This window comes from Nyctereutes procyonoides, unplaced genomic scaffold (genome assembly GCF_905146905.1).
Source record: "Nyctereutes procyonoides isolate TBG_1078 unplaced genomic scaffold, NYPRO_anot_genome, whole genome shotgun sequence".
Classification (NCBI taxonomy): Eukaryota; Metazoa; Chordata; class Mammalia; order Carnivora; family Canidae; genus Nyctereutes; species Nyctereutes procyonoides.
The window spans coordinates 12,119,597-12,642,955 of NW_026575159.1; the positions used below are offsets into that span (position 1 = coordinate 12,119,597).

The 523,359-nt window shown below is 41.6% G+C and overlaps 1 protein-coding gene across 1 annotated transcript; it reads right to left on the bottom strand.

The window, feature by feature from the left end:
• Positions 1-195,650: 195,650 nt before the first annotated feature.
• On the bottom strand, positions 195,651-481,684 carry EXT1 (exostosin glycosyltransferase 1). The gene is made up of 11 exons (XM_055314008.1): positions 480,450-481,684; positions 231,086-231,179; positions 229,527-229,634; positions 224,107-224,226; positions 216,511-216,643; positions 213,963-214,081; positions 212,564-212,659; positions 207,528-207,617; positions 202,023-202,183; positions 199,647-199,818; positions 195,651-196,202 (listed from the first exon to the last, which is right to left on the bottom strand). Exons 1-11 carry the CDS (start codon positions 481,409-481,411, stop codon positions 196,017-196,019), a joined length of 2,241 nt encoding a protein of 746 aa, XP_055169983.1. The 5' UTR covers positions 481,412-481,684; the 3' UTR covers positions 195,651-196,016.
• Between the last annotated feature and the right edge of the window lie 41,675 nt (positions 481,685-523,359).

Here is a 523,359-nt window from a genome sequence, read left to right on the forward strand (position 1 = left end):
GCTCTCTTGATGCCCAGAGCTAAGGAAAAATAATTTAAAAGGGTATTAATGGTATGTCAGTTTTTATGCATAAGACTACATTGATTTACTGAAGACCCTCAGCTTTATTCAGAGGTGTTTCAGGTTGAAAACGACTGGTCATCATGGTTTCCTGATCTATAGTACAAGACTTCTAAAATATTTTTAAAGGATACTTTGATATACCGGACCACATGATTTTTAAAAATAGTGTTGGCAATACAAACAGAAATGCAGTTCATAAAAGTTCTTATCACTGATTTTATATTTTTTCTCAGCAGGATCTGTGGTTGGCTCCTCTGGAAGCCTACATCTAACCAGGGCCCACATTCCAGCTCAGCCAGCATCACCTTATCTTCCATCCCCACCATTTTGTCATTTGGGTGATGATGGAGAAGCAAGGAGGAAAAAGATGTGAGTAGGAAAAAGAAGACACAGAAAGGAGAAGTGGGAACAACTCAGGAGTAGCAGATGGAATTAAAGTAACAGGTAATTAAATTAATTAGTTAATTAATTAACTAAAGGTAGAAAGCAATATCTGGGGAGAGGGGGAGACTACATTTGGATTCTTACTATATTTTTGATGCCAAAAGCTTACAATGTTTTCATATGTTATATATATCATTACTTACTTTATTTTTAATTATTTTTTATTTTTAAAAGATGTCTGTGCCATTTGGGTATGGATGTTAGTGTCCTCATTTGATCATTGAGATCACAGTTTATTCAAGGAATGAATTGCCCAAGGTCACAGAGGGAGGGGCATGTGTCTCCCATTCCTTTCTTTTTACCCAATATACTCAATTCTGTTACCACACACAAAATAAAGCTAATACACGTGGTTTTAAAGTGCATTCTTACTCACTGTCAGCGAAGTATCATCAGATGTATATCTGTTCTAAGTATTCCTCCCTTTCTCCTGTTTCTCATCCCCCACCCCAAATTGTTAAGTCATGATGTATTTCTGAAAGAAGTAAAAGGTTAACGTCTGTAGAGTATCTTAAATATCTAAGGGCATTTTATATAACAGCAAAAACCACCATCTAAAGCAGAGGATATTCAATCTACTTGCTGTTTTGGTCTACAAATGTCAAACAGCCAAATACTTGGTTTGATTGATTTTCTAAATTGTGTTGATTGAGTGGATTGTAACCAACATGCCACTTAATCGTTCTCTTTCCTAAACATAGCTTTGTGTTCAGCATCAAAGTCCATTTTCATGGTTATTAGGATGTTCGTGTTAGGAAATATTCTCCACTCTGAAATATGTCATTCCATTGTGTCAAGAGATGTCTGTCTGTGATGGACTTTTTGGTAGATGAAAATTTTGACAGATTTTTTTTTTTTTTTGAGTAGAGAGTCTCTGTATGTCATTGTGGAAAAGACAAAGGTCAAACACACATGGCCTCTGCCCTAAGAACTGTAGAAAGAGATGATCCTTACATGCAGCTATCATGAACAATAGAAGTAAGGATATCAGAGGGCATCCTGCAGATGTGGCATTTGACTTAAGCCTAGAAGTGGAGAAAGGATTTGAATAGGTTGACAAGACCGGCACAGGGTAAACAAAATCACAGTAGTGTCAACATCACATCGGCATAGCTAAAGGTCAGAGTGTGACGGCTGAGGGTGCTAAGTTTGGAAAGGTAGGTTGGGGCCAGCCTCTGTAGTCCTAGATGTTTGGCTATAGACACTGAGCCTCATCAGGTGTGCAAGGAGGATTTTGATTTTTCACTGCTCCCTCAGAGAGACACAGAACAATGGCTAAGAGCAGGGGCTCAGGCCCCAGGGCCACTACTTCCTGGGATGATTACTTAACCTCTCCAAATTTGAGCTGTCTCATCTGGAAAATGAAAAAACAAAAACAAAAACAAACAAACAAAAACCCAATAGCTCCATCCTCCTCAGGCTGATAGGCAAGTTAGGTGAGTTGATTCATGTATGCACAAATACTTATTGAGCACTCACTATGTGTCAGAAACTCTTTGAAGTGCTGGTAATACAACTATGACCAAAAAAGACAAACACCATCATCCCTCAGGGGTCTTACATTCTAAGGGGAGAAATAGGCAGGACACCAGAGAAGTCATGCAGATAGATCACGTTAAGTGCTGTGAGGAAAATATAAATTAGGAAAGGAAGATCTGAAGTAATAGGTTAGTAGACTGTCCAGAAAAGACCTCACTAAGAAGGTGACTTTTAAGACCAGAAGAAAGTGGTCATGTAACTAGAGATACCAGTTGTCAAAACATCTCATCCAGACTAGGGAGCTTATGCAAAGATCCTGAGGCAGAAGCGTGCCTGGGCTATTTGAGGAAGAGCAGGGAGGTCCAGCATAGCTGAAGCAGAGTAGGAGATGAGTTCATGTAGGTTATAGTGGGATGGATGGAAGGGTAGGTAGGGGAACCACACAGAGCAACTAAAAAAGTTATCTTTGGAGTCATAAAGGAAGCTATTAAAGAGTTTCAACAGTGGGTGACATAATCTTCTGTTTTAAGAGAATCCTTCAGGCTGCTGGATAATGCATATTATGTAGTTAGAATAGGGCGGGCAATACAGTATGAATTGAATAAACGTTGATTATTATTCTTATTATTTTTTCATAATACTGACGTTAGAAGGTCCAGGGAATACCAAGATCTGCAGGACATCAAAGTCTGTATAATAAATCCTTTTCCCAATCCTGTTTTATGAGAAGGGCTTGCATGACTGTGACAAATGGGCTGCCCACCTTGATAACAGGATCCAACAGATATGGCTACTGGATATGCCTTCCTGGTGATAGCATCCCCTGGATTTGCAGAGTGAGGTGATCACACATGTAAGTATCAGGCTACTGTCAAGCTTCCATGCACAGACCCAGTTAAAGTGTGTAGGCAGGCATTGGGCAGGAAAACACTTTCCCAGAAGTGCCGGAAGCACCCGGATGCTGCTGCTGACAGTCTGCCATCACCAAGCAGCCCCATTGCTCTGAAATCCCCACAGTTACCCAGGGTTTGGACGGCGTCAGCCTCTAGTGTCTGTTGGGAACCTGTTCCTTTCTATTCTCAGGAACTAATGATCATATGATGAGTTAAATATAATAACAACCATATAATAAATGAGGTGACATTCTGTCCACCAAGAAAGTCACTTTCATCCTCAGCCAGTGGAAGAATAAATTGGTAAAAAAAAAAAAAAAAATTGAAAGGTAATTTGGATAATAGGTATCAAAAGCCTTCACAAAATCCACACCCCTTTACCCAGTAATTCCATGTATGGGCAAAAATGTCACGAAGTGATCTATGCATGTAGAAAAGAAACTGAATATCTAGTCTGGTTCTCTATCACTCAAAGCATAAGGGCTGGATTTTGTGTTTTTCAAGGTGGTTTCAAATACTTACTAAGCATGATGCTGGGACTCAGGACAGTGTAGTCACTCAGCCAATGAGTGGTATAAGCAGGAAATAGAAGTGACTCTGGGATGGGGTCACCCAAGAAAATACCACGGGCAGGAAGAGGCTGGGCTGAGCCTTGCTGAGGAAGTGCACAGCCTCTAAACCACTAGCTATTCCCTCACCAGCTCATAGGCCCCTGGCCTGCGTTTTCCAGGCAACCCCACATCGTTCTCTCTTTCTACAATTAGAGTTGCTTGCTTACATTTGGGAAGCCATGTTGCAGGGAATGGGAGCCTTTTTCTTATGTATTTTCCAAAATGCGTCCTACACAATGTTGATAGGTGTTCAGGATACAAATAGATGCTTTTGGGAAGTGTTTCACAATCAATTACTTGGGGAGATGTGGTTGAAATTATATAAGTATCCTGGTCCCAGAGCATCTTAGAATTTGTATTATATATCATGAAACTCCAAGAGTGAGGCATTATGGGCAGGAGAGTGGCCCCGACTTATTTCACTACATAGTTTTATGGGGATATTTGCACCTATTAACATTCTGCAAGCCACTTGTCCTGAGCAATGCAATTCTGAATACTTCTAGATTGGCCAGAACACTGGACCTGGCCAAAGTAAGAAAAAAAAAACCCTCCAGATGAACCCCTGTTACCATGATTTCAGGAATATGACTTCTAATTACCAGCTCTGGGAAGATAGTATCCACTGGTCACTGAAGAACCCAAATGTACAAACTGATGGTACAAGGAACCAACAGCTATGAAGAACCATCACACTTGAGATCTTAAAGTTTGTTTATTTTTTTATTTATTTATGATAGTCACAGAGAGAGAGAGAGAGGCAGAGAGAGAAGCAGGCTCCATGCACTGGGAGCCCGATGTGGGATTCGATCCCGGGTCTCCAGGATCGCGCCCTGGGCCAAAGGCAGGCGCCAAACTGCTGCGCCACCCAGGGATCCCTCACACTTGAGATCTTAAACCCCTTCTATAAACAACACATGTGCTAGTTGCCAGAAGATTTACATGTTTAGATGACAAGACTTCTGTGCTGTCAGTCAAGAGAAGCCTGGGGAATTCTCAAGAGGGTTTTTTTAAAAAATTCCCCGGCAGATGTGCATCTGGAACAAAATTCCACATTCCATTCTCACCCTGTATGTTGTCTAGAGGCAAAGAGCCACATATCTAAGAGGACTGCAAGATTCACCCAATATTGTCAACAGTAAATATGTCAATCACCATCAGAAAGTGCCTGACAGACTGTGATTCACATTTGCATCAAATCCAAAATAACTGCCTTCAGCTGCCTCTGGATTATGGTCTGTCCGAGGACCCACCAAGAGAAGTCTCTCCTGATCGTGTAGTCACTTTCTCTTGATTTAACATCTTGGGGATAGTGTGTTTGGCAGCCATGACTTTGGGAACTTGGGCCTCTGGTTCTGCTTTTCATATCACAACACTGAATTTCACAGAACTTCACCTCAAGTCAATGACAAGGGAAACAGAATAACATAGGCCAGCCCAGGCAGCCCCTTCCCAACTTTGAACAAGCAAAGCTTGTTCAGAACAGACAGGTTGCCTGCTGGCACACTATCAGATTTCTGCAGAGTTAGTACCTACAGGTTTTGCTGACTACCCAAGTCACATGAGAGGAATTCAGCTCAGCTAGAGTGACAGCAGTCTTTCAAGTAAAATTCATTTTTTATAAATTCATTTTTTATTGGTGTTCAATTTGCCAACATATAGAATAACACCCAGTGCTCATCCCATCAAGTGCCCACCTCAGTGCCTGGCACCCAGTAACCCCCACCCCCCACCCACCTCCCCTTCAAGTAAAATTTAAACTTGCAGAAGAAGGGGAGGCCAGTGACACTGCTAAGTACATAATAAGTACTCAACACATTGTTAGCCACTATTACAATTCAGTTGTTCTTTTTTACTAGTCTTAGGTCGATATGGAGTACAAACAGATTTTTTTCTTATTTAAAAGAATAGAAAATTGAGACACTGGATACTTTCTCCAAAGTGGAGAAATTCTCTTTCTGAGAGACAAATCAAATGAAGGATGCTTACATTTTTCTTTTCAAATATATCCTCTACTTCTCTGTTTCTCCCTCTTTTCCCAAGTACTCATATGAATATATGACCAAACTCATCAAATTATACATATGTATTAAATATGTGCAAGCTTTTGTATCTTAATAAAAAATAAGATAAAATGACTCAACTCTTTTGAGTTTTTATTTAAACTCTAGTTAGTTAACATACACTACAATATTAATTTCAGGTGTACAATATAGAGATTCAACACTTCCATACAACACATGGTGCTCATCACAAAAACTGCTCAATTATTATAAAACTATGAATCCCTATGGACAAAACAACTATACTCACATATTTCTTTATTTGTCCAAAATGTGTTTATCAACGATACCAAGTAGATAAGAAAGGACTTTATGTATAGAGATAGAGGGTTTTATGCTATTGTAATTGGCTTGACTGGATACTTTGATTCCTATCGATCTTTTGTAGGGAGTTTTTTTAAGGACTTTCATGGGTATCTGAAAGAAAGTATTTGCTTTGGTTTGGCAGGAACTATCTTGGGGGCCCTTTTCTGGTAAGCCAGTTCATTCCATCCCAAAGAATGAGTGTATCCCATTAAAACAAAAGGATACAGTAAACAAAAGTCATCTATGATGAGGGGCCTGCCTACTAGGGTGCAATCGGGCAGTGAAGCCTTGTCCTTGGGGGACAAATAAATACCAAAGAGATAGTCTTCATGCCAAATAGGACCTCAGGGAAGGTTGAAGAATAAGTAAGTGCTGTGCCATGGGGTCAAGCCAACATCGCAAAATGGAACAGAAAAAAAATGAAGAGCACACAGCACCACAGCAGAAAGGCAAAGCTAAGTCATGTGAGGTAATGCAGAGGGTGTGCAGTGGCTGGAGCAGTGGATGACTCAGGGCAATGGCAGAACAGGAACCAGAGCACAGGCATCTGTGAACATCTGGGAACAGATTACGAGAGCAAAACCTGTTTACTGGGCAAATCCAGTGGGAGGTGAGAAGCATCCTATAATACACATATGGAGCAAAGAAAAGATAAGTAACTGAAATCAAAAGATTGAGGAACTGGATTGAGACCTTGACCTCATAAGGAAGCACTGGCAACCCAAACCAGGACAAAACTGTGGCCCTATGTTTATAACCAGTCATAATATTTAATTTAACTATTCAGTAATGTGAATAATATTTAATGCATAAGGTGTAATCCATTATTCACAAAGAAATAACTTTTATTTGAAAGTAGGTTTTTACTACATTTTTTAAATCTCCAGGTCAAGGAACTGAAACAAAGCAAAGGAGCACAAGCCAGACCCACACTCGGAGCCTGGAATGTCACCTACACTGGGGCCAGCTGAGGTCTCCATGCACCTCTGCCTTTCTAGAGAGAAGCAGCAGAGGCTGGTCAGGGAACTCGAAACGGGGAGGTTAGTGGTCTTCTCTTCATTTTGAGGAAATTGGGTCTGATAAAGGTTAACTCTAAAGAGTTTAAGGATATAGAAGAGGCCAACAAAACCCAACTAGAATCCTGGGTCCTCAAACCTTTTGGAAAAAAAAAAAACAATATTCAAACCAGTGCAAAAATTTAACAGCCCATTTCCTAACATTGGTGTTGGGATAGGGAAAGGAAAAGCTATTAGTGAACACCAGTGGATAAAGCCCTAGTCACACTGTTGTCACGGGCATCTCTCCCTACTCCACTGAAGAGCTTTTCAGTAATGGGAAGCCGGGCACAAGCCAATGATACTAATAGCAATAGCTACCACTAACTGAAGACTTGTTTCAGGCCAGGCATTGTTCTAAGGACCTGATAATAAATTAATTCATTGACCATTCACAACAATGATATGAAGTAGATATTATTACTATCTCCATTTTACAGATAAAGATATTGAGGCACAGAAAGATAACAGGTCTGAATCACACAGCTGTGAAGATCACAACCAGGCCTGCTACCCAGACTGACTGGTGAGCCTTTGACCTTAAGAGCTGTGTTCCACTGCATCTTACCTAGCTGCCACTGCATCCTTGAACAAGATCAGCAAACTCCAGTGAATTTATTCCTTTCACATTCATAATCCAAGCCTCGAGATTAGGACACGGGCATTCATAGATTCATGTGCCACTTGTGCCATGTAACCAAACCCATATGAGCCTCAAAAAAAAAAAGGCCCTTGTTCTACTTGTCCCTGTGTTCTTACAGACTAATGAAATGCCTGGCATAAAGCAGTTGCCTGTTAGACATTTGGTAAATGATAAAATAGCTACTGGCTTGTGCCATCAACAACACTCATCTGCACAGAAGAGCTCTGTGAATTGTAAATTAGTAGCCTATACATCTCTCCCTAGGCGCTCAGCTTCTGTGAGCACAAGGACCATATTTTACTTTTATTTTATCCCAAATGAAAGGCAAAGTGTATGGGACATAACTGTGCTCAATAACTTGGTGAATAGGTAAATTAGATTTATACACCTACCAGCTGGAAAAAAAAAACTGGATTCAATGCCACTATCAGATGAGTATTGCCTGTGATCTCCTCTTGACTGTAGGGTGGGATGTGTTGGTCAACCAACACTCACTGAAAGGACCAAAGGCAGTTCTAGAGCACTGAGCAATGCAGGTGGCAGAGGAGGAGGGATAGCAAAAGCTGCTGAATTAGGGAAGATGTCCCTGAAAAAGGAGGGGGGCTTAGTCATCAATGAAATCCCAAGCACACTTCAGAGGGAGCTCTCTGACCTGAACAAAGGTATGTAACACAGGATGTGCACTGGATGTGCTGAGAATTAAAGTTGGAAGGAAAGGATGGGATCCATAAGAGAAGAGTCAGAAGCCTTGTTCGAAAAGGAGAGTGATGATGGGAAGCAGTTGCATTTCAGGAGCAGTTCCAGGGTTCTGTTGACAAAGTGGGGATTCAAGTAGGGATACTTGTGTAGAAAGTTCTAGAATAGGGTAGAATGTTTTTGGTTTTGTTTTGTTTTATTTTGGTTTGGAGAGTAGAATCTTCTTAACTGGTGGGATGTGTGGTAGCATGGCTGAGTAAAAAGAAGATGATTTTGAACAAAGGGTCTCAAGTCACACCTTTCTACTAATGATGCCAATCCTAATATGCAACATGAGACTGTAAAAACAGATTTGCCAATTTTTTATAAAGACAGAGATGGTCCTCTAGAGATCAGTGATTCTCAAGTGTTCATTTTCCTGGAGGAGTTCTTGTTCAGGTTCTCCCCACAAGTTCCACAGCTGTGGGATTAGACATAGATCATCCTGAGTGTTTTCCTAAAGGTATTAATTGATATTCAAGGAAAAAATGGTTCCATGGTCAAATAAGATTGGGAAACATAACTATAGTGGAAAAGCTCTGGGTAAAAATCAGAAAATCTGAGTGTAGTCCTTGCTTTGCCATTTCTTGTCCATGTGACCTAGAAAAGTCACTTTTATGTCTTCTTAGTATTTCAAATCTGAATTGGATTAACATCAATCATTAATCAAATGAAAGAATGTATGTTTAATGAAATAAAATTACATAAAAATGTAATGAGAATTTGGTGGGAAACTTTAAATACTTATTCATTGTATAAACTGAATTGTATCCCCCCATCAAGTTCATATGTTGGAGCCATAACTCCCAACATGATTATGTTTGGAAATACGGCTTTTAGGAGGCAAATAAGGTTAATGAGGTCATACAGGTAGAGTCCTTATCTGATGGGACTGGTGGTCTTATAAGAGTAAAAGAGAGAAATCTTTTCTTCTTCTTATAAAAAGAGGAATATGTACGTGCACTGAGGAAAGGCCATTTGAGAGCACAGCAAGAAGTGAGCCAGGAAGAGACCTTACCAGAACCCAGCCATGCTGGTACTCTAATTTTGGACTTCTAGCCTCCAGAACTGTAAGAAAATAAATGTCTACTGTTTAAGCCACACTGTCTATGGTATTTTGTCATGTCAGCCTGAGCAGATTAAGACATCCATATATGTCAATATTATTAATTATTAATAAGAATATTAATAATATTCTTTCCCTGATTCTATTTCTATTTTTTTCTAGTTGATATGAAGCATTCAGAAATGAAAGCAGCATAAACATGAGAAAGAAACTACTCTTGTAAAAATCTTCTGTTGGAGCAGTACATTGTTGAGACCTTGGAAGGAGGATTAAATGCATAGAAATTGTATTATTTTTTAAAGATTATTTATTTATTCATTTGAGAGAAAGAGAGAGAGAGAGAGAGCAGGGAGAGGGGCAGAAAGAATTTCTAGCACATTCCATACTGAGCTTTGAGCCCCGTGCATGGCTCTAGCTCAGAACCCTGAGATCATGCCTGAGCCAAAATCAACAGTCAGACACTTATCCAACTGAGCTACCCAGGTCCCCCAAAATGCATAGAACTTTTTAAAAAAAATTTTTAAGATTTTACTTATTTAGTCATGACAGACACACACAGAGAGAGAGAGAGAGAGAGAGGCAGAGACACAGGCAGAGGGAGAAGCAGGCTCCATGCAGGGAACCTGATATGGGACTCCATCCCAGGTCTCCAGGATCACACCCTGGGCCGAAGGTGGCGCTAAACCACTGAGCCACCAAGGCTGCCAGAACTTTTTTAAAAAAGAAAAAGTCAAAAAAAAAAAAAAGGAAAAGTCTTCAGGTGACACATGTGACCCCTGTTAGAACTCAGTGAAAGATTTCTAAAATGCAAAGTGAAGCTGCAAAGAAGGCAAGTGCCATCAGGAAGACACTAGTATATAAGGTTGCAGTATTTAGTGAACAATCTTTTTTATTTAAGTGCCAATTCAAGGAAAATTAAAATTAATGGAACAGAATAGAGAGCCCAGAAATAAACCCATGCTTATATGGGCAATTTACCTATGACAAAGGAGGCAAGAATATAAGACAGACTCTTCAATAAATGGTGTTAGGAAAACTGGACACCTAGCTACATGCTAGAGAATGAAACTGGGCCGCTTTCTTACACCGTATACAAAAACAAACTCAGAAGAGATTAAAAATCTAAATTTTAGACCTGAAACCATAAAACTCCTAAAAGAACATAGCCAGCAAACTCTTGGACATCAATCTTAGCAATATTTTTTTGGATATGTCTCCTCAAGCAACAAAAGCAAAAATAAAGAATTAGGGCTACATCAAACTAAAATGCTTTTTCACAGCGAACAAAACTATCAACAACATGAAATGACAACCTACTGAATGGGAGAAGAGATTTGCAAATCATATTTCCAATAGGGTTTAAAATCTAAAATATATAAACTCATACAACTCAACACCAAAAAAACCCCAATCTGATTTAAAAATGGGCAGCAACATTTCTCCAAAGAAGACATACAGATGGCCAAGAGACACATCACTCAGATGTTCAACATCACTAATCATTAGGGGAATGCAAATTAAAATTACAATAAGATATCACCTCATACCTGTCAGGGTAGCTAGTATCAAAAAGACAAGAAATACCAAGGGTTGACAAGGACGTGGAAGAAAGGGAACAGTCATGCACTGTTGGTGGGGATGTAAATCCGTGCAGTCACTACAGAAAATAATATGAAGGTTTCTCAAAAAATTAAAAATAGAATTATCATACAATCCAGTAACTCTACTACTTGGTATTTACCCAGAGAAAATAAAAACACAAATCCAAAAAGATACATGTACCCATATATTTATTGCTGCATTATTCACAACAATTTACAGAAAAAAAAAACCCACATATCCCCCATTAGATGAATGGATAAAGATGTAGTATATATAAATACAATGGAATATTATTCAGCCATAAAAACAATGAAATGTTGCTGTTTGTGACAACATTGATGGACCTAGAGAATATTATGCTAAGTAAAATAAATCAGAGAAAGACAAATACTGTATGATTTTATATACATGTGGAATCGAAAAAAATTAACAAAAAAATAGAAAGACTCATAAATACAGAGAACAAACTGATCATTGCAAGAAGGGGGTAGTGAAAGGGATTAAGAGGTACAAACTTCCAGTATTAAGTCACAGAGAGAAAAAGTCCAGCATACAGAAGATAGCCAGTAATATTCTAGTAACTCTGTATGGTGATAGATGGTAACCACACTTGTTGTGGTGAGCATTTCATAATGTATATAAATGTCAAATCATTTGTTGTACACCTGAAACTAATATATGTGAGTTATACTTAAAGTGTTTTTTTAAAATATTTATTTATTTATTCATGATAGATCTAGAGAGAGAAAGAGAGAGGCAGAGACACAGGCAGAGGGAGAAGTAGGCTCCTTCCGGGAGCCCCACACAGGACTCAATCCCGGGACTCCAGGACCGAGCCCTAGGCCAAAGGCAGGCGCCAAACCACTGAGCCACCCAGGGATTCCCTATACTTAAAATGTTTTAATTAAAATTGGCATGCTTTATATTTTCTCATTCAAAATGAAAGTAACTATTAAGACTCATGTTAAAATATTATTTTCCTACACCTAAGATTATCTCTTTTACTGAATAGAAAATTCTGAGAATGCTGAGCAGCCCACTTATCATGTTCTTTAAGAAATAGGTCAGGAGCTCTGAAACCACAGAGAATTTGCTTATAATGCTAGTCTGCATTTTTCTTAATCTTCCCCTAAAATATCCAGTTAAAAAAGTTTTAACCTAAGAAAATAAAATAAAATTTTCAAAATATGTTAGGTTAACTTCATCTCCGTATGTACCATAGCATGTGGCAGCCTATTAGTTTCATGGGCCATTCTTCTTAGAAAAGATTCTGGGGAAGGATTTATTATTATATTGAGGTAAAATTTACATAACACGAACATAAAATTAACCATTTTGAAGTGTATAAAGTGTATATTCACAATGTTGCACTATAATCACCTCTATATCCAGAATCTTCTCAACACCCCCAAAGGAAACCCCATGACCTTTAAGAGGTAGTCCTAATTCCTCCCACCTCCCCCAGCCTCTGGAGCAATCAATCGATCAGTTTTTTCTAATAAAATATTATTTTTTTTGGAGTAGTTTTAGGTTCACAGCAAAATTGAAGGGAAGATTCAGAGACTTCCCATATATCTCTGCTCCCATGTGGGCAAAGCCTCCTCCATTGTCAATATACTCCACTAGTGTGGTAACTTTGTTACAATTGATGAACCTGTATCAACACAACATAATTACCCAAAGTCCATAGTTTACAGTTCACCCTTGGTGTTATACATTCTCTGCATTTGAAAAATGCATAATGCCATGTTTCCATCATTATGGTATCATACAAAGCATTTTCACCATCTTAAAAATCCCATGTGCTCTGCCTATTTACCCCTCTCCCCACCACCAAATCCTGGCAATCACTGATCTTTTTTCTGTTTCCAAAGCTTTGCCTTTCCCAGAATGTCATACAATCTCATCATACAGTATGTAGTATTTTCAAATTGGTTTCTTTTGCTTGATAATATAAATTTAATTTTCTTCCATCCTTTCATGACTCCATAGCTCACTTCTTTCTAGTACTGAGTATTATTCCACCATGTTTATTTACTCATACACTGGGCAAGCATTTTAACTTCTCTGCAGGTGGCTGATTTAGTAGCTTAAGAGGATGTGTGAAATCTTTCCTGAAAACTTACCATTCTAACTGGGAATATGAAGTCTGAGAAGATGGTAAGATGAAAGGAAAAATCAGAAGAACCTCAAAGGATAAGGGTTCAGATGGGGATTAGGAAGAAGGTGAATGTGAGAGCTGGAAAAGACCAATGTTACCAGAATATGGAAAACAACTGGGAGGTTGGCACAGGAAAAACCTGGTGTTGGAAGCAAAGGCCAGGTAATTTATGACCTTGTGAGCTTTGGCAATGAATTTATACTTTAAGAGCAAAGGGAAACCACTAAGGGTTTTAAACAGGGAGTTGGATGATTGCAGGGCAATCTTTCTCCGCTTCCTAGAGCATCTCCTGTCCTATCAGGGCTTTGCTCTCCAAAGCAACATAATCCTGGTTAGAGGAAAATGGAAAGTGCTATCTGCCATTGGATAATGTCATGTGCATGCCAATTTGGGGATTTTGTTGTTCTTTTCTGAACATAGTTAAATATTTAAAGGCAACACACTGGACAGCTATTGACTCTGATCAAAAAGTAATTAGTTAATGGCTGCAGAGGGTTTTTTGGATGGAAAGTAAAATGGGAAATATTATTACAATGACCCTGCATGAGCAGTAGCAGGTGGTAGAGCCTCAGGGCAAGCTTTTCTGCTGTGGTGTTCGCCCTGTACCAGCTCATCTTGTCCTGCTGCTATATGTAGATAAACACAGACAATTCTAGGGGAAGAGAAAATCTACAGCATGAGTAAGGCTTTATTTGTTTCACTTTAATCTCAAATAATCCCATGAAGAACAGTCAAGATGGGCACTCATTCAAGTTTAATATAAAGGCATTAGACGTTCTGTAACTAATGTAGTCGTTTCCTGGACAGCATAGAGTAGTAGAGTCAGAAAATCCTCCAACCACTACCAACTGTATGAATGCACACAAGTAACCTAAACAAATTTTAGTTAATTGGCCTCAATAGGTCAAGCCTTAGATTAATAAAAAAATGGAGATTCACTCATTCATTCATTCTTTCAAATGCACATTCAACAATTTGGTAACTATTTGCTATATGCCAAGCTAGACCTGGAGCAACAACAGCAAGCAAGACTCGGTACTGGTCCTCACAAGGAAAGATACGCAAGCAGTAAGTTAAGTTACCCTAAAAAACAGTAGAAGTTACTATAAAAGCCCATAGATTATATTAATACATGCTTAAAAAATACTTCTCATTATGAATTAATTATAGACTCATAGGAAGTTTCAGAAATAGTTCAGAGTACCCTTCACCCAGGGTAACAACTTACAGAATTATGATACAATACCAAAGCCAGGAAACTGGCATTAGTAGAATCTATGGGATTTATTCAAATTGTACCTATTTTGCATGCTTTCATTTAAATATCTATGTATATAGTTCTATGCAATTTTATCACATGTACACGTTGTATAAAAACTACAATAAGGATACAGAATTATTCCATCACTATGAAACCTCTTTCTCATGCTATCCTTTAAAACAACACATCTTTTTTTTAAATGTATATGTGAAGCAGGCTTTAAAGATGCACAGAAAAAAAATAAAAGTTGATGCCCTCAAAGAACCTTTTAACTTAGTTGTTTGATGATTGGGCCATTTTAACTTTTGATTAATTATTTTGAGATGAAAGTTGATGTTCCTGAGTCTCAGTTGAATCTACTATAGGAAAGAGGAAGAGAACTATTATTTCAATGACCTACTGTATACTAGGCATCTTGTTAGGAGTTTTATCTTATTAAATCATGCTTATCCAACAAACCTCCTCTTCCAGCTCTACAGCCCTGCCCACTGCTGAACCCACAAATGGATTAAGCCAGTTCTCACCATGGAGTAATTTGCTCTTAGTCAATCAGATTCTTAGTGAAGCTCATGGAAAAGTCATTGAATAGAGATTGGACGTTGAACTTTCTGGCAGGAGGCTCGAGTTCTCAGTGTCACTTTTAAGCAATACCAAATTATAAACGCCTCACTGGCAAGGACCATCCCAGAGATATATTCATATCCTCATTGACCAATGAACACAGTGTGTGCCATCAGACACATAGCTAACATAGATGTGCTGCTCTCTTTTACCCTGGCAATGACTCTTAGCTAGAACCACAGAGTCAACCTTTACACTGAGCCGGAGGTAGAGGATCATTTAGGATGGGGTGATGGGGGAATGAACTTTACTGTGAGTCTACTCTTTGCCAGGCACAGCAAAGAGTCCATTATGTTACCTAATTGAATCCTACAGTAAGTCTTGAAGTATATATCATTCCTGTTCTATTGATGAAGGTACAGTGGCTCAGAGAGGTCAAGTAAATTCCAGAACTTATGCATCTACTGAGCATATAGGTTCTACTTTAACTCTGTCAGAACCCAGATCTCTGACAGAAGAACTCTGTTTTTCCAGAGAGACAGTTCCAGGAGAACACGTCCTGCACAGCATCAATTTATTGTCCAATGCCTAACCTCTACACCTGGCACTGTCTTCCTTTTGGTTCATTCCATGAAAAGGCCAATGAGACTCCATGCATTTTGCTCTTAGTCATTTTTACCCAGTGGGAAATAATTTATAAGCTTCTTTCCTAAACACTATTGAAAAGCAGATTTGAAAAGTGAAAAGTGACTGAAGGACAGATCAAAGGCAAGTGATGGAGATACTAAAGACAAACTATGTCAGAGAGTGGCCAGGCTACAAATCTAATTCAGGAAGGACTGAAAGAAGTACTAATTGCTCTCGGGCAGCCCAGGTGGCTCAGTGGTTTAGCTCCACCTTCGGCCCAAGGCTTGATCCTGGAGACCAGGGATTGAGTCCCACATTGGGCTTCCTGCATGGAGCCTGCTTCTCCCTCTGCCTGTGTCTCTGCCTCTGTGTGTGTGTGTGTGTGTGTGTGTGTGTGTGTGTGTGTCTCATGAATAAATAAAATCTTTAAAAAAAATAAAAAGAAGACGAAGTACTAATTGCTCTTATATAGGGCTAGTCTGATTTTGACTGGTTTATCATGAACCACTTAGAAATAAATTATCCTTTTACCTAAAATTTTTCTGCATAATTGGGTATGGTAAATTGATTGCAAAAATGGCTCCAGGTCTCCATCTCTCCCTGAATCCATACCTTCTACATGGGGTTTTGAAGCTCTTTCCAATCCCTTGACTCTGAATGCCTTTGTAATTTACTTCAGCCAAAAGAATTCAGAGAAGGTAAAGGCCTGCCAGTTCCAAGTCCAGGCCTCAAGGGCCTTGAGTGCTTCCCCTTGCTCTCTTAGACTTTGCCTCACCTGGCAAACAATCTTGGATTAGTCTACTAGAGGATGAAAGGTCATGTGGGAGTAAAACTGAGGCCACCCGAGACACGCAGTCCCCAGACACCCTGCTAACTGACCACAAATACATGAGTGAGCCCAGCTGAGGTCACCCAAATTTGACCCAGATTGGCAATATCACCTCACTGAGCCATAGATGCATGAGCAAAACTAAATGTTTCTTAACATGCCACTGAGGTTCATGCTTCTTTTTATGCAGCATTATCGTGACAATAGATAACTTGACATAGCAGGAATCTTAATCCCTTTCCTAGTCTGGGAATCTAATTTTCTCTGCCTAGATACAGAGTCCAGATTCTATGAGTTATGCTAGATTTCTGCCTGTGAGAGTGAGCAGCACCCCTCTGGTAGAACGACAGTGATGTGTTTTGCTCTTGTGTACAATACAGCCCACAAATCTCATGTAGGTTGCTCTCTGGCAGGGTTAGAAGCAAGCTGCTGGCATCATCCTTCAATCTGAAAGAAGTTAAATCGAACACTAGCTCCTGGACCTGACCACTTCTCACCCAATCCCCGGCAAGAATAAGAGCTGACTAGGGAACTTCTGCACTAGGTTTCTAGTTTCATAGGCCAGAGCCACAGTATATCCACATGCAGGTATTTGTTACAAATATTTATAGGTGGGGGAGATAATCTCTCAGCACAGCCTGAATTGTGATACTCCCCACCGTCAGTAGATGTCATGTAACTCCATAGTTTCTCTGACCCTGGTAGATTTTTTTTTTTTAATATGCTTCAAACAGAATATTGATCTTGCTAAATTCCTTTTCAAAGACTGAAATTTTCTCCAATAGACAGGGAAAGAACGCATTATGATGATCTATTAACAAGCACTTCACCAATTAATTCTCATTCGTACTTTATGGCTAAATCTAGCGAATCAACTAGCCCTTGTGTTCCCTAGTTACTGATTCCAAACACAAAGCCATCAATAACTTCGATGACTACTTGCTTTCATTACCCATCCTCACAATAATCGAATAAAAAGCTTTCATTTCTAGGCAAGCCACAAATACAACTCAACAACTCAATACTGCCATTGCTGCACATCATCCGACTCAAACTTGCTATACCAAATCAATATAAAGACTGAGCTCTCTCTCTCCAGTGGAAAACAGAGTCCAAAGACCCAGAATCAGCAAATCACTCTGGGCTTGAACAAACCTAAATGCTGTCTCTAAAAGAAACTATCATTTCCCCTACCCAAAGTCTGCCCACTCCAGAACTCAAATTGCTCCCCACATGGGCTGCACTTAAAGAAAAATGCAGGTCAGTGCAATATTGCTCTGGGGCTGGCTGGCACCTATGAAAATTAGGTAGACTAGGCTATAGACATCTAGACCCAGCTTAAATTTTACATCTAGCCACATGCATTAGACCTACTTAGAAGTTTTCAGGAATGGGTGCCCCTCCACTCACAGTCTATATTCTCATTTTTTTTTTAGAAACAGTAGTTAAGCAGTTAAGCTAACCTTAAAAAATTAACTGAAAAAAAATAAAAACTAGTATCAGTAGAATAATACCCAACATAGCCATCAGGTTCTGTTAGGCTAAGCTCTGACTGAGATAACAGTTATTTTACATCTTCCATCTCCTGCTAAGTTCAGAGTACACATTCATTGAGTTGGTGCTGGGTAAAGAGCCCACCCCATTGAATTTGTTAATTCTTTTTCTTTCTGAGTGTATATAATTTAACTGCTGATTGTTCAGACACACAAAGAGAAACTCCGTTATAACAGTGGTGGAATTATTTCCCTAACTAGGATGTAAGTCCCTTTGAGGTCAGGGGCCATATCTACCTCTATCACCGCTGTATATCCATCCAGTGCCGAGAAGGGTTGCATCTGCCACATATAGGCATGCAATACATATTTGTTGAATGAATGCATAAGTGAATGCATGAATGAATTAATGCATCACCAAACTAACTAGCACATCAAGGCTCATGGTCATAGTACTATTCTCAGACAGAGCTCAAGGCTCTCCATATTTATGGCAACTTCCTTTACCATTCAGCCTGCAGAGACCTCTCACTATAACAGATTCAGTGGCACCTTGCCCAGATCCCTTTGAAAGGCTGGTGCACCCATCCTCCAGCATTTGTGAGTGTGAACTTCTAAGGGCACATAGCAGCACCATTCCCTGGAAAGCGTCCTCAGCAGACAAGAGCTACCTCAACTGTAGATGTCTGGGAAGTTCTATAACCTCTCCCTGGGAGTGGCCAAATAGCCAATGACAGAATGATTCAAGGATACAAAAGTGTGGTCCCTTGGCCTGAAGGTAGAACAATTCTGTGTTGTCAGTGACCATAGCTCCCTATGGGAAAAGAATTACACTAGACTTTGTTAGCTAAACCCTCATCTTTGCTTGGCTTTGTCTCCTGTCATATCCTGCACCCTCACTTCTTTATAAGTTTCTCCTGAGAATACTCCCTTAATAAATTAATTGCACAAGAATCCCATTTTCAGCTCTAGATGATAATGAAAGCCCAATCCTCAGAGTTAGATAGATTACTGAAAGTCCTTGGCATGTGTAGCTGCATACTTGCATTTTTCAGCTAGGATGAATTGGGTTGTAATTTAGGTAGAAGGGCATGCACTGGCTTCTGTGTAACATCCCTGGTGTTCAGAGGCATTGAGGAAATAGTAATTACAAGAACTGCAGAATTACATAGCTGTTTCATGAAGAGAGAACATGCAGATTTAGGTAGACGAATCAATACAGGAATACCTCTCATGACACAGGACTCAACGTCTTGGTAAGACCCTGAGCACTGCTCGTGATATGGTCATAGACGGCCCTCAGTAGCTTTGAAAGAGTAATGGCCATATCAAATGCAGAAGAGATGCCAAAATTTCAGTAGCAAAGCATAAAGCGTTGAAAAGCTCAGAGAAGTGAGCATGCAAGAATGGATCTACTCTGCATGACCAGGAATCCATCAGCTGCTTATGGTCCTCTGCAGGGCTCAGAGAATAATTTGTTTTTCCGAGGCCCTCATGATGGGGATAGCAGCACTGCTGACAAGCTCATTAGTGTCTGTCCTCTAGGGAGTATAGGACTGACAGTTGGCCATGTTACCAAACTGGGCTCCCTGGTAGCAATGGAGATGATAAGGGTCCAAACAACAGAAGCCAGGTGGCAGCACTTCACCATCAGAAGGAAGGTGGGCATAATTACCTTAATTGGCATGCAGGTTGGAATTGCTGCCAGGAGTCCCTGAACCACAGGTATCTACAGATATGGCAAAAATAACATAGTGTCATTAAGAGCAAATTAGATAGACAATACATAAGAATACTGCTTACTACAGATGATCAAAATAATTTAAGGATGGCTAAGTAGAAGGCTGAGGTCAACTGCCCCAAAGGAAAAATCACAATTCTTTGCCTAGTTTCCAGAGTTGAATCAGTTCTTAAAACCCAGACTCCATGAATTGAAGGAGAAAATAACACTATAATACCACAGCAAGTGTATACAGTTCTTCCACACAGTGACCTATAGCTATTTCCTTGAGTAACTATATACTGGGGAGCAGGAAATAGCTGAATCTCTTAACAATTGTTGGATGTTGGGTTCAAATTGATACTGGTAACTAGAGGTCCAAAATGCCATCGTGGCCCACATGGCAGGGTAGGGTTTCAAGGAGGAACTAAGAATAAGAGTAAGTGAATTCCTGGTGCAGGGCAAGTTCACAGTAGGTCCACTGGAAACACAGAATGACCACCTACTGCTATTTGCTTAGTTCTCAAATGTTTAATCAGAATGAACATATTTAGCAATCGGCAGAAACATCTCAGCCAAGATAATAATTGAAAACCAATATCAACTCCCAGGGGAAGCACAGAGAGCAGTGTGATGTCGTGTACTCAACCAGTGGAATGCACATGGGTCCAGGAACCAAGGGATAAAGTAAGAATGGTCCCATTCTCCATCACTGTCAATGACCTGATTATGAATTTGTGCTTCTCATCCCTGTAAGTTTAGTTTGTGTGGGTTTATAGAGGTCCTGATTCATGAGAAGAGGATGTTTCCATCAGGGACACAGTGTATCATTCAACTTAGAACTATTGCTCTTGCCCAATCATTTTGGACTCCTTGTACCAGGAGAACAGCAGGAATAAAAAAAGATTTGCCATGTGTACAGAGGTAACTGACCTTGTTTATCACGAAAAGTTAAAAAGTTATTGCTATATAATAAGAATAGATAAAAAGATGTTTAAAACATAGAGGATGAACTGGGCGCCTCTTAATACTACCATGCTCAGTTTAGTTGTAAATAGGCAAGGACAGCAACCACAGCTAGATAAAAGCATGGGAACTAGGGACTTAGACACACCACCACCACCACCACCACCAACCAAGGGGATGAAGATCTGGATCACACTACCAAGCAAGCCATACTGACCAGCAGAGGTGCTAGGTGGAGAGGGAGGGGAGAAAGGGTGGTAGAGGAGGGATGACGTGTACCAATCATGACCTTGGGATGTTATCTTCACTAACCCCTACTCTTAGAAGTTTCCCTAGAAATTATGCTCAATCAGAATCTTCGAGTAGTGCTGCATGAATGGAGTAAGCATAATGTGAGAAAATAAGGGGATCTGAGTAATACAAGCGGGGGACCCAATATATGATAGAGGCCCCATTCAATATCATTTTTATAAAGCCAGTGGACCCATCTCCCAGAAACTATGACAGTGGCTATGGATAATCCCTGGCTATAACTTTTGCTGGAAAATTGCCATTGGTTTATGGGAACCACCTTGAAGAGGAATGTCTGGGAAGTTCTACACCTCACCTCAGGCAATGGTCCACAGCAAGTGACTGACAGATGCCTCAAGGTGGAATACATGTATGACACCATTCCTCCTTCAGAGCTCTCATGGAGATAAAGATGATGCTAGACTAGACATCCCCCATGAACCCACAGCTTGCTTAGCTTCTTCCACTGTCTTATTTTGCTTCTCTCACTCTCTTACAGGTTTCAGAGAACAGCCTCCACTGCACAAGAACCCCCATCTCAAGCACAGCTTCCAGGGAATGTGACCGGGACGCTAACCTCTAAATTCCTGTGGTTCTTATTACCACTTGTCAAGAACATCCATTGCTAAGACGTGCTGACAGTCGCCCTCCCCCTACGTGCAAGATGAGCTAGGTCTGCTCCCACTGGTGCTCCCTAAGTGTCTCTAATTCCCTTTGTCTTATCACCGACCCATTTACATTGAAATGAGGGGCTTGTCTATCACCAGCTTTCCTACTCACCCTCAATCTTAGGCTCAATACAACTTTGTATCTTTCATATGAACAGAGTATGAAATGATGAAAGGACATTTTGAGGAGAGATAGTATCTCTCACACTTATTTAGTGTGACAGACTAGCCTGTAACCAAAGACCATGAAACGCGTACGTATTTATCAAACTAAACTATTTTGGCACCACATAAACAGAGACACACACATGCACACCCAAATGAAACCATGGGTTACTTGATGGTGTTCAAGTGTGAACTGTCTCTTTTCACCCCCTTCTGTTAAACTGCTTTCTGTTTGTAAACACATGCAGGGAGCCATCCTGCAGCGTGTTCCTGTGTTCTAGGCCATGAAGCACGTCTTCAGTACCATCAGATATTTTGGAAAAATACTTGATTTCAGACCTTGTCGTGTGGAACAATGGCTGTATTAGTCAGGGAAGGCTAACTGCTGTCACAAATAGCCTCAAATCTCCATGGCTTAGCACAGCAACACTATGTTTCTCATTCACATCACAGACGGAGGATCGTGCATGGAAGATTTTATGCGCCAGTCTCTCCCTTCTGCTCAAACTATGGCATGGGGCCCCACCTAAATGGAAAAGTCTGGTACTATTTAGTACTGTGGCCAAGGAGAAAGGAAAAAACAAAGCCACCAGTGAGCACTAGCTCTCTGCCAGTGTGAAATAAGTGTCGTACCCCTTCACACCTCCAGAGACATTCAGAGTCCCTTATAGGAAGGACCTCTAGGGAAGTTGATTCCCACTTCTTCTCTGAAACACATAGCCGTCTATCAGTGGTGACACTAAGCAGTTAGTTCACCACCTCATCCTGAGACAGATCTCCGCAGCAGGTGTTTCTAACACATACCATTCTAGAAACACAGTACTACAGGTTAACTATTTATGCTCTCAAGCTTTGGCGATACATTACACTGTTTGTGCCACTGATCGTAATAGTTGTTAATGGGTCGATAAACACAATTCACAACTGTCAACATTAGAAGGTAGCTCTACTATTCTCAACACCTCTGCCTCAACACAGTTTGATATGAAATAAGTTTCTACAACTTGAGAACAGTCTGATTTAGCTAAACTGTCACTTCGTTTTCTCCAGCCTGTGCCTTTACATGCACCATCACACTTTTGTCTGCCATCATGGGAAGTTAAGGCTTGCACCCTGTATTTTGCCTCAGAAAATACCCAGATAATGTACACCCAGCCTCCTTTTTCATAGTTCCCCCTGTCTTTCATTTGGTTTTGTAACTTCTATATATTTCATTGCCAAGTACACTAAGACAGACAGCTCAGCTGTCCGTAATCTACCTGGCCCCGACTCTTTAGCCCTTGCATTTTAAAAGAAGAGAAATTATATGAAACTCTTAAGAGTCCATTCAGTGGCTAACATATGCCAAAGTATAATGATGAACAAAAAGGTTATAGTCCCAACTATTACCACCTGGGATGGTAGACAGTGGCTGACATAAGATATACACATCGTCACATGCACGCACATGCACATTCAAGCACCCATTTATCATCACCACCACCATAATCTCGGCTCCTTGGCCAGCAAGTCCCTTTCACCATTGGCATTCAGCACTTAATGAGTGAAAAGAAGATTCACTAAGCCCCACTATGATCACTATACCATTTCTACTCTTTCTGGCAACACTCATTTCTAGAGAAAATTCCCTAGCCATTCCTTAATGCTCAATACTCCAGAGCAGGCTGTTCAGAATTCATTTAGCTAACAGCTAGCTGAGTCTGTCACTCTGTTATCTATCATTTTGTAGGATAAAGGGACAGAACCCTGACCATGGGGTAGACATGGTCTAGACTGCAAGTCTAGACTATCGGAAGGGAGCCCAAATATTCCACCAGCAAGCCATGGATACAGCACATAACTACCAAGGCCCATCTAGGCTACCAGCAGCAGGACAACCTTATTCCAATTCTTATCCCAAGTTCAATTCTGGCCACACTAAACGATGATTTATGTCTCAGTGGGACCCAGGGTAGAAGATCTGGTCTCTAAGACTATAAGGCTTTAGAAGTTTCTCACCTGATTAATGTAGACAAGTAGACAACTAGCATGCCCTCTGTTTAGGCCAGTCCTTGTGAATAGAATCCCGGAAAAATAAGCATGGAGATATACTGCTTGATGGTGATCCTCACCCTGGTTCTAGCCTTCCCAACCTTCAAAGACATAATCAGGTATATCTTGAAATAAATATCCATAATATTTACTCTTTGTATCAGGGTCTTTACTACTATTTGCAAGAAATCTTTGATATTTGCTTATGAATTTGCCTATGAGTTTACTGATGTCCCTCTCAGCACAGTCTTTGACATTGCTATTGCTGTAGAGTTTTGCTTCTTTTAATAGGCTAAGAAATACCAGTTGGCTGCCTCAGTTATTAGCCTCAGAATACCTACTCAATGCCACAGCTATATCAGACTTCCTCCAACATGGTCACTGCATATGCTATCATTTCCTCATATTGTTTCAAAAAAGAGGATATTTTTTAAAGGCCATGATGGCAGACAACCTCTAAGATGGTCCCAGTTCCTAATGTTCCTCATATAACTCCTTCCCCATGTGTGTCAGCTGGGTTTTTTTTACTCACTTCTAGTGAAAAGAATATGACAAAAAGAATGGGATGTCATCTCCACGTTTAGACTCTAAAAAGACTATGGTTGCAATCTGAGGGCTCACCCAGTCTCTCTCACTTGCTTTAAGAAAGGCCAGCTGGAATGTTGTAAACTGATTTAGGGAGAGGCCCCAGTGGCAAGCAACTGAGGGAGAACTCTAGCCAGCAATGAGTAAGGGACTGAGGTCCTGAGTTCACAATCCATGAGGAACTGAATCCTGCCAAGAATCACATGAGTGATCTCAGAAGATTATCCTCCCATGCAGCATTCAGATAATTCCTCAGCTCAAACCCACAGCTTCATGGAAACTTCATGAAAGACCTTGAGTCAGACATACCCACCACTGCATTTCTGACCAATGGAGACTAGGAGATAACAACTGTTTACAGAGTTTTTGTTTGTTTAATGTTTTTATTTTGAAATAAATCATAGATTCACAGGAAATTGTGGGAATTGTACAGAGAGATCTCATGTATACTTCAGGGCAGTCTCCCCCAATGATTATATCTTAACAAAAATTACAGTACAAAATCAAAACCAAAACCAAAACCAGGTAGCATATGTGTGTAGAATTCTAAGCCATCTCAACCACTGTGTAGATTCATATAACCACCATAGCAATCAAGATACAGAACTCCTCCATCACCACAAAGATCTCCTTCACACTACCCTATTATAATCATATCCATCCCACACACCATCCTGAACCCCTGGAAACCACTGATCTCTTCCTCATTTCTGTAATTGTTTTGTCAAGAATGTTCTATAATTTATATCATATAATATCTGACACTTTGAGGCTAGCTTTGTCATTCTGCGTTTCCTTCATATGCCTCTATTTTTTTGTAGTAAGCCATTGAGTTTTGTAGTGATTTATTACCCAGCAATAGATAACTAATACATTACTCATGGGAAAATTACTTCCTAATTAAAATCTAAACTGAAAAAAGTTCCTATTGGGTATAGGAACATGAACACTTCTTGAATGCCTCTTAGACATGACCATCATACCACAGCAACTAAATTTACAATAACTTCAAACCCATGTTCCTAAGGCTCCTCTTCTCACACAACAGATGAAATATGAACCAGCATTTCTCAGAATGTGTTTCACTAACCAACAGTGCTGTGAGAGGTATTTCCTTGGAGAATGCTCCCTTTAAGTTAAGCCTAGAGAACAAATTAAGACATATTGATGGTCATGGTTGGTTCCTAAGTGTGCATAAGAATCACAATAGATTTCTGGGGGAAAAAAATGAATAATGTTATATCCTTGAGTCCACACTAGGGATTCTGATTCCATAGTCTAAAGTGGAAAGACCGGAGATTTTTCATCTTTTACAAGCTTTTGACATGCTTGAGGCAGATGACCCAGGACCATATTTTGGGGAAGTACCACTGAACAGCATTTCCCCTTATCTTGGATTTTGCCAATCTCAGAACACTTTCCCCACTTCATTCGTACCCTAACCTGCTACCTTGATCTCATTCACCGACTAGTAGAGAACAAACAAGATTGAGAGCTGCACAGATATGAGACATCTGCTCTGCTCCCTCTCCCTGTGCAACCTTGAGGTAGTTACCTAAGCTATTTGTTGTACGGTTGGTGTGAGGCTTTCAAAATATTGTATAAATTATGCTGATCCATGCTAGGAGCACTTTAAACCGTAGCTGGTTTTTGGTTCCATCCCCTTCCTTCCTTCCTTCCATTAATTATTTGGAAGCCTGGCTGCCCCATCTTATGGTTTCCCAGCAGACTTGTCTCTCTTTCTTCAGCTGCTGGTAGCCTCGTGTTCTGCCATTGTGTCTGCAACACCAATAATCAGAATGCATTTTGTTATTGCTTTTACCACTGTTGTTCAGGTAGCAACTCCATGGCATGATTCTCCTCCATATAAATCATTTGTGAGCCAACTGCCAATAAAAATAACCACAGGAAGTATCTAGGGCCTGATTTTGTTTCCTAATACACTTTTCCCCTTTGTAAAGGACACCATTATTAAAATATTTTTAACAATTTCTGGGACCAGTTACCTCTTTACAAGAGTCTCTGGTTGGTAATGAAAGAATGAACATTAAATGCTTTTACATAAGTGGCTGGGGGGAGAAATAGGAATAGCTGTGTTAAGAAAAACAGTTATTTAATTATGAGCATTTTATGGTGCTCTTAAGGTATCAGAACCCCACAGCTTGCTTTACTAACACTGCATTTCAAAATCTAGCTTGTGCTGGTTTCCTTCCATTTTCAACATTTCGTTTCCTGGGCAATTTGAAAACAGCAGGCCAGTTTGGAGATAAACATTAAAATACAAATACTTCAGCTCTAGTGATTTTGCGAAGCAGCCACACAAAGCACTTGCAGTTTTAAGCATATTTTTAAAACACACATTGCTTGGGGACCGCTGTGCCATAATACCTTACCCTGTATAGGTTGTTGATTCATGGCAACACATTTAATGCCTGTGCTTTTATTATTTAACATAAAATTCAGGCAATGGACCTGGCCCAGATTCAGAGGGAAGGAAAGCTGATAAGCTCCTGTCTTGTTGGTGTGCTGGTTCCCTTTAAGGGAGAACCTGGGTTTGTAAAACACATTGATCTGCCACTTCTGGAGATTTCTATGGGACCTCCTTTTATGACCACATGTTTAATCGTATCATTGTGGTTCTTACTTTTGCAAATACACTTATGGCCAAGTATACTAATCAGGAGGTCTCATATATGCTTGCCGTTTACAAAAGGTTTCCCCCTTATATACTAGCTCAATGCTCACCACAGCTCAGTGAGAATGAACATTGCTACTTCCATTATACAGATGTGGACGCTGAGGCTCACGTGAGTTAAGTGACACGTGCAGAGCTCCTAGTTAACAGAAACAGAACATGAACTGAGATGCCCTGACCCAGATATAGTAGTCAGTTTATCTTGCTTAGCAAATATTTCTCCAAAATTTCAAAATGATTACAATATTTCAGCTCAACAGTGGGTCTGAGCAGTTGGAACAAGTCAAGCAGCTTAGTTATGTAGGAGTGTGCAGTTGGTTTTGAATGGACAAACATTTCCTCCATGGAAGTCCTCTGTACCCTTCAAAGCCTAGTTCCTCTTCTGTGTACCTCTCCCCAGCTCTGCCAGACAGGGATCCACTTTCGTTCTTCCTACAAATTGTTATAAAGCATTTTTGTGGCTGGTGTCATACTAAGCATTGGGGAGTTAGCAGACATGGTCTTGGGTTTCAAGAAGTTATTGTCAAGTGGAATGGAAAGCTGCAAAAACAATTTATAAAATTACATGTACAAGGCTACAAAAGATAGAACATGAAGGGTTAGAATATATAATATGGATGCCGATGCTAGGTAGAGAGAGAGGAGACGGAGGATAGAGATGAAGGGGGTGGAGGGCTAACTAGCTGCAGTTAACGAGCCAAAGGTGGGTTTCTCTGAGAAAAGAATACGGCTCTTATTCCTTGGAGAAGAACTAGTGGTTTATGTTATTCTATGTTGTTCTCCCCTATTATTCTATTTAGCCTTTAATGACGGGAATCATATTTTATCCATATTTCTTTAATCTCTGAGCTTAAGAAGCTCGATGATACATGTAGCTGTTCCACTGTGCCCATTGAACCAATGAGCGGACGACCTTTCCTTTAAACTCCAAGACAAAAGCTCTATGCTACCAAGTTTCCAGCTGATTGTTACTTGGTATCCTAGGGATATTACGAAACCTAAAAGATTTCTTGCTCGTATTCTCTTCATCACTGCCTCAAGTAATATTATTACTACCATTAATAATATTACATCACAGTTATGTTGCTATATATGTGTTTAAAGTATTTATATTTTAAAGAATCTAGATTTTTAAAATATTTAAATTAATTTATTAGGTTTTTTTAAAAAAGATTTTATTGATTTATTTGCGGTAGAGAGAGAGCACAAGTAGGGGGCAGAAGGAGAGGGAAAGCAGACTTCCCACAGACCAGGAAGCCCAATGCGGGGCTTGATCCCAGGACCCTGAGATCATAACCTGAGCCAAAGGCAGACACTTGCCCATCTGAGTCACCCAGGTGCCCCTGGGTGAACTTGTATACTGTTACATCCCTTTCTAAGCCCTTCATAAATATTTCCTAATTTAATCTTCACAATATTCTGAAGAGAAAGGAATTAGGATTCCTACATTTTATAGATGAAGAAAATGACACAGCAAAAGTTTAAGTAACTTGTCCAAAGACCCAAAAAAGGATAGTGGCATGATTTAAACTACACAGGCCACATGTAAAGCCTGCAATCTTAGACACTATTTTAAAATAGGCTTTTCCATGATTTGTGTAATCTGGAGCCTACCTAGTCTAGTGGTCTTCCTTATTCAGTATTTCATTGCTGCCAAATTTTACCACTTCATCCAAAAAAGTCACTCTCTAGATTTATCACATGAGTCAGTACATCCCAACATCATAACCTCAAAGGACTATTTATCCAATAAGAGAAGTTGGCATTGCCCAGAATATATAGATGAGGAGACAAAATGGCTATATTCATTGTATCCTACCAATTAACTATTTGGACTGAACTGACCCACTAACAGAATGAATGACCAGTTGGCTGTTAGATTAAATAGGTTTCAGGGACAATCAGAGAGACTGAGATGCTCCAATTGTTCAGCCATTCCCAGGAAATTCAGAGCTATTCTCCTACAGTCAAATCTTTTGTAATTCTTGATAAGCATAAAGTGAAATTTCCATTTTCTCTTCAGTTCCATTGATTTTTTTTCCCCCTTCACATTAAAGAAGCCCTAAGCAGCTAGACCAGAAGCTTTGGCTCCAGCTCAGTGGTTCCCCATAATGGTACGTGTGTCTGTTCTCTAGTGGATCAAGCCCATGAAGACGGAGGCTCAACAGATTTTCACTGTCCTCCCTCTCTCTTACATAGCTGACTAGTTCAGTGCTAGATATTCCAGGACAAGAAATATCAAGACAAAATCACCTTTGGTTCATTCAATCATTCATTTGTTCATCCCTTTAGAGGGCCATCAGTGCTCACTCCTTAACAGACTCTTTAATTTTAACATTTAAACATTAACATACTCCTTTATTCATATGCATATCAAATTCTTTTGCTTTCTTAGAATTGTACTCAATCTGCAAATGTCTTTTGCTCAGACTTTCTCTTTGTAGGCTTTTCCTAGTTTTCTTGTTTTCTGCTATTTTCAGCCATCTGCAGAGCATCCTGCTTCTCAAGCTATGAGTACTAGAAAATACCTTGCCCTGGGTGTCAGAAGTTTGGGGCTCTAGATTGGGTTCTCATTATATGCCAGTTATGTGATTACATTACATGTCCCAAGTCCTCAACTTTCTCACCTACAAAATAAGGTATGGATGAGTGACTGCATGATCATAAAGAAACTTGCTGGTTGTAATTTTTTCCTGTTTCTTTCTTTTTTTAAAAAAAATTAGGTAGGAAAAAAATTTTTAGTTAGGTACTGGGATAACTTAAGGTCAGAGTAGGTGAAGGGAGACCTGGGGTAAAGGTGGCTGGCTATTTCCTTGCATGACTTGACCAAATTGCTCTAAAGGGGAGAGAGGAAGAAATTGCCATTCTTCGCTCACAAAGACAGTGTCTGGTAAAACAAATCTCCCTTCCCTCTTGGATCCCTTAATGACAGAGCACTGGTGGCAAGGATAAACTGGAACTCAACTTTTGCTGTGACCACACTTGACCCGGTTGGCCTGTCTTATCCAAGTGACTGTCAACTAACAAGAGATGGAGGCAGAATTATGTATGTCTCTGGATTTGGGTGGTTCTCCCTGATATTAATCACTTGTCAGCAGATTTGTCCCTGAGCCCAGAGTTGGCACTGTGCAAAGTATAAGAAAGTAAAAGGACTGATTGCATTTATTTAATGTTTTTAAAACTTTACATATCTCTGGGCACAGCTGTAACCCCTGCAGATTTGAAGGCCACCCTTCACACATATCCCAAGAGACTCCTGGGCTGTTAGCTCTGACAGGCTTCTCATTTCTTTCCATTTCTGACTCTCCAAACTCAGACAGGGACAGCACATCGAAATAGACACTGATATGTACACTTTCTACTGCAACCATAGGCATCCATTATAGCAGCTGAGTCCATTGCTTCAAAGCCTTCCCAGTAATCTGAACCAGGAGAGAAAGTCTGGCTTTGGAGTTGACAGCCAAAGCTCCCCAACAGTTAGTCTATACCCTCAATTAATGTCCTTGACATGATTTGAATTTTATGTTGTTGGAATATTTAATTAAATATTGAAGAATTTTTGTGGTAGAAGATGACAGCCTGTTGCCAAATAATTTACACTACCATGGTCTATTATTTTTAAAGTACTCTGTCTAGTATGCCAAATCCTCTGAGACATGCCACGACCCAAAGCACTAGGTTCTTCCATAAATAAAATTTTAAGATACTTGTGACTTGAGTTGGCATTTCTCCTTCTAAGAGATTCCAGAGAAAAATCTTTCCTTAGCAGACCTATTAACATTTAGCAGTTCAACATATTTGAGGAAATTTCTTTTACAAACATTTATTGCACTATTAAACACATTTTAATACACTGTCTCATTTTGATAAAAATTCTAGAAAGATTAAAATTTCTCACCCTTGAAGAGGTAAGAAAACTGAGGGCCAACTAGTACAGCAACTTATACAAGGTTACAGAAGGAGAAATAGCAAAGCCAGGATCCAAACTTGACTTCAATTCAAAACCTTTCTCAAACTCTATCTTTTGCTTCTTTGTATTAGGCTAGTTAACAAATATCACCTCTTTGAGGTTGGCTGGTTGGTTGGTTGGTTGGTTGGTTGGTTGGTTGGTTAGTTGGTTGGTTGGTGTTTGGTTTGGTTGTTTTGTTTTGCTCTGTACTCAGAGTTTTCCTGGAGGCATAAGGGAAGAACTAATGACCTCACAAATTTCTTTCTGGTCTTGTGATCCTATGATATTAATTCCCTCTCTCATTTCTTTCCTGCTTTCCTTCCACATTTATAGAACATCGAGTATGTGCTACCCACCAAAGATAAAGGTGAAAGGAAACTGCACCCACCTTGCTGCACATTATAGTACACATTTGTGGTCCTGTGCTAGTCTCCAACACTCCCCCCTGCATCCGTTCATTCATTAACTGTGCAAATATTTATTGAGCATCTACTAAAACATTACATTAAGTCCTGGGGATTCAACAAATAATTTAGGCGTTGTCCCTGAACTCAGGGAACTTGGGCTCTGTTGTCTCCATCTGGGTTCCTCTTTAATTTCTTTTCTCTCCACATTCTTATTCTATAAGGATCTTTCTGAATCATGACATATTGGTAGGCTCATGAGTTTAAGGGCACACATTTTTAAGTGGAAATTGAGATCATGAGATGCTATCAGATGCTTATTTCCACTTATTCAATAGTACCTACAGAATCATGGCACCTAAGGATATTTTCATGTATTCATTTAATAACTTCATTTTATTTTTATTTAACCTTTTATATTTGCAGTTCACACCTCCCTCAACGTGTCTATAAGCTTCTTGAGTCACTCCATGGTGACTCTACACACAGCACCAGTTATAAAAATATCCACGGGATAAATTCCAAGCCCATTTCTTTGTCCCTTGTTGTTGCTATGTGTCTATAAACATGAGGTAGCAACTCTAAAGTCTTGTTATAACAGGCAAGCCTGTAAATATGAATAATGCATATACCCCAAGTAAGTTCCCCGCCTTAGGCAGCAGATACTGCCAGTGAAGGATACTACCAGGGACTATAACTTTTTGATAAATAATAGCATGGGCTCCACTAGAAGTCATACAACTCCCCAAACTGGATTTTAGACATTTCTCCTCTTCTCAATAAAAACATTGCAGAGCTAGACAAGAAGGATGGGGTGGGAAGAGGCAATAGAACAAAAGTTGCCACATTTGCCTTCATGTATGCCTTGGCTTCCTTATTCTGAATGTATTCTTAATAGTAAAAGATGCTCTACTTACACCTCTTGGGCTAGCTTTAACTATCCAATGAGATAACATATTTAAGTATTTTATAAACAATTAAACACCATATTTATGTTGTGAACAGGGTTTAAATTATGTATTATGCTATAGACAAATTTTAATTTGTATTCCTTCATTTTTCATTTGTGCTTTTGACTTACCAGATTTGTGACTCATTCACAAATTCACCAGTCTATGCTCCCAGCTTCAACAGCTTCATCAGATAACACCCAGATGCTAGTGCTTAATAATGGTTTAATTATCAACTATCTTCAGATACTATTATGGCTTAATAAGTGGGTATGGTGACTATCCCAAGTAGGGGAAACACCTCAGAAGAGAGAGTAGATGACACTGTTCTTCTTGCAACATAGAAAGAGGCATCTACTCCCACCTCTCTACTCCCAGGGTCAACCCTGTTGGTTGATCAAACTTTAGAATGTTGCGGAACATTCCATTTATTGACACGTGAAAAGAAAGGCACATAACAATTCATGTTTTTTGGATTCTAATACCTATGCCAGGTACAATTCTAAATGTCTTATGTGGATTAATTAAATCTTCACTGCAATCCTGAGGAGACAGTATCATCCTCCTTTTGGAGATGAGGAAGGTGATGCACAGAGATGCCAGGTAAACCATCCAGTGGCACAACGCCAGCAAGAAGAAAAGAACCCTGTAGTCTGATCTCGGAACTCACCCAGTCAGCTCCCAAGCCACAGTGAGAACCACTGCAGTGGTGGCTACAGAAGAGTGATTCAAAGTTCCCGAATTCCCCAGGAGGAAAACAAAGCTCCCTTACTGTGAAGACTAAAATTATCTGACTAGCCACCTTTGGTTTCATTTTTTTTCTTCCAGCTCCACTTTTCATGTCTTTCCATGCCCTCTTGTGCTTTCATTTTTTGTGCACTATGTGCCTCTCACATTAGCCTAATGTTTATTCGCTTTCCAGTAGTTAGCTTAAGGCTCCTCTCCTGTAGACAAATGTAGATGCTTCCCACGACGGGTTCCCGTTGCCCAATATACACACCCCCGTGGGTGTATTTATTTTCACGTACTTCACGTACCGCAATCGCCTGTTTATCTGACAGCCAGTCCTTGAGAGCCGAAATGGGTCTTTTCATCTCCATTGCACCAGGGTCTGGCATGACATCTGGCACAGGTAGAGAGATGTGTACAGGCCCATCAACTCTGCGTGGGGATGGAAGGAAACAGATTAGCTATTAAGGAAAACTTCATCCAGAATCAGATTCACTTACAAATTCATTTCCACAATTTGAAGCAGAATTCTAAAACAAGAATTCTGGAAAGCATTAAACAGTGCCATTTTCTCTTGCGGTTTTCCAAATCAGAAAACCACCTGGGAGGCGTATTAGATGGCTTTAAAAATCAAGTAATGAAATAAATTGCTTGTTTCTTGTAATCAGCACTCTGCCATGTGCAACCAGAACCAGCTTGAGGAGTGTGTGTTTGTTGGTTTCCCATCTCTCCTGCTCCCAAAGGGAGTCTTTCCCACACCAAGTACTAGATTTGTGATGCCCAGGAGGAAATATGGGTGGAAGGCAGGCCCAGAAAGAAAAGATAAGGAGAAAGGTCCAAGCCAAAGCAACCAAGCTGACCTACACAATATAGACTAAGGTGTTGAGGAGAAGACCAGAGAGGAAAACCAGTAGCCGGGCCTGGGATAGAGAATATGGGGCGGAGGGGTATGGTGTGAAAGGCTTTGCAACAGCTGTGGGATAAAGGAATGAGGATTTGCAGTGGAAACCAGGAGAAATACGATATGGCATGGATATGCTTTCATTTTTATGTGAGATGGAAATAAAAACAAGTTTTTATTATTATTCTTTGTGGTCGCTCCACTGTAGTTCCCCTTGAAGGAATCACCATTTAGGTCTCCAGGATACTTGGGATTATATATATTATCTAATTCCAGAATTTTGGCTATGACTACATGGGTGCTTCCCAAAAAGGCTCAAAAGTCTGAAAAGTTTCAGTTTTTAATTTCACTCAAGGGCAATGTCCAGGAGTGAGATGAATTTGCATTTCTTTTTCAGTTCATTCCAGTAATGATTTAGCATTTCTTATAGAGGGCACAGGAAGCTAACTCTATTCTTTCCTTTCACCTAGCTTTGCCTAAGGCTAGAGACATCCTGGATTTAGACAGATTTGTGCTATTTGCTATGGAGCAGTATTTCCAAAATTTTCCAGGACCTGGATACCTTTGAGAATCCAGTGGAAAGTATAGGGGTTCCTCAGAAAAATAAATGCACATAAGAAAATACACACAAAAAATGTTGCTTACGCTTGGAATAGACTCACAAATACCCTGAAGACTTTCAATGGACCTTCCAGGTATCCATGAACACAAGTTATCATGGGCAACTACATGATTCCAAGTAGGGACAGCTGTAACCTACTGTCCTTAGATGGGCTCGCTTGCCTACCATGTTTAACCATGTTAGAACATTTCATCTTACTTCGAGTCTCAAATAAGCAACATCTATAGCCAGAGAATAACTCTGGGGAAAAGCTGGAGTTTTGCTTAATTAACCCTAATGTAATTCTGGTATCTGGAAATCCCAAATCTGATCCTTTCACTTATGACTGGAGACAAAGAATCACTCAGTAGGTTAACAAAGACAAATGTTGGTCTTTATCATTTTTGAGACTATTTAAAGTCACTGGCCTGCATTGGGCATTGTTTAATAATTGATACACACTGTAAAGAGGCAGGTTTGTGATAAACAGTTGAGGTCTCCAGGTAAGAAAGGTCACCCGTGAAGGAAGAGGTGGTTAGAGGAGGTCAGAGATAACAGGTTTCTTCAAATTTCCTGGACAAAAGTCCTCGAGGGTACCCGTGCTACGATACCAGGTACCATCTGTAATTGATGAATGGTTTTCAAAGGCGTCCCCAGCTAAGGCATTTTGCAGTAATCCACTCAGTCAATGCTTACTTGCTGCCAATAAGTCCCATAATTCAGGCTGTCCCCCTGAATCATCCCTCAAGAAGTGTAAGTAAAGGCTTTTTCCTCCTCCCCACCTCCTTCCTCTCGGTACCCCCCTCTCTCAGGAACAGGTCAGCACAACTGAAGGCCAGTTAAATTCATCTCTTATCTGACTGCCAAATGAAATGGTAAAACTCCCTCAGCCCCTCCGAAGAAACTTTTGACAATCAAATAACAGAACAATTCCAACCAGATGTCAAATGCTTTTAGAGTACAATTTCTCATATCCTTCTACTTCACTCTAATCATTTTTTATGGGGAACATTTATAAAAAATATGATGCTTTTAAGCTGTTTTTTTTTTCTTAACTGGAGCATGGGCCTTTCTTTTCTAATAAGATATAAAGAGCAAAAAACAATAATAATTTTAATGTTTAATGCACAAATAGCACTCAACACACCACCAGGCCACAATAAGACCTCAATATTATATGTTATATAATTATATTTCTATTACCTAATAAGACAAAGTTTGAGGAAGAAACAAAAGTAGGTTGAGTCCCAGTCATGCACTAGGTATCAGACCAGAGCTGAGGGCTGGGTTTTCTTCTTGAGAGACACGAACTGAGTATTTTCTGAAGCAGAATAGTCAACCTCATGTGAAATAACTCAATCACTTATACAAAAAGAAATATAAAAGGGGGGAAACTTTAAAGTGTGAGAGAATGAAAAAAAAGATACCAACATCCGGAATAAAGAATATTCAGAATAAAACCACTCTGGCTGACAATAAAGGGCTCCACTTTTCTGTGCAATGTCAGAAAGTGGTTGAATCACATCAAGGCTAATTTCTTCCATATCAACCCCTGCTGCGTGAGAGTACGTGTGAGTTAGGACCCGACATCTGTGAATACTTCACTTGCTCGAAGTTGAGAGGAAGAGATTTTCCTTTGCTCCCACCTTCAACAAGACAACCCCAGAGTGTATTTTGACATCCCAAGGGAGGGAACTATAAACACCAGCATGCAACAGACATCTGTCCTTCTCCTGGGTTGAAACGCATTCCTCCTTGGCGAAAGCAGAACTTTCGAGACTCATGGGAGACTGCAGATTCTCCATACTCACTTTACCAGCCTGCACCTAGGTGCAAGCCCATGATGTGAGCTCCATCGCTCTGACTCTTGCACCAGGGACTTTGAAAGTTAAAAAGCCGGGGTCCTAAGGACAATCCGTGGCAGTGGTGGTGGTATCAAAAGACTAATCATCTGGGAGCAGCAGTGGCAACTGTGCCGCTGCTAGCCACAGCGGCCATACAAAGGTCAATGTCTATCCAGCACATCACGGAGGTGGCAGTTTTATGGCAGGAGTCCAGCTCCAGGGTGTGATTTGGAGCATTAATGCCAACTCTGGAGCCTTTCGGCCTAGATTCCTTGCAATCTAGGCTATTCTTGAGCTCATCACTAAGTATCTTCCTCATTGTCTTTAGGGATTTACTAAAGCAAGTTGTTGGAACTGATAAAGCACTGAAACCCTAACCCTGCATCTCTTTACATCATTAAAAATTTTTAAATTGGATATAATTTCTAATTTATACAAAAGTTACAAGAGCAGTTCAAGGAATTTCTGAACACCCTTCAGACAGTTTCCTCAATATTATAATTCTGCACTGCTTTCTTCTCTCTCTGTAATTCTACTCAACTGCTTAACAGTAAATTATAGACATATGATATCTTTCCCCAAAAAATGTCTTTTGTATCTACTTATAAAATTATCTTACATAATCACAGAGAAATTTTCCAAATCATCATATTAATATGGACACACTACTATTACCTGATCAATCTGCAGACTTTATTCAGAATTTGCCTAGTGTCCCAATAATGTCCTTTATAGCAAAAGAAAATTCAAGATCATTCTGAAACTATTTACTACATTTTAAATAGATATATGTCTTGCCTAAATCAGTCAGAGTTATTTTCTGTTGCTTGTGGTAGATAACTCAAATTGATTAAAAACCAACTAGGAGTGAGAATCTCCAAATAACAGACTTTAAAATGTGCAACTGCCCATATGGGAAAAGGTAGGGACAAGGAAGAGAGAAGGCTAGTGTGCTATGCTGGCAAATTGTTGAATTATTTTATGCTGAACTCTTGAGACCATCTACATGCCTAAGGAAGGCTGTCAATGCTAACAATTTCTTATAGTTATCATTGGGATCCTATAAGAGAAAGACATAAGGAGAAATGGCCCTTCTTTCTCTAGACACCACCATACCTGGAGGTGATGCCTAGGACTCTACTAGCCATTTTGTGACCAGAGAGGGACAAGTCTGAAGGCAAGGACAAACCTTTGAAGATGGCATGGTATCAATGTGTAAGCAATGAATCCTTCAGGATATAGCTGAGCTACTCCACCTCTGGGCTTTTAGCTTTCTATTTTTCTACTATTTAAGCCAGTTTCTGTCAAGGTTTTCCACTATATGTAGCTGAAAAGACCCTAAAGATAAACATACTCAACCAAATGACTCCAGCTCTATGTTGACATTTTGTTTGATGGGTTAGACATTCTCATAAATATAAAACTGGAGGAGGTGCCATTATTCTCTACTATATCATAAAGCTAGTTTCCTAGATCCTCTCAACATGATATTTCCTCTTTTTTTAAAGCATCATAGGGGATAGAATAAAATGTTTAAATCACCAATGACATGTAAAGTACCATTAGTGAAAATAACAGCATGAAGAAGTCTCTTAAAATGAGGGCTCTTGCATAATATGGATTAAATAGTCCATCAACATTATTAAAGACTAAATAGTATAAACACCTGAACAACATGGGTTTGAATTATGCAGGTTCACTTATATGTGGATTTTTTTCAATAGATATGACACAGTACTGTAAATGTATTTTATCTTTCTTCTGATTTTCTTAATAGCATTTCCTTTAGCTGACTTCATTGTAAGAATACAGTATATAATACATATAAGATACAAAATATGTGTTAATCGACTGTTTTTGTTATGCGTAAGTCTTCCAATCCACAGTAGGTGATTAGTAATTAAGTGTTGGGGAATCAAAAGTTATATGCAGATTTTCGACTGTGCAGGGTGGGTGGCACCCCTGACCCCCAGCATTTTTCAAGGGCCACCCGTTCAAGTTAATAATAATGCTAAGGAAGTCTTTTGTGTGGATTAATTTATCAATCTACATAATATATTATACAATAGTCCCATTTTATATGAGGAAACAGGATTAGGGAGATTTACCAATTTCATCAAGATCACAGAGATCTTAAATGCTGGACTCAAGATTCAAACTTGAGTCCTGCTCCACAGCAGGTGCGCTTATCTTTCTGATAATTAGGCCAAAGCAGTAACTCCCTCAGGGGAAGATTAATTTAACAGGTTAAGTCGAACTGAAAAACAGAGTTGAAGGGTAGGGACAGAGTATCATTTCCAAACTCGAGATGAGATGCCCTCAAAGAGACTGGGAGGTGTTAGCCTGGAGGAAGGGGCTAACATATCTCCATTGGCATGGATTCCCTGCCCTACTCCAGGGCAGCCACTGCCACCCAACCGCCTCCACAGATGAAAGTGGCTGGCACAGAGGGACTATAAGGGGAACTGTAACATTTTCAGAAGAATTGTTATGTTTAACAAAAACCTCTCAGAGAGCAGCTAAGGCTAACGGCCTCATTTTCTGGAAAATGAATCTGAGACACTTGCTCAATTATATCCCTGACCCACTCTCTTGTGCTTCAGAGGATAAGGTAGGCTTGTGAGCTGCCCAAAGGTGGGGAAATGCCTGCTTATTTTAACAGAGTTCATGACCCTCTCTTAGCTCTACAGAGGCCCCTGTTCCCCACCCTATCTGTTCCCTGCCAGCCTGATTCACCAGTCTCAGGGCCCAGCCTGGATAATTCTCTGCAGAGAAGCACAGAGGTATATTTCTATCACGATTCTCCATCTTTTAAAACATCACTCATCTGAATTTTACACATCCTGACTAAAAAGGATGAGTTTTGATAGTGAGGATTAAGGAACCAGGGGGGCATTGTTTATAAGCTGACTGTTTGGCTTCTACCCTGACAGCAATAGTAGGTAGACATCATCTCTCCAACATAGTTCCAAACAATTAACCAACTCATCTTCCCAGGTTTACTTGATAGTGATCCATTTCCATAGTGAGCCGATTAGCATTGGGGAAAAATACAAAAAGCTACTGTTTGTGATCTACTTATCTTCTTCCAGGCACTGAGCTTATTACTTTGTGTATATTATATGAATAACCACCATAACAAAGCTCTGGGATTTTCATCCCCAGAGAACAAATTCTGAGAGATTAGGAAACCTTCCCACATTCTCAAGTGAGTTCTTGTCAATGTGAAGGTGGACCCAAGACCCTCCTGATCCAACAAGATGCCACTTCATCCATCCCTTAATATAACTGACCAAAAGGGAATAATAACATAAACAATGACTATTCTGTAAATAACATCCTTTCCAGTAGGATCAAATAGGATCAAATGCTAGGGAGAAGAGTATGGTATTGTAGGTGCTCAGGAGAAATATAAAGCAGGAAACAGAATTAGGGCATCAATCAAATATCAGCATTTGACTTTTACCTTACTGAAATATCTTTATCACTCTTGATTTCCCCCCAACCTCAACCTTGCTCCTTCTTAATATCCATTTCTGGTTCCTCCTCCTCTGCTAACCCTTAACTCTGTTGTCCACCCTCTTTTCTCTCCAAATTCCTTCTCTAGGTGATCTCATCCTCTTCCATGGCTTAAAATAACACTTTTGTACTGATGACTCATAAATCTCTATCTCCAGCTCTTAACACTCCCCTGGGCTGTAGATTTATATATCCAACTGCCTACTTGACATCTCCTCTTAGCTGTCTAATAGACATCTCAAATTTAGTATGTCCAAAATAAAATTCTTGATTTACCCCCAGCTGTCTTCCATATCACAGTTGATGGTATCACCACCACCAAGTTTCTTGGGCCAAAAAACCTTTTCTCATTCCTCCCAAACAATGTATCAGCAAATCTTGTCAACTCTTATCTCCAAAATACTTTCAAGATCCCACCACTTATCATCATCTCCATTGCTACAGCACTAATCCCAGCAACCAATATGTCACACCTGGGCTGCAATGGGCTGTTTCTACTCTTCCTCTGCCAGAGTTCATTCTCCACACAGCAGCCAGCCAGAATGATCTTTTTTAAGAATAAAACAAGTCAAATTGATCTACTGCTTAAAAGCCTCCAATGGTTCCATTGGGCTTAGAGTAAAACACAAACTCCTCCACATCACCAATAAAGCTGTCCATGATACATCCCTTGCCAATCTCTCAGACACGACCACATACCTCTCTCCTCACCATTCTCCTGCTTCCCTCGCCTTCTTCCTATCCTTCCAGAACACTGAGCTCCTTCATGTATGTCACTGGCCTTTGAAACCGCTATTCCTTTGCATAGGATGTTCTTTCCTCAGATCTTCTATGATTACCTCTTTTCCTCTTTGGAGTCTCAGCTCTGATGTCCCCTCCTCAGAATGACTTTCACTGGCCATTACAACTAGAAGGTCTTTCTCCATTCCTTCCTCTAAGTTCCACTACACCCATCACCTAGTTTTATTAGTGCAAAAGCACTTACATGATGTGATAAGTGATATTTTGTGTTCACCATTTCTTGTCTCTCTCTGCCCCTCAGAATGTAAGCTATACACTGGGTGTTATTCTGTATCTTGGTAAATTGAACACCAATAAAAATTAATTTATTAAAAAAAAAAAGAATGTAAGCTATAAGGAGAGAGCCTAGTCCAAGAGAAAGTGTCCCAGTGAATGAACATCTGAATTCAGTAGTGACATGAGAGAGGGTAAGCTTCTACAGAGATTGAATGAAATATCCCACAATGATATCCACTTATGATTGAGAGCTATACTAGTTTCTGGAATCTCTTGGCTTAGAGAATAACATGTTCTGGCCAGAGAACACTTAAGCAGACTTTCAATTTTAAATTAACAAATCAGCACTTTTATCCATAACCTCTTACGAGTTTGAATATATATTCCAGTTGCCTGGGACAAAATTATTTGATGACAATCAAATTTAAGGAACCTACAAAATTAAGGACTAGAGAGCATTCCCATCTAGTCTATACAAAAATAAGTACCTAGATTTGTAGTCATAATTTATCAAAAACCTAAAGTGCAGGGCATCAGCTCACTGCTCAGCTGGTAGGTAGCAAGGAATCTTTGATTGCAGCAGCAAAGATCATAATCTGGTCCTAGATGACCTGTTTTGTAAAATTGTTACCTGTGATAACTTAAAAGGTAATATACTTTCTGAACTTGTAGCTTTACAGGAAGTGATTTAGAAAGAGAACTTTCCTATCAGGTATTGATTGCTCTTGGCTGCATCTGACAAGATACTACAACAAAAACAATGGGCTAAGAACAGAATTAACCAATTTATAAGCAACTATGGAAGGTAAAGAGCGATGGTTCAGAAAACTGGAGATTTGCAGGATTGGAAAAGACCACTGTTTCTTAGCACTCCTCGAGTGGTAAAAACCTGAAAGATCAGAACACAATCCATGTCAAAGAATAAATCAAGGGTATGGTTTCACACCCAGTGTTAAACTTCTGAATGAGTTAAGATAGCACTTAGCTAGCCTTTCATTTGGACAAAATAGCCCAAATAAAAAAAGACTGAAGTTGTGGCTCTTCCAATGAAGCCTGGTGGGCTCAATATGCGTGCAGTTAAGATGAAACAGGAGTGTCTCAGTAAAGAATTGTGTATGTGGCTAGTGGCATGAGGAACTGACCAGAATCAACTATAAAAAGCAGCTGATTAAATTCTTGAGAAAGTTGTGCAGCCAAAGAAACGATGTGCCTTCTAAAAACGTTTGTGACAGTTTTGTGTAGTCTAAAGACAGAAACCTTAACAACTGTTGGGCTTCTGAGCTTCTATCATCAAGTTGAAGGCTAAGAAAGCTTCTTGACCTTTTTTTTTTTTTTTCATTTTATTTATTTATTTTTTAATTAATTTTTATTGGTGTTCAATTTACCAACATACAGAATAACACCCAGTGCTCATCCCGTCAAGTGTACCCCTCAGTGCCCGTCACCCATTCACCCCCACCCCCCACCCTCCTCCCCCTCCACCACCCCTAGTTCATTTCCCAGAGTTAGAAGTCTTTATGTTCTGTCTCCCTTTCTGATATTTCTCACACATTTCTTCTCCCTTCCCTTATATTCCCTTTCGCTATTATTCATATTCCCCAAATGAATGAGAACATACACTGTTTGTCCTTCTCCGGTTACTGTGGCCAAGTTCAAAAAGGGTGTTGCCTGAGTTCTTCTCTGGAATTTTGATGGAATCTTGTCTCACATTTAGATCTTTCATCCATTTTGAGTTTATCTTTGTGTATGGTGCATGAGAGTGGTCCAGTTTCATTCTTCTGCATGTGGATGTCCAATTTTCCCAGCACCATTTATTGGAGAGACTGTCTTTCTTCTAGTGGATCATCTTTCCTCCTTTATTGTATATTAGTTGAGCATAAAGTTCAGGGTCCACTTCTGGGTTCTCTGTTCTGTTCCATTGATCTATATGTCTGTTTTTGTGCCAGTACCACACTGTCTTGATGAACACAGCTTTGTAGTACAACCTGAAATCTGGCATTGTGATGCCCCCAGATATGGTTTTCTTTTTTTAAAATTCCCCTGGCTGTTTGGGGTCTTTTCTGATTCCACACAAATCTTAAAATAATTTGTTCTAAGTCTCTGAAGAAAGTCCATGGTATTTTGATAGGGATTGCATTAAACGTGTAAATTGCCCTGGGTAACATTGACATTTTCACAATATTAATTCTGCCAATCCATGAGCATGGAATATTTTTCCATCTCTTTGTGTCTTCCTCAATTTCTTTCAGAAGTGTTCTGTAGTTTTTAGGGTATATTTTGAGAACCATTTGAATGGTAAATGGTTCTCCAACCTTTTATTTTCAGGTTGTAGGTGTCCTTCTGTCTAAAATGAGTCTCTTGTAGACAGCAAATAGATGGGTCCTGTTTTTTTATCCAATCTGAAACTCTGCGCCTTTTGATGGGGTCATTAAGCCCATTCACGTTCAGAGTTACTTGAACTTCTTCTTAAAGGGGAGTTTTAAGAGTCCCCCTTAAAATTTCTTGCAGAGCTGGTTTGGAGGTCACATATTCTTTCAGTTCCTGCCTGTCTTGGAAGCTCTTTATCTCTCCTTCCATTTTGAATGAGAGCCTTGCTGGATAAAGTATTCTTGGTTGCAGGTTCTTCTCATTTAGGACCCTGAATATATCCTGCCAGCCCTTTCTGGCCTGCCAGGTCTCTGTGGAGAGGTCTGCTGTTACCCTAATATTCCTCCCCATGAAAGTCAGGGACTTCTTGTCTCTTGCTGCTTTAAGGATCTTCTCTTTATCTTTGGAATTTGCAAGCTTCACTATTAGATGTCGAGGTGTTGAACGGTTTTTATTGATTTTAGGGGGGGATCTCTCTATTTCCTGGATCTGAATGCCTGTTTCCCTTCCCAGATTGGGAAAGTTTTCAGCTAGGATTTGTTCAAATACATATTCTGGCCCTCTGTCCCTTTCGGCGCCCTCGGGAACTCCAATTAAACGTAGGTTTTTCTTCCTCAGACTGTCATTTATTTGCCTTAATCTGTCTTCATGGTCCCTTAATTGTCTGTCTCTTTTTTCCTCAGTTTCCCTCTTTGCCATCAACTTGTCTTCTATGTCACTCACTCGTTCTTCCACCACGTTAACCCTCGTCGTTAGGACTTCTAGTTTGGATTGCATCTCATTCAATTGATTTTTAATTTCTGCCTGATTGGATCTAAATTCTGCAGTCATGAAGTCTCGTGAGGCCTTAATGCTTTTTTCTAGAGCCACCAGTAGCTGTATAATGGTGCCTCTGAATTGGCTTTCTGACATTGAAGTGTAATCCAGATTTTGTAACTCTGTGGGAGAGAGGGCTGTTTCTGATTCTTTCTTTTGAGGTGAGGTTTTCCTTCTAGTCATTTTGCTCAGTGCAGAGTGGCCAAAAACAAGTTGTATTGGAACACGGGGGAGTATCACTGGTCCGTCCAGCTGGTCTTCTGGGGGAGGGGCCTGCTGTGCTGATTTTCAGGTGTCAGCACTTGGGGGAGCTGCTCTGCCCCTGCCTGCTGCAGGGCTCAGCGGGTGTTGTTTACCCCGTGAGGTCTCAGGAGGATCAGCCGCAGTTGCTATGGCAACTCTGGAAGCCTGGATTCAGCCTCCGCAGGAACTACGGGGCTCGGGGCTCTCGGCTCTCCGTCCGCAGGGCCTGGAGGCTCCGGGGCGGGGCCGCTGATCTGCTCAGCTCGGGGCAGGAGCGTCCTCGCTGTCCTGGGCCCTCCCGGCCTCTGCCTGTCCCGGGGGAGGCCGGATCCTGGGCTGTGTCCCGGCGCCCTGTGCTCCGGGGCCTGCGCTGGTGGATTCGCGCTCCCGCCCCGCAGCCCCCTCCCTGGAGCCGCTCCCGAGCCCCTCCGAGCTGCTCCGGTCGGTCCCGCCGTGCGCGCTGCAGCCCTTAGGGAGCTCGGCGCATTCCCCCGGGGCGCAGGTGTCTGTTAGTGTCCCCGGGAGCCTGAGGGCATCCCCGCCCTCCTGGGTCCTGCTCCAACTCCCTGCGAGCCCCTTTCCGCCCGCCGGGGAAGGTTGGTGCAGCTCCTGCTCCTCCGGGACGGGGCTCTCCTGTCCTGGGGACACTCGCCCCGGCCTCAGCCCGGCTCCTCGCGGGGCCCCTCCCCCTCGGAGGCCTTTTGTTCCTTTATTTCTTTTTCCCCGTCTTCCTACCTTGATAGAAGCGCGAACTCTTCTCACTGTAGCATTCCAGCTGGTCTCTCTACATCTCAGGCTGAATTCGTAGATTTTCAGGATGGTTTGAAGGTTATCTAGGTAACTTGGTGGGGACAGGTGATTTGGGGACCCTGCTCTTCCGCCATCTTGCCCCTCCCTCCCAAAGCTTCTTGACCTTGAAGGAGGGCACATTCTACAATTCATTTTCCAGAAGTAGCCAAGCCAAATAATAGAAAAGGAAAAGCCCATAAAGTGGAGAGTCAGGGGCCATGGAGAACAATGGACTGGAAAACTTCCCAGGGGCCCAATCAGAACCTAGTCAGGAAGCATTCTTACCCCCAACGGATGGGGACTTGCAGTTAGATTTCAGAATTGATATGAATTAGCAACCTCCCCTTTCCAAATGGGAATATTGTAGATACTCGGCCCCTACTCTACTATTCTGGACTAGTAGGGGGAAAGAGATCATCTATTTTCTTCCAGTTGGTTTGGAGATTAAAAAAAAAAAAATCCAGATCATCAGGCCTCACCCAGAAATCATGGGCTTGGAGACTGATGTTCTGACTGAATAGGACTTTTGAGTTGTCTCCCCAGGACAGATGGAGAGATGACCATGAGTGATATCTTAAATGCTGCTTACTGAGTATTTCTAATTCTTTCATCTCCAATTACATGGGAAGATCATAATTCTTGTTCTTGGGTGGGTGGGACATTTGACTAGGCCTGGCCAATCAGTTGTGAGCAGAATTATCATCTTTTACCTCCAGGTCCGAATATTTAATTCCTAGTATGAAAGTTTCCAGAGCTCTTTTCCATATGGCACAGTGATCAGCATTAGTTTTGATGTTTGCTTCATTTGGGAGCCCGAGCAACCATGACACCCAGAGCTTCCCTAGTGGTTCACAATAGCTATATAGCTATGCAGTTATTATTTTAAGCCACCATAATTCTAGGGGTTTGTTGTTGTTGTTGTTGTTAGGCAATGCCTAAGCCTCTCATAAACTCCTTTCTCTGATATCCTTTTAAAAATTCTTATTTTATCATTTTATGACCATGGATCAAGACTCTATGTACTGTTTTATGACCTACTTATAAAACAGTCTCATGCATCTTTCGATTCCATTTATATATTTTTCTGCAACTTTATCATTTACAGCTGCCTAATAACCCATAGTAGGGATGTTTTTTTTTTTATTTTTTATTTATTTATGATAGTCACACAGAGAGGGAGAGAGAGGCAGAGACACAGGCAGAGGGAGAAGCAGGCTCCATGCACCGGGAGCCCGATGTGGGACTCGATCCCGGGTCTCCAGGATCGCGCCCTGGGCCAAAGGCAGGCACCAAACCGCTGCGCCACCCAGGGATCCCCCATAGTAGGGATGTTATGTAATTTTTACTCTATCCCATTCTGGTAAACCTAAATGAGTTGTTCTGTGCTTTTAGAATTATAAGTAACAATATAATGTATACTCTTATAGCTAAATATTAAAATAGGTTCATATAATTTCTACTTTTTAATCATTAAAATGTGTGCATCAAGGCATATGCAAAATCTTAAAGATTTTGGTATTTATTAATTTATTAATTTATTCAAGTTGAACTGTAGGTGTTAGGGACTGAGTAGTAATTAAGATGCACAAAGCCTTCATGAAGCATGTTACCAAAATGCTCCCAGAGAGAATCTACGGATGTCCTCTGATACACCCTACTACCAACAAAGTCTGAGTGCCCACTTTCACGCAGCCTTGGCTACAAAAATATCTTCTTGCCATCATAAAATCCTCTATTCAGAGTGTCCTGTCCAAATTTGAAGATGACAAGAATGAGCAGAATACAGTCATCTATTTTCAGAAGAGTGTGCCTCAAAAACTAAAATGAGCAGTCAACATTTTCTATCAACTTGGGAAAAGGGACAAATCCCACATGTTCATGGTGCTTTGTTTAGTCCACTTTATAGCACTTCCCTCCCTGTACAAGTTATTTGTTCGTGTCTGTTTCCCTCATGAGATTATCATGTCCTTGAAAAAGAACAAGGAACAATGAATGTTTAAGAAAGTGTTAATAAGATAGGGGATCCCGGGGTGGCTCAGCGGTTTGGCACCTGCCTTTGACCCAGGGCGTGATCCTGGAGTCCTGGGATCGAGTTCCATGTCGGGCTCCGGCCATGGAGCCTGCTTCTCCCTCTGCCTGTGTCTCTACATCTCTCTCTCTCTCTCTCTCTTTCATGAATAAATAAATAAAAATATTAAAAAAAAGAAAGTGTTAAGGTAGCCAATTCCCCATGACACATCTTCAGATAAAGGTAAATCGCTTCCCTGCTTACGCACCCCTGCCTCACTTTCTCAGTAACAACAATGAATGTCCATATACTGGCTCTGTTCATATGATCCCACTTCCCTGAAAGGTAAGTTCATTATACAAATAAAGGCGGAGACTATTGTGCTATTGAAAGGGCCTGGTCACAATTATTGGCCATCTTTTGCACACTCATAAAATTGGAACTGGAGAAATAGCCTCAGGCTGGCATTATTTATGTAGATATAAATTTCCCACTTAAATTATAAGAAACCAGAAATTAAAAAGGAGAACACTATAGGTTCTTTTCCCATACTAATTCCACATGCACATGCAAAGGCAATACACACTGATGTTATAGAACAGAATTTGGTTCACCAAATCCATGGAATTTAAAACCCAAACCAAAAACTCCTGCTCTGAAAATTCACTGGCAAATTTGTATGATGGAGCTTTAGGCAGATTATTTTTTAAGCCTCTCAAGGGAGACTTTTGGGAACAGTATAAAAGGAATATGGTTCCAATACTTTATAAGGAAAATATTATTTTTCAATAAGATATAAAATATTTACTATCTGCCAGTGATGGTATTCTGAGTGATTTGTAGGTATTACTGTGACAGCATAGTGTTTAAGGATGCATTTCATCCTACATAAGCAATAATTTGAGCAGTATATCAAAACCTTAAAAAAAAATCTAAACCCCAGTGGAGTAGAAATGGACTATTTCTGAAAATAAGTGTGTGCATATCCTTAATATTATTAGTTTTCAGGGTTTTTTTTTTCAACTAGTCTCATTTAGATTTTCCCACCAAACTAGTAAATTTTGATCAGACATCAGGAAGTGGTGTGCAATATAAAGATATGAAAAAGGAAACATGATACACTTACTGCCATACTTATTTAATTTGCCAGAATGATTTTCTTTCCTTTTGGGTTCCTTGCTGGGTCCTTGAGGAATATTTTGTCTTTCTCTAGAGTGGGATTGCATTGTATAAATCTTCCAAAAACCTGGCTTACACTTTAGTCTCTTACTAATAGACGAAAATTTCCCCAGCAGTCATTCAACCTTCTTACACCAATGGCTGTCACTTCACTGACCCAACCTCCTCCCACCTGTTCCCCACTGAGGCCCTCTGCTCCCACTCAGGGTCACCACCATCAACTTCTGTTGATACTTATCTAACCTAATTGTCTCTTTCCTTTCTCTTCTGCTTGGTACCCTTTCCTTTGCATTTTTCTCTTTTGTTAGTAACATCTGGAGTATCTTCTCTCTACCATGTACAACCCTAAACACTGGCTTTCCTTTAAATCCAGCTCCACATTCACCTCTACCCTTCCATCTTCCTTGTATTTGGCTCATTTTTGAATATTCTTCAAAGTCCCCCAAATCAGGCAAGCCTGATGACCCTATACTTGTTTACATGATGACTTAGAATTATTTATTTTCTCACTTTTTAGGTGGATATATATGTCTGACGTACCCAACTGGCATTAGAAGAAAACTTATTTTTAAAAATAATAATAAATAAAAAATTAAAATAAATTAAAAAAAAAGAAAACTTATTGGACTAGAAACTAGGGTCCTATGGCCCACCATAAAATTCCTGGAGTACTACATTATGCAAATGACCTAACAACCGTTTTTTTTTTCTTCTTTCTAAATAAGAGTGTTGAATTACAGTAACCTCCTCTTTAAAGTATCTTCACACCCAGAAGATTCCTCTTAGATTCACAGTACTATTTTTTCATTCCCCTTGTATCTCCCATAACATCTACTACAGAGCTGGACAAACACTAATTTAATAAATGTAACTTAATAAATTAAATAAGTGACTGTTGGTGGATTGAATGATGAGTGGGTGGGTGAGTGGGTGGAAAGAGGCAGTTCTGTGATCTTATCAACTTTATAATCCCTCATTTTCCTGAACTAGCTAACATAAAAATCATCAAATATTTAATTTTCTTTTTCTATATTGATCACATATGTTACTAATGAATATTACTCTTTTTCTTCTCTCGCTTGCTTCCCAAATCTGCTCTAATAAAAGAAAACTCTCTGCCTCCCTTCAGAAAAGCCCTGTGGAATATACCTGCTCTAATGAATATATTGAGTTGCTTTTACAACTTTAATTACTAAAAAAGAAAAGATCCAACTCAACACTGAGACATGTTACGATTTTTTTTTAAATGACTGGTTCTTATGAGATGAGATAATGTTCATAACCAAGACCTGAATTTGATTCTCATCTATGGTAACTCTGGCTGTTTCAATTTTGTGAAATAATTTTCATCAACAATTTGACAGAGAGAAGCAAAAGAAAATGATTTTGTGTCTTCTAACAGCTGCAGATTTGTGAGCAGAGAGCAAATGACAGGCATATATTTGGATCAAAGTGTGAAGATGTATTTAATTCTCTTCCAACATTCATTCTCAGCCCCTTTTTTAAGATATAAGAATTAATTCCCATGCACACAAACCAGATTCAGATTTCCGTGTGAATCACTGCTTTAAGTTTCTAGGCAAAAATTGCCTGTGGAAAGACTGTATGGAAAGAGCCTACAGGAAAATTAGATCTAGGAATTCCTTCCAGAAGTTCAGGATCTCTTGGAAAAGGACAGGAATATTGCCTTATCAGGAGCCTCTTCTTCATTGGTCCTTAGCCCCCATCACCACTGCCCCTAGTCTCCAGATGCCATTCTACAAACCCATAGAGCACACAGCTCCTTATCGGGATGACCAGTCACATGGGACAGCAAAGGTTGTTATGACCTAAACCCTTAACCCAAAGACTCAAGCTGTGAGATAACTTACATAGCACTCCATCCCATTTCAGGCATAATTAAAATGTCTACTCCAAAATCAAGATTATTCCATGATGACAGAAATAGAGACCATGTATTCTGGGTTTTTTTTTTTCTTAAGATTTTATTTATATATTCATGAGAAACACAGAAAGAGAGAAAGGCAGAGATACAGGCAGAGGGAGAAGCAGGCTCCATGCAGGGAGCCTGACGTGGGACTCGATTCCGGGTCTCCAGGATCATGCCCTGGGCTGAAGGCGGCACTAAACCACTGAGCCACCAGGCTGCCCTATTCTGGTTTTTTAAAGTAAGTTCCCACTTTAAATGTTGTATGTGACTACTACCCAAGTACATACCTACTTATCAAATGTGAGCCATAAATGAGCCATAAAAACCCTTTCAAGTTTTCTGGTAGGCACATTCTAGGGAGTAAAAACCAACAGATGAATTTAATTTTAATAATATATATAATTTGACTTGATATTTACAAAATACTACTTCCACATGTAACCAGTATTTAAAAATGACTAATTAAGTAATTTGCCCTTTTATACTATTTCACTGAAATAAGGTATTTTATACTTAACAGCACATCCCAGTTCACCCTGGCCACATTTCAAGTGCTTGGTAGCTACTAGAGGTGGTGATGGCCACTAGGTTGGGTAGCCCAGGTCTAGACATATGAGTAAACAGGTAATTGATGGGAATAAACACAAAATAATTTAGAGTGAACACAAAGGAGGAAAAGCCAACTCATCTTCATAACACCTGTGGCTGGTGATCAGAGAGAGTTTCTCAAAAGAGAAGCAACCTATGGTATGAAGAGGAGTACTGTAGTTGAGGATATAGGGAAGAGGATAATTCTGGACAGAGGGAAAGATAGGTACAAAGTAGGTAAAGAGAGGGGAAAGTGCAGCTTCTTAAAGGAATTTAAAGTAGCTTGGTATGCACAGAGCGGGGGGGGGGGGGGACCGCAACCTGAGGCATGGAGGTGAGAATGAAGTGCAGTGCATTAGATGTGAGAGATATTGATGAGACAGATATTGATGGAAATTGAAGATTGATTGGACATAGGGGATGAGAAAGAAGAATGAGGAAAGGATGAGGTTGAGGGCTCTTTGCTTACACAAAATGCAAAGACAGAGCCATCATCTGTCACGATAGGATGCTCAGGAGTAGGAGCAGATTTCAGGAAAGATGAACCATTTAGCCTTGAACAACCTGGGCTCTGAGGCCTCAGGAAACACATACAAAGAGAATGGGAGACACACACACACAAGCAGCACTCACACACACAAAACGCCTTCACACTCAAGAAAACCCTTATTGTCAGTGGCTGCTCTCATTCTGTGATCAAAATTCTCTCCCCTCCCTGCAATCAAGATTTTTTTTCTAGTGGCACTGCTGCCACATAAAGGGCCTAAAATCCTGATTCTGTCTGCCTGGAATTCTGGCTCTCTCTCTCTACTCCTCTTTATGTAGTTAGCTCCTGCTCATTTTCAGGTCCCAATTCAAATGTCACTTCTCAGAGAGACCTCTCAGATCCCCCCAGATGAGGTCAGATCCCCTTGCAATATGCTCCACATACCTTTTTCCTCAGTGGCAATTCCCACATTTGTAATTTCACAACCATTTCATTAATTACTTTCTGCCTGAAGGTAAAGATTATTCAGCAAGAGCTGTGTCTATTCTTGCTCCACACTGTAATACTAGCCTCTATCACTTAGCTGGTACTTAGTAGATGCTCTGTATATATGTGTTGAATGAGTGCATATAGTATCAAAAGTCACTGTTGAAATCCAAAATTATCTAGAAAGGATCATAAGCCTTAACATGAATCAGTGCAACAAATTCCAATATCATCTACAACACAACTGAGCAAGAAGTATTAACCTTTTTTTTCTTTACAATTTAACTGAACTTTTTTTTTCAAGATTTCATTTAAGTTCAATTTAGTTAACATATTGTATAGTATTCATTTCAGGGATAGAATTAAGTGATTAATCCCTTGCATATAATATCCAGTGTTAATTACAAGTTCCCTCCTTAATGCCCATCATTCATTTACCCCATCCCCCCACCTACCTCTCCTTCAGCAACCCTCAAGGTGTTAGAAATATAATTCCAGGCATTTCCCAACCTTGCTAGATGCATTTCCTGCCCAGGAAGCCTTTTCTAACTGGGGTGGGTTATGCCAAGAGTCCTACCCTTTCCTTTGATGGCATAGGCTTTTACAAACTACAGCCAGAAAGACTGACTTTTCCCTTCAATTTTCTGTAATAGCCATTTATTAGGCAATATGTGGACAAAGCTTCAACTGCATGAATGGAGTTGGGCAGAAGAGAAAGATAAAAGATAAATGCTGGAGGAGGGGTGGAGCAGGAAAATAATTTCAAAATATTATCCTATCACATTAGTTTATTTAAAAATTAAGAGATCACAAATAATGGAATGAATGGGTTCTAGACCAGAGACATCTCAAGTACAGCAAGGAACATATGGAGCCAAGAAACATACAACAAAGAACAGAAAGTACTTCCTGAGGAAAGTCTAACTACCGAACAGAACTAGGTCTCAGTCACCTTGTGTCCCTCCTGAACTGTACCACAGCCTGGCACAGAGTAAGCCTTCAGTCTGTAGATCCTGAATTAAACAGCATCCAAAATTCCTCCTGCACCATTACTCATTAAGTGTGTGTTGGATCACCATCTCCGCCTCCGGTGAGCATGGACACCAAATCATGGATACTGTGCTAAGTTGTGTCACCAGCACCTACCACAATGCCTGGTGGAAATAAATGTTGGGTAAATCTTTCCTGAATAAATAAGCATGTTGAACAGGAAAAGGGCAGATGAAACTGTGTGGAGCCAAAAGCCTCCTAATCCATTGAGTATGGATGGATTACCAGCTCAAAGCCTTTACCATATTAGTAGTTTCTTCTAGGGAGAAGTTTTTGCTCCTACCTCTGACCCCTCCAAATGCCTTGGTTATCTCTCCTGGAGCATTAATCTACATAATGGTTAAGGATATGAGCCCTGGTACCAGAATGCTATTGTGTAAATACATTCACAAGCTGTGGTACCTTGGGCAAATTGAGTCCTGCTTCTCATCTACCAAATGAAGAAAATTATACTATCGGTTTCAGAAAGGTGGTTGTAAGGACTGATGAGATAATATATCAAAAACTTAGTCCAGTAGCCAACACATAAAAGTGCTCAAAAATTATCCATCTATGTATCATGCTCTACTTTAATGATGATAGTGTTAAAAACTGCTACATTTATTGAACACATACTATACTCTGGCATGGTGGAAAACATTTTCTCTGGGTTTTCACAATGATCATAGTTGGTCTTAGGGTTATTATTTAACCTATATACCATTATGAAGCTGATGCTCAAAGGGGTTACATAAATTGTCTGAGGTCACATAACTAATCATCACCTTTGCAGTTATTTGAGCCCAGATGATAATACAGCAGCCCCACTCACTGTCTCCATGGAGGTACACACCTTCTGTCTTACACTAGGTTATAAATTCCATCATGGACAAGGATTTGATCTATCTATCTTTGTATCCCCTAAAGCATCTAGCTTAATGCCTTATATGCCAACAGTGAGTAAGTATTTGTTAACTGAGTAAACATAGAGTGAAGAGAATCCAAAGTCAAACTTCATCCATGTCATCATCTTAGCAGTGGCTCTGCAGAATGTGTTCCCATACATTTCAAATACAGTCTCCTCTGCACTGGAGCAGCACCCACATTAACATACACATTAAAAAGAGCAGTTCTGTTCCCCTAACAAATGTCATATAAATAGGTCCTTTGTATGACCAAACCCATCCAAACGTTTTCTGGGTTCATCAAATATGTAGTATACTAAAAAAAAAAAAAATCTGTATTTATAGGATGTTAGCAGCATGGCAACCCAAAAATTTAAAAATTTTTTAAAATTTATGATGGCTGCAGTAGTCCTCCTCAGAAAATACCAATGGTAACCATTACACAAGATAATGCATTGAGAATATGTGAGGCTTCAGACACAAAACAGGAGGATCCAGGCAGTGAGTCACCAGCTCTGGAGAGGAGATGACTTAAATGACAAAGAGTCTGAGTTCATAGGATCACAAAGATGCTAGAGCAGTAGTTCTCAAAGTTGGGTCCATGGACCGTCAGCACTGGCACCATCTGGGAACTCCACTGTTAATGCAGATTCTCAGGTCCCAGTCAGAGCTTCTGAATCAGAAACTCTGAGGCGGGGCTCAACAATCTGTGTTTCCTGACGCTAATGATGACCTTAATGAGTGCTCAGGTTTGATTACCACTGATCGAGAACACAGATCTGCACAGTACACACCGTATTTTAGAGATATGAATTATGAGGTATGTGATTTCTCCAAGATCACACAGCTAGTTGGTAAAGACCAGAACATCTACCTCCTGGTTCTCAGTAAGGCAGGCTGGAAGAGGTGAAGGTAGGTCCAGAAGGACTTTATGTCCTTGCAGCCTAAGTCTCATTTATACCTAAATATTGTGTTCATTTGTTTTTATTTGAACATAGCTGACATGTGATGTTACATTAGTTTCAGGTGTACAACTTAGTGATCCCATAAGTCTATAGGTTATGCTGTGCTCACCACAAGTGTAGCTACCCTCTGCCACCATACAGTGCTATTACAATATCACAGACTGTATTCCCTGTGTGGTGCCTTTCATTCCCATGACTTAATTCATTGCATAACTGGAAGCCTGTATCTCCCAGTCCTCTTCACCCATTTTGCCCACCCCCTCCCTCTTCCTCTCCTCTGGCAACCATCATTTTAATTCTCTATATTGATAGGCCTGGTTCTGTTTTTTGTTTATTTGTGTATTCATTTGTTTTCTCAGAATCCACGTATGATTGAAATCATATACAACACAGGGCCTTCAATTCTACTCCTAGATATAATATACCTAAGAGAATTAAAACAGGTGTGCAAACAAAAACTTATGCATGAATCTTAATGGCAACAGTATTTATAATAGTCAAAAGGTGGAAATAACCCAAATGTCCATCACTGGATGAATGGACAAATGAAAAGTGGTGTTTCCATATAATGTAATATTACTCAGCCATTAAAAAGTACTGATACACCCTAACCCACATGAACAAACCTTGAAAACATCATGCTACATACAAAAAGGCCAGATGCAAAAGGTTACATATTACATGATTCCATTTATGTGGCTTGTTCAGAAAAAACATAGTTTATAGAGGCTGAGAGTAGATTAGCAGTTGCTTAGGGCAAGGAAGAGGTTGGGGATAGGACAGTGACAGACAGCTAAAGGGTACAGGATTTCTCTTTATGGTGAATGAAAATTTTCTAAAATTGACTGTAGTGATGGTTTGCATATATTTAGTACACAAACTAAAATCCATTGAACTATACACTCTAAATGAGAATTGATATGGCATGTGAATGATATCTCAATAAAACTGTCACAAAATATAAATTTTTAAAAATGCAAATAAATAAATAAAAACTGTGAGAGCATGTACCAGTCACTCCTGGGTGAAGACCGCAGGCACAGGCTCTGACAAGCATTAGGTCAATGGTTGGAAGTACTGAAGTGAACAGTTAATCCAGTGTTCTTTACTGCAGAACATTTAATAAGAAGATAAGTAATATTAATCTTCCAGAGGATAAAAGAATATGTAGAAATTTCCAAAATTGTTTGACCACAAACTCTGTACTGGGAAATGCTGGTCTACATAACGTCCAAAGGGTAAACCATTTTTGTTATATGACTGACTGATTCATTGTTTCAATGCCAATCAAATTGGTCAGACTCACAGGAGCTTAACCTGCAGTCCACGGGTTCCTAAATGGTCCCTGGCTCTCAGGGATCTGTAAAGACCTGAAATTATAAACAACATTTTATGAATACACGCAAATGTTATTCTTTACTGCTGGGTTTCCAGAGATTTCTATTATATTTTCTAAGAGATCCATGGCTTATTCAATCACTAGATATGTTGGCTTCATGAAGATGCAGTCGATGAAATCTGGGCTTTTCCTTTAGCCTAGATAGTCGTGATTTCTCACTTAAGCTCTTACAAAATCCTCCTGATTGCTAATTCCATTTCCCTTCCAGTCTCTAGTCCACACTCTAATTTTCTTAAACCCCAAACCTATGAACATTCATGCTTAAAACCATTGTCCACCAATTCAAGAGCAAATGTTTCAGACCTCCACAAACAGGCTCTGCTTGCTTTGGCTCATGCCCCTGGTTTTCACTTCTTCTTGTATCTCACAGTCAGACAACTTGGTTTCCCCCAAAGACACACTCACCCCACCCCCAACACCTCCACATGTGGAACCACTCAATTCTGTTTTCTCATTAGGCCTTCTTTATACCTTTCTCTAAAACTGTCGTCCATGAAGTCATTTGAGTCCCCAGATATTCACTAGTTTCTCCTCCAATCATGACCCCAAAGCAAATACACATCAGTCTTTTATGATACTAATCATACTCAGAATATATGTAGTCATGACCGGTATGTTTATCATCCCTTCTGTGCTTTCGCACAGTAAACATTATGACTCTTGTTTTTAATTTGTCATTGGATCCTTTTGCTAGTTCACCCCATTCAGGGCTGTCACTAGGAAAGCAATATTGACCTCTCATATGTTTTATCCTGAAATGATCAGATTTTGTTAGGAAAAAAATGTTCCTTTCTGTTCAGAAACAAATTCTCATCCATTTAGAAATCAAAAGATCTTTAGATGTTTTGTACGATTCTGTTTGTATTATAACTGGCTGCCTCTGACAAGGGCTGGGGAATGGCAAAAGCAATAGGAATCATAGGGATCCAGAAGCATCCAGCCAGTCAGCATGTACAGGCAGCAGCTTCTGGGCAAGCTTATTTCTGAGATGAAAGAATACAATTAAGGCAGATCAATAAAATAACAAAGATTTTCTCTTTCTCTTTGTTCATCTTTTTCCTTGTGATGAAGAACCATCACATATATTTTCAGAAGCCATGAATCAAAAATAATCATTTTTGTTTTTATTGCATTAATCAACCTCCAGGATTTATCATTTCCTATTTCCACTTTCTTTTCTCCTTCAGGAGAAATGCCTTTATTTGAATAAAGGAAAAGAATAAAAACAAGATTTTGGAGGTTGGGTACAGGAGGCCAAAAGACTTAGTACATTGTCAGAAAATTCTAAAATATAAAACTCCAAACCAAGTTGGCATTTCCAAGGAAGAAGAGCAGATTAGAATCCTATTTATAGACCTTCTATGATGGCTCCCTTCATAGACATTGGCAGGGCCCAGCCTAAAGAAAGACACATGCCCCTTCCTCCCAGCAACCCAGGCTTCTAAGCAACCTGCTTCTGCCAGAGACCCACAGGCAAAATCACGGTAGAGTTTGGGTTGGAACAGAGTAGCGGGCAGCCATGACCATGGAAACTGCATGGTGAGCTCAAAATCAGCGGGGAGGTTTGCAACTAGAAAGCCAAAATTCCCCCCGCCCCATGGTCTCGGATCCTTTTTATTCATTTCAATCAAAAAGGAGGATTTTAAACAAACCCACTGGCTCTAGGTCTACTGACACAATCAGAATGTTTTTTTGAAATAAACTAGGCACAGAACTTTGAGCTTCCACATTGGAAAAAAGTCTATTCTACCCATCTATTTACACATGTATGAGAGAGAATCTGGGGGTGCTTGGGCGGTCAGTCGATTAAGCATGCTCAGGTCATGATCCCAGGGTCCTTGGATTAGGCCCTGAATTGGGCTCCCTGCTCAGCAGAGAGCCTGCTTCTCCCTCTGTCCCTGACACCGCCCCCCCCCATGTTCTCTTGCGCTCTCTCAAATAAATAAATAAAATCTTAAGAAAAAAGGATAATCTATATTTACTATTTCCCTTTCCTGTCCCTTCCTTGTCTCATTGGTTAGTGACTGATCTCAATTTGTAGAGACTGGCAAATGGAAACAGAATGATAGTGAAGTAAATACAGGTGTTTAACCGCCACCCGTGCAAGTATTTATGCTTAAGTATCTCAACTACCATTCTAAGAGGCTCAGAATTAAGTCTTCTTTTCCTCCATACATTTTGTTTCTTCCTGAGATATATTTTTTTCCAGAAAACTCAGCTAATGTACAAATGAAAAGAAGGATCTACTGAGGATAAACTAGCTGGGTTCTAGTCTCCTCTGAAAATTTTCTTTCCTACTGTGGATGAGTCTTTCCCTACCACCTGCCTTGGTTATCCTTGCTACAAAATGGGAATAACGTCTTGTTCTTCTCATTACGTCTAGCGTCTGCTCCAATTTATGTGATTCTATAATCCAATAAATGTGAAATGCTAACAATTTGCATCATATCCTTCAAAAGCACCTTCAGTGCTTAGGATGAATCCAATAAATAAACTGTAATAAGTTCGATCCCTAGGAGAACTGCTTAATGGAAGAGTAACTGAGATGCTCCCAAGTTAATTACTACCAATCAGGGGAGGTGCAAGAGATGATTTGCTTTTTTCCCAACTTCAATTTGAGGGATTGATTTTATGGCTTCTCAGGTCTCTTTCACTGTTGAAATTCTACAAAATAAATGGATAATCAATAAAAGAAAAATTTGCTGTTGTTTAAGTCTGGGTTGCTATTCTCTCCATCTTCTTATTTTTTTTCCAAAATAAGTGTTGCCATCATGGTAAACACCCCTTAAATTCTGTTCTGATTAAAACTCTAGATGCATAGTTTTCCTTTTATAATACAAATACGCGTGGGTAATGATACTCGTTGCCATGGCCTTGTCCAGGCACTGTGCACTATCCCAGAACATTGGAAAAGCCCCACATTCAAATATTAAAACAAGAAGACCTACACGAAACGTATACTTATTTTCATTTGAGCCTTTTCTATTTAGTGAGTCATTTGATGTAGAATCTCATTCTGTTACTCTCCCTGAAATTTGACTAATTTGCTGTCTTAGGAACCACTCTGAAGTTGTAACATTGCAAAAATCATATTTTTTTATAATATAAAAAATATGTTCTACACCACACAATGGCAGACTCAGCGACATAGAGTAAAGCCTCATTTATCAGGATGGTTGGGTAATGAGGTGGTCCACCATGATTTGTCCTGATAACGGAGAATGATTCGCTTCTCATGACAAAAAGTTTTATCGAACTAATTTAGGTGGAAAGATTTCTCGAACGTACTACACAATTTTCAGCTGAAGTTAATGCATACAAACGCTATTAACATTCTTAATAAAAAAATTCTTAATGACAAAGTTGGCACGTGGCTACTAGCGATTGCACAGGGCAACATCACAGAGGGAAGCATAGGAGAGGAAGGTTTGTTTGCTCCTTTGCTAAATGTCCTTGGCCTGTCCTGCTATCAGAGTCGGGTATAAGAAAGCCTTTATATATCCTTTCTCACCACTAGCTTTCCTTTTACTAGTTTTCAATGCTTTTGCTTGGAACAATTTTTCATTCCTTTAAATTCTTGTTTTTAATTTGTAGAAAGCTCCACAAGAATGCCTTGGAAGGAGTCGTTCCCATTTTTGCATAAAGCTCGCAGGGGGGCACAATTAGGAATCAGTAAGAATAAATGAGGGCTTTCAGAGCAGCATAGCAGCAGATGCTCCAGCCGCATGGTTCTTTACAAGGACCTGGAGAGGAATGTTGCTGAGAGACTTCCATAAGAGCAACTCCCTTATTCTGTCTCATATTTTTATCTCCTTATTTCACCCTGCTGGTGTGTCCTTAACTAGATTATAAAGTACATGAGGGCAAGGAACTTATCTTATTGTTCCTATGGTTTGGCACACTATTTAATATAGGGCTGAGCACATAAAAAGTTCTTGTGATTTGGCTATGCTGTGCCTTCCCCCAGAAACCTCAAGAAATCCACCTTTAACTGTTAATACAATATGATTCTTAAAATTTCTGTCATTTAGCATTATTTGTGCCAAACTTTCCCTTCAGTAAATCTAACTGACTTGCCCTAGGCATTGCCATAAATAAATTTAAAGACTTCTTGTTGAATTTGTGGCACACATTGGAAACCAACCTCCATTTTAGTTACTCTCTTTTCCTGATTCCCAATTCTCTCAGAGATCATAGTTTTAGGTCTGTGTAAGTTGTAAGCAAAATTTCCAGCTCTGTGCTAAAGCTGAACTATAGTTCTTTTTTTTTTTTTTTGTACCTTGCATGTCCAGTAATTCACGGATATTTCTTAAGCTGTGCCTAAGACAAACTTTTTCAGCCAAAGGGTCTCTTTGCTTTGATTGTGACAGTTGAAAGAATTTGGGTAGACTGGTCCTCAGAAACAAAATGCAAAGTCACCTTATATTAATTTAAATGTATCTGACCCATTTAGATATTTATTCTGAAATTTTCATTTATCTCCATTATTTTCACCCTGCAAAAGTCACTTTAGGAAATCATCTTCCTTATGACATCAATTTTCTCAGCATTGGGTTCTTGATTTGCCCAGGATTTGAAAGTACAGGCTCTCTTGGCCACACTGCAAATATGTCTAGACTCAGTCTATAATGTTTTGATTGCTTCTGAAAACATTCTCTAAACCTGTAATACGTCCACACCATTTATCTGTAGATGTCTGGAAAGTGGAGTCAGCAATCTAACCATAATGTGCTAACACCAAGCATTGGTTATCATTTTGCACCTGCACAGGCACTTGTAGAGTGACACAGCCTTTTATATATTACCTAAGACCGAATCCTCTTGGGAAGTTCTACTCAGACTCTAATCCTACCGCAATAATTCACTGGGCATCTCCTTTAGCATGCCCTTCTTTCCTCAAAGCTAAATTTTTAAAACATCATCTCATTTAGCTATGAGAAAACAACTGCAAAAGTCCTTTCTGTGCTCATTGCAAACATCCCTTTTTCTCTGTGACACTTGTAAAAATCCAGAATGACTATAGCCTATCCTGATGCCTAAACCATATTCTCTGTAAACATAACATGGGAATAACACAATATAGTCTCATGGCTGGCTGAACATATTTTACAATAAAATATATTCAAGAGTGAATAAAAATATACACATACCTCTGAGAGAGAAATAATAAAATACTCATATGCTCACCAAAGCTTTGAGATATTCAGCATTATAGCCCCATTAGTGCTCGCAGTAGCCATCCCCAGTATTTTCCTTCTTCCCCATCCCTTTCTGAAATTTGTCTCTTTCTCTCCTTCTCCTCTTTCTTCTTCTCTTTTCCTATCAAAATATCAACTACTCTTTTTTTTTTGCAGGAATTAACAAACTTACCCTGAAATTCATATGGAAATGAAAATGACTCAGCAAAGGCAAAACAGTCTTGTAAAAACACAGTAAAGTTAGAGGACTCTCACTTCCCATCTCAGAACTTACTACAAAGCTATAGTAATCAAGACTGTGTGGTGCCTGTATAAGAGTAGACAAATAGATCAACACAATAGAACCCGCAGTCCAGAAACTGACCTATGTTCATATTTATGGTCAATTTCTTTTCAACAAAGGTGCCAAGACCAATCAATGAGGGAGCACGGTCTTTTCACCAAATGATGCAAAAACAAGTGGAGTTCCATATGCAAGAGAATGAAGCTGGACCGCTGTCATCTATAGCATACACAAAAATTAACTGAAAATGAAAAATACCTAAATATTAAAGGCTGACACCATGCAACTCTTAGAGAAAAACAAGGTATAAATCTTCGAGATTTTGGATTAGGCAATGGTTCTTAGATAAGACACCAAAATACAAGCAACAAAATTAAAAATACATAAATTGGGGCCTTGGTAGAGAGTCTGGGTTAGGTGGATCTTCCAGCTGAGGGGCCTCCCACCAAGCCCATCTTGAAGTTTGTACCCTTTTCCTTAATGTTTTTAGAATGCAATATTTTTACTTAATACTTGACTTTATATAGAACACTTTGATCTTGGGAATGCTCATTTCCCCTTTTGTAATGGTTCTTCTCAAGATTTTTTTCCCTCAATGTCTTTCCTTTTGTACTTTTGCTATTTGCTCAGCTGGGGAAATGGTGGCCAGTCTTTCTCAGTTTCTCCGGCTGCGTGTGTGGGCCTTCAGCCAGGGTCTATATATTACATCTGGGTTAAGGGTGTTGGGGCCAAGATTAGCAGCTTTTTGAGGCAAGACAAGGCCCTGGCCATCAGTGCTTGGCACGCAGACAGCCATAAATAGCATGCTCACTAAAAAAAATTTTTTAATTTAAAAAAATGGGCTTGAAGATTAAAATTTTTGTGCTGCCAATGATACCATCAATTAAGCTAGAATGGGAGGAATTATTTTTAAATAGTATATCCTTATAGGCCTAGTATCCAGAATATATAAAGAACTCTTACAACTCAATAATTAAAAAGACAAATAACCCAATTAAAATATGAATAAGCATTTTCACAAAAAAGATACACAAATGGGCCAAGAAGAATATGAAAAAGATGCTCAACATAATTAGTCACTGGAGAAAAACCACGAGACACCACTTCACACTCACAATGGCTATAATAAAAAAGATAGGAAGTAACAGGTGTTGGCGTCGATATGAAGAAATTGGAACCCTCAGACTCTGCTAATGGGAATGGAAAATGGTACAGCTGCTTTGAGAAAGAGTTTGGCAGTTCCTCAAAAAAGTTAAACATAGAATTACCATAAGACCCAGCAATTCTACTCCTAGGTATATACCCAAGATAATTGGGGATATGTAAGTATAAACATATACACCCTTTATACCCATATACACCCTTGGATATATATAGGTATAAACATATGTTCACGCAACAGCTTGCATCTGAATGTTCATGAAAGCATTATTCTTTGTAGCCAGAAGGTTGAAACAACCTAAATAGCCAACTGATGAATGGATAAACAAGTGTGCTATATCCATACAGTGGAATATTCTTTGACCTTAAGAAAAATGAAGATCTGATACATGCTAAAAAAGAGATTTCAAAAAAAAAAGGCATTGAAAACATTATGGAAAGCATTGAAAGCATTATGCAAAATGAAAGATACCAATCTCAAAAGGCCACACATATTATATGATCCCATTTATATGAAATGTCTAGAATAGGCAAACTTAGTGACGGAAAGTAGATTAGTGGTTGCCCTAGGCTGAGGGGAAGAAGAAATGTGGAGTGATTGCCAATAGCTACAGGGTTTCTTTTAGGGGTGATGAAAATGTTACAAAATTAGCTAGCATAATGGGCGCAGATATTTGTGACTCTAGTACAGAACACTTTAGTGAATTGTGCACTTTAAAATGGTGAACTTTATGGTGTGTGAACTATATTTCATTTCAAAAAATCCAGCTTTAGCTTACCGATCCTCTCTTTTATGTGTTTGCTTTCTCTTTTATTAATTCATGCTCTGATCTTCATTCTGCTGTTATTTTTCTAATTCCTTGTTAGAAATCTAGCCAATAAAAAAAAGAAATCTAGTCAATTATTTTTGAGCCCTCCATATTTTAATGTTAATATTTAAGACTATATATTTTCCTATAAATACTGTTTAAGCTAGTACGTACACATCTTGCTACTTAGTGGTTATTATACAGTTTTTAGTACATTCTAATTTCCATCATTACTCCCTCACTCGAATTGTTTAAGAACACATTTTTAAACTTCAAAGGATAATGCTTTTCTTCCCCATTACTATTCGTTCTAGGTTCTTAACCTACAGCAATTTGTCAGAGAATGTAGTTTGTACAGTTCCATTTTTTTAAAGATTTTATTTATTTATTCATGAGAGGCAGAGAAAGAGAGAGAGAGACAGAGACAGAGACAGAGACATAGGTGGAGGGAGAAGTAGGCTCCATGCAGGGAGCCCGACGTGGGACTCCATCCCTAGTCTCCAGGATCACACCCTGGGCTGCAGGCAGCGCTAAACCGCTGAGCCACCTGGGCTGCCCTGCACAATTCTGTTTTAGTCAGCTACTTGGTATGATGAGCTGTTCTAGAATCTCAGTGCCTTGACACACAGAAGTTTATTCCTCAATACAAAGCAACTGGTCAGTGGACTTCCCAAAGTGGCTCTTCAGGCAACAACTTCGGAGTCCAGGCAACATCCATCAAATAGCTTTGCCCTGTTACAGTCTCACGGATGAGTAAAGAGAAAGTATGTAGAGATCATGTAGAATGTATAGCAGAGGCCATAACCACATTCACCTATTTTCCATTTCTTTATTTTTTTTTAATTTTTTTTCCTACTTTCCTTTCATTGGAATGAATCCCATCTAGATACAAGGAGAAAATGTGGACTCTGGAAGAAGAAGCACGGGGAATGAACATCTAGCTAGCCTTTGCCGCAGATATCCATCTTTTGAAATCTGTTCAGACTAATCTGTTTGTGGCTTAGTTATGGTAAAATGTCATATTTTGTTTGCTTGGAAATAATATGTATTCTGCAATTGTTTTGGATACAGTGCTCTACAAATGTCTATAGGGTTCCATTCAAATCTTCAACACTCTTACAGATTTTCTTATGTGCTTTATCTACCAATTGAGAGACAAATTGGGTCCCCAGAGCCACATAGTCCCACTTGGCTAGTGAAATAGTCACTTTTTCCTTGTAGTCTTATTAGTTTTTGTTGTATATATTTGAGTCTGGTAAGTGCATACAAGTTGAGAATTATGACATCATCCTGGCAAATTGAATATTTTATCATTATTTAGTGGTCATCTTTAGCTCCAGTAATCCTTATTTCCTTAAAGTACATTTTGTCAGTTATTGAGATAATTACATCAGCTAGCTGGAATTATGTATGTTTTCAACCAATACAGTAATTTTTTAAAAGATATTTTTACATTTGATGTACCATTAAAATTAATACAGTAATTTTTAAAAGATATTTTTACATTTGATGTACATTTGTTACATTAACAATAATAATTTGGGGGCTTGTTAATTTTATAAGGTATTTTCAGATGAACCTTATATTTTTTTCATCAAAATATTTCATTCAAAGCATCTGATGCTACTGTCAGTTTCTCATCTGATAACTATGAGCTGCTAACCAACATGCAATCATGTCCATGTCTTGAATGATCCCAAATAATACCTAAGAATGCTGACTTAATTAACATCACATAGAGAACCTTGTTGGTTGGTCAGCTGACTAATTCTAATCAGAAATTAGAATCACACAGTTTTAAAAGCAGGTTGAAACGTTTTCTCTGTTCTGCACATAGTTAAAATGTGCTCTGACCTAGCAAGACATCAAAATGAGTCATTGATTTTTCACCAATACTTGCTTTGGACTTACATTTACTCTGCGACATAAACCTTCTTGATCAATAACTTTAATCCATCAGTTTATTATTTTATCACTTTTCATTGCCTGCTCTTGCTGACCCGTGTTGTCCTTGCAATTTCAAGTATGGTGCCATTCCAACAGCAATGGTACCTTTCATCTCAGATATTTCATTGAAGTATGCAGAATTCTTTTAGATAGATCAGTAGTATTCAAAACCATTTGTTGAATTGAATTATCCTACTTGTTTTAATAATGACACAATCAAGAATTTTTTGTGAATGGCACTGAATGCCCTAAAAGCTTGGTTTATTCCCAGTCTCAACATCGCATGTCTGCAGCCCCATGCACTTGAATGTCTGCTGCACTCTCATTCTTTATGATTTGCTAAGAAGGCAGCCAAGAAAGATTGCTCACTTCTATGAAGTAAATCTAAGCCAAGGACATTAAATTCCATCTTTCCCATTGAATACAGATTTCTATGAAAAGGCCAATCCATTTTTAAAAGCTGAATGGATAACCTCAAAGTAATTTACTGCTGATTAATATTTAGGAATTCCCCCCCCAAAAAAAAATCCAATGCAAGAATATTTCCCAGTTATTGAACTATTCTTTGATTAGGACTTGATTGAATTTTCATTCACTCAATTCTTCTCTTTCTTCAGTTCTGAACTAGTCAATGGTACGTCACTGGCCATGTTGAGCTTCACAGTTCTACCACCCTTATTGAAATGATCTATTTCTATGGCAAGACTGCCAGCTTGAGATAGTCTTTTTCCTGCTGAGCCATTTGCAGTGATAGATGATACAAGGAACAGTAACACTTTCCAATTTGGCGTCTTTTAGGCATTAACTGGGTCTTTTATTCCACATCCTTTCAGCCCTACCCTTATTTTTCTTTGAGCTCATTGACTTCGAGACAAGAAAATGACACATTTCCTTAAGGAATTCCCGTTAGCTAGGACTTGATGTCATATTTTAAAAGAACTTTTTAGAAAAGACAGAAGTGTTTCTCAAACCTTGTGTTCTTCCATTGGAAACAAAGTGGAAATTTTATTAAAATATGTGAACAAGGATTTGTTTATTTGGTAACAGGATGTATTAGGTAGAGGGAACCTCCTAAAGCTGGAAATAGGGCATTTTATAAGAAGAGAGAATAATAAATTACAACATTTGCAATGACTTTATGTGGAGCAGTGATTATTGCTGTTTGCCAATTATTTTCATTTCTCCCTTTCCATACACATAGCAGAATTGTATTTCCTGACCCTCTCACGTTTGGATGGGGGCATGGAGCTAGCTTTGCCCAATGAATTATCTGGGGATGTAAGAAAAAATGACTTGCGAGCTGGACGATGTAATGTGAGACCCTCGAGACCTCTCTTCCATCTGGCTAGTAACTGGCAATGACTATCTTGTGGGTCTGATTCCTTGGGTTACAACCTTGAGGAGTCAACCCCTGCTAATCTGCAATAGACAGGTAGCATGACCAAGAAATAATCCCTTGTTACCTTAAGCTAGTGAAATCTAGAGGTTATGTGCTACCGTGGCATGGGCTACTTCTATGCTTCATGGCTAAGACGTTGTGGAACTTGCTATTGCCAATAGGTAAAAATTACAAATGGAATCAGAATAATGTTAAAGTAAACTTAGAGATGAACCATCCCTAACGGGCTTTTATGAATTTCCGTTTCCGGTTGTTAATAAGAAAGGACCACCTTATCTTTTCATAAAAAGAAACTTACTTACTGTTACTTAAGAACATTTACTTAGTGTTGATGAGCAGACTCACAGGTTGGACATTCCAAATGTGGATAAACTAGGGACATTTTTAATTTCTGAAAAGTAATGTAGTCAGAGGTAAAAAGTATGGACTTAGGAGCATGCATTTTATTTCTGATGACATTCCTTGTGAACTCTTGCTCTCTAATGTCTTGAAGCCTCAGTCTGCTCATCTGTAAAATGGAAATGATGATGATACTGTCCCCATGTGGCAGTTACAAGGAATGCACCAGTAAGAATACTACTATAATAAAAAAAAATAGTGAAAGGGAATAAAGGGGAAAGGAGAGAAAATGAGTGAAAATATCAGTGAGGGTGACACAACATAAAGACACCGAACTCTGGGAAATGAACAAAGGGTGGTGGAAAGGGAGGTGGGCGGGGGGATGGGGTGATTGGGTGATGGGCACTGAGGGGGGCACTTGATGGGATGAGCACTGGGTGTTAAGCTATATGTTGGCAAATTGAACACCAATAAAAATAAAAAAAAGAATACTATTATAGCCCCATTACAAAGAAGAGTAAAAGACATGTTCCAGGATGGGACTTAGAGGAAATGCTTAATAAATCATGCTTCTCCTGTGTTGAAGAGCTAATGGCACAAACTGAAAACACCTTACCAATACTACAGGGCTATTACTCCATATTACCACCTACCTACTTTTCTTCCCTTTTCTGTTTGCCCTCATTTTTAATGATCCTCTTTCATTTTTCACCAGAAAACTAGCCTGAATAGCAATCATCTCATGGCATTGGTGCCTAGTAAGTCATTGGTAAGAGAAGCATGGTAATAATAATGGCTCTGTCTCATATTATGAACTGTTGTTTTGTGTACCTGGTCTAGGCACTTTTCACACATTTTTCCCCTTACAGCAGCCTACTAAGGCAGACAGTTTTGCCCTCATTTTGCAAATGAGAAGGCTAAGGGTTGATATTTACCTATGATCATGTGGCTATTAATAAATACAGTCAGAATTTGGTCCAGGATGGCCTGAAGATTGGACTCTTAACTGCCAAGTAGGGAAAGCATATATCAGGTTTGCCTCCAACAGTCTCTATTTATGTCTAGTATCCTGACATTCCATCTGGCTTAGCATGTGTCTCAGATTTTTTTGTTTTTATAAAAGTATTATTATTAATAGTTGTGTTTAAAAATGCCAGGTTTGCTAGGATTTTACTTTTACCTCCCGCTTCTGCCAGTTTCATCTGGTCTATGTGTGAAACATGCATGCCATAAAAGAGAGTTCAGAATTTATATTTGCAAAACAACCAGAGATGACCTTTTTTCTTTTCTTGACCCTTTCTAGATGCAATGTGATAATACTTCCCTTTGAAGGAAACCAAGTGATCTTGTACACAAGGGGCTGGGAAGGAGTGTTTGACACTGCTGCCCCTTCCAAGCAAAGGTAACACGTGCAATTGGTGCCTTGGCCAATGCTGCAGACTGCAAGAAGCTTGAGGCCACCAGGGCACCAGGTCACAGAGGCAGGGAACCTTAGGGAATCTTAAGTTAGGTATTTGTAAAATGTATGGGAAAAAAGACAGGGTCCTTCCCTAGAATGTGTACAGCATAGCTGCTACTACAGTGATTTTATCACTTATATGCTCAAAATGGTAACTTTTTATTTAGAGTATTGTTTAGTAACTTCTTAAAATTTTGTTAATAAATATTTTCAGCAGCAATGACTTCTAGGAGGGAAGAGTGCATGTTTAGTAAAAATTTAAGTAGTAAGTTTCTAGTTCTTAAGAAACTTTATGAATGCATAGCTTTCATGAAATGCTTTCTGGTGTTTGGCATCTAACATGGGGGTCATGATGATATTCATGACCACCTGAAAACTTAGGGTACAAATCTACTGAAAATACATGGGCATCTATTTCAAAGGCTAGTAGTTACTTTGTGTGGATTTTCCTGTAAGTAACAATTTGATGAAACTTACACTGAACTTATGATCAAAGAAGGAACTGAACAAAAAGATGAACCCTCACACTGTGTATAATATTTAAATTTGAAAAAATTTCAATTTGAAATATTTTAAATTTGAAATTCATTTAATTATATCTTAATATCTTAATTTGTGATGAGACTCTGGATGGGACTTTTATTGTTAATTGAATACATTTATATTCTGTATGTGGAACCAAATGAAAGTAAGGATGCCCATGGTTTTGCAGCATCAGAGTCCAGAGAAACATTCAAAAGATTCATAAAGGCATCTTAACCAAAGAATGTTGATTAAAATATTTCTCAAAGAAATATATTCTAAATGTAGGCAAAAAGAGTATATGTCTGAAAACATTTGGGATGACATATTTACACATTTTGATTTTAAAAATGAAGTTGAGAATATACGCCATAAGCAATATTTTCTCTTAGCTCACCAGGTTCTTCTGTATCTAAGGGAATTTTCTTAACAAAAACATTATGGTCCATAGACAAGTCAATTAAATATGCTAATAATTTCAAATTTATTAGCCATAAATTACACTTAGAAGAAGACTACAGGCAATTTTGTTGAAAAAAAATTTTAAATGAGATCATTTGAAGAAATACATTTTTGAAAGTACCAGAAAAAAAAGGCGTTAGAAACAAATAATACCAAGAAATTGATTAATATATGTAAAGTAAATCAAGCATAATTATTCTGTTTACATTATTTTTAATGTTTCATATATTCACATAATAGCCAATGTAAAACCAAAACATAATAACCAAGGTAATAACCAAGGCCTTTTTATTTGGCTTAAATATAAATGGATATGTTATGTTTTAGAAAGAATTTTATTTTTGAAAATGGTCTTTTCCATAGAACTATTCTATAAATACAAATGTGTTCTATAAAAACAAATATGTTGATCAATAAATAAATGTTTCAAAAAGGATAATTTTAATTTTGAAGCATCCTCTTTTAATCTAACGATTTTAGTCTAACTTATCCCAAAGAGGGAATCCATATGTCACCCAAAAGAAGCATGTCTGTGGGGTGTGGTGACCTCCTCGTTTCCTTCCCAGCCCTCTGGATGTGGTAGGTCAGCTTCATCTCAGGAATGTTGGTGAGCTGTTTTAAGTAAAGAATTGAACATAATCTTCTTGCTGCCTCTCCTACTTTTAAAGGGAAGTATCTTTCTTCTGAGTTCTTTTTGATTCGATGGTATCAAGGATTCCAGGACATGCAGTCACCTGAGAGTTATGGCTGATAAATGTCTTCATTGCCTCAAAGAAATGTTCTGGGGCTGTGACGCTCTCCAGTGTTGCCTGAATTCCAAACAGAGCTACATGCCTTTGTGACTTTGAAGATTAATCTCTGTCACTCACAGCTCGTTGGCTTCCCCTGCTCATTTCTGCAATGTCTGCAGATGGTGCGGAGCTCTGTGCCAGAGTTATTTATCTACAAGTTCACTTCTCACATAGCTCCTTCTTTGAGCCATTCCAGGAATAGTTAAATACTGAAAGATTACGCAAGTCTTTTGTCAACCCATGAGTCTTTGCAGCTCACATCCAAAAGGGTGCCTCTCCAGTAATACCCACTATTCCTGGAGGCTGCTGCTTATATCTCATAATATATATTGAATACAATGAGGACAGTGACTTCAGGAAGTCTCTCAAACCAGAAACCCAAAAATTTTCAAAATACACTTGAACAACAAACTTTTCAGTTGTAAACATTCCTTATTATACTTTCAATGTTGCTTGCTGCTTTACTGAATATTTCTTCTGGAACCCGAGTTGTGGAATTCACCAGTCCTCCACCTTCTTATTAGTTTGCAAGTCAGCAAGCATTTTGATGCTGAGGATCAGAGCTTTGGAAGAAAGAGGTAAGGTGGAAGGAAAAGTTGGAAAAAAAGAAGAGGGGGACACAGTAATTGTGGTGGTAGGTCCTCTGCATTCATTATTAATTTTTCCATCAACTCAATGAGTATTTTGATATCCTACTTTGCATATGAGGAACTTGAGACTCAAAGAGATGAACTAACTTACACAAAGTCACATCTCTGATAATGACAAAAATAACAACCTGAATCCAGGCAGGTTGCATTTCGAGCTTGCAGTCATAGAGTATGAAGATGGATATCTCCAACACTCTTGAGAGAGGAGGAGCAGAAGGAAAAGAAGAAAAATATAGATGGGGAAAGGAGATGGGAAGAAGAAGAAGATACATGGGAAGAAGAAAAGTAGGAGATAATGGAAAAAAGAGTGGGAAGGGATAAAGGGGAAAACATGGGAGAGATACTGAGCAAGAGGGACAGAGGAGGAGGAGCAGGGAGAGAGGGAGAGATTGGGAGTAAAATAAAGGCTTATGGAGCAAGTGATGGTCCCAGAACCTTGCATCGTTCACAGCTTAAATAATCTGTTCCTTGATAAATCTTACACAAATTTAACAATTATTAAAATAGCTACCATCTTTTTAAATTGTCATCTTTTTTCTTACATATGGTAAGAGTTTACTGCTGCCCATTTGCTAGAGGAAGCTTCAAGTATTAGAAAAATACTAGCTTTTAAATTAGTGAAGTTCATTTTCCTCTTCTAGAAATTGGAAACAAATACCCATCCACCTCATATCTTATAAATAAAGTATTGGAAATATTGGAAATTACAAGTCAATATCCTTTGCACCAAGTACCATAATTTTAGTCAAGAAACAAGGTATAAAATGGAGAATTGGACAAAGGAAGAGGAAGAAATAATAATAACAAATAGTATTCATTGAGTACTTGCTGTGGGCCAAGGACAGTGCGTACTACCACGATATAGTCAGGAAGTTTAAGGTCTATTCCTCTCTCCTCTGGAGTGGAAGCAAGCACTGGCTTTTACTTCCAGAACCCCTAAACCCCAGGCAAGGGATGAAATATAAAGTAGCATTGTGAGAATAGGTTCAGAGCAATAATTGCCACTCCACCATCAAGCTCCTTATTTTCATTGCCTCCTCAGATGCATTCTTGCTTTGTGCTGACCTCTATGGGCTGTATCTCTTGGCTTCTTCACCTTCTGACTTCCAGTTAGATCTGGTCTTTGGGAGGCACAATCTCTCCTCTTTGCCCTATTCCTCCCAACCAGCCAAAACATGGTTGGTCTGGGTAGTAAAGGACATCCTCGCTTTAAAGAGACAGCTCACATCTTAGGATCTCTCTCATACACCTGTTTTTTTGCGGTTTCAATAACACTGTGTTGAAGATGGTAAAGGATTCTAATTATCTCTTATATTTAGAGACCTTGGAGCGATCATTTACTGGTTCCCATAATCCTACCCTCCCGTGTGTAAATCTTTTCTTTCATTCAACTGTCTTCAATTATCTTTTAGAATCTGTCATCTCTTTCCATCAAGACTTTGCAGACATGCATTTAGATGTGATCTTAGATAAGTTTCCTAGCATTATAAGCCTCAGGTTCATCATCTATAAAATGGGCATGTTGTAATTCAGTGGGATGTCATGAAGATTAAATTATGTTACATGTCCTTTGGTCATCAGGTACATAAATAGTGGCTGCTATTATGTATAGTCTATGCAGAAAATATGAATGCATATAAGATCATATCTTACATACAAGTCCTTCTACCCCCAACACACACACACACACACACACACACACACACACACCCCTTTACTCCAGGAAGTTCTAGGCAGTATCTATAATTTAAGTGATTTTCTTAGTTTTAAGGCTTCTGGTATTTTCTGACTAATTCTATTTCAAATGGGTCTATAGGATCCTCAGTATTTTCTTTTTTCTAATAAATTTATTTTTTATTGGTGTTCAATTTGTCAGCATACAGAATAACACTCAGTGCCCATCCTGTCAAGTGCCCACCTCAGTGCCCACCACCCAGTCACCCCCACCCCCCGCCCACCTCCCCTTCCACCACCCCTAGTTCGTTTCCCAGAGTTAGGAGTCTTTCATGTTCTGTCTCCCTTTCTGACATTTCCCACACATTTTTTCTCCTTTCCCCTTTATTCCCTTTCACTATTTTTTATATTCCCCAAATGAATGAGACCATATAATGTTTGTCCTTCTCCGATTGACTCACTTCACTCAGCATAATACCCTCCAGTTCCATCCACGTCGAAGCAAATGGTGGGTATTTGTCGTTTCTAATGGCTGAGGAATATTCCATTGTATACATAAACCACATCTTCTTTATCCAGTCATCTTTCGATGGACACCGAGGCTCCTTCCACAGTTTGGCTACTGTGGACATGGCTGCTAGAAACATCGGGGTGCAGGTGTCCCAGCGTTTCACTGCATCTGTATCTTTGGGGTAAATCCCCAGCAGTGCAATTGCTAGGTGGATCCTCAGTATTTTCATTGAGTTTGTGAAACTTAGAGTATGAAGGAAGAAGGTGTATAAGGAACCAGTCTGCCTGGAAGACAAAACATTGGCCCTTTATCCAAATAGATAGAGGCCAATACAAATTCTAGTAGAGTTCTTCTAGAACCCAAGAATCTCCAAAGCCATGCTTTAAATTTAAGGAAAAACTTCCAATAGTATCCCAATAGTAAATTGACCTAATACTTCCAATTATCACATCTGTTAGACATATCATATATAAAAATACCCCACTGGTCTATCATTGTTCTGTGTCTGGAGATTGCAAATAGGTTTCTTTTAAAGTTCTGACTTGGATCAATTGGCAGTGGTTGCCTGGAGTGCTGGGTGGAGAAAAATTCTCAGGCCAAGTGCAGGCTCAGCAGGAAAATTAAGTGTTGTAATTGATTAACAATGTCTGCTATGGACAAGGAACAAGGGGAGCACTCCCACACTTGCCTATTTGCTGACCATGCATTAAAGTATTGAGATTTTTCTGGAAAATAGTAGAATTTTCCATGTTTCATGTAGGGATGCTCTAATGATACTCTTCTTTGCACACTTCTCCTACAGAACCTATTTCAAATAAAAGTTAATGATGAAGATTACAGATACATTTTCTCATTTGGATCTTCCATTTTTACATCCATTTGCATTCAGCAGTGAAATTATAATACATATTTGGTATCTGTTGTAAGCATCTGGGAATGGTTTATATTAAATAGATTCAAGAAATAGAACTCTATACCGGACAGTGATTCAGCCAAAGATTTTCAACATAGCTCACTGAGCTCATCTCGTCAATGACACGTTCACGCAGCTAAAGGCAAATGTTTAAACATTTAGTTAATGCACCATATGTCTTAAATGTTTTAGTTCCATCTGACATTTTAAAAAATCTATTTTAGTGGGAAGATGCCAGGCTAGGTACCTCCATATGATATGGTATGTTTATATCCTGAAGGCCACATAGCTTCTGTAGGTAAAGAAGTCCCCCAGAGAAACCAATTTTCAACCATGGGGGTCCACTAGAATGGTAAGAGAGGAACAAAATGGAGGACTAATAAAATGGACAATGTCAGAGAGGTGAAAGAGAACAAAAGACAAATGCAAATAAAGAACATTTGCAATGGAATGTAGTTATAAATCTTATTTTTCAGGACATGCTTTCCTATGGATTAAAAACAATACAGGGATAAAAATAATAACCATATAACTCTGAGGTTTAGGCATAGTGGTTAGAAACACAGACCTTGATACCAGATAAATTAGATCTTTGCTCTAGCAATTGCTAACTGTGACCTTAAGCAAAGTATTTCATCTTTCTGAGCCCAATTTCCTTATAGGATTGATTAAAATATCAAATAAGCATCGTGAGTATAAAAATTCAGATTTGAGGGGAAAAAAGTCTTTTTTTTAAAATAAGTGAATTCAACTTAAAGTATAAACTTCCAGTCTGCCTATAGCAGAAAATATATTTTATCACATTCTAGTACAGTCCATTCTTTTTTTTTATATATATAATCCAGTCTTATTCAGTGCTTTTTATGAAGCCAACTTAAAGTATGACTTTCTCCATTTTTATCCCATTCAAACCTAAGATGCTTTGGAGTAAGAATCGTTCTTTCTAAAGTTTCTCCTGTTGCACCTCACCTTCTACCTGAGGGTAAAGAAGTTTGTGGAGAAGAGTGTTATATAATGTACTGGCTTCTGTCTTGCTGGCTTGCACTTGAGAGGCATCTAATTCTGCTTAGCCTTTGGTGGCTGGCCTCTTTCCTTTCTCTTCTATCCTGCTAAAGTTCAGCCCATCAAGCCTAAGTTGGCATCTATTCAAGTAGAGCTGGTCCTATCTGATTTTTGTGATATCTTGCTGGTACTCCCAGCCAATGTTTCTGATCAAAAGACCCTTGCCTTCCTCAGCTTCCCTCTCCTTATGCCAGACCTCTTCCTGTCCATCAGTTTTTTCTTTAATTTTATAGCTGCCTTGGGAGTCTGGTGAACTCTCAATGACCCCATATATACCGTACTAGAGCACATAAGACGCTGGGAGGCTACCTCCCAATATGATTATTGCTCCTCTACTCTACCACATTGGACACTGAATACAGCCAATAATAGGTTTTTTCTAGAAGCAGGTCAATCTCCCCAGTCTTTCCCCCAGACAGTGAAGTAGGGACTCTAGGCTAATCACAAACTCTAGACATGAAGCTCTGCTCTCTCTACCTACTGGTGAGAGAGAAATAATCAAATGAAAGAAGAAAAGAAGCATGGGAAGCAACTTCAAAGTCCATTTTTTGAAATCAAAATCTCTGAAAGAACCAAAACCTTTCCTGGAAAGGGAAGGATAATTATAGCAACTACAAGTCACATCATTAGTTCAGTGATTTGGATAGGCTGTTTTAGAGAAAGAAACCAGATACCAAAGTCAGGCTGGAAAGACAACCCATAACAGGGATTACAAAGAAGTAAGCTTGAGGTCATAACCTGAAACCTGAAGCCTGCTCTTGCTCTCTGGTGGCCTCTGTTCAGCGAGTGCTGGCTCTTTGCCTTTCTGAGACCAGAGACAAAGTGGTCAGTCAGTCTAGGAAATGATGAGGATTAAGATCAGAGTGACATCCTTTCTTCGTCTAGATTTTAACCCAAAAAACTTCTTAACATCCTCTACTCATTCAAGGTCATTCCAAAGCTTATCTCTACTCCCCCAAAAAGCTTGCCTGCTGTCTTTGAATTCTTTTGAGAAAAGAGAAGAGAGTTGAAAACAGAATGTAGACAGATCAGATCATAGCTCCCAGTTTGTTTGAAAGGAGGAAGATACCAAGATAAGACTAAAGATATATGAGGTAAAGTGTTGAGTGTGGAAAGATTTACTGAGAGTATAGCAGGAAGAGTATGTTTAAAAATATTTAATCAATGCATTGCTTTCCCTTTAAACCTTTAATTATTGTTTACTTCCGTGTCTCCCTTGAGGCAGTCAGTGTTTCAGAGGAAAGTAGAATATCGTAGATCAAATAAATCATTGCTTGGCTTTGAGTTTTAAAAGATAGATTTGTTGTTGTTCATAGTAGGACAATAGGCTAAAGACAAGTATCTTTAATTTTCAGATCCAAGATTTCAATGACGTGTGTTCTTTGAACTCCAAAAAGTGAGCTTTATATATAAGAAGCCAAACCTAGAAAGACCAGAACACACAGTTTTAACATAAGCCTTGAGTTGGGGAAGGGGAGCATGAGACTGAAGGGCAGTTTCTATCACTGGAGTCAAAGTGAAAAATGAGGAGACAGAACCTAGTAGTGGGAAAAGAGGAGAAATTGGGGAGCAGACCTAAGTAAATTTTTTCCCTGTCACTTTTGAGGGCGCTGGGGGGAGGGATCTAAAAGCCTCTAGTTAGAGTCAGGGATTTCAAAGTAGGGTGCTTATTCCTTGCCTCCCCAGAGCTTATGCCTTTTACAGATGACCTGGGTGGCAGAAATGCAGACATGGTGTCTAATAGTGTAGAAATGACCTAGGAAAGTGCTAGATAGAAGTGCTCCAAAGAGCATTCTTCTACCCTCTACCCTCAGCCCTGCCCCCACTTCAGTCCCAAGGTCTGTGGAGGATTTGAAGTTCCCCGGAGCCCAAGCAATGCAACAGGAGTCACAACCAGCTCCAAAGGTCCAGTAACCCCAGAGACAGCTAAGGTGAAGCCCAAGTCAACCATGGAGGAAATCACCAGGCCCTTAAATGTGATGCAAACTAGTTACACTTTGCAAATACTTCAGCAATGGATGCAGTACAAACTCCGTTTCAGGAGAAGACCAGAATGACCTCGTGCCACAAAACCTCAAGAAGAAGCAAGTGTTCCTCTACTCCCAAGCACCATCTTGGGAAGGCAAGGGGTCGGGGTACTACCTGAACAAACAATTGGTTATACACCAGAAAGCCAAGAAATCTTTGACAAGACTAACTGTTCTGTTCATCAATAGGGTAGGACAACAAAAAGTCAAGTCATAGAAAATAAATGGAACTATGGAAAATAAAGGATTTGGGGGGAAGGTTTGGTTTTATATTTGTTTTCAATGTATGTATTAAATCTGTAAGTATTAAATTGGCTTTCATAACAGAATACCATGACTAGGTGGCTTAAACAACAGAAATTTATCTTCTCACAGTTCCAGAGGCTAGAAAACAAAGATTGTGATTCCCATGGGATTGGTTTCTGGTGAGACCTCTCTCCCTGGCTTACAGATAGCACCTTGTCCCTGTGGCCTCACATGGCCCTTTCTCTGCGCTCACACTCGTGTCTCTTCCTCTTCTTATAAAGATAGTAGTCCTAGGTGCCTGGGTGACTCAATCAGCTAAGCATTTGCCTTTGGCTCAAGTCATTCCCAGGACCCTGGGATCAAGCCCTGCTTCGGTTTCCCCACTCAGCAAGAAGCCTGCTTGTCATTCTCCCTTTGTCCCTCCCCCTGCTCATGCTCTTTCTCTCAAATTAATTAATTAATTAATTAATTAATTTTTAAAAAAAGACATTAGTCCTATCAAATTAGAGCTCCACCCTGATGACCTCATTTATCCTTAATTACCTCCCTAGGGTCCCATCTCCAAATACAGTCCTACTGGGGTTTAGAGATTCAACATATAGATTTAGGAAGGACATAATTCAGTTCATACCAATATATAAACTAAAGTTGAGTGATAAAAAATTCTGTCCATCATAGATAAGTAAAGATCTTAGTCCAGCCTCTGGGCTTAATAAGTTCTTAACAAGAGGGAATAGTAATAATAATATCATTATCATATTATATTAATAAAATTTGTTATTTTTTTACTGTGTGTCAGGCATTGTTTTATGTGCTTTATACCTAGCATTGTATTTAATACCACAGTCTTACACAACATGTACAATTACTCTCTGACTTTGCTTCTATTAGCTCGAATGGAAAATTAACTTCTCCACCCCATACCCAAGGCTCAGACACAGATAATTCCCAGTAAGTATTATTCTTGGAGCACTAGTTTGATTGCAAACCACAGTGTTTCAATTCTTTCCCTCTCCACTCTCTTTGACTGCTATGGTGAGATCTTCAGCTTCAATTGCCACTGGTATCCACTCAAGGCACCAGGGCAACTGCTTCGTTCTGATGACAGTTACTGCTGCTGCTGCCACCACCACTCAAGATATATATATGGAACAAATTTACTGAAGCAGCCACCATTGTTTCTGTCATCACCAATGTCATTGTAGCTATACCCAACCTGCTGCTGGTCCAAGCAATGCCACCTTGTTATCACCCAAGCCAATGACCCCTCAGATCAGATTGCTGTTAGAGGTTCACTCATTGGATCCTACTGTGCTATGCCAAGAATCAATTATTCCTTCCAAACTATTGCATCTTTCTTACTCTCAGTTCTACCCATCCTCGATACTTAAGTTGATATTTCTAAATTGTATGATAAATATACATTATGCTCAATAATCAGTTAAAAAAACAAATGGAGAAGCAAAAATTGAATAAGAAAAACAATATTCAAAGTGGATAAGCAGTTAGGACTAATGTTGGAGGTGCAAAAGATCAAATAAAAATTAGTTTTGGATTACATAGTATGATGAATACCTATCACATGGATGTTTCTCTTGGACCTTAATTCCAATGCACATCATCCCTTTTGTGTCCAATAGTTGGCTGGTAAGCAATCAATATGTCTAGAGATTTTCCCTGCCATTCAAGAAAAATATACTTTAAATATTAAGTAAAAGTAATCCTATATACACATTCCACTACCTTCCTTTTCAGCCTTATTTGATATAAAGCTGCCATTTTTTTCAGAACACACCAAAGCCCTGAGCTTACAGAGAGAAATAAATCTGCAGTTCATCTTCCCACAGATATTATTTTAGAGCAACTCCATTAGATGCCTCCTAGATAAAGCAATCAACCTGGAAAGGAATGAGGAGCCCATATACTAAAAAGTGACATATAATTATTACCACACCTATTAAGTGAATAAACCAGCCAGAGCCCAATTACATCTTTGCAACATACAATGAAATACCTCTTAAACAGTTCTTCAACAAAGAAATAAACCTGTCATGGAAGAAAAATTTGCTGTACATCAAGGCTATGTATTGAGGAAGTAATGTTGATGTCAGGGTCATGCTGGCTGTAATTCAATGTGCAATTAAGGGAAATTAGAGGCAGTCCTCATTACATACATTTTACACTTTGTTTATTGTGCTACAAATTCTGTAGTGGAACCACTGACTTGTAGCAACAATAGCTCATTTAATGGAAAATGAGAATGTTAACAAAGAATGTTTGATGGCTCAGGAGCAGAGCATAGCAATTTATGTGCCACATATCCCTTCTCTAAAAGCACATCTTTGGATTGACTTGAGCAGGAGGTAGCCACAGGCCAAGCCAACATGATATATCTGAAATTCTACTTGTGATTCAAAAGAATAGAAAAAAAGACAGAAAACAAAACTATGTCGATGATATTTAGCCCAAAGAACAAATGTCCAATCAATCATTTCACAAAGAACCAAAAAGGAGGTGCACAAAAATGGCTAAGAAGCCATGTTGAACTGAGACTCATCAAGAGAAACATGTTGGTCAATAAAGAGTACTTTTGAAATTTTTCCATCCCCTCAGGAAATATTTTTTGAAAATTCTGTTAAGTCTTAAATTCTGATATATTCGGTTTCAAACCCCCACAGTTGGTTCCCAGCATTATTTCTACAAACTCCCACCATACAATCACAGGCAAATAATAGGAAATAAGGCTATAAAAAGATAAGTTATAAGGCAATAATGTGGTATGCTGATGACCTGCCTGCTGAGAACCTTGGGCATAGGGGCAAGTAGAAGAAATTGGTCACATGGAATGTTGGTTCATAAACTGGCCCCTGTACATGGAGAAACTTACAAACTAAGCTTGCCTTGGGCATCCACAAGATGGGTAGATCTCCAATCCTCCCCACCAGAATCTTAAAAGTTTATAGAGAGGTTAACTTAACTGGGTTCAGTTCGTATACCCTCCAGATGGTCTCAACAACACCTTACTCTCCCAAGACTACAACCTTGGAAGAGTTCCTACTGTGGGAACAATGAGCAGAACATCCATTCCAAGGACCAAGGAGGCACTATTGAGCCTCCAATGATCCTAATTCAGATCACAGGTCAAATGTCCCTCAAGTCCTCTCAAGGACCTCTTCCAATAGTCAGGTAAGAATTTTAACCTGCATCTTGGGTACCAGATCACTTTGTAGACCTCTGACAGAGATCAAGTGTTCAATTTCCAAAGTTAGAAAGGATTCATGGCTTCCTATAACCTCACTTAGACTTTGGAGGGGAAATTCAGGTCTATGGCAGTAGTAGCAACAGAAAAATGAGAATGCAGGCTTTGGAAAGCCTCTTACAGGAAATAAAAGTCCAGGGTTGCTTTTGGATGAAGTCTCTGCATCTGAGAAGTTTGAGTTTTCCCCTCTCTGGAGCTTCTGCAATCTCTGGCATCTTGACTGGTAATTCTCTCCAAATGAATCAGGCATATGCATATTCGATGCTAACTACCCATGTAATCAGACGACAGTTAATTATTTCCATTCAAAAAAAATTAAAATGACCCAATGACATTGAAACATCCTTTGCCCCTTTCACTTTAGAAACTCTTCCAAAAAAAAAAAAAAAAAAGTGTGCCTGGAATATGAGGTCAAATAAACCCTCACTCATGCTTAGTGACTGCACAGATGTGTGTCGGATGGAAGAAAGGTAAGGAGGGCAAGGAAAGCTGCAAAGAAACAGTAAAATGCCTACATCATTTGCCAGGATTCTCAAGGAGAAGGTTGTACTTCTGAGCAATTAGAGGCATCCTCCGAAGTCAGAATACTGCCAAGCAGGGGAAGAGGAGCTATTTAAAATTCTACTTTTCTTCCATGGGGAGAAAAGGAAAAGAGACGATCATATTCTTAACCCTTCCCAGACTTCACAGAGATATTTCAAAAATAATGATTTTAAATTGTGTGTTCTCAGTCTTCTTTTATGCTCCTCTTCTACAAGTAGGTTTGCATTGCTAGAAAATTTTTCCAGTTAGTACTTTGACATCTGATCTTAATCGGGTCTTTGATTAATTGTACACTATTGGGGAGAGTGCCTAAAATCACTGAAAGGACTGAATTGATGAAGGTTTCAGGAATTTGGCTTCACCTTCTACCTCCTCTCTTTGAGTAAATAACTTAGTAAATATTTTCTAAAAAAAAAAAAAATCATTTTGAAGTCTTTCTCCCAGTTGTCCCTCACAGTGGGTCTGGCTTAATGTCTGGCTCTGCCTTAAATCCTGGTTGCATCATTTTTAAGCTGCATGTCCTTAGCCAAATTAGTTAATCTTCCTGTGCCTCAGTTTCTTCATCTTGTAAAATATGAGTAATAATAATGTTCTTTACCTTATGGGCTTGCTGGGAAGAATAAAATATTTAGAACATGTAAATTACTTGGAACTGTGCCTGGTACATAGTAAAGTGCTCATTACATTTTAGTTATTATTTGGAGAATAGGGAAGTGTGTGGTTAATTCTATCTTGATTCATCAGAAGAGATTTTAGCAATGAAGTGCCAACAGAATTATGTGTGGGACATCAAATGAAAGAATGCCTAACAAAGAAGATGGGAAAGTATATACATGGCAGAGTGAACTGCAAGGGTAAAGGTGTGGAGGCTTAATCAGCAGAGCATATTCAGAAGGTCAGAAGAATTCCAAAGAAAAAAAAATTAATTTCTTCCAGTTCCCCAGCCTTACCTAAATTCTAACCTCTTTTCTCAAACTTTTAACTTAGAAAGATGTGGCAGATGGTATTTTAGAAAGATGACCACAGCAATATCTACCATCCTACATGCTTATCTTACAATGTCATCTTAACATTACCCTCATCAAGTGATGGGATCTATGTCTCCTCTGTGTTGAACTTGGATAGAATTTTGTTATTGCCTCAACCAATAGAATAGGACAGGAGGATGTATCAAGAATGCCATGCCCTCTTACTGTCTTGGAAAACTTACTCTTGGAAAATAGTTGCAATGCTGTAAGGAAGCCAACTAGTCTACTCAGAGAGATTATAGAGAGGTGAAACCACATGGAGGTGCTCCAGCCTATAGCTCAGCTGAGGTCTCAGCTGACAGCCAGCGTCAACCTTTAAAGATAAAAGTAGGGGTGCTGGGTGGCTCAGTCAGTTGAGTGTCTGACTCTTGATTTCGACTCAGGTCATGATCTCAGGGCCATGGGATGGAATGCTGTTGGACTCCACTCTCGGCATGGAGTTTGCTTGAGGGATACTCTCTCTCCCTCTCCTTCTATCCTTCCCCCCACTCTTGTTACTTCTCTCTCTCTCGCTCTCTCTCAAATAAATAAATAAAATCTTCTAAAAAAAATAAAGGTAAAAGTAAAGATGCTTCCAGATGATTCCAGCCTCCATTTATCATATCACTTCTAGTCTTCAGGTTTTTCTAGCTGAGGTGCCAGACATAATGGAGCAGAAATGAACCACCCCTGCTTTGTACTGTCCTAATTCTTGGCCCATAGAATCGGTGAGCAAAACAAAATAATTGTGTTATTCCACTAAGTTTTAGGGTAGCTACTATTAGCTCTGCAATAGTAGCTAAGACAGGAGACATTCCTTCTTTTCTTTCTGTGGGGACAGATACTGCTTGCCATCTCACCACTGAAGGTTACCTCTACCATTCTAATGGGTCAGCTCTACCCAGAGCCACAGGAGAAGCCAACAAAGGCAGGCATCAAGAACATCCCCAGAATAAGAGGCTTAGCTAGGTAATAACATCAGGAGAGCAAGCCTAAGATAAGGATAGGGGAAGGAAGAAGGATTGGACTACACAATCTTTGATGTCTTTCCCTCTGCCTCCTTCTCCCTGTATTTCACTGTCTTACCTTTAAACTGATACTTCTAACATTTTATTATCACTTTTAACAATTATCCTGTCAACATGTTATCTTTCCAGAAAATATTTTGAAGACATTTCTTTGGTAGATAGTGCTTCTACCTAGAAACACATTGCCTTGGTCTTCATACCCAACATGCTCTAAGGGCCTCATCTAGTGGACAGAAGAAATGAGGAAAGTCACAGATGTAACTATTTATTATGGGCCCACTGACACTGAGAATAACACAGCTGTGAATAGGTGCCCAGGAGATATTTGTTGACTGAATAAATGGTAATAAACCACTGCTCTTTTCAAATTAATTCTCTTTGCCCCATCTCACCCAAGCTTCTAACTGGCCCCAAATGCAGGCTCAGAGGAAAGCACAGAGGAGAAACAAAAACCGTGGAGAGGTCAAAGCTTCGCCAAGCCACAGTTTGGAGAATGTCCCTGTTTCATGTAATCTGATGCTTCCAGAGAAAACTTCAATGTTCTGGAGAAGACTGAGCAGTTGGGAGCAGGGATCTGGTTCGGTCTCAGCTGTCTTCCGGGAGAGCCCTGTGTGCTCCATCACAGCTGGAGCACAGCTGCCAGCCAGAGAACTGATTTCCTGCTGGAGTCTGGATTTGGAAATCCCTGTAAGTCACAGCTGTGCCCACCAGCTGGCCTTAGCCAACCTTTTCCCATTACAGGGAAGGCAGTTTGACTTCTGGTAGAAACCTGCAGGCTTGACAGAGACAAGAGCTTGTCTGTTTAGCCAGAGCACAACATTCCTTGAAAGACTATTTGAGGTATGTTCGCTTAAGGATCCTTGACTCTTAGCCAGACTGCATGATTTGTGGTAACTTGGAACATAACTAGCAGCCTTGAAACCCTTCTTTCTCTCATCACCACTGCTGGCATGAGAAAGTTAAGAAGGCAGCATTGGTTCAGCACTGTTCCTGGCACTATAAAAACAGCCAGAAACCCTGCCCTCTAAGTTCTGACACTATTTTCTTAATATGCTCTTTGCATTGATTGATAACCTTTTGTGGACACAGCAGAAAGGAATGGAAGATTTCAATCAGCAGTCTTTTATGTGTTATAAATGAAGATAAAATTATCCCCTGAGGGGTAGGAGAAATAGCAATACTGATAGTAACATATTAATTGTGATGGTCTTTCTGAGCTCTAGTGAGAGGAGGATGGTACAGTTGGCCTTGATCTCTGTATAAGAAGAACTGGTGGTTCTTACGTGATTCATTGAGAAGGAGAGTGACCAGCCATCAAATTTTCCCACGACTATTCCTGTATTAGCACTGAAATTCCCATATCTCAGGAAACCCTTCAGTCTCAGCCAAATCAAGATATTTGGTCACTCTAAGAGTCAGAAGGCGCTCTGAGGAAAAAAAAAAAAAAAAACACAAGTGCTCTAAGAACCTATTAATAGAAGAATCCAAAATTCCTGCCCATTTTTATTAAAAGGCAAAAATTCCTAAAACGTTATACATTAACATCTGAATACAGATTATCAAACTATCACACTTTGTTAATTGAATAAATATTCAAATATTTATTGGGCACCTGTCACAATCCAAACACAGGATGAGTTATTAGGGATATTGAGATAAATAAACCACGGTGCCCAATCTTAGAAAGCTCAATGCACAAGGAAGACAGGAAAATGGGCATTTACAGCAGAACATGATAGCTCCACACTCTCTTTGTATGCTGTGATACTGGGACACACAGGAAGGCTGCTACCTAGCCTTGGGGGCGGAGCAGGCTTCAGGGTGAGGTAACATCTGAGCTCTGAAGATTACCAGGAATTACTGAGGTAAAAGAAGAGGTGAGGGAGGGATATTCTATGGAGAGGAAACAGTAGGAACAATGGCCTCAAGGGAAAAGAGATCTTTGTTTTTCCAGTATGTGAATCACAAAGGAATAAGACAAAGGCAAGATGAGTTTTCTTGGTCTGGGATCCATTAGGGAAAGGATTACTTCTCAGTTTTGTCTGGGGTTAGGCTTTTTTGTTATTTTTTAAATTAGAAAAAAAATCTTAAACACACTATGATTATGATTCGTTGCTTTTCACAGAGAAAAGAGTCAAATCTGGTGAGAGAGAGGGAGAAGAAGAAGAGAGAAATCACTTGCCAATCTGTTTTCAGATTTCCTGTGTTTGTCTTTGTCCTGGTGACTTGGGAACACAAACCCAGGCAGCAACTCATCACTGCCAGAAGCCCTTCACTCTTCTCCACCTAATTTCTCAGTGTTTGGGACTAATCTCAGGTTAGATTTCAAGCTATGTCTCTAAGTAATGAATATAGAACTTGGTTTTGTTTTCTTTATCAGAGCCTTGACATTTCTTGTGGATTTTTTTTTCCACACCAGAACTCACAGTACAGTATAATGGCATAATAAAGGTATAATGACATAATAAAATCAATAATCAAAATTAGAACAAATGCCCAAAATAGCAAAGGCTAAAAAAGAAAATCTTCCTTAATATTTTTATTTCTAAAAGTAACCCATTTTGACGAGAAACTCAAGCAGTTAAGATAACAAATTAAATATTAAATGCTTCATCTCTCTTTCCCTTCTGCCTTCAACCATTTCAGAAGTAACTACTGTTGATAATTCTCTATACATCTTTTCAGGTATTTTTCTATACATATACAGGCAAAGATGGATGGATGGATGGATGGATGGATAGAGATAGATAGATAGATAGATTTTTTGAATGTCAATTATATTGGTTATGCTGTTAGGTTATACACTTTTTTCACTTAGCTTATCCCTGACATTTTTTCCAAGTTAGATGTATCAGTTAGGTTTTGTTGCAGCAGTGCTATATAACAAACATCCTCAAAACCTCAGTGGCTTACAACAAATGTTTATTCATTACTCATGCTACATGATAGTTACAGATCAGCTATAGTTCTAAGGGCATCATTTGACTTAGCTGGGCTCATCTGCCTCTTCCCCAATAAGCTCTGTTCAACTTACTCTCTCATTTTGTAATCTAAGCTGATAAAGTAGCCACTATGTAACATTAAGCTCATGTGATAAAGATTTGGAGAAAAGGGGATCCCTGGGTGGCGCAGAGGTTTGGCGCCTGCCTTTGGCCCAGGGCGTGATCCTAGAGACCTGGGATCGAATCCCACATCGGGCTCCCGGTGCATGGAGCCTGCTTCTCCCTCTGCCTATGTCTCTGCCTCTCTCTCTCTCTCTCTCTCTCTGTGTGTGTGTGTGTGTGTGACTATCATAAATAAATAAAAATTAAAAAAAAAAAAGATTTGGAGAAAAGGGTTTCAGCCAAGCTAGGCAATCACATTTTAGAATGTGGCAAATATACTCACTCACATCTCATAGGCAAGACATGTTATATGGCCAAGCATGAAGCCAATGGAGCAATGAGGCATAGCCAGGATGAAAACGAATTGAATGATTATAAAGAAACAATGCCATCTACCATTTTATCTGCATCATATTCTAGTGAGACAAATATAGATTGTACATTTATTTTTATTTTTGCAATCAGTGCTGTGATACTCTTAAAATACATATCTTTAAATATTTGTGGAAACAGATTTCTAGGTGGGATTACTGGGACAAGTGATATGTGCATTTAGTTTTTGTTTTGGACTTTCCTAAAGTGACTTCCAAGATTCTAGTATATCCAATTTCTACTATCCCAAGGTGAATGAGACTACATTTCCCCAAACCTTCCCCAAACTCTTTGCATTATCAAATTTTAATTCTAAAGGTAAAACATTGATATTTTTAATTGCCTTTCTCTTGTTAATGATGCAGTATTAAGTATCCTGAATTTGGAGATAATTCTACCATAGCTCCAGATACCAGATTAGCCCAGATCTCTTGGAAAATACCTAAACTATATTAACACCAACTTGCCCTGACCACTCCCTTCACCCTGCTTTTTTGGCTTTATTCTGTAGGAAAATAGGGCAAGTCAGGTTGCCTAAAACAGGGATTATAATAGTCCTATCATTCAATTGTGGCTATGTTTAGCCACGGGGAAAAAGACCATGAATTGAGAACAGGCTCAGTAGGGAAGAGTCATATGATCCATTAGTGATGTCTGCCATGAACTTGGAGATGGCAGGTGACAACACATATGGCATTTATTTGCTATCCCTGCCCCTGAAACTGCCAGAACTCTGTCAGCATGTTAATTTCCTCTTCTACCATTTCACTTGTCTCAAGTCACACAAGGTACGTATTGAGCAAGACCTTCATAAAAAGATTATTTGGGCTCTTTCCCATCCTATACTACTCATCTGGATCACATGAAACTTTCCAGAAAATGTCACATACAGTGATTTTGAGAAAAGGGCCAGCAAACATTTTGGTGATGTTTTGGTGTGGGCTTTGTTTGACATTCTTTATCTTTGCTGAGCTAAGTGGCTTAGGCTTTTAAAGATAGTTTTACCAAAAAAATAGTAATATTGTTTTGATAACCCATTTCCTGGTGATGTTTGAAAGATAGCTAATTATTGTGGGGGATTTAAATACAGTGTCAAAGTAAATCATAAAGGATTCTTTGGTCAGGCTCAAGGTTAAAGACGAACACATTTCCCAACAAGAGAGCAATGTAATTGTTCCTATTCCCACAGATTACCATGGTCTTCCTGTCAGCCTACAGGAATCCCATTCCCTTTCCCCCAGTGAAACTGGACTCCTTGCCACAGAGAAACAACACTCTCCTCCTTAGCCTCACCACAGGGCAATCAGTCATTGCTATACAGGCCACTCTTCCAGTGCCGCAGTAACCACAGAAACCACACAGAGCTTGGACTGGGCACGTGATTATGGACACAATCATCATTTTTAACACAGATGAAGTCATTCCGTCTTCTCTCTGATGAAAATAAGATATTGAAATACAGCACTGAAAACAACTACTCTTCCCCACAATGGAGAATTGTAGGCTGTAAAGACAGGACTCCGTTCTAGGTTCCTGAGTAGAGGAAGCAAAGACTAATGAACAAATTTCAGAAAAACCATTAAAACCCAGAGAGAAGATAAAGGGGAGGTGACACTACAGCGGTAAGGGAAATTGTCATCCACAGGACAATTAGGCATATTCTCCCAGAAGAGAGAAAGATTGAGTTACCTCAGTTGCAAAAGGGTGGGAACCCCACAGAAGAGAAATAGTGAATTCAAAAGCACTGAAAAATAACTAAGCAAAGAAAAGCTCGGCTTTAAAGTGACATTTTTTTCTTCTGGTGTCTGAACAGTAATCTTCTAAGAAGAATAGCAAGAGCCCCTTCCCAACAGACTTTTAAGTTTCAGCTGTGAAAAGGCTATTCTTGGCTCACCGGCTCTGCTGATTTATTCTCACCTTGAGGCAGCTCTGTAACCTTGCTTTCTACCTCAGCTTCCCAGTCAGCCAAGTGGGACATCCTACTTGCAATCTGCTTCATTTGCCAGGATGTCATGAAGATTAATTAACAACATTAATACACTAAACGTTCTTTGGGATGGTCAGGGAGAAAGTGTGATTATGATCATTATTGCTATGGATTACTAGGTAGTATATTGTCAGAACTATTCAAAATGAGATGGTTAAAAAAAAAATGAGATGGTTGCAGGGACTATATTTGGAAGTAGGAAAGCAGGCCAAATGGTGATCTTTCAATGGTTTCAAATCCCCCTGGCCCAGAAATACTTCCATATTCTGGCCCAGGGATTTAAAATATCCACGAATATGCACATGGATGGAAAATGTAATGGGTTTGGAGTAAGAAAATATACATTCCATTCTATCTTCACCACTTATTAGGTGTGTGATCTTGTACAGCCTAATTAATTGTCCTGAGTCTCAGTTTCTTCATCTGTAGAATGGGCCTACTGATACCCCCAATGTTTATATGCCTCACAGTGTTCCTGAAAAGTCTAAACGAAATATACTTCTGAAAATTGGGCTGACTATACAAAGATAAAATATTATCTCTGAGGGAAAAAAATGTATTAGCCATTATAGGCTATAAGTTAGTTTGGGAGACAGTCTACCAACATAAGTATATCTAAGACAGACAATCTTTGATGCTGGAGAAGGATCAGAAAGGTTGATATGGTTTTCAAACTGAGGGCCTTTATTAGCACGGATCTATTTGGGGTGCTTGGGTGATAGTAAGATACCAAATAGGGAGATACCAAATAGCAACTGTATATTTCCAATACGAAGCCTCCCTACATGGAGGGAGGGCAAATTTATAATGCTTTAAAACCCTCCTATCTCAAAATGTTAGGCCCAGAAAGCAATTGGAGTTCATCTAGTTCAATTCCTTTATTTCATAAAATAGAAAACTTAGCCTCAACCTTGCCCTGAAAACCTCTTTTTTCCTAATACTTAGACGAGGGTTATTTCCATTATACACCATCCCCAATATGCAACGAGTAATTAAATGCTGTGGACACAGTGACATGGACTTATTACTCATACTCACATTTCTCATTCCAATCCCACCACCACCACCCACGTCCAAAGCCCTAATATTATAGGTTTGGACTAGTACAACAGTCTCATTTCCTATCTTCCTCTAATTTCTTTTCTGACCCCCAGTCTTCTCTAAACATTGCTCTCAGATTAACCTTCTAAAAATGTCCACTGAATAATGCCTCCTCTGCTTAAAACCCATTAATGGCTATTGTGTACAAGAGAAGAGTAACAGCAATATCTGCCTACCCTATCTGAGTTAGAGGATATTCTCTGTTCCTGAAGGGGTGACACTATGCCATCGCCCCTAGTGCTCAAGTTCTAGAAAGGGATTGACAAAAATGATAAATGCACCACTTCCCTGGGTTTGCTGTTCATCTTAAAAAGAAATCCAATTACAGTTTGCAATTGCATTTTGGTGAAACATAATGAGCTCTCTTTGGAGTTGCCTTATTCAGATCAAATTACTTCTTGGTAATTTAGAGTACATTACATTTCCCAGATACCTCTCAATGCACCCACAGTGTTTGAGGTTCTGTGTAACTATTACACAAACATTGGCAAGTCAACTCTGGATGAGTTCATAACCAAAGGACCACTTCGTGGTTACCCACAGAGAGGTCACTCTTCATGTCCCTCCTGTGGTGAGGTCAAAGGTCATATAATTCTTCAGAAACAACTTACTTTTCTCAGGGGTGGAAAGTGGCAAGTTAGGGAGATTGTTCCTCTAAAAAACATTACTGCAGAAACATCTAGACACTTGTGTATGAATGATCAACGTTATCAGTCAATGAAATTTCTTGGTAAATTACTCTCATATATTGACATAAATGACACAGAGCCATCTAATGGCTAACCAAAATGACAGACCCTGAAAACATCGATCCAAACTCTCAAGGATGACATTTTATAAAGCATTTTTATTTCCAAAAAAAAAAAAAAAAAGAAAGAAAGAAAGAAAAAAAAAGATATGTGATCAAAACTTATGTCAGTAAGAGAGAAGTAAAGCTAAACTTTATAATGGTATGTTGTCCCCTAATTTCTCCAAGAAAAGTTCAGTGCATAAAACATCAATAGATCTGAGTATCATTAAAATTTTCTCCACTAATCTTGACAGGCCAGAAAGGTTATCTAAGAATTTTTAAAGTGCAGCATGACCTGATTTTTCTGCAGGATTATTGAGCCAGGAGTCTCGTAAAGCTATGTTTTCCCCCCTTCACATGGTGAGAACAATAGCCTTTAAGATCTTTTGTTCCTGACATTTTCATCTTCATTTCAGAGACTGTGTGCCATTGGCCTATATCAACTCTTAGATTTATCTTCTGATGACTTCTCTGCTAGTTTTAAGAGTCTAAGGTTTAAGGGATCTTTGGAAAATGGAATCAACTTCCCCTTAACTGCTAGAATAACATTTATACCATTTCTGATAGTCACCAAACAATGCTTGGATGTTTTCAGTCCATTGTCCACCCTTGGACAATGGTCCTTTTAATAGAAGATTCTTTTAACTTCAAATTAAATTTATGTCCTTTCTGTCTAGAGAAAAGAAGGCAAACTTAAGTTAGAATTGCACAAAATTGGGAAGTCACAATTAGGCGACTCTTAGCAACAGCAAAATAGATTGCCTTCTGAATGTCAAATTGCAAAATAAGAACAATTGGTCAGAACATATCTTTGTAGAGACCCTTGACAGAGACAGGATGGCTTTCGGGCCAGTAGAACTTTGAGGTAACATCTTTGAATGCATTATCATAGCTTTGAGATTGTGTAAATGTTGGTGTTAAGGAGGGAGAAAGTTGGTCAATTATGAAAACAAACAAAAAAGGAAATCATCAAGGCCAATATTGGTGGTGTCCAGCCAAGCACTATCTAGGGAGAACAGATTGAACAAATTGAATTGATTCAATTTGCCTTTCCCTTAGGTGGTACCATTTTTATGCAGTTTAAACTTCTAACTTTTTTTATGGACTCCTATAGATATAAGAAGTCCAGTCCACATTTGTATCTCTCAACTTTATAATCTCCATAACAACTTGAGTCTTCTATATTCTATATACAAACTTTACAGGAAAAGCTCCTGGAGGGGAGGGCACGGAGGGTGAAGGGTGAGTTTGTTAATCCAATCATCAAAATTATGAATACCGAAGGAACTGTTTTAAGGAATTTCAAAGTGTATGCCAAAGGCTTAAGTGCATTTGCTGTTTATGCAACCTGTTAGAAAAGAATACGAATGAAAGGGCTGAGAGATATCCTCCCAGTTACCTTTATAAAAGAGGATGATAACTTCTTCAAACGGATGATAAAAGAATGCAAAGAGAAAGCAGTAAAGTGTACCCACCAGTACTGATTACAGAAGTGAATGGTACAAGTCAGGGGAGAAGGATATTAAGACTGAAGGAAGAATAAGTGGAGAAAGCACACTGAGTCTCCTCTTGGAGATTAACTGTTAACCTCCAGATGAATTAGGATTACCCTGTACTGACTGCTACGAAGAATTTAAAGGTTCAGATTTCAGGGAAGAACACAGCTAGTTCCCCAAAGGGAAGTGACTCATCAAGGTGGCTGGTCAGTTCCTTCCACTGGGGCTCAGACCTGAAAAAACAATCGCATAGCTTTGTGGTCTTGAAACGTATATCCAAAATGTGGCAGCAAGTCTGACAAGGATCCCTGAGCCCACAAATTGCTACCCACTTTAGATGAATGTGGAACAAATGACAAAGCTGGGGAAAATAATTCAAATGTGTCTCTAAAAATTCAACAGTTCTGATTAGAAATCTGAAGGCTAGAAAACTCCAGTGGTTCCCCCCCCCCTTTTTTTCCCTCCTTCTAGTTATTTTTAGGACTAAGGAAAGAAAAAGAAAACCTTGGCTTTTCTGATACACAAAACCAAGAACAGTGACCATTGTTTTAGCACTAAGTGAAAAAAATCCACAAGCCTAGAACTGAACCTGGAAGATAAGTGTTTTTATTTTTATTGAGAGAATATGGAAGTGTGCCTGGGTGGCTCAGTCAGTTAAGGGTTCATCTTTTGGCTTTCTTTCAGGTCATTATCTAAGAGTTGTGAAAAAATTGAGCCCTGTGTCAGGCTCTGCACTCAGTAGGGAGTTTGCTGGAGAGTCTCTCTCCCTCTCTTGTGCCCTCCTCCCCCCACACACACACTCATTTGCTCTCGCTCTCTCTCGCTCTCTCTCAAAATAAATAAATAAAATCTTAAAAAATAAAGAATATGGAAAATGAATGGAAGACTATATAGGTTATCTAAAAGAGGATAATTGTTTTCTGATTTAACTATGATTAAAGTTGTTAAAGTAGAAGGGTGGAATGTATATGGGGTGGAAATTACAACTTAAGACATCAGTGAAGACCATATAAAAATCCCTTCATTCATTTAATAAGTTTTAATCAACAATCCATACAGAATTGCACTCTAGGACACCAACAAAACTCGCAGGTGCAATCTCATAGCTACTGTTATTAACCTTCAAGTAATCATGAAAAATGGAAGAGACTTCCGAAGTTCAGAGATGGGAAAATACTATTCTGAGTTTTATTTATTTATTTTTATTGAAATTTTATTTAGTTAACGTACAGTACAATATTGATTTCTGGAATAGAATTCAGTGATTCATCACTTACATACAATACCCAGTGACTATTCAGAGGTTTAGAAGGCAGGAAAGCTGGATACTAGGAATGACAAACTAAGAAGTTTGATGCCAATCCATAACCAAATTAACAATTATTTAGTTTGTAGGCATTTAGAAAAGATGGTAGCAATTATGAGGACCCATCAGTAATGACCTCGAAATGATTCTAAAATTAACTTGAAAGAATATGAGTACAATTATTAAGGAATATTTTTAAAAGAAAAACTATGAGGGAAAATTAAACTCATGAAATCTGTTTTAAATCTTATTTTAAGCAGTAATAAAACTCACATGGTAATGTTTCAAAATTAGGAAATTTAATTCATGGAACACAATAATTTAATATGTGATTTAAAAATAGTACAAAAAAAGGAAAGAAAGAAACGTCATATAATATACGGGGTTAAGATAATAGTCTGAGGGAAAACAATGTAGATGTATGCCAGTAAAATTAAAGAATCTTAAGTGCTTTCATTTAATCAAGCAATCTGGTAAAAAACAAACGTTTATACCATTTAGAAGATACGGTCATTTTGGAGGATTTGAAGCAATAAACATATTTTTATATAATAAACATTTATTAAGCAACTACTGTGTGCCGGGCACTCTTTTAAGTACTGGGAAGTCAGTGTAAAGGTGAACCAGTCCACAGCATACAGACATAGGGCAGACAGGGTCCCTGCCTTCAAGGAACCCACATTCTGGGGAGAAGAGTCAGCCACTAACTCGGTAAAGAGATTAGGAAAGAAAACATGACAAAAAGTCATTATAAAATGTATATACAATGCAAAAGAAACATAGTTAAAAAGAAAATATGTGCATCAACAGTGATAGAAAGGAATGATTCCTTAATGGACTCAGAATGCAACATATATTTTTAGAAACTACCCATAGGACTGCAATAGCTAAATGATCAAGTATCAAACAAACAAAATTTACACAAGAGAAAATACAAATAGGAAACAAATGTCTGGGAAAATGTTCAAACTAACTTGTAATCAAGAAATGCAAATTTAAGCAACTTTTTAACATCTGCTAAGTTTAAAAAAATGTTTGAAAAAAAATAAAAACCAGACTCACAGGAAAGATGACAACATAAATACAATCTCCACTCCCACCTCCCCACCAGGGAAGTCACTGAAATGACCAAAGAGGAAAGAGATGGGGGTAAACACAAAGTGACCCTCTGTGACCCAGGGAATGGTGCCAACAATATATGAACCACAAAGTGAGGAATTCCTGCCAGCTTCGGTATCAACAGTGAAAAGAAGGAACTACCTTTTCTCAAAGGCAGCTATAGAAAGGAAGGGGATGGGGAATGAGGGCAAGGCCTCGAGCAGGTTCAGAACAGATGGAAGATAGCCACACTTAGAGTCAATTTCTCCATAACTAGGGATATACATAGACCCGCTGGCAAGAAAAGGCAGAGAAATCGTCATGCCACCCCTGGTCATTTGCTCATATTTGGAAAATCATAATGGTACTAGTAAGGTGAATATGGACTTGAAGGGGGAAATTCTCCTGATTTGAAGGGGTAAGTTCTAAAGGCAAAAGCATACCATGGGAGAGATAAGAATTAATCAAATATGAATAACAAGGAAAGGCAGCAGTTTGGGAGTATAAAGTTACAGCCACATCTAGCAGAAAGCCCATGGGCCAAAGGGGTTTTCTCTTAACTAAGTTATTTTTAATAGTATCCCTTTGCCCTAAGTCTAAAGCTTGATACATGACTGGAAAGACCCTCTCCAAGGGACTGGATACTCCCACAGCTCAGTGAAGCCATGGCTTCTGCAGCAGTTTCAACAGAGAATATTTATGCAAAATACTCAAGTTTTCAATGTTGATGGCTCCTGGCGCCTTTCTTAGGTAATACAGACTGACCTGTTCATATGATGTTGCTTCATCCAGCCCTCTACTTACTTTCCACGGGGAAAAGCCAGGTTGCACCCAAAAAAACATAGAAGGAAGCTTACCTATGCATTATCTAGAAAGATATTTTATCTGGATAAAATATCCCCCATACAAAGATGAGAAAGGAGAAAACCACCAGTATGAACCTAAAAAACAACACAAAGTAATGTAGGAAGTATTTAAGCACGCAGTTTCTAGAATTGGAATCCCAGTTCTACCATTTAGTAGCTATGCAACCTTGATGCTTAACCTTTCTATGCCTCATCTATAAAATAAGGGTAATCATTGTGAAAAAATTAAGATCATAAAGATTAAATGAGATATGAATGTAAAATACTTCCCAAATGTTTGGCACATGGTACCCATTAGGCATTATTATCCTTACTAAATTATTATGCCTTTACAAAATAAATATTGGATGCATCTTTATTGCTTTCTACCAAGTGTTCCAATTGCCCTTTCGGGTATATGAACTTCCCTCTTCTTTAGAGTTAGGCAAGGTGGTATGACTTGTTTTGATCCATTCAAGTGTGAGGGAAGTCAAGTCTATCCCTCTGGAAGGCAACTTTAAGAGTTAGCAAGTGAGAGGTGCCTGGGCCGCTCAGTCAGTTAAGGGTCTGTCTTTAGCTCAGGTCATGATTCCGGGGTCCTGGGATCAAGCCTTGCATTCAGCTTCCCGCTCAGTGGAGAGTTTGCTTCACCTCTGCCTCTCCCCCTGCTCATGCTCGCTTTCTCTTTCTCAAATAAATAAATAAGATCTTTAAAAAAAAAAAAAAACAGTGTATGAATTTGCCAAGCTCTTTCTCCTTCGCATAGAAGTAAACCCCAGCCAATTGCTATAGTATGAGTGAAAAATAAAAATCTTATTGTTCTGAGCCACTAAGAAGTTGAGGGTTTTTTTTGTTGTTGTTGTTGTTACTGTAGCACAATCTAGCCTAAACTGACTTATACAGAAGTATAAGGTAAATGAGGAGAATGTTTTGTGAAAGCTTGCCTCTACAAAAGAGTAAAGGTAAAAAGAATTTTTTAATACAAAGAGAGACCATAAAGATTTAAAAAGCCTATTGAAACAACAGTTAAAACATGAGAGGACAAGGTATCTGCTTATAGACTAAATGTTTGTGTCCTCCCAAAATTTATGTTGAAATCCTAAGCCTCAGTGTGATGGCATTTGGAGATGGGTTCTTTGGGAGGTGATTAGGCTCTGCCCTCATGAATGAGATTGGTGCCCTGACAAAAGAGATCCTCCCCTTTCTGCCATGTAAGGTTAGAGCAAGAAGACAGCCCTCATGAACCAGGAAGAAGGCTGTCACCAGACACAGAATCTACTATGCCTTGATCTTGGACTTCCCAGTCTCCAGAACGCTGAGAAGTTAATGTTTGTTATTTAAGCCCTCTTTTACTATATTTTGATTCTAGCAGTCTCAAAGGACTAATGCAGAATCTAGATGTGATTAACAATCAGGTATCAAAGTCAAAGAAAGAAAATCAGGAACTGAGTGTAGCAAGAGCTGGGTCAGAGCTGAGACTGATATGTGCCGTTATGTTGGAGTTAGGCTTCAACTCAAAGTTTAGAAAGTGATCATGGATCTACCTGAAGATCGCTACAAAAATATTCCTTGCAGTATTGTTTAGAATAGAGAAAAAATAAACAGGGGATAACCTATTATCAGGAATAGATGATTTGTCCGATAAACCAATGCAAACCTTTACAAATGTATCACAGTGCTGTGCAACAGACTTCCCAGCATTAATGGAAATGTTCTACATCCGTGTTGTGCAGTACAGTAGTCACTACTCACATGTGGCTATTATTTGACATATGGCTGGTGGGACTGAGGAAACTGCATTTCTAATTTAATTTAATATAATATAATTTTAATTGATCTTAACTAAATTCAAATAACCACATTGGCTAGTGATTTCTGAAAAGATCAGCTCATATTTAAAACAACAGAGATCTGTATGTGTTAGCATAAAAAACACCCATAATATATTGCTAAGGTAGGTTATATAGGGAATATTTATATGTAACATTTTTGTGTGTGTGCTCAAGTGTGTGTGTTCATGCATATACAACCCGAGGGCTCCACACTAAAATGTCATCAATAGGTACCAGACAGTAGCAATATGGATGATTTTTACTTTCTTCCTCAAACTTTCCTATAGTATCTGAAGTTCCCACAGTAGATTGTAATATTTTTATATACAGAAAGGTGCAACAAGTTTTATTAAAAAAATAAAATTACTAAAAGCTAATGCCATAATACTGCAGGAAAATTGCTGATGGTATTGAAAATTGATATAATTACTTTAGAAAAAATTAAATATGCCTGTACCTCAAGAATGTATCCTAAAATAACTCTCAAAAGAAAGGAAAAAGATTTCTTCAGAAATCTTATCCTTAGGGAATAATTATTCAAAATTATTTTGCAACAAGTTAATTACAACTCTCCTTAAATGTGTCTATAGATTATAATGGAAAGTGAAAAGGGTAAAAAATGTTAAAAGCTGATTTAAGATAGCGTAACATTATCTGTTTTATTTTCCTTTACTGTCTGATAATACTATCTCAAGGAATAAATCTTTGTAGAAGAGCTGGTACATCAAAGGATAAGCAGCACTAAATAATCTCCTGGTTCTCAATGACTTAACACAACTGAGATTTATTAGTCATTCACATCATAGTCTGATGTAGGTGGGACAGGTGCCCTGGATGGCTATCTTTTGAGTGGTAACTCCTTCCTTGGTCTCCATTGTCACTATGAAAGGAAAGAAAGAACATAAAGGATCATGCAGGAAGTTTCATGGCCAGATCTACATTTCATTGGCCAGAATCCAGTCACATGATCCAGATTCAACTGCAAGGGACCTTGGTAAAGGTAATTTTCTTTAATGCCCAAGAAGACTAATAAACTAGTCCTATTCACTTGCTTTCTTGATAAATGTATTAAGTAGGTCAATCATGTTCATGGATGCTACTGTGAGAAGTGCCAAAGATTTTTTAAAAAATATAATAAATCGGGATCCCTGGGTGGTGCAGCGGTTTGGCGCCTGCCTTTGGCTCAGGGCGCGATCCTGGAGACCCGGGATCGAATCCCATGTCAGGCTCCCGGTGCATTGAACCTGCTTCTCCCTCTGCCTGTGTCTCTGCCTCTCTCTCTCTCTCTCTCTCTCTCTCTCTCTGTGACTATCATAAATAAATAAAAAAATTAAAATAAATAAAATAAATCACAGTATAATATAATTGCTTTAGTCCATTCAGACTACTATAACAAAATACCGTAGACTGGGTGGCTTAAACAACGATATTTATTTCTCACAATACTGGAGAATGAAAGTCTGAGATCTAGGTGCTAGCAGATTCTGTATCTAGTGAGAGCCTGCTTCCTCGTTCATTGAGGGCTGTCTTCTTGCTTAACCTCACATGGCAGAAAGAAGTAAGGGCCCTCTCTGGGATCTCTCTTACAAGGACACTAATCCCATTTTTGAGGGCTCCACCCTCATGACCCAACACTTCCCAAAAGCCCTGCTTCCAAACACCATCCAACTGAGAATTAGGATTTAACAGATTTGGGGGGACAAATATTCAGTCTATAGCAATAATAATCACCGATGTTCCTATTGTGTAGAATTGACCATTTTTAACATTTTGTTACATGACATTTTGTGATAATATCATGTTGCATTATGCAGGTCATTCCACACATGTTCTATGTCATCAGTATGGTTTAATAACAGTGTTCATACTTAGCACTGTAATTCACTTCTTTTAATTATAGTAATGTAGCTCATTGTATAAATATATTACATGTCTATTTCTCTATTAATTATGGGATATTGTGGTTATTCCCATTTTTCTCTAGAACAATTTTATAAAGGACAGCCTTCAACATGCCTTCTTAAGCATCTGTGAGGGGATTAATGGCTAGAAGGAAAATTGCAAAGTCAAAAACACTCAAATTTTTTCAACATGTTTAAACATGTATAACTTGTACACATGTATGAAGATATAAAACACACATATATCAAATTTGCAGATGTCATAAACTCAGAAGGGAGAGATAACATGTTAGATGACAAAAAGCAACTTTCAAACTTTACATAAATTAGAATATGGGATTATAACCACCAAGCTGGAACTTAAGAAAGACAAAGATAAAATCTTAAATTTATTCAAAAGAATTAACTGACCATTGCAGAAAGGCAGAAATATAATTAGACAGTAGTTTATCTGAAAAATGTCTAGGGATGTTAGTTAACCTCTACTTTGCTGTGAACCAACAGTGTGACACTGTTTGGGGTCCCAAAATGATCATTGATACAACTATATTAATAGAAGAATAAGCTTTATAGGGTCTCAACTCTAAACTTATTCCACTCTACAAGTCAGAACTCCATGACATTAAATGTCATGTTAAATGAAACCAATTCATAATAACATAAGGAAAAGGGAGAAAGCAATGACTTTGCATACTATACTGCAGAGAGGGTGGGGTTGGAGTAAGGCTATGCGAACTAAACCAGGGTCTCCATGGTGCTATGACTCCCTACTTATTTCCCTTTTAGTACCTCCCATCAGTGCATCTCTCTGCCTGTTGGATTTATTCTCTAAGCTACCAACTGTGTGAGGCTAGTCATGGCCATGGCAGATCTAGATGATCCTTATCTACAGTTCAATTCAGAAATTTCCAGGGGAAGCCTCTGTTCAACCAGTATAATGGTCTCAATTTTGTGTGCCCCAAATTTATTTTGAAATCCTAACCCCCTGTGTGATAGTATTAGGAGCTAGAGCTTTGGGGGAGGTAATGATAGGTCATGAGGGTGGTACCCTCATAAATGTGATTACTGCCCTAATCAAAGTACCCCAGAGGGCTATCTTACCATTTTTTTTCTCTGCCATTTGAGGACACGAGAAGTTAGCCACTTGCAATCTGGCACAGGGCTCTCACCAGAAGCTAGCCATGCTGGCACTCTGATCTTGGACCTCCAGCCTCTAGAAGGGAGAGGAAACAATTATCTATTGTTTATAAGCTAGCCAAAGCACCCAACACAGGTCTTGTGCCCATACCTTGGACAAATCAGGACAGCAATCCCCTCTAGAATCAGTGGTTGGAGCAGGAGAGGAACAAATATTCTATAGCCTTAGGAGGATCATCATTGACCAGGAAGCCAACCTGTATCTTCTAAAGTCATTGTCCCTCCTGTTGAAGTTATTAAGAATGTCATTATCTGCAAGTATGTTTATTTTATTCACCTTTCTTAGACTTGTCTCCCGATTCTGTGAGTCTTATTTAGGCTGTGGTTAATGCCACACAAACAATAAGTCCTAGATATGTAAAAGTAAAAGAAAGTACATGACATTTTATTCACTATGTGATTTTTTCCCCATTGATTACATGTTTTTAAGACTTTTAAAAGTAGAATGCTTATTTATCAAGGCTGATACCAAGAAAAGTACTTCTATCAATTGAATGGAGCCCTTGCAAAGGTTTGCAGCAGGTACAATCAGAGTATCTACATGAACTATGTGTCTCAGTCATTACCAAACTTGATATTTATTGAGTTCTGACTGTGGGCAACCCCATATGTGTGGGTCTATAGCAAGGGATTTATAATTTCATAGGTCCAACCAAAATGTGAATAACAACCAAAGAAGATGGATCACACATAAGAAAAGGACCTGATCAGCCCCTAGTTTCTGAGTAGTGGTTCCTGATCAACATTAGATCTTCAGAGGGGGCCTCAATAGAAACCAGACAAGAAAAAAAATGTTTGGAAAAAAATGAAATACCAACAAGACCTAAAGGAGTAAAGGCAACTGGTTACAAAGAAAAAAAGAGACCTAGGACAAGACACAGACTTGTATTTAAGAATGTTTCACTGGACACTCCACATCAGTTGGTCTAAAACAAGACCTAGAGATAGAATCACCGAAGGAAGAAAAAAAAATATATCCTAGGCCCCAAGTCCAAAAGTTCTCATCCAGTCCATCTGAGCAAAGTTTCATGATTTATACTTTAAGTAACAATAATAGCTAATAATTTGTGGCACTTACTATTTGGCAGACATTTAGCTTCTAAGTGTTTTATGTATGATATTAACTCTCTTAATCCTCATCATAACTGTATTAATTAGGAACTATGATTGTCATCCTTTATGATGAGAAAACTGAAACCCAGAAAGACTAAGTAACTTAATGAATGCCATGTACTGCTGCTGGGAAATGAACCCAGGCAGTTAGGCTTGCAGAGTCTGCCTCTCATCACTTTGCTGCAAGACTCAGAAAAGATAAAGTGATGGCTGCAAATCTCTGGGTGATTCTGATGAACCCAGCTGTCAGAGCAGCATTTGGAAAGCATGGCCCTATAAACATGAGAAAATCATCATTTACTGAACCCTACTTAAGGGAAGGGACTCTATTTCTCAGTGCTTGGCACATAGTAAGTATGGAATGCAGTTGACTTTGCTGCAGAGAGAGAGGAGTCCATAGAAGCAAGAGTTTGCAAGGGGAAATCTGGTGAGCCTGCTACTGCAGGAAGAAAGTGGGACAAACAGAGTGAGTCACACCATGTGTCCTGTCTCCGTTAAAGGAAAGTGCCAAGAAGCAGAGAATAAGAGATGCATCATTCTGACCCCACTTGTAATGCCCCACCCAACCTCTTAATCTTTTGCCTCTTTGTGCCATATACTATCTTCATTACTTGGAGAAACAAGGCTCTCCACTTTTCTCTCTCAGCCCAGTCTTCCCCCTAGTTCTATCCTTTTTAGAAACATTACAGAAGAGTAAGGAGGATGTAAAACTCCAAGCAGTTGGTTTCCCTGCTTGTTAAGAAAGCCAGCAAATTCTTGTACATAACAGATACTTTTGGGATGGCTGAGTAGATGCAAGAATGCACAAAGAGATTGATAGATGTCTAATAGTTAACCATTATTTATGTCACCTGTGGACTCAGCAGGACTGGCTTTTCCTCTAGTGACATGCAATATGATGTTATGATAAGTCCACATTCCTTAGAATCAGGCAGCTTAATTAAGTTCAATCCTGCCTCCACTACTTACTAGCTGTGTAACTGTGACCGAGTGACTTATCCTCTTTTTTTTCTTTAAGATTTTATTTATTTCTTCAAGGGAGAACAAGTGTATGCATGAGGGAGAGCAGGAGCAGGCAGAGAGGCAGAGAGAGAGTGAGAAGCAGGCTCCTCCCTGAGCAGGGAGCCCAAAGTGGAGCTAGATCCCAGAACCCCAGGATCAGGACCTGAGCCAAAGAGCAGACGCTTAACCAACTGAGCCACCTGGGCACCCCTCCTCTATCGTTTTTAGAATGAAGATAATAATATCATTTCATTTAAACTTATGATAATAACAACACTTAATTCCAAAAGCTATTGTGAGATCATGTATATGCTAAGTCAATGTCCAGTACATTAAAAAAAAAAAAAGCCCGATTGTTGATAATGATTTCAAAAGAAATGATATTGAATTTGGTTGTTTAAAATTGCCCTTCTAATATCATCTCAAGAGTATAAAACCTTGCAGGTGTTATTTCATCTGGAAGGCAAGACTTGTTTCGGAATCTATAAGGCAACATCAGGCTTTATTCAGATTGGCAAGGAAGGGGAAAAACGGAAAGGAAAAGGAAAGGAGGGGAGGAGGAAAAATATATAAGAATAGATAACATTTTGGGATGCCAGGGTAGTTCAATGGTTGAGCATCTGCCTTCAGCTCAGGGCGTGATCCTGGGGTCCTGGGATGGAGTCCCATATCAGGCTCCATGCAGGGAGCCTGCTTCTCTCTCTGTCTATGTCTCTGACTCTTTCCAAGTCTCTCATGAATAAATAAATAAAATCTTTTAAAAAAAAAGAATAGATAACATTTCTTTTTCTGAAAATCACATCAATATTTCTTTATACTCATAGCAATTCAGAATGTTTGGCTACCAGTGATGAAGTTATCCTGGTTAAAATTCTCAGTGAGGAAACAGTCCATTTCTGAGAAAATTGTTTGTATATCTAGAAAGTCTTCAGGGTCTAAATAGTCCATGTTCAGAAAAGGGAAAATTTCTAGGTTATGAACTAAGGTCACCCCAATCAGAGAGTCAATTCATATCCTCCAGGTTAAGTTTGTTCTAGATATTACTTATTTATTTAAGAATTTATTTTAGTGCATCTGAATCAGTAGAGTATATTACAGTTAAACAAACTTTAATTTGAACTCTAGCTCCAACATTTAATAGCTGCATGGCCCCAGACAGATCACTAGAAACTATACACCCCACTATCTTCATAGGTAAAGGGGAAACCATGATGTTACCTTTTGCATCCACATGTTGGGATGATTAAACAAGGCCATATACCTAAAGCACTTAGCCCAAAACCTAGCATATGGTAAGCACTCAATAAGTATGTCTATACTTATGTTCACTGGTATTATTATTTTCATAATGTTTTCTGCTCTCTTCCTTTATGAAGTGCATCATACCCTTGGGCATCATGACAAACTCAGCATGGGCTAGAGTAGGAAGTCCTGTGGCTTTTACTTTGCTCGGGGCATACCCAGAGCTCAGTCATCCAAACAAATTCACCACTCCTTTTGCCCATCCTAATTTTTCTTTAATTTTGTGTCCTACAATTGGAGATTTTCTCTTTGCCAAAATGGCTTTAGGCCACCTCCTCTCTCTATGCAAAAGTCCTAAAAGCCTCCACTATTACGAGCAATTTTTTTCTCTTAACTAACTGGAAATGAAGAAAGATTCCTCTCCCTTCATCTAGCACTGATTTTTGACTTATAATTCCATTTCAACAAAACCACTTGCACTAATGCTTATACACATTGTAAATAATTCATTAGAAACATATATTTGTTTGATGTTTATATACTTGCTGCGTGTCTGCGGAGTCTGTTTATCAGTTAAGGAAATAACAAGACTCTCAGTCACCAAGAGGGAATGGAAAACCTTCCTCTTTGAATAGATAAAAATGTAAGGGGCATGAAAGTCAATCTTGGAAATACAGAATGCTAGCACAGCAAAGGACTTTGGAATCTATATATTTTAACACTATCAGTTTATAAACATGGAAAATAAGTCCCAGAGCATTACCTCATGGCTATAGAAGGCCTAGCAGCATTCTATATTGGGAGGGAGCCTGGATGCTGGGAAGGGAAAAAAAGATAGGAATGGCAAGGCAGATGTACAGTGTCTAAACAAGATATTGGCCCTGTAAACACCCTAGGAAGTGTTTCACCTTGGGCAAGAAATACTGATATTCCAGTAGTAGGTCTTAGACCAAGGTAAATGAAAATATTCCTTGTACCTGAAGAGATAGCCAAGAATTTTTCACCTCTCCTCAAAATAGCAGACTGTCTTCTAACAGCCGGGGGCATTACCATCATCTCACTGTCTTCTCCACTAAGACCAAGAATGAAATACAAATGGAGAACTAGGTTTTAGTATTTCCTGACATTGGAGAAGAACACGGTGGTGTATTATCTGCTGAATTTCTTTACTGAGCTGTAGTGCTGATAGCCCCGGGTTTCCTGGGCCTGGGTCTTAAACCTGAGGTCTTAAACCTCAGCTGTGGCTGCACACAGAGTGCCCAGAGCTGGCAGGTACAGATTAGCACAGGCAGCATTAGTACTCCATTGTCATCTCCAAGTATGGCTCTGGAAGCCTCAAGGCAGCAACAGTGAGAGGGGCTTAGGGATCTCAAGCAGAAAGTTCTATATGCTTACTATTATTTGCTCTACGGAGTATTTGAGTAGGACTCATTCATGGAGCACTGTGGGAGTGGAAAGGGAATATCTCTGTTATAGCTTCAGGCATCCAGGGGCAAAGAAAATTTCATATCCTAAGGCCTAACCTAGACAGAGTGGAGAGTGAGCAGAACTCACTCGTGAATTATAAGGAGAAAAAGAGAAATAAAAAGATAAAAGGAAATTCTAGGTCCCAATGGCTTTATTGGTGAATTCTACCAAATATTTAAAGAATAATTTAAACCTATTCTACACTGTTTATCAACTCATCCTATGAGGACAGCATTATTCTGACACCAAAACTAGACAAAGACATTTCAAGAAAAGGAAACCACAGGCCAATATCAGTTTCTTAAAATAGATACTAAAATTCGTAACACAGTGTAGCAGCAAAATTTTATGGTCCGCCAGGGCTGTTAATCCAAAAGAATAGGGGAGGAGAAAATTCAGGAAAGGGCAGCAAAAAGGAAATGTGGGAAATTCAGTCTAAAGAAGATTGGAAGCAAGTGATGGGGGACATTGCCCATAAAAATTTCCCAGGCATTTGATCCTACTGAAGAGTATTTTATAAAGAGTCTCTACTCTTTAGTTCATGAAGACTTTTGGTTTGGGCTGCCCAGAGGCAAGACCTGAGACCAGATTCTGGTGCATGTGATTTCTGAGGGATTGCTCTCTAGGAAAATAGATAAGTGAGGTGAAGGATAAGGAAAGAGCAGAAACATGCAAGGGTATAGTCCCAGATAAAGTCTATCCTTGACCACAGGGTGTGCTGGAGTCTAAATTGCACCACAGTTTAAAGAGGAGATAGATAGCTCTTGAGTAGGATACCTGGAGCTCCAAGGGAGTTTCAGGGACCAACTGCCCGAGGAGAGTGGAGTCAAGGGCGTGAGGAAGGGATATGAGATATGAGAAGGCCAATGATCTCATCCACCCTTTGTATTCTAGAGCAAGTCTCACTCTTTTGATTTGGTACCTCCAAATTCAGACTCTGAGGAAAGGATTAAGGCACAGGCAGTAATATTAAAAGAGGATCTTAGGAAGCACAGGCACAGATACAGTGAACCAGGAGAGGGAAAAAGAGCCCCAAAGTGTGTATCAATGAGTAGATTTTCTCTGAGGACAGCAAAGATTATGAAGACCCTCTGAAGATTTATGTGGAACTCACAAGTATTTCCCACTGAGAGGCAGGAAACCAGAGTATTTTTCCACCATGTTTGGAACCCCATTGGTTGAGGGAGGCCCCGAGGGGGTCTCCAATGCCTTAATTCCACACACCCCTACAGGTTGTCTGAGGGAACCTCTGCAGAGGTAACAGAAGAAAACTTGTGGGCAGAGAAACAGGGACACAATCTGTCTGTCATGGCTGGTGAACTCAAGCCAGGCCAGTGCAACATGGAACAAGGCATCAGTGGCTCCTGCTACATCTGCTCCTCTCTGTTTCGTATATTGAATTTCCATGTAGGATATTTTTTTAAGAGAAGATCTCCTGAGAGGAAGAATAGGCTGGTCAATAGTTCTATAATCAAAAGTCCACAGCAAAAGGCACTTTGAAAGAGGGGCCATTGCCTTCTCTGGTCTCACCTCCAACTCTCCATGTAAAATTAATCATGCACCCTGGGGACATCCCTCCCATTATCTAGTCTTGGTGAAAAGGGACAACGGTAGACACAGGATAATCTCTGCATATCGATTTCCTGTGTGAGCTTCTCATGCCTCCAGGGAGACACCACTGCTTTCAATGCCTATTAGCAGTTGTGTCTTTTAACCTCCTGGTCAGCCTGGCAGTGGGAGTCCAGCAGAGGCTCCAGCTCCAATTACTTCACCAACACACAGCCTGGCTGGACAGGAGCTCACAGTACCTCATGTCGAAGCAGGAAATTGCGCTCTCCACCAACACAGGGACAAGCAAAGAATGGCATCCAATAAAGCCTAAGCTCCAGCCTGGTGGCTTGGCAGGGAAGCAGGAAGGACCCACACACCAATTAGCCAAGCAGCTGTGCCCATCCATCAAGTGTGACCTGGGCTCCCAGCATGTAGGTCAAGCCTGGATCCTGCCATGGAAATCACACCGAAAACCTCTTTCCAAAGGAGGACTAGGATAGCCAACCCTGCAAGTGGAAAAAGGCTATCATTCCAGCAAAGTAGTTCAATCCTACAATCTGGAGGGGAAGGACCATATAACCACTATGACACTAAAGATATGCACTATGTATAGGAAATAATCTTCTGTTTGTATTCATTTTTAGGAAACTCTTGACAAAGGCCCCTATGTACCGAAGGAAATCAGATCTAGAAATGGCAATAAAACGTATTGGATATTTATCACCTTCTTTAAAGATGTAGAACCACCTTACCATGGCAGAGACAGAGGTCCTTTTTGATACTTTAACATTTCATTTAGGTCGGACTAAGGTCCAAGGGGGAGCTGTAATTATCTGCCACTTATTTGTGTTCAGTAAAAAATTTCACAATGGCAATTTAGTTGAGTACTTATTGTAGCCTCCATTATGTTCTTTATGTAACAGGCAGCATTTCTGTTAATTTGCGTATTACTCTCAACCTGCATCCTCCCCACTGTTTTCAATGCTTTCTCTTAGACCTCAAAAAGCCATCCAAATCTACAGTCTCCTGGGCTTGTAACTTTGCCTTTAACTGTGGATATTCATTAAGGGTGGTATAACATGGTACATCAGAATGGGGCTCTGGAGCCAGGCTGCCCGGGTTGGATTCCTAGTCTGCTATTTATTGACCATGCAACATTAAGCAACTTACTTAACCTCTCTGAGTCTCGATTTTATTATCTGTTAGTTGAGGATAATTGTGCCTACCTAATAAGGTTGTTGCAAGAACACATAGGATCATGCATGGCACAAGTGCTAATTTTTATCTCATTACTTCTCACCCGTTTAGCACCTACTCCCCTGGTCACAGGTGTAGTTACAAAAGTGCCCTTGAACTTTAAGGCTTGGCAAACTGCTCCCTAAGTGGATAGAGTAGTTGAAGCATAGGAGTGATGAGAAGAGTTAAGGTTTCTGAGAGGCCAGCAGGAAGGTCAGAGTATGCTTCAAAGCCCAAAGCAGCCCCCAGTGGAGTTGGCCCTAAGCACCCACCACGTGTTGGAACAAATGATCCCCTGCTTCTGGAGGGAGGAGTGCAGTGTCACCAGATGATAACAAAGGTGGGAGGCATGAGCCTAGACTATCAGGGTGAGGCAAACTCCCAAGCAACTAAGAAACCAACGTGGGGTTGGGATGACTCATCTCCATAGTGAAGCCCCTCACCATTATCCTTCTCCTCTTGCCACAGGGAACCATTCCTCACAACACCATGCTGCTCACAGGCCTCACTCTCTGGAAGGGCCTGGTGGAAACCTGGCCTTCTGGAGCATGGAAAAATAGGCCTGTAATCTCAGTGTCTGGGTACTTCCCCTTTCCTGACTCCACATTTTCAGAAGTATGTCTGTAGTTCAGCCTTAAAAACAGTTGTTCATAAGACTTATTGTAGGACAGCACAGACTAAGAAAACACTTCGAATGAGAACATTTGGAAAGATCACAAAACGTTGGAGCAAGAGGTCCTCATTGTTAGAGTACCTGCTGGGATTTCTAACTTTATTGGCAGATGAATTGTTTTTGCAAATGAAATTTAATACAGAGGCTCAGGGTATAAAAACACAAGATACAGAGTTGCTCTGTTGAAAAAGGAGCCTGCAGGCCCCCTGGGTTTGGCCTCCTCTGGCCATGAGGCAGCTCTGTGCAGCTTCCATCTCTAAGAAATCTGTTGAGAGAAAACTGCTCTAGTGCCTGAGGGATAGACCCAAGAGGAAGCATGGTCCCTGTCCCTCCTCTTCAGGTCCCAGTATTAGTCTCTTAGGGCTGCCATTACAAAGTATACAAACTGAGTGGCTTGACCAATAGATAGTCTCACAGTTCTAGTGGCTAGAAGTCCAAAATCAAGGTGTTGGAAGGATGGTTGACTCCTTCTGAGAAGAAAGAGAATCTGTTCTGGGCCTCTCTCCTAGCTTCTGGTGGTTTGCTGACAATTGTTAGTATTCCCTGGCTTGTAGAAGCATCACCCTAACCTCAGCCTTCATCTTCATATGGAGTTCTGTGTGTTTGTCCATCTCTGTGTCCAAATTCTCCTTTTCATAAGGACATCAGTTATATTGGGTTAGAGTCCACACTAATGACCTCATCTCAACTAACAACATCTACAATGACTCTTTTTGCAAATAAGGTCAAATACTGAAATATTAAAAACTAGGACCTCAACATATAAATTTTGAGCGAAGCATTCAATGCATAACAGTCTCCTGCTTGGACTGCACTCCCAATACTTTCCAGAGCATCTCATTCTCTTCTTTGACACTGTCCTCCCATCTCACCTCCCAAGAAAAGTCCCAGGAGCACTGGAAGCCAGGTCAGAAGATAAAAGACCTTGAAGAAAACTGAGGTGATCACCTACTAAAGAATTGAAGAACAGCATGGAAAAGGGGAAAGTACAGTAGAGAGGTGAAAATAACATCTTTAGCCGAGAAATTACAGGATAAAAAGTTCAAGAAAGCCACAAGTCTCCCAAGAAGAGAGCCAAGAGCAGCTCTTCATAAAAGACACAGCAGAGAGTGGAGCCATCTGTGCAAAGACCGTGCCTGAGAAATCCAATGTTTAATATGCTGCCCTTTCTGCCACCAGCAGCACATGCAAGATCTTTCTCCTAGTTACAGAGGCTTGCACCTCTACGCGCCCTTTACAGACTGGCTACCCCATCTTAATAGGCTACCATATTCCTGACAGAAAATACTAATTCTACATGGATTTGGAGTTCTGCTATTTTAGCCAGCTAGTTAAGGAGCTGTTTGGATGTTCTGCTTTTTTAATGAAGAATAAAGAGACCAAGAAGAATCTGGATGCATGAAACCTGAAGAATCCAGAAGATGGTGCAGGATTTCTTCCCCTTGACTTAAAAAAAAAAAAAAAAAAAAACTGTCTACCCATTTACAGAAATTCTCCCCTAGGAAAAGGGATAAAGGTCATTATCAGGGCAGACTTTGGAAAATTCTATGCCCATGTTAATCCCAAACCACTTAAAGCAGAATCTCTTTAAGGTGATATCCAGGTACCAGTAGCAGTGGACTACCAAGCTCCAGTATTGCTGCTTTAGAAGTTAGGGAGGTTTGGGGCACTCAGGTGGCTCGGTTGGTTCAGTGTCTGACTCTTGGTTTAGGCTCAGGTCATGATCTCAGGGTGGTGAGATCAAGCCCTGTGTACGGCCCTGCATTCAGTGAGAAGTTTGCTTGGGATTTTCTCCCTCTACCTCTACCCCCATTCATGAACACTCTTTCTCTCTAATAAATAAATAAATCTTTAAAAAGAAGGAAGTTAGGGAAGTTTTATGTATATATCTATAAAAGAACATAAAATACAGAAATATAAGTATATATATGTATATATATACACAAACATGGACTGTGTATATTATATATAAATATGTATGTATATATTATATACAGTTTGGATAAATATCATATATACAGTTCATAGTATACACCTATAAACACACACAAAAATACACGTATATGGATATAAAACATCCATTTTCTGACACTTGAAAAAAAGAAAGTATGTCCTTTCCAGTGTCATGCTACAATATTGTTTCACAGGCTATCAAAAAATCATTTAACTACCCATGGGAATATACCTCCATTTGACCTTTCCCTTGCTATTGATTAGAGCTCAGCACTTTTACTACTTGTACATTTTTGTCCAGTCCACATGCAAACGATCTCTATCCAGCAGTACAGATAATGCCTGAGGTTATGTTTATATTGCCTTATAGGACACTAGGTAGTTTTGTGTCTTATCCAGCAACCTATTTCTAGCCTATCAATCTTATTCTGTCTTTGTTTGTTGCCTATAAATATCTAGTCCCTCTATTTTTTCTTGAATTAGTTTTGTCATATTGTTGGCTCCCTCATTAATGAACTGAATAAATTTTGACATAAATCCATGGTATTTTGTATGAAACTCCTTTTTTTCAACTCTTAAAAAATTATGCTTTGAAAGTGTTTAGAATCTTGTATACTCTTCATCAACTCCCTTGTCTGCCATGCTGGCACTCTCTAAAAAGCTTCTCCAAACAGCTCTCCTGATGTTGTAAGTTCCCATATAGGTCATCCACAGTTTAGTTAAGTCTGTAGTTCATCTTAGATGAATGGTGAACCAGATTGTCCAGCTAGTTACTCATCAGAGCTCTGTGAGAATAAAACCACGGAAAGGTATGTTGTGGAGAAATAGCAAGAGTTAAGAAAAGCAATGCAATGCTTAGGAGGAAAGAGAGGGGGTCGTTTAGTAAGAGAGAGAGCAAATATGGTGGCCCTTAGCAACTGAGGATGGAAGAAAGAAGCAGAGCACCTTGACTAAAGAGGAGGTGAGAGGCACAGGAGGCATTACTGACTTTGCAATTTTGGCTCAGGGCTAGCCTGGACCTGTTACATAAAGATGGATAAATAGATGACGAATGAATGAGTGAAACAGATCTAAGTGGTTAGAGACTGGATCAAACAGGCTATATTGATCTCATCTCCAAACATTTCTAACTTGCTAGAGCTGCATGACAGGCAGCTTAAGGAAGGATGCCTGTCTTCTCCCCCATACACACTCCACTGGTATTTGGGATGCACAGTTAGACCTGAAGATCATTGACCTTGCCTTGTCCCTTACCTATGACCTTGACAAAGACATTTGTAGGCTGATTCAAAGAAACCTGAGCTTTAATTTGGAAATTCATCAACTTCTGACCACTTTACTGCTTAATGATCATATGCCATAATTTACCATGAAAGTAACCCTTTTTCCTTCTTTACTATTGTTTGCAGTACTTATGCCCTGTAACATTAGCTTCTGAGAGACTCAACTGAGCAAGCAAATTATAGGACTGAAGTCAGGGATATGTCCCACTCCGATCCCTGACATGGTTACACACTAAGCTGAAGTCAGCATTTTTCAGATAGTTCATCAGCAATACTAGGAGACCTTTCCAACAAGGTCGCTGTACCACTAAAGCAATCATGTGTGTGAGTGCCCCCAGCCAGACTGAGCTAATTTAACATGAAGTAATAAGAGATAAGAAAATGCCACAGGAGTTATAAAAATATACACATCAGGTATCCTTGCTGAGGAGGAAAGAGAAGTTTACTGAAGGTGAAGGGTGTGCACCAAAATGATAAGAAAAGTGAAGTCAAGAATGAAACGAAGATTTTAAGAGAAGTTAAGATAAATAATAGAACAACTCTCTTTCTACTATAAACAGACTAAGAGGCCAACTAAGGATTCAGCAGGGTTTGCCAAGATTGGAAGGAAGGTCACTTGTCAGGGGAGTTAGACATTACAAAAAAGATGGATGAATGTGTCTTTTTGGCACTCACCAGGGAAGAAAATGCACAAGGAGCCAAGGCAGAGAACCTTCCTTAAGGAAGAAAATACAGTGGTGACAATCACTAGGGCAAGAACATCTCCAGGGTACAGGGAGTCTGGAAGTCCATCTGGAAATACTCAAGCCAGGTGCTCCTTAGGAGGAAGAGAAACATTATGAGCACAAGCTTAGTGAGAGAGGCTTAGTCTTCCATATTTTCAGAGTCTCAATTCCAGAAAGCCAGAGATCAGACACTCCCTCTCAGCACAGACATGGTGGTTGGAACTCCCTGCTTGACCTGAAAGTCAAGGCTAGGCATGAACCCCCTTCCTTACAGCCAAACTTCATCACTTCTCTCTTTATTTCTTGCACATTCTAGGGGTAGAGCTGGTATGAACACTTGTTCCTAAACCAAAGAGAACTAGCAAGGGAGCCAGAAATAAGAGCTTCACCAGAACCTGTGCTTTCAACTTCTATACCCAGGTTGGTACCAAATAGCAATTTCCAGTTTTTTTCTGGCCCTATTAGGCCCCGATGGTCTATTTCAGTGACCGATGTTAAAAAACACATTAGTCATTGTGAAAAGATCATTCTATATCTCTACCTCACATCAGATTAAAAAATTAATTCCAGGTAGACTTTTTAGACCATAAAGATATTAGAAGAAAATATAAGCTAAAGTTGGAGACCATTCTTCTACCTATGAGCCAAGTGTTAGGAAGAATGAAGCAAAAGAGTGTTATAGATGCTATTGGTACCTGGTCCAGGTCCCCTGGGATCTTTTTTCTCTTGGAAGTGCCATAGCCCAGATTCTGCAGGTACTGCTACAATAGATTCTCTGGAGAATTGCCCATTGTCAATTTAAGGCAAAGTTGCTGTGAAATTCTTTCTTCACCTTCTTGAAGCTGAGGTTAGACCTAATCCAAAACTATATCCTTTCTTCTTCCCCATACCCATCCTCATTCCTTACCTTCACTTACAGTTTTCTCCTGGGATTATTTCTCTAACAAATAATTTGCAGACCAATCTCCATTTCAGCCTCTGTTTCTAGGTACCTCAACTATGATACTTGATATAACAAAATTAAAATGTATGTGGAAAGGTATTATGAATAAATTTGAAAAGATATTTAATACATGTATAAACATATATACATATGTCTTATAGGTATAACTCTGTGCCCCAAAATTTATATATTGAAGTCCTAATGTCCAGTATCTAAGAATGTGACTGTATTTGAAGATAAGGTTTTAAGAGAAGTGATTAGGTTAGAGTGGGCTCTAATCTAATCTGACTCATCTCCTTATAAAAAAGAATTGGACACACAGAGAGATACGAGGGGCACCCTTGCACACAGGGAGGACCATCTGAAGACACAGTGAGAAGGCAACCGTCTAGGAAAAACTCTGCGTTTCTCCTTTACTCACACACAAAATACTTCTGACACCAGATGTGTAGGGTTTTGGGTTTTTTTTCCCCACATCAGCCAATTCAATTCAATTCAACCTGCGATTCAATTCAATTCTGACACTAACCAGTGTTAGAGCAGACCCCAGAGGTGAAGAGCTCAGTCCCTTAAGACCACCCTCGACTTCAGATTGCAAGTAGTTGGTCGCCAATTTGCCCACAACTTCTATCCAATGTGGCTACAATTAGAGGTTCCTACTACACTGTCCTATAATTCAGTTGTTTGCTAGAACAGCTCACAGAACTCAGAAAAAAATTTACATTTACTGTTTTATTATATAGTAAAAGATATGATAAAAGATACACATTGGGTGCCTGGGTGGCTCAGTTGGCTAAGCATCTGCCTTGGGCTCAGGTCATGATCCCAGGGTCCTGGGATCAAGCCTCAAGTCAGGCTCCTTGCTCATCGGGGAACCTGCTTCACCTTCTCCTCCCTGCTTGTGTTTCTCTGGATATCTCTGTCACTATCTGTCTGTCTCTGTCTCTCTCTCTGTCTCTCTCTCTCTCAAATAAATAAATAAAATCTTCTTAAAAAAAAATACAGATGAACAGTCAGCTGAAGAGATATACAAGGCAATATTTAAAGAGTCCCAAGTGCAGGAGCTTCTGTCCCCGTGGAGTTGGGGTCCTGCATCTTTCCGGTGCATAGATGTGCTCACCAACCTGAAAGCTCTTCATATTCTGTACTTTTGGAATTTTTATGGAGCCTTCATCATGTAGATATAATCAATCAGTAAGTCAGTCTCCAGCACCTCTTCCCTTCTCAGAGGATAGGAGTAGACCTGAAGTTTCCAAGTTTCTAATCATGATTTGATCTTCCTGGTGATCAGCCTTCATCCTGAAACTATCTGGAAACCATCAAGAGTCATTTCACTATAAAAGAAGATATTCTTATCACCCAGGAAATTCCAAGGGATATGGGGACTTGTATGAGGAACCAGGATCAAAGACCAAATATTAGAACAAAAGATGCTCCTAGAGCTCTTATTACTTGGGAAATTACAAAGGGGGTAAGGAGCTCTGTGTCAGGAACCAGAAGCCAAAATATGGGTTTTTTTTTTTCCTGTTATTCACAGAGGTAATCTATTAGCCAGAGAGAGAGAGAGGCCTCAGGGAAAACAAACCTACAGATATCTTGATCTTGGACTTTGGGCCTCTAGAACTGTAAAAAAATACATTTCTGTTGCTCAAGCTGCCCAGACTGTGGTATTTAATCATGGGAGCCCTAGAAAGCTAATCCAGTCTACATAGAGATATATAGATATCTTTGTCTTTCTCACACAAATATACAATGAAACATTCCAAAGCATAATCAAAATATATAAAGAGGGATGGCTGGCTGACTGGTTCAGTCGGTATAGCATACAAATTTTGAACTCAGGGTCATGAGTTCGAGCGCCACACTGGTCATAGAGATTACTTAAAAAATAAATAAATAAAGGAAAACTTGAATATATATACAAAGAGCATTCAAGACAAAAAACTAGAAAATGGATAAAGGATTTAAATGGACAATTCACAAAAACTAAATCAAATGCCAATAAATACCTGAGGAGATGTTCAGCCTCATTATGTCCTCTTTTTGGGCTGCATCTTCTCTACTGACTACACCCTGTCTCTCTACCAGTCCTCTGCTTTTTGTTGTCCATTCCAGCTCCCCCTCATTATTATACTCACATCAAGTACCTGGACAGTTCTGTGCACAGGTGGGTATTTGATAACCATTGGTGACAATTTAACAGTGTGCTGAGGTAGAGGAAATAACTAGTTTTAAGATAAGTCAATTCAAGAAGCTATCATAATGGTTCTAAAAAAAATCACAAAAGAGGAAGAATAACTAGCTCTAGTAAGTAAAAAAGAAAATTGTTTATCACAAGTCATGAAAGAAATGCAAATCAAAAGGCAATGAGATTGCTTTCTGCAAGTTTCCATAATATGCATAAGCAAAAGCTAGAAAGCCTTGCTACTTGGAGTTCAGTAAAATGTATTTTTAGTTTGTTGGTGGCATTGTCAGTTGGTAAATACAATTTGGCAAAGCATTTCTTTTCTTAAACTCTGAAGAATAAGTCAAAATATGGAAAACATGAAAGACAATGTTTATAATCATGGTATTTATGATAACAAAAATTAGAAATACTTTCAAGTGTTCAATACTAAAGGAATTACATTAGCAACTACAGGACAGCCACTCAAGGGAACAATATAGAGACACCAAAATAGACAAATATAAAAACCAACTATCAAATAAAGTTAATATAAATGCATATGTTAGGGTATAAAATTACGTATGCATAATGACTATTATACATAATTATACATAATGACTATGTAAACACATGAAAAACTAGAAAGAATACAGAAAAGAATCTCAATTTTAGGATTTCTTTTTCTCCATTTCAAACATTCAATATTTTTATAGTGTACATTTCTTTAAAAACTAAAACTTTATTAGGAAAAACACGTCATTCATATGTGTATAGATGAGTAAAGTAGACAATGCCTGCAATTTTAAAAAGATTGTCCCAACATAGGAATCCTAAAATACTTTGATATTTATAATAACAGCTGACACTTCCTGAAATCTTACTCTGTGTCACCACTGTGCTCTGTGCATTATGTAGTCCTCCAACAACCAACTGAAGAAGATATGATTATCTTCTCATCTAATGGATGAGAACATAGGGAGCTAGAGAAGTGAAGTAACCCCTCCAGGTGTATATGGTTTGCAAGTAGTTGTCACAAAGATAGCTAGCTGCCCCCCAAGGTGCAAGCCTTCTCTTTGGTGATGGAGAATCATGGTTGGGAAGTAGCTGCCAAACCCAGGGCTATTCCTCAGGGCCCTCCCACTCCCTGACTTTGCATCCACATGGAGCCATCCTACTAGAAGGCAAGCAATACATCTTATGACAACACAATGTGTCCACAGGGCAAATCCTCTATTAAGGAGGATCAGATCTACAAATTAGTTAAAAGTCTAAAACTAAAGGTGAGTGATTAGCAGAAATAATTGCCCTTTTAATTTAAAAAAATGGTGTTAAAATATAGCAATATAATTTGTCATCAATTCAACTGCCAACATTTGAGAAATGTTACTTCCCATGATTAAATAGAGTGCCAGGAAACGGGCCATTTCCTATCCTACTGGAGAAGAGTAAGTTGATGCTCCCTCTCTGTGGCAGTTTATCGATATGTGTCAGGAGTCCAAAAACTTCAGAATTCTGTAAAATCCTTGACCGAGGAATTCCTTGAGCAACTATCCTAATGAAATAAGAGATATGAGTACAGATAAATAGCAAAAGTTTCTCAATGTCAGAAATGTTTAAAAGACTAGTGGAAACCACATAAATAGTTACAGGGAAGTGGACAAATTCTACTTTGGCTACACAGTGAGTTACTATGCAGCTATTTTAAAGTATATTCCAAAAGAATATTTAACAGCATGGAATGATCATGATACATTATACAGTGTGATTCCATTCTTACTGTGTTTTAAAAACACATCTATATCAGGCATGAATTTTCTCCTTCCATACAGGTGCAAGAACTATCACATTTCCTTATTTCTCTAAATGGAATGAAATCTGGCTTAGAGTCCCATCCTGCCTGGCTGTAAGAAAGAACTGTGTCAGGGACTGTTGCCCACCCTTATACACACACATACACACACATACCCCTTCCTCTGGATCTTCCTACTCTCTCAGGGCTTATGTGGTACCAAAAAAAATGGAAGAGGTGCCCATCTTTAGACCATGGTCAGTGCCTCTGTCCAACCACAACTCCTCAACTAGCCCTTGATATCGACAAGGGCTGCAGTTTTGGAGATGGAAGAAGAGAGGGTGCTGATAGCACTGGACTTGTCATTGGATTGGCTGTGGGAGGCTTGTACTGATGATCTCAAAACAGTGATGATCAGTGTTTTGTCCCCAGAGATAGACCATAGAGACTTTACCACTGCGGGGTTGCTGGGTGGAAGGGGAACAGATTTCTAACCCTGAAGGAACCTGTGCTCTCCTCTCTATCTCTCTTAGGGACTTCAGCTCTTTTCTAGGACCACTCAAGCTCCATTGTATTGTCTTCTCCATATAGGACAATTCTGCCTTAATTCCATGATAAGCCTTATCTTCCAAACTAAGGCCCTGGTTGATTATTTCTTCAATGACCCCTGAGACATATCCCTCAAACCCAATCCATGTTCACATGCACACTCACACTCAAACCTACATACAAACCCACACACAGATGAGCTTACACCTTAGAATACCAAGGGAAGAGTGGTTTTTATACCTTTCTTCTCAGAAGTGTGTGTGTGTGTGTGTGTGTGTGTGTGTGTGTGTTGAGAGAAGAGGATAAAAATGGAAGGGATGAAATGGGAGAAGTGGGGGAATTAATTACATTTTTGTCCTCTTTCAGCTAACTTGAGAACAAGTCATCAAACCTGCCACATGTGTGCATTAAGAAACCTGAAAGATGTCAACTATACTTCAATTAAAAAAAAATTTTAAACCTAAAAGATGCTAAAAGTATTTTTCATTGAGTACTGGGATTACAGGAAAATTGTTATGATCTTCTTTGTATTTATTACAATTTTCTCAATTTCCTACAATTGGTCATTTTATTATTTAAAAGAGTGTAATTTTTCCACGCCAACATACCAACTACATTTCTTTTTTTCTAATTTTCTTAACACTGTTTCTAATATGCAAATGTATTTTTAAAGCAAAGAATAACTAGAAAACAAAGAGATTTACTTTATTGAAGGGCATAGGCCATGGGGTGAAGGCATTAAAAAAAGTGAGAAAAGGGACATCTGGGTGGTTCAGTTGGTTAAGTGTTCAATACTTGATTTCAGCTCAGGTCATGACCTCAGGGTCTTGAGATGAAGCCCTGAATGAGCTCCACGCTGAGCGGGGAGTCTGCTTGAGATTCTCTCTCTCCATCTGCCACTTACCCCACACACACTCTCTTTCTTAAATAAATAAATAAATAAATAAATAAATAAATAAATAAATAAAATCTTTTTTAAAAATGAGAAAGAAATTCTGAAAATTTTCTTTAGTGGTTCCTTCACAAGAATCAATGTGTAACTTTCTGAGGTTACTAAATTAATCTTAACAATGATTTCAGGTGTAAATATCTGAATTGATTGCTTTACTTATTTGATTTAAATTTTTTTCATCCTTCTATGTATATCCCAAGCTTGATACCACTATGTGCACCCACACTTGGGTGTGTACCCACATTGTGGCTACCTGTCTCTGTCCTTAAAGAAATAATCTGTAGCCATTCCTCCAACTCAAAACACAATCTCATTAGAAGATGGGGTCCCAGATGGCCTCAAGTTCAACACAAATTGCTATCATCCCCCAATTTTCCTCTTTCAGAAACAGAAATTCTCTTGCCAACTGTCAACAGCCCAACCATGAAATAGGAGTAGAGATGGTGACCAACTCGCAAAAAAAGCCAGCAGCCCCATAGAGGTGCCTGGAATAATGAGAATCCCACACACTCTCCCACTTCATTTTCCATTCTAGAGGCATTCTATTTCAATACTTTCTTCTCCTTTTCATACTTTATTTTCCATTTGGGCACCCATCCAGGCATTAAAATTCATATCTTCCTTTAAGAAATCTCCATCACAAACCATCACTATCCTTGCCTCTAGCATAGATAAGTCTCATGTATGTGGTTCAAGGTACCCTGGAGGGAGACAGGTAGTGGATCGAAAACAAAGAGTAATAAACAGAAGTACTCAACAACATTTCCCCCATGTTGGGACCATCTGATTCAGGAATGCCTCGTGTTCGGTATCAAACCCAGGAATGATTTGATACAAATGTATATAAGGGGTTCTTGTCTTTTTTCCTCTAAGTTGCCCTTAGTCACCCTGAGATCGTGACCAGGTTTTTTAGTACAAAAGGCAAGCCCTAAGGCCCAAGAAATGAACTCATCCACTAGTTATTGGTTCCAAGCTTAGGTGTTATTTCCTGCCTGGGCTCTGCATGTCCTTGGTTTTCAGCACAGATCCTATTCATAGGGAGCTCAGAGAAAGAGAATATACATGAGAGATACTGAGAAGACAGGCCTGGCCCCAGTGGTTCTTCTACATCCAGCACATCCAAAGATGGCCTTTTGGTTTTCAGCTGTAGCTAAGATAATGATGTTCAGAGGATCCTTTCCCAAATTCACATTTGTTCTGAAACTGGACTGTGAGGTCCCTGGGGGTTCTGTCTTTAATTAATTCAATATTCATTAAGTATTACTATTGCCAAGCAATGTGCATATTTGTCTGTGTAACACCAGTCTTAGTCATAATAAGCATACAATAAACATTTGTTTGTTTCAATGGATGAATATTTTCCCAATTAGAATGAGAGTTCTAAGGAGTCACAAACTTGAACTTGGCATATCCTGGGTGCTTAAAAACTTTTGTTGAAGTTGATTAATTAATTAGTGAGTGACTAAAGTAATCAAACCCACACACAAAAATATTGTAGCCAGCAGTAGTAGGAAATAATGTCTGTACAATGGAAATATTTTGGGCTTTTGAAGTTAGACCTGAATACAAATTCCATTGCTTCCCAATTTTGATTTCCTTATATGTAAAAGAAAATATGGGTTCCTGGGTGGCTCAGTCAGCTAAGCATCTGACTCTTGATTTTGGACCAGGTCCTGATCTCAGGGTCTTGTAATCAAGACCCCATTAGGCTCTGTGCTGGGTATGGAGCCTGCTTAAGATTCTCTCTCTCTCTCCCTCTCCCTCTACCACTCCCCTGCAAGGGATAAATAAATAAATAAATAAATAAAGCACAGATGATGATGATTTTAGAATGGTGGTCAAGATTAATGTGCTGCAGAAAGTTCCTAGAACAGTGTTGAACAAATATTTTGTCTTCTTCCATTTTCCCCAATCTCATCAGGGGCTGGAAGAAAGAAAGTAGATTAGTGCTTCCTTGTCAAGAATCTCAGTGCATGTGTTTCTTCAATGGCTTCCTGGAAAGGAGAGCATAACAGAGACTGGTTGTACCCTACAGTTTATATTTCTCTTTTCCTCAAAGCTAGAATCCCTGGGTTTCAACACACAGGTTGCTCAGAAGAAAACTACATTTCCCAGCCCCTCTTGTCACTAGCTATGGCCATATGACTGAGTTATCCAATGGAATATAAACATTCATCTAGGTCCTGCCTTTATAGAGAAAGGATGTGTTTCCTCTCCTTTCTGTTTCCCACTCTCTGTGTAAGACTCAGTCAGACATCAAGGTGAGCCATCTTGGACAAAGGGCAAGGGCACTACCCTCTGGAAAGCTAATATCAAGACAATATTAGCCTAAGTCCCTGAACCCTGGAGAAACCATGTTAGCCCACAAATGATGAGAGAGAAATAAACATCTCTCTTGTTTAAATCACAGATATCTTCAGTCTCTGTTATTGCAGATGAAAGTACATCTGATCTCATACAGACATATCCGGAGATCTGTGAATATCCCAGTCTTGTTAATGACAAATCCTCACCTCAGGCATTTTTAACCCTCCCCTGAAATGCTCCCAGGCACCAGGCAAGGCTGATCTGCTTGACTGGTGCTGCCTGTTCGTCTCCTCACTGGCTTGCTTCCCCACCGATTTGAAGTCCCCAGCTGCATGATGGGCAACCAATCAGAATCCAACCTAGTCTTGAAAGACTCTTCCCAGGTCAACCTTGTTTATGAAGCCTTTCACAGGGAGTGGGTAGCACTGCTGGATCTCTGCCTTGCCTGAGCTCCATGGTGGCTATACCACTACCCCTGGGTCTCAAATCCACACAATTTTCTAGCCTCTGGATTTTCATTTAGTTTCATTGAAAGCCCTCCCTCTTTACTTTGACAGTAAATTCATTAGCAGCTACAACTATGTTTTGGACATATTAATCACATTTTTGTATCTTTATCTGATTTCAGAAGTAATCTTTAACCAGAGCATCATGCTCTGAACATGAAAATATATGTGGACTTTAGTGATTTGTTTATATACTGTCTTAAATTGTGATATCCTCAAAAAGAAAAGAAATATACAATAATAACTTCTACATCCATAGCACCTGATTCATGCATGTACCTCAGTACTACTTATTAATAGATGAATAAATGTATTTTGGTAGCCTGCTAACATTTAGAATGATGTCTATCTTAATGCCTGCATGACTCTAGGCTAATGAGTTAATGTGCGTAATGCTAAGGTAGGAAGCTTTTTGATCTTTGGGTTTGGTAATTATATCATTTAACACATTTCCAATTGCGGATACCTGGGTGGCTCAGTGGATGCTCAACCACTAAGCATCTGCCTTTGGCTCAGGTTGTGATCCTGGGGTCCTGGGACTGAGTCCTACAACGGGCTCCCCCCAGGGAGCCTGCTTCTCCCTCTGCCTATGTCTCTGCCTCTCTCTCTGTGTCTCCCATGAATAAATAAATAAAATCTTTAAACACAAAAACATTTTCAGTAGCAAGGAGTAGATAGATGCTTGATAAACTGACTTATGCAAAACAGAAATTTTAGTCTCATATGACAGGGAAGTCATATAAGTGACTTCAGATAGTGCTAGACCTAGAGGTTCAAAATAAGTCATCAGGTCTCTATTTCTCTCCTTGTCTTAGATGTGCTTCTCTCTATAGTGTCTATTCATGATGGTTTCTAGTAGCTCAAGACCTAGCCTAGCAACCCTAGCAGCATGACAAACAATACATTCCCTAATATCTATGTCAAAAGGGGATCAGAGAGTGTTTCAGTTGATGGGTCCAGCCTGGGAACATGTGTCCATTCTTGAGTCACTATGCCTAGAAGGTTCGAGTATTTTCCTGAACATTCTAAGTCATATGGCCACCCTTGTGGGTAGAAGAGACAGCTAGTTAAGTCTTACCAAAGACCCAGCAAAGCGAAAGGTTATATTACCAGAAGAAGAAGGAAGGGATATAAAACAGACATACCAACAGATGGTCCATCACCATCCTGGAGCTGATGCCTCTTACTAAATTCAGTCTGCCCAAAGCTTTTGCCTGGGATCCACATCTTTCTGAATTTATTCTTGCTATCTTGCCACTGTTATTATCCTGCAGTCACCTTAAAACATTTCTTCAGTATCTCCCCCTTGTACACCCCCCTGTAGTGTCAAAGTACAGTTAGTAGTTTACCAAACAGAAAGCAGGTACCCCAAGAGTACATACCCCAAGACTGAGGAATATGCTTTTCCTCTGACTACCTCAAACCTAAGGCCTGAGGTAACTGGAGTAAGCCCCTGGTGATACCACACACACAAGGGGGCTCTGCTTCTAGGCATTCCTTTCTGGCAGGAAAGAAATTCAAGTTGATCCTGTTGACTGGCCCCATCAGCCTATCAAGAAAATATTTGGTAATCCAATGAAGCAATCTGCTTTTTTACTGTGATCAGAGTTATTTTCCAAACTCTCCAGAAGGTACTGGATTTCTCCAGCCACTGTGAAAAAAAAAAAAAAGGAATCCTCAAACAATATAAGAATCTCAAGGTCTCTGGGTTCATAGTCTGCCAAATTTTATAGCACTTGTTGAACACATTTGGCTCTCAGCAGGAGAAGAACCTTTCAAGCTTGTGCATTGAGTGATTTAGAAAATAATTTCTGGGGATCCCTGGGTGGCGCAGCGGTTTAGCGCCTGCCTTTGGCCCAGGGCGCGATCCTGGAGACCCGGGATCGAATCCCACATCGGGCTCCCGGTGCATGGAGCCTGCTTCAAGAAAAAAATAAATAAATAAATAAATAAATAAAAATTAAAAAAAAAAAAAAACTCCTAGACATTAAAAAAAAAAAAAAAAAAAAAGAAAATAATTTCTGGATATAACTCTGCCCCAGAGTCACCCCACCTCTTTCCATGCCCTAGCATCCTCCTACAGAACCACACCCATGACCTCTTTGAAATCTCAACCTAAGCCACACTTTGCACAAAACTTACTGGAATTCTTTGGTTTGCCTGAGTGTTCCCTGAAGTCAGTGCCTTCCTCTGGTTTCTCTCTAGCATGTCCCAGGGTATCTTTAACATTCCTGTGATCTTTTATTACTAACATGGAGTAATAACTTCACAGTTTGCAAACCACTTTCTCAAGCATTTTGTATGAATGTCACAACAGCTATGAGAGATAAATATTACTGTTGTGCCTTGAGAGATGAGGAAACTGAAGCCCAGAAGGAGAATGTAATAACTTGAGGTCACATAGCTGGTAAGCAGCAGAGCCAACTACTCAACCCAGGACTTCTACAAATCCCTTGCTTTCCTTCCCCTAACACCACCTCTAATTATATTCTCTTCAATGATTTTGACTCCCCAGTAAGTCAGTGATCTTCTTGAAAGTAGGATGCAGGTCTTTTTGCTTCTGAGTTCTACCTGCAGAAAGCCCAGTACAATACTATCAGTAGGACTGGTATTCCAAAATAAGTTGTTGACTGAAACAATGAGCACATAGCTGCTGTGAGCTGGGTCATTTGGGGAATTTAGGCTTGCAGGCAGGATGGTGCACACACAGACAGGCTATATGCTCACTAGCATCTGGAGGATGTACAAAGTGAAGCCTTCATCTAATAGTAATTAGAGTTAATTATTCATGTATCCATTCATTCAACTGATTCTTGTTTTTCTGTCTTCTATGTACTGGACAGAGTGATAGGTGCTGGCTATCCATTGGTAAATAAAACAGACACAACCCTAGCCCTGAGGAGCTTATACTTCTGAGAGAGTCTTAGAATGAAATAGGTACAATCTAATGATGAACTCTGCATTATTCTTTCCCATTATTCATTTTCTATTGATGCAGAACAAATAATTTAAACTTAAGAATAACACCCACTTATTAACTCACAATTCTACTTTTAAAAAACTGAGCAAACTCCTCAGAGTTCTCTGCTGAAGGTCTTGCAAGGCCAAAATCAAGGTACTACCTAGGCTGAGCTATTTTCTGAAGGCTCTGGGAAAGAAACTACCTTGAGTTCATTTCTGGTTGTAGGTAGAATCGATTGCCTGTGGTTGTAGGAAAAAAGATCCCTGTTTTCTTGCTGGCTGTCAACTGGAGATTGCTCTCAGCTGCTAGAGGCCACCCTCAGGTCTTTCCCATGTGAGCACATCCATTTTTAGCTTTTGCTACTAGCTGGTAAAAACTTTCTGTTCCTAAAGGGTTCATGTGCTTAGGCCAGGCCCACTAGACCTTTTTTAAAGTCAACTGTGCTATATACCATGACCTAATTAATCACTGAGTAACAGGTCATCATATTCATAGATTCTGTCCACACTCAAAAAGGAGAAGATTATACAAGGGTATTAATCATTAGGTATCATCTTAGAATCTGCCTACTATATACCCCTGCTCAAATTTGGGAATTTATAATTTCACATGGACTTTTGTTACAACGCAACAAGTGCTTTTTCCCTGTCTGTCTCATCCATGTTTAACCATATGATGCACCTCTGTACCTTTGCATATGCCAGCGTCTCTGCTAGGAATACTTGCTTTCAGATCCTTCAAAAAAATCCTCCTCAAACTTCAAGACTCAAAGTCTTGAATGACCTCTAAGGGGGTCTTCTTAGCACCTTGCTGCCCCTCAATCAATGTTAAGTACTCCCTTCTCTATATATTTTTTAAGATTTTATTTATTCATGAGAGACACAGAGAGAGAGAGAGGCAGAGACACAGGTAAGGGAGAAGCACGTTCCCTACGGGAAGCCTGATACAGGACTTGATCCCAGGACCCCAGGATCACAACCTGAGCCAAAGGCAGACACTCAACCACTGAGCCACTCAGGTGCCCTCCTCAGAATTTTCATGGAACTTTGTCCATCCCACCACTACAGAACCTCCCTTACTAGTATCGTCTTAGTCACCAAACTGAGATCTCTAACAGCAAAAGTTTCATTTATCTTTGCTTTTCCAGAGCCTTTCATGAATCTTGACACATAAGTACTTGCTGAATGTTTATTGAATTGAACTAGACCGTCTATCCTCTGTTGGGGGATTTGTGATTAGAAGAACAACACAGACCTGAAACCCAGTCTAGGTATGAAGTAGAATATCTGTAATTTTTACCTTCCTAGCACACATTCATTAACATTCTGTTTACTGCACCCCAGTTTGCCACGAGGGAACCACCATAGTCCCACTTCCATTCATGTGGTTCATATGGAAATGACCCTATTACCCCTTTCAAGGACATACTCACCTGTGATTCAGGCTTTGCTAGGAAGAGGAACCAGGATCCATTCCAAGATGGACATAGTGCAATTCAGCTGATAAGCATCCCTTAGCACTCTTACACTGAAACCCTTGGGAAAGAAGTTCCCCCTTTATGTTGCATTTGTGCAGCTAGTAGAATAAAGGCTTAGCTCTCTCTGCCATCTTTTAAGGGAAACCTCCCACATAATGAACAAGACAGGAAAATGTAAAGCTAAGAGATGACAATAGAGAAATACTGAGTCCTGAAGCCATCATGAGACTCTGGATTGAGCCATACCCAAGGCTAGTCATCCTCTGGAATTTACCAATAAACAAAATCTCCTTTGGCTTAAATTTCCACTAACACAAAAACTTTCTCATTTATTAATTTGAGCTGGGTTTTTGTACCTTCCAACAACAACATAAAAGGTGAGTGGGGCTTGCTGAAAACTTAGTGTGGTAATCTCAGATCTTGGGAAATTTTTTAAAGAACAACTCCCCTCAAGGACTAAACCTCCATGTCAGATATCTCTTAGCTATTCGTCAGTCTTTCTGAAAACCAAACAAATGGGACCATCAAACAAAGCAAAAGGAAGTACCCCTCTGCCTCTAGCATATCCAAACTAACTTGCTGGGTCCTTTGTACTCTGTTTTGGAATCCAGGTAGCAAGGATCTTTGGGCTGATATTGGGATGACTGATGGTACACAAAGTAATTACTGTTCTAACCTTTAGAAGCCGGTAATGTAAGTCTAGTGGCCAAGATTTTCTAAGGGATACCAGGTGTGCAATTTGCAAGCAAATGACAATCGACATGACTATTGATTGCTCTGACCAGCTAATTATGAGCCTGTAATTTCCTGGCCCCAGGATTTCTCCCCCACTGCCTATACTGGACTCTCCCACAGGATCTCATTTGTTTGCCTCAGGTCATCCCCTGAGAGGAACTTCTCTCATCAGCCTTCCCCAGGTCCTTCTCCAGTGCTAGCATCTCAATAGCTATGTCACCTGATTTCAAAGGGGCTTTCAGCTTGTTGCATAATCAGTTCCTCCTAACAATGATTTCCCCATCCCCACCATTACCTCAGGGTGCTGGAACTTTGCTAGGAGCTGCTGACAGATCATTAAAAGATCCCAGCTGTTCCTGGTCAGTAACAACCCTTTTCAACTGGGTCTCCTTCCAGGAACAGCTGCAAAATATCCAGAAAGGAAGGGAGGAGACACATTTAGCATGATAACAAACCAGTAGGGAGTGACCACTTCACCCAAAAAGCTGTGATGCAGATGTATCCACACAGCAACAATCCCCACCCCTCTGGAGAGAGGCAAATGTGTGCTGTCTCTGTGTGAAAACTCTCCTGTAACCAATGGAATGAGATCAAGAATCCCCACCCTTACTCCCAGGAGGAGAGTTTGAAAAAGCTTATTTTCCCCATAATGATTCACAAAAAAAGATCTCTCAGCATTTACAAGTTTATTATCTTGTACACTCACACAAGTAATATGTACTCATTTATACCACATTAAAAATGTTGAAGAAGTACTGGTGGCTGGCATCTGATCACATACAGAACATTGGGCAAAGTGCTCATACATTTTCTCATGAATACTCACAACAAGTATTGATGGGTGAAGAAACCAAGACACAGAGAAGTGAATAACTTACCCACATTTGCACAATTCACAAGTAGAGGAGACAAGATGTGCACTCAAGCATGTCAGACTCCAGAGCCTATAGTCTGAATTTTTACCCTATCCTGCTGCCAGACTATCTGCACCCCTGCAGTTTCCTGTTGGACTAGAGCCTGGCAGTTAGTGGGCACTCAGTAAAGTTTGGTTGAATTATTATATTTAATATGAAGACTGATTCATACCTCTATGCTTTTATACATACTGTTTTCTCTTCATGAAACACTCTTCATTCACAATTACTTTATCTTAGTTGTTATGTACAATATGAAAAGACTTTAGAGAAAAGCCCCTTCCCACATCTAATGCATAGTCTTAATCTTTTCTTAACCATTTCCTTCACACTTCAGCATATCTCTATTATGGCACAATTCTTTATGTATCAAAGATTAATTATCTCCCTAACCATGACAGCTAGGCAAAATTACCTTGAATTCCCCATTTCATGACCATAGGAAGTACTCTCTCAATATTTCTGCTAATTCTCAAGGTTTTGCATCTCTTGATTTGCTCGCTCTCTCTCAAGCTTTATCTTTATCTTCTTTACTCCAACCCTTTCCTCCTCCTCTGCTTTCTCTACCTCTCTCTTAGAAGCAAAACAGTTCCTCAAATTCTTTATATGATCTATGCAGAGCAATTTCCTCCAGAATCCCAGCACCAACTACCATCAAAACCTCACAATGAAGAGACCACAAGGAAGTAGGTATAGAGTATTGAGGATGAAGGGTCACATCCTACTCCAAGCCCTCATGTATCCGACAATTATTTATTGAATACCCACTATATGTGAGGAAATTGGGATATAGAGATGAAGAAAAACATAACAGCAGAGCTGTTATGAAACTTACATCTTAGGAGAGGGGATACAAAATAAATTAATAAATGAGATGATTTCAGGTTGTGATGATATGAAATTTACTTGATGTGGTGGACAATGACAAATTAGGATAGAGTGGTCAGGCATGCACTATCTGTGGAAGTGATATTTGAACTGAGAGTTGAAGATGTTGAAGAGTTGAAGATGAATCAGCCTTATGATGAGCTTGAGACAAATGTTGTAAACTGAAAAAACTATAAAGATAAAAACTAGCTGGGTACCTAAGATGCATAGTCAGTTGAATGAACAATCATTTAATAAATAAATAAATAATCCTGTGAAAAAATATATATTTAGCAAGCACTTTGGTATTTCTGTATCATTTACAAAAGATCTGGCAATGAGCAATTTCAAGAAGAAAGGATTTTGTTAATCAGTTGATTAGGTTTTAACAGAGTGCTTATAGGAGGCCAGCAAAGGGGAGGGAGAATCAGGGTGAACTATCTGCAAAGGTAGAGACCAGTCTTGGCAGCACTCCAAATAAAAGCCACAAGAAGCTGGATCAAACTAGATAGGCCCAAGACAAAAAAAGGTTAGAATTCTCACCAAGTAAGGGAGAAAAGGTATACAATCTGGCTCCCAAGAAATGCCTTTCTCCAAATAGCAAACATTTCACTACCTAGTTAAGAATTGTCAATAAAAGCTAGAAACCCAAACCCTGGGACGCGTAGCTCTTTCTGGAGCTCACTTGCTGTAACATCTCAAGAGTATACTCTCACTTTAATAAACTTTCTCACTTCTACTGATCAATCACTATGTCTAGTCCCTTCTTAAATTCTTTCTTACTAGGAGACTAAGACACTCTGGCAATATCCTGGAGATAGGCCAGGTGGAAGCCTCAGGGCCAGGGGATCTCCTTAGTCAACTCAGCAACAATATCAGAGTTCTTGGTTTTCTGCTATCACAATAGTTCCTGTTCTACCCCCGCCCCTTCCCCTCATTCTCTTTCATGTCCCCTTTCATCAAGCATCTAGTAGAGTCCTTTGCTAGTAGAAACTAATTCTGAACCTATCCTGACCCCAAACTTTTCAGAATAATTCTGGTAACAACTTTTACTATAAAAATAAGTAATAACTGCTTAATGTAACAAGATTAATATCTTATAGAATCTATTACAAAATATATACTTGATTAATCTAAAAGACAAGAAAAAGAAATAAACAACAACAATAACAAAAAACTCAGGTGTAATAAAAAATAAGTAAGATGCTAAGCATAAAACCTGTATCAGAATTACATTAAATGTAAGTGGTTTTTAGAAATCAAATTAAAAGGCATATATTGTCAAACTAGATTAGCCAACAATCTGTGTTGTATGTAAGAAACATAACTTATATAAAATTCCAGAAAAAAATGCGAAAGTAAAAGAATATTAAAAGCTATACAATGCAAACCTAATCAAAAGAAGTTATGTTACATTCCTATCAGGTAAAGCAGACTTCAAGGCAAGAAAAAAAAAAAAAAGAGCATTTTATAATAATAAAAAGGAACAACTCAATAGAAAGATAAACCATTCTAAAATTTTTATACAATTAACACAGCTTCCAGATATATAAAGCAATGCTGACAGAGCTAAAAGGAGAAATAAGCAAACCTGCAATCATATGCAAAGCCAAAGAAAAGTCATGAGGAAAATAAATTATTTTGAACTAAATGGCAATCAGAATACTACATGTTAAAGTATGTGATACAACAATGCATATATTAGAAAAAGAAAAAGAGGCTTAAAACCAATGCTCTAAGTTTTCATATAAAGAAGCTATAAATGGAGAAAAATTAAACCTGAAGTAGAAAAAAGTAAGTAAAACAGCAAAAGTAGACATCAATTAAATAGAAAACAGAAAGGCAATTGAGAAAACCAACCAAAGCAAAGAAAATGTTTTCTTAAAGATTAACAAAATTTATAAAACCCAAATAATACTGATCAATATACAGAGAGAAGACACAGTATTAGGGAAAAAAAGAGAGTGACCGCTACAGTGCTACAGACATTATAAGGGTAATATAATACATAAATCTTACAAAAAATACTCATAGTCCAACTACAAAATCCATAGAGAATTCCTACAAATAATAAGAAAAAACCCAAATAATCCAACTTTTTAAAAGGCAAAATCACTAAAAGTCAGTTAGCATAAGAGAATATATAAATGTCAACAAACAAATAAATGTATTAGTCATCAAGGGATTGAAAATGAAAGCCACACTAAGATAACATCACCTGCATGAGGATGACTAAAATTCAAGAGCTAACAAAACCATGCTTTGGTGAGGACAGAAAACAACTAGAATTCTCAAATACTGCTAGAGGAAATATTGATACACTTTGGAAAACTGCTTGCCAGTATCTATTAAAGTGAACCTATGTGTACATATGATCCAGCACGTCTAATTCTATGCATACAGCCTTCCAAATGGTGTGTTTATGGACAAGAAATGCCTGTATGAGAACGTTCACTGTACTCAATCATAAAATCCCTAAACTAGAATTAGCAAAGATATCCCAGGTTGACTCTATGGCCATACTCAGTTGCATGAATCTTAGAGATAATATTAAGCCAAAGAAGGTAGACATGAGAAGATTCATATAAGTCCATTTCTATGAAATTCAAAGCCACAAAACTAATCTATAACATCAGAAGTTCCCTTTTGGATGGTGTGTCTTGGTTAGTATGAGGCATCAATAAGCCAGCCTTCTGGGGTGCTGGGAATGTTCTATACTTTCACCTGAATGATACAGGTGTTGAATGTGTACATTGTAAAAATTATATAAATTATATATGAGCATCATACCTAAGATTTGTGTACTTCAGTGTATATGAACTGTACCTCAGTTAAAAGATACAAAAGTTGTACATTACTTAGGCATTCTTTAAGCAAAGAAAAATAAGTTAGCTACTGAAAATAAGTCATATAATAACCATAATAATATAATAATAGTAAGCCTTTTTCCCCCACAAGTCTATGGGTTCCCCCAGACAAAACATCAACTTATTCATAATTATAGTCTTACTTCTTGGCACCTCATAGATGTTTAATATGTAATTATTGAATTGTACAGAATTATAGTAATGAGAGGGCATAAGTTTATCATGTTTCCCCTTTTAGAGTGCTTTCTCTACCTCATCTGATGGTGCAGTCCAGATGGTAAATCTCTAGGAATCCATTGTTTCCACTGTGTTGAGCCAATAAATCATGCCAGCTACCACATGGAGATAGTCAAGGTTCTGAAAGCATTAACCCCAAATAAGCCCAGGAGCAGATACCTAGGAATACTGAGATGTAAAAGAATATCCAGTGATGTCAAGTGACCTCAGTGAAAGCTTGAAGGGCACAAATGAAATTCAACATAGTTAGGCAATAGTATGGACAAAAGTGAGGTTAACTCTAAAAACTTAAAAACAAAAGTGAGGTTAACTCTAAAAACTTAAAGTGAGGTTACTCTGAAGATAACTAAAATCGATGCCTAAAATATGATCTAAGACATCTGCCAATGTTGACCAAACAGTTCTTAGAGTAATTCCAATCAAGCTCACTAGAGAATAGTGTCAAGGAAGTACAAGTTCTATGAGCATATCTCAAACCAACTTAGAAAAAAATTGGTTCTTGGTAACACGGTCAGAGCTTTTTCTCATCAACTACATTGAACCCTATTGGAAGAAAGGATGTGCAAGCACAACTGGGCTGATGGACATGCCATCTATAAACGGCTATTCTAAAGGGAGTAAATGTATCAACATTTACCTATCTTTGTCAACTGAATCAGAAGCAGAAGTATCATGGTCAGTAGAAAGGAGTTCATTACTGAGGACAAGTCAAGTTTGCCTATATCACTGCTGCCCTGATAAAATTGCTTTTAGGTCCAAACACTCCTTTCCTCTGATGCCCTTGCTCATAAATGTTTTGAGAAATATGAAGAAGCCTTATTTTCTTTCCCATATAGGGAGAGAATGGGACCTTGAGCATTGTGGTATGATTGCTGGCAATGGTTATTAGCTAACATTTGTTAATCATTTTGATTAGCTACAGTCGATATTACTCAGGATAGGCTAAAAGTACTATTTCAAAAACCCTGAATCTCAGTGGAGTAATACTATAAAAATTAAAAAATTTCAACCTCACTTATTGTCAAGTATGAGTCTTGGGTGAGAAAGAGCAGGGAGGCTTTAATTCAAGTGTTCAGTCAGAAACCCAGGCCTCATATTATTGGCTCTGTTGTCCTCCGCCTTAATTCAACTGGTGGGTGGAGGAAGAGAGCAAAGTAGCACAGAGCAGGTTTGTTAAGCTGGGCTGCAACTGATGCACATCATGTGCCTCCACATTCACATGGCCAGAACTCAGGTGCATGTTCACATCTAACTGCAAGGGAAGCTAAGAAATGTCTTCCTGAGTGCTCAGGAAAGAGAACCTACAAACTGAAAGATCCAAATAGTTTCTTCCCCATCTACTAAGTTCTTTACATGAATTATAGTATATAATTGTCATTCCATTCCTTAAAAGGTGGTACTCATATTATCTTAATCTTACAGGAGAGAAAACAAGCACAGTTTGAATAATTAACTCACTCTGCAATGGGTAACTATGTCTGAACAAAATCAAGGTTAGAACACATCTCTAGAGTCCATACTTCTAACCACTACAATACAAAATAGTTATATATATTGTGACAAATTAATAAATTGGCCTTCAGATTTTTCTTAAAGATTTATTTATTTATTTGAGCGAGAAATAGCACAGGGGGAGGGGCAGGGGCAAAGAATCCCAAGTAGACTCCCCAGTGAGCATAGAGCCCAAGGCAGGGCTTGATCCCAGGATCCTGAGCTCATGTCCTGAGCTGAAATCAAGAGTCAGAGGCTTAACCGAGACATGCAAGCACCTTTGCCTTCAGATTTTTAAGTTTCAGTGCATTTATATAACTGTGAGTCTGAACATGCGAATGGGGAACTAGATTCTAGAACACAGTGACCCAGCACGATTCTTCCTCCTGTGAGGCTGTGATGGATAGCCAACCAAATCCTCTAGAGAAGAGTACATCCTAGCTGGTCAAACTACCACAAATAAGAATATGAGGTAATAGTAAATGAGCACTTACCACCAAGCCCGGTATAACTCCGAATGTCTTACATGAATTAAGTGTTTTAAATTGCTACAAAAACTCTATGAAATAGGTATTATTATGAAGGAGCTGCAACACGGAGAGATTTAGAAATTTGCCAAGACCACATAGCCAGAAAGGGCCAGAGGCAGGATTTGATCCAAGGCAGTTTTGGTTCTAGAATCCATGCTCTGAGACATAGTGTTAAAGAGACATCTGATAAAGATGGTATCAACACTGTTATTGGTATATTGTTTCTCTCCATAGTGATTCCTGTAATTACTAACATAGAATCAAAACTTGATACAACTCGGCTAATATCAGCTCCTTGTCCCAGGAATAGATGGCATTTCTTTAGTTACATAGGAAATATTTATGAGACTGAGGTTTTTTCAATTGTGTTAAGTTGAAGTTTGCAGTGTGGTACCTTTTTTTCCTTTAGTCTGCAGCCATAAAATAAAAAATACCTAAAGCACTTTATGTAATTCATCTCACTTAATCCTAATAAAACCCTACCACAAATGTAACTTTACCTCCAATTCTCCAGGTCATAACACCAAATTTTAACAAAAGGAAACAAGGTCCGGTGATAACTGACTTAGGTATCAGTATAACCTTGGTAACACATTCATAATGAGTTCTGAACATCTGTCTAGATGACAAGAAATAGCCTACTCTGGCATTCCAAGAATATAGTCTGTTGAAAATTTAGGACTTTGCTTTCACAATTCTGTCTTTTTTACTTCCAGGGAAGTCATTTCCGTGAAGCACTGGTGTGAACAACAGTCACAAGTGGGAAGAGCAATGGGACAAGGAGAAGGAAGGAAACAGTTCCATAATTTTAGAAAGAGTGTGAAGAAAAAAAGAAGACTTCTAGGTTCTATTTCTGGCTCTGGCTCTGTTTTTTAACCAACCAGCTATTTCTCTACCTTTTTTTCCATTAACTGGAAAAAGAGAGAAGAATATAGGCTGGGTATAAAGCACCTTGTCATTTTTGGATGAAAAATCCTATGTAATGGCCAGCAGAAGCCCTCAACTAATCATGTTGTGAAATCCACGTTGTGTTGTAATATATTGTTTTCAAGTTTTGCAGGGACACTTTTACTCTGAATTCATGAGGTCGGAGAGGGCAAAATTGCATTTTGAGGTGAAATAACAAAGGTGGGTATAGTACACTGAAAACAGGATTGTGAGCAAAGCTTACCCTACACCAACTTGTATTGTCAATGAAATTTGTGATCTATACTATCTTTTCTCTTTCTGCATTTTTCTTCTTCATCAAGTGTTCCATTTCCCTAAGTCATTTTTTTCATGTCATTCTACATCTTCAGTATTAATGACTAGATAGATTACTTCTCTCAGGAGTATTGCATGTTAGAAGGAATCCTAAAGAAGAATGAGGCTGTCTGCCCAGCACTGTGGTCCATTAACTGACCTCCTTTTTAATATTCACATCAATATCCTCTTGTTTGGAGAAGATGGTAAAGGAGGAGCAGGGCTGAAGAACACTGAGGTCCTTCTCAGTATTGTGACATACTGTTAATCTGTGTAGAACACTTGTTCAGCTCAAATGATTAATGTTTTCCCTCCAGTATCACCAGCAATGGTCGTCTTAAATTACATTGATTGTGGTATTTCCCAACCTTAGCACTGGTGTTTCAAGAGACAAAGAATTTCCATGAAAGAAAGTATGTTGGGATTCCTGGGTGGTGCAGAGGTTTAGCGCCTGCCTTTGGCCCAGGGCGCGATCCTGGAGACCCGGGATCGAATCCCACGTCAGGCTCCTGGTGCATGGAGCCTGCTTCTCCCTCTGCCTATGTCTCTGCCTCTCTCTCTCTCTCTCTCTCTTTCTCTGACTATCATAAATAAAAATAAAAATTAAAAAGTATGTTCATAGTGACATGTTAAGTGTGGACTGTAGTCTATACAGTCTTGGTCCCAGGATGGAGTTTTGACTGTAGACCATTCATTTACTATAGAGTTCCAAGACTATCAGGTCTCTACTAACTAAGTTCTTCCTTCCTTCAACTTAAACAGATGTTCCAGGGTCATGTTAACAGTGATGTCCGTATCAAATGTTAATTCCTTGTGATCCACAGCAAATCTTTATAATGTCAAAGTAGTGTCCTTCAAAAGTAGGGAGATAACTTCTTTTTCACAGTCACCATCATATCATTATCCCAGATTTCTCTAAACGGGACCATTTTCTTCTTAAATATCACTGGTTGAAATGGGACCTCTGACTTCTAGCAGTAAGTAGCCCTTGTTCACCCACTGTCCACACCACTATAGAGCACCAATATAAAGCCCTGGGTCTGGGTTCAGATACTCGGATATTTTCCTCATGTCCCCTAATCCTCTTTCCTTTTATGGACCAAGGCAACCATCTCTTTTTAAAAGAATCCCTCCTAGCTTCATATAAATAATCTCAGACAAATAGCTGAAGACAATTGCTCCCACCACTTCATAAATATACTCAAATATCCTGAATTTTTTCTAGGCTCATCTGAGACCTTCATCACTCAGGGGATGAAGTATACACAAAAGTACAGAATCTAGGGTCAAATAGCTCTATGTCACAAGTCTCCTCCCAATCCTGTTTTAATTTCTAAAATATCTAAGTATCTACAATTAGATAATATCTAACAAATAAAATTTTCAAATATCTAATAAAATATCTAAAGGCAATCTTCAGTAAGTCCATAAAACTGAGAACTCTTCTTTGAGTAATTTAATATAATTTTTTTCTCTCTCTTTGCTCTACGTGCAAAAATTCTCCACTTTCCAAACATATGGATGTGACCCTCATAACAAATAAGCTTCCCTATTAGAAATCTTACAATTATGATGTTTGGTCTCAAGTCTCTGAATAGTCTCTTGTTGGCTTTAAGAAGTGTTCTGTGGAAAACATGTATATTTTAACTCCTGCTTTGACATTGGTTGATCAGGTCTTGGGGACTGATACACCTCACTGATTACACTGCAAAGAGAAAGACATAGTTCTTAGTCTAAAACATGAGCAGCTGTGTCATACATCCCTGTGTTTTGGTAAATTCTTCATTAGAGCGAGAGAGAGAGACCTTAGTAGAGCGTAAGCCCTTTGTCTTGTTATGTGTGCATAGAAATTCTTGGACTAAATTAGCTGTGTAGCATCAAGTTCATGCTGGTTCTATGATCTCATTATTTCTGGGTCCTTATTAAAAGCAAAGTACTAGTTATTCTAATTTCAAAGTGTCTCCTTGCACTTTCACACACAAAACCTTGGTTAAAAAAATGAAAAATATATTCTTATTCAGACACACACAAAGAGGTTAGTCACTTTGGTTCATTATTTGTAAATAATGCAACAAGCCCCAGAGATTTTTTTTGTAAGCTTAGAATGGTTCTGCAAATCTATGTGGACAGTGCATGTCTAGAATCATGATTGCCTGTTGTCTCTCACTGGATTATTTGGCGGCGGGGGGGGGGAGGTATGAAAATATATACTTATGGATTATTTGTAGGATTGCAGAATTATAATGATCAAGGACTAACTGTAGTGATTCAGAACAGTATGGGAACTACATAAGTACCAGCAATGACAGGGAGCCTCCTAAAACATGGAATAATACAAATACCACCTCCTCATCTTCAGATCCTGACCATTTTTCTTTTATATGCATATTCATTTAACAGATATTATTGATTATAAAATGCACCCAAATCTGCATATACCTAGGAGTTACAACAATGAAAAGGTAGTCTTTCCTCCAAAAGCTCGAACTGTTTGGAGATATAAATTCATAAGAAGATAATAACTATCGGGCAGTGCCAGTGGCTCAGTGGTTTAGAGCTGCCTTCAGCCCAGGGCCTGATCTTGGAGACCCAGGATCCAGTCCCATGTTGGGCTCCCTGCATGGAGTCTGCTCCTCCCTCTGACTGTGCCTCTCTCTCTCTCTCTCTCTCTCTCTCTCTCTCTGTGTGTGTGTGTCTCATGAAATAAATAAAATCTTTTTTAAAAATTTTAAAAAAAGAAGATAATAACTATCTAATAATATAAGGGAAACAACCATACCAACAGATTAAAGGAGAAAATTCTTAGGATTCTCTCCATAGGTGCTCATAGCATTCAACCTCCTGACCATAAGGTGAGAAACCTTACATTTTATCCTCACTAGAAGAACTTTTGCTTCTTACCGATAATGGGGACCATATGAGAACAAGCATTTAACTCCCTTATTCCACCAATGACTGGTTTACCTTCTCCTTAGGAGAGATTAGTCTAACTAATCAGTCAGTTGCCATTCATGGAGCCCCTCAAAGTGGCCTCTTGCTTACTTGGACATTTGGGCTTAAATGCAGAAAGGATCTTTTCTGTTTCTTGTCTCAGTGTGAGAAGGGCCTCCACAGGATCACTCTTTCTTTCTCTATCCTTATCTCTTTATCCTTACCCTTATCTCCATCCCTACTTCCAACTCCACCTCTTCCTCCATCTCCACTTCCATTTTGTACCAGTGACTGGATGTGTGAAGTAAGCCCAAGATTTTAGGTTGGTAAGCTTCTCCAGCAAGGTTACTAGGAGCTCTGAATTATAGGAAAAGACTATTCTTGCTTAGCATTATTAGGTAGACACTTGGGTCCTATATGACTAGTGATCCTTATTGTCTCTTTGCTATAGTTTGGTATGCAGAATAGAAGAGGGAAGGGTCTTAGCTTCTCCATCTCCAATATCTTATGCGGGCTTACCATCCCAGTTCTCTCTCCCGAGTCTTCTCGGACATCCCAATTCTCTTGCCACCATTTGCATCCTGAAATTTAACTGTGCCTATATAATTCATTCACTCACTCGCCAGACACTTGTGTACTCAGTGTCTGGCTCTGTGAAATGTCCTAGCAATTCAGCTGTAAACAAAAGAGATATGGTCTCTGTCCTTGTGAACTGTCCTGGCCTGAGCAATAGATAGTAAATAAATAACTATATGGATTATATATAACAACACTTTTGATACATGCTGTGAAAGAAAAGTTGAGTAAACAATAGATCATGAGCAAGACAATTTTAACCTGGTCAGGGAATGATGGAAGGCCTCCTTCAGAAAAGTAGCATTTGGAGTGAGCTCTGAATTAACCAGATTGAGAGTAGGGAAGATAAAGACCTTAAAGAAAAAATTGGAGTGACAGAGAAGAGGGGAAGACGCTGAGAGCTGTATCACAAAGGGTCTTCCCAATTTTTAGAACTTGATCTTAAAAGCAATGGGAAATCACTGAAGGATTTTAAGCAGGAGAGGGTACGTGATCAATTTTGTGACTTTAAAGAGTACTTGGCAGCCACGTAATGAATGGATTTCAGAGATGCTGCTGAGAGACCAATCCAGAAGCCACTGCTTAGCCCATTGTGGGGGTAGTGGAGATGGAGAAAAGTAGATGGATTCAAGATACACTTTAGAAGGCAGAATCAAAAACCTTAAGTAACTGGGATTACAAAGGAGGAAGGAAAGGAAACTGACAACGATGATTTCCAAATTTCTGGCTTGAGCAACTGCATGGAAACAAGTGCAAGTTTTTAAAATGAGAAACTGTAGAAGAAGGCCCTTCAGGACTCCAAAGAAGGATCAAGAGCTTCCTTCTAGAAGTTGGGTTTTATGAGATGTCTGCAGAAGCTGTCAGCAGTCAGTCGGATATCCGAGTCTGCAGCACAAAAAAAAGATGACTGAAATGAAGATATAAATTTAGAATTTGTCAACATATAGATGGTATTTAAAGCCCTGTGAGTGAGGAGATCCCCCAGGGAGAGTGAAAATGAAAAAGAGAAGAGATTGAAAGAGTGAGATCCAGTTACCAACAGAATTAACTAATGTTAACTGTCACTGGGGAGAGTTTGGCTTTGAGTGCTCAAAGAATAATGGACAGATTTTCTTTCAATTAAAATGATAGGATTAGGATATGGGGGAAGAGAAGATGCCTATAACTTTTCTAGGCCATTCCAGTAGTTGGCATCTCCTCCCTTTCCTGATTCTGAAATTTATCTGTAAAAGTATAGCACTTTGGGATCTAAGAAGCCCTGTAAGTGAGAGTAGAGAAATACTCTCTTGGATGTGTGTTATTTACTTCTGGGCATTAGGTTTTCTCCACACCAGTGCCATCTGCAAATCTGCAGTGTTAATGTTCTCACTAGCCCTGTTAACCAAGTGAAATCTCTGTGTGAGGAACCAGAGAGCAGCTCTGCTACTAAATCCTACCTTGCAGAGGTTGTACAGAAATTCAGCAAGTAGATCACAAAAGGAAGAGCCAAATACCAAACAGCAATCTTCCCATACCAGTCCCTAGGTTGGAATTTAGGCAACAATCTGCATCTTCATTTTAAGACCTCTGAGACTATAAAGTTTTTTGAAATCTAACCAAGTGTACTTAAAACTTCACATTAACAGCCAGTGGGTCTTTGTCACTCAGCTTGTTTCAAGTAGGCCAACTTTAATATGCACCTCTTCTTGTTTCCTTTTTTTTTTTCCATGATTCTTATAAATGGTGCCCAACTCACCACAGGTCAAGTACAAGGAAAAGAGGTCTCAGGGTGAGAAGAAATAAGTGACAGCTGGTGAAGTAGGGCCTCAGTGAGGGAAAAAATAGAATAAGGCCAAATTCAAAGTTTCCCACAGTGCTCTGAAAACATTACCTTGTGAGCCAAATTTGGGAATAATTGTGGAAAGCTCTTCATTGCACAGAATTATTATATACCTAAAATGCCAAACCAATTCACTCAAGGTTATAGTATAAACATCCACCCCAAATACTCTTTTTTCTTTAATGGCCCAAAGAAATGAGTTAATAAGAAGCCACACCCAATATTTTGCTGTTCATGGGCGCTGAATCTGTGGCTCTAAAAGCTGACTATGCATAAGAATCACCTGGAGCATTTGTTAAAATAGTTTAATGAGTGCCATCCCCAGGAATTCTCACTTATTGGTCAGAGTGGAGCCTGTGAACTTCCGTTCCCAACATGTTCATAGGCAATGCTGGCACTGCTGCATTGAAATGCTGGCACTATTTTCAGAATTGCTTTCTCTACTGGATCTCCCAGAAGTCCCTGTGGAATTGAGCACCAGTTCCTCACAGTGGTAATGTGCTCAATAGAACACTCTTTCTTGTCTTCTTTCCCTTCTGTTTGGTGTTTACATTCTTCTACCAGTGTTTTCAGGGATCAACTCCCTAACAGACTACTTGTATCAAATTCTAGGCAAAGGCAGAGCCAGAAGGCAAATGAGCAATAAGAGGGCAAAGGGAAGCAATCAGAAACATGGCATCAGGGTGGCTACCTCTGCTTTTCTGCAGGGCATTATTGCTGACCAGGGTCTTATGACATTCTAGAGATGTATTGTCTTTGCATACCTCACTCCAGATCCGAAGTCTTAGACTAGAGCATCAGACTAAGTCTTGGGCAGGTACCTGCTTTTTGGTTGTCTAAATGCCCAGATCTGAAAGCTTGAAATAATGTTAGATTCTTTGCTGTCCCTTTACCATTGATCATTATACTTCACCACTGATTGATCATCATACTGATCATTACATTTCTACACTTCAACCTCCTCATTTCAAAGACATCTCCTCATCCATATCATCTGTGTCTGGTTGAGGACCTCATCCCTTTAGACCTTAACAGTTAAGAGTCAAGTGACTGCTCTCATTGTCCTTAATTCATTTCCTCTCCTTTGTATTCCTCACACCCATGCTAGAGTGAGCTTAACAGAATGAGAATATGACTAGTCCCTTAAAAACTAATAGTTCCTCAGGACAAAGGCTAAGATCAAAGAAGGCTTTCTGTGATCAAGTTCCTGCTTACTTCTCCAGCCTAATTCCTTATTTCTTCAAAGCATACAGTCTACATTTAAGCCATATCAAATTACTGTCATTTTCCTAAACAGATGTTCTCTTTCACTTCCATGCTTCTGCCCACATGCCTGGAATTCATTTATTTAACAAATATTTATTGAACTCCAGCTCTGTGCCAGTCACTGTTCTAGAATCTAGATGGTGGTTATGTAGCTGTATAAACATAAGAAAATTCTGTCTTCAAGGAGCCTACCTATGAGCAGATGATAAACAAAATCAGTAAGATGTCAGATGGTGACATTGCCAAGAAGAAAAATAGAGCAAGAGGGAAGATAGGATAGGATGTAAAAGAACGAGAGGTTCAATTTTAAATAGAATGTGGATGGAAGCCCTCAATGAGAAAAATTCTACTGGAGGTAGTCGTGCAGGTGTCTGGGGAAGGTCATTTAGTAGAAAGAACAGCAGAGTTGAAAACCCCTCTCTGTCCCTCTCACTCTGCCAAGCTTATAATTTCTCCTCTTTCAGAACTCCTACTGGATGTCTCCCACTAATTAGAGCCTCTCCTGACTCCCATTGCCAATTCTCAATTAAGGATCCTGTCTCAATGCTCTCAGATCCTGCAGGCATATTGTGATAGCATTTAAAATGTTGATGATAATAAATTGCAGTTAACATGTACAAAGTACCTGCTGAAGGCCAAGCACTGTGCTGATGGCTCACTTGGTTGACTTCTTTTCAGTTCTCACCAACACTGTAAGAAGGTGTGTATTTATACTACCCCATTTTACAAAGGAAAAAATTGAGACACAGAGATGTTACTTAACTTAAGATAGCTATGAATTCTAATCTTTGTTCCCTGAGCTTTTGCATAAGAGGGACTATGTGTCCCTCATAGTTGTATGCTTCATAATGGTGGGGCTCTAATAAAGAGCCTCTATCTCAATGCTTTGAATAGACCTTAACACATTTGTATAATAAAATGCAAGTGCTCTCTGCATGTATCTTACCAAATCATGCAAAAATGGCCCGATGAATTTGGACAAAACTGGTGAGTATGTTTGTGATGGTCTGGCTTAGAAGTCAAATGTAGGGATCCCTGGGTGGCGCAGCGGTTTGGCGCTTGCCTTTGGCCCAGGGCGCGATCCTGGAGACCCGGGATCGAATCCCACGTCGGGCTCCCGGTGCATGGAGCCTGCTTCTCCCTCTGCCTATGTCTCTGCCTCTCTCTCTCTCACTGTGTGACTATCATAAATAAATAAAAATTTAAAAAAAAAAAAAAGAAGTCAAATGTATTTGGTGACACTCTGGGGTCATCTCACAAAGAAAGACTGGTATCTTTCAGAGAGGTTGGTATGGAATGCAATGCAAAGCTGGTTTAGCTGCTGACTGGAAGAGATCTACTCTATGTATTGACTCCATAGACTGAAGAAACCAGCATTGGTTTCAATTATGAGTTCCAAATGGAAAGTCATTTACTGATGATTTTCAGATGTTTGAATCGTGAGTGTTAATGTATCATCAACTCTACGTTGCTCCCCAGGTAAGTAACTCCAGGGAGTTATTTATATAATAATAACCAACAATTCTCTCAGGCAACCTTATGTAGTTCTGCAAGTGTCTAATATTTCTAAAGTTCTATTAACTACTTTACCATTTTTCAGGCCCAGAATTGTTCCATCTGTCTTTCTAGCCATTTTTTCTCAATTGGGGGTAATTTTGTCCCTCAGGGGATCTTTGGCAATCTCTGGAGACATTTCAAGTTGTGACAACTCATGGAGGTGAGGTGCTACTGGTATATAGGGGGTAGAGGCCAGGGTTGCTGATGAATATCCTATTGTGCACAAGGTAGCCCCTCCATAACAAACAAATTATCCCACCTCAAATGCTGATAGTGCCACAGTCCTATCTTGTTACCATGTACAAACCACATCCTATTCTCTCTTTGATTCCCATCCATAGATACTGCAGAGATCCGATGAAGTCAAGCAATGTCTTTGCTACTGTTTATTGTGGAGAATCCTTGTGCCTTACACAAATTCCCTGATGTCATTTTAGGATGAATCATTGGAGTAAAATTGCCCCCCACTCAATCCATGAGGTGAACACCTATTCTTTGTTAAAGCTCTGAAGTGTCATTTCCAATATGAAGACTTCCCTGACACCTCCCAGGAACAAATGACGACCCTTTCCTTTGTACCCCAACCATGACTTATGTATAATGCTAGCATGGGAACTATAACAAGTTCATTGCCATTATTGATTACTTGCTCATCTCCTTTACAACCTCCTCATTAGCTCCTCATTGGAGCTCAGAGTCCATGTCTAATTATTTTTAGTTTCCCAAGACCTTACCTAGCATAGCACCAAGTCCTTAGTAAGCACTCAATACAACCGTTTGAAATGAATGCATTTTCAGGGGAAATCTAATGCAGTAGTTGTTTTATATTCAGCTACTTGAATTCTCACTGTAAATGTGACTTTCTTCTCCAGTTCCCAAATAGAATAAAAACCCAGCAAACCACACGGTCCATCCCCTTGCCCTCAGCCTCACAGCCTACCACTAATGTTCAAGTTCAGAAACCGTTACTCCAATGTCCTCCAAACAATATGAAGTCCTGCTAAGTGTGGGAAAGGATGATAAAAATAGGCTGCTTAAAAATCAAGCACTTTTGCACAGAAAAAGGAGACGCAAACAGCCTCTGGCACCTTCCTGTGAGTAACAGAAGTTTCTATTTTAAAAGAAAGGCAGTCAAATAAGAAGCAACTTTATCACAATGCCGCTTTCCCAGATTTCTTGGCCAAGACAACACATCAGCCTGTATTAGGCTCTTGGCGTTCCATGACGGATCCGGCTCCAGTGATGATTCATAGCCACCATGTGAGGAATGGAGGCTTTCACACAAACTCACCCCTTTAAAAAGAAGAAAATGCAGTCCAGTAAAAGGTCCAGCTCTGTCAATCATGCGTGCGGCACTCAACTGGCAGATAATGAAGTAAGTGATGAGCGTTGCCAAAGGCATGGTCTTCTAGTGGTTCCTGATCTTTCTGCTCCTAAGTATCTAAGGATATCCACTTCCTCCCTCGACTCTGATATGCAAATCTCCCAAAAGTTTTATGAACATAGAGAAACTGGGTTCATGAATCTGATCTTCTTTTTACTTCATCCTTCAAATTTATTTGGTTTTGAGTGATTTATATAGGTTCTAGATGAACTTCATGGTAGTCATTAAAAAAAAATAGCCTCACATCCTTTCAAGTTACAAGTATTACTTAGTTAAGTTTGCATATGTTTTCATTAAGGGAGGGTTTCTAGCACCGGCTGCTTCTGATAGGATTTGAGAAACAATGCTAACCATTTAAGAATAAAACAGTACAGTTCATCTGAAGGAAACAGAAGGGATAAGTGCTATGTGTAGCCTGAACTGAGTTGATTATCATTCTTGGGCAAAATGTTGGCTTAAAGTTTTCCTGAAGCAAAGCCAGAGAAAAGGAACAGATTGGAAGTGTGTGTGCAAGTCAGCACTGAGGAATTCAAATTTTGAGAAGCTGGAAGGCAGCTTCAGCATCTCTTTCCTGAGGGAGTTTCAGGGGCAGCAGGAGCACCCTCCCACCCAGCCCAGGAGTGGGAGGCTGCACCCTCCACAAAGCCTTGGTGGGGCTGAGAAGAAGAGGTCACACTGGGACTTTCCTGCTGATGACTGTGAAACACCGAGTTTCTCATGACGTGATCCAGGGTGTGGAACCTAGAGAGAGAAGCACTAGAACCCAAAACTCAGTCTCTCAGGCAGGATGAGCAGAGTGTTTTAGGTTCGTTATGCCTGCCTTTTCAAAAGCAGACCCATCACAGAATTCTGGAAAGCCAGGTAATTCCCTTAAATAGTGAACTCCTAATAATCCCCATTGCTATTAGCAGTAGCTGCCGCTTATTCGGCATTTCTCATAAGCCAGATGCTTCACTTATTCAGTAATGATAAGAATAGTAAGAACAACAACAACAAAAAAGAATAGTAAGAACAGTAATAAAGACATTTATTAAGAATTTATGGATGTCAGGCACTGTTCCATGATCTTTATATATTTTAATGCATTAAGTCCTCGCCACAGCCCCATGGAGCAGTTGCTGTGATCCCAATCTTACTAGTGAGGAGGTGGAGGCAAAGAATTATTTACTGGGGCCACTGGCACACGGGTATTTGACTAGGGGAGTTCCGATAGGAACACAGACAAGGATTCTGTCTCCAAACCACACTCTTTTATTTTTTTTAGGAAGCTTTATTGACATATAATTCATATACCATACCATTTAACCATTTAAAAGTGTACAATTCAACTGTTTTTAGTATATTCACAGAGTTTGCAACCATCACCACAAGCAAATTTAGAACATCTTTATCATCCCCAAAAGAAAACCCATACCCTGCATTTTCATCTCTCAGCTCTAGGCAACCACTAATCTACTTCTCTCTATGGATTCACCTCATCTGGACTTTCAATATAAACCAGATCATAAAATATATGGTCTTTTATGACTGATTTCTTTCGCTCAGCATCATGTTTTCAAGGTTCATCCAGGTGGTAGCATGTGTTAGTACTTCATTTTTTTTTTATTGCCAAATAAGCCATAATCTTAACCATGATACTGTGTTCCTCTCCAAGGCTAGTATTCTTATTTTCATTCTGTACATAAGAAAACTAGGTTCACTAAAGTGTAATCAATTGGCCAAGGTCAGAATATAAAAAATAGTGAAAGGGAAGAAAGGGGAAAGGAGAAAAATGAGTAGTAAATATCAGGGATACAGAACATGAGAGACTCCTAACTCTGGGAAACGAACAAGGGGTGGTGGAAAGGGAGGTGGGCAGGGGGTGGGGGTGACTGGGTGACGGGCACTAAGGGGGGCACTTGATGGGATGAGCACTGGGTGTTATGCTAGATGTTGGCAAACTGAACTCCTATATATATATATATATATATATATATATATATATATATATATATATATATATAAATTGCCCAAGGTCACACCGACTGTCAAAGATGGATTTGGCATCTGCTGCCCACAAGCCCAGGCTCTCAAAACCTTTATTGCCTCCAAAGCATGTCTTTCCCTGGAGAAGTCACCCACAGGGAAATTAGCCTCAGGTGTCCTCATAACATTCTCCTTACCTCCATGGACAGCAATAAAGTCATAATTGAAAAATGAACTTTAGAATGAAGCTCAGGGCCAAGCACAGTGCCTTTAGTCAAATCACTTAAACTTTCCACACCTTGGTTTCCTCGTTTACAATAGAAGATTAACAACATCTACTCCTGAGAGTTGGGAGATATTGCAACTCAACAGCATTGTCCAGTGCCGAGCACTTCGTAAGGGCTTAATCATGGCTGACCCATCCTATGAGATTGTATGTGCTGAGGCAGGTCTAGGACAAAGAGGGAAGATGAGGAAGAAGGAGGGAGAGAAAGCAACAAAATTGTGATTGTGTGGGACTGTTGGGGTCCTGCCTCTAGTTCTTTTTTTTTTTTTTTTTTTTTATGATAGAGATAGAGAGAGAGAGGCAGAGACACAGGCAGAGGGAGAAGCAGGCTCCATGCACCGGGAGCCCGACGTGGGATTTGATCCCGGGTCTCCAGGATCGCGCCCTGGGCCAAAGGCAGGCGCCAAACCACTGCGCCACCCAGGGATCCCCTGCCTCTAGTTCTTGAAGAGGTCAGCATCATGGAACATTTACAAGTACAACTTGATCTATGCAGACATCTGGAGAGGACTCCAGGAAGAGCGGCTCTGTCCTCCCCTCCTTTGGTGAGCTTGTGGGTGCCCCACTTGTCATCTGCAAGCTTCCACCCTAAACCCATTTGATGCCAAAGAATTCAAAAGCTTTTGGTGGGAGCAGAGATTGCTGTACATTCTCTGGGAAGCCTAACTGGGCTAAGACAATAACCTTAATACGAGCATGCCAATTACATATTCAACCACATTTATTTCTACCTTCTCCTTCATGCAATTAGAGAAGATAAGTATTAGGTTCAGGCTTCACAGTAGGTTTCTGAGTTTTGAAATGAAATCATTTATAATTAATTGAAAATTGTATTTCTCAAAAGTAATGCAAGCCTATTTTTAAGATCTTACTAGCAGGCCCTGTATCAATTTGGAAACTGCAGACATAAAACAAGGGATATGGAAAAGGCAACAATTAAAACATGCTCTTTTTAAAGGGGTAGATAAAAGGGGAGGCTAATTAATATTAGAAGCTATAAAAGAGCAAATTGTTTCAATCACTAAATGGATTTTTCTCCTCTTGCAAATAAAGCCTTTTATTCATTTATTCAGGTAATGTGCACCTATCATTAAAATACAACGGTTCTGCCCCTGGTTTCAGAGAATTCATTCCTTGTCAATAAAAATTTTAAAAAGTTGTTCATGCAGGGTGAATAGAGGGACGTGAGCCGATCTGAGGACATTTTTAGATGGTTCACCTCAGGCTCAAGAAACTGCACATATTAGTCCTAAATCATTGATCCGCCCAGCCCTGGTCTCCTTGCACATTAATCTAAAGTGTTTATATTTTGGGAAATGGAGGGTGAGGGAAGCAGCACATTAACAAAGGCTGCTTGGCACCTTCCAGGGCTATTTGAAGATTGTGTGCATTGATTCAAAGAATAATTCATAGGAATCTATTATAATGAAGAATAGAAGCTAGTAGATAGAGAATCTGCTCTGAACTCACAGAATTTTGCTGAAAAATTCTCACTTCTCACTTTTTTTTCACAAACCTCACTTTGGTGGCCACTAACAAACCATGCATACCAGCATCCATGACTTGTGTCATTCCCTACTTTCCCGACAGTCTCTACTCCCCGCATTGATCTGGGCATGACCACGGGACTGGCTTTGGCCAATGGGACATTAGTAAGCATGATGTTAAAAGAGGCTTGTCTCTTGGAGTGCTTGCTTTGGAGACACACCCTCTCAAATCCCTACCACCATGTTGGAGAAGCTCAAATTAACCACATGGAGGAGAATTAAGGTCCCCCACTCAGAGTCCCAGCTAAGCTCTCCATCAACAGCCAGCATCAACTCACTAGCCATCTCAGCTGAGTGAACCACAGTGAGTGAAGTTCCTCCAGTTCCTATTGACGCTCTACAGATGAGCCATGCTAGCCAGTGCTACATGGAGCAGAGATGAGCTGGTTCTGCTAAATCCCATTCAAATTGCAGAATCATGAATAAATAAATAAATGTTGCCATTTAAAGCTACCATTTGGGAGTACTTTGTTATATAGCTTTAGATAATCAAAATAGTGACTGGAGCACAGCACCAAACAAGGATGTGAGTGAACTCTGCTTTTCCAGTTCAACATCCACCATTCTGAACCATCAAGAAGAAGAGTCTGCCTCTGACATAAGCTGAGAATTTGTCAGAAGAAGACTGGCTCATGCCCTGCTGTTCCCCCAGAATGCTATCCTTTGATCACAACTGAAAAGGCATCATTTATTTAGCTCTTTCTAAGTGCCAGGGATTGTGTTAAGGACTATATATAGATAGACACACTGGCATACCTCCTTTTATTTTAGTGCACTTTATTGCACTGCACAGATAATTGCATTTTTTTTTACCAAATGAAGGTTTGTGGTAACCCTGTGGCACCTTATTTCCAACAGCATTTGCTCACTTCATGTCTCTATGTCCCATTTTGGTAATTCTTGAAATATTCCAAACTTTCTCATTATTATTATGTTTGTTATGATGATCTATGATCAGTGATTATGACTCAATGAAAGGCTTAGCTGATGGTTAGCATTTTTTAGCAATAAAGTATTTTTAATTAAGGTATGTACACTGTTTTTTTAGACATAATTCTACTGCATACTTAACAAGCTATAGTATAGTATAAACATAACTTTTATGTATGCTAGGAAACCAAAAAATTCATTTGGCTCACTTCATTGCGATATTCATTTTATTGCAATGGTCTGGAGCTAAATCCACAATGTCTCTGAGGTATGCTTATATGGAATATCATTTTGTTCAGATGATAGCTCTATGAGAAAAGAAATAACTCCATATAACAGATGAGGAAATGGAGACTTTGAGAAATGAAGTCACTTGCCCAAGCAGTTCCAGCCAGTAAGTGGTAGAATTAGGATCCCATCAGTCCTCTACCTCCAACTACCAACACATCTACTTAGGATACACTGCCTCTATACAGGAAGGCAACCCTGACCTACCTCCATAATGTGGGCCTTGCATTCCCTTTTCTTTCCCTTTGTTTTTATGCATTTATTAATTTTAGATTGTATTTTATTATGGGAAGAATATTTGACATGAGAATCTAAGTGTAAGCCATTATGGTTGACTAGAGCAAAAATGTTGTACAACAGATCTCTAGAGCTTATTTATATTGCTTCATTGAAATGTTATGCCTATGGCTTGGGCCTTGCATTTCTTTACCAGCAGTCATAAGGGGATTCTACTAACCTTTCCATAGTCTCTAGCTATTGGCCTCCCAACTTCCTAACCATTTTTTTTTCAGTTGTAGATGCCAAACATCAGACAACTTCTCTTTTGGGAGAGAAAGATAAAGAAAATTATTCTCTTCAACACAATGTACTTCAGAGGAATTTGTGCCTCTGATTTGTCTCCAGCCACTACAGTCCCTTTAGAGAACTGGAATCACGATGGTAAACACCATCCTATCCTGCATAGCTGTAGTCCTTTATGTTCACAGGAGACAGAGCCAGGAAAAGGAAGGGTCCTTACTCAGTGAGGCTTGGGCCTTAGGTGCAATTAATCGCTCTTGGTGAACCAGACTAAATCACACGATATGTCAAGAATGTGCCATGTGAAGAAGTCGTCAAACTCTCCCTCTTCGCAGATGACATGATACTGTACATAGAAAACCCAAAAAACTCTACCCCAAGATTGCTAGAACTCATACAGCAATTCAGCAGTGTGGCAGGACACAAAATCAATGCCCAGAAATCAGTGGCATTTCTATACACTAACAATGAGACTGAAGAAAGAAAAATTAAGGAATCAATCCCATTTACTATTGCACCCAAAAGCATAAGATACCTAGGAATAAACCTAACCAAAGAGGTAAAGGATCTATACCCTAAAAACTACAGAACACTTCTGAAAGAAATTGAGGAAGACACAAAGAGATGGAAAAATATTCCATGCTCATGGATTGGAAGAATTAATATTGTGAAAATGTCAATGCTACCCAGGGCAATTTACACATTCAATGTAATCCCTATCAAAATACCATGGACTTTCTTCAGAGAGTTGGAACAAATAATCTTAAATTTTGTGTGGAATCAGAAAAGACCCTGAATAGCCAGGAGAATATTGAAGAAGAAAACCAGAGCTGGGGGCATCACAATGCCAGATTTCAGGTTGTACTACAAAGCTGTGATCATCAAGACAATGTGGTACTGGCACGAAAACAGGCACGTAGATCAATGGAACAGAATAGAAAACCCAGAAATGGCCCTCAACTAATATTTAACAAAGCAGGAAAGACTATCCACTGGAAAAAGGACAGTATCTTCAATAAATGTGCTGGGAAAATTGGAGAGGCACATGCAGAAGAATGAAACTAGACCATTCTCTTACAGCATACAGAAAGATAAACTCAAAATGGATGAAAGATCTAAATGTGAGACAAGAATACATCAAAATCCTAGAGGAGAACACAGGCAACACCCTTTTTGAACATGGCCACAGCAACTTCTTACAAGATACATCTATGAAGGCAAGGGAAACAAAAGCAAAAATGAACTATTGGGACCTCATCAAGATAAGAAGCTTCTGCACAACGAAAGAAACAGTCAACAAAACTAAAAGACAACCTACAGAATGGGAGAAGATATTTGCAAATGACGTATCAGATAAAGGGCTAGTATCCAAGATCTATAAAGAACTTGTTAAACTCAACAGCAAAGAGACAAACAATCCAATCATGAAATGGGCAAAAGACATGAACAGAAATCTCACAAAAGAAGACATAGACATGGCCAACATGCACATGAGAAAATGCTCTGCATCACTGGCCATCAGAGAAACACAAATCAAAACCACAATGAGATACCACCTCACACCAGTGAGATTGGTAAAAATTAACAAGACAGGAAACAACAAATGTTGGAGAGGAGGTGGAGAAAGGGGAACCCTCTTGCACTGTTGGTAGGAATGTGAACTGGTGCAGCCACTCTGGAAAGCTGTGTGAAGAGTCCTCAAAGAGTTAAAAATAGAACTACCCTATGACCCAGCAATTGCACTGCTGGGGATTTACCCCAAAGATACAGATGCAGTGAAAAGCTGAGACACCTGCACTCCATGTTGATAGCAGCAATGTCCACAAGAGCAAACTGTGGAAGGAGCCTTGGTGTCCATCGAAAGACAAATGGATGATGGGCACTGAGGGGGACACTTGACGGGATGAGCACTGGGTGTTATTCTGTATGTTGGTAAATTGAACACCAATAAAAATTAATTTATTTTAAAAAAAAGAAAGACAAATGGATAAAGAAGCTGTGGTCTATGTATACAATGGGATATTCCTCAGCCATTAGAAACAAATATCCACCATTTGCTTTAACGTGGATGGAACTAGACGGTATTATGCTGAGTGAAGTAAGACAATTGGAGAAAGACAAACATTATGTGGTTTCATTCATTCAGGGAATATAAAAAATAGTGAAAGGGATTAAAGGGTAAAGGAGAGAAAATAAGTGGGAATTATCAGAGAGGGAGACAGAACATGAGAAACTCCTAACTCTGGAAAACGAACAAGGGGTGGTGGAAGGGGTGGCAGACGGGGGGATGGGGTGATTGGGTGACAGGCACTGAGGGGGGCACTTGACGGGATGAGCCCTGGTTGTTATACTATATGTTGGCAAATCAAACTCCAATAAAAAAATATACAAAAAAATTAATAAAAAAAAAAGAATGTACCACGTGTTGGTATGAAAGCCCCTTATGGTTTCCTTCCTGGAGGATAGATCTCTATCAGTAAGTACATATATAGACAAATAATAATAAAAACTACACATATCCTTTTGCCTTCAGTTGATAAGTATGATTTTTAGACTCTAAGCATACTGCTCTCTTAGGCTCTACCTTTTTGTGGTATTTTGTGTACGTGGTAATTTTTATATCAATTTAAAGTATCCTTGAAATCACTTGAGACTTTTGAATGATTTAAGCCTTCAAGGGAAGAAGCAGAGGTGCCTCTCCTTACACCTCACACCCCTCCCATTTCGAGTAGCTGGGTAAGGACAGACATCTAAAATGGATGTTTAAAGTCCTGAGCTGCAGTCTTTACCATGAGGATCCCCCTCCAATGCCGCTTCAATCCTCTCACCAGAGCACAGACTAACAGCTGACAAGACTGAGCATTGAGTTAATACCCAACATTAAGCTAAGTCAAAAATCAAATACATCAATCACTTAACTAAAAGCACATTTCAAAGGAAGACACAGCCAACCGGATAGCAATCCTGAGCAAAGCTTGTCCTGGCAGGTGTCTGACGAAGATACTACTCTGTAATGCTTCCAAAGTCCTTCTAAGCAGTCGCTTTGGCAGTCCACCCTTTAGTTGGAAAGAGATGCCTCCCATCCCAGGAGCCAGAGCTGAGGAAGGGGAAGGTAGATCACCCATAAGCAATAAGAGCTTGTCATATTTCCCTAATGCCACACCAACACTAGCACGTCGATCTGGCCTACAGCCTTCACAAGAGTAGATCAGAATCCCCATGCTACGGTTGAGGAAGCAAATATATGTTTTCCTCTTGAAGTCAATGGGTCAGTTTTGCCTTTGAATTCCTGAAATCTGGAATTCCTACTCATTGGCCACCAAGTCACCAGTGCACTCATCCTCCTGAAATCAGGGCATTGTTGCAGCTAAAAAAAATTAAGGGAGAAGACTGAGGCTTGGTGGGATAAGAGGATGATGGAGCTACTGGTATTTCTCAGTCTTCTTTCATGCAGACTTCTCTGGTGTTTCCTGTGCTCCATCACTTCTCTCATCAGATCTTCTAAGGAACACTGTCATTCCTGGCTTACCAGGGACTACCTGAAGCAGAGAATAAGTGAATGCTTTTCCCAAGGCCACAGGGCAAGCTGTTGGAGGTCCTGATTTGCTCCATCAATCTCACTTCCCAGATTTATGTTTGAATTATTCCATCTGGGTGCTCATATAGAAGAACAGGACACTCAAGTGTGAACCAACAGAATACACCTTCTCTTTCATAAAGCAAAACAACATACCTCAGTCACAAAGCTTGTCATGATGTTAAAATACAGTGGTAGAAACAGACAGGAAGAAGAGCCATAAGACAGAGCCTGAGAGCTTGTAAGGGCTCTCAAAAGGAAGTGGTATCCCTTGAGAATAGTCCTTGAGTACGTACCTGTTACTAAAAGATACCCAAGTCACCCACCCTACACCAATTCCCATGTGTGGGTCTGCTGTAACCAGGGAGGGTCACAGATATATTCAATTCTGTAAAAAGCAGCTTTTAAAAATAAAATTCATTTCTTGGCATGTGTTATAATACTTCCTCTGTTCCAAACTTAATACTGAAGCCACCCACAGGAGTGCTGTCTTAGCCAAATACAGTAAAGGAAACGAGCCTGCTCGCAGAAGGCCCACATGAACAGCATCCAACAAGCAGTGTCAAGCTGAGAAGGCTTCCATGATACAGCACCACTGGACATGCTTCATTCAGGCAAGCCAGAGCTGTTCTGCTCCTGCTTTCTCAAAGTACTGCTCATAAAAATAGTTCCACAGACTGCAGGGAAAGATGCCCCCCGGCACTTGGAGCTTCTGATTCCAGGGAGAACAATGCCCAGTTTTTGCCCATGAATCTAATCCATATTAAACACAGAATGATGACAGCAGAGACAGAGACCTCTCATATAATCTCTGCACAACCTACAATGCCCATTCAGTTGCCCTCAAGTATCCACATTCTTACATAATTTACTAACATTTTCCATATATAATTCTTATCTTCTTAGCTAGATCATAAGTTGTATGAGGACCATCCAGTTCTTGAAATATTTAAACCATTAGAACTCACTTTCCCAACATACCATACACTTGGCTTCATCGACAAGAAGACCTTCATTCAATGTTTTGCACTGACAACTGAGTCCTGAACCATTTGCTTTAATTCATCTCATTTCTTGCTTCCTGAACTATTTTTCCTCATTTTAACCTTTTAATCTTTCTTCTTATAGATGACCTTTCCTTGTTCCTTGTATTTAGCCTTGAATTTGAGACATTCTTCAGGAGCAGAGAAGAGCACAGACTCTAAAGACAGTCTACCTGAATCTTGACACCACCATTTATTAACAGTATGACATTGGAAAAGCTATTTGAGTTCTCTAAACCTTAACTTTCTCAACTGCAAATGGTGCTCATGATAGCACCTACACCCTGGAATTATTGAGAAGATAAAGTGGCTTATACAAAAAGCAATTAAAATAATGCCTGGGGATCCCTGGGTGGCGCAGCGGTTTGGCGCCTGCCTTTGGCCCAGGGCGCGATCCTGGAGACCCGGGATCGAATCCCACGTCGGGCTCCCGGTGCATGGAGCCTGCTTCTCCCTCTGCCTGTGTCTCTGCTTCTCTCTCTCTCTGTGACTATCCTAAGTAAATAAAAATTAAAAAATAAAATAAAATAAAATAAAATAAAATAAAATAAAATAAAATAAAATAAAATAAAATAATGCCTGGCACCAAAGAATTGCTCGGTAAATGTTAGCAGTTGCAAGACATTTTTTCTACCACTTGTATGGCATGTGGGCACTTTTGTCAACCTAGCACAGCTCATCCTCTCATTGCTGCTTATATAACTTCCAGGTACTTTACACATGAAAACCCATGCCACGTTCATTCCAGCAGACCGAGAAAAGAGCCCTTATATCAGTTATGCAGACACATCGTGTCTAATGAAAAACGAAGCATTATATAGTAGGTGCTAAGATTATCTGATCTAGCGATTAATATCTTGTTGGCTGCAGATTATTTAAACTTAGCTTCACAGAGCCTTAGTTAAATTAAACACAAAAAGTATTTTTCCTCCTTTTAATTGGTTACCTAGCAAAGAAACACATGCCTTGCTCTTTACTAGAAAGTAAAATTCACAAAAAAACCCAATACATGTATTACATGTCCATTCCTGGTCTCCACACTTCAAAGGACACCAAGAAAGCATTATTCATTCAATCAACTAACACTTATTTGCCATGGGTTCTGCCTTTAGGAGTTAATATCTGTTAAGATTAACACACATGAAATTATTAAAGAACAATAGAAAGTATATCATCAAGGGTACTGATTATAAACACAGTATTGCTGAAAAGAACATATCAGGTAATGGGTCATGGTCATTCACTGATTCATTTCACAAAAACCTTTTGAGCGTCATCTAAGTGTCACTTCCTGTGCTAGGCATTGGATATGGGGGAGAGCACTGTGGCCTTCTTCCCTACAGTCCTCCATTCTTCCCTGCAGTCATCCCTGGAATAACAGCCATGTGGTTAGGGAAACTGATTCACCTAAGCCAGTCTTGACACACTCATTCATCTTGGCCTTGACTTATTCCTACATAGTCATTGAGATTAAGAAGAGTTGGCTGGGGCTTCTAGGAAAGCTTTTTCTTGGTCTGCAGAAACTATCACAGGAAAACACATTCCTTTCCCTCTGGTTATGGCCTTGTATGGATGTAAAGTCCTTTATTGCTGCTCACATCTTGCCACCAGTTTGAAGATAGAAAAGCAAGGGCCAAAAGAACTATAGGGAAACGGGACCAATACTACCAGATTAACTCAGCTTATAACACTGCTCTGTGTCTGTTTCCAGTTATGTAATCTCATACATTGCCTTATTGTTTACATTAGCTTGAGTTTTTTCTGTTACTTGCATCCATATACATTCTTTTTTTTAATTTAAATTCAATTAGAATGTACATATACATTCTGATAGAACATATGAAGATCATTGAGATATGATCAACCCTCAAGGAACTCATAGCCTAATGTTGGCAAGTGTGGAATCATTTAGCATTGCAATGTACTAGGCTTAGTTAAGTATAATAGAAGAATCTTCCAGAAATAAAGATAATAAGAAGAAGGAGTTGGCAAAAACGTAAGAGAGGTAGCTTCACCAACTTCAATTAGTTTTTGAAGGACAGTCAGCGAATGATGGTAAAACACTGAGAAATTGGCAATATCCCCAACCTATCACTACAGAACTTGGCTTAATTCTTATGTCTTCATCAATTTTTGTCATTACTCCAGACATCTTAAATGAGGGAAAGCAGCACACCTTCCTAGAATTAAGAGCTAAGGTACTAAAACATGTTTTTTGAGCTTGATTCCTGCTCCTGGAATCAGACTGAAAGTTTCTCTTTTAAAGGCTATTTTTGATCTCTGAAGATGCAACTGGCAGCAGAATTATAGAAAATCAGAACACATTACCCAGTGTGCATAGATCTTGGTAATTATGTGCATGGAAAAAATATTTTTCTCTCTTTGATATCATTAGATGGTTGAAACTACACTTTCAGCCACCTTTCTTTACAGAAAGAAATGTTTGCTGTCAGTTTAAAAAGCAGATACCCCCTGAAGAGACATGTAATTATTTATTTTACATTCATTGTGTTCCTATAACATTGGAGAATTCCAAACCAGATTTTTCAGAAATAAAATTAGTCTTGCTATGGTTGTGGTTAAGAGAGCCATAGTATGGAAGCTTTGTTTAGTTGAGGTTCAGATCCCCATATTAATTCCAGCTTTCTTCAAGTATTAGCAGGGGTGGGGTATGTAGGCCCATACTGTCATGAGTTGAAAGATACATGCAAGCCTTAGAAAGTAGCTTTATCATACTTCATTTAAAGATAAGGAAATAGAGGGGTGTCTGGGTGGCTCAGTTGTTGAGCATCTGTCTTTAGCTCAGGGCATGATCCTGGAGTCCTAGCGTAGAGTCCCACATCGGGCTCCCAACAGGGAGCCTGCTTCTCCCTCTGCCTATGTCTCTGCCTCTTTCTCAGTGTGTCTCATAAATAAATAAATAAATAAAATCTTTTTAAAAAAGATAAAGAGATGGGAACCCAGGGATGTGACAAGAATTTAGTGTCAGAGCCTAGCCAAGAGCCCAAAACTCCTAAGGTTCAGACAAGTAGTCATTACATGATCCACACCATAATATTGATCTGCTGGAGCCATGCTTCCTCTGATCCTCTAGGTTGGCAGGAAGAGAGGAATGGTGTTTGAAATCACACCAACCACTTCACAGAAGTTAGACAAAGACTGGGATAAGGATGAGAACTATGCTACTAAAATAAAGGGAAGAAAGGAGAGAACTGGAGAAGCCACTAGAACACAGAATCCCACCAAAATATATACTCTTCCATTGCCATAAGTGAATGGGACTTCAGATTAGGAGCTACCAGGTGTTGACATTGGAAGTATGTATTGAACTCCATTCTGATTAATAGAATTCTAAAATTTCAGCATAAGAAGAGACCTCTGTGGTTCCTATAACCGTCCTCAGATTTTCTACACTATTTACAATTTGTCAGTCCTATTTTCAATATCTATGATGAGAAAGAATTTATTGCCTCTCAGGGAAGCTCATTTTACCTTCGAACAGTTTTGACCATATGAACATTCTTCATTACACAGAACAGTCCACTCTCTAAATACTCTTGTTTCCAGTTTTGCCATTTATGGAAATCTAAAAGGCAGCTGTCATATCATCCCTGAGTTTCCCTTTTGCCAGGTCCTCCAATTACTTCTCTTATGGAATGATATTTCATTGACATAGGATTTTCTTGCCGATCTCTCTCTCTATCTCTCTCTCTCTCTCTCTCTCCATGTAGTCAAATGTATCAACTTTCCTTATCAAGTATGGCTTCAGGTGTAGGGTGAGCAGCTTAGAAGCCAGAACTTCACTTGCTCTGGAAATTATATTTATGTGATGGAACTAAAGTTATTAGTCTTTGAGAGCTCACAGCCACCCCCACTCCACCTCCAGTCCAATAAAAATAATCCTGCATTGCCTGCTCAGTTCCCACTCCTTCCCAGTCCTACTAAGGAAGGATTTTTGCTTACTGAGAGAAGAAGCTAAGTCAACCCACATAATAACGTGGTGGAAAGAGGGGTAAAGGAGAAGAAAGATCAAAAAACGTTGTAGCCTGTTACCAAGGAAGAGTTTTTTGGAGCTGAGTTTTATAAGAAAGACACACTGGAGCAGCTACAGCATGTAAGGGAATTGGAAGGAAAAAGGAAAAGCCATGTTGCAAAGTGCCAAGGTGGCTTAGTAATGGGATTCTCTTTGATGTTCTCCAAGAAATGCAAATAGATTTCCATTGCTTTTAACTGCCTTTAGTTGTTAGATTGTTTCCTTGAATGTGACATACCATTCCTGTGATTGGACCGTATGGGTCACCGAGTTTATTAGGTTATGCACATTAAAAATAATTCTATAACAATTATAATGATTTATGTTCAGGGTGACTTACTATGTACCATGAACTGTGCTAAAGATTTTACATTTATTATCTTATTTGATTCTTTTAAAAAAGATTTTATTTATTTATTTGAGAGAGAAAGAGAGAGTGTGAGTGGGGGAAGGAGTAGAGGAGGAGGCAGAAAAAGGAGGGGAAAGAATCCCAAGAAGATTCCATGCTGAGTGCAGAGCACGACATGGGGCTCCATCTCAGGACCCTGGGATCATGACTTGAGCCAAAACCAAGAGTCAGGTGCTTAACTGCCTGAGCCACCCAAGAGCCCCTATCTTATTTAATTCTTACAGCACCTCTTGGAGATATCTATGGTAATCCTTATTGTTTGGATAAGGAGGTTATAGAATATAGATGGGTGAAAGCGATTGCTCATGGACAAACAGGTAAGTAATGATTTAGTTGGTTCTCAGAACCAACATGTCGGTCTAACTAAATCTTATACTTCATCTCTTATGGTAGCCATTGAACAGAATGACTCCATTTTTGTCCAAAAATAAAAAGAGAAAAAGCCAGAACTATGAGTCCAAAGTCCAAGAATCTTCTGATACCCCAGGAAGATCATGCTATCTAAAGTTTGTCTCATAAGTGGACAGTCAAGTGCTGATCCAATATGGAGATCAGAGCCAAAAGTAACACACTAGTTGAGATTTGGGGCATATTCCTTAGAAAGAGATTCAGACTTTCAAAAACGTCAATCTCATTTCCCACAAGGCTGATTACATAATTTTAGCCCATGGGTATTTTTTCCTTGAACGTATCAATTTAGAAATCTTAAAAAACAAAACTGGGTTCACAAAAATGTAATTGATAAAGCTAACTCTTTCCTAGCTGACTTTATGGTTTCAGCTAAAATGCAAGCTAAACCAAATTCTATAATGGACTATACTTCATAATAATTGTAGTCTATTTGTATGCAAATAGCTGAACGGCATCTCTCAATTTCAGGCTCTGGCTGTAAACTCACATTGGTTTTGGGTAGATTCTAATTATGCATCTAATATAATAGGTATTGAATCAATGAGAAATTCTGACACCAGTTTAGATAGTTAACACTTATTATTCACTATTTGAACCTTGGGTTCAAAAGATGTGCCTTTATAATAAAAATGTGTTGTGTTGTGCCATTATTTAGTAATTATTTACTCTAAAACAGGTTATTTAATTTCTCTGAGCCACAGTGTTGCAAAAATGGAAATACTAATGACTCTCACAGGATTATTGGATAATTAACTAAGATAATGTATACAAAGTACCTGGAACAATATTTGGATCAATAAATTACAGTTTTTCCTCTTTTCTGTTGCCAGATCACCCTGATGGTCATTGCTACCTCAAGGGACCAAATTTTAATAACTTCCTTGCAATTCATTGGCTTGCCGTAAACATCCCAAAAAGGGGTCCCCCCGCCCTCCCGCCAGGACTCCAGTCTGATCTTGAATGAGAAGACTGAGCTAATATTCAGTAGGAACTGAGGGAGCAGGGTGCATATTCAATGGGTAGGATCAATTAGACACACACCTAAGATTTGCTCTGAGTCTACAATCTGCTCACCTAGTTTCACATGATATCCTCAGGCATGACTGATGCTTACCCAGCCTTGTATTTCTGAGGACAAGGGCCATGGAAGGAAGAAAACATTCTTTACAGGAGATGTTTATTTTCCCATTAATAAAGGGAAATTACTTTGTTGGTTGGGAGCCCAGATTTTTAAATTACTCCCATGGCTGTATCTAAAACCGATTCAATATTTTAAAACTCAAATTTGTTTGGTATAATAGACTGGAGGATGTCATAACTTGTGACATGGCCAGTCATAAAATGTTCCATGGGAACAGGAGAAATGGGAAGAGGAAAATTGCAATAATTTATGTCTAGAGGGGTCTAGTAAATGCATGGGACAAACCTAGCTTCAGAGAACAGGGAAAAAGATCATCCAAATGAGTGAAAGATGCTTGTATTATTTGTTGATGTAAAGTGTGATAGAAGGAGGTCAAGCTTTAGAGTTGGACAAACAGATCATGGCTCAAATCCAGGCTGTGCCCTTTATTTGCTGGGTAATACTGGGTAAGCCCCTGACCTGGCTAAACCTCAGGTTCTTTGTCTATGCAATGTGGATCATAGTATTAATTTCATTATGGGAAGAAGGATAAGTAAAGCATTTGGTTCAATGCCTCATAGCTGCTAAGTTCTCAATAAATAAGAACTATCATTAGTGTTATTTTCTTGCTGTTGTTCATATGTTAGCATCTACTGCATGTGAGGTCCTCCAACACTTGTCTATTTTTTCCTAAGATATAATGCCTTGCTATATTTATTAACATCTCCATTTTACAGATGAGAGAAATGACCCAGATGTCCAAAGTCACATAGTTAAGAAAAAGTCCAACTGAAATGAACCGAGGGCTAGCTGATTTCCTAGTGCACATTATCTCCATTGTCCATTCTGACTCTGTGGAAGTGAAAAGCCTTGTTCATAAGATATAGGCTGTAATCCAAGAAGCGCTTTGACCTTTGAAAGTAAGAGGTAACAGGACATCCTGTGTATGTAGAATCCAGAGAGAAAAATCACTTCAGGAAGACAACAGGCTATGTTCAAGGACATCAGAAAGGTGGATCCCAACCCTGGAGGGCTCAAGGCAATATGACTAGACTCAGAACAGAATGGGCTTAGATACCAAGGTGGGTGGCACTAGGTTACCTACAAGTCTACTAGAGTTCTTAAAATCCCTGTTGACAGCAGGAAGGATTAGGCTTAAGATAGAGGGTACAACCAGCTAAACTGTAGGTGGGACTCAAGTAGATGTAGCTACGGGAAGAACAGATGAGAAGCAGGTAATTCCTGCAACCAGTTGATTGACATTTTTTTTTGTTGTTTTTACTTTACAAACAGTTTCCTGAGATCGTGCAGACACAGTCTTAAACCTGTCAATTCTAGAGGCTCTAGATTTACACATACACACTGCACTGTCATTCCCCAAGTACAAGACTGCAGAATGCGGCATTTCTTTCTCATTATTGCTAACCACTGTTCCATGACCTTGAGTTTAATGACAGCTGCTTCTCTAGCCTCTTCAAATTAACCAACACCTTCACCTTGAACATTGGTAATTCTGGAAGTTATGTAACACTCCGTGGCCTATAGCTTGCACCTGTGACCTATGACCTCAGAGTTCATGCAGAGTAAACACATACAGGGAATAGGTGAAGTCACTACCCTTAATCATGTCTATGGCAGACATCACTAATCAATCACACCATTCCTTTCAATTTGGTAGAGAAAATCCTCATGACCATATCCCAGGTGGTTACCACCAATGGATTAGATTTTGCAGATGATAAAACTTACTGACCAGAGAGACCTAGTGATTTACCTTTCAACAAGTCACTGAATTTAAAATAAAGGTAATAATGGATGCTTTAAAGTGACCTCCCTGGTTAACTGTATAAAGAAATGTCCAAGTACATTGGAATTTTGGGACATTAAAAACAAAACAACCAAACAACCACCACCACCACCACCCCCCAAAAAAACCTTATTCTATAAGAAGGAATAAGGAACCCTGGATTCTCTCTCTAACCATCTAATTAAATTTAGCTATGTGAATAGCTGCTATGTGCTGGCTATATTCTAAGAACTTTATATATGTTATCTCATTGAATATACATAACACACTAAGTAGGTATTTTAGTAACTCTTTTCACCAGTGAATAATAGAATAATAAAGTGCTAAATACCTTTGGTCATGTGAGGCCATCAGAAGTAGCAATGAGATTCAAAAGCAGGTCCACCTAACTTAACAATCAGACCCCTTAACCTCTACATTTATATAGACTCAACTAGATATATGGAGGCCAAAATAAAACAAAAAGCTAAGTTGGCAAACAGTGGGTATGGCCTAGAATATTCTTAAGGCAGATGAGAGGTGCTAAGACAATGGAAGCTTCTGAAAGTCTTCATAGGAATCTACTGTCTCAGGGACCAGAGAATCATAAAGAGCCAAGACAATGCAGGATAATCGCTCGCCACAATCCCAGTGAGACTAGGATATCAGAAAATTTCCTCTTGGGACTATTCTAGCAGTTGATGGGGAGATATAAGAAGATTATGTGGGCAGACAGCCCATTGGTTTCCTCTCTCTGATAGAACCTGTCTTCTGTCCATAGCTATATGCAACAGCCATCTCCATATCTTCAACAGATGTCCTCGCCATGGGAGGGAGTTTGAGATATAAGTCAATGCCAAACCATGAATTACAAGATAGACATCAATCCCAAAGGCCTTGCATTCCCTAGGCCTATTGCTGTTACCACCCTTTCTTTCCTTTCTTTGACTCTTAGGGTGTTCCAGAGGGACATAGAACCAGCCCCAGAGGGGAATCCACCCACCCCTGCCCAAACAGCAATTTAATCCCGCAAACTTTCTCTGGCACTGAGAAAATTGTGGCTATCCCAGCATGAGCTTCCTTGACTTCACCTTTCAGATTTTCTCTATTTTCACCTCTTCCTCTACTGTGCTCTCAAAGTAGATGTGTCTGTCTCCCTCTTGACCAATGTAACTACCTCTTCTGGCATAGTGTTCTGCATTTCTCCTAGAATAGTGCTCCATTGGCTATTCCCTTCCTGTCTTAAAGAGAGGTGAGATAATTCAGGCAGTTAAAGCTGTCCTCTAGCCTGAAAAACATACCATCCCTTGAGTCTGCTACCCTACTAATAAGATTTACTGTTTTTACAGCACCAGAACGTTTCTGACACCAAACATGTAGGTTTTTTCTACAACAATAACCAATTCTTTAACTCTCCAGATACCTACTGGGTGTCCAACAATTCAATTCAGTCCTGACACTAACTACCTGGATGTTGATGTCAGACCATACAAGTTAGAGGCACTTGTACTTGAAATACCAGTCCAGGCCTCCTGTACTTCTTTCTGACCAGTTTGAAGAAAGAAGTTGGGGGTGCCATGACCCCCTCCTCAGGCTCAATAAATTGCTAGAACAGCTCCTAGAACTCAGGGAAACATTTTATTTACTAGTACTAGTTTGTTATAAAACATAATATAAATGATACACATGAACAGCCAGATGAAAAGGTACATAGGGCAAAGTTCAGAAGGGTCTTGAGAGCAGGGGCTTCTGTTCCCCTGGAGTTTGGGGTGTGCCACTCTCCTGGCATGTGGCTGAGTTCACCAATCCAGAAACTCTCAGAGCCCCTGCATTTGGTGCTTATATAGAGGTTCCATTACATAGGTATGGTTGATTCAATCAATGGTCATTGAGGATTAAGTCAAGCTCCAGCCCCTCTCCATCCTCCAGAGGGGGTGAGGCTGGATGTTCTAACCCTATAATGACTCTGTTGGTTTCTCTGGCAACCAGCTCCCAGTCAGAAACTATCAAAGGGCCCACTGAGAATTACTTCATTAGCATAAACTCAGGTAAGGTGGAAAAAAGGCTTACTGTGAATAGTTAGAAACTCCTCTCATCCCTGTTACACAGGAAATTCTGAGGGTTTTAGAAGTTCTGTGCCAGGAACCAGGGAGGATGACCAAATATATATTTCTTATTCTATCACAATATCGCACATACTATTGCCTGATCTCTTTCTTTCCTCTCTCCACCAACATTCTTGCGAGAGTCATTTGTATCCACCAGCCTCTGTATAATCACTGTACCTCCTCGCCCTATCGCCTCTGTAATATGATGTCTGTTACCATAACTCCAAGAGAAACGACTTTTTGTTGGTTATCCTTATAAATGTTTGTATCAGATTATACAATGAGGACTTCCGTTTATAAGTGGCAGGAACCAACTCAAACTGCTCAAGGTTTTAAGGGTGGGAGAAGGCATACTGATTCACATACTCAAACCTTGGAAAGGGCAGGAATGGACCTGGCTAGATCATCATCAGGGTGTTCTGTATCACTGTCCATCTGTCTCATTTCTACAGCTAAAAGAGCTAGGGAATCACACACTTGGCTGCTGGAGAAATCATGAACCGTGCAACACCATGATTCTGTGTCAATCACTTATGCGTAATGCTGAGAATTATGCACCATAAAATAATAGGTGGCAGAAATGGGGTCATTATCAATACAGAACAATCATTAAGCCTGAGCCAAACTGTTAAGATATATTTGCATTTCCAGCCAAATAATGTATTTAAGATATATTGGACTTGTGTGGTGCCTAAGGTGTACGTTTTGAAGGTACAGTAGGGCGAGGCACCTGTGAGGTCTTTCAACTCAGACACAAACCCCAATAAGAGAGCTACCACTGTGGTTACAAGTTAACACCTTGGGAAGAGTAGGTAACAAGTAACTCTGAACAAAAGACTCTGTAGCAGCAGACTCAGAACATAACTGGAAACTTGAGGCCAGTGGAAGATCTAAGAGGAGCTGTAGGGCCAATTCTGCTTCCCCAGCTTGAATTCAGCACCCAGGAACATCCTATGGCAAGAGAGCGCTTTGGAGTTTTCTAAAATACTATTATCCCAATCAACAGAAAAGCAAAACCAAGAGAGACTTGTTGAGGGCTTGCCACGTGTCAGGTATGCTAATACTCCCCGGGAACGAGTCCAGCCCATTTTACAGACAGAATCCTGAGGCTCAGAGCATAAGAAACCTGCCCAAGCTGACACAGCCAGATAGTGACCGCCTTGACCAGCTCTATCTGTGCAGCAACAAAGTGCAGATCAGGTGATGGGCAGTTCATGAGAAAAATTTGTGTCAGAAACCAGGTTTTTTGACTTTCCAGAATGGTGCCCTCATCTAGGGAGCACAAAACCTTATCTGTGCAAGCCATAATGTGAAACAGAACACTTTCACGAGAGTGGCATTCTTCTGTCTCTACAGCGTCTGTCAGATGGGCAGGAGGTGGAGGATTTTTCCTAATTGCCAACTAACAGCACCAGGCCTCTGAAAGAACACCCTTAGTCCAGCAAGAACGTCATGCTCAGCCCAGCAGGGCCGGGGCCCCTGGAAACACCTCACTTTTGCTTTGAATAACCACATCCCCCCAGTTTGGCTAATCCTGGAGCCTGGCCAGGCGGGCTGTTTTCTAGGGAACTCAGCTCTCCTGTTTTTAGCTTCAGTTCCTCGGGACTGTTTTATATTCTGAGCCCTGCCCTTATTTTCAGGCTCTCATAAAGAAAAGTTGTTACATTAGAATTGAGTGACTCCGTCTGCCTCCTTCCTCATCTCAGACTGTATTTTTACATTATCAAGTAAATTAAAAGCCATACATTATGTGTACGTGCATTATGGGAACTCGTTTAAAATTCTGTTTAGCGCACACTTGCAGAACTTTCGCTGATCCGGGGACTGCCACGATTACCAGTCAGGTATAAATCAGCATTTTGCTGCTAGGAATACTGAGAGGCTGGCCAACCCGACGGGGTCCATTTTGTCCTCACTCAAGTTTCAAGTTCTCTCCCGGCTTCCTCGTCTGAGGAGGTGAATGAGGGAAAAGCTGAGTGGAGGAAGGCCACGTGAGCCTGTGCGACTCTTGGCCAGGACGTCACATCTCAGGGAGAAAGGCAAGGCATCCCATCCTTGGGGTGGTGGCAAAGTCTCCCACAGAATCACCACAATAATTGCAAGACCATGAATACCCAGGGCCAGCTTCCTGGGTGTGCGGCCTACACAACTGCAAAGCACTCAGCTCTGACAAAGGCCTGTGCTTAGTTTAGTGCTCTGCTGTCTCGACCTTGAAATCCTTAATAACTTTTTAATACGGGGCCCTGCATTTTCATTTGGCATTGGACCCCCCCCCCCCCCCACCAAATTACACAGCCAGTTTTATCATTTGCTACCATTAGGGAGCATTTCTTCCAAGTCAGTGTTGCATGAATGTTTCTCTTGCATTATCTAATTTAATCTTAGAGATATTCAGTTATTCAACAAGTCTTGGGCCACTCTTTAGGGCCGGGTACTGTGTGAGACCAGAAGAATCAAGATGGCAGGATTCCTATCTTCATGGAAATGACATTCAAAACCATATAGATACCGGTAATTTCAAGTAATAATTGCAATTTTTGTAATAATTGCTTTCATGTAAAAAAAATAATAAAGTACTGAGGTAAATATAATCAGAAGGATGCTCGTAAAGTAAGGAGGTCAGAAAGAGCCTTTCTGAAAGCCTGAGAAGTAAGAACTATTGTACTCATTTCACAGATGAGGACATTGAGTGTCAGAGTAGGTAACTGAACTGAGCTCACAGAGTCAGACAGTCGCAGAACCAAGCTTTGAAGCTGAGTCTGGCTGGCTTGGGGGCCAGGATTCTAGAGCAAAGCTTCTCAAGACTTTATATGCATAGACATCACTGAGGATTGTATTAAACCATAGATTGTGATTCAGTAGGCCTTGGGTGGTACTGATCCTGTGGAACCCAGAACCACATTTTGAGTACAAGATCCTAAATTCCTGTGCAGAGGAACGTGGTCAGGGGCAACCATCAGACAGACTTACGGCCCCAGGACATGGAGGGCCAGCTCTCATTGTAGGAAGTCTCAGGGACCCCATGCCTGTGGACAGGCTTAGAGGGGCAGAGTAAGAACTCAGGGATCTCATGGGTCTGCCTAAAGCTTGGGGAGAAGAATGAGAAGATCCAGACATAACAGTTTCTGACCAAGAAGTTGGAAGGAGAGAAGTGAACAATAAGAAAAGCTTTCCCCTCCCTTACAGGGTCTTCTCAAATCCCAGAGCCTGGATTTCTCATCTTGATGTTAAGAAATATTTCTTACTTAGGTCCCACCACAATCTCTTCCACTGTACCCGAAGCTCATTTTCTTCTGTAAAGTTCTCTATGAAGACAGAGCATGGCTAGTTCACATCCTCAAGTTAGTTTCAAGTCATCTTTAGGTTTCTAAATTCTAATTTAAACACCTCACTCTCATTTATTTTTGTCCTTATAGAAGTATGAGAGTCAGTTTAAAAATCTCTGTAATAATCTTTTTTTTCTGATTCTTCTACAGTTTTCGTGAGCCAAATAAGACATTATAAGATCTGACTAATTTCAAGCAAAAATAACCACTTCCCAGCCCTCATAGAGCATAGTCTTCTTATTCCCCAACAATGCATTAAATGTATGGACAACTACGAATGCCAGGCCTTTCTCTACTGTATATGTATATGTTCAGTCTCTCTGGTCTCTGTAGTTGTGTGGGGCATTTTTTTGTTTGTTTGTTTGTTTGCTCATTATTGAAAGCATGGTGATTAACACAGTAAACTGGCACATAGTAAATAATTCACAAAGGCTTGTCGAATGAATATATAAACAACATTGAACTAGTTGCTGAACTATAACATGTATTTAAACTATTATCTGTCCTTCAGATTAGTAGGACCCTCCCCAAAGGGGGAAGTGACCTCACTTAGAGCAAAAATGTAGACGGTGACACCTGAGGAATATTTTTCATGAGTAGTGGTTGACAAAGAAGTACAGAATCTGTAATTTTTGAGAAGATAGGAAGGAAAAGGAGTGGGGAAAAGCCCTGGTCTGGGAGTCAAACAGCCTAGCTTTTGGCTAGCTGTGTGACCTTGGGGAATTCATCAGACCTCTCTGGGCTTTAGTAATCTTAGCCAGCAAATGGCAGTGTAGAACTAGGTGATCTCAAAGGATCTCTTCAGCACTAGCCGACTGTGAGTCCATATGAGCACTTGGACTTAGGTTTTGAAAATTGAGAGCAGTGTCGACGGGGAAAGAGTGGCGTAGAAATACAAGTATCTATCTGTCAGAGAGGATCCTTGGACAAAAACAGCGCCTGCTCCCTTGCCCGGAGTTGTGTAACCTACCTTGTGGTTATTACAAAGTCTCTATGAACACAGTTACCTGTTTTGACTATTTTTTGGTCTTTAGGAACGTCTGCATGTACACAGCGTCCTATCATATCATCGGGCTCAGCCTCTGCCCATGTTTGGCTCCAAAGTCCACAGGCCTCCCAGGGGTGCATTTGATCTGCCCTCAAAACTCCCACTGACTTGGTGCACTCACCGCCGGCTCAGGCCCATTTAACCTGCACAACCATCTGACACCGAGGTAGGCGATCAAGCACCCTGTGGACTGCAGCTCTATTCTCCAAGATATCGTCTCCCTCTCATGTCCTTCAGATGGGTCACTCCCTCTTCTACTTTGTACATGGGCCTGGTGGTAAGATTCCGGCTTCAGAAGAGCAACCCTGCACCCCCCATTAGCCTCTGCTTCTTCCCGCCTGCCCGATACCGGGAGCCCATTTTTGCCAGGAAATTTTGTTTGTGTCTGTTTCCAATCCAGTACACAAGCTCCCACAGGTACCTAATGTGCCATCTGCATTTGAGTGAATATCGTCCCTGCATTCAGCCTGAATCAAGGGCTTTTCTCTCAGCATCTGGAATTTGTAGGTCTGCTGGAGGCATTGGCAGAGCAAACCACAAGTGGAAACAAAACAGCATCTGTGAAATGGGATAACCTACAGACAGAGGCCAAGGAGCTTTGCAGTGGGCAGAGGAGAAAACTGGATGGGGGTCAAAGAGAGGGAAGCAAACACAGATTGTGGGTTGTGGCTCTTCTGTGTGCCTAGCAATGCACTGAGTGCTTTCTTTTTTTTTTTCTTTTTTTTTTAAATTTTTATTTATTTATGATAGTCACACAGAGAGAGAGAGAGAGAGGCAGAGACACAGGCAGAGGAAGAAGCAGGCTCCATGCACCGGGAGCCTGACGTGGGATTCGATCTCGGGTCTCCAGGATCGCGCCCTGGGTCAAAGGCAGGCGCCAAACTGCTGCGCTACCCAGGGATCCCCACTGAGTGCTTTCAACATCCACAAACCATCTCAGCGACTCTATGTGTGTGATGTTCCTTCCAATTTACAGATGCAGAGAGTGAAGCTGGGAGAAGGGAAACACTTGCCCAAAGTCAAGTAATGAAGGGGGTTCAAACCCAGGTCTGCTTAACCTCAAAGTTCTATTCTTTCACTTTTTAAAAAAGATGTTATTTGCTTATTCACGAGAGGCACAGAAAGCGAGGCAGAGACACAGACAGAGGAATAAGCAGGTTCCATGCAGGGAGCCCGACGTGGGACTTAATCCCAGGACCCCGGGATCATGCCCTGAGCTGAAGGCAGATGCTCAACTGCTGAGCCATCCAGGCATCCCTATACTTTCACTTTGTCCCAAACTGCTCTACAGGGAGGAAGATGCATCAGGATAGGAGAAGAAGGTAAGGGAAAGGGGAGTAGAGGAAAAGAAAAGGAAGGGAAGAATGGGAAGGCATCTACAGCTGCCCAAGTGGCACTGAGAGTGTAATATCAATGCCATAAAGTACCCCCTCCTCACTTCAGGGTTTGGTTCAAGGACAGCCACAGCCTATAAGTCTCTGAAGTCTTTCTCTATCAAGCTTCTTCTAGTGGCTTCTTCTTTGCTTGTGGCCAAGTGGGTCCAAGTGTCCACTCCTCTCACCTATCACCTACTTCATGGCCCATGTTTGTGGTAGTTTCTAGCCTTGCCCACCTGTGTACAACAAGCATCCCAAAACATAGCAGCTTACTGCAACATCATCAGTATATTATTATGTCCCACGGTTCTGAGGGCTAGTCACACTGAGCAGGTGCTCCTTGCTCAGAGTCGCTCAGATGGCTGCAGTCTGACAGTACCTGGGCCTGGGTCATCATGACTTTCCTGCTCATGTGTCAGGTGCCGTCATAGGAGGACTTGTCTGAGGCTGTCTGCCAGAACATGTATGTGTGGCCCCTTCCTGTAGCTGGAGGTTCTTCACAGCATGGGGCGGGGTTCCAAGAGATCCTAGTAGAAACCGTATCAATTTTTATGACCTAGTGTTGAATGTCTTATAGCATGATTTCTGCCATAGACATAGTCCTGCTCGGATTCAAGGGGAGGGAACAAGGGAACAGAGAACTCACGTCTCAATGCAAGGAGTGACACTGCTACATTCTAAAAAAAAAAAAAAGGCATGTGGGATGGGAAATCTTTTCATGGAATTTCAGAAACTGTATTATGCCAGTTTGCTCTTTGACCACATTCTACTGCTTTTTCACATCCAAAATATATGATCCCTTTCCCCAAGGCCACCAAATCTCATGTCATTGCAGCATATGCTTGAAGTTCAGGAGCACATCAACCAGATGAGGTTTAGCTACAACTGAGGTTCCTTGCATGCCTCTCCCTGAGTACCATTCCTCTACCTAAAGACATGTGAATTAAGAGACTCGTCATCTGCCACAAAGACATAGTATAGGGGCACCCGGCTGGCTCACTCAGAAGAGCATGTAGTTCTCAATCTCAGATCATGAGTTAGAGCCCCATGTTGGGTGAAGAGATTACTAAGAAGAGTAAATAAACTTAAAAAGGGGGGTATATAGTTTATTAAACATTCACTCTATATTAGGCTCTGCACCTAAGCATTTAGTGAGTTATCTCATTTAATCCTTGGCAGTCCTGGCAAGTAATCTTATCTCTAATTCCAGATGATAAAAATAAAGCTCAGAGAAGCTAAGTGACCAAAATCTCACAGCTATTAAAAGGAGATCTTCAGCTCCTCAACAAAACGAATTTAACCCACATTATACAAGACAAATTATGAATACCTCATCATTTGGTTAACTTAAGCATAATTTATATTCAGCCGTAATTCTCAAAGTGTCCACAGACTGCTGGGAGCCTGAGACACTTTCAGAATGTCCAAGAGGTCAAAACTATTTTCATAATAACATGAAGACTCTACTTGCCCCTTTCACTTGACATCTTCACTAATGATGCAAAAGTAATGGGAGCTGAAAGAAATCAGGCCTCCTTGAAGAAATAGCTGAGCTAGGGACTAGACGGTGGGCAGAAGGTAGGCCAAGAACAGCCTATGCCAGAAAGCAAGAAAGGACTCACAAAAGAAAAAAGTGATTGGGACATGTCACAGAGACACAGGAACCAGCTTGGAAGGATCCCTTTGGCCAGATCTGGGTTAATTTTAGCACCAAGACAATTAAGTACAAGAACGTATTATAAACAAATGAAAAAATAAGGATTCATGAGTTCATATCAATAAAAGGCAGACGATAGATGGATGAATGAACAGAGAAACAGTCAGACACACACACACACATATATATATACATACAAAACAGGGGGAGATAAGAGGGCTCTTGCTTACAGTAGAATGCTGTGGCCAATTGGGAAATGTGGAGGGAGCGCTGAGTCAGAGCATCATTTTGTGACCGTCATAACACAGGCAAGGATCATCAATAAATGCCAAATCTAGAGGGAATTTGAATGAGAAGTAGAGTATCTGCATGGTCTTCAAGTGTCTCCCCACAGACTACTTACTGTGGTAAAGAAGAAAGATAAAGCATAGTAATTATGCAGTGAAGAGCTTGGACCGCACCTTGACTGGTGATCACAACTAACATTATCAGCATTACCAATGAAAGACATATGGCAATGGCGGGCCTCCAGATGTGGAGGTTCCTGAGAAAGATACTTCTGTAGGACTCTGGCCTGGAACACAGAGTACACATCTAATCCCAATGAAACATTAGGCAAACACAAGAGAAGGAATGTTTTCGTTTGGGTTTCTTTTTAAAAATTTTTTCCCATGAAGGCATGAAGAAATGTGGCTTTTATATCTCAAAAACATTGTCTTAAAAGAAAAAAAAAAGGCTATGGAAATATATTCCAGGCTAAAAGGCTGAGGAGACAATGGAACTAAATTCAACTAAATTCAACTGATTCCACACTGGATCTGGTACATATAATGTCATTAGGTCAACTGACAAAACTGAAATATGTGCAATAAAAATTGTTTTGTTAATGTAAGTTTATATAGTTCACAACTGTGCTATGTTTATGGAAGAGAACACCCCTTTTCTTAGGAAATACAAACTGAAATATTTAGGGGTAAATATGACTATGTATGTAACTCAAATGATTCGGCAAAACAAAAACAAAAACAAAACGAGTGGGCATGGGGAAAAGGAAAATAATAAAGCAAATAGAAAAAAATGTTAAAAATAGTGAACCAAGGTGCCTGGATGGCTCAATGGTTGAGCATCTGCCTTTAGCTTCAGTTGTGATCCTGGGGTCCTGGGATCGAGTCCCACATCAGGCTCTCTGCCCTTCTGTGTCTCTCATGAATAAATAAATAAATAAAATCTTCAAAAAAATAATGAATCAAAATAAAGAATATACGGATGTCCTTTGTGTTACCTTTATTATAAAAAATTGTTAAAGTTCAAAATTATTTCCAAACAAAAAATGGCAAAAAAAAAAAGCAATGAATCAAACCACTGGTACGTCTGCACACATTCAGGCAGTGCCCACCAACAGCACCAAGAGCAATGGTATTGCTTTCTTCACCATCGCATGCTAACACTTTTTTGAAGCCACTTTCATTTTAAAATATCATTGATGTTGCAATAAGAATTGTTAACTTAATAAGCCTCAATCCCTGGGTACATGTCATTTTAATATTCTTTACGGTGAAATGGGGCATACGGCATGCAAAATTATGATCATTGTCTTAAGGAAAGGCATTTGTGCAATTGCTTGAGTGGGAGCTGGATTAACTGGGTTTGTTTTTTTTCCCTCATGGAATTCCATTTTGGTTCAAAAGGATAACTTATAGACAAACTATGGTTATTCAGACCCAAGTACTGATTGGGCAGACATTTTCTCAAAAAATGAATGAAGTGAGCCTGTCACTTCAAGGAAAACAGCTGACAGTATTTCTGCTACTAATAACATTAAAGATTTCATGTAAAAACTAGAAAATATTAGAAAACTCAGTATCTGCCACCAGGGTTTGACAGTGTCCCAATGCTTAAATATTTTTCTCATGAGATTGGTGGTGATACTAATCACCATGACCTTGTATGTTTTAAATAAAGTGTGTCAATATCTGGAAGATTTGTATAACTCAGTGAACCAATATTTTCCAAATGACCAATGCATGATGATACAAAATCATGAGTGGCAAGTATCTGAGCAAGAAAATTTATTAACAAGTTTTCAGATTTTTTAAGAAGCTACTATTTGTTGAGTTTTGGTATAATATCAAAGAAGAATCTCCACAATTATATGAAAATCTATTAAAACTCTCTTCCTCCTACACATCTGTGTGAAGATCGCTTTTTTTCAAACACTTTAAGCAGAATAAAATATCACAACAGAGGGAGTGCAACAGCATATACGAGAATCTAGCCATCTTCTATTAAGCCAGACATAAATTTGCAAAAATGTAAGACTAAACTATTCTTTCTACTACTGTTTCTGGCTTTAGAAAATACAGCTATTTTATTTTTATTTTTACTTTTTTAGATTTTATTTATTTATCTGACAGAGCGAGTGAGTGAGCACAAGCAGGGGGAGTGGCAGGCAGAGGGAGAGGGAGAAGCAGGCTCCCCATGAGCCGGGAGCTCCATGTGGAGCTCCATCCCAGGACCCCAGGATCATGACCCCAGCCAAAGGCAGACAGACGTTTAACCGACTGAGCCACCCAGGCAATTTTTATTTTTAAAATATTCCATCTACATTAAAAACGAAATGGGTTTATTATTTTTAAGTGAGTTAGTAAATATTTTAAAATTTATGTTTTTATTTCTTTTTTTTTTTTAAAGATTTGATTTATGGGTAGGAAATATCAGAAAGGGACACAGAACATAAAGACTCCTAACTCTGGGAAATGAACTAGGGGTGGTGGAAGGGGGGGAGGGCAGGGGGTGGGAGTGAATGGGTGACGGGCACTGAGGGGGGCACTTGACGGGATGAGCACTGGGTGTTATTCTGTATGTTGGCAAATTGAACACCAATAAAAAATAAATTTATTATTAAAAAATGATTTATTAGAGAGAGAGTGAAGGCGAGAGCATGAAAGAGCATGAACAGGGGGGACGGGGGAGGGCAGGGGGCAAGGAGAAGCAGACTCCCTGCTGAGCGGGGAGCCTGGGATCATGACCTGAGTCAAAGGCAGACACTTAACCAACTGAGCCACCCAGGCGCCCTTATCAGGTTTAATTTCTAATACGATATCTACATAAGCCAAAGCCCTACGGGGTCCCCAGTAATTTTAAAGAGCATAAAGGGTCCTGAGATCATGTTGTATTCTCAGAGGGAAAGATGGTAAATGCAGGTGCCTGCCCTTCTACCAGGGCAACTGGAACTGCCCTTGGAGGCTATCTCTGTAGGTATATTTGTTAACCACACCGTCTAGTCAACAGCAGGCATATAACCTAGGCTTGGCCAATTGTACCTCCTCTTCCAGGATTTTAATTCTGGAATGAAATGAACTATGGCAGAAGATACAGTTTCTATTCATTCATTCTAGTTTTTGAGACAATCTGGAGTTGCCTTCTTCTTCCCTGTCCTAAGCCTGATTTCTTCAACGTTCCTTTCCATCCCATAACATACCTTAGGTGAGGGTAATACACTTCTTGTCCTTTTTTTCCTCTGCTATATTTTAACCAGCCTAGGATTCTGTTGTTTGCTACCAAGGAATCATAAGCATATATTCATCTTTTGCTTTACTCTGGGAATGCCTCATCTTTTTTGCTTTCTCCATGCTGCACTTCTACTCTTTACTGTCCTGTGTGTTCCTGATTCTGAAAAGTTGTTCTTTGCCTCAGCATGATGACCCAAGAGAGTTATGGTCTGCTCCTTCTAGTCAATCTTCACGACCGGGATCCAGAATAAAAACAACCCTAAATTATTATTGAGAAACATGACTGCTGAGACATTTCCCTTCAGCATGGTTAAATTTCTCATTGCCTGGAAGAGCCCAGGGCATTTCCTGCTTAGCCAATTAAAGCCTATTGTTTTGCTTTGTTTTGTTTTAATTTTAAGTAGGTGAAATCATTATGAGAACAGAAAGGCACTTTAAAAATAACAATATGGTTTTGTGTTGTTATTATTATATGGTAGATGAAGAATCAGAGGGACCTCAAGGGGATAGACTAAAGAATGCTAGATTTGGAATCAGAAAACCAGAATTATATAGTTCTAACTTTTTTTTAAAAAAGATTTTATTTATTTATTCATGAAAGACACACAGAGAGAGGCAGAGACATAGGCAGAGGGAGAAGCAGGCTCCCTGCAAGGAGCTTGATGTGGAACTCGATTCCAGGATCCCGGATCACAACCGAAGCCGAAGGCAGATGCTCAACCACTGAACTAACTAGGTGCCCCTCATTCTAACTTTTTAATACACCCAAGGTACACACCTTTGAGGGAAGATTGGATGATCTCATCAGTACCTTCCAGCTCTGGTTATATAAAGTTCAGCAAACCATCACTAGCTATCACTTCCTACCCACCCCCCCATACTTCCCTAAAAAAAAAAAAATCAATGCCACCTTGCCTTAGCAGTAATGCTTGGTGGGTAATAGCACAAGCACTGGGGCCAGGTAGACCAGGGCCCAAGTCTGTGCTAAGTAATTTCACTTCTCTAGGTGTCAATTTTTCCCATCTAAAAAATGGGAATGTTGATATCAAGGCATTGTTTGTGGATTAACGAGGTGGCACACATAACCAATTCAGCGTAAAGCCCGTAATAGAACAAATGCTTAATGAGGGCGATCTGTAACTGTGTTATAGCTACAGGTGAACATTATCTCCATGGATTATAGTCATCCCGCCACTGAATACATTTCTGCAGACAGCTTGCTATTTCTTCATCTGTAATTCTAAATGCGTTTTACCTACAACTCAGAAAGACTTAGGCTAAATTTATCACTTTGCATAGAATCAGCAAAAACAGTAATAGGATGTACTGTCAGTGAGTAATGGCATATATTTGTAAAGGATCAGAGTTCCCTGCAAAGAAGAGGAGGGATCCAGACCCCATCTAGAAGAGCTCCTTTGCTGCTCTGTTTGCCAGCCTGCAGACTATCACTTCACGGAGAGGTGGCCCAGAGAACAAACCAAGAGAGCATCATGGGCAAACTGCTCACACTCAAAGGAAGCTGCCTCTCAGGAAGTGTCATTTTTGTACCCAGCTATATCCCAACTGTTGTGGCCTGAATTGTGTTCCACTAAAATCAATATGTTGAAGCCCTAAACCCCAGTATCTCAGAATGTCAATATATTTGGAGACAAAGTCTTTAAAGAAGTAATAAAATCAAAATGAGGATTTTTTTCCCTTATGATTTTATTTTTAAGTCATCTTTACACCCAATGTGGGGCTCGAACTCACCAACCCAAGATCAAGAGTCATGTGCTCCTATGACTGAGACATCCAGGTACCCCAAAATAAGTTATTTACAGTAGGCCCTAATCCAATATAACTGGTGTCCTTCTAAGAATAGGGAATTTGGACACAGACATGTGCCCACACAGAGGGAAGACCATGTGATGACAGAAAGGGAAGACGGCCATTGACAAGGTAAGGAGAGTGGCCTCAGAAGAAATTGGTCCTGCCAATTGGTATCTTGGTCTCAGTGTTCTTGCCTGAGAACCATGAGAAAATAAAGTTCTGTTGTTTAAGCCACCCAGTCTGTGGTATTTTGTTATGGCAGTCCTAACAAACTAATACAATCCCAAGACCTAGAGAAGTGTCTGTTACACAGTAGGTGTTCAGTAATTATTTGATGAATGAATACAAGAATAAATGGAGCAGCTGCTCCAACTGGAGCAGTTGACACCCAGGTTTTGATGAAAGTGGGTCTTGGACCACATCCAGACACATATGTATTGTGACTACACAGAAACTTGTCACACGAGCAGGTCTGGAAGCTAAGTGGACTCCCAACTCTTTGTCCTCCATGAGGCTCAGAAGATTCTTGCATGAAAGGTCACTGAGGCAAAGGCAACAGGAGTCCAGCAACAATTTTGTCTAACACCCATAGAAGAAGTCAGGACCAGAGCCATTTAGGAATTAAGAACAGAAAAAGAAGATGCTGCTTCTCATCTCTGAAGCAAAAGATGCCAATTATGTTGTCATGCCATTGAGTCTTGTCCAGCTAGAAACCGCACAACTTATTTGGAAGAATCCATGGCTTTCAGAGGAAATGCAACATGAGAAAAGTCAACTTTGATGGTCCCAAGCACCACGACTCAACAGATGGATTGTTGACATCTTTCCCAAAACTCTCCATTCCTTTTCTTTTTCCTTTTTCTGGGTATGAATACTGAGACTTACATGGGGAAGCAACTTGCCTAAATCCCAAACTAGTAAGTGGCTGTTATCAATTAAGCTGCTTTCAGCGGCAAATAATAGTAGTGAGGATTCAAACAGCTGTAAACAGTTAGGAAATTTACTGGCTCACAAAACTGCAAGTCCAGAAATGGTATATAATTTAGGGTTATTCCATCTGGAAGCTCCAAAGTGTGCACAAGGATTCACGTTCTTTCTGCCAGACATTCATAGTTCAGGGTCATCCTAATGGCAGTTCCTTTCATACCCATAGGATGGTGGCTCCTACTTCACAATTAGTAGTACAAGTCACTTTAAGAAGATGTCCTTGAAGAGTAAGCAAGAGTTTTCTTAGCATTCCCCAGCAGGCCTCTCTTCATTTCTCAGAGGCACTATTTTGGTTCCTAAGTCCATTCATGAACCAATCATTGTCAAAGTGAGCTAGAACTATCTAGAGCAAATCGGTCATATTCCTGAATCACAAAAGTGCTACTTTCTTAAGGGGGAAGACAAAGTATGTGAAATAGGCAATCAACTATACCCACTATGGTGGTCCAACTAGAACATGAACCAGGTCTTGCTCATACACAGTGCTCAGGCTCTTTCCTATCTACCTCACTATTTCTTGTATGAAGAAACTTAAAACCTACAAGCCAAGAAAGTGAGAAAATGGTTAGCCACACTGTTAAACAACGTTTGCCTTACACAAATGTAGCCTAGTTTCTTTAAATAGTGAGATTCTTATAAGTAATTAAAAATGGCTACAATAGGGGGACCCCTGGGTAGCTCAGCGGTTTGGCACCTGCCTTCAGCCTGGGGCATGGTCCTGGAATCCTGGGATCGAGTCCCATGTCAGGCTCCCTGCATGGAGCCTGCTTCTCCCTCTGTCTCCGTGTCTCTCATGAATAAATAAATAAAATCTTTTTTTTTTTTAAGGCTACAATATAGGAATTCTGGCTTTCCTAGAACTTTCAAGAATAAGTTACTAACATCAAGTAGGGTCTTTCTGTATAAAAACCATCCCCTCAAGGCACCTGGGTGGCTCAGTCAGGTAAGTGTCTGACTTTGGCTCAGGTCATTATCTCCAGGTCCTGGGATTGGCCAGTTGGGCTTAATGGGGAGCCTGCTTGTGCCTGTCCCTCTACCCTTGCCCCTACCTCCCACTCGTGAGTTCTCTCGCTCTCTCTCTCTCAAACAAATAAAATCTTTTTAAAAATCTCCTCCCTTGTCCCTCCTTTTATACATTAAATATAGCTGGGGCTATTCTAGGAATGCTAGAAGCCACTATTTCATTACAAACTATTTTGTTTCTCACTAAAGTAGATACATTACTCTTAACAAAAGCTCAGTAAGTTATTGACAAGCATCTCAGGAGGAAACTATCATGATTGCCAACCTTGTGCTTTCAGCTGCTGAGTATCCCTGGGGGTGACGTGGGGGCACGCTGGGGAAGCTCTAGCTCCTTCCTGCAGATGCCTTGGCACTGGAGGCTGCTTTCTTCGAGCCCAGCCCTCCAGGCAATTGGTCCTGATCCTTTGGCTCAGGGAATCATTATCCTCTTTAGATTTTGCAGCAGGAAAGCAATTGAGCCAAATGAAGAAATTAGAACCATACTCAGGCTTCACTGAAGCTTGAGCCCCAGCCCAGAAGAGCCCACTGAGAGAACTCCATACACACTCCACTGCACTTGAGCAACGAACGTATCAGGTTGGACTTGAAAGTGTGGGATTCCATAGGGCAGAAGATGTGGCCCAGGAAGCAGGAGAGGTAGAGCGTAGAAAAAGATAAAGGTGCCATGAGCAGTCCCAGATTCGGTCAAAAACCTAAATCCCAGCTCCATCCTCAAGTTGTTTCCCCCTCTCAATTCTTTTACTCTGTTAATGCTTTCATCCTCTGTCAGTCACTTAAGATTGAAGCCGCACAGTGAGGAAGAAGGAGTCCTTCTCTGTCGCCCACCATTCCTAATCAGCTGTCAAGACCTGTCAGTTCCACCTCAACTCCTCTTTTTTCTACCCCTTCCTCTCTATTCTGTTTGCTGTCACCCTAATTCAAACCCTCATTAACTCTTGCTTGGATTATTAAAATAGCCTCATCACTGGTCTATCCACCTGCCATCTCTTTGCTGTCCAAACCATTCTACTGATAGAGTGAATTGATATCCATAAAGCACAGCTTCAGTTCTGTTGTCCCTGCTTGGGAAACTTCAGTGAGTCCTCTTTTCCTATGACAGTAGACTCCAATCCCTGTCTTAGAACTTGAGAACCTCTGTGTCCTGACATCTCAGCCTCACCTAATCCTACTCTGTGTATATTTATTCACACAGACCTTCTCATGATCCTCCACATTTCCCACTCCAGCTCCTACTCAAGAATCCACCTGTACCTGAAATCCCACAAATCCCCATCTCCATCCACCATCTTTCCATCCTCTAAGATCCAACTCCAGTACCAAGGCCTTGGAGGTTTCACCAACCAGTTGTGACCTCACTATCTTCTGAAAATCCAGAAGGTGTTATTATCTTCCTATTACATTTACACTTTTTTTTTTCAAATATAAGCCATAGGATTCCCACTGTATTCAACTCATTCATTAATTCAACAAGTATTTATTGAGTAGACTGCTATTACTGTGGACACTAGGGATGCAATAATGGATATACAGAAGTGATAAAAACACCTCCTTAGAATTTATACTTCATTAGAGTGGAGAAATGATAACATTAAGAAAAATTTGTATACATTATACAGTGGTGGGTTCTAAAGAAGAAGGAGAATCGGAAGGGGATAGGAAGTCTGCATGAGGGGTTTGACATTTTAGATATAGTGGTCAGAAAGGTAACAAGTGAAAATCTGAAAGAAGTGAGAGAGCCAACCATGAAAACATCTTGGAGGAAGAACACTCAAGGTAGAAGGAACAGAAAATGCAAATGCCCTGAAGCAGAAATTTGCCTGGCGTGTTGAAAGAAAAAGGGTTAGCCCTGAATGGAACGAGTAAAGGTGAAGAACAGTGTCCCTGAATTCAAAGATTGTGTTTGGAGGCAAAGATGGACACATAGTAGAATCTTCCCTTAAAGTGTACATGAAACAGTACTGTCTGAATTAATGAACGTATTCTTTCATTAATTTATGCATTTTAGGTTTGCAAATGGAGTCTTCTTTTTAAGAATACTCAACTTATTTCATGCAGGCCTGCCGGAAATCAGTTTTGTTTTTGTTGGTGTGGAAATGTCTTTATTTCATTGCCAATTGTGAAGGGCATTTTTTCAGGGTGAAGCATTCTATGTTGGCATTGTTTTCTTTCAGAAACATAAAGATTTCTTCCATTGTCTTCTGGATTCCATGCATTCTGTTAAGAAGTCAGTTGACTATCCAACTGAAGCAATGTTTAAAGTTTGAACCAGATGGCCCTGGAGGCTGCTTTCTTTGAGTCCAGCCCTCCAGGCCATTGATCCTAACCGTTTGGCTCAGGAAATCATTATCCTCTTTAGATTTTGCAGCAGGAAAGCAATTGAGCCAAATGAAGAAATTAGAACTATACTCAGGCTTCACTGAAGCTTGAGCCCCAGCCCAGAAGAGCCCACTGAGAGAATTGCATACACACTCCAGTGTACTTGAGCAGCTAATATATCAGGTTAGACTTGAAAGTGTGGGATTCTGTAGGGCAGAAGGATGAGGCCCAGGAAGCAGAAGGGATAGAGCGTAGAAAAAGATAATACGTGTCATGAGCAATCCCAGATCCAATTAAGAACTCAAATCCCGGGCAGCCCAGGTGGCTCAGCGGTTTAGCGCCGCCTTCAGCCCAGGGTGTGATCCTAGAGACCTAGGATTGAGTCCCACGTCGGGCTCCCTGAACAGAGCCTGCTTCTCCCTCTGCCTGTGTCTCTGCCTCTCTCTATCTCTCTGTGTCTCTCATGAATAAATAAATAAAATATTAAAAAAAGAACTCAAATCCCAACTATCTATTTAGTGGTACACCAAATGACCAAGATATCTTCTTTGCCCTCACTTATCTCCCAATTTGTGATAGATAGGCACCTAAGCAGAAAACTCCAGCATAGTGTGGTATGTGCTATGAAAGAAATAATGCACAAGATGCTATGGTAGAACAGGTGAAGGGATCATTTGGAAAGGGGACCAGGGAGAATGGATTGGAAGTTTAGGAGGAAGAATTGGCTGAGTTTACTCTTAAAGAATCAATGAAAAATTAGATAGAATAGGATCCCAGGCAGCAGGGACAACATGAGCAAAGGCCACAAGGCTAAAAACAAACAATCAAGAAAAGGAAACTTAGTAGGACACAAGAAGCTTCAGTAGTGAGATTATGGGAGACCTACAAAACCATGTAAAATAGTTTGAGAATCTGAAAATCCTAGGCAATAAGAGAATTCTTGAGTGCTTGTGGGCAACAGAGAGATGTGATTAGATGTGTTATTTAGATTAACCACTCCACATTTTTTTCTTTTTTTAGTACATATGCACTTTTTTACAAAATTGGCCCATAGCTCTCATTAGTCACAAAAGGATTATGGACTCTGGTGTAGGAAGTAATAGTAAATGTGACTGTGTATCCAAAATGTCTGGTCATGGGGTGTCTCTCAGTGGTTTAGTTGGTTGATTGTCCAACTCTTGAATTTGGTTCAGGTCATGATCCCAGGGTCCTGGGATCATACCCCATGTTGAGCTCCATACTCAGTGGGGAGTCTGCTTGAGGATTTCTCTCTCTCTCTCTCTCTCTCTCTCTCTCTCTCTCTCTCTCCCTCTATTCTCTCTCTCTCTCTCTCTCAAATAAATATGTACATTTCAGGAAGAAAAGACATTTCTGGTCATATTTTAAAATATTTAGATGATAGAACTCACCCCAGGCTTATTGAATAGACTCTGGACATGCCCTCAGACCTTTATGTATATTTGTAAATCTCCTTTGGTAGAGCTGATAGACAGATAAATCAGGAACCATTGGTCAGGACCAAGAGGGGTAAGCCGTTAACTCATGCCTCCCAGGACTCACCCACATGCTTCCATTTCCTTTGTGTTTTTATTCATTCATATCATGAATGACCTCACTCTCAAGTGAGAGAGAGAGGTCCTAACTTCACATAAGAATATAGTATTACTCTGGAAGGTTACAATAGAATAAGCATAACTGAATAAGGTAATCCCAGCTTTCATGTAATAGCCACAACCCACCTAGAGCAACGTAGTGGGGGTGATTCTCCTCTATGATCTGTGACCTGATGATCTAAGTGTACCTAGCTTTTGGATGGCCATCTTGGGAGTAATTTTTAGCATCCATGTACAATGCCTGGGGTATTCACCTAAATAACATGAGGACAGTTGTTTTATAATTAAAGATTCAGTGATATATTGCAGAGTCGTTGCCTTTAAGCAGCTTAAGGCTTTATTTTTGCAGACACTATGAGTTGATGGAAAAAAAGGGGCCTCAAAATAAAGTATTTAGACAATGTTATGCAAAAAATAGCTGTAGGAATTTGTTCCTGCCAATATCTAGAAGCTATAAATAAGGAGTTAGGGAGTGAAAAGAAGAAACTAGCATGAAATGCTTCTGGGATATGCTTGGCTTAAGAGATTTTTTCTTCAAAAAAGTTGAAAACAGGTTGTAGATATGATACCCTAAAAATCTGAATGTTCTCTTCCTCACCTAAGGAAGGGGGTGGAATATCATACCCATTTACTGGAAAAACTGGGTCAGGTAATATCCATTCATAAATAGTCTAAATCAGAGCTAGTCCAAGCATTTGGGATCATGAGGAAAAACAAATGAGCTAGTCAAAGATAATTTTCCACGTCTTTCAAAAATACAAAATGTCTACCAACCCATAGCCCTGGCGTCTTCTCCCATCTCCAGAAGCAGTTTTACATACCACGGCCTTGCAGGCATTTGTTTTTACTAAGTGGTTCTATGTCATGAATCATGTTCTTGGTAATATCTTCTCGCTGGTTGATCCTTTGACTCAGAGTAACTCGCGTTGAGAGTTGGGTTCATTTTCCAAGCAAGAATCCTCAGGCCAATGAATTCAACTCCATTTTAGGACCACAGGTAACTGATGATTTTCATTAACCTTGGGTGCTCCCATCAGTTTGAATAGCAAATGGCAGCAGAAGGTTTGCTGGGGTTTGACATGTTATGTTTAATGCAAATGTCATAAACTGGAGGATGAAATATCCTCACAAAATTGTAACCTGGTTAGGAAAGAGCACTTAAGAAACATGACTGTCTTATTTAGTAAAAGGTAGTTTGTGTGTGTGTGTGTGTGTGTGTGTGTGTGTGTGTGTGCAGTAACTTTCTAAGGCTTTGAGGATTTAGGGAAACTTTCTTATCTTGGTGTCACTGGAATCATAGGAGCCAATGGATAGCCTTTAGGGAGTTCAGGGAGCTCTTTTATAGTATGTCAAATATTGTGTGTGTGTAGCTTATGCATTTCTCTGGGCCAGAGATCATAGCTCTCTGATTGAATTTCAAAGGAATCTGACACCCAAAACTGTGGAAAAACAATTGCTCTACCATCTCATAGTAGCCTAAAACCTACATTCCTAAATGCCAAATGTCTTACTATGGTGCACGCACTCTGATTTTAGGAAAGGTACAACTTTGTATTCTCATTGGCCAATATTTGAGGCCCCCATTAGCCACGGTTGGAGTCTTCACACCCTATTTTAATTGTTTTTTCAAAACTGCGTTTACTTTATTGCTAGTGAGTTTACATATTCTCAACATTTTTTTAAAAATTGAGGTATATAAATAACATACAATAAAATGCACAGATACTATGTGTACAATTCTGGTTTTGGAAATTATACACACTGATATAATCAACTCCTGTTTCACAATATAGAACGATATCCATCACCCTAGGCTGTTCCCTCATACTGCCTTCTAGTTATTCTCATCCCTACTCCAATCCAGAAGCAACCACTGTTCTTGTTTGTATCACCACATATTAGTTTTGCCTATTTCAAACTTCATAAAAATATTTTCTTACTGGTGTCTTTGGATAAACAGAAACTTTTTATTTTAATGGAGATCTTTTTTTTTTTTTTTACCTTTATAGTTGATAGTTTTCTTTTTAATCCTTAGAGATTTTTGCTTACTCTAAGGCCAAGGTCAAGATCGTTTCCAATCTTTCCTTAAAAGCCATTGATGTTGACTTGTTGAACTTATTTTTTTCCCAGCTTCATTGAGATATAATTGACATATAACATTGTGTAAGTTTAAGGTGTATGATGTAATGTAATGTAATTGTAAGTACAAGGTAGTGATGTGATATATGCATATATTGCAAAATTATTGCCACAAAAAATTTAGTTATCATCTCAGATAATTACATTTGTTTGTGTGTAGTGAGAAGTTTTAAGATCTCTATTAACAACTTTCAAATATACAGTATAATAGTGTCAACTATAGTCATCATGTTGTACGTTATATCCCCAGAATTTACTCATTTAATAACTGGAAGTTTTTACCTTTGATTATCTTCACTCATTTCCCTATCCCATAACCCCCAACCCCTAATACCACCATTCTATTCTCTAATCCTATGAGTATGTTTTTTTTAGACTCTACATATAGGTGAGAACATACAGTGTCTTTCTATGTTGACTTATTTCACTTAGTACAATGTTTTCAAAGTTCATCCATGTTGTTGCAAATGTCATGATTTCTTTATTTTTTGAGGCTGAATAATGTCATATAATAATTACCTATATTAATATATATTATATACAAAATATTGTATGTAACATTATATTTTATATGTGTGTATATTACATTTTCTTTATCCATTCATGCATTGATGGTCACTTATATTATTTCTCTATCTTGGTTCTTGTAAATTATGCTACAGTGAACATGAGGGTGTAGAAATTTCTTCCAGAAAGTGATATCATTTCCTTCAGGTATATACTCATAAATGGGATTACCAAATCATATAGTAGTTTTATTTCTAATATTTTGAGGAACCTCCATACTGTTTTCCATAGTCACTATGGCAATTTGCATTTGCTCTAACAGTGTACAAGGGTTCCCTTTTCTTCACGTTCTGGCCAGAGAGATAATTCTATGTACTTCTGGGCATTTATCTCTGCTCTCTTGCCCTGTCCCCAGTCCCCAGTAAGCCATTAACTTGCATTTGATAGAGGCCCTATGTACCTTGAATGGACCTTCCCAACTTTCATGCCTTGCTTTCAAAATTTGAGGAGTTTCTGCTTTGCCCTTGGTGAGGGTCCCATGAACCTCAGGGGGATTTTTCTTAACTTTCTTGCCCTGCCCCCAGCCTTTGGTTGGTCATGGCCACACACTCAAGTAGAAGTCCAGTGAATCTTAAAGGGGTCTCTCCTGTGTGCTTTTGGGTGATCTTAGCTTTCCTGCTCTTCTCCTGATCTTTAGTGGGCCACTGACTTACAGTATGATGATTCTCTACATGTTGGGATGGAAAGGATTTTCTATTTTTCTCAGATATTGGTCGGTATGGTCCTCCAGCCAGTGAAGACCCAGGGTGTTTCAAGGGGATTTCTCTGAGTTCTCCCGTCCTGCATTCAGTTTCCTTCTGCATACAATTCATAAGGCTGTCATGGGAAGAAATGGCAGGTAGATGTGGATCAATCTGTGACTGGGTCACCTAGGAATTGAGTCCCTCATGCCAGCCTGCCATGACTGCTTAAAGTCCATTAGCAGTTTACCTGGTTTCTCCGTAACCTGCTCTCTGATGACATAACAATCTGGTGTTGCTAGCATGAAAGCAGCCATAGGATGCCCTTCTCTCAGGAATGGATCATCTCTTCCTAAGATTTAGCTCACTTAAATTTCTTTGCATCTGCGGCTCTCTGCCAGGATTTAAATTACCACGATATTACAACTTATTGAACTTAGCATTCATTGTAAGCATGAATGTGACAATCTCCTGCAACTTTCTACATCCCAACCAGAAGTGGAAGTCAATTTTCCCATTTCAAAAGTCTCCAGTGCCATGCTTTCTGCTACCCTCTGCTTACTTTGGTGAGTGCAGTAGAATCAGATATGATCCACAATTTCAGTATTTTGCACTGAAAATTTTGCATTAGGAGAAAAGAGAAAGGGATTCATTGAAGTTATTACTATTATTATTATTATTACCACCTACGTACTCTAGCTTTGCTGAAAGCAGTTGCCATTAGCCACACAGTCATCCTGAGCCATATCATACTGAACCAACCGTGTCTTTGTGTGATGATGATGATGCCTTTCACACAGATCTAGGCTCTCACTGTTTCCTCTGTACACACTTCTGAGGAGGGTGTTTGAGTTCATAAGAACACCCTTTATAAACGGTGTTTTTCCCACCTTGTCTAATAGTTAAATCGTTATTTATTTCTTAAAATCTCACACATCTTCCATAAAGTCTCCCCTAAGACATGCAAAATTTCTACTCTCCAGCACTTTTGGCCTTGTTATCCTGTTAGTTGTAGAGCTTACTGTGTTGTGTTATGCACATAATAATGCTAGAGGAAAGATGGTACCTCCCTTTTAAGGTACCAACAGATGATCTAGAATTGGGTCTCAACGACTTGACAGGTACATACATCCTTCCCTGGAGTCAGGAGGAGTGGGGTTGAGTGGAGGACAGCATCATTAAAGTCATGAGTCTTCAGAGGCAAAGAGGAAAAGCAGGCTGCTACTGGTAAATGAGAGGCACTAGCTGCGGTGGAGGATGATGTTGAAAATGCTTTTATTAAAACTTAATTGATATGGATCTTACCAGAAGGAAGAGGAAAATATTTGAGAAGGAAGCTTCACTTTTACTCTCTATTGCAACCCGAAGATGATACGTAAGGAACATGTTACCTAGAAAAAACTTCCCAACATCCAACAAGAGGGCTCATACCAGTAAATTAGTCCCTCCAGAAGAATGATATCTTTTTTTTTTAACCACTGAAGATGACCTTTTGTTAATTTTGCCCTCATGGACCCCAATTTTTAAAAACATTATGGCTGCCAAAGTACAGTTATGAGATTTTTCAGGTAGCTTTTTATCAGGTTAATTCACTTTTCCTTTCAGTAGGAATTACAATACATTGAAATGTCCTGTGAATATGTAGCAAAAATCTTTAAAATATTTCTAATATTTGACCTGCTGGTTTTATGTCTATGACTCATCCTAAGAAACTGGTCATGGATGTGAACAAAGATTTTTCTTTAGGAATATTTATCATAGCATGGCTCACATTAATCAAATGTTGACTACAATATTTGTAACGTGAGAAATTTTAAAACTCCCAAATTTCCAACAGTTAGGGATTGAGTAAGGAAAATGTAGAAGAGCAGTACAATGGAGTACTATGCATTCATTACAGTTTGATGGTTAAAGATGATGTAATGACGTGGAAATATGTTTGCTATATATTAAGTTTTTAAAAAGCGTGCTATGAAATAACGTGTATATACGGGTCTTTGGGGAGCAGTGCAAATAGCCTCCAAATCTCCCTCTTCATAGCTTGACCGTTTTTTCTCTACTCTGAGATGGGATAACTGATCCTCTCTGATTAAAGACACATTTTAGGTTTGATTTACAAGTAGAGTTAGCCAAGGAAACCAGGTTATTTGCAGTATAGGTTGGAAAAGAAATTCAAACTTGGCAAATCATTTACATATTGGCAAGAACATGTTCTCTTTCTTCATGTAATTGAAGCCACCGGAAAAGAAACACTAATAATTGGCACCTAAACTTCATTTTAGTCCTGAGGCACCTTAACTATATTCTGTTAAATGAGAATTTTTTAAAAAAGAAACCATACTATTCCCCAAAGAAGTTCATCCAGAAAATAAAAACTTGACTTTATGTAATTTCTGCTGATGGATTGCTTGTTCATGGATGCTAGGATGATTTCATGTTGACAGACATTAAAATATTATTGAAGTTGGAAACGAGATGCCTGGGACACTTGAAAGGTCCAGTTTAATCTGGGTCAGTATTAATATCCTGAACATTAAACTTAGAATGTTTCCTTTTTAACAGGTTAAGGAAAAGATTATTAAAACAAACCACTTTGGCAAAATATTTACTAATAATAGGTAAGACTTAATATACTTCTCATTATATACTGGATGCTATTTGAAGAACATGTTATTTATTCATTTATTTCATCATTGTGAGAACCCTACGAGGGACAGACTAGTACATTTCTGAGGAAATGAGACATAGAGAGGAGAGGAAATTTCCATAAGGTCACAGGACTATTAAGAGCAGAATCGAGATTCAAACCCAGGTGGTCGTGTTCCAAAGACTGTGACTTTAATCAGCGCACCTGAGCAGTTCATCTGAGTGGGGTCAAAAGCAAACACGAACATTGGATCCACCCTGGTGGACAAGCACCTCCACTCTATCCTCCAAAGCATACCTGAGCCTCGGATAGTAGGCAACATAGCCTACTCTGCGTTCCTGCAAATTGGAAAGACTGCATCGTGTTAAGGGTGGCCGGTATGGAGGGACTCAAGTGTCCACCAATAACTTCTAGGTGTCGCCTGTGAGCAGATGTGGAAATGCTCAAATTCTAAAGCAACACCATTGTTTATTTATTGAGTAGGTTTGCTCGAGGTATTTTTGCATGCTATGGCATTCGTTGCCTATCTGTGAGGTAGGGTTGGGCTGAATTACAGCTGCTTCTCCGGTGAGCCCTCTAATGTGCTCTCATACTTGGGATTCTATCATCAGTCACGTTGCAGGGCCAGATTTGACAAGTAGCACCATCAGGACCATGTTCCAGTGTGGAACCCAGGACTTGGCAAATTCCTTGCTGAGACTCCTCTGATGACTTGCCTTGGACTTGCCTTGTCCAACCCGACCCTGACTTCTCCCCACCTTGCTTGAGGACAGGGAGTAGTTTCTTTTTTTTTTTTTTAAATTCTCTCCGATGTACCTAGCATGGGGCTGAGTCTACAGTAGTGTTTCAGAAAATATTAGTAAATAGATATTCTGAAGTCACCATTTTACAGATGGACACACTGAAACACAAAACATAAAACTTGATTGATAGCCAAAAACAAATCAACATCTCCAAGTGCAATTTGGCATATGCTTCCCTGCAAATATGTGACATCGGTGGCAGATGTTTGTTTTTTTTTTTTTTCTCTCTAAAAATGCCCTAAGAAAGAGGGTGGAAGGAGGGAAGGGGGGATTAAAAGAAGGATCATTACTGGACAAACCTGATTACAGTGGTCCTGATGCATGGAGCTGCACTCACACCTGGAACCATTTATACATTCTTTTGAGAAATGCCAGTCTAATAAATGCTTCGCCAGCCAGTAATTCATGAGCTCTACACAGTAGTTGAAACCAAAGGGAGTAATGGCTACAGCTGTCAGGCTCCAGATGCTCTGGGCCCGGCCCTGCCACGCTGTCCCAGCGTCTGTGTGGAGGAACGCTGGGAACTGGCCATGTCCCCACCATTCACCCTGGCCTGCTTCCAACAGCACCAGCTGCATCTGGCCTGGAAGATGGCTGGGTCCTGGCAGCACCGTGCTCCCCGCCAGGCTGGGCTCTGGGCTGCATCCAGGCGGGGAGAGTGGGACCTGCCTCCAGCCCACGTGGGTGCAGCCTGCCTCCCCCAGAAGCTCCCCCCGCAAGCTCTGCTGCCCCCAGCACACAGAATCCCCCCCTCCCTGAGAACTGACACCTTCCAGTCATCAACAGAAAAGATGGAATGAGCACCGCGCCGATGAAAAGTCATGTCGTTTATTAATATTTTATCTTTTTTTTCTTCTTCTATAAATTGGAAGGAAAAAGTCTTTGGTGACACTTGCTATAAAACAATCTATCTCAGATGGCAAAACCCAGACATAAAGTTACACAGGTCAGTGAAGTAAATCAAGATCTATGGCTTTGTATTTTCTCGCACACGCTCTCTCCAACACACTTCAGGGCTTCATTGCATTAAGTAATTAATAGTCTACCACACATGGGGTAAACACTCCAGAGGAGACCTGTGGGGAGACTACAAAGACATTGGCAATATCTTTGAAAACCATCCCAAGTGTACATCAGATACAAAATACAGTATACTTTCTATGCTTTTTTTTTTTGCGTTACAATTTGTCGCCTAAAATAGTTTGTTTTCAGTGCACTTCCTCTACCCCTCACCATATCCCACATGTATTTTTCTCTCAAAGTAAACATACAAGGCTCATTACATGGTAACCAGGTCATTTGCATGGTCCCCACTTAGTAATCTTACAACAGAAAAGAAAAAGACCTCGCCCTGTAGGAGTAGAGAGAACTATTGTGGAAATCAAAGGGCCTTTGAAGCCTAAGAGGCAAATTATTACAAAAGTAGAGTGACTGGAAGACTAGTTTGATTGATTTTAAACAAGAGTGAGACCATGCTCATCGGAGGGCTTTCTCGATGGTTGCTACTTGCCTCTTGTTCTGGAGGATGATCCACACTTCCTCTTCTACTTAACTGGGCGTTGGAGGTCCTGACTTTGGGGAGTTCATCTAGGCTCCCAATATGGAACATGGTGGGACTTGACAACTACAGACAGTCCCTGCTAAGTAAAAACCATGATGATAAAATTCTTTGATTTCTGGAAAAGGTGTAAAAAAAAAAAAAAGGTTTTCAGGAGTCATCTTCGTTGTTGAAGATTGTATTGCAAATAACAGCTTTTCTACCCATGCTCAGCATCTGGACAGGGTTACCGACTTGATGGAAGAGGCTGTGTTCTGAAGGATGCTGGAACCCATTTCTAAAAAGTAGACCCAGAGTCGAAAAAATAATCTAATGTCTGCATGCTTAAGTTCTGAGACTGAGGGAGACAGGTGTAGCACCGTCTGATAGTAACGCTTATTCACTGAAAAGTCAAAACAACTTTGTCGCCCTCAAGCATGCCTGAGAAAATGAGGCCGGCAGTAAAACTTTCTTGCTTAAATCTGGCCAAGAATGACAAAGCCATCTGAAAATGGAAACTAGGCAGATGAATTCAGCAATTCCAGTTCTGCTGCACCACCGCATGTCAATTATATTAACTATTAGAAGGCAGGGACATTTTTATTGAGGAGTTCACAGCAATAACTGGTCCTTTTAAAAACTGGAGCTCTCAGAGACTGGAGGGAAGGAGTGTAGGATACCTTCAGGTCTGGAAGTCTGCTTTGGCTCTTGCATCCTTAATTCAGGCTGTCCAGCAAGGGTCTTAGTTAGATTCTCACAGGCACAGCTGTCTTTTCCCCACTCCTGGCCTTCAAACAGGTTTGATTAAAATTTCATTAGTTCTTAAGAGCTAACTTTGAAAAGACAAAAAAAAAAAAAAGGCAGTATACAGATCTATTCATAGTCATTCATCTCACCCTCAATTAAAGTTGAGTAACCTTTTTGAAAGGCCACCAGCGTAACAGTCCTTCAAGTGACCAGGTATCCAGAACCGCTAAAGTAAAGGCTAATATCGCCTACTGGAAATGAAAAACAAAAATCACTCCGAAAGAAAAATTGAAAGAAGCAACCGAGCTCGGTCCTTCTCTGAGCACCATTTGTAATAAGAAATTAAACTGTAATGCACGTAAGATTCCAGGTAGGAGACATTTATTCACTTTCCTCTGAAGCATCCTTTGGGAAGTGTGCTATGTTCAGGTGGGCTCATGCAGCTACATGATCTTCTGTGATATGACTACAAGGATTGTTTCATGGGTTTTTGTCTACAGCTTGTGTTGGGTTATTCGTTTTCAACAAAGGTGGTGGTCGATTCCATGTATATGCAAACTTGATTTGATACTTATAAACCTTTTCATATAAACACATAAACCAGCTTAAAAAATTATTCTTAAGATCATATGTCCTAATGTGGAGCTGGAAAAGATGTTGTGTAGAAATTGTCAGTGGTGGAGTCCTCAATGGAGTTTCTGCATGTAATTCATTACAGGGTTGGCAATGCATTTGCTGGCCTTGGCTTCTACCCAATCCATGTTGGCCCACTTAGGGACACCTGGTTATCATTAAACTTGACTGAGAGATAACTCCTGACACCCTACAGAGATGGTTACGATTTGCCAACTTGCTGCAGTGAAATATAACTCTTGCCTAAGTGAATTAAAATTACATCTTACTATTGGGCCTCACTGATTTGCTAAGCATTGTTCAATTCCCAGCTGTATGCTCCAAATGGGAAAAGAACACACTAGCTGGCATCCCAAAGAGATTTGCTCAGACAATGACATGAAATGAAACCATGGAGATTTAAAGGGGCTGAGTGTGTCAGATCCTGTTCTCATTTATAATTACTGTCTTTTTTTTTCTTTCATGTAACACATACAGTTTGTGGAGAATATACCCTGTGAGCTTTGTGACAGGTAAATCTGGCACAGCGGTTCCCTGAATCTATTCATGTGACTGGTACAATTAGGGACACGGTTCTGCAAGCCAAGTGACAACACGAGTTTCAAGTTGGCTCGGGGGTCGTTGAACAAAACATTGCATTCACATTTCTGCAAAGGAGGAAGAGACAAGAATAATTTGGCAGTCCTAAAAACATTCATTTAAATACGAATCTGCAAAGACCAGGTGACAAAGGATTCCTTGCTAACCCTGGAAGTCGCCGGGAGCTGCAGCTCAAATGGCACAGAATCTATTATACTGGGTATTTCAGAGGAAGTTGTATCAGAGAAAGTGCAAGTATCATGGACTTAAGAATTATTTTTCAACACACATGTAAGAGAAACACATCCTCTTAGGAGAAAATGTCACATGTTTAAAAATGGACTAACACTGGGTCAAACTGGAGGACAGAGAACCCTCGAGAACTGTCCTGAGATCTGAGGCTGCAGAGAAAGCCCCCCTTTCACTGAACTTCCTTGCCCACACGCCACTCACAAGGCAGTATCTGCACGCACAGGCGGCCCTCACTCCATTACCAGGCAGCACAGCCACCTCTCTGGGCCTCTGCAAACACCCAATTTCTCCCCTGTCCACAGGGCCCTTCTTCCTTGCTCTCTCACCAGCCCTCTCTCCCTTCAGGACATCTACAAAGCAAGATGAGTTCAAGTCTCCCGGATTTATGGCTCCCACTGACCTAAGCCAGGCACTTGGAGTGATTTGAACATAATTCTGTGATGGAATTGTCTTCTCAGCCAACGCTGCAATACATTTATGAGCTCTATGAGAGTTTATGGGAAAAAAATCTAAAGTGTTTCTTGTTTATTCAGAATAAGAGGTTGTAGGACCCACAAACCTTCCCCTCTATTCTCTCTTGCCTCTTCCAAGTAGAAGAAGGCATTTAATACCAGAAATCTTCATCTTTTACAAGGGAGTTAAGGGACATGTGTGTGTGTGTGTGTGTATATACACACACATATACATTTTGTTTGTACTTGCAGTTTTACAATAACCAGAAACTAAAAGCAGCATGTGCAGAGAAATGTTCTAACAAGAAGCACAACTCAGCTTCTTTACCAATTTAAAAATTACAGTGACAGAAAGCAGTATGCACATTTGTTTCTGATTATTTTTTTTGCCAAGTTCTTGCTCAAAACAAGGTCTGCCCACAAGTGGTATCAGGATCCCAGTGGTGAGGTCAACCTCAGTGACTTCTCAGCAAGGCTCGTGTTCCACGGAGACACTTTATACGTGAGTACTACCTTCTCAGCAGAGAAGCCTCTGAAACTCGAGGTTTTTGCAAACATAAAGAGCTCATCTCGTGACTCCTGGTCCACCACCGACACACTGTTCGCCCATCTCTAAACCAAAGCCATCCCCCAGCTCTCAGCAGCTGTGTGTCAATGGTGAAATGCATAATCTAGCCCACAATCCCTGAAGAGCCTTGGGTTACTGCTGTGGGTCAGTATATCCATCTCGCTAATATGCTGGTGGATTGTCTGGATGGGTCCTTGTGTAAACTGAACATTCTTAATTATACTAGTGTTTTCTTGGTATTAACTCCTCGCCAAACCCTACCCCCAGTGCAAAAGATTATCACACCTCTATATCTGAGACATAAGGTTTTCTGTTACAACTGTCTACCTGGAGCTCATAATACTTTCTCTCATGCAGCAACATATTAGAGATAGAAGTTCAAGTGGATCTGCAAATTCCAAGTGGAAAACAATTTATATTGGCAAAGTGGAATAATGAACTTGTCTTAACTTATGCTTGATATTATTTCTCGACATTGGGTGCAGTGACTTCTTGTGTCTTCCATGAAGTTTGAGCACTTGTAACCGCAGGAAACCCTGCATGACCAAGGACAATGATGTTTGTGGGAAGAAGAGTAGCAGCTTTGAAATATTCACAACCAACACAATTTTGATTAAAGAAAGAACTCTGGTTTTTAATAGTTTTGATCATTAAAAAAGTTTAAACCTGCATAGCAATCATTTCAAAAATAATTATTTAATGTTCCATAATTAAACTGTACACAACCTAGTCTTGGGACATAGAAGCCAGTGAGGTGAGTTTGGAGCAGTCCTGTGCAGTCCCAGGAGCCAGGAGTCGAGTTTTCATTGGCCTTTTTTTTTTTCTTTTTTCCTTTTTTTGTCATTCTGTTCATCTAAGATTATTTGGATACTTGGCACAATCTGGCTCTGCTGCTGAGCAGATCTGCACTGGGAAGAGAGAGCAGCTTGACCCCGTCCCTTCTCGCTTCCCCTCCCCCACTTGGCTGGATTCCTCAAAGTCGCTCAATGTCTCGGTATTTCTTCCTCAGAATAGAGACCTGGTCTTTAAAGAGGACAGGGTCGAGCCTCATCTGCGAGTGGATCAGCGGCATGTAGCCAAACCAGCTGGCAAACGTATTCATGCAGCTCTGTCGCTGGGCAAAGTGGTCAGGGTCAGCCCAGCGGGAAGCCCGAGAAGTCTGGGGAAAAGGGAGACAAACCAAGAAGACAATGAGAGAAGTGCAAGGTAAGATGGGAACGCTGCAGAAAACCAAAGTCAGGTTCAAGGGCAAGTGGCAGAGATTGGGGTCTGGACGCGCCCCCAACCCTCCCAATCTGCCTGGGGAAGATGCAAGCACTAGTCCTGCAGGTCAACCTTGCCAGAAGGTCTTCCTAAGACATGCCATGTTCCTTGACGTTCACAACATACAAACAAAGCTCCACGTTGACTGATCCTCTAGTCTGGGAATGATTCACCAGTTGAGCCTCAACTACTATGGTCTGTAAACATAAAATTTCTCTTTGTCCATGTGATCAAATATGATGTCTAACCATGCGCTTACGGTTTCAAAGATAGTATTCTAAAACTCTCGGGTTTACTTGGTTGATTCTGAGAAGCAGAAAAGATGGTTACCATCTCTTTAGCTGTGTTTGCCTAAGGCTGATTACATATTTTTAGATCATGTAGAGGACACTGATTTAAAGGAAAGCTGGAAGTACTGAAATTTAGATAAGCATAATGTCTCTAAAAATTCCATTTTTGGGCAGCCTGGGGGCTCAGCAGTTTAGCGCTTGCCTTCAGCCCAGGGCATGATCCTGGAGACCCGGGATCGAGTCCCACGTCGGGCTCCCTTCATGGAGCCTGCTTCTCCTTCTGCCTGTGTCTCTGCCTCTCTCTTTCTCTCTCTGTGTCTCTCCTGAATAAATAAATAAAATCTTAAAAAAAAATTTCCATTTTTATAAAACAAAGAAAAAGGGGGCTACCTGATGGTGAGGGGAAAAAAACCCAGCCTCATTTACCGATAGGCATCTGGACAATGATGTATGTATACATGAATGTATGTTCAATGGTTTTTATTCTCATGTGTTGTTAGAAAATGGTTTCAAAAAAAAAAAGAAAAAAAGAAAATGGTTTCATAGGAAGGTACATTTTACTGTGAGAATCACTCAGAGTCACTTAAAAACCACAAGAGTCAACATGCTTGAAAGGAACCACTGAAGGTAAATACAAATGTCAAGTTACCTTTGAGCAGCAGAAAAACAAAACACTACTTGTAAAGTGTTTCCATGCAGCTTATTTGGGCCTCCTCACAACAACCTGGTTAAGACACCTACCCATCGGGGTAATCACATCCCCACTGCACAGATGAGGAAAGCTTGTTCAAGGCTAAAAAGGGGCTGAGCTCAGGTTCTATCCTTTTACACTAGGAGAACTCTACTTGGCAAGTTAGAGAAGTTTCTAACTAAGCTGACCAGCTGAGTTTCTATTGGAGCACACTGGTCCCAAAGGGACCTTATTTTGGTCCTGAATGGGTGTGGGGCCAGACTCCCTACCTCCAGAACTACTGTCAAGAGCTTAAATTTATTATTTTCTCTTACAAATGAAAAAAAAAAAAAAAAGAATCCAGTTGAATCAAAGTATCATTTTTGCCTGTAGATTTTAACATTTATTTTGGGTCAACCAACATATTAGAGAAGATATATTTCCTGCATAATAAAAACATAATCTTACTAGCACATGATATCCGTTTATATTACCAGTCACACATTCAATAAACTAATGTGTATGACAGGAAGCGGGGGGGCAGGAGAGGCCACATACAGTACATTTCTAACTAGACACATCAAGTTCTATCTAAGGTTAAATTTATATTTGTCCCAAAATATGTGTAAAATCACTTGAAATACTTATTTGGTAGAATTAGGCAAATCTATGAAAAGAATAGAAAATGAACTCCTATGGAATCATGTGTTATTAGAGTTCCACTCCTAAAGAGTGTGTAACCTCAGGGAAGTTCATAGAAGTTTCTGAGCACACAATACTAAAGGAATGTTACGTCCTTGAATGACATTGATAAAAATGCCTGGGCGTACAGTAGCCACTCAATATATCTGGCTTGAATGTGACTAGTCTGCTAGCCTTAAAGATGAAAAGTTCTTGCAAATCCCCTTGCGTGTTCTTTTAGTAGTTAGAGGGAAATAAAATTTGCCACAAGACTCATTGCTCATTAAGGACCGCAGTTCTGTCATAACCAGTATCTAGATCAGTGCCTGACAATCTGTACACGTTTGTAAATATTGAATTATGAAATTTTATTTTATTTTATTTATGAAATTTTATACACTTAAGATCCTGTAAGGTTTTTGCTTTTACTGAATTTAGTGAAGGAAAATCCATCAACCGTGTTAACGTGAGGTCTGGTTAAGTTTTCCTTTGCAAAAGCTAGATCTGTATATGATTTTCAGTAATGACTGGGACAAGGTACATGGAAAACCCAAACAACTCAACTGATAGAACCCTCAAGTACATTCTTCCAGGTTGACTCAAATGCTGTTGGATTCTCCATGATTTAACCTGACTGGACCTAAACGGTCTACAGGTTTTTGATTTCTTCTATAAAGTATTGGGCTCTGTCCAAGATGAATAAAAGTGGATGAGTTTCAGCTTAGCCAGATCAGCCTGATACCGAACCCAGAGGTGTAAAATAACCAGTAGTGGGAGGAACAGCCTGGGATTCAACTCCCAATTCTATCTCTAGTAGTAGGTGACTTGTGGCAATATGTTTAAATTCTCTGGGTCCTAGTTTTCTTACTTATAAAAAGAGAAAGTTGGATTATATTTCCTTGTAACTATCTTTAGTACTAAACTTATATGACTCAACAATATTTTACTTTCATAAAAGTTTTCATACATTTAAAAAAATTTTTTTGAAGATTTTATTTATTTATTCATGAGAGACACACACACAGAGAGAGACAGAGAGAGAGAGAGAGAGAGAGAGAGAGAGAGAGAGGCAGAGACACAGGCAGAGGGAGAAGCAGGCTCCCTGCTAGGAGCCTGATGTGGGACTGGATCCAGGTTCCCAGGATCATGCCCTGCCTGAAGGCAGAGGCTCAACCACTGAGCCACCCAGGTGTCCCTAGTTTTCATACATGTTATCTCAACCCTGTGAGGTTGATTTTTATCCTTTCCATTTTAGAGATGAGCCAACTGAGTTTCAGAAGGTAACTGACTTGTGTTCTAGGGGAAGATCAAGGATCGTGATTCCTGGTCTGTAACCAAGGTGCTCACCCAACTCAAGAGAAATCACCAGAAGGGGGTGTTGAAGACAATATTATTAGCTATTCATTAAATAAAGTACCTACAATAAACTTACATAAATTCTCTGTAGGTCTTTAACTCTGGAGAAGGTACATGTTTCTCATGCCACCTTGTAGGTTATATGAGAGCTTTTACATTCTTGATATAAAGATACCCTTGACTCTCGTCTTCCCAATCATCCATGTGCCAACCATATACTCTTATGGGGCTTTTAGAGATTTTTAAAAATTTCCTCATTATCCTTCCTAGAGGAACAGTGAGTCTCATTGCCTCAGGCTAAACAACCAGTGAGCAAAGCAGAGAAGGAGAGTTCTATTCTTACCTGCCCCATCATTGTCTCCTTATACTGCTTCTTCTGGGTGACTTTGATTGGAGGCAATTTTGTCACAGCAGACACCAGGAAATTCATGAGAATGTCCTCACAGTTGGCCAGTTGGTCCACCATGTTCTTCAAGCTGGCTGGCAGGTAATGGGTGTACAGGTAGTGATAATATCTGTAAAAGCCAGACAAGTTTCATAGGTGCCCATCATTATATAATCAGAGATGGTCTTCTTTGACAAGAAACCTATACTTACTGTTTGAATCTCTAAACATATGATGATCATGACAATAGCCATCACTTCAATGATACTATGTGTCAGATAATGTTCTCAAGTGTTTTACAAGGAATGTGCCATACAATCCTCATAAGGAGCCTATGATACAGGTATTATTATTATCCCTGCTTTACAGATAAGGAAATAAGGTCCCAGAGATACACAATGATGCAGATATTGCTCGGGCAGCATGACTTTAACATCAGGGTGGTTGGTTAGAAACCGAATAATCGGATGATAAGAGAAGTTACTTACACATAATCCACATATCCTTACAAACTGCTTTACAATTTTAGTTACTAGTTTAATCAGAATTGTATTCAATACTATTCTATAATTCTGAATCCAACAATATACTATTCCATTTTCGTGGTCTATAAACCATATTATTTTGACACTGTTAAAGCAAACTCCTAAATAATCTGGTGGCCAATCATTATGGAGGACCCATAATTAAGTTGAATTATTTCTCACTCTACTATTCTATTAAGAGAGACATATTTGCATGTATTTATAAGAAAAATAACTTGAATAAATCAGATTCACTGAGTGGTAGTGGCAGGGAAGAAAGCGAACAATGAACTTTTAAGAGGTAGGGTCTTAAGATCAAGATTCAGCCAACCTAAATGCTTATTCCTTGTGTACTTCCAACTCTACCCCCATGATGGCAAGATTCTCTATTCTTTACTAAAAAAAAAGACTAGGTTACAATTAGTGTGTTCACCTTACTAAGGCAGAAGAATGGGGATTTTATTAATGACCGAGTCAGTGACATTAACTACCTACACTCACTAATTTGGCAATCTTACCTAAGTGCCCTGGCTTTAAGGGACCACATCTATTCAAACAACCCCCAACTGTATATCTCTGTCCCTGCTGTTTTTCCAACATATCCTTTTGGATGTCTTAACCTGCCCAAGACTGAACTCCTGTATTTTCCCTAATACCTAATCCATCTATAAGAGCTTTCCCCATCTCTTGATGGCCTATCTTTCCAGTTCCTGGGATCAAAACAAACAAACAAACAAACAAACACCATTATCCAACTCTATATCTAATCTGTTAAGACATTATGCTAGAGATCTTCAAAATATGCCTATAATCTGATCACTACTTACCACTTCTGGCTCCTAGGCTCCATCATCTCTTGCCTAGATGCCAATCACCTCCTAATACGTCCTGCTTTTACACTGGCCCCCGTATAGTCTATTCTCAACACAGCACCCAGTGTGGATGACTAAAATATAAAAAGATGTCTCCACTCTGTTCAAAGCCCTATGCTGAATCCCATGTCACTCAGAGGAGAGTGAAATCCTCATGACGGAGAGCAAGGTCCTGCATCTGGGCCCCTGTAACCTCTTTCTCTCCTGTTTTCCACTCATTCCACTCTCAGCACATTGGTCTTCCTGATATTCCTCCAACACTCTGGCTTGGGGCATCTAGCCATCATTCTGGCTGAGCTGTTCCCTTCACCAGAGCACTCTTCATACAAAAATCCTCTTGGATGATTTCCTCTCCTTCTCTTAAGTCTCTGCTCTGATCTCATCTGTTCAATGAGGATCACTAGCCACCCTTGAACATCCCCCTCTACCTTCATGATCCTTGACCAGCTCCTCTTTGCCTTTTTGTTATATGACTCACTCCCTTAACCTATTAGAGAATTATTATGAATACGGTGTCCTCCCCTTGTTAGAATAGAAAACCCACGTAGGCAAGATTTTTATTTTTCATTCTTATTTTTTTACTCTAGGGTAAATCGCAAGCACATAGATGATGCCTGGGGGTGCATACTTCAATATTTACTTTTGTTGCTGTTATTTGAAATGTTCCGTTACTCGATATATGTGAGTCTGTCCTCCAGTTTCAGACAAACTGAAGATGTTACTCTACCCTTAGTTCTGGAAATGCAGTAAACCAAAGGGTTTTACTGGCTTCAAAGACACATGTTGGCCGCACTGCTGGAAGGTAAACAGCGATGCAGGCTGATTTTTGTTAATGTTGTTAACAAGATTTGGCACAAGTTTCTGATTATGCAACAGCCAGAAGCTAATATATAAGGAGTCATATAAAAATCGATATGCAAGATATCTAAATTCCTCACTTGTGGTAAATAGCAGCTCCTGTCAACACCATGGAGTAGTCGTTTGTCCACTTGGACGTGTACCCCCACCGCTCCTTAGAGTTATCCCAGAAATGGCTGCGTGCAGGGTACCCCACAATCCTCTCAGGGAAGCTCTGCCACACTGTGAAGGCAAAATCCACCTGCAGGTGGAACACAAGCCAAACAAGCAATCAACAGTGTTAACAAATGTCAACAAAACATTACCTTCCCCCTGCTAATTCATAACGCGAAATCCCAGGACTGTTGCGAAACATTAATTCCATGTATTCATCAGCAAATTAAACCGACTGCTTGACATTTTGCCCCATAATTATGCACATGTTAATGTTTTCTGTTGAAACTTCAGATTAGTGCAGAAACGAAAGAAGAAAAGAAATCGTCGATGTGTCCTTTAGGATCCAGTTTGTTCAAGCAAAAACACAAGTCACAAAAGCAGTTGCTTTTTCCTCCCCCTTCTCCCTCCACGGTGCACGTGACCACTGATTCATGCGAGGCACAAATGCTTGTTTTATAAACGGGAGATTTCCTATATACATCCAGAGGATGAATATACAGCATGCATCACGACTAGCAATATGGCAAAGCCAAAGTGACTAAAAGAAAAGCATCGTCTTAAGAGCGAGAGAAAAGATGTTTAGATGTTTAAAAACCACACAAGTTCTAACAGGATTTCAGAGCGGGTATCAGAGAGAAATGTAAGTCAGGCCTCTCAGGTTTGAAGATGCTCAGCATAAAGGAAATCTAGAAAAAGCATCCATAATGAAAAATCACTAAGAGTAAGTGGGGAAGAGGCCAAGTGAAGCCATATGATTATTTTATTTTTTTTTTAATTTTTTAAATTTATTTATGATAGGCACACAGTGAGAGAGAGAGAGGCAGAGACACAGGCAGAGGGAGAAGCAGGCTCCATGCAGTGGGAGCCCGACGTGGGATTCGATCCTGGATCTCCAGGATCGTGCCCTGGGACAAAGGCAGGCGATAAACCGCTGCGCCACCCAGGGATCCCGATATGATTATTTTAAAGAAAATGCAGGGAAGTAACTTTCCAGTGCTAATAGTAACCCAAAGCAGGTACTTCTCAACCTGTTAAAAACTGACATTTATAATTAGCAAATCGTCTGTTTTCAAATGTGTGAGCGAATTTCTGACTTGCTAGGATTGTTTGATGAATGATAAATAAATACATAGGAAGTAAAAAAATTAAAACAGTAACAGCAAACGATCATATAATGCTCATAATCATGTAATGCTCTGGTTATAGTACTTACACATTTGAACTCATGTAATCTTCCAATAACCCTGAGAAGTACGTCATTTTACAGTTTCCGATTTGCAGAGAGGGAAGCTAAGGTACATGGAGGTGCAAGTAATTTTCCCGAACTAGTAAGTGGCAGAGTCAAGGTGCAAACCCAGCCTTCTGGTTTCAAATTTGGTAAGTACTGTTACCATAGCCTTCTTTTAGTTCTGTTGCTATAGCACTGAGAACAATTTAACTCTTATACAGGTTATACATTCACCCTACAACCTTTCTTATCTCTTCTTCATAAGCAATGCAAATGGAAATTCCATTTATTCCACAAATATTTCCAGTAGCAGCGCTGTGATGGTGGCTGGGAACTGAGTGATGGTGCCAAGTCCAGTTCCCACCTCCTAGAGGTCGAAAAGCAATGGCAACAGCCAACAGTGGTTGAAAACAACCCAGGTTCTATCAACTGATGAATAAATACATAAACCAACCATGGTATATCCATATGGTGGAATGTTACTCAGCTCTACAAAGGAATGAAATACTTAGACTATGGATGAACGCTGCAAACAGCATGCTGAGTGAAAGAAGCCACCCACAAGAGGCCACATATTGTAGAAATTCCCAGAAGCGGTGAATCCACAAAACAGATCTGCGGTTCTAAAATCTAGGGAGTGACTGATTAGTAGATTTGAGGTCTCTTTTCTGGGCAATGAAAATGGTTTTGAGTAAGATAGAACTGGTGGCTGCCTGGCATTTTGAATGCAGTAAATGCCATTCAATTATTCACTTTAAAATGGTTAATTTCATGTTACAAATGTTATCTCAATTAAAAGAACAAAGCAAATCAGCCTGGATCAGTAGTTCACAAGCTTTCACCAAATGTACAACATCATTCCCTTCTTGCCACATCCCCACACCATACAATTACTTCTTTCCTACTTTTCTTTAAACTGCCCCAGGCATTCTCTCCCTCCACTCCCCCCTCAGCCTCATCCTAGGTAAACCTGCCAGAGAAACCCTGGTTTGGTTGCTTGCTATACTGTTTTCTGACAAACAGTAAATACAATTGTTGAAATATGCTTGCCATGAAGTATGCAAAACTGAGGTACACACACTCCATCCTTCAGGAGCGCTGGCCTGAGTGATCTGTGAGGGTCGTTTTTATCTCTGAACCCTTTGGGCCTAGAAGTCACTATTTTTGTGAATAGTCATAAATTCAAATTGTAATGAAAATCTAGTTTCATGCCCTAACTCAAGATAAAAGAGCCTCAAGAATATAGCTTGTTCCTCCCAAATGAAAACATCCAGAAAAAAAATAGGGTGTTGGAAAATACGTTAAGAAAGCTTGTTGGGACACAGGGGATCGCGAAGACAGCAGCGGGGGAGCAGACGGTATTTGCCAGAAGATTGAAATCGGGTTGTGATAACCGGCATGCCATCACTGGCGCTCAATACTAATGGTGCCAACTGATGGGCCAATATATTATGAAGCCCGTCGTCAAAGAATCAGCCTGGCTGTCAGCGCTCTTTGGGGTTTTCCATTATTCTTTGAAAAGGAAACACACGTCCTGGCAACTACTATAGAACCCGATGGGGTTTTTTCATCACATGAATTTATTACTATCTCAAAGCTGTTTCAAGTCATTTCAAAGGAACTCAAAAGTAAATTCAGATAAAACTATGATTCTTGTGATAGTTCTGCTTTCGAGAAGATCATTAGCACATCAAAGGAGGTAAAGGTCAGCTTATGAGGCCTTTTCTCTTAAAAACCAACATCTGTTTTCTTTTGAGAATTTGCAGCAACTCCGATAAATGTAAATAACTGCAAACCAACTATATCTAACACCCTTTACAGAATGCTGCTTAAAAATCTATCCTGACTACTACGGAGAGGCATTTAAACGAGCGGAGACTCCTGAGAGAGGAAATAAAATGAACATCTATTCACTTTAAAAAAGAGAAGTCCTTTGTCCTTGACCATGTCAGGTGACAGGATCACTCCAAGATCAGCAGGCAAAAGTAAACCAGACCACCAGACTCTTAAATTTATATATCATTTTCCATCCACAGACTTCTAATTACTTCATGTAGGGCACACATTCCTCCCAGCATGCACGGAGCGTCTGGAATTGCTGGTCTTTGAGAAAGAAATTCACCAGCCCATGGAAACATCACAGATGCTCAAAGATATTTGACCATGGGACAGGAAAAACAAAACAAAACAAAACAAAACAACCAACTGTTGAGTGCCCTCTTGCTGCCCAGTGGAAGATGTGAGATGCAGGAGTACTTGAGGTCACGGGATAATGACTTAAATATATGCCATGGTTGTGTTGACGACACGCTGGTGTCCATGTGCTGCTTTCCCTGTGTTTGCCCTCCAAGGTCCACTCTCTGCTCTTCTTGCCAAGCTCTGTGCCCTGGCATGATGGAACCTCATGGATGGCACCGCCTGGGCTTCCTTACAGACTGGTGGTGACCAGGTTAGGTCAGTGGGCGTCCCCCACAGGAAATGGACATGGGACAGAGAGAAAGAGAGGTAGGAGTATTTCTTCCTGGCTCCCTCTGAGGTTTGGCACGAGAGTTTCAGGCAGTTGTCACATGTCTCCATGATCATAGCTCCTGTAGAGTTGGCTTCCTCTTCCTCTCCCAGGTTCCACCTCTTAAAGACTCTGAAACACTATTTCTTTCAGACTTAGGAGTGGGAGCTGCTTCCTGTTCTTACTACTCTCCAGATACCTCAGTGTCTTTAACCCCACCCACCCAAGTCAACTGAAATCCCTTCCCTGGAATCACCGGACTTGGATTCCATTTGCTGCCCGGACTCTGATGGCTAGAGGCAGGAACTGTGTAATCAAAGTCCCCGGCATGGAGACCAGAACAAAGAGATCCCTCAATAAATACTTGCTGAATGAATGTGCTCCGAGGATGCCAGCTTCCCTCGAAGGAAGCAGCAGAAACGTGTAAGCTGGAGTGTCCCATACCCTGTATTCCATAGCTGCCGTTCCCTTTGAACATTAAACATATCTCCCCCACCCCCAGCCCCTTCCTCCTGCTGACTTGCACATGACACAATTGGCTGTGTGTTCACACTTTAATCTCCTCAGCATGCATCCCTTCAATCATTCATTCACTGAGTATTCATAGAGCCTGGGCTATAGAGAAAGCATTTTACCAAGGTGAGGCCCAGGGCATTTTGTCCTGGGGTGGTTTAGGCTGCACATAATGTCTGTTCAATTCCATCTGATGGAAATTGGAAGCATCCATGAATTTCGAGAACGAGACAGTGGGACTGCTAGCCTAGGTTAACACCAAGCGCTGGCTACGCGGGCAGCAGGCCATTAGAATCGGGCTGGTGTCCAGGAAAGTGCATGCTGGGAGTGTCGATGTTTAAATCGAAAAGAAAATGATTATGAATACGAGGGGAAAAAGAAAGGGAAAGGTATAAGTAGCTCGGTCTCCATGCTTTTTAGCAGCTACCATTAATAATGCATTTCCGATATACGACATTTTTATAGAACTGTCTTTGGTCCCTTCGATGGTTTCAAGTAAAGTTTCTGAGATCAATACTCATTCGAGTTGTAAAAATTGGTTTTCTATCGTATCTATCTCTCCTCTCTCTCCTCCTCACACGTTCTTTGTGCAATCTTATTTTTGGCACAAATACCTGAACATCTGAAATAGCAAGGATCTCCCGTCTCAGTCTTAAAGTGAAACCGTTTGCTCTTGCGTGGGTGAAAGAAAATGAGCACTTTAAACCGAGACACAGAAGCTGCCTTCAGAACCCAGAATAGTGTTCCCTGACAAAGGCAACACCCACCCACACAGGCATTAGGATCACTAGGGAAGGATGGGCTGTTCACTCTGGACTCTGGACTCCATGGTCTCAAGATGATGTGAGATAGGTGGCCCCCTACTCTTCAGAGTTCTGCACACCTGACCACAGCTGTGCTGTTTAAAAACAAAAGGAGGGCAGGCAGGAGGGGAGAGGTGAAGCACTACCATGCAAATGAGGAGCCAATTAGCAGAGAAAACAAAGGGGAAATGCCCTCAGCAGGGTGCCAGGTGGTGGCAAGGTGCTAATAGGCACTGGTTGATTAGAACAGAAGCTGCAGGAAGTTTTGAATAAGGTTTTTGAGTTGGCCGAGGCAAGGGCAAAAGAAGCCCTGGCCCCTTGGGGCTGGGGGCAACTGCCTGGAGAGCCCACTGCCCACTCCTCTGGGGAGGGCGCTTACCTCTGTGGTTGAAAGCACAGTGTCTTCATCTAGGCTAAGCACCGCGTCTGTGATGATGTTGTCATAGGGCAGGAAACGGCTGCTCATGACCTGGGAGGGGGCAGAGAGCAGGCAGGAGGGAAAGAATGAAGGAAAAGAGAGGTAAATTTAGAGTCTTGTTTGCAGGAAAACTTCCCCATCCTCACTTTCAAAAAGAATGGTCTACCACCATGTCATCCCTCAACACTGAAGACTTCCATCTCCTATCAGCACAGAGTCTTGTTCTACAGTTAGTGGACACCTACTGTGTACAGATACCTTGCTAGTCAAAGGGAGTACAAAGGTCAATAAGACATCTTCTCTTGTCTCGCAGGAGTTCACAGTCCACAGAGACATCAAGATGCAGATGATCAGTCCTAGCCGGCCATGGACAAGGCCAGGAGAACAGAGGGTGCAGCAAGCTGCTGCTTGGGAGGGCAGGTGAAGACCTCAGAGAACTGACATTGAAGCAGGACTTGATGGGTAGGAATTTACCAGGTATAAGCAGAAGTGACGCAGAAACAGGGCTCAGAGGATGTGAGGCACAGAGGAGAGAACCAGCTCTCTGAGGCGTGGAAAGAGTGGATGGATGGATGGAGGTGTGATTCCAAGTGTGGGGCACACACCACTGGAAGGCCATGTCATTTTGGGAGGCGTGTAGAAAAACATTTAAAAATTCTACTCTTTACTGATGTTACATAGATTGGCAAAAAATACACACAGATATATCAGCAATAACAGCTACAGCAGTAACAGGTAGTAATAAAGTTACTGAAAAATCTCACTGAAACAAAAAGCTGACTTATAGACAAATATTAAATAAACAATAATACGTGTCGCCTATGGATTTAGGCAAATTGTGAAGGTAGCATATGAATAAAGTTTGGGCAACTCCAGGATAAGGCATAGTGAGGTGTGTGCAGGTATGCCTGGGGTGAGGGACCAGCTAGAAAAATTAAGACTAGAGAGACTCCAGGGTGCCTGGGTGGCTGAGTTGGCCAAGCATCCAAATCTTGGTTTTGGACCAACAGTCATGATCTCAGGGTCTTGAGACAGAGCCCTGCCTCAGGCTCTGTCTGTGCTCAGTGCAGAATCTGCTGTGGATTCTCTCTCTCTCCCCCTGCCCCTCCTGCTGGTGGTACTCTTTGTCTCTCAAATAAATAATAAATCTTTAAAAAAAAAAAAAAAGACTAGAGAGACTTCTCTGTGACAGTCATATCTTAAACCTCTTTGTTGAATGTACTACAGAGTAACTAACCATGAGAATAAGAATAACTAACATTGTAAAAACATTTACTATGTGCCAGAAATGTTCCAAGTTCTTTATATACTTCATCGAGTCTCTCCTTTAAAATAATCCCATTTTATAGCTGAGAGAGCTAAGGCATAGAGAGGTTAGGTAGGTGTCTTGCTCAAGATGCACCCATCGGCATTTCCTCCCCCAGGGTAAGATTCTGTAGAGCACCTCAGCCACTGTGCTATGCCTGTCTCAGCCTTGAAAAGGACCTCAAAAGTGAATTGGGGCAATCTCATATTCTCCACCTCCCTCTGGAAGTTCTATTAACAGTTACGACATCCTCTCTAAACTCACACTTGGAGGTCAAGGGAAAAGACATTTGCCATCAACTCGCAAGGCACAAAAGTCAGGGAATGCAGCAGTTGGACATAGAAGACAAAGGGAAAAGGGAGGCCCTTACCCTGGCTGCCAAGGGTATGCTTTCTACATGTCTGAGGACCCCCACCCCAAGAAGCTCAAGCCTGTATTTATAACAGGAAGCCAGCTTATCTATGAGATTCAGTTTCCATGCCCGTGAAGCTACTGGAGGGCTTCTGACATAAAGGATGGGAAGTGCCCAGTATTTTCCATCTCCGGGAGCTCAAGGGATGGATCTACAGCATAAATGGCTCCAGGGTCTGCTCTTACACATCTGTCAACTGGGTCAAGTTTTCTTTTCCTTTCTTGGGTTTTCAAAATAACACAAAATATAAAGCGATCAGCAACCCCAGATACACGGTGCTCAGAAATCTCAGCCTGAAGCAATTCTCCGGATACTGTTTACATGTCCACCGACTAACACAGAAACCATTAGTTGCCAGCTTAGTGATGCCCTGACCCTTCTCTTGTTAAGTCTAGAGGGGAGGCTGCACAGACAACAAGGCCTTTACACTCAAAACAGAATTTTGTAGCTGAAGTAGAAAACACCTCCACTCTAAACTCAAGCCTAGAGACGGAAATGTAAAATGGGGAATGAGCAGGACCTAGGACTTCTTCCCCATTATGTGCCCAACCACTGGTTTTATAAAAGGATCCATTCCTTTTTCTGCACCTGCTTCATCAACAGAGGTTAAGAGCCCATAATTCAGTCACTTCAAATTGTCGTGTAGAAACTAGATGCTGTCTTCCAAATACCTTGCCTCAGCCACATTCCATAAGTTGAACAGTTTAGCATGAAAGGAACTGGTATCTTGCAAAGTCAATCTTGAGTGGAATGGGTTTTGCTTATTAGTTCATGTAAGAAATGTTTAGCAACTGTATACCAGCCCAATCGCTTCTGAAATTAGCAAACATGGACAGGAAATCACCAAAACTCCAGAAGTTTATCGTCTAATGGAGAAGATAAGAAATACCCCCAAGTAATTGTACAAAGCACAGTGAGAGTTAACATTTATCAAGCAGCCACCATGTGCACCCACACTTCCGAGTGCTTTTAACAAGTCTAGTATTGGACCATTTGATCTTTTAGAAATAAAAGTTAGGTATTATGATTGTTTCCATTAACTGAAGAAGGAATTGAGGCACACAGACCCAAATAACTCACTTTAGAGTCCATAATACAAACCACAACATCCCAATGCCTCCCAGAAGAGTAGCTAACACTTACTGCACCCTTTGTGTGCCACAGGCCCAGGGCTAAACACCTGTAATGCACTATCTCACTGAATCCTCAAAATGGGCCCAAGTCTTGGCCTAGGTTCCCAGAATACGGAGCCTGACGTAATACTAATTAAGTGCAAACGCTTTAGTAGGTGCTGTAATCCCAGGGCAGCAAGCGTGAGGGTAGAGGAATGGCCCCCTGGAACCAGTGGCCAAGGGGGAGGCCAGGACTCAACAAAGGCCAGAAGTGTAGACACAAATAGACTGGGAGAATGTATGACACTTAGTCTTAGCCAAAAGGCTGAGAAGCAATTGATATGGCTGGGAGAATGTGAAATATCTTATAAGCTACATCTGATCGAGCCACCATCTTATATATAAGGAAACAAGGACAAATCACAGAGTGCAAATAAAAATATCAATCAATGAATTTGCGTGTAAAAATACAAAACTAACCACAGGAGTCAGAATGGCTCCTGGTCAGTCTGATTGGATCCTGTTTGAACATCCTGACATATTCAAAGGAAGACTTATCTACCAGAAGGAGATCTAGTCACCCATGTAGACAGCATCCATCTGAGCACTGTTTGGGACCTCGGGCATTGGCATTGGGGAGACAGACATATGGGATTGTAGGCAGATTTTTGTATGCCATCCCTTTTGAAACCACATCTATGGTGAGATGGATTTCATAAGGGTAAGGAAGACCCATGCAGAGAGGCAGGTGATTTTTTAATTCCCACCATTGCTCGTTAAATGCTTATGAGGCAGCTCTTGGATAACCATGTTGCTTGACTCCAACCCTGTGAATGCTGGGGACTTTGTCATATTCCACACTGTGTTCCAACATACTGCATGGTACCCAGCACAGAGTGGGCACTCATATGTTGAAAACGAATGGATAATGCACTAATCATCTTGCCCAAGTAACAGTTATAATTCTCACTGCATCATGTTGAACTACATGAAACTGCCACTTTTAGCAAGCCAAATGATGGTTTCAAATGTTTAGACCTAATTGATATTTTTTATTTTGGCTCGAAGATGTTTTACTTAGCGTGAGACAATGTCTCAAGACCTGCCTCCTTGGGGACCGACAAAGGATGTCTCTTAGATGACGTGCTCCACCAATCTGTTCCATTTAGTAGTAAATAATTTCTTCACAATGGATATGATCTACAAGAAAGCAACAAGCAGAAGCGAGAGAAAAAAGAACTCACTTCCGGCTGCCAAGAGCAGAAGAAACTCCAAAGAGGAGGTAGTTTGGGAGCGGGGGCTTAAAGAATGCATGGGAAGTTTGATAACAGAGATAAAAAAATTGAGAAGGGATGGTCAAGACTTACAGCAAAAGGGAAAAACAAGAATCATAGGCCGGAGGGGACACAGTTCAACTTAGATAACTGTGAATGATCAAATTTGGTGAGAGAACAGGGTCCGGGGCGGTTAAGTAATGAGAGAGAAGACTGGCGAGGCTGGCCAAGGCCAGATTACACACGGCCTCAAATGTTAATTTCAAGCATTAGCAAATAGAGTCCCTTAAGGCTGAGAGATGATTAAAAGATCATTCACTTCTAGGCAAAATGAATTGGAGAATGGAAGCAAGGGGCCAGCTAGGCACATGTGTGAGTCTCTGATGAAGACACCCAAACGAAATTAAAGTGCAAATGTCCTTTTGAAGATAAATATGAGGATGAGCCACTATTCTGAAAGATACGACTGATCCAGATGAACCAGCTAAGCAAATCTCATGCATGCTGCCATCAGCAGCTTCGTCTTGATCTTCATCGTTTATACAAGGATCACTATTGCCAGGCTCTAAATTCGTTTAATCCTAATAGCAACTTAGGAATATGTGTTATTACTTCCATTTTGTAGACGAGGAAAGCGATGGTCAGATAAGGAAAGTATATGCATGGCCACAAATCTCCTAAAGAAGTAGTATTAAGACCCACAATTCCCCAGTTTGAGAACCTAAGGCTGTCCACGCTGAGGATATTCAGCAACAGGGAAAATTTTAGAAAAAAGTCCAAGGCCAGAAGCTCCCCAGGGCAGGAAGAAGACGTCGAGGGCCAGTGCCCACAGCGCCCCTAGAGAAACAAGGACTCCATGGTGGTTCAACGCTCAGGACCCCTTCCCACCTTACCTTGCTTTCTCCTTCAATGACGATGACAGGCACAGCTGTGGCAGGCCAGCGGTGTTTGGCTGGTAGGGGCTTGTCACAATTCCACAGAACTATGATCTGAAAGGGACAGGGGGTCATTAGATGGCTTGGTAAGGCTGGCTGTAGATAGGCCTCCACCCCAGTTTCTTCCCAGAGACAGGACGAGAGGGAGGACACAGAAGCCTACGTAAGGCAGAGGCAGACATCAGACTTGAATTTTAAAGAGAGTCGCCCTCCCACACAATCTCCAGGACCAGGTCACCTCAACAACTAGATAGAGAGGAGAAAAGGTATAACCTGCAAAAAATAGCATCAAGGGGGTAGGAGAAAGCCAGGGAGAAAGAAGTAAATTTCAGGGTTGCTGAATCTTAATAAAGTGGTCTCCTAAATTCTGCTATCATATGATGATGAGTGAGATAACACCAGTGAACAAGGTAAATAAATATGGGTAGTGAGGAGCACCTGGGTGGCTCAGTGGTTGAGGTTGTGATCCCAGGGTCCTGGGATCGAGTCTTGCGTTGGGCTCCCTGCGAGGAGCCTTGCTTCTCCCTCTGCCTATGTCTCTGCCTCTCTCTCTGTATCTCTCATGAATAAATAAATAAAATATTTTTTAAAAAAATGGGCAGTGAGCATCAGAACACTGGCTAGGAAGCAGTGCTCCCCCAGGCAGTGTGGGAGACAGAAGCAAATTCAAGATGGAACTGGCATGGTGAACCTGTGATTTGGATTCTCCGGAACGGCTGCAGATTTCATGTGACTCTAGTATTTCCAATAAATGTGTTCTGTTCAGAAAGGCATACTTCAACACGATTTAATTCCTTTCTTGTTTGTAGCCTTCTTACACAACCTGATTTACAAGTCAGAAAAAAAGCCAATGTGGAAAGAGTGACACAGATGTGGAAAATTTTGTTATCACTGATAGAACCTTCTGCTCCTGATTTTATCGATTTTATCATTAAGTCATGGTTGCTGTGAAAGAAAAGTGGACAAACACTTCCTGACACCACCAAGTCTGTTTCTTCTGTTGAAACTTAGCTTTCTGGGGCCTCCCATGGCCTTTCTGCTGTTGCTTTATTACTCTGATGTCTAAAAACAAAATGATGCGCTTATGTGTTCTTTAAAGAATGTGTTGGTATCTATGTTTTAACTTTAGCCCATCGAAGAATCTCTTTGTAACCCATTCCTTATCTGTGCTTGACTGCACTTCCAAGAACCTCTAAGTTGATGAAAAAGAAAGTAACAAGGCATGACAAATGAAAGGGGGGGTAACAGGGCATGACGTTAGGTGAGTCCCAGGGAGTAGAGCATGGAGCATGCAGAGGCGCAGGCTCTGGTCCCCCGAGCTGGAGGAGGCAGGTGCTGCTTTCGGCCCCTCACTCACCTGTGCGCAGTACTGGGATTTGGCTGCAGCCACGAGAAGCTTTAACACTGGCTGGGACTGAGAGACCAGGGGGGTCACCGCATGGATGACTGCCGTGAATTTGGAAGGGGGCTTTAAACCTGCAATAGAAACGGGAGAGGAGCTCAATGAAACACTGGAAAACAACACTTAGAAAATCATTCCTCCTCGCTCCATTGCCTCGCCCTGAAGCTAATGTTCCCTACTCGCATATTTTTCCTTTGCCTCTTATGTCCTGACAGAACAAAAACAAGGTGAAAAGCTGTTAGGTAGCTGCTGCCTGAGACCGTGGTAATTTCCAGCTCCATGTCCACCTGCAGGTTTCTTCCTCTGATAACCTTTTCCTCTCCTGGGGGTGCACCTGTGATCTTCTGTCCATGTCTGCTTTTTAGGGGCCCAGAGGCCCCTCTCACCCCACCTCTCACCACTCTCTACTCCAGGAAGGCTCTACTCTACACTTACATGTTACTGTGGGGATTTAAGGAAATGTGCTCTCCCCGCCCTGGGTATTTGAATAGCTCTTATTCTTGATAATGTAGTTAAGGGTTGTTTGTTTGGTTTTGGCCTGATTAATACTATTTTCAATAATGACCAGCAAGTGGTAAAGGGTAAAAGAACTGCCTCCAGAGCCTCCCGGTCTCAGTTTGAATCCCTGTGCTACCACCCAGTGGTGGTGGGATCTTCCCCTTGGCGTTTCCACAGCTGTGAAATGCGGCTGAGAGTCAGAGCATCAAACCTATGGGGTTGTTTTTGTTAGGAGACCAGAATTAAAGGACTGAATGCATACAAAGCAGTTAGATCAGGGCCCAGCAAACAGGAAGTGCTTGATATGTGTTCTTGGCTATCCCTCGCCATCACCATCACCATCAGCATCACCATCACCACCATTTTGGAGCAGAAGGCTCTACACTCCCAAGAAGCTCTTTTTGTGTGGTGCTGACATAGGCTGAGGGAAAAAAATATGTGACCCAGACCTCTGCCAACTACGTGCTCCAAAGCGCTAGGTGGAAAAGTGTCACAAATATGTAAAACAAGCATAGCCACTAAAGAGAAAGAAGCGAGATGGCTTCTCCACCCTCTGGAAGGAGCTCGCTAAGAAACTGGAGATGCGTTTAAAAACTTTTTAAAACTTCACTAGTTTAGACTCGCAAATTTCTCATTTTGGTAGCTTCAATGCAAACAAGAGTGTGCAGTGACATTCAAGTTAAACTTTGATGTCGATACAATAAAGGTAAGAATTAGACAACATATACTAAGTGATTCTGTGAGGGTTTTGTAGAGCAAATTATATCATCCAGTTGGTACTTTAATTGCATGTTAGAAGCAGACTTGCCCCACTATCTAGATACACATTCAAAACTTTGCCAGAGAAAAAATAGGGGTGGGGGTTTCCTTTCTCACAGTGAGATCAAGTCACTGCTTTCACATTTTTCCTGTATATTTCCTAGTTTAGGAAGCATCATGTACACACTTCTCATGTACTCACTCCACATGAAGATCTCCATGCTCTGCAAGAAATACGTAGAAATTTTTATCAAATATGGCCTTCTTCTGAAAATTACCCAATTCTAAATATATTACTCCATGTGGACCACTTCACTGATTTTAATACAGTCCCCATAATATGTTTGGTTTGGATTAACTGGTTGGTACTTCATGACTCTTAAGTTTCTTTTTATCAGTTTCAAATTAAACATGCAAAACTCAAAAAAGGGTGAGATTGGTGTGGAGAATATCAGAACAGGGTGGAAAATCTAGAGTCTTTTTCCCACATCAACTTGAAAGATGCATTACTATCCCAGAGCTCCTCCAGTTTAGACCCGAGAATGAGGGGGAATGTCGAAGATGTTACTAACACTATCACAAGTGGGCTCCAAGGACACAAGTGTCTACGGCAATAACAGTAGCCTTTTGGAGAGCTTTGTTCCTCTGTCCATTCCCTTTCCCCCATTATGATTGGACTAAAAGCTGCTTGAGAGCACAGACTGTAAATCTGACTTTTTATTTCCACTGCCCAGCATGGCATTAATGGAGCACACATGAGGAGCACACTAAATGCTAAACGAGTAAACAGATTGGTCTTTTGTCAGACATTCTCAAATCTTTCTCTTTCCTTTTTATTAATTCAACTTTTCTTTGGTAGGAGATAGAGAAGTTGAGATCATGGGGTAAAAAATAGGAATAGCGCTCCTGGTTCCATTTCATATATGAGGAGATTTAAAATTATAGCAAAGACACTGTCATGTTCAAAATGATCCATAATTTGAGGAACCTATTTCTCAAAAAGGAATGAGTCTACTATATGTGAGGTCCAGCTGCTCAGACAAGGAGTTTTCCTGCATTTTCCAGTGCTCTGACGGATTTATTGTTCTTGACCCTGATACACCATTTATGATAGGGCTCTAGAAAGCCATCTCTGGGCAGGCTGGTCGAAAGACACTTCTATAGAATGGAAAAATCAAGGGACTTTCAATCTGGACAAGAACTGGAGGGTAAACAAGGGGCAGCACCCTGGAAAGAGGTCACTTACCTAAATTAGCATAGTAGTAAGGAAAGTCTCCCAGATAAGATGAATACTGTGGTAGTACGAACAATCCTCCAGGATGTTTGTTCCATATTAAACTGTTACGTGATATGTGCTTGAATATTCTGTCCTGAATAATCTAGAATATAAACACAGCCTGTGGTGAGGATGAGACCTTGATGGGATTTGATAAGGGAGCATGTTCAATCCCAGTTTGAGGAATGATGACCCTCAAAGAAGTGACTCTATCTCCAAATTCTCCGATAAAAGTGTCCGGGACACAGGCAGAGTGACAAAGCAGTAGAAGAGAGTGTGAGAGAGAAAGAGATGAATTATGGCTAATCAAATTTTCTAATTAAATGTTGGTTTTACCCTAAGTTCTATCTTGTCTTTCTATAATAATAAGTATGCTCTCATTTCAAAGCTGAGTGCATGAAACAGTTCCCTTGATGGCAGAGCATTTGGCTGTGGTTCTAGACTGACGCCAGGAAGATCTGTTCTTGGTCCACATAGACGTCCATGGGGAGACTGCCTTGGGAGGGTACAGAAGGCAGGGTACGTTCTAGAAGCTGTTGAAGTTCTCATCCATTCCTTTAATCGAGGAGGCAGATTTATCTGTCATATTTCGTTTTCCTTTCAAAGTCAATTGTAGGACTTTGGGGTACTGGTTAGGGGAAGTTTTTCTACATTTTATCTCAAAAACCAGTGAGTTAACAATTGCTCAAAACATCCCACATAATAGGACAAAAAAACATGGCATATGAAGACTAATAGCCACACTAGTTCATTAGTTCCTTTGGACTTTGGGACCTCGCAGATCATTAAATTCCACATTTAGAGTCAAACATTCTCCCATCCTGAATCATTTGTCAGATGAACGTGATTAGTCCACTTTACAGATTTCTCTCTGTGACTTTCAAACTCTTGTAATTATTCCATCCACTCATTAAGATATGATTTGGCAAATAATTAACTTGGTACAGGATTTCACGTTTGCAGCAATTTTTTTCTGCACTTAAAAAAAAAGAAAGAGACTGCCATGTCTCTCAAGAGATTTAAGACCTAAATCATTATTTTCCAGGCCCCCATTTAATGCGATGTGACTTTAAATAAAGACTATTTTCAATGGAGCTTTATCACTTGTTAAGGTTATTAATTAACACAATCGTCTCATCCCACATAGTGACAGGTAAGTAATAAAGTGAGCTACATTTATTTTTTTGCAAACCTTATCATGTTTATATTTCTTAATGAGAGAGAAGAAAGGAAGCAAGGAGGTAATTTGGAAGAACTCAAACACTTTAGCTCAATGATTTCTGCATTTTTCTCTTTCCTCCAGATCAAAACGGCTAGTATTATATGGGTAGGTAGAAGTTTGCAATTTGGTGGAGAGTTAAAGAACCTAGCTAAAATATGAACATTTACTTTCTGTGGTACAACAGAGATGTGTTAAAATGTTGTTGACAAGGCATTAATTATGAGAAACTTCTTATGGTTGTGAAGGGTTTTCAAATGGCTAGCAATTTCACTTTATATGCCATTTATCCTAGTTTTATATTTTTTATATCTTTCAAATCTACTGTCTTTTTTTCCTTACAGTTTTTCATTTAGATCCTCTTTTTCTGATCTGCAAATTTATGTACTTTCTAGCATGTGGTCACTTAAATGAATTTGGATATCAAAACACAGAGTGAATTGAAAGTAGACAGTATCATAAATCTGACACATATACAAATGGCATATATCTAAGGGATGCCACAAAATGGGTCACTATCCACTGTGGGTCTTTCGGCAGCATGCTTCTCGTCATCCTCTTTCTGGTTCAGTATCACAACATTGTTCTTGTTTCGAATTCAAGGATACAACAGGCTACAGTATTCTTCTGAGATACCAATGAGCATGTCATATTCTCTTCAAATCAATCTTGATGGGAAGATATAAGCAAAGGTACAAGAGCAATAGCAAATACTTAATTTAACCTGGGTCAAGCAATTTGCCACTTTTATGTCTCACTTTTCTCATTTGTAATAAAATAAAATATCACATAAATTATAATAACCTCTCAGAATGTGTGAGGAATAGCCGCCGAAGTTTTTATATTTAAGACTTGACTTTTTTTACCTTAAAAAAAAAATCTCATTCCTGAATTTATTTTCTAGGTGTGGACTGCCCATTTTGACACTGCTGTAAGATCACAGATATTATAGATTATAGATTTCTTTCCATAGAATTAATAGTATTCATGGATTACTTACCCTAAATACCTAACAACAATGATATATTATCATTTTTCTCATGAATTAAATTTTTCTCCATCTAGAATTGATTCTTGAGTAGTTTGTCAAAGGGTATAAACACTTTTAAGTGTTTGCATTGACAAACATTTTCTAAAAGGTGTGTAACAGCTGGCCTTCCCAAAAGTCTTAAAGAGTTTGGGATCACCCAAAGGTGATCTCATTTCACCAAAGAGAAGCGTTGTTCTGTCCCTCTCCTAATTTCCATTGCTATCCTGTGATGGAACAGCCAACAGCTGTTCCTATCGCTACACTGGACAGCTCCCAGGATCCTTTCGGAGTACTAGAACTCACTATTGCTGTGGAAGAAGACATCCATTTAGAAGTTGGACACTTCTTCGGCTATAAAGAAAATCATCACAAACATATACACTGACACATATATGTACATAGCAAAGCCTTTTCATTATGGACGGCACCCTTGATAGGATAATATTTCTCGTTAACAGGAATTCAAAGGGAAGAATGACAGGCTCCTTATTTTTCTTTTTTATGTGCCATCTGTTTTATGAATAATGGACTATTGGTTACAGGTTACTGCCATTCTGTGTGGCCCTGACTTGGTCTTTTGACCAATACAAGGTTACCTCACACACGCAGTGCCACCATATGCCACCTCACTCTGAGCCAAACATTCTATTTTCATTAGCTCAGTGATTTTAATATTTCACTATACAACAGCATCAGCAATACCATGGTTTGAATGTGCATTGTTAGGTAACCGGAGAGAAAAATTGGAACATACTTCATAAAACTCCATTAAAAATGTGCATTCCGAGCTACCATTAGTTCTTTTCATACATTATTCCAATCTTGTGCACTTTTCTTTGACTCACCTTGATTCTCACTGAGCTCCTATGGTTCAATCATGAGTGTCAGGTTATTGCTGTGTAATACTCTGACAAATAATGGAATCTATGAAGGAACACTGTCTGCAGTATTTTATCATTGTCCCCATCATTACTTCTCAATTTGCATACACACACAAAAAGTGAGCTCCAAAGAGCTTAGCTCTGATTCACTAGCTCCTTAATTCCAAGATGCTGAATTAGGAAACTTCTATCGGACTGGAAATGCTAGCCAAATCCCAAGTACAGAAAGCAGTACAATGGAATGTACTAACAATAACAACTTGAGTCTGGCATCAGAGAAAAGGTATCCTGCTTTCAAGCATCACCTACAACACTAAGGCTCAAAGTCTCCAAAGACCGAGTCATCCCCTTCCCATGACCTAGAGTATATAGCAAGCAAGAAAGACCCAGAGTTTTAGAGTCTGGATATAGAACATCCTGAGAGCAAAGGATCCTCAAATCTACATTATCTAAGGGTAATGCTGAATTATCCTCATAACTCAGAAGCTCCAGCAAAGAATGACTTTTAGGTTTTAAGCCAAGTAGGCATTTTTGATATGTGATACTTAAATTGTTCTCATAAACACGTTGGCTTTATTTGTGTAGGCGGATGGCATTTTCTGCTATGTTCTCTGCTTTTCCATTTACACTGAATTCTGGGGTAATCTGAGTTCTGAATTAAAAAGGGAAACTGGATGGTATCTTTCATGCAATTTGGTTGAGGGGTCAAACTGTTACAATCTGATCTTGGAACTATATAAGGAGATTTGATAGTTGCTATAAATTTGAATGAAGTATATGGTTCATAGTGTTTTCAAAACAACTGTGTCGCTAAAGAACTACATGGCTTAAATCCAAGGGGAAGAAGGCCTTTCCAGCACAGAGATGACAACAGCTTGACTTGAGATTCTATTCTGATGAATATAACACATCCAACTGTTCTTACAGGATAACTGAGCACTGCTAATTGAATAGGCAAGAGACCAGTTCTATGCAACAAACCAAACTCAAAAGAAATGTAATTAACGAGATACCATCATTCACCTGACAAATTTGCATGGTTGTGTATGTATGTGTTTTAATTATGATCCTTAAGGCTAACAAGACTACCACTAGAGGAGGTCTCCTCCCAGACGGTTTATGAGAGTCCAGACTGATGTAACCTTCTTGCAGAGTAATTTGGTTCATGCTATATGAACCTAGACTCTGGCTTAGTAATGATCCCACTGTAAGGACTCCATCCTAAAGATACAGAGATGCAGGCCAAGATACATGTAGAATCCCATTGCCTGGATAAAGATATTTGCACCTAGATCTATACAAAATACACAACTAGAAACAACATTAATAGTCAACAATAGTATGTTAGTTAAATAAATGGAGGTCCACCAAAGGAGGGCAAAAGGCAGGAAAAATGAAAATACGTGGCCTTTGTGTTTTAGAGTAGACAGCTATTATGGCAGAATCAAAAGGCCAGAAACAGACCCAAAGGTGCATAAGTGTGGAGTGTGACAACAATGAGGCAAGAAAACTTAGTATGTTGGGACAAACTACACAACAATCTGTTTAAAAAAGGAAAAAACAGGCTTTCAACACAGATCATATATATATAAAAGTAAATTGGATTAAACAGCTAAATGCAAAAAGTTAACTGTGAAAGTACTAGAAAAATATAAAGGAGTGTGTGTGTGTGTGTGTGTGTGTGTAAATTAAATTATGGATCAAAAGGTCCTTTGTAAAAAAAAAAAAAAAAAAAACAAAAAAAACCAAAGGTCCTTTCTGAACAGTAGCAAATGGAAAAGCCATAGAGGAAAAGATCACCTCATTATAAACAAAAAAGGGATACCGCAAGTTGGGGGAAATATTTGTAACAAAAGGGTCAAAGTGTTAATATTTTTAATATAATAAGCTCTTAAAAAATTATGAGAGGGGTGCCTGGGTGGCTCAGTTGGTTAAGAACTTGCCTTTGGCTCCAGTCATGATCCCAGGGTCTGGGGATTGGGCCTGGCATCAGGCTCCCTGCTTGGTGGGGAGCCTGCTTCTCCCTCTCCTCTGCCCCTCCCCTTGCTTGTGTTCTCTCACTTTTGCTTGCTCTCAAATAATAAATAAAATGTTTAATAAAAAAAAATTATGAGGAAAAGTGGGACAACTTCGTGGCCATTTCTATTTCTTTTTTTTTTTTTTGCCTGTTTTCTTTTTTTTTTTAAATAAATTTATTTTTTATTGGTGTTCAATTTACCATTTCTATTTCTTTCTTTGTGAGTTGCTAAGAAATAAGAAAAATTCATTCTTACTAATAACTGAAGAAATATAAATTAAGAAAATAATGACATCATTTTGAAAGATATAATGTCTAATATTGGTGAAAGTGAAAAATACCAAAAATAATCAAAACAAGTCCTCTCATATATGCTGGAGGGAATATAAATTAGTTCCATTCTATGGCAGGAAAATTGACAATGTATTAGAAATCTTAGCATTTATCATATTCTTTGAACGAGGACTTTGAATTCAAGGTATTAATCCTAAGGAAGTAATCTTGAACCTGCATAACAATTTGGTGCTGAAGCTATTTGTTTCAATAATATGTATACTAATGAAAAAACAAAAACAACGGTAATGTCTTCAAAGTAAGGATAATGAAAGAAATTAAGTGATATCATGAATGGAATATTATATAGTCATTAAAATAATTGTAGACAAATCTAAGAACATGAGAAAATGTTAATAATACATTATTAAAGGAGAAAAACATATTATAAACTAAGTTTAGAAAGACATTTATTTACTTAAGTAAGTAGGCTCCATGCCCAATGGGGGGTTTAAAACAACCCCGAGCTTAAGAGTTGCATGCTCTACTGATCCAGCCAGCTAGATGCCCCTGAAAGACTCCTCTTTAAATTGAAAATTACATATGTATAAATTTGCCTAGAAAAAATGAATATATATGTGTTTGTGTGTGTATATATATGTATATACATATACATATATATGTGTCAATAGTGATTTTGTATGGGTAGATGATTGTATTTTTATACTTTAAGTATTTTCTAAAATGAACATGTACTTTTTTTCATAGAAAGCACTCATTCTACAAAGGGAAAAAAAATGACAATCAGTTTTCTTTAAGAAGGGCCTAGGAAGGGTCTTGGATGGAAGACAGGATAGAAGAGTAATATCTATTACATATTCAAATCTACTCCTATGAACAGATGAGAAAAATGCAATCAATTTTAAGGAATAAGAAGCTTGCTTGCAAGAAGGAAGCCATTCTGACCTTGTCCCCTTTATGGGGTGAGCTTGGCTCCTTACAAACCCCTTTCACCTAGTTTCAGGCTGAAGAAAAAAATGTACACTCCTGAGAAGATACTGTGACCAGAGCAGCAGCCCCAGCTCACTGTGGGATAGGGAAATGCCCCCACTGTGTCCAGGGCACAACCAGCACAGGCTCTGATACCCAAGATGGCAAGAGAACAGCGGTGTGGACAAAGCAGGGTGATTTTCAGTTTTCTTGGTATTACTCAGACTCCTCAGTGTTTGCTGCAAATTACATTAGTTTTTGGAGCAGTAAATACTTTTCCAAAGCAAATACTCCAAAGAGAGGCTGCAAATGCCCCTGGCTACGTTATGAGAACACAGAACCACCTCAATGCCGTGCCTTATCAGAGGACCTCTGCTCTCCTTGCGAGTCCGTAATTCATGAGTGTGCAGTTTTCCAACTCTCATCTTAGCTCTTTGTGCTACTGTGGTGTGGCCTCAGGCCATCACTATCTGTTCTACTTGCAAAGGTTTTAATCATCTCCATGCTTCCCTCTCCTTTTTCCCTCCTGCCTTAAAAAAAAAAAAAAAAAAAAAAAAGGCAACATACAAGGGGCACCCATATGCCTAGAAGATTTTCTGCTTTCATAAAGCTTAACACTTTCCACACCAGATAGAGTAATCCTGATCCTGATTGTCTTCTTAACACATCCTTGCAACACTGATGCTGGTTGGGCTGCACGTCTTGAGAACTGATTTTGTTGTACCCCAAAGCCACTGGTACCCAGTAAATTGTTCATATTTCTAGAATGGTAGAAGATTTTCCCCTAATTAGTCACTGCCTGATTTCTAAATGGGCTCCAGAAACACATCTTCAGAGGATGCCACTGAGTGTGAAGGACAGGAGGACAGTCATTAACCACATATCGCTGAAATGATGGAAGACAGAGCTGATCTGTGTGTCAAGGACTGTAATTCCTCCTCATGTCAGTTTTCCTCTGTGGAGTTTTGTTAGGAATGGAGGGATCTGCTTGGGCACAGCAGAGCAGGTAAAATAGGGTTAACTGATAAATCCGGGTATAAAAAATTTGGTGTTGTCCCATTTGGCCAATTATACCACACGAATAACAGAAGAGAAGGCCAATAGAAGTGTATAAAGGACCATTATTCAAGACTAAGAGCCAAGTGGTCTCACTTACCTCTAGTGTAGTTAATACAATCTTCTCAACTGAAGAAAAATAAGCCTCCCACAAGAATTGTGTCTGCTGTCTAAGTGCTAGGATTTTATCCTGATGAATAGACCTGATTGTAGAAGGAATCTGTAACACAAGGTGAACACATAATAACTATAACTGTAAAACAATGAGATGCCATTTGATCGAAATAACCCACCTGGGTTAGGCTTTTATAAATTTCTTAGCATTCAGGTTTTAGTGTACGGGATTGGCTACAAATCTGAAATGCCCTTAAGAGGTGTCAGATACAAGCAGTACTCACTGGGGATCAGCCTTAATGACCTTTAATGGATGGAAGTTGAAGTCCCCTCTAAGATTTGGTAACAGCTTATCAGTTGCTTAGGGTCCCACAAATCCTCAAGCTTACACCTGGACAAGCACATTCTACACAGAAGGGAGCTGTCAGTTTTGGTGAAAGGCTGAAAGACATGCCCCAAACACTTCCAAGACATGCAATGCCAGGGACTCCAAGTGATCTACAAAGGGGTTTCTAGAGGAAATGTCTCTGAGTCTCTCCATTTAATCTGTAGCTGGATAGTCATTTCCATATGTACACATCTGTGACCTTACCCTGAGAGCTCTTCTGCTCCCTGACCTCTCTTTTTGGCTCCAGCACTAATGCTAATCTAGCACAATCTGTCAAACATCACACACATCCAACCATCGCTGTTCTTCTCTAACAGGCTACATGATTTTAAAGGAGAGATCTCAGCCCATCCATCCTGCTACATGTTTTAAGGTTGTAAGAATGGCTTTTATATAGTAGTTTTTCAAGAAATAAGAGTTGAGGGGCACCTGGGTGGCTCAGTCGGTTAGGCGTCTGCCTTCAACACAGGTCATGATCCCAGGGTCCTGGGACTGAGCCTCAGATTGGGACTCCCTGCTCAGCCAGGAGCCTGCTTCTCTGACTCTCCCCCCAAGCTTTGTGCTCTCTCTCTTGCTCTCAAATAAATAAATAAAATCTTAAAAAAAAAAAAAAGAAACAAAAGTTGAATTGAACATGGCCAACTGAAGTTACCATAGGGATATGATTATTTTTACCATCAATACAGCTTAATGGTTAAGCACAGGGACACAGAAATTGGACCAAGGTGGGATTCTCAGTTCTACCATTTACTAGCTGTGCTTTCTTGGACAAGTTACTTGATCTCTCTTTGAGTACCTCTTCATTTTTATAACCTTTGGGATACAGTACTAACATCAGAAGGTTGTAAAGGAGATCAAATAAGTGCTTACTTAACACAATAGTGAGAACATGGGAAGCTTAACATAGCAAATTATTACTACCACTATTATCATTATTGACATAAGGGTGATGATACTCAAAGTTCGACCAACTTCTTAACGTTTGTGTGTGAACTTGTTTGGATCTGGAGCTCTGACACGTACTTTGGGTTTCTGGTGAATTTGCTGGGCTTGCTCCCTATCTTCATGTATAGTTCAAGGTCTATTTCATTTATGGAGTCTATACTCTTACGAGATTCCTTGTGATTAGCAAACTGCCCTCTTGTGCTCACCTCTTTCTGCATGCTTGCTTTGCTAATGCGTAACTAAGTAGACAGACATGGGGGCCTGGGCTGAGGTAAGAATGCTCTGTTAGCTGCTTTAATAAGAAAAGTTACTCATGGCATTGTGACTAAGACTAGATCTGAATTTCCCCTGGAAGGGAAAGAGGTGGCAACACATTTTTGGACTCAAGACTATTTTTCAGAGGAGCAATGAAATTGCTCCACAGTAAGAACAAAAGGACAAGCTCACTTGCTTTTGCAACATCCTACAGCAGACACTAAATTTGTGCCCCAAAGTGTGTATCTCGATGCCTCACACTGAAGAAGGATGAAAGCAACAGGTAAAGGGAAAGCACCAGCAGGCTTTGTTAGTCCAGAATTAGAACTCAAGGTCAAATGTAAGTAAAATATCCTTGGAGAAGGCAGAGCAACTATCCACATCATGGATCCTTGATAAGTCAAGGGCAATTTATTTTTATTTACTGAGAAAATTACCTAGATTGCCAAAAGAGACTAGAAAAAAGTTACTCAGCTCAGTTTTCATAATCATGTCCTCTTTTAAATGTCAATGGCATATCCTAAGAGTCATATCAGTTGACTTCACTATTTTGCCATGATGAGAAACCAGTCCATTAGAAAAATGTGATTACATAATCTCCAGAAAACTAAGTAGGCTATGGTTATGAACGAATAAAGGAAATGTCACATATATTTTTAAAAGGATTTTATTTATTTATTTTAGAGAAAGAGAGACAAAGAGGGACACAGAAAGAGCATAGGGGAACGGGCAGAAGGAGAAGAGAATTTCGAGCAGACTTCTTGCTGAACCAGGGCTCAATTCCAGGACCCTGAGATCATGGCCTGAGGTGAAACCAAGGGTCGGATGCCCAAACGACTGAGTCACTCAGGCGCCCTAAAGCAATATCACATATTAACCTACCAATACATTCCCCCTCTATTATATAAGCCACAAACTGATGTTAGGACATCAAGTGAGCTATACGCTGCCTGTTTGTATGTACAATATACGTGATAGCTCTTTGCAAAGTGCTCTGGAAGAGAATTCCAACTGACTGAAAAGACAGAGTTCCAGGTTTTCATGGCATTTGGCTATTGGTTATTAATCTGCTTGTCCTGAGAGACAGGAACGCAAGAGTGATAAATTAATTCCAATTTGGCTGGATTGTTCAGCGTTGCAGAACTCAATGAAGTCTTAACAAAAGGTCATGTATGGTAACAAAACTAATGGAATCTACCAAAATAGATCTAGGAAAGCAACACGCAGCTCTCTTGGTGACATAATGACAAGAATATATGCAAATAAAAACATCCGAGCTGTTCTAAAACAGGAAACGAAAAATTGTAACATAACAACAACATCTCCCAGAGCAGACATTTGGGCTCAGCGCCAGCTCTCTACAACGATCGTCAACGACAGTACAGTCGCTGTTCAATATGGAGGCAGCCGTGCAGAGATGGAGTGCTCAGGAAAGGGGAAACCACCAGCAAGTTCGAGTGGGGGCAGAATGGAAAACAGAATCTTCAGAGTCAAGCCAAACAAACTGCTTCATTAGGTGAAATCCATACCAGCTTTGGTGAAATGGTAGAAACTGGACAACCACAATTAAGATCCCAGAATGCTCTCCTCTCCAAGACAAACTCCTAAGTTTTTCATGTCAGATTCATAGGAGCCTTGGAGAAATTATGGCTGATGGTTTTTATTCCTTTTTTTCCCCAAGTTTCTTTGGATGATCATGCATTTAAAAAAATTATAAAAGGAAGGAAAAAGGCAACATGGAAACGAACTACTCATATCACTTTTGTCTGGCCTTTCATGAGTGAATGTTTTTGATATACACCATTCGGCCCCGGGAGGATTTTGCTAGGTCATTTATTTCTCTTTTGTTTTGAAGGTCCCAGGTGGAGATCACGTACCTGAGTACCAGAGAGTAGGAATGTTCTAGGGGCTGTGTTCAGCTTGGCTTTCCTAAGTCACAGCCCTCACCTGTTACTTTAGGAAGAGAACTGGTTTACTTCGTCAGCCAGCTAGCGGACTGTCTGGCAGTAGAAGCAGAATCAACAGCAGAGTTAAAAGCTCAATTTTCTTGGTATTAAAAAAAAAAAAAAGCCAGGACATTAAAAATAAAAATCATTCTACAACATTTGTGGTAGTTCAAGATAAAGTATATAATGCCATCAAAGAAAAACATTAAAATACTCTATAATTTCAGAGAAAGGAGTAGGGCAATTTATGTGGAACCTAAAATATTACTGCACAAAAGGGCTTCAGAAATCCTTAGTTGGGATGCCTAGGTGGCTCAGGTCATGATCTTAGGGTCATAATCTTAAGCCCTGCATTGGGCTCTGAGCTGGATGTAGAGCCTGCTTAAGAGTATCTCTCTGCCTCTCCTTCTCCCTTTGCCCCCTGCCTTCTTGTGCACACTCTCTCTTAAAAAAAAAAAATGAAAAAAAAGAAAGAAAGAAAGAAAGAGAAGAAAGAAAGAAGAAAGAAAAGAAAGAAGAAAGAAAAGAAAGAAAAGAAAAAGAAAAGAAAAAGAAAAAGAAAAGAAAAGAAAAACGGAACCCTTGCTGCCCTTGGATTTCTCTGGGAGTATCATATTCCTCTCTGCAGGCAGCTCTTGAGTTCAAACTTTTCTTAGGCATCCTTGTTGAAAATTAGTTGACCATATGTGTGTAGATTTATTTCTGGGCTTTCTATTTTGTTCTATTGGTCTGTCTGTCTCTGTGCCAGTACAATATCATTTTGATGACTGTAGCTTTGTAATATATTCTGAATTCAGGAAACTTAATGCCTCCAGCTTTGGTCGTTCTCAAGACTGACTTGGTTATTTGGGGTCTTTTGTGGTTCTAAATGAATTTTAGAATTATTTTTCTATTTCTGTAAAAAATTCCATTAGGATTTTGATAGAGATTGCATTGAATCTATAGATCAATTTGGGTAATACGGTCATTTTAATCATATTAAGTCTGACTTCTACAATTAGGACAACATGGATGAACCTTGAGGACATTAGGCTAAGTGACATAAACCAGTCACAGAAAGCCAAATACTGCATGATTCCACCTCCACATGAGGTATCTAAAATAGTCAAATTCACAGAATTAAAGAGTAGAATGAGAGTTGCCAGGGTTGGGGGTGGGAAAGAAATGAGGAGTTACTAAACCAGTGTGCATAAAGTTTCAGTTAAAGAAGATGAAATAAGCTCCAGAAAGTTCTAATACAGTGAACCCACGGTCAAAATAATGTATCCTACATTTAAAAATAAGAACGTAAATCTCATGCTAGGTGTTCTTGCTACAATAAAATAAAATAAAGAGATCCAAATGGCAAAAGATACATTTAAAAAATCATTTTTATTAGAGGCTGCTATTTTAAATATACACGTTAAAGAGAACACTGCTCAGGCTCCCAGACTGGATCATTTGAGCAATGATAACACTAATTATAAGAATCAACCCTAGAGACCTCCCTCTTTCTGAAAATTAATCTGAAGGCAATTATAGAAATAGAGGAAAGGAATACGAAGTGGCAGGATGGTACAAACACTATCTGGTATAATTTCTAAAAATTCTGGATCTGGAAGAGGAGGGATACACGCTTCTTCTGACCATCAAAGTTCATGTCCTTTACCTGCCACTTCTTTTCCAAATATATTCCCCAGGCCCGGGTGGATTTTGTGTGGGAAAGTGAACAATGTCATATTAAATGACTTCATATTCGCCATGACATAGGCAATTTTCTCCTGATAAGATTTCTTTTATAGAGCTGACCTTTTGGATTCATCTTCTTTGAAATTGTGGACGAGGGGCTGCAATAATCTGCTGATGTGCTGAAGGCCGGAGCCCCTTCCTTACCTGTAATAACAATCTCTCATCGCCTATGACGGCAGCTTGGTTCCAATTAATCACTTCAGAGAATGGCAACTCCCATCCGTTGCTGAGCATCACAGGGACACAGGCGGCCTGGGTGAAGAAGGGGGCTTCGTGAATGTGGGGAAGTGGCAGGGGAGCCTTCCAACTGGAGGCGACATCACTACAAGTTCAGTTACTGGCGTTTCTTCCTTGGGTCACTGCACGGATCCTGAACTGCTTAGGGCCGAAGGGGAGGCGGCCTGGATGAGCCACCAAGTCACGTGAAGGCTGTGCATATCCAGCCGAGATTTTAATGCTTGCAAGTCTTGCCCTCGAATGCTAAAACCCCATTTCTATTCTAGTACATGGTTTGGCTGACCTTACTTCGACAGAGACGACTGGCCTCGTTCGAGAAGTTTTATTGATGTAACAAAATCGTCCACCAACAACATCCTAGCATAAAACCAACCTTGAATATAAACCGTTTTGTCAATGCAACTGCCACAGGTCTGCTTGTGAAGTGGTTCACCCCACTGTTAGGAGCAACAAAGAGCAGAATGGGGCCTGGCATTCCTGATGAAGCCTTCTGTGGACTGCACTACCACAGGGTGCTCACCTTTCCCTTGCAAAGCAAACACCTCCTCCCGAACCTTGCTCCACTCACCGTGGAGGGGGCCAAACCAGTCGCCCCAATATACTGCCTGCACAGTGATCTGTCAGCCAAGAAATGCTGGGCTAAGGACCCAGTTCTGGTTCCAAATAACTCATCATCCAAAGCGGAGAACAGTTGGCTTCATGGGGCATCCCAAAGAGGCGACAAGAACATTAGTGACCGTGTGCTTCACAGAGCACACTGGGAAGGACCTTCAGGAGGAGGAAGCGCTTCTGTTGGAGGGCAAAACACAGAAGGGAAGAGAACAGAGAAGCCAAGGGGCAAGGAGTGGAGGAGCACAGTCTCAGCCGGGAGTGTGCTTTCTCAAGATCACGGAGGGCTGACTGCAACTCCCAAGTGCAGACGACGTGCACAAGTGTCTCAGCAGGTGAGGCAGCCCCAGAGCTGCATAGCCCCGGAACAGGTGGGCCAAAGTGAGGACGCCGCTCCCTGGGCCTCACTGTCAGAATTTAGAGGCACCAACTGAGTGGGGTGGACAGAAAAGACGATCTGGGGAGCACCACCGATAAGCCATGTTCCTAAGCTCATGCTCTTGAGACTGGCTTCCAGGATTGGGACAGCGTCTCTGCAAGGAGCCCAGCCAGGCCACTGCTGGCCAGTCAGATCTACACCACCACCACTCCCCCCACCCCCCAGTTTGCAAACATATCCCTGAAGAACCCATCCTCCCTGGTGGTGAAACTGTTTAATCTTCTCATGCCCAAAGACAGGGAGTAAATCCTCTTCCCATCTACCCCTTCCCCCCTTATAGAAAGTGTTGCAGACTTTCTTGGGATAACAGATTTCAGGTGTTCAAGGCCAACTATGCATTCTGTTTAGATCCCAGGTTAAACTCGCCCCGTCTGACTTCAGCCCTCAGCCCTCGTCCGCGGAGGTTTCAGTCTCTTACCTGCAGAGCCTCCAGAAACCTGAAGGACCCAAGCCTGCGACCACGAGGAACCAGACAGAAAGTGGCATTGTGCAGCATTTCCCGATAATCATACCTAGAAGGAGAGGAGGAGCAATCAGCAAACGAAGACCCATTAGGAGTGGGGGGAGTAAATGAACATCTGTGGGAGCACACCTGCATGAAATTACCCAGAGCAAATCAGGAAATACGCTGGGCTGGGCGGGCAGTTCTCACTTTCCCTTGGGGCAGGTTGCACGAAGGAGAACAAACGTGAACTTTCATGGGGGACAAAGTAATTAGGGTCTTTTGCAGGCAGTACATAAAAGACAAGTCTGCTGGTCCCAGTAACAATTTGGCTTGCCCAGGTTTTGCTTCCAAAAATCAGATTTTTGTGCCTTGATGAAATGTCTAGTTCCCATAAGTTTAAAAAAAAAAATCACAGTGAGAAGTTCTTGTTTAATGCCGTGTCATTCAGCAAAACTAAGACTGTCCTTGTTCCTCACTCCATGCTATTAAAACCTACTCAGGAAACCTCCCTTACAAGCAGAAAACATTTACTTTCTCCTTCGAGCTGGAGTTCTTACATTTAACCGAGAATATTCAGCTATGCCAGACAAATACTTCTAAGAATGGCTGACATGACTTTAAGGGAAAGACAAATGAGACAGGAGGAGCTGGCCTAAGAAATGGAGAAGTATAATAGAAAAAAACATAGGGGGTGCAGAAAACTGGGGTGCACAAGAGAGGCTTGTTGCTTTGACTCAAATGCCACTTGATGGTATTACAGGGTTTTTGCACTTGGAAAAAAAAAAGGCAAAATATAACCTGAGGATCAGCTGTCTCTTCCTGCTGGTGAAGTGCAGGAAAAGCAAAGAGCATTTCATTTTGTTGAGGGCTATCACTTTAAAAGTGATGTCCACAAACACATTCCTAAACATGCAGTTTCAGGTTCATTAGGAGTTGAAGCAAACTTGGGAAGCCAGGAATGGCTCGTGTCCTGTGCGAGCCCTGATTCTCAGAGCTAAGATGAAATCTCTCTTTTTTTTTGAAATCATTCTCATTTTTTAAGAGCTTCCAGTGCTCGGCAGACAGGTGTGACTTTGACAGTAGCATATGTCACCAGCATTTTCTGACTCTAATAGTCTAATTTAATCATAGCCTCAAGGCATCGGATTCTTCCCTCCTCGTTTTGGGGTACTGATATATACGTTTATATTTTTAAAGTCCACATCTATTTTTATATTCTCATACAAACTAGGCATATGGGAGTAAGCCAATTTTCAATTATAAACCCGTCATTAAGAAGAGACATCATGCAAAGGACCATTTGCTTAAACAAGCTTGTACAACTAATTTGCACAAGAAAAGGTCACCGTGAATGGATTAAGATTATCTCCACTGAGAGTAAAATAAAAACCTTTGCTGGATTAATTAAACTGCAAAATAGACTTGAAAGGAGAAAAGATTTTTAAGAGGGCTCATATTTGACTAAGTCAGAAATATTAAATTATGATGGTAATGGCTGCTTCTTTGCTCACCAAACAGAGAGAAATAATTGATAAGTATCTTCAAATTCAACTGTTAAAAATGTTGGGATCGCTACCTAATGAACAAAGAGGGAAATATGTGCACACACACACACAAATATACCTATAAAGTTTTAACTCAAATTGTTTTAATATAAAAAGGTCAAACACACTTCAGACTACGGCAAAGTTTAATAAATGCCCAGAATAGAAACCCCTGAGGGACGAGCACAGAAGGTCCTACTCCTCATCATTAAGCTGCTAAAAATGTAAAACCCTATTAATGCTCTGGATTGTAACAAGTTTCAAAGTTGCCAGTTGCAGAATTTACTTTAGGGAAGGAGTGGAGGTAGAGGGAAGGCAGAAAACTTAGAGCAAAAATTCAAATGACAGTTATTCTAGGGTGTTGATTTTTAAGTGGTGGTACAGGAGCAGTATTTGCTGACGTAGAGGATAACGCTTGCGTGACTGAAGCTTGTGTTCATTCACGCAACAGGTGATGGGAGACTTGGGACGAACATTCTTGCCGCTAGGTAGCTGTGACATTACAAAGAAAACATGAGCTCTCTAGGACTCAGTTTCCTCATCAGCAAAGTGATGAGAGATTGTTTGAACATCCCCTTATGACTTTATGCTACTTTAAGGTAAGAAAGAAGAATGTCCTTTCAGAATATCCCACTGCTCCTATGTTTCCATAACCCTTGTATAAATAAGTGTGTATATATGTAGAAGTAGCTATCTGCTCACGTGTCTACAATGCATGTTTAACGTGTGTGTTGTTCCTACAAACACACAAAGACACATAGAGAACATGTACACACAAAACTTACAACAGTAATTTTCAGAATTCTAACCATGCTCACTCAGCCCACGAACCAGCTCCTCCTCTGGGCTCTAGTGATGGAACCTGCGAATTGTGTGTTCCAAATGAAGGATAATGATGCCCTGCAAGGAGGACAGTCTTTAGAGGTGGGCCACACGTGTGTTTGGCACCCTTCTGCTCAGCCCTTCAATGGACCCTCCTCTCCATTTTGCCATGTTCACACACCTCACCTCTACTTCCTTCTAAATGCTTAAACTCATTCATTTTTTTTTTAGTCATTTTCTCAAGAAACACAATGTTCCAGGCCCTGTTCTAGTCCTGCAGACGTTGTGTGGAGAAGATCCCACTTTAGTTGCTAGACCTACCAGAGAATCCTCTGATAATCCAGAAATGCAGATGAGAACTGCGGCTATAATCTGCTGAGGGTAATTGCATCATAAAGTATGTTCGAGAAGGCTAGCCTTGCACAGTGAGGCACTAGGAACTCTGGAGACACTCTCCCTAGCATAACAACAATTTAGCTGATAAAAATTATAAAAACATTCACTTAAAGTTTCTGGAAACTGTCCTAAGGATATAATGACAAATGGAAAAACATTTGTTCAAGAAAACCTACCAGATCTTGGCAAGAACAGTGAGCGTCTGTGGCATTTGAGCCATGACCTGCTCCATTACCAACCCCTCCCAGCTCCACCTTCTAGAAGCTCCATCTCAGGCAAGTTCAGTCAAGAAGACTGGGCTCCCTCTCCTCCCAGTTCCCGTCAAGAAAGTGAAAAGACAACCCTTAGAAAATAAAAATTACAAATCTTCGAATAAGAGACTTGTATCCAAAATAGGAATAGGAATTCTAACATTGAACAATCAAGAGACAAATAATCCAATTTGAAAACATACCACGGATTGACTAAATGTTGTTCCAAAGAAAATATACGAAGTGCCAAGCACGTAAAAAGATACTCAACATCATGAGCCATTAAGGAAATGCAAATCACCCACGAGGATGGCTACCATCAGGAGAACAGGTGCTGACAAGGCTGCAGAGAAACTGGAACCCTCACATATTGCTGGTAGAGAGGTAAAATGGTACGGTCACACTGGAGAAAAGTTTGGCAGTTTTGTTTAAAACTAAAAATGGGATTAGCATATGACCCAACAATTGCACTCTTGGGCATTTATCCCAGAGAAAATGAAAACTTATTTTCACATAGAAACTTGTCCATGAACGTTCACAGCAGTTTTATCCTTAATAGCCCCAAATGGGAAACTATCCAAATGTCCTTCAATGGGTGAATGATTCAACAAACTGTGGCACATCTATAGCCTAGAATAGTTCTCAGCAATAAAACGAAATGAACTCTTGATACACACAACATCCTCAAGGAAATTGTTAAGTGAAAAAGTCGATCTCAAAAGGATATATACAGCATTATTATTTATATAGCATTCATGAAATAACAATTGTAGGGATAGGTAACAGATTAGTGGTTACCAGGGGTTAGAGACGGGGGAAGAAAGCTAAGGAGAGGATGGGTGGAGTGAGGGAGAGATAGCCTTCTTAAAGGGACTAATTCTCTCTCCCCAATTAAGTTTAGCAAATGTATGTCACATCAAAATGATAAACTTCTTTAAAACAAAAAGTAGGGCAGCCTGGGTGGCTCAGCGGTTTAGCGCTGCCTTCTGCCCAGTGTGTAATCTTGGAGACCCGGGATCAAGTCCCACATTGGGTTCCCAGCATAGAGCCTGCTTCTCCCTCTGCCTGTGTCTCTGCCTTTCTCTCTCTCTGTGCCTCTCATGAATAAATAAATAAAATCTTAAAAACAAAAACAAAAAGTAACACACGATATCCTAAGCAAGAAGGTAAGCAGATAAGGCATGTACCTCATTTCAGAGAACGTTCAGCTTTAATTAATAAATGGTTTTGTTACCCTTTTCAGATGGGTATTAAACTCCCCATTTGTACGTGGTGACATAGAAGTTAGAACAGTTTTCATAAATGACTGCAAAGGAAAATGCAATAAAACGACACAACCTGAATTTAACCTAGAAACCAGGAACCACTCTATGGCCATAATAATTTTCTCCTTAAAGTTGTACTGAATAATGGATGGGACACACCCCATTTAAAATGGGCCATGTAATAATGCATAATTGAAGTCCTTCCCCTCCATATGAAACACATTTTTGCTGGCAGCAATTTAGTGCACCTGAGGGGGGTGCAGTGTGGCAAGTGCAGGGGTTCTTCAAATGTGTTCTCACAGCCGGGAGCATCACCTGCACCACCTGGGAACTTGGTAGAACTGGGAATTCTTGGCCTTGCTAAGACCCACTGAGGTAGAAACTCCAGGGGAAGGGCCCAGAATTCTGTTTTAACAAGCCTTCCAGGTAATTAGGATGCATCCTAAATTTTACACTAAGAGCTTAAAAAAAAAAAAGTAAGGGGGATCCCTGGGTGGCGCAGCGGTTTAGCGCCTGCCTTTGGCCCAGGGCGCGATCCTGGAGACCCGGGATCGAATCCCACGTCGGGCTCCCGGTGCATGGAGCCTGCTTCTCCCTCTGCCTGTGTCTCTGCCTCTCTCTCTCTCTGTGACTATCATAAATAAATAAAAATTAAAAAAAAACTATTTAAAAAAAAAGTAAGTTAAAAGGTCAGGAATACAAAGCTTAGTGAATAAGCAGATTTAGACATAGCCAAACCTGGGTTCAAATTTCACCTTTGCTATTTACAAGCTGAGTGATCTTGGGGAAGTTATTTGTCTAAATCTTAGCTTCCTCATTGGCAAAGTGGAGATACTTCTACCATGAGGCTCAGATGATACCATTTAACTCAAACACGGGCATATCATAAACAGCCCATAAATGGTAGCTATTATCATTTATGGCTCAGAATATAATGGAAAACAGAGCCCACTTGAACAGTTAGAAGACCTTGCTTGAGGAATTTGGGTTCTGGATCTACCGCTTTGTATGAGGTCCTGTGCAAACGGAGTTCTCTGTGCTTCAAAGTTGTGAAGGCCAAAGGAGATCATGTCCAGACCCTATAAACTGCCACGTGAGGTGCACCTGCAAGTTATTGTGGTAAATGACCTCAGGATGAGAGGAACAGAACTATTTTTTTTTAAAGTAACAATGAAATAAAGAAAGTAAAGAAAGAACAGATCCACCAAGACCGAGTCGGAGAGAAATGCAGGACAGACCCTTTAAAACAGAATGCAAGGGATCCCTGGGTGGCGCAGCGGTTTGGCGCCTGCCTTTGGCCCAGGGCGCGATCCTGGAGATCCAGGATCGAATCCCACACCGGGCTCCCGGTGCATGGAGCCTGCTTCTCCCTTTGCCTGTGTCTCTGCCTCTCTCTCTCTCTCTCTCTCTCTCTCTCTCTCTCTCTCTGTGACTATCATAAATATATATAAAATAAAACAGAATGCAAACAGAAGCTGGGAATCACAATAGAACAGCAGCTTCTAATTGAAAGGATTCTGCCTTATTATCAAAAGCTACAGAGACAAGGATGCTGCTGGTGCAGGGTGCCAACTGGTCCTCCTGCGCTTCCCACAATTCCTCCGTAGCATGCACAGTTGCCACAAGAGCCTGCTTTTTGCTAATCAAAGACGGTAGGCAAGAAGCAAGTGATCCAGCCTCTCATCCCTGTAGCCAGACAATTCTAGTCTCCCCATGTTGCTACAGTTTGTCTCAAGTATTTATTTGTGAAGTAAGCAAACATCTACGCTATCTGTTCCCTCCAGTCTGCCTCCTCGTAAGTACTTAATCTTCTTTGCTTACACCCAGGTTTGAATCACATCCCTTAAGAGAAAAAGAAAGAAAACAAAAACAATTTATGATGCTGTAGTTCCACAAAGTACACGGGGAGAAGGGAAATAAAATAACTTCCTCAGCACCTCCTCTGTGCTTTCTTTTATTCGATCAACAAACATTAATTAGTTGAATGCCTGCCGTCAAGCACTACTCAAGGAACTGATGGTCCAGTGAAAAGGCAGATGCGTTATTGTTATTCGGTGAGGGAATATGATGATCCATGATTGTTATTTAGCAATAGGATGGAGGCGCAAGGTGCATAACGACGCAGAGAAAAACAAGAGCGACAACCTGGCTTTGGTGGGGAGACTTGAGGAGCAAGAGTGCCTCCAGGACCAAAGGAAAGTGAGCTAATTATTAATGGAAAAGGGAGGATCAGCATGGCGAGGCTGAAAGGAGGCAGTGGGCATTTTGGGGGGTAAAAACTGCACGGCAAGAACAGATATCAGGATGAGAGAACTGACCACAGTTGGGGAGGAGTTGGGAGGGGATGGGGGAATGAAACTGCTGGTAAAGGTGGGGTCCCAATGGAACAGCTGTGTGTGGTGTCTCCTGGAGCTCAGACATGATCTTCTGCAGTGGTTGCGAGTCACCGAAGGGGCTAGCAGAAGAATGACACGTTCCCAATGGGATTCTTAGGACTTGATAGAACACAACTGCACAGGTGAGTGTTTAGCTCAGTCTGATAACCTTGCTAACGATCCAGGTCACAGCAACAGAGCCATCAGGGCACCAACTCCAGATTTTCTGGTTGTAAGAGTATCTGCCACCCACCACGTCACGATGCCTCCTTGGTCAGCTCACATAAATGCAGAGACTAAAAATACATTTCTTTCTTTCTTTCTTTTTAAGATTTTATTTTTAAGTAATCCCTACACCCAATGTGGCACCCAAACTCACAACCCCCAAGTTCAAGAGTTGCGTGCTCCACCGACTGAGCCAGCCAGGCAGCCCTGAAAATACATTTCTTATGGAGCAAAGTCCTAAGCACTTCACCTAGTTTTGAGCACTAGTAACAGATGGCTACGACCAAGAGGACCCGGTCTCCTCTACTCAAAACTCTGCATCACATCACAACAGCAGTTCAGTCCAAGATGTGCTGTTTTTTTTATTAATCATGTTGCTGTAGATGCTTTCTTGGCCTTTACAGATTGAACACATAAAATTTCAATTGTTTTTGAGAAAATCCAAGGTCCCTAACATGTAATAACCCAAGGCATAAATGTGAACTGAGAAACATATCTTTTATTTAGAAAATGGGTCCAGCCGGCCACCACAGTATGGCTCTTTGATGCCCTGTGAGCATACACATACAGAGAAGTACAGGCCCCTGTGGTCTTTGAGGACCCACGAAGCCTCAGTTTCCTCACTAGCCACTCACGTAGCATTTGTGCACATGAATGAGCTCCAGCATTGGGTAAGTGCCATGAGCTACACTCAGGTGTGGTGCTGAACCTAGTGGACCACATCACCTACAGCCTCAGGGATGCTTAGTGGCCGGCGGTCGGAAGGCACTCGCTATTTGGAGATGGTGTGATTTCTCATGCTGGCAAGTCTTGCTTGAGCACTGCCTGCTGCTAGAACCTCAGGGGCACCCGGTCATGCCACAGCTTAGGACTTTATTTTTTTTATAATGCTCCTCCAAATGCAACTGTGGGTCCTGGGCTATGCCCTGCAGAGAGCAATGGTTGGCTACAATGAGGGACGGGTATCTACATTCATCCTTTCACATATCTTGGCTATCCACAGAATATCATGCCCTTTTTATTGTCCATTTGTAATCGATTTCAACGTAGGGAAGGGAAGGAGGGAACATTTTGCAGGGCTCTAGCTAGGGGCATGAGACCTCGTGGAAGCGTGGACTCTTGCACACACATGATCTCACTTAAACCTCACAGCCACACTGGAAGGTGGATATGGTTATACCAGCTTCCCACAGGGAAGAAGAGAGTCAGGAGACACTTGGAAGCAAACACTCTGTCTGAATACACTGGATCATAACCCCATTTTGTGTCAAAATTCCCCCACCCCATCTCTACCCAAAACATCTACGGACAACTCAGAACTTTAAACTTCGACTGCATGGCCATCACTACCAACATAAACTAATGAAAACAGCATGCGCCAGGTGCACCTCTTCCCTCAACACAGGCAGAAGGCCACTTGGTGGTCTTCTCAGTTATAGCAGCCACTTGGTTCCCCCTCAGTTAAATAGCAGTTCAATGGCTAATATGTAAAAGCAAGTGATAAAATATGACAGCCATTAGAGGTAACAATTATTTTTTTTAATATTTACTTATTTATTTGAGAGAGAAAGAGAAAAAGAGAGAGAGAGAAAGAGGCAGGAGAGGGGAAAAAGGAGAGGGAGAGAGAATCCCAAGCAGACTCTGCACTAAGCACTGTGCACAGAGGCCGAAATGGGGCTTGATACCATGACCCTCGGATTGTGACTTGAGCTGAAATCAAGAGCACCCGGCTTAATCGGCTGAGCCACCCAGGTGCCTCTAAAGGTAACAATTTTAATAATGATACCTCTACCCCCCACCCCACCCCCTACACACACACACACACACACACACACACACACACACAGATCACACGTTTCCTGCAGGCAGGGCAACACCCTGTCCTCATTATTGCACTTTATCCCTACAACAATATGTGAAACGCCCCATTTTACAGGGGCAAGTAGAGCAACAAAGGTTTTACGAGGCTTATACAAGAGATCACATTGAACAGAATCCACAATATACTCTCTTGCCTCCCAGAGCTGCTGAGAAGGAAGGAGCGACACGGTGACAGCAGCGGAGGTGAAAATGAAAGACCTCTACCACACTGTGCCCGGTGATCTCAGATGCTGTCTGATGGAGGTGATGGGAGCACCAGCTTCTATGCTCAGCAACACCAAATTTCAGATCGCCCCAAGACAAATGCAACTCCAGGACCCGTGGGTCTCAACAACTCTCTGGTTAGAAAGAAAGCATTTCTGGAAATGCTACATGAAGTGTCACCTGGGTACAGGGGGACAGAAGAGGGAGGGAGGGGAATAAAGCCAGCAGCAACAATGACCTCGTGTGGATAAATGGGTCTGCTGGAGGTACACCAAGGTCTGGGCTGCAGGAGCTAAATGTCTGTGACAGGCCCGAGGGCAAGTGGGAAGCCCGAGGTCATTATCTTACCATTAGCTCTCACCAGGCTCTGCGCCCAGGAGCCTGGCCAAGGGGAGCGGAGCCGACAGCACCAGCTTGGAGCGTCTGCCCTGAAGGGCAGCCCCCCCCTCAGGGACAGGCTGAGGCTGGGCAGCAGGCAGTGGCAGGGGCACATCTCAGCACCCCCCCTTCCTTCCCCTGCCCTTCCTGCACTCCTGGAGGAAGCCTCACAGAGCCCCAAGTCTTGGCCAGAGACCCCCTTGCTGCTCACACAGCACCCCCGGGCTGACCTGTCTATTGCTCATACTGTATTAAGTCACCCATTTTCTTGTTTTCTTTCCCTGGGCTCCAGGAGACAGGGCCCTGGTCCTACTTTCTGTTGAACTAGGCCCCCCCCTACCCCCCCCACCAGGGCTTGGCTTATAGCAGCCACTCGAAAAATAGTGAATGGATGGCAAATGCTCAGATGCTCAGCATCCGTTAGGTGTGCAGGGGCTTTATTTTTTTCTTCCTTTTGTACATTTTCTTTTCTTTTTTGTTTTTTTTTAAAGAGATTTTTTATTTTTTTAAGATTTTTTAAATTCATTCATTCATTCATTCATTCATTCATTCATGAGAGACACAGAGAGAGCGAGATAGAGGCAGAGACACAGGCAGAGGGAGTAGCAGGCCTCATGCAGGGAGCCTGACATGGGACTCAATCCCCGGTCTATAGGATCACGCCCTGGGCTGAAGGCAGTGCTAAACCGCTGAGCGACCCGGGCTGCCCCTTTTGTACATTTTCTATCCCTTCTTTTCTCTCTCTTTTTTTAAGATTTTATTTATTTATTCGTGAGAGATACACAGAGAGAGGCAGAGATATAGGCAGAGGGAGAACCAGGCTCCCTGCGGGGAGCCCGATGCAGGACTTGACCCCAAGACCCTGAGCAACCCAGGGGCCCTCTGTCTTTATTTCTAAAGGGCTGGCAACGTGTTAAAATTTTCATTTTCTTTCTGCACACTGGTGAGAGTGGGAAATTTGTTTTACCGGCCCTGATAAATAGCATTATTTGCACATCGAGTCAAACATATGGGCAGTACTACTCGAAGTGAACCCTCTTCTGGCCTGCCTCCACGTCTGAGCTGAAGAAGAAAAAAACCAAAAAACCAAGAAAAAAAAAAAAGAAAAAGAAAAAAAACCAAACGGTACAACCTCCTCCTGGCTTCATAAGGATAAACACTGCTTGGTCCAAAGGCGGTGACTCCCCAGCCCCCAAAGAAAACTGGGCCCAACCCAGGGTTCTGACCACTTCCCTTCTTGAGCCAAGACATTCCTTCCTGCCTGGCCAGACTTGGCCAGCCCTGGGATTAGGAGGATGTCTGGAATTCCTGCTGGGCTGCTCTCATCACCAGGGCAGGTACTGCAGAGTGGCTGCCCAGTGGTGAAGAGGACATGCCCTGCATTCTTTGTCAGCGCATAAGCCTTTCGTCTGGTCCTTGCACTTAAATGATTATAAAATACCTTGAGAATCCAATTACAGTTAATGAAATGACAGCTGGCTTGGCTAACCTCACCTTCCTAACCCCACTCCTATTTTTGCCATTCCCGAGGCCTACCTCCTGACTTGGACAGTCAGGGCCAGGTCACTTCTGGGCCCTTGGCGCTGAATCAGCAAATGAGGCCTCAGAAGTCTGCGGAGGTGAAGAACTGCATCCTCCAGAAATTATGAGGACACCAACATAATATGGCAGCTGTGTGAGGCTAGCTGACTACAAAAAGTTTATTCTTTCCCCTCCGGGTACATGAATATATCAATGTACAGGTGCAAATGTGTCTGTGTGACATACAAATCTGTGTTATGGTTAGCGACCTGATGGCACGTATTGTTTATTTAGCAGATATTGTTTATTTAGCAGATTCAGCCTCTTGTGAGGGTTTGGTCACTGGAGATGAGAAAGGCCCATAAATCCAGACTCTGCCATTTCCTTCAGAAGAACAACAATGCCCTGGGGGAGAGAGTCTGAGGCTCAGTGTCCCCCCTTCCTTCTCCTCCAGCTGGCTCTGCTCAGCCCAGTTCCCCTGGAGAAGCAGCTAAGGACCTAGCCACCTCCTAGGTGGCCTCATTTTCAGAAGGGCCTGTGGGACAGAGAAAAGTTAAGTCCCTAATAGGGGAGGGGTAGACCAGGTGGCTCATAAGATGCCATCGTGCTCTGGTATTTGCTCACTGGATGAATGGATTCCAAGCAGCTCCTGTGTGCCAGGTAGCACACTGAACACAGGGTAACTAAAGATGCAAACATCCAACGGTTTTTGTAATTACACTGGAACCCCAGTCTCCCCACACCCCTCTTTCCTAGATCTCCTTAATTCTACTCCTTTGGGTCTTCCCGAGAACAGAGTAACAAGAAGCATATTCTGGTTCATATTAGTTTCAGGTCTGAATAAGATCAATCTTATAGGTTCAATCCATTTTCCACAGAGCAACCAAAGATACCCCGAAAATGTTAACTCCAAGGCTGAACCCCCCCTCCCCCCCGCCAGTGGCTCTTTGCAGCGCTTAGAATAATATTCACACCCCTTGCCCTGGCCAACAAGATTCCATGAGAACTGGCCTGTGTCCACAGGTCAGATTGCCCCTCACCATCAAGTCCATCTCCTGGGCTTGAACTTGCTCTGCCCTCTGCCTTGAGTATTCTCTCCCCATCTGCCCCAAGATGCAAATCAGCATTCAGAGAAACAGGCCCTCCTTGGAGAGGCCTTCCCAGACCAGCCTGTGTTCTCAGCAAGCACTGTCCCATTGTCCCTGTCTCCTCTCTGTCCTAGGATTTAGCACGTCTGAATTCACCCGTCGGCCTGTGTTCCCAGCTCACTCTCGTTCTCCCTCAATATCATATATATACCATGAGAAAAGGAGCTTATCTGCTCTCATTCACCACTATGACCTCAGCCCCTAGACCTGTGCCTGGACCATGGTATATGTGCTGCCAAAGCGAGCCCATGTGCCTGGGCCATGGTAGTCTTAAGAAATAAGTGTTGTTGAATGAATACCAGATCTCCTCTCATTGCTCAGGGAATACCTACGAGGTCCCAAAGTGTCCAAGTTGCTGGCCACGTATGCAAGGATAACTCTTAGGACAACGTTCCAGAAGAGCACAGAAGAACACAGAGAAATTCTCTTCTGTCTTTTTTGTGTGTGTATGTGCAATACCAGCCTCATTTCTCTGGTTAATGTTAAGATTCATCAACTGCTCTAAATGCCATCTGCTATGAAAGCAAAATCTCATTAAAAATGTCTTTGGAGGAAAAAAAAGTTTTTTTTTAAAGGATACCTTTTTTTTTTAATTTTTATTTATTTATGATAGAGAGAGAGAGAGAGGCAGAGACATAGGCAGAGGGAGAAGCAGGCTCCATGCTCCGGGAGCCTGACGTGGGATTCGATCCCGGGTCTCCAGGATCGCGCCCTGGGCCAAAGGCAGGCGCTAAACCGCTGCGCCACCCAGGGATCCCTAAAGGATACCTTTAAGAGAGGTTTATGCAGAGTGATAGGATGAAACCTGCATGAACAAACATGAGAAACTATAGCTTCTGGTCTTGACTTTGTCTTTAGCTGTTTGATTTTAAGCAAGCTTTTGTTCTAAATCCATTCTTGTTTATACCATGGACCACTCATACTAATCTAACTTACCTAACAAGGTCTACCGAGGATCTAACAGGACAGAGTACATGAGAACTTCATGTAAAACTAAAGTGCCCCTGAGAACCTTATGTAAACAAAAAGTGCCTGGGAGTACCAGGGAACACAAGGCAAGCACTTTCTTGGAATGGTCTTTGTTTATGAAGAGGCCATGATGTAGAGGATGTCAAAGGCTTGGCATTGTTTTGTTTCTCGTCTTCTTTTTTGAGTTCCAAATTATTATGGCCTCTACCCTAAACCCATCCAATGCTTCAGAAGTGCAGAGCATTTTCCAAAAGAAGCATCTGGAATAGCTAATTTGTTACCAAAGCCAATGATGAAACACACACAATCCTGGAAGGGTCTGGACAGCCAGCCCCCATCCCCAGGGCTCCACTATGTTCATTCTCAGCTATTAGCCAATCGGTCTGCTTTCAGGGTATGAATCTGTAATGAAGATGGCTCAGAACTCTTGGCTACAGGGCCCTTAAAGAGAGAGCAGTTAAGTCACATGGAACGTCGTGTTGCTTGGTTTCCACCAAGGTATCTTGGCTTTTAAATAAACCGTCAAGTAAAACTTGGCATCAAAACACAAAGTGAGTAACTTCCTTTGTAGAGGAGCTGACAGCTCGGCTGTGTGTCAGATAGACAGCTGCTGAGAGTCAGCTCCAAAGGCGACTGCGTCCTCTCTGGTTGGGGTTGGTGCCACCAACTGCCTTCCTCGGGGTTAAGGCAAAGCAACATTTAGGAACCATCTTTATGTAAAGTTAACCCCACAACACCCATCGACCACATCCCTCTCCACGAGTGTTGGTTTTGGAATTATAAAAGTTTTGGAGGTGTGAAAACATAATTGGAAAACTTTTTTTTTCCTGCTTAAAGGGCTAATTGATTTCACAGGTGTTTAATTATCATTTGCTGTGAGATAATACCTTGTAGCGCCATAAAAAATGGATTTAATTTTCGAGTGCTAGCAAAACCACTGCCAAAGCCAAGTGGAGAGCTAAAGCTAGATAATTATTCTATAAATCAAACACACTGCCTCCTTTCTTTGAAATTTTTAATACTTGGAGATAATGATATCTGACAACCTTGAAACTACATGAAAAGGATTTTCCTGCCAGGTGCCAAAAGGCAACCACTGGAGCATTTTAGGCAGTTTGGTTCATTAGCAGTGACTTGGGCAGCCTTGAGGTCCTGCCTGTGGGCTCCCAAAACAGGCCAAGGGTAAGGGCATTGGTGTACGTCAAGACAGAGTATTCTCTATCAAGATCAAATGGCCACACGTCCAATAAGGTCCACAGAAAAACAGGAATGAAACCCAAACTACTCTTAGCACAAACAACTGCCTGAAAACAACTGTAACTCTCTGAGCCCAAACTCAGAGTCCTGGAATGTGGAACGTGGAGGTTTTTCAACTTGATCAATGAATACTTTTCTATCTCATGCTTACGGCACAACACTTGTGCTTTCTGTAATAACAAGAGAGAGAGAAATCATGAAATATAAAAAAAAAAAAAGTTAACAGCTGGAAGGCACCACAAAGATTGTCCACTCCCAACATCCCAGATGAAAAAAGCAAAGGCAGGAGAGGTCAAGTAACTTGCCCAAGATACCACCACCAGGGGCAGAAGCAAGATAAAAAGGTGAGTTCTGAGCAAGCAGCGGAAGAAAGAGATGGCTTGAAAATAGATTTGGAGTCCCAATCTCATCCAAAATCTAAAACTAAAAGAAGGAATTTTTTAAAAGGAAAAAAGAAAAAAATCATCCGTAAGAGGAGTGGCTATTTCTTCAACAGAGCCCAGTTTCTGTGCAAGTGCTGAAGCTGCCTTAAATAACTGTATGGGGGTTTTTAGTTGGAGCCACGTTTAAATTTTTTTTTCTCCTACTTTTATTCAAAAGCTGCCGAAGTCATAATACATTCCATTAGATTAAGTGTGCTTAAATGATTTAAGAAAGCAGGGCGATCTGGTGGGGCACACACACTATTTAATTTAATGCCTGTGTGTTGAATGTACACACCCCACAAATTGGTGTACAGTATGGATCTTCAGTGGTTCAAGGTGGCCTTTATAGTAATGGTTAAGGTATTGTAAGGCAAAAATGCAGTACCATTCCTGGACAATGTGATTGGGTCCTCCTAGTAAAATACGAGCCCAACACATGTAGGCAGGGCAGGCAGGGAAAATGTGGGTCCTCATGTAGACTTGAAGGGGTAGGATGGACAAGCATTCACAGGGACCAGCTTGGAAATTGCAAGGGAAACTCTTGTTTTTGATAAAAAATGATGGTAGCAATTAAAACTAACACTTCCTGTGAGCTTATTGCATGCCCAATCTTTTGCAAGGCACATTATATTTGGCCATTTGATCTTCCAACAACCTGGCAGGGTAGGTAATATTATGTCTCCTACTCTATAGGAGAAAGAATTGAGGATTATATCTAAATTGTCTACATTCATTTAATAAGCAGGTAGGTGGGATTTGAACTCAGACATTCTGACTGTAGGGTCCAACTTATTGTGTAGTAGCACAATGCCTCACTTCTAGAATGCTTCTTAAGAGATGTCCCATGGACGAGCTAAGTGAGCTCTGTCTTGAGGGTCATCATGAGAACCACTCTGGCATCTCCTGGACTGATTCCCGGTCTTCTGGCTGGAGACAGGCCTGGCACTGCACCAGCTCTTTTATCTGGCTCTGAATTAGAGAAATTGTACTCCCTGGGGTCACCTCCAATCTGAAGTATCACTCCCAGATCCTGGGGGGTAGACAGAGCAGGTAAGAAACAAATGGCTGTGCACGTGCTCTATTTTATCCCAGATAGGACCACTTTTAGAATATAGAAACCTCAAGTCCTCTTTGTAAGAATTTATATAATTTAACATTCCCTATTCACCACAGGGCTTTGGTACCAAGTCCCACAACACATTTTTTAGTTACCTGGAAAACCGTGTGGAACCCTTCCTATGTGTGCATGTCCCTAAAGCCATATGAACAGGATGGAAGAGACATAAAGTAAACACTGTAGGAGACACTGGCATCTCATTCGTGCAATCACTTATGCATCTATCCACCCACCTACCAATAACACTTATTGTGGGGGCTCCTGGGTGGCTCAGTCGGTTGAGCATCCAACTCATGATTTCAGCTCAGGTCATGATCTCAGGGTGGTGAGAATGAGCCTGGGCAAGGAGCCTGCCTGAGATTCTCTCTCTCTCTTCCCTACTCTAAAAAAATATAATAATAACTTTTTGTGAACCTCCCTAGGAACCAGGCATACCATCACTAGGAGCAAGGAATACATGTGGTGAACAAAAATTCATCATCATCATCATCACATTTCTTTACTTTATAGAATTTCCAGGCTTGTTGGGGAGACTGATACTAAATAATTTTTAATGAGAGTTCAAAGGAGAGACTAATGGTACTCTCCAAGAGTACACAGAAGACAGTGACCTTGTCAGGATGAGGGGACTGAGGTGAGATTGAAGGGTCAAGCAGGCCTTGGGCTGAGAAGAAGCACTGAGTGTTGACAGCAACCCAAGATGGCCTGGGTGCAAAGACCATGGAGAAATTTAAAATCCGTTTGGGAAAAATAAATAAATAAATAAATAAATAAATAAAATAAAAATAAAAATAAAATAAAATAAAATAAATAAAATAAATAAAATAAAATAAAATAAAATAAAATAAATAAATCCGTTTGGGCACGTGAAATACGCACACTATGTACAACTAGCCATCTCAATAAGTCAAAATTCTTGGAATATTTGTAGAAAACAATGGTATGGGCTTCTTGCTCCCCAGAAGCATGAGTGTGGTGAAAGCCTGCCTGTCTGGACGGATAAGCACTTTTGTCAACTGCATGGAATGTTCTAGATTCTACACACCTGATAAGCAGTAGCACTGGGCAGCGGGTCTGAATCCATGTTACAGGCCCAAAAGCTGCGGCAGGAAAGAGCCTTGCCATCCTGATGAGAGCTTGTGAGAGCTACTTCGGACTACTCCCTTCACTGTACCTGTTCTCCCCCCTGCCCCCCAGGACCTGCCAACTCACCTTATTTTAGCACGTATTTATGAGCCCCTTTTCGTGTTGCCACAAAATTCTACAAGCTCTGTAGAGATTGTGCTGAGTCCCTAAATAATCATATTTTCACAGTAATTAAAAGCCAAATTCCCCAACTCCCTAAATGCTACGAGCAGCTTGAATGCCTGTATTTTGCCCTCACGTTGAACATCTCTAGGGTGAAGGAAATCATGAGAGAAGAGGCAGAGATGACATAATGGCAGAGAGAGGCGGCCTCACAGTGCAGTGGAAGTGGGTCGAGAGGAAAAAGAAGCCAGGGCTCCCGCTGGGCGGGCACACTCGGGAGCAGGCCCTGGGGTCTGGCTTTGGCCCGTCCTCGAGTGCTGGCTGCTGTGGAGCCTGGCCCAGGGCCCGCGGCCGGGAGAGGCCCTGTGAAGGCATCTCCCTGCCACTGGGATGTGTCCTTCCTGCTGGTTTAATAGTCCTTAAGGTGAGGGGGTGAAAGAGGGAATTTCAGTTTTTAAAGCATTAGCTTGGATTGGAGCCGGGAACAAAAAAATAAAAGCTACAACTGGGCTTCGCCCAACAAGGACATGGCTTTCATGCATCTGCCTCCTAGACTCATTTAGGGATTATGGGACCTCCCCAAGAACCTCCGACACAGCAAAATAAAGATCGTATTGTGAGGTCAGACCAGAGCAAACCCCACTGCCACTACTGGGTCATTAAGGCTGCTAATCCCTTAGGGAAAAAACCGGAAGAAAAGGTTGGGGCAAAATCTATATCCGTATTTCAATATCACAAAATAAGTTTTCCATTCTTTAAGTCAGAATCCTGCCTAGAAAAAGAAAGCTTATGATAAGAGTCCAACGAAAGGCTCCCAGTAAAAAAAAAAAAAATCAAATAAATAAATAAATAAAATTCACAAGCATAAATAACAATAATGCTAAGCACAGGGCAACTGCTGCAATTGGTAGCACACGGCTATACAAAGCACTGTGCTCGTTGCTCTGCACAGTGTATCACAATCTGAAGTTAGTATGATTAGCCCCATTTTATAACTGAACACGGAGGCTGTCAGAGGTTCAATAATCTGCCCCAAATTATACATCCAGTATATAAAGGCAATTAGAATTCAAATATGGTCTGTCCATATCTGGAGTATGAGAACCTGCTGTACCTTCAGCGGTGTTTTGTGCTGGCAGTATTTGATGTCTTGAGAAGAAAGAGGCACAGATGAGATCTTTCAAAGCATTAGCACTGAAACTATTTTGACGCTTGTTCCAACAGGTAATTCAAATAAAGTAGTACCAAACCATACTATACAGACCTAACATGTACGCTGACATTAAAATGGCTTATTTCTAAGTTTTTCCTGATTGCTGCCTTCTGGATAAGTTAATGCATTTGTTGTCTGGTTTCCCCTCTCTCTTTCACATCCCTGCTCTGATAGGGTGCTAGGCACTCTCTCAGGGGGTCTGACATCATCCCGAACTGAGAAAAACCAAGGTAAGCTATTGGTCTGTTCAGTTTACTTGACACCGTGAAATCCTTCCATGCTACATCACTCAGTGATGAAACACACAGGCACAAAACCCATCTGCCATTCCACACCTTCCCCTTTGGGGACTCAGTGGAGACTACAGAATAATAGTGAGGAAGAATAAGTTAATAACTATTTAATAATCTTTAAAAGAAGGAAAAGACCCTATAATTTAGAGTGTCCTTAAAACTTAAAATGAAGCTGGCTTTACGTTTTTGCTACTTTGATGTGGAAATCTGGAGGCTGTGGTGTGAGGTGAGATACTCTTAGATGGATATTAGCTAAATCCTTGTAAGGCAGCACAAGTTATAAAAAACTACAAAGTACCCACCTGAATTCATGTTCACATAGCTGCGTCCCCAACACAACAGCAGTGGAGTGTCAGAAATGCTACCCACTTACCCTTCGGCCTGCAGACCTGCCGGGCATCCTTTGCTGCGCCTACTGATAAGCTAATTCATAATTTACACACAGTACCCAGGCACGCAAGCTACGACATAAAACATTTATTGACAAAGGGACTGCTTTGTCATTTTAAAATAATTATGTTTCTTTAAGCAAACTGGCAAATTCACCCTTCTCCAATTTACTTATTAAGTCTTATAAACAATTTAAGTCCTTACTTGCATGTGAGTGTGCGTGTGTGTGTGTGTGAAGGAAGAGGAGAGTCTGTTTTCTCTCTGAAACTTTTCTCTCGTGAACTCGTGAAGACTGAAAAAAGTGTGATGACCCTATCTCCTGGAGCTCTCCTGCAGTGACGGCATTCCGTAAATGCTGCAAATTCTGGTCACCACGCTACACGCAGGGATACTGATGTTAAACAACAGATTTCAGCCCGTGGACACAAGCATGAAACTCTGACTTCAAACTTGCAAAACCCACACAACAGAAGGTGTGTGACTCTGATAAAAATCTAGGCCCTAGGGATGCCAGGGCATGTGCTCCAGAAGCAAACCATGTTTTACCGTTAATTCTGTTGCCAGCAGGATAAGAACGTGTGGCCGAAACTCCAGCACTGTCCCGGTGGCTTTTAAAGACTTGGATGGCCAGCATTAACTGCACAGGGTAATGCCATCCACGAAGAATGCAGCCACCTGATTCAACCAGTAGATGGGGCACAGCCACATGCAAGTGTCCCTACTGAACTCAGCTGGTGAGAAAGAACAGGCCCTGCTTCCTCTTCCTTAGCTCTCAAATAGTAAAAAACGATATACTATATGGGGGGGGGGGGAGAGGGGGGACAGATCTCATCTTTAGAAGAGGACGTGATTATTTACTGGACTTCTCTTTCACTCCTAGTACAATGTACATAAAACAGGGTAAAGACTGGTCAGACTGGGGGGAATGAGAATTGGCTAGCTCAGAAGGGAGAAATGCTCTGCACACACCACTGTGCACATATTCTATAAAACACATCGGTTACTCCGTCACTTACTTATTTTTGGACTAATATCTTCTGAGTGCCTATGATATGTTGGCACTACACTGGGTTGGATGCTAAATCTATAATGGGGACTCCAACAGAAATGGGGGGTGCTCCGTCATCTACTGTGGGATACAAACCCTGTTAAAAACGCACATGTGGGTGACAGGCAGCTACAAATCCTAAAGATGCTAAAGACCAGGTGGGCATCAAAGCAGTTATGGGTTGGAGGGGACATGGAAGTTGATCAGGGAAGCCCTTTCTGAAGAAGCAACACTGAAACCAAGGCTAGAGAGAAGCCCTCATCCTAAACGGTGTGTGGAAAGAACAGTTCAGCAAGTGGGAGGATTTGTACAGAGCTCCAGTTTTGAACATTCCCGACACGCTCAAGGAACAAGGTTGAAAGAAACCAAGCCAGTCTGGGTGGTGGTGGCGGAGGTGGTGGCAGGCATTTGTCTGACAAGGCAGTGGGTGTCCCAGACTCTGATGCACACTCATGCCCTCCAGGGAAAAAAAAATTATATAGAGCTTTATTTTTCAGCTTTATTTATTTATTTTTTAAAGATTTTATTTATTTATTCATGATAGACACACGGAGAGAGAGGCAGAGACACAGGCAGAGGGAAAAGCAGGCTCCATGCAGAGAACCCGAAGTGGGACTCGATCCTGAGAGTCCAGGATCACGCTCCGGGCCGAAGGCAGGCACTAAACCTGCTGAGCCGCTCAGGGATCCCTTCAGGTTTATTTTAAATTCCTTACATCTATAAACTTCATCGACTTCTCAAAATAACCCTAAAAGGCACATGCTATTATTATCATCCCCTTTTTACAAGTGAGGAAACTAGGGCACAGAGAGGCTAAGTGACTTGCCCACAGTCACACAGCTCCATGTGAACTGCCTGCATTGGAAGCCCCGTGGTCTGACTCCAAGGTGCATGCTCTTAACTTCTACATTCTAAAGACTGTGGGAAGCATCATTTTATTTCAGTATTGCTGTGTATATTCTGATGCATGAGTCTGGGCTTTTTTTCCCCCTTTGCATCTTCATTTTGTTTTTGGTGGCACAGAGGACCGATGCGGCCCCCAAATAAGAAATCTACAATTTGGCACTGAGTACAAGACGAGACAGACTTATCAAATGTCCTGATAATCAAGCACAATTGTGTACTCCGACTCTTGCCAGACGCCAGCTTCCCCATGAGTCTGGGTTCTGTACACAGGCTCCCCAAAGGACTGTAAATCAACGCGCTACATATCTCCACGAAGTCTCAAACAGATGTTCACCCTGTGCTTACTCTCCCAGGCTCCAGATGGCTCCAGATCCTGGCTCTTTGCTCCTGCAGACCCTCAAATCACACTTCAGACATGTCAGCCACGCAGGCTGAGGAAGAAGGCTGCAGTGAGCAGATCTCACGTAGTCCTTTAGGCAACCCCGTGAAGCCTGGTGGTATTTCATATATGCACATATGGAGCAGAGAGCCAAGTCAGCATCAATCACTGTCGGCCTTCACTACCTGGATGCAAGTTTCGCAAAGATGAAATTCTTTTACGTGTTGGGGAAAGTTTCTACCACAGGTCAGTCTGGGTCTGCTGCAATGTGTTCCAACCTCTTAAGGAAGCAACAAGTTGCATAGCATTTTCCTACACTGACATAACAGCAAAACAACTCCATACCTACCCCATCCTCTCAAAAGGGTGAGGAATAATCCTGAAAAATGGATTACAGCAACGTGTTTTTTAAAAGTTCTTAGGTACAAGACAAACAGTATATGGTATCACTTATATGTATACTCTTTTAAAGCCAAATTCACAGAAACAGAAAAAAGTGGTGGTTACCAGAGGTTAGGGGGTGAAGGTAATGGGAGTATGTTGGTCATAGGGTACAAGCTTCCAGCTACAAAATGAATATGTTCTGGGACCCTAATAAACAGTATGGTGGCTATAAGTAAGAGTTTTGATTTATATTTTGAAAGCTGTTAAGAAAGCAGATCTTTTTAAGATTTATTTATTTAGAGACAAAGTATGGAGGGGAGGAGCAAGGGGAGAAAGAGAGAATCTCAAGTAGAGTCGCTGCTGAGCAAGGAGCCCAATGCAGGGCTCGATCTCACAACCCTGGGATCGTGACCTGAGCTGAAATCAAGAATTGGATGCTCAACCAGGTGCCCCAAGAAAGTAGATCTTAAATGTTAAAACCATACACAAACACAAAATGGTATCTATGTGAGGAAATGGCAGTGTTAACTAAGTTTATTGTGGTAATCATTTTACAATGCATACTTGTATTAAATCATCATGCGGCACACCTTAAACTTACATACATTAAATATCAATAACAACTCAATAATGTTGGAAATAAGTAAAATTTACTATCTTAACCATTAAAAAAAGAAGCTAAACTAAAACTAAAAATAAACTAAAACTAAAAGAACTATTTTATGTCTGAGTGACCATTTAAAATAAATAAAAATAAAATAAAATAAAATAAAATAAAATAAAATAAATAAAATAAAATAAAAGTTTTTAGGTACAGGTTCTAAACCAACTGCAAAAAACACAAAAATCTGAAATTACAAAAAAAAAAAAAATTCCATTCTTACCCAGACCAAGGAACACATCTACACACTTTTCTTTCACCCTAAATTATAAGTATCCTTGACATTATGTAGTGATTTATGCAAATGGGTGATAAGAAACCTCAGAGCTTGGTTACCAAGCCTTGCTGATTTTCTTTAGGGAAGTCTAGAGATTTCCTCCCTTATTCCTTTCTCTCCCAAGATACATACCTTAAAAAAAAAATGCAGAAGCTGGGGTTTATGGATTTTATGCCTCTAGTATTCATTCATCTGCATAAGAGACGAATTACCATGACAGAAACCCAAAGAAGGTCTGCAGGCCAGAAGGAGTGTTTGAGTGGTGCTGTGAACCCCTTGCAAACATTTGTTGATTTTGTTAGAATTCCTTATAAATTTCACCTCCTATTTGACTTTTCACGGAGGCCTGGAGGCTCAAATCAAATCTCCTCGACAGGGCAAGCCTATCAGGTCATCTTGCATTCAGATGTAAGTGGGCCTTCCGATTACAGAGCGAGAAAAGTATCAAATGGGCTTACTTTGAAATGACTTCCCTTTGTCTTATATTTTATGAAAACTTCCTGCTTCATCTCTCTTGGACCCTAGGGGACTGGAGTGTTTCATACCCACTGTTCCCTATCTGCCACACTCCACAGACAGAGATAATTATGGGTAAGGTTATGTACTTCTGACTGTCAAAACTCACAGCAAGGCTTACTAGGAGCAGGTATTAGATAGATATTCATCCTACCTAGAGATGATGGCACTCATGGTATAAATTGTGTAAATAACCAGGTATCTGTACACAGCGAATATCTAGAAATGCATTTGGGCTGACAAATGTTTGCACTAAATTATACTGCTTTAATTTACCCTCAGTTGGGGGCAGGGAGAAAGGTGTGGGTAATATCCCATTAATAAAGGAAGAAAGTATTACAGCTTCTCCTTACAGGGAGGTTTCCCATCTTTACGTAAAATCCAAATGTATAAAAAAGTTAAGCCATTTAAAACGGAAGATTATTAAAAAGATGTTATTTAATTATAAGATATAATTTTCAATTAAGCGGAGACCCTATAACTCAAGAATGGCTGATTAAAAAAAAAAAAAAAACAAAAACAAAACACAAAACTGAAAATACAGGGAGGTTAAGTGGTTGCCCAAGGTCACACAGTTGGCAAGGAGCAGCCCCAGGATTCAGCCCAGCTCCATAGCTCTAACTTACCTGGTACAACGTGCCCCTGTTCTCCCGGCTAGCTAACTGAACAGATCATTTAACAAAATGGTGAGTATGCTATCAATCCCGCCTGCCCCTGGGAAATGCCCAGGGAATCAACTAAACCCAGAGGTAACCAGTGCCTGATATAGCCAACTTTCAAGTGTAAAGGATGATTATTTATTCAGGACCCAGCTATCAAAGTTATATAAACCTACATGCCTACACTTTTGGGGGAATCTCTCAATACTACATGATTAGCCATCCTTGGAGATGATTCTGTGGACTGGTAGTTTTTGTGGGCTGGTAGATCTCTCTGAAACTATTTCCAGGCTGTATGAATCTTTGTCTGGGAATTTGTTTCCCTGGCCATCCAAAACATAGAGTGCATTCTGCTTTGTTCACAGATAACTTCTCTTCTACCACCCTTGGCAATGAAACCAACTCTGGCAATACAAATGACCATGAAAATGGCCCAAGGACATTCAGTTTGCTTTTCTTACCTCTAATCCACTCCCTCTTTTAGAAAGAAAGCTTGGGGAAATTTATAGCCCAGGAAGATGGGTGGAAAAATGATGCTATTTAAATGCAAAATCACTCTAGCAGATTTTGTATGCATGCGTGTGTGTGTGTGTGTGTGTGTGTGTGTGTGTGTGTGGTGGGGGTGCTGGTCAGGGAAAGGAGGAGAGTTGAAAGAAGGGGGGTGGGTGGAAGGAAACATCCATCTCTACAGGCAATTCAATTTTGGCTGCTCCATGGAGACAAACCAATTAGTATGGATTGTCAAGGTGTTTTGTATGAATTGGCTACCTGCCCGTTATGAACTGGAATGGGATTAGCTAGCTATTCCAAACACCTCACCAAACAGCAAATGGTCATAAAATAATGATTTTCAGTTACCAATACCCTGGCTGGATTGGAGGCTTCAAGGTAAAAAAGGCTGGATGGAACAGTCATCAGAGAGACTTTGATTCCTTCAAACCTATCTCCTTTGTCTAACCATATCCTTTTCTTTCCCCCTTTCTTTTCTTTCTCAGCTTTTATTTTTTAAAAAGCTCTCTGGGGGATCCCTGGGTGGCTCAGCAGTTTAGCGCCTGCCTTCGGCCCAAGGCGTGATCCTGGAGACCCAGGATTGAGTCCCACATCGGCTCCCTGCATGGAGCCTGCCTCTCTCTGTGTGTCTCTCATGAATAAATAAAATCTTTAAAAAATAAAAAACAATAAATAAATAAATAAATAAATAAATAAATAAATAAATAGCTCTCCTGCTAATTGGGAGGCTGTATGTTCTTCTGAACATAACCGTACCTACCATCCACCAGACCTGTAATAATTAATTTGTATGCTCTAGCATGTAAGTTGGCTCGTCCCCTATCCTTGTAGGGGATAAAATCCCACAGTAAAACACATGATCACCAAATTTGCAACTTAATTCAATCCATGGTCCTAGAGCCAGTCCTTTCTCTGAGAGAGGAGGCCTGAGAAACCTGGGTTCAAGTGAGGGATTCTGCACACAACCAATGCCATTGACTCTTTTTAATAATTTGTCTCAACTTCTGGAGTTGAGACTCAACTGGACTTTCCCTCCTTGCTCCAGACTCCAAGTCCATACGTTAACAGTCAAGAAATTCGCTCTAGAAACCACCTACCACTAGCCAACAACATCTTTGCCCACACTTCTGGTTCAGGGAAATGAAAACTTCCACCAGGGTGAGCAACCTTATGTGATCTAAGGATAAGCCACCAACCCCAAACCACATTCCCCAGGGCACAGCTCTCCAGGTATGGTGCTAGGAATCCTTTACACCAACATGGCAGCTTCTTCCAGTCAGGTTCTTGGTAGCATCTGCCAAGTGTAGGAAGAAACTATACATATATCCTTCCACACATCCTCATTATCAAGAGGTATGTTACAATGAAAACATGTCTCAGAACAAACTCTGGAGTCCTGCCAAAATCCTAGCCCAGGAAGTAGGGCCTGATACCGATGTCAGACCACGTTAAAGCTGATGGAAAGAAGCCAAGCGTTCTCTCCATACGTCTGCTCCTAGACGTCCTCCGCTCACCTGCCCTCGGGCTCTCAGGACCTCCCCAGTGCCAAGTGCCTGCCAAAAATCTCACTTTTTGCACAACTCCACATTCCCTGCTGTCTATGTTCTGCTTGGTGGGCTGGACTTGCTGCCAGCACCAGTAGATTCCCACCCTGCGTCTGCCCCACTCCAGTGGGTAAGGCTTCTTTTCCTCAAGTGCAGGTCTTCTGGTCTGCTCTGTGACCCTCAACTAATCTGTCCACACCTGTTTCCACATCCAGAATGCTATCACATGCCTGCCTCCACAACCAGAATGGGGAAGAACTGAATGAAAGAAAGCCAATTTGCCAATCCATGGTATTCTAATGGAAATTCCAATAGGTCAAGAAATTCCATCTTGCCCATAAACTCCAGTTTATCTCTTCAACCCATTCAGGATTGGCTAAAGGGTAATTTTCATTCCAGAGTACAGGATACATGGGAATGTTCTGGTCTCAAGTGAATTCAATTACCAGAAAATTCTGAAATCTTCCAAAACCTCTACCTCCTTCCCTCATAAACCATGCCTGGAAATTAAAATAAAACATCTCAGTAAATTTCCTTTTTTTCTGGCCATACTGGCTCTTACTGAAAGATGGCTAAAGCAGGAACAAAGTCTATTTTCAATACAATATTTCATTTTATGGTATTCCTATCATACTGTTAAATATAAAAACCACCAGCATATACGTTTCTGATTTTAAAATAATCTTATTTGATTAAACTACATTTTAATGGATTGTGTTTGGAAAAGGAAGAATGGAATTTAAATTCTTTTACCATAAATATTTATTGTCCCTCGTATTTAAAATATAAACACACACACACACACACACACACACATATATATATAATACGAATGCTGAGATGTTTCTGCTTGAAATGTTATGCGGGCACCAAGGTGGCTCAATGGTTCAGTGTCTACCTTTGGCTCAGAACAGGACCCCAGGGTCCTGGAATCAAGTCCTGCATCAGGCTCCCTGTACGTGGCCTGCTTCTACTTCTGCCACTATCTGTGTCTCTCATGAATAAGTAAAAATTTTTTAAAAAGAAAGAAAGAAATAAGAGTATGCTAGGTGAATAGTGCTGTTAATAATATAGCTCTGAGGGGTCCCTAGGTGGCTCAGCCAGTTGAGCATTACCTTTGGCTTAGGTCAAAGCCCCACAGGATCAAGCCCCACATTAAGCTCCATGCTCAGTGGGGAGTCTGTTTCTCCCTCTTTCCCTATCATTGCCTCTCTCTCTTTCACTCTCTCAAATAAATAAAAATCTTCAAAGAAAAAAATAATACAGCTCTGAGAAAACAGAATCAAATATAACTGTACTTTTGGGGTGCATGGCTAGCTCAGTCAGTGGAGCATGCAACTCTTGATCTCAGGGTCATGAGTTCAAGCCCCAATTTGGGTATATAGATTATTCTAATTTTTTTAAATTAAACATATTTATACAGTAGTACTTTAGACTATGAATTAATTTTCTAAGATTTAGGGAAAAAAACTAGTTACCATGGGAGACAATGCAAGAAAACAGTATGAGGTGACATTATTACACCCATTACAAGAAGCAATGGCCTCAAAGCTTAAAGCATGACTAATTTCAAATGAGAATATAATTTTTGTGTTTTAAAAAATATTTATTTATTTATTGATGGGGAGAGGCAGACGAAGAGAGAGGCAGAGAATCCCAAGCAGACTCATCTCTGAGCACAGAGCCTGAGATGACACTTAATCTCACAACCCTGAGATCATGACCTGAGCTGAAATCAAGAATCAAGAACTGACTGAACAACCCAGGTGCCTCCCTTTTGGTGTTTTTTTAAGGCTATGCTTCTTACCTTAAAAAAATAATAATAAAAATAAGATTTAGGAAATGGAAAACTTTGTTTAAAGATGACCCAATTATTTGTAAATTATTTCTGTGATGACTCATTTTTCTTAACACATAAGCAAAACTGAAATTGAAGCAATTAACTATGACAATAAGATGTATATCTCAGATCTTGATAAAATGGGATGTGCCGTCCCATTAAAAATCCATCCTCAACTCCTAATTTTCCCCTATGATTTTTCAGATGTGGGTCTCCTTTATTCAAACATCTGAGAATCGCTATGTCTGGGCATCTGTTCATATTCAACATTTGCTGACAGTCTGTTCTTTTCTAGGTACTTTCCTAGGCACAGGTGACACAAAGGTGTCCTCTGGGAGCTGACAGTCAATGGAACAAGCGAGTACCAAATAGAAAGAGGAAGGAAAGGCCCAATGTTTATATCTTGGATATATCATTTGTTGCCAATTTCTAGTACACTGCCCAAGTCTGTAGTAGTCTAGAGTAAATAGTCTATACTAGTTCCCATAGAGTGGCTCTGCTAACATTGAGTTCCTAATTGTGGACATGTGGCTCATTTATAAACAATCTTTACCTATACGTTTTCCCCCCTCTTATGCAACTTGCTCCAGAGTGATTGCCTCTTCCCCCTCCAAGTGCCAGAAAATATAAGCCACTTTTACCATTACATCAAGAGATTGGGAGCCTATTGGAAGTAAGGACTGTGTCTTTCTACTTTGTGCCTAGCATCCCTCTCAGCACCCAATGGGTGCACCATAAATGCTTCAAGAGAAAAACAAGTAAGAAATGAAATTTACTTTAATGATTCGGTTAGAAAAATCACATATTATATAAACAGTGCTCCCAGGAATGCCAACTGAGTTTCCATTCCATAGTAAACTAATAGAGAGGAAAAATGAAGTTAAAGGACAAATACTAGCTGATTTCCAACTCCCAGGCCTGAGCTCAAGCTTTTGTTTTTTAATGGTATTTTCATATGCATTGCCTATGTCTTACAGAATTATTTAAAAGCATCCGCTAAGGTGCCCTTCCTTAGTTGTAACTGGATCCCCATATGGTTTCCTGACATAATCAAGAATCAACTCAAAAAAAAAAAAAAAAAAAAGGAAGGAAGGAAGGAAGGAAGGAAGGAAGGAAGGAAGGAAGGAAGGAAGAAAGAAAGAAAGAAAGAAAGAAAGAAAGAAAGAAAGAAAGAAAGAAAGAAAGAAAGAGAATCAACTCTACTAGTACTTTCTTTTACAGTACAGTCGTTGAAGAGTATAGTATCTTCTGAGCATGTCCCTATAACAATGAACTCCACGGCAGAATTGTAGTTTACTGCTTTATGCATAAATGCATATATTGGAATACTCTGGCACCAACAATAGGATCAGGTGATAGGAGAACTCATCCTTCAGAAAGCTCAGCAAGAAGCCCTCATCCCCTGCTCCGTGAGGGGCTTTTGCACACATCTGTTTCAGCTCAGTCCCCCAGAGATGTCTAAAATCTAATTAACCAATTAATTTGCAAATATATTCTAATTTATTCAAGGAAGATTTTCTTGGGTGTTAAATTATCTGACAGTGAACCATATGCAGTACACAAGAGCAGGACCTCACTGAAATACCACAGGTTACCCCATGCAAGAATGACTATGCATACTCTGGTCCATAAAAATTTCTAGCCCCTAATGAGAAAACAAGCTGGCATTTCCTCCATCCTGATTAAGTTGTGTATGCTTTGGTGAAGCACTGCTAAATGCAGTTGAGAGAGCAGAGGAGAGATAGAGCACACTCAAGCATGTTTCCTAACAATGTTTCCACAGTATGCCCCAGGGTGGTGCTGGGGTGGGCGTAGTTGCCTGTGGCCAAGAAAAAGGATCATATCACCATGTGATTGTCTGAATCGGTTTTCCTGGGATGGGAGAAGGGAAATTGAAGGTATTAAAAAAAGTATGCTCTGTCATACTGGGAATTACTAACTGTTGTTAATTTGCATGCAGAACTCTGTTCTACCACAAAGCAACCACAGCAGGCAACATTGTTTACTCAGACAATCAAGTTGTAATTTACTGAACTTGTGGATTAAAGAGGAAAAAAAAAAAGATAGGATGTTCTTAATTGCTACATTGCAACATTTTATTCAGCTCAATGACTGTATAGTTACAGATAAGAATGGAGAATAACACTATCAAATGTTACGGGGATTAACTAATTTACAAAATGAAGAGTATCTCAATGCACATTTTGTTACCTAAAAATACTGAGTGTGGGTTTTAATATGTCTACGATGAGATGTTTGGATAGCTACTAATTATGTAGCATTAAGTAAAAAAAAAAAAAGTTGACTTTTTTTAGTTATTGGTATTTTATTCAAAAGATAAATTATGGTGCAATTTGGTATCTAATTACTGTGATATACGTACTTCTATTCACTCAGTTTCTAAGATTTCTAAGCCCTTAAAGTCAAGCACTTAGTGAAAAAACTAAAAGGAAATAGCCAGTTTAAGGTTGAGGAAGCCAAGATGGAATTTTATATAATAGATTATGAATTTTGTACCAGGACTAGGGAAAAGTTAAAGAAAGAAGGTTTTAGAATTGTTACGGTAAACACATGGGTTGGTGAGTTCAAAATAGCTCCCTGAAAGAGAAATCTATCTCTGAACACAGAACTCTTTTTGAAGATAATTATCATTTCTACTGAAACTGGGAAAGGTTAAGAAACTAGGGAAAATGAGCAAGCACAGTTACGACCAACACTGACCTCTCTCTCACTTGTAAAAAGAGAACCAACGAGGTATCTATAGATGTGCATGCCCATAGGATCAGAGTGATTTTTGAGATCCATATATGGATAATAGTTCATCAATATTTGCAAGGGATTCACTTGGTATTTCTGTTTTGTATTTCGGCTTTGTTTGTTTAGAATGCCAAGACAGCACAACACACGTACCTGTCTCCCTCCCTCTTGAAACACAGGTAGGAGAAAATGTAAGGTTACAAATGGCCTGGCTGAACTTCCCAGGTATCTTCCTTTGCTCCAGACACTTCAGTCCTCTTCACCCTTGTTAACCTCAGCATTAATTTGTGTGTTAATCAGTGGCTGAGTAAATCTGGATATGAGTTGGTCCAATTTGTTCTGTGAATAATTCCCAGATTTTCAATCATCATTAATTTCTAAAAGAAATGAACACAGAAGTGCAAAATAGTTTTGGTAGGCTATTTCAAAATGCATAACTGTGAGTGGATATATATCGACAAATTTGATGATTTTTCCATCTCTTTAAAGTAAAAACCCTATCCCCTTCCTCCAATTATCCTGGGTCACTAGTTAAATGAGCTACCATACATTTGCACCACCTGATCTCCCAACTCTTACTCATGTGTCCACAAAAATGTAGGCAACACTTCACTGACAACATGAACCTCAAAAGGTCTCTCATCCAAATGGATTCCAATACTAATGATCACATTTACTACAGAAATGTAGTAAATACATTTCTCTTCCATTTTCCTTAGCATCAAATCAGATACAGGTGACTGACTGCATTTGAGAAATTACTTTATCCAGCTTCTAACATGGCTTTATTTCCTGAACGTGTTCTCTCCAGAGGTCCTTTAGGAGATCCTACAACAGGGTTAGGCAGCTATTCTCCTCTCTACATACAGAACCTGAAGAGGCAGAGATTTTAAACTGTAGCTTCAGGAGGAAATATTAAGATGTTGGTCAGGTTTTCCGTGGATGAGACATCTAAGGAGACTGTCAACAGAATGGTGGTACTCGTCTCTATGCTTCGATATCTGGGCTGAGAATCACCTGCCTAGGATGATCAGCTAAAGGTAAAGGATGAAGAAGGAAAAAGTTTCCATATGTGTCCTTTCCAGCTTCTTGTTTCTAAAGGAAAAGCTGGGATTTCAGAGCCTTGGCTGCTAATTCCACATGCAAAACTGTTTTAGGCAATGTTCTGTGTTTAGTGACTGGTCAGGGTCACTCTTTTATTTGCTCTACTTCCATGACATTTAAGTGAGCAAAACAATCAGTTGTCAAGCCCCACCTTTAGGGGAGAGGAGTTGACGGGAAGAGGGGGGGAAAAAGTGAAAAATACAGTAGGAAACCAAGCAAACATGTATCAGGACCCAGGATTCCAGGCTTCCAGTTCAACAAATGCCTATCTGGCCCTTCCTCCCACACAAGCAGTGGACAGAGCTGTGGGATCTGCAGCAGCAAGTACAATCAAGCCCTAAATTCAAACCTCCCAGGCGGTGAAGAAGGCAATTGCCTAACATAAAGACAGATGCTAAAAATGATAAGCACCCAACTGAGGCTTTCTTTAGAACATAAACAATTCAATTCATGCAACAAGTATTCCAAACACCAATAGGTGCCAGGTACTATGCTAGATGCACACTATACAGAGATGAATAATATTCAGGCCTTGACCCAGAGGAGCTAAGAATCTGACCATCTAACTGTTAATCAAACAGCACCAATAAGGGGTGATAAATACCATATGCTGGAAGTGTACTCACAGTGTATCAGGGTACATTGAGATTGAGAAGCATCTAATTCACAGGGGGTGGATGCAGAGAAAGTGACACCTGAAATGAATCTTAAAAGGATAGGATGACCAGGACAGGGAAAGGAGGAAATACACTTGTGCAGGAGGAGAGAATGCAAAAGAGCACAAGAGAAGTGAGAACTTTGCAACAGAAACAGGCAGACACAGAGAGCAATTTATTTCAGCAACATTCATATTCATTTTAAAAGATACCAGACTCTAGACTCAGAGGCTGAAGATGGATTCTGATAAAACTGCTTTTGAAAAATGCCCCATGTGTGGGGTCCAATGGAAGTTTAGAGAAATGTGTTCCACTCCTTGTCACTAAAACAGAGTTGGGATCACTTGCCATTTTTTAAAAAGGATTTAAAAAAGATTTTGCTGTTTAGAAGCAAGGGCATGGGGTAAATAACTGCTGCTGATGAGGACGATGAGGAATGGGGGTCATGGTGAAGCATCTCACTGCAAAAGAGCTGAATAGTCCGAACTGTCCATGTGAGTCCTTTTCCTGATATGGTCAGGAAACAGCCCTCAAAGTACTGAACACAGGCCTAGAACAGGGACTAATCACCAGTAGTTGGAGATTGATTTATCCTTCTGTCATTCATTCTTCATTCAACCCCTATTTATTGAGCATGTACTAAGTCCTAGGTACTGTTCTAAGGTAGTAGAGCCACAGCAGTAACACAAGGAAAACTGTAAGGCAAGCATTCATAGGCACCGGAGCTCCTGGGCTGTGGTTAAAGGGATGACACTAAAATAAGAAAATGATACGGCCAGTCAGGAGTCTACTCTTCTACACAGAGAGGCCCTGTAGGTGTCTCAAACTCACCCCGCCACAGAGGCCTGATGTAGCCAGCGCCCGTGACTGAGCAGACTAATTATAGTCTCTTCTGCAAGCTGTTTTCCTTCTAGTCCTTCAACTTTGTCCAGCGCACATGTCAACCCTGGCAATAACCGGAGGCCAGTGTAGCCGACGGGGTGAGGCCTTCGCAGGCCTCATCCGGGGAGGTCAGTGAATCAATGAGGAACTCGACGTAGGGCTTCAGAGTTGGACCCACTGCCCCAAGAAAAGCCCCAAGGAGGAAAGGGGAAGCAAGTCATGGCCCACTCAATACAAAAACCACAGGAAGTAGAAGGCCTCACTGGCCAGATTCTCTAAAATTGAGACTTGTTGTTCCCACTGCAGCGCAACCACAGCTAAGCTGAGGTGAGAAAAAATAATTAGGTCCCAAATCTGCATTAAAACATTTTTGCAGGATTTTGTTCTTGAAGTGGAAAACTGTTCCCACAAGGTCTATTTTTAACCATTTTATTTTAAAGAGATCAGAAAACCTCTTCGTGTTGAAATTTCTCAGTGGGAAATTTTACAGTAACACTACTTAGAAACCAGTCTAACGATGACAAAGCGGAGGCAATGAGCGAGTGCTCTAAGTCTGCGGAAACACACCAGCCCCTCACCCTCAGAAGGGAGGTATGGCTTAGGAAGGCCATGAATGCAATCTGATGACATAGATTTCATTTCTGATCCAGCTCAGTTATCAGAATACCAAAGTCAACCAGAATCTCCTATTTTGGAAAGGTACTCACTCAGAATCAACTTTTCCTTTAAAGTAACAGGTTTTTGGTTTTTTAAAAAACTTTTTCACCAAAATGAGGCATAGGCAATATTTGAAGCCATTGATGATACCTTGGTTATAATCTTGGTGACTTAACTTTGCGGTATCTATTAATTTACTGAGAAAAACAAATATTCAGGATCCCTGAGTGGCTCAGCGGTTTGGTGCCTGCCTTCGGCCCAGGGAGTGATCCTGGAGACCCGGGATCAAGTCCCGCGTCGGGCTCCCTGTGTGGAGCCTGCTTCTCCCTCTGCCTGTGTCTCTGCCTCTCTCTCTCTCTTCTCTCTTCTCTCTCTCTCTCTCATAAATAAAAATAAAATCTTAAAAAAAAAGAAAAAGAAATATTCAACTTATTAACCAGAATCTGATCTTCCATTAGAGGTGTTGTTAAGGAATGTGATTATTCTGATTGCATACTTCACTAAAATCAAAAGAGAAACCCATTGGAAGTAAATGACGAAGTTCATTAATTCACCAAATGTTTCATAAGCATCTATTGCATGTCAGGTACTTGAGATCCATCCTTGAAAATAAACTCTTGCCCACATGGAGCTTTTATTCTCATCCTTAAATATGCAAAGAATCCTCTAGAAATTAGGTACCCTAGCATAAAGATGGCCAAGTTGCTTGTGACTCACTTTAACCTCTTTCAAGGCAAATTTGAGGAGAATCAGGGAAAGAGAAAGATGATTTTTTAAATCACTGATCATGGCACCTGGAAATATCCATTGTTCTAAAGGCAACTGGCTCAAAGCCCTCCCATTGTCCCTAAATCACACAAGTCCAGGTTTATAATCTTTCCATGACTCCATTCCAGAACCAGAGAAGTATGAACAGGCTCTACTGTATAAGGGTGGTGGCATGCCAGTGCGCCTCGGTGAAGCTCCGCACCTGCAGTAACACATGACCTCAGTATCTTGATCAGTGGTTTACTACACCATGTCTAGTGTGGGTGAGGTGTGGGTCATGCTCCAATCTTCACCATGGGACCCAGGCCGGGACATTACTGCCTTCATGGCAGAAGGAACACAGAGACTGGCAGAGCCATTCAATGGCTCTGAAAGCTTTTTCTCATAAATGGCACAGGTGACATTTCATTGGCCCAAGCAGGTAACACAGTATGAGGTCAACAGGGCAAGAATATATTATTATCCTGCAGGCAGGAGCGGCGAACAAAACAATCAATGATGGGTAGGTTGTAGCACTTATCGAAGTGCAGCCAACTACCAAAAAAGATGTAGAAAACATTTCCAACCCTTCAATTTTCCCAAACTTGTGATTACTATTAAATTGTGACCGAATCTTCTGAAGGGAAATAACTCCCTTTCACATCGTAATCCCTCACCAGACCAGAAGCACACAGGATGTAGGATGAAACAAAAACAGAGCCCAGAGAAGTTGGAGGAGACTAATTTTTCCTTCTGCGGTGAGATGTCAAACAATTTTGTTCCCCCCTCAATCATTCCTTTCCACATGAAGGAAAAGGAACTCCAGAAATTACAGTGTGGAAGACTGCATTTTACTTTGCAGCTAGTAAATTCTTCCTGAGATCCACGTGACACTTTACACGGCCGGGTAAAAGGAGACAGGGCTGGGGTAACACGAACCTCTAAAATTTTCATTCTGCAGCAATTAAATGGAATTGTAATGCTGGAAAGATGTACCCTAACAATTCAAAGGCCATCCTGGCCCTTTGGGTTTCTTAGTAACGGGCTGAGGAATAAACTTCAGTGTTCAGCCACACTGGCTGAACCCAGCATTAAAACTTTCCGCGCTGATTTCAGTGACTATAAGGCTTGGCAATGGTGATTCTGTGACACGTAAAGAAACAAGGTTTTTTAGACTCTTTGCAAGTGAGAGTTAGCCAGTGCAACCTAAGGCGAAGGAATATTTTTATGTTTTTTTCCCAAGAAACACAAAGGAGAATCAGACATTGTGCAGTCTGGTCTCTGGTCACTCATGAAAAGATCTAGTCCTAAAAAAGATCTGCACTTGGAATCCTTTTAGCCACTTTGGAAACGGAGAGCCTATCCCTTCAGATTAAAAATGCATGGGATGCCCGGCTGGCTCAGTTGGTAGAGCATGTGACTCTTGATCTTGGGGTTGTGTGAGCCCCATGGTGGGCGTAGGATTACTTAAAAATAAAATCCCTGAAAAAAAAGTAAATTCACAACCATTCTTTCAACTTTTCTACATGTTTGAGAATTTATACATGATAAGTTTATTTTTCATTTTATTTTTTTAATTTTTATTTATTTATAATAGTCACACAGAGAGAGAGAGAGAGAGAGAGGCAGAGACATAGGCAGAGGGAGAAGCAGGCTCCATGCACCGGGAGCCCCACGTGGGACTCGATCCCGGGTCTCCAGGATCGTGCCCTGGGCCAAAGGCTGGCACCAAACCGCTGGGCCACCCAGGGATCCCCGACATGATAAGTTTATAAATAAAATGTTAGGAGGAAAATAAGAAGCCCAGAAGTCAATCAGCCTTTGAACTCCAGATGTCAACACTTTCTGTACATATTCACGAATGACATTTCCTTGTCATGATAGGACTTTTTGATAAACCTTATAACCTAAATAACTAATAACCATGCTACTAGCAAGTTTGGTCGCATGCATGTATTCATAATAGATTTATAAATCCAAAGAGCATTTTAAGTTACATGTATCTAGAACTATGTTCATCCATTCTAGGTTCACTTGCCAAAGATTGATTTGCCAAAAGTCAACATGCCAAGCTACCAAATCAATGAATGGCCATTTCACCAAACAGCATGCTGAATAACCCATTTTCTGAATTTACCAAATTTGTGAACATCTTGTTTCTTTAAGCTACTTATGGTTTTTTTTTTCATTTGTTTTTATTTAAGTTCGATTTGCCAACATATGGTATAACACCCAGTGCTCATCTCATCAAGTACCCTCCTCAGTGCCTGTCACCCAGTTACCCCAACCCCCGCCGGTCTCCCTTTCCACAACCCTTTGTTTGTTTCCCAGTTAGGAGTCTCTCATGGTTTGTCTTCCTTTCTAATTTTTCCCATTCAGTTCCCTTCCTTTCCCTTGTAATCCCTTTCACTATTTCTTATATTCCCCATATGAGTGAAACCATATGATGATTGTCCTTCTCCGATTGATTTATTTCACTCAGCATAATATATATACGATGGAATATTACTCAGCCATCAGAAAGGATGAATAGCTACCATTTGCTTTGACATGCCTGAAACTGGAGAGTATTACTTATGGGGTTTAGATGGAGTAGTGTCAAAAACTTTAAACTTCTGATGTTAATGATGAGTGCAAACTCATCTTGTCTTCATTGCATTGAAGGTATGGCCAATTCATCCGAAACTACAGATGACTTAGTTTTCTTATGAATGATTAATATCTGGGAAATATATTCCATAATTTTTTAATCATAACTAGTAATGAGGCAGCAGGATTTTAAAAAATTTCATTGCTTTGTTTTGACTCTTTTGTGAGTCATTTTGTTTGTTGGTTTTATTGACATTGTAACCTTTTCAGGAATCCTTTACCTTGTGAATCTAAGCTTTCAAGTTTTGAATTTTTCTTATGTTGAAATAGGTAGGTATTTAGGAATAGATATTCCTTATAAAATATAACCACCTAGTAGAAATCAAATGTAGGGCAAAAATATTATGGTCTAGTTCAGGGGTGGTAAACTATGGGCTATGCATTGGCTGTTCTTATAAATCAAGTTTCACTACAATTCACAGCCAATACTTATTTGTATGCTGCTATGGCTCTTATTGTGCAAAACACAGTAGAAATGCGTAACTGTAATAGAAATGGTAAAGCCTAAAACATTTACCATCTGGCACGTGAAGGAAAAAGTCTGCAACTGCTGATCCAATTCATTACTGTCTACAGCTCCCCAGGCCATGCCTGTCTAATTTGGAGGGCTCCATAAATACTAGTTGAATGAATGAATGACTCTTGATTTTTAACACAGACTGGCCAGCACTGTCTACCCTTTCAATGTTCACTGTCTTGTAACTGCACAAGTTGGTGAGAGGTGCCGGTTCTTTATGGTGACACAGGAGTTAGACAGCATGAGTCAACTGGTAGAGCAAACCACTTCTGTGGTTCCAGGACAGGGGCCAACCTTAGTGCAGACGACTGGTTTGTAGCAATGTGGAAATGAAGCCACATTTCTGCAAACACTATACTGAGGAACTCCAAAGATAACTAAGCTGGTTGGTCTCTAAAAACCAAAGTCACTGTTTGTCCTTAAAAAAAGGAAAGAAAATGTAGGTTGGCCAATATTTCTTTCCCTTTTTGAAGGCTGGCAGTGATTTTGTGGTTGAAGTGATGAGCTGCCCTGAAAAGAAGGAAACCACAAAACCACGCCCAGTGCTCCTCCCAAACTAGAGTTGCGGCTGCATACAACAAAATGCACATCTTCTTCCAGAGGTTCCCTAGGATTGTCCTGGTGTAAAGTAACTTCCCCAAACATTATTCTCTTGAGAAATACAATTAGGAAAGGCAAACAGTGATAAATCTTATGGGTTTTTTTTTTTTTCTATTTAACACTTACCTCAAGACTGAAACCTATAAGGAAATTGTAACCAGACAAAACCAAGTGAGTTGGATTTTTATTGTTAGTATTTTAAGTAGCAAGTGGTGGGTGTGTTTGTTTGCTGGACGGGGGAGAGATGCCTAGCAACCCATCCTAATTTCCTATCATCTATTAATGTCACTGCTATTAGGATCCCCCCCCCCCAATCAATACTCAGTTCTACCAATTGGCCTCAGGAAAATCTTTGGGAACAGGGATCATTACTTTGCAGCTTTAGAGGTGCTGTAAGCTTGACTCATTTCCTCCAAGGCAGGGTCATGTAATCAGTCCTTTGCCTTTGTCATTGTGCTAGGTGTTCTGGGTATAAAAATCTGGAAGAAAGAGAGGTCTAAACCCATGATATATCCAAGATTGAGAAAAGAAAAAAAAGCAATGAAAACAAAATGCTGCAACACTCAAATTCCAGTGAAAGCTTCTAATCCACTTAGCCTACCCTAGAGGTATGCAGGTTGTCCTCAATCACATGTAAGAAAAGGATTCAGGGATATGGTCTTGTATTTGACTTTTAAATACTAGAACATTTATTTTTTTTAAGATTTTATTTATTTATTTATTCATAGACACAGAGAAAGAGAGGCAGAGACATAGACAGAGGGAGAAGCAGGCTCCATGCAGGGAGCCCGGCATGGGACTCGATCCTGGGTCTCCAGGATCACACCCCAGGCAGCGTCAAACCGCTGCGCCACCGGGGCTGCCCTAAATACTAGAACATTTAAAAAGTGGCCCTGGGCACCCAGCATTTGAAAAGACAAAACAAAACAACTTTTAAAGTTCCATTTGTTTGGCATCATCTGGTCAACATCTACTTCTTTTATAAACTTCTTTCTGGACTCCGTGCTACAATTCTTGAGATTACAACCCACTTTCAAATAATTTCAGGAACTACTCTTCACCAGATAGAGCTTATATTCTTATAGCCTTTGGATGGCTCTGTCAGTGAAAGTAACAATAGCAGCTCATCAAAATCATCACAGCTATGAAACACCTACTGGCAATTCTGAAAGACTGGAGCTAATTCTTGAGTCAACTCAGGCTCTTTTCCAAAGGCACTTCTCTCCATACCACTTCTCTTTCTGGCTTTCTTAGATCCCTGCTACCTTCACAGCATACAACTAGACAAACCCGAACCAGAGGAATCCTTAGGAAAGTCCCCTAGCTAAGCAATGGGTACAGTGGAGTGCAACCTGGAGTAGCATTTTGAAGGGCTAGGCTGTCTTTTCAGAGACTACAGATTAGGTGGAAGCTAGGCCAGACATCACTGGGACAGCATTAGCAGGTAACCTGCAGTCAGTCTTGAATATATAATTTAAAAGTTTGGATTACCCACAGTACTTTCTCTGTTAGAAGGCATCAAAGTTTTCATGCCATGGAGGTGCCAATCTGTTTCTGCCTTCATAACTCTGAGCTTTTAACCCTCTCAACCAGCTCTGAGTAGCACTGGTGATCTGGAAAAGGTTGGAGTGGGTGGTAAGTCTTTTCCCTGTGTCTCCAAAGAGACACAGGAACTTCTGTTTATGAAAGTAGAGGTTAGTAAGTGACTCTAATTGAAAAAATGGCCATACACTTGAAACAATATTCTGTTCTGAAAATTCCTTAAATCTGTTTAGGCATGAAAAGAATAAAAGTAAATATCATATGTCCCTCTCACTTCTCCACCTCAATTCCCTGGCATCAGCTGCTCCATACTAGACAGCAGGAAGGCAGAAGTGTCTAGCATTCCCAAGTCACCCAACCACTTGCCCCCCAAATTAAGAAAGAAAGGAATTATCAAATATTTCCTTGGTATCACTGCTTGGTGAAGAGTGAAATAAGCCACAAGTCAAGTTTACTGCCCCGCCTCCTCATCTCCACCGGCCCAGCTGTTGGCATTTGCACCCACTTGGAGGTGGCAGAGGCAGATGAGTGATTTTCCTAGATGTGATCATCGATGCCAAATATATGAGGTGGGCAGTCAGTTTCATACCACCTGTATTGAGGAAGTTATTTTACTCTAATGCTTTTGACATCTGGGGTCCTACAGACACTAGAAGGGCTGCTCCTTCCTAGGGTCTGTACCCTGAGAATTTCTAGAGATAGGAAATAGGTTGGGTGTCTTTCATATGCAAAGCAACCAGTCCAGAGACAATTCCCTCAACCACCTCCTTCCTCAGGCTTTTTTTTTTTTCACTTTTATTTTATTTTATTTTAAAGATTTTATTTATTTATTCATGGGGGGGGGGAGGCAGAGACACAGGCAGAGGGAGAAGCAGGCTCCATGCAGGGAGCCCGATGTGGGACTCAGTCCCAGGTCTCAGGATCATGCACAGGCCAAAGGCAGGCGCTGAACCACTGAGCCACCCAGGGATCCCCACTTTTATTTTATTTAATCCAATTTGCCAACATATAACACCCAGTGCTCATTTCATTGTGTGGCCTCCTTAATGTCCATCATCCAGTCACCCCATCCCCCCATGCTCCTCTCCTTCTGCAAGCCTTTGTTTGTTTCCCAGAGTTAGGAGTCTCTCATGGTTTGTCTTCCTCTCTAATTTTTCTCCACTCAGTTTCCCTCCTTTCCCTTCTGGTCCCTTTCACTATTTCTTATATTCCGCATGAGTAAAACCATATGATGATTGTCTTTCTCCAACTGACTTATTTTACTGAGCATAACACCCCACCCCGTTCCATCCATGTTGATGAAATGGTAGGTATTCATCCTTTCTGATGGCTGAGTAATATTCCATTACATACATATATGATATGTATATCATATATATATATATATATATATATATATATATATATATATATATATACACACCCCATCTTCTTAATCCATTCATCTGTTGAAGGACATTGTGGCTCCTTCTACAGTCTGGCTGTTGTGGACATTGCTGCTATGAATACTATCAGGCTCTTATCCTCATAGATGCCACTACTCCCTTGCCCGAATCACCCCAGGGCGGGGTACCAGACAACTAGTGGTAGCCTCTGTGTTCCAGAATCTGAAATTATTCAAATTAGCTGATCCTAAACCTATTTACTCTGTCTCACCCTTTCCTTCCAACAGAGACAACAATAAAGACCCCTGTCCAGGTTTTCCCCTTATTCCCTCTACCCCCAGACCAAACCAGGAGCTTCCACATGTGGCCCTGAGTGGCAGGTCATGCCTGCCCCACCCCCTCCTGGGAATGGTCAGTAACAAAGTCTTTTCAAAAGCAATTGCAATCATCTCTTGGCCTCACTGTACCTGAATCATCCTGAAAGCTGCATTTTAAAACAGCACCCAAGGATGAACAGTCACTAATTACAGTAAACATATGCACCAAATTCACAAACACATCATTGCTTCGTATTACCATTGTGTCCTTAATGTATAACTGTATAATAATGTATAATGTATAACAGTCCACACACTTTCCTTTAACAGCATGCTGGAAATAGCCCCTGCCCCCATTCGCTTCTATTCTCCCTGTTGCATTAAAACAAAACTACCTGAATCCCCACTAACACCTAAATATTCACCTGCTGGGTTACTTTATTAAGCAAGCACTTAGGAGAGGGCTTTGTTGGGGAAGGGAGTGGGCATGGAACCAAGCTGTATGTGCATGATTATTAAAAAGAAACTTAACATTATATCCGTTCTTCTCTCTGGCCTTCCAGAGTAACAACATGGCTCAATTTCCCTTGATTAGCACAAAGATTGAGATTCACTTCTCAAAAAGTGCTAATCAGCTTTAGCTTAAATGGATTGAAATGTAACACAAAAGTGGCTTCCCGGTTAATACAGGTCTTCTGAGGGTTTTTTCTGTTTTGTTTTTTGTGTTTTTTTTTCCCCCTGAGAGCTACCATTAGAGATGAATCTAAAAAACCAGCTACAAGTAATTATTTATTTTGACAACATCCACCTACCATATGCTATCAAAGTACAGAAAATGTCAAGGCATAGCATCAATATACTCTTCAGGATGAAGAGTGAGCTGATATAATGACCCCCTTCTAAGTCATTCCGATACAGATAGCATTATCTACTAAAGAACAAACCAAATAAATCAATACTCATCTCAAATGCATTCCTACCAAGTGCTGTGTATATGTCTAAAAGTAAATATTTTAAGTAAATATTAAATGATGAGAACTCGCCTAGAGATTTACATGTAAATTAAACAGTAAAATCAAATTGTTATATTAACTCAATCTCTCTTAATATCTATAATCTAAAGTTGTTCTAGCAATATTGACATTACTATTGGTGGAGGAAAGGAACCCTGTAATATTTTTTTCTGAAAATGAAAAACAGAAGAAACAAATCTAGACTATCAATTCATACAGTTAGGAAGATGCATGTCGGTGCCTCCTACAGGTTTAAAAGGATGATGCTCCAGGAAGAGAGAAACAATACATCTCTTGGCATAAATATAGTGCTGGAATTCTTGACAGGACTCTTTCCCAACTAACTGGTACCATGAAGACTTTCCTTCCTGTCTTGACTCTGTTTTTGAAAGCCATTCACATATTCAAAGAAATTCAGGGCTTCTCTTTAGCGACTAAAATATGAAAAAAAAAATCACTTTTTTTTTTTCAAACCAGCCTCACACTTCACTCTAATCCCATGTATACTTGGGGACTTCCCAACCCCACAATCTCCCTGAAAGATGCAATTTCTACTGCCTTCTTCAGGAAACCGGCCTTTTGGTCCTTAATCTACCACTAGTGGGAGATACCAAGGGAATGGCGGAATGAATTAGGAGTCACTGGACCCAGTTTTAAATACCAGCTAAAGATTGTGTGACTGCATATAAATTCAACTGTGTGACCTCTGAGTCTCCATCTTTGTGCTTATATGATGGATCTAATAATACACACCTCAGAAGGTTGCTATTAGCCATGAATGAGATGATATATTTGTTAAATATCTGGCACATAATACAGAGACGAAAAACAAATGGCAACTACATTAAATGTAAAATTATACCTCTTAAGTGACCTTGTCTCAGAATAAGGTTCTTTTCGTGTTTCAGCAATTAAATCCTCTTGGGTGTAGTACAGAATGGACCACCTTGTATTGCACTGCATTCACAAGGGGTTCTTCTGGGTTAGGTGCTTCCCAGGTCCCACTAGCGAGCTCGATAGAAATGTTACCCAAGCAACTTGTCAGTCAATCTGATTCCACAAATATTTGAGAGCTACCTATTGTGTCCTCCATATAAAAGGAGTGTGAACATTCCTACCCTCAAAGACAAAGTAGCTAGGTTGTTGACTTAGTAAACATCTACTAAACCAAACAGCCAGCACTGCTCAGCACAGGTGACTGATTCACCCACAGGCTGGCTGAGCACAAATAATGTTAAATTCCAAAGGAAAGTAACACGTCAAGAGTTAGAAACTAGAGGTTTTCCCAGTCACCAGGAAAGACGGTGTGGAAACTCCTAGGTCTCGGCTCTGCTCCCTGCCTTCTCTTTGCATGCTCAGGTTAACCGAGCCAATTCTGTTTATCTCACTTACTTCGTTTCAGAAGGTGAGCTTCCCTGCTCTGAGGTGGTGCGTAAATGGGCAAAATTAATCTCCCTACTTGGAAAACTTAACCGGTCTGCAACTGACTCATTTGTGACTTTGGGCATGTTAATGCATCTCTCTGTGCCTCAACTACACATCTGTTGAACAGGAATGAAGAAAGAAGTAAGGCGTGGAGAGCACGCCATTGATATAACACCATCTTTGTTCTACAGTTCAGCCAAGTAAGCTTCCTTTTCATGAAAAGTGGTCACCCTTGTCCTACTTTTGTGAGGTGTAACAAATATCGTTGTATTTCCCAGGCTGTATCTTAACATTCTAAGACATCTGCTTGCCATCAATTCATTAGACAGATCTATGGGGCTCACTCAGAAATGATGCATATTTATATGACTCAGATATATTGCATTCTTTCTCTAACGCAGACTATGCCATAGTCTTCCAGAAATAGTCTAAGGACTTAGCACCAAGTGAAGCGTGTTTTCAGGATGTCTCTAAACTCTTCTTTATTCTTTTCATTCAACAATTTCTTTTTCTCATTGCTTATCTGACTTCTCTTTTTATCAAATATCCACAGTTTCAAGGATTATTGTCCAAAAAATGGGTAACAATAAGACTATTCTCTTTAAACATAATGCCACTTCCCCGAATACTTACTTTTAAGAACACATTACAAGCAAAAAATTCTGCAGACTTGTGGTACCTAGACACATATGAAGCTAGTAGAAATACATGTCAAGCCATTTATATGGAGGTTATCATTTTATCCTGCAATGAACTGTCTCACGATTATGGTGATAATAAAAATAATAGATGATATAATAATAGATTAAATAATATAGTTACATTCATACAGATTCATGATCCTTGTACATGGAAACAGCAGGAGTCCCAGACCTTCTAAATTGGTTGCTTAACAGCTTGAGAAATATGCTGAATCAAGTAATATATTTCTCATTCTGCAAAATTCTGGAGGCTGTCACCACATACAGTCAATATAAGAAGGGCAATATGGGTTGGTTATGGGTCTCGTAAATGGTCCAGGAAAAAACGAATACTTGCTGGACTTCCAGGTACCAGCCCATTCTCTATTCTTGGGTCTTAGCTACATGCTCTTAAGCCATGGTTTCCAAAGAAGCCAGAGGCTGGTGTATATGCCTTTTTAGTGGAGCATCTGGGTTCCTTCTTTGTCTGCTTATCCAAACTCTATCAAGACTCCCACCTCGTTACCTTTGCCTTCCTTGACTGCCAAGGCCCCTGATCTCACATTTTGTTTAAATTCTGGCAACATCTGTTGTCAATCAGCACTTACTTTCTGCTCCCTTAACTAGTAAGCAATGCAGACTGTATTCAAATTTCAGCCTGCCCAAACCCATTCTTTCCACTGTTAAAGAACGAAACTTCTTCCCTGAGGCAAAAACCTAATCTGTTGATGTTCACTGGGTCAATCCAAACACATTACTAGCCTTGATGGTGGCTTGCCTGGAGCTAGCTCCAGTAGTCCCAAGAGAGGTAGAAGGTGTAATTTCTAGGAAATGTTAAGGGACAGGCCCTTCTGGATCCCTTTCCTTCTTTTCCTGGAGATAGAATGCAATTGTGATAGCTGGAGCTGGGGCAACCACTTTGGAATGCAAGGTGAAAGTTGTGTGCTTAGTGAATAAAGTGGAGAAATAAAACAGGAGCTTGGGTCTCTAATGATTATGGAGCTGGCTTACCAGCCCAGAGCTGTCTACATTTAGGTGATTGAGAGTCAAACATCTATCTTGCTTGAGGCACTGCTTCCTTGAGTTTTCTGTCATTCCAGCTATTTATCACCCTAATTAAAACTGCAGCTGTCAAGCAGCACAATGGGGTTGTTTGAACTTTCCCATGCAGTTTGACCTAATGATGATTTCATATCTTTGGCATATTGAGTTCCTTCTTTAATAAAGGGCCACTGAATGCACAGTAATTTCTACATACTTTTTTATGGGGCTAGAAGGGGAGATGGAACACATCTAATATATGTCAGCAATATGAAAACAGGAAAGCACCTTTCCTATGTACAGCCATGGAGTTAGGGATTAAAAGTGGCTGCTGACTTTCAGGAACTTGCATATCATTGTGGAGATAAAATACGCATCCTTTGAGATTCATCAAAGATTTATGGGGCTCTCCGGGGATGTGAAATCACATAAGAAACAACCCCAGCTTTTAAGGAAATTATGATCTAGTGATTATGGATTAAAATATGCAAATAGCAAGCTACAGAACAGAGTATCCCTAAGCCAAATCTATTGTACACGTTTTTTTTTCCTACCTCACAGTGTATATTTTGAGTCTTCCGATTATTCAGTTAGTAACAGTTCCTCCTGTCCACTAGCTGAAGGTGTGAACAAGTTCAAGGTAACAAGGCCTTCAATATCTCATCTAGTTGCATAAGATCCAAAGATTCCAGCTAAGCATTCTTTTTTGTTTTTGTTTTTGTTTTTTGTTTTTTTTTTGCAGACATTCTCCTGTTGTTTCAATGTAGCCCCTACTACAAAAACTGTTGCCTGTAGCTTGAAAGAGAACCAACCAGGAGAGGGCAGTTATTTTTCCTCTGTTGCCCACTGCTCCCCTTCCTCCAAGTAACTCCGGGTGCCATGCTGCAGATCCGCCCTGACTTCATTGCCCAACCCCTTCCATTCCCACAGGCTCTATGAAGTTTCGCAGGGGGACCGAGTTACACGGAGCATATTCGTGTGCAGCTTATTTACCCATAAGGGCCAACCTCCATCTTTCCTGAGCTTTGTGCACAAGCACACCAAAAAGCCCTACTTTCTTTGGAAAGTAAGCTGCCTTTCCTAATTAGAGGCAGCTTTGCTAATAAAGATTACAACAAGGCGTTATGAGCAACAGTAAAGGCAGCTCTCAGGCGGGTCAGTGGGGGTTTTCCTAAACATTTTGATTACAACTTTAACTGCTCTAAAACACATGTGAAAGTCTTATCATTAAATTTAAACAGCCTGATGATATGCTGAACGAGACTATGAGAACGGCAAATAAATTGCTGTAATCTGCCAGACTGTCACTTACCCCGCTCTTCAGCAGCTATAATTGACTAATAGGATAATAAGGTGGCAGTTTACAAATCTGAAAGCTATACTCCTTTGTTGGAAGTGCCCTTGAGGAAAAAAAAGGCTCCAAGTCAGGAAGACAGAGTGGGTGTGATCAACATCATGGCCCTGGATTCAATATATATAAATATGCTTCTCATAGGAAGTCAAAAGAAGTCACCGAGCGCTCGCTCTTGGAGGTAGTAGCCGCACCAAATGCCACAGGGTTTATTTTGCTTTTTATTATTCCAGACACAGAAGATTCAGAAGGGCTTTCCCCAACCTGGGAACATAGGCTGACAGGGCTGTCCTAAGCAGGAAATGCCTGCTTAGCACAAGTTTGCTGATGGCAGAGGCTGACCCCTGACAGTGGCTGCTACTTCCAATTTAACCATCTCCTGAGCTTTGGACAGTCAAAGAAAGATTCCAGCCACCTCAAACTATATAGCTCATTGCTAGGTGCTGTCTCAAGACTGGTCAGGAAGGTGTCAGATGAACCCACCTGAGAAAATGCCCAAAGCAAATGATCTTACACGGCTATTTTTGATGTGAGAATTCTAGCCAGCAAGAGTCAGCTTAAATCTGGTAAGAAAATTTTTCCCGCTACCACTCTGACTACTAATATTACTGTTTGAAGAATACACATCAACTGGCAGACCAGTGGGGAAGAGAAGTGTCAGAAGAGGACTTCAGACTACAGCACCTTGCAGGTCACAGGAAGGGAGACGGATCCTACTGGGAGGTGGGAAACCACTGAGGATTGTGAGCAGAGGAGGCAGGAGAACCGACTTATTATTATTATTTTAGAGATTTGAGAAAGAGAGTGCACATGAGTGGGGGTGGGGAGGGAGCGGGTGGAGTAAGGGTAGGAGACAGAGAATCCCAAGCAGACTCCCCACTAAGCATAGAGCCCAACACAGGGCTCCATCTCACCACCCTGAGATCATGACCTGAGCTGAAATCAAGAGTCGGGTGCTTAATAAACTCAGCCACCCAGGCACCCCCCAACTTATTTTTTAAAAGAATTCTCCGGTGACTGATGTGTGGAGAAGAATTTGTAGTGAGGCAAAGGTGAGAAGCAGAAGCATGGAAGGCCATTAGGAAGCTGCTATGGTCTGAATGTTTTTCTCCTAAAACTCTTATTGACATCTTCATGCCCACTGTGATAGTATTAGGAGGTGGGGTCTTTGGGAGGTGATCAGATCATGAATGAAATTAATGTTCTTATAAAAGAGACCCCAGAGGGGATGCCTGGGTGGCCCAGCGGTTGAGCGTCTGCCTTTGGCTCAGGTTGTGGGCCCGGGGACCCAGGATCAAGTCCTGCACTGGGCTCCCTGCATGGAGCTTGCTTCTCCCTCTGCCTGTGTCTCTGCCTCTCTGGGTCCCTCATGAATGAATAAATAAAATCTTAAAAAAATAAATAAATAAAAGAGACCCCAGAGAGATCCCCAGCCCTCTACCATCTGAGGACACAGTGAGAAGTCTGTGACCCACAAGAGGGCTCCTGCCTGACCAGGCTGGCATCTTGATCTCAGACTTGCAGTTTCCTGAACTGTGAGGAATAATTGTTAATAAGTGACCCCATGTGTGGTGTTTTGCAGCATGCATGGACTTAGAGACTATTGCCACAGTCAGGTGTGTGGTGACCACAATGTGGGCATAGAAGAGAGCCGTGGAGATGGTAAACAGTTAAATTCTATCATAAACAGGATGTTCCAGTGAGTTGGACATGATTTACGAGAGAAAGGAAGGAGTCAAGGACAACACCAAGGCCCTGCCCTGAGCAGCTGAGAGAGAAAGGACTTGCTTTTCACTGACATGGGATGACTACAGATACAGCACATTTGGGAGGGTGAACAGGGAGAAATTAAGAACTTGGTTTTGGACATTTATTCCAAAATGTATTATAATCTTCTATGTTCAAAACCGTGTTCACTGTTTCATTTCTGGACATTCCTGAAAAAGTATCTAACACATTATAACCATATTTATACACACATGCATATGTATACACACATGAGTATATGAATAGATGTGTGTATGTATTTATGTGTATGTGCATACACGCGTGTATGTATATTGAAAATAAGAATGGAATGATGGATGGACGACATGCTCTCCTTTCCTCTTTTCCTGAGCCGGTCATTTGTTTCAGAACAAAAATGGCTATAATAAGCCATCTCAACTTTCTACTAAATAAATAAGAATATAAATATAATGAAGTAAAGGGAAAACTATTAGTATTTTTTAATCTTTCAAGAGGTTGAGACACAGAAAAGCCCTTTAGATAGAACCAAAGGTCTCTGAGAACAGCCAAAGCCGTGCTGCTAATACCACAGGGTTAGATCAACCTGTTCTATGCCAAGGCCATATGGGAAGCTTACCAGGAGAATGGCACAAAGAAACAAAAGGTCTCTGGAATCCTCTGAGGATTGCTGGGTGAAAATGGAATTTGGGCAGTGAGGCAAGAAGCATCCAGGCTGACCTCTGTGGGGTATCGCACATAAATTCGAGATATTTGCACTCAAGCAGGCCGGTAAACCCCAAGCGGTGCCTAACATCTGAGCCTGTCCCTAATCCCGGTGCCTTCTGCTCTCACCCTGCATGCAACTAACTGCGCTTTGAATGGGTGGAACGCTTGGCCCCTTGTTGTGCTTCTGGTTGCATCTGCTGAGACCAGACAATGCCCAGCGGAGCAAACACCCCTTGGGGTACTTCCCTCCATGGTGGCCCTGGGGAGTTATGAATGAGGCTGGTGATGAGATGAACGAAGTGACTGGTTTCGGGCACAAGGTTCCTGGTGCCACCTTTATCACACAATGCTGTTAAAATGAACAGAATTGGTCCAGAGAGAAAAGAACAAAGACAACAACCCTTTCTATGCTTACGTTCCTGCGAGTGCTTGCTCCCCCAACCCCCACGTTGAGTTCCTTTTTAAGTAACACAGAAGAAACATGTCCCTGCTGGCAATGAACTTAAAGTGACTATGAATTACTTATGCTATATCCTTCCCACTTCATCCAAGGGCCCTGTTTCAAAGCAGAGAATGGACCGTTTCTGTGTCTCTACCCAAGACCGTGACCTCTGTCCCTTGTACTTAGAGACACCTCAGTTGATCCTCGGTGGCAAATTAAATATGGTGTAAGAAACGGGGCCCCAATGATGCTGCCTCCTTCGTCAGAATGTCCGGTTTAATCCTGGCACCGCATCTGGGGAGGGGAGAGGGCAGCAGAGAAAAATGACAGGAAGTGATAAATGAGCTAAAAATAAACGTGGAAATGTGAAGATGTGAGTTTAACTGAATATAAACAGGCTGACTGGATCAGAGATCAACTGGTGAACACAAGATCTGTGAGCTTCGTGCGCTTGCTGTATCAAATTGGCAAAAACCTCTGGATGGGTGAACTAATCCACTGTCAATGGGAAATCTTAGATGACATGATGAAAATGGTTGTAAACCAAGGAAGGCTGTGAAGTTACAGAGAGTGATTTGATAACATCCTGGCTTGCTTGGGCTCAGCACTAATAGAGTCTACATGGGGGTTTATCTGTGATTTGGGAAAAGCACTCTACAGTCCAAAAATATCACAAGGTGTCCACAGACAAACACCAGTCATGATGACAAGAGTTATAAAAAGACTCCCACGTTTTGGTTAACAAATATTGTAAGAACCGCTATCATTTATCGAGCGCCTACCTGGGCCAGACTTTAGGCCAGCGCAGAAAGAAAGGATGAAGACCATCTGAGTGGCAAGGCAAGTGCAATCATATTGTAAAATGCAGCATGCCCAGCAGAGTCCACTCTCAGCCAGAACCATAAGTAGTTTCAAGCACTCAAAAATCAAACAGTAAACAACTTCACGCAAGACTGAAGGGAAGTCATTAAGACCCATCCAGGTCTAAGTGTTATATGAAAATGTTCATGTCGTTAATTACCTCCCAATCATAATGCGAATTATGGAAAATAATGAGAATGTTTACCCAGCAAACTAATAGGCACTGGTATTTCAAAGCCTACCAGACTAAGCCAGGCAAGAACAAATATTCTTATTCTCTGACATTTGACTGGCTTTTGCTTTTCCTTCCTTTCCTGCTGACCCACTTCAAAGGTTTCAAGCTGGAAACACTAATCACATTCTTGTTTGCTGGAGTAAGTCCCATTCCTTTCCCTTCCTGCCTACTGCCTCCATTCACACTCAAAGTCATGCTCCTTACCTGGACACTTGTGTTTTCAGGAGGTCACACCGCACATCCCAAAGCATAGCAGTTCACTTTCTATACTGGCCTCTCTGTCTTAAAGATTGCATGGCTTTCTAAAAGACATATAAATGGGCACTCGAGTAAAGTAGTAAGATTTTAAAATATGAAGAAGGTTATCTATTTATATTTTATCTCTGGAACATTGCAAGACTTGATGACATTTGTTGGGTTTTATTTCTACTTACACAGAAAATACAGACAGCAAAGGCATAAACGTAGAAAATCATGTTTGTGTGCACATATGCATGAATGTATGTGCACATGAGCACACAATCAGTAAGAGTTTATATTTCTTTTTTTTTTTTTTAAAGATTTTATTTATTGGGGCAGCCCCGGTGGTGCAGCGGTTTGGCGCCGTCTGCAGCCCAGGGCGTGATCCTGGAGACCTGGGATCGGGTCCCGCTTTGGGCTCCCTGCATGGAGCCTGCTTCTTCCTGTGTCTGTGTCTCTGCCTCTCTCTCTCTCTCTCTCTCTCTCTCTCTGTGTGTGTGTGTCTCTATGAATGGATAAATAAAATCTTAAAAAAAAAAGATTTTATTTATTTATGAGAGACAGAGAGAGAGAGGCAGAGACATAGGCAGAGACAGAAGCAGGCTCCCTGTGGGGAGCCTGACACAGAATTCGATCCCAGGACCCGGGATCATGACCTGAGCCGAAGGCAGATGCTCAAACACTGAGCCACCCAGGCACCCCAAGAGTTTATATTTTTCAAAAATGTGTATCTCCAAACCCCACAGATTACTTTATAATACAAATAAGCTTCACATATTTTATTATCCAAGTCTTCTTGTTAGTATATCAACTCCTAAGCATCTTTGGTGCAAATAATCATATATACATAGAACTCTCTCATACATGCACTTTGATGCTAAAATTCAGATTCAGAGAAGAGTTAAAAATCGGCCAAAAAAAGAACATTAAAAAAAGAACACGGGGTATGGGAGGGAGCGTATGTGGAGCGAAAGGACAAAGCCAGCTGGTGAGCTGGCCTTTTAAAAGGTATCTGGGAATTAGGCTCAAGACCATTAATCCTACAGTTTTCGCTCCTCCGCCAACTCACTGCTTACATTACCAAGCCATCATCCAGATTAAAAACGGGTTTCCACAAGGGTTTCTGCTTCCCCAGAAACCCTCCTCTCTACCCTCCCCACCTGCTCCCCCCTCAACACAGCAGCAAAATGGAATCTAAAAGAACAATATTAAAATAAAACGAGGCTTTAGGGATTTGGGGAAGTGGACGGAGAGCGGGTTCTTATCTAGGCTTTAGCACAATATTGCTTCTTCAAAGTCTTCTTAATTACATTTAGGGAGAACAGGGGACAGACTAGCTGCCTTCTAAATTCACTGCCCTTAAACAAAGGTTCACTTTCACAGGTTTTATCCCCAAGGGAGAACAGTGAACTTCTGTGCTGAACTTCCCTTCACTGGCCTCAACCCAGTAGCTCCTGTCCCCATATCATCTTTAAGGACAGCGTCCTGCATCCTCCCTAATCTGAGTGCCCCAATTTGCCACTATATGTCCATAGAATTTCTCTGCTGTACAACTGCTTGCTATTTTTCAACTTTATAAGACTAATAAGGCTGTGTTTCTATGATGCCAAAGCAGGAGCTAGTTAAAAACGGAATAATTCAACCAGAGCCAGTTGTTCTCTCCATTCAGGACAAAACTAGTTGCATGTGGCTTTTTCACCTAGAATGTATGGCCTATTGACCCCCCTCCCATATATAAATGAGAATATTAAACTGTATCCAGCAGGACACAGACTATGCACATCGCCCACCGGAGTGGAGGTGATTTCAAAAGTGTCTGGTTGTCTCATAATGGGGTGTGGCGGTAAAATTAAGGGCCTGACTGCTTTCTGGAAGGAATGGAAGCTCCAGGTTCATCTCTACTGTAAGCCTACAATATGCCTGGCATTTAGGCACTGTTCAAATATTATGTCAATAAACACTTGTGACAATCTGTAAGGTCATATCATATTGGTTAAAAACCTGAGCTCTGGAGGGGCACCTGGGTGGCTCAGTCAGTTAGGCATCTGACTCTGGATTCCAGCTCAGGTCATGATCTCAGGGTTGTGAGCTTGATCCCTGCATTGGGCTCTACACTGGATGTGGAGCCTGCTTAAGAGTCTCTCTCTCCTTCTCCCTCTGCACCACCCACTGCCCCTGCTTATGCTCCACCCCCCAATTCTCTCTCTAACAGAGAAACAAAAAACCCCTGAGCTCTGGATCTAAAGCACACCTTGGTTTCATTCCCAAGTCTACCACTTTCTAAGAGTGTTAGCTTGGCTGGTCACCTGGCATTTTCAAGCCTCCATATTTGATCCTTTTTGAATGTAGGAACCTACCTCATAAGGTGGTTGAAAGAATAACACTGAGCAAAGGCTTGGCACATAGGAAGTGCTTTCTAGGCAGTTCTGGTTATGATTATAATACCCATTTTATAGATGAAAAGTCAAGTCATTTATCCGGGGTGCTAATCCAGGAATGGGCTCCTTATTTGCCTCACCTCCAGAGTATGTGCTCTTTCTACAACAACTTATTATCTTCACATGAATCCATACTATATGGATTTTTTAGAGAGACACCAGGTTTGGAGGTATCTAGGCTCTTTTACAACCAAACCTTCAAATTAGCTATGAATGCTCTTGGGTCTTCCCTAATCCTACACTGGGGTCTCTGCGTTGATTTTCTCTGTCTCAGAGGTATTGTGTGGGGAGCCAGTTCTTCAGACAAAATGCCTCCCTGCAGGATCTCAGACATGGCCATTTTGAAGATGTTCTGAACATTCACTCTTTTTCCTAGTTTCAGTCTTGCAAGTTTGGTGGATATATGAGATTGGGCCTTTTGGCCATGGAAATGCCGAATGAAATAGAGGTAGCTCAGAAACGTCCATTAAACAGCATCATGGGGATCCCTGGGTGGCGCAGCGGTTTGGCGCCTGCCTTTGGCCCAGGGCGCGATCCTGGAGACCCGGGATCGAATCCCGTATCGGGCTCCCGGTGCATGGAGCCTGCTTCTCCCTCTGCCTGTGTCTCTGCCTCTCTCTCTCTCTCTCTGTGACTATCATAAAATAAAAAAAATTAAAAAAAAAATAAACAGCATCATGGTGTCCTCACATTTTTTTTTCCTCACATTTTCTTTTTTTTTTTTTTAAAGCAAATTCCTACTTTTGAACTCCTTTTGTGTGATTGGATTTGAATTCTTTTTTTTTAATTTTTATTCATTTATGATAGTCACACACAGAGAGAGAGAGAGGCAGAGACACAGGGAGAGGGAGAAGCAGGCTCCATGCACCAGAAGCCCGACGTGGGATTCGATCCCGGGTCTCCAGGATCGCGCCCTGGGCCAAAGGCAGGCGCCAAACCGCTGCGCCACCCAGGGATCCCTTCCTCACATTTTCAAGTGTGATTTTAGTCACATCTTTTTGATTCAGCTATTGTTAAAGTATACCTCTGTGACAAGATGACTTCTAACTCCCTTCCCCACTAGCACCTTTGCAAGTTCTGTAAAATGTGTGAACAGTGGAGGGCCACATGAAGCTTTGTAAGTTATAATGGTCAACATCCTAAAAAGCACACTAATGGCCTTTCCAGGAAGAGCTGGATATAAGGGAGGAAAAGAAAACAAAACAAACCAGACAAATGCAAGCACAGATTCCAATTCTGTTTGTTATCTTGCAGCAATTTATTTAGGGAGATGGTTTCAACATTACCTACTACACTCAGTCTACAGAAGAAAAATAAAAATGAATGAACACGGCTCTCCCAAGCTCAGAAAATGATACCAATCAGGTCAGTAAATAGTCAGGAAACTATAGTTTTACCGATTCCTGATTTGTTTTGATTCCCAAAAAATGGCTCCCAAATGCTTTCTTTCTCTAACCTCCAAATCTGTAGGTGGAGAAAAATGAAGTGATTGATAATAAAGTGCTCGCTATTAAAAAATATATATATGCAATTCAAGTAAAAGGCCATTTACTCTATTTTTTGAATACATTTATTCCATACTGATAAATATGCATTTACACTGGAGAGAAGACTGTCTTCTGAATAGGCATTTGCTAGGACTAAATTTACATCTTCTGGGCAGCCTGGGTGGCTCAGCGGCTTAACGTTGCCTTCAGCACAGGGCGTGATCCTGGAGACCCGGGATCGAGTTCCACGTCAGGCTCCCTGCATGGAGCCTGCTTCTCCCTCTGCCTGTGTCTCTGCCTCTCTCTCTCTCTCTCTCTCTCTCTGTGTCTCTCTTGAATAAATAAATAAAATCTTAAATAAATAAACAAATAAATAAATAAATTTACATTTTCTGTCTATATGCAGACACACACAAATACACATACTTTAAAGCGCAGTGGAACATGCTGGTCTCACATTTGTGAACACTAGAAAGGCAAGTCTTTTAAAGAACAGTTTTACAACTTCAGAAACTGGTAGAAATATAATTTTCCAATAGCAGCCTTAAGATTTTGGAAAACTAAGAGAAAAGTGACCTATTTTAATGACAAAGCATTCACAGCATATCTTCCTGTACTTAAGAGCCAGCTCAGCCTCAGCCTACCACTGGAAAGGAGAGAAATCTGGGTGTATAAATAATTAGGCAATCTCAAAATGAGTCTGCAGCTGCTCTGAAGATGAGCCCGCTGACAAAGTCACAATGACAGCTTGCTAACGTGTTCACAGGACATCAGTTTCTCTTAAAAGTTGCTTTTGAAAGGATCAGCTGGGTTCCTACTGGGTTAAAACACAAGCATTCTGAGACAGCTTGTGTTCAACAGCCACATAAATCTATTAATCCAATCTAGAGGGATGGGGGAGACCAAAGATGATGTCTCAAAGGCAATGAAGGCCCATGTTCTGAAGGAGCAGCGAGATACATGCAACCAATGTAAAATCAAGGCTTATCACCTCTCGGGGTCTTGGGGTTGGAGAATCAGGAAAGTATATGTCTGAGGAAAATAGTTCTCTACATGTGGCAATTTGAGCAAAGAACGCTATATGTCATAATGTCTTACCTCACACTCTCTGGCTCATAGGTGTCGGTCTAAATTCAAAGTGGAACTGAGCCCTCTCAGGTCCTAGGGAGGTGTAGGTCAAGCACAGGAAAACAGGCCAAGCTCCTGCTTCACATGAGGTGTTGGGCTGAGAGAAAGGCCTACCACAAGGACTAGAGGAAGATTCTTGCCTTCATGGGCTTGAGTCTTGCAGCCAAAGCCAACACACAAACAGTTCATTTCTACACAGTGTGGTGGGTGCTTGGAGACGAATGTTCAGTGGAAGCTTGAAGAGGATGAAGGACCTACCTGGAGGTGAACGTGTGAGTTGAGTGCAGTCTCAAGGCGCTCAGCTAAGCAGAACAGTAATGCTGGTGAAGGCAGCATGACACTGTCACTCTCCAATGACGTGGGATTTTATAAATGCTATATACTTTCTATGTATGCAGAAACAGGAGGAAGCTCTCCTTTTTTTTTTTTTTAAGATTTTATTCATTTATTCATGAGAGACACAGAGGCAGAGACACAGGCAGAGGGAGAAGCAGGCTCCCTGCAGGGAGCCCAATGTGGGACTTGATCTCAGGGCCCCAGGATCACAACCTGAGCTGAAGGGAGACACTCAACCACTGAGCCACCCAGGTGCCCCCTCCTCTCTATTTTAAAAGCAAGCTGAAAACCATCGTGCTGTACTCTTACCATCTGGCAGAGAATACCTACGCAGGGCTGCTCACGGAGCTCACTCCAGCTCAAGACAGAGAATGGCTGGGGTACTGCACCGATGCCACGGAATTCAGTGTTGGAGGCCAGTTTTCAGCATGAGTTTAATTCCAGACCAGAAATCTACTCTGCTTTGACTCACTCCCATTACTGACAAATAGGGAAAAACTGCTACATCTTGCTGAGCCGCAACCACCACGGTGGGTGAACTCGACTCCTTTGGCTTGGAGTCAGCAGAAGCCCAGAATTAGCTGGAAACCCGACCTCCACAACACAGTCTACTGTCTCTGAGCCCGGGATCCCACCACCTTTGTGGGATTCACTTTCAGCAGTAAGATATTAGATGGCTTCTGGAACAAGGGGTAAGGGAAAGCAGAGGAAAGAGGAAAGCTGGTATCAATAAACGAGGAGCTACCATTACTGGTAGTTACTTTTCCTCATGTCATCATTACTTTTGGAAGTAGGGAATGCCGTCCCTGGATTCACTGATGAAGTTCAGAGGATGAACGTGCCCAGGGACATGGAGTCAATGAGCGGGACCATCTGTGGTTCAGGCACATGCATGTCTGTCCGATCTGAAAGCCTGTCATAACCATTAAGAGTTTCCTGATTCCTACTGAAGGAGACACTGAGTAAACTCTGCAAAGACTCAGTCCTATATGGCAGCAGAGGACCCTGTAAGAAGCCCTAGTGAAGCTATAATCCTCATCTGCCAGAAATGAGACCCAGTAGTGTTGAGTCCAGCATTTTCCAAGACACTAGTTGGCAAGATCAGAGCATTTTACAGCACTTGGCCATGCATTGTTCTGATAATTAGTTCCCCAGCACGTACAGGGCAGCCCAGCCAAACAAGGTGCATGGCAAAACATAGAAAGAGAACGACGCAATGCCCTGCTACAGCCTCCAGTACCCCTGTACACAGCCGGGAAGGGAGCAGGCTCCTGAGGGTGACACAGTATATTACCTATCTTCTCTGGCTCATTTTTTCCTTTCTCCTCTATGAAGGCCAAGGAGCAGCTCAGGTTCTTGAGTTAGCTCACATACCCTTAAATAGAATCCCTGTCATTGTCAGACATGGGAGGGTTACTGCAAATACGTTCAACAATCCAGGTGTAAGAAATTTCTTTCTTTAGTCACCAAGGTGTTCCTTGATTTCCCCATCAAAACTCTTAACTTTATAAAGGGAAGAGTTTCTTTTTATTCCACAACTGAGAGCGAAACCAGGATCTGTGGACATCACCACTGAACTACACAATCTTCACTGTCATCGATCAGTCATTCATGCATGCCATGATGGGTGTGCACTTAACTCTTACTGCACGCGACACTGTGTTTGTCTACAGCTCTGCCTAGCACAAAGGAAGCATAAAGCCATGTATTTTTCCCTGTGGCATTTGCCTATTTGCCTGTGAAGTTCGGCTACATTCGAAGACTCAATTTAAGAAGAGGAAGTAAGGGATCCCTGAGTGGTGCAGTGGTTTAGCGCCTGCCTTTGGCCCAGGGCGCGATCCTGGGGACCCGGGATCGAATCCCATGTCGGGCTCCCAGTGCATCGAGCCTGCTTCTCCCTCTGCCTGTGTCTCTGCCTCTCTCTCTCACTGTGTGCCTATCATAAATAAAAAATAAAAAATAAAAAAAAAGAAGAGGAAGTAAGAAGTTGTCAAGGCAAAACTTCAATACTCCCAGAAGATATTTAGGAAAGGAACAGGGGAAGGAGAGGGGTGTTTATTGAGTTCCATGGATTCCCTAGATATCAGCAGAACACACTCCACTGAGGAGCCAAAACTCCCTGATAAGTGATAGGGGGGAAAGAAAATACTCATTTCCCACTTTAAAAACTATATGTTTATTATGAATATATTACAGTGTTTTATATATTTCCCTAAGTGGGGATCCTTGGGTGGCTCAGCAGTTTAGCGCCTGCCTTCGGCCCAGGGTGTGATTCTGGAGTCCCGGGATCGAGTCCCACATCGGGCTCCCTGCATGGAGCCTGCTTCTCCCTCTGCCTGTGTCTCTGCCTCTGTGTGTGTGTGTGTCTCTCATGAATAAATAAATAAAATCTTTTAAAAATAAATAAATAGATAGATTTCCCAAAGTGTCAGATCACCCAAGTTATTGACTTTTAAAAAATACTAATGTGTCGGGGTGCCTGGGTGGCATAGTAGGTTAAGCGTTTGACTCTTGGGTTTGGCTCAAATTGTGATCTCAGGGTCAAGAGATAGAGCCCTGTGTTGGCCTCTGCACTCAGCATGCAGTCTGTTTAAGACTCTCTCTCCCTCTGCCCTTCCCACCCGCTCTCTCCCCCCCACTAAATAAATCTTAAAATAACAACAACAACAAAAAACCATTCCACAAATGTGTAGATTTACCAGGGATTCAACTAAACATGAATCAAAATGGCATTTCTCAAAGGACCTGGACAGTGTTAAAAATTATTGTCAATCTCTGATGACCTGTACTGAATCTCCCATTTCCTTCTCCTTGCACAGATTCTTGCTCATCCAGAGAAGTTAGTCTTACAACTTGAGACAGTCTTTATCAAAATATCAAATGGTGCCTACAATCAAGAATCTAAGGACAACAGGCTCAGTCCCAACAGGTTAGTATTCCTGGTTTTGCAAAGACACAAGAAAGAACTAGATCTTTAATAAAGGAGACTCTCAGCCCACAAAACTCAATCTGTAAGGCTGTCATAATGATGGAAGGTGGAAGGAAGGTGCAAAACAGTCAGGTTCTCAGATGCCCTTCTTTTGTACTTCATGTGTATCAATTCAAAGGGCATGGGCAGCCCTGGTGGCTCAGCGGTTTAGCACCGCCTTCAGCCCAGGGCATGATCCTGGAGACCCGGGATCGAGTCCCACGACCAGCTCCCTGCGTGGAGCCTGCTTCTCTTTCTGTCTGTGTCTCTGCCTCTCTCTCTCTCTCTCTCTCTCTCTCTCTCTCATGAATAAATAAAATCTTTTAAAAAGGGGGGCATGTAAAATATTTCTTAGGTTACTCAAGGGATAGTATTTGAACTTAAGTTCTTAAAATCTGTTTTTTTTAATTAACTAGAAGGCAAAGAGATCGGATTTATCTTGGTGGTATCTCTTTAGGAACTTCGGGTTCTGCTAAGAAAATCAGTTGCCACAGCTTTAAGATAACAATGCTAGTAAACAAGGCTGCAAAGACCCACTCTTACAGAGATCTGGAAATGTGAAAACAGCTCCTTAAAATATGGGACGTAGTCCTATTTCCAGGACTGCAATTATCTGGAATCAAGTTCTTATTCTAAAAAAGAAAGGGAAGAAAAAAAGCAAGTCCTATAACAAACCTGGTGTCTATGCTCTTCTTTGTTAATTCAGTTTTATTTTTAAGCATGCACACTTATGTTTAGCGAAGAGTGAAGGTAAAAGCAGGCAGTGATGGTGTATTTTAAGGAAAAACGGAGGAGTGTAAAGAAATTTCCCATTTACGAGGTAGCATATAACTTTGCATAAGTCACTTAAGCTCTTTGAACTTCAGTTTCTTTGTATGGGTCTACTTGTGAAGAGTGAAATGACTATATTCTTTAATATATTCCAGGTATACGATAAAAGTAGAATGTGGCTTCAAGTAGAATTAAATCAGTACTCATGATTCATATTACTTCTCATATTCATTCTCTAGTAAGTGATTCCCAGACAAGGGGCCCCTCAGGGCATTGTCCCCTCCACTTCCTCAGGTGGCTTTATGAAAGTCCTTGGGACAAAGTTCTGTGATCAAGTAGCCCAAGGGGTCACACTTCAGCCTGGAGGAACTGGGTGGCAAGAGGCAGGGGGAAGCAGTGGGAGAGAGGGGACCGGGAAAGAAAGAGGAAGAAAGGGGAAGACAGAGAAAGAGAGAGAAGCATGGGGTGGGGAGGGTGGGGTGGGGGATCATTCTATGGTTTCCACCCCAAATGAAATCAAAGTACATTCCTCTAGATAGTGGTTATGAAGGGTGTGTTCCTTTTGTGAAAACTGGTCAAGTTGTTGACTTATGATTTGTGGATCTTTTTGTATGTATATTATGCTTCAATAAAAATGCTTCCTTTTAAATGTCTATCAAAAAGAACCACAAGAACGTTCTATCTCTAGCTCAGGACAAAGGAGAATTTAAATCAAGAAGACTCATAAATATACCACCTGATCCAAGTGTACTTGTAAAAATTCCTGTGTAAAGAAGCCAGAATTCAAATCTAACTCTGATCTCTGTTGGCTGACCCTAGGCAAGTTAACATTTTGGGGCCTTGGTTTTCCTTTCTGTATAATGGAGCTAAGGATTACTTTCTTAAAGAGACATAGAGGCATGAATGGGTAGTGATTTCCTTTGTGATTCCTACTCTACTCTGAAAAATCCTCAAAGTCAGAGTCTATACCAGGTAGTCCCACCATCTTAATATGGCACGTAGCACATGGTGAACAGATCAGTAAACCTTTGCTAAATGAAAGAAGGTGACTGATAGCCAATTTTTTTTTAACCTTCTAGGGACCTATAATCTAGAACAGAATAGCAAGAGGAAGTCCATAAAAACCATTCATTTCCAAGGCCCTCTACTAGCTCCTGGCTCCCATTTTCTCCCAATCACAAATAATCTCTTCAAATAGGCTGTTGTCCTCACATTACCCTAAAAAAGACTGTACTTCTTGCTAGCTGTCTCTGCTTACATAAAACCATTGCTCCCTGTAGGAGTGGCTTCCCCTTTGCCATTCCTTGGTGTCCCTGATTCCATGATTGTCCTGACACTGGCCTGGCATTTGTTCCTTCCCAATTCCCACAGCAGTTGTTGTCCGACCATTCCCCACCATTTGCTATCTTGCCTAATGCTTCAGCCTTAAACTTTGCATATTTGTTTTCTTCATGGTAAGTAGCACATGGTAAAGAGCGCGACAAATAATGAACTTTCATTAAGTTAATTCTTGGAACACTGCTACAGAAGCCTTCTCAATACTAGTTTAGATGAAGTCACTGCTCAGTAGGTCTCATGTAAGAAGAATATATAAACCAGCACCGATGAAACACAGGACAAGATTGATGCCCGTAAGTAATAGATTTCTTTCCCATTGAATTCAGAAGCCCTCAGAATCCTTCTCAACATAGCAGTCCAGAAAGCCACTACCAATTTTTCTGAGTTGCCATCAGTTGAAATTTATTAATTATCCCCACAAATATCTTCCCAAATGACATATCTCCAAGATTTTATAACCTCAGAGCACATTTCCAAAATCTGCCCTAACACGTGCACTATTTCCTATGCAAGTCCTTACAGTACAAAACATCCATATTTTGTATGTTAAACTTCTTACACAGAACTGGTATACCTCAAAACCAAAACACCAAAAGGATGGTGTGCTATGGGCACCTGAAAAACTAATGAATGAAAAATATTCTGTAGGGAAAACACTTGAGAAAGAACAGTGTATGTTTTACATCTATTTTAAGGAGAATGATGGTGGGTGGCACTAGCAGGTATGAGATCTATGAGATCAGAAGGCAGAGGTCATGACATAACGGTCTTATCCTACTCCAAAACCCATTCTATGTTATTTGGCTGATACGGAACTGTCATTCAAAATCTGAAGAATTTCAAGTGCAGAAAACAAACAAGACAAGACAGATGGCTTGTTTTAACATATCTCCCTCATCCCTGGGCATCAGGATGGCCAAGACCAGCCCACCCAAAACCAGCCCTGAATTCTAGAACTCCTTTGTAACATCCTCCTCCTCTGTCCCATACAATTCTCAGATCAAATAAGGCTGCCGCAGCAAATGTTTCACATTGGCAAGTCAACCAACAATATCCAGATTCTTGCCCAAACACAAACAGGTGACAATGAATTGCCAGCATTTTCACAGTTAAGACCATGAGCCCATCTAAGGGTCTAGTAATTTTCACCATTAGCAATTCTGTCCCACCCTCACCCCCATTTTTTCAGAGGCCGTTTAACCCCCATAAAATGCTTAGTCTAGGTACTTACCAACAGAGTCCTGTGTAAATGGTGGGGGAATAATCCACAACACCTCTGTCTGCTTCAGGATGATGCCCCTTTCTGATAATAAGTGTGTTTCCTGCCCATCCTCTGACAGTGGCAACACCGTTACCTTAAAATAACACTCTGTAATCGCTTACTGCTGAGCACCCTGGTGCTTTCAGGACTGACACTTAAAAATGAAAAGCTCTATTAATTATTAAGCATGGAAAATGAGGTACTTGGAATGAGAAATATCTTCTTGCTTTGCTGTTTTTAGTAGCCACTAGTTCTGCCATTATTATGTATGAATTAATAAAATGTGCTGTGAGGTTTACCGTCATACTACACTTAACTTGGTCTTCCAGATTAAATTGATATTTTTTAAACAAAGGAACCTATACGTATTTATCCAGTGTTAGAAAGTTCTCTTTTTTCTTTTTCTCTTTTTTTTTTTTTTTGAGGTTCTCGCTTTTTAGAGCAATCTATACAGTTCGCTGATCAGCCTGTTTGGGAATTTAGGTATTTATATGCTTATAAAACACACCAGCTCCATATGGGGTTTGTTTGTTTTGAAACATACTAGGATAGTAAGAGCGAATGTTATAAAACATTTTGGAAGAAGTCAAACACCAGCTTCCTCATCATTTGTAACATCAAGGGACAATCTATCAAGATGAACTACATTTCTTTTTCTCAAATAAGATATAAACTTCAAAGAAACAAATTTTGGCTCATTTTAGCCAACATTACTTTTCCATTAATTTAGGCAGTGTTTATTTGATATCCACAAATGTGCCTAAATACCATGTACAAAGTCTTTCTACACAAAGAAATGTTATCAATAATACAGAATTAAGGGGGAATGGTATTGTTTTCTCCTAAGAGAACTATGCTCCAAACCTGGGATGGGGGTGGGGGGATAAATGAAACTTAAAATTGCTGTACATCTCATACAAATCAGTCTCTAAGAAATTCATTTTACAATAGGATCAGACAATGATTCAAAACTTATAACCAGCCAGGTGAAAGGACACTGTGGCCTAAAGAGTCACTTACTGCCCTCCACTAACAAATGGCCTTGTCAGTGAGAGGAAGGGAAGCAGACAGTACACGGGTCCCTATCTGGTCCTTCTTTTCAAGGAGCTCGTGCTCAGCCTAAGTTCAGTGGTTTTGTGCAGTTGAAATAATTATGAAACAAAATGGGAGCAAAACCCAAAAAGTTTTTTTAGAATGTATTAATTGTTCATACTGATCACTAAATAAACAAATTATAATGCCTGCTGGTCCATGAACAGGATCAAATACATCGATGTTTATAATTTTAAAGGGGGTACCTGGCTGGCTCAGTCGGTGGAACATACGACTCTTGATCTCAGGATTGTTGAGTTCGAGCCCCACGTTGGGCACAGAGGTTACTTAAAAATAAAATCTTAAAAAAAAAAAAAAAGACGACAGTTCACGTTTCATTGCTTACTATTATAATCTGATCTCTTGGAACTCCAGAGTCCTCATCCATAAAATGGATGGGTAACATTAGCTAAAATGAAATTTTTACCTTGGAAGTGAAAAGGCTAGTCTCACATTTCTAATTGCATCTGAATGGCCTCATTTGGCATTTTTTGAGGTCATACTTTTAGTGTAGAATCGCTGCAATTACCTGTGTGTTGTTCATTTCTAGTCAGGGCGGCGGTGTTACCTGAAGCAGCCCCAGTAAAGCATGCCAAGTGAGTTGGCGAAGTAAACGTCATTAAAAAAAAGAAAGAAATTAAACAATAAAAGCCTGCCCAGCTCTTACAGAAGTAACAATACAAAGTGTAGCCGGGGTGAGATAGGGGCCTAGGAAAAAAAGAGCTGCCCTTTTGTTTCAGGCTGTGAATCCCACTTCCCTTCTTTTGATCTGCTGGCAAAGGCCCTTTCAAGGCTCCTGGATTGCCACTCCTATGACAATATAGTAATAACTGAGCTGTCAAAAGTAATAGAAATGTGTTTAAACCATGGCATTTTATTATCCTTTAAAGACCCTAATTCTACTCCAAATGTTTGGGAAAGAGGTATCCTAAAACACCTCTAAGGGAAGGGGAGGCTTCTCCATGAAAAGAACACACCAAAGGCCTAGGGCAGTGCTGACATTAATTTAAATACCTTTGAAATGCTCATCATTTTTGCTCTCTCTTCAAGTTAAACAGAAAGGAAAAAAAAAAAAAAGATGGGCAACTTGAACAAAAGTGCTATTATGCTGCTAGGTACGGAGACCTCCAATAAATTCTTGTTGACTATGACCCAGGAAAGACTTCTCAAATGCTCCAGAGGAGAGGTAAGGGCAGAGTTCCTCTTCTTATAACCCCTGCTCTCAAAAAATTTACTTGCTTGGTCAACTTATTTACTAAGCTACTTCTTAGATGCCCAGGGATATAATCTTGAGCATGAAGAGGTTCCTACTCTCATGGAGCTCCTGTTCGACTGGAAGATAGAGACAGTAAATGAGCTGGAGGTCATCTACAACAGTAAAAGGTGAAGGAAAGAAAATAAATCAGGATACAGCAAGTGAAAGTGATATGGGGGCACCCCATATTAAAAAGGATGGCCAAGGAAAGCCTAACTGAAGAGACTATCCTTGAATATTGGAGAGGCCAAAATGGGCAGAAGGATAGAAGTAGCCCTGTGAAGATAAGGCAGAGAGCTATGCTGGTAGAGGGAATGACAAGTGCAAAGGCCCCATGGTGGGAGGTAAGAATAAGCTTGGAATGTCTGAGGAAGAGAAACAGCCCCTGCGGCTAGAAACTCATGAGGGAGGTGAGGAAATAGTACAGATGTGGCAAGGAGGCAAACCATGGCCAAGTCTCTGAGAACCTTGTAGATAACAGGACCGTATTTAATTCCAAGTACAAGGGGGAAAACTTTGCAGGTCTTAAGGAAGGTTTTTAACACAAGGACAATGCCATGTCTTCCTATCTTTAGAGCCCATCTCCAGCTTTGGGAATGGGAGCCATGCTTGTGATCATGCCCAGACAGATCAAGAAGGTTCCCACATAACAACAAACTGGGACTAGAGTCCCTACTAACCATCAAAATCTGTGTGTATCCCTGGCATGTCCCCTCACTCCACCACCCTCAGTTTCTTTGCGGACAAGACAGGGAGGGTGGCTGGAAAAAGCTGCCAGTCCTGTTGCTTGCTCATTCTGTGATTATTAGGTTGTAAGAAATGAATCACTGACCAAACCCTAAAATGTACTGCAGATAGACATTCTAGCCACTTAACATGCCACACACTGGAAGTTTCTTACACTGGGATGCTAAACGGAAAGAATAAAACTACAGCACAATAATGTTGATTACAAAACAGACTGGAGATAAGAACTGAAAAGGAGCATTAAAATGAATCAATGACTGTCAATGTCATGAAAGATACAACTGGGGACAGCCACAGACTTGGAGGAGCTGAAGGGGACATGAGGACTAAATGCAGTGTGGGATCCTGGCTTGGATCCTGGAACAGAAAGAGAAGCCATGAAAAATCAGATTGAATCCAAATAAAGTCTGTATCTTAATTCATGGTATTGTACCAATGCTAATTTCTTAGTTTGGATAATTATACTACGGTTATGTAATATGTGAACTTTAGGAAAAGATGGGTGAAGGGAAGGAAGGAACTCTCTATACCACTTTCAAAACTTTTCTGCAAGTATAACATTATTTCTAAAAGAATAAAAAGTTAAAACAGGGAAGGCTGACTTGTAGCATATAATTGCTGGTGATGCATATCTCCTAGAAACTTCCTATTTTTATTTCTTATGTCTATAACTTTATGCTGTTAATAATTTCAAAAGGAAAAAAAAATCACAGTAGTTGGTTAGAGGCCCTGTCACCATTTCTCAGATCATTGTCCTTTCCTGGAAACTCCTGCTGGAGAAAATTTATGAATGAATTCATTTATGAGATGTCCAGGATGGGGCCTAATAGGTTTTGCCTGGGACAAATGCAATCTGCATGCCAATGCCTCTTAGGAGGCGGTCTCCATAGTGGGTTAAATGCCTCGGCCAGACTTGCCAGACAGGGAAGGACCAACATTTCTACCAGCCCCTGTTAGACCGCGCGACTCAAGCTTTCGGAGGTCAAGATGTACTGCTGATGAAGATGAAAATCACTCCCCGAGCAGAGCGAGATCAGAGCTCGGGCGTGTTCCCCCAGCGGGCCACCTCCTCCTGTGATGCACTTGTCTGTCTGCAGGCTCTGGCTCTCCAGAGCTCCGGCCAAGCCGGGCCACCCGGCGTGGGGCCTGACCACAGCTAACACGCGACCGCCTCTCTCCCTGGGAGCCCATGACGGCTGTCAACACAGCCAGTTCTGCTTTCTCGTGACTCGAAACTACAGCCTGGCAGTAGGTGCACTGAACAATTATGACAGCAAGAGAGAGGATCAGGAAACAGAAGGAGGGAGGACGAAGAATCTGTGGGGAGAAGCAATGACATGGGAGCCCGTCTCTGCTTCACACGTTATGCAGCTTCAACCCCCACCATGACCCTGTCCGGTGTCAGTGTCCTCAATTTTACCCATGAGCTGATCAAGGCTTAGAGAAGTCTAGTAATGCTACTGTTTTGACTCTACCTGGAGAACCCTTTCTCCCAGATCGTGACAAGATCGCAAAGAACCTGGACTAGCAAAATAATACAGTTAGTGTTCTGTGTGTGTGTGTGTGTGTGTGTGTGTGTGTGTGTGTGTCTGAGATATAGCTTTGCTGTTTGGTGCCACTGGTATGCAGTGAAACCACAGTCATGCCCACGAGCTGTAAAGCTGTGAGGTGTCAGGCTAGGGGGATGGGTGATGCTGAAAGGCAACAGAGAGCTTGGACTTTGGAGTCAAATACCCAAGGCTGATTTCTGACCCTAAGACTCACTAGCTGAGTGGCTCTGGCAAGTCATTTGTCCTCTCCAAGCTTCATCTTCCTTATCCCTACAATAGGCATAACAGTACTTGTCCCTGGGTACAAGCAGTACCTTTGTACTCAGTACAGAGCTTGGGTACAAGCAGTACCTCTGTGCTCAGTACAGAGCCTGGCACACAGTGAGTTCTTTAGAATTCCTAAGTTCTTCTCTGATTAATTTTCCCCAGTTATGTAATCAAGCCAATGGCAGGAGGGGATCACAGATTAGATGATCCCCGAATAGGCTGTAGATGCAGGTGAAAGCTTCCTATCTCCTGGTTTCCAGTGGGGCAGCTGGAAAATATGTTCCACTAACCATCAGAAGAAAGCAGAGACGCTGAAATGTAATTACTCCAACTGCAATAATCCAAGAGATGAATTCCACTCAGTCTGAATGACATGTTCACACTCCCTACCCAATAAGTAGCGAGACTGAATACCATAAATGAAGACAAGGGGCAAAAGTCTGCAACTGACGGTCAACAAAAAAGCAAACAACACTCGATAGCCAAACAGAAAGCAAATCGAGAGCCAAGAGCAAATGGGGAAACCCTCTCAGGGAATTGGCCTGGGGAGAAGGCAAATGGTGGATCCAAGTTTTACATTGCCCATACGCTTTTGGAGGAGCTGGTAAAAATCATCATCTTTAACATCTGTCTCCTCTTCTCAACTCAGCAAAGAGTGCTGGCTTCCAGGACACCCAGAATCTTCCCTCAGTTTTCATTTCCATCTGAGCTGGCCAGCCACAAATTTGAGCTTAATACTACATCATCACACCTTTTTCTAGGACTCAGTTTGACATCTTATCCAGAGTGAGCGCTCGGTGAATATTTGTGGATTGGACCAATGGAATTAAGTTTATTTTTTTTAAAACCCCAACAGCCTACAATACCAACATTCTTTTTTCACAGGGAGCTACAAATGAGTTATTTCTAGGATATCCTTTTAGAAATGCAGAAGAGGAAAGAAAAATGAAAGAGGAGAAGAATTATGAAGGCAGCATGAAGGAGGAAGAGGAGAGAGAAAGAAGATAAGAGAACACCTTTTTAAACATGAATCAAAGATGACTGGAGATGAGACGTTAGAAACAGAGACACACCAGTCGCTGGCCATCCGTGGCACCAGTTGCAATGGAGAAACAACGACCAAGACGAAGATCTCTGCCCTGGGAATGGTTCTGCCTGTGGCAGAGCATGCTACACGATACCTTAAAAAACCTGACGGGGCTACACGATGCCATTGTTAGAGAGGACCTCAAGAATTTTCAAGTCCGCTGATTTCCCCCTTTATATTTTGGGACCTAAGGAGAGGGTGCAACTTCCACTTCTCACTTGATTCCTTCTATATTCTTTTTGTTTCAATTTATTTCAATGAGCAAGTACTAGTTTTGTGTTTAAAAAATAATTTTAAATGGGATGGCTGGGTGGCTCGGTGGTTGAGTGCCTGCCTTTGGCTCAGGTTGTGATCCCTGGGTCCTGGGATGGAGTACCACACTGGGATCACCACAGGGAGCCTTCTTCTCCCTCTGCCTATGTCTGCCTCTCTCTGTGTCTCTCATGAATCAATAAATAAAAATCTTAAAAAAAATAATTAGAAAAAATAATTGTCCTTCAGGGCTAGAAGAGGTCTTGAAAATGATTAATTTAATTGGCCTCATTTACTGAGGCAAAAACTGGGGGCATAAAGCAAAAGGACTTGACGGCCAGGATGCAGGCCTGCTAACCCTGGCCTCAAGGTTCTTTGAGCTTCCTGCACAGACCATGTTGACACTCAGAGCCCTGGGTTGGAGAGGCCAAGGTGGGGCAAGAAAGTGCAATGAGTTTATCCTACTGAGACTGGACCCTGACCCCAACTAGTGAAATGTGTATCACTAAACATTGCCACCGAAGTCAAGACCAAAGTTAATAAAAATCTCCTCCCAGAATTTATATAATTATCTGGAAACCAGTATCTCTGTTGGTAACAACAGTGGGCAGGCTCTCATGTAAAAATTGTGGTAGGTCTCAGATTATTACAGCCCAATACAGGGAGATACTAATGTGAGTGGTTGAGCCGAGCTGGTGATAGGAGAACTGAGTATCTGTTAGAAGGTGTTGGGCAGTGCAAGGAAATCCCTGTCTATGTAAGGGTCCTGGTCGCCCTTGTTTGCCTGTCTCCTCACCAGGAGTTGACCTTAAACCACAGGAATGTCTCAGCAACTGACTGGGCTCATTTCCAGCTATGGGGACTCAGCTCATGATGGTTGTTTAGGATCTCTCTTAGATGTTTCAACCATTCCAGGGACTTGGCAAAAATTTCCCTTCTTAAGCCATATGGAAGATCCTCTTAACTATTACCATGAGCTGGGTATAAAATCATGAGTAGAGAGTTTCTTCACTCAACGTGGCCCCTTTTCCAGAGAACACCCAGGAGATCTTTACCTGGTCTGGCCCTAAACTGGTTCCTAACCAATTTATATATCAAAGCCAACAATATAGCAAATTACCATTTGAGATAAGACTTGAAGTATTCCATTTATGCTAAATGCAAAAACCTAAAACTATAAGGCAGAGTCGCTGTGGGCTGTGGGAGAGCCAGATTTATAGCAGGAAACCATTGTCTTCTGTGGATTTCTTTGACAGAAACTGCTTTCTTTTAGCATTTCACTTCTTTCACGGAAGATACGTTATTCTGAAGGGACTGAATGATACTATGTCTTGACACAGAAAAGTTATTTATACATAAATTACAGTAACTTTACCCATGTTAACGAGGCTGTCATCCTCTTGTGTGACTTACTGCAATCTTGTAATAGAAAAGCTTCATTTCTTTGACACCTGGGTGGTAATGGGACTGATACTTCCACGTAGCAAATGTTTTCTACTCTCTCCTACCGGAGGTGTGTTAAAATCTAGAGTGCATTTTTAGGTCAAAGTCATTCTGATACCAGTCCCCAGGGCCCAGAACACAAGCACGCATGCACACACACAGGCCTGTGTGAACATGTGAACACACACACACACACAGCACAGCTATTTCTTGAAAACCCAGCTAGACTTCTTTTTCTTTAAGAGGTTTAGAATTATCAGGATGGAGGCCTTCACTTGCCCGAAACTTCCTTTTTTGGAATGACAATGTGTATGTAATTAAAATGGCATGAGAAGGTAGAAAAGTCAAAAGTGACTGAGAATTAAAGTAGGAAATTAGCACTTTTAACAAAGAATTCAGATTTCTGTCCAAATGTTATTAACAATAATGATTAAGAAAAACGCTATCTCAGAGTATCATGAATAAGAAGGAATACACATAATTCCAGAACACCTATCAGAATCAATTCCTTCTCTCTGCTCAGTACTGAAATGGTAACCTTAGTAATAGTATTGATGAGAAGAAAACAGGAGGAAAGGAAGAAAAGGATTTTCAGAAGCTACCACAACCTAAATGACATCTTTTCATCAGTAGCTATGGTCTTTTTAGAAATCTTCATCCTAATACTCACAGGGAAATCTAAAAAACCATTTATGCTTCTCTTAAGATTTCATTGTTAATATGCTTCCATAAAATCCTCACCTGAATGTTTTGAGATGGATGGTCTTATGTCCATTTAACAGAGCTAATGGGATAGCCTGCAAGCTCTCCTCAGACCCGACAGGATTAGCACAGTTATACATTCTCATAAGCGTATGCTACAATGTCCCTTCTGTCTGTCTGGTAGAATGGTCTCGGCTGGTAGAGAAGATGTAACAGGACATGAGGATGTGCCTGGACAAGCAGTCATACGTTCCATTCCGGAAGTCTCCCCCTGGTGCCAGTACTGGTACACAGGACCTCCACTCCCTCCTTTCTTTTCACTCAACAATTTAGCATTTATCAAGTACCTAACATGTGTCCTGTGCCTTTCTGGAGATAGACAGATGACCAAGGCCTAGTCAGGCCACTGTTGGGAAGCTGGCAGCAAAGATCCTGCAGAGTGAATGTTAATGTGGGGAGTCCTCTGTTCTTTCCAGGGATGCCACTTAAACCCCCAGTTAGCACTGCTGTCTGCCAAATGACTTCCTTTCCGGGCTTCAAAGACTCCTGTAATGCAGCTTTCAGCAGCATGAGAGAGTAGAACAAGAGAGATGGCTACACTAAATGTGCAGTTGGTATTTCCTATTCCTCAGCACCGTCACTTCTTAGGATTTATATTATACTCAACTTTCTAACATTTCACAGCATGTTCTTTCATTCAACAATAGTGAGCTTCTGCCCTGCAAGAGCCACAGTGCCAGGTCCTATGAGTTACATGAAGAATACTATGGTTCCTGCCCCAAAGGAACTCCATCTATCACTGGCACCTGGAAACCGGGTCCAGCGTACATAATGATGACCATGCCGCGCAGGTGTAATGCATGTGCTCGCCTCCACTGACGGCCTCCATCAATTCCTCCCCTCCCTGAATGTGTATGCTGCTTCTCCCATTTAGCAGTGAAATCTGTTTGCCCTCTTCCTGATTCTGGGCTGGTTTTGTGACTTGTTTTAACCAGCAGAATTGCTGCAGATGTGACACTATTTTGAGTGTGGCCCTTAAGCGGCCTAGTATTTCTGCTTTTGCTCTCTAGGAATCTGCTCTCCAGACCTGCTGTAAGTAAGTCCAAGTTCTCCTGCTGGAGAGAGGTTTGCATGGAGGTGAACCACAGTGCCCTAGCTGAGCCACCAGCTGAACGCAGTTGCAAGAGTGACCCCAGCTGACACCACATGGAGTGGATAGAAAATCCAGTCAAGGGACCCCTGGGGTGGCTCAGTGGTTGGGCATCTGCCTTCAGCTCAGGGTGTGATCTAGGGTCCTGGGATCCAGTCCTGCATCGGGCTCCCTGCAGGGAGCCTGCTTCTCCCTCAGCCTAATGTCTCTGTCTCTCTCTGTGTGTCTCTCATGAATAGATGAATAAACAAAATCTTTAAAAAAAGAAAAGAAAACCCAGTCAATCTACAGGATTCTGAGAAGCTATAAATTGTTGTTTTAAGTTCCTGTGTTTGAGAGTATCCTATTATTCATGTGAATAATCACTGACATTACGCATTAGACATACTGTAGGAGTAGAGGATAAGAACAATATCCATGGATCAGTTTCCCCTAAGTGAACTATCTATAATTCTTGAGAATAAAGAAATCTACAGGTTTGCTAAATTCAATATCCCTTACTTCCACTGGGGAGAAGACTCTTGTTTTTGCCTCATAGGTCTTTGGAGAACAAAGAATGCAACTTTGTAGAAAAATAATAAAAGAATTTCTCTTTACGTTCATGCTCATTAAAGTGAAAATTAAAGGCACACCTGACTTTGAAATAACCACTTTATAATTCAAGTCCATATTCAAAATCATGGTAAAATGACTTAATCTATGATATTTAGAAGGTCGGCTAATTTTATATCTTATAAACTATTAATGTTGTAAAAAATTAATTTACTACGTGTCAAGAGTTTTTATACTCTGGTTCCTTTTTCTCAGATTCATATGGGGCAAAGATCAGTCTGTGGTATGGACGGCTGATGTGGTGGTGATGAGGGAGGGAAAGAAGACGGGAATGGAAGGAAGAGAATAGAGAAAAATTAAATTCCATTTTTTAACAGTATTAGTGAGATTTTTATATTATTATTATTATTTTTTTTAGTGAGGTTTTTAATAGCGAAATTATTTACCAATTAGTAACACATTCCTGGATCCTAGTCTGGAGTGTTTTCTGTGCATTATCTCCTAAGCATGGGCAGCATTTTCACTTAGCAAAGAAAACACGAGGGAAAATCAACACCCTGCAAACTCTCCCGGGAAGTAAGAGGGACTGCTGCTTTATTAGCTATCGCAGTTAGCATTTACGGCGTACCTTTATACATTCGAAATGCCTTTACAACTATTCCCCAGTTACTCTTTCCAAATGCCTGGGGAAGTAGGTCAGCATTATCATCTTAGGGATTACTTGAGGGAGAAGAAAACAGGCCTGTGGCCTTAAGTAACTTATCCAGGCTGTCCTGGGATAATAGGAGTGGCTGGTTCAGAATGGAGCCCAGGGGCTCTCAGTTTGCTCCTCTAAAAAATTTAGCAGAACCCCACCCATCTCATGGATCCATGGGCACCTCTCGGCCCTAGGATACCAGGAGATGCAAAATTCAGAACAAACGCAGGTCTCCAAATTCACAGAACAACAGGATCACAGTAACAGGCTGTCCTTTATCATTTTACATCAAAAAGATGATTTCTATTTTTCCTTTCTGTTTTAAAAATGCACTTAGAGCATATAAAGTAACATCCTGGTAGGGGTGAATTTCCTGATAGCAATGACTAGTAAAGGCTTCAGGCAAAGCCCAGGCACCTGCAGTTCCTCTGGCCAGCATCATTAACAACAAGGCAGCGGCTCAAGATGCTCTGCTCTTTCATAATAAATACTAACAGGGGTTCGTCTTACTTATCTGAGGATTCTGATGCACCTTACAAGATACTACTCATTAAGTCTCATGAGGCTCCTCAGACACAGACCCGACCAGAACATAAAAGGACATCCCATTCACCAGAGGGAGAAAAAAAGCAAGCAGTTCATACTCTAGACAAAGTAACAATTTTACTGGAGGACGTCCTTTTAAACATTACCTAGAAATCTCTCATCTGGATGCTTTCTTCTGAGCATCATTCCCTCATTGGCAAAATGAGAATAATAACGTCTGACCAGCCGACTTCACAGGGTTAGAGTGAAGATCAGATCAAGAAACAGATGTAAAGGTGCTGAGAAAACTCTGATGCCCTACAAAGAAGACGCCTTATTTCTATGATCTAAGCCAAACCTAGATCTGAAGCAGAAGATGCCATCTCTAAGTATTTTGCCCTAGACAAGGAGCCTGTCCTCTGAACAGCTTGGGCATTATTTATATAAATGCAAATTCTATTTCTATGTCTGTGATCATATTCCTATAGGGTACAGGAGATGAAAAGGAAAAAAAGCAGAATCAGAGTCAGAGCATACAGACACAACAATTATCCTTGATTGTAATGTTTGCATATATTCAACATTCAACATTTTTCCCCCTCTGCCTGGAAAACATTCAGGATAGAAGAAATAGGACTGTACACTCAAACTCTGCATAGGATTATCTTGCCTTATTCAGATTTGTTTTCTTTTCTTCACCCCAGTTACAAAAATTGCCGCTTTAAAATTGCAGTTAAATCCCTGTAAGAACTGCAAATGTTCAATTGCCAATTGGATTTGCTGCTGGAGGAAATAATCCACTTTGGTTCAGAGGCGGCTGCTGTTGGAAAGGAGACATGTCTTCTCAAAACTGTCGTGGGCTACCTGAACTACACAGCCCTTAGCACTTAGCCCAGGACACCTTCCCGCAATTCCAAAGGTCTCCTTTCCTAAAGAAGAAAGGGACACGCCTCCATCCATTTGAAGAGGTCAACTCATTTTATCTCACAAGGTCTAATGCAAAAGAAACCTGGCAATTTGCTCTAACACATACAGGGTACTTTCCCAACGGGTGGCCAAGCGTAGTAAGAAACTATCAGTAGGAGTCAGAATTTGAAAGAACAGAGGGGCAAGTTGCTGTGCTACTTGAGCTGCCTGGTAGCCAACTTTAGTTATATTGAGAAACTTCTGCTAAGTAACCTTCCATGAGCATAAAAGTGATGGTGGACATTTATCTTTCTAACTTCCTAACAATAGCCGATCCCATCTTCTACAATCCCATCTTCTACGATTGAGGAATTCTCCACGGTGAGAGGCTTTAGGAGGGGGCAGGGTTTGCCTTTTGATATGGAAGCAGGAAAAGGCCAGCTTCCCTCTCTCCTGGCCCAGGTAGGGTCAGACATGGGCCTTAAGGCAGCCAGTCAGGCGGAACATTTATGATCCAGCTGTGGCACTGCCCAGGATCCAGTGTATCTGGGATTTGCTAAGAAGGACCCAGTCAGGGTTCTCATCGGTATTTCTAACCCAGTTCTCACCATCCTGTCAATGCTGTGAACTGTCCAATATTCCTCACTAATTTCTTTTTCTGGTGAATTCAGCCAGAGTCAGTTTCTATTGTTTGTTGCAAAAAACCTTCACCGGATTCATGATAGGACGCAGGCAACATTTGCTAATGCAAATGCTAGATGGGACTGTGTAGTGTCGGTATGTTTAACTGACTTACAGAAGAAACAGAGGATATAGGATGACCGTCTTTGCCGTCTCCCCCAAGTACGATCTAGAACAAAGCTCTACTCAACTTGTAGTTGGGGGCATGGAGCACCTCACTGAGAATGATTGTGATGCTGCATCTTGGGAGCTCAGTAGGAATGAGCTCACCAATCAATCAGGGTTAAGGGCTATGTAAGAGGGAAAACAGAAGGCATGCATTCACCATCCCATGACACATGGGAAAGGACTAGCAGACTGGGAGTTAAAACAGTTGGGTTCTGGTCCTAGCACTGCCTAGCTTGTACTCAAGGAAGCCTCTAGATCAGAGGACCTGACATCACATGGTAGCAGGTAGGAAACACAGAATTTTAGACTCTATCTTAAATCTATTGAATCACAGCCTGTATTTCAAGGAACTGAATACATGATTTATAAAGCCAACTCTAACCCTGCCTGATTTAGAAACAATTCTTTTCTTTTTTACTACTTTATTAGTGACGTATTTATTAAATGCTCTCTCTGGGAGTGGCACTGGGCTAGAGCTATTGGAATATTTACAAGGAACTGACTGATCTGATCTATAGCTAACGTACAATGAAAGGATTTACTTTATATGTAATCAGCTACCCTTCAGAGTAGCATGGGGACGGGGGGCAGTGGTGGAGGGGGAGGTATTTTTGGCTGCTATAAAAGCCAACAGGGGCAATGCTAAATGAGTGGAATCCCTTCAGGTTGTATTGCTAACTGAAGCTAAAAGCAAGTTATCTGTTTATACATTTGCAACATCTTTCCAAATCTTCTGAGCACAAAGGCAATCAACAGCTGCCAGTAATTACTGTGCCATGTGGACACTACTGACCTCACACTGGCCTCCTTGGTTATATCATGCATTTTTTTAAAAAATATTTTATTTATTTATTCTTGAGAGACAGACAGAGAGAGAGAGAGAGAGAGAGAGAGAGAGAGAGAGAGAGAAAGAGAGGCAGAGACACAGGCAGAGGGAGAAGCAGGCTCCATGCAGGGAGCCTGACGTGGGACTCGATCCTGGGTCTCCAGGATCAAGCCCTGGGCTGAAGGCAGGTGCTAAACCGCTGAGCCACCCGGACTGCCCTATATCATGCATTTTAGAGAAAAACAATTATCACTACAGGCCAAAACAGGTAGAGTAAGTATGAAATCCAAAGAAACACTGCCTTCTACACAATAGGCTTAGAGAGAAGAAGGGCAGAGGTAGGGACCAGGGCGGGGGGGTGGGGGTTTGAGGCAGGTAGGATGACATATCCGGTTGAGTAAGGTTTGGAAAGACACAAAGCCTAACCCAAGTTTGATAAAGATTAGACAAACCTAGTATCCCCTTATTCTGCATGTTGGAGTCTGCTGATTTAAAGTTGATTTTATATTAATAAAGCATTTAAGTAAATGGCCCTTGAAATATATATAATTTTTATATGGAATGGGTTTACTACAAGATCCCCCCCAAATACAACCTATTCCCCTAATAATCTAAAAACTCCTAAGTATGTGTCTGTTACTTCTGTCTTCTAAATGATTTTTATTATAAATGTAGACATGTTTCCATGGGGGTAAATATCCCAAAGGATAGACTTGAAATCCTTCAGTTAGTTAGGGACTATATTAAAGCCACGCCAATTCCACAGTAGATATCTTTAGGCTAAAAAGAAGAATGCTGGGCAGCACGGGTGGCTCAGCAGTTAGCCGTCTTCAGCCCAGGGTGTGATCCTGGAGTCCAGGGATCGAGTCCCACGTCAGGCTCCCTGCATGGAACCTGTTTCTCTCTCTCTCTCTCTCTCATGAATAAATAAATAAATAAAATCTTAAAAAAAAAAAAAGAATGCTTTTGAAACATTTATAAATATAAGGAGCTCTCCCCACCCCCACTTTATCCCCCACAGGGGATACATTCCAAGACCCCCAGTGGATACCTGAAATCACAGATGTGTATAGGGTTCAGGAATATGGTTTTTCCTATACCTACATACCTATGATAAAGTTTAATTTATAAATAAAGCACAGTAAGAGGTTAACAATCACTAATAAACACAATTCTAACAAGATACTGCCATAACAGTCAAATGAATGGTCTCCCTCTCAAAACGTCTTTCTGTACTGTACTCACACTTTGTCTTGTGACAAGGGGAGATGATGAAATGTCTCTGTGATGGGATGATGAGAGGGGAATGACGAAGGCATGTGACATATCCTTAGACCGCCACTGACCTTCTGATGGTGCGTCAGAAGGAGAATCATCAGCTTCCCGCCCACAGCTGGCTGCAGGTGACTGAATCCATGGAAATAGAAACTGCAGAGAAGCGGGGCCTCCAGTACCTGTCACGCCCCCTCACCCATGCTGTATTCTAGGGCTTTCTTCATGTGACAGGACAAGGCTGTAAGGGCCATCTGGACCAGAGCTGTGTCTGTCTCGTTGGTCTTTTTTGCCACAGCTTTTAATATAGTCTTTGGCACAAAAGTGTTGAAAGAAGGAATGGATCAATTAAAGAAAACAATGGCAACAACCAACAACAAAACTTATTATTCCAGGAGTAAACACGGCAGCATATTCCAGAGTCAGGGTATAAGTCTGTGAAGCATCTTGCTCTCAAAAAGCCTGCAGACAAATGGTACGGTGACCTCACAGCATTCCCCAAGCCTTCTCCAGTTACGCAGAGCACAGGAGTCTGGGTATATGAGAATGTATCAGTAGTTTGGGCATAAAAATAAGAAATTGCTGGGGTGCCTGGCTGGCTCAGTCAGTAGGACATGCGACACTTGATCTGGGGGTCCCGAGTTCGAGCCCCACGTTGGGCGGAGAGATTGCTTGACAACAACACGTAATTGCTTTTATTGCTAGTATCTTGGAACAGCCATTTCACATGCAGTCTCTTTGAGCTGCTTCCTTTGCTTCCTTTCAAAGTTAAGGAATCCAGGGCCCAGAGGGTTAAGCGATCTACCTCAGGTGTGCATGAAGAGCCTGCCCTAGAACCCAGGCCAGATAGCTCCCAGCTCAGTCGGGCCTTCTTTTCACTCAGGCAAGGAAGAACCCAGAGCCTCCCACAGGAACACAGGTCTGAAACCTCAGTCGGGGCGGGGGTGGTGGTGCAGGTCACAAACAGACTTTGACACTGTTTTTTAGATCACTTGGGTAGAACGTCTCTATTTCTCTATCCTTTCCTTTCCCTACAGTCACAATATTTTAGAATGATTTACTGTTCGGGACGCCTTGCAGGGAGCCTGCTTCTCTCTCTGCCTGTATCTCTGCCTCTGTGTGTGTGTGTGTGTGTGTGTGTGTGTGTGTGTGTCTCATGAATAAATGAATAAAACCTTAAAAAAAAAAAAAGGAAGAAGAAAAAAGATTTACTGGTCCCCAAATGGACGACCACCACTTCATGGCCTGTAATCCTTGGGATTAGGGCTCAAGTGAGTTCCTTTCAAGACAGGCCAGGTACGAGGCAGAGTGCCTGGCTGGTTCAGATAGAGTATGTGACTCTGGATCTCCCAGTTGTAAGTTCAAGCCCCATACTGGGTATAGAGATGACTCAAAAAATAAAAATCATTAAAAAAAAAAAAAAAAAAAGAAACAGATAAAGTAAAACCCATGATCAAGCCTCCTCTTCAATGACTACTCCTCAGACATGGTCCCCTACTTTCTGGTATATGCTGTTCCCTCACTCATTAATGTACATTGTCACAGCCAGGTGCAGGGATGTAGTCCATAAAAAATCATTAATTGCAAATCACTGAGTAAATCCAAAGGACCTAAATACATTAGTCCATAATGACAACTTGCTTCTAGGAAACTGGGGAGAGGGTCACTGAAGCCAAAGCCACAAAATAGAAGGTCAAATAAGAACAAGGAAAATAGAGTGGACAGTCCAACTCTGTTGGTGTAAAGATCCACACCCAACAAAAATGCTTTCCAGAAAAGCCTTTGCCTATAAACGTCTTTATTTACCTTCTATTTGGACGGATTTCTAAATTTTCCTGGAGAGTCCAGGTTATTGAAAATAACGGCACTGCTGATGTCTCCTGGTTAAAGACCTGCCAAAAATTCTAAAAGAAAACTAGCAACTAAAGCCCCAAATGTCACAATGTATTTCATCAATCTCTGCTCAGAGGCTTTACCAGCACTCAAAAGTCCAGCCGTTTACATGTGCAATTTATAGCTCCTTCAGTGAGCCCTCTTTTGGGTTCTCTGCTATGTGGGATATACATGGTAATAACTATCCCCTACATAAGAAAACCATTTATTTAAAAGATCACATAGAATAAATGCAGAATTACGAACACGGCAAGCTTGTAAATTTTGCTCACTGATTTTCTCGGCTCTACCTCAGCGGGCTACCATCTTTCACAAAGTCCCTACTAGCAACAGAAATACTGATTTGTGTTGTGTTGAAAGGTTTTTTTTTTTCTTCTTCTTCTTCTTCTTTTTCAAAAAACAACAATTCATTGTGATAGGACTCTTCCCTTTTACGCTGTACTGGTCTGGTTTGATTTCAGAGCACTTCACAAAAAGAGCCCATCTCAGTTCCTACAAACACCTAACTAAATGTTACTCTTTCCACCGGGTTTTTCAAACCCATTTTGGGGGGGGGGGGGGGTGTCTCTGGGGGAAAAAAATCACAATTTCTCCTTATAACAAATGAACACTGCAGTCATTGCATTCAATATACACATCATGCCAGTCATCTGGCTGGAGGAAATCATAAATTATGTAAACTGCAGACCCTGTCTCAAGGAGTTTATATTCTTGTAAGAGAAGACAGGCATGGGGGTGTTGTCATTTAAAATAACCCTAGCAAGAATAAAAATAATAACACATTGTAAAGCCATAACATACCCATTTAATCTGCTTCCAAAATAGGAAGATCCTTCTGTCTTTAATTAGATTCAAGCGCTGGTAGGAGTGGCTTCATGGGTGTATGGCCATTGCAGGGACACAGGAACCCTGCACTCTCAGAATAATCCTGTGCTGGGTTTAATGCTCTGTGGTGTCTTGACATTCTTAAGGGCCCACATTTTTCTTTTGTGCGAGACTCTGTAAATTATGTAGTTGGTCCTGCTTGCAGGCTAAGACCTGCAAACATTAGTCTCGCTGGTTTATGAACAGCCTCCTTTCATATTAGCCACCATGGTCAAATGAGAAACCCTACCCCAGGCAGAACAGGCGATGTTATTTGTTTAGGCTAGCACTCCAGCTGACAGGGCAACTTCCTCACTGAACATGCCTGATATGAATGATGCCTGATGCCTGCTGATCTTTACTGGGTGGGCATATGCCTCATCATAAATCCCTCTGACCTTGGAGCCGATAGAGAACATCTCGACCCACAGCCACACTTGGCAGGTGAAGAGCCTGGACACTTGGGTGACTCACCAAAGAAGAAAACAGTTCCTGGATGATAGCATAAAACCAAGGCCACTGCCCTTTTGATCATTTTAAGTTCTATTTGATGAGCCCGATGGGCCAGGGTAGGAGTCTGGCTGGTTCCTTCTTGTAAATCAGAACCTCGGCACAGTGCCTGGCACCTTGCTGTTATGTAGAAAATAAATATCGGGTTGAACGCATGCATGCATGTATGTATGCATGAGCAAACAAAAAAATGTAATAAAATGAATTGTATCCCACGAGGTACAGAATCTAAAAATTCTGATGGTTTGTTTACCTAAACTTGATTTTAGAAACCTTCTTTTTTGTTTTGTTTTTGTTATTTGTTTGTTTTGATTTTTCAAAGAAGGAATGCCTCTCTGGAAAAATATCAAACAGGGTTCAGAAAATAATAATGAGATAATTACAGCAATAACATTTATTTAGAACATGACAGTGGAAGGACGCTGAGACACCCTGCTGGCAACTGGCTCAGACCTCACATCCAACAGAAATTAACTATACCAACCCTCCCCACCTGGTAGCCCCTGAGTACGTGAAGCTTCGGGCAGGGCCTGAGTGTCTACTAGACAAGACTGGAGATGTGTGTGCTCAGAGCCCATGGGGTCTTGTGGCACATCAGTCCACATTCAGACACACAAAGATTAAGCCAATGCATTACAGAGCAGGAATTTTTTTTAAAAGACTAAAGAAAGTGAGACTATGTTTTATGGAGCTTGTGACACAGATTAAAGTGGGTATGAAAAGGCCAAAGACTTTGAGTTACGCTCCCATTAAAACAACCCAAAAGCCCAAGGCCAAAACAAACACGGAAATAACTGAGCTGCTGGTTGATTAATTAAGCCTCCTTTATTTCAGTTAGGTCACGTGAGCTAGGTCTGAATCCTTTCTGATCCTTGGCTTTGCTAGTTGGGGCACTAATGAAGGCATACACCTCTTCAATCACTGAGAGGAGGGAATCAGTGCAGACCTCTATGTGCAATGCCTGGATGAGTGCTGGGTATACAGTAGGTGCTTGATAAGTATGGTCTGTTTATGGGTTAAGCCTGACCAGGTAGCATTCTGTATAGTAGTGGGTGTGAGGCTGACCTCAAGAGAGACATATGCAAGGAAGGTGAAGAAACACACATGTAGTAAAGACACTGGACACATGCTCAGAAAAGATGATCTGCAGGCAGGTGCTCTAAGTATAGGGGACAAGGAGCAGCACATTCTCTGAGCACTTCCCCAGTCACTCGGTGCTACTTCATGCTATGCGATGTGAAAGACATGGGGGACACAATGGCAAGCAGTATACATTGCCCTCCTGCTGTCATGCTCACAGACCAGCCTGAAAAGCAGTTAGCAGACAGGGAGTCAGAGCTTAGTATTTACTGAATGTATGAAGAACCAGTGAACTAATGGCCAAAAAAACAAAAACAAAAACAAAAACAAAAAAACACACAAAGAATCAGAAGTAGGCTCCATAGATTCTTCTGGTAAGTAACCATGCCAGAGTCCCTGTAACAGCTCCTATTAGGGTTACAGGGGTGAGGTCAGAGCAATGCACCAAAGATGAAGATTCTCCCAGCAACTCCTAACTGCAAGGCTTGCATGGTCATTAACATGCTTGTCCTAATACATGTTTGATAGGAGCACGGAGGAGCTGGCCAAATGGACGATCTTTGTCATTAATCAAGGAGCACGAGAATACCTGTCACTCACTGTCACCCCCATCAGTGGGCCAGCCGACATTTTTCTTAAGATGCTCACAAGCTGAGAAGAAGAGATGAAGCACCAAATGAGATTGAGGGGGAAGAGGGGGGTGGAGAGTGACACCAAGTGACAAACCGTCATTTCTCCCCAGGCTATGAAGACAGATTTAGGCAATTAAATGCAAATTAATTCTTTTATCCATACATCCGCAAAGAGTAGAACTGTTACACACATAATCCAGGTGTCAAAGACCACACAGACTTCTTCATTTGGAAAACTGAGTGACTTATCTCTGAATATCCACATCTGGTCTTTCCCCCACCCCCAAAAATCATTTCTAAAAATGGACTGGGCTAGAGGATGTGGGAGAGAATAAGAGAATGTGATGGCAAAATGTCTATCGAGTTTTAAATATATATTTCTATATTTTTAGAAGCAACATGACAAGTTGACAAAGTTTTCTCCAACAGCCAAGTAGACAGATACATAGATACGTTTCCTGTACATGCACCACAGAGGGGACATGGTTAGGATCGGAAGGGGAGAGGAAAAACCAAACACTTAGAGGCGTGGTTATTAGTGAGATACCAAGGTGACTGTTCTATGGAGTTTATCGGTATTTCAGAAACCAAGTTAAGAGGCATGGAGAGGCTGAAGATGAAGATTTTCAAACATACGTTTCCAAAGGGGCCCGACTCCAGAAACACCAGTGAAAAACAGCTGCATGCTACAAAATCCCATTCCTTGACCACATCCATTCCTTTACTGGGATATCACAGCAGTAACTATACTTACCCCTCAAGGCACTAGAGTCCAAGCCCAAAGCTTTGCATTCATCCCATCCTGGTCCTGGGATGTTTAACCACCTGAACTGCTCTGCAGCTAGTCTGGAAACCGGAGCAGTGAATCTCTCTCTCTTTCTCTCTTTAAGATTTTATTTATTTATTCATGAGAGACAGAGACAGAGAGAGAGAGAGAGAGAGAGAGAGAGGCACAGGCAGAGGGAGAAGCAGGCTCCATGCAGGGAACCTGACGCAGGACCCGGGACCCAATCCCAGGTCTCCAGGACCACGCCCTGGACTGAAGACAGGCGCTAAACCGCTGAGCCACCCAGGGACCCCCACTAACCGTAGACCCCATTTAAAAAAGAAAATGCCCACATGGAGAATGCATTAAGTAAATGCAGTTGCTTAAATTATTTTCATCAAAACGTTCCTCCCTAGGCACAAATAGAAAATTTTAGAAACCAGGGAAATTTAAATTATTTTCACTGAAAGCACGTTGTTTTGCTAAAACCCGCTGGCCCATATTGCGTCTGAGCGTAGAAAAATAGAGCTCCGGTTGGGCTCCGTATTTAAGGGGCTTTTTTGTAAAAAAAAAAAAAAAAAAAAAAAAAGGGGTTTTTTTGTTTGTTTGTTTGGTTGTTTTTTTTTGGTGCTTTAACTGTCTTTTACATAAGCAGATTGAACAAAAAGTTATTAGGAACTCCAAAGTTTTGTTTGCAGGTTTTCAAGATAATCAGACTTCAACTTAATGTAGAGAAGGCAGCAATCCTTTCATGCTGATTTTATTGAGCAGTCACTAGGGTAAATCTGAAAAGGTGTTTTGTTCGAATGAAGATAAGGCTAGTTTCGAGGCATTGAAAGCTGTGTTAAATGGTATCTAATCCAATTACTGAGCCGGGGAGTGGGGACAGGGAAGCTACAGCATACAGCTGCTAGGCCTGCTTCTAACAAATATGGCAAGCTGATATGTAAGAGTGGAATCCCACTCACCGTGCACACACGCACTGACTGCCTGGCTCAGGTTCTTAAAATATATATTTTTTAAATTTTTATTTATTTACGATAATCACACAGAGAGAGAGAGAGAGAGAGAGAGGCAGAGACACAGGCAGAGGGAGAGGGAGAAGCAGGCTCCATGCACCGGGAGCCCAACGTGGGACTCGATCCCTGGTCTCCAGGATCGCGCCCTGGGCCAAAGGCACGCACCAAACTGCTGCGCCACCCAGGGATCCCCCCTGGCTCAGGTTCTTGAGTGTAGCGTGAATACGCCTCAGTATCAAGAGTGGCTCCCTTGCCCTGCCCCTTTTTTTCTTGTCAAACTTCTGGGATAATCTTCCGGCACGAAGCATGCCCCAACTTCCTGGGCCTTCCTTTTGGCACAAGCCAATTACGAAAACAAACACAGTTATGAAACGTACAGCTCTGCTCAGACCTAGGATCATCAAGATGTCCCAGAAAATGTTTTTATGACTGTTCTAAAGATTATGATCAAAATGACGACACAAGGTGAAGGAGAACTTGGGTTCACATGTGTGGACACTCCGAATCCAGTTTGTGGAGTTCAGAGCTGGCAGCAAGGGCACAGCAGCAAAGAGAGGTGGACTAATTTGCTCAAGGACACTCGGCAGGGATATAAAACGAAAACAAAAACTCCCAACACTCTTCCCCTTGCTCACTCAACTCCAGCCACACTGGCCTTCTTGCTGTTCCTGGCACACACCACTCTTTTGCCTACCTCAGGGCTTTGCACTGGCTCTTCTCACTCCCTGATATGTTCTTCCTCAACCTTCACAAGACTGGCATGATCCTACATGTTTTACCTCAAAGTTCCCCTCAGACGGGCCTCCTGGTCTTAGCAGATCAGTCACTTCCTAGCATTACCTCAAACCTATTTTAATTCTCTGCATAGCTTTTGCCACCTGGGGATGATTTTATTCTAAGCATTGTCTAGTTTGGTTATTCTCTTGCCTGCCAGAATGTAATCCCCATGAGAACTGGGTCCTTCTGGGTCTTAGTCGTGTCCCATGGGCCTGGACCACGTTTTCCATTGGAAGTAATCAATAACCACCTGTTGAATGAACAAATGAAGAAGGGCAGAAACGTGCGGCACAAGGCATGGAAAGAGGCTGCAGCTGCCCCTCTATTTGACTCTGTCCACTACCCCCCATTCTCAGTGTATCACATCACACTCCTCTGCTTGCTTTGTTTTCAAATGACCAAGTCCAGACTTGCTCGCAGGCCTCGATCACGATCACAAGGCCCCACCTGAAGCTGCCCCCTCCCCTTCCTGGCCCCGTGGCTAAGAGCCTTCGCCACAGCCCCGCTGGCCAAACGTCCTCTGGACAAAGGTTTTCTTCCCCCCTGGAACAGCCTGTGCCTCCTCCAGCAGGCACAGCCTGGGCACCATGTTTCGCAACCCTTTTGGTCTGGGACACACCCGTAATTTTTCACTAACACCCCCCTCCACACACACCCACACCCACGCACACACACATGAGGAGGAGCAGGGTTGAGAAGAGCTTGTTTTGTTCTCTTCCATCTGTTTCCCCACAGAGCTTAATGTCCTAAATGACAGAGAAGGCCTGTTACTTGCCTTCGGGAAGAGGACAGAGTGAGACATAGTGGGCTCTGTGAGAGAACAGGGAGGCAGGCAGGCTTCCGGGTAAGGAGAGACTGAGGACTCTGGGGAGTCAGCAGGGTGTGGGAAGAGACCCCCAGGGCATCAGCAGAGACCGGAAAGTGATTTCCCATTAAGCTTCAGTGTGCAAGCTCTGGAGGCAGTGGCCTCTGGGGAAATTCCCTCTGAGGAATGTCACACTCCATTTCTCTTCCTTCTCATCTTGATGGCCTTCTTTGCTCTCCTGTATCTCTTCAAAGGGCCCCTTCCTTTCAGCTTCCTACAGAAAGCAAGCTGGAATGCAATGACCTCACAGGGAACCAGCCCAGCTGGGCCCCAGAACAGCCAGGACCCCTCCAGCCTCCGGCTCCCTCCATAACACCACCAGGCACCTCAAACAAGATTTGTGGCTAAGGACATCCTGGTGCCTGGTTCTTTCCTTCTTTCTTTATCAAAGCACAGAATCTATCCCTCCCCAGAAGTGGGTATGTCAAAATTCAAGATATAAACCCATTAAGAGCAGAGGTTGGGAGTCTCAAAGCCACTCTGGTCCCTTCTCCCTGAATCGATCCCAGACATCCATCTGTGCTAGACAGTCTCTAGGATTCAGCAGAACACGGCCTGAAGAGCACTGCCAGGGAGAAAGCACAGGAGTTTCATTATCAAAACAGACCTGGGCTTGAAAATCCACTATTGCTTACTAACTCTCTGCCTCAATTTATCTCTGAAATGAGGATGTGCGAACTTCCCAGGACTGTGGTGACAATGAAGTGATAAGGAAGCTAAAGAAGTGGGCAGGGGACCAACACGGTCATTGCCACCGTGGGGCTGCCCATTTCTACTCACCTGCTCAAACTCAGATGTGTTATCTGCGCGGTATCCTGTTACATCATCACACTGACAATCCTGAGCCATTCAAACTACTTTCTTGACTTTTTCCCAATGTAAATATGTAATTCTATAACTCATAGCCTAATCTTTTTTTTTTTTTTAATTTTTGGACCTCTGTACTAGTCTCAACACAGAAACTCAGTACAAAGAGAGCCTGGCTTGTCAAAACATTAGACTGTGAACCTTACAGACAGGTATGATATTTATGGAAAACCATCCTCTACAGTTCAGTGCTATGTTCTAAGCTCCCTGCTTCCGGTTTACAGGAGAACACTAGGAAGAGGGGAATGAATGAAGATGCTTTTTATAAAATCTTGCCTTGGTCAACAGAAGGGCTAAGGAAAGAGTGGGGTTGTTCCTTTTTCAATTCAGCCCAACACCCCACAAAACTTTACTTGGAAAACTGGGCACCATATTTACTCAAAAGCAGAATGGCGGTCTGACTTAGCAACTTAATCCCACTGAGCCTTGTGCAAAAAAAAAAAAAAAACAACAGAACGGGTGGGTGCTGGGAGAAGGTAATGACCTCCATATTCGTGTTCTCCTCGAACAAAAACCTCTGAGACTGGAATTTCCCTGCCTGGCTTCTGACAAGCTGAGGGTTGAAGCCTGTTCTCCATCAGTGCCTCCAACAGGGGGTGTGGGTCTCCAAATCCCTGGGGCTCAGACACCTTTGCGGGATCTCCATGTGGGATTTATCGCACCCCAGGCCCCTCACTGGTCAATGAAATCTGCACCAGGCAAGAGGTATGGAAGCAGGGGCTATTTTTACTTCTCAACTTAAATATCACATAAGACCCACGTAGAGAAAGCCAAGAGAATCACACAGATGTCAACGCAAACACGGACATTAGGCACTGCTGGTTTACACACAGAACACAACATGTAGCAGCGCCACTTTAGAACTGTCTAACCTTCTTAATTCTTTTTAGGTGAGATAATAAATGTCTTACTTTTATTTTCTTTAAGTTTTTATTTATTCATGAGAGACACACAGAGAGAGGCAGAGACACAGGCAGAGGGAGAAGCAGGCCCCTTGCAGGAAGCCTGACGTGGGACTCGATCCCAGGACCCTGGGTTCACACCCTGAGCCGAAGGCAGACGCTCAACCACTAAGCCACCCAGGTGCCCCAAATTTCTTAAACTGCTTGGAATTGGACCGTCTCTTAAGTGTGGCCCAAAGCGTTCTGATACACTGGCTCAACCCAGCGCCTGCCACATGGGAGATCAGTAGGCAGGGCCATTACTGGAGCCATTCCTACTGTCTTCCTCTATCTCCTCACCCATCCCCTTCCCCCATTACAATCCACTCCCCCCCCAGTATCCCCCCAAAAACCCCATTTAGCTAATTCAAAAAACCTTTTTTTAACTTTATGCTTATTTGGCATTTCTTTTCCAGAGCGGCTGTGTGTATTTAATATGATTAACAGCTTTAGTCATTAAACAGTGCTTTCTTTAAGAGGATTGCACGAGATTACCCTTAGGGTCTTGGGCTGAAATCATTGCACAGACGACTTGAACACAGCCGAGGCAGGTAATGGAAGTTCATCATAATGCAACAACTTTACTCAGTACTTAATATAATCGACGACACAACCCATAAAAATATTCTTCCTAAACTAATCAAATCATTAAAATGTCAGCTTCCATGCAGACGCTCCATGGCGCTCATGCCCCTGGCCCAGATTCAATTCAAATGGAATCTTGCTGAATCGTGCTGATTTATGAAGTCTGTGTTTCTTCATACTGCCCCCTCCCCGGGGCGAGGCTGTGCCTGCCTGAATATAGCCGTCCCAGCAAGCAAATAAACTGGCTGGAGGCCAGAAGCCAGGACACAAAGCAAACTCTTGTCAACCGGTTTCCTCATTAGCTGTTCACGCACAATAAAGGCCGTAAGGTTTTCCCCGGTACTCAATGCTACTCAATGCGTTTCAGAGCATTTTCCCATTTGTTTAAAAGCTGAGGCTGGGTAGAAAAATAACTCTTGTGCACTATGGGGCAGAGTGAGCCCTGGATGGAGAGGGAGAGGGGAGAGGGGAGAGGGGAGAGGGGAGAGGGGAGAGGGAGAGGGGAGAGGGGAGAGGGGAGAGGGGAGAGGGGAGAGGGGAGGGGAGAGGGGAGAGGGGAGAGGGAGAGGGAGAGGGGAGAGGGGAGAGGGAGAGGGAGAGGGGAGAGGGAGAGGGAGAGGGAGAGGGGAGAGGGAGAGGGAGAGGGGAGAGAGAGAGAGAGAGAGAGAGAGAGAGAGAGAGAGAGAGAGAGAGAGAGAGAGAGAGGAAGAGAGAGGAAGAGGAGGGTGGGGCGGGGGCAGGGGGAGAACACACATTGGCTTGTGGTCTGCAGTTTATTAACAGGGCCTGATTATGACAATTGCTTCCTGTGGCTCTCTAATCAGCCTGGTATTTCTCAAAGCACTCCACTGAAGCACTGCTTACCCTAGTCAAAGATTGCCCGAATATTCTCCAAAACAATACTGATCAAAATAAACTGCTGGGTTTTGTATTGTAGCCCTTCCCTTTTGGAGTTATAGTAGCCGAAGCTTCTACAGGAAACTTTTCCTTATCCCACACCAGTCCAAATCTAATGCTTCACGTTGGCACATTCCCTCTGTGGGGTACCCTAAATAATTTCTACACAGAGGTGCTTGCTGTGACGGTGGTAGTCCTTGGCCACATGGGCCTACTTAAGTTTAACTTCATTAGAATTAAATAAAATTTAAAATTCAGTTTCCTTGTCGTATTATAGCCACATTTTGAGTGCTTACTGGCCTAACGTGATTTATGGCTGGTGCACCAGACAATCCAGATTAAGAAGCACTCCAAACTCTGAAAATCCCACCTGTTAAAGGAGGTATGCTCATAACTATTTTCATTTTGTAATAAGACAAATGTGGGCCCAATGGCCACTAGCATTCTTTAACACAAATGAATGTTAACATATGAATGGGGAAAAAAAAGTAATTCAAGGATAACAGATCAAAGAAATTGAGGAAATATTTATCGGGTATTCACTGCCTGGAAGGAACTGGATCCCAGACTATCTTTATAGCTTCAGCACCCACAGAAACCCATCAAGCATTCATCAGCATATCCCAGATAGTCCAGACCACTTGCTAATTCCCTAATAAATTACCCCCTCACTTTTTTTTTTTTTCAGGGTGGTTCTTTTCCTTGGAAGTGGCTCTTGCCTGTGGAAATTCAAGACTTCAATCAAACACCACCTATTCTGTGGACCCCTCCTCTCCATGAGAGTTGGCTCACCAATAACATTCTTAATAATAGCTAACATTTATCAATTGTGCCAAGCTAAATACTTTACACAGATAATCTTATTTAATTCTCACAAACCCTGTGAGGTGGGTACTACTGTTATTTCCATTTGACAAATGAAAAAAGTGAAGCCTAGAAAAATTACTTGCCCAAAGTCCCACAGCTAATAAATAACAGAGCTGGGATTTGACCGCAGGGCCCTCCAGCCTCAGAGACTAAATTCTTAACCAATGTCTTATATGATTCTTTTCTTGTGGTGCATATCCCAGTATTCCTTTGATTATTGCAAGTTGTATATTGTGTACCTATCTGTCTCAATCCCATCTTCTTTCTTGGATTAGAAATTCCTTGAATGAAAAAAAAAATAGAAATTCCTTGAATGCAAGGATCACACTTTATTGATTTCTCCCCTCACTCAGCACACAATAGAAAAACAAGGAATAAGAGATTGAGTAAGTGAATGAGTGAACAAATATTTCCATTTGACTACTGACTGCATCTTTCAGAATCTAGTCCTGGAACAGACTACAAAGTGGTAGCCCTTTTCAATTGCCAGAAATGGGGACTGCCAAAGGGGTATGCCAAGGAGGTCTCAACTGTCCTCTGAACAATTTTCACAGTTTCACCAGTAAGCCATGACATTCAATGACACAAGCCAGGATTTACCAACTGCCAGATTCTGAGTGGTGGCCAGAGTGTCATCCAAGAAGTGATGCTTGTTTCAACTCATCTCCCTTGGGGCCCAGTCCATGCAGCCAGTAGATGACAGCAAACTACCGGCCTGGGCTCCCTGGTGATGCAGTAGGGCGACATGCAAGGGTGCAGGCAGAAGAACACGCTAGCCGGGAAAGAAAACTTAGATAGGGCTATCTAATCTCAATGGCTCTGGAATTCTGCAGAGTCAAGAACAGCAAGCTGAGCCAGCATTACTGGGAAAAAAAAAAAAAAAAAAACCCATGTACCCCATATTGGACAGGCTTGGAGGAATATTCCCTTGGAGCCAAAGCACTAGATAACTTGGAAGAATGTTCTAGCTCATTTAAATTCAAAGGATCTTTACTAAACAGCTACATAGGAGCAAGTCCTGGGGTCTGGAGAGTATCTATTTAAAGGTGAATTAAAACATGCTATGGCCTCCAGAAATTCATTAGCCTAGCAGGGAGTCGGACATTAAGCCAATCCACAATGACATACTGTAAGGCTCGATGAGCAAAAGCAGGGACAAACCATCATTAATTCAGAATGGATTTCAGGGCTTGGGAAAACTTCACACAGGTGGAATCCGCCTGGGTCTTGATGGATCAGTAGGAGTTTGAATGGTACGTAGAGTAGAAGCTGCGGGCATCCTACCCAGATCCCCTTTATTTGACCAGTGAGGTCTCACATGTTGGCTGTCACTGTCTTCAGAGAACTGTCCTAGTATCTGGTCTTGTCGCCTCTAGGGGAAATGCTGGGGTGTTTACCTCTCCCACCCAGAGGGCAGCCTGGGGCCAGTGACTTTATTGATGTGGGAATGTAAAGGCTGTAGAGCTCCCCAGGCTGCAGTCAGATTATAGCTGAACCCACATCTTTGCCTCCCTTCTTGTCCTGCCCTATCCTGTTTCCTTCGTGCCTTTACTGGTTTCCATAAAGAATACTATTGTCAAGAGTGCCTGGGCAGCTCAGTCAGGTCAAAGTCCAACTCTTGATTTGGGCTCACATTGTGGTCTCAGAGTAGTGAGATCAAGACCCACGTCTGGCTCAGGGCTCAGCATGGAGTCTGTTTGAGATTCTCTCTCTCCCTCTGCCCCTCCCCAGCTCGCTTGCTCGAGCATGTGCATGTTTTCTCTCTCAAAATAAATAGATGAAAACTCTCAAAAAAACAAAAACACATCTCAATCCTAATCACTTTGCAGGAGAATCCTCATCTCAGTCCCTGCTTCTAAGGCCCCCTACCCATGACAGTGAGCAAGAGGTGAAACAGCAACCACGAGAGAGAAGCTGTCATGGGCAAGGGGTGCAAGCAGGCTGCCGGCCACCTGATGAATACTGCACACTGTCAATCTCCATGGTAAGAAGCTTGGCATTTTGTTATGAAAGCAATGCAAAGCGACCGGACAGTTTCAGAGGCGGAGAGACCATCAGGGTCTCTAACTTGCAAAGTCTGAAAGCTGCAACTTGGCTGCTTTGATCTATGGAGGGAAGAAATACCTTGGCCTAGGCTTGTCATTTAAAAAAATTGGTGGTCTGGGCAAACTCCAGGTAGGCTGGGTCTAGGGCTGTGGCAATGGGACTGGGAAGGGGGGCTGGATCCAGAAGGGGCAGCTCGAGAAACAGCAACAAACAAGCTTTGCACACTTGTTGCTGCAGCAGCGACCCAGCCAGCCACACACCGCGTAGGAAGGGCCGGTTGCAAACGAGCCTTGCCCGGCCCAGCCCCACGCAGGCCTCCTAAAAGGGCTGCCACACAAGGCTCTGTTCCAACCCAGTTCACACCCTCGTACTAAATCCTCCGTTATCCCACAACAGGTCCTTCTGAAAGCTCCAACCACAAAACTCACTGTCCCTGCTCTTCAAACCACCACCAGTCATTTTGCCGTGAAACCACAGGGTAGACATCACAACCATCCGATCCATGTAGGACACGGTAAGAAAGGTAAGAGGCGGGGCAGTCCGCGCCCCTCTCCTGCCGTGTCACTCGGTGTTGTTACCGCCACCGCTGTCGCTCTCCGCCACTTCTGCTTGCCATTAACTGCCAGACCCTGGGCTCGTCCCACAATCCGATTTCTGCACGTTCAGTACATATTCTCATCCTATTTCCAGATGGGACAATTGAGGCTCACAGAAAAGAGGAAGTGTTCAAGGGGCCAGACCTAACCGTTCATGTATTTATTTAGGACTATCTCCAAAGCTCACAAACTCATTAATGTCTAAACTCATTAATGTTAAGGTGGAGGACACATCGACTGATTAAATCTCAATTCCGCACCCCCTTAAACTCAGCTCATGGTTTACTCCTATTACTTTACCCCCAATGAGCTATGATGCACGGCTGCCATCACCGCCCCGGAGGCTTTTCTCTGTGTTTTTAAACTTTTATTTTGCCTTTTTTTGTTTGCATCCCCATCCCTCACCTGCTCACCCCCATTTCCAGTTTTTTCTTCAGCCCTCTGCCAAACTCACCCCAGCGGTCCCAGCGGCCCTGCCTCCAGGATCCTGTCCTGTCCTCACCTTTGTGCCCAGACCAGGATTTGGGAGACTCTCCACTGCCCACCCCAGGACCAGGCCTTTGGGTGGTTGGAGAGATTCCGGTTTTTAATCAACATGAGCCCCAGCGAGCTTCCTCTGCGACCCCTCTGTACCCTTGCACACAGACCATAATCTTATCACCTGTACTCTTAAAGTATTTATTTACCTCAGCTCTTCTGGGGCTTCCCTCTAGGAGTCTATTATGGCACAGGGCAGAGCAGACTCAGCCCATGTCTTTTATATCCCAGAGCCCAGCATAGAGGCTGGTTTGAGGACATGATAAGAAAACGTTGAATTTTGGGGCACCTAGGTGGCTGAGTCTTAAGGTTAAGTGTCCAACTCTTGATTTTGGTTCAGGTCATGCTCTCAGGGTTGTGAGATTGAGTCCTGGCATCAGGCTCCATGCTCAGCGTGGAGTCTGCCTCAGACTCTCCTTCTCCCTCTGCTTGTGCCCTTTCTCTCTCTCCAATAAATATATGTATATATTTAAAGATTTTATTTATTTATTCATGAGAGACACACAGAGAGAGGCAGAGACATTAGGAAGAGGGAGACGCTGGCCCCATGCAGGGAGCCCAACATGGGACTCCATCCTGGGACCCCGGGATCATGTGCTGAGCTGAAGGCAGATGCTCAACTGCTGAGCCACTCAGGCATCCCCAATAAATACATCTCTCTAAAAAAAAAGAAAAGAAAACCTCTAATCTCAAAAATCCACCAAGTTCTGCCAAACAATCTCATATAACAAGAATTACATTTGATAAAAAGTCAGACAGTCTAGAGGTCTAACTCCTAGCACGGCACAAGTAATCAAGTGATCATGGGAAAGTATGTAGTTTCCCCAGGCCCGTGGATCAGAGGAACATGAGGACACTGGGTTAGAGGCTCTCCAGTGACTACACAGACCTTCCAATCTAATCGATTCACACATTTATACTAAAACAAGATAGTCCGTATCTAATTTTCTAGCAGCTCTCTTAAATGTGTATTTGTGGAAAATACTCACGTAGAAGCTCTAAGCCATTTAACCAAAAGCCTAACTGACTTTCTTCTTTTCGGAGTATTTAAGGAAACATTTATTTAGGCAAATTTTAAAAGTGGCTTTATAAAATCTTTAACGTAAACATGATATTCTGACCTGAACCATCCAGATTTAAACTGTGAATCTCTCGATACTATACCGTAACTGCTTTGCAGATACAGCTTTCGCTTACTCCATCTCTATTACAAGGCAGAGGTAGAGAATCACTAGCTGCACCTAATGGTCTGATAATAGAGTAGCCACTGACTGTCTTGCCTCAAGTCCATCAGCTGAGTACATATGCCTAAGTCTTATAGAAGCATATCTTCTTTATGGCAGCCAATCCCTAAGCAGTCTCCAAAGCACGGCTTCCTATTTTGCGAACAAACAAGGTATCTGCAGTACTTGGGTTTTCTTTTTCTCCTGCGTACAGAGGATCCTACAGTTCCCAGGATATTCCCTTTCCTCGTAGATCATCTCCTTGTTAGGAGAAAATTTTGCTAGGATTTATGACCAACAATGAGATAACAGATTAAATGTATAAGCAGTTCTTATAAAATAACAAAAAGAGAGCCATCATAATAGACAATTAGGTAAATGGCATCAGCAGGCACTTCACAAAAGGAAAAAAATGCATATGGTCAATAAATACATCTCTCTAAAAAAGAAAAGAAAGAAAAGAAAGAAAAGAAAAGAAAAGAGAAAGAAAGAAAGAAAGAAAGAAAGAAAGAAAGAAAGAAAGAAAGAAAGAAAGAAAGAAAGAAAGAAAACTAATCTGAAAAATCTCATAAATGAAGAGATTTGCAAGCTGGCCAGTAATCCCAAATACACAAATTAAAAATCTTTTTTGGTCTAACAAATAGGCAAGATTTTTTTTTCTCTCTAAATATAATTACTTGATACCAGAAAGGGTGAGAAACAAGGAGCCACTTAGAAGTTTCTAGCAAGAAAGTGAAGTGGGAGGTCTTTTGTGGAGGGCAACTTGACTATTTATCCTACACAAATATACTTAAGGAGATATGTTAAAAAAAAAAAAAAACCATGTTTATCATCATCACAGTACTGATTACAACAATGCATATGGCAAACAACCAAATGACCAATAATAAGTACTTCAGTAAATAAATTATAGTCCATCTATGCCAAAGAATGCTTCACGGCCACTTAGAAAAAATTGTTCATAGAGGAATATTTGCTAGAATGGAAAACTGCCTATAGTGAACTGCTGGTTCACTTTTTAATAAAGCTTGAGTTCTTAATTTTTTTTCCCTTCAAAGATTTTAATGGAGATTATTGCCTAAACATTTTTTAATCCATCTGAGAAAAGTTAGTTTTAGATTCAGAGAGCAATACAAGCACAGAAGCAGGAAGTCTTTCTAGTTTTGAGGATACAGGAGGCAAGATAGAGGAGTAAAATCTGAAATGGTTTTCTTAACCCAAAATCTTCTAGAAAGCTCAAAAGATGGATACTAGGAAAAGGAAAATTTCACTTTTCTAGGCCTTGGTAGGATAATTCCGAAAGTTCTACTATCATGGATTGGTGACTTTTGACAAGGTCACAACAAAAAAGACAAGAAAGCTGGGCATCCCCAATAAACATCTTTAAGGGCTCTGACTAGTGGTCAAAATGTACTAATGTTTGGTATCAGAACATTTTGTATAAAGTGAGGACCTCATACATGGGGGAAGAGACTTAAGTGACACTTGAGGCAAAGAATAGAACCCAGAAAAGGCATGTCAAGAAGCAATAGTGGTATTCTTACAATAAAGTACGTATGTAGATATGTGCACACACGTGCAGTGTACATACCCGCGTGTGGGCATACAGGTCACGATGCACAGGAATACTGGGGGTGGAATTATGAGTCACTTTTAACACTGACATTTATTACATGTATATGAACATGTGGATTTTGTTTCTGTTTTACTATGTGAAATAACCTCCTGATCTTGGGCCAGTGCTGGGTTCGGGCACGATATCCCCATCTCCTATGAGATACCCCGACTCCTGGTGTCATCCCTGCCCCGGTTGCAGGCACCCCTGGCAAACTCTCCCAAGCACCTGTGTACGACTTCACCCGCCGCCCCACTCTGTTCCCTGGGTAACTGTCCCCTTACCTACTACTGGTTGTTCAGTTCCAATTTCTCAGAAATGCTCTATATTTCTGTAAAATGGGCCTAAGGGAGATCCAGAGAGTGTGGTGGTTTTTATCTGTTGCTCTTTCCCCAATTCTACCTTTAACCACAGAAAAGGAAATGGGTATAGGGAATATAATTCCCCTGAGGCTGGATGTTAACCCAGGGCTCAGTTACTTTTTTTAAACTGTTCTCCTGCTACTCCTTAGAGCTATTGATTTGGTATTTCTCTCCCATGTGATGAATGTGAAGAAGTAAAAATTCATCAGAAAGCAGCTCTGCCCTGCTACAACTAAACTGTGAACACAGGCTTTACTCAGAAACACAAGATAGGTTTTAGGACACAGAACCACTTCTTGACTTTTCAATTAGGAAAACTCATACTGTGATTGGAATGCCGACTAAGAATACCCCTATTACAAGGACAGGCAATTTTTATTACTGATATGGTTTCTGTTTTCAAACCCACTCTCCCAAATTAAAGTACAATTATTGATTTTTTATAACAACAGAAATACTATTGCCCTAACTCACCGAGCACTTCTATGGATCAGGCCTATGCGCAGGGATATAATACTGTCCCCACTTTATTGCTGAAGAAACAGGCTTGAGTAGGTGAAGAAACCAAGGGCATACAATTTGCACGTTAGCACAGCTGGGAACTGGCATCAGAGCTTCCAGTCCCCTGTGTCCTACCTTTCCCCAATCGTGTCCTAAGGCTCCCGCACTGTGACACTCCATTTTAGCACAGAGTGGCCCTGGAGTTTTTGCCATGCTGCACTCCACAGAGCCCCTTGAAGGCCATCGGGATAGAGGGGGCTGAGTTTAATGGGTCTGGGAGACCTCCACTCTCCTCTTTTAGATACGACTTTACCATGAGATTCTAGAGTTACGGAATATTTGACATGTGTCAGTATAAGATTCCTACATTGTGTTATATTCAAGGAGATGGATGGAATGTAAAAAAGGAGGATTGGGATTTTGAGGGTGCCGTGGTAACCAGGACTTGTTTGTGAGGCACATCTGACTTGCCTATCTCAGTTTCCCCTTTGGTGTTAAAGCTTGAGTAATGATTTCTCACCTGACATCAGTGCTCTGAGTGAGAACCAGTAAGGGGGAACGCAAAGCATTCAGCATGCAGGAAAGCTCTGCGTAAGTGCTGTGTGGTGCTTAATCCTGGCACCCTCTGGGGCCTGTTCCTGGAGCCCATCACACAGAAGGACAGACAGGCCAAGGCCTGCTGAGACACAACCAGGGATGAACAACCCACAGGAGCCAGCACGTAGATTGGGATCATAAGAAAGCAGACGAAAAGCTTCGTCAACAACGGGGCTTTGGCATGAGGACCAGGAGCGGACTTGCAGCTAGTTTCAGGAAACAACAGGCACTGATCCGGGGCGGGGAGGCCCACGACTTCCTAATTATTAACTTCTCGTGCTCCCATGTGGACCTCACCACTGGCCCTTATGCCACCTGGCACTGTCCTGAGGGAGTTTCCACCAACCTCTTTGGGGGAAGGAGAAACTTACATGGGGAAACAGAAAAGAATTAGCTTCTGGCTCCTCCTTGCAAATGTTTCTTCCCTCTTCCACCACTGCTTCATCAGCATTTCACGGAGGGAGCCATAGAGGGCTCTGCGGCCAATTTCATAACGTCTACAGGACATATTTTTGAGAAATGCATGGACTACTTGAGCCAAGAACTATTAGAAAGGAACCTCCTAAGCTTTAAGCGGAGATCTGTTCTGTCTTGTTTAAAGGGACCATAATAAGTTATTAATTCCACTTAGGATTTGAGGGAGAGGAAAGGGCAGGCATGATTATACACAGATGTGCTTCATCCACATAAACTAGGACACGCAGCAACTTTTGTGGGTAAATACACTTGCATCCCAGTTGCAGGGGGTAAAATGTTCTGCATTTCAGTGGCCTCAAAGACCTAGCTCTTAGTTCAGGGCTCAAACACAGAAGTTACACCTGACATTTTTCTAAATTCATGCTTTTCTTTGAAATAATGTTTACATGGGAAAGACACAACTGCATCTTATAATTTTCAGGGATCAGCTGCTATGAGTTAAACTTGATCATCTCTATCTAAAAGGGAACATTTCCCAAGCACTGGCACAGCAAAATGTCTTGGGAAAGGACAGATCATCACTAGGTTCTAAAACTTCTGGGAAAGTTGATGACACTTTAACCACAAATAAGCTAAGGGGGCTCAAATTAGCATCCTCCACAGAGCAGACAAAGTTGGGTTCCTATGAAGGAAAGTCAAAAATTGATAACTTGCATTGGTGAGAGATTAGTGTCCTGATCATTAACTTAAATCACATTGTCTACTTTATGGGAAATACTGCCCAAAGAATAACTGATAAATAGGCATGATAATCCTCATTGTAAGGAGCTCAAAGTTTACTGGTGGACACAAGATAAACCAGCAACAGCAAGAACACAGCCCCCAGTGAGAGCATAAAAAAAAGTAGAAGCAAGCATATTTGAATAATTAGCCTAAAGTAGTACTAAGAAGGCAGAAATTATCATAGTTGCACTTCAAAGGTCAGCCAAAGTCCCCGTTCCTCCAAAGTCCCCATTCCTCCCTTCTTGGGCCTCTCACTCGGAAAGAACTTTTCCCAGGTGCCATCAGTAGGACAATTAGAGGATGTAGGTATTCCCTCGACCATCAAGAGGGACAGAAAAACAGCCTCCACCCTCCTTACTCTGTAATCAATCAATCAGCACTCTGAAATCCTGGGGAAGCCTGTTATTTATAATCCACCTGCTTCCAGAAAAGATTTATAGTAGTTTACAATAAATACACATATTCCAGAGCAATTAAAAATATGAATAAAGTGAAATACCTTCATATGTACATGGTAAGAAGAGAGACAGAAAGATGCTCTGAACCAGTAACAAAGTAACCAGTCTTGCTAGAAAGTACCAAATTTGGTCGAAAGCATTCTAGCTGTCACAACAGGGTTGGGGTGGGCAGGGAGCAAAGGAGTCATTTAACTCTGCTTGGCTAAAGAAAAGAGGCTACAAGTTTATAAGAAGGCAACTTTTAGTTAATTTAAATGACAGAGAGACCTGGGTGGCTCAGTGGTTGAGCATCTTCCTTTGGCTCAGGTTGTGATCCTGTGGGTCCTGGGACGAATCCTGCGTCCTTGGGCTCCCTGCAGAGCACCTCCTTCTCCCTTTGCCTGTGTCTGCCTCTCTGTGAGTGTCTCTCATGAATAAATAAAATCTTTTTTAAAAAATTTAAATGACAAAGTTAACAAGTGGCCATATTGCTCATCAGCTTTGACTCTTATGTTTTAGGATCATGGATTCCAGTGAGAATTTAAGGAAAGTTCTAGACCCTGTCCCCGCATCAGCTCATAATCATATAGTTTTGCATATACTCTTAGGGTTCCATAGGGGTAGGTTGTATATTTGCTTGGGGAATGCTCTGTAAAGTTTAAATTCACATAGGAAATCCTCAATGTTTATTCTTCACTGAATTACGTGGCCACTTATTGAAGCCAGTTACTGTGGGGTAACCCTAGGAGTATGTTTTTTTCCACCTGCCATGTACAGCCAACAATGGCTTATAATCATAAATCAGACTCGTTCCGCTTGAAAGGAGCTTTAGTAAAACCCTAGTAATTTGTCTTGATCTTGTTTTTTTTTTTCTTTATCTTGGGACCTGCTTGCACTCGTATGTGGAGATATTTTCCCTGTTTATCTACTTATGTTTTTGAGTTGTTGGTTTTGAATTCTTGGCTTTCGCATATTCTGCATCTTAAATTCCCCTAATTTACTGTGTAATTAAAACACCCATGCACATTTGTTCTCAATTAATGGAGACAAATTATTCCCCAGTGGAAGACAACTCTATTCCAACTTGGAACTGGAAGGGCGGATAGGCCTGAATTTTAAATATTGTCTAATGATGCTAATATTCTTTGTCGACTGAGTTTAAGAGATAGGTTAATGTATCTTTGGGAGACAAACATCCCAAACACTCATTCTCACCCTCAGAACCAGATGATTTTGCAAATTCCCAATTTTCTAATCCTTGTTATCTTAAATATGTCAACAACTTAAGATCATTTTCGGAAGAAAAAATTAAGTCGGATAAAAGAAAAGACAGTCGAACTGGCTGAAGAGCATTTAGACTGAATAACAAATATCCATGTGAAGTTAATGGATCCATCATAAGCCTACACACTTACAGCTTTTGAATTATTTGAGAGCATTAGACAGAAATCACAGTGGACTGGAGAGATAGCTTACATTTATAATTTCCAGGTAAACCTAATGAAAATACCTATATTTTTTAATGTCAATATCTGACACAAATATCAAGGCAGAAAAGGCTAAACATCCGAAAGTTACTCTCTCGGCTTCCTCGTGAGTTAATTATGAAACATAACAAAGTAAATGAATTGAAATGAGAACTCAGCTCTTTCATACATAAGTAGTAATACGATAGAAAGTCCCCAAGGAACTAGGTTATATGGTAAAGATTTCAACATGGTAAAAAAGAGATCTTTTACTAATGAAGACTTTCTCGGGGGTTGTTCAGAAAAGGAAAGCGAAGAGGTAACAGTCACTCATTCTTGAGGACATACTAATCTGAGAAACTGTACTAAATACTTAAAAAACACTTCTGTTAAGCCCAACCTCAATTCCACATAGGAAATGAAATTATGTCCATTCTGTAGACAAGATAACTAGGGCTCAGAGAGGGGAGGCTAGGGGGCATTTGAGTGCCCTTCTAAAATTACTACCTAGAAATCTGCAGTAGGCTGGCTATCTAATCTACAACATGACCTTGGAGAGGCCACAGACCTTCCAACCAGCAGGTAATTCATATCACTGATTCTAAGCCTGCTGGTTGTAAGGGCCAAATGGGGATTTATACTGGGTACTTTGTTCAGGGTTCAACACACTTTAATTACATCAGATAATGCTTGCTGTTCCCATTTCTTCCTGGAAATGGGGTATGAGTCCAATTCCTATTTAAGCTCCTACCACAGTGAATCTTTACTTTGTCAAAATAGGACAACATGATCGCTAAATGGAAGTGATCACAAAAGGAAGAGGAAGCTGTTTTGGGCCAGTTTCACTGGCAGGTCCGAATCTTCCCTTTTGGGGCTTACATAATCCTGACCTGAAAGAACCATAATGAGCACCTCAGGGTAAAAAACAGGTCAACAAGATGGGCACTGAAGGAGGTTTAAAAAAAAAAATCTGTATATTGGATCATTAAATGAATTGTGATAATACTCAAATTCATCTTGATTGGTTTAGTGGAAACCAGCCCAGAACTTTAACTACACTGAGTACATCCCCCTTATCATGTGTTTAATAGGAGGATTTTACTGGCTCTCTACACTATCCATGGAGAAACAAACATGTAAAAAAGAAAAAAAATGCATTTCTTTATTTTGAAACAAAACGGGGCAATGTGTATAGGGGAGAGTGGTATTGAACTTTTGGGCCCTAATTAAGATAAGGGTTAATTAAATCAATGCCAGAACTAAGAATATCAATACATACAAAAGGATGGTTCCTAGTTTAAAAAAATCTAATTGTATTTGAGATCTTTCACTAATGGAAACCTTCCCTGAGAGCTGGTTAATCAGTCCCTCTGTTCAAGTGGAAAGCTGGAGAAGAGGTAACATTTTAGAGTATCATTAATGACAGGTCATTTTAGGGGAAGGACCAAAATACCTGGTCAACGCTGAGTCTGTAGGAATGGAAATCTTTTTTAAACGATTTGCATACTTCCCAGCTGAAACAGCCCCCCCACCCCACCCTTGCCTGGTCACTCCTCCAGATGTCCTACAAAGCCTATTTATGAAGGTGCGAAGTCTCCAGGCAAACTGACAGCAGTGCAGTGTATCTCCTGTTTTTGTTTTTCCTCCAAAGAAATTTCATGCTTGGTAACTCAGTTAATAGAAGCACCTCTTGTATACATAAATCTGATTCTTTGATTCTTGTGCTCATTCCCTCATCAGCACTAGACCTTGGACTATGGGGAAGAATGAACCAGGACTCTGGCCTCACTGGGGTGTTCTGCTGCCTAAGAAAAAAGGCAGATAGTAAGAACCAGTGGAATTAGGACGGTACTAGGGGTAGGTACAAATGGCTTCATACAAGCCATTCTTCTGTCTACTTCTGATTTTTTAAATTAGGCTTTTTATGGAGACTGCTTCCTCTGCTGAGGGCACACCTAGTCCTAAGTAGATGACTTCAGTCTACTTCAGGGGTCTGCAAACTACAGCCCATGGCCCAATCTGGCCTGCTGCCTGTCTTGGGTATAGCCTACAAAACTAAGAGTGATTTTTCATATTTTTAAATGGTTGGAAATAAAAAATTTTTTAAAAAAAGGTCAACTATGTGAAATTCACATTTCAATGTTCATAAATGGTTTTACTGGAACGCAGCCATGCTCTTTCACTTAAGTAATCATCTATGGCTATCTTCACGCTACAATGGCACAAGTGAATGGTTATGACAGAATCCGATGGCTCACAAAACCAGAAATATTTACTATTTGGCTTATCAAAGAAAAAAGCTCGCTGACCCTTGGTCGAGAAGGTGTGGATCTTACTGAAGGGTAAATGAAATCACTATCAGAAATTATTAGCATTGGAAAACACAAAACATGGCTTCTAAGTGGCTTCTGAAGCTCATCTGGTGACCACCTTTCTGAAGCTCATTTGGACAATCCTAGGACCTCCCCCAAGTCAGTCACAATGAATTCTTTTTTTTTTCTTTTTAAATACACAACACCACATTGTCTTTATTAAATAGCACGTACATTAGTAGTACAGATGATAGCAAAATATAAAATATTATCTGAATACAAAATCCATGTCATATTTAAAAGATCATTGGTTCACCTGTTCAGTGCCTCCTCAGCCAACATTTAAGGAGTAAGGACTTCATCTCAGGTACTCTGCTAGCACAGATGAAAATTTGAGGAGGACATAGTTTCTTGAAGGAATCTATAATTTAGCAGGAAAACAAAATAAACTCTCAAAAAATGTTGGTGAGAAGATATTTTCCAGTGAAGCCTCAGGATCCTTCCACTCCCCCACCCCTTTCAGTGCTCCATCAGCGGAAGAACGGAAGATGGCTCTGTGTGCACCAAAGAGGTTCATCAACTTTCTAGTAATATGTTATTCGTCGACCGATCTATTTACAAGCCATATTTAGTACAGGACTGGATAAGATGGTTAGAAAACCCAATGTGTAATAGCTTTGAATACTGGCAAGGATGTGTGCATTTTAATTAATTTGATTTTCTTCTTTTTACCCACTTTCCCCACTGTGCCCCAAATAACAATTCCCTCATTCGTTTCTCAAGCCTTCCAGGGATTTGTAGATTATTATCTTAGTTTGAGCTCAAACCCAACTGGCCCCTCAGCTGTCACTTAGCCAAGCTACACAAATGTATATATTGGGGCTTTAATCTTTCCTCATAAAACCATCCAGTTAGCATTACTGTGCTTGGGTCCCCAGATTATGGGAGGAGTACTCATTCTGCTCCCATGATTCTGAAAATGGATTTTTTCCCCCTGTCCTGGGAACCCCCACAAAGCTTGCAGCCTAAACACTGCCCTGAGTTCCCGCTCACTTGCTGTGCCCTGCTCCTGCAGCTCCTGTCCATCCAGCGGGCCACACTTCTTCCAACAATGCCTTCCCGAAGGCCCCAAATACTTAGGGCTCAATATGTCAAATGATGAGCCCCAAATGTTCAAGACCAAATGATGCCTGTGATTCTAGTCCAGACTATAGTCTGTTATGCAGCCATGGAGTGGAGTATTCCCACAACTGTTTCATTCCTCTCCCTTTTTTTAACGTAACATTTATTATGAGACCAGGGGATTGATTATAAGGCCTTCAATATTATAATAATCATAGTTCCCATTATTGAATGCTTCTAACGTGTCCGGCACACTTTCCGGTGCTGTATATGTACTACCTCACTGGATTCTCACAATGATCCTATTAAGTATAATTATTATCCTTATTTTACCACTGGAGAAACTGAGGCTGTGATAGGCGTCTTGATTATCCCTCCAACATCCACTTCGGTCCTGGACTCTTCTTTCTAGAAGAATTCCCATTGCGTATCTACTACCTTTTGGGGCTATGTGCTTGGGGGAAGGCTAACCCCAGCTCCAGCTGATTCAGCCTGCCACAGTGCTGCTCCTCAGCTCTCCAGTGATGAGGTGGAGGGAGTTTGCTAAGGGGTTCCAGGAAAGGTCTCCCCACTCCCAACAGGAGACCAAGGAAGAGACTGCTTCTAGAAGTTGCCATGCCCTCAGGGGAGAAGAATCAGCTTGTTACCTCAACTGGAGTGCTGACTTGGCAAAGTGGAAAGGTACAAAGTACCTGGAATCCCACGAATGTGCCTGAGCCATGGAATGAACCAACTGTGGAGCGCCCCACCCACCTCTGCGCTCCCTGTCAGGTAGATTAACCTACGTCCTTGCTAAATGATACAAACAACGAATGGAACGGAGGTTCAAATGCTGGCCTGAATCTGGAGCCTTACTCCAAATCCCACCAGTGCCCAGCAGGGCTGTAATTTAAATCTGCATTCTGCAAACTCCTTGCATCTGTGAATTTTTTAAAACAAATGTGCTCCCAAGAGCATATCACCACCCAACCTAGCCTCCCGTAGAACAATGTTCCATCCCAAGTGTACCCTGGGCACTACCAGTTCTCTCATTCTGATGAACAATATTCAAAGAAGATGGAATCTTTAAATAACAACAAAAGCAGCAAATTTAAAAGGTACACCAAAATGATTTTAAAATATCTGCTGTTTACAGATAACCTGAACCTCCTAGCTCTCTTTTCAGTGTGTTTTTTTAATAAATCATGATACTGTAGAAAAAGGTCCGGAAGTTGTAAGTATGGGTTTTGTTTGCTTGCTTTTTAAAGATTTTATTTATTTATTCACGAGAGACACACACACAGAGAGAGAAGCAGAGACACAGGCAGAGGGAGAAGCAGGCTCCACACAGGGAGCCTGATGTGGGACTCGATCCCAGGACTCCAGGATCACATCCTGGGCTGAAGGCAGGCACTCAACTGCTGAGCCACCCGGGAGTCCCAAGTATGGGTTTTTAAAATAGCAAAATGGAAAGTAAAAACAGTATTTCCTTACTACTGCTGGAAGGCCCTACCTATCATTCTAGAGGCAGGCACAAATGATTCCGAGAAAGTATTTTAAAACAGAGAAAAGAGGGGCACTTGGGTGGCTCAGTGGTTGAGCATCTGCCTTCGGCTCAGCGTGTGATCCTGGGGTCCTGGGATTGAATCCTGCATTGGGCTCCCTACAGGGAGCCTGCTTCTCCCTCTGTCTATGTCTCTGCCTCTCTGTGTGTCTCTCATGAATAAGTAAATAAAATCTTAAAAAAAAAAAAAACAGAGAAAAGAGTTATCTTTGCTTTCTCAGCTTACGATTCTCACATGTGAAGCAATAAGCAGACCAGGCTAGGGTTCCTGACCAATGGGCCTATGTTCCCCACGGGGAAAGAGCAGAGTCTGGAGAGTATAGATACATGGGCAAGTGGGTTCAAGATACCTGCCTCTGTGGGGAAGGCACCGCCAGCAGGGAACTGCAAAGTGTTCTGCAGAATTCAGTCCTGTGGCCGAGGCAATTTCTACGCTGATAGATGAAGTGGCAAGTTTGAAACAGGCCGTTTCACTTTTCCCAGGCTGTAACAACACAGTCACGATTTCCTGTGTAACTTGAACCATCTGACAGTTCCGGAAGAGTGGCTCTCCTTGCTTTGTGTCTCGGCGACAACCGTGTGTGTTAGCAGTCACAAAGAGTTATACACAAACGGAGGGGAAGAGGTTTGTAGGTGCAGAGGAACCGTAGCAAATACGAAAAGCAGAAAATCCCACGTGTAAGTGTTTTAAGAATATTCTGTATCACCTCATTAGAGCTGATGTTCTTCGAAGACTGCTAAGACACCAAGATAAAAGCAGGGAATTGGTTAAATCCATTACTTTTGACAAAGTCGCAAACTATTCAACCAGCAAAACAGTGCCACTAAATTAAATTGTCTAAAGAGATGCCAGGGCGTCTGATAAACAGCTAATAATTCCTTGAATGCCAATGAGTTTGTGCTGCCCTGGCCCAGAAGAGAAAGGCCGCTGCTCTTTATCAGATGCAGATCTTACCTACGTGGCCTGAAAGAGTAGACAGACTCTGAGATAGGAACCCAGAAAGCCCTGGCATGGTCCCGGCCTTGCCCCGAAGAAGTCACAGCTACTCATTGGGCCTCCATTTCCTTGCCCAGGAGATCAGAAATCTGATACACTTTTACCAATCCATGACTCTGGAATGGAATATAACCAATGTTGTAGAGTGGAAAATCCAAACTTTTATTGAAAGACTAAGGGGGGACGCCTGGGTGGCTCAGCGGTTGAGTGCCCCCCTTTGGCCCAGGCTGTGATCCTGGGGTCATCAGGCTTCCTGCATGGAGCCTGCTTCTCCCTCTGCCTATGTCTCTCATGAATAAATAAATAAAATCAAGAAAAGAAAGAAGAGTAGAGGAGGCAAGTCCTTACTAGGTACCACGCATGCAACGTTTTAATCAGGACTGTGTCTTATTGTAAAATTGTACCTGTAGATCCTAATCTCCTCTGAAAGGATTAGGGATTTGACTGAGGCAGTTTTCCATGTGTATCTGTGTATGTGCAGGGGGGCGGTTAAAGATATGCAAACTCCGCAAGGTCCCCTTAGGTTAGGTTTTCTAAAAAACTACACCCTGTCCTGCATATTATACACTCAGAGCCAACGTGTGAGACATTCTAATGGTGCAAAGCAGACTTTTAAGGAATGTGGGCATATTTGTACTTGCTTTTTATTTTTTATTTTTTTTAAAGATTTTATTTATTTGAGAGAGAGAGCTTATATGTGAGAGAGAGAGAGAGAGAGAGAGAGAGAGAGAAGGGGGGCATATGAACGAGCAGAGGGAAGGGCAGAGGGAGAAGCAGACTTCGCACTGAGCAGGAAGCCCAACCGCAGTGGGACTCAATCCCAGGACCCTGGCATCATGACCTGAGCTAAAAGCAGATGCTTAACCCACTGAGCCACCAGGTGCCCCACTTGCTTTTGCTTTTTATTTTTTAATGGAGGGTTTGGGGTGGAAGGAGCATAAAAAGTTCATTCTTTTCCTTCTCCCTTTGCCTAGTCTCTAAAAAAGACAAAAATGCTCATTTCCAGCTTAAAGTTGAAAGCATATCTGTGCAGCTCAAGATACTTAACTATGTTTCTGTTGAAAGGGGCTTCCGTAGAATATCAGCAGTAGGTATCAAACTGATCTTATCTTCAGAGCCATTACAATCAGCTCATTTTAAAACTGAGACTAGTAAAAGCAGAACTCTGGTTTCTTTGGAAAGGGAGGGAACAGGACAGCTTCTAATTCCTGTAACAAAACCAAATACCACCTCAAGAGTACCTGCTGACAAGTCTTCTGAATAGGTGTGCTTTATTTTCAAAGGTTTAGAGACTTACTGAACTGGGGACTAAGGCCAAGCAGAAGAATCCTTCAAGGCTTTTCTCAAGTGCAGGGTTCTTTGTGAACAGAAATTTCAATCTCACAGGAAAGCATCCAGATGTTAAAGCATAAAGAGAGAACAAAAGTTGAGGCCAAGCGAGAAAGAGTGGCAGGGTGTGGACAGGACCCAGAGAGATGAAACCTACAGAGACAGGTTCCACCAATGGCCCTAACCCTCCTAAAAAGAACTTGAATTCCAAGAAGAACAAAACCTGCGTCAAAAGTGTGTGTCTCATACTTCGGTCAGCACAAATCACCACTCCTCCTGCTCCACTGTTTGGGAATGGAGAGACAGAGATGCTAAATTCATATATAAACTAAGACAAAAAACCTGTGTCACCAAAATATTCTCTAAGTCCAATCTAGACCAAAAATTCACCTTTCCTTCTACTGGGATTGCTACTTCTAACATAATTATTTGGCAGCTTATTTGCTTTCCAAATTAAAACAGCAACAATAATCAATGAAAACTAAAATTTTTGTAGCAGAGCAAAACAATAATCTCTGACCCAATGGTTAGCAAATATGTATTGAGCATTTAATGGTGACCCATAGGCACCAGGTTTCTTCCCTGCAAGTAGAACTGGACCCTTTTCTCGATTCACCCAGTCAAAATAAATGATTTACTGAAGTTTAGATTATTCGGTCAAAAATAGATTCAAAGATCTTTTTTCCCCCCTGAATACACCATTTCCATCCATAAGTCTCACACTTCTCATCTCCAGCTTCTCTACTAATCATTTGCATTTTACTCCACATGGAAGTCTCTTCATTGAAGCCGCTGAGAACCAGAGTAGAGTGGATTTATCTCCACTGTTCGATTTCCTGCTCTGGTTCCTGCTAAAATCAGCTAGGGTCTATCAGCTCAAGGGCCCCAGGGATGAACTCTGGGGTCTAATGTTAGACACCTCCTCCAACTGCCATCATCGCACCTGGGAAAATTGTAACAGGTTGGTGCCTGGAGGGAGGGAATGAGAATGGCTTGAGAATGGCTAGCTGGCAGAGAGTTGCATCGTCTGGGGAAAGCTAGCCTGGGGACAGGCCATTTTCCTGTAGGAGACACAGGATTCTCATAGCCTGGGACACAGGGCCTGCCCTGCCGGCCTCCTGCCTCCCTCGCTGGCCTCGCTGCCTTATTACTGGTGCTGCCATCATGCTGCTCTGCCTCAGGTTCCCCAAAGCCAAAGATGTTTCACCCTTCAGTGTCAGAAGTGCCCTCAAGCTATAAGCACTGGGGTGGGAGCACTACCTCAGGAGGGGACGTATAACCTACCACATCTTCATCACCTTCACCACCATCATTGCCATTGCCTGCCTGATGCACAGGCTGGCTGCATGCACACCTTCAACCATCTTACTTAATCTCCCAGTCACCCTCCATGGTAACTATCCATTGTCCCCATTTCACAGATGGGTCATAGAGAGTAGGAAACAATGAGACTGAGCCCATGTTTGTCTGGTTCCAGAGCCCAGGCTCCCGTGAATGCATTGTAATGTTTCTTCATGATACAGTTGTCCAAGCCACGTGGAACCAGACATTGGAACCTGGTGTTGGAGGTGAGGAACCCAGACTGAATGAGGCTGGATGTTTAACAGCATATCCCACTTCCGCCCTAGCTGCCCAATTTTGCCACTTACTTTCTCTATAACCATAGTTAAGTTGTTTAGAATCTCAAGGCTTCGATGTGACTTCACTGGGCTATGATGAACAGTGACTAGAACATGAGATTTAGCACAATGAGTACACATAATAAATAACCAATACAATATAAAACGTAGACTTATCTGTAAATTGAATGCAATTTGTATTTTCCATGATAAAACTTGATACTATTTGGTATAAGTAACCTAAATGCATCCCCCACATACACAATTTATCCCCATTATGCCTTTGCTTTCTTCAACAACCTACAAAAAGCTCCAAACTTAATGGATTCTTCCAGTTTCTATTCACCGAAACCCAAAACAAATCATTTACCACTACCTCCTCTTAGAGGTATTCATTGAGATTACACAGAAAAGGAAATCAGGGAAATGAACGGATCCTAGGGAACAGTTTCACTTCTTTTGTACATAAGTACCTAGATCTGTGCAAGACAAATTGCAGATAAATTAAATCTGTGCAAGGAATTTCACCATGCAAGATAAATGGAGAAAATTGTGAAACAGGGGTGTAAAACTAAAAGGGTTTTTGTTTTTTTTAAAGATTTATTTGAGAGGGTGAATGAGCACACACAAGCAGGGGGAGAGGGAGAGAGAATCTCAAGTAGAGTCCCTGCTGAGTGGCAGAGCCTGCCGTGGGCCTAGATCCCGTGCCCCTGGGACCATGACCTGAGCTAAAATCAAGAGTCAAATGCTCAACCCACTGAGCCACCCAGGTGCCCCCAAACTAAAATAGTTTAATTAAAATTTGGTTTTGACCAAGTCAGCTGCCTAAGGCGGCCATCTTGGGGAAGTGATAATGAGCATCCTGGATACTGTGCCAACAATTTTTTTTTAAATAAAGTTTATTTATTTATTTTTTTTACAATATTCTCTCATGACTAAATTTTCTGCCGTATCTTCAGGTGTGTATCCTTTAAACATTTGTTGATATTGTTTATATCTATTCTTTTTTAAATACTTTATTTATTTATTCATGAGAGGCAGAAACACAGGCAGAGGGAGAAGCAGGCTCCATGCAAGGAGCCCGACGTGGGACTCAATCCCGGGACTCCAGGATCGCGCCCTGGGCCAAAGGTAGGCACTAAACCGCTGAGCCACCCAGGGATCCCCCCCACAAATGTTTAAGCAGTGAAATTAGACATTTAATTTGGGATACTGCTACTTACGAGAAGCCTGGGGCAAAGCATGGAGTGTCCCTGCACTGAAGGGCTACAAGGAATCCTTTGTTTTTCAAATAATAATGAGGAAGGATTCCACAGTGGTGAAATATGCCTGAGATGGTCTATGCTACGCCCTTACCCTTGTGATTCTGGCCGCAAGAAAAGGAAACCAAATGAGCTACAATACGCTACTTAATAATCGCAAACTTTTTTTTTTTTAAGTGGAAAAATAACCTCAATACCATTTGCTTTGGTATTGAGCAAACTAACCCTGGAAATATCAAGGCATTTGCTTGTCCAAAGCACTTCTTGAGTTTGAAGCAGATGTCAAGGGAGAAGCATATGGAATTGGGGTGGGGTGGGGGGAATCCTAGCATATAGGCCTGAGGATAAATAGGTATCCCTGACATTAATTACTGACTTGAATATGCTTTGCAATTAGAATTTATAGTGAATTTAAGCAAACCCAGCATACAAAAATCTGGATGTACCAAAAGAATTATTATGAGGTGAGCTGACATTTTATGAGTGTATACATGTGAATTTCTAAAAGCTTTTAAGTTCTTCAAGTTAGATGCTATTTGCAAACATGAAACTTACAGCACTTAATTTCAGAACTTACATATAAAGTAAGATTCAACTGTATTCAGGCTGAGGACAAATATTCTCATAGAAAATAAGCATTGCCCTTGCACCTGAAAGCTAGGTCTTTCTCAGGAGAGCATCCAAGAGAAACTGCAGGTCTCGACAACAAGATGCTCCTGGAACACGACCTTTATGTGGCCGGCTGAGCTGCTGGGGTCTTGAAACACAGTGTGTAAACAACTCTTTTCCTTGTGGTTGCCTTTCACGGAACCACAGATCTCACAGTTGAAAGGTGTCTTAGAGGAGAGCCCAGCTGGATCAGCTGGTAGCACATGTGGTACTTGATCACAGAGTCATGAGTTTGAGTCCCACAATGGGTGTAGAGCCTACTTACAAATGGGTGCAGGGGCACCTGAGTGACTCAGTGGTTGAGCATCTGCCTTTGACTCAGGTTGGCTCAAGTCATGAACCCGGGCTCCTGGGATCAAGTCCCATATTAGGCTCCTTGCAGGGAGCCTGCTTCTCCTACTGCTTGTCTCTGTCTGTCTCTCTCTGACTCATGAATAAATACATAAATAAGTCTTTAAAAAAAAAAGAGGGGTCTTAGAGATCCCCCAACTCTCTGAGTGAGCTATGAATTCTTCACTCAGTATCCTCCAAAATTAGTGATTCAATATCTGTTTTGTGAGACTTCAGATTGTAATTAAGAATGATCAATGCAGGGGAAAAAGCTAACAAGGCAATCAATTCCTTCTTTTAGTTGCCTCAAATTTTGTCCATTTATAGAGCGCTCATTTGTCAGTTCTGGTCCCCCGTTTCTCCTCATTCAGTTACCAGGTAATCTCTTTTTTTTTTTTTTTTATAAATTAATTTTTATTGGTGTTCAATTTGCCAACATACAGAATAACACCCAGTGCTCATCCCGTCAAGTGTCCCCCTCCGTGCCCGTCACCCATTCACCCCCACCCCCCGCCCTCCTCCCCTTCCACCACCCCTAGTTCATTTCCCAGAGTTAGAAGTCTTTATGTTCTGTGTCCCTTTCTGATATCTCCCACACATTTCTTCTCCCTTCCCTTATATTCCCCTTCACTATTATTCATATTCCCCAAATAAGTGAGAACATACACTGTTTGTCCTTCTCCGATTGACTTACTTCACTCAGCATAATACCCTCCAGTTCCATCCACGTTGAAGCAAATAGTTACCAGGTAATCTCAATCTTGGTCAGGGGATCAGCCTCCTGAAATTCAAAGAACTGCCACCTCCTGGTAGAAGAATGTACTGCAGGCTACATGGCTACAGAAAGCCATTATCCGTGTGGAATACTCTTCTTTCTAGGAATCCAGGCTATGAAAAGCAGAAACTGCTTAGGTTGCTGCTATAAATGTGGCAAATCAAATTTAGCCTCTGCTAACTACTTTATTCCCAAGAGCATAATGTGTGTGGCTGTTTACCCCATAAATAAATTGATTTTTACATGCAACCCACCTCCTCCTCCCACCCCTGGGGAGTCAGGTTCATTTGATGAAACTCTCAATAATTTTGACTAAATAGTTATGCTGATTAAAGCTGGTGAAAGCTATAAAATATGGGATATTAATTTTAAGTACAAAACCATTGTGCGTTCTCAAAGAAACTGCTTTGGGGAATTACAGTGCTTTTTATCATTTGTTTACTTATATACTTTAAATATTTCCCCTCTATCCTCTTAATTTACATTATCTTTGAAGATAGCAATGTAAAGCAAAGATAAGCTTCCGTCTAGACAACCCTCTCAGTTGATCCAAATTCCAGAATTAGTAGAATTCCAATGAAGTGCTTTACAATTCTTGTCTGCAAAGTTTTTATAAGGATCCCTTGAGGTCAGCTATCATACTGGCTTGTAGGGTACTTAATGCATGTGAAAGAGAAAGAAATAAAAATAGCCATCATCATAAGTTTATGGAGAAAACAGAACTTTTGATACCAGGAAAGTGAGGAACTATCTGCTGAGGGCAACAAGAAGCAAACCAATGGCTGATTCTACACAATACCAATTATTGAGATTGGAGTTATAGAGACCTTTGGTACAATCACAGCAAACTCTGCCATGCATGGTATATTTTATCTTGTCTTTCCTTCCTCCTCCCACTAAGGTTTGTGTGTGTATAAGTGTGGTAGTGGTGGTGGTGATGGGGGGGTGGTGGCAATGGAGATTTGCTTAACAAAATATGATCTGTAGGGTATTTTGCCTTCTGGTTGAATTCTTCATTCCACATATAACCACAGAGGCAAAGGACACCTTGAAGAATCCCAACAACTTCCATTCAGGAGAAGTGTGAATTTCACACAAATGGAAACCGTTGTCTGACTCACTGTTGCATCCCAGATGCCTAGGAGAGGGAGTGGAGCATTCTGTATATTGGCTAAACAAATGAAGCAAAAGGGAGAGTTGGAAATAAATGAATTCATAATAATTTACTTTAAAAAAAAAAGATTGTATTTATTTATTTGAGAGAGAGAGAGAGAATGTGAGAGAGAGAGAAAGAGAGCGAGCGAGCAGGGGGTAGGGGCAGCGGGACAGGGGGAAGCAGGCTCCCCGCTGAGCAGGGGACCTATCATGGGACTTGATCCCAGGACCCTGAGATCATGACCTGAGCCGAAGACAGACACTTAACTGACTGAGCCACCTAGGTGCCCCGATTTCATAATAATTTACTCTCTGTATCCTTCATGTTGTGCTTGAGATAATGGAGTATCTGAGAGTTAACTTGACCGTGGAAAGATATAACCAGCATACACACTGGAACTTGAAGATAAAACAGAAACAACTTATATGTTGTTTTTCTTCAGTCTTAAAGTACAGAATGATTTCGTATCCAATTACAAAACGTCTGGTGTCTGGGGCATCCATCAGCAGCATTAGAATATTAAAGATCACAGGGGCTGATCACTACTCATCAATGAACAACCTGGAGCCAAATCAGTGCTGCCAATTCGAAGACTCCCCCAGCAGCACAGCACTAAGTATCTCCATTTGGTTTTCATCGGTTGCATAGAAAACAAGGGGAAATTAGCTCCAGAGTCCACCAAAGATGATGCTGGCATTTGGGAGTGAGAAGCCTCAGATTACATCATTTCAATGGACATGGTGCAACTGAGAAGACCATATACAAACCTCAGGGCTTAGGGGGGTACCTCCCTGATACATACAGAATAAGAATCTTTCCTTCTTCTTCAAATTTTCTTCTGCTCAATAAGAAGTAACATTTTCAGCAATTGAAAAGGAAAAAAAAAAGACTTCTTTGTAATTAATGTTTAACCCTAAGTATGTGTTAACTATTCACACAGAGGTTCAGACCTGTGGGGTTAATAGAAACTCCTCCTATCATGAACAGAGGGGCAATGTCTAAATTTCGCACTAGAGGAATAACCAAGAAAAGTATTTCTTCTTCATCAAGTGCAGGTCCATGACAAAAACAAAACAAAACCACAGAAACCACCTATTTTGCCAGCCAAATTACCACAATTCGTAACTTAATTCTCCTTAAAAGGTAAAGAACAAAACAAAACAAAAAAACACATCATTATCCAATGGGTGATATGGAAAATTCTTCACATCAGCACAGTCTCATCATCATTCTCATCATGACAGGTCCACAAAGCAGCATCTAATTCCAACAGAGAAGGAGAGCCCTCCCTTATGTGTATATGACTGTCCAGGGTTCCAACGTTTAAGCTGTTCCAAACCCTTGCTCTCCAGACTACTTTTAATCAGCCACAGCCCTAGCTGGCATGATAACAACATCTCATAGTAATTTATCACTACTACACAATAAATGTGTCTAAGTGCTTTATATATCTTATATCATTTAATCTTTACAGCAGGGTCTTTGTACTGACATCCCCACTTTGCCAATAGAGAAACCGAAGGACAGAGGTTAAGGAAGATGGAGGCAGGAGCTCATGGAGCTAGGAGGAAGCATGGGAGCTAGGCTTCCACTTTGGGGTAGGTCTGAAATCAGGCTTTTTACTCTCTATACTAAAGCTAACATATACGTTTCCTTTCTTACGCGAGACATATATTCTTTCCTGGATTTAATCAAATCTGCAATACATCAACTTCACTGCTACCTAAACGCAAACAAGTCATTCTCCATTTTGATCAAGGGAAAGACTAAACCAGTAATTTTTCCTTAACACTGAGGAAAAGATGCACTGATAATTTGCATGAAAAAAAACTTTTTCTTTTCCCTATCTCTTTTTCATTTTTCAATCTAATACAGTTCACTCTGTCCCTTAAATAAGGTGTTCTACTGCTATTGGGAAACCAATTTTCTCTCAAGACTTTATTGCAATATTATCAGGAAACTGGCTACTTAAACAGCAGGTAATCTTTTATTTCATGCATAATTACCATGCACTATATTTTGATTTGATCCTAATGGCCCTAAGTACATTTTCAACAAACCCTCAACCTGCCCAAATGAAAAACATTTTGCTTCCTCTGTTGCACTTGTGTGGCGATCATAATTAACACATCTTGGGAAATTCCAGCTACATCTGATTAAATCATAACACACCGTAAAGGTCTTTACAAATAATCCTTTGAAGAATCCAGCTGAGAAAAATCATGAAAAGAGGAATTATGAGAAAGGAAGCTCATTATAGTTTTGCGCCTGGCACTTAAAGGTGACCCTGTCAAGGTGAGTGTTTTGAATCCAGTTAACTTTCCCAGAATGCACCTGACTGTCTGAGAAAGGAGAGCCATCGAGATGACCAACTCTTCACTCGCAGACTCACCATTTCTCTTCAGTTACTAGCTCCTATTATTATTTTTTTTGTTTCAGCCCATAGCCAAGGAATTACTGTCCTTTCCTCAGACCAAAAACTTGAGAAAAAAAACAATCAACAAACAACAAAAAATTCTTTCAGAGTAGCAGATATCTTCAGACTTCCATGCTTAGAAGTTCAGCTTGTTTAACTTGGGAGAATATGTTTAAAATGGAAACACCATAAAATATGGATATAAACGGAACACTCTCAACTTTGGAAAAAAAGAACAAACCAAACACATATACACACACGACAAAAACGAACCCAGAAATTAAGCCTGGCTGTTCCTTCCAAAGGTCAAAAGTCAAAAGAAATGAACACCTAGATAATTCAGCACCATCACCCCCTTAAAAAATGGGGTACTCCCTTGGAGCTCCTGGCTAGTAGAGCACGTGACTCTTGATCTCAGGGTTGTGAGTTCAAGACCCACATTAAGTGTAGAGATTACTTAAATAGAGAAAACTTTAATAAAAAATATACTTAAACAACAAAACAAAAATGGACCTACTGCTATTGTTATTGTTCTTGCTAAAAATAATAATACTGGCCATTGCACTTATCATTTATTGAGTGCTTACTCATGCATTCTTCTACTTAATCTTCATAACACCGCTGGGTTACTATTAACTCATGGAAAACGAAGGCAAAGTGGTGTTCAGCAACTTGCCCAAGATCATACAAGGGGCAATAAGAATCATTGCTGGGTATCAAAAACCTTGCCTCATCCCCAAGCACATGTTCTTAATTAAACCTTACCCATTCCTCCCGCCCTATGCAAAGCAATAAATATAAACTACCTATTGTATACAGCTGCCTTCAGTAACCTGGATGGAGTATAATACTAAGCACAGAAGGCACTTAAAAATACCATGTTGAAAGAAAAAACAAATAGGCACCTCCTTTTGTGCCCCAAACTGTTTATTAAGCAAAAATAGGTTCTATGATGGTGTATAAATAAACAAGAAATGCAAAAAGTCCAAAGCAGTTTACCACCTCTAATGTAAAGTTAAGATTTAAGAGATGAAACAATTAAAAAAAAAAGAGATGAAACAATTCGGAACAAAACAAAGTACCTGTATTTATTACTGAAGGCCTGGAGGCAGAGTCCAAGCTTGCTTTCTTTTTTTCTTTCTTTCTTTCTTTCTTTCTTTCTTTCTTTCTTTCTTTCTTTCTTTCTTTCTTTCTTTCTTTCTCTTTTTTTAAGATTTTATTTATTTATTCATGAGAGACACAGAGAGAGGCAGACATAGGCAGAGGGAGAAGCAGGCTTCCTGCAGGAGATGCGGACTCGATCCTGGACCCCAGGATCACACCCTGAATCAAAGGCAGATGCTCAATCACTAAGTCACCCAGGCATCCTAGGGTCCAAGTTTTTTATGACAAGTCCCATTATTTGGAATCCAGAGTGAAAACACAAACAAACAGGATTTGGTGTCTTCCCCATGGCCCCCCACCGAAGAAATATCTTTCACGCTATTCACTCTATGAGGAATTATAAATAATAAATAAATTGTGCACGGGAATTTGTTTCTTAGCTGAACTGTTCTCCCAAGCAGTCTCTTCCTCCTGTTGTTCCTGCAGTACTATACAGCAATGGATGTGTTCAGTTCTATAAACTAAAAATGTCAACCGCAGTGTAAGACCCTTGGTGTAAAAAAAGTGAAATGCCTATGTTACAACATGGACATGGATCCCAGAGATGCAAATTCTCTTACTTCTGAGGCCATGGTGACATTCCAGCTTAATCGTCATGGAACTGTTTCAATGTATAGTTTAAGAAACCATCTCCAAAAACTGAAGAATTCACGAAAGTCTTGCATAGATGGTGCATGTGCCAGTCCCTTCTCTCATGTTGTGATAGATCCAGCTGTAGGGTGGTGTGTGTGTGTGTGTGTTAGCTGGATCCCCTTTTAGCTAGCTTATTGAATCTTTCCACCTCCTACAGAGAACTCTGAAGAAATGCACTTTTTTCAACATTCAAATGAGTGTAAATCAGAACGGTGGTTCTCACAGGACTCATCTTTTATGTGGAGTGTAGGGTCACTGACAGGACTGAAATGGATCCAAGTTTCCTTGATTAGCTGATTTTTAAAAGGCTGGAGGCAGAGAGTTTCAGGGCAGAAAAAAGGAAAACTGGTTCTAGTCCCCACTCTACCACAAATAAGCCATGAGAATTTTAACAAGTTGCTTAAACCCTGCAAACCACAGCTTCCTTTTGTGTAAAAGGTGGAGATAAAACCAGATGCTCCTCAGGCAGAATTTATACACTGGCAGCTTGCAGACACTTGGTTAGCTATCCTGATTCCCAAGGCCTTTGGTGGGGGGTGGGGAGGGGACTCTACAAAAATGGTTGCACTGCATGGCTCTCACATTTTAGTGCACAAGTGCTTATACCTGGGCCCCACCCCAGGACTTCTGATCTAGCTGGTCTGAGGCAGGGCTCAGGAACCAGCATTTTCAAGGAGTCCCTACCTCCCCAGCTCCCTGCAGTGATTTCAAGGTAAGTAGTCCACAATCCCACTTGAGAAACTGGGTTAGTTGAAATTCTCGGTGATCTGGATGCTCACATCTTGATTTAGCAATTATAAACTTGACTGAGATAAAACCAAAATTCCTTGCAAATCTGATTGAAATGGACCAAGAGTGCATATGCGAGAGAATGCACACACGGTGGATTATCCTTGAAAAACAAGGGTTCTAATTAGGCCACTTTCTGCTACTTCTGGGCAGTGTAATCATGGGTTATCTCAGTTTTTCCATGTGGAAAAATAAAGGCAGTAAGAATTACCTCACAGGGTTCTAGGAAGGATGAAACCTTGAGGGATTACCCATTGTGATCCTTCATCCAGAGAAGGTCTTCAAATCCTGTGACATCCTCTCCTGGCCCCAGTCCCAGCCCCCAGGTGGCCTCCCCCCCTCCCACCCATGGCAGGCTTGCCTTCAGCTCCCTGAAAGAGCAAAATGACCTTCATTTGTCCTGCTTGGATTGGGAGTGGCCTGTAGCCACCTGCACTTACTTCACACCAAACCACTTCACTTGCTACAGAAAGTCAAAGGAAAATCTCTCTCTTATACTCCTTCCACAATCATATTCCATTCTCCCCTATCCCCCAGAGCCTAAGTGATGGGCAGATTTCCCAGAGTGGAAGTTATGTGATAAACTCTGGCCAACCCACAAAACACAGCTGGAGCTAAAAGTCACAAAATAGTTACTGACACATGTTCCCTGATCAAAATCATTCCATGGGACTTACTTCTTGGAGTTAAGGGGACCGCCGAAACCTGAAGACTGAAAGGTGATTATAAGGATAATAGAGAAACAGTCTACACTATTTAGTAATATACTAAAGCATATTACTCTTTGAGTTTCACTTACTAATGAAGATTAAATCCAAAGTTTGTAGACTCTTCATGATTATTAATGATTTAACTGTGAGGAAGTTAAGAAGCCATTGAAATTAAAGTCAGTGATGAAGAGCTACAGAATGCTCACCATTCCTCCTCTATCCCCCCAAACCACTGAAGGAATGGTTATGTAAATTATAGATGCCTGATGATCATCTGGGTTAAGGCTTTCTGCAAATGCTACCCCATCTTGATTCTTTTCCAAAAAGAACATTCTTGAGGTCTCTGCCAACATGTTCAGGATCACCAAGAGGGCCATTCATAACACATGACAACCTGAACAACAGAAAAAATTAAATCAAGGTTGGCACTCAAAGAGGCTCCTGGATTTCTGGAGAGCAGCTGAAGAATCCATTGTGCAGTACACATTATTTTATAACCTCTGCCCGTTTATTTTGCAGAGCAATAGAACATTGTAGAGGAATATTTACTGTTTTCCACTTGAAAAGCAAATTTGTGGCAAGGGTGTTGGACACAACTAAAATTCGTAAGTAACAGGTAGACCCAGGTAAGGTCAATTGTGGGAAGAGAATATGAAACCACTCTCATTCAGATGGTAGACAAGGTGAAGAGCTGTCAGGAGAGCAACTTCATTATACTGCAAGCACCTCCTTTATATTCCAGGGGAGAAAAAAGGCATATGTTCACACAACACACACAATGCACACGTATTACAGTGGCAAATGCAAAGGCAAATATCAATAACTTTTCTTCACTAGTTTTTATAGATTTCACCGCAAGCCAAAGAAAGATCCCAAAAACCAAGAGAGGCCCTAGTTTGATGTTGCCTTCAGGCTGAACAGCATTTTCAGACACAAACTGCAGGGTAGTGGTGGTAGGAGAACTTGCAGAGCCACAGAAAAAAATCGTATTTTTATAAAAAATTAAGCGTGATCTGAGGTGGACAATCTCATGAAACAATGAATATAGATGGCCACACATGATGCAAGGACGGAGACGCAATGACAGGAGAGTGGAGATGGCCAGTAAGTCCCTCCCCTTCAGCTACAACTGTTCTACTGGAAACCGTCTTGGCTGAGATTCATTGGTTCACCCTCAGGGTCATGCTAAGCAAAACTGCGTGAGAATGTGTAATGTGCGTGAAGAACAGAGGAAAACTCTGGCAGCCTTCAGGCTCTCCATCCCCAAATGTGTTGTTGGCTATTTGCAAATTAACAGTTGTTATGCTAGTTTAATATGTGGCCTTTACACCTTATAGAAAAAGTCTGTAAATACATCTGAAAGAAAGATGCTAGCAAAGACTGATTTGGGAACCTAATTACTTGGCAGTACATGGTGTATGTGTTTTTGTTTAAGGCAAGTTAAAGATAACAACTCGAGTAAAACTTTTGAATTAGTGGAAACAAATAAGTGACAAATAGGCCTCTACATAGCTTGTAGACCAGTGTAGACCAGCACCAATGTTTAGTCCCTCATTGAATAAAGCCTTTACATCAGGTGAAAAAGTTTATCATTCTTCTCATCTCCTTTCACCTCACTGGGTCATAAAACAGTTCCCATCTTCAAAAATAACTCAGATTGATTAAAAACATGGGAAATAACAGGTAAGACCTACACTGATGGTAGGAAAGCTCTGGGTTTATTTTTGTTTACATGTGATAGGAGCCAATGAACTAAGGAGAGGTCAACTCAAAATATACAGCTAGAGGCAAGGCATTTAAGTGGCTGCTGCTGAGCTGGGCCAGCTTCTATGACTCACCAGGCTCCGGGGCCTCCTCTCTGCTCTTTATCCTCCCTCATCCTTCTACTGCTGCTCCACAGCTTTGTGGATCTGACTGTTGGCCTAAATCAGGCTGATACCACCGAAGACCCTCACCTGGAGTTTGCTCTTGCTTCTCAGTGCTGTCTGCCAGATGACCCTTGTTGCCATGGGTTACAAGCCAGTTTCACCAATTCTAGAACTAGTTATGATGTTACTAGAATAAAATTCTTCAAAAGGCACTTGGGCTTACAATAAGGCACATCCACTGTCTCTCGCCATATAAAATGATCCCATTTTGTACCCCCCCCCCAAAAAAAAACCTCTAAAATAAAACTTGGTTGAAAGCCAAGTCTTTGGGAAACTGAACCTCAAACTGAAGAGGTTATAGACTTATTCCAATGGTAAGTGCTTTTTGCACACAAGTGGCACTTTAGAATTGATTCCCGAGTCCTGAGACACACAAGCTTTTAAATGTTCTTAATAGTGGTAAGTTTTTAAAACCTTCTGAAGACAGATTGCATCTCTTTGGAATGAGCCGAAAGCGTTTAGGAGACAACTCTGGTGAGTATCCAGCTGGAGCATACCATTTGGGTCAAAGCTATAAAGTATCAAGAATGATTTTCTGGTGTGGCTTGAAAATTAGCTCTGAAAGTCTTTCCAAAAGAGGTATTTCAGAAATGTATACAGCAATAACACTGTCAGTGGAATGAAAACTGTTTTTAAAAATGGCTACTGGATGGCTAATACTACTTCATGTCTCCATTCCTTTAAATATGATGTTTGGACACTTTGCCTGGAGTAGAAGTCCCTCATCCCCCCAACCCTGTCTACCAAAAGACCTAAATTCTTCTCTTCCTTCAAAATCTCCTCCTCCAAGAAGCCGTCTCTGAGTCCCCAGTCTGAAGCAAATGCCCTGATGTGTGCTCTCCCACACCCCTGCCCTCCCCTCTAACTCGCAGGGCAGTATGTAAAGGACCTTAAAAGCATTGGTTTCCTTTTCTGCACGCCCCCTCACCTCCCACTAACAAACTGGCAGCTCCTTACAAATAATGGCTATATTTTCTGGTACTTGACAGAGTGATAGCTTCATACAATGCTCCATAAATGCTTGTTGCCCAAATAAATCCATTTGAAAAATTAACCTCCTCACTTTAGTTTTAGTTTTGCTTCATATAATTTGGCAAACTTGTCATCTGTGGTTCAATGTCAACCCAGGAGTAATTTTACACGAAAGACTCTGACATGTTGACCCTGGACCCATATGTTATTATTTTTCAAAAAGACTCTGAATGCTGGAAGAGCACGGAGGCTAATACAGAAAATAGTAACGTGAGCTAAAAGAAGTGGGCTAAGACTTCCGGAACACAAACAGACCTGAAATTGGGCTCAGAATGGTATGGTAACTTAGAGAAATAGTTTCTCCAACAGTATCAAGCAAAAGGTATTCAGACCTTGATTAGAGCTGTTTCCCAACTCACAGAAAAATATACCCCACAAAGTTACTATGAGGCATAATTCTCAGTATCAGATTCCACATCTTCCATGAAAAATCTCATATGAAAAACCTACTGCTTAGCAATTCCACTTGCGGCTATACCACCAACAGGAAAAAAAAAAAGTGTTTCCATCAAAAAGATAATGTAGAAGAATGTTTATACAAGCTATATTTGTAACGAGCCCCAAACTGGAAATAAGCGGTATGTTCATCCATAACAGGAATGGGTAAACACACTGTGGCATAGTCGTACAATGGAATACTGCAAGAACAAAGAATGAACCAAGATAAACACAACCTCATGGAGTAATCTCCCAGACATAATGCTGAATTACAGCAGTTAGAGCAAAAAAAGTACATACAGTATGGCTCCATTTGTATGACCTCTACAATCATGCAAAAGAAAGGATCAACAGAATGCATGGGGGATGTTACAGTGTGCTGAGAATGTTCTATATCTTGAACCTGGCGATAATTACATGGGTGCATACATGCACAACATTTCATAAGGTTTATACTTCAATGAAAGTTATAAAGTATACATTTGTTTAACGACCCAAATGGGAGATTTAATCCTGAAATAGCACAGTAGGAGCAGAAGGGCTGGTGGTGGAGAGGGAGTTGATGTGGGGGAGAGAGGAATAGGGACTTTTTGGATGAGCTGAGTGCTGATAGCAAAAAAGATGTCAGGGATTTGGTATCCCAAGTGCGATCCCCAGAGGGGATGGCCCTGGATATTAAGGTTCTAGTGTTTGCATCCCCAGACAGAGTGAGCATATCTTTGGGAACTGACCTCTCAGGGAGTCCACTATTACACAGTGGATCAAGGTTTAGAAGGATCTGTAATCCTAAGATTTTTCACACATCCAAGTGCCTCTTCAGTAGGGACACGAGGTGGTATGGCAAAGCAGTAAGAGAAAGTACTTGTAGGAAAAGGAATTGCCTAGGATGATGTTAGAATGAATTAATGAATTTGAGAGGCAAGGGTGATGTGGGGCCCACAGTGGACCACAATCCATCTTAAATCTGTAAACTTAATACAAAGAACATATAAAGGGGCAAGGAACACAGATGGTAGAAAAGGTAGAGACATCCTTGCATGAAATGAAGAACAGGTTTGTCCTTCAGTTGAGTTTTTGGGTCTTCTTGATTACAGCCTAGCCTTGGTCATATGAGGGATCAGGTGAGAGGGTATGAGATCTGTGTGCACATCTCTGTACTCAGTATCCAAGATCGGTGGCCGGGCAGGTTTACAAGAAAGGACACAAACGTAAAACCCCAAACCCTGAACTTACCACTAAGTTTTCTTTCCCCACTGAGAGCTCCTTTGGAGTAACTACACACAACCCAGGCATTTAGCAAAGAGTAAATGGGGAAATAGGCAGAGTGATGAGTTTCATTTCAAGGAAAATAAATCCTGACCCCAATAATTAAGAGTGAAGTTGCTTTAACTCAGTGTCTAGGACCTTATCTGTTCGGAGAAAGGTGGTAGAATGCATGCCCTCTCAATATCCACTGGGTCCCATGATGTGTGGGCGCCTCTTTGCTGATGAAAGTGGAGGTGCTATGGAATAAATGGAAAGATTATCCCTTGCTTCAAGGGCAGTAGTGCTGCCAGATTTAGTAAACAACAACAATGCAGGAAGCCCAATGAAATGTGAATGTCTGGCAACCCTTTGCTTACTTATTTCCGAACAACCACATCTGGCCCTAACTAAAACCACATCATTACACTCCTGTTTTACACAGAGACTTATTCTAAGTGGTTACAAAATAAAAACTGAGTAATGAGTTAATGACTTGTTCCCATCTCTCTGTGTCAGCTTCCTCAGCCAGTAGATCACTCCTTTGGAATTTTAATGCAGATGCTAGGAGATATAAAAGAATCTAGAGGTCACATTCAACCACGTAAAAGTACTTCTTATCAGAAATACTCTCCCTCCCCCCCCCAAAAAAAAAATCACAATTTATCTAAACTAGTGAGGGAAAAAAAAAAAACAGTGTGGGTGATATTTCTATATGAGGCTATGGCGGGGTGGAGTGGGGAGAAATCTCGAGAGGACATAGATAGATGAACAATTAACTAAACATTCCCATGACAGTCCAGAAAGGTTTATCTTCCTTCAAATGTGCTGCAGCTACATTTATTCCCACTTTTGGTTTTGGCCGTTTGGTGCTTCTTTGAAAGTAGTGATTACCCCCAGAAGACAGACTTTGCAAAGGCTAGGTTTGGTTTGGAGTAAGACCTAACATTCCTGCCACTAGTGGACAAATGACACTAACCACGGATTGCTGATGGAGTCTGTACCATCAACCAAGCCAACTCAGTGATTGACTCTTCCCTCCTACTTGATTTTCACCCCAAGCCTGTGATGGAGGCAGGACAGGTGCTACTACCACGTTACACATGAGGAAACAGAGCGAGCTCCATGGTTATTTAAGCTAGGTCCCACTGCTAGGAACCAGCACAGCTCAGCATGGACTCTGTGAAAATGACTCCAAGAGACATGCTTTTCTCCCAAGCCCTGGTCCCAAGAGGAAGAGATTACTATGATGGGTTAAAAACCAAACAGGATCACTTCATCTCCAATCCTTATCCACCATTTATTTCTGCCTTCTTTGCTAATTCCAAAGGCATATTTTTATGATAATTTGGGAGGGTGGGAGGGCAGTCCTGGTAAAGCAGATAGCAAAAGTTCTAAAACTGAGTCCAATGCCTGAAAAGTATCAAAAGAGAGTAAAATGGGGGTGCCTGGGTGGCTCAGTTGGTTAAGCGTCTGGTTCTTAATTGATTTTGGCTCAGGTCATGATCTTAGGGTCATGAGATCGACCCCCATGTCAGGATCTGTGCTGGGCATGAAGCCTGCTTAAGATTCTTTTTCCTTCTCTGACCCCCTCCACCCTTACCCACCTTCTGCTTGCACATACTCTCTCTCTCTCTCTCTCAAAAAAAAAAAAAAAAAAAAAAAGGCGAGAGAAAAATGTACTCTAGACAATGGAAGACACCAGAGTATTATGGTAGACAATGAAAACAGGAATAACACAAAAACAGGACAAAGACAGCTCCGCTCCACAGTTTAGTAACTACACCAGGCAACACACAGTTAACAGCAAATACATCATCTCCGCAACAAAACATTCCACATTTCCACCCCTAATTTCTACCTTTGAATGAGTAAAGTGACTCTTTTCATCTTTCCAAAGCTCTGTAATAAAACAGAGTGCCATAGGGAAACATACATACAAAACAACCTTTATGTGGACCACTGTACCTTTAGTGAGTGACATACAAAAGCTGAAAAAGTAAATTCCCACTTAACTAAATTGTTTCATTACATGTCTGCATCCCAATATTTCCCCCAGAGTCCCATGGGTTACTGCAGGTGTTTTCAGTGATGCGTTGGGACCAAAGTCTTTAATGTGAAGCTTGTAGACACGATGGACAAGGTAACAAAGCTGTAATGAAGAGAGTCCCGGGGTGTTAAGTGACTGTGGTTGCCTGTCTACGATAGCGTGGTTATGTCATTAATTCATAGTGGGTCAGCGCTCTACATCAATGTCTAGAGGCCTTAAGAAGCTCTGCACAGAATTCTAGATCACTGGAATCTGGCACTGACTGATCAAAGCAATGATCTCATAAGCCCATTCTTATTTGTCCTGAGATGATAATAGATAGGACAGGGGTGAGACGAAAGGGAAGAAAATGAACTGGGCACCATCCTGGCCCTTTGCCCCTTCATCCCCCATTCCCCACTTCCCACATGCAATCCATCACCAAGTCCTGCTGAGCCTCCTGCCAAAGGATTGCTCCAATGCATCCCCACCTGCCTCTACTGTCATCTCGCTTCTTGCCTCTCTGCTTCCCCTCTACGGTCCCTTCTTCATAAGGAATAGGTAGAGAGGTTTGAAATGCACAGCAGAGCAGGGCCCTCCCTTGCTCTATAACCTTCAATGGCTCCCCAGCACTCTGATGCTAGAGCAAGACCTCCTTGAAGCCCAGGTGTGAGGAAGTCCAGCTTACCCTCTCCATCCCCATCTGGCAACATCCTCCTAGTGTTCACTGTCCCAGTCATATCGGCCACTTTGGAGTTCTCTGACTATACCAACTGCCTCCCTGAGCCAGGCTCCGGCTGTGTTTTCTCCCCATCTGGAGGATTCTTCCCTAAGTCTTCCAGGCTGATTCATCCTGAAGGCCTGTCTCTGCTTAAATGCCACCTCCTTAAAGAGGCCTGCCTTCTCTGATGGCTGCGTCTTCCTGTCACTGTGCTTCCCCACGGCCCGCCCCGGCACATTGTGCAGCACTACAGTCTGTGAGTCTCTTCCATTCCACAGCAAAATTTCTAATGATAAGGTTATACTGTGCAATTATGATATCTAAATTCCAATTTAAAATAATTGGTATTTTCTATCCCCCCCCCCCAGGGGGTGGAGGGCACAAGCTCCCAGAAACAAGAGATCATGGTATATTTTCACCAGTCCTCCCCGGAGGACCTCAGCCTGGCTCTTGGGAGACAGTGAGTCCCCTTCCCCCCACCCCCAACCCCCAACCCACGTTTCAGGCCAAACCAAGCCAGACACCCTGCGCCTACTTCACTTTGGGGAGACCTTCAGAGATGGGGCTTCTTTCACCAGCACGCACAATGAATCCCCCTGCTAAAATCTTCATTACAAACTGTATTTCAGTGGGTTTCCGGTTTCTCACCACTGGGCCCTCTGCCAACTTAATATATGGAAATCCCACTCAGAAAGTTTGCTTTAGAACCACTGTTCTCATGACGTTTTTCCTGTCCCCTGGGTTCTAACCCGGGGAGTGGCGGGGAGGCTGTGCTTGTATGCAGACGGCCCTTCATTAAGAAAGGTTTGTTTGTTCGGGCAAGGTTTTTCCAGAGTAATAAGTTCTGGGGTGGAAACTTTGCTCTGGTTTTCCAACCCTGTTGTTACAGCAGCCGGAGGACAGAGGCTGCTGTCCTCTCTCTTGTAAACAAAAAGGCCAAACCACAGTCCCCAGCCGGCGGGACAAACACACACTCCTGCTGGGAGGGCAGGCCCGTGTGGCGTGTGCGGCTGGGTGAGCAGCTGTGGCCTTCCCGTTACTGTGCTGTCATTCATGAAAAGCCAGCCCACGATCACATCCGTGGCTTACTTTCGAAAGGACTATTTGCATGAGTTTTCTGCCTGCAGGGATACGGCATCTTACAGAAAGATGCTTCGCCCAAGTCTAAGGAGAGGGGCCTCATTTATCCAAACCCATTTTGAAATTTGCCTCTGTGGCAAAACACCTGTGAACATCACGATAGTCACCAGAGGCTCTCTCTAGGCGAGACCAGCAACACTGGGGATTTTAAATGCTTTGTTTACACCCCCTTCCCCAAGACAATCAATTTCATCCCTACTAATTCAGAAACTACAGTATTCAGGCAGGAGGAGAGCCGAAAGTAATCTTTCACTGTCCATGAAGAACTGCTAAATTACGATGCATGAATAAAGCTGTTCCAAGAATGGATAAAATACTTGGCAGAAACTATTTTAGGTCTACGCTAGTACTTTGGGGCTACCCACTAATTTATAAACAGTTGATCTACTAATTACAAAAACGTTTTATCTCTTCATTCAACCAGGAACAAGGCGATTGACATGAGCGTGATTGCACTGGCTGCGCTTGCAGACTATTTGTACCTCAGAGAAGTACTTCCCTGCAGAAAGCAAACTGCATTTTGTTTCGAACACTTTAGGGTTGTTTTCATTTTTTTCAGATTTAATATGAATGAGATCTCCCTCTATATTTGTTTTCTATTGCTGTTGTAATAAATTACTATAAACACGGTGGCTTGAAATAACACCAATTCATTAATGCATAATTCTGTAGGTCAGAAGCCCTGGCACAGCATGACTGGTTTCTCTCTGCTCAGGATCTCACAAAGTGTCAGACCTACATTCTCATCTAGAGCCTGGGGTTTCTTGCACACACATATGGCTGTGGTGAAATTCAGTTCCTCGTGGTCGTAGGACTGAGGTGCACATCTCTTTGTTGGAGATCCATCCATTGGGGCCACTCTCTGCCCCGCATGTCTTGCCGCATCCCCCACACTTCACACCCCCAAACTTCAAAGCCAGAGATGGAGAAGCTCCCTCAGGTAGAACTCCTCTCATTGCTTGCATCTTATCATAAGGAAGTGTCCAGTCCCTTTTTAAAGGCTCCTCTGATTAGGTCAGATCCACTTAAGATAATTTCCTATCTTAAGGCTGACTATTTAGGGCCTTAATTACGTCTGCAATTGTCTTTTCAGGGTGACACCCACATTAACATTTGATTAGATAGCTAGGATAAGATGTGTAGACACCAGGGTGCGGAAACCTTGTGGGTCATTTTAGTTTCCTGCCTACCCCCAGTTATTAAAAAATTAATATTTTCACAAGATAAAAAACACATTTAAATGTGCTCCCCAGGGGGATCCCTGGGTGGCTCAGAGGTTTAGCCCCTGCCTTCAGCCCAGGGCATGATCCTGGGGTCCAGGGACCGAGTCCCGCATCACGCTTCCTGCATGGAGCCTGCTTCTTCCTCTGCCTGTGTCTCAGCCTCTCTCCCTCTTTCTCTGTGTCTCTCATGAATAAATAAAATCTTTTAAAAAATAAAATAAAATAAAAATAAATGTGCTCCCCATCCAGCATTAGTCTCCTGCTCTTGACCTGAGTGTTCTTGACACTTCATTAAGGCCCATATTAAGTAGTTTTACTTTAAGACACCCCCATCACACCAAGATTTGTAGCTTCCTTGAAGGCAGCTAATAAGGTCCATCTCTTTTTTCTCCCACATAAGTTAACAGCAGGCAGGGCAAGGGAGAAGGAGTAATGAATATCAGCCTTAAGTATTATAATAAAAAAATAAACTCAACATGCAAGACTCAGGAATGGTAACCCCCATTTCACATGCATATTCTAAACGACTACCAGCAGTTACAATATTCTCCCTTGACCTCAAAAAACTAGAGGCAGTCCTACTTCAAACAAGGTCAACATTATAGGCATTACCAAAAAAACATAATACTATTTTAATAGGGCCTTTTAGGGGAATCCAACAATTTAATATATGTGTGTGTGTTTTGCAAAAGGGCTACCCAAAGAGATGTATTATTGTTTTTAGATCTAACAATAATATTTAAGCAGAGGTATTTTTCTTAATCATGATTATGCATCCTGCCTGGTCCTTCATACTCTGAATTTATCTATCTTTTTCCTGTTTATGGTTTCTGTCTTCTCTGGCTCCTCCTCCTATTGTAATTTTCAGAGAATACGTAATTGAGAAATGGAAAAGAAAACAAAACAAAAACACTATTCACCACACAATAAATACTTCCTGAGCCCCTACAATGTGCCAGGCACTGTTCCAGGTGCTAAGGAGAGATTAATTAACAAAACAGAGAACTTCCCTGCTTTCATGGCACCCTACTTTATTCCAGGGGAAAAGACAAATAAGCAAGTGGCAATTAGGAAAAATAAGGCAGGGTGGTGGCAGCAGGGGCTGGCTTTTAGATGTGGCCATCAGGGAATGCCACCAGGTGACGGAGCACAAAGGGAAGGCGTGAAGAAAGATGTAGATATCTTGGGGAAGAATGGTCCAGGTGGAAGCCCTGAGGCTGGACCGTTGGAACAGGGTCTACAGGGAGCTGAAAGCTCCTGGGTGACTGAGGTAGATGATCTAGGCGAGCAGCACCAGTAGGAGGAAGGCCTGAGTGGTGGAAACTACATCCTGTAGATGAGAAGCCACTGAGGTCTTCTAACCAGATGAACACCATCATCTTAACACACAAAAGAACATTCTGACAGGATGCAAGAAGGAAGGCCAGACAGGATTTGAAAGAGGGTATTGGTAAGGCTTTGAAGGACACACAGAGCAGATCAAAAACTGGCTGAGTGACTCTCTTCTGCAATCAAATGAGAAAAAAAAAAAGTTTTTTTCAACTCCTACCACCTCAAAAATGCCCAAGAACCAGAAAAGCCTGGAACAGGTGGAGAAAAGCTACCAGAGAAGTTGTAACACACTGAGAACACTAGGAGTGGGCGAGTCAGCAAAGCTCTCACTCCCCACTTGTGATCTCAAAGAGACGCCCTCAAGATGGTCACTTAAGACAAGGAGGTGTCTGCTTGTCTCAGGAAGAAAGTCTGTTTGTTAACCACTCTTTGGAACTCTGGAGCATGGAAGCACTGAATGAAGGAGTTAATAAAAAGAACCCACGTGTACCAGATCAAACCTCTGGGAGACAAGGAGTTGGTCTCACAATTATGGAATATTCACCAAGCCTGTGCTCACTCAACCTGCCAGCTCTCAAAGGCACCAGCCATGTATCCCTCTTCCTAACTTCCCGGCCATGGCACCAGGGAGAAAGCCACTCGTGAGCACTGATCTCGTTCGTGAACACCTGTAACCCAGGCCCTCAGTGAGGGAGAAGGGAGACCTCCTGTCACACAGCACAATGTTTGTGGATTTCCCTATTCATGGAGAGCTTTAGAATGGGACCCCTGGGAATAGAAAGTCTCCCTGCGAGGCAAAACAGCTCAAAGAAAAGATGCCTTTGAGTCTGCACATTCAGGGTGCTCTAAGTACAAAGGGATCCTATGCCTTCGATGAAATGAGAAAATGGGAAATAAATTAAGAGGTCATTTGAAGAAAAATATTAGAGGGGTGCCTGGGTGGCTCAGTCGGCTGAGCATTTGCCTTTGGCTCAGGTCATGGTCTCAGGGTCTCCCCAATTAGCGGGTTGCCTGCTTCTCCCTCTGCTGCTCCCCATTTGTGTTCTCTCTCTCTCTCTCTCAAGTAAATAATGCCTTTATTTAAAAAATTAGGAATACTTCAGCTGAAAATTTAAAGAAATAAACTGTTCATTTGAGCTACTTTTTCTAACTTTATAAACTATAGATAGAAATATAGATATATAGATATATAGATATAAATGAAGTGACAGGAGTGTGTGGCCACCTTGATTACACCTGTATTATTTTAGTCAAAATTTATGAGAATGTGAGGTGACATCAACTTTTGGTTCCTTGGCTAATTTACCATTTTGATGATTTAAACAACTCTAAAATGTTACAATCAACTCACTGATCACTTTTCTATAATGCTGGAATAAAGGACGGTTCTGGGTGTCCACCTTCCAAGGCTCCTTCAGCTCGAACAATAAAATATGATGTTGCGTCCTCACTTCAGTGATTTGGACCAGGTGGAGAAAAGCTTTTTTGACAGAAGCCTACTACACTCATATCTTGCTGAAAAAGGAAAGTGGTGGCTCCTGAGTGTTGAGCTATTCCTTTCAGAAAGGTACTAAGTATTTTATCATGTGTGTGACCCTACGTATTCGGAGTTAAAATACAAAGGAACCAATTCACAGTCAACATCCCACATCCACTCCAGAAATAAAAGGGTGTCAAGGTCTTTCTATGATGTCTAAGATGAATCCTACAATTAGATATATAGGTATGTATACATGTGTGTGCACACCACACACACACACACACACACACACACACACACGCTTTGCTCAAAGCCTCCTCTTTTTGCTCTTTATAGAAAGCTAGAAACCAACCTTTCTCTTTGACCCCACTCCTCTTCTACAAAGTTCAAACCTTCTGGTATCCTTGTCTTACCTCAAAAATGCCTTTATTTACCTCTTCCTTTCATAGAGAATAACTTTAAGACTAAAAATAAGACCAAAACCCATTAATCCAGAACAGAATGAAGTCTCCACATGGCACATCTCTCCGGTGTGTGTGTTCAATATCCAGCCCTTTCAACAAAGGGAGAAAACTCAAAATAACAATGAGACACAAGCCCTAGAGAAAATTGTACATTGATCATAGGTTCATTTTCCAAAAACACACCAGAAAATGTGAAGAGTTCTTTTTTTTTTTTTTTAAGAGTTCTTGTTATAAACAACTTGTAAAATGCATACCAAGACACAGGGGACATCTGGCAAGTGGTTAATGGGACAGTTAGTCTTAAATCTTCATGTTGCCACAAACAAACTTAACTTGCAAATATTTAGGGTGAAAGACCACTCATTTTAAAATTATTCTTACTTATTTGAGAGGAAGAAAAACAGAGAGAGCATGAACGCATTGAGTAGAGAGGTGCAGAATGAGAGGGAGAGAGAGAGAGAATCTTAAGCCCTGGGCATGGAGCCTGAAGCGGGGCTCAATCTCCCGACCCTGCAATCATGATCTGAACCGAAATCAAGAGCCGGACGCTTAACTGACTGAGCCACCCAGGCACCCCTAAAATTACTGTTAAATAAAGATTAGGCTTTGGATTTTCAATGTGGTTAGTAGAACCTCCCCACCACCACCCACCCCTAAATAATATTCTCAAGTAAACCTCAGGTCCATACATATTGAAAATCTCTCTCCACCTTAAGTTATGTGTGAGGTCGTTTATGTAGTAAATTCCTCCCTGGAATTGGAAGCAACAGGAATCTGAACAAAGTACTATGAATGGAATGATTGATTTTTATCTTCAAACCTGCTTGGGCTGGTCCTATGTGGATGGCCAACTTTTCTCAGACATTAACCTGGAATCACGAAGAAGAAAAAGAAATGCTTTCAGCGGCCTGCAGACATGGGGGAAAGCCCCGCCCCCCCCAGTCTTGGTCTCTCCCCACGGCCTCCCAGGCAGCAGAATAACTGGGAGGGGGAGGGGGCATGGGGGGTGAGCCCACACTGGAGCAGCCCCTTAGAGATAGATAGCACTCCTGGGGCCACCCAGGACAGTGGGAGCATCCTGGCGCCCACCAAGCAGCACAGGCACACAGCAGGGTCGGATGTGCCAAAGTGAACAAAGGAGAATATTCCTTAAAAGCAATTGCTTTGGGATGCACACTTCAAGTCAAAACCCCAGCCACATGCCAGGCTTTAGCAGAAGTTAGGCTCAAATTTAAAATATCCTGTGATTAATGTGTTAGCAAGAGATCACCCTGTACTCAGTGTAAACTTGGGACGATTCATTCATGTAATATCCCTACCTAAGGGAGGTGGAAGAGAAAAGAGGGAGGACCAGGGCCAGGAATCTGGGCTTAGATACTGGCTCTTTATTTTTTTAAAGATTTTTTAAAATTTATTTATTCACGAGAGATGCAAAGAGAGAGGTAGAGACATAGGCAGAGGGAGAAGCAGGCTCCCTGCAGGGAGCCCAGTGCAGGACTGGATCCCAGGACCCCAGGATCACAACCTGAGCCGAAGGCAGACACTCAACCACTGAGCCACCCAGGCATCCCAAGTGCTGTCTCTTTAATCCCTGTTGGAGCAACCTGTTTCAATCCTTTATGCCTCAGTTTACCCACCGATAAGACGAGTGTGCTATTAGGATCTGTCTCACATGGTTATGGCAGGCAAAACACTAAGCAGCGTCATACAATAAACCGATGACAAATATTGGTGACCCTTCTTACTGCAAAAACAACATCATATTTCCTGAATGGAGAGGTTCCCCAAATTTAGAGTGCACAAGGCTCGCACATATAGCTCATCAGAAAATGCAGATTCTGGGGTCCAGCCTCAGTGAGGACAACTGGGGAAGTCAGGGGGTGAGGCTGAGAGTCTGCAGGTTGAACAACTTCCTCCTGGGGTTCCACTGCAGCGGGAACACAAACCACAGGGTGAGCACCGCTGCTTTCCGGGGTGAGCACTCCCCCGCCGTCAGTGAAGACCCTGGCAGGACGGACCACCAGGAGGAGGGCCACGGGCCATGGTGCAGGTGGGTGGCTGCCCTCCTCCCAACCCTAAGTGCTCCCCTCCAGTTCCCCCCACCCCCGCCCCGTGCTGTAAGGAGCGCAGCCCTGCAGGGGCGGCAGCAGGAACAGCAGAGCAGCATCTGCCTCTTCCCTGCTGCAGACCGGGCAGTGCGAGGAGCTGCTGCCTTCTGATGCCAGAGGCCAACCCACACCCTGTGGACAGAGCTGCACAAATTCCTGCTGGTCCAACTCAGAGCCAGGCAAGTGGCCATGCAGAGATAGAGCAGGGGCTGTCCCCTGAAAACCAGCTTGGTCTCATAGAACTACTTAAAATAACAACTAAAAAATAGATGCATTTTAGACTCTGTCTTTGCGGCCCATAACCTGATTTCCTAGAGATTTCCAAAGCTGTGGGCATGTTCATGGCCTCACCACCCTACTTGCATTATGCAGAACCTGTCCTATTTTCATCTCTTCTTTTACAGGGAGATGGGACTCCTGAGCAACCATCCAGCTTGTGTTGTGCTGCGCGCCATGAATCACATGGAGGAAGAACTTTGGGGACACCTGGGTGGCTCAGTGGTTGAGTGTCTGCCTTCGGCTCAGGTCACGATCCCAGAGTTCCTGGATCGAGTCCCACAGCAGGCTCCTTGCAGGCAGCCTGCTTCTGTCTCTGCCTCTCTCTGTCTCTCTCATGAAGAAATAAATAAAATCTTAAAAAAAAAAAAAAAAAAAAAACTTTGGAAGTCACTTCAGAAGCCCTTTTCATTCGACCTGCAAAATGAAGGTGGCCCTCAGGTGTAAAAAGGCTTTTTAGGTGATGACAGAAATGATAACCAACATTCCGGCACAAGGGTCCATCTGGGGCCAGGAGCTGGGCTCGAACTCCTTCTGATCTTCAGACCAAAGAGTGTCTATTGTGCCTACTTCACAGATGGGAAGACAGGTACCAGGAAGCTAAACAACCTTCCCAAGGTCCGTACACAGGATGGAAGGTTTCAAATTCAGTTCTAGACCCACATGTCTCCAATGGAGTTCTTCAGACAGTATCCTATTCAAACTCACTAAATCTTGAGAATAAAAGAAGAGATGGGTGAGGCCTGTCACAGGGCAGGAACACAGCCACAAGACCACGATCAAGGTCAACAGCCCCCTCTGACCCTGCCACGTGACAATCGCCATTCGCAATGGAGGCACCTGCAACCCCTAGCTTGTCTGTTATTCCTGCTCAGAAGTAAAGGTTCGTGACTGGCAGGAAACATTTGGCAAAGACCAGTATCTTGCCACCTATAAAACATGCCGGCAGCTGCCCGGGGGGTGCCTAACCCTTCTCTGGGGTTTCATCTCCCTACTTCACTTCTGTGAACAGTGGCTAAAGTAAATATGGCAGAGGTCTCTTAGGAAGAAAAGTCTTATACAAGTGCAAAGAAGAATTACTGCCCCAACTTCAGAAGCCTCCCAAACACATTATAAACTCTTCCTTATGCTATTGTAAATATTAAGGTTTGCATTAAACATTCAGGAGAGCTGCTCTGGGTACATAATTAGGGAGAGCAAATATTTGTTCAAATAGGCCTCAATGGGACCTCCTCTTTTCGACTAGGTATAAAAAAATTTTTTTAAGTAGATGGATACAGGATACAAAGACTTGGCCCCAAATCTTCCCCTTGCCCTGATTACTCCACTCCTCAGAGACCCATGAATCTTCTTAACAAAGAAGAACCTTCCAGGCCTCATACATTAGGCCTGCATTTGCTCCCCAGGCCTTCCGAGTGGAGCTCCCCGCAGAGCTGCTGTTGACACTCCTCACAGGCACCTACTTTGCAGACCCTTTGTCTCCTGACAAGATAATCAGCACAAGCCAGATAAGTACGGAGGCAGAGGGAAGACAGAGGGCTCCAGCTCCATGGCAGTGGGCCTGCAGTAACGAGGACATGGGAACAGACAGCTATAGACCTCGTGTCTCTGAGTCTCTTCTTTCTGGAATTCTTTCTTACCCGGCAATGGTGACACCGTCAAGCAGAAAAATACCACTTCTTGTCACTTTATTGTCATCTCATCAAGCTCAATATTTCAACTTCACAGACAGCATCTGGCTGATTTCACTTCTGTCGTGTGGCAGAAATTCTTCCTTCCAACCAGAGGGGGACATGCCGAGTTCAGAAACCAAATTACATGGATTCTTTGGGAGACAGATGTTTTCTGCAGATAACTTTTTGAACAATTTTTAAGAAGGGGGGAAAGGGAGCGAGGAAAAAGAAAGAAAGAGTAGGACAAGGGGAAAATATTTCTCTTTCAGTTCTGCATTTCTTTCTTTTCCCCACCTTTAGTGACTCACTTGATTAAAGGAATAGGGAGCTATGCTCTGCTGTGTTTGTCTCCTGCTGGTTCATCAAGTTATTAAAAAAAAAAAAGTTGGAGAAGGAAGCATGCATTCATACACATGCTTATATGAGGATCAAGAAAAAAAGAGTGAGCGAGTAATTACAGATGGAGGAAATACCAGCATCTCTCTAGTACAAGAACTAACTCAGCCATTGAGAAAGTCAACAGCAAAGGCACAGAAGTAGTAGAGGTATGAAGTCCCACGCTTTCCTACGTAGGGGCCAAAAGCAGGCCATCCCAAGATGGGCCACTTGGGAGTGAAGATGATTTGGAGTTAGAAAGTAATCAAAACCCAGCAGATTCAGGAAAAGCTCTGTACTCTCTCCTCAATGGCCTAAAAAGAATTTAGATAGAGGGCCTGTTCCAGGAGAAGTGCTATCAGCATCGGTAACTAAGTATGCAGACAGAAAGGAACCTAGCAAGGCCTGTCTGATCAAAGTCCTCTATGTCCCACTGTTTCTGAGTGGACCAGCAAATATTTGTTTACCAAACATTTACTCTTTTTCATCTTCCTGTGAATTACATTCCCAAGCCCTTCCCTTTAATTCAGAATGATAGATAGATAGATAGATAGATAGATAGATAGATAGATAGATAGATAGAATCTCATTTTGCGTCATTATCATTGGAATGTGTTTGGGTAGATTCCCTGTACATATGAAATTAGATTTATTTCCTATTACTCTTTCTCATGTCAATTTGCCTCTTAGTCCCTCTGAAGGACTTTGAGGGAACAGGACAGCCTTGGTCCCCAACACCTTCAGGCGTTTTGTGCCAATGCAGGTTGTTTCAGCCCTTGGGTTGAAGGGATAAGACTATACAAAAAATCCACTTGTGTCCCTGGCATTCCAGGGTATGCAATGGAGCCAGGCCAGCCTGTGTAATTATGGACTGGAAGAGTCGACCAAGAATGCAAACACAGTGAAGGAATGATTCGACTCAAAACATAAAAGTTGATTTTAAACTCTGCAGAAATCCAAAGGAGGGCAGATTTATCAACTCTAACACACCCTAAGTTTTATCATCTCTTGTGGCGGTCATTGCTCAAATTGTATTTCCCAAAGCACGTTTTATAGAATAGCACTAGAGAAAAGGGGTCTGTTCCGATCAAATACATTTGGTACTGACATAGTTGGTTCCCTCTGGAGCTTCACATGCCATATTAGCATATTGAAAGCTGAGAAAAGCTTCAGAAAGGAAACCTAGGTAATTGCAATTAACCAGGCCTTCCCCAAACTTGTTTGGCTAGGAACCTACTAGCAGTACCCTGGTTATCTTGCAGAGAATGCTATAGGAAAAACAAGTACCATGGCTGGCCTGGTGGTCCTTTCTCAACCCTGTCCCATTTCACCCCCATCCCAACCCTGAGTCTGGCAATGGCACCCTCAGTCATGCTTCTTCCAGAGATGGCTGCTGCAGGACAGAAATGACTCTTGAATTAAGATACTGCTAAGAAGTTAGAGAGCCAGTTGGAAGAACACATGACTCTTGATGTCAGAGTCGTAAGTTCAAACCCCGTGTTGGGTGTAGAGATTACTAAAAATAAACAAAAAACAAACTTTAAAAATATGTTAGTGAGTGCTCACCTCAGTAAATATTTCTAAAAACAGATCCTAGAACTGTGTTGCCCAATGAGATAGTCGCTAGCGCCGTGTCACTAAATCTAAATGAAATAAAATTTTAAACTCCGAACACCTCAGTTGTGCTAGCCACATTTCAAGTACCCAGTATCTACATGCAGTTAATGATTATCCTGAATGTTTAGAATCTTTCATCACTGCAGAAAGTTCTATTGAGAATACAGCTCTAGATGGGGAAACAAATCACAGGTTTCGAAGCAAAGGAGCAGAATCTAAAAATCTTCATTGCAAGGACTCTAGATCAGACTTCTGAAGACCTGTATTTAAAAGAAATGACTGAACCAAATCCAGACTTATCCTTTGAATAACAAGCTGTTTCAGTCAATCTAGATCCATGGAGCTAGCAAGTCTAATTTGCTAGAGAAAATGCTCCTTTTACAGTATCTTGTACATCTGGCAGTGAAGGAGATATTTCTAACTCAGTTGACAGTCAGATGCAATCAGATAGAGTCAGAGCATTTTTCTACCAGTTTATTAAGAAGCCAGCAGACAGTCTGAATCCTAAATCTGAACACCACTGAACATCAGCTGTTTGGACGTTCGTGTTCAATTAAGTGGATTTCGCCCAGTGTTAAGAAATAGAGGTCCAGAAAATGCTATATAGAACAGGAGATAGAGAAGTGTGGTCCAAGTCCAGAGGCCAGAGTAACAGAGGCCAACGAGGAGAGAGGGCCTTTGCCCTGCTGTGGGGTTTCACCATCCCCTTCACTCTTTTGTTTGAAAATTTCATCCTCATTTTTGAGATCTTAAAAATAGATGGAGCTTTTATTCTGGTCAATCAGCACAGTTAATGGTTTTCCACACCCCAGCACTTTCTGACATCGGACTCTAACCCACTCTAGCTCAGCTCCCTAGCAGGGGCCAATCAATATTTGTTTTCAATGCTGACCATGTGTGTTCAGGCATCTTTGTTCCTCTCTCAGAGCCAGACCTTCTTTAGAAAAGCCAGCATGGTGTGAGGATTCTCTAATCCAATCCATGTTTCCTGCTGACAGGCAACTTGTCTGTAATTCATCAATGATATCCCCTTGGGCTATGGATTTTTCTGGATTGGCAACCTGCTAGGTATGCAGCTGGTGCTCAGTATGCATGGTGTGGGTGGGCACACATGCTCAAGATGAAGGATGTGGTTGGCAGGGTAATCGTACAGTCTTATTTCTTGAACAAGCACTGTAGAACTGAGGCATCCCCAGGAAAAGCTTAACTTTGTACCTTCCCTCCTCTGGAATACATTCAACCTTGCCTAACTTACTTATCTCTTTCTGGTAAACTCTTCAGCCAGTCTAATCTGACTTTAAGATCCAGTTTTCATGCTGCTTCTTCAAAAAGATCCCTATGCATCTGAGCTACTCACCTCTTCTCCACTTTCTACATATTATCAGGGAACATACCACACTACCTTGGAAATACTTACGTGTGCCCTCCCCACTCACCCTTTCTACTTTATGTTTCATTTCTTTCAACCGTCATCCCCTAAATAACTTGATGCCAGCCACGGAGTAGACACTTAGCGTCTGCAGAATGAATAAATGAATGAATGAACTGGTTACCTGAACAGCTGGGGCAGATTATATTTTCCAGAAATCATTAGAGCAGTATTTCCAGTGCTAATATTCTTCCAGAACCTTCCCACTTGCCCGCTTGTTATAAAAAAAATGGAATCTATTGCCCTTCCTCTTAAACCTGGATGGGAATTTATAATTTCTTTAATGAATATAATATGGCGGAAGGAATATTGTCTACTCTATTGCTAGGTTCCTTAGCTACTTCTCTCAAGAAGCTCACCCTGGGAATTCACCACTGCACTAATAGGAGGAGCAGGCCACATGGAGAGGTTGCATAGAGGTGTTCCAATGGAGACAGCCCAAATTAAATACTCAACTAGTATCAGACAGTGCAAATCTAGATTTAGCTAAGTGAAGAAGCCTTCAGATTTGTACTGTCCAATATGGTAGTCACTAGCAGTTATTTAAACCTGAATTAATTAAAGTAAAAATTCAGTTCCCTAACTATACTAGCCATATTTCATACTTCAATTGCTTAGTAGCCACATGTGGTTAGTGCCTGCCATATTGAATAGTGTGGATATAGAATATTTTCATCATCACAGAAAGTTTTATTAGACAATGCAGTTTCAGATGATTCCAACCCCAGCCTTTGAACTCTTTAGCTGAGGCCCCATACATCACCGCGCAAAGACAAGTCATCTCTGCTCTGCCTCGTCGTAATGCTTGACCCACCGAATCCGTCAATATAATAAATGGCTGTTTATGCCAGTAAATTTCAGAGTAATTTGTGATACAGTCCTAGTAACTGGAAAAACAATCTTTTGCATTACAATTTCCAAGACCCTTTGCAAAACTACATTCCTCCTTACATTCCTTAAGGCAGGATTGGAAAAAAGGAAGAGAAGAGCAATAGGCAGACGGTCAACAGTCATTGTTGAGATGGCTCATTGTAACAGCTGAACACTCAGGATCTGTCACAACCTGCTGTACCCAGAATGGGCTGAGGGTCAGTATTTTAGAGGAGAAGCAGCTAAAATTTCTACCGGTAGCTTTTCTGAGTGCAGGCCAGTGGAATACCTCTTTCACTCTGGAACACTGCTCCATAGTCTCATCCTGCCCTTGCACACACTGAGAGATAAGATGCCAAAATGCTGTTAGTTCCCTCACCACTTTCCTACCCACAATACCTCTTACAGTGGCAGTCTTGCAAGAGGGAAGGCCCTCTGAAGAACACGGTGCCCCCTCTCAAAATCCTCCACGGCCATGCAACTCTGTAGTTAGGAGAGAGGCAGAGTTCCTTTCTGCTTGTCTGTGTGAGTTAAGTGGTGATCCTAGAAGTTGGGCATTGGCCTTCTCTGTGTTTTGGTAGTCATTTTGTGTTTGTTTTCTCCAAATCACCATTAACACATAGGGAAGGATGATTCCCAACTTTCAATATGACCAATTGGAACACACTGATATATATGTAGTCTACCCCACCTATGGTCAGGGAGGGTTTGCAGCACTTGCTCACAATAAATGCACAGGTAAGAACAAGCCAAAATCGTTAACACAGGTCAAGCTTGACCAACTTTTTCCGTCAAGAGCTTGGGCCACAGTTTGCCAATCCTCTTATGCAGGATGAAAGACAAGGGGTTAAATGCCATGAACTCAAACAGAAACTGCTTTAGCAAAGAGGTCGAGAAAAATTAAAACTTGAACTGGCTGACCTGATATACACCTTTTCCATCACTCAGTAGAGGCATGGAATAAGGAACAGCCTACTTGGGCCTTTGCCTGAAAGCATGACCACAGATTCAGCTTATCCTGATTATTTGTCCTAAGTTAATAAGCACAGCTTCTATTCCATTAATAGCTTCATGCACATGAAGCCACAAAATTGTAAAACCCTTTCCCCTCATATGGCAAGTACGTACAAAGGGAGCTAGTTTGCTTGGATGGTTCCTGGATTAATCAACTGTCCGGACTGCTCTCTTCTTATTAGAGACAAATCCAACAGATTACACAATCTCAGGGTTGGGTGAGCATTTTGACACTTTACATCCTCACTTTACAGATGACAAAACCAGGAATACATGGGTTTTGTTTTTTTGTGTTTTTTTTTTTTTTTTTTTAGCCCCGAGGTTCACACTGGCCCATCTGTGAAGAGAGCCATCCCAGCCTGATGCTGTTTCCATGACATCGTAGTGGCCTGCATGATCACACAGGATCTAAAGTCACAAAGCAACTGTTCAGGAAGAACTGAGCAGCTCACACACTTCTCTAGTTTTTTCCCCACACTAGAGTTCATGCCCTCCACAGATGACTCTGGTCTCGAGACCCCAAACTTACATTGAAAAAAAAAAAAATCAGTAACGATGGTTCTCCTCCTTCCTCCTAAGAAACTCCATACAATGTAGGCTCTCATCAGTGACTCTTGCCAAGTGCCACAGAATCTGACCTCTCATGCCGGTTTTCCCTATGAAGCCTTCCACAGGCCATCTACACGCTGTCAAGGGAGAGCTCTTCCAGAAGGCTCTTCAAATGACACCCACATGCAGTCCTGAGATGTCATCCTTGGTAAAGCATGCCCTTTATTTTACTGAAATTGGCCTCCTCAAATATCTCTTAACACGAGATAATAAGCAAGTCTCTTAGCAAGCTAATGAGCATCCATTGCCCAGGATGCTTGCTGTTTACTCCCTCCATATCTCCTATCCCCTTGCCCTACAGCTCCAGCTGCTTCACCTCTGCTTGGGGTTACCTCTGCTCCCCAAAGAGCTCCCATGACCCCTTGTCCCCAGAAAAGTCACGCTGACTATGCAGCCGTTCCCTGCAGTATCCTCTGTGATTGGCAGTGTTATGATTTTGCAAAGCATCTTCTTTGAAAGAGGGAACCCACTGTCATTCATGCATATGGGTAAATTCTGCATGTTTTGAGAGAGGGAGTTTGTTTCCCGCTGATCTTGCAAACAAGAAAGCATAAACATGAAAGTGGTCTGTGCCTATCACACAGATACAAGAGAGTCGAACATGGGTGAAGGCTTGAAGGCCTTTGGTACCAAAAACTAACTGGTAAAACCCTGGATGAGTCCGAATGGGCCCATTTTCATGAAACTGTAGCAGAATGATTCTAGGCATTGAAGTCAGACACTGCCTTCCAATCCCAGCCTGACTACTCCCTAACTAGGTGGGCTGTCCAGATAAATCAACCTTTCCTCACTTGTGAAACGAAGGGGATATCTCTAACATCCCAGGGTTCTGATAAAGGAGAGAACACATGTCTTGTATAACACAATGCTCCGGACCAACCAGGCCCTGGGGAAATGCTGATTCACTTTCTTTTCATCCTCTCAGAAATTCCAGAATGAGAGGCTGGCGCAGAGAAGAAACCAAAAGTAGCTAACAGTACCATCACTTAAAAAACTGGCTATTCTAATTTAGCGTTTGACAGAATTATTTATAACTAATACAATGCCTAACTTTAGGATGAAAAACAACCAGATTCTGCATAAAACACCCCCTTGTTATGTGAAACAATGAAAATTTGACCAAAGAATGCCCAACTAACAATCAAGTCAATATCTGATTGCAATTTTAAAGGAGGACGACTCTTGTTAAATGGATATGAAATGTTCCATAATTGAACTCCTATACTTTGATCATATAGAGATTACAATTACAGAAAGTATGGGTGGTCACAAAGACTCATGTCCCCACCTGAACTTCTCCTTCCAAAATCAGACACATAGCATTCATCATCTTTGCATATTTGTTAAATGTGATTAAACAATAGAATATAAAATATATCTGTGCTATTAGATACTCTTTTTTCAGTCCTAATGCCACTCTCATCAATCCTCCCCACTTCCCACAACATAGAGCCTTAACATGTCCAAAATTTCCACTATAAGGATGTGGTTAGAGAAACCCATGAATTGTAAACGACTGCATGGCTTACACAAACCTAATCCTCAATCCTATTTCAATACCAGGAACCAAAATGAAATTATTATCTTACTTTGAGAGTCGGGGCATGAGGTAAGAAACACTAGTTTTTACTCCTTGAGGTCTGGGAGTCTGAATTCCTATGTTTTCCCTGCTCCCTCTCCTTCCTCCATTGATAATTCACAAATAGTACTTTTTTTTTCATTTAAAAAAGAGAGAAGAAATATTTTTTTAAGAAGAAATATTCTTTGAAAATTTCATAAACATTTATTTTTTTCATAGCCAGAACATAAACCTTGAGTTGGTCTTCAGAACACAACATAAAGCTAAAAGGAGATTTTCACTATGTATTTAAGAAATACATATATATTCTTATGTCATATATTATAACATCATAACAATATATAAATGTTAAGTATATAACATGTTATATTTTTATATTTGTTAAATATAAAATGTTAGATATGATATAAAATGTTATATTTTATAACATATTATATTTAACATATAATTATACGTTGTTATTGTTGTGTAATATGCATTATATTTCTATTATATTATAGTTTGACTTTTTCTTGATTAATGTACCTCTGAGATTTTTTATTCTTTGAAGCACAGGCAAAGGGTGCTTGTATTTCAGCAAATGTTATCAAAATCTCTCCTATCCCTCCTTCATTTAATGTTAACTATACTTTCAAAGGAAATAAAGTTACAAATAGGTTTGTGTGTATAAAGATGATAGGTGGTAGGTAGGTAGATGGATCAGCATTAGGAAACATGAACCAGCACATCTCACCAAAGCAAAACTTTGCAGTGAACTTGTGCTTTCCTACACAGGTTTCAAAATGAACAATCCCTGTCAACCTTGAGGAAGGCTGAGTCAAAAAACACATAGCATCATAGACGTGTCTGCAAACCTTTCCACCATGACCAAATAAGCTGAAATTCTGACAGACACATGGGATGCCTAGAGCTGTAAGCGCCTTGTTTCCATTTGCACACCTTTTCATGTAAATGGAAGTGGCCTGAGGTGATCTCTTGTCTTCCTGGCTCCAAAGCAATGTCTTAGCCAGTGTTAGAAGGCACTGTTTAACTTCTTATTGGTCAATAACATGCCCCAGCAAGCAATAAATATGCCCTGACCCTGCAGCTGCCCTTTGGCACTACACGCATCATTGATCTTATGGGTCCTTGGAAAGGAGCCAATCTGAATAAAGCTAAGCAGAGGCCAAGTGCCACTTCCCAATGCCTTCTTACAATCCCTTAGGAACTGTAACTAGAAATAGAGCACTTGGAAATCATCATATCATGGATCTTGGAGTTACATTATTATTTCCACTAAAGGTGGGGAGAAGGGAGGGACCAAGGGAGGGGGAAAGAGGTAGGGAGGAAGGGAGAAAGGGAGGGAGGGAGGGAGGTTCTACGTGCTCTAAGAAGGTAATCTGACCCATATATAGCAAAATCTCCCAGTCTACATAATTAAAACTGGGAGTTCAGCATATCCTAGAGAAAGGGATTTGAAAAGATGGATTAAGAAGGGAGAAATCATTCCCCATAATCCTGTATGTTTTCTTCACTCGATAATAAAAATGCATGTCATTCATAAAATACCTACAATAAAACATACAATGAGCCTGTTCCTGGGAGGTCCCTGCCAGGTGAATAACACACCCGACAGTTAAGTGTTATCAACCCTTTGGCATTAATAGGATATCATCTCATCTCATACACTAGTTTCCTTAATTCCCTACTATACACCCACCTCTCATTAAAAAAAAAAAAATTGAGCATGCAGCCCCTATATACTGGTTTATTTTTAGGTAATATATGTGTTCTACTCTATCAATAAAAGTAGTTATTATGAAATGTACAAAAATAAAAAGAACAAAATTAAGATGCAATATTTTAAAATAAGTTTTATTTATTAACAGTAAGAAAGAATTCAGTGAAAACTACAAGTGATAGAACATGCTGCATTATTTTTACACTGTTTATATTTTATAAGCCAATCGTTCAAGGATCAGGTTTGAAATGCAAAGTTTTCCCCCAACTCTTGAGATTAATGAGGTTATCGCTGCAATAAGAAAGCTGTCAAAGAGGGGCACCTGAGTGGCTCAGTCAGTTAAGCATTCGACCTGATTTCAGCTCAGGTTACGATCTCACAACCCTGAGATCCTGCACCCCTGCCCCTCTGCCCCCGTGTCGGGCTCCATGCTGAGCACAGAGCCTGCTTGGGATTCTCTTTCTCCCTCTGCCCTTCTGGCCCTCCTTAGGCCTCCCCACTCATAAGAGAAAAAAAAGCTACAAAAGAAAAGTAAATCTAAATAGAAGAAGTGCATTTGGTGCTACACTCAAGTAACCATGACTGAGATGATAAATCCTACTCAGCAAGTTCAGAGAAAAGCGCCTACTGAAATTCACTAATATACTGCTGACTTTCCTAATGTTCTTGAAAACTTACCAAAAGAAATTAGATTTTTAACAAATGAATTTTAAAAAGAAAAACCACTGATATTCTTGCTGGGAGATTTTTTAGACAAAAATAGTCATTTTCTAATATTCTAAAATGAGAAGATAGGAAAGCTTTGAGGGGGTGGGCCTCTGTTCTTTATAGCAGTAAAATCTAACAATGGAAATATGTCCATAAACTATTTTCAAAATCATTTTTCCTTAACATGAATTCCATTCAAAAAAATGTCATTTTTCTTACACTCTTTTTTTTTTAAATTTTTTATTTATTCATGATAGAGAGAGAGAGAGGGGAGAGACACAGCCAGAGGGAGAAGCAGGCTCCATGCCAGGAGCTTGACTTGGGACTCGATCCCAGTACTCCAGGATCGCACCCTGGGCCAAAGCAGGTGCCAAACCGCTGAGCCACCCAGGGATCCCCTTTCTTACACTCTTAACTGTTATCTTCACATTAAAAAGAGACTCAACTAAACCTGTGTTTGCATGTTTTCTAAAGTTCCAACCAGCCACTAAAGAATGAGATTTTTCTAGTTCCCAGGCACCCTGAGACCTTTCTACACAACATTTATGGGAATTTGGACTCCTCAAGTTCAAAGTGAAAAAGCTAAAAACAAAGAAATGGAAAAGAAAACCATTAGTTCCCTTATGGGCCAGCCAGATGTGGGGTAAGCTCAGAGATTTTGCTGGTTGTATCTACAAGCTCAAACTGAAGTTTAATTTCATTGTCAGCATATTTTATTTCCCCATAATCAGACATACATGTTCTGGTCAAAACAGACGTACTCTATTTTTTTTTTAATTTTTTTTTTTTTTTTATTTATGATAGTCACACAGTGAGAGAGAGAGAGGCAGAGACATAGGCAGAGGGAGAAGCAGGCTCCATGCACCGGGAGCCTGACGTGGGATTCGATCCCGGGTCTCCAGGATCGCGCCCTGGGCCAAAGGCAAGCGCCAAACCGCTGCACCACCCAGGGATCCCGACGTACTCTATTTTGATTACAATTTAAACATTGCTCAACATACCAACCCACTAGTTACTAGCTTTCTGAAGAAAAATCCCATAGGAAAGCAGAATACACCTGAAATTGACCTCCAGCATAGCTTAATAATATACTTCATTTTCATATTTATTGACTACAAGCAGGTATACTTTCATGTTTTCTGTGCTTAACTATACTTTTGCTTTTAGCATAACACACAGAAAAGCAAGATTACCATCACATTCTAATTCTAATATGCTAACAAAAGTCTGAATGAATTGTGGAGCAATTCATGGCTACCTGAAATCCTTTAGGGCTCTAGAAGGAACACTATGAAGAAGTTTTCTGAACTTTACATAGACTAGAAGTCCTTCAAAGAAGAGAAGTAGAACACACAACCTCCCAAATAACACAGGGGAAAAAAATGTGGAGAAACCTACAACAATTCTGAGGAAAATAAACTTTGTGTATCACTGAATTCTTGAAAAAAAAAACAAAAAACTTTCTATCCTCCTCAACTAGAAAGTAAACTCTTAAAGGAAGGGATTCACGTGTGTGTCTGCACTTGTATATATGCGCATCATGTACATATATGTGTGTGTGAGTGAGCATGTGGTTTACTGTTGCCCATCCATGACCTGGCACATAGTAGAAGCCAAATATATATTTATATTTTAAAATATTTTAGGTTTGGGGATAGCTGGGTGGCTCAGCGGTTTAGCCCCTGCCTTCAGCCCAGGGCATGATCCTGGGGTCCCAGGATCGAGTCCCACGTTGGGCTCCCTGCATGGAGCCTGCTTCTTCCTCTGCCTGTGTCTCTGCCTCTCTCTCTCTCTCTCTCTCTCTCCCTCTCATGAATAAAGAAATAAAATCTTTTTTAAAAATTAAAAAAATATATATTTTAGGGATCCCTGGGTGGCGCAGCGGTTTGGCGCCTGCCTTTGGCCCAGGGCGCGATCCTGGAGACCCGGGATCGGATCCCACGTCGGGCTCCCAGTGCATGGAGCCTGCTTCTCCCTCTGCCTGTGTCTCTGCCTCTCTCTCTCTCTCTCTCTCTCTCTCTCTCTCTGTGACTATCATAAATAAATAAATTTAAAAAATATATATATATATATATTTTAGTTTTAAGTGATCTCTATACCCAATGTGGGGCTCGAACCTACAAACGAGATCAAGAGTCGCAGGCTCTCCTGATTCAGCCAGCCAGGTGCTCCTGAAGCTAAATATTTTTTGAATGAATCAGCAAACGCAGGCAAGAGAGTGTGGATGAAATACAGGGGGGAAAAAATGAAACTCTTTTTGGCTGGGGAGGAAGGGAGTGGACAGCCCAAATCTTTAAGCCATTAAAAAGAAGAAACTGGACCTGGAGCACAGGGTAGATGTCCAACTAAACTCAGTCCATTGCTCAACCTTTCTATTACTTTTGCAACCGCTTGCAATCATTATCCTTGGTCCCACACATGGGGTTTCAGCTCCTCTGTATCCTAACCACCACTGTCACTGTGAACTTCCCTCATTTCACAAACCCAGGAAATTCTTTTTGATTTAATCTTAAGCAAGTCACCACCACCACCTCGCCCCCGGCACTCGGCCTGGCTGCAATTCTTTTACTCAACATTCTCCAAGTAATACGCAATCTGTATGATTTTAGGGGGAAAAAATTGCCTAAGGACTTGTGGTAAAGTATTTTTTATTTCCGGGATCTGAGACCAGATTTTTTTCATTGATAGTAACACAGAACCACTGCCACTTACTGAGCATCTACAAGGCCACCACACTCTCTGGGCATTTACCAAACATTATCTATTTATTCCCCACACAGGTCCTGATAGACGATATTTTTATTCCACTATTAGATGGGGGGTGAGGGAGACAAAGCCCCGAAATAAAAGTGAGTTGCATGAGATCCTAGAGCTGGGGGGTGGCAGGGTTGGAACTCAAGGTCAAATCTCATGCTCCTCTCCTCAAGATTATCTGTTTTTTTGACAGCCAGGGGTTTGAATGCAAGGGGCTCTCCCAGACCCACAGATCATCAAGCACTTAATAATGCTTCCTGTCACAGGAGTGCATCCCAAGCTAGTTTGTAGCTAGAGAGACTACAGAGGATTAGTCTAATGTCCTCACATTAAGGCTTAGGGGAGGAAGCCCCAGACTGGCCCATTTGGGTTGTCTGTGCCCACCACTTTCTTGGTTCTACATCCCAAACTCTGTCTGCTACAACAGAACAATTCTGAAACAGGTACATCAACAATGATTAAAAAAAAAAAAAAAAAAAAACAGCAGGAGCAGGATACCTATGCACTGTTTAGTGTGTGCCAGGCTCTGCCCTCAGTATTTTTCACATGTAACTCATCGGATTTCACAACTCGATGGCCTATGAAGTTTTTATTTTCTCGGTTTTACAGAAGAGAAATAGGAGGCGATAAACAGTCAAATAAATGAATGATCTAAGGTCACACAACTAGTAATTGACGGAGCCAGGATTTACACCAGAGCAGGATGGTTCTGAGTCCAGGATCCTCAGCACGATACCTACTGGCTTTGTAATACTGGGCCCCTTCTCTACACCTTTTCTTCCTCATTATGTGTAAGTGAAGACTTTAGGCTGCCTGTGTCAGCTCTTCAATGGGCAACCTCACTCATCCAGGTAAATAGCACATGGCCCCATGTTCCTTCATGCTTGGCAGAGAACCTCCACCTTACAAACTTAGTGGCTGGTACATGCATTAATTAATGTGGTTCAGATATCACTATACAGGCGCTTATAAGGACTCTCCATCAAGCAGCCTTCTCTAACTGATATCATATGGCACAACATCTATAAGTAAGAACACAGTTAAATAACGTTAACACATGCTTACTGAAGTGTAGTCTTTATAAAGGTACTTAAACCCTTCCAGGTGTAGGGTTTAAAACTTAAACCCCACCAAAGTTTTAGGGCTCTAGAAAACAATCTGTTATTCCTGTTTACATCTCTCCTACTTTTTAGCCATGTTCTACAGCAACCAGACCAGTTAGTGCCTTGCAAGGAATGAGCCTCCTACAAGTTGTCTGACTGACCCCAAGAACTTCCCACTCGTTCTAAAAGAGCATCAACGATGAGGCTCCCTCCACGTTTCCTGGTTCTGATTGGAATCAAATATGTTAGAATCATGAATGTCTCAACTGCAAAGAACCTTGGAATTCACACAGATCTATGTAGTTTGTGGGTATGACTAAAAGGGTACGGTGTCTGGATTCAGGACACCTGGGACTGAATGCCAGAGCTGCCCTTTTGGTTTCCCACCTTCCTTTTTCAGAGCTGTGCCAAGTTTTGGTTCAATCATTTGAAAAATGGATATAAGATATTACCTATATCTAGTAATGTCATGAAGGTCAAATAAAATAATGGGAGACAACCGTAGTTCACTACAGAAAATAGTTAAAGTCAGATTATCTGAGTTTAAGTTTCATATTATCCTAACCTACTTCACTGTGTGACATGGGCTGATGTCATTTAATATCTCAGAGTCTCATTTCCATCATCAGCAAAAAATGATGCATATCATTATAAGAGTTGCTTTAGGGAAAAAAGAAACTAGAACCCCTTTCTCCTCAGGCCAAGCCAATGCCATTTAGATTAGAGCTGGCCTTTGACTCACATGGAGTGTGATCCAATGCAAACTTGAGAACATGACTCTTCATGTGGCTCCAGAAGACTGGTGCCAAGTAGAAATGCAAATCAAGTGCTGTCAGGCCTTTGGATTTTTCTACCTAAGCCCTGAATCCAGCCATTTATGTGAAACTTCCCAATTGTTGGAGTAAGTAATGAATTCTGTTTCTTTTAACCATTTGATGGCCACAGAAAACATGTCTGTGGACACATCACATAGGAATCACTATGCCCTCTGAAGGTAATGATGAAGTTATAGCCGCCCTAAGCAACTGCAGGGGAACCTAAACATCTGTTAACTTGGAATAAAACTACCCCTCACACAAAAAAATTGTCCCCATGCAAGTCAATCCACACAAAAATTTGCCAAGAGTCTCACGAAGAGGCACAAATCCTTGAAAGTCCATCCATTCCCCACGCCACCTCCCTCCCCTTAGGATATCATTTTTCCCAGGATTCTGAATCTTGCCAAAATAACCCAGAGAAGAAAAGCCAGACAAAATGACTTCCCCAGTCTTATCCTTAAAAATAAGATCTCAAAGGAATAAAAAATAATTATAGAGAAGCATTCATTTTAGAAAAACATTACCAAGAGTCTCATATTCTGAAATTGACATTTTAAAGCATAACCAACTCATCACTGAGTCCTCAAATTAACCTGGTAAAAGGTGGTTTCGTAATTTGATCAAATTAGTCGAACTTACTTTGCCCAGGTTCACTTTCAAATAGATGCAAAGGATCCACAAAGATGGAATAATCACACTGCAATGGGCTTCAGAATTAGCCAGGCCTCCTGGACAGAGCTGGGACCTTTACCTGTCTGTTTCCCATGAGCCTCAGTCTTCAGTCTGTGAACAGTGCTAATAATATATATCATGCAAGGAGTGTTGGAATTAAATCATGTATGGAAAGTGCCTGGGTCAATAAACATTTATGGTACCTATCATTTTGCTGTTGTAATTTTAACTACAAAGTTAGCTAGTTCATTTATGTTTTGTCCATAATAGTGCTGCAGAGATTTTTATCATTATTATTTTACACTTATTTAGGTAATCATGGAGAGATAATATATTCAGAAAGTTCAAAAAGAAAAATCAAAGTACGGTGAAAAAAACTTTCCTTTCTCCCTGTGTCTCTCATCTGCCAGTCTGACCCCTTCCTACCATAATCATTACCATTTGTCTCTTGGATATTATAAAAAAACGTATCATCTTACCTCCAACCAACCCCACAGACAATTATAGCACATTATATCCTATACACAGACTCACTTGTTTTCACTTACTATAGCACAGAGATTTTTACATATTAATACATGAAGATATTTAATACCATTTTTCTTTGGCTACACAGTATCCCATGGCATGAATGAAGCACCTTATATTTAATTAGGCACACACAGGGCACCTGGGTGGCTCAGTGAGTTAAGCGTCTGGCTTCAGCTCAGGTCCTGATCCCAGGATCCTAAGATCAAGTCCCACATCGGGCTCTCTGCTCAGCGAGGAGTCTACTTGTCCCTCTCCCTCTACCCCCTCCCGTCCTTCTGCATGCATGCACACACGCACGCATGCTCTCTGTCAAATAAATAAATAAAATCTTTAAAAAAGAATAATTAGACAAACACTGAATAGGTTGTTTCCAATCCCCTGTTATTAAAAGCAAAAGTGTCGTTAAAAAAAAAAAAAGTAGTGAAGTTACTTAACTCCTTCTTCCTCCTCCGATCACCTTATCTGGAAGGAAAGACACGATTAGTCCTATCTCTCAGAGCTGTTAAATCCTTAGTTCCTAAAACCAGGTAAGTGCTTAGCAAGTGTTAGGTGTGATTATTATTAATCACCTACATAGGTAGGTCATCTCCTACCTATGTAAGCGTATCTGGAGGATAAATTCCTAGTGGTAGAACTGCCAGGACATGTAGAAGGAAGTGGAAAGGGGTTTTAGAGGTGGAAATCCCACAGGGCTGGGGAAGTCAACATGTGAAATGAGGTGGCCAGCAGTTTCAGCCTCAGGGGATAGAGGTGCCCCAAAGGCCACAGCACAATAGTAACCTTTGCAAGTCCTTTCTGGTGACAGTGGCTTCTGAGCTGCTTTGGGGAACATTAGCGCACCTCCCAGAGCCTCATACTCTCCTCTGCGGTTCTGAGGAACCACCAAAGCGCCCTGGCAATAAATGCCAAATTCTTGGCAGCCAAGCTACATTTCCCAGATTACCTCTCAATCCTGGAAGAAACATCAAAAACTTGGCCAAGATCGCATGTCCCTATTTTCAGTACTGGAGAATGAGGCCTTAGGTGATTCATGGCTCTCGTCCACAGTGGGGCGGCTTGAGGAAAGGGTGTGGAGAAAGAGAATAGGTTAGAGCAAGCAGTGACCGGATACTGGCCAATGTCTGCAAGGAGCCACACGCACACCACACAACGCCGCCGTTACTGTCTGCACCGGAAGCATCGGGTACAAAACAGAGCCGGGGAGAGGCCGGCAAGCGTATGGAGATTAGGAGGCGGTCAAGAGCCAGGGATAGGGTCAGCCCGGGCGGCTCAGCGGTTTAGCGCCACCTTTGGCCCAGGTTGTGGTCCCTGGAGGGCCGGGATCAAGTCCCACATCAGGCTCCCTGCATGAAGCCTGCTTCTCCCTCTGCCTCTCTCTCTCTCTCCCTCCCCCCCCCCCCTCTCTCTCTCTCCCCCTTGCTGTGTCTCTCATGAATAAATAAATAAAATCTTAAAAAAAAAAAAGTTAGGGATAGGGCAAATCCTCCCTAAGAACCAGGGAGGGCAAATCCACAGCAGGGCACTACAGCATGTATAAGAGAGATGGCAAAGTAGAGCAGCCTTTACCCCCCGCCCCCCCCTCCCCGTGTCTTTATTTGCCTTCAAAAAGATGGATGCTGGGACTCAGAGTTGGCAGGATCTGTGTATATTTTCACACTTGTTGGCTTATTCACCGCCCACCCCCACCTCTACCTCACCCTCTCCCCAAATCTCTGCAAAATCACAAGAAGAAAACAGCACTTTGACCACCAGCTGGGGAGACTTCCAACTGTGGCTCTTTACAGAGAAAACAGCATCAATTTTACTTGCATGTGTTACACCAACCTCCTGAAATCCACCACACCTGTTTAAAAGGAGAAGCTGTAGGGCAGTTGGTGCAGCTATTAGCTTTCAGGACCATCAAGGAAGGTATTTACAGAGCACCTCAGCTTGCAGGGAGCCTTCCATTAGCTTGGCTCAAGGCATCAATTCTCTCGAGCAACAGAGTGGGCCTCCGAGTGTTGTCATGGGTCTCCAGAACCTCATGAAAGTTTCAAGAACTCTATCAGCTCGCATGTCCCTTTTTCTCACTCTATCCCATCTCAGGCTTGAGTTTCTCCTTTTGCGAGAAGCTACTTTGGTGGTAGGCTCTCATGGTGCCAAGGTTTCCGGTTAACACCGTGACGGGAGAGCAACATTCAGGAAGGCTTTCTGTGGGTCATTCTATCCTGTCTGGTAACGTGACACTAGGAGGGCAGCCGTAAAGGAGAGAATAGGGGAGAGGAAAGTGAGAGCCAGAGAGAGACGCACAAAAGCAAACTTAAGTCTCCGTGAGGGAAAGGTGTGTCCGGCAGCCATGGTTGGTCGTCAGCTCTGGGGAAGCAGCCATCTCCTCAGGGAAGCCCTCCCTGCACCACAGCGGAACCCCCTCGTATCCCACTCCCTCACAATGATACCTGCCATTAAACTCCATCTGCTGACTTGTCTGTTAACCATCTTCCTATCTAGAATGGAAGCTGGAATCATCCCCCATTAATAGTCTATCCCCAAGTGGCTTGAGGAGTACCTGGTGCACAGTAGGCTTTGACAAAATATTTCTACTATAATCACTAATGAGTGAACATCTGGAATTACACAATAGCTATTTTCTTAATTAATTATACCTATAGGGCCCCTGGATAGCTCAATGGTTGAGTATCTGCCTTTGGCTCAGGTCATGATCCCAGGATCGAGTCCCACATTGGGCTCCCCAGAGGGAGCCTGCTTCCCCCTCTGCCTACATCTCTGCCGCTCTCTGTGTGTCTCTCATGAATAAATAAATAAAATCCATAAAAATAAATAAATAAATAAATAAAGCCTATAAAATGAGGTTTCTACAAACCAATATCCATTTCCCATGACCGTACTAGGATGTGGAGAAGGAAACGCATATTGAGCAAATCGTAGGTCCAAGTCCCTGTGCCTGGTATTTTGGATATAATGTTCAGCTTAATTGTTAGGGCTCTCGGAGGTCAGCATTCCCCATGTTATCTCAGATTAGGAAAAGTGAGGTCCTGCGAAGCTAAGATAACTGAGCCCAAATCATAGATGTGAAAGGTGGTCATTTCTGGTTTGTCTGACTCCAAAATTCTTTGCATGCACTTCCCCCTCTCTCCTGGTTCGGAAGACTTTCGGTAGAGTTTTCAAGGAGCAGGTTTCGCCTCTACCAGGCCTCCGACCCACAGTTAATATCACCTTAAAAACAAATCCCCAATTACATCCTGATCCATTTCAAGGAAGCCTTTTAATTGCTTAGAAATGGAAAGAGTCTGCTTTTCTCAATGGTGCTCGAGAGGGAGGACTTTTGCTGCCGTCAGAGGACCAGAAAGGACCAGAGAAGACCAGAGAACATCAGAAGAAGCCGGCCCTGGTCCAAAGGGGGATGCTCACACCTGCAGAGCAGGAGGCCAAGGCCAGGGCACATCTCAAGTCCTGCTCTCCGTCTTGATGCTTTTCTTCACAACAGCATGAACTACTACCATGAATGCGTTTCTTTTCTTGAAAGTGCTTTGTTACCATTTACTAATAAAGAGAAACTCATAGATGTTAGGCTTTCAAAAGCCTCCGCCAAAAGCACGGAAGCTTTGTTTAACTGTGTGCCAGAAGCCAGTCTTAAGTCCAAAGCAATTTTGCAATCATCAAGAGTTAAGAAGCTTGCTGGAAGCTTCCGCCGCACATAGGACACATCTGATGGTATTTCCCCTGGGCCAACATCTAATTCCTGAAGAAGTCACTGTGGCTTCTCAGTTTGCCACAGGCATAACGGGACACTTCTGGTGTGGCCCTGTTCCTACGTGTACAAGTGCAGGGAATCCGCATGCACGGTCCCACTTTCCCCCACTAGGCCGCTGGGGCAGAGCTCACAAAACCCTCCTGGGCTGCGGGTCTCTGGTGCCAGAGCACAGGTTACTACCAGGCCATGTAACAGGACAGTCTGTGGTCATGGGACTGTGCCTGCCAGCGGGCTTTATAGCACTGGTGGTGGAAGGGTCAATGAAGAACAGGGTTGTGGGAGAGACACCTGGTTGAGACTGCACGTCACTGCCATTAAACCTGGGGCCACACACATCACCTATCAGCTTCCACATCTTTAATATGGGGCTAATAGTGACTGCCTCACAGGGCAGCCCGTGAGAATGAGGTATGTAAACTTCCTGGCACAGGACACGCACTCAATCTAACATTAACTGGAAGGTAATTATTATCAGGCAGTGAATCTAACATTAACCAAATTATTAACTAAATTTATTGTGGCTAAGTGGTGGCCTGATTCTTTCTATTATCCCTAAGAAAGTACCCGACTCTGGCTCTTGCTCTTATCTCTAAAATTAAGCAAATGAAAATACCCATGCTATGGGTAAAGACAATGTGAGCTAGGTCCAGTGTTCACTGACTTGAGACAGATCCCATTCTTACCTAAGCTAGGATTTACCTACCTATGGACAGAGGACCAGAGCAGATAGACCATTCATTTTAGCCCCGAAGGGGAGAGGAAAGAACGTGAGATAGTAGGATGGAATGTGGCACTTAGAAAGGAGGGAATGGACTTGGAGTCAGAAGTTAGGAAGAGATAACCCTACAACGTGAAACCTATTAGCCTTCCTCCTACAGATCTCTGGGGAAATCTCCAGAATTTATTTCTTATTTGGTTGGCAAAGGTTAAAAAAAAAAAAAAAAAAAAAGGTAATATTTGGTATTTGGTCCACCTAGTTGTGGTAGATATATTTAATGGAAATCAATCGAGTTCCCCCTCAAGAGTTCACATACTGTTCCCCCTCAAACCCCCTAAATCTGTGAACCAGTGTTTCTTTTTTACACGTGGTCCAAGGATGTTGATAGTGGAACTACCAGTGGTTCCAAAGGACTTTCCTGGCCTCAACCACAGTCCTGCTGAATCAGAGTTTCTGGAGTGGGGCACAGAGGGTGTCCCTTCTAACAAACTCCCTGGGTGACTTATCAGGACACTAAAGTTTGGACACCATCACCCCAAACTCTCAAATCCAGGCCCAGCAGCCACATTGGCAGACTCGCCTTTCCTAAATTTAACATCCTCAAAGAAAATGAATACACTCTCAACTATGCTATGAGGTAGGGGAATGGCAAGTTCCAGCGTGATACAGGAATGGAAGTTTCAAAGCTTTTATATGAGGAACAGATCAGCTCATCTAACACTCTGTTTTGGAGCATTTGTGTCAAATTGACATTCCAATTTCGAGACCGTACATAAAACCCCATTCAATTATTTAGCACTGTACAGATTTTACATAACTCTTGAAGTTACTGACTCAATTCATTTTCCTTCGAACTACAAGACAGATTAATCTAAAATGAATTAAGACAGGCAACCAGAAGTAATGTTACCACGGCCAGTAAACAGTCTTTAAACTGCTGGATCAGTAAGCTGCTTACGGTCCTCAAGAGCGCTGGATGCCACATCTGTTCCACAACCGTATGATCTCCAGCCAAGGATTTAGAAGCTGCATTTGTCTATACTGACAAAAACTCAGGAGAGGAGTTAATGTTTCACCCAGGGTTTTACTTTTGCTGGTCAGTATCACTTCTTCTCCACAGAAGAGAGATGATAAAGGTGACTCTGTTACCAAGATCTTCAGTTACATCAAAATGCATAAAAGTCTCCATACTTCTATAATGTAACACTTCCAAGATTGTAAAAAAAAAAAAAAATATTTCTCAAATACCCTAACTAATCTCTGACATCAGAGTACTTTGAGTCTAACAGAGAATAAAAACACAGAATCAATGACGAACCATGCTAAAAAAGTGTTACAGTGAGGAAGTTCTGGTGTCAAAGGGGACCAAAGGCCAGAGGTTGGAGAAAGGAATGTCACAGAAGACTTCCCAGAGAAGGTGACGTCTAAACCAGGAATGAGGAAAAACTAGATGTGATGGCTTGACCTGTGTCCCCCAAGCCTGTGCTGACGCCACAGCCCAGTACTTCAGAATGGGAGTTTATTTCAAATTAGGCTTGTGGGAAATAGAATTTGTGCGGATGAAGTCATGCTAGAGCAGGCCAGGTCCTCCATCCCATATGACTGGAGTCCTTATAAAGAGAAGCAAAGAGACAGAGAGGCGAACGCTCTGTGAAGTGGGACACACACACCAAGACACAGGGACAACAGCCATGTGAGGGTGGAAGCAGAGACGGGAGCTCTCCTGCCACAAACCAAGGGACAACTGAGGCTACAGGAAGCTGGAGGAGGCATGGCAAAAGTCTGGGGCCTTGAGAGAGAGTATGGCCCTGGCAACACCTTCATCTTGGGCTTCTAGCCTCCCAGATCTGTGAGAGAACAAACTTCTGTGGTTTAAAGCCTCCAGCTTGTGGTGGTTGGTAACTGCAGCCCTTGAACTAACACAATGGCACTTGGCAGTGGGGATGAGATCCTGGCATGGGTGCGCAGCCAGTGAAGGGGGCCCTGTCCCCACCACCATCTTCGGCTCCCTGTCATGCCAGCCAGAGGCCTCGACTCCGAGGGGCGAAACCCCACCTCCAGCAGGGTGAGCAAGATGCACGAAGAGGCTCCCAGTCAGAATCAACCAACAACTAAAGCAACACCATGCTGGCAGCCTGTTCTCAAAACCCATCAGTATTTACTGCTGGTAGAAAACCAACCACATTTTCAACGCAATCAAAACTCTGAGTTAGTGACCAGAGAAGAGACCAGAAGACAGACACAAGCAGCCTCCGGGAGGCTCTGCTTCTTGATCTGCGTGCTGGCGACACAGGGGAGTTCATGTTGTGAAAAAGCATCCAGCTGAGTCCTGTGACTTGTGAACTTCTCTGTCTGCGTGGGATGTTCATAAAGTTTCCACTGAAAGAGGGGAAAAAAATGCAACACTTGGCCTCTCGTTACCCCAGACGGACTGGTATGATCATATTTCTAAGCAGATGTCCATCATCTGGATGTTAAAATACTTCTATCCATTTTTTTTTCTTGAATCCGAATCTGATCACCTTAGGAGGAATTTTAAAATTCCAAAACATCACAAGTAAAGTCTACTTCATTCTCCTCATGCATTATCCTCTCTTTTGTATGTTAATTAAAGAGTGGGTCTTGTGTGGCCTGGCTTAATAATAGAATACTACTTCATATTTAAATAACAGATCTCACTTTTGAAAGGCTTTCTCTATTGCCAAATCTCAGGTTTTATAGGCAAAAGAAGAGTTCCTTGATGCTTGTTTTTAGTCGAGTTGCTAAAGTAAACAACAGTAAAGCCACAATTGGGTCCTCAAAAAATCTGGGGTTGCGGACCAGACCCAGATTCAGGATTCTGTTTCTGTATCCTCAGCTCCCCTGGTTGGCATGCAAACACCCCTGCCCTTGGTTTTGAAAAATACTTAAAATGGGTCTGCAGTCTGATGAACAAAACAGGTATCAGATAGAAAACCTTCTAATTGCAAGATTATATTTCTAGTTATAACCCCAAAATGGCTTTTGCAAATTACCAAAGCAACTCAAATCTGCACAATCTTAATGCAAAGCAGTGTAATTCAAGACTGCAAGGAGCCTAATTGCTGGCTAAGCAACTGTTTCCAACCGTAATTGGCTTCGCACAACCCTGCACACCATCGTGTATACACATGCCTAAACCACCGGACGTGGAAGGCATCTGGACTGAACACAGGGCTGCCAAAAGAATCTCTGGAAGAATGCAACAAAAGGAATGAGCTCTCGCACAGGATTTTCCATGCATTGGCTCAGAGCAATTTCACTTTCCAGAATGTTTCCCTGAAATGTCAAGAAGGAAATTAGTGCTGTTCATTGCACAGAATTTTTTTTTCTTGCAGCTAATTCCCACACTTCTTAGAAATTCTCAACAGTCGACAGCGGAACATTGTGATACACACATAGGCCAGTAGAGACAAATCTACAGGTGTATGCTACGGGTTGAATTATGCCACCCTCTCCCAAATTCATGTTTTGAAGCTCCAATCCCAGTACCTCGGAATGGGATCTTATTTGGAAATAGGATTATTGCAGATGTAACTAGTTAAAATGAGGTCATTTTGGAACAGGACGGGCCCCTAATCCAATGAAAGGTATCCTTATAAAAAGGGGAAATTTGGAGAGATAGAGAAAGAGAGAGAGAAAGGGAGGACCATGTAAAGATAAAGGCAGAGTTTGGGGCCTTCTTTCTATAAGCGCAAATACACCAAAGACTGCCAGTAAGTAAACCACCAGCTATGGGAGAAGCATGGAACTGATTGTCTAGAACAGCTCACAGAAGGAAGCCTGTTGACCAACAGCCTTGATCTCAGACCTCTAGCTTCCAGAACCGAGAGGTTTGTGTTGTTTAAGCCATCAAGTTGATAAACTAAATCAAAAATTTTTAACTAAAAGGCGGTGTCCTATTTGTACCCAGTCAGTTACCCACCAGTGAATAACCTTAGATGTCCTATTTGTACCCAGTGTCCTATTTGTACCCAGTCAGTTACCCACCAGTGAATAACCTTAGATCACTAACCTCTTGGTTGTTAGATTTGCAAGAGTTGTGTATATGTGAGGTTAATCACAGGACCTCGGAAATGCTGACTCATAATCCCAAAAGGTTGAAGTTCCAAATTTTGTCTTACAGCCCTGAATTCACTTCAGCTCTGGGAAACCTCAAATCCCAGAGAGAAACATGATCTGGTTTTCTCTCTCTCTCCCTTCCAATACAGATGCAGGTATAATTTAATAATAGTGCCCCGCTTCCCAAGTGCAATTAAAAATGGCCTTCATTACTCCTCTGAATGAGTGTGTTTTATAATGCTGCAATCTCTGGTTCAATAAAAAAGCAACTACTGCACCTATCATGAAAAAGCTGTAAAAAGTGATCAATGTGCCTATGGTAGCTCCAGAGGCAGAGAGAGGGGAAAAGAACTTAAAGAAATATACACAAAATAACTTGGCTTTAGAAGGCCACAGTTCTTCACTTCTGAAACCCTTGATTCCTCTCCCTTTAGTTGATTCCCTTCCTCTTCGCTTAAGAAACAGTTAAGGCAGAGCAGTACAAAAAAGGAGGTGGACATGGAGAAAGACTCAAACTTTCATACAGAAGAAGACTCAAGTCTCCAGCTCATATAACCCTAAGCAGTCCTCTGATCTGTTACACCATAAAGAAGTATGTGTGCATGCAAACATGTGCATGTGTGTGCATGTGCAGAGAGAGAGAGAGAGATTCACAGTGTGTACTTGTGAATCAGACACCTGCTTGTCAGGACAGGAATAATGATTAATAATGAGTAACCCAGCATTAAATTGTTAGCAGAGCCTCAGGTAAATCGTGGGTTCCGGCTCTACCGAAGGAAAGAGTCATTTCCCATGACTATTCATCCCATCTCACCTGGACCCAGAAAAGCAATCCCTTAAGTCTTCATAGGAATGGTCTTCGAACACGCCTTAAAGTAGCTAGCATCTTTATCTCTCTCTTTCTCCAGCATCCCCAACCATTCAAACCTGGTGATCTGAACAGAATGGGGATTTCTGTGGGTCACAAACTACTTTAAATACTTGATGTGGATTATTGTCAGCATCACTATTTCTAGGTTGCAAAAGTTTAACAACTGCCCCAAGTTATTTACTCCTTTGGTAAGTGGCAGAGTCAAGATTCGAAGCCACCTGCAATTTGGAATCCAGGTTTCAGATTCTGCTTTTTTTTTTTAACCACCACCACCGCTGCTTTTTAAGAAATGGTGGTTAAGTAACCAGAAGCAATAGCCAAGAGGAATGGTTCTTTAGTATCATGTCCGGAACCCTGCCTATTCCAGTGTGGAAGAGTGCTCCCAGCAACACTGGCCACTCAGTGAGTCCTGCTTACCAATTTGGGGGATTATTCATAGTCTCTGCTTCTCTTCCACCTTTATTGGCATTATCATTTTAATGTTCTTCCAACAGTTTTTTTTTTTTTTTTTTTGGAGAGGGGGACCTTGGTTTTGTTTTTATAAAAGGGAACCTGAAATCTGCATTTCAGGTTTCATTGGTAATCCTTATAAAAAACACTTGTCTGGAGAGAATTTTAATGAAATTTCATTTGGAAATGATCGACAGATGCAACGGACCCATCTGGTCTCAGTTCCTACAGCAACATAAAATGCAAACAGTTCACTCTGACACTCTTAGAGTTCACTCTGACATTAGAGATTCTATTTACAAATTTCCCCCCTTGCTAGAATCGAAGACAGCTCGTGGTCTTTCCTCTACACACCTTTCCTTGTAACATTGGAACTACGTTTCAGTCCAAATCTACTTATTGATGTATGTGTACCAGGTTAGAGGTGGTTTTAAAGGCATCACATAAAACAAGAACTATTTTAATTGTGTTATCTAGAACACGCCACAGATGCTATGGTAATCCTCTATAAAACAATGCTTAGTGTATTATCTGACCAAAGATGCAAATATAGAGCTTTTTCAGATACGCAACTACCCAGCATTAGACACAGGGACAGCTCAGCTAATCCTTGCTGTCATAGTCTTCTTTGATTAAAACACAGCATATGCCCTTCGGCGTTAAGCACTGGCTGAGGTTATTTCAGGACTGCGCCTGATTGAGTGGTATTATATTATGGGTTAGCATGGCTGAAGGGAAAGAGGCCTGGATTTGTGAGCCACGGAGTCTGTGTGTTCTTCAGCCCTCACTTAGCTACTCGGTGACCCTCCAACAAGTCACTTAGCCTCTTGTGACCATAGCTCCCTCGGGTATAAAACCAGGATGGTAATACCTACCTTCCTGACTTTACAGGGGTGGTTACACAGATCAAATAAAACGATATTTATACATATAAGGTACTTTGCAGATTGTTCAGCATCATACAAAGTTATTAGTGAGCCATGTGGGGAAGACAGAGTTAAGGCAAATCTACATCCTTTAATGTAGCTTAACTTTTCAGTGATAAACTGCTGTACATTTTACAGCTTCCAGTATATTTTGTATGTTACCACAATATTTATGAGTTCATTTCAAAGCTTTCTAATTTCAGTTAGACTCGGTGGAAAGCTTACACATTAAAATTTCTCTATAAATCATTTATTGTGCAAATATGAACTTTTATTAAAAAAATTTTTTTAAAGAGGGAAGTTTTAATTGGTAAGAACTGCCTAACTATACACTTTGGGTTGCTTCTATGAACGTATTTTTCATTTGGCAGGCAACTGATAATGTATTACACAGGTTTTGCTATGAACACTAAAATATAAGATCTTTAGGTGTCTCTCCCCAAAGTCTTATGAAACTACTTCTAATCTGAAAATCCTCACTGGGCTAAGTCATTTGGTAGCTAAGTTATAAGATATATGTATTTAATCTCTCTTTTGGACTAAACATTTAGCTAATAATTGTCAGGAAGGTTTTGACATTAAAAATTTATGACTCAAATAAAAATTCTCTGCAGAAGTTCAGGTACTGAGATATAAGCACTGTAAAATGGAGACTTCTGGAAGATGGCCAATATTAAGAACATAAAAATTGTCACTCTGGGCTAGACCAGAAGCCTACTTTCCACCAGACTTTATGTTTGACAAGGGCATCAAAACATAATCTGTACAACAGAATCATCTGGCTATGTGATGGTGCACTCAGAGGTTAGAAGTGTCGCCTGGATGTCGAGAAGCCATCATTGCGTTTTATCTCAATCATTCTCAAATACACACCCCTGGCATGCCAGACTGCACAGGTGCTTGGGATAATGAGCTCGATATGTTTGCTATCTTCTAAGCAAAGACCTCCATCTCCCTTTATTTGAACTAAAACTACCTCCTTCTAGCTCAGAGAGGTGCTCTTTTGTGCTAGCACCCTGGGGTTTGGTGAACAGCTCCACCTTCCATCTGCCCAGATCCTACATGTTTTCCACCTTCATCCTACAACCCTGGAGTCCTATTCTTTTTGCTCTTTGCTTTCTGGAACCCACGCTATCCTCTCAATCATTTTGGTTCCCCTGATCAACCTATTTTAGTGAGTGTAGAGCCAGATCCAGGTTTTCCACCTGCAGTGAAATAGAAACTTGGCTGAAAACCAAGAATTTCAGTAAGCCTCCTGTCTCGTAAAATTCCAGGTAAACTGACCCATCAGTGAAACCTCGGGCACAGCTTTCATATTAGGTACAGGTTATGTTACCTAAGCACAATAACCCATTTGGTTATCTGTGAAGTGGATATATATGAATCTATAATAAGAGAAACTAAAAAAAAAAAAAAAAAAAAAAGGAATGGGGTATATAAAAAAGGATGAATTCTCAATTTCCCTTAGGATTAATTCCCAAGGTTAACCTCGCAATGTCTATAATTGTTGCTCATTATTTCAATAATTTCAAAGATTTATTACTTTCTGGAATGCAGCTGAGCAGGTTAAAAGAAACAACCAATTACTTTTTATGATAAAAAGAAAGTGTGTCCTATCACTGATGGAGGTAAAAGCCTGGGGAAACCAGTGAGCCTGGGGAAACCAGTGAGGTTACAGGGTTTCAAATATTTGAAACCCTGTAACCTACACAACACAAGGCCTGGCACCCAGGCATATTTGCATGTGTGAGAACTTTATCAAAAGTCAAAAGCCAAACAAGTGAAGGGTAGGAAAGAAGGCCAGGTGGCTAGAGGATTTAAGTCTGTCGCTTCTGTCTGGTGTCATAAACCAAGTCATAAAGCACACAAAATTTCAAGGCAAGGTCCCATTATCTCCTGGAAGATAATCAAATGTTATACAAGTACTCAAAATGTTCCATAAAAGAGCAAAACAATTTCATTACTTGGGACGGATTAGGGTAGAGCTGACCTACCTATTAGCTGAGGAGACAGGAAGTTTGCAGAGAATCAGGAAAACAAGCAGAAATCATTGGCTGAAGAGAGGTTAAACTATTTTCAAGCACTTCAAATGCAGTAACATTACTGGTATACAAACAATGGGCTAATAATAAAAAAGACAAGAATTCTTATTGAGAAGGAATGTCCCTGACCACTGGCAATTAAGCATGGTGCTGCCCCACTCAAGATAAAGGGAGAGAGCTAAGAATACTCCTGCCCCTGCTGAGAAGAAAGCTCTGTCAGCAGAGGGGGAGCATCAAAGCAGGAAAGGCTCTCCTCCCTAGGTCACTTTAGATGCAAGAAACAGGCTGATGGTAATGTCAACTGACTCCCAGGCTACAAGGAAAATGTGGTGATCATCAGCTAGTCCTCAGCTTTCAGGACTGAATGAGCACCATGTCGAGACTCACAACCCTTCCAATTCAGTGTCCTCCCCCAGCCCCAAACTCTCCCTATATTTTCCTTCTTTTTTAGAGACCAAAGAGGAACACAGAGGAGTTAGATGAAAAAAAAAAAAAAAAAAAACCAAATGGGAAAAAAGCAATGGTCAATTTGGAGGAAAAAGTGACCACGGCAGTAAGAAACCCACATCTCTAGAAGCTTATTAGAAGCAAGACTTGAGCAAAGAAACAGAGCTGCTCATTAATGGTAATGTCAGCTCCAGAATTAGCAATGCCATTTCTTCTTTTCCTCCTGCATATTTGTTCATTGTCATGCTTCTGCTCCACACCTCGCAGTAGGCACTTAATTTGCACCAGATGCTGGGAACACAGATCTGATGTGGATCTTGCCTTCACCGGACTGTAAGTCTCGCTGGCAGTCACTCACTTTCCCCTTCCTCTTATCTCTAATCTTGCTCTTTTAGATCCTAGATGCCTTACTGAAAGATGACAATGTGGGAGAAATTTCAAAATAAAATAGGGGGTACTCATGTTTGAAAAAATAAACCACAGTTGAAACAAAATAGATCAAGAAAGGTGAGCGAGTATAATAAGCACTGTGAGTTAATACCCAATATAACTGCCAAGGTTTTTCTTGACAGTGCTTTATGATCAACCTTTCCAGGATGGCTGACTTCTTAGGAATTGGTTAAAAACAACAACAAGAAATGTCTAGAACCTAGAGATAAAAAATGTGTTTGGATACTGAAGCACAACTATTTCCTAAAGACAGCATTTCCTTCCTACCCAAAAGAAGCTTCTACCTCATGTATTCATCCATCCATCCAGCTCCCCATTTGTTTTTTATTCACTCATCCATCATTCAACTATTATCTATGAAGAACCTGCTATATTCCAGGCAATGCATGGGCTCTAGGGGCAAAAGGGTAAGAAAGAAAAGGAAAGGAAAAGAGAGGAGAGGAAAGGAAAAAGTTCCTGTCTTCCTGGAACTTATAGTCTAACACAAGGGAGGAAGTGCTATCAGAATAGTCGCACAAATATAGAATTTACAAACTGTGACAAGTGCTATAAACGAACAGTCTAGGAAACTATGCAGCACACAGCAGGGTAAGTGGGGTAGTATGAGGAACCAGGGAAGACTTCTGTTTGAGAAACAACCAGAAGAGAGGACAGGCAAGGGAACTCAGGCACTGGATGAGGCTGGAGAAGCCATCATCAGCACTGCAGGACTTAATGAGATGGTCTTTTATCCAAAAAGCAGGAAGGAGATGCTAGATGTTGATGTGTGTGTGCGTTTTAAGATTTTACTTATTTATTTGAGAGAGAGAGAGAAAATGTGCACATAAGCCAGGTTAGGGGGGCACAGGGACAGAGGGAGGGGGTGAAGCAGACTCCTCACTGAGCAGGAAGCTGGATGTGGGGCACGATCTCAGGACTCCAGGATCTCAGGACTCCAGGATCACAAGCCGAGCCAAGGCACTTAACCTACTGAGCCACCACCCAGGTGCCCTAGATATTAATGTGTTTTTTTTTTAAGATTTATTTATTCATTCATTCATTCATTCATTCATTCATTGAGACACAGAGAGAGAGAGAGAGAGAGAGAGAGAGAGGCAGAGACACAGGCAGAGGGAGAAGCAGGCACCATGCAGAGAGCCTCATGTGGGACTCGATCCAGGGTCTCAAGGAACATGCCCTAGGCTGCAGGTGGTGCTAAACCGCTGCGCCACCAGGGCTGCCCTATTAATGTGTTTTAAACAGAAGAGTCAGAAGTCCAGATTTATGAGTTCAAATCCTATCTTGGATGTTGTATGCATATGTGTTTCTGTGTAAGTGTGTGAATGAATCCTTACATGTCATGAAATATTTCTAGAAGGATACAAAAAGAACTGATATTCGTTCCTTCTGGGGGAGGAAACCAAGAAACTACAAATTAGAAGTAGAAATGAGGCTTGTCACTGTACCCTGGGGACAGAGGGGGAAGGAAAAGGAGTCAGTTGCTATAAACAACAACAAAACTTGTCACTGAATTAGGAAGGATTTGAGGTGAGCAAAATTAGAAGAAATGCATTAACAACAAATCCCTCTACATATTAAAGAGCCAGGTCCATTCCGGACTGATCTTTGCTGGCTTCACCACGGGGAGAACTCCAAAGTGCAGGAACAGTTTCCTAGGTTGTGAAAGCAGCCGAAGACCTGGAGAGCCTGCATTCCAACCAAAGAATGTTGGCTTATGGAATAAAAACAAAAACACAACAAACCACATCACGTTTAAGATAACGGAAAGAGCTTGATACTATCTAGGCAGGCTCCACTCAGATGTACCTTGAAAGGCTCTTTTTTTTTTTTTTTTTTAACCTTGAAAGACTCTTAAAGAGAGCTTCAAAACTTTCCCCAAGTGCCACTTTCAACAGCTTTTACCATCTGGACTAGAAAAGGCCCCAACAAGCAAAATACAAGGCCCAGCCAATGTAGGATTAAGACTGTAAACGGAGAATGAGGAGTCGTTTGCAAGGTCAGCAAGTCACCGAGTGGCTAAATGATGGGGCTGGGAACCTCAGGCAAAGCATTTTTGGGCACAGGGGGAAAAATGTGGTGAAGGAGCTTTGTTGTTGTTGGGTTTTTTTCCCTTCCATATTTTTTTTTCCAGAACTACCACTTCAATCAAAGTTTTGACAATTATGAAACATGTCAGCTGATGGCGAGAATTCATCAAATGTGCCATAAATGACAAGAAATGAGAACCTGAATCTTGAAATTGGATGGGCTTCAAAAATCCCTGACAATCACTGCCATAAATCATCCAGGCACATCAATCTTTGGAGGAGGGTTTGCAGACAGCAAAAATGAGAGACAAAGGCTCAGGCAGGAAAGGGGTGCCACATGCCAGGTGGCAAAGGATGGTTCTCTTTTGTTATGCAGAGGTTATGGTAGGAGGTACCACCCACCACCACCACTATAATGAAAATACAGCGAGGTTTCCCCCTGCACAAGACACCAGGGGCCAATGCCAAGCCCTACTATCTTCTTGGGATCTGTGTTGGCTCTAAGAGAATTCCAGCATCTAGTTCACAGAAAACACTCACAACCCCATCCATCAGATTCTCAATATGAAAAGTTTGGGTTAATATCTTTTGTTTACTCAAAGTAAATTATCCGTGGCATAATCTTGATAACGATCTAAAAGGTAACAATCTCTAGACTCCTTTCTCTTTCAGCTCCTCTACTTTTATTTCTTTTATTTTAATTAAACATAAACCTACCTTCTACTTACAGGCTTTTGATGTAAACTGTCAAATTTTCAAAAGGGTAAAACAAACTTCTAGCTCTCTCCTTGAGATAATCAATATATTCACCATCTCCCTCCTCTTGAGCATGACCCATATTAAGCCACTAGGAAAAAAAATCCCTGAGGACAAAAGGCTGATTTTCATTTGATTTCCAGCTCTGCCACAAATGCTGTTATAGTCAACTTAATTATTTCTTGGGTCTTTTATCTTTGGGAACAAACCTGGCACTGGCTACTGTAGACAACAGTCACTCACTGATTCACTGGGTTGTTTGGGCCACGTCTAACACCTTCAATGATCCATTAGTCACACATTCTGGACAGTGCTGTCTTTAAACCCAAGAGGGTTCATTTGGAACACAGAGAACAGGATCTTCTCGGGCAACAGATTGTCCAAACTAATGACTCAATGCACAGCCACAGGAATCAGGGTTACCAAAAAAGGTACCTCCAGCCCCAGGGAATGAGTCATGAACTGACTTTTTAATAAAAAAATATAAAAAAAATTTTTTTTTCAAAGAGACAAACTACAAGCACTACTCAGGTTGGTGTTTTGAAAGAAGCTCCAGTACAGAGAACAGTTTTACAGTGATGCTTCCCCTGGGTCCATTTGTCTCATCAGGAGATGAAGAAAAGGGCAGGTCTCCAGGTTCCTCGTGTTTAAAGAGCACTTTCAAGTTTGCAAAGGAGTTTCCCATATATACATGATCTCACTAAATGCTCACAGTGGCTCTAAAGCAACAGCTACACTCTACACATGTGGAAGACACTGAGGTCACTAAATTGACGGGCTGTGGCTCAGGGGCATTCAGCTAAGGGACAGAACCAGCCCCCAGTCCCCTCCTTCTGATGATCCTCATCCCCTTCACTTGCTTGCTCAGAGTATCAGCTTATGTGATGTGTGGATCCAAAAGGTGAGCAGATTCCTTTTTGACCATACAAGGTTTCTGCTGAACTGCAGTCTTATGGGAAGCGCTTGCCACTGCGCTCTGAGCTCTTAGCAATGATCTCAAGAAGTCATCCGCCTGATCAGTGGCTATATCTCATGTCCTTATATGGACACAACGTCTTCAATCTCCAATTACCCTTTTTAGTACCCCTCTCCAACTTCCCAATATATTACCAGCATTTAGTGATCAGTTCCTACTAACTTGAATGGAGCTGAACAGGGGCTTCTGGGTGGCTCAGTTAGTTAAGTGTCTGTCTTCCTTCAGCTCATGTCCTGATCTCAGGGTCCTGGGACTGAGCCTGGAATTAATACCTCCCTGAGCAGGGAGCCTGCTTCTCCCTCTGCCTCTCCTCCCCACTCATGTGCACTCCCCCTCTCTCTAAAAAATAACGCATTTAAAAAAAACAAACATAGCTAAACAAATGGCAAAAAGGCAAGGGCTGAATTTGCATTCACTCCCCAGTGCCTTTCCTGGTTGTCTTGGGAATTATTACCTTTTACAGGTGTAATCCAGGAGTTTATGGTCATCAACAATATGCAATTGTCAACACATATGAGCCAGGTTGTTTGATGCATGAGCTTACTTTTCCATTAATAAAAACGCTGCAGTTTTTAAATGAATTACATTGGGAATTAATGGTTGCCAAGATGAGTTTTCACCTCCAGTGAAAGTTTTACAACCAATTATGCAGCTGTAACAGAAGACTGAGGGAGAGTTGTGTCCCCAACCCTCAAAGGCCCTTGTGGTGAGGACAACATCTAAAGCCATGAAAGACTACGACACTGGACAGATGGCGAAGGCCCCACTGCTAGCAGTCGCTCTCTTCCCAGAGCTCCCAACACTCCACTGGTGGCCTGGAGCCATGTCAGAGAAAGGGCAAGGACACATCTGGCCTCAAGGAAAAAGAAATTCTTTAGAAACACACATTTCCGGGTCAGTAGGGAGAGCACCAGATATCACCAGAAAATTGATGCGTGCCAGATTTCTCAATGGAAATTCCAACATGCTCCATTCACCAGATGCTGTGCTTTTTTACAGAATATTAAAATCTGTCTACTTTATTTAGGTGGGTGTGTGAAAACCTGGTGTCTCCCAACTTTACTAAATGAAAGAGAGGAGATTAAAATATGTATTTCTTTATATATATATATGGCTGGCTGGTGGCTAAATCCACAATAAGAAGAAAAAAAATAAAAAGAAAGGTAAGGCATAAAGCAATGTGTTATCCAGTAAGATGTATTCATTATCATATATACATACGTACATAAATAGTCATTAAAAATCAAAATCTGTTCAGACACATCAAACGATGCCCAACATCCCTAATCATCAGGGGAAATGTAAATCAAAACCACACTGAGATACCACCTCACAGAGTCAAAGTGACTATCATCCTTCAAAAGAGTGGTCCAGCCACACTGAACTACTTGGACTTCTAAAAGGTACCAAGTATTTTAATCCCTGGAATAATTTTCTTTTTCTTTACTCCTCTGGCTAGACATCCCTCTCAGGTGCTCCGTAACGTCTTGGCCATCTCTTATCCCATAGAGAATCCTGTGACATAACTGCCTCTTGACTGATCTGTATCCCCCTCCAGTCCTACTCTCCTTGTGTGCATCAGTTTCATGAAGGGATGGAGAGTTTGTTTTGTGCACTTGCCACCAAAGCCCAGCAGAAAATCCAGCCCATAATATACTTCTAAATGAATGAATTGTGCCTCAAAGTCATCTGCTTCATAATATGGTAAATTACTAAGTCTTAGTTATCCTATTAGAGGGTCTCTTAACATCCACCTCTTCCTCTCCCATATTCACTGACACCGCCTAGTGCTGCCTTCATGTTCAGGGTCCCTGTCTTACAGTGGACAGGTTTTAAGAATTTCTTCACTGCCCAGCTTCCTTAAGGTCTTCCCTTGCATTCTATCCTTCACACTTCTGTGATGTTGAGCTTTCTGAAGCACTCTGAACACAAGCCTTTCATCCCTTCAACAGCTTTTCAAGGAATATGACCTATATATGTCGAAGATATTAATACCTTACTGATTATTAATTCCCCCTAGTAATACACTAGAAATCTTGTAATTGTGCTTCAGAAGATGGGTAGAAGCTGATATGCAAAAGTTCTTAGCAACACTGCTTGGAAAAGCAAAACGCTGCAAACAACCCAAATGTCCACCAACAGAAAAGTAAATAAATGATATATTCATATAAAACAATTAAAGACAAAGTATCTGGTACCAAAGTGAAAGAAATAATAAGTTTTACAGAGAATACAGAGAAAAGAGAACCCTCAGGCACTGTTGGTGGGAATCCAAATTGGTGTAACCACTGTGGAAAACAGTATGGAGGTTGCTCAAAAAACAGAAACACCATATGATCCAGTAATTCCATTATTGGGCACTTACCCAAAGAAAACAGAGACACTAATTCAAAAAGATATATACACCCCTATGTTTACTGCAGTACTATTCATAATAACCAAGATATCGAAGCAACCAAAGCATCCACCAACAAATGAATGGATAAAGAAGATGCAGTTTATATACCAGGAAATATTATTTGGCCATAAAAAAGAATAAGGTCTTGTTATTTTCAACAACATGGATGGAATTAGAAAGTATGATACTAAGTGAAATAAGGCAGACAGAGAAAAATACCATATGATTTCACCCATATATGGAATCTGAAAACCAAAATGAACAAACAAAACAGACACTTTTGAAAGAGGGGATGTGAGTGGGAGGATGGGCAAAATAGGTAAAGGAGATTAAGAGATATAAACTTTCAGTTATAAAACAAGTCATGGAGATGAAAAGTACCACATGGGGAATATAATAAAAAATACTGTAATAACAATGTACAGTGACAGATGGTGACTACACTGATCATGGTGAGCAATGAGTAATGCACAAATTTGTCAAATCACTATGTTGTACACCTGAAATGTAACACTGATGTCAACTACTCTGCAATAATAAATTTAAAAATTAAAAATTAAAATATGTTCAGGGCACCTGGGTGGCACAGTTGGTTAAACACTGGCTCTTGGTTTCAGTTCAGGTCATGATCTTAGGGTCATGGGATCACACTCTGTCCAGCTCTATGCTCAGCATGGAATCTGTTTGAGACTCTCTCAAAACAATCCTCCTTGCGCACATGCTCGTGCTCTCTCTCTCTCTCAAGTAAATTAATAAGTCTTTTAAAAAAGATCTTTAATAAATCTTAAAAAAAATGAAATATGTTCATGCCTACTTGGATAGACAGCTTGTATATGCTAAATAGTATACAAACTACATGTCGGAGTTTAAAACAAGAAACACTTATAGAGGGCAGCCCGGGTGGCTCAGCGGTTTAGCGCCACCTTTAGCCCAGGGCATGATCCTGGGGTCCCGAGATCGAGTCCCATGTTGGGCTCCCTGCATGAAGCCTGCTTCTCCCTCTGCCTGTGTCTCTGCCTCTCTCTCTCTCTCTCTCTCTCTCTCTCTCTCTCTCTCTCTGTGCCTCGCATGAATGAATGAATGAATAAATAAACTCTTAAAAAAACACTTATAGAGATGAATTTGCAGATTCAATATTTATGAACATAAAAATAAAATTTACAAGAAATCCTCTTTTAAGGAACATGACATGCATAACATGTGATTCAAAATGTGGAATCAGGTTGAGCTAGATCCAAATCCTAGCTCCTCTCCACATGTGTATGAAACCACTATAGAGTAACCAACTCTCAGTTTCCCTAGCTCCCTCATCTCAGAAGTGAGGATTTTGACAGTATGATGGTGCTAAACTCCTGTGTTGTACCTTGGGGCAGAAAGAAAATGCTTAACAAATCTTACTGATCATCTGTGAAAAAAAAAAAAAAACTTGATTTTTACATGATAAGCTAAGTAGCCAGTAACAGTGTTTCTCAGCAAGTCAATGCCTAACCAAGAGTCCACATCTTTGCTCTTCTCTGCTTGTGACTAACGAATGCCAGCCAACAGAAATCTCAACTGCAAACCAGCGTTCCGAGTGGAGGCAACTTACTTGGACATTCCTTATTGATTCCGAGCACAAATATTTTCCCACAAGTATTTGTTTGCTCTCCCCCAGGTTAAATTACAAGCTCAACCGAACTCTTGAAACACATCATTTAAACTTGACTGAAAAGTTCTATGCCCCCATACAATGTGGGTGGCCTAAATTCTGCATGCTGTCAAAACTTAAGAATGATATTTATCCAGAAAATTCCCAAGCATATTTCCTCATGAAAGTTGCCAAAATATTTAGCTCTCAATCTGATAATGATCAGATTTAAATCCATGGTTTTCTCTCTGAGAATCTTCCACTGTCTTCTCCCTCATTGCACCACCCTCAAATAAAATAACCACAGAGAGCGGTTCAGACAGGTAAAAGATTTTGTGAGAATTTTCTTTTGACCTGGGCTTTCCCATACTAACAAAAGCTATGGGTATAAAAGCCAACTTGGGCAGGGCAGACTAAAGATGCTGAGAGAAACATGGGGAAAGAATCAGTGGAGTGACAAATAAATAACAGGATTCTGAAAAGTGTTTATACTATATAAACAGTAATTAAACCACCAAGGAGCATGCGTTCGCTTATCGGGAATACCCTCATCTAGATCCCAGGTCTACAGTTTAGAAGGAGAAATACGAGGGTTCCCTGGATCTTGGCTTCTGTTTCTCGAAAGGGTAATCCCTCTTTTTTTCTTTCCCGCTCCCAAAGTAAAGTTGGTGGCTGGGGAGGGGAGGGCATGGTATAGTGACAACACTGAAGAAGGAACAAAAAGAAATACCTGACTTTTCACTGTTAAAATTTTTAAAGGTCCTCCAAGGTGATGAAATGCTTCCCTTCCCCCACCCCACTGGAATCCGCACCCAGAAAAGAGAATGCATATTCTCCTGCATTTGCATCCTCAAATGATGCAGACAGCAAAGGAGCTGGTACCAGTCAGTAGAGCTAGCTAAATGAAAGAAGCAGATCCTGACAAGGCATGGCTGGGGGCCTGGGGAAAACCTGGAAAGGAACTGTCCAGTTGGAACCAGGTATGGGTGGAGGAGGAAGTGGTTGGTACTCAGCTCCAGCCAATAGTTGTTGAAAAAGAGTCTGGGCCTTGAGGTGCCACACTTCTAATGTTTCACTCAATGAAAGATAGAAATGTAAGGGTCTTTTTTAAAGTGAAAAATCTAAAAGTCAGCCACTAATTCAAAACTAAAAAGCTTCCGAGCCAATAAAACACTTCTGTGGGGAGCCATTCTTTGAGTTTGGAAATGCAGTATCTATTGTGCCTTGAGTATACTCATCTCCATCTGACCCCCCAGGTGTAAACAAGATTTAATTTTCCATCCTTCTCCATACCTGAATCTCAAAGAGATGGTAAGAGTCTGTCTCACAAGATTAAATTAGATTAGTTTTTCTTTCTTCACATACTTTTGGTGGGGGGGGGGGTACACTCAAGATCTACTCTCTTAGCAAATTCCAAGTATGCAGGGCAGTATTATAAATTATAGTCACCATGCTATACATGAGATCCCCAGAATTTACTCATCTTATAACTGAAAGCTTATATCCTTTGACCAACCCCTTATCCTCATCCCCCAGGCCAGGACAACCACAGTCCTATTTTCTGTTTCTAGGAGTACAACTTCTTTAACCGAGATTCGAAAACGACTGGATATAATGACCACAAGGAGGGAAGAAGCAGAGGAATGAGAAGTGGCATAAAAGATAAAAGTATGGGAAAAAATGAAGCTGCAAAAAAGAGGGAAACAATGACTTTTTTAGATTCCGTATATAAGTGATGCAGTATTTGTCTTTCTCTGTAAGTAAAATCTTAGCATAATATCTTCAGGTTTCATCCAAGTACCTGCAAATTATAAGATTTCCTTTTCTTATGGCTGAATAATATTCCATTGTATATACATATAATGTACGTACATACACTGTATATACATACCACATTTTCTTTATCCTTTCATCCACTGACAGACACTGAGGTTGTTTCTATATCTTGGTTATTGTGAATCATGACTGGATAAACACGGGAGTGCAGATATCTCTTTGAGAACCTGATTTCATTTCCTTTGGATATATACCCAGAAGTAGGATTGATGGATCATATGGTATTTCTAGTTTTCATTTTTTTTAGGACCCTTCATACTATTTTCCATAATGGCTGCACCTTACATTCCCATCAGCAGCGCATGTACTACCACAAGGGTTTCCTTTTCTTAAGGTTAAATTTCAACGTGATCTTTGATACTTCCTTATGATTCCGTGATATGAAGACAGATGATGGTTAAATTTCAGGAATTTTATACAACATGGTGGATATGATATCAGGTAGCTTTAAATTGGCCATGATGGGAGTATTTACACCACGGAAACTTAGCAACACTAAGATTAGGTCTCCTCCTCATGCACTGAGTCAATTATTAAATATTTACCAGCACACCACTGCTTATGATGTTACAGCTGAGGCACAATGGCCTTTAGGTGACTGGCTAAGCAACTAGGTTGAGGGTAAAAAAGTGCCAAATAAAATGGTATACTTCTGTACAAATGCTGACACATAACAAGTGTTCAATAAATGTTAGCTCGAAATAAATAATTAGAATTGTTCTATTAAATTAAGTAAATAATTGGGTTTCCTTTAATTCAGTGGTCCTCAAAGTACAGTCTCTGGAATGGCAGCCTCGACAGCAACATCTCCTGGGACCTTGTTAGAAATGCACATTCTCAGGCCCCACCTCAGACTCAGTGAATCAGAAATCTGGGGGTGACGGGCGAGCAACCTGCAGTGAGAAGCCCTCCAGGTGCTGCTGGTGTACACTGAACTCTGAGAATCAGTGCTTTAGGACAACACAGATTTGTTTCAAGGCCAGTGCAAATTTTCGTGACTCTAATAATCTGGAATCTAAAATCCCATCAAGGCTCTCTGGTGTCTTTTCCAGAGAGCGAGGATGTAACTTTCAAGCTAAGCTGAAATCCCAGGAATATAATTTAATTAAGAATCAGGCATCAGGGCAGCCCCAGTGGCACAGCGGTTTGATGCCGCCTGCAGCCTGGGGTGTGATCCTGGAGACCCAAGATCGAGCCCACATCGGGCTCCCTGCATGGAGCCTGCTTCTCCCTTGTCTGTGTCTCTGCCTCTCTCTCTCTGTGTCTATGAATAAATAAATAAAATCTTTAAAAAATAATAATCAGGCATCAGGTTTAAAATGTGCTCTCAAGTGAAAATTCTATGTGCACTTTTTCCCCACTTCACCCTCTTTAATTGTGAAACATACTCCTTAGAAAAATGCAGCACAATTTCAGGTTACAGCGTACTCTAAGAAAGTCTACGGCAGGGGTTGCTACCCACCTGGCTGTCAAGAGTCCTTCCGGAGGTTATGTGACTTTAGGTATTTCTGCCCACTGCAACTCACCACATACCTGCCCACTCTCTGTCCTCTTACACTACACCAGTCTGCATCACGGTAAAGCCTGCCTGACCACTGCGGCCTATGAGACTGCGACCCTTGCATTCGGAAAGACGGTCCTCCTCATCCTTTTGCTGTTTGTGAATTCAGTATTTCTTTCCCGCTGTCCAGGGCTCAGAAATCTTTTGTTAACATAAAGAAATATTGAAATGGTGTCGGTAATCATATGACACCATCTATACCAATGCCCAGGTCTTTCTGTCAAGAACCAAAATGTGTACATTCAGATTCAAGGCACGGCCTCTGCCTGTAAGTAACTCTTCCTAAAGACTCCGTTTCTCATCTATTGAAAGAAAACTTTGTATATGATTATCTTCAAAATCAACTCCAATTTGTATGATTGTACACAAGATGCATGTATTAGCAAAATCCATATGCAAGCTGGGGAGCTGTTGAGCTGAACCATCACTATATAATTTTAATCACTGTTACAAAAGGGGTGGGAAGAATCTAACAATCAATTGGGAATTGGAGGCAAACTAATAATAATAATAATAATAATAATAATAATAATAATTCAAGTAATAGGCAAGGGCAGAGGAAAGTTTACTCTGGATAAGATTTATTCAACATTCATTACAGTGGATTCAGATTATTCAGATGGTAGGATATTATATCCATACGTACTGGGTTGCTCTTGTAATCAGTGCATTTTTAAAGAAGTGCTTCCTCATACACTTTTTGTTAATTCTTTTATTTTAAGATTTTATTTATTCATTTGAGAAAGAGAGAGAGAAAGATCACTCATGCATGAGCAGGGGGAGTGGCAGGCAGAGGCAGAGGAAAAAGCAAGATTCCCTGCTGAGCAGGGAGCCCAATGCGGGACTGGATCCCAGGACCCTGGGATCATGACCTGAGCCCAAGGCAGACGCTTAACCAACTAAGCCACCCAGGTGTCCCTGTTAATTCTTTATAGTTTCTGAAAGTGACCTAGTTTAATTTCAAATCCCTTTGGAATCTTGTGGGTGATTCTGAGACAAACCCCAAAAGGTACTATCATTTTTTTTCCCTTAAGGAAGCTTTGGATGGGGCATGTTTCCTTGGTTACCAGAATCACAAGCACATGTGCCATTTCAAACACTTCCTTCCAGCTATCTTAAGACAACATTGCTGAAACCTGAGCCGAGGCTACCTTCTCCTCAAAGAGAAAAGTGATAAAGGCTGATAATATCTCTGAGTTGTGGACTATAGGCTGTTTATTTGAGGGTACATTTTTAGACACAGAAACAACAGCAGCCCCAACAATGATGGAAAAGCAAACTGGCATTAGATCACCCATTAGATTAATGTGACAGTGCCTCGGCCTCGTGCACACAGGCGAAGTCAACAGAGCTCCCGATGACCTACAGCATACCTGAATGGAGTAGCACCGGATAAGATTCTTGCTCGCTACTTTCCTGATGTGGTTTATGTTTCTGAGCTGCTGTGATATTCAGTAGGACTACCGGTTCAAATAGGGGTCTCTCCAAGTCTACCCTTGCCTCAGAAGCAGGAGAAATCATTCCACCAATGGCCAAAACACAGTACTCATCGTGTTCTATTTGGACACAGGGGCTCAGTTTATTACTGGACAGTGGGGACTCAGCTGCTACCAGAAAAGCAGAAATAGAAATCCCCACCTTGGGGATCCCTGGGTGGCGCAGCAGTTTATCGCTTGCCTTTGGCCCAGGGCGCGATCCTGGAGACCCGGGATCGAATCCCACATCGGGCTCCCGGTGCATGAAGCCTGCTTCTCCCTCTGCCTGTGTCTCTGCCTCTCCCTCTCTCTCTGTGTGACTATCATAAATAAATAAAAATTAAAAAAAAAAAAGAAAAGAAATCCCTACCTTGCCAGGTGTCAGCAGCAAAAGAGCTGTTTATGAAACGGAAAAGCTCTAAATATTTAATGAAAAATCCAAATTAGAAATTATAAAGTGCACTAGACACATTGGGAAGCATGGTTTCTGACAGTACCTTTTAAGTATCATGTTAAAATAGTGTTACAAGTGTCTTAACAGAAACAGAGAATTTTTTTTTTTTTCAGGAAGGAGAGAATAGTGGGATGCCCGGGTGGCTCAGTGGGTGAAGCCTCTGATTCATTATTTCAGCTCAGGTCATGATCTCAGGGTCATGGGATCGAACCCCCCATCAGGCTCTGCAACTGGACGTGGAGTCTGCTGGAGAACCTCCCTCTGACTCTCTCCCTCTCTTAAAAAAAAACAAAGGAAGGGGGGGGGAGAGGGAGAGGGAGAGGGAGGCAAGGCAATGGACATTTTTTGAATACCCACCCGGGGCAGGTTTCAACTGTTCTTGAGCTTTTCATCCAGAGTGTCACTTACTCCTCAAACTACCCTGCGCAATGCTGGTCGCTATCCTCATATGCAAACAGGAGGCTGAAGCTCAGAGGCACTGAGTAACCTCCAGAGTGGTGAGTGGCAGTGCTGGGAAGCAGACAGGTACGAAGCCACTTTGCAGACCCTCACTGTTAGAATCCGCCACAAATGCACATACATACAACACCAGAAGAGCAGAAATAGAAACAGAAATCCTCACCATGCCAGGGGTTATTTTAAATTTTTAAAATAAATTTATTTATTTGCCTGTTTTAAGTTCAAACCTTTTAAGCTAAAATACAATCCTTGTCGATTCTTCCTAATCTGAAATAGAGAAATAAATTAGAAAAACAATTTACATACTTATTTGATAATTTTAACAAAATTTACCCCAGAAGATGAATGATTTCAAATGCAACTTCGATGAGCTCAATTCAAATACACACACACATCCAATATCGAAAATCCAAAACTCGGGATCCCTGGGTGGCGCAGCGGTTTGGCGCCTGCCTTTGGCCCAGGGCGCGATCCTGGAGACCCGGGATCGAATCCCACGTCAGGCTCCCGGTGCATGGAGCCTGCTTCTCCCTCTGCCTGTGTCTCTGCCTCTCTCTCTCTCTCTGTATGACTATCGTAAATAAATAAAATAAAATAAAAATTTAAAAAAAAAAAAAAAAGAAAATCCAAAACTCATCATAGTCACGGTTTTTCGGTGGGACATTTAAAAATGTATCCTCAGAAACACGATTTCTCCCACCACAGAGCTATGGGAATGACAACATCTTGGAATCTAAATTGAATGTTTCTCTAAATTTGTAAATATTCTGTATTTGGACTCCTCTCAAGTTAAAAAAAAAAAAATGACATGATGGCTCCTTTAGGAATTTCCAGCATGAGAAGTTAACATTTTGTGAATTCATCCGGGAACAGCCTTTAGAAGCTCTTTGACCTGTGCAGATACCTTGCTCTTTTCTCTTCTGTGACCGCAATCTATGTGTGGACCCTTATCTCATGAAGCCTTGCAAACAAAAATACTTGGGCAGTCATGGCCCATTTTACTATTGTTTCTGCTGCTTCCACTTCTCTATATCTCATTTTTTCCCACGTTTCCGTGGCTTCCAAATCCATATTTCTAAATAACTCACTCCTAGGTTGCACTTCTATATTTCCAGCCGGCTAACAGACATCTTCATACACACACACTTCAAAGTTGACATGTCCCCAACCATATACCTTCCTCTAGACAACTAAGTGTGTTTAATGACACCACTATCCAGGCAGTTAACTTGGAGCCAGAAACCTGAGCGGTCCCTCAGATTCCCTCCACCTTTTCTGCTCCTGATGTGCCAGTGTCTCCCAGCTGCTCCTCTGCTCTGCATCCTCTCATGTCTTCATTCACAGCCTCGTTCACCACCTACCTAGGACGCTGAAATTGTGGACGATTTCTGTTTCCTCACTACATCCCATCTTAGCCACCACCAATCACTCATCATCTGACTCACCAGTTTACGGTGGTAATTTCATTTGAGTTGGACAGGTTACAATTACGGGAAAATTTCTCTTTAGGGGTCAACTTAGTTCTAAAATACTTCAATTTAATAAACAAACATCACTTTTGTGATTGTCAATAAGGACAAGAAATATACACACTGAATGAGGTCACGGCACTGGGCCCACAATGAAGCTAAAACCCTTTAGCCTTAAACACAAGGCCCTTCATCCAGTGTATGTCAAAGTCTTCATAGGCTTTTATCTTCCCACCCCCTCCACCTACACCCAGGGCACTGAGGACCCCTCCCCTTTCTTCGATACTCTGAACCTACAAGACTTTGCCAGCTCTGTTCTTATTCCTGCAGTACCCTTCCAAATGAACTTATTTCCTCTTTCTCATCTTCCTGTGTGTTCCAAATCTGCCTTACCATGACAATCACCAGGGGCCAGTGGTACATAGCAGACCAAGTCAACCAGCATCTCGAGGGGAAAAACCTTACAAACCAAATTTTCCTCCCTGGGTGCTCCTTGTGGTCTGAGCAAGATAGGAAACACCGGCCTTAAAAGTGCTCGAGGGAAAGAGGGAGAGGAAATTTAAATTCCTATTTTGGCATCCTTTTACAAGTCGCATTTTCTAATTTCATGATTAATGCATAGGACTCTTCAGAATTTTCTCCAGGATAACCTGAGTAAAATGTCTATGTCAAATACACTAGCCCGCACTGACCTTGGAAAGTTACAGGTGTGCAGTATGTAAAGGCAGGAGATGGGGACATGAGCTTGCACGGGCTTACACACATGAATGCACACATACTGAAAGACACTGGGGTTTGCCCTGATGCACCTTACAATTTTCAGGTGATAACATTCTTGAAAGCATTCCCCTCTTTGGACAAGCCATAAAAGGGAAATTCGTGTTTATTCTCTCTTACACACACACACACACACACACACACACACACACTCACACACTCACGTATTTCATGATTTGACTGCTTCTAGGCAGCGTGCACATACAATATTGAGTGGCTCTACCAGTTTCACATATTAAAGTCAAATATGAGTTATCCACGGAAAACTGAAAGATTCAAAATCTCTTCTTTTCTCTATTACCAATCGGCTAAATATCCTTGGATGAGTTAGTTGTCAGTTTTACAATTTTCCTCCTATGAAACAATCCTAGATCTCTCCTTGTATCAGAAAGAGATTTTAAAAGAAGTAAAAATAACCTGGAGAATAAGCAGGAGAGTGCCGGGTCCCAAAAGTATCTGAAGCAGGAGAGGGAGAGACATCTTAACTGTATTTAAAACATGTAATAATGTGGGAGCACTTGGGTGGCTCAGTCAGGTTAGGCATCTGCCTTCATCTCAGGTCATAGTCTCGGGGTCCTGGGATGGAGCCCCACACTGGGCTCCACGCTCAGCAGGGAGCCTGCTTTTTCCCTCTGCCTGCTGCTTTCCCTGCTTGTGCTCTCTCTTTCTGACAAATAAATAACATCTTTAAAACAAAACAAAACAGGGCAGCCCGGGTGGCTCAGTGGTTTAGCACCACCTTCAGCCCAGGGCGTGATCCTGGAGACCCAGGGTTGAGTCCCACGTCGGGCTCCCTGGATGGAGCCTGCTTCTCCCTCTGCCTGTGTCTCTGCCTCTCTCTCTGTGTGTGTGTGTCTCTCATGAATAAGTAAATAAAATCTTTAAAAAAAAAAAAACATGTAATATATGAAAAAAGAACATGCTAAGAACAGGTTCTAAAAAGAAGCACTTACATTGGCTGCTTATTTACCCCCGTAATGGATTAAATATAAATTCAACGGAAGTCAACAGTGGTCTGCATTTTGTACAGTGCCATTCTTGCTGCCACCAGGGACTTTGCAAAATACCCTGGCAGGGGTCAAATCAGCATATGGAGCAGGAGGGAAGAGACTTTAGAGGTCACCAAGGTCAGCCACCTTCTCTGTGTTTGACTCTGTTTCAACACAGCCTCCACGGCTTGCCTTTGCTGACCGCCCAATTAAATCCAGTAGTTTTAATTTCAATTTAAAAACAGTTCCCATCAGCCATGTCCCCTTCTCCCAAATTTGTTATTCACTGAGGACCTGTAAATAGGACAGCTAATGCTAATAACAGCCCTTCCTGTTTACCGAGTATGGACTGTGCCCTGGGACACCCTGTTTGTCTTTGGTCCTTTTACCAGCCCCCGCAGACAACGACTTCTATCTGCTGAGAGGAAATCCAAGAAGGTAAAGCTGAGATTTAAAGTCAACGCTGTCTCATTTTAAGCCATTACTCTTTGACTTTCATCTCCCCCCCCCCCCGGGCTACTGTAACAGAATGCCATAGATTGGGTGGCTTATAACAACTAAAATTTATGTGCCATAGTTCTGGAGCCTGAAGAGTCCAAAACCAAAGTTCTGGCAGGGTTCAGGATCTGGTTCACTTTGTGGTTCCTCTATGCTGTTTTCTCTGGGTCCTCACAGGCTGTAAAGGGACAAGGGAGCTCTCCAGGGGTCTCTTTTATAAGGGCACGAATCCCATTCATAAGGGCTCCACCTTCATGACCTAAGCACCCTGCAAAGGCTTCACCTCCAAATACCATCGCACTGAGGATTAGGTTTCAGCATGAATGGGGGGGGAGGGGCAGAGCACAACACAAATATTCAGTTTATCAGTATCCCTCATTAAACTATACCAAAAAGATCCTAATAAACCTGTTCACTCACTGCCTCCATCCATTTCAGAAAATGATCCTTTGAACGCTGACCATGAGTTTCCTCCTTATCCTCTTCCCTTTCACATGGACCATTTATTTATTTCACAGAACTCACTATATATTCTCAAACAATCTCATTAATTTATTAAAGTATCTATCTTCTCTCTCCATACATACTCCAAGAAGAATAATGTAGGCCCCTTTAGGGCAGTGATTTTGAATTTCTCGTTGACTCCCCTGTAGCTAGCCATCTGGAAATCTGAGCTCAATAAATATTTGGAGGGATGAATGACTAACTCAACAGCTTTTGTGGCCTCGTCTAATTCCACTAAACAGAAGTTCATTAAAAAAAAAAATGTATGTTGGGCTACATAGGCCCAGATAATTTATTTGTTAATTGTTTCTTTTACTCCAAGGTTAAGTCTATATTCTGTTTCAACATTAACCAGGAAGCATAATGGGAAGACCGCCATCTGGTAAAACCAAGTGAAAATGACAGAAAAATAAGAATTTTTTTTGAAGATGATGATGAACTGTTTTCCTGGAACACCCAAACAGGCACCAAAGTTTTTATAAATTATGAGTGAGAGCAATAGAGTCTGAAAGGGTCTGCCTTCGTTGGGCTGGTAAGATCAGGGACTGAGCAGGCTGATGGTTTTTTCCAAAAATAAATGAACACACAAACAAAACAAATCCACTAAGCTAGGAAGACAGACAAAAGCATATCTCCTATGTCCATGTTAGCATTTTCACCCTGAAGTGTGGCTACATTTCAAAAATCCTATGAAAGCACAACAGCCCCCAAAACATATAGTCCTGCACTGTTAAAATTGCTGTTTAATAAAGAAGCTTTCTGGTGCATAAAAATTTCAAATGAGAAGTAGAAACAGCCAATGTTTGACCTCTGTTACCTTCTTTCTCATTATGGTGAGGAACAAGATTTTGATGTATTTTTTTTTAAACATTGTTTTTAACAAATTGCTCTATTGTTCAAAAAAAAAAAAAAAAATCTGGCCTAATTCCCAGTCCTTAAACTACAGATTCCCGCTAACCCCTATAGCAACTCTTCCCGAGAGAGTCTTTGTTCCCCAGAGATGGGAATCCCAAGTGTCATCAAAGTGATGGAAGGTTGCAGAGAACTATCTTGATGAAACTACCTTTTGGTTACCTTGGGAGATGAGCGTAGAAGATGCTGGACATAGTTGTTTGGGTTCCTGTTGAGTTCAAACATCTTCCCCCTTCATTTCCTCCTTCCCTTTGTCTCTGCTTTGGCTTTGCTTCCATAAGAGGAGAGCAAGCCTACTGAACCAGTGCCATCCTCAGCTCTATTAATGGAAGTTTCCTTTATGTTTCCTTCAGGAACGCCCATGCTACAACTGGAGCAAGACAGAAAATCGTGGTGTTCATCTAGATCCAAGGACCACAGAGAACATTGTGAGACAGTCTCCAATGTTCTTCTATTCTCACCTGCCACTGTCTGCCCCATTTCCATTTTTATCTCCTCCAGCAGACTAAAGCTCCCTGGGGCAAAGAGCTTTCCTATTCCTCCCAGTATGGGAGACCCAGGCCTTAGAAACAGTCTGTGTAGGGAATGGACTCCTTGTTTGATAAGGGGCACCAGCTAAATGTTCTCAGGGGCTCTGTCAGCAGAGCCACTAAATTTCTAGCTCCAGGGTCAGCCCAGTCTCAGGCCCAACCCAGACGCCAGGAGCCAGAGTTCATGCTCTCTCTAAGCCACCATGCCCCAATCTGTCGGTTGGACAAAAAGCACAAAGCTTTGTGCTGTCAAGGAGTCAGCTGCAATGGGGCTCCAGGTATGTGCATCAGTGACTCTTCTCCGGAGTCTTTGCCTCCAGACACAGAGGGCTTGTGGGTATTCCTCAAACCCATCTTATTTTTAATTTCACTATGTCTCTGCCCAGCCATTCCCCTGCTAGGCATGCCCTTCTTCCCTGTTCTCCTTGCCCTGGTACGCCTGGTATCATTCCACCCACCCTTTAAAGATCAAGTTCAGGGACGCCTGGGTGGCTCAAGGGTTGAATATCTGCCTTCAGCTCAGGGAGTGATCCCAGTCTGGGGATCGAGTCCATCAGGCTCCCTACAAGGAGCCTTCTTCTCCCTCTGCCTATGTCTCTGCCTCGCTCTGTGTGTCTCTCATAAATAAATAAATAAAAATAAGTAAGTAAGTAAGTAAATAAATAAATAAATAAATAAATAAATAAAATCTTAGAAAAAAATAGATCAAGTTCATACAATACCATGATGGAAGCCTTCCTGAACTCTGAGATGGACATCAGTGCTCTCACCTCTGGCCACTCAAATGTTTATCACAGCTTTCATCTCTGGAATAATTCTCCCTTGTTTTATGACCATTCTGTCATTAGACTACTCTGCTTGGATGCCCCACACCAAATTTAGCACAACAGGCGGGGACCTCAATTATTTCTTTTGCTCACTTATTCAGAAAATATCGAGCTCCAACTCTATGGCCCACTCTGTCTCAATATGCTGGGTGTATGGCAGTGAGCCCAACAGCCCCAAACGCCTGCTCTGGGCAGTTGCCATCCTTGTGGGGGACTTCTCACCTATCCTCTCACCACTGTGCTCACCAGATCAGCCTGACCACCCACAACAAGAATTCCAGGTGCAAGGAGTGGTTGTGTGTGGCATGTTTTCATGAATAAATAAAATCACCTCACTTTTGGGTTCTTTGAAGTATGAAGGAAAACCAAGTGTCTAAAGCCATTACAGTCCCCATGGGCTGTCACCACAAAGTTCCACCCCCTATGTCAACACTTTGGTGATTCGGTGACATTTTTAAAATGAGGAGATGCTTTATCCACCAAAAATCAACGTGGATGCCTGTGAGGAACAGAGCTGAATTATTTGTTAGGAAAGATATCTATGCAGCACTCACAGGGCCCCAACTGGATTTTCTCCAAGAAATGTCCACTGGGGCTAACACCATCTGATTTGACTTTTCTTCCAGGCTGAATCTCCTCCCACACCTTTAGACACACCCCCGTGTCACAGGAGCCCTCACTCATTTATATACTAACATAATATAAATGGGTGAGGGCTCATATAACAATATATAAACAATTGTGCGCAGCTGTCTCACATATTACATATTTCTCTTCTGACTCCACTGCAAGCCCCAGAATAACTGAAAACACCACACTCAGTGTGAATGTCCAGCAGGCACCCAATAAGTGCTTGTTAGTTTTACTTCCAGAAATTATTCCTTACACCTGTGCTGTTGTGGAGGTGGGAAGGAAGCCTGAACCTACGCCAAAAAAATAGGTCAAAGTCTCACTCCCCGAAAGAGAATGACACAGAATTTCCAAGAAAAACCATCCAAAGAATAAACAATACTGGCCATGTGGAGCTTCCATGATCTCATGGACTTTTTCTGGTCTATTAAAAGCCAATATATAACTAGTTTATATCTGTTCATTGTGCAGAGCTGAGGTCTTAAATGGTCCTTTAAAAACTTTGCTTCGTGGGATGCCTTGGATGTTCAGCAGTTGAGTGTCTGCCTTCTGCTCAAGGACTGATCCTGGGGTCCTGGGATGGAGTCCCACATCGGGCTTCCATCAGGTGAGGAACCTGCTTCTCCCTCTGCCTGTGTCTCTGCCTCTCTGTGCGTCTCTCATGAGTAAATAAATCTTAAAAGAAAAAAACAAAAAACTTTGCTTCACATTCTCTCCATCTTACCTTCGATGACTGCAATCAAACATCAGGGTTGTATATGATGAGGTGTTAAATGAAATGATTTTTTTTTCCCTTTATCTAACTTTTCTGTGCCCTTCCTATGTTCTGGCCACTATGCAAACCTACTCGTGTGATCTCATTTAATATCATACTAACCCCTGTGAGGTTGGTTCTTCTACTGATCCCATTTTACAGCTGATAAAATGGAGGGTTAGTCACACAGCTAAGAACTTGCAGATCAGATCAAAAGCTCTGCCCTCATGCCCATATATGCTATCCCAGAAGTCAGAAAACTGCAGCCTGAGGGCCAAAGCCAGCCTACCACATGTTTCTATAAACAAAGCTTTATTGAAACACAGCAGAGCTCATTTGTTTGCATATCGTCTCTGACTGCGTTCACGTTACCACAGCAGAGCTGAGTAGTCTCCGCAGAGACCGTGTGGCCCACAAAGCCTAAAATATTTGCTGTCTGGCACATTACAGAAAAAGTTTGCCAACCCCCTGGTCCAGGCTATACTGGCAAAGATAAAATGTTTAAGTGTTAACAATCTTTTAAAAGGCTCAACATATCATACACAAAGTACAGAGCTTGCAACAAAAACGGAAGCTTTCCAATGACCTTAAAAATCTTGAGTGGGAGCAGTCTTTCCGAGTCATCTGCCTTCTGTTTCTGAATTATAAGTTGAGCCTGGCATTAGTAAATGTCTCATTACTCTAACTCCCCTTTAGAATTAAGTATACTTGGGATAGCAGAAGTATTTACTGCTTGCAGAACTGACTGGTAATAAAGAAACTTCCCCAACCGTCAAACAGCAATAGAAGATTGATCGATTCGCTATGCAAAGTATTACACTTGGACCTACACAAACCAGGGCAAGAAAGCCCAGGTTCAACATAAAGGACAGATGGGATGTAACCGTGGTGTGGACCTTTCTTCATTCAAGCTCTTAAACCAGCATAAGTTAAAGAGATGCTATATTATACCCAAATGTGCAAAAATGGCATGTACACCATAATGTGGAATATGGCACTGCTTGGCCTGTGATGAAGGTTGCAACAGAGCCTTACCCAGATCCTAATTCATCATCCTTTTCCCTTTAAGACTCAGCGTCTCCTCCTGTGTTGTCTGTCTGTGAATGTCACCGTCAAGGCTGAAAGCTGTCACCCCCTCTCCCCCACTCACCATATGTAATATGTTTCTGTGTCCTTGTACCAAAAGCCTTCCCCCTTCCTATTTCTGTGTTCAGGCTAGTTATGGCCTTTATTCACTCTGGCTTAAGAATCTTAAAAAAATAAAAATAAAAAAATAAAATAATTTTTTAAAAAAAGGAATCTTTTTTTTTTTTTTAAGCTAACCTAGAGTCTCGGGGTCCCCTCCCATCCCACTCCAGTTTCCACTGAGTCATAGGTTATCTTCCAGAAGTAGGCCCAGTTTCCCATCCAGGCACCTTCCTGACTCCTCACCAGCTACCAAATTAAGGAAAATTCTTGGCCTTATGAATTCAAGGAACAATGGACAAAGCTTAGAAACCCACGATCCATGCTTTAGCCGGGCAGCCTAAGCTAAGGCCCACTAGAAAGCTTACAGCATAGAGACTGGCAGCTCCCAGGGACTGCACCTTCACCCTGGGGCCTTGGCAATAGGCACTGAGTCCCCCTTCCCATCAGAGGACCAGCATGTCCACTGTCCCCAGGAGGGCGTGGAGATGGAAAGGGCGAAGCAAGACTCACACCAGGGCTGAGGGCAGCAGAGGCCATCCTGCACACCCCTTCCCCCTAACCTATGCCACCTCTGAATTCCCTCCTACTCTGTACTCCTCGGAAGCGACTTTCCAAAAATTAAACCTAGAATTACATTTATATACATCCCTTCCAAAACTGAAAACTCCTGGAGGGTAGTGGTCTAGTTTTATTAATCTGTAAACCTCAAGTAGCCAGCCTGGTACCCAGCTGGAGCTAAATGAAGAACAAAGGGATATTCCCTCCTCCAGGAAGTATAACGGGGGGCATGAAAAAAAGAAAAGAACGCTCAGAAAAATCCATCAACAGAATACCCCCAAGAGGTCTTTCTTTGTGGTTTGTTTATACCCCAACATATATTCACCAGGACTTCCTGAAAATAATTTTGAGGAAACAAAGACCATGAAAAATTAGCTGCCAGATTTGGAATGGGGAGTTTCTGTGGAGGAGGGGCAGGAGCTATAGGAATGGCCACATAGAGCGACTAGATTTCCTAAGGAGGGTAATTCATTTTACTCCAAAAATGGGGTAGAGCAGCTGGTCTCAACCCTGGCTGCACATGAAAATCGCCCTGGGAAGTTTTAAAAATCCTGAGAGCCAGGCCAGTCTTAGACCAAGTAAATCCAGCTCTGGAGGTGGGCCCAGGTATCTGTGGCTTCTGATTATGTCCCCATACACCGTCCTCTCCCCATCCCCCTATCCGCACCCCCCCCATGCAATGCCCCCCCCGCCCCAGGGATTCCAACATGCAGCCAAAGTAAAACTGTTGGAACCAAGTGTCCTGGCATTGGAATCCTGGCTCCACTAATCACTGTGTGACCCTGAGCAAGACACCCCTTGTGCCTCCCCTTCCTTCAACCGCAAGCAGTCCCTGACTAGTCACGAGCCCTCAGTCCAGCATCCTCTTTGTCCAGTGGGAATCCTAATAGTACTTAACCTCACAGGGTGATTTTGAGCCCTCATTGGGGATACATTGAGGTTCTTGAAGGCACTCAATTAATGTTAGCTATCACCCTCCTCAGAGGCATAAAGGGTTTTTAACACTCATCTCACAAGCTGAGGACTCACTTTGTAGGACTTGATGTAAAATTACCTAATAAATGGCACTTACTTTACCCATTTTTTTTTTAAGTTTTATTTTAAGTAATCTCTATACTCAACATGGGGCTCAAACTCACGACCCCAAGGTTAGGAGTCACACACTCCTCCAACTGAGCCAGTCAACTGCCCCATTTTCCCCATTCTTACATCCCACTCATCAATGATCTCTGGGCACCTGATCTAACCTGAAGGCCCTCAGAAAACCTAGTGCCCCAACACCTCCTTCAAGCTGCCAGGTAATATACAGGGGCATATTCCATATTTAAAGATTATTCGCTGTGTAAAACCGAAATTCAAACTAACCTAGCCACCCTGTACGTTTGTTTGTTCATTCAATCTTACAACCTTACATTCACCCGTCCTTTACGCTTAGGCTTTAATTGAGGTAGAGAAACAGTCTGGTCCATGGAGGCACCCCCACACACCCCAAAAATCAGTACCTGGGACCTTTACCGCTTCACTCCCAGGTAGCCAAAAGACATGTTACTACAATTATAAGCAACTAGCCAGCTCCTCTACACAGGGCAAGTCAGTGCAGTGTTCAGATGAACAAAACACACGAGGAAACCATTCAAAGGCAAAGGCAGGCAGAAAGAAGAAAGCTTTCCTAAACCAACCCCCTCTATTTTGTAGTCACTCATCTGATACATAAATCAAGTGTACTGTAAATTTGAACAGAAACCCTTGCCTCCTGGTGGAACATGCTGCCTGCCCCACAGGGCAAAAGCTTCAGTATCAATTATTTAGCCCTATAAATGATGCAAGACCCAAACCCAAACCCTGTTATGGGCTTTGAGAGTTCTCTGCCATAGAGGTCTCTCAGGTGTCATGTGCTTTAAGTTTTATTTTGTTTTAATCCTCCCTTTACCAAAAAAGAAGAAGAAGAAAAAAGCTGTTTATTTTACTTTCTGAAGCAATTTTTTTTCCTCTAGAAGACAGAAAAAAACGGACCCATCAGAAAAAACAATTTTCTTGAAACCCATTTCACAAGGTTTTTTGTTGTTGTTGTTTGTTGTTTTTTTTTTTTTTTTTTTTTTTGAATTTGCAGAGCAAAGTCCCTGGGGAAATGTTAAGTTCTGAACTATGTCCACCATAATACTGGTAGATGTGTAAGAAACTGAAGATTAAAACACTGCCCAAGAAGTTAAGAAGCATTAAGAGCCAATGAGTCAGCTAGTTCTGTAAGAATTGAATTAAATCAGCCACTAGATTGTTCATTGATTATCACAAACAGCAAAAGCTCTCCTGCAAAGGCATGTTTTCCAGTTCACTTGGCTAATCCCTTCTGAACAAGGATCCAAGGAATGAATATTATTTATCCAATGGCAAGCTGCACAAATTAATCACACCCAAGCACCATGCTGGCAGCTAAACACAATCTATAAAATAATTCCAGACTATCATCATAAGCCAATAACAAGAACGAAAGCAGCTCTGCTATTCACTCCCCCCACCAGACAACTCCCAAGTTATAAAAGATTGGAAAGGACTCTCCCACTCCAACATCACAGACCACCAACTGGGGCTGGTAGGTCACAGGGGAAAAAAATGGTAAAAGAGGAGAAAGACAGGAAGGGAGAAGTTTGCTGTTGTTCTTCAACAAGCAAGAGAAGGAAAAGGCCAAATGGACACACCATTCATCAATTTGAGCACAATTCATATGAAAACCCAAACTGTCCTGAGCACGCAGCAGCAGGCCTCACTCCCAGTTTGCCGAAGTGACTTAACCACATGTGCCAATAAGCCCAATGAGTCTGATACACTCTGATTAGGCTTTCTTCCCCTACAAACAGTAGAAATGAGCCCATCTTGCCGGGCGAGCAGCAGATTCAGACAGCACCCCGCGCCCCAGGAGCCAGCTGTTGGCAGGGCCCGGGCTCCAGGGTCGAGGCGGCCCCAAGGACAGGGGGCCGGGAGGACAAGAAACGCTCCTTTCAGGACGCCCCGCATCCTTGGCTCGGTCTGCCTCAATGCTGCTCTTATGAGGCCTGCCAGCTTTGAAAGTTAAAAAAAAAAGAGGAAAAAAATATGTGCGACTTAAGTTAGAAAGAAGGGAGTCCTCTGTTGGCTGTGCGCACGAGGACGCAGAGGAAGATTCGCCAAGGAGGCTTCATCCTCACGCCGAGCAGCTTTCTCTCCTTCAGGCCTGTGGAGGTGCGGTGTAGACAGCAACCTCAGGGGCCTGACAAGAAGCGTGTCAGGGAAAAGCATGGGGCTCCGTGGGTAGAGGTGGCATGTGACCCCAGGGGCTCCCCCCTGTCCCCTTGTCCCACGCCCCCGGGGAGACCCCTGGGCACCAGGCTCAGGGCGTCACGTGTGAGACTCTCCCCCAGAGGCCAAGGCCCCGCTCCTCCGGGCCGGCGGCTCCCCTGAAGGGCCACTGACTGGATGCTGCCTCTCCGGTGAGGTCAAGACCAACGGGTCAATCCGTCCGTTCACCTCAAGGTAAAGCGACACTTGGCGGCCCTCTCCCCGGCTGAGCGCTGGAAGTTTTGTGGAGGAAAGAAAGGCACCGAATAAAGGAAAAGGAGAGGCTGGGAGGGAAAGAGGAGCTTCTAACTCTTCAGCTACTTAGGAAAGGTATTTTCTGCTAAAGCTCTGTTTGAACAGGCGACAGAAGGTAAGGAAACGAACTTGAAATACTGGTAACCCTGGGACGCCTGGTGGCTCGGTGGCTGAGCATCTGCCTTTGGCCCAGGGTGTGATCCTGGGGTCCTGGGATCGAGTCCTGCATCGGGCTCTCCCCCCAGGGAGCCTGCTTCTCCCTCTGCCTTTGTCTCTGCCTCTCCCTGTATGTCTCTCATGAATAAATAAATAAAATCTTTAAAAACAAAAACAAAAAGAAATATTGGTAACCCTGATGAGGAAAGACACATACATTGAGTGCCCGTGAGGGTGTGTGTGTATAATATAGATAATTACAGATTTTTCCACTGTGTACGTACTCACACACACACACACACACACACACACACAGTTGACCCTTGAACGTTACAGGTGTTAGTGCACCCGACTCAGTTGAAAATCCATGTACAACTTTGACTCCCCAAAAACTTAACTACTAAAGCCTGTTAACTGCAAGTGTTACCAATCATATAAACTGTCAATTAACACATATTTTGTATACAAACTACATATGGAATCCTTACAATCAAGTCAGCTAAAGAAAAGAAACTATTATTAAGAAAATCACAAGGAAGGGAAAATGCATAGACACTACTGGACTGTATTTATCCAAAAAAAAAAAAATCCGTGTAAGTGCATCCACACACTTCAAACCCATGTTGTTCAAGAGCCAGCTACATGTGTGTGCGCATATGTATATGTGTGTGTGTGTATACATTTACATTACATTCACTATCTCACATCATTCCTTCCAAAACCTTCAGAAGTAGAACAATCTGTAGCCATTTTGAGGAAACCAAGGCATGGGCTCCATACCACTTGACTCTAAAGCCTGTGCTCTTCCTCTTGCTGATGGCTCTCAATTTTCCATCCGCTTCCAAGCCAGGAGTGAGTAGACTTTTCTGTGAAGAGCCAGAGAGTAAACACCCTTGGCTCTGTTGACTGTAAGGTCGCTGTTGTAATGACTCAACTCTTCCACTACTGGGGGAGTCAGTAAATGAATGTGCAGGACTGGGTTTTAATAAAACTTTATTTATGGATGCTGGTATTTGAATTTCATATAATTTTCACATCACAAAACATTTTTCTTCTCTGGATTATTTTAACCATTAAATAATGTGAAAGCCATTCTTAGCTCGTAGGCCATAGTTGGCTAGCCCTGCTCTACAGCATTCATAAGTAAAATCTTGATTAATCCGGGGGTGAGGGACAGGATGGGACATTACACTGTCCTAAGAATTAGATGGGAGAGTCAGAGGACGGTGTCCTGTGTTGCTTAATGCTCAAGACCTCATTCCCCTTTCACGACAGGCCAAGTGTCTTCTCCATCACACCACCCAATATGAAAAAAAAAAAAATCCCTGCCATTGACACTAGCAGAGAAAAAATAATCTGTATGTACAGATACAGTGATGTTTCATTAAAATGAACACAGTTCACACATCAGCATACAATTTTGAAACTCGTCCTTTTAAAAACAAACAAAAAAAAAAACCCTAACGCATCAGTTTGCTTTCTGGGAGCAATTGTCCCTCAGGTATTCTAGAGGGAAAAGAAGTCTAAATGCAACCATTTGAAAATCAAAGAAGTGGAGATTATATGATTGGACAAGCAAATTAAAGAGAAGGCAACCCTGGCCAGAGATTAGTAAGACATATGATACTTTGAACATCTTTCCCAGTTAGCAATGACAGGCTGATTTCCTAACATTAGTGTGGAGTTAACTTATCATCTAATCAATGTCTTTTCTCCCAGGATTTTTTGCAAACACAGAGTACTGGCCAGTTGGGTAAACCCAGTCAGCTACAACCACTACACTAACAGTATCAGTAAGATCAATCATGCACTAAATTGCTCCTGAAAATTTACTGTCTCTTCTGGCTTTGCTTCTCCACATGGCTGGCCTGCTATTTTCTGCTCTGCATTCCCAACATAAAGTGTAACCACATTCTGAAAGCAGAAATGGCCTGGCCACTGGGCTTCAGAAAGGGGGTTAACACACCACATGCATCCCGAAAAGTAAACGTATGCTAGGGGGTGACAGCATTCCTAAGTGTCAGAAACAGCACTTGTTCCCTCGAAGGGAATAAGCAGACTAGACTTAGAAGCTGGGAGTCTTTGCCCTCAATGTCTTTCTGCAGCAAAGTCATATGTGAATCATGTCCACTAACCCTTACCATTGTCCAATCTTGAGCAATGGTAAAGAGACTTACGAGTGAAGTGACCAAGGCTACTCCCTAAAATTCAGAGACTAAGGTACCACAAAACACTGTTCCGTGGGTAATACGATGGGTTCTTCTCTCAATCAGCTTGAAGTGTTTAGAAAAGAATGTCCAAAAAAATCTTCAGAGCATTTCCTCCTGATATTTGCATTCTAAGTTTTTAAATCTGTGCACTTTCTTTTCTCAATCAGTAGGTCTGAATGACAAGACACGGACAAACATTTTGCTTTTATTTCACTGTCTGCTTTACTAGCTTTTTTGTTTGGGGTTACTTGAATTTCTCTTGTTTTTCACATTTGAATCAGCTCTAGCCCTAATAAAGTTAGCAAGCATGTCAAATGAATCTAAATTATTAGAAGGATTTTCCATACTTTATTTTATTTTATTATTATTATTTTTATTTTCCATACTTTTAAAGACACCTGGGCTAGTATAAGCATCGTACTCATGCAATCATATATGTGAGGCCACAGAACAAGCTTCAGCTCTTTAAAGTGAAAAAAAAAAATCTTTAAACCATTTTAACAGTCACCTTCTGCAAAGGAAGTGTTGGGACCAAATGATTTGCACTTTGTTTTGGAACATTTCAGATGATGTTCCAGAGCAGTCTAGATTCACGAAATTAGGGGAGGAAAGAAAGTCCATGGGAAGAACCAAGTATTATAATACCCTTTATTTAGGACAGATAAAGCCCATCTTTCTGTAGTGAAAGCAACACAGGACTTAAAATAATCTGCCTTCCCCAGGATGATTGCTCCAGCCTTAGGGCACCTCCTTTGTGTGTGTGGAATCTGAGGAATTTGGGTGAGAATCCTAGAGTGTTGCAGAGCTGGGGAATCCTTCTTTGAATGGGGGACAATGGGGCCAGCTGCCACTCCTGACCTTGATAAGCCACTGCATCCGTCATCCTGCCAGGCTCTACACTGCACCGCTGTAGCTGGGGTGGCGGGGAGGAAATTCTCATTTGTTGGAGCCTGACACATCCCTAATAGCATTTCCTGAGCGGCCTCGGAAACGAGTGTGTTGTAAAAGCAACAGAAGGCTTCAGTTGGAAATGGTCACAGAAGACAATCTGGCTACCACGCAAGGTCTCCAGTGGCGCCTGAAAAGTCTCATTGGAATGAAGGCCCTTTCGTGGTCTGCTTTTTTGTGTCCGGAATGCTCCTCCTCCAGTGCCGAGAAGATGGAGCCTCCCTGGGGCCAAGGCTACTCTGAGAAGTTCCTTTACAGCACACAGCCACTCACTTCGATGACAGCCACTCGCTTCAATGACAGCCACTTCATGCCCTATATATCATTTTCTGCTCTGCTCAAGAATACCTGGCTCTTACATAATAACACAAGGAGCTCTCAGTGGGTCCACGGAAGAAGAATCAGCTTGCAGACAAAGTACCATTTTCTACACTTATCTTTCAATACCTTCATTTCAGGCTAATTTTTTAACATGTGTGTTCAAGAGATGGCATTTTAAAAATCAACTGAAGATGGCTAGAGATTGAAAGACTTCCTTGTCTTCCCAGATGGGGCTTTCATAGTCTTCTGAATAAAGGAACCAATGGTAGGCTGCTTTCTTGAAGTAAATAATTAATGGTTTCAGCCACAATGTATTTATTCTCACAACCACCCTATTGGTAGGTACTATAATCCCCCCCCTCCCCATTTTACAGACAAGTGAACTGACATACAAATAGGTTGTTTGCCAAAGGCCATGTTTGTAATTGGCGGGACTGGGATATGAATCAGTTCTGACTCCTGATCAATGCTGAAAACCACTCTACTTCTGCTAAACCCCTACAACCAGAACGGTTTATTCCATCATTGTACGAGCTTCAATCCTGTCTCCCTTCCAATGTGGAAAAGAAACTATCATTTTCAGTGAAGCCTGGTTTAACCACCAGAGCAGTGGTCCTCAGTGGCCCCCCAGGAGACACCTGGCAGTCTGGAGATATTTTTGATGGACTAGATAGGGTGGGGGACGGGGTGCTGCTGTCATCGAATGGGTAGATGCCAGAGATGCTGCTCAACATTCTACAATGTACCGGGCAGCCCCCTGCAATAAAGAACTGTCTGGAACAAAATGTCAATAATGACAAATAATCAGTCCTCTCAGGACAAAGATCTTCCCTCCATTCCTTTTCTCCACCACTGTCTTCAAGTCTACTGACTATTTGCACTCAAAACTATTGAGGAGACCAACTATCTTGATGTTGGCTTTCTTGTTCTTCCTCTACCTGACCTCCTCTCTGCACACACCCCTCAAAATGACATGTAGTCCTATCCCTTCACTTGTACTCAGCTCATTCTACATCATCCAACTTTTGTACAGGCTCTAAAAGCGATTTCTTTTTTTTTCTTTTTTTTTTTTATTTACGATAGAGAGAGAGAGAGAGAGAGAGAGAGAGAGAGAGGCAGAGACACAGGCAGAGGAAGAAGCAGGCTCCATGCACCGGAGCCCGACGTGGGATTCAATCCCGGGTCTCCAGGATCGCGCCCTGAGCCAAAGGCAGGCGCTAAACCGCTGAGCCACCCAGGGATCCCTAAAAGCGATTTCAAGTGAAGTTTTGCCTGAGAAGACCAGCCTACAGCAAGTATTTCCTCCCCCAGAACATGTATCTCCAGTCTGCCAGTTAAAATGCACCACTGGCTCACACGTTTGATAATTGTGGTCACTGCCACTGCATTCCCACCGTGTGCTCCAGACTCTGGCCAAGCATTTGATATATATTTATATCCTCAAGACAACCTGAAATAAAGATACTGTTCTCTCCATTTTCCCCACAACAAATCTGAAACTCAGAGAAGTTAAGGGAATTCAAAGGCTTCAGACTGACAAGTGGGAAAGCCAGGATTCAAGTCTGCATCCAGCTGACTACGAAGCTCAGGGTCTTTCTGACAGGGTCCCACGGCCAGGCACAGGAAAGCTCGTGTCTCCAACAAACCTCTGATTCTCCCAAAGTACCTTGGGCGGAGTGCTCAGTAAATACCCACTGATAGATTGATCTCACAGTAACAACCTCTCCAGGGTTCAAAGATCACTCTGCGAATAAGGTTCCTACCATACAAATTTCTCTTTTATTACCCTCACACATAAATATATCATATCCCTTGCTTTCCCCGACTGTATATATATAACAGCTTTATGAAGGTATAATTGACATACCATAAACAGCACATATTTAAAAGGTGCACTTTGGTAAGTCTGACATATATACATGATCATGAAACCATCTCCAAGATCAAGTTAACCATCTCCATCTTAGAAGTTTCTTCACAGTCCCCTCCTTGGCACTACCCCTACCTACCCCCAACTATACCCAGGAAACCGCTAATCTTTTTGTCATTGTAAATTCATTTGTATTTCTCAGATTTTTACATAAATGGCATCATATAGCACATACTCTTTTTTTTTCCTTTGGCTTCTTTCACTTAACATAATATTCTGAGACTCATCCATGTTAGAGTGTTTCAATGGCTCATTCTCTCTTACTGCTGGATACTTTTCCATTATAAGGATATGCCACAGTCTAGCCATCCAAATGGTGAGGGACATGTGTGTTGTGTCCAGTTTAGGGATATTACAAGTTGCTATGACCATTCACGTACAAGTCTCCATTCTCTTAAATTCAGCCGCATCCAAAGAAAAATTTTGCCAGATCATAAAATTGTGTTAAATTTGAACCCTTTTCCCAGCATCAAGCTTGCTCTCTTACTGAGTGAGAGAAATGGCTAGGAGCATGTTCTTCCAGGACAGATGGCTTGTCTTGTAATTTGGACTCTTCCCTTAGTAATAATTTAACCTTATTTCACTTTCCTTATGTGTAAAATCAAGATAACAGAACCTCCTTCACAGGGCTGTTGTAAAGATTAAATGATGATGATAACCCACACACAATCATAACCCACTGCCCAGTGTATGGTAAGTGTTCAATAACTATGGGATATGATTACTGCTAATATGAATACCTATGGCAAAAAATGACTAAGTTTCATTATGCCTTCAAAAGAAAATTCCTATTATTTCTGCCAAATTCACTTATAGTGATTTTACCTAAAAGTAATCACACTACCACTTTGAAATCAGACAGCAAACAAAAGACGATCTAATACACTGCTTCTTAATAAACTTTTTCTAAACCATGCCTCCTCTGAGGGGGGAAAAAAAGCTTTTAACAGAAACCTCAGAAGAATTGACACATTGTGCTGAAAAACACATTAAATATAAGCTTTACCCCAGGTCTCATAGGACAGAACTAGTGAGGGCATGTTGCAACCTTCTAACTAGCAGCTCACTGTGAGTCACCTGATTATTCATTCATCAGAGAGAAGGAAATGAATGGATTAGGTGAAACCCAACTAGTTTCCAGGAAGACTGTGATAAATAATTCTTGCGCACTAGTTTACTTACCCCACCCCGCCCCCCATCAGCTTGGCCACTAGCATCCACCTCTTGCACCTCCCTGCACGTGTGCGGGCAAGTCTGAAAGGGGAGTGTTTGGAAGGCAAGTAACCAGCCCCGGGTGGAGAAGAAAGGTGCTCTGTAATTGAAGCCCAGGTGACCATCTGCGAGGACGGCCAGGAAGGGATCCTGCCCTGGGTGGTCTGGGCTAGACCAACAGTAAGCTTCCCACAAAGAGATGATGGGCACACAACACAGACACTGATGTAATCGGAAGAATGGCAGGACAGGGCAAAGTGTCAAGGAATTCTAGAGGAGAGAGCCTGGAGGGGAACGTTGTGTGAGTTCCCGACCCTGGCTGGGAACGAAGCACCCAGTGGCCTTGGCAGGTGTCACTGGGGAGCTCAGGAGGCGACTGAGTGAGCCTGGAGAATGGCTCCTCGGGGCGAGAGCCAGCTATGCGCTGTTACCAAACAGCCCTGGGGGTGTGACTTAGTTTCCCAGAACTCAGGAGGCAGAGCAGGAACATCCTCTCAGATACTCTTCTTTCCGATTACAGTATGCAGAGGGCTGCAAGATAGCTTCATGCAGACATGGTGGAAAGGCCAGTCTCTCCTCCCAGTACATCTGCTGCTCAAATCCCTGCCTTCTCTTGACAGCCTTTCCTAACCCTCCACGTGACTAGGTCCCCAATTCACCTTCCCATCACAGCTTTTAGATCCCCTCAGACATCTACCATCATGATGAGTGTATACACTTACTTGTATAATCATTTGATTACTATCTGTTCGGCAGCTACACTGCAAGTTCTAACAGGGCTCTTTCTGCTCACCACTCATATCCATGGCACTCAGCCCAATGCCTGAGGCACATATTAGGTGCTCAATAAATACATGCTAAATTAATGAATGTAATGGGTTGAATTCACGAAAGTTTAGTTTCCATTCTTTGGTTCTGCACCTGGACATGACTAGTAGGCAATCTTCATACTCAGTACATACGATGACTAACCATCCAGGGCAGTGCCTGGCACTCAATTCAATAAATGTCTGTTCTCTTAAAAAATCTAAAATGATCTGCACATAAGCAAAATGCTATCTCTAGGGGTGCCTGGGTGGCTCAGTCAGTTAAGGCTCTGATTTCAGCTCATGATTTCAGGGTCCTGGGATCAAGTCCTACATCTGGTTCCCTGATCAGTGGGGAGTTTGCTTCTCCCTATCCCTCTCATTCTGCCCCTTCTCCCACTCACGGTCACATGCTCTCCCTCTCTCTCTCAAATAAATAAATAAAACCTTAAAAAAATATTATCTCAAAAAAAAAAAAGATTATCTCTACCCAGAATGTTTAGTTACTTCAGGAGAATATTCCTCGATGACATCTCCCTCAAAACCTCTGCACCATGTAACTCTCCCCACCACACACACACAGAGACATAAATACACACCAAAAACATACAACATGAGCAGGAAAAATGGAGGTTGGTCATTTTTGTGCAAGGAAAACTTACTAAGAAACATCTGCCAAATTAGGAGTAGGTGATAAGAAAGAGTTCAGTTGCCACAAAAAGCAATAAGGGGGGAAACCAGATTCTGTGCTCTAGGACGTCCAAAGTAATGCTCTGAAGTTTGAAAATAATTTACCTTCTCTTGTCAGCAGTCATGCTACCTACCAGTCAAGAAGTACAGTAGCCAATATTTCAATAAAAAAGTTGAAGTATCACCCAAAAGCAGTTCATACTTTGGCAAATATTGCCATCTTCAACCATAAACTGATGATGTTTCCCTTCACTACCAAGACTGAACTCTCCGAGAACAATTCTGGAGTCAGGCAGAGGGTGGACAAATTTGTGAGCAGGAGTTCTTACTGATCCTAGCATCTCTTCATAGGAAGAGACGTCAATTATCTCACTACATAGTTGAGAAGAGCAGACATCTCGGATTGGTTTGTTTTGTGTGAGAATTTCTAGAATTGAAATTTCTTTCTAAAGAGGATCACTGTATTTACCTGATACAGTATGCTTTTAAAATAAGAGGTTAAAAACCCATCAAATTTTCCATTGTAAAACTTCTCATGTATCTATGTCTCCCTCCGCTCTCACTCCCTTGTCTTCTCAATAATGGCCCTGCCTACCAGCAATGGTCCCAGCCCACCAGTAGACACTTGGCTATAGATAGCAGGGGTAGGAACTACACACACACACAGAGGCAATGGCCTTCAGACACCTCTCATGTGCTTCCTTTCATGGTCCCATCTGGGTGTCCTCCAGGTGCAACTTTCTCTAACCCTCTGACACACCCCACTACACCAAGACTTTCACTTGCCCAGCTCCTCTCATATTTGAGAAAAGGCCAATTTCTATAAATCCTTCAATCCCGTAACATTCACCATGGCTCTGCTTCTTTGAAACCTGGCTGATAAATAGGGTAATACAGAGAAAAGATCCCAGTCCATTTCCCCATGTATACTACTGGTCCACTTGCAAAATCCCTTGGAACCTCATGCAAATAGACCCAAGCCCCCCAAAACCTCTCACCAACAGACACGCTTCTAGAGTCCCACACATATGACCCATCTGCACACCAGAACCACACTGAACCCCTGCAGGTCTTCTTGCCAAATCTGACCATCACATCATGGCGAACAGCTCTCAACTGTGCTCCAAGTACCCCAAACAGCTATGTTTCCAATACTTTGCTAGTTGAATGAATAACTCTTGAGTAATGATGAATAAATGACTTCCTTCCTGTGAACTTACCCAAGAGATAAATCTTCCTAGATTCCATTTAGCCAAGTACCAATAAATTCATTTATCAACACACATTAAACCAGTGGTCACCAACTGGGTTCCTGAAAGCTGATTCTGGCCCACAGGCATGTTTGGTGTGGCCCGCAGACTCTTTCATACATTCAAATTGCTTCCAGTTTTTGAAAAATTGGGAAATTTCCCCTAAGATTCCACATTTCCAACCTCTCCTGAAAGACCAGACAATTCCGCCCCCTTCCTGCCCTGGCCCCACTTTCCTACATGGCAACCATCTCAGTTTCCATTGTGTACCCCATGCACTACCTGCTTAGGCCCTAAGAACATTCGAGGTTGCAACCACCAACTTCTATTCATTCTTAGGAAATCCATACTCAGGGGCCCCCAAGGCTCAATAGACGTAGCCTTTGCATTGTACCTCAGTTCCTCAACTGTTCTCTCCTAGAACATTTCTCAGCTGGTTACTTGTGGTTTTCAGTAGTTCCTGCCAGCGAGGGCCATTTACACTTGGGGTTGCTAGAAAATGCCTACGTTTTTCCAGGTCACAGTGTAGCAAGCTCTTCTATTAGAGGTGATGAAGAAGAGGCGCATACCTTAAGCAATGACAGGGCTGTGCCAACACGTCCAAGAGCAAGCTGTAACACCACCCAGCTCGGCAGCTCTGGGTAAAAATCACACCATCAGAGCCTGTGGAGCATGTCTGTTCCTCGCCACCATGGAGAGCAATTTAAGGAAGATACAGATATATACATATCTGCCTTCTATTATTAAAAATACTGGCCAATATTGTTTTCCCTTTCCTTACATCATGAGATAGCGAAAGGAAAAGCAGAAACGGCTGCACAAGGGCTGTTCTCAAGTGAAAGTGCTTTGAGGCCAGATGCCCCAAGGCTGAAAGAAGAAAGCCGGAGCATCAGAAAATACATGCAAAAACATTGCAAAAAGTCCGTTTCTGCAAATTGTGGCCGGGCACCTGGGGTAGGCGACTTCCCTCCTCCCTGCCCTGGTTTTCTTATCTAAAATCAGTCATCAGAAGAGCAATGTGGGGAGAAAGAAGTAAACGCTGCATGCAAAGCACTTCGCAGAGGGGCTGGCACACACTTTCGATGAAGGCTCAAATTACCGTTATTGTTTTATTATTATCAACAAAGACAATTCACACCAAAATTAAAAGCACATTCAACCAAGGCAAGGAAGGGGATGCCTCTGGCAGCCGCTCTAGTGGCTATAAATCAAGGTTCTTTACGTTGGGGGCTGTTTGGGACGCAGTTTGGAGACTGTTTGTGTTTGGTTTGGTTCAACAGTAACCAGCAAATACATTTGCTAGAAAATGTGGTCATAAAACTGTTCATCTGTGTAGAAACATGGTGTGGCTCATTAGACACCTAAAACCATTTCATAACCCACAAGGTTTAATACCCTAAACTTTCTACCCAAATGTTCAAACAGAAAAGAATATAAAGTCCCCCGTGGCTGGCTCAGCACACCCAGGGGTGAGAAGCAGGATTAGCTATGTGGCTGGGGAAATCTGAAAATCACTTTGTTCAACTTGAACCCCAAGATTCAACCACAGGTCACCTGAAGGGGGGCAAGCCAGGTAAAATACTTACATGTTTAGCCGGTTAGCCAAGTAGCATTTCAAGATTTTTTAAAGCCCGGGCTGGTTTCTGGTATAGAGACTAACAAAGTAAGAGTTGTTCACCTCCAGAGATGTGTATTTCCATCCTGTCCCCCTTAAGATAAAATAATAGCAAGCACATTATCCCCACTTTACAGGACAAGAATCTGAGTAACTCACCAAAGTGAAAAAAAATGCTTTGATTAGATTCATAAATTTCAAAACTCCAAGGTATTATTACCTTGATAAGGAAGGAAATTCCACAAGAAATGGTGGGGGGAGGGGATGATTTGTAGCGGTAGGGCTTCATCAACAAAACTTTTTTGTAAAAAAGCCATCCTTGTCCAGTAGCATTCATTCATTTTTAAAGGTTAACTGAAGGGACATCACACATTCAATGACTTTTTGCCTAGCTTCTGGATCATTAAGAAGAGCTCTGCATCTCAACAATCATTCCCTGATTGATACAGATTCTATGAAAAGATCATGCAGTGCCCGCTAACCTACAATGAAGGTTCATTCACGGATTTGCTCAATATTTACACAGAGGTCTACGACCTGTCAAGCCCCTGTTAGTTTAGAGGTCCAAAGGTGAATAAGCCCAGTGAGGGAGACAGAGCTGTAGACAGAACTGATCCATGTAAATCAAGGGAATATTACCAGCTGGTAGAAGGAGGGGGTTTTCCAGGTATACAAAGCAGAAGGATTAGTATGTTATCAACGCAGGGATGCGAGATATTCATGAGTAACAGAAATAAGGATGAGCTGGGAAGAATGATTAGGGCCAATTGAGGAAGAACTATGTCTCAGAGCTTGAGTGTTTTGCCTGCAACAAAGGGACAGATACAAAAAGCTTTTAAACAAGAAATTGGCCAAACTGGATCAGTGTTTCAGAAAGTGAGGTTCTAGATGTGGATTAAAGAAAGCACGAAACTGCATGCTAGACTATCCGTCAAAGATAAATAAGAATGGACAAATTTATTCTGCTTAACATTCTTCCAGTGCTTACCCATTTCCTCCACCCTCGACCATCTCTTAACTATTAGTAGAGTCATTATAAATTCATAAAGTCAAAGTAATATGGATGCCAAGTTCTGGAAACTCAAAGGTGCAAATGTGGAAAAAAGAAGCAAAAACATGTCTCTTCTCTACCTAAAAGGAAAAATTAAATGCAAACTTTCTGACAGATGATGGCTTCTATATAGTTTTTTTTTGTTTTGTTTTGTTTTGTTTTTAGCTTGAGTTACTTTTAAAACTTGACATCACTGACAAGCACAGATGAGGTGGGTAAAAAATTTTTTGAACATATTAAAGATGGTAGAGATGAAGCAACTGGCAGTTACAGTAAAAAAAAAAAAATCCAGGTTCCCTTTTAAAACAAAGAAGCACATACCTGCTTAGTAACTATAGTGCTAATCAAGGCAATCACACATCATTCAAAATTATCACAAACCTGCACTTTCCACTTCAGTTCATCTAGAGGTTTTTGTATGAAAGGTGTACACTTCAACAAGGCAGGCAATGTTCACCAAAAGCAGCTACTTAGTAATTTTTCTACCTCTCACAAAAGCAGCTGAGGCATTTTCTTAAGCTTTGCTGAAGCCCTCATCACAGGATCACAGTTTGGACGGAGCTGAAACATGGCAACTGATGTGACCACTGAGTTCACTCAGTTTGCAGATATTCCCACCACATGCAGATGTTTTCTCTGGAGCCTTGGAAACAAATTGCTTTACTTCTCAGTGGGAATGAGGAGGAGTCTGTTTAACCATGACAGACCAAAAACCCTCTTACAAATTACGCTGCAATATTCCTTGTGAGATCTGACCTTGAGTTTGCAACGGGACACCTGGGCACTCACAAGCTAATTCAGAGGACTGAAGGGTTTACTTGAAGTAATAACTTATCAGTTCTTACATTACTGTTATTTACACAGAGACGAACATCATTTAGTGAGACTGGAACTATACGCTTTTAAATATGCCTCCAGATGGAGTCTTTGAAAAGACTCAATTCCCCAGAAGCCAATGGATTACATTCCAGAAGCTCTCTAAAGTAAACACAAGGACAGATCAAGTGGGGAACAAAATGGTAGCAACAAACAGACCAGAAAGACCAGGAACACCATGATTTCACAAAGCTATGTCCAAATATATGTGTCAATTCTCTATTTCTTCTCTAGCTTCAAATCTGAAAACCGTTCAGGGTTTTAAATCAGAGGCTTCACCAAATGAATCTAAGAATCTTATATGTGTTGTAAAATTGTATACTACTGAAGCATTCACAGGAGAAAAAAAACCCTCTGCATTTGAACTTACACCTTGAGAATTCACTAAAGAAAGGATGGCTCTAATCACACATTCTGCAAACCAAGTACAATGAGAATGAGCATATATATGGGGGGGGGGTTGAAAGACAAAATGTAGTGAGTGAGCATGTTTAAAATCTCTGCTTGCCCCAGTTCTTGCAACGGGGCAGTGGGGCTGCAGAAAGGGGTGAGAACCTTGCTCTGTCACTAAATACCTGCCTGACCGTGGCCATAGGTCTCAAGTTGCTCCTGGTCTCCGCTGTCACATTTGGTGAAAAAAGGGAGCTCATGAGAAGGAGATGAGAAGAAACTAAACTCAAGAGTCTAAAGAACATGCTAGTTCTAATAAGGCTACTGACCTGAACAGTCTTAAAAGTTCATCTTGCTTAGCCACCGCAACTGTTTGAAATTTAGATTTTATAGATGTGCTAGATAATCAATTACTTGCAGATGGAGTTAAACTTTCTAAAGAAAAAAACAAAACACTTAAAACTTAAGACCAAGACACTCTGCCATCCAGTATTTGACAGACATTTGCTCATAAGTGATGAAGCCAAACGGGAAAAAGACAGATGCCATCTCTAAGTCTCTGGTAGGTTATCTGCAATGGAGCCGTGGCAATCCTCTCACTAGATGCATGACACTGACCAGTTCCCTCCCTCATAGACTCTGGGTTTAGTCAAGGGGCCCCGCTTTGACCCAAACAATGTGGCGGAAATGACAATGCAAGGCTTTCAAGCCTAAACTGTGAGAAGCCCAGCTGTTTCCACTTACTGCCTTCTTGGGCCACTGCTGTCACATGAACAGGTCTAAGCTAGCCTGTCGGAGTGTCTGGCTCCTAGCAAGTGTTCACTAAGTGGCAGTTCTTACTTGGACAAGCACAGCACACAACAGCTGAAAGAGACAAGTAGTGCGAAGTAACACAAAAGAATGGGAAAGGCCACACTAGCAAGATGGAAGTGGGCTCGGCGGTGTTCACTGGCTGACGACTGGTGCTGTGTTTCCAGTTTGAACAGAGCTCAAAACTGAGTCCAGTTTTAGGTGTGGATGAAACACGCCACAGCTGAGGAAATCAGACGGCTACGAAGGGGCTTCGTCCCAAAGCAGCAGTCAGGTCAATACTAATTGGAAGTTATCCTTCCCCAATAACTAAAATTGCAAAGCAACTACCCAGAGATTGTATCTGAGCAGGGATAAGGCCAGCTAAATGCTGGCTGGTTTTTAGAAATTGCATGTTAAGTCAGGGACCTTATCTTGAGCCAGGCCTACTTCTGCTAAACCCTCTCCTAGCTTGCTGACATTTGTGCTGATCCATGATTCATAGACCCATGCTGTAAGTGTCGCAAGGCTGGGGCAACCAAGTGACTGCTATGGAAGGGAAGGAAGTCATTTATTTCTACACCATGGAAGGTGAGCTTATGTCACCATCCATAAGAAGTAGCCACCAATGCCTGGTTTCAGAGCATTTGCTCTTAACACTAGCAACTACAATTTCTGACTACCTGAGAGAGACCCTCACGGCAATGTCTTCAGATCTTTAGAAATACTCTCATTTCTTCTCTATACGGAGATACTATTATTCTCATTTTGTGGCTCAGTAAATTGGTGCACCAAGGTCATGTGGCTGCAGAACTTACATATACCAGAATTGGGGGTCGGGACAGCAGGTCTGGCGGACTCCCAAAGTCAGAGTTCTTTATTTTTTTTTTAAGATTTTATTTATTTATTCATGAGAAACCAGAGAGAGAGAGAGAGAGAGAGAGAGAGAGAGAGATAGGCAGAGGGAAAAGCAGACTCCCCATGGGGAGTCTGATGTGGGACTCGATCCTGGGACCCAGGGATCATGACCTGAGCCAAAGGCAGATACACAACCACTGAGCCACCCAGGTGCTCCCAAAGTCTGAGTTCTTAACAGGTCCTAAAACAAAGTGGTTAGCCTCTTCTTGGCATCTTGAAAGAGAACTCAAAAATGTAGATACACTTCCAAAATCTTGTCTTGAAGAAACCACTTTTTTTTTAAAGATTTTATTTATTTATTCATGAGAGACACAGAGAGAGAGAGAGAGGCAGAGACACAGGCAGAGGGAGAAGCAGGCTCCACGCAGGGAGCCCAACATGGGACTCGATCCCAGGTCTCCAGGATCATGCCCTAGGCCAAAGGCGGCACTAAACCACTGAGCTACCGGGGCTCCCCAACGTTGGTTGGTTTTTTTATCCACATGGCTAACGTGGTAACGTAACTGGCTAATGCAATAACATTACAGATAAATAAACACTAAAAGTGATAATGTCGCATGACACCTGTGTTGGAATAAATACTGCCTCTCTGGAGGTGGCTGAACATGTGACAAGAACACAGTATCCCAAGCGCACGTGCCTGATAAATAACACTCAAAATAATTTTTAAAAATGATCTTCAAGGGTAAATATTTCTGATGTTCAGTGAATAAGAGATGGGTTTCAAACTTCCTAGAAGAGCTGTTTATATTATTACTCTTCCTGTTGTTTTGCTGCCGTTGTGATTTGTTCAGAAGCCCTGCAGTCTCCACTGCTGCCATGTTGGAACACAGGGCCAGGTGAAGGAGGCCAAGCTAACCCACTAAGGAGGTCTTCCCCTTGAATACCTGCCCTCCCCACAGCACAGCGCCCAGCTCATAGCATGTGTTCAGTCAATGGCAGGTCTCACTTGGATAAACAGAGCTTGGACCAGCTGGAGAAGGCAAGTAGCATGAGATAAGCCAAGACAATGAGAAAGGACCCAGGAGGCTGAAAATTAGCCACTTAGATCTTTCTATTTTCCCAGGACTTGTCTTTGTTGGTATTACGTGGCAGAGGTCAACTTCCCACCTGCAACACTTTAACAGAGAGGCAATAATCTGTCATTTTTAGCTTACGGTTTCTTCACACAAAACCAAAGGGTAGCCTCATACCTGGCTCTCTGGTGGTGTCAATCATAAACAGCTGCCTGCCCACATGATCTACAGCAGGTGCCATGTCTGCTCCTGTTTTGTTATTCTGAGTCCATGTCCTCTTCCTCTCTAGGCTGCCTGTCTCAGAACTCCTGCTGGAGGTCAATATTGCAAACCTAGCATCGTCTCCCTCTTACAAATCATAGAATTCTCCCATCTAAGTGAAAATAAAGCAAAAAGTGTTTTGGCAAATGGCCACGTGTGTATTTGGCAGGAGTACAGATTTGGAGTGAGTGGAGAAAGACAGGCTGAGAGGTGTTGCAGAAATTAAGTGAACACCAAGACAGGTCATCTGTATGACCAACTTTACCTCCAGGAAACAGCTTCCCAAGAAAGGTTGAAAGATACTTTGTAGCAATGTCATGGGCATTGGCAAGGGTTTTTTAATCTGCCACTTTGTACCGTGCACAGTACTATAAAATGATTCATGATCATAAATTTTTCTAGTAATGTAATAATACCTCTGATATTGTAATACTACTACTTCTAGTAATGGAATAATATGATAATCCTTCTGTACAGGTTACCTGTCATCCAGGCCCACTACAAAGGTCTGTGCTATATTTGCTCATTTAATTCTGACAGGAAATTCACAAACCAGACGATATCCCTGAATACCCGTATTACCCGTAAGAATGAGGCTTCAAGCTAAAAATGTGATCACTTTTATATGTGACTGTTGTCAACAGTAGATGTATCTGGTTCTGTCCAAGTTTAAAATAAGTATAAAAAATGTGGATTATTTTTAAATTTCAATAAACTTGATTTATATAGAAATGTAACACTGATGATATACTTTTACTCTAGGAATATATTTTCAAAAATTTTTATTTTACTTACTTTACTATTTTTTTCTGGCAGACCCAAGATTCTAAGAGCACATCAAAAATTTCTGTATACGTGTTTGTGTGTATCATTAAATGAATGCATGCACACACATACAAATAGAATAAGCATGATGGCTATTTCAAAAAATACCTCTGAAACACTGGAAGTTCTTTCTCTCGCATAGGATTTTGGTTTGTCAATCCCCTCAAATCAATTAGAGTCTAGCACAAGGATTTTTTAAATTAATGTAAATGAAAGTTCCTTTTCTTTCAGAAATCTCACGTGGTGGGATTAACTGAGGATTACCCAAAAGTTTGAAAAATCAAAACTGAAAATAATTGAATTAAGAAAAACTGAAACTGATCTCTGAAGAAAGCCACACCATCTGGGAAAAGATTCAATTTTTGGATTCCAGTATCAATATAAATATAAATAAATCACTGAAACTTCAGGAGTTAAGTCCAAACTTTAATGCTTTAATAACTGTTATGTGCAAATTCTTGTGACTTGTATTTTATCACACGCAAATAACATATTGGAATCACTAGAACGTCACCTACCAATACAGTTAAATGCAGAAGAAAGAGACAAGGGCGGGAACTTTCTGGTACTCTCCCCTGAATAAACTGAATTGAAATTACTTACTGCAAATGGAGCCTAGCATAACTTTCTCTGCAGCCTGGCTAGAAAAGGGATCTCAAGAGGTGTGAGCACTCAAAAGGGAAAAAAGACTTTACGTAAAATATCCAATCTAAGTACAAAACCATACAAAATATTAAGACTGTGATTTGAATGTTCCTGAGACTGTTTTAAAGCCTCCATTTATGGTCTGACCCTTTCAGACTAAATTCTAATTTATTTGTTTTGAAGTAGCTTTTATGAACAGAACAGGCTCTCATTTCGGTCGTCTAAGTGGGTGTAGTAAACATAGTTAAGCTGTGAAAGTAGGAATTTAAGTAAATAAAAATAGTGTCAATAAAAAGCTACTTCAGTCTGCAAATGATTCCGTCATTCAATTATTGTAAATTGGTAGGTAGTGGATTTTGCAGTGACTGTCAGCATTCCCTTCCTTGGGACTGAATAAATAATTGAAGAATAAATAATTGTGCCTGTGCTTGGTCTCAGGAGCCATTTTTATAGATTGCTAATGATAGTACCTGCTACGCAACAATGTATTAATATGGGGGGAAATTACATAGTTCTTTGTTTGTGTTGACACTGTGATGGCACAACATCCTATACTATTCTCCGGAATACAGGGCAGGAGTAATGATCCAGTGGGTATTTACCATTAAGATCTCCATGACAGAAAGAGACAGCTTGTCTGCCTGTGTTTTCCAAAGAAAATAAGTCGGTAGTGACCATTACCATCACAAAATGGTAGAGGGTAAGGCTAAGAGATGGATTGTTTTGATTAACAAATAACAAGTAAGGAAGAGAATAACCCCACAGGAAAAGGATGGTCCTTCTGTTTGCTACAGGAACTCTCCTGGTCCCTGTCCTATTCTCTTTCCATCCATCCATTCCACAAATGTTCTACAAAGGACTAATGCTGTACTTGGTCCTGGGGTTTAAAAACTTGTCAAGACCGACTTGTCCCTTTTCTGTACGATCCTAACAGGTCTCTTTGGGTGGAGAACGTCATAATGGTATTCTTATCATTACTTTTAATCAACAACATTTCCCACTCACTGAGCACCTATTGCATAGGAGGCACTGAAATCCTTAAAACGCTCCTGCTCCGTTGTACAGTAGAGTAGCTCTGGCACGTTAAGCAGCCTGCGCGACGTCCTCCCTACAGAGGTAAGCAGGTAAAAAGGAGCCAGGATTAAAATTCAGGCTCTCTTCACAGAACGCAACACCTGCCTCTCCTTGGCCCCCCTCACCGCAGCAAAGAAAGGAATGAATTTAATCGGAGCTGACTTTGAGGGAGAACTGGCCACTCCACCTTAATTTCCTCATCTGTAAAATGAAGAAAAAAAAATCATACCCACCCCAGAGGTGTGTGGTGAGTGTCAAATTAGTCGACACCAGTGTAATTCCTAGTCCCCTGACAAATAGTAGGTGCTCAGAAAATATTAACAATTGTCACTGCTTCAAGAAACAGAGGTCTCAATGACAGAGCACAGCCTCAGAACAGAGGAGAGATTTGCCTGTAACAATTTTGAAAGCTGTTTAAGATATAAGAAATGGAAGAATCATTTTTCCCATTCCATAATATCTATAACCTGCTCCACGTCACTTAGTATTTAATTATAGATTACCTTACATTGTTACATAATTATCTGACCCAGCAAGGCTCTAGCTTACCCCAGGGAACAGTCCCCCTGTTTCTCTCCATCTTTCCTACTCCCCTGTGACCAGACCCTCAGCACTTGTTGACTTAACATCAATTAATATTTGCACCGAAAGTCTTACTTACAGGAAACATGATGGAATGAGATCAAAATCAAGGTAGTAATTGGTTTATTCGAGAAACGGATCCGGCTATATGTGTTTTCTGTTCAAGCAGCCTAATCATACCAACATCTGTTCACAAGTATGTCAGGATTTTAGCAAGACATTTGACAAGATCTTTCCAGGCAGCCTCAGAGCACGATAAAGAAATGGAGAGGAAAACGCTGTCAGTAGGAACTCTGACCCAAAGGGACCTACTAATGTGTCTAAGTCAACTCAAGTCAAGCAGGTCCACAGAGATGCACCCAAGGGTCCCTTCCTGCTACTGGTCTGTCAACAAAACCATCGCAGGCACTGGGGGCATGCTTAGCAAATCCGAGGGAAGCCTGAAGCTGACAGAGTGGACAGATTTCAAGGGCAAAATCCAAAGCTATCTCATCACCTGGAATTTGAGGCCAAATACATTACCAAGAAATTTAACACAGGGACACCTGGGTGGCTCATTTGGTTAAGCATCTGCTTTTGGCTCAGGTCATGATCCCAGGGTCCTAGGGCAGAGCCCTGAGTCCAGTTGGGAGTCTCCTTCTTCCTCTTCCTCTCCCTCTCCCGGCTCCTCACCCCCTCCCCACCCTTGTGCCTGTACACTCTCGCTCTTTTGCTCTCTCAAATAAATAAAATCTAAAAAAAAAAAAAGAAGAAGAAGAAATGTTATGTAGAAATATGCAAAGGTTGTGGTTAAGCCTACCTAACAGGTTAGAGGAAGAGATGCTTAATTAGTAGCCCATGTAGAAATCTTTCAGAGATTTTCATTGATTCTAACTACACTACGAATTAGTGAGATAAGGTTACCCACACGCTAACTAATTAATTTTAGGTAACCCAAAGAGAAATGAAACAACCCTCCCATCAATTAAGCACACAGCGGTAGGCGTTCATCAGAGATAGATAAGCACTTAAGGATCTAGTAAAAATAATTCGTTCAGAGAGAGGGACCCATTCACTTCCAAGACCTGTCATACGTTTTTTTATGGATTTGCAGATGAATAGGCTCCCAGGAGATAAATGTTACTCACACTTCCCATTCAGTTCCTACAACAGCCATGTGCATTACTCTGGTTAGAGCACTGAACTCATCAGGTTAACGACTACACCCAGTATCCTCGCTGGCAGGCAAACAGAATGATTCAACCACAGAAGCCTAAGGGCAGGCTAACGCAGACACCTATAAAATTTGTTTGGTGATTTTTCCCTAAGCTTCGGCATTTTTTCCCCCACTCTTTCCTATAAGAAATAACCGCTTGATATCCCAAAATAAATCTTAACACACAGGCCTGGTTCACTACTAGATTTACAATAAGTTTCACCGGGAAGTCTAATAGGATTAGATATCACTTGGGACATGGTGTTTGCTGTGATGTTACAACATCTTTTAATAGTGTCTGCAATTAAAGGTAGGAGGAGATGCAGTGCATTTTTACTGTTTTAAGCAGAGGAAGTGGGAGAGGGATGGGGGACGACGGCAGGAGTGCCAACACAATACCTTGCATTCTGGATCAGGAACAGGTATTACTTTTGAGGTTTTATAAAATGTGCTTAGTGGGTAAAATCACACCAAAAGGAACTAAGGTTAAAGTCTGATCCAATAGATAGAAGGAAGCAAAAGACAGGTCAAGGATATGTAGAGAAAGGGAAAGTCTGAAGCCAACAAAGAAAAATCCAAGTGCATGCTCCTCAGCTTTGTATTTAACTGCGCAAAAAAAGAAAGCTGTTTGTACACATAAAAAATAGAGAGAATCCAGCTCCCTTGCTCTAACATATATGCCACTCTACACTTCATTAAATGGGGAAGACTTAGAACCCATATGAATTTTGAAGACCACACTGAGGAATTTCAGGAAAAGGAGTAAATGTGTATAGTATTAATGATAACATATACCTAACACTTACTGAGCAATTACTAGAGCCAAATACCGGGTTAAACATTTTGTTAGGATTTCTTGGTTCCTCTTTCCAAGAATCCTTCAGGGCAGGTACCTGGGGGTCAGGCATTCAAACAAGTCTGACTTCCATGGGGAGGGAGGCTTTACCGCTAGACCTTCAGTGAAGGATTAGGCAGGAGGGCCCCTCCCAGGCTCACCTGTACTATCCTCCCTCCCCTCCCCTTGGGCCCAGGCATCGACCAGACAGAAAGGAGAAAGGGGGAGCAGGGATGGGAGGTGGGGCGAGGTAGGACAGAGGAGGAGAAATTGCACAGTAAAGGCAGGCAGAAGGGGAGGCCCGGAGGGAGGAAGGGGGCATCTAAGCCACCAATGGGAAAAGTGCATTTTTCTGAGACAACCCCCACAAAAGTTCAGAGGTTGCTCTAGACACGGTAAATCTTTCAGTGTCTTCAAAAGTCATTTTCGGTCCCAGACATTCACCCTTTTTGCTGTTGCAAAGAGAAAGGGACCAGCGACCCGTGAAGTTTCAGGAATGCCTCCGAGGGAGCCCCAGCGAAGTTGCAGGGCAGCTATTGTGCTCCAGTGAAGTTCAAAGGAAAGGACGGCCCGGGCTGCCCAGCCGGCGGGGCTGCGGCTCGGGGCGCAGGGCTCGGCCACAGGCCCCCGCGGGCCCCCGCGCCAGGGGCCACCACTCCTGCGGGAAGAAGAACCGAAAAGGGGGGTGGGGGGAACGGGGCAGAGAAAGGAAAAAAGAAAAACCAAAACCCAAAAACCAAAAACCCCTTGCTTTCCGGGGTCAAGGCTTTGAACTGAGAGAGCCCAGTGCGGCTTTGGGACCAGCCAGGGGTGTGGGGCTGAGATATTTACATTTTTCCTCGCTGCCCAAGGGGGGGGGGGGCAGGCTGGGAAAGAAAGGAAAAAGAAAACAAACTGTGCTCACCATTAAATATTCATGACAGCAGCTTTGCTAAGGCTAATGGAAAGCATATAAATCCCTTTACAACTTTGTTAAATGCAAAAAAGATGGATGAGGGTCACAGCACGCTCTGGGGCAAATTGAGAAGAATATGAAAATCTGGACCACAGGAGGCTGGGATCCAGGAGAGCAGAGCTGGCCACGGGTTTTATTTGGACCCATTCCGGTAGGTGTGGATACCCGTCCTATTCATTTCCAATGACTACCATAAAACACTACTCAGAAACAGGGTTTTCGATTACCCCACACTCCTAAAGGACATTTTTCTCACAAAAACTTTTTCCCCTCAAATATTATGGCAGGGTTAACATTTGACAGATGTTATTGTTTTAAAGTCATGCGAAAATATGGGTCCTAATTCTTGACACAGATCATCTATCTTGATGATGAAAATGGGAGATCCAATCATCTTTGATCTGGGACATCTTTCCAGTAGTATCTTCAAGAAGATCTTTCGGAGAGCACCCAAAGTCTTGGGCTCTGAGACACCAGGCTGTGTAGCATTTGCAGCTGAAGGACAGAGGCAGGGAACTCTAACCTCAAGGCCTGGCTTGACCCAAGCCTCCGTACTTTTAGGAATCCTGGTTATGTGGTGTCTCCACATCTCATACTCCAGCTGTACAAATGGAAGAGAAGCTAATCTATCCATCTTAAGGACGGGTCAGGAGGACACTGCGAGGCACTGGAAGTGTTTGTAATAAGGGGACAATGTATACTAAATAATGTGGCTAAGGACACAAGTTTCTCATTATTTAAACAAAGAAATAAGTTCCTTTGGAAGGATTGTTATTTGTACCGTAGGGGGGATTTATTCTGTTTCCTTTTACATTTAATATACTGAAAAGAGAAAATAAATACAACCAAGGTTATGCTTTTGGTTGGGGGAAGATTTAAATGTCCTCAGTATTATAATTTAGGGGTGCATATCCCTGAAACCAAACATAAAGTAAATCCAAAAAATCTTTACAGAAAAGTCACCCATTGATAAATACGAGGATTTATATGATCTCAAAGTGCAAAAAACACAAATTTGGCGGTATTTATTTATTTATTAAATTTGGCTGCTTTTAAATGTAAAAGCTATCCTCTCTGATGAGGTTTCCAGAACAGATTTCACTTTCCCCTTTACATTCTCATCGTACAAAGGAAAGGGAATGGTGTCAACTGTGGAGTTCTGAACACTCTCCATTATCATCTCTGTGTACTGTCATTCCTGAGGGTGTAGATATCACAGATATGCCTCGCTGCTTTCCATGAGCTTTAACTGCAAATATAAACACTAAGAAGTTTTCAGAATGCCTCCATCTCTCTTGCTCTCAGCATCTGCAAGTGTACTTCCTCCCATTCCTCCCTTGTGAGGCTCAGGCTTGGTCCCTCCCCGATGGTGCACCCTCCACCTTAGACCTGCTGAAAGTCAAGGGTTTTGCTCAGCATCATGCTCAAGAACAGTGTGGGCACCTTGCAGATTCCTCAGGAGGCCTCACACATCGCACAGAGCAAATGTTCAATAAACCTGAGCTATTGTTATAAAAAAAAGTGTCTGCTGAATGAACATTCAATAGAACTTTTGGAGACAGAGATAATTTTTTAAAAAGATTGATTGATTTAAGAGAGGGAAAGAGAGAGAGAAGGAGCTAGGGGAGGAGGCAGAGGGAGAGGGAGAAGTAGACTCCCTGCTGGGCAGGGAAGCCAAAGTGGGGCTTGATCCCAGGATCCTGGAACCAAAGGCAGATGCTTAACCAACTGAGCCACCCAGGTGCCCCTAGAGACACTTCTTTTAGAAAAATCAATTATTTCCTGAAATCATTTTTATCTTATACTCAGATTATAAAATTGTGTAACCACACAGAAATTAAACAGTAATTTTTGTTTGACTTCATATAGGCAGTAACTAAAAGTATTAACAGGAAAATTAAAATAGAGTAATAATGAAAATAATAAGAGATTTGACATAGATTTTACTTGGAGGGAGGGGGGTCGTTTCTGTTAAAATGTTTAGAAAGTAATGTTCCAATACAAACTAGAGAGAAGGGAAGGAGGATAAAAATCATTTTCCAGACAGAATTTTCTTTTTTCTTTTTTTTTTTTTCAGACAGAATTTTCAATTAAGGGAAACAACACATGGAAAAGTCCAAGCTGTTGCAGTGAAATACAGGTTCGTTTTTCTTCCAAAAAGTGCATTTTACATTTTGTTTTGAAAAAAAATAATGGACACAAATTATTCCCACAATGTCCAGAATTCCTAGGAGGCAATGAACCATCTTTCAAGGGAGTACACTAGGAATGCCAAGGCTTCTGCTGTACATGGAGGAGGTCACCAATGAGCAGTGAGCTTCTGGCTGCTTGCATTCTCAAACCTTCCAGACCACCACTAGGCTTTGGATAATCCCTCAGGACCCAGCTCAGAAGCTTCCTGAATGATGATTCAACAGAGACCACCCTTAGCAAATAAATTCCCACAAAATGTGGCAAAATGTGTATTTTGACCAAAAAAGAAAAGCCATATACTGCAGTAATGGCATTGTAGGAGGGACCCCAATAAACTTTTACAGCAAAAAATAATGAGTCCTACTATTCAAGGGCCTATCCTAGGAGATCCTTAAAAGCAGGGTTACCCTATGGTATGTACTCACTGTAGCCTCAGCACAAGGCAAGGCATAGTGAAAGTGACGAATAATATTTGTGGGATAAATGAACAAAGCAAAAGAAGTCAGAAAATCAAGCAGAATTCAGCAGATGATTTAGATCTTAATTATTCTGAAGAGCAATAAAACCAGAATTAACATAGGGACTCTGATAATAAATATTGAATACAATGATAATAAATTTACTTCACAGTTAAAAAAAAAAAACGAGCCACCTTTCTACTTAGTATTCCTTCTAGACCCATACTTCAGAAAATATTCCTTATATTTTTATTAATAACTCAGTACTTTCACATTAGCTACAATTAACACCTGTGCCTATAGCCTATAATCTGAGTTCATTTGCAGTTTTTTAAAAAATTAGAGAGAACACTTGCAAATACCAAAATGCTTCTGTTATAAATTAAGTGATCATTCTATAATCGCAACATATTTATAGACAACTTTTAATAGTAATATTTTGCATTTTTATATAGTTTTATCATTGAAGTGTGCCTCTGTAGACATTATGATTTAGTCTTGCCCATTTTTTTAATAAATTAATTTTTTATTGGTGTTCAATTTACCAACATACAGAATAACACCCAGTGCTCATCCCATCAAGTGCCCCCCTCAGTGCCCGTCACCCATTCACCCCCACCCCCCACCCTCCTCCCCTTCCACCACCCCTAGTTCGTTTCCCAGAGTTAGGAGTCTTTTTTTTTTTTAATTTTTTTTTTATTTATGATAGTCACAGAGAGAGAGAGAGAGAGAGAGAGGCAGAGACATAGGCAGAGGGAGAAGCAGGCTCCATGCACCGGGAGCCCGACGTGGGATTCGATCCCGGGTCTCCAGGATCGCGCCCTGGGCCAAAGGCAGGCGCCAAACCGCTGCGCCACCCAGGGATCCCGAGTTAGGAGTCTTTATGTTCTGTCTCCCTTAGTCTTGCCCATTTTTTATAACAAAATTTGTTATATCCTTATGTCACGTGATTCAACAGTTTCCCTTTCCAACCCTTTCTTTACATAACTTACTATTTGTCTGTTAAAGAATGAGGGGGCATTCGACTAGATTTTTAATTTTAAAATTGTAACAATCGGCCTTCTGAGGTCAAGACCATTTTAGGGGAAAAAAAAATCTCAGGCTCAAAGGTCATTATGAAAGACATTTTACATAATAAATATGTAAGTCATCTTTCTAAAAATGAAAAGTGAATAAAGAAATAAAGGTGAACAAGTCACAGCCTCCAGTTACAACACACATCACATAACGCCATGTTGGAAAGATTTAAATCACTCTTCTGTGTAAATAGGGAAACACGAGTAATGGATGTATTTGGTCCAAAAAAAAAAAAAAAAAGAAAAGGTAACCAAACATAATATATTTAGTGTGCATGGGAAAACAAAAAACAAAAAAAAGAAACCCCCACAACTCTCACAGAGTCTAAAATGAAACAACACATTAGACTTTGAGAATACCAGGAATAGGGAATTCCATTGAATATTAAGAACCTACTACGAGCAAAAATTAGCTGCCAAATGAGTCAAGATTTTTCAATTCCATTAAAAGAAGTCATACAAAAAACACACACTTACAGATTCATGTTTTTACTATAAAAAGTGTCATATACTATAAAAAAGTTACCAAAAACAAGTCCTTCATAGGCAAGATTTTTCATGGGTAAAATTAACACAGTTACATGTTTTGGAGAATCAGGGGAATATTCAAGTCACTAAAAACAAAACAAAACTCTCATCAAATTCAATTTTGCATAAGAGAAATAATTTCAAGGGTATTAAAAGCAACAAACTGAAGGACTAAAGAAATCTAGTCCTTGCCATCTTAAAACAAAACAAAACAAAAAACAAAAGAAAACAACCATAGTCCAAATAAACTAAGCAAATGAAAGATCCTGGTTTTCCCACCAACACTCCACAAGTTCACTGAGGCTCCTTCCTCTGTACCTTAAGAGTATTAAATCCATGCATAAAACGTTTTTGGTACAGCAAAGAATCCCTTTTGATGTCAAAAACACAGAAAGTTCAAAGGTTAGCCTGCCACTCAACATTATGACTCGTCAAAAACCTGAACAGGAAACCCAATTCTAAACTTACTCAGACAAGGTACTGCAATCCCAAAGGGAGAGCGGCCAGCCATTGTCTCGCCTGCTGGTGTTTTTGTACTTTGCTTAAGATTTATTCAGAAGGGTGACAATGCCTACCTCATCACCAAGGAGAAACATTCTTTCCCATACAAAGAACTGCAGCCATCTCTCCCAACACTTTCCTTCCCACTAATTACTTTCTCAACATTCTGGAAGGCTAAGAGTCTAGTCAAGTTGAATAGCCCTGGATTTAGCCCACATTATATTCCATCTTGTACTTCACACCTCTCCAAACATTTTTTTTTTAAGGAAAGGAAAAAGCATGAGCCACACTGGGTGTAGGGGGCGAGGAGTGGGGAGTGGGTACAATAAGATTTGCGTGGAAAATAAAAAATTACTTCGGTAGCAAAGAAGAACAGAAATGGCTAATTATGTAGAAATGGTTTCACTTACAAAAGGTTACAGGGCATACAAACTCAGGGAAGCCACGTTTTGGCAGAAAGCGATGCATTCATTCATTCAAGGAACATTCACTTCTGCCTCCAGGCACCCTGCTGGGCCCTCCACCAAAAGACAAAAGGGGTCCTTGTCCCCAGAGAGCTCACAGAGTAACCAGAAAGAGAGACCACTACCCAGAGGACAACAATGCAACTGTAATGTTAACACCACGAGGGCCAGGAAAAGAGGCAAAAGCGGGTGCTATGTAATCTCAACGAGAGGGGGTCCCCGGCCCAGGATGGACAGAGGAAGGCAAGAAGCAATTTTCTCAGGGTGGTGCTGGAGCTGAGTCTTGAAAGAGAGAAGAGTGAGCAACCAAGTCAGGCGAGGTGAGGCCCATGGCAGCCCCAATGCACCAGGCCCCGGGAAAAAGCAAACATTGGCATTTGAACTGGAAATATGTCCCTGTCTGTTTGGTAGAGAACCCAGATAACCACAAAAGCAATGCAGAAAATTGTAAAGAGGATGTGTCTCCACCAGTTCGAATCATCTGCGCTTCCTGAGTTAGCTCAGCTGATAAATGCCACTTGCCTGTTATCAATAAGAACTTCGTACCATACTGAAATCTGATCACATAGCTGCTTCCTGCAAGTATAAGACACATCAGGCATTTTTTAAACGCTTAGACTTCTTCTATTATCTAACGCCATTTTTTAGGTTCCCTAATATCAAGTCTGGAAGCTAATAAATGAATTAAGAAAATGATTGCCTTTTCTTTCACCTCCCGACAAATTGGACCTGACCATCAGCAGACACCGAAGCTCCCTTGCAGAAGGTCGGATGGAGCCTGAAACATTAGCGTTTAAAGGAGATTCATTTTAATCAAACACTTGCCCTTCTTTATCACTCGTAGTTCAAATGGTGCTCTGCAGTCCTCGGGCATTATCAAAAACTGAATTTCTCTCAGAAGGTAGTTCTTTTAAAACTCAGACAATGCTAATGCCTGCAAAAGTGCAGAAATTTTTGCCACCAAAAGAACTAGGGCAATGGAGGTTCTTAAATATATAAAAACTCATTTTTAAGTATATAAAAATTAGACCTCATATGTAATAGCCGGGGTGGAGAAGGTCTTGTGGCCAAACGGAAAAGTTCATACGATCCCCATGAGCTGTGTGATGCCCAGGGAAACAAAGCAGAATTCTTGGGGGCACACCATCTATGCAGTTGCAGAACAACCCCCTATTATGGGAAGCATCACGCTCCAGTGAAAAGTCAGATCCTAATTCTGGCTCTACTACTAATTAACATGTCATTTCTCTAGGCCTCAGCTTCCTCATAGTCTTGGCCTTCAAAAGACAGGAAGATCGTTATGTTTTTTGGGAGTTTAGGGGGCTTGGGGGTCCTAAAATTAAATTGATAATAAAATTAGTTAATATGTTGGGGGCAGGTCCCATGTGCCAAGCAAGCCCTGTGCTAAATGCTTTTCATGGAGTACTTCATTTACTCCCACAGAACAAGGAGAGCCAAAGGGTTACTAGAATCCTCATTTTCCTGATGACGAAGTGCAGGCTATGTAGTTATGTGACAGGGACAGAGATGCCAGGACAGACTCCCCACTACACGGTTTGACATCGAACACGCTTAACCACTCAACAGAAGCCTTGAAGTTCTCAATAAGCCACACAGGCAATCAGATTCCAAATGATCTTTAAAACACATTGTTTTCCTAAATGGAAACATTTTTGCAGGCTTTTACTCAAGACTGCCAAGTGTGAATTCAGTATTCTTGCAGAATAAAAAGGTTCGAATCCAAAATCTTCCATGAGCCTCCCTTTGCGGGACCCACAAGCGATTTCTCCCACCCAGTACGTGCTCACAAAGTTGGGAGGACATGGGAACGCGGTACCAGATTGTCCCCCCTGGAGGCCCTGTTTTCATTCCCAATGCCTACGAATGCAAACGGGTACTTGGGCGTCTTCTATAAAATCTTTTCATCAGAGAACCAGCCCCCAAAAGAAGGGGGGACAGAATGGGCATCTAAGTAACTGTGGCACTTCCCTAGCTGCCTTCCTGGTCTTTGGGCTCCTGCTTTCCTCCTTGAAAATAGAGTCACAAGAGGAGAAAGACCAAAGGGGCTCACAAAGAAATTGCCATTGTCACTTAATGAATTGACAGTGACATGCTTTTAATATCCTCCATTTAATTGGACCATCAGATTTGCCGGAGAAGCCCTCCTATCACTAATGTATTAACAATCTCTTACCCTGTCCCCGGGGGGGTTGCAACTGCTCCATTTTCTCCTCTTTCAACCCAATCCCTACAGTACTTGCCTTCCTCTTAACACCATCACAAAAGCTGAGAACAAAACAAAATATTACAGGATCTGAGCCAGGCATTACTTAAGGTGGATTACATTATGACATTTAACTTCTGGGGGAGGGGGCTGGAGTTCTCGTAAAAGGAGTGTGATTAATAGCATAAAAATGATAGAGGGCTGCAACCACTATCGTGCGGACAAAAAAATGTTAATTTTCAGTTATTTTAAACCCATAACATCATCCAGTCCATTACAGAGAACTGACGGCTGCATATGACCTCAGACTAAGGCAAGTGGATGGTTTTTCTCACCCTAAGATAACACATCAGGCCAAAAATAGCCAAATGTCTTAAAAATAGTAGATGTCTTAACTAAGGCACTGCTGTGTCCAGGGGTGTGTCTATTTCCAAACATCCACATCATGCACCATAACACAACACATGAAGGACAATTCTCACGTAGTAAGTCTCGCCATCGTCCTAAGAAGCATTATTACTCACACCTGGCGGCAAAATGTGTTTCCAAAACTGCACACCAAGAGAGGATCTTAAGATTACAACCAGAAACCTTCTGACAACATTATTCGGAAAGTTCCACATTTATTTTCCTATAAGATCCGTTTGCTCTTTTTCAGACTCATGCAAATAAAGCTCTCCAGAAATGAAGCCATTATAAAGTGCCAGTGAGCTCCACTATCCTAAAACAAGGATATTTTATCAGATGCCCGCAGTTTCTTTTAGCAAGAAAAGGATGGGCCAATTTAAGAAAACATAGGGTGCCAGTGTTCTCTACAACAAGAAAAAAGTTCTGAACGCAGGTAATGTGACCCAAAACACCACTTCTGGCTAAAAGTCATTACATACTGAGTCGACCACATTTTTTAAAAATCCAACTTCAGGTAACTTTGTCACAAGTCACCCTTTTCCCTACCACCAATGATGTTTTTGCTGGTCTTCCCAACCTCCTTTCCGTTTCCTCACTCACTCTTACATTCTTCAGTGCACAAATGAATGAATCTACAGAACAGTCCTCTCTACAATTAAAGGGCACTTATGGAGAACACTGTACTATTTAAAACCCTCCATCAGGTCCCTGCTGCTCCTATTAGCCGTTAAGGATACATCCTCTTATAATGTGGTCAATCACCCAAAGGTCACCCGTAAGTGTTGAATGATCCTGGGTGTCAAAGCCAGCCTGCCCTTAATCCACATTCTGAACATAAAGAATTCAAGAACTAAATCCCAGTATCGTTAGACAGATAGGTCATCTGCCTATTCATCTGTCTATGCCGTAGCTGATACCTCAACACCAGTCTTCCGAACCTAGACAGGTTTAACTGGCTCCGGAATGCCACACTCACACTGGTGTCCTCACTGCCCAGCTCAACAGAGGTTTTCTAAACTCAGGAATCAAGCATTAGCTTTTGCTCAATGGGTCTCAAGAAGAAAGGGGTGAAAGAGAACACCATCACAACCAAGCCTGCTTATTCCAAGCTGAAACTTTATGCCTGACCTACCAATCCCATTAAGGTGGACCCTGAGGAATATACCCATTAGTTTGAGGAAGAAATTGAAGAAATAGACAAATGACTGGTCTTAACACCCAAGCTGTCCCAGGCAAATTAAATGGGGGAGATTCAAGATCCCTGACTGGGACCTTCACGAGAACGTGGACCAAGGCTCCCTTGGCAATTAATTGTAGAGCTTACAGAGTAAAGATGCAGCACCTCTTTGGAGCTAGAATAAATCACACTCGTGGAAGTTCTAGATGCTACCTCTTCTGTTGTAAGCCCTCTCGTGAGAATTACGACAGAGCACAGTCTGTTTCCTGCGATGGTCTGAATGTTTGTGTCCAACTCCCATCCCCACCCCCCCACAACGCCCCCATTCATATGCTGAAACCTAAGCCCCAAGATGATGGAATTAGGAAGTGGGGACCTCTGGGAGGTGATGAAAGCATGAGAGCAGAACTTTGCCGAATGGGGTCAGTGCCTTAATAAAAGAGATTTCCCCTTCTACTATGTGAGGACACGGGGAGAAGTGAGCAGCCTGCAGCCCAAAAGCAGCCCTTCACCAGAACCCAATTGTGCTGGCACCCGAACCTGGACGGCCAGCCTCAAGAACTGTGAGAAACTCACTTCTGGTGTTTAGAAGCCACTGGTCTGTGGCATTTTGTTACAGCAGCCAGAACAGACTAAGACACTCCCACAGTACCTGTCACAATGCATCTTGCTCAGGGCTGGGTGTGTGCACGTGTACTTCCCTCACTGCAGTGCAGGCTCGAAGAGGGTGAGGACGAGACCATTCAGCAGCTCAACAACCTAGCAAGAAACTGAGCCAGACATGTGACCAGATTCAGTCACTGTCGGGCATGCCAGACAGAGCATCAGGGTGGCTGGTGAGACCTTCAAGACACATGCCCGGGGCCCAGCTCCTCAAGATGCTGAGTCTATACTCATCAGTTTTGAAAAGTCCCCGGATGACTCTGAAACACAGCCCAGGTGGAGCCCATGGTATTAGGTAAGTGCCCAGGTTCCAGAGCCCAATCTGAGTGAAGGGCAAATGCCAACTCTACCTCTTACTCTTTGAGTGACTCCAGCAAGTCATCTAACAAGTCTGAGTTCCACTGTCCAAATCCATAAAATGGGAGACGTGGAGCTTTTGCAAGAGAGGACAGAGGGCATGCACAGCACCTCCCTGATACACAGTTGGTGCTTTAATAGACGTCAGGCACTCGGGCAGGGGTAACCCATATTGCCTCCCAGTAGCTGGCAATCGAAAGGCCCTGGGAGCAGACTTTATTGCTAAAGGGGCGTGGATGTTTCAGTTGTTGAGCATTAAGTATCCTGGCTAACACTCCTCGTGCAAAGCTATTGTTAACAAATTGGTGAGGACCTAGGACAAAATGTTTATAAAGAGTATTTTCAACCTACATATTTCAGTTAACAAAACAAAACATGGATGTCAAGTTTATACAGCGAGAAGACAAGGATGCCGAGACTATTAAAATAACCTACTTGCTAAAGGCTTGGTGACTGCTCTCTCTCCCATGACAACAATGGGAAGGAGGGTGAGGAAAAGGAGTACCACTTTCAGGGCTGTGACACCACTGCATACTGCCATTGTGTTACTGAAGTCATGTACCCTAGCTTAACCACCACAGGCAATATTTTGGTGCCATTAAAAGCCTCATCAGAAACTGAGTGTTTTCTTGAGATTTATGGTATTGAATGGGTTTTTCCTTTCTATTCTTTTTTCTTGGTAGTCTAACGTGAGAACTTACTACATTCACAGCCTAGTGGAAGACAGCGCTATTTTCACAGAAGTCGCTGGGGAAAAATAATTTACTTAATAGACATTCCACTTTACTGAAAACTTTAATGGAATGCATCTATTATATAATTGGGAAATAAGAGCCAAATGTTCACGTACATTCACCTATCCTATATTACATGTGTGTGAGAGAGAATGATTTCACTTAGACAAAAAAGCAGTGTTTCCACTTAAATAAAATGGACCTTCTTTTGGTTGCTGCAGAGCATTAAAAAAGGTAAGCTTTATCCATTCTGCATTTCCACAGCCAACAAATCTTGTGTCACCGTGTATCCTCCCCGATAATCTATTTTAAAGGAACATTTCAAGCACCAGAAAAATAAAAGAATAATGCCCCTTAGATGAATCTGACTTGTAAATAAGGAGAGCTATTAAGTGCTTAGTGTTTCTATCATAAACACTATAAATAATCTCAGAGTATACAGCTCATCTGGCTCTACCCAGGAAGGCTACATTTTTTAGCAAGGAACAGCCCAATATCTGGCAAATTCTCTGGCACCCAACCCTCATCTCTTGAAAAACATAAAATAAAGTAAGAGGTGGGAGGAGGTTGCCAATCAAATAAAATAGAGTCCGAGAACTTAAGCACTCTTGTATAATAGAGATTACCTGTCACTTAGGTGGCTAGCTGTAGTTATCAACTGCCTAAAATTTTATGAAAGCACACCACCGAATTTTTTTCACACCACCAGTACTTTTATGGAGTTGGGAGTCTCTTTAGATAAACCATTTTAGGAGCAAGGGTACAGAACTAATCCATCCTGAAAATGCCTTCTATTCTAAGCACCTGGCACAAAGCTATTGTGTCCAGTGATTTCATATTATGGCTGTCCACACATTAAGGAAACGCTTTGAATCCTAAGGACTAATTGCACGTCCACAGACTTCCTCTTTCTACAGTGCTTTTTAATCGGGCACTTTAAATGGCCAAGTATGTTCAAAAATGGTATTTCAAATAAAGCATACAAAGTGACTACTGATCTAGAATTGGAATATGCAGCCTCCCTTTGGATGAGGAATTGATGCTCTTATTTTAAACTATTCATTCTCCAATAGATGACAACATGAAGGGAGAAATCAAGGAGCTATGTCTATTTAATTCAGCGTGCATTCATAATAATACGAGTGTCTCAGTGTGATTCCAATGCAAAAGGATAATGTAAAAAAGGGCTAGAAATCTAAAATTAGAAATCACTACTCAAACTGGATGTAAATATTACATATATGTATTTCCACTTCCTGTAAGCAATTAGTATACTAGACAAAATGGGATAATTACGTAGGGGCTTAATTTTGTGTTAGACTCTGTTATTTCTGAAGCCTCCCTTCTCCAGTAAAACTCTGTGCTTTGATTCAAAAGAAAAGGGTCGATATCACATACGAGACTCTGCAACATCACACAACCACATAAAACTGTCATTGTGAAATACTGCGCTGCATGATTTTGTTACTGCTTCTTTTATTCTTGCAGCAATGGACACACAACCTCAGAGGATGAATTTGCCACTTCAAGGCTTGTGCCTGGTGCTGGATAGAAACAATAAAAACAGTCTTGGGAACAGGAGCCCCCAGGGATGTAGGCACTGCCATCTAATCTGATAGCAAATCCACCTCTGAATTAATAATTTTTATATTTCCCACATTCTGATCTTTTTTTCCTCAGATGAGAGGACTCCACCATTCCTAGAAAGTAGCCCAACCCTGAAATTAAATCTAGTGCTACAAAACCAGATTTCTCTCATCAGATACTCATATACGAAAGCTAACATCTTAGCTTCAGATTATAAGCACACATTTCAAAATAATTAGCAGACACTGGCAGAGGTCTTTAACCAAAGATCAGAATGCCTACAAACTTTATAAAAACATATGAAGAAATTTGGTGTGTACTTTTCCAAAAGGTTTTAGAATCCACAGAGTGGTCTGAGGCCTAAAAAATTCAATATGGGGCTACAAAATTATTTAAGTATGGGGAAAAATCAGAATTAAAGCTATACCGATTGAACAGAAAACAGAACCTTCCTTTAACATAATGTGTTTGTGTAGGAGAAATGTGATGACAAACTTTTATCATGCACACTATAACAGAAAAAAAAATGTGTTTAATAAAAGATAAGTTGAATTCACACATGTAATCGGAACGCTTTTGTTGTTAAAGAGAGTCTTTATCATATGAGTAGAATTTAAAAACTTGGTAGAAACAAGCCCATTCTCAGGCTTATAAAACAAGCCTTTACAGATAATTATGTTTTATTACTCTTCATTTTATGGGGATTGTGTTCTACAAAACAAATACCAGATGCCTATTTGTTTTATTCATTTCAGGAGGAAAAAAATCCTACAAGTACCTCTGCGAATTGAACTGCTTTTAATTAAACACAATGCACAATGAACACATAAAAATTAATACTGTTTGAAGCCAGTAGGTAGATAGTAAATGCATCGAACACAATTGTGGAATACCCCTTCTCCTACCCCTTCTCCTCCTGCTGAGCTGAGAAAGAGGACATTCCCAGGCCTATTACTTGGGAGTGAAATCAGCGAGGATACTCAAAGGAGGTCATTCACAGACTCGTTTGGGGGAAAATGAAGGCCAATGTTCATGGAAATATGAAACCTGGAGGTGAGAAAAAAAAAAAATCTACCCATCTTCACAGCATCCATATTGAACCAGAGCCTACATTGGCCCTCCTTTATAAATCAGTCTGGTCCACCCTGAGCCCTTTGGGTACAGCTGTTGAGATGGAATGAACCAGGTTCATTTCTGCTACATCAGAAAAATGCAAAGTGATTTCTGGCATGGCTCTTTCTGGATGGTGATCTCTGGCAGACTTGATCTGCAAGCACTCACTACAGAAGGACATGTCAGACTGTTCTCTGGTGAATACAGCCATGCTTAAAAAAAAAAAAAAAAAGGAGGAGACACAGTTTTAGTCACACTAAAATCCGGCAGCTTCTTCCTGTCTGGATTATTCTTGCAGCGATGGACACACAACCTCAGAAATAAATCCTATCTGTTCGACCCAGTTCTAATCCGAAAGGGAAAATTCGGCACCCAGGATTTTAGCCCTCCAATGAGGAAAATGTGGTGTCTTTCTTTTACTTCTCTCCCTCTTTGCTTTTGTTTTCTTGTTGGCTTTTGATGAAATCTGAGTGAGATCCACGATCTCGCCCAGCCGGTCCTGACCTGCACGCACTAGAGCCAAGAGAGACCACGGACAGATGCTTGGAAAGCACTATGTGAAGTAATGTGAAACAGCTTGCAATTGTATCCGGCTACCACCTTTCCACAAGGAATATGAACAAATCTTTTCCCAATCACGCTTACTGAAGGGGTCATGCCCCAGCTTCCACCCCTGTGATTCGAATCTCAGAGTCATCCTGATTGGGGCACAGCTTCTAATTCTTCCTCTACAGGAGACTATTAGGGACTCTTGGGTAACTAGAAAAACACACACTGTATATGATTTTTATGTTTAAAAAAGCAATTAAAATCCTAAGTTGTTTTTAGCCTTTAAAATTGATTTTTAAACAAGTATGGGAAACTGAGAAATCAAAGCATTTAAACTAGTTACCCCTCCAAAAAAAACCTCATTCTGCTAAAAAAAACAAAACAAGAAACTTGGGCTACCCCTCATTCTGACCAAAAAATTGGGGGTGAATATATAGGAACACAGACTATGATCAGTAGTCAAATCCATTTTACACTCTATTATAATCCAATCAAAGGGCTGTTTTCCAACAGAATATCTTCAGCTGTTAAAAGTGAGAGATCTGGGATCCCTGGGTGGCGCAGCGGTTTGGCGCCTGCCTTTGGCCCAGGGCGCAATCCTGGAGACCCAGGATCGAGTCCTACGTCGGGCTCCCGGTGCATGGAGCCTGCTTCTCCCTCTGCCTATGTCTCTGCCTCTCTCTCTCTCTCTGTGTGACTATCATAGATAAATAAAAATTTTAAAAATAAATAAATAAATAAAAGTGAGAGATCTATATGTACGGACCTGGAATGATGCTTAATACACAATTAAGTAATTAAAATGAGAAATTAGACAAGAGAATTATATATATAAATATTAAGGTAGCAAGTGGGGGACATATTATAGGTACATTTCACTTTCTGTAATGTTTGAACTTTGAACAATGCTCAAGTATTACTTCCACAACCTGCAATCTGAATTTTAAAAGAAATGTTTTGTTTTGTTTTGTTTTTCCAAAACATCACCAGATAGTGGTTTATGCTGTAACCCTTGGGGGGGGGGGGGGCTCTGTCTTCAAAGTTAAATGTAAAATTGAGTTTCCAAAATGAGAATTCTTAGGGTAGAACAGCTTGACATGAATGGCAGGAGGGTAAGGGAAAGCCAAGGGGCAGGAAGAAAGTGTGTGTGCGCACGCGCATGTGTTTGTACATGCACTTGGGCACGCATATGAGCTCAAACCTTCACAGGAGGGAGGAAGAGTTTGTTATGAAAATAAAAGTAACGAAAAGGAAGAAGCACAACGTAGGTGGGGTGATTCTGGCTGGGGCGAGGGATCTCAGAAGAGCCACAAGGTGCCTCTGATGGCTCCCTGATAACAGCCAGAGAGTACCTAAGGGAAGAGAGGAGTGGTAAAAAAAATCCATCGTTGTGAGTGGTGGTGGGAGATGCCAGGTGCTGCTCTTTAGAAAAGTGTCAACTGAAGGTCTGTAAAAAGGAATGAAGTGGCCTAGATGTGAACCATGGAAACTCAAGCCAGCTTGTAGGAAGCCATGTCCCTGGTGGAGGATGCCACAGAATTGTATTTCTGTGCCTCTAGGTCAGGTTTATGCTACGGAATTAGAGTCCAAGAAAAATGATCGCACTGCAAGTGGTTGGCTGAGCATGGCATGCTGGTATACCGTTCGTTCATCAGGAGACAGCGGGACTGCAGCTCTGTTCCCAACAGCACGGTTGGTCCCCTCCTTGGCAGGGGGCAGTCAAAGCACTGAGGAATGAACGGATGGATGGTCCTTCCATTGTGGATTTGCCTGGATGCACCACAATTCTCCGCAATGACTTCACTCTCTCAGCCAGCTCCCCCAAAGGCAGCAAGCTTTGAAGCAACAGCAACTATACTTGGCCAAGAACGAGGCCCATCCTAGACAATACAATGTGGTTCAAGCTCCGTAAAGTAGGCTTTTAGGGATATAACGATTGGGAACCTACTCATAGCTAAAATGACAAAGACATGGGTTATTTCAAAGCTGCAAATTATTATGTGATGGCGAATCTTGAATTTCACTCCTACTAGACTGAAACTCAAGGTGGGAGATGGAAAGGACACATTCTTCTAAACATATTTTCCTACTAGACATCCCCTGTGGGTTGTTGATTCCAAACAAAATTAAAGAATTCGAGTAAGTCAGTTCCAGATCTTTTATTCTGCACTAACAGGCCACCAAGATCCAAAGACACTCAATCTACAAGTATTTCTTGAGGATCTACCACATGTTCAGCACTGTGCTGATGCCAGGGAAACAGATTAAAAAGAAATACACATCATCTCTGTTTCCCTGGAGCTGACATTCAGGATGATGACCTGATTTATATCTGACTACTACAAACTTATGACTTACAATGGACTTACCAATTTGAGTCCAAGTAGAATATCAAGTGTGAAATATCCCAACTTTGTGATTAAAAGCTATTTGGAGGCAAATGGTAGAGAGAAAGAGCCTACCGGATGCATTTCTCCATCACGAATGGAGGTGATGCATACTTTGATCCTTTTTTTTTTTTTTTTTTTTGGTCTGGCCCTCTTGATTTGTGTTTGTAAAGGGTAAATGCTAAAGAAAATTTTAAAAGAAGATGAAGAACTCCAGAATATATACATAGTCTTTCTTCCATCCATCTTGGTTCAGTAATTTCTAGACTTAAAGAAAGGAGAAGAAGCTCATCAAATAAAATACAATGAGATTTACTAGGCACTGTCAAGCAAACTGGTGCTGTAGGGGGTAAACTCTAGGGTAGAGAGGAGAATGAGCCAGCTTTACCCCATAAGGTATATAAAACTTGAGAGACAAAAATTAAGTAATTAGGGGCATCTGCATGGCTCAGTTAAGCAGCCAACTCTAGGTTTCAGCTCAGGTCATGATCTCAGGGTCCTGGGATCGAGCCCCGTGTCAGGCTCCCTACAAAGTGAGGAGTCTGCTTCTCCTTCTCCCTCTGCCCCTCCCCTATTTGTGCTCTCTCTCTCTTTCTGTCAAAAATAAATAAATAAAATCTTTAAAAAAAATTTTTTTAACACAACTAAGTAATAATACTGCAAAGGAGGATGACCTAAGGTTTAAAACTGCCCCAGTCCAAGTTCTAGAATTTCTCCAGGTCCTGTCATGACAAGACAGAAGAACCCCCAAAGCCTGCCTGCCCGACCCCTAAAATTACATAGGGTGAGAGAGTGAGAGTGAGGGGAGAAAAGCTTCCGAGAGTCCCTCCAATGATCTTCTCACCTGCCCTGTGTGGACAGAGAAACGCTTAATCGAGCCTTCTGCTAATGAGGCTGGTGATAACCAGAGAAAGCCCTGGACTGAAGGGCAGGCCAAAGAGCCTGCTGATTTATGCTCTGTTATCTGAAAAATCACTAGACCATTTTTATACCCCCAAGGGGAACTCAAATGACAGCCTTCAAATGATAGGTCTTACACCAGTTCCTGCTTAGGCGCGAGGTGACAAAGCGCCCAAGCCATGGTACCTGGGAATTCTAAAACCAAGTGTTTCAGACTTTGAGACATGTCAAAAAAATCCAATTAATTCACCTCATCTAATTAAATGAGCTAATTGGAAATACAATACAGTATTTTTTTTTTTTTATCTCTCTGCTACCTGAATCTACAAGTCAGTTTACTAGGAGAAAGAAAGACAATTTTTATTTTGTGGAGAAGAGATAAGATGACACCGGGACAAGGAGAAGGGGCACCAAAAAGGTAGCATTTTTTAAAATAGCACCTCAATTCTTGGCAGAAAATAATATCCAACACCTGACGCAGGAATGTTTCCAGGAAAAAAAAAAACTGAATTTTTGAATATTTATTCCATATGCAAATACAGGCCTATGGTCACCACTGTGCATAAAATATATGCCTGCTCTTTGTCCAGGACTAAAACAGTATCAAATTTGGGTTGAGGGCAGGAAGGTTTCACTTTACTTACACTTAGTGAACCATTCCGTTCGCCAGAGTCCTTTTTTCAAAAGCTGCTGTCAGAGAACTCTCTATGTGATTCTGTAATTTTCGACAAGAATATAATACCGTTCTAATACGTTTGTTTTTTCGTTTGTTTTGATATGATGAAGTTCCGAGGGACAGGATTTCACCCATAGCATATTCCAAACATAGCAAGGACTGCTACCGTGTGGAATCCAGTAGGAATCAGATCACATCTGGATTTGGTGGCAAAAATGGTATTATGGAAGTGCTCTTATGATGTGTTTGTGCATCACTGCAGCTGTGTCCCCTGGGGGAAAGGATGAAAATGCAAGTTATACCGTGTCTGAACCCTCGCAGATCTTCAAAACACAGGCTACAGTTTCCTCCCTAACATTCACCTGGACTGCCCTTAGAAGTTTATCATCAAGGATAGGCACTGCTGCTGCTGGTAATGCCATCCTTTTTTTTATTAAAGTTTTTTTTTTTTTATAATTTTTATTTACTTAGGATAGTCACAGAGAGAGAGAGAGAGGCAGAGACACAGGCAGAGGGAGAAGCAGGCTCCATGCACCGGGAGCCCGATGTGGGATTCGATCCCGGGTCTCCAGGATCGCGCCCTGGGCCAAAGGCAGGCGCCAAACCACTGCGCCACCCAGGGATCCCTTGGTAATGCCATCCTAAAGGAAAAGTCATCAATTGTTAATAGCCATGCAAATTGTGAGAAGTAGAAAGTTATCCATCGCTATTGCTTCCTGACTTGCTAAGTACCCCATCATGATGGAATCACTCCTTTGGCTACTTGAATTGCTGGAGAAGAAAAACTAGTTTTATCTTCTCCAGCTCACACAGGTTCATCTCAGAAAGTCATTTCAGGTGATCCCTGGCACATCTGCCACTGTTTTAATGCATTTTCAAGAGGCAGGGACAAGAAGACCCATGTGATTGCTCAGCTTCACAGAACTGGTGGGAAACAGAATACTTTGGTAAAGGAAAAAGAATTTTTTTTTTAAAGACACAAAGTCAGATTAATGCGTCGGACTCTTGGTTGAACACCTTCCCAGAAATGAAAATCTACTGTATGCTGGCAACAGTTACAACAGGTGGCTGGAATCCTGGGCACTTGCCAAACCACCTTGAGCATCTCTATGACTGACAAGCTACTGTATCATATGGCACACTGCAATTATAATGAGCTGTAAATAGGGCAAATAAAAGAAATGGAATGAAAACAACGACACACAAATGCTAAGTCTGAGATGATACAAGTCTGATGTGTTTTAATGGATCAGATTAATGACAATGGTTAACGGCAGTTATTGATGGAACGCTTACCATGTACCAAGCACCAATCTGAGCACATTATGTATAATGTAACTCATTTCCTCATAGGAACAACACTATGAGGTGGGAATTATTACTATTCCCATTTTACCAGGGAAAAAACGGAAGCAGAGAAGAAAGTCACCCAAGGTTTCATAGTGACAGAGCCAACCATTTGGAAGTCAACCTATTACTCTCCAGAGCCTTCTTGAATAATCTGCATGTGATACTTGGCTGGAGGTCAAGAAATGTATCTTCCATTCTTGATTCTGTCACAACTGGCTACATGGCCTTGGGCAAATTGCCCAACTTCCCTGGATCTCTATTTCCTTATCTATGTAATGCAAGAGTTACGCTGAATCTTTAAGGTCATTTCCATGATCTTACTGTTCAGCCCTCCAGACAAAACTATCTGATTACATGACTAAACACCAAGTTTGTGTCTTCAGACAAACATGTGACAAACACACAGACAAACGTACGTGCACAGGAGTCGCAATCAGCCATGACCTCTTATGTCTCTGTGAAGGAAAACCAGATGAGGGAAACAGGTTCAAGGAGACTGAAACAGTCACCAATATCCCCACAGAATATCTACTTTGTACTGTGGATTTAAGGATGCTCGTTTCTTAGCTTACTTTCATAGAAACTTAGGATTTATTCTGATAACCTTATTTACAATAGTCAAGACATGGAAACAACCTAAGTGTCCACTGACACATCAATGGATACAGAAAATGTGGTATGGATATACAATGGAATATTATTTGGCCTCAAAAAAAAAAAAAAGAAGAAAATACTGCCATTTGCAACAACTTAGAAGGACCTTGGGAGCATTATGCTAAGTAAAAGAAGTGAGACAGAGAAAGACAAATATTACGTGACCTCACTTATATGTGGAATCTTAAAAAAAAAACATAGATACAGAGAACAGATTCGTGGTCAGCACAGACAGGGGGTGGGGGATGGGCAAAATGGGCAAAGGCAATCTAAAGGCAAAAACTTCCAGTTATAAGACAAATACGTCCTGAGGATGCAATATATAGCATGTTTGACTGTCATTAATGATACTGTATTGTATACTGAAAAGCTGCTAAGAAAGATCCTAAAAATTCTCATCACAAGAAAAAAATTGCTGTACATCAAATCATTAAGCTACATACCTAAAACGAATACAGTGTTAAATGTCAATTACACCTCAATTTAAAAAAGGATCTGTTCTGATATTTAATCCTGTTGGCCTCTTTTATCCCACTTAGGTTACTTCTTACACATGGCTAAATCTAAAGTAAGTATAGGGAAATACTACTCTGTCTTTTAACTATACTAAACATTGAGGTACTGAAATTTTATCTTAACATTAAATACTGTTCATTTAAAAAAAACATGTAATATAACTCTACAACCTAAATACAGAAAATATTCCAATTTCCACTCTTTGAATCAATAAAAGATTGCCCTACATTTACAGGTTTGCAACATTATACTTGCGTACTTAAAAATGCAGTTATCATGAAAGGTGTTGCTTAAAGGTAGCTTTTTTAACACAGTGTGAATTTTAAAGGAGCACGTAGGATATAAGAAATGGTGTTTTCAAGAAAAAATTATTCTCTGCCTCTCAGTAAAGCAAAAGCATTTCAGTATCAGATTCCCTGTGATTAGATTTTCAGATTGGCTTATATATACAGACCTAGAAATAATTTTGGAGAATGACCTCACCGAGAGCTTTGTAAAAATATATGACATAATTCATATTTAATCAAGTGCCGTAATGATTGCCACCAAATCTGAATCAATTTTTAAAACCTATTAGAAATAATTGTGAAATACTGCATCCTCCATTTTATCCATATACCTTGAGCACTTGTACTCGCTCTCCCCTGGACGAGCTAACACAAACAAACCAGATTTTAAACACAGGAAATGGAGGCCAGTGAGAGAAACAATCATACACCTTTCCTTTGCTTTTTTTTCCCCCTCTGCTCTTTAATTAAATGATAAATCTCAGTATGAATTCATTAGGAGCCTGATAGCTCAATTAAGCACTATGTTATTATATACTCTGGGGCAATGCTTCAATAGCGGTTAACAGAATTTGGATGTAACCTGAGCAAAAAAAAATGCATGCCAAAAGTTATATTCCACCGACCAGCTGGGAGAAAAATTGCAAGGAAGGAGGGGCAGAAAGTCCCAATATCTATAGACTGTTAAAATTAAATAATAGAAAGGTCATAATGGTTTCTCCTATAGCAATCAATTCTTTGGGTTCATATTATGCAGCAAACTCCCTCAGTTCATTTTAATTTGGTTTTACTGAGTGCTTGCTTTGGCAGCACACATACTAAAATTTAGTTTCACTGATACTCTTACCCAACAGAACAGAGAAAGAAAGGAAAGAAAGGGAAAAAAAAGAAGGAAAGGAAAGGAAAGGAAAGGAAAGGAAAGGAAAGGAAAGGAAAGGAAAGGAAAGGAAAGGAAAGGAAAGGAAAGGAAAGGAAAGGAAAGGAAAGGAAAGGAGAGGGAGAGAGGGAAGGAAGAAAAAGATTTAAAAAAAAAAAACTAAAGAAAAAAATACCCTAGGGGTTACAAAGTCTATTGGAAGAAAATGAAAATGAAAGGGACACCTGGCTGGCTTATTTGGCCAAGCATGAGACTCTTAATCTCCAGGTCGTGAGTTCAAGCCCCACGTGGGACATTAGAGATTACTTAAAAGAAAATATTGTTTTCTAAAAATTAGGGAAAAAAAAAAAAAACTCTAGGTTGAATCAGCAAATAATCCAATGAACCCAGAGGACACATGGGGAGACCTGTGCTGTAAACCAGAGCATTTCAGCTAGAGAATCGGTACTTTGAATACAAGGTCAGCAGTGGTAACATTGCCATTAGTTAAGTAAATAGAAGTTGTTTTCATGTATCCAACACTGAGTGCCTGGTATTGGTGGGTCAGGCTTGGTGCCAGCTACAAAGATATAAGGGCCACAGAGCGCAACATCACCTTCCCAACAAGGCTTTCCTTCCCCTCCATATTTAACACTCAAAAACCCTTCCTCACCCCTTCTCTCACAGTGCCCCCAAATCCCCAGGTGAGCTTTTTAAAAACCTGGAACTTCACCCCAGAGAGTCGCCTGGCCACAGGTAGGGTCCAAGCCCCATTTCCAGAAACTCCCCAGGCTGAGATCCACAGCCCTTACTAAGCCCTTTCCATGCACTGCTTTTCTTTGCAGCATCTAGCACCTTCTAATATACGCCATCGCTGGTAGGTATCAGCCTCTGGCCAGTAGACAGATGGTGAGCATCTAGAGGGCAGGGATGTTCTGTTCACTGCTGAATCCCCACTGCCTGCACACAGTAGGTGCTCAGTACCTATCTGTTGAGGAAATTAACGAAAAGTCAACACTAATCCTGCCATGGGGCCTGTACAATCTACTAACAAAAAAGAAAAATAAAGAGTTAAAAGAATATAAAACCAGAGCTGCAGCCAAGTATTAGATGTTCTATTTGAACACATTATTGGGGGGATCTGACCAACACTGAGGCATCAGGAAGTAACTCTTGAAGAAGAAAAATGGAGCAGGGGGATAGTTTTCCAAGAAAGACAGAAGAGGGTATGTAGGGAGACGAAGGAGGAGGAGTGGTCTCTGCCACGGGGCTGGGGATGGCCAGGTAGGCAGACCGCAACACCTGTACCTTGATGATCATGTGAACGAACTGTCAAGAAGCCTCCAGGCCAGGTTCAGCTGGGGTGGTGGCACAGTGACATTTGTCAGTGGTGCTACGGATGATTTCCACCAATCTGACAAGGTGCTAGACCATACGCAGGAAGTGTGACATCCATTTTATACCTCCACCCACTGGTTCCCATCCTGGGCACCCCTAGGAGGGTGGAAGAGGCAAAGCAAGCTGAGGTTCTCTGCTCCAACATGCCCGCCAGGACAAGCACCAGACTTGATGCCCCTCCCCTCTCCAGGGCACCTTCCTTCCCCAATCTCCAACCTCTAGGTACGAGACCTGGGGAGGGGCAAGCTGGCCAGCACCGGCCCAGGGCCACTCTCTCACCTGAGCCCACAGCCCAAGTCATCCTGGGTATCAGTCAGTCAAGAGTAGCTACCGTCACAGGCCCACACCGCAATACCAGGAAACTTTTCATTTCTCATAACTTTAAAGTACTGATATGTGTCATAAAACCCAAGAAATCTGAGTTAGCAACAAACACCAGAAATCCAATGCTAACTCAGAGGACGCCCCATGTATCTAGGGCCCTTGGTGAACTGGCTGGGCTTGGTAGACAAGCATTCAAACGGAGAACTTACTCTTCGGAGCAGCAAAATATTTTTGTTTTAACCATCAGGGTTAAAGAAGTTCTAAAATGCATTACTTGTTCCTCTACTTTCTTTAACAAAGGACAGTGTACACAAATGATGGCTCATGGTCAACACTGCACTGTGGTGTATGTAGTTCATCAAATATTTACAGGAGCTCTGCTCGGTGACAGGCACGGCACTAGGTGGTGGGGCTTGCAGGCACACTCCTCAAGAGTCTTTAGGACACACTCCCGGGCCCTGGGCCAGCTGTTCTCAAATTGCAGTGCTCCTTTACTTCTTCTGGGCATTACATTTGATAATTTCCTGGCCTACTTCCTCACATTCAGGTTGCCAGCTGTCCCTTCTTCCTAGATCTGTCTGCAAGAATCCCTCTCGTTTTAAAACGTACTGCCTCTAACCTACTGTGGGCTGGGAAAGGAGATCACCGAACTGGTCAGAACTGTCCCTCTACAGTAAGATTAAATAAATACTAGGGGAGAAGTCCAAGTGATGCTCAATCAACGACCCTATGGTTCGTGAGTGTGTGGATGACTTCCATGCCAGCTGTGCAGGACAGGTGACGTAAGGAAGAATGGAGGTTCAGCAGCGAGAGGGGCCCGGCTCATAACCCCGCTCTGTGCTCTCAGGCAAGTCACTTATAAAGATCCTCTGCATCTAAAATACGTTATTTTAGACAAAAAAGCATAAAGGCTGAAGATACTGCCCATTACCAGGTACCCAGAACACTCTTAAGAAATATTAGCTGCTACTGCTATTATCATCATCATCAACTGGGCTCAAATATGTCATGCCAACAGGATATGGCTTCAACAGTGCCTGCCACAGCCAACTTCCCCTAACCACAGTCCCCTGTTCCAGGAAACAACTTTAGGCTGGTTCTTTGCAAAAGGATGGCCAATTAAATCACGAGTGGCAATGTGGCAGGGCAGTCTTTTAACTGATGAGATCACCGCCATACCCCAGATGTGGCCTCATGTGAATGGCTCTCCCTAGAAGGAGAAATGATGAACAGTAAAGCCAATCAGACCACCTTCCTCCTGGGCCCGGGTAGAGTTTTCAGAAAAGCCCGGGCAGTAGCTGGCACACACACACACAGGGGCAGTGGTGCTAGCCAAGGGAGATAGGAAGGCCCCGATGGGAAGACAGGTATTGTGCTGAGTTCTGAGAACCTACTGGAGCAGTTCCAGATCGGCGTCTGTTCCACGTCCCCTCAAATAAATCCAGTGACTTAAAGTGGCCTGGGTACTCTTCTGCTTTTTGGGAACTTCAGGGCCTGCTGAAAGAGCCCAGGGAGGCTACTGAGGAGCTGAGCTCCATAGGATAAGTGCCTCCAAATGTCACCCTCAACCACACAAGTCCACCGCAAAAAAAAAAAAAAAAAAAAAAAGGAAAAGAAAAAAAAAAAAAAAGTCACCTGCATTCATTGAGCAGCCAGCCAGGGAACCTGGAGGATATGAGGTCAAGGAAGCACCTGACTGCCCCAGACACCCTCTCCTGTCCAGGCCACCTGCCTGCTCCAGAGGGAGGGCTGCAGGGAGCTCTTTCCACAGCCCACAGACACAAGAGCTGTGCTTCCAGGGCACCGATCACAATTTCCTGGGGATTAGGCACCAAGGAAGAGAGGAACAGAGTTATTTCTGTGGCTTAGTTAAGAAGAGCCATGTTATGAAACTAAGCAAACCACTGCGGTTGATTAGAAAAGGGCAGGAAGCCGGTTCTTAATAATACCACCACCCTGCAGAACGCATTAGCATTTACAAGGAATGTGCATCCCCTCGGCCTCACCGGCACCCCTCCAGGACCCTGGGAGGCACAGGTCAGGATCTCCGCTCGCAGGTGTGGAAACTAAGGCAGGGGTCAGGGACCCCGTCCAGGAATCTGTGGGGGTCACTTCCTTCCTCGGTCTGGGCTCACAGGCTGCCTTCTAAAGGTTCTCCAAGAAGACCAGAGGGCACACAAAACAAGGATGGTAACCCCACGACTCGCATTACTGCTGAAAGCAATGAGATGCAACACAAGCCCTGAATGTAACAAGACCATAAACTGTCAGTTGGCTTTTGATTTTGGTCTCGTTTTGTGTCTTTTTTTTTTTTAAGATTTTATTTATTTATTCACGAGAGACACACAAAGAGAGGCAGAGACACAGGCAGAGGGAGAAGCAGGCTCTCTGCAGGGAGCCCCACGCAGGACTCGATCCCAGGACCCCGGATCACGCCACCCAGGCGTCCCTGTCTCAGTTTTTCAATCACTTAGAAGAGCTGTCTCATTGGCACTTAGAGTCCAGACTTTAACTGGATGCCCAGGGGAGAGACTTGCCCCAGCTCACCCCCGTGCGCCAGGGAGTCAACAACCCCAGGGAACAGAGCCGGGGCTGTACTGAGCCTCTGGCCAAGGGCCGGCACCCAGCAGGGCAGGCTACGGGTCCCAAGGCCCAGGCAAGGCCACACAGTGAGGAGCCAAGGCAGAGGGGGCCTGCTTGCTAAGGGATCCCGGAGGTTCTCAGCTCAGGCAAAAACAAAACTTCAAAGGGAAGAGAAGTTGTGGGAGCTTCAAAGACCCCCTGCAGGACCAATTAACACCTACAAATGTTTATCTAAGCAGTCTTTAATGATGGCTACTTCACCAAATGGGTGCTGAGGTGACCTCAAAAATAGCTGTTCTTCTCAAAAAGATGGGGTTGGGAAGGTGCAGGGTGGGGGGGAATGAGGGGTTCTGTGTTGTTCTCCAAGAGACCTGACCATGAAAAAGACAACTGCTCCATACTCAAGGGATAATCATCACAGACTTATGATAAAAACACTAAAAAACTCTTACGTAATAGAAATGAAAAACAATAAACAACAAATCTCTTAAAACACAAATGTCTAAATAAACTATGGTATGAGCTAGGAGTTAATAAAAAACATGTAGCCGGGATCCCTGGGTGGCGCAGCGGTTTGGCGCCTGCCTTTGGCCCAGGGCGCGATCCTGGAGACCCGGGATCGAATCCCACATCGGGCTCCCGGTGCATGGAGCCTGCTTCTCCCTCTGCCTGTGTCTCTGCCTCTCTCTCTCTCTCTCTGTGACTATCATAAATAAAAATTAAAAAAAAAAACATGTAGCCATTAAAATCCTATTTCAATATTTTATTTTTTTTAAATCCTAGTTTAATATTTTAATAGGATTTTCCTATTTAGCAGGAGTGGAAAATGTTCTTGGGTAATGTTGAGAAAAAAAAGCAACATGCAAAAATACATCTGAAGTCTGACCGCAAACCCGATAGACTAGAATGGTGAGAGGGGTCAAGTGTGTGGTGTTCACTACTGCAGCCCCAGCTCCAATGCCTGTGAGTCTGGCACAAACAACGCACTTAAGGAAAATGTGTTGAATGCACTATTTACTTACTATTAATTAAATGATAATTATCATATCTCTACGAGGTACTTGGATCCACAGAGATAAAATGATATAATCATAAAGGCATATATGTATAACAGGCCGATGACACCGAAGCTCAATCATAGTGGTTAGTCCTTATAATGGGGAGCTCTTATCAAGGAGGTTAGAGAAAAAAATTAATTTTTAACATGTATACCTTCTCTATTTCCCTCCAATTTGCCACAAAAGGCACTGTCTGTATAGCTTTTATAATTTTCTAAGCACTCTTCTTCTTTAGGGAGCTTGAGGACCTGGGAGCAGTGGTTGTGAGGCGTTCCAGAAACCTGGCCCATTCTGTCAGAAATGGAAACTTCCATTGGGTCTCCCATTCCTACCGGAACATGCTGTTCACCTCCTTCCCCAGGGCAACAGCCACTCCTGTCTCATCTGTCTCGCGGTTCACCTGCAACCAGAGCGGGACACCCTGCACACGATGGGTGAGGGCAAAGGTCACACAGTCCTCCTCCTTCCTTTTCTTAGGAGAGCTCTGAGAGAGATTTAAAAGCAGAATCTGCATAGACAAAGTTATAATGGGAAGAGGTGAAGGAGTTCAATGCTTAAATGTCAAAATTAAGAGCCACCTAGGTGATATAACTGTGAGATCAATTTTTTTCCTTGGGAAGCATATTTAAAAAAGGAGTGGAAAAAAAGATATGATATACAAACACCTGAATCACACTAAACTCACTAATAAATAACATCAGAACAGGTGGAGACTTCATTAGATTCTTTAAGGCAGTAACATTGTGTGAAGGGGAAAAAGAACCAAAGTGGGAATCCAAGGTCCCCAGTTATGACACCATTATTTATTATTCACCAGGTTTGCGACTCTGGGCTCCTTTAAGCTCCTAGGCCTGCACCTGAATCTGTAAAATGGGGACTTAACCCACCTCACACTGTTGTCGAAAGGCTGAAAGGAGCTAATAAAGGTGAATTCCGGTAACAGGTGCTCGACAGATCTTCCAGTGTTGAGGGAGGGCCTGGTTAGTCAAAGAATTTGGTCACAGGTGGAAGAGCTTCTAAATAAAAGCAATATCGCTGAGCTCATGGAAATGTGAGCCCACTGTTCACGTTTGAACATGGAACATGCTCAGGAGACCGCAGAGGCCAGTGACCACTTGGCCTGACCTGTTTCCCTCTGGTGGCAGCAGGCCCTGGTGAGAACAAGAGAACTAGAACCAAAACACTTAGGCCTGTGGCCTCGGGTCAGCCACTTACAAAGCTGTGCCGCAGTAGACCAACCACCTCCCCACAGCTGATCTCAGTGTACACACCTGTAAAATGGCCTCGCAGGACACCGTGCAACGTGGTTGGAGCAAAGCAGCCAAGAAGCCAGGATGGATCAAGTGCAACCTTTGGTGTGATATTAGCATACTCGAGGTCATTTTCTCAGTGTTCTGGGGAGGCAGAGCTACAGGCCTCGGACAGGCCAAAGACAACAATCGCCACCTGAGGGAGGCACAGCTCCCCCTCTGCCAAGTCTGTGCTAGCTAAAGTCACTGGCACACTCAGGAGAACCAAAGGTGGCCTTCCCTCAGGAGGGCCTGTCCAAGCCACTCGCTGTATGACACAATCCTGCAGGCTCCTGGTGTGGGTCAGATTCTATTCTAAACCGAGGTGGTTGTTGAACTGGACTCAAGCAATTCGTAAATGTCCCCCAGAGGTAACACACAGCACGCCTACCTCTATTTGGAGGATTCCTTGTAAATGAGGCTCCCAGGTCCTCTCCAGAAAACAAGTTCAGGTGGAGGTTAAGGGTAGCAGAGAGACCTAGAACCTTGGTGCAAGAAGACACCCTTGCCAATTTCATAATTTTGCATAATGTTCCCTATCTTTATTTTTAAACTGTGCTTGTATGGTTTATTTTAGAAATGTTTTTGTGCTATCATACAACTCTGGGGGAGAGGCACTCGTATTCTAAAAACCTAAGAAGCACAATTTCCGCCTTTCATTTTAGAGGAGGAAAACATTCGCCTAAGGTTCACGGCTGGATCATGAACTTGCTCCAGGGGTCTGTTAATATAGTTTGGGATGGTGGGAAATAAACAAGTAATCATTTAAAATGATTACTTGTGCACATTTTCTTTTCCTATGAAAACGTCTGTATTCACCTTATCATTCAGTGAATTCACACTCTATTCCCTCAATCCCTTGAGGCCAAATTGAAAGGTCCAAAAACCTTCTACTTTGACGAAACAGCTTCAGGGACCTACACCTTAGTTAGCAGAAGGTAAGCCCTAGAGCCAGAATTTGAAAGTCTAAGGATGAGGCTATGTATCAACTCTTAAAATTCTACGATAAATGGTGCACATATGGGGGTTTTGGGGTGATTATTTTTCCTTCAAAGTTTGTCCAAGGTCTTCTTCAGCTCCCCAAAGGTTTCCAAGAGAAATCCCCTAAGAAAGAGCATCAGTAAGGATCTCCCAGCAGCTGGAAAGCTTTCAAGTGTATCTGTAATTGAAGATGGAACACTGTATGTCAAGGGGGAAAATTCAGAAGGCCTGCATTCAAGGGCTGGCTACCCACCCAACCACCCCCAACCCCGCACCCCCACCAACAACCAGTTTGTTTGTTTTTTTTTTCCACCTTAAGCAAATCCCTTAGACATTCTATCCTTCCCTTTCCACATCTGTAAAATGAGGATACTGGAAGCTGAATGATCACTTAGCTCCAGGACCCTTAAAAATACCAAGATTGTGAGCTACAGCTTCAGCAAACACAGGAAAAGATAGCAAAAAGGCCTGCACAAAATCCTGCCTATTCCCAGAAGAGCTGCTTAAAATATTCACCGCTGCTTTCCTTGGAGGGGTCAAAGATAGAAGCCACCTCTCATTTCCTTCTCTTTCTTCCATTTCAGAAAGCCAAATTTGAAGCTTCACAATAATGCCCTTTGAAGGGATTTGAACTATGAAGTTCATGCAAAAAAACCATAGTTTTCTAAGGGTGCATAAGAAGCTCAAAGGAGTAAAACAGAATTTCTCTAAAGCCTCACTACAAATCATGTAATCTCTGCTGCAACTTATTTTAGTCAGTATCACCTACATCTGTTAATATATGTAACTGGTGAAAATTAATTATGGGTGTCGTGAAAATGGATGTTTTAATATAATCCTGGAAGTCTGGCTCAAAAATATTGCTGTTACAAGAGAAAAGCTCATTCCGTGCAGCTCCTTGATACTTTCATTAATGAACATCTGATTTTCACAAAAGTGCAGATGAGCTGCAAGTCCTCAACCGCTTAGCACTATTTCTTCGCCATCACATAAGGCTAGGTTCCACGAAGAGCAACTATTACTTTTTTTTTAAGTTGGTACACTTCTGCAGTATCCTTACAAGGCCATGACACCATAAATTTTCAATCCAATTATCAGACCTCAGAAGTCCAGAGCAAACTTCTATGTAGGCTGCTGGTGGCAGCAAATTAAACTGAAGATGTTTCACAGGCACCTGCTAATGAAGAAGACAAGTGGAGGAAAACTGATCGCGTCTTTATAAGCCATTTCCAAATGAAAGCGTCCAGCGCCCCTGAAGCACCCGCAAACCCATTCCACAGAAGGATAAGCTGACACCCGAGGTAATAAATCAAAAGTCACACTATGAGTCAAGTATGAGAAGTCAGACTTACATGACTTGTATAGACCTAACCTCAATATCACTTCCTTCTCTAAGACCCTGGAGAGAGATCAGCAGTGGACTGGAGCTCTGCATCTCCCATGTGCCAGGCTGACTTACAGAACACAACAGGGCGTGAAGGGGTTGCTGCTGGTTTCCAGCACAGTGCACGGTGGCTCGCTGGGCATGAGCACTGTCACTGTGTTTCCGAGCTTAGTCTTCATCGTCATGTGCTTCAAAATTCAAAAGTCAACAGCAAAAGGCAATAATGTTTGCAAGCACTATATCTCAATGATCAAGGGTTCTGATAACCCAATGAGAGGAAGGAGGTAAAACTCCAGGAAGACCAGGCTAATGGGCATGAACGTTCCACAGCACTGTCCCGTCCTACTGAACAAGGTTAGAGCTGAAAAGTGTGCAAAGGGGGACCGTGAAAAACATCCAGGAGGGACTCTGCTAAAGAAATCCCTGCTCGGAAGAAAGAGCAAACTTGCTTTCCTGACAAAAACGCCACGTTTCAGATGAGCCCCAATCCTGAGGGCCTGACCCCTTGTGGTCTTTAAACACACGCCCAAAACAAGAGTACGGGTGTCAGATTTCCTGGCCCCATCCCAAAGAGGTCAAAAATTAGTTAGATTTAATTGGCAAAAATTAGAGGTTCTATGAAACCAGCTCCTCCTCCTTTCACTGCCAAGCTCTAGCAAACGCTTCGGCAGAGAATATAGAGATGAAATATTAATCTGGGGTGGGGAAGGAGGTTAAAAAAAAAAAAAAAGACGATTGTTTTATTGGATGGAGGCGCGTTTCCCGAATAGATGTATAACTCCCCGATTCCCTAAGCTCAGAACTCAGCTCCAGCTCCTTTGGGAGAGAATGAGGACCACCGGAAACCTTCCACAAAATTCGGGTGAGACTGCTTTAGAAGACACGGAAAGGTCAGACTTCATCTCGAGTTACTCCAGCATAAGCCAGACAAAGAAATTCCTGAAAGGCTATAAGCATTTTTTTTTCCTACGGGCACCCACAGGAACAGGTCAATGTAAATGTCGTGTAAACAAAAGCAGTTTATTTACTGACCACAATTTGTTTCTCTTGTGAGAAAATTTTAATCCACTGCAAATGAACCCAGCATTCACACCTAACTGCCCCCGAAGAAGAGTAAAATACAGATTATCCACGACTGAGCCCAGCCTCGGGTCTTCTTGCGCTGGGAAGGCAAGAGGTGTGGGGGCTGGGGAAGCCGAGCGCCTGAGCCCCGCTCCTCTAGTGTCTATGATCGAGTACAGGAGGACTTTAATTTCCCTTCCAGTCCCTCCCACAGAGGCCTGAGTGTCTGAGGAAATCCACGGACAACAATCAAACCTTTCATTTTCAGGGCTGCCTTCCCACCACGGCCCTCCCTGTGCCAATCAGGTTTGCGAAGCGTCTCCCCTATTCTGCATTTCATGAATCAATTGCAAAATCTGCCAACCTCTGCCAGTTCCTCTTGTACTCAGCTGCGAGGTTCCCCTTCCTTCCCTGGGCAGCACAAGGCTGCTCTGCTTCTTAACTGGCGTAACGTGGAAATGCACCGTAGGAGCTCACTAACTCTTTCACAGCCAGACAGAAGTTGAGGGTCTGGGGCTCCGACCCCAGCCACTCGGAAACCGACCCGCCCGAGCTCAGGCTAAGGCGGATTTGTGGAAGCCGGCTTTGACCCCAAATCCCGGGAGTCGGTTACTGTCCCTGGAAGGAAAAGGAAGAGAAAGAGAGGCTACAAAGTATCCGACTCGGTTACTTAGCAACTGGACAAAACTAGCCTCACTACGGAGGGTGAGGAGGCATCTCCAGCCCATTCAGAGAGTAACAGTCTCCGATTTACATGCAAATAATAAAGACAAAAGGGAAAGGAAAATCTAAATTAGCAGCTGGAGTTTACAGCCAGAGGGGCTGAGGCCCAGATTTTAAAAACAGCTTCTCCCTAGGAAGGAGATAGGATACAAACGTGCCAAACACACATACACGAATGAATGAACGAATGAATGAACGAACGAATGATCGCAGGCCTGCATCAGCTTGAGGTCTCCCTTCGCAAAAGTCAGTGCCACGGAGGGTAGGGAGAAGACAGGCACAAGAAAGTTTAGTAGCTTAAATTAAAACACTTGCACCGCTAACATAAATTGAAGGCGTTCGGGAAAGGACAATCGGAGCCTGGGGAATTCCCAGGAAAGCAGGACCCCCGCTCCTGAGAAGAGCAAAGAAAGCATCAACCTTGGGGGAAGGTCTGCGCGCGGCGGTGGGTGGACTCAGAGCCCCCTCGGGGGTCCCTGGACCTCCTCGCAGACACCCTGCCGCACCGGCTGGTGAAGCACAGCTCCAAAACTTGGATCAAAGCCACACCTTTCACAGACACACATGGCCCTGCAGGGTTTCCGAGCAAGAGGGAGACACTGTCGCCTACTTGGCCCGGGAAAGTGCTCCGGGCTTCTCCGCCCGGCCCGAGCAGCTCAAACTCTCGGCCCCCCAGCTCCCAGCCGCCTGCCTGAGCCAGGCTGCTGGGTCCCAGGCCCCCGGGGGCAGGAGGGAAGAGGCCAGAGGGCCCCTGTGCCCCGCCCCACCCCCACCCCACCCCACCCCACCCCCAACCTCACACCTGGCTGAGGTGGGCAGGGCCCGGGGCTGACCGGCAGCAGCGGCCTGAAGGCCGAGCCACTTACTTCTCATACTCGGTGTTGTCTCTGTCACAGCGAGAATCCTTGTGCTTTTGCCAGTCTTTGCCATGCTTGCAGGTGGTGAGAAGCACCACGTCCTCTCCGTTATGGACGTGATATAAGGCATTCCTGGTGTCTGACCCTATCCCTGTCAGGTACCTCTTCCCCTTGAATACCAGCATGTACTTCCTGAGAGGAGGGATGGTGTTAAACTTCAAAAACCCCCTCTCCCCTCCTGTCCTGGGATGATCCTTGGAAAAGAGGGGAATGGAAACATCGAAGTTGGGTCGGAAGTTTTCAGTACTGATGCTGGCTTTGGCCAGCATGGCCTGGCCGATGTCAAACCCCACGTCCTCGGTGTAGTCAGGCCAGGTGCCGGAATATAAATTAAAAATTAAATGATTCCTACCATTGTTCCACAAGTGGAGACTCTGCACTTTGGATCTCAGATTGTGCACATACTGAGGTGACAACTGGTCTCTGTCTAAAGTATCCAGACTCAGGACAAAGAGGCACGCCTGGCTGGGGTCCGAGGTGTAGAACCTGGAGCCCTCGATGGCCGCTAGAATGTTTTGGTAACTTTCGGCGATTTTCTCCCCTTTTTGCTGCGGGTACACGTAGACCTTGAAGCCGTTTTTCTTGCAAAGGGTGAAATCGAAGCAGGACTCCATGCGGCACTTCTTGCCTTTGTAGAGGCTCGAGTTGGCGTCTCGCTTCTGCCGGGGGGATGCGTGCACGCCCGAATCCTCGTTTTCCAACTGGTCCCAAGGAACGAAAGGGCGCAGGGCGTCCGGGAAGCGGGGCCAGAAGCGGTCCGGGCTCGGGCGGTGCAAGCCATTCCGACCGCGGGGCTCCTCTCTCCGGCTGTGGCTCCTCGATGCCCTAAACTGCAAGCCTCCGAAATAAAACAAAAGGGCGAGACAAGAGCCAGCTGAGAGCAGGATGAAATAGCGTTTTTTGGCCTGCATGTGTCCTGCCTGGGTCAAGAGGGTCGTGAATAAACACGGGGACCAGCCAAGTTTCCCAATCAACACTTTCAGCTCCAGTCCGCCATCTTCCCGCCGGTAAGGACTTCAAACTCTCCGCTCCCACCTCCTCTGGATGCCTTTCCCCAAGCCGTGGACTGATCCAGCGCATGTGGGCGATTTCTTCAACTTTCTCCCCTCCGGTCTTTCATCTTTGGCTTGCACAATGGACGCGAGAAAGCGGGGCTGGGGGTCCCTCACCCGGGCGGGCGGGCGGGCGGGCAGCGGACTGTAATTTTCTTGCATGCAACAAGACGGAGGAAAAGAAAGGGGTGGGGGGGGGAAGGGGAAAGAAAGAAAGGCAAAAAAAAAAAAAAAAAAAAAAAAAGCTGCCGATGCCCAATCAATGGCAAGGCGAAGCGGTCCCCTTGCCTCCGCGGGCTGCCCTCGGCAGCGTGCAAACCGAGCCCCGGGAAGCAACTTCACCGGCTCCTCCGCCGCCGCGCTCGCGTGCAGAGCGCTCGGGGAGCGCCAAGTCTCCGGCCGGCCGCTGCCCGGCTTCAGCCGCCTAGTGCATCCTGCAGCTGCGGCGCCGTAGCCTCACGAATCCCTGCATGTCTCTCCGCCCGCTCCCGCAGCGGCTCCGGCGCTCCGGCGGGGTCTCCGGCTGCTGCTGCGCTCGCGGGGCCGGCCCCCGGGACGCGCGGCGGCGGCGGCCCGGCTGCAGGAGGCGGAGGCGGCGGCGGCGGCGGCGGCGGCGGCGGCGGCGGCGGCGGCGCGTCCTCCCCGCGGGCAGAGCCGGCCCCGAGCGGCGCTTCGCAGGCCCCCGCGCTATCGCCGCCGACCGCCGCGTTCGGTCGCCGAGCGTTACCCGGTTCTGAATGTTACACTTACACATTCCATTCCCGACACGACAGCGCTGACCTCATCCATCCACGCAGCCCGCGCTGCCATTGGCTGAGCGTCACGTCCGGGGGGGGCGGTGCTTCCGCTGCGCCCATTCATAACCCCCGGCCGCGGGCCCAGGCGCCGGCGCGGGGGGCGCGGGGGGCGCGGGGGGCGCGGGGGGCGCGGGCGGGCGGAGCGCGGGGGCCCGGGGCGGCCCGCAGGCTCGCTCGCTCGCTCGCTCCGGCGGGCGGACACCCGGGCCCGGGCCGCCTGCCGCCGCCGCCGCCGTGCCGGGAGCCAGAGGCGGCTCCCAGGGCGCCCCCGGCAACCCCGGCTCCGCGGCGCCGCCGTGCGCGGGCTCCCGGGGAAGGCGGCGGGGGAGCCCGAGGGGCGGCGGCGGGGCCGGACTCGGCGGCACGGACCGCGGACCGCACACCCCGAGCGCCCCGCCCCGCCCCGCCCCGCTCGGGACCGGGGCTCTCGTTTCCCACCGAGCCTTGAACCAGGTCCCGTATTCCCCCCCGCAAAGCGCATCTTTGTTTTTCTTTTTTTTTTTTCCCTGCCCTCCCCCCAAGGACACGCCCCAGTGCCCCCCCTCCCTCCTCATCCCCAGATAAAGAGGAAATACCACAGTCGAGTGGCCGTCCCTCGTGTCTGTCTCTGCGCTGAGACAGGACCTGGAATCGAATCCTCCCGCTCCACGCGCGCATCCTCTCCTGGCTCCTGCAGCCCCTTCGTCTGTTGTGCAGAAAGCCCCGGAGAGAGGCACTCCTGGGGGGGGGGGGGAGGGGAGATTTTCTTTTCTTTTTTTATTTATTTATTTATTTATTTATTGGAGTTCAATTTCCCGACCTACAGCATCACACCCAGAGCTCAGGGGGGAGATTTTCTAACGACTGGAGAGAAACAGGTTAATTTAAGCTGGTCCCAGCCCCTAAAGTGGTGTTCTTCCCTTTTAGCAGTGGTGGGTGGTTTCTTTTCTTTCTTCCTTCCTTCCTTTTCCTCCTTCCTTCCTTTTTTTCCTTCCTTCCTTCCTTCTTTCCTTTTCCTCCTTCCTTTTCTTCCTTCCTTTTCGTCCTTTTCTTTTCCTCCTTCCTTTTCATCCTTCCTTTTCTTACTTCCTTTTCCTCCTTCCTTTTCTTCCTTCCTTCCTTCCTTCTTTCCTTCCTTCTTTCCTTTTCCTCCTTCCTTTTCTTCCTTTTCCTCCTTCCTTTTCCTCCTTCCTTTTCTTCCTTCCTTTTCCTCCTTCCTTTTCTTCCTTTTCTTCCTTCCTTTTCCTCCTTCCTTTTCTTCCTTTTCCTCCTTCCTTTTCTTCCTTTTCTTCCTTCCTTTTCTTCCTTTTCCTCCCTCCTTTTTTCCTTCCTTTTCTTCCTTCCTTCTTTTCTTCCTTCCTTCCTTACTTTTCTTAGATCTATTTATTTATTCATGTGACACACAGCCTGAGGGAGAAGCAGGGTCCTCGCAGGGAGCCCCACGCAGAACTGGATCCCGGATCCCGGGATCACGCCCTGAGCTGACGGCAAGCGCCCAACCGCTGAGCCCGCCGGGCGTCCCTGGGGTGCTGGTTTCTAAGGAGCTGTCTCTTAGGAATGGATGCCTAGTAGAACTGCCAGACTGTCCCAGCTGTAGAAGGCAAACTTGAGGCAGGAAATGATCTTATTTCCAGTTAGTGCAAGATGGTTGATTGGTCCTTCCTGCAACTGCCCTCCCACAGGGCAGCCCCACACTCCAGCTACCCTCCAGGGAACTTCATCAGATAGCTCAGGTAAAGACCGGCCCTCTCTCTAAAGGGGTCCTCCAGGTCCACAAAGATACTCCAGCTCCTGAACAAGCTCCCTGGCCTCAGAGCCCGAATCCTGCTTTACCAGAGAACATCTCCCACCCTCCTCCCTAGCTCAAGTCCGCAGGGTCTGGCCAAGCCGGACAAACAGTTGCCTGGGGCAGCGAGCTGTTTAGTGATTGTTTATTATGGGAGTGACTGAGCGCTGGGGACAGACACTTCCCCACTTCCCCCAGGCTGCAGAAAACTCCAGCAGGGCGTGGACGGACGGCATGGTTATAACAAGACAGGGTGAAATGATCCAGTGGAAAGTTTAAGACATTTGTTGTTTCAGATTTGTTTTAATAAAGGGGGAGCGGAGGGCGACATGAGTGGGACATTACTGTACATTCCTGAAGCCTCTCCCTATTTCTGGGCTGCCAGAGATGAGGTAGCTTTTCCAGGTTTGATCTGGACCCCCTGCACAATCTGGAGAGGCCTGGGACAGAAATGAGGTTTCGGGCGTCTTCCAAATATGATCACAATGATGCAGATAAATGCGGTGATTGAAACCACATGTGACCCTGGGCTCTGACCCTGGTTGCTGAGAGCCACCATCCAAGGCAGGGATCTTTCTCTTGAGATCAGGATGATGTGGGTCCTATGAGAAGCTGAGCACGTGGGGATTTTGGTCCTTCCTATCAGTTGTCCCCTGTGACCTTAGGGGGAGCCGGCTACCATCCTTATTCTTTTGCATTCTCTTGCTGCCTTGGCACCTGTTTCTTGTCCTGCCTAACCACTGCTCGTTCCCTCGTTCCCTCGTTCCACGTCCCAGGGTTACCCGGCCCTACTGTCGATTACAGCGTGGTGCCTGTTGTGAGAAATGGGCTGGTACTGAAAATCAGAGAACACTTGGATTCAGGTTCCCAGATCTGCCATTTACTAGTGCCTTGGGCATGTTGGCCTAATCTCACTGAACTTTAGCTTCTCATTTAAAAAGTCAGAATAATTAACACTTTTTTTTTTTGCCAGCCTCTTAGAATTTGTAAACTGTAAATTGTTTCACATGTGTAATATTTTTTGCCTAAGTTCCACATTTCAAAATGCAACTGAAATCTAAAGTAGTTCCTATAAGAGCATCATCATTACATCTCCCTCTGTTTTATTTTCTTCTAGCCCTTTTCATTAGCTGAAATCTTTTATTTGTTTGCTTGTTTACTGTCTGGAGTTCTTCACTATAAGAGAAGCTCCTTGAGAGTAGGGGCCCTGTGTGTCTTGAACCCCCAAAGCCTAGGGGAACTCCTGGCACTCGAGTGGAGCTCAAACATTGATTTGAATGATGAATGAATTACTAAAATTCAACTTCACCACAACACTTGAGCCTGCTTGAAAAGAAATCCCTCCTCCAAGCGCCATGGCAGGACTAAGTTCTTGTTCAAGATAGAAATATTATAAACCAGGGATAACTTGACAGAGGGCCAGTCAGTGCATCGTAAATCCTCCAACATTGTATGTCAGATGATGTCGTGCCTCTGGCCAAAGCCCTTAAGGCCTCTGTGTCTCTCTTAAAATAAGAGCCAAAGCCCTCACAATGACCTATAAGATCCTTCGGGATCTTCCCTGTCTTCCATCTCCTCCCCCATGATGCCTCTCACCTCATTTCCTGTCAATAATTCTCCCTCCATCCCAATCTACTCTTTCTCCTCTGACCAGGTTGGTTTCCTTGCTGTTTCTCATATGTACCAAACATGTTGCTGCCTCAAGGCCTTTGCACAGCCTCCTCTCCGCTGGCATGACCCCAGTATCCACATGACGTACTCCTTCACTTCTTTTAAGTCTCTTTTCAAATGTCACTTTACTAGCTTTACTGTTGAGGCCACCTTTGACCTCCCTAAATAAAACAGCAATCCCTCCCCCATTTTCCTACCCTCTACCCTGCTTTAGTTTTTTTTTTTTCCTTACCAGTAATCAACATCTACCATACTACAGATTGGTTGTTAATTTTTCATCTATCTGTTGTAAATGAGCTCTATGAGGCAAAGATGTGGTCTTTTTGTTATCTCCTATAATCCCAGCACCCACAGCAGTGCCCATCACTAAATAAGTACTTGTTGAACTAATTAACTTGATCCCATTGTCTGTAGAGCAAATAGAGAATGTTCAAAGCTAGAGTTCTATTATAACACACACACACACACACACACCTAAGGCTATCCCAATGTTCATGTCTTGTATAATTTCCTTTTCCATGAATAATTCTTTCCCACAGCTGACTAAAGACCTGAAAACAACATGGCACACACAAACTCCAGGAGATGTGGATTCCCATCTTGGCTCTGTCACCTACTCTATAACCTTGAATGAGTCCCTACACTTCCCTAAGCCTTGGATTCTCCTTGGTAAAATCAGGAGTAACTATAATATATATCATGCTCAGCTCACTGGACCACTGTGAGAATCAAATGAGAACAAATGGATAATGTATGAGAAAACCCATTGCAGTCCACAGTCCACAAAGCAAATGTGAGATCTGGTCATCACACTCTTGGACAAAAATGGATACAAGTACATGAGATCACATTTGCAAGTTGACTGCATTAAATGCATGAACTATCACCCACCAAACATACAGCAGTTTCCGAATGCTTTATAGACTCTGGGATGGTCATTGACTATTGTAAGCAAACAGAAAAAGAGAAGAAGGAAAACCCACCAATGAACAAAAAGCAAAGACCTTTTCAACGTATGAAGCACCAAAGACACAAATGCTTTTCAGGGGCCTAGAATTATATTTGCTATCAGAGAAAATAATTGACTCCAAAATGGGGAAACAAACTAAAATATTGAAATTCATAAATGTTTAAATTCTCTAAAATGTAACTTTGGGTTGACTGGTAAGGCAATCTAATCTTCATAAAGTTATATACTTCATTTTTTTTGATGTCAGCATATTTTCATGTTTTAGTGATGTGTGATGGGGTCTCTGACAGGAAGTATTCTTGGATCCTAAAAAGGCTGGAAATTCAACTGGGTATATGCTGATTGGTTGCAGAAGGTGGGAAAAGACAAGCAGGCCAAAAAGATTTGGGGCATCATGCAGGAGTGGAGACATGCTCAACCAGAAAAGAGGCGCCAGTAACTCGGAGAAACCTGGAGCCTATTATTTCTGATGACCAGACTTTGAGAGTTCCATCCAGAAAACACAGGATAGGACTTAGTGATACCTTTCCACCTGCAACAAAGATGCCCTGTGTAGACCAACACATATTGTCTCTGCAATCTTCACAAGGTCCTGAGCACAGGTACTATCCTTTTCCTCCATCACAAATGAGAAAACAAAAGCTCAATCTTGGGAAGGGACTCCTGGTAATTCATTCATTCATTCATTCATTCATTTACTGAACAAATATTTTTTGAGCATCTATTCTGTATAATTAATAGTGCCAGGGGATCCCTGGGTGGCTCAGTGGTTTAGCACCTGCCTTTGGCCCAGCGTGCGATCCTGGAGTCCCGGGATCGAGTCCCGCATCGGGCTCCTGGCATGGAGCCTGCTTCTCACTCCTCCTGTGTCTCTGCCTCTCTATGTCTATTATAAATAAATAAATAAATAAAATAAATAAATAAATAAATAAATAAATAAATAAATAAATAAATCTTAAAAAAAAAATAGTGCCAGACACTGAGGGTATTTGTCTATAGTTCTTTGTCATTTGTAAAACACTTTTGTGAGAAGAATTTTCCTTGAGCATCATGAGCACCCCATGGATTAGAAAGAGAACATGATCTCTGTTTTACTAGTGAGAAAGGTGTGGGCAATCCTGCCAGAACCCCTCTCACTTTTGAGAACTTTCTCTATCTCTGCTTAATAAATTCCTATCATTTTGCTGGAAAGAAAGAAAGAAAGAAAGAAAGAAAGAAAGAAAGAAAGCAAGCAAGCAAGCAAGCTTTCAGGGACTGTTATGCTGGACTGGTGAGGTTCTGGCTGAGGTGAAGACGTCAGATCTTCCTGCCCTTGTCCCCTTCCACCTTTACCCTGAAGCCCCACAATAAAATGGTTTGATCCAAAAAAAAAAAAGAAGAAGAAGAAGTAGAAAGAAAGAAAGAAAGAAAGAAAGAAAGAAAGAAAGAAAGAAGGAAGGAAAGAAAGAGGTGCTACATAGGTTGTAGTTCAATCTTCCCTGGCCTTGGCATGGTTGACATTGTGCTCAGCATAATTCTGTGTTGCAGGGGGCTGGCCTGGGCACTATACAATGTTTAGCCACATCCCTGGCCTCTACCCATTAGGTGCCAGCAGGCACACCCCACTCCCACCTGCATCTTGAGTTGACACCAAAAACATCTCTAGACATTGCTAAATGCCCATAGGAGGCAAAAATCACCTAATCTAGTTAAATGACTTACCCAAGGTCGGCTGATTCTCAAGTGGGGAATTTAGAATTTGACTTTCATCTTCTGACTCCATCCCTGGGCTTTGCCACAACACTGCAGCTTCCTTTAGAGAATTTATCTCCTTTCTACAAAACAGCCTGATCAAAAAATCTCATAGACATTAAGAAACTTTTATTAAGAACTTTGTATGTGTAAGGCACGTTTCTAGACACTTGAGATCCAGGGTATAAAAAGCATATAAGGTGTCTGCTCTCATTCTAATGGGGGAGATAATAAAATAGCAAATAAATAAGCAAGAAAATTTCAGATAGTTCTTTTTTAAAAAATTATTTATTTGAGAGAGAGAGAACATGCAAGTGAAAGAGCACAAATGGGGGTAGGGTAGAGGGAGAGGAAGAAGCAGACTCCTCACTGAGCAGGGAGCCCAATGTGGGACTCAATCCCAGGACCCTGAGGCAGACACTGAACCGACTGAGCCACCCAAGCTCCCCAATTTCAGATAGCTCTAATCAAAGGATTATGGCATAGAGTGGGATGAGGAAAAGCAGAGAGGCTCCCTTCGAATAGGTACTAGGGAAAGTCTCTCTGAGGAGCTAACATTTCAGCTGCTGTCTCAATGGCAAAGAATGAGCCCTGGGAAGAGTGCACCAGGTAAAGGGGCTGGATAGCACAAAGGTCTGGAGGCAGAAGTGAGTTTGAAAAATTAGAAGTGGTTTTCAAACCTCAGCAGTCATCAGAATCACCAGATGGGTTGGTTAAAACACAGATGGCTGGGGCCCACCCCTAGAGTTTCTGATTCAGTAGATCTGCGGTGTGACCCAAGAATTTGCATTTCCAACAGCTTCCCAGGTGATGCTGATGCTGCAGATCCAGGGACCACACTTTGAGAATCACTGAGTTAGAGCATCAGCAGAAAGGCTACTGTTTCTGGAGTGTGCCGAGTGCAGGGGAAAGAGTCAGGAGACGAGATCAGAGAAGTTGCAGGAAATTGAGCATGCCTTGGCCCTGCAGGTGGTGAGTACTGGGATTTTATTTTCTGTGCGGTGGGTGGGCCTTAGAAGATTTTAGCAGGGAAATTATATGATGTGATTTCCATTTTTCACAGCTCCCTCTAGCTGACAGTACAGCGAGTCAAGGTGAAGTATCCAGTACATATTTTTGAAAGTCTTTATTCCTCACAGAAACAACCACTGTGATGGAAAGCCAGGATAGCAAACCAGGAAGGGAAGGAGAACTTCAAGTCCTGTTTTCATGATACAGAAACTATGACAATCAGAGTCAAGCTTGTAAGCCCTAGTCACTGGACAATTAATTAGCCTGTGATCATTAATTAGGCAAGATAGCTTGCCTTAGCATTTATCAAAACAGCACATTTAAATTGAAAATTCTCTTTATGATGTTAACTCCAGTACTTGATATACTGAATAGTCTCTCTCTATGATGTTAACTGCAGTGCTTGATACAATCCAAGCCATATATATTTATATCTGGCTGTGCCTTTTTGTATGTGTTTAACAGCTGGGGGCTAACTGCTATTCCCAGTGATAGGACACCCTCCTGTTGGTGAATGTTTTCTGAGGGACAATGAGAGACCAAGATGTTGCCCTTAGGGAAGTTTGGATGCCATCCTAGGAATCTTATAAAAGTTTTACTGACCCCTGGTGGAAGACACAGACATTCGGCCCTGCCAGCTTGTCTTGGTAGCTTCTGTTTTCTCCAAAGACTTTGATCCCTTTAGCAATGCTTATTCCACACAGTCCCTGCCCGACCCTGAAAGTCCAGGTGGAGAAGCAGACATGGACAGAAATGATCACAAGAAAACCGGCTCCATGGTGTAATTCACTGGAGGAAGAAGTGGCTAAATTTGTGTGGGTTCCTATTAACGTGTGGGGATCCGTTTATAGATGAGTAACCGAGAGAAAATGAGAGATGGAAATGTCAACTATGGAAGGTGATGAAATCAGGAAGTCACCCACGATTCGAGCCAATTTTTCCCATTAGACTGTAATGCGTTTTATTATGTAATCGTCTGTCAATGCTCCCTTGACTCTTTTTTTTCTTTGTTAACTTCTGATACTCAGTAGAATCAAGTTTGTCTTACAACCTGTAAGCAGAATTTTTTTTTGAATTTTTTTTTTAATCATCTGGTGCTTCTAGGTTACTACGGAACAAGAATTACTGATGCTCACAATGGTAAGTGTAAGACCCTGTAGGATCTTAAGGTAACTGCCAGCTCACTGCAGGGAGGTTAAATCATGTCCAGTCCTATTTCAGGGATTGAAGCGCATTTCGTGATTGTCAAAAATCATTTAAAGTTGGTGATCCATGTGTAGTACATGGGGTAACTTGGTACTAGCACGGTGATTAATTTTTTTTTTTTTATTTATGACAGTCACAGAGAGAGAGAGAGAGAGAGAGAGAGAGAGAGGCAGAGACACAGGCAGAGGGAGAAGCAGGCTCCATGCACCGGGAGCCTGACATGGGATTCGATCCCGGGTCTCCAGGATCGTGCCCTGGGCCAAAGGCAGGCGCCAAACTACTGCGCCACCCAGGGATCCCACTAGCATGGTGATTAGATGAACTCTAGAGGTAGTGGTCTGAACAGTGTCTTGGATACTCCAAGCTTGTCTGATCCAATTTCTTCTATACCTATAAACCCTGGATTCTTGAGGTCTTAAGGGGAAGTCTCCAAGACTGTCACCTTTCTAAATAAGTAAAAATGCATACATATGTCTACAAAACCCTGCACGACTAGGGACTCCTGAAAACTCGCAGTCTAAACAAACAAAACTATTCCTCTAACTATAAACTCTACATAACTTCAGGTCCACCCTAAGCCACCAACCTCCCAGCAATTCTACTTCAACTTTTGTCTCTTCACACTCTTGTATTTTTCATTTCCCAGAGACTGATCACATTATGGAGATGCAGATGGCTCAGGAACTATAAGAAAAAGGTATGAAGAAGACTAGTATTTAAATATATTTTTATATATTTATATGTAAATTTCAGTGTAAGCTTTGTCTCTCTGAAAAATCTGAATATTTAAATGTCACAAAAGCGGACTAAAAATATACATTCTGGCTTTAAGTAAGCTTTGAGAAGGGAATTGCCCACAGAAACATAATTCACGATTTCTCTAATTATTCTTCCCTACTGGGGATCTAAGCCAGGGTTAGCCTACCCTAGCTCTTGGCCCAATAACTCCTTATCACGTGGGGAAAATGCAGACTGCAGTCCCATTTAAGCCTAGAGAAGCCTGGTTCCTTTCTTGTTCTTTTAGGCCTGTAGGGACTTGTCGCTAATGGGAACCCCCAGTCAAAGACTGCTCCAGGCACATTGCAGAAGGGCCTCACTGCTTTGTAAAACTTCCTCTCCCCATTACTTCTTGGCCGCCACCCCACCCCCAACCACTTCTCCATCTAAGCTCAGATCTGACCTGTCAGCCCCCTTGGCTTGTCTGATCTTGGAATTCCTTGCAACAGGAACTGCCAATTGCTATAAATTACATGCTGCTTTGACAAGGAGAATGCTAATCCCTTGGAACCTAAGAAGAGACCACCAAACCTGTTTCTGAGGGTGAGATCACTTACATCAATTGGAGGTGGTGGGACACTCTTCTGTAGTCCTGACCCCCTTTCTTGCAAACAACATGGGGGACCCCTGGCTGGGGGAAGGGGCCCCTGAGAATGAGCTACCGCTTGGCCATAGCCCAGTTCCCATGCTCATGGATACTGTCTCCTGGCTATGATCTTGAGAACCTTCCTGATATTCCCCTTCCTGCTCTGGTGTTATAGTGTCAGTCTTAGAGCCACTGAACTGTAGAGACTTCTGTTTGTGCAGGATATTTACTTAATGAGCTGCATTCCATTGGACGCAGGACAGTAGAAGAGTTGAGCACAAGAGCTTTGGAGTCTGACCCCCTGGATTCAATCACGGTTCTACACCAGACTGGTTGTGACTCTAAGTAAATTAATTAAGGGCTCAAAGTCTCGATTTTCCCATCTGCCCACGCCCCCCCCCCCACTCTACCCCACCCCCCGCCATGATAATTACTACTTCAGATGTATATGAAAGAATGCATATAAAACACTTAATTCAGTGCCCAGCACCTAGGAGGAGGGACTTAGTAAATGTTAAATAGGATAATGGCCTTCCCCTCTCCCCCCTCCCTTACCAATTCCCTAGCAGCCCCTTAGAGTAAAAGTGACTTGGTTTCACATTCTGTTTTTTCAGCAGTTTTGTTTCTCAGAATTTTAATTAATGTCCTTCATGATTAAGATTGACATTTCAGCAAATCATGCTGAAGTGTTCCAGTGGCTGGGAAAGGACATGTTCATTCATTCATTTATCCACTCAATAAATATTTATTGAATGCCTACTATGTCCCAGGGAGGGCGCTGAGCATCAGCATGTACCTGGTGAGGAAAACAGACCATGTGTTAGCCCTCGGGGTAAAGTCTACTCAGGGAGAAGATGGGGAGCAGGAAACCAGACAGACTGAGCAAGGGCCAAATTCTCATGCTGCTTGGGAAATGAAAAGTGCCCTGAAATGGAGGCGTTATTTGAACAGAGTAGAGTGATGAGAGGAGGCTTGAATTGAGTATCTGCCTTTGGCTCAGGTCATGACCCCGGGGTCCTGGGATTGAGTCCCCTCCCACCCCCATGGGGAGCCTGCTTCTCCCTCTGCCCATGTCTCTGCCTCTCTCTGTGTGTCTCTCATGAATAAATAAATAAATAAAATCTTAAAAAAAAAATAAATAGAGTGACCAGGAGAACTTCCTCAAGGAGGTGTTTAAGCAGATACACGAAGGACTTGCAAGGACTGGGGGGGACGGAGGGAGGGAATGCAGGGAGAGAAGCCTTCTGAGAGACAAAGGGCAGATGCCAACATCTGAAGGCCACATGAACCAGGCTGCCGATCTAGGACAGAAAACAGAACCAGGTGGCTGGACCTCTGTGAATAAGACACCTGGGTCCTGCATTCAAGCAGCTTCTGTCAAAGGGAGCTGTTTGTGATGACAGCTTTGTCAGTTTTCCATATAAAAAGGAAGTTATGGAGACTCAGAAAAACTGAGGCGTGGCATTGTGGAGAATGAAGCCCATACCCTCAATTCTTTCCCAACCCTCCAACCAAACCATTTATTAAGCCTCTCCTCAATGGCTTCACCAACGATAGAACTGTCATCTTCTGGGTTCCAGCAGTCAATCCCAGCATCTTTTAGCCATTATTGTGTTTATTCTTCTATATGCCTCTCTCCCTTCTAGGACTATAGTCCCAGGAGAAGCAGACCATGTCTTACTATCTTTGTAATAAGATATGGCATCTAGAATTTTGACGCCTTTACATGGTTGTTGAATGAATGAATCTTCACTAAGGTTATTGTACTCACTGTTGCCAGGCAATATGCTAAGTGCTTTAAATATATTAACTCAACTAATCCTCTTTATATTACCTAAAGATATGTGCTATTGGTAGCAACATTTTGCAAGAAGAAATGGGAGGCACAGAGAGGTTACGTAACCCACACAAGCTCTTAGAGCTGGAAGTAGTCAAGCTGGGATTTGAACCTAGCCAGGCTGGGGCCAAAGCCGTTGCTCCTGAGTCACAGCAGTGCTTCTCAAACTACTGGGCATGGAAATTAAGTGAAGAACATGTCAAAATACACATTCCAGGGCCCCACTTACAGAGTTTCTGATTCAGTAGTTGTGTTAGTATCTACTGCTGCATAATGAATTAACCCAAAATAGAGGCTTAAAACCGCAAATGTTTATTATCTCCTAGTTTCTGTGAATCAGTAATCCAGGCACAGTTTAGCTGAGTTCTCTGGCTCGAATCCTTTCACAAGGCTTCAGTCAGGATGTCAGAGGCTGCTGTCGTTTCAAGGCTTGACTGGGGAAGATCCAATTCCATGCTCACTCACAGAGCTGTTGGTGGACCTCAGGTCTTCACTGGCTGTTGGCCTAAGACATCAGTTCCTTGCCACATGGACCTCCCCAAAAAGTTGTTCACAACACTACAGCTGGCTTCTCTCAAAGTGAAGGAGTGAGAGCACATCCAGGACTGTAGCCAGCCAAGTCCTTCTATAACCTCCTCTAGGAAGTGACATCCCATCACTTTTGCCTCATCCGAGACATTGCCTACCACAGTAGTATAGGGTGTGACCCAAGAATCTGTGTTTCTACCAAGCTCTTAAGAGATGATGATGCAGCCAGTACAGGACCATGCTTTGAGCAGCACCAGTATGCTATACTGCAAGGGATGAAGGAGGGAGAGAGGGAATGAATAAACCAATGAATACCTATCCCTGATAGTGCATTTATATAAGGCCTCTAGTCATCATGGCCAGTCCTCATTGCCAACTGTACCCTCCTCACTGCCACCTGTATCCCCCAGGCTCTGGGCGGGCAGGGGGATAAAAGCATCAACAAGTTGACTATGAACCTAGGAAGTCAGATGTCCACAATGTCACTCCTTGGATAAGGATGGCCTGACCTGAAGTGGATACATCCTGTCTTCCACTCCCACAGTCTTACCACCAAGGGATATAAAACATTTCCCTAACAGCCCAAAACCTTGCCAACTGGGTTACAGTCTCACAGAGCAACGAGGGATGATTTTTAGAGATTCTCTTTCCTGATCCCGGCTTTTAAGAAAGTACAGTGATAGGAGTATACTTTAATCTCACGGGGGTCTCTGAGAGCCTGACCCAAGAGTGACTGGCTGAACTGAAGTGGACTTGCTCTCTCTACCAAAGTTAAACCAGGCTCTTCAGTTGGTCCTTCCCTTGGAGCAACTTTCCTTGCTCCTCAATTAACCCAAGGCTGTGTTTGACCTCTTGCTGCCTGGAGGAGGCAGGGGGCAGCTCCAGAGAGCCATGGCCTCGGCTCTCTGGCAACTCCAGAAACTTCGTGCAGCACACTTCCCCTTCCCAGCCTGGAAGGAGGAGTATTTGCTGGAGCTGAACAGCTGCTCAGGGTGCAGGGAGGCGAATGTTACTAAATATATGTTCTTATTGTACACTGGCGTGTCAAGAAAAATTATATCTCCTTGTTCTCCACTTGGGTGTTCTTTAAAAAAATTCCTCACACAAGCAACAGTGCACCTCTCAACTCCTGCCCCTGACTGAAGAATCCAGTTGCAGCCTAATTTATTTTTCTCCCCACACCCTTAAAATAAATGCCCTCTTGTCACATCCTGACAGCTTCTGGCGCATTCTTCCCTCCTAGTACGGACTCGGGTTGGTCTCTGAGTCTCTTAGCCTTCCAGGCTTGTTTTCAACATCGGCCTTTCTCAGGGTGGCACTCAGGGTCACATGCCCAAGAACGCAGGGAGAGAGTCTTTCTTAAAATGCAAGCAAGTTAGCCCCAAGTGAATGCCTTCTGTTGTTCCTGCCTAAGCCATAAGTCAATTTCCAGAAAGCTATAAAAATATGACATGTATTATATGTGCATGACATTTGTGCGTGTGCAGAAGTATAGCCTTAAATCAGATCATTAACATTATGATGATTGGGATGTTTCTGTCAGGAAGCTCAGTTACTCAATTCATTCCTTGGCCAAGATTCTGTAGTAATGCTGCTCCCATCTTATTTCAATTGTTGATTTACACACCAGAAGCCTCAAAAGGCTGTTCACCTCCTAAAGACAAGGATGATCTATTTTTCACCTCTGTTTCCTAGATACCTAGCATGGTGCTTGACACACCGTTAAGTACTTCTTAAATTTATGTTGAATGAATGAATGGAGTGAATCCCTAATTTAACGTAATGCAAATTTACTGAGTGGTTTAGGAAGAGAAAATTCCTTTGAAAGATTTTTATTTTTAGGTAATTTCTACACCCAACGTGGGACTTGAACCTACGAACTCAAGATCGTAAGTCACATGCTCCACAGACTAAGCCAGCCAGGCGTCTTGAGAAAAGACAATTTTTAAGTAAAGTGTTTAAAGGATTGGGAACAAATAGCACATGAAAATTAATTAGCCTGATAAGTCAACTTTGAAATGATACACACCAATAGAAAGGGATTTTCTTTACAGTAAGTTGATTTTCACTCATTTTTCAGTGTTGCTTAGAATCAGTAGAAGGCGGCACACGTTTAGAATTACTACACTATTTCTGTAAGCCCATTTGCCTCATTCTCACTAGGTTTACTACTGGCTAGGGCTTATTTTTAAGACTCAGTCCTTCACCCAAGTGTTCAATTTATTTGGCTCTAAGGAGAGGTCATTAACTGTCCCAGAATGAGTATGCCTATGGTAACGAAGTCGCCTCTGGCCACCGCGTTCTGCATCCCAGTCATCTTCTTGGCCCTGCTCCAGGCCTCTTGAGGTGGCTGGGTTTGGAGGCAAGCTGCCAAGGTTCAGGGCTGTGTGTGCGTGTCTCCTCTGGCCTCATGGCCAATATCATCAATAAACTGCTTTCTACTTTAAACCTTTCAAAATAAAGGTTTCTCTTTTTGGACAAGAAAAGATGAAATTTACTATTAAACTATACTGCCGAGGAAAACCAGTTTTACCCTTTAGAAGCTGAAATGATTTTTCCTCTGATAACTCTGAAGTCTGAGAATGATTTGGTAGCATTGACAGCCCCATGGTCAACAGAAAAGGGGGAGTCTTCTCCTAGCCCCCGCCCTGGCCCCCCCCAACTGCAGGTGTGTGTCTAGCCAACCACAACATGAACGCATCTTCACAGGTAGAAGGGATCTATATATCTATATATTTCTTGTCCCCCTGCAAAGACTACTTTCAGTGTCTTACAAACAGTAAATGATAGATTTTTTAACGTTTCTAATTTTGTAACTGAAATGATTTATAAAGAGCCAACTTTAAAGAACAGATTAACAAAATACAATAGTAGTAGAGAATTACACTTTGTCATTCTCTGGCTAGTTTCTGATTCAAGGAACAGCACACTCAAGCTCAAAGGGGCTTACATGGAAGTCTTATCACTAGCTTCTCATTTAACAGGTGCTCTAGAGATTGGCATTTGGTGGATGAAGCAAATCAGCAAGACTGATAAGAATCCAGGGGTTTTCCAGCTTCCCACTTTGCATTTTTTTTTCTGATTTTTTTTTTTTTTTTTTTTTTTAGGTAAACTCTACACCCAACAAGGGGCTTAAACTCAGGACCCTGAGATCAAGAGTTGCATCCTCTACCGACTGAGCCAGCCAGGCACCGCCCCCCACCATCATTTTGCCATTATTAATGTCATCAGTGATATCTGCAACGATGCTACAATATGTTTCCACCAGCTCCAGGCATTTTGTCTTCACATAACCCCAAACAAAAGCAGGAAGCAAGGGGAACCACAGCAGCTTCCGTCTGTACTGCTCTCTTTCTTAGTAAAGAGGACAATTGTTCCAGAACATCCCCCCACCCCCGCCACCCCAGCACTTCTTTATATTTCATTGACCAGAAACAGGTTACATGGTCACCAATCACCAGTAAAAGGGAATACTGGCTATGGTTGACTGTACTCATCCAGGTTCTTCAGATAAACAGAACCAAGAGAAGATATATATAGAAACAGACCTAGATATAGATATTTATATATATTTATATTTTTACTTATAAAGACATTTTTTTTTTAAATTTTTTATGATAGTCACAGAGAGAGAGAGAAAGAGAGGCAGAGACACAGGCAGAGGGAGAAGCAGGCTCCATGCACCGGGAGCCCGACGTGGGATTCGATCCCGGGTCTCTAGGATCGCGCCCTGGGCCAAAGGCAGGCGCCAAACCACTGCACCATCCAGGGATCCCTATAAAGACGTTTATTATAAGGAATTGTCTTACATGATTATTGAGGCTGACAAATCCCAAATCTGCAGTCAGCAAGCTGGAGACCCAGGAGAGCCAATGGTGTATGTTCCAGTCACAGTCCAAACCTGATTCTAAAGGCAAAAGAAGACAGTCATAGAGAGAATTTGCTTTTACTCTGCCTCTTTGTTCTAGTCAGCCCTTCAATGGATTAGACGAGGTCCACCTACACTTGGGAAGACCAATCTGCTCTACTAAGTGATTCAAATGTTAATCACACTCACAGACACACCCAGTTTAGCCAAATACCTGGGCAGCCCACAGCCCAGCCAACTGACATAAACTTAACCATCACACTCAGTCCAAGAGCCAAGAGAGGCTCATCAGAGCTGAGCCTATTTTCCTAGCATGTTACTGTTCAATTCCCAAACAAGATTTGGATTGTGTTAGCAGGGAAGAAAAATAGATAATGGGTAGGCCACAGATAGTTTCTTCTACAGTTATTTATGTGTTTATGAAAACTAAGGTTTTATTTTTTAAAAGATTTTACGTATTTATTTGAGAGAGTGAGGGCACAAGCAGGGGGAGCTGCAGAGGGAGAAGCAGATTGCCCTGCTGAGCAGGGAACCCAACATGGGGCTCCATCCCAGGACCCTGGGATCATGATCTGAGCCGCAGGCAGACACTTAACTGACTGAGCCATCCAGGCACCCCGAAAACTAAGGTTTCAAAAGCTGATTAACAACAAACCCAAAAGAAATGTGGGTCACACCATCACCTCCCTGGGCATCCTAAAAAGAGAATAAATGATGGGGGGGGGAGTCATTTGGGTATGGACACGCTTGAGGTCTCCTGTAAGATCTATTAGTTTAGGGCCTGGTTGCTTTTCAAGGCTACAGCGTGTCTAGCTTTTTGAGAATACCCTATTCCATCCCATTTGTATATTTAAACTAAAATAAAGATATATCTTTGAAAGCAATTTTAGTATTATCTGTATAATCTTCCATTTGCCTTCACTTAGAAAAAGCTGTTGCTAAGATAACTCGGGCTCTGCACCAGGCATAAGCATATAGTTGTATCTATACCTAGAGTCACCACTCTTTCTATACCAGCATCCTCCTCTGCAAGTCATTTCCTAATTTTATTGCCTGTTTCCCAAATGGAGGCTGTAGGTGGAAGTCAGGAAGAGTTGAATTTCCAGATGACTGAGGCAGGGTAGAAAGAAATGTGATTCTACCATTAATGTTGATTATTTGCTCTGTTGAGGAACACCTCTTCTTCGTAAAGAATGCCCTCAGAATGTCATCGTGAGGAGAAAATGACCTAACAAGAATAAAGCACCATGTACGATAAATGTTATTATTATCCTGATGCTAAGAAAAATAATATTGGTTCAGAAAAAAAGTTTATTTTTACCAGTTATTTATTTATGTATTTATTTATTTATTTATTTACTTACTTATTTATTTATTTATTTTTATGATAGTCACAGAGAGAGAGAGGCAGAGACATAGGCAGAGGGAGAAGCAGGCTCCAGGCACTGGGAGCCCGATGTGGGATTTGATCCCGGGCCTCCAGGATCGCGCCCTGGGCCAAAGGCAGACGCCAAACCGCTGCGCCACCCAGGGATCCCCTATTTTTACCAGTTATATGTTACTGTAGAAAACTCAGAAGAGCTAGATAAGCAAAGAGTTGGTACAAATGACCTGCAATTCCATCATCGAACATCTCTCCACTCATATTTATGCATTTTGGAATACGAGTGAGATAATATTGAGCAATACTGCTTTGCAACTGAAATCCTCTCCTACAATATTTTTCACACATTATTTCATATTAATATACAGTTTTACTGCATGATTTTTTTGTGTTCATATAGTTGCTCCACATTTTGCTCAAGCAATCCCCTATTGGACATTTAAGTTATGAAAATCTTTCTACATAAAAAGGAACCCTATGGTTCAGAACTTTGCAATATTCAGAGTTTCTCATACTCTAGTAAGTGCTCCCATTCACAGCCGTGTGCCCAATCCCAGCAACTGAGGAATGCACAACCCTAGCATGCTCTTTCAATTTCTTCCAATCCCTTCTTCCTTAGTGTGAGTACTGCTAATGGGTGTTGAATTGTTCTTATCCTCAAATATGTTTCCAGAGTATTCAGAGGACTGGAAGACCTAATCCTCACTGCTGCTCCATAGTAACTCTGGAAGCAACCATGGGGGCGGGGTGGGGATAGGGGTGTCCTGGCAAAGTGCAACACTGTTAGCAGTGTTTATAGAGAGTTTCTAGAACAAGTACTTCTAGAAACCTGGAGAGAGTCCCCTGGGCAGAAAATTACAAATGGCTAGTCCAAAGCCACAGCAATGCCTGCTGCATTCAACAGCTTTTAGGAGCCACTTCCTGGAATCATCTTAAATTCTCCCCTTCCACTGCAGCCAGTGGAGCCAAATGTAGGTTTTAAATCCAAGGAACCTTAGCAGATAGATTTACTTAGGTGTATTTCATTACCAAAACCACAGCATATGTTTGGGTGATTTCAGAATGTGACCACTTATTAATCAACAAAATATTTATTGCACGTTTTCGGGTGAGAGAGGATACCTCTAGTGCACATCCCATCAATTAACCTGAGTCATACAATTTTTCTGAATAATTTTCACCCTGACAAAATTGGCGTTTTTGTTACCTATTTATTATACTCTCTCTTTTAATGTTTTTATTTTTCTTTCTGAGATTTCTCATGAGTGTGAAAATATGATTATGTAAGTCAAGCACCTGGCTCAGTGCCCCATGTAGAAGGCACTCAATAAATGGCATTTTTCTTTCCTTTTCTGTTCTTACAGCTTACATAGCATTTTGACGTCCATCCTTCGTTTGGTCTTCTCAGCCCTGAGAGGGAGGTGGCACACTTTATACCCCTCCTATGCAAGTACTTAAATCTAGCTGTGTTAATCCTACTTCCTGTTTCAGATTATGAATTATTTCAAGGCAAATGCCTTCCCTATGTTTGTTTCTATCAGATAGCTCAACGTGTCAGAGTTCAATAAATAATACATAGCAACAGTGAGATTTTTTTCTTACTGAAATCCATCTTACATGGGGGTTGTTGGTGGTATTTGCCTCCAGAAGTTTTGCTGCTGATAGAAAAAGACAAAGTACCCTTTCTAATGTGAATTTATGGAATGATTGTCTGTCCATAAAAAATTATTCTCCAGCTTGGAGCAATTAAAGTGGTCTCTCTCCTCTCCAAATTAATGTAATTAATACTATAGTCTTGGTTGTTTATCATGTCTTGATAATATCACAAGGGAATGAAAATATTGGCTCTTTTATCCCTTTAAATAGCTGAGATGGAACTGTTCGAGCTCTAATGTTACAACAGCTGTTTCTCATGTCCCAGAATATAATTGGTTGGTAGTGAGGTTACTAAATTGTAAGAAATTGACTTTGGTTTTATATGCGTGCCTACTTTTGGTAGAAGGAAAGATGGGAAATGTTAGCTTTCTCTTGTAATGAAAAGGCAAAACCTTCCCCAGTGAAATGACAGCTTCCAGGTCGCATCTGTGTAATTTTCTTTACCAACCTACTGTCTCTGGGTTTGCTGGATAACACGGCTGGGAAAGCAGGACCATTCTAGCTAGCTTCCCTCCTAATTAGCTCTCAACCCAACACAGCTGGTCGAAATGCATCCGGGCTTTCCCACGAGGGCCTCTTTCTGGAAGTCATTGTAAAGTGGTCTGGTCTCCAATGGCAAATTCAATAGGGGATTTGAGACCATAATTATCCCGAATAATTTGTAGAAGGGAGATTCTTTTATCTGAATATCTTTATGGCTTGGATCAGTTGTTCTCAAAGTGTTGTCCTTGGATCAGCACCATCAGCGTCACCTAGGAACTGGCTAAACATTTAGATTCTCAGGTCCACCCTAGAACTATTAAATCAGAAGTTCTGGAAGATGGAGGGAGGAACTAGCAATCTATGTTTTAACAAGCTTTCGCGTGATTCTGATGTGCACTGGACTTTCAGACTCACTCACTTAGGGTCTTACCAGGTTTCCCTAGTTTATGATAGCTCACTACCAGCCTCTCTGCTGCCTGGCCTCCATTAGGCTCCCAAAGAGTAGAGCCTATGGCAGGTGCATACTCCTTTATATCAGCCTCCTCATCACAAACACATTCACTGTCACTCTTTTCCTCATTCGTTTCTGGACTTGTGGGGCACCACCTCAATCTTTAAAGCGCCGGAGAATCATACAGCAATCTTGTTAAAATACAGGTTCTGATGTAGCATGGCCAGAGTGGGGCCTGAGAGCCCACCTTTCTGCAAAGCTCCTCGAGGCTGTTGCTGGTCCAGAGACCACGCAGAGACTAGAGGAGCTGGCATCTAATTGTGAAGCCAAGTAGGCACGGGAAAAATTACAAACAATTCTAAAGGACTTGCCAGTTGGTCAGTGCAAAATGAGAGCGATTTAAGTAATAAATATGGGGGATCCCTGGGTGGCGCTGCGGTTTGGCGCCTGCCTTTGGCCCAGGGCGCGATCCTGGAGACCCGGGATCGAATCCCACGTCGGGCTCCCGGTGCATGGAGCCTGCTTCTCCCTCTGCCCCCCCCCTCTCTGTGACTATCATGAATAAATAAATAAATAAATCTTAAAAAAAATGCTTAAGTAATAAATATGGTGTTTATCAGGTCAGGACTTGAAGGGACTTGGACAGGATCTTTCCATTGCAGAAATGTTCTTAATGTCTGCTTTCTTCCTCCCTGTGTTTCCTGGGACCCTCACTCTTCCTTCTCTTTCTCTTCCCACACCACACCCTCTACCTCCCTTTCCTTCCACTTCCCCACTCACATTTTGTTCAATTGCCTGGTTCTCTCATTCTGAAGCTGGCTTCTCTGTTGATCTTCACACAAGTTATCACGAACTGAAAAGCTGGAGCCAGTGCCAACACTTGCAAACGGATCTAGTGGGAAAACCATGGGGTGAAATTTAGGGAGAAGACCTAACTTTGCCACCTAGAGAGGCTTTCCAGTTGTAAAGCCAGTTGCTCACTCCTGAGTTCTGATTTCCCTGGTGAATTCCATCCAGTGAACTACAGCTTCTCTGTCCTTTAAGTATCTCCCCTTAGACTGGGAAGGAATTAAGTGTAATGTTGGATTTTTCCAGCAGCTTCCAGATTGGCAATTTCCTTTAAACTTTGAAAATTACTTCAAAGTTTCCCTTTGAGGAAAGCTGGTGGTATGCACAGCTGACATCTTTGCTCCTGGATTTGGCTCCCCTAGCCTAGGTGCAGGTGTGTAAATTGTGGGGGGGATGGGGTTCACTTTGATGTCTGCTGTGGAACAATGGCAGGAGACTTTAGAGACATGAAAAATAAAGCAAAAGGGTGGGGTGCCTGGGTGGTGCAGTCAATTGAATGTCTGACTCTTGGTTCCCACTTAGGATCTCGGGATCTCAGGATCATGGAATCAAGCCCTTGAGATTCTCTCTCCCTCTAAAAAAAAAAAAAAAAAATAATAATAAAGCAAAGGGGTGATCTTTGCAAAGGTCAACGAAGAGAAAAACCTATGGCTTGTTGTATGAGTAAATTCTTACATCATTTCCTCCTGCCTCTTCTTCCTCCCTCACTTTTCTGATGGTTCTTCTTTCACCAGAATGTGCATCCCGTGCCCCATGAGTACTTATAATTATTCTGTAGTCTTATTGAATTATAAGCGTGTGACAAGAAGCATCAGCTTAAATTTAGGAATAAAGGTTTCCCTTCTTTCCTGCGATCTTACACTCTATAGCTTAGCACAGTGCCACCCAACAAATATTAAGAATACACATGAGCAATGGTTGTAAAAGTTGCAAAAGTATAGAAAGCATTTCTCTTGACCATAAAGCCTGTTTTCTTCTTGTCTTGTGGAGATAAGATTAGAGGGGAAAGGCAAATATCAATATTAGACAGCATGAGCCAAAAAGAAGAGGTATGAGATGGATATCTGCTTGGGATACAGGAATCGGACAGAGTGAATGGAAGGAAACTTGATTTAGAATGTAAAAAATAAGGAAGGAAATGGGATGGAGTAGTGATAAGAGCATGGGTCTAGGCATATGTATTCTGATCACCTGTGAGTGAGCAAGTGACTCTGCGCAGCCTGTAGTTAGTGGACATCCAAGTGAGACAGTGTATAAAAGCACTGCATAGGTTAGGAAATAAGTGCAGAATATAGAAACTACTCTAGGTATTGAAGCAGAATAGGATTTAAAATAAGGAAATAAATGGTCACAAAATTGTAGAAAGGATGACAGGCACTGAAAACAGGGGCTACTGCTAGGCTTCCAGGCTTCTCCTGCAGCTGCCACCCCCAGTTCAGGAAGCTGCAGGAAAACCACTCTCACCATCACCACTGCTCCACAGCGTCAAATCTGGCTCCCAGACCAGCTGTCCTGGTCACTGCAAACGTTCCCACTTGATGAGAATGTGCATCAGCCAACACCAACACTGAAGAAGAATGGTCCTCCTCCTTTCCACTGACCAATCTCAGGAGAGTACATCTCATTGGCGAACCCTAAAATGCATCTAGACTCAACAACAAGGACAGACTGGGGAAAGAAGTCTTCACTTTCTCATCTGTGAGGTATAAGGAAAATTGGAGAGGGAGGTTTTGCAATGGATGTTAATGGTATCTAGTGCAAACATCAAGTACAAGGGAATAAAAAAAACACTAGTCTGTGTTAGAGGAGCAAGCCATGCCTGGTAAAGTCCGCTCAGAGATTGGTGTCAGGGTTTATATAAATATATATATATATATTTCCAGTAATAGAAGGAAAGGACTGTCACAAGAAGCCAGCAGAGACCTAACAGCATGCTTCTCCCATTCATCCAATGGAAACTAACAATAGCTTCCACTCAGCCTGGCTGGGGTAGAGAAGACACTATCACAGCTTGCTCATACCCTGAAGTCGAACCCCCACGTCTTCCTCCTGCTTATCCCACCAAAAGGCTGAGGCCCCTTTTCCATTAGCTCTCATTCAAACTCTATCAGCTGGGACCTTCCCCTTCCTGCTCAACCCCCTAGGGTGATAAGCACATTTTCCAGCAGTTCTGGAGTCACGGCTGCTTACAGAGACTGTGACAATCCAAACAAGTCCAGCTGGAAGGCGCTGCCTCCCAGCCTTCCTTCCCTCTCTCCTCCCAACTGAAACCACAGAGGCTTCTGAACCTCATGACAAACAGACATGAGCTAAACCAAGAGAAGTTAAGGCCCACTTCCCAGAGAGGAGCACAGATTTATTAGAATGGTCCCAATCCTATTCTTTTGAAAACTTGGACCCTCTCAAAACCACCACAACTGAAGAAGAACAAACAACTGGAGTGGAAGAAGAGGTAGTACATGGTACTGGAAAGCTAGAGCCCAGCCAAAGTATTTTCACACTTTCACACTCCCATACTCCCACCTTGGCACACCCTCCACAAAATCTGGGATTCTCTTCCTCTTATGTGTTGCTGTTTCCCTGTGCTGACAACAGGAGCTGGCATGTAGCAGGCAATGACTCATGGTGATGGAGGGCACTGTATCACAGAGAAGGCAGGACTCAGCCTTTGCCCCGCTACATTTGGTGGCTTCTTTTGCAGTTGCATTGGTCTGTATGATTAGTTCTGGCCAATAGGCTATGAGTGGAAATGACATGTGTCACTTCTAGGACAAGGCAGTTAAAAGCTCTGAATCTCTCTTCTTTCCCTGCAGGAAACCCTGGCAACCATGTATTGATTCAAGTATAGAAGAACTCTGGACCTCTGAGTCATTGGAAGTCTCGTCTTGCCCCGCTGATCTGCAGCAGATTTTACATGAGTTTCATTGAGCTAACTCAGTGAGATTCCAGGGTTTATCTGTTACTGCAGCATAGCCTAGACTATTCTAACAGACACTGAATTATTCATACATTAACTCAACAGACATTTATTGAATTCTCCAGGGTGCTGGTCACAGGAGTGAGAATAAATTTAGAGACTAGCATAAAAGATAAGTTATAGAAATTCTAAGAGATTGTGAAACTCAAGAGATACTGTCAATATTTTCCTGACTCAGGTTTTATGCAAGTCTTGGGATTTCAGTTGCTATTTGTACAATGGAAGAGAAATAGTAAATTGAGACTGCCATATGCTTAGAGAAGACTCAAAAAATGAAAACATCCCTACATCTTATGTGTCTTACATTTTGCAAAGGCTGTCATGTGTATGATCTCATTAGATTCTTCTTCATAACTCTGTGAAGATGACAGGGTAGGTGTTATTATTCCTATATTACCAGGGTGGAAAATGAAGCCTAAGCAGGGGAGGGCCAGATAGCTCATCAGTAAATCCAAGTTTCAAACCAAGGTCTTCAGTTTTGAACCAATGTCCAGTACACCAAGCTGCCTTCCAATAGGCAGCCGGATGCTTAACTTTCCATGAGGGAAAACACAAGCAACAGAAGCTGAGATGTAGGTTAAGGGGACAGAAATGAGGTAGGAAAGAACACTGGTAGTTTTGGCATAAAGAGTAAGAACGTTTAGTTCTAATTCAGTGAGTAACAGAAGCCATATGGATCTTAAATGGAGCATCATCATATTTAATTTATCTTTGTGATTCCACTTGACTCCATGAAAATTATTAGGATGTAAGCAAAGAAGAAAGACCGCATTTTGGCATTCAGATCTAGAAAATTACATTCAAGGAGAAGAATGAAGGAGGGCTAAGAAGAGTCATGGTCCTGAACATGGGCCTGGTCATCCCATACAACTGTTGCTGGAAAACTTTGGAATAAAGCCTCTCCCTAGGACAGTTCTCAATGGTATATGTTCTAGGGTGACAGCCACAGCTCATTGTACCATAAAACAAGAACTTCTTAGGGGTAGCAGCAGAGATCCGCACAACTCTTGTCACCCAACCAAAGATTTTCACTATATATTTGGAGATTGTAGAGACACATAAAAACCTTGGCACCTGATTAGGACAGTTTTTGCAAGTTAGCCACAGGAGGCCAGGCATCTCTCCTAGGTCCTTGAACCTCCTGTTTCCACTGCCCAAATTATCGAAGGTTAGATGCAGACTCTGACTCTTCAACAGTGTAGAAGTCATGAACTGAAATGACACTAACCTTTGAAGAACCCATCTTGCATTAACTCTGCATCCAAATGCTACTTTTATCTCTATGCAGAGTCTACTTCTGCAACTTTGTTTCTATCCCTCTAGATGGGATAGATGTGCACTCTTGCTGTATACAATCTTATTTTTTAAAAAAGATTTATTTATTTATTTGAGAGTGCACACACAGGTGCACAAACGGGGAGGGGCAGAGGGAGAGGGATAAACAGACTCCCCTTTGAGCAGGGAGCCTGATGCAGGGCTCGATCCCATGGGATCATGACCTGAGCTGAAGGCAGATGCTTAACTGACCAAGCACCCCTGCCTTATATCATCTAATGCCTCTCAATGCTTCAAACCCTAACTCAAGTCTCTTTTATTCTGGAACCTTCCCCTGACCATCCCTATCCTCTTCAGACCATACATTTATCCATTCAGTTCATGTCTATTGAGCGCTTACTTTATTGGGCAAACTGGGCTAGGCACTAGGAACACAGTGGTAAATTGGACAGCTTAGATCCATGAGCTAGATTCCAATGTAACAGACCGGAGTATTTGTCTCTTGTTTTTTGCTTCTACAATAAATTCAAGTATTCCTGCATTGGTCCTTACAAAACAATGCTTGGCTTCCTTTGCACAAGTAAGCTCTTTGATGGCAAGAACCATACCTGTCTTCTACATTTCTGATCCCTGCAGTGTCAAGCAAAGAAGTGAGCTGCTTGATGAATATCTATTGATATATATGTGACTAATATTATCCTGTGTCATATATCTTGTGTGGGGGGTGCAGAGAGAGAGAGAGAGAGAGAGGAGTGAAGGAAGAAGAGGCATGTTTAGACTTGGTCTGCCTAGAGCACAGACACAGATATTTGTTAGAATGATGAATAATCCATAGCAGGCGTGGACTAGGACCTGTTTATTGCCAATATCATTTAAGAAGTGTCATAGGGAACCACTTCTGGTTGAATAACTTAGCTTGTACCACTTGTTTTAGCTTACCCACAGACACTACACTAGGAAACTCATGACATTGGGAACAAAAAACAGTGAATTCCCTAAGGCTGACTTTGAGTTGTGTGTTTTGAGGGGACAGCCAAGACCTGTCATTACCTGTACATCTGATATTGGAAATCATTTGGTATAGCTGAAACCAACAGACACACTGTACCTATGAGTTCAAGTCATCTTCCTTTTAGATAATGTATTTTGCAGACTTTTTTTTTTTTTTTTTTTTTTAGAGAGAAAGAGCACAAGTGGGAGGGCAGTGTAGGGGCAGACAGGAAGAGGGAGAGAGAGAATCTTAAGCAGGCTCTACACTCAGCTGTAGAGCCCAATAGGGGTCTCAATCTCATGACCCTGAGATCATGATCTGAGCTGAAATCAAGAGTCAGATGCTTAAGTGACTGAGCCACCCAGGTGCCCCTTTGCAGATTTCTTTGCAGAATTAGTTTTATAGGAGTCCTAAATCAATTTACATATTTTTTTCACAACTGTGAAAAGATTTGACAATGGAATTAATGATTATTTTTAAAGTCAGAAGAGAGCTTTAGGCTTAAACACCCCTGAGCCCTCATTTCACACATGGGGACACTGAAGCCTAAAAAACCTCAGTGTCTCACCATACATCATACAATCAACTGGCATCAGAAGCTAAATTAAAATGTAGAACTCATGACACATATCTGCACCCTTTGCACCATACCATAGCAACCTCCCTCTACCCATTTTATAAATACCTAGGCTGAAGGAGTTCGGTGGTAATTTTCTAGGAATGCGGAGTATAGACCTCAGAGAATCTATAGCAAAGGGGATTAGAATCAAACCTATTAGAATTAACCTCCAACTTTCTGGGCAAATGAAAGGTGGGTGTGTGCCAAATAGAAAGGAAAGAACGTAGATTCCAGAAAATGAGACAGTATTCTAAAGTGGTATGGAAAACAGAAGGCAGGAAGACATGAGGAAAAGGTCTATGCACAATTTTTTCCGGGTTCTCCAGTCTAGATTAGAGCACCTTGTTTATATATCCCCTTGCGTTTGTTCCCTATGGCTGCTGTAACAAATTATGACCAATTTACCAGCTTAAAACCACATCAGTGAGTTTGCTCACAATTCTGGAGGCCAAAAATTCAAAATCAGAATGCTGGCAGGGCCCCATTTAGGGCTCACCCTGATAACCCAGTGTTGTCTCTTTATCTCAACATCCTTAACTTAACCACATGTGCAAAGACCCCTTTTTCCAAATAAGGTCACATTAACACACTCCAAGTATTTATATGGCTATCTTTTGGGAAAGAGGCTTTTTTTTTGTTCATTATACCACTTCTAACTTTATTGCATATATTCATTGTCTGGGTTATTATTTTTGATGACCTCCACTCTTACTGTGAGGGTCCAGAAGGGCATAAGCCTGTGCTTTATTCACTGTTGCTTCTAAAGCACCTAGCGTAGTACCTGGGACACAGTAGACATTTAATAAATGCTTGGGGAACAAAAGGAGAGAAGGAGAGAGGGAAGAAAGGTAAGAAGGGAGGAAGCGAGTGAGGAAGGGAGGGGAAAAAACCAGAAGAGGAAGGGGTGAGCAAGGAACAGAGGGGGAAGAAAGAGGAGGTAGAAAGAGAAAGAGGAACCCAGATGAGAGCAAAGACAGGGAACAGAGAGGAAATATCTCCGTATCTCACTACTAGTTCTTACGAGAGAGGTAAAGGTGGGAGACACAAGGATGAGTTTTAGAAGTTGAAGGTCACAATCAGTAAGTGATGGAGCTTGTATTTGAAATCCATTGCTATTCAGGACAAGCAGCCCTTGTAGATACTGCAGGGGTGGGGGGAGGTTAGGGTGGGAGTGATTGTGTACAGAGAAGTATATGGTGTGCTTGCCCTTAAGGAGTTCACAATTGACAGAGGGGAGCTAGCCAGCTACACACTTGGTAGTGTGGCAAGTACCAAGTGAGTAAGGCCTGGATTTTTTTTTTTAATTTTTATTTATTTATGATAGTCACAGAGAGGGGGGGGGCAGAGACACAGGCAGAGGGAGAAGCAGGCTCCATGCACCGGGAGCCCGACATGGGATTCGATCCTGGGTCTCCAGGATCGTGCCCTGGGCCGAAGGCAGGCGCCAAACCGCTGCGCCACCCAGGGATCCCTAAGGCCTGGATTTTGAAAGATTTCAATATCTTTGGATTTTATTCTGTAAAACAACATTTAGATGACATCTCCAGGCATATGCTGTAATATTTAAATTTTGCTATTTTGATAGTAAATAACCATTTTATAGCTATTGTGTAATTTTAAGTACAAATACCTATTATGACTCATACTCAGCTACATTAGCCCATGGGATTATTCTAAAGGGTAAATTACATATTTGGCATAAATCCAACCATTGAAAAATACCCACTTGAAAATGCACAATTATATTACTCCTGCAATGCATTTCATATATGAATCTGAGTCTTCAAATCAGAATATTCTTGTTTTGTTTTGAGAGAGAGAGAGAGAGAGAGCACGGGGCGGGGGGCAGTTGGGGCAGGGGGAGAGAGAGAATCTTAAGCAGACTCCACACCCATCATGGAGCCCAATGTAGGGCTCCATCACACAACCCTGAGATCGGGACCTAAGCTGAACATTTAACCGACTGAGCCACCCAGGTGCCCCCAAAACAGAATATCTTGCATGTTGACCAGTATCTGTGGTCAGGAGTTGTACAGGATCAAGACAATACTTAGTGTTGAACACTATCTTGAGCATTCATACAGTCTTTCATTTGATCATTCCATAGTTATTTATTCAGATCCTATTGTGTGTTGTTCCTTGAGCTGAAGATGCAACTGCCTAAGAATATGGCTTAAGCAAAGTTTCTAGTCTAGGTTCATTGGGTTAACCAGAGAGCAGATGCAGTGACAAAGTTAGGAGTACAAGAGGTCTATTGGAGAGTAACACCCTGGAACTGAAAGGGTAAGGAGACCCCTGATGCCCAAACACGGATATGACACCGTAGTAGGAAAGAAAAGGGAGCAAGTACTCTGAGGCAAATCCTCCCTGGTCAATGGAAAATCGCTTGTTGTATTATGAGTAAAGAGAACAGAAGATGTGACTCAAATTCAGGTTTTTTTCTGCCTTGGGAATGGGGTGAAGAAAGTTCAGAGAGTCTCATACAGTTGATGTCTCTGAGCATAGGCCGAAGGAGAGAGAGCCTCTGATCACAATGCCGAGTTGATGAGGTCGCAGGGAACCCACCGAATCTTCCACTAAAAGTCCTGCATTAGCCCCGGCCCCCCCTTATGCTCAGCCATTGGCTGGGGCTGCCCCCAAAAGACCATGGCCTCACCTTGAAAGTCGAGATGGATCTCGAAGGCATTAACAGCTGGAGGCTGTCAGCTAACTGCACTCCTTACAGTCCAACAGCAAGTTCTTTCTTGAAGAGAGATCAAAGTGATGCAACCCCACGACTGCCACATGATGTGATCAGAAGAAGGCAAATAAACAGGCAATTTAAACCCAGTAAGGGTAATGACAGGGTGCCGCCAGGGCTTAAAGGTGGAGCACCACATCCAGACTCGGGCACACAAGAACTTCCAAGAAGATGTAGTATTTAGGACGGAGTCAGGATTACAAGTAGAAGTCAGTCAAACGAAGGGGGGCAGGGATGGCCAGACAGGGTTCAGGGCAAGGAAACACCAAGTACAAAGCCTTGTGGGAGACAAAACACATTCAGGGAATGGCAGGGCCTGTGGTTTGATTTTAGTATTATGTTGGAGGGAGGTGGTGGCAGGAGATAAAGCTGGAGAAGTAAACAAGAGGTAAATGGTGAAGAGTTTTGTAGACTGAGCTATGGAATTTGGGCAGCACAACCACGTGCAAAATGGTCTGCAATTGGAACATGCAATTACCAACACTTTGTCCTAATCAGGAGAGAATCATGAAGACCCCATGTTCCAAGTCCCTGTATCTATTGAGACACTAGTGATCCTTACAAAAAGGCAACTGTATTACCTACAAGGAAGACTATAACTTATTGTAACAACAATAAGTTGTTTGGTCCAATATTTTTATCCAAGGCCACTGGTTTATCCCCACTGGGAGAGAAATCACAGGACTGATAGGTTTTGGTTGGAGAAAGTAAGATGCTTAGAATCATGGAACTCTCAGAAGCATCAGAGCAAGAATGTGAGGAACTATTTTTGGTTTCCAGCATCCCGGAAAAAAGAGGCAGAGACAAGAATGTGTTTTGCCTACTTCTAATTTAGAGAGCAGTGCTTTTATTTTATTTTATTTTTAAAGATTTATTTATTTGAGAGAGAGAAAGAGAGAAACAACACACAGGAGGAAGGGGCAGAGGGAAAGGGCAGAGAGAGGGGGAGAGAGAGAATCTTGAGCAGACTGTATGCTGAGCATGGAGCCAGATGTGGAGCTTGAGGTGGGGCTCGATCTCACGACCCTGAGATCATGACCTGAGCAGAAATCAAGAGTTGGATGCTTAACTGACTCTGCCACCCGGGTGCCCCCAAGGGTAGTGCTTTTAAAAATGACTCCTGAGATCTCATGTCTATGATTCTATGCTGAAGAATAATCATAAATTTCAGGTTTTATAATAATTGCTGATGACAGTAATAATGGCTACCTTCTCCTGGTGTTTGCCATTATCATGCTAAGGGCTTCACACTTGATCTTATACCATGCTTAGAATGACCATATTGCACCTAAGAAGTAGGAATAGTATTAATTATGCCCATTTTCCTAACAGAAAATTAAAGCTGAGAGAGGCTAACATATTTGAGGTCATACAGTTAATATGCACAAAGAAAATAAACAAAACATTATTTTTTAAAATTGTAAACAATCTAAAAGGAAAGTATTACATTAATTTTGGACATATGTATTTAAAATGGTAAGTAACTATTAGAAAGATGTTGCAAATTGTCCATAATGACATTAACAAGTATTTATGTTATGGCTTTTAGTGAAAAGAATGGAATGCAAAATTATGCATACAATATGATCTTTTTATAAAACAGCCTCACTGATGTATAATTTACATACTATAAAATGTACCAATTTTAAATGTACAATTCAATGATTTTTGGAAAATCTAGTTATGCAACCATTACCACAATCCAGTTTTAGAATATTGCCATCATCCCCCTCCCGCCAAAAAATCTCTCATGCTTGTTTCTGGTTAATCCCTATTCCTACACCCAGCCGGAGTCGATTCAAACAGATTTTTTTTCTCTACAGATTTGCCTTCTCTGTACATTTTATATAGATGGAATCATGTGACCATTTGCATATGGCTTCTTTCAATTAGCATAACAATGTTTTTGAAATTTATCCATGCTATAGCATATATCATAGTTTGCTGCTTTTATGTGCTGAAGAGTGTTCCAGTATACGGCTATAACACATTTTATTTACCTAGTCACCAGTTGGTGGACATTTGGATGGTTTCTGCTTTTTGGATATCATGAATATAATGCTGCTGTAAACATTTGTGTGCAAATTTGTGTGTGGACATATGTTTCCTTCCTTCCTTTCTCCCTCTCTCCCTCCTTCCTTCTCCTCCCTCCCTTCCTCTCTCTTTCTTTCTTAGATGTCCCAATGTGGAATTGCTGGGTAACATGATAAATGCATGTTTAATTTTTCAAGAAATCACAAAATGGTTTTCAAAGTGGATGTCCCATTTTATATTCCCACCAGTAATTCACAAAAATTACACTTTCTCCACATTCTCACCAACACTTGTGATTGTATGTATTTTATTATTCTAGTAAGCGTGAAGTGATTGCTCCTTGTGGTTTTAATTTGCATGTACCTGAAGACTAAGGATGTTGAACATCTGCCTGCCATCTATATATCTTCAAATCTTTTGTCCATTTTTATTGAGTTGTTTCTTTCTTTTTTAAAGATTTTATTTATTTATTCGTGAGAGAGACAGAGAGAGAGGCAGAGACACAGGCAGAGAGAGAAGCAGGCTCCATGCAGGGAGCCCAATGTGGGACTCGATCCCGGGTCTCCAGGATCGCGCCCTGGGCCAAAGGCAGGAGCTAAACTGCTGAGCCACCCAGGGATCCCCTGTTTGTTCTCTTATAACTGAATACCTTGAGTTCTTTATATCTTGTGAGTACAAGTCCTTTATCAGATATGTGATTTACAAATGTTTTCTCTTCAGTTTGTGCCTTGGTTTTCTTTCTTTTAGCGGAGTCTTCCAAAGAGCAGAAGTTCTTAATTTCAATGAAGTACAATATAACAATTTGTTCTGCTATGGATCGTGCTTTTGGTGCTTGTCTAAGGAAGGTCTGTCCAATCCATGGTTCCAAAGATTTTCTCCTTTTTTCTTTCAGAAATTTCATAATTTTCAGTTTTTCATTTAAGTCCACAATTCATTTTTAGTTATTTTTGGGTACAATGTAAAGTATGTACTGAGGTTCCTTATTTTTCATCTATTTTTTTTTTTTGCATATTGACAGCCAATTGTTTCAGCATCATTTGTGAAGAAGACTATCATTCTTTTTATTAAAAAATTTTAACTTAAAAACAAAAAAAAAACAAAAAAATTTTAACTTAAATTCAATTAATTAATATATAGTGTATTATTGGTTTCAGAGGTAGAGGTCGGTGATTCATCAGTCATATATAACACTCAGTGCTCATTAGGTCATGTGCCCTCCTTAATTCCCATCACCCAGGTACTCCATTCCCCCACCTCCCTCCTTTCTAGTGACTCTCAGTCTGTTTCCTATGGTTTTGAGTCTCCAAGATTTGTCTCCCTCTCTGATTTCATCTTGTTTTATTTTTCCATTCATTTGTGGAATTCAAGAAACAAGACAGAGGATCAGCGGGGAAGAGAAGACTATCATTCCTAACTGAATCACCTTGCTCCTTTGTTGAACATCAATTGGCCATATGTGTATGTATTTCTGGATTATTTTTTCTTTACTACTGATCTATTGTCCATTTTTTGCCACCAACACCACATCATCCTGATGACTTTATACCAGTAATTCTCAACTACAAGTGATTTTGCTCCACAGTGGGATTTTGCCTGAAAGTGCACACTTCCTTGACTCCTTTTTCTTCCCTGTCCTGCCTTCTCCTCTCCCTTCCTGGTTTGTCCAGGTTTGCTCAGAAACACAACTGAATGAATCGTTCACTAATTCCTTGTCTATGAGTATTTTTGTGGGGAACCTAACCTGAGATATGAAAACAGTACAGTGCCTGGAACATAATTAGTAATCAATAAATGTTAGTTGTAATTATTATAATATTGGGGTTTTGTAAAAGATTTTATTTATTTATTCATGAGACACACACACACACACACACACAGAGAGAGCAGAGAGAGAGAGAGAGAGAGAGAGAGAGAGAGAGAGGCAGACACACAGGCAGAGAGAGAAGCAGGCTCCATGCAGGGAGCCCAATGTGGGACTTGATCCCCGGACTCTGGGATCACGCCCTGAGCCGAAGGCAGATGCTCAACTACTGAGCCACCCAGGCATCTCTATTATAACATTGTGGCTGTTAATTTTCCTCACCTCATTTTATGAGGGGCTCCCTTTACAAAAGTGACCAACTATGTGGGTTTGCAGTTTTCCTTTGGGCAGGCTATTAAGTTATGGTAGTATCTAACTATCTTATATAATATTTCTACTTGATACCTAACTTAATATTTATTCTTAAGTATCTTTGTAAATTATTTATACTTAGTGCTTACCTAAATATAATACGGTCTTTGACTAGTAGTATATGAATGGTGTCTGTTCATTCTAATTATTTAATGTGGCTCTCTTTCTTTAACTTTGGAAATCCCAAATCTCAATTATACAGATCCCAGTCTCTGCAGAAGGAATAAAAAAAATTTTTTTTAAAAAAGCAATCATCAACAACCTGGAGTGGTTGTGGCAAGGACCAAATACAGATTAAGACTGAGGTATCAAAAATCATTGCCAAAAGTACAAGTTGGGGATCACCAGGGGTGGCTGGAAAATCCAAGGAGAGCATAGACCCTCTATTACAAAGCAATGAAAGCAAATTTCTGATGTTTCTGACCTGGCACTGTATCAAAGACCCAGGAGTAAAGGTATTATACTAAGCACCAGTTCAGATGTAAAGACCATGTCCAATTTTGTTCTTTATAACTTAGAAGAGATATAACAAAGTAGAAAAGGTTCAGAAAAGAGCAAAGAAACAGTCAAATAATCAGAAAATTGAACCTCTGAGGAAAGGTTAAATGAGTTTGGGATGTTTACCCAGAGAAAGAAAGGCCAAAAGTTTACTTAATACTTCTCTTCAAAATTTAAAGTTGGCATTTGACCAGATATTCTACATCTCTGGAAAACAAAACTAACCAAACCCACACTCCACCTCCCTAATGGTGACCCCCCACCCCTGCCAAATTAAAGAATTTAAGGCTTAGGATAGAGCAAGAAGCTGAGATTCAAATGAGGAAGAATTTATTGATTCAGGAGTAGGTAAGGTTTGGAAGAGTCTACTACTGGTAGCAAAAATTTTATTCCTAGTGATCTGTAAAATACAAGCACAACGCCATTCATTAGCAGAAGTGGATGTTCTTTAAACGGTGGTTGAAAATCCATGAAAGGTCACAAAATAAATGTGACTAGATCTAACTTCAGTTGTCACCACTGCAGCTGCTATTCAGACCAGCATCTGACATGCTGGGGACTTTGTCAGACTCTCAACACAGCTGCCTCAAGAGCTGGTATGGGAGCTAAGAGCATCACCGCCCATAATCATATATTTCACCTAATGGCTGTATCAGTTAGTTTTCACCATGTAACAAAACACGCCCAGACCCAGCAGCATAACATGATTATTTCTTCATGTGGGCTGAGGTGTTTTGGCTTCAAGCTGTGGCTGCTGGATTGGCTCTGTTTCTTGAATGTTCCTTGTAGAATCTGGGTAAAGAAGAAACATCTACGCAGGGGAAAGCATTCCTAATGTTGAAAAGTAAAGTGCAAAATAGCAAGGAAGCCCCATTGCACAAGCACATTTCAGGTCTCTGCTTGCATCATGTTTCCTAATATCTCATTCATCAAACTCAAAGTCACCAGACAGGAAAGCACACTCTGTCTTTCATAGGAGGCACTGCAAAGATACATGGCAAAGGGTATGGGGACAGAAATGAGTGAAGACTTAGGGCCAGTATCTCCCTCCTGCAGAGAGAGGAAAGGTCAGTCTACTCAGGTAGCTCAGATCTGAAAGGTCCAGTCCTAAGGTGTTGGTTGTTACCAGAATGGTTCGTGCAGGTGTAGTATTGCTTACTTTGGCTGAAATATGCTTGATTCCCCATGTTGGCCATAGAAATGACCTTGCCCTTTAATACTGCTTTAGAAGGGTGATGGCCAAAGGCCAGCCATAAGCCAAGGATTATTCTAGGCAAGAGTGGCATCTCTACCTTTCCCCTTTCTCTACCTCCACCCAAAGCAAAAATGTATCCACCCCCTATATTTTTAATCGAATTAATGACACAACAACCTACACCGTTATCTGATTCAGAAACCTGAACTTCACCCTTGATGTCCTTTTCTTTTCTTTTTTAAAAAAATTTCTTTTTTTATTTTTTTAAGATTTTATTTATTTACTCATGAGAGACACACAGAGAGGCAGAGACACAGGCAGAGAGAGAAGCAGGCTCCTCTCAGGGAGCCCGATGCTGGACTTGATCTCCGGACTCTGGGATCACACTCTGAGCCGAAGGTAGACACTCAACCACTGAGCCACCCAGGTGTCCTGATTCCTTTTTCTTTATCCCCTCATCTCACCTGTCTTAAGGCTCTTGATCTACACCTGAAATGATGTAATAATATAATAATAATTCACTCTCTCTGCTACCTTCTTTTTTGAGATCCTTCTTGTTTCTCATAAGGATTACACAGTGACCTGGGCTGCCTGCCCCTGTCCATCACCTCCCCAGTCTATCCAGTACACTGCAGTCAATTTACTTTGGAAAAAGCAAATTATATTATGTCCAAACCTACTCAAGCAAAAGTCAAAGGACAGGGTTTTGTTTTGTTTTGAGGACAAATCTCGAAATCTTTATCATGGATTCAAAGACCTCTGAAATCCTGCTTCCTTTCCAGCCTCATCTCATCTCAAGTCCTCTATACTCCAATCACACTGGGCTGCACATTCTTCATACATTCCACTCACTTCAATAAATTAATATCTTTGTCCCTGCTATTCCATATGCTTGGAATGCCCTTTCATATGTCCTCTGCCAGACCAAAATTTCTAATCATTACCCTCAAACATCACTGTCCTTTCAGAATTAATAATTCTCTCCTCCGTGTTTCCATGGTGCTCAGTTCATCATGAAATCATAGTGCAGGCCTCACATAAATGTGCATGTATTGATTACTCACAGAAACCCCGGGAAGAAAGAAGAGCATCAATAGCTCCTGCACAGTGCAGAAAACTCTTCAGAAAGCACTTAGCCTGGAAGCTGTTCTTTCCCTTCTCGAGGTCCAGGGTCTTCTAGAGAATTCCTTACACCACTAAATTTCTGTCGCGGCAAGGAATCCCCGTGGCTGTAACAGACAGTAGTGCAGAGTAGGCATCGGAGGTTAGTGAGCGTCCTATGGTCCAGCCCTGTACACATATGTGCAATAGTAAATTAGGAAGAGTAATAGTGTGGAGCAAAATATCTAGTACCGACTTAAAACCTGCCTTGAGAGCAATGACAGAAAAAGAGAATGATAATTCTGTGTAATAATATGTCAGCCTTGGAATAAAAAAGTAAGCAAATGGCCTAGCATGGGACCAGTTCCAGTCACCAAAAGGACTGAGAAGCAGACCTAGAATGTGGAGATAAGCTGAGAAGAGCTAGTGTCACCACCATGATGGTGACATCCCACTGGGTGACACTGTTAGCAAGTCTGCTCACACTATAATTAAGTTTTAGTTAGCTCTGTGTATTAGTTATGGCTTAGTTATTAAACTTTAATACTGTATATACATATGCAATCAACATGCCTATATTTAATTATTAGTATCTATTTAGTGTATTACATCTAATCTACTTTTTATGATTTATTTCTTACAGAGAGAGAGAGAGTGTGTGTGCATGAGCAGGGAGGGGACAGAGAGGGTGAGAAGGGGGAAGCTGACTCCCCGCTGAGCATGGAACCTGATGCAGGGCTTGACCTCAGGGCCCTGAGATCCTGACCTGAGCTGAAACCAAGAGTCAGATGCTTAACCAACTGAGCCACTCAGGTGCCCCCTACATTTAATCTATTTTAAAGTATGGGTTCAATCAAGCTATTTAATTCTTTTCATTGTTTTTATCAAGTCCAAGGTAGAAAACACTATTGCATTTTCCAACGTTAGAACGGACGAATCTTGGGGCGCCTGGGTGGCTCAGGTGGTTGAGCATCTGCCTTTGGCTCAGGTAATAATCCCAGGGGCCTGGGATCCAGCCCCACGCTAGGCATCCTGCTCAGCAGGGAGTCTGCTTCTCCCTCTCCCTGTGACCCTCCCCTCTGTTCATGGTCTTGCTCTCTCTCTCTTTCTCTCTCAACGAAATTTAAAAAAAAAAGAAAGAAAACAATGGACCCAGCTCTAAATTAAAATAATAATCTAATGGTCAAAGCACATAGTCCAGATACATCATTTCAGAACAGGGTGGCTGAAACAATGTGTTTCCTTTTTGGGTGGGCCACATGCAATGACAGTTCCTAAAAGATTATCATAAAGTTCTTTATGATTCTATTCAGTTGTGAAGGCTGCCAAACAACACATCATGTTGTATTCACTGTAGAACCCAGCACGGTAGGTCCTGGCACACTGGGAGTCCTCAGCCAGTGCTCACTGATCTAAATTGCAATGGCACCAGGAGAATGTCCCTGATGCACCCCAGTCTAGACTGAACATGGATGTGCTTCCCGAGAGTGGAGCTAGGCTGCTCCTCTGGCAAGGGCCCCTGGGTGTTCCTGTGTTGCTACCCCCAGCCAGTTGAGCACGGGTTGGGGTGAGTGCCTATGGCAGAGAGTTCATTACTTTTTCACAACACACCTTAGCAATTTCTAGTCTGGCCAGCTTCTAGGAGGGTGAATAATTAAAAGGACATGGTACATGTCCGAATCAGCAGTACCCATGCACACAGAGTTGAATAAGGTGAAGCAATCTGGAATTTTTATTCTCGTTTTAGGTATTTTTTCCCTTCCCATGCTTTAGTTAATCCACCTAGCTGAGTAAAATGATGTGTCACAAGCACAGAAGTCCAACATTTCTTTCCCGTACCAAATTCTTTTTGTATCAAAAAGCTTAGTTTTTTTCCCCCACAATACGTAGCATTAACAACAGGCTTATCTTCTGTCTTATGTAATGAATAATCTCAAAGTCACTATCCTATTTTAGTTGAAGGCAAGGGAACCATACAACAGGAGCAAACTGGCATGGAGTGAGCTGGGGAATCCACTGTATTCCTTATTCCAGCTCAAGCAGCTTTGTTCCGCAGCTCAGTAACCATAAAAAGACCCATTGATGGCAACCCCTTTCGTTTCAGTGGCTCTTTCCGTGGCAACGATGTTAACAACATGCAGTCACTCAGACCAGCTAAGAACATAACACCTGTGGTATAAGATAACATCACATTATATCAGTGTGAAAATTTGTCCGACTATCACTTGCTTGGAGCCAAATGTCTCTCAGCCAACTTGCTTTAAGATGTTCATGCCATTTTCTGTGGGTGGAAGGACAGAGCTGAGATTTCCTTTTGTGTTTCAGAGGTCTACTGGAGAAATGCTGGTTATCAAGGCTCCAGGTGGGCCCAAGTGCTGGATGTTTAGAAAGGGTTCTGTGTATGTCCTGGCATAAGACAACTCTTGTACTCAGTATTTTTGTTTAAGATGAGAGTAAATTAAAAACAAATACTGTTATATTAATCAATTCCTATATTTCCCAGGATATCCAGATTTTGAGTGTATCATTCAATTTAATATGCATTTATTGGGCCTCTATTATGTACATTCATGGTAATATGGAGATAAAGTTACAACAGGCAAGAAGGAAGGCATGGATACAAAATACTAAGAAATACAGCAAGATGCTGGGGGAAGAGATGAAAAATGCCTTGCTGTATGGTTCTTAATGACAAAATACCCAGGTGAAGGGAAGGAGCAAAGATGCCAACAGTCACTGGTCATCTGTTCTTTGTAGTCATTGGTAGTGGATATGAGTAAATGACTGGATCAATGTCTTTGGTCAGATCAACTGTGAAGAATCTTCATGGTTTTTTAAAAAATATTTTATTTATTTATTTATTCGAGAGAGAGAGAGAGAGGCAGAGATACAGGCAGAGGGAGAAGCAGGCTACATGCAGGGAGCCTGATGTGAGACTTGACCCTGGGACTCCAGCATCATGCCCTGGGCCAAAGGCAGGTGATAAACTGCTGAGCCACCCAGGGATCCCTATGGTTTTTGATCTCTAGAAGTGGGGGAAGTCAAGGTGAGAAACTTCTATTTAATTCAGGGATAGCAATCAAAATGGGGAGATGTTATGATTCAATGGGGCTTCGGGAAGATGAATGTTTGCCTGTGGTAAAGAATGTGGCTTTGGGCCAGAGGGACTTGAACTCCAGTAGTAGTTCCAGTATTGGTTATACACTGAATGACCCTGCACTTGTCACTTAATCTTTCCAGACCTTCCAGACCTTGGATTCCTCATCAGTGGATGGAGACAGTAGGCCCACCTTAGATGTACAAATCCATGGACATGAAGAATACCAACTCCAGAACAGCGGCTACTTGGAGAGAAGGTTGGAAGTGGGTCCAAGGAACAGGTCAGAAAGGAAAATTTGCTTTTGTTAAAGCAAATACCACGAAAGGTTAGTGTTGTCACTTCTAGGTGCTAAGAGTATTCATATCACTTCCAACTTTTCTAAATGTCTGAAATATTTTGTAAATAAAAAAATAAGCCCAATTTGCAGTCATGGTTGTTGGATGTAATGTTTATCAAATGTGTGATACAGGCCCTGGCACACAGCAGGTTTTCATAAAGGAAAGCTATTTCATTGTTGTTTTTACAATGTAACAATGGGGGCAGTGGAATAGAAAATACAGGATAAGAGAGAACTAGAATAAAATTATAGGACATAAAGGACTTGTACTTACAGCCAAGATGGAATAACAGGGACTAGTTTGGTCTTCCTACTTAAAACAACTGAAAAGAAAATGGACAGATATATGAAACAAATTTTTCAAGACAGTTGGCATCAGACAACGAAGGGTAGTATTCTCAGAAAGCTGGAGAAACAAATGAGGTGAGTTCTATGATTGCCCCAACCTAGCGCTCAGAAAGAGCTTCCAGGCCTTGGAGTAGGGAAGGGAACTCAGGCGGACTCCAGTAGTCTTTTTTGACTTGAGAGACAAAGATGGGAGTAAGGAGGCCAGTCTCCCAAGACCCTAGAGTTTGCATAGTAGGACAGATAAGAAGAGAGGGCTGCAGAGAGAGGATGCTGGGTCTATAGAGGATATCCTTGTGAATTGAGCCAAGAAATGGCCAGTACCTAGATGTAAGGAAGCTCCCTGCGGCCAGGAAAAAAACATCTGGAAGGATTATAAGAAACAGCCCTTAAGATCTCGCTGAGGGCCAGGAAGATTGTGTGCTCACACCAGCAGGAGTAGAAAATGTCATAATTCATAAGGCATAAATTCATAATTCATAAAGTCGAGTACTCAGAAAAGTTTTACTTCACTGGTAGGGAAGAAATGAATCTTACGCTGAGTGCTGCTCTAGTTCTGCCTAACAAAGCTTTATGGCAACCTCCAAAAGAATCAAACCATTTCCAATTTCCAAGTAACTTAACTATATTCCAGCACAAAGGTCACAAATATTTACAGAAGTATAAAATATACAGAACCCAACAAGGTAAAACTTACAATACTTAAGGATTTTTTTAAAAGATTTTATTTATTCATAGAGACAGAGAGAGAGAGAGGCAGAGACACAGGCAGAAGGAGAAGCAGGCTCCATACAGGAAGCCTGACGTGGGACTCGATCCCTGGTCTCCAGGATCACACCCCAGGCTGCAGGC

Excerpts from the sequence above, each read along its gene's own strand:
- EXT1 (XM_055314008.1), bottom strand. The coding sequence starts at position 481,411 with ATGCAGGCCAAAAAACGCTATTTCATCCTGCTCTCAGCTGGCTCTTGT. Across the intron at positions 229,635-231,085 it reads GGTTTCTGGAGGCTCTGCAG|GCCGCCTGTGTCCCTGTGAT; the intron begins GTAAGAGACTGA and ends TTCTTCACCCAG. Across the intron at positions 199,819-202,022 it reads GGAGCTGCTATTTACCACAA|ATATTATCACTACCTGTACA; the intron begins GTGAGGAATTTA and ends TGGCTTTTACAG.